The 576,716-nt window shown below is 41.0% G+C and overlaps 1 protein-coding gene across 19 annotated transcripts; it reads left to right on the forward strand.

Annotated features, from left to right (window-relative positions):
• The first annotated feature begins 166,496 nt into the window (after positions 1-166,496).
• Positions 166,497-402,755, forward strand: LOC149317998 (F-box-like/WD repeat-containing protein TBL1XR1). 19 transcript variants are annotated; one of them, XM_089508803.1, is made up of 18 exons: positions 166,497-167,096; positions 269,167-269,231; positions 349,515-349,594; positions 350,172-350,282; positions 360,106-360,208; positions 374,123-374,268; positions 376,378-376,609; positions 385,116-385,248; positions 387,585-387,726; positions 389,236-389,299; positions 389,395-389,492; positions 390,961-391,021; positions 391,957-392,078; positions 392,976-393,050; positions 394,387-394,514; positions 396,359-396,524; positions 397,544-397,645; positions 400,830-402,755. In XM_089508803.1, the coding sequence occupies exons 5-18, from the start codon at positions 360,151-360,153 to the stop codon at positions 400,854-400,856; spliced, it is 1,554 nt and encodes a 517-aa protein (XP_089364929.1). In that variant the 5' UTR covers positions 166,497-167,096; positions 269,167-269,231; positions 349,515-349,594; positions 350,172-350,282; positions 360,106-360,150; the 3' UTR covers positions 400,857-402,755. The 19 variants fall into 19 exon arrangements, with proteins under 19 accessions (XP_089364929.1, XP_089364948.1, XP_089364932.1 ...); XM_089508822.1 differs by having other exon boundaries at positions 374,138-374,268; XM_089508815.1 differs by lacking the exon at positions 166,497-167,096 and adding an exon at positions 238,680-238,699.
• Positions 402,756-576,716: the final 173,961 nt, after the last annotated feature.

Genomic DNA, 576,716 nt, shown 5'->3' on the forward strand with positions numbered 1-576,716 from the left:
CTGCAACATCATCACCAAGAGCGTCAATGGGGCCAATGTAGCATTGGCCTAGTTGATCCATGTATGTGACAATGTTGCATCACACTGGATTCAGCCTGGTGTGCATGATCATCATCAGGGCCAATCTGTGGCATAATGTTCCAGAGTGGCCCCAGATTAAGTGGCCAGTGTACTTTTGTGCACAATTTCCCTCTCATCTTCTCACTTTCCCCCTTTCTTCCTGATTTTTTTAAATGCTGCAAAGTGAGTTGAATATGCAAAAGTAGTTTGCACATGATTAACACAGCAAACCCGCTCTGGTCAAATCTTGCCAAGTAAATCTGCAATAGGTTCACCTTATGGTCACAACAAGTTGGAAAAGATTTGAAGTGTCCCGAAAACAACTCAGCTGGGGGAGAGGAGAAGAGGGAGTAGTATCTTACACTTCCCTGTAGACTCAGCTAAAAGCAAACTGTTGTAGCCTTTCCTAGCTTCTCTGTTCTCCCTTATTAATAAATTCTACCATCCTAACCACACTGTGATCTTGCTTGACCACATATGTCCTGGTTTTCATCTGTAAAATGTTGGCAGGTATGCTGTATTGAGGTTGGAATGGTTTATGAAAAGGAGGGTGGGGGAGAAGGAGGGAGACAAGGGAAAGAAAGTTTGGAGTTACATTTTGGAGAATTAAGTCAGAATAGAGAAGAATCTAGGCAGGGGACCAAGAATGAAAAAATGCTAAATGTGAAGTTTTATTACTGGATTGTGTAATTGTCTCTCTCTAGGGAGGCACTATAAATCCTGAAGCTTTGAGTCATGATGTACAGCTGGTGTGGTCAGGGCACTTAATAATAAATGTTTGGATTTTTAAAAAATAAAATAAAATAAGGACATTATGCACAAAAAGTGCCATTTCCATCTCTGGTTTTATCGGTGATGATCAATGCCAATTTCTGCTAATCGGCAGCATAACAGCAGACAGATGGAACATAAGCAAACTTACATTGTGACATGTAAGTTTGCCACAGCTTTGCAAATTGTGTCATCGAAGAAGAATTCCCTGGAAGAAATTCATATCTTCTTCACTCATCAGAGTCCATTTCTCAAGTTTCCACTGCAAAGGGGAATTGTTTTTAAAAGAGTTTAAAGTTTGTGGGATTTTTTTTCTAACAGAAAGTCTATAATCAAGCTGTTTTAGTTGGCATTGTGAGATACACACACACACACACACACAACGACGACGATGACAATGTTTTCCCTGCATCTCTTTTCTATGAGCAAATTCACAATGCTGGAAGCCTCCCAGAAGTCTGGATCTTCCTTTTTAAAAAGGCAGCATATAACTTGCTCTAAAGCAAAACTGAGCAATTGGAAGTAAAATGCTTTAAAAGCAATTAAAGGTAAAACTCAATTTTTTGTGGCAATGTTCCCCTATCTACCCCTGCTCAGGAGAAGTGAATTCAAAAGCACAATATGGACCCTGTTTCCTTAATGTTCTCCAACCTAACTGAGGAGATGGGCCAGGAAAGCATCATCCAAGCTTGTTTTATCCTGCCCAGATGCTCACTCAAATCAGTCCCCAGACTGGCATAGGAACAGGCAAGTGTTTACATGTGCTGACCTAGGGACCTCAACCAGCACATACTCCATATCTTTCTGTGCCATCCCTCCTACTGAGAAGCCCCCCAGTGCCGCATCTGATGCAGAAACAGGTGCTTGGCTGCACCCACATGGGCAGGCAGCCTGTTTCCCCATCTGATGCAGCACTGGGGGCTTCCCAGTAGGAGCAAAGGCACCAAAAGTTGAGGTGCGCACAGGGGCCATTTAAACGACCAGAGTTTGCCACAGAACTCCACAGCAAACTAGGGGTCATTTTGACCCATATTAAGGGCCATTTATTTCAAGATCAGACTGGCTCCACCAGATTTGTGTCCAGTCTGCCAGGATCTGGTCACATCCTGGCCCTGTGGTTTTGGCCTGCATTGTTCAAACAGGATGATTTGGGTCCGGGGGGAACACATGCTTTTTGGCTAAGGCAGACAACCCTTGAGATAATAAGTACTTTTTTCATTCTTAACAGCATAATCCAACCATTATTTTTAGAATGTCAAAATCCCATTTATTTTAATAGGACAGTAGTGAGTATGTGCTTTACTCTCCCGCTGGAATCAATAGGAATTCAGATGTGCTTAACTTTGTTTCTATCAAGCCCTAGTGTTTTGGATTATTATTTAATTACATTCAAAGCTCATGACCTTGCATTCTACTCTCTCCCATTAAGCTGTTCAAGAAAGTGAAGAAGACACTCCAAATATCCTTCAAAGTCATGTTGATGTTTGTACCATTTCTAGCCTGTATATAATATGTTAACTTCTTCCTGTGCGTAAAGTCTTCTGCTTTCATAGGCCAATATATTTGTCCTGGAATCTGTTTACTTTTCCACTTCCTTGGTAAATGATAATTTAGCAGCTGTTACTGAGTTCCAAACCAAAATCTTGATGCTCATTATTTATGAAATCCTTACAAAATCCCAGCAAAATCTCCTCTAGACTCTTAGGAGATTCTGTAGCCAATAAGCCTTCTGGTACATTTCCAATTTCTTTCTTCCAGCATGTTTTCATTTGCTTACCCATCCAAATTATATACTTTAAACTCCTTCTTATAGTCAATGTGGGAGAGAAATAAGCATGTGCAATGCGTAAACACCACTACTGTAATAAATGAAGCTTAAAAGGAGGGATCAGAGCTTGGAACCATTACTTTGTTTTGGACAACAGCTACAAGAATCCTACAGCTAGCATGTCCACTGCAAGATTCTGGCAGGCATAGTATTTTAAAAAGTAACTTTTCCAAGCTCTAATAAAGATGAATGAGTCTTTTTTTTTTCTCCCTTCCCCAACATGATTTAGAAAAACCCTTCAAGTTCTTTCCATTCTAAATATAAAGAAACTTGTAGATTTTAATAAATTCTTATCAGAAATTAACAGAGACAAAATTCTTACACATCCACTTTAGCAATCATGGTGGTAGGGAGATATAACATTGTACTTACCTGTGGTTGTTATACATGAAGATCTTGAATACATGAAGATCCTTCTGGATTGTTGTGTTGTGGTTGTGAGCCTTCAAATCATTTCCAATTTATAGTGACCCTAAGACGACACTATCATGGAATTTTCTGGGAAAGATTTGTGTATTGCTTGTAATTTTCAATTATTATTCCCATCAGTTGACAAGAGCCCAACTGACACCCTGGATGTTGGACAACTGTTCCAGGATATGGGGGCATTCTCTCCCAAGAAAAAGGTTCTAAGTAAAATGAGGAGTGCCCATCCACATGGCTGTGAAGTCCCCACTTTATACATTAGGAGAGCAGTGTCTGATAATGCTAAACCATGGTGTTGCTCCCTATGAAGTAACTGCACAGTACTATCAGGTCTGGTTCTCACCAGATGAATGGTTTTTTAAATATATATTTGGAATGGAACCTATATTCACTTTCTGCCGGTGGTTGGCTCAAGACATTTTGCTGCTTCAGCCAATATGATAATCCATGCTCACAAATCAATTTTATAGGGATTACTTATTGCTTGTTATTTATTTCATTCTTGCCTGCACAAATGAATGATTTCAAAAGTTTTATCCCTGCTATGTAAGAGTGCAAGAGTTTTTACACAACTTTTGTGATTTTTATAGTCCAGCCCCCACCTTTTTTTTTTTAAACGTTCATAAGTCTTCAGAGCTTTTTTTAAAAAAGTTGAAAAGAAGTCAAGAATTACACTTTGCCCACTCCAGGCTTACAGGGTGCAAGACACACACTTGAGTTTTCAAGCAGAAACAAATGCCCAGATTGCTCATAGTTAGAAGTAATGGTTAGAAAGTAACTGAAATTATGTCAGCATCTGCCTCCTAGGATGATTCTATTTATTGCCTAATATCTGGGGGACATCTTTTTAGCGCAATGTTGCAAATCATCTCACTCATGCATTCCGGATTTGTTAATCACGCTAGAGAACCTCATCGATGCACATTTCTACAAGTTCAGTTGTTCAACGTGCAAACATTTCAGTAAAGATGGAGTTGATGGTGCAAATGCATTTGGAACACATTCAAGACACGCAGTATTTTATCCTGGGTCTATTCACATTAGTTATTCACACTACTGACAATACGGATTTTTTTTTTTTTTAAACCCACATCAGTTATCCTCGATTAACTGGGGTTTTTGGCAGCCTGCACAAAACCTAACTGGGTGAATCTGGGATGCATGTGAACAACAGAGATTCAACCTGGATTCATTCTGGATTATTTTCACAGTGTGAATAATCTCTGAGTTGTTGCCCAGTTTCTATGTTTTTTGGACTTTCAGCCTCAGTGTGTTATATCACATTTTTCCCTTCCTGCTGTATTTTAATCTAGAAAACTACAGTTCTTCCATAAAACCGGTCCCTGGAGGAAGTAATAACAATTTCCCCACATAAACCTGTTCAAGCCTTTGAAATATATGAAAACATTATGACAATCATTATTAATCTAAATTACTCAAAAACAGAACATTAGCCACAATTGTTATACATGGGAATTCTTTTTTCGCAGCCTCTCCCCACCCCATTCTGCCTTTAATTTTTAAATGAATAACCAATATAAAAGGTGTGCCTTCTTTGTTTTCCCCTTGTCTCATCTCCCAAGGAAAATGCAGGATGGTTTTATAAATGCAAAAATTTGTGACAGATCTCCCTGCTCTTCTCAATAACATGCATGTTCAAATGCCACGATTACCATGCACCTTGTTCAAGGAGTTCTTAGAGGAATAATGCTTTTGGCAATGAATGATGGAATGGTAATGTTACTTTGGTAATGAATGATGGAAGAAAAACCCAGAGGAGTGAAGACAAGCAACCACCCAAAGGGAAGGTATTTTTACCATACATCAAGAGAGTCACAGGCAGAATAGGAAAAGTGGTGAGGAAACACAACCTTCAAATGGTTTACAAACCGACCAAGAAATTCCAGCAAATGCTACGCTCAGCAAAGGACAGGAGAGACCCTCTCACAGCCGCAGGAGTTTACTGGATACCATGCAGCTGCGGACATGCATAAGGACCACCAAACACAGCATCCAAACACAAACAAACAAACAAACAAACAAGCTTCATTTATATACCGCTTCATACCACCTAAGCAGTGTCTAAGCGGTTTATAACTGTAAGCTAATTTGCCCCCAACAATCTGGGTACTCATTTTAGCGACCTCGGAAGGATGCAAGCCTGAGTCAAGCTTGAGCCCTTTTGCTGGTCTTGAACTCGAAACATTATGGTTTTCAGTGAGTGGCTGCAGTACAGGCATTTAACCACTGCACCACCAGGGCTCCTCGAATCAAGGAACATGAGAGACATTGCAGACTGGGTCAGCCACAAAAATCAGCAGTAGCAGAACACATTACAAACCATCCTGGACACAAAATGCTGTTTGAAAACACTGAAATTCTGGACCATGCCAACAACTATCAGGTCAGAATGCACAGGGAAGCCATTGAAATCCACAAACACTTGGACAATTTCAACAGGAAAGAAGAAACCCTCAAACTAAATAAAGTCTGGCTACCAGTCCTGAAGGACACCAAAACCAGGACTCAGCAAATGCAAATCAGAAACCACTCAGTGTCAGGAGCACTTCCCAGCAGACAATGATCACTAATCCTCTTTTGCATATCCTCCTACTCTGAGGCCCTGCCAGCAACAACAGAACAAAACTCAGATTAACATGGGAATCCCTCCTCCTTACAAAGGGTCACACAGTATATATACCCACTCTTTTCCAAGTCAGCATTCTCTGAAGATGCCAGCCACAGATACTGGTGAAACATCAGGAATAAACTCTTCTACAACATGGCCAAAGAGCCTGAAAAACCCACAAAAAATAATGATGGAATGTGTCAGGAAAGAAAGAAAGGATGACCATATCCAAGCAAAAGCTGCAAAAAGCAGATAGAGAGAGGGTGATAATGTGTTTCTAGCCCTTCCCTAGCCCTTGCCTTTCAGATAATTGTCATTTGTCATTTTAATTTACTTGAGTAGAAATTAGTCCAAGGGAGTTCTATAAAATCAAAACCCCAAGATATTTTAAAAAACAAGTCTCTTAATAAATTGCTAATGCCCCCATTTTGACATTTTTAACTTGTCCATTGCCTACCATTTGTTTTTATAGGCCCACTACCACCACCCTCCCCTAAAAGAGATGTGCACAGTTATGTATGTGTAACTATGTAATGTGCCCCCTGGCCCATGGCAGGGGACACCAAGGAATTGTGATGGGCATTCTGCTTCTGATTATCACAGCCTCACTTGCTGGTGGAAGGGAACTGAAAATATTGTCCTTCTTGCACCTTGACTGGCAGCTGAACAGACCTCTTTTGCCCAATGTGGCTGCTGACTATTAATGGCAACTGGGAGGGATTTACGTAGTGTTACAGTAAGACTATGTGGTCTTATTTAATAAAGAGCAGTTATAAATTTGTCACTCTAGATTATGAATCAGTAACTATAATACAGAATGCCAGCCTATTTACAGTGGGCCCTTGGTATCAGCTGGGGTTTGGTTCCAAGATCCCTCAGATACCAAAATCCATGGATGCTCAAATCCCATTACTATAAATACAATGGTATAGTAAAATGGCATCCCTTATATAAAATGGTTAAATCAAGGTTTGCCTATTGGAATGTATGGCTTTTTTTTAACATTTTCAAGCTGTGAATGGTTGAATCTATAAATAAAATATCCGTGGATATGGAGGGCCAACTGTATTACTAAAATGAATGTATCTGATTAATCAGTATCACAGTAAACTGTTATAACCACTTTCAGTGCTATGGCAGCCTCTTGTGGAATCCTGGGATTTGCAGTTTAGGGAAGAACATTTAGAATTCTCATCCAGAGAGCTCTTAGGCCTCACTAAACTACAAACCCCAGAATGCCACAAGATGCAGCCATAGCAGTTAAAGTGGAATAAGAGTACTATAACAGTATAGTGTGATACTGTCTGAGTTGGAAAGAGGCATATTTACTAAGAAAATAATAGAACAGGCTAAGAATAATTTCCCTCCATTCCGCATGTGCATGATAAATGGGACAAAATTGACTAGACCCACTGAAAAAGGAGAGAAAGAAACCAATGTGTTCAGTCACAGCATCCTGTTGTGTAAGACTAGTGTAGGTTTTCACCCAGCCACTTGATACCAACTGTTTCTGGAGTGTGATTTCAACTCACAGGAATAATGTCGAGAAGTAGCCCCCCGTTGTTCACCAAAACCCCACAGCAGTTAAGGGCGGATTCAGGCCTGGAATACTCCGAGAGCAACCCTGAGTATCCTGGCAAATGCAGACAAGACCTCAGAGGTGCTGATAGAATATCCTAAAAGGGTTACACTGCACTACTATTTGGCAGAGGAAGGTGAAGAGTTCAACAGGTACACTGCCAGGAAGCTATCTGGGTGCTGTTGTATGGCAGGGGTGGTCAACTGTGGGAGACTCTAAGCCACCCAGAGTGGTTAACGGGGCAGACTAAGTCACCCAGGAGACTTGGAAAGACTACACTCCTCACCATCCCAAGTGGGGAAACATATTTTTGTTCCCAAATGCCCTTTAGGAGGAGAATGGGACCATTATACCACACTAAAGGGATGTGGGTGGGCTTGGCCATTTTAGGAAAAGAACAAAAAACTGGAAAGCACAGTAGAAGATGATGTTACTTCAAAAATCCATAAATACAAACCCACTGGTAGTTCTAGTCCCTTCCTTATAACACTCAGTGTCCACTTTGTTGAGAGTCCAGACTACAACTCCTGAAATCTCTAGTAATAGGTGTCATGGACTGCCCTGGGCCTGACTTAAAGGAACAGTCAGAGGACTCAAACTCTGAAGATATGGAGGAGGCTGAGACAGGGGCAGATTTGGGGCTGCCTGGATCAACAGTCTCAGAGGAGGCTCAGGAAGCTGCAGAGGGAGAAACAGACTGTAGGCTGCAGGTGCTAGGACCTGTAGAGCAAAGACAGTTCAAGGAGTCTTTGAGGCATTCTTCAGGTAAAAGCCAAGAGGAGAGCTAATAGGTTTCAGCTGAGAGAAGCAAAGGCCTTTTAAAAGACCTCCAGCTGCAGAGATACTTTGCAGCCTTGTTTTTCTTATGTTCCTTGCTCTTTGATTCATGACTCTGGTTATCTGACCCTTGGACTTGCCTTGTGACTACACTCTTGCCTCTGCCCTTTGACTGACTAGCACTGTGTGACCTTTTGACTGGACTCTGGACTATTCCTTTGTATATTCCCCTGCTGTGCTGCCCTCAGTAGAGGTAAGCAGGACAATAGGTATGTATATGATAATATGGATAATAGATTATATTTGATTTTAAAGCAATTATGTTTTTAGAGATGCTTTATGTGTTGTCCCAAGACCACAGCTAGAATAAATGTACTTTTATTCATTTTACAATAGCCCCTGAAGAAGGCCCATTTGTGACAAGGCTGAAACATGTTGGGCTTTTTAAGATAATAAAGTTTGTGGAGCATCAACAGCAAGTGGGAGTTTGGCCCGGAACAGACGGGCCGAATGCACCATGCTGGCGCCGATGCTAGGGTTAGGGGCCGTGCACCAACCACACGGTATCTAACCCTAGCATGGCATGGCAATGGAGTAATGGCGGTGTCCCATCCATACAGGTGCCATCATTTTGACGTAAACGACAACGCAGTGGCCACATGTCAGGTACATCACGAGTGCACCACTAGTGCACTTGTGACGTCACTCTGGTGCTGCAAAAAGAACCCAGAAACACTGGGTTCTTTTTACTCTGGAGGGACAGCACATGGTTTGGGGGCCGTGCCATCCATCTGGAGTTAAAACGGGCGTATGAAGAACCATTGTTTCGTGGCAGTCTATACTGCCCCTTTGTTTCCTTTATCTCTTCTACTTGGCCATTTTGGACCAGAAGTCACTTCCTGTTTTTGAGAAAAGTCTTCTCCAGACTCTAAAATGGTCTGGTACGAAATGTGTGAAAATATCCCCACACTCAAAAATTCAGGGACATTATTATTATTTTAAAAGGAGACCTTGGAGTCTACAGAAATGGCTTGGAGATTGCATGTGGCCCATAGGCTGCACTTTGACCACCCCTGTTGCTGGGGTTCCCTTCTTACCCTTAGTGTGATGCCCTCCAAAATGGTATTGAGGGAATGAGAATCCATACTTGTACAAATGCTCTGAGACCCAGAGGGCATTCCATTGGGTCTGATGCATTGGATTGTACATGTACCCATAATTGTGAGTTCACTGTTTTCCTTTGTGTAAGTGTAGCATGCAGACAGAGATGGCACAGTACCTGATTTATGGGCACTGAACCGTTTCCACAAACACTAGGGAACTGTCTCCCATTTCCCACCACTTTTCTGTCATCTAATTAAAAAAGAGAGAAAGCAGCCATAGCAACCTCAGCAATACAGCCCACCTGTATTGTATCTATCAAATGCAGTGGAAAGTATATTTCTGAAGGAGAAACTAAGTGAAATGAAAAGGAGCCAATCAGTGTCAGTTTTTGGTAACATCTATTTTTATTCAGAGACTGTAATAATAATGTTTTCACAGCTTTAAAAACAATAAAATAGCATACACAGTGGATTAAGAAATAAACAAGACCATGCATGTCCCCTTTTTTCCTATCACAGGTCTTATTATTTTGTTCTGTTGCTTTTATGCACAATGCAAACTGTGCACTCCACCCAGGGCAGGTGGAAAATTCAGATGGGGCAAATTAGGGTGCCTGCATTAAGCAAAGGCAAACCCTCTCTGAACAAATCTTGCCAAGAAAACCATGTGATAGGTTTACTTACGATCACCAGAATTGGAAACTAAATGAAGCAACAACAAGTGTTGAACTGGACCACTGTCACCATTCTAGGAAGCTGTAGGATAAGCAAGCAGAATAATGTAGAGTCATTAAGTCTAGAAACATGTCTCTGAACACAATTGCCTATTGTTTTTCCTGTTTACGCACATGTCCATGTGGTTTCTCCCATGTTAATTGTTAGACTGCAAAGTCTTTAGTGTATATTATGTAAAGCAGTGTACGTTATACAAAGCAGTGACAGGCAAACGGGCAATCCAGATGATGTACTACATCTCCTACAATCTCTTGACCATTTGCTAGGATGGCTAGAACTGATGGAAACTACCATCCAACAAGCCTTGGATGACCACAAGGTTCCATCACTACTTGATATAAATTAATGAACTCATGTAAGTAAGTAATGAGACGTTAGAGGTCAGGACCAAGATCCTACATGAGATAGAACTGTGCTATTTGCCACAGTGATTTATGTGCAGGTAAAACTGTGTTCCATCTCCTCTCTTCCCTTCCTCAGGACACACTTGTGGCTTGGATAGTCCTCACCATCACTGTCATTTAACCACATTCTCTCCAAAATCTTGCTAACTAATGAAAATACAAACATACCAGTTTCTGAGCAGCCATTATCGCATATCTTCACAATCATATGACTGGGGCTGCTGCTGCCACTGCACTCTCTTTCAGACTCCCTTAACCCCACCTCCCTGCCATATGCCCTAGACAACATGCCTTTTATTTTATTTTAACTTTTTTAATGCAATTCTGAGTTCTGGTAATGTGATTTAAGGTTTTTTTAAAAAAGAAAAAACCAAAAAAAAAGAGTTATAGGACAGAGGAGACATTGTATGGTCAGTATCCCCAAAGGTGCTATTTTACAACTATAATCATGATTTAAAAGCCATGTGTAGCAATCTCCTGAGTGGCCAATAGAGAACAGGGGGCAGTGGACAAGCATTGGGCTACGTCCCTATAGCTGGATGCACTAAAATAAAGGTATCTGGCTATAGAAGCACAGCCAAATGCCATGCCTATTCTTTTAACTTCCCACTAAATATCATGTAACTGTTACATGGATTTGTAACTGGTTGACCGGCCGAACCCAAAGGGTGCTCAACAATGGCACCTTTTCATCCTGGAGAGAAGTGGCCAGTGTGGTCCCACAGGGCTCTGTCCTGGGCCCAGTGTTATTCAACATCTTTATCAATGGCCTGGATGACAGAATTGGGAGCATACTTATCAAATTTGCGGATGACACCAAATTAGGAGGAATAGCTAATATGCCAGAGGACAGGATCAAAATTCAAAATGACCTGAATAGACTACAAAGCTGGGCCAAAGCTAACAAAATGAAATTCAACACGGAGAAATGTTAGGTACTGAACTTAGGGGAGAAAAATAAAATGCACAGATATATATAGTATGAGGAACACCTGGCTGAATGAAACTACATGTGAAAGGGATCTAGGAGTCCAAGTAGAGCACAACTTGAACATGAGTGAACAGTGTGATGCGGCAGCTAAAAAGGCCAATGCAATTTTAGGCTGCATCAATAAAAGTATAGTGTCTAGATCAAGAGAAGTAATAGTGCCACTGTATTCTGCTCTGGTCAGGCCCCACCTGGAATATTGTGTCCTGTTCTGGGCACCACAATTCAAAAAGGATGTTGAGAAACTGGAGCGTGTCCAGAGGAGGGCAACTAAAATGGTGAAGGGTCTGGAAACCTTGCCCTATGAGGAACGACTCAGGGAGCTGGGGATGTTTAGCCTGGAGAAGAGACGGTTAAGAGGTGATAGGATAGCCCTGTTTAAACATTTGAAAGGATGTCATATTGAGGAGGGAGCAAGCTTGTTTTCTGCTGCTCCAGAGAACAGGACCCGGAACAATGGATGCAAGCTACAGGAAAAGAGATTCCACTTAAACATTAGGAAGAACTTCCTGACAGTAAGGACTGTTCAACAGTGGAACACACTCCCTCGGAGTGTAGTGGAGTCTCCTTCCTTGGAGGTCTTTAAGCAGAGGCTAGATGGACATCTGTCGGGAACGCTTTGATTATAAATAATAATAATAATAATAATAATAATAATAATAACTTTGATTTGGATTTCCTGCATGGCAGGGGGGTTGGACTGGATGGCCTGTGCGGTCTCTTCCACCTCTATGATTCTATGTTGGGAAGGGCATAGGCAAAAGGTAAGTTTCAAGGGAGTGGCAGTTGATGGGTATGAGAAGTGGTGAATTTCTCCTTCTGCAATGGCCAGAAAAAGATATATGCTAGCATTATGTGGCTGGATGTCACTTGCAGATTCCATCCCCAATAGTCTTTCCTCCAAAGACATCCTCCTGATGACTACACTGCTGCCATTTCCTTATATGGTTTACCACAGAGATATGTTAATTACACTTCACAGTACAGTATATGTAATCTAGTTAGGCACGCAGTTGTTAACACAGTGGAGCATGCTTCTTCCAAATATTTGGAATCTTCATGCTACAAATCTATAATGTGGCCTTACTCTGAATATACACCAGATGTTCTCCATTTATGACATAAAATTCCTTCCTTTCATTACATTACACACAACAAGCCAGAGGAGGTACTGCTAGTGGAGTTTTTTCCATTCCATATTTCTTCTCTGGATTCAGAAAGATCTTGCCTACTTAACTGATAAATTACATTCTGAAAGCCCCCTGTTCAAAGGGCAAAGGAAAAGCACGGTGAGTGGGTTGTCTGCATACTCCTTGGCAGCAAACTATCTGGTATGGACAGGCTGATTTGCACAGTCAAACTTAGGTTGAATTGCCTTATGAAAGTGGTTCTAGTTTGGGGGGTGATTGAAGGCAGATCACTGTCTGCTATTGAGTCTGTGACTGGTCTCTGATGGCTAGCTTGGTGTCAACTTGAAAAGCTTAGAAAAGTTATGCCCATTACAGGTTGCATGGCAAGTGGTTATCTTGGTTGGCAAATTCTTCAAACTGTACAGGGAGCCTTCCATAGCCACAGATTCTTTATTCATTGATTCAACTATCCATGACTTTAGTGTGTGTGTGTGTGTGTGTGTATTCAAAAAAGCAAACTGATGTTTCCATCTTACATAAGGGGCACCTTTTAATGTGCCACTGTATTTAATGGGATTTGAGCATCAATGGATTTTTACATCCATGGGTGTCTTTCAACCAAACCCTAGTAGATACCAAGGGCCTAATGTGCTTCAGAGCAGTCACTTTTCCACATATTGATCCATAAGCATTTACCAGGAAGAAAACAATGGAGATTATTTTTCCTTGCATGAGAGAACATACAATGAGAAAATTTACATTCTTATTCTGCACTAGCACAGCTGTTTCCAAGCTGCTGAGCAGCCAACTGTTCTATGAATGAATTCTCCTGCATTATTTGGCCCCAGCTGCTCATGACAGCAGCAGCCGCAAGCTACCACTGCAGCAATAAAAAGTAGCAGCCATGGCTATTTGGTGGTAGTCGCAGCAGTTGATGCAAATATAAATTTATTTATATCCTACTTTTTCTGTTAGCCCTGGAACTCAAGATGGCTTACTAAAATTAAAACAGGTGCAGATAAAAAGTTCACATCACTGAATAGACAAATTGTTCAAGTATAATTAAATTATCAATGGAATTTAAAGCAATTTAAAAGTGTGTTCACCAAAAAGAAAGAAATGTGGGGAAAACAGCACATTATTCAAAGTCATTTCCACACCAGCAGTTTATTTCCAAAGGCCCTGTCAAAGCAAAGAGGTCTTTATCTCTCGCCATAAAGACATCATGGAGGGACCCAGTCTGGCCTTTCTAGGTAGGGAGTAGCAGAGCCCAGGAGGACCTGCTAAGACAGCCCTCTCCTGTATTCCCACCAAATATATCTGTGAGAGGAGTAGGATGGAAAGCATTCCCTGAAAATCTCAAAGTCCAGGCAGGCTCATATGGGAGAATATGATCCTGCAGATAACCTGGACAAAAGTTATATAGGGCTTTGGAAGTCATAAGTCATATTGAATTGTGCCCAGAAACAGACCAGAATCTGTTATAATCATAGTTATGTGCTTCATGCAACCTTCCATGATCTGGCTGTAGCAGTTTGGGTCAGATGAGCCTTTCCAAGCATTTCTCAAAGGTAGAACTACATAGAATGTGCTATAGTGATATCCCTAGTGTTCCCCATGACAGGATCATCATGGGGCATTGTGGCAATTTAAAATGTTATCTTCTAAACCAGTGGTTCTCAAATGGTGGGAGTGAAAGTTGTTCAAGGAGGATGTGAGACTTTGAGGCTGTGGTCCTCCTTTTTTTAAGTGTATATTTTTCACATGCATTGAGTTATATATTGAATTTATGTAAATAAAAACTGTTCTAATTTGAATGTTATTTCCTTATAAAACATTAAAATATGAGTATACTGTACATGAATGTGCAAATAAAAATACATTCACTAAATAAAAAATATTTTTATTGATATACTACGTGTGTGTGTGTGTGTGTGTGTGTGTGTGTGCGCGACATCCACATGTAGATATAAAGGATTCCCAAGGGTAAAAATTTTTGAGTACCACTGTCCTGGGCCATACTTAGAGTTCTCTGCTATATTGAAACATGTGATATTGCTCCTCCCCATCCTGTAATTATAAAAGTAATCAAAATTTACAGTTGCACAGCAGAAAGAACAAACTTAGTCCTCTTTAGCTTACAGTTGCAATTCAATGTAGTTATACCTTCATTATTGGTAAACATGTACAAGTAACTAATACTTTGAAACCAGTTACTTCTGAGCTCTAGAACGAATTTTGAGTTCCATTCTGAGACAGATTATCTATGATTATGACTATGATTATCTTGTTCCAATTGAACAATTTACTTCTGCTACAAAATGTCTATCTAATTGAGAATCCCAGTTTTTTTTTACTTCTTTACCGTATGAGCTGTTGGTAGAATAGATTGCCTGGGAGGGGGGTGAACTGTCCTTCCTTGGAGATTTTTAAACAGAGTTTGGATGACCACCTCTCAGAAGTACTTTAGTTATATGGCCCTAAATGGCTTGGGCCCAGAGTACTTGGAGGACCGCCTCTCCCCATACAATCCGCCCCGCACTCTCAGGTCAGGTGGGAAAAAACTTCTGAGTGTTCTCAAGACAAGATACGCAATGACTGCACAAAGGGCTTTTTCTGTTGTGGCCCCGCAGTTTTGGAACGCTCTCCCTGAGGAGCTCCGCTTAGCCCCCTCCCTGGAGTCATTTAAGAAAAACCTTAAGACTCATTTATTTCATCAAGCCTTCCCCCACATGTCCTGACTGTTTTGCTCCTGTATACTATGTATTGTATTTTTTAGACTGTTTTATTATCTCGACTGGTCTTAATGACAGATTTTAATGATGTATAGTAGTGTATGGTTTTATATGAGGGATTTTTGCTGTTAATTTTGATTTTTAATCTGTGATCTGTATTGTATTATATCTGTAATCTGTAATATATCGTATTTTCATTTTGTTTTGTAAACCGCCGTGATCATAGGAACGGCGGTATATAAATAAAATTTCAATCAGTCAATCAATATAATTCTTTATGGCACAAGATGAAATGGCCCTTGTGGTCCCTTCCAAGTACAGGATTTTACGATTTCTCAGTGGCCAAAGAGATATTTTATTTATCTGTGGCTATTTATCAGTGTACCATGTAGAAAAGACATATTAATTTGTGTATTATTTTCTACCACTTCAAAAAATGGTGTTGGAAATAGCCAGTGGACATGCAGTTTTGTAACACTCCATTATTTCAGTTTCTTTGGGCAAAGATGGCACAAAATGCTATTATACCTTGATTTGACAGAGAAGCACTGCTCCTGAAGGCTGCCAGGAGTAACAGTTCTATTTTGCCCAAGTAGTCATGGCACCATTAATCCACTGAGCACAGCACAGAAATAAATCAAGTGTGCAGAAGCTCTGGTTAACATCAAATTTGTTTTTAAGGGAAAGAAAGGACATTAGCAACCATGGCTATGAGTTAATAATTACAATTATTTATCCGTATATTGGTAGAATGCTAACTGGCATTATAACTGCTGGGTTATGTAACTCACTTGCATTGTTTGTGGTCAGAAGATTGCATGTCACGAATTCTTTTTTTGCCAAAAATTACAAAGGAAATTAATATAGTCATTGTGGCCAAGCTAAATCATACAATAACCCACACTGTGGGACTGGCTTTGTTCTCTATAGCAAAAATTCCCATCATAAGCAAACATGAATGCAGTACCTAAACTAATAATATAATAGTCTGATTCCATAAATGTCGATGCTGTTACTTGTAAGACACTCTCAGAGGTGATGGAATGCAAACTGCTGGGTGATTAACATTTTGCTAAGGCCAACATTTTTAAAACTCAGCGTTTCAAAATAAATGTAATTGATTTCAGTTAAGATAAACTCAAAGAAGGTAAGATTCAAGCTCAAGGCTATGTGTCTATCCAGAAATCCCTAAGGAAGTCCATGTGCTTTCCAATGAGCAAGCAAGTCTTTTTAAAAAGTCTTTCTAATATTGTGTCATGAAACACCAATTAGACCAATAGACAAAAACCAAACACACCTATAGTTGCTTTCTTTCTGGGACAAACAGAAGACTGGAGAGATGTGTTATCAAAATAATAGCTTGGGAAAGGGGTATTTTCACCTCCCAGTGCAGTGTGGTCTTAATCCTCCACTAAAACCATGAAGATTATCGCACTGGGGTTAAAACATTCCCCAGTACGTTCTAACGTGCATGCGTTCCTGTGTGCAGTAAACTAGCGTTCTGGGCCCCAGCAGGTTCCCATCATGCTCTGTGCGCACCCCCACGCATGCACGTTAGAACAAACCGGGGAACGTTTTAACCCCAGTGCGATAATCTTCCATATCTACACTAGTTTTTTAAACATGTGATGTGCAGAAACACATTTATCATCTCATTTCATTGTTGCGGTTGCTGCTGTTGCTGTGTATATCTTGAAGTCATTTATAGTGACCCTAAGATGCAGGTTTTCTTGTCCAGATTCATTCAGAACCTCAGATTTGTTTGAGGCTGAAAGAGTGTGCCTTACCCACAGTCACCAGGTGGGTTTCCATGACTAAGGATTGAAACTTTGTTTTCTAGGAGTCCTAACTCAACACTGAAAGCATTACACTACACCTACTTGTCATCTCAGGGCTAGTCCACATATAGGTGAACTGCTGCAAATTTTTGCACATTTGCATCAGTGCTTGTCTTCACTTTACTGCACAAATTCACATTCCTCTGCCCAAAATGCACAGCCATGAGAATCCATGCAAAGTGACTGGACAGTCACCCATTTGGTAATGTGCATTCTTGTGGCTACTCCTGGATACTCTGGTAAAAACAATGATTTCTTTTTTCTGTGGAGTTTGAGGAATTTTTCACACACACACACATGCACACACACAGAGCCTGAATTTCTCTGAGGTGCTGAATGCGTGGGCAAGATACCATAGAGCCTGTGGTATCCTCCCCACAGATTTGGCCCATTCTCACCCCCCCCCAGCACATATTTGTGAGAGAGGGACTATGGGCAGGGGTTCAGGTGCACACACTCCATCATGCCATGGAGCCACCAGCACCTCTGTTCTTGGTGAAGACTCCAGTTGTGGCCCATAAAGGTAGAAACAAGGTTCCTGGCTTCATCTAGGGATGCCATATCCCGGCGGCTCCCAGGGCAATCACTGTTTTCGAGGAACCGGGCCCACCCCGGCCCGGTTCCCCCTAGATCCTGGGTTTGGGCCCGGCCCAGAAGCAGCCATTGCTGTGGCCACTAATGCGGCTGGCGCTGGCCGGCCACCCTCCTCCTCCTCCTCCTCCTCCTGGACCGCGCCGCCCTCCTCCTCCTTTTTCTGCGCAGCTGCTGCACTGCCCAGGCAGTGGCCGGCAGCAGCACGCACTCGCCCCTCTTGCGTGCCCGCGCACAGGACTTAAAAAGGAGTGCGCGTCCCTGAAGCTGCCTGGCCAATGGCAGAAGAGCGGGGGCTGGCCTGTTTCCAGCCCCAGTCTGCCATTGGCCAGTGAGCTTTGGAGGAGGAGAAGGAGGAGGAGGAGGAGGAGGACCAAGGCCTCTGGCCAGGGGGAAGGGAAAAGCGCCATTTCCTGGCGCAAAATTCAAGCGATCAGGAGGAGAAGGAGGAGGAGGAAGAAGTAAGAAGAAGAAGAGAAGGAGGAGGAGGTGGGTGCCCATTTATTTCCCTTTCCCCCAAAGTGTCTTTTTTGTGTATTTTTGGTGCTTTTAATGCTTTTCCTGTGTCCTCCATTTAAAAAAATGTGTCCTACATTTGAAAATGATGCCCTACATTTGTCCCGGTTTGGAGGTCCTGACTTATGACAACCCTAGCTTCATCCATATGACCAGGCACCCCCTTGTGATGTCACAGACTGTGACTGGGCCTTCACAGAGAATGGTGGCAGCAGGTAAGGGGGTACACAGTGACCTGATCTACCAGCTATCATGGGAGAGTTTCTGGGAAACTTCACCACAAACAGGTGGTGATTTTGCACTGAGATAAGTGTTGGTTGAGCTGGGATCAGGCCAGATTCACTGCAGTGGCATCCAATCTGCCTGATTCTGGGCCAGGGCTGTTGGCCTGTGTGTCATCTATAGAGGACAATGCCAGGCCAAGGTGGAATTGGGCCTTTTGGCCAGGGGCTACAGCCCCTAAATTTCATATGGAAGGATCAAATCCTATTTGAATAGAATGAGGAGTATTCAAGTCATGTAGACAAGCCTTAGTTTAGACATTATTATTAAGGATAACAGCCAGTGTGGTGTAGTGGTTTGAGCATTGGACTACAACTCTGAAGACCAGGGTTCCAATCACCATTCAGTCATGAAAACCCACTGGGTGACCTTGGGCAAGTCAAGCTGTCTCAGATTCAGAGGCTAGCAGTGGCAAAGCCCCTTTGAAGGCAGGAAACCCCTAAGATAGGGTCGCTTTATGGTCACCATATTTCAAAAGTTACTTGTAGATACAAAACAACAACAATTAATAACCACATTCACTATAGTTTACACTGATAGTACCTACTGTCTGGGGATTCCAGTCCTACCTGATATATGCCTGGATCTTTTTCTTTCAATGCAAGGACACTGCCACTGAGCCACAACCCTTTTTCTATGACAGTGATGGTGAATCTTTTAGAGACTGAATGTCCAAACTCAGTGGCGTTCCTGCATGAGGTGTCACCTGGTGCTGGGGGGGGGGGGGACTTCCGGTGGGTGGGACTTCTGGGGGGGGGAACCCAAGGCACACTCTCTCAGCAATTGCAAACCCCCCTCTGATGAAACTTGTCAAGAAAACTCCATGATAGTTTCACCTTAGGGCTGCTATAAGTCAGAAATGACTTGAAGGAGCCCTGGTGGCACAGTGGTTAAATGCCTGTACTGCAGCCACTCACAAATCATAAGGTTGCAAGTTCAATACAAGCGAAAAGGCTCAAGCTCGACTCAGGCTTGCATCCTTCTGAGGTTGCTAAAATGAGTACCCAGTTTGTTGGGGGCAATTAGCTTGCGCTTTGTAATTTGCTCAGGAGTGTTTAAGTGCACTGAGAAGTGGTATTATCACATACACAAGTCACACTCTCAAAGTTCAAAGGATGGCAAGGGCAACCCCCCCTCCGCTCCTTCCCCCACCCTCCCATGCCTTCCCAGTTAAACATAGGGGATGAGAGGAAAGGGACAGGTGCATGCCTCCTCTGCTCCTTCCCTAACTCTCCCCTGCCTTTAACTGGCTTTGGGAAGCCAGTTAAAGGGATGGGAGGGTGGGGGGAAGAGGCAAAGGTGGGTACCTGCTCCTTCTTTCCCCCATGCTCCTGTGCCTTTAACTGGCTTCAAAGCCAGTTAAAGGCATGGGAGGACAGGGGAAGAGAAGGAACAGGCATGCACCAGCTCTTACTCTTTCCCCACCTTCCTGTCCCTTTAACTGCCTCCCCATAGATAGTTGAAGGGATGGCAGGGCAGGGGAAGAGGAGGAAAAGGTGTGTGCCGGCGCCTCATCTCTTCCCACCCTCCCGTCCCCTTAACTGCCTCCACAGAGACAGTTGAAGGGATGGAAGAGCGGGGGAAGAGAAGGAATGCCCACAGAGAAAGCCCTGCATGTCGGAGAAGGCACGGTTGCCATAGGTTCACCAGAACTGCTCTGTGACATTCACAATTCCCTCTTTCATTTGACTGACCAGGGTCAAGTGTCACACTTTTGGAAAATCCAGACATTCACTTGCCACCTTTGGGAGTTGCCTATTCTGTACTGATACAAAGAAGAAAACTCTAAAACACTCCAATTTGTTTGTCACTACATGGTAAGCCAGCCATATACAAGAGGTTTTCCGTATATCACTGAGAGAGGCTGACAAACACTTCATGGGGAACACGTGGCCTTGCATATGTTATTAGGACTAAAACATCCATCAGCCCTAGCCAGCATAACCAATGGTGGAGGACAAGGGTGTTCCACTCCAACAAAATCTGGAGGGCCATGCATCCCCCACGCCTGATTTAAGCCATGTGGTGTTCCAATCAATCTAAGTGACTTAGCATATAGCAATTACCATCACACAGAAGAATTTTAAATTGTCTCCCTTACTTTTCATGCTAAAAAGTAATGTTTTAGAAGGCTACTATTTTTATCCTTCTCTGAAATACAGACAGACAGCCCAACAATAAGATTTCATTTCTCTCCCTGTATGGAAATAAGAATTCCTTTCAAGCCTTTTGAGTTGCATTCTGCTCTATGTCTGGCAGAATTGTAGAGGATAGATTACCACAGAGTGGAAAGGGGGTGGCGGAACCTTTATATGACAAGCAGATCAGTTTTCATCTGGCAATTCAATTGAAGCTCTCTGGTTGCCTCACCCTGGCAGTTTAATTTAATTGACAGGACATTAAACTGTAGCATATTAGGAATACATATAAATGGACCAAACTAGACATCTTAAAATCATAATGGCCCAAGGAAATGAGTGGGAAAATAGGAATTCCATGCCTCCATTTCATTTGAATACAAATGGAAATAACACAACTATGAAAAGAAAAGAGAAGAACAAGGAAAATGTAGGGTGGCCACATGTCCTATTTTACAAAGGACAGTTCTCTTTTTGATAGTGTCCACTATTCTTAAGCATTGCAAAGTTCAGGTCAGATTTAAAAATAAAGCAGGTGGAGCAGGGACCGAAAAGATGTCCATCAACAGTTAACACTTGAGGAAAAGATATAATTTTTCTGTTTCAGTGGTAGTAATTATTTCCTAAATATTCTAAAGTCACCAGATCCTGTCTAATATTAGAAGCTAAGCATAGTCAGCCCTGGTTAGTAATTGGATGGAAGACTGCCAATGAATACCAGGTACTGTACACTATATTTCAGAGGACGCAACTGACAAAACCACCTCAAAATGCCTTGCTTAATATCACAGGAAAAAGATGCCCATCAATGTTCAGTTCTATCATCATTGTATCTGAGTAGTTTGAATCATTTATGTCATTGTTGTCTGAGCTTTTTTTATATTAAATTCTGGTCTCTATGTATGATTATATTTGGAGATAACTGATAGGACGATAGATTCAGTTGTCTCATGTTTGTAATTGGGCAACCATATTGTGAACTATGTTTTTGAAGACACATATATGTGATCAATTAAAGTGTTTATAAGTTATTTTTATTATTATGCAGTCACACTTGTATGTACACTTCATAGTAGATTTTTAACTATATTTACAGTATCTTCCTTCCAGTTAAAAGCTTAATTTGGGTGGCATCCTAATCTTATCAGAAGGTTTTTGCTGCCGAATTTGCTGCCTGAATACAGCAAATGATGCCTGAATACTGGGTCCATCGCTGCTTCAAGGAGCACTCCACGTGGCTCTTTTCAGATCTGTGAGTTTTCTGAATTAAGAAAATGGCAGGTGGAGCGCAAGGATGGACCTGGGCTGAATTTGGGCAGCAAATTCAGTGGCATAAACCTTCTGATAAAATCAAGATGCTGTCCGAATTAAGCTTTATACCAGATAGAGGTAAACCTGTTTTAGTAGCCAAGTGATAAGCTCCATACTAACTTTGAACATGAACAAGTGGTTATCAAGGAAAATTTTATTGGAGAACATTCACTTTCCTCTCAAAGCTCTACATTTAATTTCAAGGTGGGTTTTCAAGCAGCATTTTACTTCAGATTGCTTCCCACTGCTGTTCTTCAACTAATTTCAAAGTAGCACTGGCTTAAATTAGCAGCATTTCACACTCTTCTCTCACCTCATTTTACATTAATTTCCAAAGACTCAATGTGTTTTAAAGGAATGTCAAACTTGTTAACAAAAAATATGCAACCAGAACCACAGCCTCCAGTGCAGAGACCACACATACATTCCCTGTACTGTTAAGGAATTAAGTGTTTAAGTCATTTAGAAAATGTGCTGGAATTATTGCCCCATTTAACAGCTGGAGATAGAGGCGGTCCAAGCTTTTTGGCCACATGAAGTGAAAAGTGAAGCACTTCCCTTTACCATTGTGACAGTGATGCCCATTCCTTTTTTCCCAAGGAACCGGAAGCAGTCCATGTAGAGCCTTGCCAGTCTCTAAAACCTGTTGACATGATTCAGTACATGCAAAAGGAATCTAGGAGTCTTAATAGAACACAGGCTAAACATGAGTCGACAGTTTGATGCAGCAGGTAAAAAAACACTTGTGAGGGCGCTGCTACAATAAAACGCAAAGCCGCATGTGGAGGAAAGGCCACAACTTTATTAACGCAAGCATCAGTAAAAAGGTAGGGTTGGCCAAAAGCATGAGTTCTGGATCATCTTACAACCCGCCATTGTAGGATAAATGGCATGTCATATAAAGCAAGGCATCGGGATGAGCTAGGGGCTAGATTACCGCCCTCTCATATCCATGCAACCTGCAGACTGCATTTAACTAAAGCCCCTAGTCACCGGGAAGCGGTGTCATGTTATGGCCCCCACAATGACCACAACGTATGCCCTCATCGCTCCCGTGTCCCATAGGGACTCCCGATATGGTGCTATGCAACCTTATAGACCATGCCTGCCAGATCCAGAACATCTGCTACCGCCCCAAAAGTTATGACAGCAAACCACGCACCCTAGGGAGGGTGGGTGGGAGAGCCGAGCAGAAATGGTGCAGAGAAGGATGCTGCATGGCCTTTTTTTAGGCATTTTCCAAAGGTGGGGGCCGAGAGAGGAGTCACCCTGCCCCGAGGAGCAGCTAGCCAATCAGCTGCCCTGGAGGACCGGGGTGACCATAGAGAGGGACTATCTGCCTCCTAGAGTGTCTCTCAGGAGGCGGAAGTCCCTCCCTTTCCCCCCTCGGCCAGCCAATCAGAGGCCAGCGCACCCCAGCAATGCATGCTGGGGCACGCCAGACCTCCATGGCGCCTGGCCCCGGCAGCAACGCTGCTTGCCCGGGGAGTCGGGCGGCAGCCTTTGCCTGTGAGGGCGCCGCCACAATAAAACACAAAGCCGCATGTGGAGGAAAGGCCACAACTTTATTAACGCAAGCATCAGCAAAAAGGTAGGGTTGGCCAAAAGCATGAGTTCTGGATCATCTTACAACCCACCATTGTAGGATAAATGGCTTGTCATATAAAGCAAGGCATCGGGATGAGCTAGGGGCTAGATTATCGCCCTCTCGTATTCATGCAACCCGCAGATTGCATTTAACTAAAGCCCCTAGTCACCGCGAAGCGGTGTCACGTTATGGCCCCTGCAATGACCACAACATATGCCCTCATCGCTCCGGTGTCCTATAGGGACTCCCAATACGGTGCTATGCAACCTTATAGACCATGCCTACCAGATCCAGAACCTCTGCTGCCGCTACAAAGGCCATTCCAAAGGAACGCCACCACCAACCCTACCCCACAAGCAACACCAACAGGGTTCAGAGGAGCTGCCAAGTCAGCCTGACCCATGCCAAAAACTAACAAGTCCAATACGGCTGAAGCTGCGACATATCACGCGTTCAGCCTGGCAGAAGCACATCTGAGAAAATGCATAATGTCCACCAATAAAAAGCCAGGTTCCACCTCAACACCGTCAGAGTAGCAACCAGTAAGCGCAGTCATCCAGCTAGGCAGTGGATCAGCAAATAACAGCAATGTTGGTACTTAGCCCAAACCTGCAAGTGAATGGACTGAACAATTTGCAAAAAGCAAAAGAGTATAACGATCCAGAGATCAAATATGCACATGTAAGGATGGGAAAAAAAGGGGGGTACCAACACGAACCAGGTGAACAAACCACAGCTCATACATGTCTATTTAAGAGCAGGGCCAATTCTCCCGCTGAGAAGAGAGGCAGAGCGAGGGATCCATGAGGCCTGAGATGTGGGAGGGACTAGAGGGCAGGACAACCTAGCATGAGGACCTCTGCAAGAAGCACAAAAGTGATCAAATTTGCATTGTGGGCGAGAACACTTGCCAACATTAAAATCTCGGCAAACAAGGCCCAGACTAACAGGGGGGGCAGAACAAGTGGAAGAGGCAGGCGGCATGGCCTGAGTTCCAACTTCCAACAGCCAAATTTCAGAGTGAAGGTGATCCCATCGCTCTCTGGAATTCTGGGAGGCATGCTGGCGAAAAGCCGTATCATAAGCAATAGCTGCCGAATCACCAGCGAACTCTCTGGCCTTAAGGACATGCAGCAAATGACTGTCAAGCTGCCATGCCCATTCAGGGAAGGCCATGGCAACAACAGCCCTGAAAATGGTGAAACTTTCTAGCCAACTGTCAAAATTGCGGTCAATTGGAGGGGAAAGGGGGGCCTTCTTTTTCCCTCTGGTAGAGGTGACTGCCAAAGCTGCTTGACCTGTCAGAGGAACCAAACCAAAGACATCAACAAAACAGCCCCTGAGGATCAGCTTCCTGGTTTTGCGAGGTAGATGAGAGCCAGGAGGGCGCTCTCCAGGTGCGCAAACTGGAAACCCTTCTGCTTCCTGGTCGACCCAAACCCCCCAAAGACCAGGTCGCCAGGTATGACACTTGATGGCCCAACGCGGCAGGTCTGGGGCCATGGCATGCTCAACCCAAAAGCGATCTCTGCCAGAAGGTAAAGGTGAGTTGACAGCAGTGAAGGCATCTTGAGCAGCTTGCAAGGAACGAGCCCGACGATGTCTTTTCTTGGCTCTGCATCCTTTCTTGCGCCATCTACGTCTGTTGTCACCATCCCCGTTGTCGATCGCCTCACCATCCGAACTGGAAGATGACGATGACGTCGAACTGGAGCTGGAGGAAGACAAGACTCTCAAAGGCCTAACTGTCCCAGGAGTCCTGTCACGAGCAGCCGAAGGTACTTGGCTAGAAGATGTAGCTCCCTGATAACTGGCAACTGACGGAATTGAAGTAGATTCTGGAACACTTGATCGACAGGGTGCAGTGGCTTTAGCAATCAGCTCAGCAATTGAATGCGACAACTCCAACATCGCCGACTGGGACAAACAAGGAGCAGCTGGAGCTGGACTAACACTTGAAGATCCAGATGTAAAAACAGCTCTGGAACCTGAGCCCGGCGTACCTCCGAAGGAGGAAGTGGGAATGGAATCCAAGGCTGGCATCGTCTGAATATTTCCAGCTTGCCCAGATGAAATTTGTGTTGACAAGGCAGGGGGTGCCTTATGACGCCCCGCTTTGTTGGGCATGATGAAAAACACAGTAAGCCAATTATCAGTAAAAGTGGATAACAAAATTAGACAGGTGGCTGAGAGAGTGTTACCAGTCTAAAAATGTCAACAGATAACAAAGCAAAAAGGCCCCAACCAAATAGACCCTAAAAGGGGGAACCAGCAAGGTAGGGGCTGCAAACCCCAAATTAAGCCCAAAAACAAGCAAACAGGGTTTTAAAGCGCAACCGCATACTCACCAAAAACAAATTAAAATTGTCCATAAGCAGAAAATGGGGAGAGAAGCCAGCAAAGTACTCTCTAGCTGGGCCACCAAAGTGAGGAGCCCAGCCCAAAATGGCAACTGCGTCGCCTCTCTCTCCCCCAAGGCCGCAAAAAGGTGGGGAGACAATAGGCCCCCACCTTGTAACGCAGGGCTGCAGAGGACCCCTGGAGTAACGCCCCTTATGCTCCCCTCCCCGAAAGCTCAGCTCTGCTCTGCAGCAGAGCCAAGCAGAAATGGCGCCGAGAAGGATGCCGCATGGCCTTTTTATAGACCTTTTCCAAAGGTGGGGGCCGAGAGGGGAGTCGCCCCGCCCCCAGGAGCAGCCAGCCAATCGGCTGCCCTGGAGGACCGGGGCGACCATAGAGAGGGACTATCTGCCTCCTAGAGTGTCACTCAGGAGACTGAAGTCCCTCCCTTTCCCCCTTCGGTCGGCCAATCAGATGCCAGCACACCCCAGCAATGCATGCTGGGGCACGCCAGACCTCCGTGGCACCTGGCCCCAGCGGCAATGCTGCCTGCCTGGGGAGTCGGGCGGCAGCCTTTGTTCATGCACTGAGTGAAACACAACACAAATCCTGGATGTTCTGGGGGGAAAATACCTGGTACCAACACAAAGGTCTTGGGATGCAGCCAGAGCCATCAGGGAAAGAGAAAGGGAAGGGGAAACAGAGTTTGAGTAAGTGTATTCTGTGGCTCAACTTCATCCCTTGCTACCAAGAGGCCCAACACAGGAGCTCCCTTTTCTTTCTTCTCCTCCATGGAAGGGAAATACCAGAAATGGCAATGCCAATGAAAAGGCCACCACAATGTTGGCAGTGACCCCTGTGAGCAGCTGACTCAAAGGAGTTTATCACACTAGGGAGATCCTGAAGAAAAACTAGATTAAAACTAGATATAATTTTTTTAAACACAAATGCCCAAAGTTTATCAGATGACGTCACTGTTAAAGTGAAATAATGCAAAGTTAAACTGAACGTAAAAGCAGAGGAAACCGGCAGCTTTTTACTTTTGGAACTTCCCAAAAGTAAAAACCTGCCAGTTTTCTCTGCTTTACATTCAGTTTAACTTTGCATTATTTCACTTTGGGGGTCATTTCGTGTGATAAACTTCCCGCATTTGCAGGATTTCTTTAAATCTCTTTTAAATCCCATTTTTCTTTGGGATCTCCCTAGTATGATAAACTCCTAAGATCACAATGGCCTGTTACAGACTGCCAAAATAAAGCTGCTTCGGGTCTCTTTGGAGGTATGCGGTTTAAATGATGCATGCATCCTAAGAAGCAGCTTTATTTTGGCAGTCTGTAACAGGCCAATGTTTCCATCAAGAGAACCATAACTGACTACCACCACCACTACCTGGCTAACCACATGCTCCATACTGGCATTGTGGTGGCCTTCTATGACGTCTACTGAGCAAGAAGATTAGAGATTAGAATGGCCATGTGAAAAAGAGGACATCACTTCTGTATCTAGTGAATATAGGAAGTGAAGTTTGAATTATAAGGACAGGCAGGGTGAAAGTGATGGAGAAGCATCTTTAGGTTTGCCTTACTTTTCTCATCTCCTTTAATGTTGGAGGGCAACTGTCCCATCTCTACTTTGAGACCAATGAAGGAAAAAATATCTCAACAGAAAGATCATATAAATGATATTGTCAAGTGATTCAGTACACTGGGTGGAGTCATATTCGTGCTCCCATGATCATTTGGGTAGGGACAGAGCACATCTCAACTCATCCTGCAAATGTAAACCTACTGTAGACCTTTTTTCTCAGGAGCATGAAGAGACAGAAGACATGGACAGGCAAATGGCTGCACCCATACTCCAGCTTCATAATTTGTAGGAAGCATTGATATCCCTCTCTCAACTCAAAACATTCCAAGACTGACTTACACCCATTCAATAATACAAAACAGTCCCTGCTGGCAGGCTTACAAAATACATGACACAATAAGAAAAAATATATAGATTAGGAGGGTAGAAGAAAATAACCAAAGTCAAGTACCAGCTCTTCAAGTCACAATTCCTTTAGGACAGGCTACATTTACAGTCCTATTGTTTGGTGACCCTAAACCCTCTTTGAAAGAGCTTCAGACTTTTGATGAGTAATAAAATGATATAAGCTATTGTGAAAGAATTTCAGCCCACAAATCCACAAGATGTTAGTCACTTGGTGCTCACTTGGTGCTAAGACAAAAAAGCAAAATTAAAAAAAAAAAAACAGAAGAAAAGACCAACTATTTAGCACTGAAAGAGCTTTGAATTCTTTGAAAATGAAGGCTATTTTCTTCTAACATTACTTGAGAATCCAGCTAAATGGCATTTAATATAATGTGATCCTACAGCCAAAGTAATTGGTAATTTTGCACAATGGGAAAGAGGGGATGATTGGGAGAGAGGGTATACTTTCATTTTTATGTGGTTTCTGGCACCAGGAATGCATAAGTGCTGGGTTCAGTGTTGCTAGAGCAAGAGATATATTTTGACATATTACTTCTTCTTCATTTAATCTGGTCTTAGAACAGGTATTACTCAAGAAAATACAGCTCTATCTTCTCAGGATTCTTCTCAGAGCTCCAGGCTGTTTTCACAGTATCTTGATCAGTGTGATTGCTGCTGCTTCAAAGCCAGCATTACCATTACACCAGGAAAGGGCAGCTGTGGACTTTGAAGCCTCCAGGAACACAAAATTGCCAAAAATGTCCCCCAAGCCCCAACAAAATATATCTAGAAGTGGGTGAAAGCCAACCTCTGGTTTGTGGGGGATTTATTTTGAACTGGGAAGGGAGACTGTAACCTACAACCTATTTAAAAGGTGAATTCCAGGAGAGACAGTTGCAAGTCAAGTGCCATGAAAGCAGCTTTGCTGTCTGTATGTGCACACATCCCACCTGCACTTTACCCATCCCAGAAATAGACAAAATGATGTGATTAATTCAAGCAGCATAAGCTGGGGGCATCAGTGCCATCTTGCTGGCTATTCTTTCTGAACTATCTTGTTGTTCTCTGTTAGGAACCTGAGCAATGCAGGCCACAAAATGGCAGAAATTCTGTGTCATGCTTGTGCAGTGTAAATGTGCTGGGTCCAACTTATTGAAGACTGTTGTAAACATCCTGAATCTCATATCTTGAAGGGAAGTTTTAATACTGTCTCCAGTATCTCTTTGTCCAGCAATAATGAATCCAACTCATTCCTGTTAGTGTGATCAAATTTCTTCCCCTCCAATGGGAAATGAGATTTCAGTTGCCATTTATATGAGGCCATTTAAGGAACCAATTATTATCCTAAATGTTGCAGGGTGTTGGGATGCCCACCAATAGTGTCAGTGTCTCCTTGGTATCTGGGGAAAATTATTAGCTCAAGAGGAGGCCTGTGAGAGGCAGGTAACTTAAAGGGATCTTTCAACCTATGTGTATATTAGTATTTGCTGCAGAGAGACTCTAGTTTGAGGGCTGAAACAGATTGGCCAGCAAAGATGGCTTTCAGTTGGCTTGGGAGCATAGTATGCAGATGATGCATGTCCCCAAGATGCCTGGAATCTGGCTTCACACTGCCCGGCTGCCAACATATGGGCCAGTTTCTGAGTTTTCTGGTGGCATAGTGTTTAGCACAGGGAAGCTGCCCTGGGGCCGTGGCGGGGCCTGAAAAGCCAGCTGTTTGCCAGCTGAAAAAGAGCGACTCTTTGTGGTTCCATGTGCAACTGTGAGCACAAACAGTGTGCAACAAGGCCTAACAACACCTGCTCCCACACATCACACAGCCCCCATTTAGCATTGTTTCCTCCTCACCCATCCAGCCTTTAGTTTGAGCATAAACAGTTATGTCTGCTGGAATGTTGTAAATTCTTTGGCATCATTTTCCTTTGTTTCATTCTTTACATCTTTTATTACATGTCCCTAGATTGTACCCCCGACGTATCACAGGTCTTATCAGAATCCATAATTTTGCCACCCAAACCTGGCCTTAACTTATAGATGAAGTTGGTTGCTAGCTGGGTATATAAGGTATATGTAAATGAAGACTTGCTAAGACAATCCAACACCATTGACTTCAAAAGAGGAAACATCTTTTAAAAGGGGACATTAGTTACATTAAAGCTGAAAGGGAAAGTTAAAAGGGTCAGATCTCTTCAGAAAGCTTGGTGGTTTGAGATAACCACAATAGAAGTGTGTGAGTTGAGTAAGTGACAGTTACTGTATTGGTTATGTTATGCCGTGGTGGTGCAGTGGTTAAATGCTGTACTGCAGCCACTCACTGAAAACCATAAGGTTGCGAGTTCATGACCAGCAAAAGGGCTCAAGCTTGACTCAGGCTTTCATCCTTCTGAGGTCGCTAAAATGAGTACCCAGATTGTTTGGGGCAAATTAGCTTACAGTTGTAAACCGCTTAGACAGTGCTTAGGCGGTATGAAGCAGTATATAAATGAAGCTTGCTTGTTTGTTTGTTTGTTTGTTACCAGTCCAGGAAGGCTGATATCTCAACACTTTGAATAAATTTTACTGGGGATAAACCATTTAGGGTAGGGGGAATAATTTAGCTAAATGATTAGAAAAAGATACTCATACAACTTCCTAGCTTTCTTTAACAAGTGCTACTTGCTGGATCTAACAATAAACTTTCCAAACACAGCAATTTGGGTTTAATAATTTCATATAGATATGCAAACTTGTACTGCAGTTCTGTTCACAAGCCACCATTTTCATGAATAAATTCTTTATGGTAGGTACTCAGGTTTCAAGCCACTGCTTTACATTTCAACACAAGTGCACTCAGAATTCAGAGACAAAAGTCTTCACAGCCCTTGATCAAAGACAAATGTGAGAGGAGCCATTTCGCTTGATCTTAAGAAAGCTTTTGACATAGTTAACTGCTAGATCTTAATTATCAAATGTCAACTGCTAGGGCTCCACTGGTATAGAACTCATACCAGAGTTTCATAGCTGTCTCGCTGAATGAATGATGAGATAGGGAGGTAGGTTGAAGTTGATGAGACTGAAGGAAAAAGAAAAGAAAATGTGCTTGGAATACATTCATATCCCATGAGCCTATCAACACTATATACTCAGGTGGCAATCCAATACACCTTTTTCTGGGAATACATTCTTTTGAACCTAATGAGACATAATCCTGAATAGACATGCACTGTTAAACTTTTTAAGATGCCCTTCTCCTCTGGGAATCCTGGGAAATACTAGTATAGGAGAGAGGTCTAAGGATCATTAGAAAAGAATGTTCAGATCCTTATGAAACTACAATATCCAGGATGCTTTGGCGAAGGAAAATAACTGATTTAAAACACATACAGAGAGAGTGCAGATATATCTGAAAACTCATTGCCATAAGATGATAAAGTCCACCTGGTCTCGACTGTTGATGGTCATACCTATTACTTCTGGACAATCTGTCAGTAGGGGCATAAATACCCTAAAAGCACCAGATTCTGTCTAATCTTGGAAACTAAGCAGGATCAGCTCTGGTGAGTACTTGGATAAATGACTGCTAACAAATACCACATGCTGTTGACTGTATTGCAGAGGAAGGAATTCACAAAACCAACTCTGGATATTCCTTGCCTTAAAAAAGCCCTGTGATATTTATGGGCTCACCATAAGTAATCAACAAGTGACTTAAAGGCATAGAGAGATAAAAACAGAGAATATGTCAGTAGTAAGTCTCTGGCAGTGGTTCAGACTAAAAGCAGTTGGATCCAAAGCCATATGTAGCAAATCTACTACTTTTTCTGAGTTAGAAGTTGTTCCAGAGTATGTCAGTTTACCCCAGAACTTTACTGCATTGGCTCTGGAACGGGTCTGTAGTGTTCCAAAACGGAACGTTTTGGGGACGCTTGGTGGTGGGGAACGGATTTTACCGCATAGCGAGAATGCTGCCACCCCCACCAAGCATCCCCATCCCATTCCAGATGTGTCCCAGAGGGGGTGATTTTCGGGAATGCTTGAGAAGCGTTCCCGGAAATCGCCCCCTGGGGAACACATCCGGAACAGGATGGGGATGCTTGGTGATGGCAGCAGCATTCTCGCTATGAGGTAAAATCTTTTCCCCACCCCCAAGCGTCCCCAGAACGTTCCGTTTTGGAACACTACAGGCCTGTTCCAGGGCCAATGCAGTAAAGTTCATAGATAGTAACTTTGCAAAGATCTGTATTTGTCTCTGTCTCTACCTAGTTTGGACTTCTCTATTTTTTTCCTTCCTTCCCTCCTTCCTTTGTTTTTTCCTTCCATCCTTCTTCACTATCTCTCCCTCCATCCTACTTCTCATTTTAAAGGCTTCATAAATACCATCTTGTATTCTGTATCCCCAGCACCTGGTACTCAGGACCATACTGTTTTTGAATATATTTCACAGCTATTGGTGATAGCAATGAGTGTCAGATCTATTCCCAAGATTGTTCCACACTGGGTAATGTGAAAAGGTAATCAACAAAAATGTTGATTAGATGGTTTGATTATTTGGGCTGTATTTGACAAGAATCAGAGAAAATGGTTCCATGAAGGTGTTCTCATGCTCACATGCAGGCTTACACTGGAGTGGTGGGGTACAAATAAGCCCCACCCTTGACTGCCACCATGAGCCCAGAAGTTTTCAAGGCATTGAATATGAAGATCTATTAAGGCTCTACAGCTGCATTCACCTGAACATGGGTATAGAGTTCTCATGATCAGAAGCCCAGCTTTATCAGGGTTCCCATTCACAGGAACTCTATAACCATATTCAAACAAATGCAGTTAAAGAGCCTTATGCAGAATGCCACACTCAACATACAAAATTTCTGGGAAGCTTCCCAGTTCATAGCATTGCTACACCTAGATATACCAGACTATTACAGTGGGTATTCCATTTGAGCAAAGAGTGCCCAGTGTTCCATGTTTGGGATGGCAACCCAGGAGAATGAGTTAACCTTTTCTCTAGCTCAGTGACAGGGGCTTGCAATCCACAGGACATCCATGGTCCCTGAGACTTCTTTTATAGCCACCAAAGACACCCCTGAAGCCCTTGTATCTCTGTGTGCGTGCCTTCAAGTCACTTACTGACAGTGAGGCAGACTCAAGTCACTTCAATGACTCCACTGGGACTTGACTTGGTAATAAATTATGCACTGACTCGACTCACAACTTGTATATTTTTAACAACCAACTTGACCGCGTCATTCACATTCAGTAGGCAAGACCTGCCCCTAGAGTGCAGGGCGCATTTTTCAGAGGAGAAAAGCAATGGGCTTGAGGTGGAAGGCGCCTTCCAAACTCCTCTGATGTGCAGCTCGAGCAAGCTGCCAAATAGACCTCAAGCCCCACCTCAAGCCCATTGTGTTTATTGTTCCCCTCCAAGCCATTCAGCCTCCCTTTTCTCTTGTTAAATTTGGCTTCCAGACTTGAGACTTGATTTGAAAGTATCTGCTCATTGATTTATGATAATCCCATTAATGTCATAGAGTCTTCTTAGGCAAAGAATACTCAGAAGTGGTTTGCCATTGCCTTCCTCAGAAATGTAGTCTATACCACCTGGTATTCCTTGGTCTTCCCTCTTCTCAGTACTAACCAGGCCTTACCCTGCTTAGTTTCCAAGATCAGACAGGATCTGGTTCCTTCAGAATACTGAAGCCTGAAGCTTCCATTCTCTTTCCAATTGAAATTTCCCCAGCCATTTTTCTTTTTTGCCCCAAAATGCCCCCAACCTCTTATAACAAATGTACCAGTTGGGTTCTCTTGCCCATCCCCCCTTATCCCCACAACCCTAGAAAAACTGCAAAAATCAGCAGTTTTAGGCCAAATCCCAAAAACCAAAGTGTTGTGATATCACTTCTGGTCTTACTGGAAGTGATGGTATGGCCCCACCCCCTTCACAATGGCCAACCCTTAATCTAGCTGAATGATAATGGCATCAGGAAAGCACGTCTTTATTGTGAGTTACTTATAAGCAAACACTTGCAAAAATCAGGTATCTTTCCGCTGTTGTAATAATACATCTGACCATTCCATGTGTTTCATTACAGCTCACAGTTTAGTCCCTCACTGATGACCTCAGCCCCCTCAACAGAAGGTTAACCCATTCTACCATTTATTTTATTTATATTTCAGTTATAGCAGATGAGCATCAATGACCCCATATCAAGATAGCGAGGGGGAAACCCTGTCTTGTGCTCTTCAGGGAGTGAAGCAAAATCTTTTCTAGCCATCTGTGTTTTTCTCTGATTAAATTTCCCAGTGGAAAGAAAGATGGTCCTGTTGATTTCTACCAAAATGGCAGTAATGCACACCAGCTGACAATATGTCTCTGTATAACTACAATTACTGTACATCAAAGATAACTACTTCTCTGGCTACATCACTCTATAGCTTATTTTATAGACATGGCCTTTCTTCTCCATCTGTGCATTGACTGTCAACAGACATTGAAAGTCTCATTGTCTGATGTTGAAATGCATCGGAGTTCTGTCGTTTTCCACATGGTGATGCCACGCTCTACCAGTTGTCAATTTGGATGTGAGTGGTTCGTGTTAAATATATCTGCATGGAGCAAACAAAGAAATCAGGTATTAGATACTTGAAGGGGAAAGGGCCAGAGGGCTTCAATAAGGTGCATAAAGAGATGTTGCACATTCTACTCTGGGAGAAAGGATGGGCTGTATCTCAGAAGAGTCAAAGGTTTTATTACATGCAATCTTAGGGATCCTACAGAATGACATAGCTAAAACATAGTTAAAATTAAAGTTACCAACCTTTGCACACCTATATTTACTCATTGCTATTTTAGATGTTTGCAGGCTTCCTGTTTGTTTGCCTTGCCACATCCACTCTCTCACCTGCAGCTGTTTTCTTTTCCTCTCCTCTGTTACACCATGGATTATGGAGAAGTATTGTAAACATAGCTACTTCTACATGTTTTACAAAGAAGACTATGGCGGGATACAAACCGCCAAATAGTACGTCATCAATACGTACTAGGGTTAGGAAGGGGCGGTGCTTCCGCACCCCCCTAACCCTAATACGTATTGAATACGTACAAGATGGCGGCGCCCTGTTCATACGGGCGCAGCCATCTTGACGTATCGGACGCTGAGCGTCTGTACGCGTCGCATCCTTTGTGACGTAGCGAGTGCGCCCCTGGCGCCTCGCTACGTCGCAAACGCGACTCCAAAAGAAGCTCCATTTTGGAGCTTCTTTCCCGCGCGGTTTGGCTGCTGCAGCTCCCGCGCGGAGCAAACGGCGGCGGCGGGGAAGCGCCACAAAGCGGCGGTTTGTATCCCGCCTATGCTTATCTAGTTCCTCTGCTAGAACCTGGCTGCATCTACACTGCAAAACTAATACCGTTTGATATTGCTTTACCTGCCATGGTTCAATACTATGGAATTCTGGGATTTGTAGTTTTATGAGATATTTACGGTCAGACACGACTAGACAATCATGTCAAGGGGGAAACCTTTACTTTTACCTGAGATATTTAACTTTCTCTGTCAGAGAGCTCTGGTGCCACAACAGAGAAGGCTAAATACTTCATAAAACTGTAAACCCCAGGATTCCATAGGATAGAGCCATGACCATTAAAGTAGTATCAAACTGCATTAATTCTGAAGTGTAGCAGCATCCTCTGTCACTAGGTGGATGCCTGCGTGAGTAGGTGTGGCACTGGTTATTGTTCAGCTTCAGGTGTCATATATGACTCTCTTCCCTAATTTATCTTCACAACAATTTTGTGAGGTAGGTCAGGCTGAGAGAGAACAATTGGCACACATCACTCATTCAGTTTCACGGCTCAGTGTAGACAAGAATCTAGACCTTCCAGGACCTAGTCGAATACTGTAACTACTCCACAAGACTTTCTCTCCCGTTCCATCAGTACGTCTTACTTTACAGTAAACCTAAGAATGCCACATGCTGATGCAGTGGCTGTGTTTTGGCTCACTACACTACAGATGCATTTACCTAGAGTGAGCAATCAGTCAGCAATGCCTTCAAGCACAAGGCATAATCAATGCTATTTCCATTCTCACTCTCCCAAATAAATAACCATGATTTTTCTTCCAAAACCTAAAGAGCAGAATCAGGTTGCTGCTGAGATACTGCATGATCCTCAGCAACACAGTCTTAGCCAGAGACCAAAGCAACCACTGAACACCCAGCAGAAAAGCATATTTGAAACTAACTGAAACCCAGCTTCATAAGTTAAGCAATTCAGCTTCCTATTTTTATTTACTATGAGAGCTTTGCCAAGAAGGGAACTCTGAAGTCTGAGAATTCCTGTGGGGGAAAAACACACAGTGAATCAACAGCTTATCAGCATGTTCAGTCAATTGATTTTTATTTTTATTTTTTTGTTTCATGAGTTTGACTCACTGCTCAGTGTTAACAATTTGTCATCCCCTAAAATCTCCCCTTGCATTATTTTTTTTAAAGTGGATGTTTTTTTCTTCAGGTTCCCACATTCCCAGACCATGATTAAGAAAGCAAAGTGAAAAAGGTGCAGCCACCCAAGTAATGACCCCTGTATAACTCTGAATAATGTCAGGACTATAGGTCTTGCCATGCTTCCTAACTATATATTTTGTATATGCTTTGAAATACTGGATGATGGGATGTGCTACACAGCTGGTGATGTTTGGTGGGAGGATTGTTTATTATTCTGGACCTCAGACAATGAGCAGGTGGGCAAGGAGGGAAACCGAGTCATGAGCTATCAAAGTCAGTTTCATGAGAATGCTTGGTATGGAAGGGAAAGGAGGGATAGTCCTGAGAAAGGGAATATTTTGGTTTGTAGACAAATGAGATATAAGCTTGCAAAACACATTTGAATTGCTCTGTGCTTTTAATATATTGTGTAATTGAAAATGCTTCACTCCTGACAACATTGTTATGCTGTGAGCAACTATGGCCCAGTACAGATGGGCAGGAAGGGATGGCAAGATGCCACCCCTTTCTGCCCCAGATCGTTGCTGCACCAACCGTATAGGCACGGCAATAATTCGCTCCAAAAAGGAGCTGCAAAAAGCAGATCCTTTCTGCGCCACTGCCAAGGCGCCATTAGCACCCTGGAGCTGCACAGCGATGTCTCTTGTGCGCTGCCCCATTTAGAGGTGGCACACGAGGCATGTCATTGTGCAGTGTGTGGACGTGTGCATGTCCAAAATGATGCTGGGAGAGTGCAGAGCATGTAGATGCTCCATGCTCCCCTGCCCTAATTTTGGCCCCAGGCCACCGCAAAATGGTGGTCTGTACCGGCCTGGGCCTCAGTTTTCTGAATACAGCTTTCTGACTCTGCTGAGGCTTGTATTTCTGAACGGAAGTTAGCCAGTCATGACAATTTGTCAGGACTCAACACTGTCCGGACTTTGCAGCATGCAGTCACAGATGGACAACCAAAATGATGACTTTGGGCTAAAAAGATGGAACCAGGCACAGTTCCCTAAAGGGAGAAACAGAATCATAAAATGGGAGTGCTGCCTCCACCAATTCTTGAACTCCAAGTATATCTCCTTTATTTGTGATCAACTACATGGTATCAGATGGCACCACCTCTACTTAAAGAGAGGTGACAAGCCTAACAACTGATGGAATGGGATAAACATGTTGGAGAAGTTTTCATCCCAAGGAGTTTTGAAGCCGAAGAATGGGATGCTGAGATGCAGCAACTGCAGGAGGAGTTGGCTGTGGTACATGGCTTTTTGCAGGTGTTCATGTTGGACAAGAATGGTTGTGACCCACTGCCTCCAGTGGCCCTGGATGGTACCATCAACCCCCACCAATAAATCCTCAAACTCATTTGATTCCAGATGTTGAGAAGGAATAGGCCTAATTAATATGTAGATGGGAACAGGGAACATCTCCAGGCAGATCTAGGAAAGAATCCTGCCTGAATCCCTAGAGAGCAGTTGCTACTCAGGGTTGACAATACTGAGCTAGATGGATCAAATGCCTGACACAGTATAAGGCAGCTTCGTATGTTCCAAATGATGTTAACAATTGATGCTTCACCATCAAATTCAATAACCATTATGGAACCAACTTTTCTTAGGGTAACATTGAGAAAACTGAAATGTAACCTTCCATAGTTGGCGGAACTAGCTGGAGCTAGCTAAGATGGCCACCACCAAGAAAACTCAAGGAATCCAGAACCCAGACTCAACAGAGATGAAACAAGGGAAAGAGGAATGTTAGTAACAAAAGAAAATGATCTGAATGCTTCACTAGTATAATATTGTTATAACACTTTGACTACAACTCCTGGATAATAATTCAAAGAGCTCAGTGGAAACTGGCAAAAATGAATTTCTGAAATGTTGCCTGAGTCTAGATGTGATACATGATCAATGGGATGGGGAAGAGGAATAACACAAGGGAGAAGAGAGAAACCCGGAATAGTTCCAGAAAGAGTCTGGTTGGAAAAATGAATTAAAGAAAAAGAACTAGAAAGTCTCAATACTTCCAGAGACTTTTCTCCCCTTTCTGGTTAAGCCCTGTGTGAATGGCAAGTGGTATATAAAATATTTATTCTATTTGTTTAATCAAAATGTGGATTCTTTCATGTGCATGGATTGGTTCCTTCCATCAAACCCATGCACCCAAGGGATTACTCAGAATGCAAACAGGCCTCTGGTTAAGTGTTTGCTGGATTGTGTAATGTGCATGCTTTTTCTCTTGCTCTCTCCCAGGCTGTGAGTATGAAGCAATCCCAATAGGTCTTCTAAGGATTCTGCTTTAGTTTGTACATTCCTAGGTATTGGGTAAAAAAAGAAAAGAAAAGAAATACCACAGGAAGTTTGGCAACGGCTGCAGAGTTACACCCATTCTCTGACAGACTGCAAAATAATGGTCTGATGCTGCCAAGAAGCCGTGGCGATTATCAACAATGTAAGTAATCAAGTAAAAAAGAACTTTCTGCACAGCCAAGCGACCAAAATTGTCAAGCACATAAAGAATAGTAGCTTACATTGATTGCAGCTTCACTAAGATAATTTTCTACAGGAGTTAACATACTTGAATACAATGGGGAATAGGCACACTAATCTCAATGGCAGGGCATCTCAGCAATGAGCATTTTGCATTTAATTTAGAAAATCTCTTAGCCATTAGGAAAGTTGTCTCATTACAAGGCACAGGCTTTTGTGGAATCAGCAATATTAAAACACTTTTTTAAAAAATGGAGAAGGAAAATAAGTAGAATACTTCTATCACAAGCCTCTGTTCATCTAGAAGCAGCCTTTGGGAAAGTTATTATTTCTGGATTACTATCCCCAGAATACCTCTGGGAGTTTTGTCCAAAATGTAACATTTGTAGGCTCTGCATATAGATGGAGAAATTTCAACAACCGTGTGGCATAGTGGTTTGAGTGTTGGACCACGGCTCTGGAAACCAGGGCTCAAATCTCAACTTGGCCATAAAACCCACCAGGTGACCTTGGGCAAGTCACATGCTTTCAGCCTCAGAGTAAGGCAATGGTAAACCTCTGCACAGATCTTGTCCCATGGTACATTCACTTTAGGGTTGCCATAAGTCGGAATCAACTTGAAGGCACACAACAACAGCAACAACAATGCTTCATAATTTCCATAATTTTGAAGACACACAGCAACGAAAACCCACAAATAGAATGCCTCTTAACATGCTATCTCGGTTTTCTGAGACGGAGCAAATTCTTTTGTCTCTGTGATGCCTTTTATGGGGAGATGATGATGATGAGGAGGAGGAGGAGTCATGCAGCTTCAAGTCACCTGTCAACCTATGGAGAAACCACCCCCCCACCCCCAATAAATTTAACAGTTTTCATAGGCAAGGAACTCTCAGAGGTTGGTTCACAAGTTCCTCCCTCTGGAATGTAACGTACAACACATGGTATTCATTGGTGGCCTCTCATCTCAGTACTAACCAGGGCTGACCCTGCTTCCAAGACAGCACAGGTACTTGCGTCTTCAGGTTATTTGGGCTGACTCCCTTTTAAAATGTTCTCAGTGTGCTGTAGTTAATAATGGGCTCTTCCATTATCTAAACAACACAACTGATGGGATAGTCTCCTCTTCAGGGAATCAAAGGGTTCCAGATGTGTTGGGTTAAATTACATGTATTGGGAGTCAGCATCACAGAGGAGTAACAGGGATTGTAAGAGGTAATCACCCAATGAGAATGGCCCATTGGGCAGCTTTGAGATGCTTTCCTAATGAGGGATGTAAAACTCCTGGGTGCCATGAGGCAAGGGAGTAGAAAAAAGAGAGACAGAGACGCGTTACAGATGCGCCTAAAGTACGAATGATGTACGTACTAGGGTTGCCCAGGGGCGTCTCTTCCAGACGCCCCCAACCCTAATACGTACATGGTACGTACAAAATGGCGGCGGCGCTCATTCTAGATGGGTGCCGCCATTAGGACGTCACGAACGCGCTGCCTCCAAATGGGGCGGCGTGGACGTGACATCCTCGTGCCATGCAAGGGCGCCTGGGGCACGCTTTCTGTGGCCCAGAAAGGAGCTCCAAAACGGAGCTCCTTCTAGGATTTGCTTCGCTGGCACAGCCTTTAATCAAATACTGTGATTAGCAGTGAGAATGAACTTCTTTTAGAAGATTTATTTTCCAAGTTCTGTTGAAATTCTAGTATTCATTGCTTTGTGGAATCTACCTCTAAAGAAACAGTGATAAAAGTAGGGCTGCCAATTAAGGAGTAAGGGGCAATGGCCTCGCTAGGATATTGGATTTCAAACCAGATGTCAGAAAAAGCAGGGTAATTTATTTTCTATCAGCCATTTTTAAAGCTGGGTATGTTTCCACAGCTGTGTTACAGTAAGTTGTGGTTTGTTGTCTCTCCCCTTTCTGCAATGGATCCTCTTCCTAATGTCTGTGCTAAAGTCTCCCGCAGCCTTGCTCTGTGCAAGTGTTTAAATGTGCTATAGAAAGGGAAAACAGGTTTTGTAAGAAAGATGCTTTGAGAGGTACAAAAATAAAGAAAGACAGAATACAAAATGTTTTGCTTTCAGATATAAGAATTTTTCAATGATTTGCTTATGACAACCCTAAATTTTAAAATTCAGACCTTCCAGGGCTGTGGGTTTGTTCCTGACGTCCCAGAAAGCCTTGATCTCTCCAATTCAGCTCCAAATGGTTAAAAAAGAAAAGTCCCCAGACAACACAACATGCCAGTGTGACAAAATAATGTGTTATGTTGCTCAACAGCCTGTTTGGAGGATTGCCTTGACCTGTAACTGTGCTAGATACAGCCAGACTAAAATAGATTTTGTATTATTTTCCATTAGAGTCTGTTGCAGCAAAATGAACTGCCAGTCCACGGGGGAAATAAAAGTGGTTCTTTTCCCTCCACTAGATAGCATCTCTAGCTGATGTAAACAGACTCTCTTCTTTCAGCTCCTTGCTTGTTTTTCCTGAATAGCTCTGTATAGTTCCCAGCATTTACTGTTTCTTTTGCCAACTTTTGTGCATAAGGAGGTAATAGGGGATGGAAGAAGAGGCCTAGGGCCCTGAAGAAGTGGTTTTTTTCCCTATACACTGTGGATGTAACTACACCCCAAAGTTAAATTCATGTTAAAGGTTTTTGTTCTCTCTTGAAAAATATAGAGAATTGGTACGGACACTCTGGCTGCATCTACACTGCAGAATGAATGTAGCTGGATGCTGTTTTAACTGCCATGACTCAATGCTGCCTTCATAATGTGGACCGCTCAGCACACCGTCCAAATAACAATTGGGAAGAAGGTTTCCATATATCTACAATAGGGATGGGCAACTTTGGAGGGTACGGGGCCATCCCTCCATCCCTTCTGATAAGCCACAACATTGTTTTTCACAGAACCAGAATTGATACAACACCATTGTTATTGCTTTTTGGACCTGTTTGTTTGTTTGTTTGGGGGGAGCTCTGAGGTAGTGTTAGAAGTAAACTGCCACATTTGTTGCCATTTGGTGGCCATTTGGCCAGTTTTCAGGCTAAAAACCCTACCCCCAAAATTGTGATCCCAAGGTTGTATGTGGCCCATAGACTGTACTTCATCCACTTCACCATGACCTACACCATTAGTTTACATTTATTCTAAATCCAAGGGGATTGCAGTCGCAAAAAAAACAACTGAGTCCTCATGGCACCTTAAAGACGAATAAATTCTGTTTCACATAAGCTGTCCCAGGCTGCAGACTACTCCATCAAGTTAAATTTCAAGATGTTTGTTCAAATTTTTAAACACACATTTCAAAAAACCAAAGCTACTTGGCCACCCAAAGTATTCCAATAAGTATTTTTAAAAGATGTTTATGTGTAACTGTTTGTGACAGTTGAAATGGACATCCTTCCGAAACACATGTCCATTTTCAATTGCACCATGATGGAACTCAAAGAGTGTGGAAAATTTAGTGCTTTGGGCTATGACTCCCACAATTCCATAGCCAGAGGCTCAACCACAGTCCTTAGCCAAACTAACCTTGGAATTTTGGGACTTGTAATCTAAAATAATAACTTTTCCCAAGTGTGGCTCCTGATCCAGCAAGTGATATGCATGTGAAAACCTGCTATGATCACCTTTGTTGCATCAAGCTGACATATTTGCAATCTTAAAATGAGCTCTTCCATTGTTCCCTTTTGAGACATGAAACCAACATGGCATAAATAAATATTTCCCTAAGTTCTGTTGCTATTCTTCATTCATTTCTCTCCTGATTTGGTAATAAATTATCCCTCAGCTCATCTAGTCCCGCATAAATCACAAAAAGCAATCTACTAAGTGAGCTGGTCTATGCATGGCAGTGACTTCAATTACAATACTTGAAAGATGCTAGGAGAGCAGTAGTTGTTGTGCTCAAACAGGGGAAGTGAAAGCTATTGTAATCCTTCATGGCTACTCCTTCATAGAACGAAGGCACAGCACATACGATTCTATAAGGGAATAGCTGCAGAAGAGTCTCTGAGTATGAGCTGAAGTACACCACTATTTATACAAGGCAGTCTGTGTCCCCCTAGAACTATTTGTGGGTCTTCAGGACGTCTTCCCCCAAAACATGCTGCCAAAATACAGCAGCAAACCATTAACAGTCATTAGAACAAATATAGAAATGCTGGATTTAATGGCCTCCCACCCTCCACCCTCCTCATGTGCTACTGAAATTCTGTAATGGCTAGAGAATACATATAGTCAGTAACAAGTCCTGGAGAGGGGAAAAACTGACCTCTCCAAGTTTTGAATCATAACATTATGTTTCTGGGGTGGGTCCAACTTGAAGTCCAGGCTGTTGAAACCAAGAGAAAAGGGAAAGGGACACATTCAAATCTATTGTATAATTTCTCTCTCACACGCACGCACGCATGCATGCATCAACTCTTCACAGTTCCTTCTCATAAGGCTAGTAATGACTACAGGTTGTGAGGATTCCTTTCCTTTGGATGGGTGGGTGCTTATTGGATAACTGCTTTGGGGAATGAAAAATGTGAGGGAAATTGTTTTAAGCTTCTCTACACAACAACAAAACAGTATGCTGTTCAGAGTGTCAAAACATCTCCATCAGGCAGTCTGTGTGCAGCCCTAAGGGCAGCCCGAGACATACTGCTGTTTAATGAAAAGTGGAAGAGGTACAAAGCTGACTGGGCTGGCACACCCAGGTACAAAGCTGAATGGGCTGGCACACCCTCCAACATTTCACATACAGTCAATTAACATCAGAGTGTGGTCAAGATGGACAAACTTATTCAGGAAGAAGACCACACAAGTTAGAAGAGGCTGCAGCAATTTGCTTTTACCTGAGCCTACTGGGAAGGACAAGATTCTAGCAGCTTCCCAGCTGCTCCAGAATCCACTCTGAGGATATTCTATTGGTTGTTCCAATCCTAGGGCAGGGAGTAGCTGTCTCCATATGCAACCCCTATGAATTATTGGCTTGGTCCAGTGGATAAAGGAACCCTGAAGAACGGCCTGTATTTACCAGTTCAGTTCAAAAATAGAGAGAGAGAGAGAACATATGAGCCAGGGATAAGAATCAACATCCTCTGAGGCTGAGAGTATATGACTTGCCTAAGGTCACCCAGTGAGTTTCCATTACCAAGCTAGGATTCAAACTGTGGTCTCCAGAGGCATAAATCCAGCATTCAAATAACTACACCGTGCTGGCTCTCACCTCCGTATGCAACTATTTATATAGTGCAATCACTGTTGTGTCCCAAAGTTATGCCCAAAATGATTCCAATCTTATTGTGTGTCTTTATGGGGAGTTCTGCACTTCCTCCAAGTGATCCAAGACTCCACTGCATATAGCTCACTGCTGCTGAAAACAGAATTGAACCAGAAAGACCAGTCTCATTCTCACAGCAAAGGGAACCTTGCCAAAGGCTCCACTTTCAGATCTTTTCAGACAGGGAAGGGGAGAAATGATTCCAGGCAGCATATGGCTTTTTAAGTTTAAACTATTTATAAGTTCATCTGTAGAAAGTCTGGGTAGGAATCATTAGCATTTTAAGTGGCCTTGCAGAACTCCACAAGTCCTATATTTGAGAGGAAACAATGAGCCCATGCAGGCAATTATCTGCTAAAAATAGATTATCTTTTCTCTCTATTTCCTTTTGTCGCTCTGTCCAGTCATTTTGCTAAATCAGATGAGTCTCATGGAAAGATTGCAGCATCTGGAATTACCAACTCACAGTCCAAGCCTAATTCAAAGATGGGCAGGCTGTATGGGTTTAAGATTGGGCACAAGCTTTTCCCCCCCGCTTTGTCAACTGATCTCAGAGACAGACTGACAGAGCAATATTCTACCAAACTTGGTTGGTTAAGTTATGAAGACCCATAAAAAGATCAGCAAAGTGACAGATGAGCCAAGTTACATCACATTCAAATCCCTTCCTTCCAAAGAATGCAGCAACAATGCTGGCATAAGACGGGCAAGGATAAAGATAATCCAAGCAATTTTAAGCATTCTTGGGCCAGGAAAAGTTTGAATTCATCACAGCTCCAGCCAGCCCTTATGTATCTTAACCAGTTAGATTGTGCTTGAAAGTTGCTTGTTGTCTCCTTTTCACCCCATTCTTGTTTCCTTTTGTATTGCATCTATTAGATTGTGAATCAGTAGCCAGTGACTGTCTATTGCTGCTATTATTGTTGTGTGCCTTCATGTCTTTTCCAACCTATGGGTACCCAAAGGAGAACCTATCAAAGGATTTTCTTGGCACGATTTGTTCAGAGGCGGTTTGCCTTTACCTTTCTCTGAGGTTCAGAGAGTGTGACTTGCCCGAGTTCATCCAGTGGATTTCTGTGGCTGAGTGGAGATTTGAACCCTAGTCTCCAGAGTAGTAGTCCAGCACTGAAACCACTACATCACACTATCTGTAGACCACATAAAAAATCCTTGGTAAATCATGGTGATGGAAACCATTACCATCATTTTGGAATGCAACTTTTCATATTTCAGGTACATAGCTGTATATTTGAATACTTTCACCATGGGAAGAATAAATACTTCCCTGTGTAGAGCATACCAGTCCAACCAAGTCATTCAGTATTCAGCAATAGGTGTCATATGGTCCTCCAGTTATAATAATAATAATAATAATAATAGGTTTTATTTATATACCGCCCAATCACTGGGAATCCGAGCGGTTTACAATAGAGGGGATAACAGACAGTTCCCTGCCCACAGGCTTACAATCTAAAAGACACGACACAAAAGGAGAAGGGAATGGTGAGGGAGGGAGGGAATCAGTTGTTGCTGGACTGCACTTCCTGGCAACCCAGGGCACTCTAGCCAATAGTTGGGTCTATGTAGTTCAATATCACTTGGAAGGCTGCACAATTCCCACAAAATTTAGATCACCAGAAGAGATAAGCAATTTTCGGAGGAAACTACAGGCTATCCACTCTGCCCCATGCATCCTTATCTTGTGCAATCAGCATGCCGTCCCAAGTCCATTTGGAACAATTCTGTGTTTCAACTACTGATGGAGAGATAATCTTTTCCTGTTATGTGTCACTTTGGTATGCAATCCTAAATATGTTCCCAGATCTTGGAGGTAACACATAACTTGCAAGTAATATGTTGATGTTGTTGTTAGCTGCCCTCAAGTCGGTTCTGACTTATGGTGACCCTGTGGATGAGACATCTCCAAGAATCCCTATCCTCCACTGCCTTGCCCAGATTGTGCAAGCCCTTGCCCACAATCCCTAAAATTGAGTCTATCCATCTGGTTTGTGGTCTTCCTCTCTTTCTTCTACCCTCTTCCTTTCCTGGCATTATTTGTTTTTCTAGTGATCTATGTCTTCTCATTATGTGGCCAAAGTATGATAGTCTCAACTTGATCATCTTAGCATCCAAGGAGAGCCCTGGTCTGATCTGTCCAAGAACCCATTTGTTTGTTTTCTTGGCTGTCCATGGTGTCCTAAGTACTCTTCTCCATCACCACATTTCAAATGAGTTGATTTTCTTTTTGTCTGCTTCCTTCACTATCCTGCTCTCACATCCGTATATGGTATCTGGGAATACAATGGCCTGGATGATTCTGACTTTAGTGTACAGTTGTGTGTCTTTGCTCTACAGTTTCTTTTCCAGTTCTTCCATAGGCGGGTACAGACCGCCAGAAAGATGCGGCCAGGAGCCACCTCTTTTTTTCGCGTAGCCGTGCCGCAGTAACCAAATTGTGCGACGCGGCTACGCAATAAAAAAGGACTGCTAAAAAGCAGCTCCTTTTTATGCCACTGCAAACAGCTGGCGGCGGCGCGAGCACGTTGCTGCTGCGCAGCTCCATCTAGAGGCCGTGCAGCAGTGACATCTTCGCTACAAATGCTGTCTATTCGGCGCCGCGCAGCGAGGACGCCCTTGTCATGTGCGAGGGATGAGGGGAGTCTAGAAGCACCACCCCTCGCACATGATGAGGGCATCCTTTTTGGCCCATCTGTACTGAGCCATAGCTGCCCTTTCCATTCCTAGTCTTCTTATTTCCTGATTGCAGTCTCCATTCTGGTCAATGGTTGATCCTAGATATGGGAATTCTTTAACTATTTCAATTTCCTCATTGTCTAGATTGAATTTGTGTATTTCTTCTGTGGTCATTATTTTTGTTTTCTTTATGTTCAGTATCTAACCTGCCTTTGCACTTTTATCTTTGACCTTCTTTATTAACTGTTTCAATTCCTGAATGTTTTCTGCTAATATTATGGTGTCGTCCATATATCTTAGGTTGCTAATGTTGCCTCCTCCTATCTTCATTCCTCCTTTTTCTGATTCTAATTCTGCTTTTCTTATGATGTTTTCAGCATATAAGTTAAACAAAGAAGGCGATAGGACGCAGCTTTGACTGACCCCTTTTCCTATTGGGAACCACTCTGTTTTGACTGTGGCCTCCTGTCCTTGGTACAGATTTCTCATCAGGACTATCAGATGTTGTGGCTATCAAATGCAACATGTTATCTGATACTATTTATTTTGCAAGGTATCTGGGGCAGACTAAAAATATTTTTTGAAAGCTAATAGAATGTCTGGCAATAACTTTTTTCTTTTTTCTCCTTTTTTAAGTGTGGTAATAACACTGAGCTCTACTCCAAAAATAATGCTTTTAGGAGGTCACTTTGAGCCATGTTTGTGTTTGCATTTTTAAAGTGTATTTTTTAACAGAAAATATCATTCTCAAGGGATCAGCAAAATAACTCCAATACCACAGACCAACTGGTTCCTAAAAACAGAATATCCTTTTTAAAAACAGTAGAAAACTATCAGAAATGAGCCTTTTCACTGTTCTTGTAAGATCAGGGTTTGAAAACATAAAAATAAAACATGCCCCCAGTAAGAACCTCATGGCAATAAGAGCTGAACACACATATATAGCTTGTCAGTCTCTCTGCTATGTGCAGTTATTCATCACTGACTCGTGCTGTTTCTGTAGGCAGTGCAATAGATGGCACAGCTATTTTTGTCTCACCCATAACTTCCACCTGATTGTAACTGAAGACAGGGAGGATATGGCCAGCCAAGCTGAGAATCTTGTAGCACCCATGTAAAATGCCATATGTTTTTGGGTTCCATTATTGCCAACCCAGCTTGGTTTTGAGCACAGTTTCCAAATAGTATTTGCAAATTAGCCTTTCCTGATTATCCCTTCGTCTACAGGAACATCTGCAGTCTACTACATATGCTCTTATTTTCTGGATCGTTAATTAAGATGTTAAATAAGTTTAAGTGGAACATATGCAACAACATTACCTAATCTCAAATTGATAAGATTCCTTTTCACACTTATTATTACTCACCTTTCCATATCAGACATGAGCAAAGCCCCAGATCCTGTCTGATCATGGAAGCTAAGCAGGGTCAGCCCTGGTTAATACTTGGATGGGAGACTGCCAGCAAATACCAGGTATATTTATTACTATTATTATTATTAACTTTTATTTATAAAATAAATTCAGAAGAAGGAACTGGCAGAACCATCTCTGAGTATTCCTTGCTTAAGAAAACCCTGTGAAATTCATGGGGTCACCATAAGTCAACAGGTGACTTGAAGGCATATCTATGCATACATGGGCAATGAGCAGCTCTCTAAATATCACAGGACTGCGACTCCTAGATTTCTTCACCACTGGCTATGGCGACTAGGGCTGCTGGGAGCAGCAAACCAACAATAACTTAGGTGATCATATTTTGCCAGCCCCTGTTTTATAACCTGTTGCAGCCTCCCTCAACATGATCTCTTCCAAACAGCTTAAACTGCAGCTCCCATCACTTTTGCCATTTGGCCGGGCTGGGTAGAAGTGATGAGCGTTGCAGTCTGAAACATCTAAAGCACAGTGTTTGGGGAAGGACAGTGTATTCTATCCTTCTGCTGTTGGAAGACTCTTTGATCCAGTGGATTTCCCTCTTAACCACAGCCCTGCACCACCTCCATATGTGTATAAAGGGTTCCATGGTAGACTGGGGTGAGGCACAGGGGATAATGAAGCAAGGAACAACTTGTTATGTGCCTTCAAGTCATTTCTGATGTATGGCGAGCCTAACACAAACCTATCATGGGGTTTTCTTCGCAAGATTTGTTCAGAGGAGGTCTGTCATTGCCTTCCCCTGAGACTGCAGTATGTGGGTTTCATGGCTGAGCTGAACTGAACCTTGATCTCCAAAGTCCAATATTCGAATTATTATGCATGCTAGCTCTAGTTAAAGTTATTCTAGGCCCAAGACAGACGGGCCCTTTGTGGTGTGGCGGTGGCGATACTAGGGTTAGGTATTGCGTGGTCCCAAACCCTAGTATGTGTGGCTAGTGTAACAATGGCGGCGTCCCGTGTACATGGGTGCCGCCATTGTGATATAAGTGCCATGTGGCATCAGCACGGTGCCTAGGGTTGCCATAAGTCAGGACCTCCAAACCGGGACAAATGTAGGACAAATGTAGGATAACATTTTCAAATGTAGGACACATTTTTATAAAAATGGAGGACACGCGAAAAAATTTGGTGCTTTTAAAAAATGTTAATATAAATGCATGTTTCTTAGGCATGATCAAAATGGAGGACATTTGGGCATTATTTCTAGACAGATGGCAGAAATAATGGATTTCCTGCATGGCAGGGGGTTGGACTGGATGGCCCGTGCAGTCTCTTCTAACTCTATGATTCTATGTACTTCCCTTTCTGGCCAAACACCCCCAACCTGCATTCCTAAACACACACAACAGCACATTTGGGCATATCACATGGCTTTACTTAACATGGCCTCTTGCATCAGAGGCTTATTCCATAACCAAACCCGTTGTGTTTAACACTTAGCATGGTTTAACATGGCTATGCATATTGAACATGTCAAGGTGGTTTCACAGTTCTTGCACCAAGTGTACTTCTCAAAAGTGTGTACTTGGTCAAGGGACTTTGGTTTTTCTTCACTGCACATGAGTTTGTAAAAATTACAGCAACTTACATTGGCCATGTCTCAAAGGCTTGCTGATATCAATATCACCATTAAAGAACCAAAAACACACAGAAAAGGCACTTTGGAAAGTCACACTCTCTCGGCGTCAGAAACAGTGCATGCATGCCTCCCAAGCTGACTCATATCATCATCATCATCATCATCATCATCATCATCATCATCACCACACTATCATTGTCAAAACAAGGAAGACTTGTTAGCATTAAAAGCACCCCCCCAAAAAATAAAAACACCTTGAGGCCTCTGGCCACTCACTCACTCACCTCCTCCTCCTCCTCTTCCTCCTCCTCCTTCTACCCCTCCTCCTTCTTCTCCTCCTCCTCTTTCTTCTCCTCCCCCTCCTCCTCCTCCTTCTACCCCTCCTCCTCCTCCTCCCCCTCCTCCTTTTCCTCCTCCTCCTTTTCCCCCTTCTCCATTCACCGCGTGGCCTGGGGCGGAGGGGGCGGTGGTGCAGGAGGAGGCGGGTGGTGCGCAGGAGACAGGGAGGGTGGTGCGGTCACGCGCAGGAGGCGCACTGCCTCCACCTTTGTCTCCTCTACGCGGCCGCACGGCCTGGGGTGGAGGTGGTGGAGGAGGAGGAGGTGGGTGGCGCGGGGAGGCGGGAGAAGGTGGCACGGCCTCGCGGGGAGGCAGGGAGGGTGGCGCGCCCACGCGCAGGAGGTGCCACCTCTGCCTCCTCCACGTGGCCGCGCGGCCTGGAGCAGAGGGGGCGGAGGAGGAGGAGGTGGGTGGCACAGATGCGCAGGAAGGCAGGGGAAGGTGGCGCGGCCGCACGGGGAGGCGCCGCCTCTACCTTCACCTCCTCTGCCCCAGGCCTCGCTGCCCTCCTCTTCCTGCGACTCCTCCGCACAGCCATGCGTGGTGGAGGAGGAGGAGGGCAGCGAAGCCCTGTGGGCCACGGCAACCCGGCTGCAACTGGGGTTGTCCCGGTTTTTGGCAGCACCCGGGACGGGAGGGGGATGGTGCCACCAAAACCGGGAAAATCCCGGTTGCAGCCGGGTTATGGCAACCCTAATGGTGCCACACATTGCTTACGTTGCCACGCATTGCTTACGTTGCAAGTGCACCAATGGCGCACTCATGATGTCCACCCTGCAGTGCAAAAGAACCCATTTTTTCCAGGTTCTTTTTATTCCAGAGGGAAGCCACATGGTTTGGCAGGTGCGGCTTCCATCCAGAGGGAATTAGGACACCGGCAGGCTGCCCTTTTGGGGCGGTCTGTACCAATGCTCTAGTCACCTTTTTGTTCACAACACCCTCAGATGGATCCAAAAAAACCATCCGCCAATGGAAGAGAAGTATAAGTTGGAACCTACCTATTACAGAATCAGATCCGTTCACGTAGCCCAGTATTGTCAGCTATGACTGGTAGCAGCTCTTTGATATTTTGGGCAGGATTCTTCCTAGTCTACTTGGAAATCTGGTATTCTCTGGTAGTTTTCCATTTAGTTTAGCTTCCAAAATGAGACAAAACTGTATGTGTTCAAGATTCAAAATAAAGTTATTCTAGGCCTGAGACAGACAGACTCTGGCTGACAGGACAAGCAACTATGGATACCTAGGCCCCCCAAGGACCTGGTGTTTTGTGCTTCTGGACCCATTTTCACTCCAATCCCACCTCCCAAATTTTGTAGTCTTTTTTTTTTTCCTGCCAAAATGTGACCAATAATGTCCAGAAAGCCTGGAGCATGTCATCAAGCTGTCCCAATTTGTCAAGGACATTCCTGATTAATCTTCTTTTGACTACTTTTCAGCAGCTTCTAAAATGTCCCAGTTTCTCTCTCCTTCCACTTTCCTCTTTGGCCCATAGCTTACTTCATTCACTGCAAGCTAAATTCAAATTGCAAAAGTAGTAACGCAGTGGCAGGAAAGTAGAGGAATCTTGCCCTTCCCAAAAGGCTCAAGCAAAAGTAAATTGCTGCACCTTTCCTAGTTTGTATATTCTTCCTGGCTGAGTACTTTTCTCATTTTGACCACACTCAGATGTTCCTTGGACATACATTTCCCAGTTTTCATCTCTGAAATGTTGGATTGTATACTGGAAGCCCTACTTCTAATTCTTTGCGTTTGAAGGGACCATCATTCTTTTTAAGCCTAGAAAATCCACCCCCACCCCCAATTCAGAAAGTGACTGTTTACAAAAAGAGTAGTGTAGGCCTTTAAAAGTGGGAAAGGGGCAGAAAATGTAGCCTTATGACCAACTAATTGCCTGTGGACTTTGGAGAACCCACTGGATATTTTTCAGTGCAAAATACCCGTAGATAGCCAAATCTGTGGGTACTCAAGTCCCATTATATACAATGGTGCAGGAAAATGGTGTCCCTTATATAAGCTGGGAAAATCAAGGTTTGCATTTTGGAGATATATATATATCTTCAAGCCATGAATGGTTGAATTTGTGGATGCAGAATCCATGGATATGGAGGGCAGGTAGTACTTCAAATCTGGAGAAGGGACTTCTGGGCAGCTGCAAAGATAGACTTGGAATTGCTTGCAGCCTACAAGCAGGGGTGCCACTATGTACTGTGGGGGATAAGGAATATACCAGGTGACACCCTAAGGCGAGGTGACACCACTGCTTCCTAAACATCAACCTTTGGCAGAATCAGGCTGTAGTGTTTGCCTGCCAGATTAAAACACTGAAGAGATGGTATGAGTTGGGAAAGGCTCAGTGAAAGGAGAAAGGCAAGGCCTCAGTGTGTGTGTGTGTGTGTGTGTGTGTGTGTGTGTATAATTTTTTAAAATTCTTTTACAATTTTCTTTTAAAACATCACATCTTTACAAATTTTAACTTTAACCACATGAATAAATGTACACGTAAATGCATTTCGGCTGTGCATATGATTTTGTAATATAAAGGTATAATTTTAATTTTTCTAGTTGTTTATGTCACAACTATTATGATGACATTCAGTGATATATGGGCATCACAATTTCTGAGTAACGTTAGTACAAAATACTAAGGATTCCATATGGTGTGGTATGGGAGGAAGTCAATGGGGGGTGGGGGGTGACAGCATGAATTACTGCACCAGCTGACGCCCAACCTAGTGATGCCACTGCCTACAGGCTGCACTTCATAAACCTATATGGTAGCACATTTACAGGCAACACACCCAAGAAAACATATGGGTGCACTTTGCCATGGTTAATTTTCTCTCTCCCGCCTGCACCCATGGGCACACATATTTTCTTCCCTTTGAAACTCATCTAAGGACATGTCTGAGCAGACTAAAGTTTTGCAGAAATGATGTTATCACTATATGAGGACTTCAGGCACTTGGTACTCAGTCAGTTTTAGCTAGCTTGAATGATGCAGACATTAGGAATCAAAGGCATGTTGATTTCCTCCATTCCTATCATGCAGGTTTATACTTGCTTCTGTGCACTTTAAAACACTTTCCCACCAAATAGTTATAGTCTTGTTTACACACTGTAGAGGTCAGAGATATTCCTAAATATTTTCCTGGATAACATCCTCTACCTTAGCCCTCTGCAGCCTGATGCCTTTCAGATGTTTTGACCTATAAGTAGTGGCATTACTGACCTCCAGTGTTGTAGTGGAGCTAGGACTCTGCAATGACCATCTGCAATTTCAAACCACTGCTGACCAATGATCAAGTTAGCTAGGACTGATGGGAGTTGCAGTAGTCTGGGGCAACCAGGCTGCAGGAGGTTGACATACAGTACAAACAACAATTTGGTGTTAGGTGGGGTAATTTCATTCCAGAAAATGGCATGTAGAGCAAAGGATCACACTTACACACATCCTGAACTATAATGCTAATCTCAATCCTTGCAAACATGGGTGCCTGTCTTTGGTTTCAAAAAGAAAAGAAAATAGAAGTCCAATCACAGGTGTGATATTGTCTCATCTAACTCCTCCTTTGGTCATCCAGATTGTAGTCATTTAACATACAGAATTACAAAAAAAAAAAAAAACAATTGTTAAAACGAGATTACATAACCATGTACTTAGGGCTGATGGATGTCAGTCAGGTTTAGCATATCCTCCAACATTTCACAGATGAAAACTGGCACTGATGGCCAAGCAGCATCAGAGTGTGGTCAAAACAGCAAAAGTTATTAATGAGGAAGAACACACAAACCAGGCAACGGTGCAGCAGCTTGCTTTAACCTGAGCTTACTAAAAAGGGCAAACTTCTTCTACTCCTGCCCTCCCCTCCCTACTGAGTTGAGTGCAAACAATCTTTCAGTTGCAGCAACTAAAGTAAACTGAAGACAAAGGGAGAGGTGGGAGGAGAGAGAAACTGGGATATTTTAAAAGCAGCTCAAATATGGGATATCAAATGATTGATGCAGACTGTCTTTGACAAATTGGGACAGTTAGAGGGCATGGTTCAGGACTTTCTGGAAAGATCTGTGGTTTTTCTGCATACATGCTAAAAACAAGGGTTTATCTACACTGCAGTATTAAAGCAGTTTGACGTTACTTTAATTGCTATGACTCTTATCTTACAGAAACCTGACAGACCAGGCTGAATACCTCATCAAACTATAAATCTCAGGATTCTGCAGGATAGAGTCATAGCAGCTATCAAACTGGTTTAATTCTGCAGTGTGGGTGTATCCTACTATTGCTTTGGAAATGTTACTTTTGGACTAGAGATCCTAGATTTCTCCCAGCCATTCTGAGAGTTGTTACCAAAATCTCTAATCCTTCTCTTTAACCTTTGCTCACAGAAGAGATTATTATTATTATTTATGGTATTTATACCCCGCCCTTCAGCCCTAAAGGCTATCAGAGCGGCAGAGATAGCAGGCCTTCAGAATGAACTACACCCCATCTGTGTCTCTGTGTACCTTCAAGTTGCCTGTCACTGTATAGTGACTGTATGGATTTCATAGGGCTTTCTTGCTCTCAAATATTGTTGTTGTTGTTGTTGTGTGCCTTCAAGTCATTTCTTACTTATAGCGACCCTAAGGCTAACCTATTGTGGGGTTATCTTGGCAAGATTTGTTCAGAGGGAGTTTGCCATTGCCTTCCCATGGGGCTGAGAGCACGTGACTTGTCCAAGATCACCCAGTAGGTTTCATGTCTCCAGAGTCCAACACTCAAATCACTACACCATGCTACCTCTCCCTCTGAGCCTACCTAATATTAGCCTTCCTAATATTCATTGGCAGTCTCCCATCCAATTACTAATCAGAGCTGGCCCTGCTTAGCTTCCAAGATATAGCAATGTGAGTATGTTTCTATACTGTTGATCAGTGCACCTAAGCACTCTCTAAGCAGTTTGAAATATGTAAGCTAATTGCCCCCAACAAGCTGGGTATTCATTTTAGTGACCTCGGAAGAATGCCAGGGTGAGTCAACCCTGGAGCCCCTGAATGAGACTGAACTCACAACCTTGTGGTTTGTGGGTGACTGGCTGCAGTGCCAGCATTTAACCACTGCACCACCAGGGCTTCTCTAAAATCAGATGGGAACTGGTGCCTTAAGGGTAGGCTATAGACCCTACCATATTGCATACTATATAGAAAATTACTTGCCAACATCTCCTTGACATGTTGTGTTATGTGAAGGCTGATGATCATGGTTTTATACACCACCATCTATGTACATGACAGTTAGTAAAGTACATGTTTGTCAAGTTTCTTGTCCAAGGACCTACAATCTAAAATAGACACAGGGAAACAATAGAAGAATAGGGAAACACAACTTAAAGAGAAAGTATTGGGCTGGTGCAAATAGTTGTCCCACCTGTAGCAGACGAACCAATCTCCCGTGGCATGTATATTGTATAGATGTCCTTGCTGTCAGCGGGTCCAAAATGCCACAGCTGGAATGCTGACTGTCCGAGCACAATTCAAAGTGCTGGTCACAACGTATAAAGCCCTATGTGGTTTAGGTCCAAACTATTTGAGAGACTGTATCTCCCCATATGAACCACCTAGAACCTTAAGATCATCAGGAGAAGGCTTTCTCTCGATCCCACCACCATCCCAGGCATGAGAGAGAGCCTTCTCAGTGGCTACTCCCACCCTGTGGAACTCTCTTCCTTGGGAGACTAGGCTGGTCCCCTCGTTGCTGGCCTTTTGCCGGCAGATGAAGACATTTTTACTTAAACAGGCCTTGTAAAACCTTGCAGACTTGGTATTATTGGAGGATGAGGGGGTTGGTTTTAGATTATTATTTTTAACTTTGTATGTTTTAAATTCTAAATTTTATATTTGTAATTTTTTATATTTTTTACAATTTTAATTGTACAATTTTAATTGTTGTTTTAATGTGTTTTATTTATGTTGTTAGCCACCTTGGGTCCCATTTTCGGATAAAGTCGGGAGAATAATAATAATAATAATAATAATAATAAATTAATACTTAGAGGACTCTTTCCTTAGAGTGAGGCACTAGGAGCAGGGTGGCCACAGAGATTGCCTATTTCACTGTGGCCTTGCCTTTAAAATTTATTTTGTCTTGTTATTATTTTATTTGATGATGATACAATGATGCATAGTAAGAAAAGGAGGAAACCAAATACATTTACATTTGGACCTTCGTATCTGCAGGAAATCTGTTCCGGACTCCCCCCCCCCCCCCCGCATGCACAGTCATTGGCCACAGTGGGGCTTTCTGTCCGCAGATGCTCAGATCCATGGATGACAAACTCACAGATATGGAAGTCTGACTATACTTCACCTCAAATATTGCTGTTACCTCAAATCAAACAAAACAAAGGGTAAGGGCAGATATTACCCTTCCCTTTATCATTCTGAAAGATAACAAAGCACTTTGGCCATGTTTGCAGTGGCCAAGATACTTCAGGGGCGACCCAGAGTATCCTGGTCCCACAACTGTCCCATCCTGCTTCTGTTACTTTGGCTTCTGTTTCCATGCCATGGTGGCTATCTGCACTGGTGTTCCTCTAGGCTATCTGGCATGCCCGCCACTGTGGTGTGTCACTCATTTCTGAGGTCAGAATGAGATACCCAGCAATGATCACATGACTGTCATCTTGTTTTTACCTCAGACCAAGTGAATCATGATGGTGGTGGATATGCCAGGACGCCCATGCAGTCACGGTGCAGAAACAGAAGGCTCCAGAACTTCCTGAAAGATCTGGAGCAACATATAAGTTTTTTAAGTTTGTTTTATGCATGGGGCAACACAGACAGGTAGGAAGGAGTGGCCAGAAGCTGCTCCCAGCCCAATCACACCAGGACCGCGGTGACCACATGCCACAGTCCCAAGGGTGCCTCTTGCTGCAGTCCCAAGTGGACCCCAAAAAGGAGCAGAAAAGATCAGCTCCTTTTGAGCTATTTCTGGGCTGCCTTAGGCAGCCCTGGAACAACTTCAGGGTGGCTTCTAGGCACTCTGGGGGGTGGTGCCCCCATCTGCCTGTCTGTTTCAGGCCCATGTTGGGCCCTGGTTCTTGTGTTATCCGGATGTCATCTGGACTGCCCACACTAAAACCAGGGTTTGGGTCATGTGTTATTTGAACAGAATGACTCCAGAACAGTTGGGGAATAGGCCTCTTGACCCATGCAGACAAGTGAGTCTCTCAGTAAAACTGTTTTCAAAACACTAGATTTTCTGCATTTTTATATAGGAAGTGAATTTCAGCATCATTACAGCATACCATGTAAAAGACCAGTTAGACACCAGAAAGGCAATACCTTGTTCTCTGAAGTGAAGCTACCAAATCATTTGCAACGGCCATAAGATTAATAAATAAATCCAAGCTAGTCCTTTTGATACAAATAGAGAAGAACACTCCTAAAAGGAATAATCAGAAGCTCATATCCTGTTATTTGTTCAAAAGAAAATAACACTAAACTCCAGTTAGATTTAATCTTCATTCAGTACCAACACAGTCAGCATCCTTTAAAGCTCACCTTTACATTTGCAAGTAACTTTAAATAGCATTTTTAATCATCACGATAAAACAGCCGCAGTGTGGGTGGTTGCACCTTTAGAACTGACAGAGCAGATGCTCTGGTTCACAGTCTCTCCACTAGGATAATCTATATTCTATTCCTATTAAAATTATAGTAACATATCCTTCAACATTTCACAGATGAAATCCAAGACATGGATAACCAAGCAACATCAGAGTGTGGTCAAGATGGAAAAAGTTATTAATGAGGAAGACTGCACAAGCAAGGAAAGGCTGCCTCAGTTTGCTTTTGCTGAGCCTATTGGGAAGGGCAAGATTTTGCCCCCTCCTCTCCCTGCTGCTGAGTCAATTGAGTGCAAACTATTTTTGCACTTTGAACACAGTTTTCAGCACTTGAACAAACTAAAAACCAAGGGTGAAAACTGGAGAAGGGAGAAAGTGGGACATTATAAAAGCAGCGGAAAAGGTGAGAGGACAAAGGATTAATGGGGTCTGTCCCTGACTTACCAGGACAGTTGTGAGGAGTACATATTAACTATTTCTGGATTTACATGTGTTGCAATGTTTGCAAATATTTCCCAAATTCATGGCTTATTTTGTTGTTATTTTTTTCTATCTTGCATTTCTTCTGTTTTGGCAATGTTTTAATAGCCATCCTATAATGCTGGAAATGTTGCCCTGCATCTAATTGCATCAGGATATTCACACAATGGTTCAGTGTGAAAACAGTTTCAAATGTTGGGGACCAATAGAAGAAGGCACCCAGTCTTTATATTGTTGTTGTTATTATTATTACAGATCTAGTGACTGAAAAGGAACCAACTGCATATTAGGCTGCTTTTGCATTTAGCTGGAGCTATGTGATACTACTGTCTTTGCTTTTATTTCTATCACTGAATCATCTTCCCATCTGTAATCAATGAAGGTATAGTTTGTCTCATCAGTAGCCCCCCCCCCCCCACTGTACACTTAAACCTAATTTGGTCAGGACATAAGTTACCAAGGTGATAATTAAAAAAGTTCCTTAGAAACCAGATTATTTTGGTTTAAGCTACAAAGACTGATCTGTGTTTCTAAAAAGGAACTTCAAGCATTCTGGAAACACAAATTTTAGTGTGTACATATCTGTGTCTTTCTTTCTTTCTTTCTTTCTTTCTTTCTTTCTTGTCCCCAACTCATGGTTTCCTTATAATGTCCCCTGTCTTCCAAGAAAACAGTTTACAAAATCAAGCTGAGATCTATTTTTCATCCATTGGTGCTTCCAGAAACCTCCTATTTGTGTCCCCCCCCCCCCAACACATACAACACACACACACACTTTCTGCTTGGGCTTTGAAGAGAACAGCTTTCACAAATTTCAGCTATTGGATCAAAGGGCATTTTCAGAGGAAAAGCATTTTTGGAAAGAAGAATGATCAAACCCTGCAATTGGCAGGTCAACTGCACCAACCACACAAAAAGAAGCTGGGTCATGTTCTTTATTATTTGAGCCAAACACATGCATAACTTTGTATGGGCCTTTTTAAAAACACTCTTTGTGACCAATGCAGTTAGACAGGAACAAAATAAAATCCCAAAAATATTTGCTGGTTGTGGAAAAGGAATCTGTTGCAGCTGTATTCATGACCTTTTCACATGTGTTTTTCACAAACATTTAGACAACATTTTGTGGAGGAATCAACTGAAGCAAACGTGCAATAAATAAAACAAAATTCTAACTCTTCCAGGAAGTCTTTAGTCTAATAATCCTTCACCCCTGAAGTGAAGGAAACCTGTTCAATGAAGCTCTGTTACTCAGTGATAGGGCACATGTTTTGTATATAAAATGTATTGAGATTCACTTTCTGTTTTTTTCTAGACAAGACTGGAAAAGACCTTGTCTGAAGCCCTGAAAAGCTGAACGGATAATCCACACTGACAATTCTAAGGCTGCATCTATATTGCATAATTAATGCAGTTTGATGCCAGTTTTAACTCCTATGGCTCAAAGCTATGGAATTCTTGGATTTGTAGTCTTATGAGTTAGCAATAGCATATTTCTATACCACATAATAGTGAACTCAACACTCTCCAAGTGGTTTACAGTCTGTAAACCAGTTGCCACCAACAAGCCAGGTACTCATTTTACTGACCTACGAAAGGATGGAAGGCAGAGTCAACCTTGGAGCCCTGGGGTTAAACTCACAATCTTCTGGCTACTGTACTGGCATTTAACCACTGTGTCACTAGGGTTCCTTAGTTAGCCTTCTCTGTCAGAGAGCTCTGTGTCACAACAAACTACAAATCTCAGGATTCCATAGGATAGAACTATGACAGTTAAAACAGTGTCAAGCACTGTAGCAGCAGCTCAAACTATATACACCAGTGAGTTGGCATAAGCTTCCTTCCTAGGGTTATTCTATTTGCACATATTAATTTTCTTTCACTCCTACCATTCCAGTCATCTGGAATACAGTGTCCAGTTCTGGACCCCAAAGTTCAAGAGAGATATTGTCAAACTGGAGTATGTCCAGAGAAGGGTGACCAAAATGATGAAAGTTCTGGAAATCAAGCTTTATGAAGAACAACGTAGTGAGCTGGATATGTTTAGCCTGGAGAAGAGGACATTGAGAGGTGACATGATAGCTACCTTTAAATATCTGAAGGGATGTCATGTAGATTAAAGTAGCTTGTTTTCTGTTGCTGCAGGAACTAGAACACGGACAATGATACAAATTACAAGAGAGGAGTCCCATTGAAACGTTACGTGGGAAAATTACTGTAACTGGTTCAACAGTGGAATAGGTTGCCTTAGGGGTGGCAGAATCTCCATCTTTGGAGGAATTTAAACAGAGGTGATATGGCCATCTTTCAGGAGTGCTTTAGTTCCTGGATGACAGGGAGTTGAACTAGATGATGCAGGCATTCTAATTGTAGCATCTGCATATAACACTAATAATAATAATAATAATAATAAAGGCTCTTATAAGGTGCTGTTCCAGGAGCAAGAGGAAATGAAAGTAGCACAAGCACACACACATTCCATGTCACCCAAAAAATCATGTGCCCAGACTGTCAAAAATAAAAAATAAAAAGAGAGAGAGGCTCCTTCCTCTTGGCTCTGCAGCCCGATTTCCCTTGGCAATACTCCTCCTCCTCCTGATGCTGCCCTCCATGGCCCCCTTCTCTCCCCTAGCTCCTGCCTTCTCCTCCTCTTCTTCCTCCTCCTCTCGATGCTGCCCTCCATGCCCCCTTCTCTCCCCTGGCTCCTGCCTTCTCCTCCTCCTCCTCCTCCTCCTCCTCCTGATGCTGCCCTCCATGCCCCCTTCTCTCCCCTGGCTCCTGCCTTCTCTTCCTCCTCCTCCTCCTCCTCCTGATGCTGCCCTCCATGCCCCCTTCTCTCCCCTGGCTCCTGCCTTCTCCTCCTCCTCCTCCTCCTCCTCCTGATGCTGCCCTCCATGCCCCCTTCTCTCCCCTGGCTCCTGCCTTCTCTTCCTCCTCTTCCTCCTCCTGATGCTGCCCTCCATGCCCCCTTCTCTCCCCTGGCTCCTGCCTTCTCCTCTTCCTCCTCCTCCTCCTCCCGATGCTGCCCTCCATGGCCCCCTTCTCTCCCCTGGATCCTTCCTCCTCCTCCTCCGATGAAGAGGAGGGAATGCTCTGCCCACTGCCCTCCCTCTGACCTAAATCCCTCCCCTAAACTTGACCCAATCATGATTGGGGGCAAGTTCATATTCACGGAACCCAGGTTTTTTCAAAAGAGACGGCTTTTAACCCAATTGCAAATGACCCGCAAAATGGATTGTGACAGATTCGGGGCAAATATGAACTTCACGTGCAAGAATCGATTCCTGATCCAGGTTAAAACGTAGTCTGAATGGGCTCTAAGATCGCTGGAGGGAGGGAGTCAGGCCCTCAGTCTGCTGCATCCTGATAAACAGGAAAACATCATTCACAGCAGCAGCTTCCAGGTAAGCCAAAATTGTGGGATTGGGGCAAGAGATTCTACTTAGCTGCTTAACTAAGATAAATTATGTAGCTAAATAGCCAATCTAGAAAACTAGCCCATACATATTTTGTTTAATTTAACTTTAATATTATAATTTGTGTTTTCTTTACATCTGTTTTTTAAAAAATCTGATTATGGGCCTCCATTTTGGGAGGGAGGGGGAATGTAGATCATATCAATGAGTACACTCTAAATGTCACATTTTGGAATTTAAGGTCTTGTAGCAGTAACCAGATCTGAGATGACAAAAGATCAGTTTTGTTACTACAGTATATATACCAATAATGAATATATTTAATTCACATTTAATTTTGAGTCTCCTACAATTTAAGCTTCTATAGGTTAAACTTAGAATTTGGAAAGTGCCTCTAAAGTTTTTGCTATCTCTTTGTCTTTGGGAGTGTTATAGCCTAGATGTATTTTGCCTTCAGCAAATATTTGAGAGAGCATAATTCAAAAAAGAAAACCTCATCTGCAAAGTGATTACCACAAAGTAAAATTCACATATTAGTAACAAAAAGGGTGTTAAGGGAAACGTAGCAGAAGTAAATGCTGGAACTCAAACAGGACCAATCTGTGGTAACTTCATCATTCATTCTTACATGTGTCATACTCATGTGTTTGGAAATAATGTTTAAAAGATGAGTGGGTTGTAGGAAGTGTACAGATACTGGAGAAAGAAAAAACACAGATTTGAGAAGGAATAATTTCTTCAGTAGATTTGCTTGTGAGTTATTTGTTAAGCAGGTAAAATTGTGGCAAATTCCTGATTGTATTATTACTTTTCATGTAGTATGGGCAGAACTTGGAAAAGTTACTTCTTCACCATGTTGGTGAAATTTCACCATGTTGGGGATTCTGGGAACTGTAGCCCCCAAAAGTGTATGTACTTCCTAACAACCTATGAGGATTAAACCAAGTTCCATATTAGAGCATAATTAGAAAAAAAATGTAATTTTTAAAAAAGCTGATGTCCTTCTGCCCTTTTACAACTCCATGGCTGGAATGTTGAGTACAGTTCTGGCCATCACACCTGAAAAAGGACATTGCGGGATTGAAGAAGGTGAAAAAGAGGTACAGTAAAATGATGAAGAAGCCCCGTGAGAAGAGACTACAATATTTGTGGGTTATTTAGTACAAAAAACGAAATGAAGACTGAGGCATACATAAACTTATGCATGATGTGAAGAAAGGGGATAAAAGATATCTGCCTCACTGATAATATTAGCACCCAGGGTCAAACCTTCGAGAGAAATGGTGAGTCAAAAGAAATGGTGAGAGATTCAGGACAAATAAAGAGAATAGTTCTTTGCACAATGCATGGTGAAATGGTGGAATTGGCTACTGGTAATAATTAAATGATGGAATAGGCTAGTAATAATTGGCTAGATGTAAAGTAATAATGGCTGACAAGCTAGACAGCTTAAAAGGAAGATGAGACATTTTCATGGAGGACTACGGTAGTTACCTCCTTACTAGTCTATGCATTCCTTTTGCTACCAAAAACAGTAGGTCTCTGTCTATCAGAAGGAACATGAGATGGAGGATGAAGCTGCATTTAGGTCCTGTTGGCAAAACTTTCCATAGGCAACCAGTTGGCCATTGCATGTACAGAATGCTGAATTAGCTAGGCCATTGGTCTAATCCAGCCTGGCTTTTCTTATATGTGTAGCCCTACTCCTTCCTTTGCCTAGTATTTTTGTTACATTTTTTGCTGTGCTGCAAGAATATAGCAGAATTAAGGGCACTGGCCTTTCAAAATATATGTATTAGTACTACAATTTTCTTGTATTGTCAAAAGCATAACTATGGAGGTCCTACAAAAATGTAAAGAATATTGAAGATAATTGGAAGGAGAAAGTGATCTGTGAACAACCAAGGCTTTCAGAGTCAGGAGACAATGTATATTTATAGAGAGAAATCAGCCTCCATAGAAGACCTTCTTTCAGCAGATTGGAGACCACCTATTGAGATGTTTCTGTTCTTGCTCCAGTAGCAGTGCAGCCAATTAAGGTTTGGAGCTCTGGAAGAAGCTAAGGCCAGTTGGTTTTCTTTGCACATCTCAATCTGTTAATCTTATCATTAACCTTGTCAGACACAGATCTGTTAACATTTTGTATCCTCCCCCCAATTAAGTTTCTTGAGCATCAGACTACAATGGCAAGCCGTTGTAGACTTATGCATTCCCATGGCAATGATGGTGAGTGGCCACCAAATTTCAGAAGCCTCACATTTCTCATTTCATTCTCTGCAGGGGAAATGGGTTTGGGTGGTTTTTCTTCTGCTTGAAAAGCACCCATCTAGCCCACAAACACATTGTAGATTTTCATCTGTGGACCAGAAAACATTTGGATGTTTGTGACAACAGTAATAACAAGATGTCCACAAATTTATCTCTGTGTGATGTTTGGATTAAGGGGTGGGGAAGGAGAAAATCAGTCCTTTCTGCTTTAATAGCTGTGTTTTATAAGAGAAAAACATTCAGATCAATAAGCAATATGGGCGTATGTCTACAAAGGCCAAAGACAGAGCACAGCTTTTGAGAACTGAAAGAGGTTTCAGAGAGGCTTAGCTTCTCATAGTGTGTGCACACGCTTCTTTTTGCCCTTCATTGGCTCAGATCAAATGGGTTTTGAAGGTTTTAAAACAATAGAAAACTCTACATAGCACATTTGCTAGAGGATTGAGTGAATATGAGGCAACATGTAAGACTCTTGGCTGAGAACTTAAATATCTGCTTCCAGGCAAAGTGGACAGCTACTGGGTTGGGTGGGATATTGGCTGATGGAAAATGTAACGCAGTGATTGCCCTCACCGCAAATACGTGAAACTGGGGCATTTTTAAAACAGCTTTAAAAGTAAGATGACCGAGAATTAATCCAGACTGTTCCTGACAAATCAAGACAGCTGGAGGGTGTGAGAACTTCATTCTAGGGACTCTGCACCCCTGTGAGGCACATGATAGAGCAGAGGAACATAAAAACAGGAAGCTCAAGAAACAGGCATTTCTTGTTCCTTGCACTCTTCTGCTACTATTTACTTTTGTATTGTATAACTATGTGAAGTGAATTATAATTATCCTTGTATACATGGTTCTTCATTTCTCCACCTCTGTCCTCCCACTCCTTCAGTTTCCTCTTTTGTTTGGCCTTCATTCCCTTGCATCCAAGTAACAGATTATAAAGTACCCCACTGGCTTTCAAGCAAAGTCTGCACCACAAGAAAGAGTCTGAGTCATCTCCCTGTGTGAATACTTGAGCTGTACATCATGGTTTATTTGCAAGCCAACTGGTACAATTATGCAATGTAAATGCTTTTAAAGCAACTGGGACCAAGGTTCAGTTTAAAATCCTGTAGTTTTTATGACCATGGTGAGTGATTTTAAAACCCACACATACAAACTGACAAGACAGAAGGGGGAAGAGCAGAAAGAAAAAGTCAAGATTAAAAGGCAGCAGCTATTATTGGGTACATTTTGTACAGAGCCCAGGCAAGGGTAGAAGAAAGGAGACACAGCAAGTGTCACGTAGAAGTATTTATGTTGTGATCTGTGTAATTGTCCGGCCAAGATGTGCATGTGTATGTTCTAAAATAGAACCACTTTTTATTGTCTGGCGAAGGACATAGAAAGATTAGCAGAAAAATGTCTCTCCTGGTCAAATCCTATAGCTAGCATAGCACCTATACAGAATTCCATTAAAGCCAACACTAAGTGTGTCAAGATTACTGATCAAACTATTGGGACACAACTAAATACTCTCACATACAAGGTTCCATCTCTCCCATCATGTGGCCCTGCACTTATCAAACAATGTATTACAAATAGGAAATGATATTGATAGGAAATCACAGAGTTGGAAGAGACCACAAGGGCCATCCAGTCCAATGCCTACCATACAGTTTAGACACAATCCAACCACTCTAATCAGATGGCCATCCAGCCTCTGTTTAAAAACAAAGTCAGAGATTCCACCACTTTCCAAGGCAGCATGTTCCACCTCCAAACAGCTCTTACTGTCAGGAGGTTCCTCCTAATGTTTAGGTGAAAGCTCTTTTCATGTAGCTTGAATCTATTGTTCCGTGTCCTAGCCTCTAGAGTCTAGAGCAGCAGAAAACTTTTGAAACTCTTTCTGTCACCTCTTCCTCCTCTTAGCAACTCTCACAGCTTCACATAACTGAACTGCAAACCCTTACAGCCTTGGAGGTTTGCTCATTGTTAATTACTTTCTCTGCTTCTTAAAGCAATTGTGTTCTACTAGGCCATTTTTATTTTTATTTTTGTATTCTGCATGTACTTTTTGTCCTTTGTGAAACCCTACCTTAATATTTCCTATTCCCCAGTGCAGCTATTTTGTACATCTTGATTTTTCTGTGTTCAACAAAATCCCCCTTTTAGAAAGCTTTTTGTGAATTTGGCAAAGGCTGCATCCACAGCAGAAGTAATCTTGTTTGACACTGCTTTAACTCTCATGCCTCAGTGCTACAGAATTCTGGGAACTGTAGTTTGTTGTGGCACCAGAGCTCCGCAACAAACTACAGTTCCCAGAATTCCATAACATTGAGCCATGGCAGTTAAAGCAGTGTCAAACCAGATTATCTCTGCAGTGTGGATACAGCCTAAGATACACTATTGACCTAGGTCACAAAACCCCTGAAAGGTATGTGTTCTCAGAACATTCCTGTCCTCTGAGGCCATACTTGGTAATATTTATGTTAGGATCTGTGTAACATGGAAAATAGCTACTACTTTGTGTTAGTCTACAAAGCTTTGCTGTAATTCCATTTAAACAATGCCAGACATACAGCAGTTCACTCCTAGATGACTGCAACTCTTTCATCCATTCAGTATTGGCTTCAGGGCTGAGAAGAGCTGCCATAAGAGCAAAAGTGGATCTGTGAACCTGTCTACCATTTCAATTTCTCACCATATCTCTGAGTAATTCTAGTATGTTCTTTGATCATATGGAAACTTGGAAATGGTGGAGAACTTCACAGAGACTACTGCAACTGCTGTTCAATTAGCCCAGAGCTAGAGGAATGCAATGGATGAGCCAAGTGTCAGCACCAAATACACACTGCTGTGCCTGCTGAAGACCAGGTAGTTGCTAGAGGTTACTGGATGCTCTGCCAACTCTAGCTAGTAGAAATGCACCAACCCAAACATGCTTACCTTGGTGATTGCCCTTTTTTTGATGTTCTGCAAGAGCATATGCGTTCATATTGAACACACATTCCACTGGCATAATGGGCTGTGCAAGTGGTTGTACTTTATAAGGTGTCATATAAATGCAGTGCCTAATACACTTTGATAGGGGAACTCTTGACAGTTTCACATCAACATGATGTTCCCCACATAGGAATGAAGTGCAATTAATCATCTCTTAGGTGGAGGGGTAAAAATTAAAAGCACATGGGGTTACCTATGGCATTAATATCTGCCACATGTTGTGATCCCAGTGTAAGAATATTGTTCTAGCTCTACCTTTTTATTTGAATATCTGCTGAGGGCATTCCATTCCTTGATCCCAGTAGTACGTAAAACAACCTGATTCTTTTATATGCTTAGATGTTGAAATTAAATTAGTTGTTTGTGTCTGGTCAGGTGCACAGGTATTAATTCAGTCATAGCATAGATAAGTAATTTTTTGTGGGTTTTTTCGGGCTATGTGGCCATGTTCTAGAAGATTTTTACATAGCTTGAAAAAAACCCACAAAAAACTATGGATGCCGGCCATGAAAGCCTTCGACTTCACATAGATAAGTAACTTACAATCTACCAACATTTAATGAAGTAAATTTGAAAAAGCAAGCAAAAAAGAAACCAGCTCTGATATTTTAAAACTCTCATATTTCCATTCTGCTCTGATGTTCTACAAACTGCAAATGTAAATACTGTAGTTCAGTACAGAAAGAGTTCAAACATTTTGTATAACATGCTTTTAAAAAAACAGAACACTTGAACATTTAATTAGAGAGCATATCCAGCAAGTTATACAAATATTCTGAATGCACAGAGACCTTGATTCAGAATGAATCTGGATATATTTCCAATTTTGAATGCTTCCAAAGCAATGTTTCTTTTAATAAATTGAAACCAGTCAGGGGCATAATTGTGTTTAATGTCCAGGAACAAGAAGGACAAATGATCCTACCAAGTTCAGTCATTGTCATCATTTTGCCTGTTAAGCGAAGGAATGGAGGTAGGGCAAGTGGTGGCAAGAGGTGCCCTATTAGCTGAAGGTTTTGGAGCAATGACCCACCTAGTCTGGTGATAACTCCCCACACTCTGCTATCAATAATTGCCAAAAGAAGTGCCATGGGTCATCATCCTTATCAAGAATATCACCCAGTAGATTTCCATGGCTCAGGAGGGATTTGAACTCTGGTCTCCTATAGTCCTTCTGGAACCCTCAAACCACTACATCACTATGGCTCTTTTCACTGTAAAAATACCTACTACAATTATGCTTGAGAAAATGGAATGAAAAGAGTTAGATCCAGCCAACAGTTAAATACATTTTAGATCTATACTTTTGGGACAATAAATGCAATTACAGGTTGAGCATCCCTTATCCAGAATTCCAAAATCCAAAATACTGCAGACTCCAAAATTGTACACATGTGTGGCTGAGATAGTTTCTGATGCTTTGGTGTACACAAACTTTGTTTCATTCACAACATTATTTTAAAAGAACATGTATAAAATTACCTCCAGGCAATGTGTATAAGGTATGTACGAAACATAAATGAATTTCATGGTTAGATTTGGGTCTCATCTCCAAGATATTTTATTATGCTTATGTAGATATTCCAAAATTAAAACAAACAAACAAACAAAAACATTTCAGATAAGGGAGACTCAACATGTTATATTTCAAAAGTAACTCACAGCTGCAAATGATACTTGCAGGAAGACATGGGAAAGGGCCTTTTTGGCTGTGGTAACATGTATGATTGAATGCTCTCCCCTTCAAGTCCTGATTGACAATGACATTGGCTTAACTGACACGAGTTCCTGCCAGAGAGAGGAGGAGGAGAGAAGGAGCTGGGCAGCCATTTTGAGTGGTGACTGTTTGAATTTTTTTTAAAACTTTAGGAGAGTGTGCTAGTTGCTGAGAGGGTGGAGCTTCTGTGAGTCACATCTGTGAGTCACTAGGGGGTGGAGCTAGCAGACTAGCTCTATATCACTCCTTCTAGAGCCATGCACCGTTTTTTTTAATCCAAGGAAATCTACAGCAGAGGCAGCAGGGAGGAGCAAACCTTTAGTCAGAACCTTGCCCTTAAGTACAAGCTAGCAGCCGGGACATTCCTATAAGTTATATTTCCAGTAGATTGAGTTCGCTGCCAGAGACTGGTGAAAAGGCCAGGTCATCAGGGGCCTCAAATTTGGTGTTTACCAGTGGATTTTTTTGAGGAGGAAGCCGACAGTCCTGATTCAGTGATTACTAAAGACTTTGCAATAAAGACATTGAGGGAACTACTGCAATCACATGCAACACTTGTGGGATGTTTGTCTTCTTGCCTACAGAAATGGAGAACTTCACATGCACCAAGTGCAAGTTGGTAGCACTCTTGAAGGAGAAAGTACATCAGTTGGAGTCCAGAGTAGCTACACTTCAGCATATTGGGGAGCAAGAGGATTTCCTGGACACAACAGAACTAACGATCTTGGACGAGTACCACGCAGAGGAAGTTGCTGGGGCGAAGGAAGTCACTTCACATACACAGAAGGCAGACAGCTGGAGGAATGTCACACAGAGAAGTAAGCCTAGAAGGGATTGTTCTGGGAGCTTGCAGCTAGAGAATCGATTCGAAGCTCTTTCCCTTATCAAGGAGGACGAGGAAGAGCATCATGGACAGACTTCAGGGACAGAGCAGGGGAGCCTGAGAGTCCCACTCGAGGTAACAGTTGCTGCTAAGCCTTGAAGGAGGCGTGTGGTCAAAGTGGGGGACTCCTTGCTGAGGGGTACAGAAGCAGTGATTTGTAGGCCTGACAAGATATCTCTTGTAGGCCTGACAAGATCCGTGATGTGACAGAGAGGCTGACAAGACTGGTCAAGCCTACTGACCAATACCCCTTCTTTTTGGTCCACATGGGAACCAATGATACTGCAAGACACAGCCTTCAGAACATCAGAAGGGATTATGAGGCTCTTGGTAGGAAGCTGAAAGAAATGGATGCACAAGTTGTCATCTCATCTCTTCTGACAGTTGAAGGGCATGGTCCAGGAAGGGAGAGGAAAATAGCGGATGTGAACAACTGGCTCCACAGATGGTGCCACCGAGAACGATTTGGATTCTTTAATCATGGGCTGCGGTTCCATGAGGAGGGAGGGACTTCTTGCAACGGACGGGTTGCATCTCACACCAGTTGGAAGAAATGTTTTTGCCAACAGTCTCAAGAACTTGATCAGGAGGGCTTTAAACTGAGTTCCGAGGGGAAGGGAGACAATATTAAGGAAGGTGAAAGGGATGGTGAAAATAGTCAAACTGACATAGAGGAAACAAGACAAATAGTGCAAGGACCCAACAGTGGGAGGCAAAAAAAACTTGCACAGGCAGCAAGTAAAAGGTACCCATGGTCTGTCTCTACACTAATGCACAGAGCATGGGGAATAAGCAAGATGAACTCGAACTACTAGTACAACAAAGCAAATATGATATAATAGGCATCACTGAAACCTGGTGGGATGAGTCTCATGATTGGGATGTAGAAATAGAGGGGTATAACCTTTTCAAGAGAAACAGGCCAAAGAGGAAAGGAGGAAGAATAGCACTATATGTCAGGGACATTTACACCAGTGAAGAGATCCAGGAAATCAATACTGGCAGCCAGGTGGAGAGCATCTGGATAAAAATTAAAGGAGAGGGAAACAACAAGGATGTTATGGTGAGACTCTACTACAGACCCCCAAATCAGATGGAGGAATTGGATGATGCCTTTTTAGAACAGATGACTACACACTCAGAAAGGAGAGATGTAGTAGTGATGGGCGACTTCAACTATCCTGATATTTGCTGGAATTCAAACTCAGTCAAATTCTCAAAGTCTAGCAAATTCCTCACTTCCCTCGAAGACAATTTCATTGTCCAAAAAGTGGAACAGGCAACAAAGGGGTCGGCTATTTTAGATCTGATCCTAACCAAAAAGGATGACTTGGTTAATGGGGTGTGAGTGGTGGGATCATTAGGTGGAAGTGACCACGTTCTCCTGGAGCTTGTTATACAATGGAAAGGAGAAGCCAGGCATAGTCAGACATGCATTCTAGACTTTAGGAGAGCAGATTTCAGTAAACTTAGAGAAGTATTGAGGGTGATCCCGTGGTCAGAAATACTAAAAGGGAAGGGAGTTCAGGATGGATGGGAGTTTCTCAAAAGGGAGATACTGAAGGCACAATTTCAAACAGTTCCAGTGAGAAAGAAAAATGGGAGGTGTCTCAAGAAACCAGGATGGATGACTAAGGAACTGTCAACTGATCTGAGTTTTAAACGGAACATGTATAAGAAATGGAAAAAGGGGGAAATCATGAAAAAGGAATTCAAAGAAATAGCAGGCATGTGTAGGGGTAAAGTCAGAAAAGCTAAAGCGCAGAATGAACTCAGGCTTGCTAGAGAGGTTAAAAGCAATAAAAAGGGCTTTTTTGGATATGTCCACAGCAAAAGGAAGAAGAAGGAAATGGTAGGGCCACTGCAAGGAAAAGATGGCAAAATGCTAACAGAAGACAGAGAAAAGGCAGGATTACTCAACACCTTCTTTGCCTCAGTCTTCTCAGAAAAGGCAAAGGGTGCTCAACCTGAGGACAATGGAGCAGATGACAGAATAGGGGAAATTCAGCACAGAATAAGTAAATAAGTCCCCATCTTCAAAAAGGGGAAAAAAGAGGATCCAAACAATTATCGTCCAGGTAGTCTGATATCAATACCAGGAAAGATTCTGGAGCAGATCATTAAACAGAGGGTCTGTGAACATCTAGAAGGCAATGCCATAATCACAAAAAGTCAACACAGGTTTCAGAGAAAGAAGTCATGCCAGACAAATCTAATCTCTTTTTTTGATAAAATTGCCAGCTTGGTAGATGAAGGGAATGCTGTGGATATAGTATATCTTGATTTCAGTAAGGCCTTTGACAAAGTTCCCCATGACATTCTTGAAAACAAGCTTGTAGAATGTGGTCTAGATATGGTAACTGTTACATGGAATTGGTTGACTGGCCGAACCCAAAGGGTGCTCAACAATGACTTCTTTTCATCCTGGAGAGAAGTGACCAGTGGGGTCCCACAGGGCACTGTCCTGGGGCCAGTGCTATTCAACATCTTCATCAATGACTTAGATGACAGAATTGGGGGCATTCTCAACAATTTTGCAGATGACACCAAATTAGGAGGAATAGCTAATACTCCAGAGGACAGGATCAAAATTCAAAATGACCTGAATAGACTAGAAAGCTGAGCCATGGCTAACAAAATGAAATTCAACATGGAAAAATGTAAGGTACTGCACTTAGGGCAGAAAAATAAAATGCACAGATATAGGATGGGGGACACCTGGCTGAACGACACTACGTGTGAAAGGGATCTGGGAGTCCAAGCAGCCCACAAGTTGAACATGAGTCAACAGTGCAATGCGGCAGCTAAAAAGGCCAATGCAATTTTAGGTTCCATCAATAAAAGTATAGTGTCTAGGTCAAGAGAAGTAATAGTGCCACTCTATTCTGCTTTGGTCAGGCCCCACCTGGAATATTGTGTCCAGTTCTGGGCACCACAATTCAAAAAGGACTTTGAGAAACTGGAACATGTCCAAAGGAGGGCGACTAAAATGGTGAAGGGTCTGGAAACCATGTCCTATGAGGAATGAGTTAGGGAGCTGGGGATGTTTAGCCTGGAGAAAAGAAGGTTCAGAGGTTATATGATAGCCCTGTTTAAATATTTGAAGGGATGTCATATTCAGAAGGGAGCAAGCTTGTTTTCTGCTGCTCCAGAGAACAGGACCTGGAACAATGGATGCAAGCTACAGGAAAAGAGATTCCACCTCAACATTGGGAGAAACTTCCTGACACTAAGGGCTATTCGACAGTGGAACATATTCCCTCGGAGTATGGTGGAGTCTCCTTCTTTGGAGGTCTTTACGCAGAGGCTGGATGGCCATCTGTTGGGTATGCTTTGACTGAGATTTCCTGCATGGCAAGGGGTTGGACTGGATGGCCCTTGCAGTCTCTTCCAACTCTATGATTCTATGATTGTATGATTAGTGAAAATATAACTTTTTATTATCTCCATTCTGGTGTAATGGATTTCTTCCAAGATGTACATACACACAATACATGTATATGGCTTTAATGGAATGGTTTCCAGTTGGCAAAGGGGTCATGCAAGGCTGAAGTCTGTCACCCTACAGAAAGATTATTGAAAGATGCCAAGGCAGAAAACACAAAGGCAGGTTTACAGCTGAACATCAAGAAAACAAAAAATGTGACCACAGACAACCTACATAAGTTTAAAGTAGATGATGAAGAGACTGAAATGGTTCAAGATTTTCCATAGCTTGGCACAGTCATTAATCAGAATAGAGACTACAGTCAAGAAATCAGAAGACTAGAACTTGGAAGGGCAGCTATAAAGGAATGAGTCAAGATCTTGAAGTGTAAAGATATATCAATACTTCCCATTTCTATGTATGGATGTGAAAGCTGGACAGTAAAGAAAGCTGGGGGGGGGGGAGGAAATCAATGCATTTGAGATGTGGTGCTGGAGAAATGTTTTGAGAATATTGTGGACAGCTAAAAAGAACAATGGATGAGTCCTAGAGCAGATCAGGCTTGAATTCTCCCTGGAGATAAAGATGACTAAACTGAGGTTGTCGTATTTTGGCCATATCATGAGAAGAAAGGACTCACTAGAAAATACTATAATGTTTAGTAAAGTGGAAGACAATAGGAAAAGAGGAAGACCTCATTCCAGATAAATAGACTCAGTTAAAGAAACCATGGCCATGAGTCTACAAGAGGTGAGCAGGGCAACTGAAGAAAAGGTGACTTGGAGGACTTTCATTCACAGGGTTGCCATAGGTCAAAGTCAACTTAAAGACAGTTAACAAAAAAAACAATACATGATTTTAATTTATTTTAGCCTTTGAAGTGCTTTTAATTTGTTAAACTGTGTAATATATTTTAGGAGTTGTTGTTTTTTTATGTAAACTGTTTTTAACTGTTTAAATATTCTGTATTCATATTCCTCACTGAGAGCTTGGGATAAAGGGGAAAAGGTAAATATTTTTTTATAAATAAGTAATACATCACTTTAAAAAAAATAATTCCAAGTGAGACCTTTGTAACAGATGAAACAGCCTTTGAAGCTTGAATCTCATTCTAAGCAGCACAGGCATAGTAACGGATGCCAACATTTCTGATTGCAACTATTATTCTTCTGTATGATTACTCTCTAATGTTTTTATCTTGCATCCAGAAATGATAGCACCCCTAAATTATTTTAACCTTTTAATCTCATTTAACTTGATAATAATAATAATAATAATAATAATAATAATAATTTGTATTTTCCCGCCTCTCCCTGCGGATCAAGGTGGGATTACATCAACAAATTAACACAGTACAGATATGTAATACAATCAATAAAACACTGACATTATTATTAGTTCAATAAAATAGCTAAAACATCTACAACATCTAAAACATTTAGAAAACATACATCATAACCAGAAGTGAAGCATTTTATCTTAAAGATCTTTTATAAGAGGTCGGATGGATAAGCCCGCTGGAAGAGATCTGTCTTAAGTGCCTTCTTAAAGGCATCTAAGATGGTGATAAGACAGATCTCTTTGGGTAGGCTGTACCATAGTTTGGGTGCTGCGACCATAAACGATCTATGGGAAGTTAACATTTACCTGGGCTTATAGTATTCTAATAAATTCTTTAAGGTAAATCCAATACTTCCTATGCAGAATATGACCAGAATCCTGTTGGGCAGTTATGAATTTGTGACTGTTTGGTATTCGTGATCCCTACATAACCCCTAGTTTAGGTGACAAATAGTTGAATTTTATGTATGCCTCCTTTTGGTCACTGGGAAAGTCAGTATTCCCTTTTTCCCTCTGCACAACCAAAGACCCCCTTGGACCTACTGTAGAATGGACCCCAGCCCCATGGCCATTCTGAGCCTGGTGAGAGTGTGCCGGGGGGGGGGGGGGATGGAAGAAGGATCTGGCTATGTCTCTGTAACCAGATACAAAATGATTGCATCCTCTTCTGAGACCTCCAGAGGACCACAATGGAGGATGTCATCATTTTGCATTTGGCTATGGGGTCATAGGTGGATGTTTCTCCAGTCCCTACACCCCACTCTCACCTGGCAGGAATAGCCTGGGAGGAACTGCAATGACTTTACAATAGGTCTAGGGGTCAATGAAGAGGAATTGTTATGCTATGCTAGGGCGTGCAAGATTGCAGCCTCTGTGTGCGTATGGAATTTAATATGAAATGGGATCTCTCTTCTAAGAGCAATGGATACATTCAGCATATTTTGATTTTTGCAAGGCATACATCTCAGCACAAAGGACACTAGTATACACCACACACACACATGACTTGTAAATCACTTCACTAAATGCAGACAGCCAAGGGCTTTAAGGATTCTATGACATCAACCCTTCCTTGGGTGGGGATTCCAGATCTGAAAGCTTCCAAATCTGTCATGCTGGAAGGAGGGGGAGGGAATTCCGTTGAACAGCAGCTCCAAAGCAACAATATAAAAAAGAGACAGAGGAAAAACCCAGTCCATTTCTGAATTTAACTCTCATTACCTGCTATTCATTGCAAAATGCTGTTTATATCACTCTAAATGTTTAAACCTACAAAAATGCACAATATAGTATACTTCCAGCTCATTATCAATTTAAGATGGTTTTATTCCTCTTTCTTGGCTTATTTTTCTTTCCTCTCCTAAATGATCAATCAATGGCCTAATTTGTTCTCTCTTGCTGGACATGCAAGCACGCTGTTGGCCATCATTCAGTGGGTGCATTATATTCCACATAGGGAAATGACAATTTGCTCATTATTTAAACCACGGCAAGAAGAGAAAGTGGGGGAAAGGAGGGAGGAAGGTACATAATGCAAACTAGCTCCCAAATCAGTTCAATTTTCTTTCTCTCAGTGAGACACCACTTAAGAATGTGAGCAGAACAACCGTATATCATCATTATCACCTCTAGTACATTGTGACTGGGCATTTCCTGCAACAGCACACAGAGTCAGGGAGAAGAAGAAAAGTTTTCCATTCAGCAGCTTTTCAGAAGGCAAGAGAATAAAGGGAAATAGGGCTCGATAGAGAGAAATATTAGCAGAACATAGCAAAGTAACATTATCTGGAACCCTGTTGGTGGCATCCAAATATGTAACTCCATGATACCCACATGTATGACCTTTATTTAGATGTTGTGAAGGAGGCATGTGCTACCTCTTTGTGGAATATCCAGCAGCTTTCCAAGCTGGAGTCCACTACCACAGCTATTGACTGGCTGGTGGGATGTGTCCAAGCATAATCCGGCCCTGACAGTTCTGCAGCTAGGAGTAGAAAGCTGACCTTCCTTCCCAGATTTCCAACAAGTTGCTGAGATCCAGTCGGCCTGGAAACCATGCCCTATGAGGAGTAGCTTAAGGAGCTGGGTATGTTTAGCCTGGAGAAGTTAAGGTTAAGGGGTTACATAATAGCTATCTCCATTTCCACCACTCTTCTGTATGGCTGCTAGTCTGTAAAACTGATTGTGTCTTCTTGCATGGCAGGCTCTTGATGGCTCTTGAGCTCTCTTCCAAATCTGCATTTCTATGAACATGAGACATTCATCTATCTGCACAAAGAAGAAACTCTCATCTTTATACTCCTTTCTCTCTGCATGAAGAAAGCAACAGATCTACAGAAAATGAAAATGGGGCTACTGCACTGTTTACTTTGCATGTTGGTTATTAACCAGTGGCAGCTGGTGGCTACAAGACAACTGGAAGCTATTCAAGATGATCAAACTCATTTTGGAGAAATGGTGCATGACTTTGGATAGCTCTTTTTCAGTTTAGACTTAGGGCCTTGATAAACCACTGATAAATGTGGGCCTCAGGGCAGAGTGGGGTGTGGCATCCTGATGACACATGCTCTGATGCTGCCCTGATGTGCCGTCACACCATGCGCCCGATCGCACGGCAGGCGGCATCATGACGCTCCTTTGGCGCTGCGTCTAGATAATGAAGTACCAAAAGGAGCACCGGAAAGTGTTGTGGTGGCAACAAAGGCACTCTTTCTGGGGTGCAAAAAGGAGCCACTTTTTGCAGTGCCTTTTTGCACTAAGGAAATGCCAGATCAGGGCCATGGCATAGAGTTGCCACAGCTCCAATCCAGCAATGAAATGGGCAGCTGGAAGCCACCCCTTAGGGACAATCTGTTCAGCCCCTAAAACCCAAAGCAGATTCATTCCACCAATAAACATCAGACTCCTCGGGGGGGGGGGGGGGGTTAAAGCTAATGCTCTCTCTCTTCTCATGCATTTATTTAATCCATGCTAATAACACCCAAATAATTATGCTACATTTGCTAGATTGATACACAAATACACCAAGAATTTTGTTCCAGTGTTTGGGCAGGGCAGCAGTGAATGTTTCCTGATTACTGAAGAGCATCATATTTCCCTCCCTCCCCCCAGGGAAAGAAGATATTCCATTTATCCTTGGCAAACGTGCTTAGTAGAAGAGAAGTCAGCAGCTGAGTTATATGTTTGAGAGAAAAATGTGTTTGAATTTCTCTTGTTGCTAAGGGAATTTCAGCAGTTTGGCCCCCCCTGCAGGAAAATCTGCCATTCCCATTTCTTTTTTTCACTCGAATTTAATTTCGCTGCAGAAGAAAATGCAAACAGCAGGTGAGCCATTTTGTAATAAGCTTGTGTCCATATATTACAAGTGGCTTGCTGTTCTGGTGAAAGGTATGCTGCATGTGTCCTGGGTATGTTGTTGTCTTTATTAATTTCTCTCAGGGGCAAAGATGAAAGATGAACATTATTTTATCCTAGACTTTATTTTTCTCCTCCCTCTCACCAAGGCTCTCTCAGTGGAAGGCCACCTCCTCTGTCAATAAAGACACAGGTGAACATCTGCAAATGGTGACCTGAAACATCTGTCTCACCTGGGTGTATACACCTTAGTCTCACCCTTACCTTTCCTTTGCATATGGGAAAAGACAAAGCAGCTGATGGGACAAACAGGGAAGCAGAATGCAACTAGATGGGAGAAGGTATAGCAAGGGATAAAACCACAGAATTATAGGACTGAATGCTTGAAATGGATTCCAAAAGTAATCTAGTCCAATCCTTGTTAATACAGGTAAAGCATTCCTGTCAGGCAGCCACGCACCATCTCTTTAAAAACCTCCGATGAAGGAAGCAGTCCCTTGCACTGTCAAATAGCTGCTACCACCAGGAAATCCTTCCTAATGTTTAGTCACAATCCTCTTTCTTGTAATTTGAATCTGTAGACTCGGATCCTACTCTGTGGAGCAGCAGAAAGGAAACGTGATCCATCCTCCATATGGCAGACCTTCCGATACATGAAGATCAACTATCTCCAGTTTGTTAAAGTTATTTTGGAATAGAATTCTCCAAATCCCTCAGTCAGTGTGACAGTGGGATTCTGGAACTGTAGTCCGAAATAACTAATTTTCCTATTCTCTACATTGTCCTGTTCCCTGGTTCTGCTTTGCAAGTTCATCTCTTTCTGTACGTACATAGCCCTTTCAGTAGCTACAAAACTTGTATTACACCATTGGAAGGAGAAATTCCCACTCTTTATTATTCAGTGGATGAGAAATCTGATAACTCCTCTAACATTTCATTGTATAGTATAAAAAAATGAAGGGTCCCACAACAGGTCTCTCACATAATACATGTGCCACCTGTACTGGGAAATGACATCTTCTCCCAGTTGTGGGCAGACTGAGAACAGGCAACTGGAGAGATCTCTGAGAGTCCTGCCACAACTGCCTGTCTGAAGGTACTCTGTGGCCAGGAAAGTGCTGCAGACATCATTTCCCAGCCCCTTGATCTGCAGTGGCTCAGAAACCCTTCAGTTCAGGTAGGAATTGGTGTCACATTTGGTCATTAATGAATATAAAATTTACAAAATTTGTAACATTTACAGCATTTACAAGAGTGTGGGTCCAACTTTTGAACAGGATGCCAGCCCATGTTTGCTGTAACAATCAGTCATATTTACCTTGTCAATATTCTGTTTTTCTTTGCACGTTACATTATGTACATGTACAAACAGGAAGTTGTTTGTACCACTCATTGCTAATTATGTTTGTTGTTGTTGTTTAAAAAATACATGAAATAATATATTTGGGGGGGGGGGGGGGAATATCAGGCCATCAACCTATCTGTCTCAGTCTATGGCATTGAATTTGCCCTGTAAGTAGGGAACTGCGGTGTCTCTAGGGGCCAGTTTTCTACCCCTGGGATCTTCCAGTAGCTGCAGAGAAAGCCAAAAATATCAACAGCAGTAAAAATAAAATATACATAGCAGTGGCTAGAAATCCACTTCTGCTTCTCTGAAATGAGTTTATAGCTGTTAATCTGTACAGAAGTCATTGTGGCATAGCAGTTTGAGTATTGGGACTATGACTCTGGAGACCAGGGTTTGATTCCCCACTCAACCATGAAACCCACTGGGTGACCTTGGTCAAGTCATATGCTCTCAGACCCAGGGGAGGGCCATGGCAAACCTCTTCTGAACAAATCTTGCCAAGAAAACCCCAGGATAGGTTCACCTTAGGGTCAGCATAAGTTGGAAATTACTTGAATGCACACAATTGCAGCTACTACTACTACAAATAGAAATCAATACAAATTCTATATCCTTCCAAGATAGGTAACGTATATTTGCCAGAAAAAGGACAGTCCAGGGAGTTTGACAAAGGTCATGGAAAAAAAAAACAACTTTGTCAGGCTACATACAGGCCCAGGGCTATTCTTTGCCCACTCTGCTTTATACAGACAATGTCAATAACTTTTCTTCCACTATCTATCTTTGGCCCTCAACAATGGCAGGCTTGGAAACACTAGTTGTGAAAGTACCACCAAGTTCAACATTTCAAGCTTCTGCCTGCCTTCCTGTAATCAGGAAATAGTTCCTCTTGGAGACAAGAAATAGTGCTAAATGACTGTAATGAGACTTGTTTTTTCCTCTGGCCTTTTGGCTCTCACCCCAGCCTGTGTTGCTTACTGTTAGAATTCCTCCCAAGGGGAGAAGCTTTATCTGTTTGTTCACATTTGAATGATTAGCTGGCTGCTAGATTCTGTCACATCACATTCCTACTGTTGGTGAGGCATCCTCCCTCCCTTGATGCTTTAGCATCTCCAAGTCCATGCCATATGGATCAGGGCCATTGTGTGAATCTCCACACCTCTGCAGTGCACTCCTACTGCCTCGGGTGAGGCTTCAAGATGCCTAATGCTATGATATTGAATCATGAGGACTTGAAAAGGTGACAATCAAGATGGAGGATTTGCTGTAGGGAAATCCATTTTGGAAACAAACTTAGTGTGGCTTTCCGCCAATCAAAAATAGTAATATATTTCTCACCTCAAAGCATTTGATTCACCCATTCAGATGTATGTTCCATGTAAATATGTAGGTGATGGGATCGCCAGCTTTTCTCAGTTTAGTAAGCCTACTGGGTATTTCTGAGATTTTCCCTCCTCTCAGCTATAGAACCAGTTTTCAACCGGTAAGTCAGGCCTCACAAGTAGATCACACCCAGATCGCAGATAAATGCAGCATCAAAGGCACAACCACCTCTACCTTTCATTACATAAACAAGAAATGACCTTATAACAGGCCATCCTCTTTTGTCCATCAACTCTAGTTGTCTGGTCAGACTAGCATGAGATGAGATGCATTTATATAGATGGGATCCATTCATGTTATCAAACTTCAGCAAAGAGCTTGGAAAGTTGCTTCATACCTGGTTTTCACACTGTACAAATAAAGGAGTTTGACACCACTGTAACTGCCATGGCTCTATCCTGTGGAATCCTGGGATTTGTGGTTTAGTGAAGTATCCAGCCTGGTCTGTCAGAGAGTTCTGGCACCTCACTCAACTACAAATCCCTGGATTGTACAAGTGGACTTCCTATCATGAAATTGCAGGACCATTTTTTTCTTCCTGGGAAAAGAAATGAATGAACAGCACACAAACACACACACAATAGCCCCAGTTCTGACAAAAACTGTTTATTAATTGTATGGCCATGACACAATTATAAAGGCATTTCCTTGAAAGGATGAATCTGGACTGTGCACTTCTTAACCCAGAAGGAAGAGAAACTTGGAAGGGGGAGAGTCCCCCTTCAAAGGCCTCTGCCAGAGCTTTTGTCACACATATATGTAACTACTTGGCCAAGGAAAAAGATCTGAGCTTTTTATATCTCTGATCCACTGAGAAAATGGAAGAGTGGAGCTTTGTGTTTATAATTCCAGAACTTCCCCCAGACTTAGGTCTGTTTTCCTTTGATTTGGTCTGCATCTTGTCACGCACTGGGATGTCACCATCCCAGTAGGGAGGAGGGAAGGACTGCATTTAAGGGGGAAGAGAATGCCCTCCCATGCCTGGATTTGGACAGAAATGTCATTTTGTAAAGCTGGATATTTGTGGTTGTTAAATTCGGTAGCAGGGACAGAAAGCATATTCTCCATTATTCTTTTCCTGGCAAAGAAAAAAAAAGTTTCACAACATTTGGGAAAGCCAGACAGAAGCCTGAACTATCCCTAGAAGCCACAGTGACTAAACTGAGACTGTCATACTTTGGACACATATTGAGAAGGCTGGACTCAGTAGAAAATCCAATTATGCTTGATAAGGTAGAAGGCAGTACAAGGAAGACCGTATTCCAGACGGATAGATTCAATCAAGGAAGCCATGACCCTGAGCCTGCAAGATCTGAACAGGGCTGTTGATGATACATTGACAGCAGTTAACAACAACAAAGAATTTTGTACAGTTTTCACCTGATATTTACAGATCCTAAAAAATTTCCAAGAAATTATTATGTCCAGAAATACACATAGGTTGTTTGCACAGTTGTGGAGTTTTTTTACCAAAAAGAAAAAATTCTTCTCACACAAAAAATATTTTTCCCAGATAGCCCAGAAGGTTGTGCTAGATTGCTGTTTTTTTCTTCACAGACACACCCAGCAATCCTACATTAAAAAACAGTCACATTTTATCACCATCAAATAAGCCTTGCAGGGCAATGGCAGCTAGCAGTTTCTGTGTCAGTGAGACAGTGAACCCACTCTGGGCTTTTAGTCTTTAAATGAATTGTTTGAGGTGCTGAGCCTATTTTGAGGATAGGATTTAGCACCTTAAAAATCTCTTCCAGATTGAAACCTGAAGTGAAATCACCAACCTGCTAATATGAGTGCCCACTGAAGTAGAAGGCAGACCACTAGGTGGTATTTTGTCATGGAAGCCATCTCTGTCTACCAAAACTTGTGATCTACCAGTCTAAATGTAACCTTTCAAGCAATATATAGGGGCTGCCCAGACAGAGCTATAACAAACACTTTCTTTATTGCCTGGAGGGAACCACAAAACAACAAATACAACCATCTAGATAGTTTCTAATAAATACAAAGGTAGCCACAACACATTAAGATTTCAGCTCTTGAGGCTGTATTCCATTTCTTGTGCCCAGCACAGGCTTCCCTCACATTTCAACACCTCGCTTTCCAATGATTCAATTTTTCAACAATGGAGCTTGTCTGTAAAATTTGCAAGCATGGAAACAGCAGGTCATTGTCTGTTCTTCTTTCAGAGGCTCAGTTTGGATGTATGCTGCTTGCCAAGTGAGCTGAAGGGGGGGGGGGGGTACCAAAAAAAAAGGCTTCCTCACTCTTCTTACCCTCAGCCTGCTCCTCCTGCTCCACTTTCTCATCCAGCCCTCCAATGGCTGGCACTATGGCTCTATGCAGTGTAGAAGCCAAGGTCAGTGCCATGGGCAGGAGGGATGGAAAGATGCAAGAGGGAGAAGAGAGAAGCAGGTGGAAAGAAGGAAGAGTGAGTAGGATGGACAGAAGACCAGAAAGAGGCTGGGACCAAGCCACATGTCTCCTTTTGCCTTGCTTTGCCTTCCTTTTATCTCCACTGGCCTGCCAGCTCCCTCATCTGGGGGACTTTGGGTAGTAGGGTGTCTTGACGGAGATGCCAGGAGCCATGTGGGAAAGGTGCAAGTTCTGGGCTTCACTTGAAGCCACCACTGTTGCAGCAAGAGAAAGGCTTCTCTCTTTCCTCCACCCCGGCATTCTCTTCCTCCCTTCTCCAGCTCTATATTTTCCTCCTTCATGTGAAGTCGGGGTGTGGGGGGGAGGATTCATGTTGGGCACATGAGAGAAAGGATGTACTGGGGGAATAAAAAGGGACTGGCACCTCCCCCCCCCCCATTTACCCACTGTGGGCATCAAAGGGGAAGGAAGAAGGGAAATGCCTGGCCCCAGTGGCATCACTAGGGGATGTGAAGAGTACAACTCACATCAGAGGAGAGGTGACACCCAACTGGGCCCTCCTCCCACCCCCCCTGATTTCTCCAGTGTGCGAGCGTGAGTGTGAGTGTGATATCATCCTAAGAGGGTAATCAACCATAGGAATTTGGGGGAGGGAGCTACGTATCTCACTTGCTGAGACTCTCATGCATGCATTAGGACAGAAAAATTGGGTGGTTTTAAACTGGTCAGCTGCTCCTGTTATTGGCAAGTATTTTTTTTATTTTAGTATTAACAAGGGAAAAGAGGGGCTTGCTCAAGAGTGGGTGAGCACCTCCCACACACATATACTATTTCTCTCCCTTCCCCCTTTCTTTCATGGTAACATATGATTGCTGTGGTTATTATTTCTCTAAACCCACCTGTCTTTAAACTCTCCTAATTAGGATAATGGAAGATTTGGTTTTTTGCCATTTTTCAATGTATGTTTGCTTCTCTGAAGTATGGTTTTCTGTTTGCATAGTCCTGACAAGATATGTTTTTTTATAAAAATGTATTGTTTTGAAAGAAAAGGTGAATTTTGTTACCCTAAGAAACTGCAGAGCTGCTCCTATGTTCACTTCCGTGTTGTCTAGTCATTTTATTCCACAAAAAGCAATAAGACATACTTTTCCATATCTTCCTTCCATATCACCTGAAAGAAAACTACTTTACCAACTCATTTAGATATTACAGTGTATCATACACATCTCAATAAAGAATATTAAAGGGTAGCCTTTTAAAAATTTGCTTTACTTTTGTATATATACAGTGTGTTAATTTAGCTATTGCATACATTCAAAATGAATGACCATCACCTCCCAAAAATAGTATTCTACAGTGAACTCACCACGGGTCAACGTAAGAGGGGCACTCCAAAGAAGGGATATAAGGACTCCTTGAAACAACATCTCAGGCTCGGCCAAATTGATCACCAACAATGGTCTGCCCTGGCCTCACATCAGGAGGCATGGAGATGCACTATCCACGATGCTGCAGTCTTCTTTGAAAGCTCACACCGAACAAGTCTGAAAGAGAAATGACAACGCAGAAAGAACCACAACCTGGAAACATCACCCAAGGAGACTTTCTGCTGTGCTTTCTGCAACCGACTTGTTTATCTCACATTGGTCTTTTTAGTCATCAACGGGCTTGTAGAAAATGCGAGATAAGTCCTTCCTGAATCTTCGTTCACGAAGAAAAGCCAGAGAGAGAGAGAGAGAGAGAGAGAGAGAGAGACATTCAAAAATTATGTATAGTCTGCTATTTACTTTTTTTTAGTGGCTCAAATGCATTTGCAGGCCTAAAAATACTGAGTTCCACTTTTCAACAAATTCCACTTTCTGACAGGTCTCCAGTCCCTAACTCATCAGGTAAGTCGAGCTTCCTGTAGTTTTAGTTTCCAACTGGTCCTATATTCTTTTAGAAGATAGATGACAAAGTACTTGTGTAGGTTGCATTAGGAAGACTGAAGCAATTATAATTTTCTCTAGCTGATAAACAAATAACTGGAAAACAGCATTCACTACTTCAGAGCTGATGTTTTTTAATCATGAGAGCTTTAATTTTTAAGTAGAAAGATCCACTGTGGGGAAAGGCTCACTACTCAGATAAATTAATCCATAGAATGGCTAAACAAGAAAGACCTACTGTGTGTGTGTTTGCAAGAGGGCAAGTGATTAAACAAATCACTGGACACTACTAGCATAGAGCCTTAAAGGGATGGCTTACCGCCATCAATTCATTTTTTAAAATGTGGCTTCAGATTCTTGTTGGACTATTTCCCACCTTGTTATAATGCCAATCTATTTGGTTGCATATATTAAGACAATAATAAATCAACAAGGCTGTGAATATATTGCCTTGCTCTGTGTGTGGTCGGTTGCCTCAGTTTTGTATGAAAATTCAATTTATTGGCCCAGTTACATCAGCTGACCCACCAGGTAGTGGGTCAGATCCAAGCCCAGTTCAAAATGTTGACATTGATCTTTAATGCCATAAAGCACCTGGATGGTATTCCACCCTGCATTTGGGAGCATGAGAAGTTGGTAGCTTCCATGTCCATCAGGCAGTGACCCCACTACAAGTCTGAGTCCAAACTTTAAACAAATTATCCAAGATAAGGACCTTTTTCCTAAAATAGAATCAGCCCAAAAGAAAAACCATAGTAAACACACACACCCTCTTGAAATTAGATTACTAGAATCATCTGTCAGTACAAACTGCCAAAATAAAGCTGCTTCGGGTCTCTTTGGAGTTATGCCGTTTAAATGATGCATGCATCCTAAGAATCCGGAAGCTGCACCAAAGCTGCACTCCAGTGCTTAGGAATGGAGTGTGGCTTTGGCACGACCTCCGGACTCTTAGGACCCATGCATCATTTAAATAGCATACCTCCAAAGAGATCCGAAGCAGCTTTATTTTGGCAGTCTGTAACAGGCCAGAGATTATTTTGTACCTCCATATGCAAACTCTTCCCCAACTTTGGCTTTTAAAGTACAGTAAATAATTGGTTCCTTACACATAGCCACCATTATCAAGTTAAAGACATAGCTATGTTAGCTGGGAGAATCTATATGCAAAGGAATCTTGCAGCACCTTTGAGACTAACTGGAAGACAGAAGTTGGCAGCATGAGCTTTTTTAGACTTGAGCTTACTTCCTCAGATGCATGCATCTTGTCCAGACTACTTGCACAAGGACCAGGGTTTGGGACATGCATAGTCTCAACAGGACAATACCAGAACAGGGGGATGGGAGGGGTGGTACAGGACTTTTGGCTTGTGCAGACAAGGTCAATATTGAAGGACTTTTGCAATCATGGCAATAGTGCCATGATCATAAATACATAGGGACCATGAATACAAATCAGTTATGGATGTGTAACTCTAAGCTACACATCCATAAATGTGATAATGAATTCTCACTTCTTATCCTCCCTTTTCATTGAATTCTTACTTCCCTTTACTATGGAGTTACTACTTAGATTAGTAGACCCTTTTCAGTGGTGGCACTTTCCCTTTTCAATTGTAGCATACATCCAAGAGAGATCTGGATATACTTTTTCTGGGACTGCCACCCTAAAATATTTGTAGAGCTTTTGTGTTGATTCATCATGATACTTCTCAGTCCTAATCTATTTTGTCTTTTTGATTCCTTGTTCTTTTTGCTTTCACTTGACTCTTTAGAAGCTAATGGGTTTACTCATGTTTTTAATACCCTCTGTGGCTGCATCTAGACTACAGAATGAATGCAGCTTGACACCACTTTAACTGCCATGGCTCAGTGCTATGGAATCCTGGGATTTATAGTTTTGTGAGATATTTAGCCTTCTCTGTCAGCAAGCTCTGGTGACACAACAAACTACAAATTCCAGGATTCCATGGGGTGGAGCCATAACAGTTAAAGCAAAGTCAAACTGCATTAATTCTGCAGTGTGGAAGCAGCCCATGTTGCCTCTGCACTTCCTTGAACTGAAGCGTGATTCATGAATGCAATAGGGAAACTATTAAATAAAAACACTAAAATAAAATGGCAGTGAAAGAACCTTAAGCCTTACATCCTCATCATGGGGAGAACATGCAGGTAAGCCTCCATTATACAACTATGCTCTGAGTAGGAGTGTTAAACACAGAGACAAACAATAGCTACTGATAACCCCTGGTACCTAAAAAAACTGTGTAAATATACTAATAATATTACTTCCACTACTATACTACAAGTAGCAGCAGAAGCAGCAATGTGGTCTTCCTAACTGCTACTTGAAAGACACAACATCCTTATTCTTGTAGGCGTCACTAGGTGGCCCTCTGCCCCCATCTCTCAGTCCCTACCCCCAACACCCCACACCCTGGGTTTGCATTCCTTATTTCCAGAGGTGTGTATGGCCCAAGGCTGGGGTTTGGTATCTATAGTCAGAAAACTGGCAGCCTGGGTGGGAAATAAGTAACTTGCATTTGTTTTGTTTCTTTTCTAAGGTTTCTAGCCTTGTAGTAGGCATATGAGCACATGGGCATGTGACAGCTAGAGCCAGAAGCAAACTGAATAGGACTTCCCTGGGTGTGACTATGTTGGGAGTGTGGATAGAAGTATATGATTTAAGAAAGCAGGATAATACAAGAAGAGAGTGAAGCCTGTAGATGTTGTTGTTGTCTGCTTTCATTTCTGACTTATGGCAACCCTAAGGTGAACCTATCGTGGGATTTTCTTGGCAAAATTTGTTCAGAGGAGGTTTGCCATTGCCTTCCCCTGTGGCTGAGAGAGTGTGGCTTGTTCAATGTCACCCAGTGGGTTTCATGGCTGAGCTGGGAATCGAAGCCACGTTGACTGTAGTTCAGTGTTTTCTCTGTGTGTGTGTGTGTGTGTGTGTGTGTGTGTGTGTCATGCATGGGATTAAGATCTAAATCCCAAATAATATTGTGACTATATTAATTTATATTCTGGATGTGTTGGAGGAGGAGCATATTCTGTGTTTTAATAATGCACACTTTGGCTGCTGCCACACTGCAAAATGAATGCAGCTTGACACCGCTTCAAGTGTTGTGGCTCCATGGGATGCTGGGATCATGGAATCCTGGGATTTGTAGTTTGTTGTGGCACCAGAGCTCTCTAACAGAGAAGGCTAATATCTCACAAAACTACAAATGCCAGAATTCCATAGCATTGAGCTATGGCAATTCAAGTGGTGTCCAATTGCGTTAACTCTGCCTTGTAGATGCATCATAGCGACAGCAACATTATTGCAGAAATATAATTTGTGCCCATTTCATGAAGCAACAATCTTCAAATATGGTGTAGTGTAGTCATTTGAGTGTTGGACTCTGAGTGTACAAATCAGGTTTCTATGGCTCAGCAGGGATTTGAACCCTGGTCTCCAGAGTCACAGTCACTCAAACTACTACACCATGCTGGCTTTGTAACCATATCCACATGAACTTCTCCAATGCCCTTTTAAAGAACTCAGGGTTGTGGTGATCACCACATCTTGCAGGACTAAAATCTTCTGTTTAACTGTGTACTCATGAATAGCTTAACCAGGCTAATGAGTCACACTGAGTTCAGAGTGTGTGGCTGCCTCCCACTCCTTCCCTTACAAAGGCCTAATTCTCTCTGAAGTGATAAGCCTGTGTCTGGGTTTATGGAAAATTCTCCCTCAGGGGAAAAAGAAAAAAGAGATTTGTGCACATAAGCAACAACAAGCATGTGTGTAGGAGCCCTTTTCTTTGAAACTTATTATCCATATGGGGTGTGCGTGTGTGAAAGAAAGAGAACATAGTATTCAGTCTTATAGCATCTGAGGGCCAAGGTGGTATAGTGGTTTGAGTGTTGGGCTATGGAGATTATCTGATGGGGACTAAACATCCTTATCCCATTATTTTCCTGTTCTTATAGCTTAATCATGAGAAGATTTTTATACACCATCGTGCTTATCCAGACATTATCCCATCTGGAAAGCGTGACTGACCATGATCGCGTGAAAGACTTTCAAATGACATCGCGCAGATCCCATCATTGAAGTGGCATTGCCTGGCATTTTGCATTAACAGGAGTTTGCGTGAATGCACTGCCTCTTCAATGACGGGACAATAGCGCAGCAATCTGAAAGCCTTTTGTAAGATCACAGTCAAAGACAGGATAAAGACAGGGAAGAGATCCCGTCCTTACCCTGTCCCTGTGTGATAATCTCCCAAGACTCTCGAGACCAGGGTTTGAATTCCCTTTCAAGCATAAAAACCCACTGGGTGGCCATGAGAAAGTCACACTCTCTCAGCCTGAGGTTATAGCACAGTTATAGTGCTATGATTCCTCTATAATTCCCATGGCAACACCCTATACAGTCCTGGGACTTTCAGTTTAGGGAGAGGTATTTAGAATTCCTCTCTATAATGGTTTGAGCCTTGAACAAAGGCTCTGGAAACCAGGGTTCACATTCCCACTCAGCCATGGAAACCCACTGGGTGGCCTTGGGCAAGTCACACTCTCTCAGCCTGAGGGAGAGGCAAAGACAACACCCTCTGAACAAGTATTGCCAAATAAATCCCATGATGGGAACCACTGTGGTGTAGTGGGCTGAGTGTTGGACTATGAATCCCCTCTCAAGCATAAAACCCCATTGGGTAACTCAAATACTCTCAGCCTCAGAGAATGGGAATGGCAAAACCCTTCTGAAGAAATTTGTCAATAAAACCCTATGATAGGTTGTCCTTAGGGTTGCCATTAGTCAAAAATGACTTGGAGGAACACAACAACAACAACAACAATTATAGTGTCTGTTCTAAAACTTCATAGCCTAGAGACAAGATTACCACTACAATGAGGCATAACTGTTGCCTCTGATATATGGGACTATACAAATCATTGGGTTCAGAAAACAAGGAGCTGTGTCATCCTCAGAAGAGGAAGAAAAAGCACTGCTTTCAAGGCACTTGGTAAAGAGAACATAAGGAGGTTTAACTAGAGTTGCCTCAATGTGCTCCTTTTAGGCTACAAGAGATTAAGAATTTTTTAAAAAACAAAAACATCTGAGATTCAAAGGATCTTTCCACCAGATCTCATGGACTGTGGTGGAGCATTTGTTGTCTTTTCCCTGAAACATATTTTGATCTTTTTGCAACAGGGATATAATTCTTCGTTAAATTTGTTCTCAAAGGAAGGAAAGTGTATTTTTTGCAATTTTCTACCCATTGCAAGAAAGTATTTGAAAACTGCAGTGTTTTTTTTTTTTTTTTTTTTAAAAACCTGTTCACATTTCAGGAATTTTTCTACTCAAAATTCACAGGTAGGTTTTCTGCATGGAAAGGGGCATTTTCTGGTCAGGAAACACCATCTTCCATTTTGTGCAGAAAATGCTGTTTTGTGTATAAAACTGGGAAAATTTTGTACAGATTCAGTCCCAAATTGCAAAAAATTATTGTCAGTCCAGGATTCCCCTCATCAAAGTTTTGAGACTATTTTGCAAAATACATTGTTGACCATTTAAAAATATTTTGAATATTCTTTTCATCCCTACAGTGCACTACACTTGCAATAGCCATCTGCCCAGTTTTATAATGGACAGTCCTTTGTTTGAAAACATATTTTATTCTATGAACTGTTCAATGGAAATCTTCCTGAATATACCTATGGTTGTGTGTCTCCATTTCTCTCTCTCTCTTTCTCTCTCTCTCTCTCCATCTTTCTCTTTATTAATCCATCAGTATTGATATCCATGCCTTATAGACACCAGATCCCACCTGATTCAGGAAGCTAAGTATAGTCAGTCCTGGTCAGTACTTGGATGGGGGGCACCAAACAATTATGAGGTGCTGTAGGTTACTTTTTAGAGGACGGAACTGGAAAAATCACTTCTGAATATTCCTTACTTAATAAACCTTTATGAAATTCATGGGGTTGCCATATGCTCACAGGTAACCTGACGGTGCTCACACACATAATGCAGGCCTTATAGTGAATTTCATGTATTTAGTAATTGCCTATTTTGGCTTTCTTCCTTTTTGACTTTGGGGCTTGAAAGACAGGAGGCTCCGTGCCGCCCAACTTTCCCCTTTATAGATGCTGCAGCAGCCGCACCATGTGGCACCGACGCATGCCCTAAAAAGAAGCTGCCTAGAATGGCTTCTTTTTTGCAGCACTGCAAACAGGGAAGGGCACCGTCATGATGCCACTTCCTTTCTGTGATATGCAGATGCTGCACCATCATGGCGGCCCCTGTGTGGACCGGAGGCAGCCATAATGGCACCACTGTCACAAACTAGGGTTCTGAACCACGTGGTTGCTATGCACTCCCAAACCCTAGTTTCGGCCCAGTTATGGCGTTTCCTGTCCGTCTGTACTGGGCCTTTGTTTCTTTTACTATGACCTAAAGATCTCTATGAGTTCTTGTATTTTAAACCTATTTTTTGTAAAGATAGTTTGCTAAGCACATTTTGAATAACTCAAGATAGCTCATCTTGAGCTATAGCTCACCAATAGCTCATCTATTGGTTTCAGCCATTCCTATGTTTTCATTTAACATTTCGTCAAACTAAATTGTCCTTTGTGTGTTTTCATACTTGAGAAATACGAAGAAGGGGCATCTATCTACAGATCATGTAAGGTTTCTTATAAACAACCAAATGTAAGTGGACCAAACATCTTGTCCTCCCCCCCCCCACACACACACACACTTTTTTGCTCCTATTTTCCTCTCTTTGCTGTCACTGAGCATGAGGCCATTAGTCAAGCACTGATAGAAGGACCACTGAAATTTTTCCATTGCAGGACTGGAGTCACTGCCAAAATGCCAGGCCCAGAAGTGGGCAGAGACAAGTCCCTCAAGCAGGTCTTTAAGAAAGGAATAACAGCCTCCATGTCTTGGCTATCTGCCAGAAGTGAGATCTGGTTTCACAACCTTCTCCTAGAGTTTGAGTAAGGACTGTGTCTAAAAGAATTTAAACTGCTTACAGGAAACCAATAGTTTAAAGTACTGTATAACATGTCTTTATCCAGGGCTGCTTGCTGCCTCCTATCCTGATATTTACTGGCCCAACATTCAGACTGCAACAGCATTTGGTAGACATCCCAGCACTTTTAATAAGTGACTTTTAAAAATAAGACCTATTCTTGGTGGGGTTTTTTAATCCTAATCTTAAAAAGTAACTTTTAGAGCTCTGGTACATGTACTAAATGCTGCTGCATTTGTCCACTGGGAACTCTAGTCCAAAAAAAGAATATTTTCAGTCTCTCTCTCGCTCACTCGCTCTCTTTCACACACACACACAGACAGACAGACACAGACACACGCACACAGGGCCATAATTTTAATTTGTAATTTACTACACAGTTGCTGTGAGACAAGAATTGTAAAGCCCTTTGTGCAACAAAAATATCTAAGAAACGACACATTATAGTAAGAGTACAAAGGTACAACAAGATTTTGTGGATGGTTGGATGCATGCATACAGATGGTCACATGTGCATCCAACACAGAAGCTAGCCTTCATATTTCATTGGCTACTTGTGAAAGGGGAGGGGGATCAGAATAGAATAGAGTAATATGTCAAAGATCTATAATTAATGGTCCTGGGACCACACAGCAACCATACAGCCAAGCTTTGCTCAGCAGAGTGAAATGTTTGTAATCAATCTATGCACACAAGAAGCATCCTAAAGACAACAACACACCTGTGGAGATGAAATAAAATATGAATCGGGTCTGGCAAGGTTTACCAGTGATTATGTATACAAGTGGGCTGGCTGAAGTAACAGTGAAATCAATAGGATTAGAGAACAAAGACAGAAACTTCAGTATAATAGTACATTACCCATAATTGCTCATTTACAAAAACAGAGGACGTTGCATTTATGCAACAGACTAGCCTCCTCTAAGCTCTAGATGTGTTGGAGTGAACTACAGCATATTTGGAGTGATGGAAGTTGTAGTCCTACACACAGCTGGAGAGTGCCTATTTGGAGAAGAATTGACTTTGGCTTAATTGTGAGTCTCAGTCTCTGAGGGCTTGTTTAGATAATTTAAATACTCCTGCTTGATTCCAATGTGATCCTTCAATACATGATTTGGGGGAAATCAGAGTTTTATTTGTGGGAGGTTGAAAAACTCCTCAAACTCCACAGAAAAAGGTGTTGTGGTTTTTACCGAAGTATCTGCAAGGATGCACATTACTGAATGTGTCACCATCTGTCCACTTCATATGGATTTGTATGGCTGTGAATTTTCAGCAGAGGGGGCAAATGGAGGCGAATTTGACACCTCTTTAGCTGCCATGGCTCAATCCTATGGAATTATTATTATCAATTATTATTAAAGTTTGTTTATATAGTACTGTAAGTTTTACACTGTGCTTTACACAACCATGAAAACAAAATAAAACCTGCCTAAGGCATACAATTCCTATGGAATCCTAGGATTTGTAGTTTTCTTAGGCATGGTACAGACTGTCCCTTTGGGGCGGCCTGCACCCACCCCTTTCTGCAGCCCTGCAGCCCCAATCCAGAGATGTTCTTAACCACAGAGAAGCGGCAAAATACCACTTCTCCATGATCCAGAAAAGGGTTGTCCTTGGGGCTTCTTGTCCCTGGACATCCTGGGAGCCATAGCCATGGGAGAAAGGGGCTGCCCGGCCCCTTTCACCTGTGTATCGTTCCTGCAGCCATTTGGTTTCTGTGGGAACAATGCGTGCACTGAAAAGGAGCTGTCTCGAGCAGCTCCTTCTTTGCGGCTCCTCCACCAGGAAGTGAAGCCCTTATGATGCCACTTCTGTGCATGACGTACAGTTGCTGCGCAGCATTGCCAGCATCGTGGCAGCCCCCGTGTGGATGGTACGCTGCCATGAGGATGGCGTGGTCACGTTCTAGGGTTAGGGACCATGTGGTTGCCGCACGGTCCCTAACCCTAGAATTGGCGCTGGTATGCCGCATTTTGGTGGTCTGTACTGTGCCTTAGATATTTAGCCATCTCTCTCAGAGAGCTCTAGTGTCACAATGAACTACAAATCCCAGGATTCCATAGGATGGAGCCATGACAGTTAATGCATATCAAATTGCATTAATTCTGCAGTGTGGCAGCAACCCACTTTGGAGGAACTCTCTACACTTCTGAACTCTTCCAAACCTGCAACTTGTTCTCTTGATCCAATTGCTACTCATATTCTAATTTCTATAGCTCCCTCTTTTCTGCCCTCGCTTCTCCATATCTTCAGTCTCTCTCTCTCTCTACAGGCTCCTTCCCTTCGGACTTCAAACACGCTCTCTTTTCCCCAACTCTGAAAAAACCTTCTCTTGACCCCTCCTCTTTGTCTAGCTATCGTCTGATTTCTCTTCTTCCCTTTCTTTCCAAGGTTTTGGAATGGGTTGTTTATTCTCGCTGTCTTGAGTTTCTTGAATCCAACTCCATTCTTGATCCCTTTCAGTCCGGTTTCCGCCCACGGCATTCTACTGAGACAGCCCTCACAAAGATCTCAAACGATCTTTTACTGGCCAAGGCAAACGGCCTTTACTCTGTTCTCATCCTTCTTGATTTGTTTACAGCCTTTGACACCATTGGTCACTGTCTTCTAGTTGATATACTTTCTGACCTTGGGTTCTCAGACTCTGTTCTCGACTGGTTTAGATCTTCTTTGTCAGACAGATCTTTTGCAGTGGTCACAGGTGGTCAGACTTCGTCCTCTGTTCCCTTATCTGTTGGAGTACCAGGGCTCTGTTCTGGTTCCCCTTCTGTTTTCTCTCTACACACTGTCCTTAGGTAAACTCAGCTCTTTCGGTTTTCCCTACCATCTTTAAGCCGATCACACCTAGTTGTATCTTTCCACCCCTGACCTTTCTCCAAGGCTTGAACCGCAAGTTTCATCTTGTCTCACAGCTATCTTGCAGTGGATGCGCCATCGGCATTTGAAACTCAACATGTCCAAAACAGAGCTTCTTGTCTTTCCTCCTAAGTCCGCCCTTCAACACTCCTTTTCTGTCTCTGTGGACAACATTTCTATTCAACCAGTCCAGCAAGCTCGTAGTCTTGGTTTTATCTTTGATTCTTCTCTGTCGTGTATCCCTCAGATCCAGACCACAGCCAAGGCTTGTAGATTCTTTTTATACAGTATTGCCAAAATCCAACCATATCTCTCCGCCTCTACTGCCAAGATCCTGGTCCATGCCCTAGTGGTCTCACGACTTGATTACTGTAACATCCTCCTGGCTGGGCTTCCTCTTTCTCACCTCCATCCTTTAATTTCTGTCCAGCATTCAGGTGCACGCATTATCACCTCTGCCCACCACTCTGACCATATCTATCCTTTGTTGGCATCCCTTCCCTGGCTCCCACTCTCTTTCCGTATTCAGTATAAGCTCCTGCTGTCGACGTTTAAAGCCCTCCATGGGCTGGCCCCTCCTTACTTATCAGACCTTCTTTCTCCTCACCTTCCCATTTGGGCCCTCCATTCTGGTAGTCAAGGTTGGCTGTCTCAGCCCAGGGTTCTCTCTGCCCCATCCAGGATTCTCCCCTTTTCACTTACTGCCCCTCACTCCTGGAACCTTCTTCCCCCATGAACAAGGGCCATCACTTCTTTAACCAGCTTCAAAACGGAGTTAAAGACCATCCTGTTCAGAGAAGCGTTCCCAGGCATTGCGTGATTATCATTTGCTATTTGATGTTCTTTTGTTGCCTGTTTTATTGTACCATTTCCTGTATTCCTATGTATTTTATATGTATTATCCTATTATTTCCTAGATTGTACGCCATAGGCAGGTTTACTCTTATATATTTATTGTTTTATGTACAGCGCTGTGCAAATCTACAGCGCTATATAAATAAAGAATAATAACCTAGGAAAGTCAATGGTAGAATTCTTATCAGTTTCATCAGACTACAAATCACAGGAGTTAATAAAAGAAGGCTGGACAGTTATATACAGATCTGAGAATGATATAGGTTTGTAACACAGAGGATCATCTGAATTAAGGCTTGTTTTCTGCTATTGGCATGGAGAATACTAAAATTGCTGTGTTAACTGCCTTGAGCCTCATTTGTGGAGAAAAGGCACCATATGAGTTGAATAAATGAATTGAATAAATAATATAAGATATGTGAGGCCCACAGGAATGATATGAAGGGGGGGATGTCTTCCTCATAATAGTAGGAGCAGCATGGCCTCTAAGAAGTAAGCAGGCAGTAGCTAAATTCAAAACAGACTTTAAAAAAAGCATTTCTTCACAAAGTGTATAGTTTATTTTATTTATTTTAAGCATTTCTATATTGCCTCCCAGCCCTCAAGGGCTCCCAAGGCAATAAACAAATAAAAACCAATTAAAACAATACAAAGATAAAAACATTTTAAGAACACATTAAAATGCTCTTTAAAAGAAACTGCAAAAAACAGTCTAAAAACAATCCTAGTTCTGAATCAGTTAAAACCGCGGTTTCAAACATTCAGTGCTATGTTGTTTCATCAAAATGTGGCAAAGGCTGCAATTTAGAACTGTGAAGACTCGGATGCAATCCAATAGATTGCAGTTTTAAAAGAAAACGGATTCCACCTAAATATTAGAAAGAATTTCCAGACAGTAGGAGCTATTTTACAGTGGAATAGACTACTTGAGAGGGTGGTGAAGTCTAAACAGAGGTTGGGGGCTGAGCAGATAGAGGGCAAAAGCCGGGTTACCTCCAGGGTTTCCCGGTTTGCAAGGAGAACCCACTGATTGCACCACCTGCTCCCACAATGGGCCAAACTCGGACATGCAGTCTACACTGCCACCTTTGTCTGCAAGGATGGACTCACCAAAAGAGGGCATTCATGGATACAAGCTGCCCCATGCCATCATTTTTTCTGTCTTGCCACAAACACATGTGCATGAGTGCACAGATGCACCACCAGCAACCACCAATTTCCACCCTCATCCAGCTCACCCCATTCAACACCTGCACATATGGCTGTGCGATCAACCATTCAATCACACAAGAAATGGATTGCCTATGTGGCACATCGGTGCACCCAGTGACACATTGGCATAGCACGATAATGGTGGGGGGCCCCGTACATGCCCCCATTCCCCCCACAGCACCCTGTTGGACCAGCTAGTTGTTAATGTTATAATTAAATCTATTGTATTGTTGGCCACACCCCATGCTGATCATAATTTCACTTCATGGGGTGTGTAGTGGGTCAATGGTGCAGCTGACCATTGTGTGCAAGTGTGATCAATTTGTGGGCAAGCAACAAAAAAACTATGGGCAGAAAAGGTGCTGGCACCTCACTAGCCCCTTCCCCCATCTCCACACTGGTTGTGCAGTCTGCACACTGGTGCAATAGTCATCATTTTCCAGCTTGAACCAGAGCAGATCAGGTGTTACTTGGCTCCAGTGTTAAGCCCTTTGTCCGAATTCCACCCTTGTTGGCCACATGAATTGTTTAAACAGATCGGTTTCAAAATGGGGCAAAACCACATCTTATTACGCATCCAGATAGCCCCTATCTCTCACAAATGGTGTAGCTGTGTATTCCTGCATGACAAGGAATCACAATTTCAACACTGTAGATCTAGGATTCTCCTGTATTTGTTTATTTTCTTAACCAGGATATGTGTATGTCTCTGTAGATATAGATCAGCCTACCTAAACTGTGTGATCTCCAAACGATTTGGACTTTAACTCTCAGAATCCTTCACCACTGGCCATTTTAGCTATGGCTGATGGAAACAGCAGTCCAACACATCTAGAGGACATCAACTTGGGGGTGGTTGGTATAGGTGGTATTTTTATATTCCCTTTCTGTTAATCATGCTTTCTCCCAGGCTATGTGATTCTATTTCTCTCTTTCTTCTGGTTTTCTGCCTTTGACACATATTTAGCATGCTCCATCTTCATTAGATTCTTTATGGAAGGAGATGCCCCTTTATTTTCCCCACATGCGGTGTAACCACACTACACAGTTATAGCAGACTTGTTTAACTGCAATGAACCCATCTTAGGGATTCTTGGGATATGTAGTTTAGTGAGTATTTATAATCCTCTAGTGCAATGTTTCCCAAGCAATCTCATGCAGGGGATCAGCAATTATTTTTTTTCAGGTGTTCAAGAGACTGGTACCAGACTTGTGCCCATTGGCTATACTTGCTTCTTTTTGTCCTGAAAGCTTTCCCAGCAATAACAGCCAATAGCTCATGGACCAACACCACCAGTCCAAGGATCACTGCTTTGAGCAAGCATTGCTCTAGGGCACATCCCTTAAGTACAGCTTTGGAGCTCCAAGGCAGAGAATTTTGAATGCTTCACATCCCATGACGCCCTAAGATGGACTCCATCAGACTAAAGTGGTATCAGACTGCTATAATGTTTTGTGTGTACATACCCTTCTCTGTGTTCCATCAGGAACTGTCCAAGAACAAATCAGTCCTGGACCCATTCAAAAGGTCCTAGGATTGAGAGAATCAGGAGCTTACTATGTTGTTCTGAAAATTGTAGATCCTGTCAGGAAAAGAAAAGTGGCGACTTTAATTCACTACAACAAACATGGTTGAAGACACAGGAGTTCAGACTCAGACATTTAAGAACTAAGCACCTAAACCTCCCTTCATCTAAATGGACAAATCTGTCAGTTCTCTATCTCTGCCATTTCCCCCCCCCCCAGATAAAACTCACTTTTTATTTCTTTTTTTTTAAAAAAAAACCCTCTCAAGTTCTCCCCCTTCTGTTTCAGATATATATATATATATATATATATATATATATATATAGAGAGAGAGAGAGAGAGAGAGAGAGAGAGAGAGTAAATCCTTGTGGGGAATTTAAAAACAAAATAAAAAGTCCCCCATTTCTACTTGAAAACAGAGCAATGATTCGTCTATGCTGATTTTTCATTTTAAAGCACACACACACAAATCCAGTGCAGTGTGGGGGTTTATGAAAATTTGCACAACAGGAAACAAAAATGCCACGTCGGCATTAGTCTGATCCTGAGATGGGGGCTGTTGGTTCATCTAAAAAAGCTGGACGCAAGAAGGAGGAAGAGGAAAATATTGCATTGGAGCCACCAGTGAACATGTTTCTGGTTTATTTTTTCCTCCATCCTCTTGTGAAAGCCTGCAAAAAAACCACACAAAAAAAGCCAGGCAGTGCTCCTCTCTTAGGCACTCCAGGCCAGCAGTGCGCCTCTCTTCGAAGATGGTGGGTGCTTTGAAAGTAGCAGTGTAATAATACACAAACCACTGATGATGTCAGCTTGTTATTGACTTTCCAAGTCTGAATGACTGAGCAAAGGAGAGGGGGGTGGGGTGGGGTGGAATCAATCTATTGCAGGCGGAGGTGGCCAGCCGAGCAAAAATGAGCTCTCAAGGTTGGGCTGGAGAGGCTGGGGGAAGGGAAAGCAGCTTTGCTCCTTCCTTCTCAGCCTCTCTCTTGTGTGTCTAGCTTTGCTGGCTGGCTGCTTTGCTGTAGCTGAGAAGCAAAGAGAGGGGGGGAAAGAACCCTACTAGAGAAGGGAGGGAATCCATGTGCAGCCCCCTCCTCAAAGCCCACTGAGGCTCCAGGGGCTGTCTGGCCCTTGCAAAGCTGACATATCAATGTGATCCAAATAATGTGCAGAAATAATGTATGTGCACATAGGAAAACCTTGGGTGAGGAAGGTGGTGGTGATGCTGAGGTGAGCTGTAGGCCTTGTGGGGGAGCAGAGGTGGAGGAATGGCCGGCCTGCACACTAGGGCTTCCTTCTCTGGGTTGCCCACCCTGGGCAACGCCTTAATGCTTTCTGGGTCACAGCCTTGAGCGGAAACAAGCAAAAGCCTTGTGAGAGGCTTATTTGGCTTGGCTCTCTGTGTGGCAGGGTGCATGTGGTGGAGGAGGGGGGTGTGTGCATCTTATTTTTTTTCCCATGTGCTCGTTTTCTTAGGAGGAACTGGTGGCAGGAAGCAGAGCCAAAATAGAAGGGCAGAACAGGCTTTCCCTGCTCCTGTCTGGCCCTGCCAGAGAAGGAATTGGTCAGAGGTGGGGAAGGGACAAAGGACACATCCTGGGGAGTGCCCATAGCTCATGGCTTCAGGAACAGACCGAAAGCATCAAAGAAGTGGTGGATGAAACCCAAATCCTGGGCCTGGGCTTACATATTTCCCCTATAAATGAAGTGAGGGACCCATGACTGAATTTTCTCTTCCTCTTCCTCAAGACTCCTCTTCCCTCCCCTTTATCCTCCTCTTGCTGGGTTAACTGAGTGCAAGCTGCTTTTGCACTTTGAACTCAGTGTCCAACAATGCAACAAAGCCAAGGATAATGGGGGAAAGTGGGAGGAGGAGAAAGAAACTGGGACATATGAAAAGCAGCTTTAAAAATGGGATGACAGATGATTAATCAGGACTCCTCCTGCTAAATTAGGACAGTTGAAGGGTATGATCTCATGTTTAATATACAGTGGTATCTTAAATGTACAACTGCATCCCAGATTCAAACCTGAGGCTACCTGCATGTGAAATAGAAACTGTACCACCATTTTAAGGACTTGCACGTAGGTTCTTGCACCTTTTGACTGTATCATGGTACTAAGGTCAATTAAACGAAGGCAAATTACTCTTGGTTTATCTCTGTTTCTCTCTATGACTGTAGGTGAGTAGGTAGGAGCTGACAGTCGTGGTGTTGGGGAATCCTAGCCTGCCTCCTGACATGATTGATTTTTGGCCAGACATGCAGAAGATGAATAGTGGCGTATTTGCCCCTTCCTCCAGTTGGTGACAAACTCCCATCTCTTTGGTCCCAGTCCCATGACCTCTGTAGGCTGGTGCTGCCAAAAGGCTGGTTGTGACACTCAGGACAATGGATTAGCAGGTGCTGTGGCATAATTTTGTATATACAGTTATAGCCCACATTATACTTTAACTACTATGGCAATGTCCTATGAAGTCCTACAATTTATAGATTAGGGAGGAGTATTCTGAATTTTCAGCCAGATATTTCTAGTGCCACATCAAACCACAAATCCCAGGATTCAATAGAGTGGTGTTACTAGGGTTGTTGTCACCCAGTGAGTTAAATTCATAGAATCATAGCATTGAAAGAGACCCCAAGGGTCATCCTGTTCAACCCCCCTGCCATGCAGGAATACACAATCGAAGAACTCTCAACAGAAGGCTATTCAGCCACCTTACTCCACCAAACAGGCTCAGTGAATGGAGAAAAGAGATGGATAGCCACATGCAAGCCAGTGTTTCCTTTCTCAATCTGCAGTGCTCACTGAGCTTGCTCAAAGGGATAGTGGGCTTGTCATACACAGGCTGGCAGAGCAGCCCAGACACCAGGCAAGCTGGGGGGTCACCAAAACCACCACCTCCACATAGGTTGGAGACTGGAGGACCTTTGTCTGCCCACTTAGCATGCTGGAAGGAGTGGTGTGAAGTGCAGTTCAGTGGGTGGAGAAAGCAGACACTTTCTTGCTTACCACAAGTGAGCAAGCAAGCAAGCAGACATCTCCATTCTCCTCCCATTGAGCCACACTCCACCCCACCCCTTGGATGCTTCGGACAGCAGTGGTGTCACCCCACTTAGGGTGTCACCCAATGCAACTCTCAACCCCTGCAGCCCCTCAGTGACACCCCTGATTCCATAGGATGGAACCACAGCAATGCAAAGGGAATTATAGTGCTATACTTGTGTAGTGTGAACATCACTTTCAAATCCACAGAAATATTAGTATGCAGTCCATATTCATATAGAAGACCTCCAAATGTGGCAGCTTTGTCCAAAAGATGGCTTATCTGATAATGAGCATCACGTTTCCAGGGTAGGTGGGTGCATGTTTCCTACTCTTTTTATGGTTAGTCCCACTAGAGTGGACCCATACATTCAGTTGTTGAATGGTGAGTCACAAATAGGTTAATCCCATTGCTTCAATGAATTCTACTCTAATTAAGGCTAACAGCAGGATTTAGATCACAATCTGGATTTTCTGTGTGCTTTCCTCTTCTCTCCCAGGCTGAGCAGGTATAGGATATGTGAGTTTTTCCACCACAATCATTTAGTGTATCTTTTCTCCCATTGTAATTGGTGTATAAGACTGCTCTGTTTGACTGCAAATACCATCCTCCTTGAGATTATGATTTATTGTAATCAGTGGGGTTTGCTTATTTCTGTAGAAATTATTTATTTCATAGAATTCTACTGTCATCCTTCCCATATGTATACCTTTGTAATAATATGGCCCAGCTGAATGATGTTTTTGACCTGACTTGCACATAATCCCATAACAATGAACAACGGTTGGGAAATAATTATTCCTGGAAGACGACTTAGAACATTTTTTACTGCAAACAGAAAGCTTTGCTCCACTAACATCTTCTAAAAGATGTGGAAAACTTTGGAATTCACCTTGTCACTTAGCTTTTACTCTCTGGCTCAGTGTATAAATAATGAAGATTAAAATTTAAGTAACTATTTTGCAAAGTGCCAAAAGAAGAGCTCTTCTGGTCTTGTAGATGTTCTAGATAGTTGTAAAGACTTACTAACAGAAATGCACCTGAGAGGTCCTGCATTGCATAATAACTCTGGGCTTACCTATTAATCAGTTAATCATTATTTCAGCCAAAGTCTCTGGAGAATGGATGGAATTTGAATTAATATGGCATTCTGAGGGCTTGATTTCCCATTTGCCTCAGCCATTATGTAAAGTTAGCCATGAAGATCTACCTTGTTATATAGCAGATTGCAACACAAAAGCTGAGGTAGAAATTCCTAGCACCTCAAACAATGGGACAGTGTTTTGACTCACTATGTATTTTGGACTACAGTTCCCCAAATCCTCTAGCCAATGCTGAATAGGAGAGATCCAGGAAGATGTAATGGTATTAAAACAGTGCCCCCCCCACCCCTAGGCTTTGCATTATTAATATAATAAAGCTAGTTTGTTTAAAATAATATTCAGAAGGCATGTATCACTACTTAAACAAATAAGTCATAATTTTCAGCAGGTTTACCAGATCTTTTCAGCAGGTTTGCAAGAGAAAGTCCACATACAGACATATAGAAAGAGCTGTTCAAACATGAAACATAGAGTGGTCCCTCCACGTTAGCTGGGGTTAGGGGTGAAGGACCCCCATGAATGTGGAAAAACCCCAAATAAAAAAGCCACTATCTTTCTAACCTAACAGAACACCTCTCTGGGAATCTCCAGGTCTCCCAGTGCAACTCTATGGTCAACATCTGCCTGAAGTTGATCATAAAATCATGCTGGAGGACCTACAAATGCATAGAAAAGTGTTTTCTCTAGGAACTTCTAGGTTCCCCAACACAACTTTATGGTCAACTTCTGCAGAGTTGTACTGGAGGACCAAGCGATTCCTAGAGAGAACATATTAATCAAAACTGCAAAACTGAAAAAATTAAAGCCGCAAATGTGGAGGGACATTACACGTCTCGGGTACAGATTGCAGGAGTGGTTCTGCAGCTGGGATTACAATGACTTTTGTTGCATCTGCACTGGAGAATTAATGCAGTTTGACATGGGTTTAATTGCCATGGCTCAGAGCTATGGAATTTTGTGACTTTTAGTTTTCTGAGGTATTTAGCCTTCTTTGTCATAGTGCTCTGGTGTACTATGTGTCAGTTAGGACAGTTAGGTCTTATTAATTTTGTTTCTGTTAGCTTGCTTGAAATGAATATCTGATAAGTATAGGTATTGTACCTTCAAGCTCAAAAGACCTTGTATGATTTATATTATTTTTGTTTATAGAATAAATATTTTTCTTTAAAAGTGTCTACTATTCCTACACTTCTTTACACGTGCCTTAGTTCGGTTATCGCTTGCTTAGTTTAGAAAGGGAAGGGAAATATAAATCCTTAACAAGTCCCAGTGTGTGTTAAGGAAGGTTTATTATAAATTCACTGGTTGGTGGCAGTGTGATTCGAAGTTCTCCAAGAGTCTCATTCAACTTTGCAGGGAGTGTGAATCGAGAATAGGAGATTCGGGGGGAAATAAAGGATCTGCTGGGACTAAGTGCCAAGACAGGGGTGCTGTTTGGGTTGCTTGGACGACAGAGATCATCACATGGTGATGATTTGCACAGCACTGGAGAATTAATGCAGTTTGACATAGGTATAATTGCCATGGCTCAGAGCTATGGAATTTGGGGACTTTTAGTTTTCTGAGATATTTAGCCTTCTCTGTCATAGTGCTCTGGTGCCACAACAAACTACAAATCCCAGGATTCCAGAGGATGGAGCTGTGCCAGTTAAAGTGGTGTCAAACTACATTCATTCTACACTGTGGCAGCAGATTTCATAGCAATTAAGAATACTTATTGTTGTTGTGCTCCTTAAAATGCTTTCCAACTTATGGAAATCCTAAGGCAAGCCTATCAAGAGATTTTCTCGGCAAGATTTGTTCAGAGGAGGTTTGTCATTGCCTTCTTCTGAGCACGTGACTTGCCCAAGGTCATCCAGCGGGCTTCACAGCCAACCTGGGAATCAAAATACTATAGAAATGGAAATCTCAGGGTTTGCCTGTGTATTCGTATTCATTAAAATTAGTCCACTGGTGGACCATGATCAAAGCAAGTGTAATGAAATGTATGGATATAATGAGGTGCACCAAAATTTGCTAGTATTTCTTTATCAGCAGTAGATATGCACAGATTTATGAAAGTTGAATTTTCTTGCTAACTCCCATTACCAAGCATTATCATCTTTTCTAATGAGTCGTGTCATTTCATGATAGGACCAAAGTATGATAGCCTCAGTTTAGTCTACTTTGCTTCTAGGGAGAGTTCAGGCTTGATTTGCTCTAAAACTCATTCCAGCACAATATTTCAACTGGGTTGATCCTCTTCCTGTCAGTTTTTTTCACTGTCCAGCTTTTATAACAAAAGATATAAATCAGAAATACTATGGCCTGGGTGATTCTGACTTTGGTATTTAATTATATGTCTTTACACTTGAGGATCTTATCTTGTTCTTTTGTAACTACCTTTCCAAGTCTTAATGCTCTTCTGATTTCTTGACTACTTTGGTTAATGACTGAGCTTAGGTATAAGAAACTTTTACCTATTTCAATCTCTTTGTTACCCACATTAAAGTTATGTCAATCATATGTGATCATTATTTTTGTCTTCTCGGTATTCAGCTGTAACCCTGCTTTGTTCCAAGTCTTTGCTAATACATGCAAGTAATTATAAAGTATGCATGGAGAAGCGAAATATAAATCCACATTGGGTATGTTTGATATTTCTTGTATCAAGCAGGGAAATTGGACTAGATATGGCCTAGAAGACCCCTGCTACAACTCTAAAACTGTACTCATTAGGTTGTCCATGCTAGTGTTGTGGTTTTGGGGAAGGCAGAAACTACTATGGAAACACTGTATACACTGTCACATTTAAGATATCCTGTTTTTGTAACATTTTGTGATTGATTTATTGTTGGACTGGCATTGATTTTATTCCATTCATTTGTATGTGTAATTTGTGGATGAATTGGTGGTGTTTGCTCAGTTCCCTCCCCTTGCCCCCTATTTATTGAAATGAATTAGTACCAGTGAGTGAAACAGCTACTTCTTTGTGATCACAAATGCTGGTGGGTAGATTGCATTCTAATCTTGGTTTTGGCATTAATATGTTATGGTTTGGGAATTTTTTTAAAAAAAAATGTTTGTTCTATTACTTAAAGAGAAATATTAATGAGACTTTGGGAATCTTGTGGAAGTAAACAGTATAAAAATGAACATTTTCCTGAATCTGACTGCTTTAGGCTCCAGGGCTGTACTACACTTAAATATCTTATAGCTTGCTGTCCTCATTACAGCCTGATAGACTGGTGTCACTGAAACAGGTATGGTTCATCCACCCCTTTCTCTCTCTACAGGGACTGAAGGTTATGTGCCTTAAGTTAGTCTGAATATGACTAGAGTTCCTTAGAGTTCATCTTCTTGATCACCTGAGCTCCCAAGGTTGTAAACCATAATATTGTCTATCAAGCAGATCAGCACCAGCATTCCCCTTACAAGCTTTGGACTTTCGGGGAATTTATATTCCAGGAGAATGAACATGTGTTTATAATTCTTTTATATATTCATTATGGAAGCAATTAGCTTATGCAGTTGCACATTCCTTGTGGAAGTTCATCATATCACATAAACATTTCCAATCTATTACATTATCTTTCATAGACATTACAAAGGTTAGGCACGTTATCTTCTTATATTGAGCATTTCTTATACTTACAAGGCCCATGGTGCTTGTAACAAATTTCATCACTGACTGTATGCAATAAATGTACGAAATCTAGCTTTTTACAAAATACAGTTTAGATCATTTTCAGCTTAGTTCAGCACTGTTGTACATTCTATATATTTGTTTTTATCATTGTTACAGAGAATATTGCTAACTTTTATGTGTACATAGAGTATTTCTAACTCTTATATGTGAACCAGCATTTCAGTCAGGATTTTGTAAATTTGGTGTTCTCACTCATTCGGTAGGGTGCAAACAGTGTAGAAGACAGTGTGTATCTTTGGCTTAGTTAACTAGATAACTAAACATCCCTAACTGCTGAAATCTGACAACTTTTGTAGCTGTTCCACACATGTGTTTGTTTGTTTCTCATCAAGGAATGGATTGGGATCACTGCTTCTCAAATTAGCATGGTTGGAGAGGTCAAAAATGTCTAGTCTTGCTTCTTGCTCTGGCTATTTTCTACTACTTATACATGCTATTTCCTATCCCTTGGAGAAGCTAAGTCCAAGAAATCAATATTGACTTTTTATTTGCTCAGCTGTGGGGCTTGGCTGGTCTGCTTCCCTTTCCCTTGTTTTGTTTTGGCTAGCTATGTCATAATTCAAACCTGCACATGTATATTTCCCTTTCTTTTACACTGACAAGTTCATTTGCAATGCTGGATTTCTAAAATGTAGGGCTCAAATTGTACTATTCTTGTTATCAGCAGCAGCAGCAAATTACAGTGGATTTCCCATGAGACTATGGTGAACCAGAAGTTCATTAACTCCCTACCTTTGATACATTTTTGTACAAAAAGGGTGGTTGACAGGTAAGTATATGTGGTTAAGGTGAGTGCTAGTTTCCTCAGCAATTCTGGATGTCTCTGGTCCATGTAATTCAGTGAAGTACATAAGTGAAGTTGCTTCATACATGACATTATACAGCCTATGTGCAAAATATTCATGTTGTTGTTGTATGCCTTGAAATAGTTTCTGATTAATGGTGACATAAATCAGAGGGGGGGGGGGGTTTGCAAGGTAGCCCTGTGGGTTTCCATGGTTGAGGAGAAATTTGAACCCTGGTCTCCAGAGTCACAGTCCAAACCACTACACCACACTGGCCCTGTGCAAACTATTCACCCATATTCAGAAACATGCAAGATGACCAAAACTGCAATGTGAAATCTAAATTGGTACAGCAGTTGGGGTGGGTTGGTGGAATTTGAGTGAAGTCAGGACACTCTGCTAATCAGCTTAAATAATAGCAGGGTTGGAACTTTACATCCTTCCAAATATAAATAATATGTACTATGAGTAAGCTTCACATCACTTCTTATGTGCATCTTCAGCCCCATTCCCACTTACATTTAAACCTGTTTGCGATTCACCTTCGCTCCATGTCAGTGAATCGATTCAAAAAGGTCTGTTGTTGCCACTATGAAAGCTGATCTTTTCATTATCCCCTTATAATTGCTTCTTTTTAGGCATGATTGTTGTCCCCACTAGTTTGCGTTACTTCAAAATGCATGTCAGTCATCTGTGCATCATCGGCAGCCCGGCTTGGGAACTATGGCCTCATACAAACAGGCCAAAATAAAGCTACTTTGGGTCACTTTGGAGGTATGCTGTTTAAATGGTGCATGCATACTCAGAGTCCGGAAGCAACGCGAAAGCCATGATCCAGTCCTAAGGACTGGAGCACAGCTTTGGAGCAGCTTCCAGACTCTTAGTACGCAAGCTTCATTTAAACAGCATGCCTCCAAAGTGACCTGAAGCAGCTATATTTTGGTCTGTTTGTATGGGGTCTATATTTTTAAAAAAAATGATAGAAAATTCGATTCATTGGTTTTGCAACTACTTGCCTCACTGTGCTGCTGTCAGCCCAGTCACCTGGCTTCCTGCCTGAGTAATTGCAAGTAGTTGCAAAATCAATTAATCGAATCTTCTATCAATTTTTTTAAAAAAAAAATTTGACCATAGATCACGCCATAAGCACAAAGGCAGCACTGGGGGCGGAAGAGGATGGTGGATCTATGAAAAACTGAGGAGGGATGGTAAACACCCCTCTGCCATTAGTCTCTCCCCTCCAGAATGATGTGATTCAGAGCCATCATTCCCACTTATTGAACACACTTCGGAATTGATTTTTTCCCCCAAAAGAACCACAAAGAACTAGTTTCAGGAAAGAGTAGGGTTTTTTGTGTTTGTCTTGCTTCATTGCAATTTAAACTCATCACAGTAGGATCGGAACCAGTTTCAAATGGGAATGATGGGCATATAACCCAATCAGCAATTCACATGAAGTCATAGTGGGAACGCGGCCTTCATTTTATCCCTCACAGATCTGGAAGATAATCTTGTGGAGGGGGAACTTTCTAAACTATAAATAACTCTGAATGTCCCTATTCCATTATGGGCCTCATTATGTATACAACAAGTCTTTAATTTTGCTACAAGTCTTTCTATGCCACCACAAGTCAAGGATGGCAAGGCAGTACTTTTGTTCAGTGTGCCAACCCTAGGGCAATTTCTCTAAGGAAGCTACATCCACATATTCTAGTCAATGTAGCATTTCCAAGTACTGAAAGCCACTGAAAACATTGTAAATAGGTTACTGCCATTTGAATAGTGTTTTCTTCTGCTGCAGATTTAAACTGTGTCCAAAGGGGTTCTTAGAAGAGACATTGAACACACTATACTGGATCTGTTTTGTTGTCCATTAGCCTTGGCTTGAGGATGTTTTGAATGCTAAAACTGTCCCCTCCAGAATAGATGATAGTGTGTAAAGGTTTCATTTACGGATCCTACACTGCCTTCAAAAGAAAAATGTCCTACTGTTAGAAAAGTAGGTTGGGGGATTTGGGTAATTGTGTGAGGGCAGTAAAGAATTATGACCTTAACAACAACAACAACAACAACAACAACAACAACAAAAACAACAACAGGAGGGTGATGGGCATTGGACTTACAACATCATAAGTCACTGATAGGATGCCCACCATAATTATTTTTTTCCTTCCTTTTCCTTCTCCTTTTGTAGGGGACAAGGGTGTTCAACTGGGTAACAAAAATCAACCTTAGAATGAAAAGAGGGGTATGGAAATCCCTCTAGTTGGTCTCATTAACCAAAGGTTCTGTGAATGTAATGAATCCAGTTTCCTATTAATCAATAGCTTTACCAGGTGCTGAGCAACAATCCAGAAAACAGGACCAAAAAAGAATTTGGGATTGGATCCCCAAGAATCCTGTTTTCCATGGGACAGCTTATTTCAGTTGCTGTAAACTGAGTTCAATGTGCAAAAGTAGTGTGCACTCTATTAATTCAATTGGGGGATCGGAGAGGGCAGAGTCATGCCCTTCCCTGTAGGTTCAAGTAAAAGCAAATTTCTACAGCTTCACCTAGCTTGTCTATTCTTTCTTATTAATAACTTTTACCATCTTGACCACACTCTGATGTTACTTGACCACACGTGCTTCATTTTTCATCTTGTGAGATGTTGGAGAATATGATACTCAGGGATGGTATTCTCTGGCAGTCTCCCTTCCAAGTAGTAAACAGGTCTAACCTTAGTTTTTTGCGGGTTTTTCGGGCTATGTGGCCATGTTCTAGAAGAGTTTCTTCCTGACGTTTCGCCAGCATCTTCAGAGAATGCTTGCCTGGAAAGGAGTTGGGTGTGTGTGTGTGTGTGTGTGTGTGTGTGTGTGTATGTGTGTGTGTGTGTGTGTGTATGTATATATATATATATATATATATATATATATATATATGTATATATATATAGTGTGTGACCTGGAAAAGCAGGAGTGATTTGCATGTGTATTGTTCTGTTGCTAATGGCAGGCCTCAGGCATTCTCTGAAGATGCCAGCCATAGATGCTGGCAAAATGTCAGGAAGAAACTCTTCTAGAACATGGCCACATAGCCCAAATTACCCACAAAAAACTATGGATGCCGCCTTTGACAGGTCTAACTTTGTTTAGCTGGCCAGATCAGATGGGATCTGGTGCCATCAGGGATTTAGGGGACCAGAAAAGAAGAAGAAAAAACAAACCCCAAACCAAATCCCCAGTATTTCTCTAAATGCAGATTTGTTTGAGAAGATAATGAACTTATGCTTTCTTTATTAAAAATTGTTGTCTTCATTACCAAAACTTAACTAGTTCTGTTTGCACTATGTACCAGACATGTCTGTGTCTCCCCATGGGGCAGGAATGAATGAGAAAGGGCAATGGGATTTGGATTTGGATTTGGCTTACCGTCAATGTTGTTCACTCCCCAAATAAATCATTTGGTCCTTTGTGGGAGGACATCCCAGCTTGCTTGTTACAAAAATAACTCTGGCTGAGAATAAAGAGGCAATGCAGCTGAAAATTTGACTTTTGTGCTACAGCAGAAGAGACCATGGCTGATGTAAAAAGCCAAGCTCTGGATAAGAGCCTCCCCAGCTTCAAAGAAACACCTCACTTAATTTAGATTTTGTTAAATGACTAATAATGGAATTATACTTTTTTTTCTGAACTTGGACAGTGGTAGAACAGAATTAGAGTCAGGCAAAATTACCTTTTTTATTATACCTTCCAGAATTCTCTAGAAGCATGACCAGCTGCTATGCTGGAAAGGGGATTCTGGAAGTTGTGGTCCAGAAGTTACTTTCCTAAATTCTGGTTGTGGAGTATTTTCAAGATCAGAGTATATGGGGCTTTTATTTAGCAGAAAGGATGGCATTATCTGTCATCCCCTATTTAATCATCCCTTAATACTTCCTTCTGGGTTTAGTTGCAATTCTCAAAATAGGTGAGGCCAGGGGAAACTGATTTTTTTTTCACTAACAATATATTATTCTAAGCTATCCCTGTTATTATGCTTCCCATTTCAGGAGAAAGGTGGGGTATAAATTTAGTAAATAAATGGATGAATCGATGATTTATGCAAAGTATTTTTGGGTGGCTTGTACTGAATGGGAAATGGAGAGCCATTACAATGTTGCAGCAGTATTGAACAGCTCAGACATAACAGTCCAGCAGTCAGATCTTGCACTGGCACCTCACTGGATACTTGGAACTTTGGGGATAGTGTGTATGTGTCAAATTTAATATGTGATGGAGTTCTTGTGTAGGTATCTGTCTCTGTGTGAAGATTTTCTGTATACAGTGTGGCCCAATCATTGGTTTGGTTTGCCAATCACCAGGACATCCAAGAATGGTAATGTTCCTTCCTTTTCTTTTTCCATTGTGAATTGGATGTTCGGGTGGAAGTTGTTCAGAAATCAAAAACATGGTCATATCTTCTCCATGGCTCCAAATAGTGAAAGTGTCATCCTCATATTGTAACCATGTTGTGGGCTTTTTGGTACTGTTTCCAGGGCTTGCTTTTCAAAGTGTTCCATGTAAAAGTTTGCTATTACGGGGCTCAGAGGGCTTCCCATGGCTAACCTACCTCTGTGCTCATAGAATCCACCGTCCAACTGGAAGTAACTTGTGGTGAGGAAAAATTTGTTGGGTGAGTGCCATAGTGTCTATTATATGAACTTTGATGAACTGGGAGACCACATCAAACCTGATGTATTTGTCTCTGGGCTCAAGTTCAAGGTTGTTGTTTTTTCTATTAAGTGAGAAGAATCCTTGATGTAGTCGGGGCTTTGCCCTATATCATAGAATCATAGAATCGTAGAGTTGGAAGAGACCACAAGGGCCATCCAGTCCAACCCCCTGCCATGCAGGAAATCACAATCAAAGCATCCCCGACAGATGGCCATCCAGCCTCCATTTGAAGACCTCTAAGGAAGGAGACTCCACTACACTTCGAGGGAGTTTGTTCCACTGTCGAACAGCCCTTACTGTCAGGAAGTTCCTCCTAATGTTGAGGTGGAATCTCTTTTCCTGCAGCTTGCAACCATTGCTCCGGGTCCTAGTTTCTGGAGCAGCAGAAAACAATGGGTTTGTAATTGTGTGGCCAGAAAAATGATCACATCATATGTGCGGGATCCAATGGCACTCACTATGGGTCAGAGAGGAATGGAATTCTTGTGGATCTTGGGAAGTCCATACAGTCTTGGCTGGAGATCCTCAGATTTGCATAGATTTTGTGTGGTTGGCTGAATTGAGGAGTTCTTGATTAAAGTGTTCATTTTCCTGGTGATTTTGTTGGTCGGGTCTTGTTTTAATTTTTTGTATATTTCAGGATCCAGGAGTTCCTTGATTTTTTGTTTGTATTGTTCTGCTTCCATGATTACTGTGGTATTGTCTTTGTCAATTTCTGGGTCCAAAGATTGTTTGACAGTGGAACACACTCCCTTGGAGTGTGATGGAGCCTCCTTCTTTGCAGGTTTTTAAACAGAAGCTGGATAGTCATTTGTAAGGGGTATTAGAAACATATGGGGCTTCTATGCTATTTCAGTGAGTTGTGTATTATGCAAACCCCCTCCCTTCCTCCCTAAACCCAAGAAGCAATATCATTTCCTCTGTGGTCTTGTGTAGCCACAGCATGAGGAACGAGGGCATTTTAACAGATGTTTAGATTGCACAGACAGGATGCGTGTTAAACATTTTCTCTCCTCCCACCCCCATCTCCTTCATCTCTGAAGATTGCAAAACAAAAAAATCATTCTATTGTGCCAATGGAAGGTGTCACTCTTAACCAAGAACTAAAATTCATATACAGGGTATAGTGTAGCCTCTTTATTATGGAGGCCAAATCATCTGAAGGGTCAGTGATTTCAATCTCCTATTATAGATCTTCTTGCAGAACTACACTTACCAAACGTCTGATAGCAATAGCAATAGCAGGTTCTTTTCTATACCGCTTATCGATGCACTTTAGCACTCCCTAAGCAGTTTACAGTATGTAAGCTAACTGTCCCCAACAAGCTGGCCACTCATGTTAGTGACTTTGGAAGGATGCAGGCCTGAGTCAAGCTCGAGCCCCTGGCTGGTACTGAACTCACAACCTTATGGTTTGTGACTGAATAACTGCAGTACAAACATTTAACCATGCACCACCAGAGCTTGCCACCAGGACTCTAGACAACCTGATGCACACCATGTTGGGGTATCCAGACACATGAAGTCTAGCATCCACACATGCAGAGTGGATGCACATAGGCAGGAACGCCTAGCAGATGGTCTCTGTGAAGAGTCTGCCTCCAGTCGAACACACCAGATGTTCTAGCCTCCAAGGCCAACAGTTAGTGTTTGGAGGATATTCAGATCAAACCATCTTGTGTATGTGCATGTGTATCTAAGTGTGCTGTTATGGTTTGGTCATTGGACTATGACTATGGAGATCATGGTTCAGTTCCCTGCTTGACCATGAAAACTTATTGGATGTCCTTTGGTGAATTGCATACTCTTAGCCCCAGAAAACCTTGTGATACGTTCACCTTAGGGCTGCCATAATTTGGAAATTATGAAGATACACAGCAACAGCAGTAACAACAACACTAACTAGATGCTGGTCAATTTCACCTTTTAAAAGTCTGAAATTTACATATAAAACATGATGTATGAAGAGACCCTATGATGGTGGTAATTCAAAAGGCCATGTTTTGCAACATAATTGCAGTTCAGAATAAGGTTAACCAGAATTCACAGCCAGTTGGCTCGCTAAGCAAACGATTCCAGTATCTGGACTGTGTTTTGGCTATACCAAAATGTTTTGTAATCAGATTAGGTATTTCCCTTTTCCAGTGTCATCCCACAGCCTCTTTGTTTGTTTGCTCTTTTAAACCTTGTACAAAGGTCACCAAGTAAATTCTGCAATGTAAAGTTAATTCCAGCTGCCATCCCAAATCTACTAGTTTTTTGTCAGAGTTGTTATGGGTGGGGAGCACTTTAATTGAATAATCTAGTCTGCCACTGCTAAAACATGACCAAGGAGGCATCTGTGTGACTTATTCTGAACTTTGCTATGCTTTTAATCAATTTTTTTCTGAGTCAGGCTTACATAAGTAAGAATTATTTATTTATTAAATAACTAAGAACTGGATTTGCATGATGATTAGGAGGAACTTCCTGACAGTAAGGGCTGTTCGACAGTGGAACAAACTCCCTCGGAGTGTAGTGGAGTCTCCTTCTTTGGAGTTCTTTAAGCAGAGGCTGGATGGCCATCCGTCGGGGATGCTTTGATTGACATTTCCTGTATGGCAGGGGTTTGGACTGGATGGCCCTTGTGGTCTCTTCCAACTCTACGATTCTGTGATTCTATTATTCTCATTTTGCTCCAAACCGTCTTGTAAAAAAATATAGCTTGCAAGAAATGGAATATCCCTGTACATTTTAAAATTACAAATGTTGAGATACAACCAGTAGGCAAACAAGAAATGGTGCATTTTGGTAATATAGCCTGCAGTGCCTTAACTATTGAACAATGGTGGATAGTGTCAGTGAGAAACATGTCACCAGTCACTTGTTTCATGTGTTTATGAAATATCTTAGGCCTAGATCTCAAAAACAAAATATTAAACAAGAAAACCTGTGTTTTATAAAAGTGCTTTTATCTTTGTAAAGTGTATTTTATTCTTTTAACAAGTGACCTGTTTTAATATTGTAATAGTTTAATTCTATGTTTTTAATTGTACGGTTCTTTTAAATTGTAAGCCACTATGAGTCTCAATTTTGGGGGGATATAAATAAATATAAAGATCATGATGATGATCATGATGATCATGATGATTGGGCCATCACCACCTGGGATTTCTTGGTAGGGCTAGGAAAGAGATAGTACTGGACTGGATGGACCTTTTAACCTACGCCATTTTAGACTGCAAGTGGAAGCACACATTTATATTTTTTTTCCTCAAAGAATTCTAGATATTTATGTTAGTATTCCATTTATTTATAAAGGTTTTTTTTTTAAAAAATGTATTCTTTCAACTAGGTGTTGTTTCACAAAGTAGCTTGCACCAATAACAAAAAGGCTATCAGCCTTGCAAACAAAAATAGAGTGGAGGGAGAAAACAGAGCAGAGGTTAAGAATTCCACATTCTGAGGTTGAATCAAGCTCTTTGGGTTTTCCCAAGGGCCAAAAGGCCATGTTCCCCTTTCCTGCAACACTATAGTCTGATTTTCTGGGTTTTTTCCCATTCTGAAAGGTTAAAACACCTCTAGTAAAGGCCAATTACTGGAAGGAATAGCTTTTAAGGCAAAATTCGTTGGTATGTTTGGTCTGTCCTTTAGTCAGTGGCCCAGTCTCCTCTGGAATGAGATGCCCAAACTTGTCTCTAAAACTCAGCATAGTTTTCACACTGAAAAATCTCCTCACCTTTAAAGTAGAGGGAGGAGATCTTTCTTCTAAGAATAACATGCAGTGAACTGCAGGCAACTGGCCCAGATTGATCCTCCCTTTCTGATGATGGAGCAAATTTGTTTTCTGCAGCTCCAGGGAACAAGACCTGGAGCAATGGATTCAAACTACCAAAAAAAAAAAAAAAAGACATTCTACCTCAACATTAGGAAGCGTTGTTCAACAGTGGAGTGCCTTGGAATGTGGTGGAGTGCATATGCAAACAGTGTAGCTGGAAAGCTAGGGAAATGGTGGTGTGGAGGAAGACAATATCTTGTGATGGATTCAGAAATGTTTCAGAGCAGTGCAGATATGTTGCACTTAATTTATGCAAGAAGTATAATCCAAAGCCATTTTTGTTAATTCACCATTGCTTTGAGAAATATAACAATTTAAGCCTAAATCCAATTGCTAATCCCAACTGGAGTAGATGCGCTGAATTTTACGTAACTGCTGGCCTTTTGTTCAGCAACTGATTCAATAGTTCTTCTTTAGCCAGGATGTACGGTTGGCTTGAGGCCATTACTGTGCATCCTCTTCTGCTCTGCTCAATTCTTGGACAGTTCTTAATTGGAAAAATTTCCATCAGAGAAGCTAGATATAAAACAAAGAACTTTTTCAGTGCTTGCTAAGATTTTGAGCTTTTATTTCTGGCAGGACTTCTCAATATCTGTAACTGACAAGTGCATGGGTTAGAAATTCAAACAGTGAAACTTTGGTCCATGACTGTCACTGTCAGACAGGAAAACCAGAAGCAAGTTCTTGCATCATTATGTGGGCCAAACAGGGAAGTGGATCAAGATACCCATTGTAGTCATTCAATTCTAGGTTTGCATGAGGAACTTGTTCTTGTGGTTTGTTTTTTTTATTTTATTTGTGGGGACCTTCACCTGGTTCTGACATTCTAGGCTGTTCATCACATGCAGGCAATTTGGCCCTGTGCAGACTGGTCTTAAAGGCCAGCTTGGGGACGGAGTTGGGACATAGCATCCATATGATGCATGCCCCACCCTAGCCCCAGGGCGACATGATGCCACATGCCATTCCACATGGCATGTGGCATCATGCTGCTCCTCTGGTGCAACACTGAATTAGTGCCGTAAAGCTGCGGCACCACAGCTATTGCGTCCTTTGCAGGGCACAAAAAAGAGATTTTTTTTGCAGCTCCTTTTTGTGCCCTGCAAAGGTCAGATTGGGGCTGTGGCATGTGGTTGCCACAGCCCTGATCTGGCTGTAAAAAGGGCAGCTGGAGGCCACTTTGAGATCCAGAATCTGCACATTGTTAGATAACTGTAGTATTCTCTGGAGGGACAATTGCATATAGCTGAAAGGTAGGCAAAGAAAGATGCACACTTTTCAAATGTTACAAAACAATGCTAGAGCATGCTGTAAACAATGGGAGAAGGACACAGTCAAAGCTAAAATTCTAGATTCAGATATAACAACATCATGGTTTAAAAAGCAATATTCCATAAGCCAGCAACAACCCATTAATTCAAATGGTCATCCGTTCCTTCTAAGAAATCACGGTTTGTTTGAGATTATGGGTTTGGACAAAAAAACAATCTAAAGTCAACAAACCACAAATTGGTTTACTGTTGTTCATGAACCTGGCCATCGCTGACTGTAGCAAAGCTTTTTTGACATGGTATAAGACATCTTCCTTATAATAAGACAGAATATGTAAAAGGTATATGTATCTAAATATTTGCAAAATTCTAATTTTCACATGCACACATACAATAGAGCACTAGTGTTCTCTGTGGATGAACTGTAAATACAATAATTTCCAAAGAGCACCAATTTAGAAGAACATGATTATTAAATGCACTGCAAAAATCTGGATGGTTAATATAGTGCACAGTGCTTGAGCTGAAGTATCTAAAAAAGACAAAGGGAAGTGAAAGAAAAGGAAATCAACATCTTGCTAGATTGCATGTTTTTTTAAAATCCTATAATTGAGACTGCTACTTCATTTCCATTTGTAAAACAGATTGAGTTTCTCTTCTATCTACTAATGGATTTGGTTTATCTCTTATACTAATTACTGGCATTTGCAGGGTTGGTACAGAGCGTTTGTTCACAGGGGGGTCACTTGGAAAAAGTCTCAGGTCAGCATAGTTAACTCTTGAATTATCAGAGAGCAGTTGGTAACTTGTTGCAAATAAGTACTTGTCTTCTCATATTTCTGAACAAAACAATAGTAAACTCTTTCATTCTGCTATTTGCAAATTATACATATGTCAAAGGCTTTCACAGCTGGTGTCCATAGTTTTCTGCAGGCTTTCTGGGCTATGTGGCCTCTGAAGATGCCAGCCACAGATGAAGGTGAAACATTAGGAATAAATTCTTCTAGAACATGACCATGTAGCCCAGACAACCCACAGAAAATTATACATAATCACAAGGTTTGGAATATCAGTATTTCTCGCTTTTGATGCCTTAATGGAGTTGTGGGTTATTCTTGCTGAGAAATTTTGGGGAAATGGGTAACAGTGGGTTTTTTGTTTGTTTGTTTGTTTTTTGGGTTTTTTTAGCACTTTTCATGAATTTTGTGAATTTGGATATCTAAGCACAAAAGTCATGGTCCACATTCTTCTCTTCCCATTTCCCCATCACCAACAGTAATATACTGGTGTACAAATATCATAATGCAGTGTTTTTATTCTTCAGGAAGACAGATAAAGGTCCAAAACACACTGGAAAAGTAATCCAGTTTGAGACTGCTTTAGCTCAATGCTAAGGAATTCTGGGAATTGTAGTTTATTTTGGCACAAGAGTTCTCTGTTAGAGAAGGCTAAATGTCTCACAAAACTAGTCCCCACAATTCCCTATCACTGAGCCAGGGCAGTTAAAGTGGTCTCAAACTGGGTTATTTCTGCAGTGTGTTTTGGTCTTAGATCACAAAACAATTTCGTTTTTCATGCAAAGCAATTTTGAAGTAATAAAACTTTAAGGTGGACCCTTCTATCTGTGGTGCTTTGGTTCTGGGACCCCTGGAGATGGAAAAAAATGTAGATGCTGAAGCCTCATATTATTAAAAGGGAAACAATGTACACATGTCCATGTGAGTGCATCTGGGTGCATACAATGCCATTTAATAATATGGGCTGTGGCTATCCATGAGTGGTTGAATCCATAGATGACTAGCTCACCAGTATGGCAGACCCACTGTAGTGGTGGCACAATGGTTAAATGCCAGTACTGCAGCCACAAAGTTGTAAGTTTGATCCCAGGCTCCAGGGTCCACTCAACCTTTCACCCTTTCGTAGGTCAGTAAAATGAGTACCCAGCTTGTTGGGGGCAATTGGCTTACAAATTGTAAACTGATTCCGGGTGCAATACAAAGTGTTGGTTATTACCTTTAAAGCCCTTCATGGCTTGGGCCTGAGTTACTTGAAGGAACGCCTCTCCCTATACAATCCGCCCCGCACTCTCAGAACATCTGGAAAGAACCTACTGGAGTACTCAGAAACCAGGCTAACAACAACTTCTTACAGAACATTCACTGCCGCGATCCCCAGATTGTGGAACAGCTTGCCAGAGGAGATCCATCTTATCACCACCTTAGATGACTTCAAGAAGGCACTAAAGACGGATTTCTTCCGGCGGGCTTACCCACCTGATCTTTTATTAGATCTCTTAAATACTCTACTTCTGATCTGATTGTATGAATGTTAGTGTGAATGTTAGTTGATGATCCGTTATTTTAGTGAATTAATAGTAATGTCATTGTTTTAATGACTGTATTTTATATGGAATTGTTTTATTGCTGTAATCCCACCTCGATCTATAGGGAGAGGCAGGAAACATAAATAAAAATTATTATTATTATTATTATTATTATTATTATTATCACCATCATTATTTAAGCAGTGTTAGTTCACTGATAAGCAGTATAGAAATGCACTTGCTATTGCTACTTGTTTAAAACTACTGCATTCATCTCATTTGTCCCTTATGAATCAATCCGTTAAACAAATAAACAAAAACCAAGCATTGTCTGACTTTTCTTTGGTAAAAATGACTGGTCAGCTAGACTACAAATGAAAACAATATCAGTGAAGCTTACTGCATTCTATACTTTTCCATTTATTTCTGTAATGAATTAATTTACAGATTCCTGCCTGTATGGTACAAAAAAAATGTTTCTTGTCATTCAGAACTCTCCTAGATCCACAATTTTGCTTTATGGGATGTGCAAAATTGTGACTGCTTAAAATCATAAATTACAAAGATCAGCTAAGATACAATAACAACAAGCAAGACAACAAACAGAAAAAACATACTAAATGTTTATTCCCCCAACACTTGTAGAAACAGATGTTTTAACTGTTGCCTACACAAAAGCGTAAGGGACAACTAAATCTCTGATAGAAAAATGATCTGTAACATAGTTTGGTAATTCCTGAATTCATAAAATGAAGAGAAAGACAGACAGAGAGAGGAGCATTATCTATCATATTGTGAAGGTGCCATGTACAAGGAACAGAACATATATATTCCATTTCCTCCACCAAACCACTCATGGATAAATATTATGTAGGATGAGTTTTAGTTTGGCTCTACAGAGTCCTTAATCTAACCAAGAATTCAATCTCAGTGTAAAGACTTTCACCCACATTTTCCCACACTGCTATTAAATGGGCAATAAAGAGAACGTATAACAATAAACAGATTTACTCTTTAGCTAGCATTTTATAATGACATATAGACTTGCACTTTTCCTTTGAGTTCCATTTTGCAGAGTTAACTTTTGAGTGCTTTGCTGTTGTTGTTTTCTTTCTTGGCAGTTTACTATACAAGAATCCAGAAATCTTGTTTGTTCCAAGTAATACTTCATATGTTTAGAGAAAAAGCCAAGTAGCAATAGTTAGATTACACTTTACTTGCCTTTCATGCAGTGTGACAATTTCAAGGTCACCATATTCAATTTCCATGACAAACTCCATAAGAGGTATCAGCATGTGAATATATATTTTCTAATGTATATGAAATTACATACGGATGAAACTGGAGCAAGGTACAATAGACATATTTCACACAGATATAACTGCTCTTGAAAAACAAATGCAGTGCTGTTAAAAAACATCAATCATCTTGGCCATAAATTTCATTTCTGCTAGACTGAAGAGCAGCCTCCATAAATGAAGTCTCTGTGATGTGTACTCCTTAATGTCACACTGAAAGGATCATTTAATAAGGATGAAAGTAACTGGGAAAAACACAGGTATGGAATATAATCTGTATTACTGATAGTTAACAAGGCCCAGTGGTGCATTAATACATGTGCAGTAATTATGAGATTCTCTGGTACAGGTGGCACTCCATATTCACAGATTCAACTATCCATGCCTCATAATTATTTAAAAAAATAGAGAGAGATTCCAAAAAACAAATCTTGATTTTGCTATTTTATATAAGGGATACCATTTTACTATGCCATTGTATTTAATGGAACCTGAGCATCCAAAGATTTTGGTATTCACGGGAGGTCTTGGAACCAAACCCCAGTGGGTAAAAAAGGCCCTCTGTACTCTCTATAAGATTATAACAAAAGCTCTGCTTCATCAGCCAAAGTCCCGTCTAGTCCAATGCTGTGTTCATAAAGCAGACAATGAGCTGCCAAAAAGGAAAGCCAACAAGCAGAACATGAGTGTACCGCAGTCTCCATGTTGCATCCCTTGGCTATGATTATACTGGACCATCCCCTGCTAAAGGTCTGAAAGATAAGAAGCAACTTTCAAAATGCAAGTTAGTTTTTAAAGTATAATCTCCACAGAGGAAAGCTCCATGTGTCCCACAGGGCTTACTCCCATGGCAGATCCACAGCAAAGATGTACCACTGCTCTCAAATATTGCTAGAAAAGTTATTGTTTTGTGCTATAGGTCTCAAACTTATACATATTTGGACAGTAGTTATTAATCTATTCCTGAAGTACACTGACTGTTTAAAACTGGCTTTTGGACATTTGTTTAAACCAAAATAGTTTTAAAATAACATTTTCTTATTTGTGTATGGTTTCTTTTGTGTGTACATTGCTTTGGGAGCCCATGGTAGCAATACAGTAATTCACATCTGCAGCTTTGACTTTTGCATATTTGATTATTTATGGATTTGATTACTATGTTCTAAGTCCTCCAGGGTGACTATGATCAACTTTACAAGAGTTCATGCTGGAGGACTTAGAAATTTATTTATAGGTACTCCAGCACAATTCTATAGTCAGCTTCCAACTGATGTTGACCACAGTGTCACTCTGGAGGATCTAGAGGCTCCTAGAGAGGTGTTTCTCAGGTGAAAAAGGATGATTTTTTAAAAAGGGTTTTCATTAGGTGAGTGAGCTCCCACTGGTTCTGCCAACCTAGCAGTTCAAAAACATGCAAAAGTGCAAGTTGTTAAACAGGTACCACTTTGGTGGGAAGGTAACCGCGTTCCATGCACCTCGGCATTTAGTCATGCTGGCCACATGAACACAGATTTGTCTTTGACAACGCTGGCTCCCTCAGCTTAATAATGAAGATGAATACTTACAATTGGCCACAACTAGACAATCATGTCAAAGTGGAAACCTTCACCTTTTTACCTTTTTATCACTTTCTTGTGTCTCTGCCCCCAGTGAATATGGAGGGCTCACTGTGTGTGTGTGTGTGTGTAAATAAAAGATATAAATGTAAGTGGCCTTTACATGTGAACATTCATTTGGTTTTCCTAGGTGTTCAGAGGCAAAGCATCATTAAACCAAATAATTCTGTCAATGGCTACAATCCAACTGGGATTTGTAGCTTGACTACAATACTCTGAAGTCTGCCTAAGTATGCTGAAAGAACCAATTCCAGTCTGATCTCAGAAGCCAGCTAGGGTCAAATCTACTTAGCTCTTGGAAGAAGATACCACCAGGAAAAAACAGGCGTTATAGGCTACTTTAGAGCTTAGGCCCATTACAGACGGGCATATAGTACGAGCAGAGCGCAGACTAGGATTAGGAAGGGGCGTGACTTCTTCATGCCCCTAACCCTAGTACATGCTCTGCGCGTACAAAATGGCAGCACCCTATACAGACGGGGACCACCATGTTGATGTCACGGACGCATAGCGTCTGGACATCGCGCTGCAGAAATGACGCGGCGAGTGCGCCATTGGCTCATCGCTGGGTCATTTCCATGGCGCAAGAAGAAGCGTAATTTTGGCGCTTCTTCTTAGTGGCGTCGGGAAGCCTCATGGTTTGGCCGCTGGGGCTTCTCGCTGCCGCTAATGATGGCGCAGGCAGACCGCCGCTTTCCGGCGGTCTGTAACGTGCCTTAAATACCCTAAAAACAGCAGATCCTGGGAGTATTTCCTGGGAGCTTCCAGCATTGGTTCATTCCTGTTCCCAGCTTCGTTTAAATTAACTCAGTACTTTCCAAAATTGAACCTATCTGTACTTACCTGCCTGTTTCTACTGTCCCAGAGGCAGCAAAGATGTTCACCGCCAAGTAAACACAGCTATTGTTTCCAACACAGATCCAACAGAGATCAAGCAAATGAAAGAGAAATATTTGCACTAAAACAAAATGATCCTAATGCTTAATTCAATATTGCCAAAGGACTTTACCACTATAACTCCTGAATAATAATAATAATAATAATAATAATAATAGAAGGCTCAGTGGAAATTTTGAAAATAAATTTCTGAAATGTTACATGAGCTTGGATGTAATGGATCTGATGGGTGAATGGGAGAAAAGAAACTCCCAATATTTCAAGAAAAGGTCTGGATGCAAACCCATGAATATACAGGTATAGAAAGAACTGGAATGTCTCAATACCTCCTAAGATTTTTTTTACCCATCTGGATGCATCTTGTATTTATTTCCAAAGGTTTAAGCCTGAATTACCAATAACTAGTTAGTTACTGCAGTTCAAAAACATTGACTGTCATTACTAATCTATTACAGCTGCCCTTCCAGTTGTGGTTGAACTCAAATTGCCTTCAAACAATCTGAGCAATGATGAGAAATGATGGGAGTTGTACTTTATTGACATTTAGGAAAGTGAAAGTTCCCTACTCTTGAATTAGATCATTAACAGAACAAACCTGTAAAATCCCAGGAAATTGGAAATTGGGAATAAAAGGGAATCCCAGGAAATAGGGAATAGTATTGCAATTTAAGAATTATCTGGGTATAGCTGTCATTGAAACCAGTGAAATGTAATTTTGCAAATGCATTAATAGATTTGTACTATAAAACACCAAGCAAGACTACCATCATTAACTATCCATTAACAAATCATTTTGGAAAACCAGTTCCAAGAAAAAAAGCACACATATTTTGCAGAAACTGCATAATTCCATGCTTATTGAGATGTAAACGTTACCAGAAGAAACCCAAAGAGACCGAAGCTAGCTCAACTAGTTTTATCCAATAGTTTCCTTGAATTTGTTGCTGCCTTCAGGTTGTTTACGAATTATGAAGCAAACCTGTCCTAGGGCTTTCCGAGGCTGAGAATGTGTGACTTTCCAAAGGTCACCTAGTGGGTTTCCATGCTTGAGTGGGAATTTGAACCTTGTTCTCCAGAGTTGTAGTCCAAGGCTCAAACCAAGTTAGTTTAAGACAAAGTTTCCCCCCAAAATGGCACATTTGCAGAGAGAAGGAACTTTTTTAACAAGATCAAATCCCAAAAGTTTTAAAAAGAAAATAAGCAGTTTAATGGTCACACTTTTTCATAAAACTATTTTGATATGTGTTGTGGGGGAAAACCCAAGCAAGTCTACATTCCCAATTTCAAGTATAAATTATATTTCTATTAGACATCATGTAATATGTCCAGCCCTGAACTTCTCAGTGTTAAAGATTAAAATGGTTTTCTAATAGTCTTCCCTGGGAAAATTTCCTCACTTTTCTCTCTCTCTCTCTCTTGCTCTTTAGGAAGATAGCTAAGTATCTCTTATGAAGTTAAATGAAGTTATAACCAGAAGGTATTTCATATATTGCTACCTAGTAATTTTTTTTTAAAAAAATGGAAGGAATAAAAGTTTGACATGAGCAGACCAAAATCTGTGAAGCAGATTTAAACAGTGGCGAGTATGGGTATTTAGGAGCCAGTATTGGTGTAGTGGTTTGAGTCTTGGGCCATGACTCTGGAGACCAGGGTTCAGATCTCCTTGGATGTGGAAACCCATTTGGTGGCCTTGGGCAAGTCGCACAGTCTCAGGCTCAGAGGAAGGCAATGGCAACCCCCTCTACTAATCTTCTCAAGAAAACCCTTTAGAAACCCTGTGCCTTAGGGACACCATAAGTCAGAAATGACTTGAAGGCACACAACATCAATATGGTTATTTATTGTTATGTTTCTATTATGCTGTATCTCATAGGTCCAGAGTAGTTTCCCCACACGCTAAGACATCTGTTCCACATCACACTCACAATCCAAGGGCCAACTAAAACAGATACCTGCATGACAGTTTATGCACGTATAGTGGGCCCTTTGCATTCACTAGGGCTAGGAGCACAGGACACCTGTGAAAGTGGGAAAATTGCAAATTAAAAAAAAAAACTTTTTTCTTTTTAACCTGAGAAAACAACTCTCTAGGACTCTTCCTGTGCAACTCTATGGTCAACATTTGCCAAATTTGACCATAGAATTGCACTGGAGAACATGCAAGTACCTCGAGAAGTGGCCTCTCTAGGAATCTCTAGGTCTCCTAGCGTGACGTTTGGTGGATGTTGACCATAGAGTTGCACTGGAGGAACTAGAGATTCCTGGAGAGAACATATTAATCAAATAAGTGAATAATCAAATCTGCAAAAGTCAAAGCCTCACATGAGGACAGCTACCTCTACCTGTCTCTTTGGTTATGAGAGGTGGGGAGTTGCCTGATTGGAAACTAGAGATGGCTCCTGTACCTTTAATGGTAAGTAGAAGAGGGAATTTCAGCAGGTGTTGCTCATCACACAACCAGGTGACAAGCAATACCAGCTGGAATTCCCTCCTTTACACAATTATTAAAAGTACAGGACTCCATCTTAATTTTTGTTCTGACAATCCTAGATGGTCCCTAGACCCTACAGGAACTCTTGCCATGCTCTATAGAGGGCATGAGGGGTGATTTTCCCATATGTTTGCTCCCTGTTTTAGATTCCCTGCTTTACTTTCCAGGAAACCAGCAGCAGGAGGTAAACTGGTAGTTATGTTCTGGTTTAATTCCTGGTTTAGCAAAGGTCTCTGAGCCTTAAACAGTTTGGGGATGGACAGAAACATGGAGAAATTATACCCATTTCCCAGGGGACAAAGGGGTATTTTTAGTTTCATTTTTTTAAAAACAAACTGAAATAGAGGGAGGTTGTTTGGGATCATAGAAATAGCATTGGGGGCACATGCAGTCTATGGTGAGGGAGTCCAAATGTAATCCTGATGAATTATGATTCAGTGGGTGATGAAACCCTAAAGAAGAACCTGGATTTATTAGTTCAGTTTATAAAGAGAAGGAAATCTGGGGAGGCGTCAACCTGCAGTTGCCAAGGATAAGGGTTAGGGTCTTTTCACCTTAAATAGCATAGTAGGATTTTCATTTAAATATTGGGGGGGGGGGGGAGGAACAGCAAATTCCCTATAGTGGAATTTCTGTTACGGATTTCCACGTATTTTGTATCTTTTATTTAAGGCTTTAAGCTTTGTTATTGTACTATAGTGTCTAGATCAAGAGAAGTAATAGTGCCACTCTATTCTGCTTTGGTCAGGCCCCACCTGGAATATTATGTCCAGTTCTGGGCACCACAATTTAAAAAGGATATTGAGAAACTGGAGCGTGTCCAAAGGAGGGCGACCAAAATGGTGAAGTGTCTGGAAACCATGCCCTATGAGGATTGAGGAATGACTCAGGGAGCTGGGGATGTTTAGCCTGGAGAAGAGAAAATTAAGAGGTGATATGATAGCCCTGTTTAAATACTTGAAGGGATATCATATTGAGGAGGGAGCGAGCTTGTTTTCTGCTGCTCCAGAGACTAGGACCCGGAGCAATGGATGCAAGCTCCAGGAAAAAAGATTCCACCTCAATATTAGGAGGAACTTCCTGACAGTAAGGGCTGTTTGACAGTGGAACAAACTCCCTCAGAGTGTACTGGAATCTCCTTCCTTAGAGGTTTTTAAACAGAGGCTGGATGGCCATCTGTTGGGGATGCTTTGATTGAGATTTCCTGCATGGCAGGGGGTTGGACTGGATGGCCCTTGCTGCCTCTTCCAACTCTATGATTCTATGATTCTATACTGAGAAGAGCATAGTTTTCTAGTGAAGCTGCAGTGGAACCTCCTTGGATGCATGAAACCTTTAGGATATTGAGTAAGTGTTCAGTTCAATATTGAATTTGTTGTGTTGTGTTGTCACCACTCTCTCAATTCCAAAGCTGTTAAAAAAAACTTTCAGCTAGACAGAGGAAAAGAGGAGGGACTGGGTGTGCAGAGAAAGATTTTAAACATTTCCCCCCCAGAAAAGGCCTTGTTAATGAAGGTATGCCCATACGGCAAGTTCATAGATACCTCCCCACCTTTCCAGTTTAGTATTTAAAACCTCTGTCTGCTGTCTGAAATGAAACAATCCACCAAGAGATAGATTATGTGTGTTCCAGCTGTCAGCCCATTCCTTGAACCATGTACTAAAGACCTCTGAAAAATTATTGTCTTAAAAGTAACCATGATTTCCTTCATCCTCTTCCATGTTCTACTGAATGCTGAAATGCTATAGAAATCTTACCGATCCAGACTGTATTACTTTTCGGAAGCTTTTCTGCATTCTGCATGGAATTTGTGGCCAAAATTGTATTGTGAACTGATTATCTCTAGGGTATGCATGTCTAGACAGCCCTGAGATGATGGAAGCAGAGCTAAGCTAACCCTGTCATCCCTACGCAGCTACCAACTGCAGCATGCTCTTTAGTGTTTTTCTTCTGTAATCGTTTTTCAAGTGACTCATGCAATGGGATTGCCACTGTTTCTTATGGGAAACTACAATTTGGAAAGATTTTTAATTTCCAACCTTATTCTGTTTGGATCTAGAGTTTCTCATTTCAAGTTTCTCCATTTTGCATCCCTTCATAATCAATTATCAGAAGTTATTCTTAATTAAAGTTGTTTAAAAAGTTTCAGCATTAGATCCTGTCTACCTTACTAACACTTGTGGGGGGGAAAGAAGCCGCCTTATTCCCAGTGGTGGTTGGCAGCTCCCATGTCAGTTGCTTCAGGTTCTACCCTGAGCTTTTGTCGAAGGAGTAGGAGACTACCTATCAAACAGGTTCAGCACTTGGAAACTGTATTTCCTGTGAAATACAGTAGTTTTTCTCTGTGAAAAAAGATCAGTCAAACAAACAAAGAGAACCTGATTGGAAATGCAGGAAAAAATATCTTAGGGCTTTCTCACATAAGCCAGTAAATCACAATTACAGCAGGACAATTGTGTCTTTGTCAGGGACTTATTGCGCAACGTCATGTTTCTTCTGTGTTTGCATTGTGTTTTGATCGTTATTGGTTCACATCTTGAATGGCTGTAATATCACTTTTGTTGTCATGGTTGTGTGCCTTCAAGTCGTTTTCGACTTATGGCGACCTTAAGGCGAACCTATCATGGGATTTTCTTGGCAAGATTTGTTCAGGGGTTTGCCATTGCCTTCTCCTGAGGCTGAGAGCATGTGACTTGCTCAAGGTCACCCAGAGGGTTTCATGGCTGAGTGGGGGGTTGAATTCTGGTCTCCTGAGTCATAGATTGTCACGCTTGCCTGCATCACTGCTAAAACGTCCTCCAAACGTAGCAAAAAGAGAAAGGAAGCGTCTGTGTCTGAGCACCAGGAGCACTTCCTGAATTGCCATGGACACATGGCCCCTCCTTTGCATCCCTGAATTGTTCCCGGGGAACAGAATTCCTCTGAACACAAAGTTTGCATTCATAGAAAATATGCTTCCCTTGCAACAATTCAAGGATTCTAGAGGGAGCCACATTTCCATGGAGATTCAGGAAGCACTCCTGGTGTTTAGACATAGACTCTTGCTTTCCCTTTTAGTTATGTTTGGAGGATGTTTTAGCAGCGATGCAGGCAAGTGTGAAAATCTTCATAGTCCAACACTGAAGCCAGTACACCACACTGGTTTTCAATATTGCTACTGTTCCACTATTATTTCTGGTGTGATTGTTTTGTTATGATGCAGTTGTGATTTCACAGCAAGCATGCAATTTGCGTGGGCATGGTTTTTGTCTCCCGCTCACTATCCTCAAGCAGGGGGATTCACTATAGGGACATGGATCCAGGCTTCCTTGTTGCCTCTTTGGTTAATCAAAAGGTTGTTATCATATCTCCTTCCTTCTGACATTTTCTCCCTTCTTTTTCTCTCTCTTTCTCGCTGAAGGAACATGTTCATGCATACTCTGGAGAGAAGGAAAGGGGGCTCACAGCTCATATTGGGCAGGCAGGAGAGAAAGAGATAGCACCCATGGATTGTTAGTCCTTTGAAAACACACACACACACACACTTGAATTGGTGAGGATGCATATGAAGAACTGCAGGATTGGAACTGGCACCTTCTGTTTCCTGTGGATTTGTGTGAGTTGTTCTTTAATTTGGGGTCACTGCTGGTGGGAGCATCCCATACAGGCCAACAAGATCTAATTTGTACCCTTGGGGTGTTTTGTTTTGTTTTGTTTTACCACACAAGAGTTCACTTCAGACTTCTTGCCTCTTCATTTGTCATGCTCAGCATAGTGCCTTCCTGCCTTCGACTCCCCTGGATTTCTTTAGCCCTGAAAATAAACTCTGTATTACCTGTGAACATACAGGGGAGAGAAGTGAAGGAGAAAGGGGAGATAGGTGAGAAGAGAAATGAGCATTAACTCCACCCCCCATCACCCTGTGATTTTTCAATTGAAGCAAAAATACATTTTTAAAATGGCATACATGTGCTAAGTATGACAGACATGGGTAGGAAGTTGGGGTCATGTGAAGTCATGTGGAAGACTGTTAATGGGACTGTACATCACCAAAGCAGTAACATAGCGCTATTGCAGATAAATGTGATAGTGATTATTTCCCTTCCATTATGTTTCCATTTCCTTAAACAGCATGATTAAAGCAAGATAATGGCTAGTATGATAAAGCCCTTAATCTCATCAGTAGAAAGAAAAGTTTTGAATTTATTTGTGTTTGCATGCAAGGCTGAAATAAGTGAAGATTTGTATCCTGAGTGTCATGCCTATGACTGCATTTGCAGTGTGGGTAAGGTCTGTTTGCACTCTCTCAAAAGCATTAAGGTCCCATGGACATATGTTCCCAGAACAGAGCTATGGTGGCCAGCTTGAATATGCAGAGTCTCTCCATCACCTGATAATGGACAATTCCATGTTATTCAGTACTTCTCTTTTATTTGCTTCAGCTAAGGGTGATGTATAGTTGCCAAAAGCTCCAGCATGGCTTAATGCAGTGGTTCCCAACCTGTGGGTCGGGACCCCTTTGGGGGTCAAATGATCCTTTCAAGGGGGTCACCTAAGACCATTGGAAAACACCTATTTAATTACAGTTATGAAGTAGCAATGAAAATAATTTCATAGGTTTGGGTCACCACAACATGAGGAACTGTATTAAAGGATCGCGGCATTAGGAAGGTTGGGAACCACTGGCTTAGTGGATTGAGTGTTGGACTATGACTCTGGAAGACAAAGGTTCAAATCCTTGTTCAGCCATGGAAACCCACTGGGTGACCTTGGGCAAGTCACACTCAACCTCAGAGGATGGCAATGATGAACAGGCCCCTTCTGAAGCAACTCACCAAGAAAATCCCTTGATAGGTTCACCTTAGGATTGCCATATGATTTGAAGGCAAACAACAGCAACGAACTGACAGCACTCAGTTATAGAGATGGAGGAAGGCAACTGAGTCTACATCTCTTGATTCTTCAAGCCTGTAGCCTCCGTCTTGGGACTTTATCTACAGATCTAATGGTTCTAACATTTAGCCAGGATGATTCTTCTCCCATGTTTTTTTTTTTTAATCCCAGCCTGATGGAATGTTCTGAAAGACTTAGAAACTTCCCCCTTTTGATAATATTTCAGTGGTTAATGATTAGCTCAGCAGCAGCTGTGGCAGCTGTGCTGATTTATAAGCTCCTGACATGGGATCAGACATGAGCTTCTTTTCCAGAGGATGTGTGTTCCTTGTGTGTAGAGTTTGTTTATAGTGATTTCTCCCCCCCCCCCCAATTCCATTTGTGGCAACTGGAAATTCTGACCGCCAATGGGGTAATGAATCTACTTTAACCCTTCACAAAAAGGTGAGACCCAAATCTAAACACAAAATTAATTTATGTGCCTTATACCCATAGCCTGAAGATAATTTCATACACAAGGTTTTTAATATTTTTGTGCATGAAGCAAATATATTTCTAGTTAAGGAATACTCAAAATTTTAGTACCATCAGTTCTTACTGAAGGCCTGAAATAAGAGCTTGGGAACAGTATTGGTTTTGGATGACAAATCCTAGAATCTCTCAAACAGTGTGTTTTGTGTGAGGGCACCACCAACTTTATGTCATCTTCCTTCCTTTCCTTATCCATCACTGATTTGGCTTATCCCTCACATTGAACTGCATTGAACAAAGAGCTGGTGGCACAAAGGGAGGAAGCCACTCCTGTTGGCCCTGCTTGATCTCTCTTGCTGCAAAGTATGTTTGCAGGCAGTTTCCTTTTCAGGAAGCAAAAAAAGAAAGGGACATTAGCAAGGAACCTCGAGTGCAACTTTAGCCTTTGGAGTCTTTTTTTTTTTCTTTTTTTGCAGGAGGAAAGAAGCAAAGAACCATTTTATGACATGTGCTGGTTTTGCATGCATAAGCACATGTTCCCACCATTTGCTCCTTCTGTCAGATCTCTCAACACTTGCTCCCTTCTGAACAGAAGTCCAGCATTTTTGTAAGGAAAGTCTATATCACACAACCCGTTCTGCCAATCTGCTGTGGTCTCCTCCCTTTGCATGATTGGGAGACACTGAGATGATGTAATGGGAGAAACGGAAGCCAAACAGTGCAGCTTAATACAACGCAGGCATTGACAAAGATCTCTTTTGGAGGCTTAATGCAGTCATGTGATTTAATATCATGATGCTATTATGATCCTAGAGGAATGTATGTCATGGGGGTGCTCTTTTAAATACTGTGTGCACTTTTCTTTTTAATATTGTTGTAAACTATCCCAGGAGGAGGAAGAGAATGAGGACAAAGTTGTTTCTATATTTTAAAAATATGTGGACTGTATATATAAATGAATGGTTGATAGGAATGTTTTCAGAAATTCTTGTGATATGTACTACACTTATAATCAGGAGATGCTGATGGCTATAATTAAATACCTTCCAAACTGTATTGGTTTTGGGAGACAAGTCCTAAAATCCCTCAAGCAGCATATTTTGTGAGGGTACCACCAACTTTATGTCACCTTTCTTCCCTCCCTTATCCATCACTGCTTTGACTTCTCCCTGATGTTGAAATGAACTGAACAAAAAGCTAGTGGCACAAGTGGAGGAAACCACTCGTCATCCCACATGTTTTCCTCCTTTTAAAATGTCCATGTTTCTCTTGCCTCCTCCCAGTTTTGTCCTTTGTCCTCAGCTTGCTTCAGTTGCTGCAAACTGACTTCAAACAACAAAAGTAGTTTGTTCTCAATTGACTTAGTGATGGGGAATGAGGAGGCAGAATCTTGCCCTCCCCAGTAGCATCAAGCAAAAACAAATGCTGCAGCTTCTCCTAGCTTGTGTTTCCTTCCTTGCTATTTGCACGTGAAATGTGCTGTTTTCAGGAAATAACACTTTGAGGTAAAAAAGTAATTTGGAGGGATGATTGTTGACATATGATGGGTCTGTGCTTCTAATCTGGATCAAGGAGTGGGGTGCATTTCTGATCAGCCTTCTGTGTGTACCTTTCTCCATTCCCAAAATCTGTCGACTTTAAAGACTCATTTAAAAATAATTTCAGATGTAGCTTGGCCCTCTGCTTGGAATAAAATCAAGTAAACCTCTTACACAGGATATACAGTTCTGGTTTGAGCATTGGTCTATGACTCTGCAGAGCAGGGTTGAAATCTCACTCAGCCATGACACCCCAGTGGGTGACCTTGGATAAGTCACACTCACTCAATCTCAGAGAATGCCAATGGCAAACCTCCTCTGAAGAAACATGCCATGAAAACCATGTAATAGGTTCGCCTTAGGGTTGCCATACATAAGAAATGACTTGGAGGCAAACAACACACATAACAACACACACATTTTTGCTCAGCTTGTCTTATCTCTCTGACTGCCACACTGCTGAATTAATGCAGTTTGACACCTCATTAACTTATTTTCTTTCTTTTCAGAGAGGCTCTTAATCTTTAACATTAGGTTGCCATCCTTCATTTGTCATACCAAATGTTTGCGAAATACCAAAGTTTGTTACTAGTTTAGATGCCATGGCTTCATCCTATGGAATCCTGGGATTTATAATTTGTTATGGCACCAGAGCTCTCTCACAAATATCAAACAAAACTATAAATCCCAGAATTCGATAGCATTGAACCATGCCTGTTAAAATGGTGTCAGAACTCCATTAATTCTAAGGAGACTTTGAATGTCAAAATGTACTGGTATTTATCTTAGGCTTTTAGCAATTCCATATACTGCTGAGAAGGAATATAGGTTTAAATATTGTATATTTTATAGAAATGACTCAAAGTAATGTAAGAGGTATCATATTATCTGCAAATGTAGAAGATGCAATACAGTGGGCCCTTGGTATCCATTGGGGTTTGGTTCCAAGACCCATTGTGGATAATACAATCAGTGGATGCTCAAGTCCCATTAAATACAATGGCATAGTAAAATAGTTCCCTTATTAAAATGGCAAAATTAAAGTTTGGTTTTGGGAATTGATACATTTTTCAAAATATTTTCAAACCATGTATGCTTGAATCTGTGGATAAAAAAATTGTGGCTATGGAGAGAACAATGTATATGATTTTGTTGTAATATAAACTGAATATATATATATATATATATATATATATATATATATATATATATAATTGATTATACACTGTAGATGCAACCACTGTCGATGTTCATAACTCTTCAGTGATGGGAGGAATTTAACTGGGATCAGCTCAAGATATTCTGTTACCTCTCAAACAAATGTTCAGAGAGCTATATTACAGAATCCAGTGAAGTGGGTTACAAAATAACCTTCATGAACTAAAGAGCTGTTTGCTTTGTGCAAGCAATAATTCCTGCTCCCAGCATTAGCAGATAATGTCTGACTGTGTACAGGGTGCATTCAAACTGCAAGGCTGTTTTCCCCCACCCCCAGCCCTTTGCTTAGTCTCGGTTTTGTGTTATCATGCTGCCTGGCTTTTGTCCAAGAAGCGGTCTGCTACTTATTCAGAGTACTGAGGCTCTGTTTTCTTCCACCTCCCTGACACACGCACAGCTAAGACAGAAGACATTTAAGATAGCATGCATGCTACACTTCTGCCTCCAACTCCTTCCCCTAAAGCATTTATACTTTTAGAAAATGCACCCTTCTTCCACATCCAAGAGCTAATAAAGAGCCACCAGCCACCAATCTGAGAGCTAGTGAGGCCTTTGGGACTAAAAGTAAGGTGTTTGAAGCTCTTGGGTGGAGTGGCGTAGCCATACATGCCTCACTTTTGTATATACACTGGCAACTCTTGGGGGAAAAATAGTGGGAAGTTGTTTAATCAACTTGAAATGGTGACTCCATTGTAGTGTTAGTGCCAAATGGAGACCAGGATTTTTTTCTTCTGAGTATCAGAACTGAACTGTACTCGCAGGCTTTCTATGCAAAAACTCACAAGTCATGTTCTGAATTTCACATGTATATTTTAGTGTAAGGACAGTCATTGTATTTTCTTTGTTATATAACTGCAAATATTTGCTGTTACATGCTTGCAGGCCAACTCCAACCTAGTTGCTGTTGTGTGTCTTCCAAGTCATTTCTGACTTATGGTGACCCTAAGTCAAACCTATCATGGGGGTTTCTAAGCAAGATTTGTTCAGAGGAAGTTTACCCTTGCTGCCTTCTGAGGCTAAGAGAGTGTGATTTGCCCAAGGTCACCCAGTCGATCTCCATGTCTGAGTGAGAATTTGAACCCTGGACTCCCAAAGTCCTAATCCAAACCTCAAACTGCTGCAACATGCTGTCTCTCAACTCCAACATGTAGTCACCCTGTTCCAGAGTTTTCTTGACAAGATTTTATTCAGAGGAGGTTTGACATTGCTTTCTTTTTTGGCTAAGAGAGTGTGACTTGCCCAAATTCATCCAGTAATTTTTCATGGTGTAAGGGAAACATGAGCAAAGCTTTTCCCTTCCGGGAAGGTTCTTGGAGTGCCCAGCAACAAAGGAGAATCAGAGTTCGAGATGTGGTCCAGAGTAAGACACAGGTTTATTTCACCGATCGGGGCTGGCAGCTCACCAAGAAGGTGAATCCAAAACTGCCGCGCCCTGCTTTGTAGCTTTCACATTCTTATACATTTTCCTACTTCTCTATATCCTAGCATAACCCAATTACAAAAGCAAGAACAGCCCACTACCTAATAAGGGTGCAAGGTTCAAAAATTCATGAGTTAGGCTTGAAGTTACTAGCAAGGAAAACCTCTCAATGGCTCAGCAGAGATTCAGTTGCTTGCCTCCCAGAATCCTAGTTCAACATGCAAACCATTATACCATGCTTGTCCGTAATTGCAAATATACTTCAAGTAAAAACATAATCATAAACAAAAACAGGAAGAATCAACCTCAAGAAAAGTGCCTTACAGCGAACCCTTGTTATACACTGGGGTTTGGTTCCAAGATCCCCCGTGTATAACAAAATCTGTGTATGCGCAAGTCCCATTAAACATAATGACATAGCAAAATGGTGCCTCTTATTAAAAAATGGAAAATCAAGGTAAATTTATACTTTTTCAGAACATTTTCAAACTGTGGATGCTTGAATCCATGTATAAAAAATCCATATATAAGAAGGGCCAACTGTATTTTGTTGATAGGCCCAAGGCAGGAATGGCCTTCTATTTCAGATCAATAAGGCTGTATCTGCACTACAGAAATAATACAGGTTGACACCACTTTAACTGCTATGGAATTCTCAGATTTGTAGTTTTGTGAAATATTTAGCCTTCCCTGTCAGAGAGCTCTGGAGCTATAACATACTACAAATCCCAGGAATCTATTAGATGGAATCATGGCAGTTAAAGCAGTGTCAAACTGCATTATTTCTGCAGTGCAGATGCAACCCCAGAAATGTACAAGTAGATCTTGATCTACATCTGCCCACCCATTGTTTGCATCAATTCACACACCTCAAAGCCCTTAAATAAACAAGGTTTTAAATGTTTTCCCTTGACTCCTTTAACCTATATCTGGCTTATAGGAAGAAGCAGAGACAGACACAGAGAGCTAGAATGAGAAGCAATAATAATGTTGCCTATACACTTCCATGGACAATTTTTAGTGAGTAACATTGCCTCTCTAACCACATCCTTCCTTTATTGCACGCCCATATATTGGTTACATGGGGGCACAATATCTAATTTTTTATTTTGAAAATAAGTTGTGGGGAGAGCATGTATCTTGTTTTAAAGCACAATTATATTTTTGAAAGTTTTCTGTGCTGCAATTCTGCATTAAAACAAAGCTTGTACTCCACAGGTGCCTTGTTTTCCATCAAAACTGAAGCTGTTTCAGTTTTGTATATGACAGCAAGTTCAGCAACAGGGGCAGTTGATACCACAAAAAATGGATGTAGATGCTATATAACTCATGGCTACATGGAATAAGATGTTCCCAGTTTCCCCCACCCAGGCCTCCTCCTGCTGAGCGCCAGGGTTTAAAGGCATATGAATGCCACAGTCCATTTCTGCCAAAAGGCAAAATAATGTTTGGGGAATAGAGATGTCACCCCATTTAGACTGTTACCCAGTGTGGCCAGCAGCCCTTGCACCCTCCTAGTTACACTCCTGGTAGGGGGCATTTCCACCACATTCTCCCCAGATTCTACCAGAGATTCTTCCCCAGGACAAAGGCCTTTTTTGAAAGTGAGCAAAAAAGTGACTTAATTTCCTGTTATTAAAAATACACATTCTGGCCCTAAAATGGCCCAGGAAGCCTCTCCATAGTGAAGATGGCCTTCTCAGCTGTGTACCTCAACTGTAGAATGCCTTCCCCTTGGAGGCCCAGTTAGTGCTAACACGGATTTCATTTAGTCACCAAGTGAAAACTTGGCTGTTCATCATTAATTCATCCCAAATATTGTTTTAAAATCTTTTAGCCAGTGTGATGTAGTGGTTTGAGCGTTGGACTATGACTCTGGAAAAAAGGGTTTGAATGCTAGCTCAGCCATGAAACTCACTAGGTGATGTTGGGCAAGCCACACACTCTCAGCCTCAGAGGATGGGAATGGCAACCCTCCTCTGAAGAAATTTAGCAATAGCCAATAGCAATAGCCGTGCCACCATTGACGTAAATGGGATTTGAGCATCCATGGATGTTGGCATCTGCAGGGGGATCCAGAATGGATCCCCCATGGATACCAAGGGCCCACTGTACCATTAAAAAGGTAGAAATGTTTTAAAATAGTTTAAAACAATATAAAGCCACCTCATGCCAGCTTTAAGATCATTATGTTTTAAATGCCTGTCTAAACAGGTAGGTGTTAGCCTGCTAGTGACACATGTGGATCCCATAGATATATCCCTAAGTGGAAGCCATGATGGATAAACTGAGACTATCATACTTTGGGCAAGGTATGACACATTAGAAAAAAATGACAGTATTCAGAAAAATAGAAGGCAGTAGAAAGAGAGGAAGACCACACACCAGATGGATAGACTCAGTCAAAGAGGACATGGCCCTAAGTCTGCAGGAACTGAGCAGACTTGGAGATGGCTCATTCACAGGGCTGACTTGAGGTCAGTTAGCAACAGGTGGAGGTGTGCTGGTAAGAGCACAAGATAGACAGAACAAGCAAGGTTTGGGGACACTCCAAAACCAATGGTAGGCCCATTCCGGACGGGCATAAAGTACGCGCTCTGCGCGTACTAGGGTTAGGAAGGGGCGTCATTTCCTGACACCCCTAATCCTAGTATGCGTGGAGCGCATACAAAATGGCGGTGTCCTTCCACACAGGCGTCGCCATCTTGATGTAGTGGACGCATAGCATCCGCACGTCGCGCCCCAGAAGTGACGCAAGTGCGCGACTAGCGCTTCATGACGCCACTTCCGGGGAGCAAAAAGAAGTGCCATTTTCGGGCTTCTTTTTGCTGTGTCTGGGAACCGCGCGGTTTGGCCGCTGCGGTTCCCGGATGCGGCAACCAGCAGTGCCGGCAGACCTCCACTTTCAGGCGGTCTGTAACGCGCTCCTGATATGAATTTCATTTCAGTTTCTCTTTGGTGAGAATTTACCAAATGTTGGACAGTTTTTCCTATTGAAGATGGAAGGAACTCACAATTGAAACAATTCACATGTAAGGCAAATGAAAATTGACAGATTTGTCTATTCAGGATTTTGAATGCTTCAGCTCTTAAATGTCTGGCTCTGAACACTGCATACGTTGCATATTCAACCACATTAATGCTGAATTAGTCTTTCTTTCTTTCTTTCTTTCTTTCTTTCTTTCTTTTCAGAGAGGCTTCTCATCTTTTACCTTCATGTTGCCATCCTATTAGTGACTTTCTTCAGTAATTGTACTAAATATTTGCTAAGTATACAAGCTTGATACCACTTTAAATGTCATAGCTCCACCCATGAAATCCTAGGATCTGTAGTTTGGTGATATGTTTTGAATACTCTGCCAGACAGCTCTGGTGCCTGTCTGAAGAGAATTCTAAGCAACCTAGAATTCAATGGGCTTGAGTCCCCAGAATCCAGTCCCCAGAATTCAGTGGGATGGAGTTAAAGTGGCATTAACCTGCTATAGCTTTGTAAAGGGGGATATGTCAAAAGAGTCCTACTTTCCAAATCACTTTCCTGAAAACATGCCTTTAGACCCACAAACCACAAGCTCCTTCTGCTCCTTCCTTTTTATCTATTTTCCTACAAGCTGCCACAATGTAACAAATGTTATTCTAGGCAATACTTTTGCCATTCAGAAGGAACCAACGCACTGCAGACATAATCATCCCTGACAGTGGATATTCTTTGGTCTCACAATGACAATGTAGCACTTGAAATGTATCACAGGAGCTTGGAAAACAACCTACGGCTCCGAAAACTGGCTCTGTGTTTCACTGGCGATAGTGACTCAGAACCAAATGGCTGATTATATCTAGATGATGTAACAAGGAGTTAGAAGGCTTAGGGGAGAATTAAAATACCACTGCAATTAAAAGACATTTCTGTATTTGTGTGCATGTGTATGCAGAATGAAGAGAGCTTTGCATTTATTAGAAGACTTTCTTATCAATAGGTGTTTTTCTTTTCCTTTCCCCCAAATTACTGAAGCTATTGAAACCAGGGGATTAAAAGCGTAGCCAGCTCTTCAAAACAGAACTGATCTCATGATCTGTTGCCTTAGAAAAAGGCTGTGAGTTCACTGCTATTCATGCTGGGGGTGGGGGAGGATTTCTGCAATGCCAGAGGCAACCAGACTTCTTCACAGACACAGATGGAAAGAAGGGGGAGAGAATGAGAGAGCACACAGTGGCCTAGAAATATTTTTTTCCCTTTTGACTACAGCATATGTCACAATTGATGCTATCACTGCAAATATCAACTATAGCAGCAGTGACTTCGTGGGAAGCATGTTTTATATCTGTTTATTCAGACAAACTGTGATCTGAAGAACTGGTTTGACCACTCTTAGGTCCTGTTACCATGTACGCATACAAGAGGTGAACACTGAAGAAGGCAGATAAAAGGAAAATCAACATATTTGAGATGTAGTCCTGGAGAAGAGTGTTGAGGATACTGTGGATGGCCAAGAGGACAAACAAATGGTCCTTGAGCAGATAAAGCCAGAAAGAGCCCTGGAAGCCAAGATGATCAAATTGAGGCTATCATACTTTGGCCACATCATGAGAAGGCAAGATTCACTGGAAAAGAAAAGAATGCTTGGAATGGTAGAAGGCAATAGAAAGAGAGGGAGAGCATACACCAGATGGATAGACTCAGTCAGGGTGGTCGCAGGCATAAAATTACAGGAACTGAGTGGAGCAGTGAAGAACAGAGGGTCTTCAAGAAGTCTCATTTATGGGGTCACCATGGGTCAGGGATGACTCGAGGGCAGTTAATAACAAACAACAACAAAGGCCCTGTCTGCACTTTTGTGGGGCAGTCAGGAGTATCCTGGCCCCAGGGCTGCCCTGATTCTCCCCTGTTTGAAAAGCCATCCATTTCAATGCAGAATGGTTGATTACGTGCATCCTGCTAAGCCACCTGGCATGTCTGCTGCTAGAGTGGGTCACTTCACTCTGAAGTCAGAATGAGGTGCCCAACCTTGATCACAACTTCATTCTGACCTCAGAGTGAGCGGGTAGTGGCAGTGGCGGATGTGCTAGGTGGCAGAGTGGGATGCTTTTCAAACAGACATCCAAACAGGGGACTTTTTAAAATCTGCAGTAAGAGGGGTGCTAAACAGTCTGGCCACCATCAGGTCTGTTCACACTAGAAGCAGGACTTGGGCAATGCATCATCCAATCTCCTCACTGAGAGGATGAGAGGGGAGGCTATTTTATCTGGCCCATGCAGACCGGGCCATAGTTAATTTGACTGACATATTTTATTAGAGCTGTGGGTCCTAACTTGTAAGTCCCATGACATTGTTGTTCCAAAGTTCTCAGAAGCCCACAACACTAGCTACGTTGGCTGAGGATTCTGTAAGAGAGAATCCTATAACATCTGAGGACCAAAAGTTGGACATTACATTGATGGTGCAGGACCAATAGCAGATTTGAAGCAGACCTCAGTAAAATGACCTCTGTAATGTTCCTGCCTCTACACCATGCATGAGAGAACATTTCCAGCATCTGCCATTGCAGACCAGAAGTAATATAATGTCACTTCAGGCTTCCATTTAGATCTATTTTGGGCTGGGATTTTTTATGGGGTGGCAAGTTTTGAGGGGTCTGGGGAGTAAACTACCACATTAGTGTTGTGTTTTGGCCAGTTTGAGGTTTTAAAAAATCAGCTTAAAGTTGGAACCGCTTTTCAAAAACTGATTTCAGAGCTTGGAAGGCCTGCTTCTTGGCTACATTTTGATGCCCCAAGAGAGCATGTGATACACAGGCCTCACATTGCTCACCTCTGCTCTACAGCCTCTCCAAATCACAATTCTCATGATACTTGAGGGGGAAAGCCATAATGTTTAATCTTGTTTTAAAATGATATAAAACATGTACATTTGTGGTGTTGGTGTTATCTTGCAGTGTAATCCTATGCCAGTTCAGACTTGGAAAATATATTTTGGACTACATCTCCCTAAATCCTTCAGAGTGGCCAGATTATTTTGCATAAAACTGCAGCCTAAGAAAACCTTGGTCCTGGCTACTCTGCCTAATTTGTGGAAGCTTTAAGCATTCTCTCATTCACTTTCTCTCATCCACTGCTGTACCATCCTAGTTGCTCATACCATTTGTCCCATCTTCTGTGATGCTTCCCTGCACCACCACGCAGGTTGATCAGACTGTCACTTCCCTTCGGATTAGAATCCAAGGTTATCTGATGATGATAAGTGGTGGATAATATGGAAGAGTAAAGTGGGGTGGCGGAGGACCTCTTCAAACAACACAGGGCTTCACTTTGGAATTTACTACCACAAGATAGCCCCACGTGAGTTGAGAGTTGCTTTGGAGAAATGAAGATGACATAATTCCAGTTTCACTATGTAATTTTTTTTAAAAGGGAACAAAAAAAGATATTACAAGTTTACAGAATATTAATATATGTGAAAAATGGTGGGAGTGCCACAAGTTCCAGATCTTCATCCCTTGGCCCAACCATAACGGCTCCAATGCTTGGTCAAATCATCACAAATACATTTGCTGCAGCTAGTACCTATATCCAGCTTGGTTGTTAAGTATCTGCCCTCTTGTCCATCATGTGCAGAAAAATGATACATTTGCCAGTCATCAGAATACCAGACATTCTGATCCAGAAATTTATATTACAAATTATATTATTTGGACACAGAAAGAACACATAAAATGCAGCTTTCTTGGGCGGTGCAGCGTTATTGTGGTTTTGAAAATAATAAAGTCTTTCCAGATGTGAATGCTACAAGTCTGAAAGTATATATGGCTTGAAACAAGATGTGGTATTGGGGTTACAGTTTTCTTTTGACCTTCTTTTTCTTGTGCTCCTGATTATGTTGTCTTCATCAGTATTTTGTTTTCTGGCTGGTTGGGTGATCTATTCCTTGTTGCCACTCTGCATCATCAACCCCCCTCCCAGCCAGCATTGTAGAAGCATTTTATAGACCTCCTGGAAATGCCACATAGAGAAAGTTTACACAGGTTGTAAAATTTGATCTCATCCTGCAATATTTCCTGATGGCTTGCTGTCTTCATAGACTGTGCTTCTAGCCAGTCATTACCATCAATGAAAGATTGGATTTTGTGAACAAATTTTGTTCCTCCTCTCAGCAATCTGGGAAGTAAAATACTGTAGATGAAGGGGGCCAGAATGAAACTGACAAAAGCATTTGCCTATTTGACTGACCTCAAGATCCCATTAGAATAGAAGCTGAGCTTCCAAAAGCATCAAACACCTAACCAGTGTTTACGGATGACAGCTGGACTACTAGATCAAATTAAAAACAACAGAAAAAGAGAGATGCAGGGATGGATCATTATTCCAGAGCGTGCTTGCCTACAGCTGGTTTAAATACTAAGCGCATCACCTGATTATCCAACACTTGATTACTTTCAGCTAGACTGAAAATACTGTCAACTCAGATGTAACCCTTTTCACAGTGGTGGTGAGCAATCACATCAGGTGATGATATAAAGACATTAGCTGAAGGTTATGAATCTGTGCCAGTTCATGTGTACCAAGGTGTCAGTCATCACTTTTTTGTCCTTGTCAGATTCTCCTCATCCTCCAAACAGTTCGGCACATGTGGATCAAAATCCTGTTGGTGCCTTATGTTATTAGTTGCACTTCTTCCATGGCAGGGGCACCAAGGTGGAGCAGTTGCAGACTGCACCAGGTGACACCCTAAAGAGGTGTGATACTATTGCTCCCCAAAATCTGTCTTTTGGTAGAAAGGAGCTGTGAGTTTTGTCTGTGTCCCTTTAAAACATTGAAGAGATGGTGTGAGTGGGGCAAGACTCAGTGGGAAAAGAAAGGAGTGATCACAGTTTTGTTAAAAGTGAATTTTAAATATAATTTAAAACATTTTAAAAGAAAAACATTTTCTTTAAAAACATCACATCTTATATTTTCACTTTAACAACATGAAACTGTGTACATGTAAATACATTTAGACTGTGTATATGATATAACTTAAAGGTATAATTTTGATTTTGCTAGTTGTTTATGTCACAACTATTGACAGGGATTACAATTAATGAATAACATTAGTGCAAAAACATTACTAAGGATTCTATATGGTATGGTATAGGAGGAGGTTAATGGGAAGGTGACACCATGCATTACTGCACCAGGTGATGGCAACTATTCCACAGTGATCCATTAGGGATGAGGGAAGGCAAACAAAATATATCAGCTCCAAGCATCTTATTTCTCCAATACTTTACTTGCTTCGTGGCTGCTGCAGCTGCACTGACATACAAGTAGTTACACTCACATAATGCCCCAATAGAATTCCAGGTGTGATTTTACTTCTTTAATAAGTGGGTGGGGTTTTTATGGCATGTGGGTCACATATGGCTCATCAACACCAACATCACCCAGCCCCCCATAACCCACAAAAATTGCTTTCAAAATGGAGAACTGTATGCCCAGAAGTGGGCACAATTCTCCACTTACAGGCTTGCATGCCTAAACTCAGAAATTTTTAATTTATGTTACTTTATAGCTGTTTAGACACAGAGTATATTGATAGTGACTTCCTATTTATTAGTTTTTCCCCACACCTTCTCTCTCTCTACATTACCCTAACCTGTGGTCATTTCTTTCTTTTTCCTCTCTTTTCTCCATGCATTTGGTTATGGAAAAATAATTTTTAAATAATACTATATTTATTTTAAAAAGAAGACTAAGCTTTTTCTTATCTCTTGGCTTGATGTTCAGCTTCTGCCTACCAGTTTGATTACTCTGCCCCACATTTCCCAACAGTTGGCTGGTATAAACCTCCCTCAGTCACTCAAGGCTCATTATGTTGTGATGATTCCCATGAGTGACTCTATTCATAGTGAGGATGCTCTAAAAAGCAGAGGTGGTGAATGAGCCATACCTTCTCTCTACTTGCTGTTGTTGGTATGTGTGTTCAAGTAATTTCTGATGTATGGCAACCAACCCCAAGGCAATCCTATCATGGGGTTTTCTTGTCTTTCCTCTGAGGCTGAGAGTATGTGACTTGCCCAAGGTCACCCAGTGGGTTTCATGGCCAGCGGGGAATCAAACTCTGGACTCTAGAGCTGTAGTCCAATGTTCAAACTACTGCAACACAATGTTCTCCCTCCCTGCATGCTCCTGGAGAAAAAATTGCAATATGGAATACAGAGTGAAGAACTCACACATCTATCTTCTTGGTTAAAACTAATATTCAGAGATATAAGTAAGGAAAATGATGACATTGTATTTTCTACAGTCTCTAGAGCTGTGTATCCCAAACCTGGCTCCTCACATGTTGTTTGCCTACAACATGCACCATACCTGATCAGAGTCCATGCTGACTATGTTTGATGAGGGTTATGGACCAATATCTGGTAATCCAAAACCGGGAACTATGACTCTAGATCTTCTAATTATACCACCAAATCAAAGACAAATGCTGGCATAGGTAAGGAAAAGTACACCTGAAAATGAAGCTAGAAAGTCTTCAAACCATACCCTTTCCCCAAGCCAACTCCCAGCTGAATCCTAAAATCATCCTGTCCTTGTAAAGTGGAAGCCCTCTCGCTCTTTTTCAGTTGCTAGATGGCCCCAATTGTTTAAAAACTTGGCATACAGAAAGCTATGGGCTACAAAACTACAGTTATCTATGGTGCCAAAGAGTGTTTGCACATAGATAGATATTCTGTTGTACACCTATTCTGTCTTTCCCAATTTAAGTGATAGCCTCACCTCTCACCACCCCCTAACAATTTCTCCAGGCTGGCCAAAATGATCATACTGGGTTCACACTGAGGCCAGAATGGGAAAGTGTTACCTCCCAATATTCCCCAGCAAGCATGGCCAATTTTTCCAGTGCTGATTGAGGCAACAATGAGATTTTCCACTTTTGATGTGTGTCTGCCAGTTTTTCCCAACAGGGGAGCTAGCTCTAAATACACAATACATTGCTTTATTTATGGAGTGGGCAGCAAAACTGAAGCTAATAATAATTAATTTGCATTATAGAGTAAACATTTTATATCTTTCAGCTTGTTTATTTTTACAGTAATTACTATCAAATACCTAGGACTAAACTATGAATCATGATAACATATAAAATATTGAATTTTTCCTGTAACAAGATCCTGGCATCCTAAAATAAACTATTTCTGCCTCACTTCAAAGCATATGGCCATCAGCTGATGAAAGCTGGAGAAGGGTGCATAAGACAGAGTCTCACCACATCATTTAGGGTTGCAGTGCTGCATATAAATACATGTATAAAGAATATTTAATGCAGCAAGCAACACTTCAGATACATTTGCTCTAGATCCTAGAAGAACACAGTTAATCACATTGAACATATACTTTATCAGTTGTTAGAACAGAAATGCCATCAAGTCCAAGACCATTAGGAACATGAAAGGATTTCTAGATATATAGACTCAACATCCTAACCCCAAATGGTCTCATTCTGGAAGATAAGACCATTCATCCTCTTTGGAACATTTCATCCCCTTATGTTCTATAAGTGTCATCTTGGCTTTACCATAATTTGATTCTGACTAGCTGAAAAAGTAGAAAGCAGAATATTTGGTATGGCACCTTAATAATTCAGTTTTGTTAGGAGTTTATCACATGTAATTTTTATGCCGACCAGGGCATGGGATGGGATCGAGCTGGAACAGATTAAAACTGATTTTACCATATGCAAACCCTCCTTTCCATAGTACCAAAATTGGCTGCCAGAGCACTGCTGGGGGATGGGGGATGGTTGGGGGGCAGCGCAACAGCAATTTTGCATGTGGTAAAATCAGTTTTAACTCATTCCAACCTGATCCTGTCTCATGCCAGTGTGCAAATTACATGTGATACACTCCCTAGTCACTCTAATACATATCTCAACAAGGTTGGATTTACTAAGCGGCTTATAACGCACCTTTCCCTTTAGAGGTACAGATCCTGCTGTGTTATATCTTAGCTGTTATGTGGGAATTAGAAAATGCCACTCTAAGCTCCTGTGAGATAAAATAAGATCTCTTTCAGATCTGTCAAGATTGGTGTGCATGGACTGTGTTTTAGAGTGATAATGTTCTCATGAATTAACTTATAGAGTTAACTCTGAGAGATATGGCAGAGTTCTGCCATAGATAGTTGGGGTAGAGGGGAAAGGATTAGAGAATCTACTTTACTGGTTACTATTAGACATAATGGAATAAAACAAGACTGTTCTTTGTAGTAGATGGGGATAAGAAACCAACAGGTAAATCTATTGCCATCATACAATATTTCATCACGTTCTACATCCTGTTCCACACAATGATCAATCACAGAGTTTGGAAAGGGATTATTTTGGACTACAAAAGTTACTTTTTTTGGACTACTGAGAGCCATGCTGGCTTGGAAAACTGAGAATTATAGACCAAAAAAAGAAACTTTTCCACATGCTACAGGAAGTACACTTCTCCCAGTGAAGCTCCCAAGCACTAAGTACTTTGTGAGATAATTCCACTGCATGTGAAGGTTACACATGGATAGATGGCCTCATGACCTGCTGTTGGGAACAAAATGCTAGGCATCATTGATTTGCAAGAAAATTCTGGTGTTCTTATGAAGCTGTGTAGTTTAACTGCTCCCTAAGACAGTAGATTATTCTCCCTTAACACACAATGGGAATGTAAGCATGTAACATTAATTTAAGTATGCTGTAAATACTGGGATGAGTTTGAAGGATTGGAATACCCTTCTACACTGTCAAGGCAGTGACAGTTACCCATGACAAAGTGCAGGGCTAAACACATTTCCCACAATAAAAAAACTATGGACTAAATCCAGTTGCTGATACCAAGCAGAATAAATTCACTGAATCAGTGGAACTTACCATAATGTCATTAATTCAGTGGGCAAGCCAGTGTGCTGTCATGGTTTGAGTGTTGGACTATGACTCTGGAAACCAGGGTTTGATTCCCTGCTCTGCCATGAGACCCACTGGATGATCTTGGGCAAGTCACATGCTCTCAGCCTCAAAGGAAAGCAAGGGTGAACCTCCTCTGAACAAATCTTGCCAAGAAAATCCCATGATAGGTTCCCCTTAGGGTTGTCATAAGTCAGAAACAACGAAAGACAACAACAACAACTCTAGTTGGGATTAACAATTGGATTTAGCCCAAACAATACATAGTTTTGGTTATGATTTATAAATTTTGTATGTCTCGGCTTTATAACGCTATCAGAAGAACCATACAAGCCTGCTTTGATCTCAGATCTTATCTTAGTTGTGGTACTCTCAAACATATACACAGAGGGGACACAAGAAAACGTTTGTGGTGGCTGCACTTGGACTGTGAAACTCCCTTACATGAGAGGCTAAACCTGTTTTCCTCTACTTCCACTAGGAGACATTCTTTTAATCAGATGGAGTTTATGTAATTAACTAGCTGCTGAGAAAGGGAGTTTTAATGGTTTGTGTGTGTTTGTATTTATGCTGTCCTTTAAAAAATCAATTTGTTTTAAAATTACTTTTAGTTCAAATGTTTGTAACATGATAATTTGTTTAACTGTGTTTTTAAGCTATAGTTCTTTGTGATGTTATCAGTCTCTGCTCTTACGCTTCTTGTGAGCCACTTTTGAGTCCCAGTTTTGGGAGAAAGTCAGGATAGAAATCAAACAATCAAACAAATAGTTACCTGACATGTGCTGTGACATGTGAAAACCTAAATGCATAGCAGTGGATGCACTTGACCTGCTTCTTACAGCATCCTTGGACAGGCTTTTTCAGTTGCCTCCCTTGTGCCTGATGTAAATACACCCTGAGCTGATGGATTTTTTCTTTTTTCTTGCAATGTTTTCTGAAGAAGCACTTAGCCTGGCTATGTGATTTTATTAGCACCATTTGTGCCTCCTCTACTTTGTCCAATATTGTTTTGTTATGGATATAGCTTCTGTTGTGAAGGTGTGTGTGTGTGTGCGCATACTGCAAGGGAACACAGCAAATTTCTATTATGTTTAGTAAGCCAGACTGGTTTCCGATGGGAGTGCTAGAGCAGTCTGCTGTTGATGACATGGCATGAAGAGCAGTGGTAGTAGGATTTATTTATTTATTTATTTATTGCATTTTTGCCTGAGAGTCAGTGTGCGATAGTGGTTTGAGTTTGGACTAGGATACTGGGAGACCAGGGTTTCAATCCTTGCCTAGCCATGGGTGCTTAACCACTGGGTGATCTTGGGCAACTTATACTTTCTCAGGGACTTGAAAGATGGGTGGCTCAATGCCCCTTTCAGTCCCAAAAGCAGGCCATGGCAACCACATGCCACAGCCTGTGCACAGAGCAAAAAGAAAGGGGCTTCTTTTTGCACTGTAGAAGGTGTGCCATAACTGCTGTGGTGAGGTGTTATGATGCCCCTTGTGTGTAGTGCTGTTTGGGCGCTGCGCACAAGGGATGCCATTGTGGCACACCCATGTAAACAAGCACGCACCAATATGGCGCCCTGCACCTGGCAGAGGAAGAAGGGCTTGAAGCTTGTGAACACTCAGCCCTTCTTCACTCCTAATATGCAGTCAGGCCAGTCTGTACTGCCTCTCAGTCTCAGAAGAAGGCAAAGTCAAAACCCCTCTGAACAAACCTTACCAAGAAAACTACATGAGGAGGTTTGTCTTAGGGATGCTGTAAATCAGAAATGATTGGAAGGCACACAACAAAGAGATAGACAAAAATGTTAAAAACAATGTTTTAAAAGAAAATATGATTTGGCTGCTGCCATTGCATATACAGTGGGTCCTTGGTATCCACTGAGGTTTGGTTCCAGGACCACCACCCCTCGGGGGATATCAAAATCTGTGGATGCTCAAGTCCCATTAAATACAATGGATAATAAAATGGTGTTATTTATATAAAATGCCCAAATTAAGGTTGGCTTTTTGGAATTTATATACAGTATATTTTAAATATTTTCAAACCATGTATGCTTAAATCCATGGATAAAAAATCCATGGATATAGAGGGCTGACTATATGCATCCTTAAATATAAATTATATAGAAATCAGACTTAGTCCCAGCTAAGAAGCCCGTCCCATTAAATTCCCATTAAATACAGTGGATAATAAAATGGTGTCCCTTATACATATGAATGAAAAAATCAAGGTTTGCTTTTAAAAATTATATATATATATATATATATATATATATATATATATATAATTTTCAAACCGTGGATGCTTGAATCTGTTGATGAAGAATCTGTGGATAAAGAGGGCATATATACATACCCATCCAGAATCCTGTCATTCAGGACCAGCCCTACCATTAGGCAATGCAAGATAACCTCCTCAGGCAACAGGAGTTTTGGGCTATCATGAAAGAGCACCTAATTGTTTAATTTGGGATCTTTCAAACTACAAAGTGGTAGCTCTCTAATTCTACTTTAAGTGCCATGGATGCATCCTGTAGAATGCTTGGGCACTACAGCTTTCTGGTTGGGAATGTTAACTACCCTTTCCTAACCTGCAAATCCCAGGACTCCATTGGGAGGCTGTGATAGCTGTTAAAATGAAATCATAGTGCTATAACTGTGTAGTGTATGAAAGGGCCCTTTGTTATCATTGTGTTTTAACCACCTGGAACAGGGAGAGGTGTATGCTTTCTGATGTAAAGTCGAAGGCTTTCATGGCCGGCATCCATCGTTTTTTGTGGGTGTTTTGGACTATGTGGCCATGTTCTAGCAGAGTTTCTTTCTGACGTTTCTCCAGCATCTGTGGCTGGCATCTTCTGAAGATGCCAGCCACAGTTGCTGGCACAACGTCAGAAAGAAACTCTGCTAGAACATGGCCACATAGCTTGAAAAACCCACAAGTGCCCCAAGGACACCCCTTTCCAGGCCACAGGGAAGCGGCCTTTTGCCGCTTTCCCGCAGCCTGGAAAGTGGCAGATCGGGGCCTCGGTGGCTGCCATTCTGGCAGCTGAGGCCCCAATACAGCAGGGATAGGGGCGGGTGCAGGCCGCTCCAAACGGGCGGTCTGTAACCTGCCATAGAATCATAGAGTTGGAAGAAACCACAAGGGCTATACAGTCCAACCTCCTGCCATGCCGGAAATCTAAATCAAAGCATCCCTGACAGATGGCCATCTAAACAGAGGCTGGACTGGATAACAACAACAACAACTTTCCCAAGCTCTGGATTTAGGCTCTTGTTCTCATATCTTCTTACACTTCCTTTGAGCAAAAAGCAAAGGGAGAACCCTCCCTTCTTTTTCCTCAATTGCTCACTCATCCTGGCAGCTGGTGCATCTCTTTGCTTGGGCAGAGACAACAAGTAAATTGCCACAGCAACTGTTTCCCTTCCTTGTTCTTTCTGGCGGCCACTTGTTCCTGTCTGTAGCTGAGAAGACCGAAGAGTAAGAAGCAGCAGAAGCTACTACCAGAGGAACAAGGAAGGGAAACAGCTAGCAAAGCAATTTCCTTGTTTTAGGAAAACTGATATATTGCTGTGAAGATGAGAGGATATTGCTGATGGCAACAATGATTTTCATCTCACTGAATGCATAGGACATGTCAAGAATTATGTGCAGGGGATAGGCATGGCATGGTGCAGTTTGGCTACTTGTTTTCTAGTGGCTTTTCCACCCCATCATTTACTGTCTAGGGCTGGGTTCACACGTGCCAGAATATTCTAGGAGCAGCCTGGAGTATACTGCCCCCAGAGCTGCCTCGATGTCCTATTACAGGGGTAGGCAACCTTTTTGAGCCGGGGCAGGGTTGCTGTCCCTCAGACAACTGGGGGGCCGAAGCCAAAAAATAAATAATTAAATAATAAAAAATTTTAAATAAATAAATAAACCGGGACAAATGTAGGACAACATTTTCAAATGGTGGACACTTTTTTTTAAAAAGTGGAGGACACGCAAAAAAATTTGCTGATTTTTTAAAAAATGTTAATATAAATGTATGTTTCTGAGGCATCTATAGACAATTGCCCCCTTGCCCCTGCACGCGAGAGGCCAAAGGCCCCGGCGGCAATCGGCGGCAGGACCGGGCTGGGGCCAGTCCCAAGGCCTCGCCGGGCCGCATCCGGCCCGCGGGCCGCAGGTTGCCTACCCCTGTCCTATTACCTGGGGCTCTCCGTTGTGATGTGGGGGAACTCTTCACATATGCATTCCACTGTGTCGCTCACTCTGAGGTCAGAACAAGCTTCCCAGTGTTGACAGTATGGCTTGGAACATTGTTGAGACCTCAGAGTGAGCAACTTGCCACATCGGTGTCAGATGGCACAATGTGATGCAGTGTAAACAGCCACCCAGTGTTGCAGTGGAGTGCTCTAGATCTTCTGGGAAATTCTGGAGCAAAAGGTGATTTTAAAAAAAATCATTTTAAGGGCGTGTGGTTCATTTGGTGCTGATCTGCCCAGATGTCATCCAAAGAGTTTGCACCAGAACCAGGGATTGGGCCCTGTGTCGTCTGGACTCCTCACCAAGAGGATGCGAAGGAGATGTTATATTTGGCTTGTGCAGACAACCCCTGGATCTGCTATGTTTTCTTTCTGGTCTGGGCACACTAGTAGTGTCTTTAGTAGATGCTTCTGAAGCAGAAATTCAACAGGAGCAGGAAGCATTTTTGTTATTAACTGCCCTTGAATTGATCTTGACTCATGTCAACCCTGTGGATGAGACATCTCCAAGACTCCCTGTCCTCCACTGCTCTGCTGAGGTTCTGCAAATTCAACCCTGTGACATCTTTTATAGACTTCACCCATCTAGCATGTGGCTCTTCTCTCTTTATACTTCCCTCCACCTTTCCTCATTATTGTTTCTTCCAGTGAGTCGTGCCTTTTCAGGATGTGTCCACAGCCTCTACAAGATGCATTTTACTCCCCTCTGATGTCAATGGAAACTCCATTTCATGTTAATGGAGCTGAATTATACACTGAATCCAATTTTTAAAAATCTGCAAAAATAACTGTGGGACTGATAAGTAAAAATCAACATCAGAATGGGCCATGGTATTTATACCTGCGTATATATGTCTATCTCTGTTTTTGTCAGCCATTTATTTACAAGTAACTTTTTGCAACAGATCATATTCTGCTACTCTAAAGTCTACTAACTTGAATGCAGTGTCATTCAGTAATTTTTGATCCATTGCAAAAAAGTATTTGTAAATAATGAGCCTGCTGAGCTTTAGGACCTGTCAGGGTGGGCTTTCTCTTTGTCCCACCAACATCTCAGGCCCATTTGATGAAGACTTGGTAGCTTCAATGTGTGTTGCTCTCTTCCATGAGACATCTGGTTGGCCCCTGCCTTGATGTCTTCCACTGAAAGGCAAGGACCTTTTTATTTAGGTAGGCATTTGGTTTTTAATTTTTTGCAGGAAACAGAGATTTTAATGGGATGTGTGTGTTGTGTTCTTTAAATGTGTTTTTTAAACTGTTTTTAACTTGTATTCTAAACTTGAGTATTATTTATTTCCATTGTGTTTCTAAATGGTTATAACTCTGCATTTGGATAAAGGTGGGATATTAAATACACATACATACATACGTACATATGCACATATACATGTAGTGGTTTCTTGGTATCTGCTGGTGTTTGGTTCCAGGTCTCTGCATGTATACCAAAATCCATGAATGCTCAAATCTCATTAAATACAATGGTGTAGTAAAATTGTGTCTCTTATATAAAATGGCAAAATCAAGGTTTGAATATCTATCTATCTATCTATCTATCTATCTATCTATCTATCTATCTATCTTTCTTTCTTTCTTTATTAATTTATATATTTAAGCATCTTTCCAAGCAATGAATGGTTGAATCAATGCATAAAGAATTTGTGGGCCAACTGTATTTTTTTCAGATCATATCATTCCTTCAAGGATGATGGCGTGAACATGGAAGGAGAGGAGTGGGACCACACATGCTAGGCTCAACCTTAACATCTCTGACTGTGTTGACGTTTCCTCCTTAACTTGATAATACAGGGTTTCCAATAATGGGGAGGATTCTAAATCTTTTTGGGTGAATGTATGAAGAATCCCTCTTCGGACCTTCTCCCCCTTCAGCACAGGAAGGTTGGAACAACGCTGGCTTCATAGGTGGAATACTAGGTGTGTGCAGCCCCTTCACATCTAAGCAATTACTTCTGAATAGGGTCAAACAAATTTACACGTATATTCAATGCAAACACAAACATGTGCATATATTACATAGCTATGGAGCACATGCCTGTCTTAATGTATACACATGGATACATAAACAATCTCTGAGTCTCTCTTTCTCTCTGTACACAAGCAGAGATATAACTTCAGGAAGACAGCCACCCTGGGAATTATTTTGAAAGGTGGGGTATAAATACCACCAAGGTATCGACAGACAGGTAGACAGATATTTAAGTTGACCTTTAAGTTATGCTGTGGCATGGACCACTGAAAGATATTTCTTATGTCTTGAACTAAACTGACAACCCAGTTGCACCAGGATTTTCAGGAAAACACGTTTTCTGTCTTAAATTACTGGCTATGCAATAATGGGCTGTGCGTTGTTGTTGTTTTCCCAACAGCTCATGTTGCTGTGGTAGTATCCCTTTTGTTTAAATTGTGGATATTTTTAAAGGAGCCAATGTTGTTTGGGAGTAGGAGTGTGGTCTAAGATGTTGGTGGCCTCCATTCATGACTACAATAAACCACCAGTGGACAATTGACAATAATGCCATCATTTGAGGTTGTAATAATCACACAAGTTCCCGAAAGTGAACCAGTTTCAAGATTATGTTTGGCTTGGTCTGAGATTTGTAGCTTGGGGGTGCTTTTGGACCCAGCTCTGATCCTTGAAAGCCAAGTTGCTGTTGTGGCCAGGAGTGGCTTAGGCTAGTTTGCCAGCTGCACTATTCCTTCAGGGAGACAAATCTGGACACAGTGGTTTATGCCTTAGTTACCTCTTGATTAGACTACTGTAATGCAATCTATGTGAGGTGGTCCTTGTAAAGTGGAAGCTGCATCTAGTGAAAATGCAGCAGCCAGAGTGATGTCAGGCATAGATTTTAGAGAACATATAAAATTGATCCTAAAAGAGCTGTACTGGCTTCCAGTTTGCTTCTCAGCTCAGTTTAAGGTGCTGGTGTTGACATATAAAACCTTAAAATTACTTGCGGCTAAGATATTTGAAAGACTGCCTCTTCCCATATGAACCTGCCAGAAATTTGAGGTCTTCAGAGGAGGCCCTGTTGCATATCGCAACACCTCGTGAAGTTAGTTTGGTGGATACATAGAATCATAGAACCATAGAGTTGAAAGAGACCACAAGGGCCATCCAGTCCAACCCCCTGCCATGCAGGAAATCTCTGTCAAAGCATACCCGGCAGATGGCCATCCAGCCTCTATTTAAAAACCTTTAAGGAAGGAAGTTCCACTACACTCCGAGGGAGTTTGTTCCACTGTCGAACAGCCCTTACTGTCAAGAAGCTCCTCCTAATGTTGAGGTGGAATCTCTTTTCCTGGAGCTTGCATCCATTGTTCCGGGTCCTGTTCTCTGGAGCAGCAGAAAACAAGATTGCTCCCTCCTCAATATGACATTCCTTCAAGTATTTAAACAGGGCTATCATATCACCTCTTAACCTTCTCTTCTCCAGGCTAAACATCCCCAGCTCCCTAAGTCGTTCCTCATAGGGCATGGTTTCCAGACCCTTCACCATTAGGGCTTTTTCTGTAGCACCCAAGGAGGTTAGGCTGGCCCCATCTCTCTTAAGCTTTCAGTGGATAGCCAAACTAGCTCTATTCCACATTTCATTCAATGTTTGAAACTACTGTTTTAAATATTTCAAAAGTGGATTCTAGGGTTGTTTTAGGCTGCTTTTAGGAATTTTTAAAGAGTATTTTAATGTGTTTTAAAAATGTTTTTATCTTTGTATAGTTTTAATTGATGTTTATTTGTTTATTGCCTTGGGAGCCTTCATGGGCTGGAAAGTGATGCAGAACTACTTAAAATAAATAAATAAAAAGTAAACACATAAATAAATGGTTCTACTGTGATGTATCCTGAACCTCCCTGACAAGGGAAGAGGAGCTGTAGTCTCACATGAAACTGTCTCTCTCTAACATCAGGGAAGTATATTGTTTACCTGTATCTGCAGTATGATCGACCGTGGATACCATGTCAGTGGATATGGGGGTTTTACTATATTTTAATGAGGTTTGACTGCCACTGTGTTGCTGGGCCTGGCTCAAAGAGAAATTAAGAACAGAGACTGATATATCTGAAAAAGTAAACTGCTGTCTAATTAGAAACTAGGATACACTTGACTAGAAGGAATACAACTGGAAATAGTTCCATACAAAATTTTTATAAGGACCATACAACATTCTTTTGATACAGAACAAAAAATTAGTTCCCACATAGGCTTGCTTTATTTTCTATTGCACTTTTTTCTACACCATGGACCCCCAAAGCAAAGACACATCAAGTCTCCCGTCCAAATACTCTATAGGTCTAAACCAGTTGAGTTTCAGCACATTTATTATAACATGTACCTAAGGTTTATGGGGGTGTTGTACTGTCTTATAGTATGCTGTTTTTAAGTGTTTTTAAGTGCTATTACCTTTTCAAGTTTTATTTTATTCTTTTTTTAACAAGTGATCTGTTTTAATATTTTAATAGTTTAATTCTATTTTAATGGTCTCTTTTGTATGTTTTTAATTGTACTGTTCTTTAAGATGCTCCCAATTTTGGGGGAAAGCGAAATAATAATATTACTAACAACAACAAGAACAGCAACAACAACAATAATACCCATCTCTATAACAAAATAGTTAGGGTCTACTTCTCACTAAAAGGTCTGAACTTCACCAAATATAAAGATGTTAAGAATACCTCTGGATTCAATTAATCTTCCTTTCAAACTGCAGTTCCAATTACTTTCGAGGTATAATTTCAAATGAGAGCAATACAGAATAAAATTTACTTGTTTCCTTGTGTTAAACATTGATAGGTATGTCTATAGGGTGATGAGTGAGAGGCTTATGTTTTTTAGATCAATAATTTAGACAGGTAGTTAAATATGGAAACATTATAGCAACAGCTGCTCAGGTGCATTTCGCATATTATGCTGGAAGGGAACAGCAAGATGACTTGGGGAGTGAATAATCTCTTCACATTAGTAATATAATGTGTGAGCTATTTGCCACATGGATTGCAGTTGCAGAATTCAGAGCCTTTGAACTGTAGCTCTGATATCACAGAAGCAGTGGTACCTGACATTCATGTGGTACTGCCTCTTATAGCATTTAAATTCTTAAGAATTTAATAAGTTAAAGATCCATGGTTTAATTTATGTGAATAGTCCCTTCAGCAATACAAATCACAACTCGTCTGCATTATCCTATTTTATGTGATTCCATCTATGGGCTAGTCTACCTGTAAGTGTATTAAGCGAGCTGCTGTGGATTTTTGCACATTTGCATCAAGGTTTAATTGTCTTCATTTTTCTGCCTATATTCACATCTGCAGTGGAGCCTTTCCTTACGTGGGGATCTGTTCCGCCCCCCTGCTTGTGCTCACGGCAGTGCGGTGTGTGCATGCCATAGGCACGCATGCCAATTAATAGATGGCATTGCGACTTCCGTGTAAACCAGAAGCCACGTATGGTGCACCTGCATATAAAGCGGGTGCGCTGTATTTTCCCTTCATGTGAAGCAATGAGATGGCCATAGGTTCGATAATGCACATCATCATGGATACTTCTGGATAGTCCAATAAAAACCACAAAGCCTTTTCCCCTGGAGTTTAAGCAGTGGTTTTGTGTCCCCCTCCCCATCACAAAGGGCCTGAGCTCCTGTGAGTCATGCATGACTGGACTGTATTCTAATCGACTGGAATGAGGAGTATTTTAATCGTGTAGACAAGACGTATGTCTTACTGTAAATTCTCTGCCATATTCTTTGTTCCACATCCTGCAGATACCAATGGAGCATTCCATTATCCAGTGGTTGTCTTTCCTCTATACCACAAGACCAGCCCATCTCCTTTTTTGTTGTACACAATTTCAGTTATGTGCCACGTCTTGTGTGTAATTCACATGCTGCATTCTGTTTACACCCACCAGCCATCTTTCCATTGTTCTCTGAGTTGTTTGCAATTCTGATTTCTCCATTACTGTTGTGTTGCATTGTTTCAAAACTATACAGCATTAGCAGAAGAATTTTCTTGTTGGAGAGGTGGACCTTTGCATAGCCAACAGTTTGCAGTTGGGGAAGACACACTACAGTGTCCAGAAAAGCAATTCAACCCAACATCAGCATTCTTGAAAAAGAAACCAAACTGTTTTTTTTTTAATGAAGATGACAAAACTGTCAGGAAATGACATTGGTGTGGCCATTAGAGGGGAGCTGTTGTGCAGATAATTTACAGTTCCAGTGGCAGCTAATGTGTCAGCATTCAAACAGGGCATCATCGGAATGTTGATGCAACTGTCAACTGTCAGTTCTCAACTGTTACTGAGAGACAGTTGGTGCCTGAGTGTGGCCTGTGTCTGTTACAGTGAGACAATTGGTGCCTGAGAGTAGGCTGTGTCTGTTATTGAGAGACAGTGAGATGGTTGTGTGTAGCTGTGGCTGTCTCAGAGGTTGTGTTATTATTGTTGGTTGGTGTAAATAGTGTGTATTAGAGACAGATGTCCAATACACTGTGTATATCTATGTTGTAAATACTGCAAAGGAAGATTAAAGCCCTCGTTTAGAGTGAAGACTTGTAAGAGTCATTATTAGTTGAAGACATCTTCACAGATTCCTTCTTCTTGGCGTCCTGTCGACGTGGTTGAACTCTGCAGGTGGTCATGGTGGACACGGCACGTCATTTCCATAGGTCCCAACAAGGGTTATGGGCGCAGCACACAGGCCACAACAAAAACAAGACAAGGATCACTTCTATACTAGCACACTTTAAGCAGAATGGTAGCATTTCTTTTGCACAATTGCAGTATTAAAACAGCTGTTTTAATAGCTGGTTTCTGCAGTCAAGCACCACTTGTTTTGTTTATTCAGGAGTAAATCTCATTCAAAATTATCTGCTGTCATTTATGAAAAGTTTCTTCTTTGTTTCTTCCTCTGACTTATTCCTATTCAGTGCATTTTGTTGATTCCTGGATTTGGAGGGCTATGAATTGAATTCCTTATTACGAAGCATCCTTATTTTATTTTAAAAAGTAAGGGCATTATAAGAAACAAATAAGAAAACTGAAAATAAAAGATTAGTGTGAAAAAGCCATTACATTAAGTCACACTGAGCAGGAAGCAATGAAAAGATGCTGTAAGATGGAAACTTCACATTTAAAATGTAGTACAGTAGCCCCACTGGTGTTTTAACTGTGTGAATGGGCAAAATCTCTGTGCAGCAGATGTGTACCTTGAGGTTCTTTGAGACTTGTTCCATGTGTGTAGAGAGGAAAGTCAGTGGCTATGAGCACCTGCAGTACTGCTGCACCTACATGCATATCCAGCATAACATGGTGGTGCAGTGGCTATAGTGCTGTAGCCATAAGGTTGTGAGTTCGTTCCCAGCGCTCTAAGGTTGACTCAGCCTTTCATCCTTTTGTCAGTAAAATGAGTATCCAGCTTGCTGGGGGCAATTGGCTTAACATATTGTAAACCACTTAGAGAGTGCTGAATCCACTGATAAGTGGTATACAAATATAAATGCTATTTCATAGAATCACAGAGTTGGAAGAGACCACAAGGGCCATCCAGTCCAACCCCCTGCCATGCAGGAAATCCAAATCAAAGCATCCCTGACAGATTTCTATTGCTAACAAGCAAAATGGGATACCGAAACACTTGCACAATTGTATGATGGGAAATAAATGTTGCTTTGGAGGAGGAGCTAGTTTCATTGTAGGGACAAGGTCTGTTTGCTTTTCCAAACAGACAAATCATCTTCACTGGGAGGTGCCCTTTAGTGGTGAGCTGGTGAGTGAAGGGGGAAAATATTATGGAAGGAAATAAAGAAAATGAATACAATGGAGTCAAAGTACAAGGAAAGAGATTACATTTAAACATTAAGAACATGTTTATTGTAAAATCAGTTTGACAGTAGAATGGAGGGCCTGAGAGGGCGGCACACTCTCCATTTTAAGAATTCTTTAAACAGAGCTTGGACGGGCATTGTTGTAGTTGTGTTCCTGCATAACAGGGGTTTGGTCTAGATAGCCCTTGAGGTGCCTTCCAGCACTTAACAGTCAATGAGTTAAAAAAAGAAAAAAAAGTCTGATATTATATTCCCTGCAGTGAAGGCACAACCTCAAAGGATTATCTCTGAATGCAAGAGAGAGCTTTGAACAAGTCCTTAAAAAAAGATCTTTACACGACCTAATTGTTACTAATGGGTATCAGTATTGCAGAGCAAATTCCAGAACCACAGCTGGTGATAAGAAATGCTGTCCTACCAGATACCTGTGTTTTCCTAGCAGCTGAAGGCAACTGGCATTTGAGCTTGAGCTGCACAATATACTCAGTGTTTGAAAGTAAATAACTGTGTGCAGGAGGCGGTGGAGGAGGGAGAAAGAGAGAGGCTGCCCCATTTGCACAATCTACTCAGACGTTTGCTTGGGCTAGCATATATACATATACATATACATACATACATACATACATACATACATACATTATCAATGGAGTGATATGAGTATTGTGTCCTTACAGCATGGATAGTGCAGAGGTTTGGGAGCAAACTGTTTAATGCTGCAGTTCATGGGCAAAACACATACTTTGCATATTGGAGATCCCAGCATCAATCCTAATTATCTCCAGATAAGCCCCAGAGAACATCTGCTAGCCATTGTGTACCAGAGCTAAGAAACAGAAAACCTTATAAGTGTTGTTGAAGTACAGCTTTTATTATTCCTTGGCTATGCTGGCTGGGATCTGTATTTGCACACCACCTAACACTCTCAATTTGGCAGGGGCAGTCCCATTTAATGTTTTGTTGTCCCACTTTTCCGGCGGCCTTTAAGACACCCCAGTTTTTCTATCCCCTTCCTTCTTTGTCCTCAGCTTACTTCAAGTGCTGCAAACAGAGTTGACCGCACTCTGATGTTGCTTGGCCATGCATGTCCCTGTTTTTGTCTGTGAAACTGCAGAGGATATGTAGTTGGATGTTGGCGTTACTTGGTTCAAGCATCATTTTATTCTGGAATACCATGGCTCCTCACCAAAAAAGAGGAAATAAATTGCTAAAAAACAGAACACTTGAACAGAAGACACAAATTTCCACAACATTTATAAATGTTATTACTTAGATCCAATTACTAGTTCCAGTCAAAATACAATGTGATGGCCGATATCCAATTGTTAGTTGCAACTAGAGCTGCTGACCCACTGGATCAATTAAATTTACATAGGTTTTCACATACCAAGTTCCTACTTAATCAATGGCTGGATCTATATGGGACGAGCAATTGGATTGAGGCCTATATTGGATACCAATTTTGAAATAATTATCATAATGTAATGAGAAATATAATATATTTTACAATCAGGGCGAAAGATGTAGCCAGGGGCTCTTTCACTCTGCACAGTTACAGTGCTATGATTCCACTGTAATTGCCATGGCAACATCCTATATAATCCTGGGACTTTCAGTTTAGGGAGAGGTATATAGAATTCCTCTCTGTAGCAGTAGTGATACTGGGCGGGTGTGGGCAGTGTGGACTACACTGGGTGACATCCCAGAAAGGGGGTGACACCAGGTTGGCTGCCCACCCTCTGTGGGTGCTGTTTGTGCTGCTCAGAGACTTATCCGGGCACCCAGGCTGTAATAAAATGTGTATCCCTGATATAAAATGGAAAATTCAAACTTTGCTTTTTGGAACATATATATACTTAAAATATTTTCAGGCTGTATATGGTTGAGTCCATGGATAAGGAATCTGTCGATACAGAAAGACAACTGTATATAACAGGGGTAAACATCTCTGGTGGGTCTGGAGGGACTGTTTTGTACCCCTGGGGCCATCTAGGGCTGAGTGGGCTGCCAACCCCCCAAATTCTAAGACTAGAAATGGCAAGAAATCCACTTTGGGGGCTCTTTCATACTGCACAATAATAGCTCTGTGACTCCATTTTAATTTCCTGGGCTGCATTCTATGAAATTCTAGGATTTGCAGTCAGACAAAGCACAAGAGGTCCTGAGCTGAAAATTCTAATTAGCCCTCCCTAAACTGCAAATCCCAGGATTGCAGAGGACAGAATCATGGCAGTTAAAGCGGAATAAGTGTTATAATTATATGGTGTGGTCATTTCATTAAAACATATACTGTATATACTCATGTATAAGTCTAGAAATTTAGTCAAACAATTGACCCAAAAGACCTGAGTTGACTTATCTATGGTTCAATGTAGGTACTGTAAGTACTATACATTAACACTTATTTTAAAAAAGGAACCATCTCCTGGTGAAAGGCAAAAATGCAATCTGTCCTGGAATAATTGACCCCCTTTTATTCTTTCATCCATCCAGCCTTTATTTTGAGCACAAATATTTAGGCCTATTAGAATTCTGTAAGTTTTTTGGCATCCTTTAGATCAGGGGTAGGAAACCTTTTTGAGCCGGGGGCCGGGTTGCTGTCACTCAGGCGACTGGGGGGCCGAAGCCGGGGGTGGAGCTTCAACCCTCTGGGGCGGGGCCGCATGCCGGGGGTGGAGCGTCCACCCTCCAGGGCGGGGCCGTGTGCCGGGGGGTGGAGCTTCCACCCTCCAGGGGCGGGGCCGTATGCCGGGGCGGAGCTTCCACCCTCCGGGGGCCAGGCCTCCCCATTTTTGCTGGCCCCTGACGGGGCCCCAGGCCCTGTCAGAGACCGGCAAAAAAGCTGGTGGGGGCCGCCAGCGCTGGAGGGCCCCCTGGAGGGCCCCAGCGACGGCACCGGGCCTCCCAGAGGCCCCCTGCCGCCCTCGGAGCCCTCCTGGAGGGCCCCAGCGACGGCAAAGGGCCCCCCAGAGGCCCCCTGCCGCCCTCGGAGCCCTCCTGGAGGGCCCCAGCGACGGCAAAGGGCCCCCCAGAGGCCCCCTGCCGCCCTCGGAGCCCTCCTGGAGGGCCCCAGCGACGGCAAAGGGCCCCACAGAGGCCCCTGCCGCCCTCGGAGCCCTCCTGGAGTGCCCCAGCGACGGCAGAGGGCCCCCCAGAGGCCCCTGCCACCCTCGGAGCCCTCCTGGAGGGCCCCAGAGATGGCAGCGGGCCCCCCAGAGGCCCCCTGCCGCCCTCGGAGCCCTCCTGGAGGGCCCCAGAGACGGCAGCGGGCCTCCTAGAGGCCTGCCGCCGCGGCCGCCCGTAGTGGCTTTTTGCCGCTCTGGGCGCCGCCATTTTGGGCAGCAAAATGGCAGCGAAGTCTCACGCGACCTCCCCGCCATTTTGGGCGAAAAAATGGTGGCGCCCATAGCCCCAGAGGCCGCTATGGGCGCCGCCATTTTTTCGCCCAAAATGGCAGCGCCCAGAGCGGTGAAAAGCTGTGACGGGCGGCCGCGGCGGCAACAGCAGCCCGGGGCCGGTCGGCAGGCCTCCGCGGGCCGCATCCGGCCCACGGGCCGGAGGTTGCCGACCCCTGCTTTAGATCCTTTGTTACATGCCCCTAGATTTTACCCTTGACTTAACCACGGTTCATATCAAAATCCGTAATTTTGACCCCAAATTTTGCCCTGGATTTATAGAAGAGGTCAGCTTATAATTGAATATATATGGTATACAAACACATACACACACATATAGTGGGCCCTTGGCATCCCGTGGGGTTTTGTTCCAGGACCCTCCATGGATACCAAAATCCGTGGATGCGCAAGTCCCATTTAATACAGTGGCATAGTAAAATGATATCCCTTATATGAAATGGCAAAAACAAGGTTTGCTTTAGGAATTTATATATTCTTTTGAATATTTTCAAGCTGTGGATGCTTGAATCCGTGGATTAAAAAATCAGTGAATACCGAGGGCCAACTGTATGTTGTAAAGATGAAACAGTGCAAGGAAGCCCAATAACCAAGTTAAATGGAAAACTGCTGCTTCTGGAGGTTTCCAGGAGAGGCAATTTGTTTGTACCATAAAAAGTGCTGTCCCTGGAAGGGAATGTCAAGCCACAGAAACAACTAGGGGCACAGTCAAGCCCTAGGCCACCCTTGTGGACAATGATCAGCAGAGCTTTGATCCTTTGTTGGAGACTTTTTCTGTTGGAAAAAAGAAATACCATCTGCCCAGGGTGACCAGATGTGGCCTAACCACAAAGGAAGACAAGGCACCCCAAAATGTAGAACATTCAAGGAAAATGTAGGGTGTTACCAAATAAAAGCTAAAAACATTCCTATAAATGTAAAATTATGCTTCGTAGCCATGCTCCAAATGAAGAACATTTTGGAATTCCTCCTGGATGGAAGGTTGAAATGTAAGACACGTCCTAGAAAAGGAGGACATCTGGTCATCCTGCATCTGTCACGCCTCTGTTTTTCTACTTCTCATCCACCTCCCATTTTGTTTTTATGCTGTTTTCCTGACTGTACAGGACAACCTACAATAGGCTACAGTCACTTAGCTACCTCTCTTGTATTTTTATTTTTATTATTATTTTAGTTGGTTTGTTTTCTAAGCCTGCATTTTGCAGAGTTGGTGTGTCTTTCCTGTTAGTCCTGGCTCCCTCCCCCTATGTTCCTTTTATCCTCCTTTCCACTCCAACATGCTCTGTTGTTGGTTTTCTTTTTCTTTTTCGTACATTTCATTTGAATTGTGCAGAACACCAAATAATGACTTGATCTTCTTAATGCAATTTCCTGGTTCTCTGGTGCTCTCTCTCCTCCTCCCTCTCTGAGTCACAGAGCTCCCTTCCCCCATGAAAAGTGTTTCCTCCAGTCTGAATGCTGTGTTTTTGCTGCTGCTGCTGGTGGTTTGAATGTTTCAAATGAAGACTTGAAACAATGCCTTATTCTGATCCTTGCACAACCCAGGCCTCCTCTTTTGGGGAACAAAATTCTCTTTTTGGGTTGCATTTCTTTATTTTCCACCATCTTTCTCTCTCATTATTATTAGACCTGCATTAAACTACTGCAGATTTGTGGCAGGAAAGGGGACTGGGTTTTTCTTTCTACTCAACACTACATCTTTTACTCCTCCTTTTTGTTGTTGTTGTGTGTCTTTAAGTCATTTCTGACTTATGGCAACCCCGAGGCGAACCTATCAACAGCCAAAGCCCATGGCCATGAAATAATATTTTTATTATCTATTATTATTATTATTATTATTATTATTATTGTTCCTGTTGTTCTTGTTACTGCTACTGATGTCAGAAGAAATTACTAAGGTTGAGAGGCCTCTCCTCTATTAATAGGTTCTGTCATAGGAAGATGTTCATTGTTGTTGTTGTTGTGTGCCTTTGAGTTGTTTCTGATTTATGGCAATCTCAAAACATAGCTATCATGGGGTTTTCTTGGCAGGTTTCTTCCTCTGAGGCTGAGAGTGTGTGACTTGTCCAAGGTCACCCAGTGGCTTTACATGGCTGAGCCTTGATTCGAACCCCTGTCTTCAGAACTGTAGTCCAACACTCAAACCACTACACCGCACTGGCTCTCTCTTTCCCTCTATTTTTGTATATTTCAAGCTGCCTTGTCTATCTAGCCCACTTTGGCCTGCTCTGACTGGCAGCCACTTTCTGAAGACTTTTCAGTGCAGGTGCCAAAAACTGGTTAAGAATGGAACAGTTTATTTAGGCAAACATGGGCTTTGCTACTAAATTATGTCCTTTCTGTGTCATTTAGGCCTCCACAAATTTCAGGAATGTGTTTCTCGTATTGCTGCTGGGCATCTCCTATTTTTGAAAAGGGGTATTTTATATTTTGCAGACACCAGAACCCCCTTTTAACACAAGACACTCTATTTCCCTTCTTGAACATGCAATTTTGTCCTTCCTGTCCCTATAAAATGTACAGCAGTTTATTGTATACAGATGGCCCTCCTTATCCATGGATTTTTTTATCCACGGATTCAAGCATCCACTGCTTTAAAATATTCAAAAAAGGTATAAACTCTAAATAGCAAACCTTGATTTTGCCATTGTATATATGGGACACCATTTTGCTATGCCATTGCATTTAATGGGACTTGAGAATCCATGGATTTTGTTATCCACGGGGGTCCTGGAACCAAACTCCATCAGATAACAAGGCTCCACTGTATATGTATAATGCAGTTGGCCCATTGTTTTTGCAGGGGATGCATTTCGGACACCCCTTGCAAAAATGGAGACTCATCAATATTCAAAGCCCATAGGCTTGAATGGGGCATGTGCCCGTGAGCATGCGCAGGGTGTGCGTGTGGGGGCACACCCCATTGAAAATAACGAAGGTCGCCCCTTTGTGGATATTCAAGACTGCTGACCTCAAGTCCACAAGAATGTAGGGGCGACTGTATTTATTGTTGTTGCTGTGTGCCTCCAAGTCATCTTTTACTTCTGGTGACCCTGTGATAAGGTTTTCTTGGGAAGTTTCTTCAGAGGGGGGTTGCCATTGCCATCCTCTGAGGTCGAGAGAGTGTGACTAGTCCAAGACAACCCAGTGGGTTTTCATGCTCAAGCAGTAACTGAACCCTGATCTCCAGAGTTGTAGTTCAATGCTAAAACCACTACACTGCACTAGCTCTAACATGTGAATATTATAATTACATTTATAATATAGAGCATGCCCATACAATGCATAATTTAATTTTCCAACCAGTCCTGATAAGAACCCACCAAAACAGCCATGTCTTGCAAGGTTCTTCCCTTCTTGTCCTTTGCGTTTTGCAAAACATTGCATTTGGGTGCCATGTACATGTTCCAGCAATACTTCGGCCTCATTCCCGCTTACAGATCAATCGGTGTGTGATCCGAATCGATGGGTCAAGTCAACATCGGAGTGTGGTTCCCACAACATTTGCCCTGACTGTATTTTCTGTCATCAAAACAACCCACTTGTGGTTCGCATTCACGAATGAATTGATTCAAAATGATTTGATTCCAGCCAGCCGAAGTGCAAATTTGAATTGATTCCGATCTGCTTGTGGTTCACACTTGTGTTGAATCGATTTAGTGAAAAAGGCGCAGGGAAAAATCAGCGTCAAAGTCGTGGGTTAAATGGGTCTGGCGCTGGTCCCCCCTCACTGAATCGCTTCAGCGAATCAATTTAAGTGGGAACCAGGGTTGTTTGAACCGGTTCAAATCAAATTGTGATCTGGTTTAAAAGGTAGTAGGAATGAGGCCATCATTTAATTATCCAACTCGACCTGATAAGCACCCACCCAAAACACCCATGTCTTGCAAGGTTCTTCCCTTCCTGTCTTTTACATGTTGCAAAAACATTGCATTTGGGCACCATGTACATGTTCCAGCAGTGCATCATTTAATTCCCCAACCAGACGTGATGAACACCCACCAAAAACACCAATTTCTTGCAAGGGTTTCCTTTCCTGCCCTTTGCATTTTGCAAAAGGTATGTGTGTGTGTATATGTATATATTATGATCAACTTTCCCTCCCCCCCCCACTTTTACATTCCTCTCCAACCACACCTTATATATATATATATATATATATCCTGGAAACATCCTCCCAAAATCATAATACCCCTGCCCTTCTCTACCCCAGTTCTTCTGAGTGCCTTTTTTATTATTATTTCTTGCCTGCCATCTGGTTTGTGCTTTCTTTCTTTTTTCTTTTTGCAAGAAGCAAGCAAGAAAGCAAAGAAGCAACCAGGCCTGCTTGCTTGCCTGCTTCTCTCCTCCCTTCCCCTTTCCTCTACTGTGTGTGTGTGTGTGTGTGTGAGTCTGTATGTGTAAAAAGGAAAGGGAAAAAACCACCCTCTTTCTTTCCTCCTCCTCCTCTCTGCTCATTTCTGTCTGGCTGGCCACCTTTTTGCTGAGTGTCTGCTCTGAGCCGTTGGCTGCTCTGAACCGTTTTGGCTCCTTCCCTTAGTAACAGCTTTAACATTCTGCCTCAATTCCTCTTCAATCTAAATCACACACTCACACTCACACACAGGCACACACTCACACACAGATTACTTTTTTTATTGCCTCCATAATCCATAATCTCTTTCTTCCCCCCTTCCTCCTTCCTTCCTCCCAGCAACCTCTTTGGCACCCCCCTTTTTTACTTTATATTATATTATATATATATATTATATATAATAGATTCCCCACCCCCAACACACAACACACAACACACACACACAGAGGCTTGGGATATAATTGAATACATTGCATTCTTGGTGGCTATTTGTGGTCTAGCCTTCCTCTTCTTTTTCTGCTTCCCCTCCCCCCATTTTACTATAATTCTTATTTTTTTCCCTGGGCTGCACCCACAATTGCAATATATATATAATATACATATATTATATATAATGCACCATCCAAAGGAAGGTGCTGCATTATAGCAGATCTCTTTTATATATGTGGTTTTTATTATTTGGTTTCCCTCCCCCATTGCAACAACAACAGCAACAAAAAGAAAGAAGGAAAGGGAGAGGATAAAAGGCACAGAGAGGCATCCACTGCAAGGTAAGGAGACATGATGCAAGAGAATAGAGAATGCAAAAGAAAGGGTGGTGTGTGTGTGTGTTGGATTTGTGTAATGAGTGTAGGTTTGTGCCTGCCTTGGTGGGGGGAAAAACAGGCACAAAACAGTGTTAAAATGGGGTTTGTTTGAGGGGCTGGAATTGAGATGGCCTCAAATAAAAGGGAGAGGGGGTTGCAATGGGGTTGTTGTGTTGTGGGTTTTGTGTGGTGTGTGTTTGTGGGAAGGGTTTGGAGGCTGTGGGGGAAGGGAAGGCTGTGTTTGTGAGGGACTTTTGGGGGAGGTGGGGGATGGGAAGCCTGTTTTAATAGGGATGTTTTTCCAGCTTGGCCCTCTCCCCCCATTAAAAATCCTTCATCTTTCCACTCTTTCCTCTCATTTTGAATTAAATTTATTTTTATATGTGGTATTTTTGGTTTTTTTAAATTCCCTCCTCTTCAAATCCCTCCCCTTCAGCCTCTGACCTCTTTTTTCAATATATATATATATATATCTATCTATATCTATCTATCACATCACAAAATGTTGGGGGTGGGAATGTGTTGTTTCCCCCATTTTGCAGGAGGAAATTTGTGCAAAATAATAAATGCAAAGCCAGCAGCCATGCTCTGAAGCCAGCTGGTTGGAGAGCCTATTTTTAGACCATTTTGTGTGTGTGTTTTGTGTGTGTGTCCTCGTCCGGGTTGTGTAAAAAAGAAAGGAGACGACTTTCTTTCCAGGCACAACAAGAGAGGTGTATTGCAATATTTATTTTTTGGGGGGCTTGGAAGAAGAAGAAGGAGAAGAAAAAGAAAGGAAAAAAAAAAACCTCCCAGGGACACCTACAGAAAATAGATCAAGCAAGGAAGTAGCGTTTCTTTTTCTCTCCTCCTCCTCCTTTTTCTTGGGAATATATATATATATTAAAAAAGGTTAGTAGGATATTTTAATTTGTGTGTGTGTACTGTTTTGTTGTAAAGGTTGTGGGGGTGGAAGGGAGGGAAAGTTTCATTTGTTGAGTCTTAAAATATGTGTTTGCAAAGGAGAGTTGGGGGAAGGGAGGGAAGGCTGGGAGACTGAACTCAGACTTGGGTGGAGGATGGGACCTTGTTTCTTTTTGCAGTCTCTTGTGTTTTTTGGTGTTTGGTTTTGCACTATCAATTTTTAAAATTTTCCCTATATATATATATATATGTGTGTGTGTGTGTGTGTGTGTGTGTTTGTAAAGACAGGCTGTGCATTTTTGTGTCTGGTTGGGCTTGCTTTTCCAAAAATGCAACCTTGAACCCTGTGTTTCAAAAAATGTTTTAAAAAGTGAGAGTGGGAGAGTTGTGATTTTTCTGCTAAGAAATGGGACACTTAAAAAAATTCAGACAACTTACACACCTCCCTAGAGAGTGTCTACATGTGGATTATGGGGCCTTCCAGTTATTTTTTAATTAATTTTTCCTTATATATAAAACAGCATTCAAAACATGTACATACATGAAACACCAGCAAAAAAACCCATAACCTAACTTAATCCACTAAACAATAACAAAAGGCCCCTCCAGTTTTGAAGTCCAGGAAATCTTGATATTCAGAGAGTCCTTGTCCACATGTAAAAAAAGTCACTGAAATGTCATGATGGTGCTCTATCTATCTATCTATCTATCTATCTACCTACCTACACGTATTTATATTCCCCCCTATGCATGTATTTTGTTCTTTTACAGATTTTAAAACTTGAGGGAAATAACTTCAGATCAGTGGAAGATATGGTTTATCTTATGGCAACAGTGATAAAATATTCATTTTATTATGCTTCTCTAAGACATGGAGAGAAAGTATATATTAAAGATGGCTCAAAATTGGATAAGTTGCACACTTCCCTTGAGGGTGTATACATGTGGATTATAGGCCCTTCCAGTTTTGAAATCCAGGAAGTCTTGGCATTCAGAAAGTCCTCGTCCACGTGTAAAAAAAGTCACTGAAATGTCATAATGGTGGTGTGAGTATATATGTGTATATATATTACACACACACACACACCACCATTATGACTTTTCAGTGACTTTTTTTACACATGGACGAGGACTTTCTGAATGCCAAGATAATATATCCCCTTTGCATGTATTTTGTTCTTGTTGTTTTACAAATTCAAAATTTGAGAGTGGCAACTCCAGTCCAGTGGAAGATGTGGTTTACCTTATGGCAACAGTGATACAATATTCATTTTATTATGCTGCTCCACAACGGGGGGGGGGGGGGGGAGAGAAAGTATAAAGATGGCTCAGGAGGAGTAGACTGGAACTTGGTTTACTTTGGAAGTGAAGGAAACAAAACAAACCTAAAAAAACAAACCCAAAAATTTGCTGTGGATATTATAGAGAATGAAAAGTTTTTAAAAATACAACAACAGCAACAGGGAAGTTTGGTCAGTAGGTGAACTTCTTTGAAAAAAACAGTGTCCCTACTTTGCTTGCTTTCTAAGGCTTCCATGTGCTTTACTTCCTCATTATTGCTAAAGTTGTGTGTGTGTGAGTGGTGCTTGTGTAGAGGAAGTCAGAAGGGGTTTATGTAAGAATCATACAGTTCTCATTTTCTTTTAATCTGGGCAGAGGGTGAGTAGGAAGAAAAAGGAGGCTTAAAACTTGGAATAGTTTGGTTCCCCCACCACTTTTCCAGTCTAAACCTAATTTATGCTTTACGCTCATGGAGTGTTGTAATAAAATACATGAGACTACCACAAAGCATGTGGCAGGGAAGGAGTGTTTGCTGTTTAACATTATGTTAAAGACACATCTGTCCCAGAGTTCAAGGGTGTAAGGCCAGCTATATAAGGACTTCTACTTGCAAATTTAGAATTTGTGTGCGTGTGTGTGTGTGTTTTGGGACCTTTGTGGTTTAGATGGACTGTTTGCATCCTACACGACTTAACTTTAGACCTTACCATGTGAACAAAGGTTTTTCTTTTTAAGAAGAGGGTTTTTTTATTGCAAGTGTAAACACAGGAGGGGTTGGTACAGAGAGCCTGTGGCTCTCTAGATATTGGACTACACCTGCCATCATCTTTTACTTTTGGCTGTGCCGGCCAAGGCTCAAGGGAACAATGTAACAAAATCTGGATGACCCCATGTCTGCCATTTCTGTACTAATGAGAAAGTCCCATTGAACAGGGGCAGGATTTCTAAATAAACATAAGATTGTGTTGTTAATACACAAGAACAGAAATGTAAGACAGTGTTGGGGGAGTAATGTGAGATAGCTGAGGAAGTCTTAAAATGGCGGTATGGTTTCTTTGGATTGTTGACCCTGGAAAATTGGAGGATTTGGTTGGAGTGTGTGTTGGTGCAAACAGAAGCCATGTCAGTCCTATGACCTCATTCCCATTTACAGATAAATGGATGTACAATCCAAATTGATGGATTGATTCGACATCAGAGCGTGGGTCCCACTACATTTGTCCCTATCACATTTTCTGTCATAAAAATAACCCACTTGTGGTTCGCATTTACAGATGAATCGATTCAAAATGATTCAGTTCCAGCTGGCCAAAGGGCAAATTTGAATTGATTCCAATCTTCTTGTGGTTCACACTTGCGTTGAATTGATTCGGTGAAAAGGACACGGAAAAAATCAGTGTCGAAAAGACATGGGTTAAATGGGCCTGGTGCATGCCCCCCCTCACCAAAGCGCTTCAGCAAATCAATTTAAGTGTGAACCAGGGTCATTTGAACTGGCTCAAACTGAATTGCAATCTAGTTTAAAAGGTAGTGGGAATGAGGCCTACTTTTGCTATATGATTATAAAATAATATTAGTTGGGCCTGAATTGATCTGCACATATCAATATTGCAGGTTGATGTTGCAGTTGGTCCTGTCTATATTGTATGTGTGTGTGTTGTGTGCCTTCAAGTTGTTTCCAACTTGGCAACTCTATCAAGGAGTTTTCTTGGCAGGATTTGTTCCGAGGTGGTTAGCCATTGCCTTCCCCTGAGGTTGAGAGTGTGTGACTTGCCCAAGAGCACTCAGTGGGTTTCATGGTCAAGCTGGGAATCAAATCCTGGTCTCCAGAGTTGTAGCCCAACATTCAAACCACTACGCCATGCTGACTCTCCCTCACTATATTAGAGTTGTATTTTTAATTTGAATTTAAAACTCTATGGGATAAATTCAGTTTGTTTTCCTTTTATTATAATGGAAGGGGAATTTTCTTTTAGCTCTTCTAATTCTTCATTCCTGAAACAGAGCCCTCTGACATAATGAGTTTGGTTGTGCAAAAAGGGTTGTTTGCTGTTGATAACTTATCTTTGTATAGCTGTTAATGTTTACATTGGTTACTTGTCTTTGCAAATTTCTAGGTGGCTAGTTGAACTGGCTCATCTTTTCCCTACCTTTTCCTGGGTTTTCAAACACAGAGTAATACACGGATGGAGACTCATGACTGACAAAATGAACTACTTTTCCATATAACTCATAATTAAGTCACACAGTTGGCTACAGGAAGATGTGTTGATAGCCACTAGCTATTAGGACTTTTTCTGCTCCTCTTTTCACACCCATCAGTGTGACAACTACTTTTCTGTACAGGTTCAGTATCCCTTATCCATAATTACAAAATCTGAAATATTCCAAAATTGGCCACATAGGTGGCTGAGATAGTGACACCTTTGCTTTCAGATGGTTCAGTGTACACAAACATTGTTTCATGCTCAAAATTATTTTAAAATACTACATATAAAATGGCCGTCAGGCTGTTTATAACGTTTATATGATACAAATGAATTTCATGTTTAAACTTGGGTCCCATGGCCAAGATACTTCATGTATATGCATATATTTTAAAATCCTAAACACTTCCAGTGCCAAGCATTTCCGATAAGGGAGACTCAACCTGTACTATTATCCAGCTCACCTTATCCAGTACACCATTCTTTTCTAATCACTCTGCATTCTTGAATATACAGTTGGCCCTCTGTATCTATGGATTCTTTATTCACCGATGCAACAATCCATGGCTTGAAAATGTGAAATAAGTATAAATACCAAAAAGCAAATGTTGATTTTGCCATTTTATGTAACTGACATCATTTTACTTTAATCGGACTTGGGTATCCATGGATTTTGATATTGGTTGCAGGACAGGTGCTGGTCCTGCAACCAAACTCCAACAAATACTAAGGGCCCACTGTATAACCACATGGACAAGGATTATAGTATTGGAATGACCCATTCAATATACCTCTACGCTTACATAGTTGGCAATATTCAGATGTAAAGTGTGGCAAAGCATTGTGCTGTGTGGAAAAGTTCTTGCAAAACCAGTCATGTGATTCTTAGAGGCCTTTGGTAGTTTTTAGAAATAAGTGTACTAGTTTATGGAGACTACCTACCACTGGCTACCTACCACTGAAAAAGACCCTGGTGGCACAGTGGTTAAATGCTGGTACCTCAGCCACAATGTTGTGAGTTCGATACCAGGGTTCCAAGGTTGACTCAGTCTTCCATCCTTTTGTAGGTTGCAGCTTGTTGGAGGCAGTTAGTTTACAGATTGTAAACCACTTGGAGAGTGCTGAGTTCACTGTGAAGTGGTATAAAAATGTAAATGCTATTGCTGGCTGTTTGCTATGCTCCTACTGCTGAATCAAAATACTGAGAAACATTATGCCTTTGAATATAACAGGGCCAGTGTGTCGCTCCCTAGATCAGTGTTTCCCAAACTTAGGTCCACCAGATGTTTTGGACTTCAACTCCCAAAATTCCTGATTGTTGGCCCAAATAGCTAGGACATCTGGGAGTTGAAGTCTTAAACACACAGGGGGCCAAAGTTTGGGAAACATTGGCCTGTTACAGACTGCCAAAATAAAGCTGCTTCGGGTCTCTTTGGAGGTATGCTATTTAAATGATGCATGGGTCCTAAGAGTCCAGAGGTTGCGCCAAAGCCACACTTCATTCCTAAGCACTGGAGTGCAGCTTTGGTGCAGCTTCTGGATTCTTAGGGTGCGTGCATCATTTAAACAGCACACCTCCAAAGAGACCCGAAGCAGCTTTATTTTGGCAGTCTGTAACAGGCCATTGCTTTAGAAGTTGTTAGATTGTGCCTTGCATCATTCCCCATATTGTCTGTGTTAAGTGGAGTCCCTTATTGAAGGCCTATTCCGTAATTCTGGAATATCAAGTCCTGGGATGGGAACATAAAATAGACCAATGAGAGTATCATCACACCTTCTTTCCTTACACCCAGTGACATATGGCAAATTGGTCTGGAAACAGAATACTGGGTGAGATAGACCTTACTCTTTTTTTTAAAACATATTTATAGAGTTTTAATAAAAAAGTTATTTGCTTTTTAAAAAATGTTGTGATCTGTAAAAGATAGAACACTTCTTTGTAAAAACAGAATCTTTCTGTGTGAAATATAATGCATGAAGAAGAAAATTGGGGTTGCATATACAGTGGGCCCATGGTATTTGCTGGGGTTTGGTTTTTGGATCCCTCATGGATACTAAAATCTGGATGCTCAAGTCTCATTAAATACAATGGCATAGTAAAATGGTATCCTCTATATAAAATGGCAGAATCAAGGTTTGCTGTTTTGGAATTTATATATTTTAAAAAATATTTTCAAGCCATGGATGTTTGAATCTGGATAAAGAATCTGTGGATATGGAGGGCTGACTGACTGTCATTGCAACTGACCCCTTATGTTGTTTTTTTGCATGTGTGAATTTTCCCCAACTCCCTTGGTTGTGTTTGTTTTCAGAGGGCACTCAGTGTACTGTTGGCCTTACAAGCACCTGATCATATGTGCTCTTTTCCCCATCTTAATAACATTAGTTATACAACTGCAAGGTTATACCCGTAAAAGTGGAAGACACACACATGCTTTTCCAACTTGGGAGTGGATGGCAGGCCTCCCAAATGATTATTGAGAACACCTGGAATGTATTTAGCATTCCCTTCTTAAGGGTAGATAGAGGTGAGGGAAGTATTAGTAAGGTTTGTTTTGGCAGTGATTTGGTTTCACAAAGGTGTATTGAAGCCTTATACAGCAGTAACATATGAAGGTGGGCTTCTCTGAGTTACATGGGGGGAAATTACAGGATGATTGGAATTCTTGAGTGTATTTGTAATGTATATGGATTCCTCCAGACAATTGGTTGGGGGTACTTTGGGAGGGGAAGGGCCGAAATACCCTTAATGCACCAGATGCATTAATCCAAGCAGGGTAAGCCCTGGTTAGTACTTGGATGAGAGACTATAGGCTATATTTCAGAGGAAGGAACTGACAGAACCACCTGTGAGTATTCCTTGTCTAAGAAAATCCTATGGAATTCATGGGGTTGCCATAGGTTGACAGGCACCTTGAAGGTATGGACACTCTCACATACTTTTGAATAGGGAAGCTGTGTCCAAGCCTACAGATTCTTCTGTGTGGTGATAAGGAAGAATTTTTCCACAGTTCTTTGATGTTATAAGTCATCGTTATAAATTGCAAGAGTGCTGTAAAGCTCTGCTATCTCTGTAATATTTCCAGCAGTTACCATAAGGTCACTTGGTGGGATCTCTGTGACAAACATTGCAAAATCTGGCCAAAGAGGATTGGTTAAAAGTTCAGAACTGTGTGTGTTAAACTGATTCTTAAGGAGTTCCCACAGTTTCTTAAGGAGTTCTTACAGTCGGTTTGGAGGATTGTACACCCAAAGTGGGGTAGATGTTTATTACATTTTGTAAAACTGGGAATAGATTTAAAACTGGTATTATAGACCAGTATTTGCCTATATGAAAGGGTTCCTATTAAGTTTTACCCTCAGTGGTAGTATGCACATTGTGAGGGTCCTACCCAGACCATTTGTCAGAATATTTCCCCCTTCTATTAACATCATCCTCTAAATTTAGATTTTGTAACACCCTCATGGCTCCAACAGTTGTGGGACAGCATGCTATAGGGGGCTTTCTATATCATTTCTTTTTTTCTTAACCCCCCTTCCAACTTTTATAAAAATACAGCACCAACTATTTGTGGTTGTCATCTTAATATTTTTAATCTGATTTTGTTTGTTCTTTACATCTCACTTGGCTGCTTGCAGAAAGGGGATTCATAAATGTACCTAATAATAAAATATTGCAATTTCTTAAATAGTCTGAATATAAGGTCAGTATATAGCAGGAAAGAAATCCCATATGAGAAAGTGGAAGATTAAACTTTTTGATATTACTCTGCTATTCTGAGAGAGTTGTATTTAGTATAATTGTAAAATGGTTATAAGTCATCTTTTTTACAGGCTGTGTACACATTGCTGAAGTAATTCAGTTTGATGCCAGTTTAATTGCCATGGCTCATTGCTGTGGAATTTTGGGAACTGTCATTTTGTCAGACATTTAGCCTTTTTTGTCAGAGAGCTCTTGTTCTGCAACAAACTACAAATCTCAGAATTCCACAGCATTGAACTATGGCAGTTAGAGTGGCGTCAAACTGGATATTTCTTCAGTGCGGATGCAGCTACAGTCAGTTCAGGGTAGCTTACATAAGAGCACATCATATATATAATACAGTCACCTCTCCATTTTTGTGGGGGATCTGTTCTGGACCCCCCTCCCCACGAAAATGGAAATTAGCATATATTCAAAGCCCATTGATTATAATGGGTGTATGCTCCTGCACACATGCCATTATAATCTCTCTCCACCTTGCCGTCGCAAAAAAGTGAGACTGTGGATTCCAAGTGCGCAAATTAGAAGGGATGACTGTACATTAAACATTGTTTAAACAGGGAAAAACCTAAAAATGACAACTAAGAGAAAAGTAAGTTATATTTTCTAAAAAAGCTAGTTCTTAGCCATAGTTGTAAAATGCAGAAGGTCTAGGTTTTATGAGTTATTGGTTGTTTTATGTGTTACCAGTTGAGTCACTCTAATCCAGAATTCCAAAATCCAAAATATTCATATGAGTGGCTAAGATAGTGATACCTTTGCTTTCTGATTGTTCGTTGTGCACAAACTTTACTTCACGCACAGCATTATTAAAAATATCATGTATAAAATTATCTTCTGGTTATGTGTATAAGCTATATATGAAACATAAACAATTTTCATACTTGGACTTGGGTCTCATTTCCAGGATATCTCATTTGTTGTTGTTGTTGACTCCAACTCATGGTGACCCTGTGGATGTGACACCTCAGAGACTCCCTATCCACCACTGCTTTGCCCAGCTCCTGCAAGCTCATAACCCCCTTGATTGAGTCTATCCATCTGGTGTTTGGTCTTCCTCTCTTTCTTCTACCCTCTACCTTTACTAGAATTATTGTGTCTTTTCTTGTGATCCATGCCTTCTCATTATGTGACCAAAGTATGATAGGCTTGCCTTGATCAACTTAGGTTCCAAGGAGAGCTCTGGCCTAACTGTTGAAGCATCCATTTGTTGGTCTTCTTGGCAGACCATGGTATCCTAAGCACTCTTCTCCATCACTACATTTTGAATGAGTTGATTTTCTTTCTGTCTGCTTCCTTCACTGTCCACCGTACATGGCAATGAGAATACAATTCTGACCAATTGCAGTCCTGGACGATTCTGACTTTAGTGCTCACTTGCATGTCTTTGCCTTACTTTATGCATATCTTTAATGAGAAGATATCTCATTGGGTCTATGCAAATATTCCAAAATCCCCCCCCCAAACCCCCCCCCGATGCCCATGTAAAAAAATTGCCATATGTGAAGTGATTCCTATATCACATTTGATGAACATTGGAATAAAAGTTTATACACATGTCAAATGGGCATATTTTTTCACAGGTGATACGTTTGTGTACAGGTGATAGTATTTCAGAGGCTTGATTATGGTTGCATGTTGCTATGTTTGCTCACATTTACTCTCACCCCTAGTGTTACTTTCATAGGCCTGTTACAGACTGCCAAAATAAAGCTGCTTCGGGTCTCTTTGGAGGTATGCTATTTAAATGATGCATGGGTCCTAAGAGTCCGGAGGTCGCGCCAAAGCCACACTCCATTCCTAAGCACTGGAGTGCAGCTTTGGTGCAGCTTCCAGATTCTTAGGATGCATGCATCATTTAAATAGCATACCTCCAAAGAGACCCGAAGCAGCTTTATTTTGGCAGTCTGTAACAGGCCATAGTGTGTCACAAACCTGTTGAGCTGCATTAATAATTCTCAGTTTTCTGTATGCTTGCTCATTTTACTCTTAGAAACCGCTTTACAGTGCAAATGTATCCTGCAATCTCCTCTCTCAAACATGTTTTTTCCTAAGGTGTCTAGACATTGTCACCTCCCATTTTATTCCTACTCTTTTTTCTACCAGAAGAAAAAGAGAAAAGAGTAGAAGCACTCTTATACAAGTCAAACTATTTGTCTGTTTTGCCTGGTGGCAGGTCCAGTACAGTCCAAATAGGGTTCCTTTTGCCATAATAGACTTAATTTCCTTCTTTTCTTCCTCTTCCCCTTTTTCTGGAACTGCAGAATTCATAAATTCAAATCTAGATTTTTGACATGGAAAGCCTATGGTCAGAACTGAACTGTAATCCTATAAGAAATTGTTAGAATACTGGTTGGAAAAGGAAATCATAAAAGATAATATGATAAAATGGGCGGTAGACTGTAAAAAAGCTTTGGACTTGTCACAGTGGGAAAAATCTTGGAAAGTAAGACTTAAATATTCTACCTGTCAAGATATTAGAGAAAACTATTATAAGATTATTTACAGATGGCATTTATCACCAGATAAATTGGTAAGAATATACGGAAATGGATCAAATTGGTGTTGGAAATGTAAAAATGAAAAGGGAACCTTCTTTCACATGTGGTGGGAGTGTGAAGAAGCTAAGAGATTTTGGATAATGATTAGAAGTGGAATACAGGAAATTGGCAAGTTAAACTTAAGTCTCAAACCAGAAATCCTTCTGTTAAATATGATACCAGATGAAACCGAAAGGAAACACGGAAGAATAATTTTCTATATGTTGACTGCAGTACGATTAGTATATGCCAGATACTGGAAAGTTAGTAAAGAAATTGGTATGGAAGAATGGATTTTAAAACTATTGGATTTGATGGAAACGGATTTGGCATCAAAAAAATTGGAGGACAGAGGAAACACTCGATATCACTCAGATCAGGGAAAGAAGGAAGGCAATATAGAAAAAGAAGATTGGGAAAGAATTATTGATTATATTTCTGAGAAATGGCCAAATATCCAAAACAAAATTGACAAGGGCTTCTTCAAAGAGAACTGATTATGTATATCCAATTGAATTGATATAATAATTTCCTTAAAGGAAAATAAAATAAAATAAGAAAAGACAGTTTAGGTAAATATCACAATTAAGCTATTGGGCATTACGGATATACAAGTTATTGCGTCAAATAGATAATTGGAAATTACAGATATTTAAAATAAATAAAGACGGAAAAGTAGAAAGGAAACAGTAAGAAAATGAAACGGTTTGGGTTTGCTTTGGAAGTCTTTTTAATTTGTCGAATGATTGAATGTATGGAAGGAAGAAGGAAGGTATGATTATGAGAATGATGGGGGCTGGTTATGGGGGGTGGGGGGATTGAATTGTTATTTGTTATATGTAATGCGAGTTGTTGTATAAATGTTGTATGTGTTTATATTGTTTGCTTAATAAAATAATTTAAAAAAAAAGAACTGAACTGTAATCCTTTCTTTGGTGAGGTTAGAGTTCAGTTTTGTTTTAGGAGAACTTGGTTTGACCAAGATGTCATCAGTCTCTGTCTATCCCTAATGACTGACATTTGTTTGTTTTCAGTTCATTTATACTGTACTTCATTGAGTTAACAACCTATATTCTCAGACATTCTAGAACATTAAACACACAGGATTTGTACAACAAGATTGTTATTTGATCTGTTTTGTTCTTTTGCATTTGGCTGTATTCACCACCATCTTCTTCCTCTTCTTCAGTTTTGATGCTTATCTTCCAGATGAAGTGCATATCTTTACTTCAAGGGGAGAGATATGGGTGAATATTGACAGGGCAAATAATGCAGCTTAGTAAAACAGTTCACCATCTTCTTAGTCATATATGGCCATATGGAGCCCTGGTGGCGCAGTGGTTTAATGCCTGTACTGCAGCCATTCACTCAAAACCACAAGGTTGCGAGTTCAAGACCAGCAAAAGGGCCCAAGCTCGACTCAGGCTTGCATCCTTCCGAGGTCGCTAAAATGAGTACCCAGACTGTTGGGGGCAAATTAGCTTACTTGCTGTTCACCGCTATGATCTTTGGAATAGCGGTATATAAATAAAACAAATTATTATTTATTATTAATTATGTTACATGTTTTTGCTATTATAGAAACTTTTTTTAAAAAAAAATTCTGAAACAGAGTGATATTTGACGATAGACTTAGGGCAGACAGGGTAAAATCGAGGGCAGATTGTCAACAGCATCAAGAGATGGGATGCTGACTAAACATTAGGAAGGTGGCTGGTGAAAGGCCACTTCTGAGAGATCTTCAGTGATGGATTTCCTGTATCAGAGGGGGATGCATCACTTTGTGGTCACTTTGGACTCAAATATATTTTGGAAATTCTGTGCTTTATTATGAGGCAGTCTTGCATGTTTTTACAAAGCCTTCATGTTTTGGTACTGAATTAATGTATCCTGTGTACGTTGCGTAGAACTTTTCAGCCGTAATGGTTCTCAAAGCAGTTTACCATGAAGAAATCAGTTTGTAGGTGGATTATGTTGTCCTCAAAGTGTTGAATACAGTATACTCAGAAGTTTTCCCTATCAAGTAACAGTCCCATGTTCTTCCTCTCTCCAATCTAAAATGTGTGGGCAGAGTGGGATACCGGGGGTGGAGGATTTGTTTGTAAGACATCTCTCTTTAATCTTGGTCTTCAGATGTTTGTTTGTATATGTATTTTGATCTAATTCATGGGTGAAACTAATGTGGCCTTCCAGATGTTATTGGATTGCAACTCTGAATGTTCCTTAATATTGGGATGTTGGGGGCTGCAGTCCAGCAATAATTTGGGGTTTACCTGACTCCCATCTCTGGTCTAATTGTGACCAGTTACCTTCATTTAAGTGTTGTACATAAACAATATACAGTCACCCCTCCTAACTCACGACCTGAGATTTGTGGCCTTGAATATCTGCAGAGGGGTGACCTCTGTTATTTTCAATGTTGTGTGTGCATGGACACGTGCCCCATTCAAGCCTATGGGCCTTGAATAAGCATGAGCCTTAATTTTCGTGGGGAGGGGAGTCCAGAACTGATCCCCCGCAAAAATGGAGGGCCAGTTACATTGAGAACTCTCACTTCATAGCGGCATCTTGGTTTGTGAGAGATGTAGTTTAATTCCCTTTGTTTCTTCTAGAACATTCTCTTGGATAGTAATATGCTCAAAGCAACTTCATGCCTTATGTCAGCATTAGGGGCTGTTACTATAATGAAATCAGGTGTTGTCAAATTACAAGAGAGGAAATCTTTCTTACTACCTTGCTTGCAAAATATGTTTGAAATACTTTTTAGGACTGCATATTGAGTATCAGTTTTCAATGAGTAACACCAGAACTTTGAAGTATTTAGTTAAAATACCTAGTTACATAGGGATGCAGTGGCTTAGTGATTAAGATGCCAATTCTGATGATCGGAAGGTTGGCTGTTCAAGGTCTGAGTGCTGCTTGATGGGGTGAGCTCCTATCTCCAGTCCTGGCTTCTGCCAACCTAGCAGTTTGTAAGCATGCAAATGCAAGTAGAAAGATAGATACCACTTCGGTGGGAAGGTAACAGTGTTTGGTGCAGTCATGCTGGCCACATGGCCACCAGAGCAGTCCTCAGACGACTGTGGTGCTTCGACTTAGTAACAAAGATGAGCACCACCCCATACAGTTGGTTATGACTAGACCTTTACCTAGTTACATGTAATATATTTTCAGTGGGTAGCCCCAGAACTTTGAAGTAATTGGTTAAAATAGGTAATTACTTGTAATATAACTCGTTTTTGGGTGATAATTAAAGTTTATATTAAAGTTGTAGCTTGAGCGATAGTGCAATTACAATGTTTAAAAGTTAGTTTTATAGTTAAGAGAGTTGTGGCGTCACTGAATTTTGGAACATTGATATCACATGAGTTAAACAATAGCTTATGTTATGCCTAGTGCTGTTATCTTGTATTTTTGTTGAAGTGAATGATGGGTGTGGTGTGTTTTGTACCATAGGCCAATGGCTTGTAGCATTCAGGGAAATAAATAAAAGTATATAAAATAAATAAATAAATGTATATATTTTAATTATTTTTGAGAAAGGGAAAAGTAAACTGTTTTTTTTTAAACATTGTAAGTGTAGCGTAACTAACGTCTGTTATCTGTGCATTGAAACTATAACTGAAACTGGTTCTTTTTTCTTATCTGCCTTCATGTTAGCTATGACATATGACAACCCTATGAATGAGACACCTCCATGAGCTCCTATCATCAACAGTTCTGCTCAGATCTTGACAACTGAGGCCTGCGGCATCCTTTATTGAATCAATACGTCAGTGAAATGGTCTTCCTTGGATTACTTTTTCAAATAAAACTGACTTTAAAAATAGACCCAAGTTCTAGGTAGATCTGTTTGCCTTTTGCAGCAAAAACAATAGTCTTAGTGATTGTGGACGTCAGATCCATAGATTCTTACCTCAGGTTGGCAGATTTATATGCATACTTGGTTGGATAGCATTATAATAGGTAAGGTCAAAGGGAATGAAAATTCGACAAGTACAGGCCCACTTGTTTAATTTTCAGACACTTGATGAGGCCAGTGAGGAACATTTTCTGCAACCAGAGATAGTGTGCACTGAATCTTATGTCTTTAAAGTGGCAGAGGATTCTTTGCTTTTATACAAACAAATTATATACAGTACAAAAAATTATATTAAGAATAAGGCTTAATGTCTTTTGTCATTTTTAGGAAAATAGATGTATTTAAAGTGATTGTTCTTGGTAAGAAATTATTTCCCCAGGGCATAATGGTGAGTAATATGTTGGAGTTCCATGTGTACTGTTACAGCATTTTGAGTTGGTGCACCCTTTCCATATTGCACTGGGAAGATTTTAGACTGTTATTTGCCAAATATTGTTATTTGCCATCAAGATGACATTGACCTATGGCAACCCTATGAATAAGAGACCTTCAGCAGCCCTGGGCAGGACTATGGCTTCCTTGATTGAATCAACCCACCTGCATTGCAGTCTTTATTTTTTTCCTATTGCTTTCCATTTTGTGTGGGTGTTATTGTCTTTTCCAATGAGTCACTTCATCTCATGATATGCCCAAAGTCTGATAGCCTGAGTTTAGTCATCTTGGCTTCTAGAGAGAGTTCAGGTTTGCTTTGCTTTAAGACTTGTTAATTTGTCTGTTTAGCAGTAGTACCTGTATAACTCTTGTACATCACCAAATTTCAAATGTGATGATTCTCTTGCTGTCAGTTTTCTTCGCTATCCAGCTATCACCCATTGAAATTGTAATACTATAGCATGGATGATTCTGATTTTGATTAGGCTTCCCTAAATTGATGCCTTCCACGTAATGTGTTTTTCTTCTCTCATCATTCCTGGTGATTGGCCGTGCTTCTTGGGATGGATGGGAATTATAATAGAAAACATGTGGATGACACTGGTTCTCCAGAATCAATTGCCCTACATATGGTGGAAACATTGTTTCCTGTGGTTTCCCTATGGCTTCCTTGTGGCAAATGTAATGTGTTAACGTCTTTGCTTCAGGCATACTGATGTGAGACAGTTTGTTCACTTTTCCTGTCCACAGTTTTATTTTATTTTTTAGTTAAGGGGGTTAATCAAGGTTGGCTGCAATGGTGCAATGTGTGTGTATATGCCTGAAAGTTTTCTTAGGTAGGGGATACTCAGAAGTGGTTTTGCCAGTTCTCTCCTCTGAAATAGAGCCTAAAGCACCAGATGTACGTTGGTGGTCTCCCATCCAAGTACAGTCAGCCCTCCATTTCCACAGATTTTTTATCCACAGATTCAACTATCCATGGCTTGGAAAAAATTTAAAAAAAAATTCCAATAAGCAAACCTTGATTTTTTTCCATTTTCCATTATTTTTAATGGGACTTGAGCATCCATGGATTTTGGTGTCAATGGGAGGTTTTGGAACCAATTCCCAGCGTATACCAAGGGCCCAGTGTACTAACCAGTGCTGAGCCTGTAGCTTTCAAGAAGTTCCAGCCAGCATAGCCAATGTTCAGAAATTTTGGGGAATTGTAGTCCAGTATCTGGAAAGGAGTTTTGCACAACGATAAAGTTCTTCTGCTTGTGACAGATGCTCATGGTTGATTGTCTTTGATTAGAGTGGACAACTGGTGTCTTCCAGGTGGCCTTGACTGTTATCAGCCCAACTTGTGGTGAGGTTTTATGAAAATTATAGTCCAAGAAATAAATCTAGGGCAACAATTGCTTGCTCCTGCTGCACATTAAGAACATGGCATTATCACATGTTAATTTTGCTGTGACTATCAGGGATACTTTAGCGCTTATCCTTGACAGAAAGTTCATTGTAAGAGCTGTCTAACTATGTACTTACTGTATTTGGAATTTTACCAGACTTCATCTTTCTGGCTCAAGGCAGATTGCAATGTAGAAGTTATAGGAAATTAGGCAAATAAAATGTGAACTAAAGTCACATACCAGGCCTGAACAACGGCTGACTCATCAAACCAAATGCAGCTTGCTAGCTCTGTATGATGGCTTTGCAAATTTACTTACCTCTGCTTTTCTTTTCTCATCTGCCTGCTTGCTAGGAGAAGCTGTAACTCCTCTTGAGTTATATATGCTTTCAGCATAGAAAGATGTATGTGATAATCTGTGGTACCTACAGCTAGGGCTAAAACAACTCCTGTGTGAGAAACCCTAGAGAGCTGTTAACAGTCTGTGTTGAGAATGTAGGCTAGATGAAACATATATTTGTTTTGGGATGATGGAATCTCCCATGCAGGGATGGTGTTGGCAAGGCCTAGAAGACCACAGTGCATTTCTCGTGTCCTATGCTTGGCAGAAGGAAAATAGGGAGACTGGACTACAGGCGGAAGGCAGTAGGAAAAGAGAGAGATTGTACTACAAGTGGATAGATTTAATCAAGGAAGCTACAGCTCAGAATTTGGAGCAGAACAGTTGATGACCAGGGCTCTTGGGGGGTCTCTCATTCTTAGATTTGTCATAAGTCAAAGTCAGTTTGATGGTTAAATAACAACAACAAATGCCTGGCATAGCATGTGCAGCCTATTAAAAGTTCTTCCTATGTCTCTGAAAGGCAGCTTGAACAACAATAAGAACAACAACAACAAAAATGTCTTGACAATATTACTAAAAGATGTTTTAGCCTTTGCACTCCAGAGGAAGGGAGTTCTAGAGTTATGCGACACCCCAGTTTTCTGGTATGCCATTCTCTAAAATAGTGCATGTGTGAATGGAAAAGCCAAGAGGATTCTCTCTTGATCTGAGAGATGATAATAAGACATAGAAGAAACAGTCATTCACTTCTGTCTCTTAATTCCGTTTCTCTTCCTTTTTCTTGTCTCCTAGTTCATAAGCCTTAGGGCAGTGCTCATGTCTCTTCATTCATTCCGTAATCGCCATGATATCATGTATTAAATTTTAATAAGTGTGTGAGTACTTTGAAGAAACACAGGTATGGATATGAAAGATATGCCATTACTTTGGGGGGGGGGGGCACATTGAAAAAAAAACCACCAATACCTCCAACTTAAGCTTGTCAGCCAGTACTGATGCTGTGCACCCAAGACATTCTGCTATTTCTAAAAAACTTCATCACAGCATCCACTAATAATAATAATAATAATAATAATAATAATAATAGGTTTTATTTATATACCGCCCATTCACTGGGAATCCGAGCGGTTTACAATAGAGGGGATAACAGACAGTTCCCTGCCCACAGGCTTACAATCTAAAAGACACTACACAAAAGGAGAAGGGAATGGGGAGGGAGGGAGGGAATCAGGTCCAGCATTCTTCTCTCCCTCTGAGGCCTGGACCAAGGCAGATGGACCGGAGGGAGGGCTCTTCTTCTTCAGGCTAGCCCCTGATGGAACTGGGCCAGCCTACTCTCTCCCTTAGAGGCCGAAAGATGACAGGGAGGGAGGAGCCTCTTTCTTCAGGCTAGCCCCTGATGGAACTGGGCCAGCCTTCTCTCTCCCTCAGAGGCCGAAAGATGTGGTTCCCAAACTTTAAGAGATTTTGGACTTCAGCTGTAAGAAGCCTCATCCATGTTGGCCAATAGTTTGGGATTCTGGGAGCTGAAGTCCCAAATCCCTTAAAGAGCACAATTTGGGGACCACTGCACTAGTGCATACCCTGAACCTTTGCAAGAGATCTTGGGGTTCACCTCCTGGATTCCCCTAAAATACTGCTGATTGAAGCAGCCTGTTGATTTACTAGTACTTCTGTTACAAAAGAATGAGTATTTCAAAATATTTACCACTGCTGGCTTCATAATTTGTAGTGGTAGCCTGTTGCTAATATAATTTATCACTGGAATATTCAGTGGTTCCTCAGATCATCATGAAGGAATTGGTGTTATGGATCACAGTTATCCTTTCCAAGTATAGAAAAATACTTGGAAGTGTCATTCTGACATATGTATTATGGGGTTTGTAGCTATTCCAAGCAAGAGGAGAAGCAAAAAAATTGTGCAAACCAGGAGTGATTTATGCATGTAGATGAAGTAGAAGCAAGTTAATTTCCAAGAGGATTAGAGAGGGTAGAATGAGATGTTTAATACTTATTAAAAACAACAAAACCCCTAACCTTGCTGAACCATGAACACATTTAAATAAACCTACGGTATGACTTTGTGTGATCCATTAACGTATATTGAGGCACTTCATAGGTGTGTCTTTGAGTTCTACTGTTGCTAATAAGTTTAAAAACATAAAAACATAAAAGCTAAAGGCCGAAGTGAGAGTGTTGTAAAAAGAAAGTTTGCATTTCAACTCTTGATCTGTTCTAGGTCCATTTGTATATATATTTTCCCAAAGGATTCTGAGTAACAGTTTTTTTAACAACAATAGTGTGATTATAGGAAATACATAATTGATGTAACAATCAGTTAGTAGCAGAAGATGTTGCAATATCCTTAGGTGGGGTTGAATGTCCCAGATACAAATACTGTGAAGATATAAACTTCACAAGGTCACAATCACTCTTCAACCATAATAAATTTTCTCTGCAACCTTTGAAGGGAATAGGTTGCTCCCTGTGTTCATTATTAGTGTGGTTTCTCATGTTGCTACATTTATTTTGAGATTGTTTTGTTCACAGCTCGCTTGGGGTAAGTTGTTTGGCCTCTGAGAACCTGAGTTGCACATCTGTTTCTTGGTGAGAAAGGAATTATACTTTTGTGCTTCTCCAGATGCATTTGGTTGGCTTTTGTGTTGGAAACTTTTGGAAGCTGATGTTAGAGCATTGTTGCTGTACAAATGCACAGCTAAAGAGCACGAGGGAGCTAAGATTGTGAAGTCAAAGGCTTTCATGGCCGGCATCCATAGTTTTTTGTGGGTTTTTCAGGCTAAGTGGCCATGTTCTAGAAGAATTTCTTCCTGATGTTTCATCAGCATCTGTGGCTGGCATCTTCAGAGAATGCTTGCCTGGAAAGGACTTGGGTATATATATTGTGTGACCTGGAAAGGCAGGAGTGATTTACATGTCTATTCTTCTGTTGCTAATGGCAGGCCTCAAGCAGACACTAATCCTCCTTTGCAGACCCTCCCACCCTGCGGCCGGCCATTTGTAGTTAGTTGTGACACTAGAGCTCTGTGATAGATAAGGCTAAATATCTCAGAAAATTACAAATCTTAGAATCCCATAGCATTGAGCCATGGTAGTTAAAACAGTGTCAAGCTGCATTATTTCTGCAGTGCAGATACAGCCTTAGGCAAAGAATGCTTAGAGGTGATTTTGTCACTTCCTTTTAAATATAGCGTACAACATCTGTTACCTATTGGCGGTCTTCCATCCAAGTACTAAATCTTAGGAGAAGTATTTTAACCTTTTAAAGTAGTGGGAAAAGCCTGTACAATATCCTCGAAAGCTACTAAATGAGAGTGTCATGGAAAGGTGAATGTTGCCACCTTTGGAAGCCCAGAGGATCAGATTTTGCACTCAGGAAGTGCCATTCTTGTTTCCAGGACCTAAGGACTTATGTGTTTGGAGGATTCATACTGGTGATGAAGTTAGTCAAGAAAAATGCTTCTTGGGCTATCGGGTATCAGTGGGACTGGCCCGCCCCGCCCAACCTCATATGAGAGATACTGATCCATCCCTCTGACTATGATTATTTTGGAAGTCTAATTACTGCTGTTATTAATGATTGAGATGTTTCTTAACTAGAATACTATTGTCATCATGTTTTGTTGAGTGTTTTTGGATATATTTTAGGTTGTAAATCCACCTTGATCCAACTGGGAGAAGCAGGAAATATAAATAAACTATTTATTATTTATTTTAATTACTGTTTCCCAGAGAACCAGAGACTGGCATTAAATTTGTTACTGTTGGATACAGTTGTTTTTTCCTGGAAACTTGGCAGGAACTGTTAGCCAGTGGCTCAGGGACCACTCCCAATCAAGGGACCACCATTTTGATTAGCACTGCTCTTAAACACTTTTCAGTGTTGACTCATGGGGTCAACTGAAGTTTGTACTATCCAACTCGCTGGCAAGCTATGCCATTCCTCCAGGGAAAAAAGCATGAGTACTGTGCTTATTTAGTGCTCCCACTGCAATAGTTATCTAAACAGTTAAAAAAAAGGCCTTTTTTAATTTAGAAAACCTGACAGACAATTGTAACAAGCGAGCACTATGCATCTGCTCTTAAATGCTCTTTGATGAACTTTTGTTCAAACTGTAAATCTTTCCAGGAAGTCGTGCTTGTAAAATAATACCCCACAGCTCTCTGTGGCTTGACATTTTGCATTTAATCTGTTGTGATTTTCCTCCTCCATTTTGCAGCTGAGCGAAGTTGGTTATGATAGATGTTTAGCGGTAATGTACAGACCATATATTTTTGTTGTTCCTTTCTAAACAAAAGCATATAAAGTTAACCCACTTTCTTGCTGAAAGAGCAGAGCTATGTATTATCATGGAAAGATGTGTTTGCCCCTTAGTAGTTCTCTCTCTCTCTGTGTTAATTCCTTTTTTCTGATTCAGACTAGTTTTATAGGGTGCCTAGGGTGAATAAGAGAAAAATCCCAGGAAGAGGGATTTGTGAGAAAATAAGCTGACAAGGGAGAGAACTAGTGCAGTGGTTCCCAATCTTTTGCTCTCCAGATGTTTTGAATTTGAGATCCCATAATCTCTGACTGATAGAAATCCAGCTAGGGCTTCTGGGATTTGAAGTTCAAAACATTTGGGGTGCTTAAGGTTGATAACCCCACTGTGCTAGTACATTCTGTGCCTATCCGCCATATCAGTTCCTTTGCCAATTCAATTTAGTTCATTAATATTCTCAGGAACCCCCTTGCTTTGCTTGTAATAGGCATCTCTATAGGAACTAAGGCTGACTAATTATTTACATGAAAATTACAGTTAAAATGCCAAATCACAAATCACCAATTAGTATAGGTAACTACAGTTCTGAAATATCTGGTAAAGGAAATACACATTCCCCATACTATTCCCTTTATATGTCCTTTAGGAATTTTGGATATCCTTTGGTTTCACAACTTGGGCCAGCCTTTGGCATGGATTAGCCTTCCTGAATATAAACAGTAGATCACTATGAAGAGCTGAAGAGCTGTATTTTAATGATACTTCCTTTTCTCTGTGAAGTGTAAAGTTCTTTCCCCCTCATCTGAGAGGCAACAGCATTTCCATCTTGTGTGCGTACAGTGGACCCTTGTTATACGCTGGGGTTTGGTTCCAAGATCCCCCATGGATAACAAAATCCGTGTATGCTCAAGTCCCATTAAATATAATGACATAGCAAAATGGTGTCCTTATAAAAAAAAGGAAAATCAAGGTTTGATATTTGAAATTTATTCTTTTTTGGAACATTTTCAAACCGTGGATGCTTGAATTTGTGTATAAAAAATCCGTGTATAAGAAGGGCCAACTGTATATCTATGCCTTCAAGTCACCTGTCAATTTACAGTGATCCCCTGAATTTCAGAGGTTTTTCTTAAGCAAAGAACACTCACAGGTAGTTTTGCCATTTCCTTCCTCTTCCTTTGGCAGCTGGTACAGGTTGAGTAACCCTTATATAAAATTACCTTCATTGTATGTTTATAAGGTACACACAAAACATAAATTAATTTCATGTTTAGACTTGGGCCCCATCTCCAATATACTTCATTATGTATATGTAAATATTTAAAAATCCAAAAATCTCTGAAATCTAAAACACTTCTGGACCCAAACATTTCGGATAAGGGAGACTCAGCCTGTATTCTTTACGCTAATGATCCTGGGGTTTCTTTCCCCGCATACAGGTAGGTCAGGATAAATAGGAACCTCATAGAGCCCTGCATTAATTTTGTACTGAGGAAGCCTTGTGCAGATTGTGCTACCATTGGGGAGGAGCCCTCTATGTTCTCCTGGAGGGAAGGCTGATGTGGACCCCTAGCCTTCCACAGTTTCCCACCCTTCTCCTAGAGTCATTTTAATTCATAACTACTTAAATAATTAATGTTTGTCATATTTTAGAATCTTTTATATAATTGACTCATTTCCATTTTAAATAATTGTGTGTGTGTTTGTGTATTTGTTTGTCCGTCTTGTTGTTATTGTTGCGTGCCTTCAAGTCATTTCCAACTTACGGCAATTAAAATATAAATTGATGGTAGACTGTATGTGTACAGTATCAAACAGTTCTTTCTACACGGTAATAAAATGACCATTTGACAGTTGAGGGCGCAGTTTACAAACAATATAACAAAATTTAGCCACCTTATGGGATATTGTAGGATCATTGTTGTCCAATAGGAGGCGTAAATAAAAGGAGTCAGTTTTGCCTGGGAATTTACTCAGTAGTGGGCTAATAAGTTGGTGACGAATGTCTCTATAGGATTGACAATAAAGGAAAACATGCTCATTGGTTTCAACAGCGCCCGAGCCACATGGGCAAAGACGAAATTCAAAAGGTGTTTTTTTAAATCTACCTTCCAACATGGCTGTGGGCAACACATTGAAACGTGCCAGAGTTAGAGCCCTTCTAAACTTCGGGAGGGTAACATGGAACAGATATGGAGCTGGGGAGGGGACCAAAACTTGAGCACTGAACATGACATATTTTGAGAGGGAAGTCCATGTATCTTTCTGCCTCTAGGAGTTTTTGTTTAATAGTAGATTTAGCTCTATCGGCATCGAGCTTTAAAATTTCATTTTTATTGAGACCAAGCTCATTTAATTTCTTAAGAAGGAAAATTTCCCAAGAGGATTTAAAGGAATCCAAGAAAATTAAATTTGTCAGACCTCCAGAAGTTTTATGCAATTTTTGCCAATAGGTGAGTATTCTAATCCACAGACTAGATTCTATTTTAATAGTCCCAGCCTCCCTTCTAAGAACAGCATTCGGAACACAATGGGCAACCTGAAAGATTCTCCTAAGGAACTTAGTTTGCACACATTCAATTACATTTATGTTACTATATGGTCCCAATTGGGCTCCATATAGCAACTGAGGGCGAACCTTGGCATTAAACAGTTTGATTGCGGCGGGAATAAACTGAGCACCTTTAGTGAAAAAAATTCTTAAAATAGCCGTTATAGTTCTTTGGGCATTACTGATGAGAAGTTCTGAATGGGCTGTTCTCCTACCAGAGGTATGAAATACAATCCCTAGATATTTGAAAGTCTTAACCTGCTCTATGTGTTGTCTATCAAGTCTCCATTGTCTCAATTTGGGGCGGTGAGCAAAAGTAAGAATCTTAGTCGTAGAGGAGTTAATTGTTAATTTCTCCTCTTTACAGAACAAATCAAGAGAATTGAGGGCTCTTTTAAATCCGATGGGGGATAATGAGAGGATAACGACATCATCCGCATAGAGCAATGAGTTGATATGCTTATTAGCCAACTTTGGAGGATGAAAAGAAAGATTATTCAAAGCAGAAACAAGGGAATTAATGTAACAATTAAATAAAGTGGGGGCCAGGACACATCCTTGCCTTACACCCGTCTTAACAGGAATTGTCTTGGAAACATGTCCTTGGGGACTGCATCTAACCTTGATATTAGAATTCTCATGAATCTTAATAAGAAGCAAGAGGAGTCGTTTATCTATATTAGTGCACAATAGTTTCTCCCACAATCTAGATCTATTAACTGAATCAAAGGCGGACTTAAAATCTATAAATGCCGCATATAGTGGTTGACCATAATGGAGGTATTTTTCAACAAGATATTGCAATATCATTGCATGGTCAATAGTGGATCGTCCAGGCCTAAAGCCTGCCTGTTCAGCCAACAAAATATCTTCGGACTCGAGCCAATCTAAAAACTTATTTAAAAGGTGTTTTGTGTACAACTTACTCAGCAAACTCAAGAGACTAATCGGTCGAAAATTAGAGGGATCAGATCTATTACCTTTTTTATATATCGGGATTATGATGGCCAGGCCCCAGTCTTTTGGAATGGAAGCAGATCTATCAATGGCCGTAAATAATTTAGAGAGGACCGGAACCCACCAATCAAGATTATTTTTGAGTACTTCACCAGTTATAAAATCAGCACCTGGGGCACGAGCTGGTTTGAGTTGGGTGATAAGACTCTTTATCTCTGAGTGCGAAACCGGAGGCCAAAGGGGAAGAGACGAAACCTCTATCATAAGATCAGCTGCTAATGCGTTTGAAGTAGTTTCATCAGAATCATAAAGATTGGCAAAGTGACTTTCCCATATGTGGGCTGGGATCTGGGCTGTATAATTGTCTGAATTCTTAATAAACGAAGGAGCAACCTCTTTCCAAATTAAGTTGGGATTGTTTGCACTAGCTGACATAATTAGTTTATTCCATGAGTCTATCATGGCACCCTTTTTCTTTTGTTTCTTTTGTTTTTATTTTCAAACTGATGATTGAAAAACAAAATTTCACGGATAATGATATTAAATGGAAGGGTGTTCCATAAATTGATAAATTTATGTGATAGTTCAGAAGAAAGTTTGAGACAGTTTGCATTATTTTGTAGTGAAGATTATGAAGCAGCTTTAAATATGGAATGAACTTGGTTTGTGATTTATGCAGGTTGCTCACCCATTCCCTTCTTCTTTTGTATCATGTCTTTTAGATTGTAAGCCCGAGGGCAGGGAACTGTCTATTATCCCCTCTGTTGTAAACCGCTCAGATTCCCATTGATTGGGCGGTATATAAATAAATCCTATTATTATTATTATTATTATTATTAAATGAGAACAAAGTACCAGTAAGTCAAGATCTAACCTGTTCTAATACCTGATATTTGACCAGGCTGTCAGGGACTCAACAGGAGCTGAAAGCCCTTTTGTCTTTTTGTAAACCATTTTAAGATGAATGGAATAGGGAAGTGGTAAGAAGTATTAAGGAGAACTGCCCTCTCCCGGTACTTGCTGTACAAGTTAATTACTACACTTCAGTATTATTGGAATGAGTGATTTACTTGTTTGGGAATGACAAACAAGAACTTGTTTCCCCAAAATACTGATTAATAGATTTTAAAAAATCAGCTTAAATAAAAATAATAATTTTTTAAAACAATTTAAGGCTCGGTACAGACGGGCTCTTTGCGGCATGCCCATGATGTGCTAGGGTTGTTCAGGGGCGGGGCTTGAATACCCTTGATACCCTAGTACGTCATGGGTGCTCTGCAGCTGCGCAGCACCATCCAAATGGTGCATGCAGTGATGACGTGCCAGCAGCGCAGCGTTCAAACGCGGCTGCGCCACTGGCACGTCATTGTGCCGTCGCTGGCGCTTTGGCACAGCACAAGTATGCTGCAAAAAGGAGCCGTTTCTGTGCGCTCTTTTCTTGCTGCGCAGCAGTGTCACACAATTTGGTGTCTGTGGCGCTGCAGCAGAGCATGGAGAGGCGCCTCCATGGCACCTCTTTTTGGCCCTCTGTACTGCACCTAAAGTTCTTATTCACTCTGCTGGCCGTGTAAATTCCCATTTAGGGAAGAGCCAGAGGACAAATAGATTTAATTGATTTAACATTGATTTAAAATTAAAGTAATTTTGGTCAAGTTGCTAATATTTTAATAATATATTTCCTCATCAGGCATTCCCCCTTTAGCAATTAAAATACTGTTTATCTGTTTGCAGTTAAATAATCTACACTGTCCAGGAGCATAATATGAAATGTCTGCTACAAAAATGTAGAGTAGCCACAAGTTTTGAAGCCATTGAGGAAAAACATGTGTCCCCCCCAGGATAAAAAAGTAAGGGATATTTCTGGGGGGAAATAAAATATATGCTGTATTGATTTGGTAAACAAACCTAGGTTTTAACTACACACATTTACAGCTTTAATTCATCATTTATAACTCTGTCCTGTTTGGCGTAGTAATCAAATTAAATGAGCAGACTTACTCAGGTTTACTAAAAATTAGAGCATACTTTATTTAATGGGAGTTTACTCCTAGCCAAGTTCATATTGAATGAGAGTTTTGATACCACAAAAGCTTGACAATGCCTGTCTCCTCAGAAGTAAACCCTGTTGCATTCATTAGGACTTAATCCCAGGGATGTATATAGGATTAGTTTTGTCCAAGCAAAAGGACAGGTGACACAGGAGAGTTACTGCTGATGTTTCAAACCAGACTAAGGCCCTGGACAGATGGGCCCTTTAGTAAGTCCTGGCAATGTGCTAGGGTTGCCTCGGGGCGCTGTTTCCAGATGCCTGCAATCCTAGGACGTCACCGGGATGTCATTGCTGTGCGGCGCACGTAGCAATGACGTCACTGCTGCACAGCGCCGTATACACGGCACACGTAGCAATGACATCACTGCTGCACGCTGTCCAGATGGGCGTGCGCAGGAGCGACATGCTCGCGCCGCCACAGGCAGTTTGCAGCAGCACTAAAAGGAGTCACTTTTCAGTGCTCCTTTGCTTTCCGTGTAGCCGCACCACGCAATTTGGTTGCTGTGATGCGGCTATGCGGAAAAGAGGTGGCTCCTAGCCGCCTCTTTTTGGTGGTCTGTACTCCACCACTAGGTCAGTGGAAGAAGGCAAGCAGAAGAATCATAAGAAAAAGGCCTCTTCTCAGGAAACTGGCAGCACCCTCAGAAAGAAGATCTTGTTTTTGAGGGTTGAGTGTTGTGTGTATCTACTACTGCACTACTTTTCAGCCTTTCTGCTGTGACTGACTTGCAATTTCCCCCCAATGTGCCAGGGACCAGTACCATATATGTGCCTATTGGCTGCAACCATTTTCTTTTCATTTCTGGAAGTTCTCCGCAGACTACTAGGTGAGGGCTTGTGGACCATCATTGATGAAAAGGCCACTACTTCGACTAGCACTGTGCTACTAGTTCACAATAATTATTTTGTTGTGTGATTTTCTCATGCAAAAAATGTTCATGCTGTGTATTTTGAGACACTTTTTATTTTTATTTTTATTTATTTATTTATTTTTTTTTATTTTTTTTTGCATAACCCACTTTTGTTTAGCTGAACCACAATATGCAGGACTCAGTGTTTGGGCAAGAAAGGAAGAGTGATGCAGGGATATCTAAAAAGAAGTAATGAACAGAAATTCCTAGACCATTTTCATTCAGAGAAGGAAGTGCACATTGGTTTGTGTGTAAACTTGTAGATTAAATAATAATTTGTTACATTCAGGCTGCCGAATTCTGTGAAATGCTGTGCTCTCGCAAGGCAACCAATCATACAAACACACAATTATCTATAAAGTCCTGTACATTGTCAGGTTCAGTATGGATATCAATAATCTATATCAATCTCTTATCAATTGCAGAAGTTCCTCTTGGGTGCTTTTTTAAAAGCATGTGATCACGTAAGATATTATTTGGCACTTGTTGCAAACTCAGTAACAATGATGCACTTGAATTATTTGAATATGTACTGTTTTGGTATAGAAAGTGAAAATGTTATTGTGTCAGGATGATAATAATTTCCATTTAATTTTTTGTTCCATGTTTTGTGTACTGGAGATCAAGGTAATAGGCGATGCAGGAAACCTTTTTGTCATGTGCTTCAACTTGTGTAGTTGAGAACAGTTTTGCAGCATGGTTTAGATGTTGATTTTGATGCTTATGCAATGCTGTGGTGTGTCCTATGAGTTGTCAGAGGAGTTAGTACAGTTGTCCCTCCATATTCGCTAGGGTTAGGGGCAGAAGACCCCTGTGAATATGGAAAAACCGCAAATAACAAAAGCACCATGTTTTTACTGAGAGGACACCTCTCTAGGTATCTCTGGGTCCTCCAGGGCAACTCTGTGGTTGATGTCCAACAGACACTGACCATAGAACTGCCTTGGAGGAGCTACAAAGGCCTAGTAGAGCATTCTCTCTTTAACTTTTAGTTAAAGTTGACCATAGAGTTGCGCTGGAGGACCTAGAAATTCCTAGAGAGAACATATTAATCAAATCGTGAATAATCAAATCCGCAAATATCAAAGCCGCACATATGGAGGAATGACTGTATATAAAATAATTGAACATGCATGTTCTGATGAAGGCGTGAGGTCTGTTTCTCTCTGTGTATATGCATACCATGACTGTTGTTGTCTGTGTTGATTTTGAGCTGTGTGTGGCTGTGGGAACTGAATTTATGCTGGCTAAGGAACAGGCTGGCAACTTCTGGCAATTCTTTTTAGCTAATAAAAATAAACAAGCATGCCTTTGGGCACCAAGTCTTTGCGCCAGCTTGCATTAAAGTCAATGGGACAGTGTAATTGGATCTGGCTTGTGTTCTGCCAGGAATTTTTGTTGGCATCTTATTTGGGGCAGTTTAGTCTACTATGTTCTTTAGGGTTATGACTTAGCTCAGTGACAGGTGGGGGCAGGGAGCTAGCTACAGCTGTAAGTAGCAGTGCTTTATTGGATCTTTCCAAGCAGAGTACCTTTGGGACGAATGATTTGTATTGGAGAAGGGGAAGATGCTAACTGCTTCCTTCTACTAGCTGCTTGTCCTCAGCTGTCTACTTGGTTATATCCCTGAATGCTCTAGACCTGTGCTTGTCTCATCAACATGAGTCTAGAAGACTTGTAAAGTTACAAATTGAGAGCGAGTTATTTTCAGGGGTAATGTGACTGGAAGAGTATTCCATCTTTCCTATCATCATCCAGTGAAAATATTCATTCTCAAGAAGACATTACATTACAGTGGGCCTTCCACATTCGCTGGGGTTAGGGGTGGAGGACCCATGTGAAAAACTGCAATTAAAAACACAAACTATATTTTTACTTGAGAGAACACCTTTCTAGGAATCTCTGCTTGATGGGACCGAGGATGGATTAAGTGTGTCAGCAGGCCATAGAATCCATTTCACAGACTTAATGAAACAAAATTGAGGTTTGTACAATCAGCCCTCCACATTTGTAGCTTTGATTTTTGCCAATTTGATTATTCATGGATTTGATTAAAATGTTCTCTCTAGGAATCTCTACTTCTTCAGTGTAACTTTGGTCAACATCTGCCAGAGATTGACCACAGATTTATGCTGAAGGACCTACAAATGCTAGGTCCCCTATCTCAGTTTTTGGTGAAAGTTGACCATAGAGTCTAATTGGAGGACCTGTAGATTACTAGAGAGAATAACAGAAGTCCCAACCTCCGGTACTGGGTAACACCCAGTGTGAGAGTGCCTTTGAGTTTGGGCACTCGGGGGGGGTGGGGGTGTACAGACCAGCACTTTATGCTGGCCTGCACCAGAACTAGGGCTCAGATGGGGCTGAGCATTCACACTCTCACAGGCTTTACCACATGCCACGGGTGTCCAGATGGTGTGTGCCCTGATGACGTCCTTTGTGTGCCCAAATGGCGCTGCGCATGAGGGGTGTCATATGGCTGTGCTGCGGTGCTTATGGCACCTGTTCTAGGGTGCAAATAGGAGCCGCGTTTTGCGGCTTCTATTTGTACCAGGTTGGGAGCATGGGGTGTGGCTGCCGCATCCCCAACCCATTGCTTCCAGGGGTGGCATAGAGCCACCCTTGAATGGACTGTTTGTTCAACCCCATTGTCTCTAAAAGGTGCGCAGCATAATGGCTATTCTGCAGTGAGGGTCTTAAGGTGGAAGAAGGGAATACTATATCATCTGAAGAGACTTTTATTTTATTATATGAGAGCATGTGACTTGCCCAGTGTCACCCATTTCAGGAATCGAACCCTACTCTACGTAGAGTCCTATGCTAAACTGGTCTCTAGAGTCCTATGCTAAACTGGCTCTCAAGAGCTGCACACTAGAATCATAGAATCATAGAATCGTAGAGTTGGAAGAGACCACTAGGGCCATCCAGTCCAACCCCCTGCCATGCAGGAAATCCAAATCAAAGCATCCCTGACAGATGGCCATCCAGCCTCTGTTTAAATACCTCCAAGGAAGGGGACTCTATCACCCTCCGAGGGAGTGCATTCCACTGTCGAACAGCCCTTACTGTCAGGAAGTTCCTCCTAATGTTCAGGTGGAATCTCTTTTCCTGTAGCTTGCATCCATTGTTCCGGGTCCTATTCTCTGGAGCAGCAGAAAACAAGCTTGCTCCCTCCTCAATATGACATCCTTTCAAATATTTAAACAGGGCTATCATATCACCTCTTAACCTTCTTTTCTCCAGGCTAAACATCCCCAGCTCCCTAAGTCGTTCCTCATAGGGCATGGTCTCCAGACCCTTCACCATTTTTGTCGCCCTCCTTTGGACACGCTCCAGTTTCTCAATGTCCTTTTTGAATTGTGGCGCCCAGAACTGGACACAATATTCTAGGTGGGGCCTGACCAAAGCAGAATACAGTGGCACTATTACTTCTCTTGATCTAGACACTATACTTCTATTGATGCAGCCTAAAATAGCATTGGCCTTTTTAGCTGCCGCATCACACTGTTCACTCATGTTCAACTTGTGGTCTACTTGGACTCCTAGATCCCTTTCACACGTAGTTTCATTCAGCCAGGTGTCACCCATCCTATATCTGTGCATTTTATTTTTCCGCCCTAAGTGCAATACCTTACATTTCTCTGTGTTGAATTTCATTTTGTTAGCTTTGGCCCAGCTTTCTAGTCTATTCAGGTCATTTTGAATCTTGATCCTGTCCTCTGGGGTATTAGCTATTCCCCCTAATTTGGTGTCATCTGCAAATTTGATAAGTATGCTCCCTAGATGAAGGCAACTTTGAATTTTCCATTCAGAGTTGTTTGTATTTTAAAAGTAGAGAATCATAGTTGTTGTTTTTGTTCCCAAGAAGCCTAGGGGCCAATATGTTTTTAAAAACATATTTCCTGTATAGAGACCCAGAGGTTTTGAAAGCTTGCACAGGTTTTTGAACCCTTTTAGTTATACTAATCCACAATATGGATTTCCAAAATACGGGTTATTCCTCCTGGTTGCTAGAATTAAATTTTATTGTTGTCGCTAGAAATGGTTTGACAGGATTGTTTATAGTGTTGCTCCTGCTGTGCTATGATGACAATCCCCCTCAGTGATTATAATATGAGATATTGGTTGAGTTCCAGTAGAATACCTAATGGATGTTATATTGCTCCCTTCTTTGAGTATAGCCCTGGCTTGAAAACCTGTAACTACCTTTCTGTCCATGTGATCCACATATATGAAAAAAAAAGTTTGAGATGGCTCCAAGAGTAAAAAGAGCAATATATGCGACTAATTGGAGTCAAATAATGCTAAGAAGATAAGAAGAGCAAAACCTTTATTTTAAGCTGTTACTGTTCATCAAGCTTTTATGAAGATGCGTAACAAGCTATGATAAGCATTGTCTGATAGAGATGAAAACATGTTACGGTTTCTGAAATTGTGACAATAAATTTGACATAATGTATGTATAGCCTTTAATAGTCTTACTCAGTTCAGCTGTATTTCAAAACAGCTTTTAAAAAAAAGAAAAGATACACACACTCCACTCATCAGGATTCTTGATTAACACAGTTATGAATTTAATCTCTCCCCTCCTTCCCCAAAGAATCCAGTGTCGGATATTTTTAATTTTGAGTGTTCATTTGGAACCTTTTAGACAGCTGGCTTATTAAGCAGGTTTTTTCCTCCCTTGAGAGGTTTCAGAGACCAAACTGTATATGTTGACAAGGTTGATATTTCTCTAGATAATTTAGGCCTCTAATAATAAATGCTTTCTATTGGGTTGTTCATTTTCTTTTCCTACTACTGTAGTTTTCTTGTTACCTTATTCAAGAGATGCTTGTAATTTGATTATGAATCTTAGCGATGATAGGAGAGAGAGACCGAACCATAGCTAAGTTGTAGAATGTGTTTTCTTGTGACTGTGGCCCAGTCACTGGCACGACCAGTTAAAAAGACCTCCAGTATCCTGACTAAGGACTAGATGGACTGAAGTTCTGCATTAGTGTATGTGACCTTGTTATTATAAGGAAAAAACAGGTTCTGTATCTGTGTAGATAAGTGGCTGAAGAGAATAGGCTTGCTATCACTTTCTTTTTACATCTCTTTGTATTTTAGGAATCTGCACATTTGATTAGGCATCACATTGGGAGGTTTTGGGTCATTGGCTTACATAATCTAAAGTGTAATGTCTTGGAGATGGGACCCAAGTCTAAAGATGAAAATCATTTGTATTTTGTATGCACCTTATACGTATAGCCTGAAGGTAATTTTATACATAATATTTTTAATATTTTTGTATATAACAAAGGTTGTGTACACTGCATTATCAGAAACCAAAGGTGTCACTGTCTTAGCCATCCATACGGAAAATTTTGAATTTTGGAGTATTTCGGATGTTGGCATTTCGGCTAACAGAAACCCAGTCTGTTGACTGTTCCTATGTGTGTAAGGGTATAAACATGCCATTTGCTGTGACACACTGGAGTCACATACAACTTTCTCCCTATATTTTACATGAATGATACCTCTGTGTATTGCAAGAATCACAAAGATTCACTTGCAATGGACCCACAAAACTTGATAGAATTAAAAATGTATGAATTTGAATGGCTTTTCTACACTTGCCTTTTTTGTTGGCTGATCACATGTGCTGGCTTCAGGTAGTTGCATAAAATCAATTCCTTCCTTTTGCACTTCGTTGGTCCCTTATGACTATGTTTGAGTGTCCTGGGGGGAAAAAAAGGGAAAGGATAGGGAGAAAAAGAAATCCAGAAGCACCTTTAAGACCAACTGATTTAAATTTTAGGCTGAGCTTTTGTGGATATCAGTCTGTTTTCTCAGGGGCAATGACAGAGTGATATTAAAGCCAAATTATTAAGGATAATTATATGCTTGTGGGAGTGGGATAGATGCAGAAAGATTCAGATGGATGTTCTTGCCTAAATCATAGAATCATAGAGTTGGAAGAGACCACCAGGGATATCCAGTCCAACTCCTTGACATACAGAAATATGCAATTAAAGCACTCTCGACAGAGTGTCATCCAGCCTCTGTTTAAAAACTTTTGAAGAAGGAGACTGCCCCATGCTCTGAGGCAACATATTCGTCTCTCAGACAGCTTTTGTTACCAAGAAGTTCTTTCCAATGTTTAGGTGGAATCTCCTTTCCTGTATTTTTAATCTGTTGCTCCGTGTCCTAGTCTCTGGAGCAGCAGAAAACAAGCTTGCTCCATCTTCAATATGACACCTTTTCAAATATTTAAACATGACTGTCATGTCAGATCTTAACCTTCGCTTCTCCAGGCTAGACATACCCGTCTGCCTAAGCTGCCCCTGAAAGAGCTGTATGAAATGAGATCTTTAAAATGGTCAGTTGGCACTGATGTGTGAAAACACTAAGTCTGTTCACCAAAAGTAATTTCTCTTGGTTTCAAAATTTTCTCTAAGGAGATTATTTTTTTTAAATATGCAGTTTTGAGGACATAGTATATTTAGTGTGTCATGAAACAATTATCTTTGTTCTTACCTCTACTTATGGTTTGGAGTTAGTGAATTAAACTCAATTCAGCTGATTTCTCTATCCAATTGTCCTTTGGAATTTCTTTTATTGATAAATTTCTTTTTATGCATATTATGTGTTTTCTTGTTAGTGAGTAGTTGTTTAGGGTTGGGATGCCCCCTGTAAATGAATAAAGGGATGTCTCCCAGGAACGTGAAAGGACTGTATTATTCTCCACAATTGGTTATAGCTTGTCAGTTGTCTTTTGACAGAGAGGCGGGGTAAAAATAAAGCTTTTATTTTTATTTATTTATTGTTGGCTCGGTTGGTTTCAGCTGGTGATTGTAGATGACAACCTGTGGTGTTCTGTCATTGTCTCTTTTTGGTCTATCTTGTAGTAGATTGTTACTAGGTACCAGTATTGCCTTGTTGAATTGCTTTTTAACTCCATGGGTAGATACTGTAGTTTGAGAATACGTTTCTCAGGGTTTTGAGTCTCTGTTTTGAGCAGACGGTATGGTATTAGAAGGCTTGACCATAAACAATAGATTTGGTAGTAGAAATTACAGGTGTCTTGTAATCGGTGGGTTTTGATACATTGTAATGCATAGAAGTTCATTATTCATTTGCACAGTGATGTCAGCAAAGTGAATTTGTTGCATGGATTGTTCCAGGCTAAGGTTTTTTGATTGATTGATTGATTGAAATGTTATTTATATACCGCCATTCCTGCGATCACAGCGGTTTACAAAACAACAGTAGAAATACATTACCGGACAAGTTACAGATTATAAATAAGAATTAACAGCAAAAAAAAATCCCTCATATAAAACCATACACTACTATATATCATTAAAATCCGTCGTTAAATCCAGTCAAAATCGATAAAACAGTCTAAAAATATGATACACAATACACAGGAGAAAAAAACAATCAGGACATGTGGGGGAAGGCTTGACAAAATAAGTAGGTCTTAAGGTTTTTCTTGAATGACTCCAGGGAGGGGGCTAAACGGAGCTCCTCAGGGAGAGCGTTCCAAAACTGCGGGGCCACAGCAGAAAAAGCCCTTTGCGCAGTCACTGCGTATCTCGTCTTGGTAACACTCAGAAGTTTTTTCCCACCTGACCTGAGAGTGCGGGGCGGATTGTATGGAGAGAGGCGGTCCTCCAAGTACTCTGGGCCCAAGCCATTTAGGGCTTTATAGGTAACAACCAACACCTTGTATTGGGCCCGGAAGCGGATTGGTATCCAATGCAGATCTTTCAATATAGGTGTTATATGGCTGGCCCTGGAGCTACCAGTGACCAGCCTAGCGGCCATATTTTGAACCAACTGCAGCTTCCGAGTTTGGTACAAGGGTTGCCTCATGTAGAGCACATTACAGAAATCGAGTCGAGAGGTTACCAGTGCGTGTACCACTGTTTCAAGGTCCCCCCGGTCCAGGTAGGAGCGCAGTTGGCGTATCAGCCGAAGCTGATAACAGGTGCCTCTAACTGTCGCATCCACCTGAGGAGTCAGGTGAAGCGACGAGTCAAGAAGCACCCCCAAACTGCGAACAGAGTCCTTCACGGGGAGCGTGACCCCGTTCAGGACAGGTGGACAAACCTTCTTCCCAGGAGCGGGAGAACCTATCACAAGTACTTCCGTTTTCTCTGGATTCAGGCTGAGTCTATTTTCCCTCATCCAGCCCATTACCGACTCCAGACAGGCATTGAGCGGAGAGATGCCATCCCTAGTCACTGCATCAGTCGGAGACACAGAGAAGACTATTTGGATGTCATCAGCGTACTGATAACACTGCGCCCCGTGTCTCCGGATGATCTCTCCCAGTGGCTTCATGTAAATGTTAAATAGCATAGGGGACAAAATCGCTCCCTGAGGGACCCCAGATGTAAGGGCCCTCTTTTCGGAGCAACAGTCCCCCAGCTCCACCATCTGGAATCTACCCGAGAGGTAGGAACGGAACCACTGCAAAGCAGTGCCCCCAATACCCAACTCTCCCAGGCGATCCAGAAGGATACCATGGTCGATGGTATCGAAGGCCGCAGAGATGTCCAAGAGCACTAACAGGGACACGCTACCCCTGTCCATGCCCAGACGGAGATCATCGACTAAGGCGACCATGGCAGTCTCAACCCCATAGCCCGCCCGGAAGCCGGTTTGAAATGGGTCCAGATAATCCGTATCCTCCAAGACCCTCTGTAGCTGGGAGGCAACCGCTCTCTCGATCACCTTCCCTAAAAATGGCAGCAGTGATACAGGCCGATAATTGTTTCGAATTGTGTTAAGGTGGAAGTTTTTGAAATCCTGGTGAACCATCCCTAATCCTTTTCATGGGTCCTAGTGTACCTCAGGTAGAGGAGAGGTTTCTGGGTGCATATGCTGAGGAACTATTGTTCCAGGTCAGCCATGAAGAGCACATGTTCTTTGTAATGCTATAATACAACAGTGTAACAACTTGAAGGCACACAACAATAGCAACCACAACTTTACTTTCACAAACAGATGGAATTTGGTGCTATTAGTTCCTGTGAAAGAGGTTATAGAAATAATAGCTGGGAGGGATTGCTGAAGGGGGTATGGAGTCTGTGCAGTGATATTGTAATAGTGAACTTGCTGTTGACACTGATTGTTCTGTCTTTTCAAATATAACAGTTTACCCTACAAGCAAATGGTTGACACCTGCTCCTTAAAAAGAAAGCAAGATGATTTGGGGTCATGGTGGCAAAAGCTGCCTATTGTGCCCGCGTTAGGATATGTAGCTTCAACATACTGGAACTCTTCAAGGGGATGTGGGTACAGGTGCAGAAGAGGGAGGTTGTGCAAAGTTTGAAGAGCTGGGTTTCCCTTCCCCATCTTTCAACTTACAGCTGATTTCTTTGTTACTTCTGATATGATATTTTCCTCAGTTCTTTGGTTAAAAGGAAGCAGGAAATCTTAAGTATTGCTCTAAAAGCCTGTGAAGTACACAGAAATAGCTAGGCGCATTTCACTGTGTGCTAAAAAGGGAGGTCATTCGATTCTTTAGATATGAAGTGATGTACAGAAGCCAAAGGGTTCAAAAAGTGAATGGAAATTCATTTAGTTCCAGGTGTGGTACATATGGGCACAGAGTCTAGTGGACATGACTGTTCCTGGCCAGCCTTTGAATGTTTTTGAGCATAATGGTGCCCTAACATACTTGCGAGAGCCAGCATAGTGTAGTGGTTTGAGTGTTGCACCACAACACTTGGGAGACCAGAATTCAAATCCCTACTTGGCCATGGAAACCTACTGACTGGCCTTGGACAAATCACAATTCAGCTTCACATCCTCTCAACCTCATAGGAAGGCAAGGACAAACCCCCTCTGAACAAACTCTGCCCAAAATACCCCATGATGGGTTCATCTAAGTTATAAGGCACACACCAACAACAATATACTTGTATCGAAGCCCATCATTGTTTTCTTGTTCTGTAATTTCCAGCCACTTTCATTCTCCTTAATGTGCCTTGTTTTGTTTATTCTCTTTTATTTCTGTGTGTATTAGCAGAATGGCACATCTTACTGTGCACTGTTCAATAAGAGTGTAATTAGAGAGAGACTATTGGTCCAACAGCTTAAGAAGACCCTGTGAGTATGGAGAGAAAGGACTTATTTTAAAGCTTTAAGTCAGAAAGTTGTACCCACCTGCATAAACTTGGCAAGTCCTTGTTGATCAGGATAGATCATGGTGTGTTTGCCTGATGTTTTAGCTATTCCATTTTCACCCATTCTTTCCTTCATCATCATTCTTCCCCACCTCCCACCCCCTTTTTTCCCTGCTCAAGAGATCAGAAAAGCAGAAACAAGGCTGGTATAAAGGGTTTTGTTTTGGTTTTATTCATGCATTATTATTTTTTTGTGAAGTGATTCCATATTCCTCCAAACCTCCTAAAATGGCAAGCAGTATAAATAATGCAAATATTTACTGCCAATTTTATAGAAAATACAGTGCAGAATTCAAATTGATGCGTGTGGGCTTCGGTGGATGCATTGGGACTGCTGAGCTTCTCTTACTATGGCTGTGTGGTCCACACAGGAGCCATTTGTGAAGCACTGACAAGACTCTCTGGATTTGGCATCTGAAGTGGTATAGGAAGCGACAACAGGAAGAAATGGTCAGAGAATATTAAATATTGTAGGCATTTGTGTGCAGATTTTTGAATTCAGCTGGTTACAGACATATGCTTACTATTGTCAGATTTGTTTTTCTATATATTTGCCATCATATATTTGCATTAGCTTTCTTGTAGTCCAAACACCCAAAGCATGAGATGCTTGGGACCTGCCAAGCTGAAACTGAACTCATGCGCTGGGTGCATTAGCCTGACAGGTGTCTGGCATTCCCCTTATTAGGATACGAAGACTAACATTGTCCCTCTGTGTTGACAGGCTGTTTTGAGTCTGAAGATCTATAGGCCTGATATGTGTACCTGTTCCATGTGAACCTAAACTTTCCTGTCATTTACACAGAGAAAGAGGAATCTGAACCATGAATATACTTAAAAAAAGAAAGTACACAATAGCTCCCAGAAACATGAAATGAAGAAAAACGTGGGGTGGAGAACACTGGTGTGTGTGTGTCAAACAGTAACACAGAAACTCATTTCCCAATATCCTGTAAGCAATAATGTAAAACCTAACATGTCAGTAAGGGTATTTTAGTAGTGTCTCTTCTTTCTGTCTGCTATGTTCAACATAGCACATTTTTCTCTCTATGCTCACTTGCAGTGGGCTCTTTCAATCCTTAACTATCTTGGGTTTAAGAATCTTGAATAATTGTGCAGGATGCTGGTTGTGCATAATGCCATGGTTTGAGGATGCAGAATCAGACAAGTTTCCCATTGTTTTGATTTTCCTGCCAGCGGAAATATACACTTGGGCATGAACACACACACACACACACACACACACACACACACACACACAGCACATCCCTCATTCACACACTGTTAGAAGAAAAGTTTAGATGAGAATGTGATTAGAACAGTGGTTTGTTGAAGTATAATCTAGTTAAGTGGGCCATTTATATGCATTTATATTACTGTTGCCCAGTTCAGACTACACAGATCATTAATGAATGTGTTCCACACTGCCATTTCCATTACAGAGACTCTCGGTACCCTGCTGGTTTTACCACTCTCTGGTGCTTTGAGGCACAGCTGAGTTAAAATCTGAACACATTATTTTGTTTAGGGTGGAATCATTTTGATCAGTAGTCCCACTCTTCATTGGATCCCCTGCCTCTGCTCCTTTGGGGACGTCGGGACGACAATGACCTTTTAAAGTCCTGGTCTCATGGAGCTGCTGTGCATATTGTTATAACAGATTCTCTGGGAATTGATACTTAATTAGAATCTGACTTCTCATATTGCTTCCCACTTGTGAAGTCCATTCTAATTATGACCCAGAAAACCATGTAGCATTTGGAATTTTGTGTCCTCTGAGCAAATTTAGGGCCTGTTCAATTACAATTTTGACACATTGTAACTGCCATGGCAACATTCTATGGAATCCTGGGTTTTGCAATTTTGAGAAGGGTAAGAGCCAATGTGGTGTAGTGGTTTGAGTGTTGGACTATGACCCGGGAGACCAGGGTTCAGATCCCCTTTCTCGGCCTCAGAGGAAGGCAAAAACAAATCCCTTCTGAACAAATCTTGCCAAGAAAACCCCATCATAGGGCTTGTCTTAAGGTCCTAATAAATTGGAAACAACTTTCAATTTAGAATTCTGACAAAGAATTCTAAATCTATTCTAAATTGCAGACCCCACAGAATGTTGCCATGGCAATTAAAATGGAATTATAGTGCTATAATTATGTAATGTGAAAGAGCCCTTGATGAAACACTTGACCTCTATTCAGGCATTATCGTCATATTTAGATTAAACATGCAAAGAATGCAATATGTTGGTCTCACCCCCCTCTTAACCCCCTCTCAATTGTCTGTAGTGTACTCCCCATAAGAGTTGGAAATCTGGACAGCTTCTACACATACTATAGACTCTTCTTCAGACCTCTGGCTCCATGCATTGAAAGTAACTATGAATGGCAATGGGGGTGGGCTAAGGTAAGCTTGTTCTTGTCATTACATACAAGAATGGAATTTTGTAGGGGTACCTGAACAGAGCTTTACACTCTCCTGCCATCTCATCTTTACTTGCTCTTTGTGGACTTCCAACTGAATAGTTGGAAATTATTGGAGCATATTAGAATTCAGTGAGTGCAGAGCAGACACTCATTCAGTGAAACTAACTCTCAGTTAAATAAATGGGATAGCTGTCTCCCATATTGCCTTTCTCTGTAGTCAGCTCTCATAGTGGAGGGGAATGAGGACATAGTGGTATCCTGTTTCAGTTTCCTTGGAAGCATGTTACCACTGGAAGCATCTGCATCATCAATTCTTTTTCTTGTGGGTTGATAAATGGATGCATGAAGCCTCACTTCTGTTTGGGTAGGAACACAGAAAAATGCTTTTCCAGAGTTAAGCTGTTCATCTGTGTAGTCAGGCTCTTGTCAGTTCTGACCATAAGATGCTGTCCTGGGACCCTTTCCTATCACTATCTTTTAAGGAACAGCAAGGTGACTTCACCTTCTGCTTGAAAGCACTCATGGAGAAAGACAAACCTGCTTTTTACTTTCACAAGCAGCTAAGTCTTGTTGTTGTGTGCTTTCAAGTTGTTTCTAAGTTATGGCTGACCTAAGGGGAACCTGCCAAGGGATTCTTTTGGGCAAGATTTATTCACACAAGGTTTGATACTGCCTTCCATTGAGACTGAGAGAGTGTGACTTGTCCAAAGTCATCTGGTGAGTTTCCATGGCTAAGCAGGGATTTGAACCCTGATCTCCAGAGTATTAGCCTAATACCCAAGCTACCACACCACATTGACTTTCCATTTCTCTGGCACAGTGTTTCAAACAACAGTAATTGTTTGAGGTCCTTTTATTTTTGTACTCTTGTATTATGTATGAGTAATTACTTCAGGAACGAGATGCTGAAGCCTCAAACTGAACATCCGCACCTATTTCCTTCTGAGGTTTCCCTACAGTAAATAATGTCATAGAAATAACAGATGTAGTCCAAAGGATACTGAAGTCTATCCATAGTATCTTGATTTTTTGCTCTCTCCCCTCCTGTGTTTATGTACCCAGATCCTTCCAGCACAACCAGACTCCAATTTTATTTTATTTATTTAATCCTCCTGGCCCTTTGGCTTGACAGTGTAACATTGGATGGGGACTATAAAACAATTATCTGTTTTGAATATATATGATTTGATTTTTCAGTAACACTGAAAATGTATTAATTTCTCTCCATTTTAACACAACAAAATCTACAAGTACTGTAGTTATATTCTTTTTTGGACCATGTCCAAAGCACAAAATACATTGTGAACATGCTTTGAAAGCTTCACTGGCTTCATCAGGCAATGATGTTAAAAATCATACAGGAGAAAAATGGTGACAACATTGGAGCTGTAGGCCTACATTCTGTCTAAGATGTTGCCAGTTAACATGTTACTGAGGGATTTCAATATCAGCCATGTCAGGACTAGAGACAAAGCACAATAAAAGGCAATTTATTAGCAAGAGAAAAGTAACTTGACTTGAGATCCAGCGGTCCCTGCCCTATGCAAAGTTAACCGCTGCTTTCTTCAGCAGAGAACACTGAATTTTCTAAAGTGTTCCTGTACTTGACACAGTTGACAAACGATTAATGAACAGTCATTTCTTATGCAGTTAGCCCAAGGCTTCCCATATTTGTGGCAGTACTTTGCATAAGAACATCAGATGTTCTTCCTGTTGACAGTGAGGACTGAATAGTACATGTAGGGAAAGTACTGTGTGCATGGCTCAGTCATCTCATTTGTGAAGTAGTAGGTCTAAGACCAGGAGGGAAAATTCAAGTCATGCTTGAAGCTTTTCATAGCTTGGTGATCAGAAGTGTAGGCCTGCACATATGGACCTGCTTCTCTCACTGATGCTAAATTGGGAAGCAGTGGGAGGGGTGTAATTGGAGGATGTAGATTAATCCACTTGGTTGGAGAGCATGGCTAGAGAGCATTCTGCTTCTCATTGATCAAAGTGAAATTCAAGTAGACTCTGTTACTTGACATTAGGTCATGTTGGACTTCTACCAGTGTGCATCCTGCTTACTGGCAGGAGTAAAGTTGATGCAGCACCTTCTCATATTTCACTGGCCCTTTTACCAAGGGCCTGCTTCTTATCTATTTTTGCCCTTTGTGGAAAGGGAGGAAAAATACCAGATGAGGACTTCTAGTCTAATAGATGGGAAATTATTGGAGCATGTTAGAATGGAATTTTGGAGGGGTGCATTTAAATAGATATGCTTTCCCAAAAACTGAGACTCAGAGCGGCTTACAAGATTAAAGATTGCACGTTTTAGTGTCTCCTAATGATTTAGGTCTGCTCCACTTGGTCACATTTGGGAAATTAATTTTGCTTTGGGCAATGGCATAGAGCAGGGCTGAACATACAGCATAGCCCTCCAGAGATTGTTGGACTGCATTCCCAATAGCCCTGGAAATAAGGAAGCTTCAACAGACCTGTTTATTTTATTGTTTTTCTCTTGGTGGCTAACAAACAGCAGAATTAGATGGCCACACGTTCCATACCTCTGGCATAAAATAAGACCAGCAGAACAAAGAAGCTTGATCCTAGTTGGATGAAAGTTAAAACACATGAATTAAACTGGCACCTTGTGGTAGGACTGCTTTTCTTACATGTCATCCTAGCAGCTTTGAAGAAGGTAATGTCTTCCTCTCATCCTGAATAGAATGCCTGTAGCAATTATTGCTGAAATGATTGCAGATATCTGTTATTTCTAGTTAGTCTATTTTTGTGGTGGTATATTTCTATAGGTTTTAAAATCGTTCCCCCTGCCCCTTCAACTTTGTAAGCTGTTTTTGGAATTTTACATGGGATTGTGGTATATAAAATTTCCAAATGAACAATCAGCTTGGTGCAGAGTTTGTGGGTTGGACTACAACACACAGACTCTGGTAAATCAGCATGGTGCAGAGTTTGTGTGTTGCACTACAACTCTGGAGACAAGGGTTTGGTTCTCAGCTTGGCCATGAATGCTGGTGGGTGACCCTGGGCAAGTCACACACTCTTACCCTAAGGGAAAGGCAATGGCAGACCTCCTCAGAACAGATCTTGTTAAGAAAACCCCATGATAGGGTCATTACAAGTCGGAAATGACTTGAAGGCGCACAGCAACAAAACATCTGTATTACATCTGAAGAAGTGGGTTTATATCTATGGAAGCTCACACTAAAATAAAAACCAGTCTTAAAGGTGTTTCTGCTTTCCTTTCCTTTCCCTTTCAAATCAGAGATACTGTAACAGAGAACAGGTAGAGGGTGAATGGTAGGATTGCATGTGCACATTGTCTTGGAGGCCTGTGGCATTTTGTTTTATGGCGGGATACAAACCGCCATATAGTACGTATTGTATACGTACTAGGGTTAGGAAGGGGCGGTGCTTCCGCACCCCCCTAACCCTAGTACGTATACAATACGTACAAGATGGCGGCGCCCCTTCCACATGGGCGCCGCCATCTTTACGTACTGGACGCATAGCGTCCAGACGTGTCGCGGCGCTAATGACGTCACGAATGCGCCCTTGGTGCTTCGCGACGTCATCAGTGCGCCGCGGAAAGAACCTCCGAAATGGAGCTTCTTTTTTGCTCCGCGCGGTTTGGCTGCTGCAGAAGCCGCGCGGTTTGGCTGCTGCAGCTCCCGCGCGGAGCAAATGGCACCAGCGGGGGAACGCCGCAAAGCGGCGGTTTGTATCCTGCCTATGTGTAAATATGATGAATTGTATATTGCTAGATAAGAGTCCACCTGGGAGATCTGGAAGGTTTTCTGGAATCTTTGCTTTCTTGGAAGATTGTTGTGTGTATATGCTAGAAACTTTATTTCTGTCAAGAGCTGTTCTCTTGGGAGATAATCTGTCAGGAATTTCATGCTGACAGTGGATGGGGTTGGAATCAGTTATGGAAGGGGTCAAAAACTTGTTTACTTGCCATCTGCCTCTCCACCTGACAGTGTGCTGGGAGGAAGAGACTGTTTGCTCATTTGAAAGGGCTTTTGAAGCCCATCCAAGGGCCTGTGCGATCAGACTGCGAGTTACAAGTTGCCCACTGCTTATTTCCCATACCACAGGCCCATATGTTTTTGTATAGAATGGACAATGCCAATTGAATGTTTCAGTCCATGTGCCCATCTCTGTCCCTAGCTTCTGAGACAGAAATGGAAATTTGCACTGACATGGCTGTAGTCACATCCTTCGTGAAGAATGTGGAGCAATAAGGAAATACCTGGCCCGATAGTGCTTAAAAAAAAGCCAATGCTTGATGTTGTGGCATTGTTTGAAAGCTAAGCAGCTTTCTAAAGAAAGAGCTAGATAGTAATCCTAATAAGAGCAAGTCTCCTTATTAAAGTTCTTGCACATAGATTGGGTAGATTAGTGTTAAAGCAAACATGCCAGTGTGCATGGTTCTATTAGTTATTGTAAAATTAATTCATTATGGCATCTGTTAGTAATACGTTAGTGATCTGTTGCTTCTGTTGTTTTTTTTAAACCCAATTAACGTGATCATCCAATTTACACCCTAAAAGTAACTGGTTAAAGAAATACGGCATTTATATATGTTAGTTAACAATTTTAAAATTACTGATATCAGAATTATGACTGTTAATTTCATTGTTATTTTTTAAAAACAAAGTATGGGTTATGTCTTTAATTCCAGATTCGGTTCCTGTCTGGTGCAAAGTGGTAGTGTTGGTTTGAGACTAGTTGTCTGGCCTTTCCAGTGGGGTTTATGTAAGTCAAGTCAGTCCGTCTTCCTACTCCAACTTATGCTTGTCCTGACAAAATACTTTTTCAGGTGCTCCAGTGTTAAGGAGTGGCCTGCAGGTGCTTCGGTTTTAAAGCAGCAATGACTGAGGGAGAGAATGGCTCATTTAAATCAAGTTAATTTAAAATTGCAAAGTGGAGAAAATAGCATGGCATGAATAATTTAAGTCAAGTTTCCCATTTTGTAATTGATATACAAATAGATTTTAATTGCTTATAACATTCACTTGATTTGCAGCTACATAGAACTTTTATACCAGTCACATAATCAAAAGCACAGTAAGTATAGGATATGGTTTGTTTCATACACCTGTCTTGCAAATTAAGTGTGAATTATTGTTTGTTGTTTGGATGTACAGTGTGCCCTTGCCTTACATGGAGGATCCGTTCTGGACCTACCCCCCATCCCGCGTAAAGCAAATAGTGCGTATGCTTGAGCCCTATTGGATAGAATGGGGCTCATGCATAATGCGTGACGTGGCACGTGCACCATTAATTTCTCGTTGTGTGGCTTTCAGCATAAAAGGCACCCACGTATGACGTGGGTGCACTGTAATGGCAATATGTAGTTTGTCACATATTACAAAATAAGTAACTAGGGCCTGTTACAGACCGCCAAAATAAAGCTGCTTCGAGTCACAGTGGAGGTATGGTGTTTCAATGATGCATGCGTCCTAAGAGTCCAGAAGTTGCGCCAAAGCCATGCTCCAGCCCTAAGAACTGGAGCGTGACTTTGGTGTGGCTTCTGGACTCTTCAATGCATCATTGAAACATCATACCTGCACTGTGACTCGAAGCAGCTTTATTTTGGCTGTCTGTAACAGGCCTAGGTAAGTAACTTAAGTAGCTAAGAAGGGAGTGTGCAAACTAGCACCCAGTTATGTCTTGGTGTTGCAGGTAGTAATTTAACAGGCTTTCTGGATGCAGCACTGTACTGTGATCAAGAATTAGGTGAATAAACCTTTTGAGTTTCCTCAATATTAAATAACTATATAAGGCCTCTCTTTTTACTTTTGTTAATCATGATGTATCATTAGTTTCAAATCTGTGAAAATAGTGATTACTCTTATGGCTTAAAGAAACAAACTAATTAAAAACCATGATGCTTGATCTTGGCTTATTTCCTTAAAACAGAGTTCTGGGTTCACACATAATGGTTACTGAATGTGAAAATGAAAGCTTGAAGTTGCCTTCTTGTGGAAGTTGCCTTCTTGTGGAAGAGAGTGGAGACCATGCAAGCCAAACCTGATTTAAATTCTACTAAACCATAGCACGGTGTTGTGGATATTAATTTAGTACATGCAAAGTGTGAGCACACTATAGGAAGGTAAATTTCTCTTTATATTTTCATTAATTTTTTTGTGACCCACCTCCATTGTATCTCATAGAGGTTCATCAACCCAAAGCAAAAACCAAAGCAAAATTGTAAAATAAGCAAGCCCTTATTTTTTGCCTTAATAATTCCTTTTTAGTAAATATTTAAAGATTTGTTTTTCTTGTATTTGCTATTTTTTTAAAAAAACAGGCTTTAAAATAAAAAGCTATTTTAATTTTAAAAAAATAAAATAAAAACTGTTTTAAAAATATCTTAAGATGCAAATTTTCCTTTGCGTGTGTTTTGTTAAGTTGTAGGGAATTTACTTGAGAGCCAGCATGGTGTAGTGGTTTGAGTGTTGGACTAGGGCACTGAGGGAGTTTGAATACCCATTTGGCCGTGGAAACCTACTAAGTGACTTTGGGCAAGTCACACTCTCTCAGCCTACACAGAATGCAAGGGCTAACCCTCTCTAAACAAATTCCTCCAAGAAAAACCCATCTTAGGGTTGCCATAAGTCAGAAATGACTTGAAGGCACACAACGAACGAGGGCACTTAGCACCTGATTACTCAGCATTTTATACTCTCTTGGTATTTTTATAGATGAGGGTACTTTTAAAATGTTGTGATAAATAGTTGGGGTTTGGCATTTTGCAGATGTCTTAACTCTCACTGGTCATGCACAATTGCAAATTTTATTGGAGACTATGTGGGTGTAATTCAGCATTTGAAAAAGGCACAGCTAATCTTTCTATATTTGAACCAAATTGCCCACTTAATAATGTTGACCCTGTTTGCTCCTGTGAAACACATCTACATAACTTTCTGTGTGCTTAGTTCAGTTGATGTGATTATATAATTTTCATAGGGACTAAAGCAGCAGAATCTTTAAATTGTCCTGACAGGTCTAACTACTATTAACTCTGTCACTGAGACTTCAAAGCAGCTTTGAGAAACCCTGGGGAAATGAAGTAGAACGCCACTAACATTATTGTGGCAGGATGTACTATTAGTATTACTTTTACTAAGTTCACTTAAAAGAAAAAAAGCATACACTGGTGCCTCGGGATACGAAATGACCGCGTTACGAAATTTCCGGGATACGAAAAAGTTGGATTGGAAAAAACTGTTCCGGGTTACGAAATATTTTTCGGGTTACGAAATTAATTTCGGCGCGAAATTCAAATGCTATAGGCTTCCAGCGCTAACGGAAAGCCTTTTCGGGTTGCGAAATGTATCGGGTTACGAACGGCGCCGCGGAACGAATTAATTTCGTAACCCGAGGCACCACTGTATTCTGTTCTACCCAATGCAAATAAAGTGTAAACTATAATGCATATATATGTACATTTAAAGTGTTTGTCATTCATATTTTCATTACTAAATAGACATGTTTACTATAGTCATGACATTTGGAATGAATTTATAGAAGAATGTGATTTGGAGCCCTGGTGGCGCAGTGGTTAAATGCCTGTACTGCAGCCATTCACTCGAAACCAAAAGGTTGCGAGTTCAAGACCAGCAAAAGGGCCCAAGCTCGACTCAGGCTTGCATCCTTCCGAGGTCGCTAAAATGAGTACCCAGACTGTTGGGGGCAAATTAGCTTACTTGCTAATTAGCTTACTTGCTGTTCACCGCTATGATCTTTGGAATAGCGGTATATAAATAAAACAAATTATTATTAATTAATTATTGCTGTTTGGGGGAAAAACAGTTATGTTTATGGATCTAAAAATCCAGCTTAGACTCAGTTCTAAGGTCTTTTGAATATTTTTTATCTGTTTATTCTAATGTGGCAACACAATGAGTACCCAGTTTCTAGTCAATATTGCATTAATTAATTGCTTACTTTTTTCCCCCCAAAAAATCTTTATACAATGGTCCCTCTGGATTTGCGGGACATATGTTCCGCCTCCCGCACAAATTCAAAATTTCACAAATATTCAAGTCCCATTGTCCCCATCCTGCCCTCTCCACCATAGCCAGTGGGCGCGCAAAACGTCAGTGAACCGAAACCACACCTGTCAAGGCCACTAATCTGAAAGGACCACTTTACTCTGTTCTTCAGTTTCCTAGGATGTCTTACAAAAAGATGATGTTGTTCTTTTGTGCCTTCAGTTCAGTTCTGGTTTATGACGACCCTGTCATGGGATTTTCTTGGCATGATTTGTTCAGCAGAGGTTTGCTATTGCTTTTCCCTGAGGCTGAGAGCATGTGACTCACTTAAAGTCACCCAATGGGTTTCATGGCCAAGAGGGGAATAAAACAAAACTGTTCAAGCACCACAATATAAAAAGAACATTTTAGCAGTAATCACTGGTATTAAAACAAACATGAAGCAGCACAGTTTATTTATTTCATTTGTATGCCACCTTTCTCCTGGAGTGGGACCCAGGAGAGCTCCTAGAAAGAATCATTTAAAAAAGCTTTGATAATAATTTTTTTAAAAAAAATTAAAATCATAAAACATTATAAAACATTTAAAAAGACTTACAAAAGTTAAGAAAGATAAATAAAATATTCCAATAAGAAGCTGCCCTGCTTACACATCAAATGCCAATTGAAACAAAAAGCTCTTTGCGAGGCAGAGAAAGCGAAGCAGGGAGGAGATCAGTCTAACTAGCAGCCACTGAGGGTTCATCTGCACAGCAGGAATAATCCAGATTGACATTGCTTTGACTGGTAGAACAGAATATGTTTTGATGGCTCAATGCTATGGAATGCTGGGAATTGTAATTCGTGAACAATTTAGCCTTCTCTGACAGAGAGCTCTAGTGCTACAACAAACTACAATTCTGTAGTGTGGATGCAACCTTAGAGGGCTCATTCTCATATCTTCACCAAATGAACCTTTGATGGTCTCTGAATTGAAACTGTTGCAGGTGTCACAGTTTTGAATGAGGCATGTTCTATGAGTGTATCACAAAACCAAGTCACAGGTGAGCATGTTGGAAAAGGTAATGCGGACACCCTCTCCAGAAGAATACATTTGAAGACACATGCAAAAATTAACATTTTTATTTAAGGGTTAGCAGTTTATCAACTGTTAAGCTCTTATAGTGGCGCCTTGCCATCCGTGGATTTGAGCATTCATGAACGGCAAGCCCCATTGTCCCCAGTGGTGGCACATGCCCACCATTAGGAACAACGGGACTTGAGGTCTGTCTTTTTTTGTATCCACGGGTCGATGGGTGTGCAGAACAGATTCCCCTTCCAGATAAAAAGGTCCAACTGTACACTTAGTTGAGTTGAGCTTCTTCGTTTAGAAGAAGCTTCTTCTAAATGAGTAACAGGGCCAAAGTGGAGCACAGCACATGGGATAAGTCTTTTGACTTTTGTGGCAGGCCTGGACAGGCACTGGTAAGATGTAGTATGTTTCAAAACATACTTTCACCTTTCTGATTCAAGAAGCAAAACTACCTCTAGCCACACTCTCGGTTACCACATGTAGTCATAGATTCTCTCTCATCTTTCTGAAGACCAAGTTTTAGGGCTGAATTGTCATTTGGCAGGTGAATTTGCCATTTGATGAGAGGGTTGAGTGCTGAGATCAGAAAGTCAGAGGAAGCCTTAGCGTTGATGATATTGGGCTAGATGGAACCATGGCTTGATTTAGACAAGGCACCCTCTTCTGTCCATAGATGATGATAAACAAAATGTGTTCTGAGATCTGCTGGGGATATCCTTTGTTCTGTCCCACCACCCGCACAGGTAAATCTGGGGGGAAGAATGGAGGCCTTCTCAGTGGCTGCTGCCAGGCTCTGGAAATCCTATCCAAGCAAAGTTGGGTACCCTTCCTGTTTTTTTTCCTCTCACAGACAAAACCTTCAATATTCCAAAGGCATTGGATGAGTGATTATATAAGGCCCATATTACACAATTGCTAATTGTTGTGATGGTATGTATGTGTGTTAATGTGTGTTTTACCCTGGTTTTAATTTTTAAAAATAATTTATTTTTTAAATTTGCATGTTGTGAATTTGTAATATTTTTTTAAAATCTTTGTAGGATGCTTTGAGTCCCAGCCTGGGAAAAGGAAAGATTACAAATTACCATCAACACTCGACGATCAGTCCACCTCATGTAAAAATCAAGGGGAGGTTTGGGGCCAAAATTATGGATTTCGATGTGACCCATGGATAGGTCAAGGGTAAAAGTTAGGGGCATGTAACAAAGGATTTAAAGGATGAAGCAAAGGAAAACAGTGCCAATGAACTTACAAAATTCCAGCAGGCACTACTGTGTGTTCATGCCAAAGGCTAGGTGGATGAGAAAATAGATGGGAGATTAGATCTTCTGGAACAGATTACACTCTTGACTTTCACCAGAGGGTGGTTTCTATTTTTGTTTTTTGTTTTTGAAGAGTTAAAGCACAGTACTTAGACTTGTGTATAAATCAGCTCAGATTTTTTGGGTTAATTTTTTGACTAAAATTTCTAGACTTATACATGAGTATATGCAGTATATTATTATTATTATTATTATTATTATTATTATTATTATTTGGCTTTGTTTGTTTGTTATTGAAACCTAGTTTGTTATTGGAAATACTTAATTTTTTTAAAAAAGTGCAGCAGACACTTATAGGTCACTTGTAAATGATCTTCTAATCACCAGGCAGTTTGTTGCTAGGTGGTGTTGCTCATGCGCCCACATTACAGATTTAATGAGGGACACCCTTTTGTCCTAACAGATAAGGGAAGATGGGCGGGGGGACTATTTCACAATCTAGCAGTTTAGCTCCACAGTGTTATGTAAAATGGCAGCAGTGACCTGGGACTTCCTTATAGCACCTCATACACCCACAACGCTTGGGCACTTATCACCGGGGCTGGAGTCTTTGCTTGCAGTTACCAGTTCCTTTTCACCTTGTGAGAGGGCTGTTTTTGTGGTTGTACTTGGTTATCTTTCAGGTTATCAGTACAGACATGTTTTACTGAAGATCACTTCTGATAGATTTTGTATTAGGCTGTTTATGTTTAGTGAAATGAAATTATTAAAAGAAACCCATAGAAAGGACCTTAGATACATAAAACAGAATCCTTAGGAGATGAGATAATCAGAATCTGTTTTTTACATAAATTCTGAAGTGCTTGATTTACAGTAATAGCGATCATGGGAAGTTGCTCTAACTAATGCCTGTATGTTTTGCCATAGATGGTTTTCTTTCTGGATTCCAAAACACTGCAGAAATAATCCAGTGCTAGAGAATCCTGGGAAGTCTATATTGTTGTGGCACCAGAGCTCTCTGACAGAGAATAATAATAATAATAGGATTTATTTATATACCGCCCAATCACTGGGAATCTGAGCGGTTTACAACAGAGGGCATAATAGACGGTTCCCTGCCCTCAGGCTTACAATCTAAAAGATATGACACAAAAGGAGAAGGGAATGGTGGGGGGAAGGGGATCAGGTCCAGCATTCTTCTCTCCCTCTCAGGCCTGGACCAAGGCAGATGGACTGGAGGGAGGGTGGTCTATCTTCAGGCTGGCCCTGATGGAGCTGGGCCAGCCTATTCTCTCCCTCACAGGCCGAAAGATTACAGTTATGGAGGGAGGGTGCTTTATCTTTTAGAAGGCTAGTCTCACAAAATTACAACCCCCAGAATTCTCTGACAGAAAGGCTAAACGTCTCACAAAACTGTTTCTCATAATTAGCTAGCATTGAGCCAGGGCAATCAAAGTGAACTCAAATAGGATTGTTTCTGCAGTGTGTTTTGGACCCAGCTCTTAGAAACCAGATAAGCATATAATGTTAATGTTGTTTAGCGATAAGGTAGCTTGGTGATAGAAAATATGCAATAATTGCATGAGTTTTATGTATGTATACCATCCAGTAGAAAAAGAGATGCATGGATTGTCTTTAGGCAGTATCCTGCCTGGTTATTCCTGGGCAGGGTGTGAATGTGCAGTGGGCATTGCAGCATGTGAGCAATTTTATCACTGGCCATATATGACCCATACATTGCAGATTTTCTTGCACTGCCTTGTGGCATTACCCCAAACACTTCCAGTGGACTTGCCCATAAAGCTTCTTCCCTTGTCAATTTTTTTAGAGACAGCAGTAGTGAAAAGCATACAGTTTACCAAATGGTAATGACTATGGTGCATGCTGCGAGATAATGACCTGAGCTCACCAAAAACACCCTTAGAAGTAGAATATAGTTGAAACACTTGTACACAAAACCTAGAAAAAGCCTGTAATAGAATGGAAGTCATGGCAAGCACTAAATCACTTTAATTAGAAGGACTTGGTTAGTAGTGATACAGGGTTGAGACTCTCTTATCAGAAACGCTTGGGACCAGAAGTGTTTTGGATTTTGGATTTTTTTGGGATTTTGGAATATCTGTATTTGCATATATATACACAACGAGATATATTAGAGATGGGATCCAACTCTTAACACACAATTCATTTACATTTCATACATACCTTATACATATAGCCTCAAGGTAATTTTATACAATATTTTAAAATAATTTTGTGCATGAAACAAAGTTTGTGTACATTGAACTATCAGAAAACAATCTCAAGGTTTGGTTTTTGGAGTAGTTTGGATTTTGGAATTCCAGATAAGAAAGATTCAACCTGTAGCAAAGATTGCTCTGATTAAATGCCTGCACGTTTGGACATAGATGGTGGCTTTTTTTCTAGACCTCAAAACCCAGAATCGAATATCTTGGGTCCCACAGTTCAGGTGCACCTTAGACATATTATCAGATATCTAGAAATTTATAATTCCTAATTATGTGACTATGCAGAATATTTACATCAGTAATCAAGATTATTTCACAAATATAATCAAATTGACAAGGGAATAATTCATTGTGTGGGAATGGGAGAAAGGGTTCCCTATTTGTGTAATGCCTATCATTTAGTGTTTAATGTGGGTCAAAGCTCATTAACTTTCCACTGCCAACTTAAAACTTAATGGCCAGAATCCTGTTAGGGATTTGGGTCCTTGTAAGTTGTTTTGTGTGTTTGAGAAGTTCTATAATATTTGTATCCAGTGAAGGCTGCACATGAGCAAGATAACTGATGCACATGGAGACCAGTTCACAGTAGGACCACTATGCATTGGCATCTTGACTATGGAATACTGATGTGCATTGAGACGCTGTTGCCAGTATATCATTTTATCTCTTTTTATTTTAATTCCGATTGTATATTAATGGTTTTATTCTCTTTCCAGGTTTAATTTCTTTTTAGTGTTAACTGCTTTTAAGATTGGGATGAGGAATGGGGTTTAGCATTTTTAAGCATCTTTCTTTTAACTGTATTTTGCTATTTTTACTGTTGTAATCCGCTTGGATTCCTTGAGATTAAGTAGAATATAAATAAATTATATTATTATTATTATTTTGTATCTTCACAGTTCACTAACAGAGGCCCGTTACAGACCGCCCAAAAGGGGCGGTCGCAGGCCGCTGCCGGTTGCAGCGTGGAGGAGCTGCAGCAGCCAAACCGCGTGACTCCTCCGCGCTGCAAAAAGGAGCGTGAAAATCGCGCTCCTTCCGGCAACCTGGAAGAGACGTCGCAAGTGCCAAAGCGCGCACTCGCGATGTCTCTTCTGGGTTGGGACGTGCGGACGCAGAGCGTCCGCTACGTCAAGATGGCAGCGCCCATCTGTATAGGGCGCCGCTATCTTGACGTATCGATTACGCGTGAGGGGCAAGGCGCGTCTGGAAGCGCCGCCCCTCGCGCGTAATCGCGGCGCAAGGACGGTGCCTCTTAGGCCCGTCTGTAACGCGCCAGAGTTTCTTAGTGCTGCTGTTATTTAGGTAAGTACAGTGGGTCCTAGTTGCCTGCTGGGGTTTGATTCCAGGAGTCCCCGTGGATACCTGCTTACGTCCCTTAAATACAATGTCACTGTAAAATAGTGCCCTTATATAAAATGACAAAATCAAGGTTTGCTATTTGGAATGTATACTATTTAAAAATATTTTCAAGCCATGGATTCTTGAATCCACGAATAAAGAGGGCCAGCTGTACTGGTAGAATTATGTAAGGGCTTGTCTACATTAGTCTTATAATCTGAGTTCACCCTGAGCTTCCTGTGTGGTATCTACACTATCCAGCTCAAAACCATGAATTGGGACTGGGCTGTTTATATGACACCCAAAACACCTTGGGGTTTCTATCCCCTAACTTGCATTTCCTTAACTTGCTTTTGTTGTGGATTTTCCGGTCGCTTTGCAGTTGCCTTCACTTGTGTGGTCCCAAGCCATCCACCACTGTGAGCACATCGCTCTGAGGTCAGAATGAAGCACCCAGCATTGTTAGCATGGCTGGGCAGCGGAGATAGCAAGTGTCTCGGGACCATGTGAGTGATGCCATCTTGGCACTGCAGAGAGACCTGAGTTGTCCAGAGCCACTGAACACATCAGTCTGACCTCAGTGACATGCCTGAAGTGTTGTGGGTGGCGGCCAGCTTGAGACTGCACACGTGAAGGCAGTGGCTTTGCTGTGAAGCAGGTTAAGGGCAAATTCAGGGCCAGAATACCCTAGGGACACCCCGGATTATTCTGAAAGATGTAGATGAGCTCTTTCATACACCATGATACAGGATTCTGGACATCTTCGTTATTAAAGCCTTTGAGCATGACATTTCTTTAACCAAATCTGTGCACACAACTAATTTTTACTTTTTAAATTGCTTTATTTATTTTTTAGCATGTTTAAGGTTTTTTATTTACTCTTTTATGTTTTAAATTGTTTAAGTTGATTTTATGGTAAGCCACCAGAGATTTTATGCTGTAGTATAGGATAGAAATATTTTAATTTAATAAATAATAATTAGTTTATTTTTAAATATTTAATTTGTTTTACTTTTTTTAATTACTTCAGATGATTTTATGGTAAACCACTCAGAGATTTTATGATTATAGAGCTGGACATAAATATGCGTGTGTGTACATACTTTCAAGTCACCTGTTGACTTATATCCATGAATTAGATAGGTTTTCTTAGGTAAGGAATATTCAGAGGTGTTTTGCCAGTTTCTTCCTCTGAAATACGTAGATATAATAAATAAATAAATAATAATTAGTTTAGATTTAATGTTTGCATTGTAGTTCGTAGATGATAAAAAGTTGAATTCAAACCTTCTCAGCAAATCAGTTATACATCAAAATGTATAACAGTCACCCCTCCATTTTTGTGGACTTGAAATTCGTGTCCCTCGCCTGTTTGCGGTTGGCAAATGGAGGGGGACAAAATGGGGCATACCTCTGTGCCACATCCCCATGGGCACGCACCACTATTCAAGCCAGTGGGGCTTGAATATTGACAAGTTTCCGTTTTTGCGGGGGGAGGGTATGGAATGGAGGGGTGACTGTTGTTCAGTCAATATACCATGTCATGTAACAGCAAATACATGATAGAATTTAATAAACAATTGAAATGACTGTTCGGTATAAAAGAAATAAAAAGTGGTATCATAGAAGCCAAAACAATATAAAAATATCCAATACTTAATACCCAGTTTTAAAATTAGCTGTCTAGGATAGTTAAGAAAGCTTTTGGACATCTGGCAGACTGTAACCTGGAAATAGTAAATGAGAGCTCTGAGAAGAGATTACTTCTTTGTTTAAATGTTGTCCTCTGGTTACAGTTCGCAATTTAAGGCAAAAGAAATATTTGGAATTCAGACCTCTTGAGAAATGTTTGACTCTGGTGGAGGATATATTTCTAATTTGTGTGATTGTACAAACCTAGTATGTTTCAGTCTTTCTCTCTTCCATTGATGAGTTGACTTTTTCATCAGTGCACTCTAATCTTGGATTTTGGTGCATTACCTTTGTTTGTAGCAGATTATTTCTGCTGAATACTGTAGTGCTTTCTATTATGAGACTTTTCTCTGAAAAAAGGTTTTTCTCCGGCATACTCAAATGTTCTTTTTAGATGCTTCACACAATGGTATCCCATTTTTACAGGTGGTTCAGTATATGTTGTGATGCAGACATTATTGTTTAACATGTTCCTCCATTATTGTTGCGACATTCCTAGACACTGAGCTGAATAAAAGTGGTCCAGATAGCATCTCAGCTGAGCCAAAGTGGCAGTTTAATGCTGGCCCTCGCTCCATGGAGCTCTTCAGACACGTTTTGCAAGGGGAATTGTCTCATTCCTCCCCCTGGCTGATACAGCAAAAGAGGTTGACCTGGCAGTATGCTAATGTTCAATATTCCTGTTTAGTCAAAAACTGTATAATCAACCATACGTTGAGGCAGCTGTCTGAAAACATTGAAAGGGCCATTGTTGCAGCTTTCCAAAGTTAGTTAATGTAAGCCACAGATTCTGGGCCTATAATTACCAGGTACTACAGTGGTACCTCGGGATACGAAATACCCAGGTTACGAAATTTTCAGGATACGAAAAAAACCCATAGGAAATTATTGTTCCGGGTTAAGAAAGTTTTTTCGGGTTACGAAAAAACTTTTGGTGCTTTTCTGCGCGATTTCACACGGAATTGCGGCTTTTCCCCATTAGCGCCTATGGGGATTCGGCTTGCGAAAGCCTTTCGGGTTACGAAATTGACAGCGGAACGAATTAATTTCGTAACCCGAGGCACCACTGTACTGACAAACAGAGCTTTATGTATGCATCTAGTGACTAGTTGAAATACAGCGTGCCCTCGGCTTCTGTGGGGGATCCATTCCGCCCCCCCCCGCGTAAGCCGAATTCCACGCATGCTCAAGCCCCATTGGAATGAATGGGGCTAGTGCATGCGATGGCATGTGAGTGCGCGCGCCACATGTGCGCGCCCTATTCATTCTAATGGGATGCACTGCCCCTTGCGCCCCACGCGCTTCTGCGCGGCTCTACTCAGGTTTGAGCGTGTGCTCAAATCCACGTATAGCGCGCCTGCGCACAGTACATAGGTCTCATTCATACTACATAATAAACTGATTTTTACATTGGATCGTTTCAAATCAGTTGAATGATTTTACACAGAATAGATGTTCAGACTATTGGTTGCCGCCATGGAACATGCCTATTTCGATTTAACCCACTTCACATTCACATTAACAATTTGATCGATTCAAAATGGAATCTCTAAGTGCAACGTCACAGGGATGATTGCTTCACACTGAACCGAATCCAGTCGACAATGTGTTCGCACTTGTGTTGAACCAAATCATTTTAAAAAATGCACTAAATGTCTCAGATTTGAAAAAAATGGTTTAACTGGGTTTTGCACTGCCCCCCACAAACCACGTCAGAGAAATTTGGCACCAGTGTGAACAATGGGCCTTTAAACCGGTTTAAACCGGTTTGAAAACCGGTTTATTATGTAGTGTATGTAGAGGCCTTAGTTTCTGTAATCAAATGTTTTCCTAGTAACCAGTGTATAATTGCATTAACTAAACTAGGGATTGTTTTATTCCTTTTGCAGTTCAACAGTACGTTTTTAGTTACTTGTATAATTATAGGTATGTGGCATCACTAAATAATGGAGAAAGACTTTTTAACTTTAAAAAAAATTGGAAGTACAAATAATTGTTTTGGAACTTTTGAATGATAACAATAATACAATCAGCCCTCCTTATCCACGGATTTTCTATCCATGAATTCAAGCATCCATGGCTCGAAAATATTCCAAACAAAAAAGTATAAATTCCAAATTGCAAACCTTGATTTTCCATTTTCTGTAAGGGACACCATTTTGTTATGCCATGGTATTTAATGGGACTTGAGCATCCACAGATTTTGTTATCCACGTAAGGACCTGGAGCCAAACCCCAGCAGATACCAAGGGCCCACTGTATTTAAAAAGTTGTCATCAAACTAGGCACTTCAAAAATAACTTTCCATAATCTCCTTCTGAAGAAAGGTAATCCCACTTCAGAAGTGAACCGTATTAAATTTTATGGCCAGGATAAAGTGAAATATTTTCCCTTTTGTCTTCTATTATTACCCAGCATTTTCAGAAGCTGTTTTGTATAATTATTCATTGATGGGTTATGGAGGGGCGCAAAAAGGCTACGTGGCTAACTCTCAGCAGTGGGGCACTTATTTTGCATGTAGAAGGCGGTGCATGATATCTCTTGTAATATAAAATCTGTTGAAAGCATGGATGACTGTTCTCAGGGTAGACAATACTGAACTAAATTAACCAAGGAACTGCCTCTGAATAAGGTAGCTTCACATGAAGCCTCAACTGCTGCACCTTGTTTTTAAATGTATCTAATGGGGTTTAGATTTTCAAATGGGCTGCACTGTAGCCACATTGAGTCCCATTTGGTAGAAAGGAAAGTTAATAAATAAATAAATACATACATACATACATACATACATACATACCATTTAGCCTCTGAGGTATATCCAAGCATTTATATTCTATTTTGTATGTGTATAGCTTGCCTATCTTTCATCTTGAGAATCAAGTCAGTGCACAGGCTTCCCTGGAGATCCTCCCATCCAGGAATATCTGTTTAATTTCAGCAAGGCTGTTGTACTCTGTGCTTTGAAGCTAGTGCCATGATGTTTGTTGAGCACTGCCAAGCATATATTTTGCAGCAATGCCTAGAAATGATTAAGTTTGGGTGTGGGGGCTTGATTGGTAGGATGCTGCATTTTGTAGCCATAGCCTCCTCTGTTTGGCTACAAAATTCAGCATCCCACCAATCAATCCCCCACCTCCGAACCTTAATAATTTCTAAGCATTGCTGCAAAAGATATGCTTGGCAGTGCTCAGGAAACATCATGGCACTAGCATATATACTGCTTTTGCACTTGTTTGCTACATGTGGGTGTCCTTTAGCATCTGAGTGGCCACTGTAGGAAAAGAGTACTGAATAGCATCAGGAATGGGTCTGATCTAGGTGGGATCTTGTATAGTGGACCCTTTGTATATGTGGGGGATCTGTCCCTGCCATGTATGGGGGAAAAAGTGGGACCTCAAGTCCCGTTGTTTGCTATGGTTGCATGTGTGCCACAGGCGGACATACCATTTTAATGCCTGGGGCTTCCCACCCACTTGAGCATGTGTCTGTGGGTGGCAAGTCTACCTATGGGGCAGGCTCACCATATTGGCAGATCACTGTTAGTGTTCCTTAGTATTCAGAAGCATTAAATGCTATATGCTAGAAGAGACCCATGTCATGCATGTTCCAAGCAGTGGTCTTTGTCCAAAGTGTCTTAATTGTGACACTTTCTGTCTTGCCTCTTCCATCCCTTGGTTTATGGTTTTTCTGTTGCCCGTCTTTTTAAGAGCATTAGTATTTAAAGCAACAGTGAAAACATTTCTCTTTTCACCCATATATATATATATATATATATATATATATGATGACTATATTTTTATTGATTTAATCAGTATTGAATAAATAAACAACATTCGTTGTTTAAAAATTGATGCCCAGTTTTGATCAATGTGGGTAAGAATGATTGAAATCTAGAGAGACACTGCCTTTTTCTTTCTTTTGCATATCAAAATCCAAAGTAGTTGCCTGCGTTGGCAGGATAAAATGCATTCTCCTGAATGTTATAACTTTCAGTTTTAAGGCTGTATTTTGTTTGAGTTAATGTTGTAAGTTGTCTTGTACGGTGCACTTGAAGAAAGGTGGAAAATTAAATTAATTGTAAATTCTATGCATGATTCCATTTAAGCACAGTAGAGATGTACATATCATTTGTGAAGACTTTGACAGCGAGAGCATGTAGACTGACATCCCTTTTTGTGATATACACATGCATAAGTCACACCATGCACATCCTTTTTGTGATATACACAAATACATCATAACACAACAGATGTATTCTGCTGACATTGGCAGAAGCAGAGTTGCATGTTCAGCAAAATTGCACATTGCAGTTACACATTACATACTGTAGCTGAGCATTGTACATTTCACATCATTACCCAGTCTGACATGCCTCATGCAGTGTTGCTATTCTGCATAGTGGTAGCATAACATTTCACCCCATAACATGTTTATTAATGATTTGATTGACTGAGTAGAGGATACTGTATACTTATTAAATTTTCAAATGACACCAAATGTCAACTTCTCCAGAGACTAGAACATGAACCGGTGGATTCAATTTGTAAGAAAGGAAATGTCACTTAAACATTAGAAAGAACTTCTTGATTGTAAGGGCTGTTCTACAGAATAGACTGCCTTGGAGGGTGGTGGATTTTCCTTCTGGCATCTTTAAATAGAGGTTTAAAGATGCCAGATGCCTCTTGGGAGTACTTTGACAAGGGTTGGACTAGGGTTGGCCTTTATGGTTCCTTCCAACCTTAAAATTTTGTGAATACTTATACTATGCTGAGGGGGTGTTGGATAGCTGCCAAAGGTGGAAGTAAGTGTGTGCTACTTCTTTCCTGCGTCAACATCATTTCCAACACACTTGCATATATTAACTGCAAAACTAAATGGAGCAGTGTAGTCACTTAACTTAGAAAATGTTCACATGTGGATTGTGTTTCCTTTTCTTGCCAACCACTAATCTCTTATTCCTCCCCATTCTATTGTATTCTGGATTCCCCACGTAAGAGAAAAAACCTGGATGCTCAAGCCCCATTCAAATGAATGGGGCTCGTGCCTGCGGCAGTGCGGTGGCGGCGCACAGGACACACGCCACGGAAGTGTTCCCCATGGGTTTGAGCGTATGCTCAAAGCCGCATATAGCACGTCCACATATAACGCAGGTGCACTGTATAGCTTCCACAATAATTTAAGCGTAAGAATTTTAAAACAGAGAATTCCTTCTCTCTAATCCAGAGAGACAAATAAAACAAGCTAAAAGAAATATAAATAAAAGAAACAGCAGAGAGAGTACTGCTAGATTTAACAGTCAATACAGATTTAACAGATCATCAATGATAATCTGAAATAAAACCAAAAGGCTTAAACATTCATGTAGAGACAACTTCTGCATTGAGCCCTGTGATATCGGTATTGTAGAGCTCAAAGGATCAGTTCTTAATGTGTGTTTGTGTGCACGTACATGTACATACATGTGTATGCCACTGTTCCAGTTATGCTTCCGGTAGCATTTGGATAAAGCTGGTATATGTTGATTGTTTGGAAATGGTGCAATGCTGCAGGGATAAAATGTCAGTCGTATGCTTCCTATATTTCCATCTAAAAGCCAAGGGCTCTCTATACAGTGGCTGATAAAGGGCAGTTCCAGTGAAATGATCAAAACCTGTCCTTAGTGTATAAAAGCTAGCTTTGGGGAAATCTCCTTGAATCCGCACTGCCATGTTTTATTTAAGAACCAGTATGGTCAAGTGGTATGGTTGTTGGACTAAGACTCTGGGATACTATGGTTCAAAACACTGCTCAGCCAGTGAAATCCAATAGGTGACTTTTAGTAAATCACACACTCTCAGCCAGAGGGCATTGGCAAACCCCCTCAGAGCATATCTTACCAAGAAAACTCCTTGATAAAGTCTCCACAAGTCAGAAATGACTTGAGGGCACACTGTTTTATTTTTTAGGAGCAACCTGTATTTGTCATTGTGTTCTGCTTTTTACCTCCATATCGTTAGAAGTATATGATTAAACTACTAAATGCTGTACATACAGCTCCGAAGTAGTATACAACCGTATACAACTGTTTTAATGAGTTTTTAAAGAGTATTTCAATGTGTTTTAAAAATGTTTTTATGTTTGTATTGTTTTAATTGGTTATTTGTTTCTCACCTCAGGGGCCCTTGTGGGTTGGAGGCGATACAGAAATATTATAAATAAATAAACTGCCAAGTACCAGTTTATTTTTCGTTACTTAATTTTTGTGCTTTGAATGCAAATATTTTCACCTTCACTGTAATGAATATCTTCTGTACAGTGAGTACTAACAGTGTCAGTTCAATCCAATACCAGATTCCTAATTTACCAAAACTGGGAAAATTAGAAGGGCGGGGGGAGAGGGAAAGTATATTTATTTTATGTATATCCCATCTTTCTACAAAAGTGTAAAAAAGTGATAGTTTGGTTAGGAACAAGGTTGAAACAATGTAATACACAATTAAAACATAATTTTTAAAAATATAAAAACAGATGAAAATATCACCCCATTAAACACACTTTTTGCTATATAAATCATAAGCCAAACACCTACCAGAATAAAATGATCTTTGCTGGTAAAAAGAAAGGAAAGGGGGGGGGCACCCAAACCTCCCATGATAAGGAATTACATAACATGGGAGTAGCTATAGAGAAGGGGTTCTCATATGTCCTCACCAAGCGTGTCTGATGGTGGTGGGACCAAAAGAAAGCCTTCCCCCAAAGGTCTTATAACTCAGGCAGTCTCATAAAGGAGATAACAGATACTTCTGCAAGGCACTCTATGCATCATTCTGACTTATAGTGAGACAGAATTCTAGGACTGTCTTAACTGTTCACTGCATAAGGATGTCAGTTTTTTCATATAGCCTTTAGGGCTGAAGGGCGGGGTATAAATACCATAAATAAATAAATAATATGAGGTCTCTCCCAGGTCTACTTAGTATTGTCAGGGACTAAACCTGAGACCTCTGTACAAAAGTAGGCAACTAACAGTCTGTTACTTCATTCTACTATAAGAGGCTTCTGGTGGGGCCATCATTATGTACGTCAGTCTAAAACACAGTGCCATGCAGCACTGCAGACATCATCTTTTGATACAGACAAAAGTTATATAATACCATGCTCCCTTGGGAAATGTAGATTTCCTACCTGTACACTATATATATCTTCATTCCTATTTCACTTCATCCTAGGTGATGAGTAAAATGAGAGATCTCTTATTGAAACTTCTGTTACTATATGCAATGGAAATAAGAGTGCATTTAAGTTTTTGATTTCTGCAGAAGGGAGAAAATGTTACTGACTACCTGACCACTGGCCAATTCAAAATATGCTCCAATTTTTTTAAAAAAACAGGAGTTGGTACACAAGCGAGATAATAGCATTTGTATACCCATAGATTTGCTGTCTAAGAGGTGTTTCATTCTTGTGTGTTGAGCAACACAACTGTGTAGGTTGAATGCTCTTTGTCTATGTCAACTGCAGTTAAGAAACTTGTTTTTCTATATGCAGGCCTTTGGAGTTTGCAGATAAATTGTATTGCAGTTCTTTGCATGAGAAAAGTGTGAAAATTGTAATTGAAAACTGGATCAATCTATCTTGTAGTCTCATGCATAGCTGGAATGTAGACTTGTGTGTAGAAGCAATTTTATAACTTGCTTACTAGATTTATCAGGAGGTAATACAAAGGAATGGCTGCACATATTTTAGTGAAGACTGAAATTATGTAGAGGGGCTTTTAGTTCAGTCATTGAGAGCTGACTAAATCTTATAAGTTGATACTTACAACAGAACCTTACTGTCTGCTGTTATAAAGCTTCCTACCAGTATGGGTGCTGTTTAGAGCAAAGAAGCAGTGGGTGCAGGAAAGGGCATGTGTTTGGTGTTTGTTCTGCTGTGTCTTAGCTTTAAAATTCCCATTTCTTAACTGTTTTTTAAAAGCTGTGTTTAGGGTAGGGAATGAGAAAATGTATCATCCTGCAGATGTTATTAGATATCATGGGTCTTATCCAGTGTAGTCAGTTGTGAGGGATGATAGGAGTTTTAGTACTTTAGACTATAAACTTATTTTTGTAGTATCTTTTGTTATCCAGTTAATACATGTATACCATGGGTATTGTAATGAGAAGCAAAATGATGTAGTGATGTTGGATAGGGCTAGGATGACCAGGTTTAACTCTCCATATCTACTACCACAATCCTTTGTGATATTGAGTTAATCTCAATGGTCACAGTTAACGAGTAACAAGAAGCCAAGAATTCTGGTTTCTTAAACACAAAGTGAATGAAACTTTTTGTACATGAAGCCTTTACTCCTATTTCATATTTTGTGATTCCAAATCTGGGATTTTGTTCTAATATGCCTCAAGAACCAGGGTTAGTAAGTAAAGCAGAAACCATTGGTTTAGGCCCTGGTTTATTTGGGAACCAAACAGCAACAGCAGCAGCAGCAAAAAGAAAACACCCCACAATCCCAGCATCAGATCTCATACTAAATTGGCCCTGCTTGGTTTGTAAACAACTTTAATGGGAGGAAAGGATTGTAGGGAGTGAGTCCTTAAAGTATCCTGGTCTGCCACCATTTATGTAACATGCTCACACTTAAAATTGTGCCCTGAAATGAACTGCAAGCTTAGTGCAGATGAAACAAGAATGAAGAGAGAGATGTATGGATGTGTACATTTAAAAGCAGTGCCCCCAGCCTTGCAAATCAGCCTCCCGTGCATAACCTGGTACAGATAGTAGAAAAAATGCTGCATGTGCTTAAAGTTGGAGCGTATGCTTGAATGCCTTGGTGCTGTTTCTTCACTTACTGTGTTTCTGAAAATGCAGTCTGGAATTCTGCAGACGATTCAATATCTTGATGATCAAAGACTCTTAATTGTGGATTGTGGGGAAAATATGAAAGCGGGGCTTGATGAAATCTTGGGGTAAGGTGAAGCTTCAGTTCCATTTCCTTGGGCAGTTTACTTTATTGTTAAAGTACTTCTTAGTGCAGAGGTGGAGAATTTCAGGTCCTAGGACTGAATCTGGAGCCTCTGGAGTATCCTAGAATGCTCTGGCAGCTCCTTTCCCTGCTTTCAACACAATTTAGTAGTTTTTGAGGTTTTCTATATTTTTCTTCCATTCATATGAGGTTGAAATGCCTTTCCTAAGGCAAGAGATGTAAGCCTTTCAGAAATGTTGAAGCCATGGGGGCAGAATGGAGGTTTTCCCCAGTTTTTCTTGTTTTCCAACTCAGTTCTTGTTTTAAAAAAGGCCCTTTGTGTTCCTAAAATGGTCCAGTGCAGAGGCATGAAAACTTAGCAAAATACTCCCCATGTCTCTTAAAGGATACTGGGGAATGTTCTTTTAAAAAAATGTTGTAGGATGCAAAAGGTGTGTGCGCAGCCCTCTAAGGTCTCATGGGTGGTTTTAATGCAGCATAATTTTGGATTAGTGCAATAACTTTTTGTGTAAAATTTGTGTAATAACTATTAAATTTGGACTGTTCGACAGTGGAACACACTCCCTCGGAGTGTAGTGGAGTCTCCTTCCTTGGAGGTCTCTAAGCAGAGGCTAGATGGCCATCTTCTGAGGATGCTTTGATTTGGATTTCCCGCATGGCAGGGAGTTGGACTGGATGGCCCATGCGGTCTCTTCTAACTCTATGATTCTATGATTCTGTGACTGTATACATAGGTAGTTCAGCTTTGGCAAGATGATCAGAAATCATCCTCTGTATTGAGAGTGAGATGGGTGCTGACAAAATGATGTGTTAGCATCATAGATTGGAGAGTTTCTTGATCTGGCTGACTCAATTTTTGATTTATCTTCAAAAGTTATGGTGCTCTAGTTAATATGTGTGAGGTGCAATCTATTTTTCTTTTAGTTTAATTCCAAAACTTTTCTAATTTTGGGATGTGCATGATACAGTTGCCCCTTGGTATTGGTGGTCTTGCCATCTGCTGATCAGAACATCTGTTTGTTTTGTTTTATTTGTTTTGTTTTGCAGATGGACCCATCCTGTTCTCCCCAATGGTGGCATGTGGCTGCAAAACACAGTTGTGTGCATGTTGTGCTGAAATGTATAATAAAATTTGAGGCCTTACGATATTTGGCATTTGTGGAGATGCCGAATCATATCTCCCACGTATATGAAGGACCAGCTGTATGCTCTATTTTAAATAATATACATGGGGTTTGATAGAAACTTCTAGTATACCAGCTGTGAATTTGTTGCTGAATTCAGTGCTCAGGAGTCTTCTGTGCCTGTTTATTGATGTACCCATGGCTATAAACTTGGCATCAGTAGAACTCAGAAATCTCATTTGGTGCTTACATTATTTGTTGTTTCAAACACAGTTGTTGAGGTCTTGAAAAGAACACAGGAAGTGCTAGTGACACCAGGTCATTGGTGTAGCTCAGTATTGTTAGCAGCTCTCCAATGCTCTTGAATGTGTTTCCTAGCCCTTTCTGGTGATGCCGGAGATTGGACCTGAGTCCTTCTTTGTATAAAGTATGTGTTTTACCACTGAGTTATGTCCTTTCTCTATGGGGATGAAAAGAAAATGAAAATATGATATTGAGTTAGATCAGCAAAGGACTCAGAACATATAACCCAAGATATACTGTGCTTGTCTTGCTCCCCTATCATATGGCATGTCCTTATTTTTGAACTGTTTTTAAGGCAACAAAGATTGTTCTGCTTTGGTAAGTAAACTGTTGTGACAGTGACTATCTTTGGATATGCACATTTAGGAAGGGAACTTGTGAACAGGAGAATGCTGTTCCTGTTTCTTGTTGCTCTGCAGTGTCCTTAAAAATATGATAATTAAAGTATTGCATGCTGTACTGGTGTAGTGGCCTAGTTTATGTCAGTGTGTTATCTCTCCATTAACCATGGTTTATAGCAGTGATGGTGAACCTTTTACAGACTGAGTGCCCAAACTGCAACCCAGACCCCACTTATTTATTGCAAAGTGCCACGTCCCTCTGGCTTTCTAGTAAGAAACTCTGGCAAGCTCTGTGCTAGGGAGACAGCATGTGTGCCCACAGAGAGGGCTCTGAGTGCCACCTCTGGCACGCATGCCATAGGTTCGCCATCACTGGTTTACAAAGTTAGTGTAACTGCAAAGCAGGCAGATTTTTTTTTAATGATTTGATTTCCTTTAAAAACAGTTTTTTAAAACTTTAGATTTTATTTAATTTAAATTGGATCTTTTACTTAAACAAACAAACCTCATAAATGGAATTCTAAATCACATGTTAGAACTAAAGAAGAATCAGTGGGAGCTTTCTAAGTCAGCACATAAGATCCATCAATACACTGGTTTAACCTATTTGGGACCAACATGCGTTGAGGCTTAAATTCATCTCTTGACTTTATATTTAAAAATACCATTTAAAATTAAATACCATCACAAACATGGCAGCTAAATCTATGCTTAGGCTCATAAAAATGAAGTGATGGCTCTCTCGGCTGACACATACTATTGATTTACATAGACATTCATTTAAGTTTTTGATCTCATGGGTATGTCACTGAACAGTAATTGCTTATTCCTGCTTCTGGCTCTCAGCTTTCAGTTTCTTTTTCTGAGCAGACTAAAGTTACTTGGTTTACATAAACACAAGCAGAGTGAAATAGTGCTTGATTGTGAGGATCTTGGCCAGGATTGGCAGCAGTTCGAAAGCTTTGGGTCGTCGTCGTCTTCTTCTTCTTCTTCTTCTTCTTCTTCTTCTTCTTCTTCTTCTTCTTCTTTTTCAAAAAATAATTGCAGTAACATTTTGTACTGTATAGCAATATTGATAAAAATATTGTGCTTTCTAAAAGATAAATTCTTTAAAATAAAATTCATTTGATTGTAAAAAGGACTTGGGGAGGTTTACACAGAAACAAGTCCCATTGTGTTCAGTAAATCTTTTCCCCACATAAATTGGTATACTCTTGCATCTTTAATTATGAACATTAAAAACATGTACAGTGCTACCTCGGGTTACGAAATTAATTCGTTCCGCGGCGCCGTTCGTAACCCGATACATTTCGCAACCCGAAAAGGCTTTCCGTTAGCGCTGGAAAGCCGCTAGCCGCGCTTCGCATTTGAATTTCGCGCCAAAACGCGCCGAAATGAATTTCGTAACCCGAAAAATCTTTCGTTACCCGGAACAGTTTTTTCCAATCTAACTTTTTCGTACCCCGGAAATTTCGTAACGCGATCAATTCGTATCCCGGGGTACCACTGTAACTCTAATTTCAAAGGTAAAAGTGTCATGCAGTGGGCTGAATACTTGGATTTGGGTTTTTATTGCTCTGTGACACATAAGCCAGTAAAAGAGATATAACCCTTAAAAATCAACATAGAATAAGTATGTAAATAGGCATTGAATACATTGTTAAACGAAATTAGCAAGGTAGTAGCTCCAGTATTTATTGTGGTAGCAAAGGGTTGAATTTAAAGTCTTAGATTATGAGTGTGATAAATTATGCAAAACACTGATGATGGATGCAATATATTTTTGACAACTTTAAAAAAATTCTTCACATAGAAAGAGACATCTGTGCTTAGATGTGTAGCATATTTTAATTTTGTCATGACAGAAAATAGATAAATCTAACACAGACAGGCATTAATCTTGCTTTTAAAAGTAGGGCATGGCTATAGAGGGTCTTCAGCCTGTTTTAGTCATTTGAAAGGGTTATTTAGAAGAGTGGGAAAAGTTTTAAATAGTAAATAGATAAATAAATAAATAAATAGATAGATAGATAAATTTGATTTGTTTTTTGGAACTTATGTTTTCTTCTTAAAATTAATAACGATCAGAACTATCAAATATTGGAGACTTATTAGAGTGCTGATAGATCTTAAATACTCAGTAGAGTAATTAATTTGAGCTGAAGAGCAGGGTCAGAATGCATTCAGTAATAAAATGTTTTGCAACAATAGAGTACATGAATTCATTCATTTTAAATGGATGCATTACGAATTCCCTCATGTTACGTTTCTCTGTAGATTTGGGAAGTAAAAAATATCAAGAGCTTGGGAAACTATTTCTTAATATTAAAATGTTAAGAGACTATTAAAAATGAATTTGATACTTTAATCAATACCATGTCCCCTTAAAATTAAAAATAAAATAAAACAAAACAAAAATCCAAACCTAGCTTTAAAAGACCCAGAATAACTCAATCCACAGAAAATAACAAATAGTATTAACACTAAACATAGTTAATCAAAAATTACAAATCCATTGTATTTGATTAAAAAACAAACAAACAGTGTTGGGGGATTCCAATGAATTTTGGTAACACTATAAATGTAACCAATTACAGTACAGGCTGTGTATCCCTTGTCTGGAATTCAGAAATCCGAAATACTCCAAAATTCATAATTGTCCCCATGAGTGGCTGAGAAAGTGACACCTTTGCTTTTTGATGGTTCAGTGTACACAACCTTTTTATTAATGCAAATATTTTAATTATGTATATAGTTATGTTCAGGCTGTGTGTATAAGGTGTGTATGAAACATAAATTAATTTCATGTTTAGGTTTGAGTTCCATATCCAACATACTTCATTATGCAAATATTCCAAAATCCAAAATAAATGAATGAATGAATGAATGAATGAATGAAATCCCAAACACTTCTGGTGCCAAGCATTTTGGAAAAGGGAGACTCAACCTTCATTGGTATTCCTCTCACCCCAAATGAGTTTCAAGGATGGGCATTCAAAGCAAAACGAAAGATCCACTAGGAAATGCCCCCAAAGAAACCCAGCTGGCCCATGTGAGCTGACAGGTCTTTAAAACTTGCCTGCCACTGCTTTCCCTCATCTCCAAACTTGAAAGATTGCTGAAATCATTAATTCTCTCAGTTGTACATTAAGGTGTGTCTGGGGAGATTTCAGTGGAATATTTTTTTTCCTTACAAAAGAGTAGTTAAATCATTGATATTTTTGATGTATATTTAATTCTTCCTTTCTTGCTGTGCTAGAGTATCAGACAGTGAGGGAAAATAGGTTTCATAGTTTGGTGAGCAGTGTGTCATGGTACAAGAGCTGTATCAGTTATAAACACACTAGAATTCTTTCTTTTGAAGGAGCCACAGAATAGCAGTGGAATAATCTACATTTGTTGTTGTTGTGTGGCGGTCAGGTTATTTCCGACCTATGACGACCCAAAGACAAGCCTGAGAGCTACTTTCTTTTCAGTACTTGCTGGATACTAAGTTATACCAAGTCCTTCTTGGGGTGTGGTTATATATGCTGGGCTGTCCATGCTGACACCCAACTACTGTTTATTAACAACCACTGTTAAGATAATAATCAGTATTTGTATTTTCTGCATTTCAGTTTATCCGTATCCCCCCTACAGCACTTAAGTATATGTATAAATATTCACTGACTGTTGCAACACTCACCAATGTGACCATATGCTAAATGAAACTTGTTATACTTTACGATGCCACAATTTTTTGTTTTGTTTTTGGTTCTCTATTGGCTCTAGATTTTATCTTAGGTCTGTTGCTATATTGTTGTAGTAGTTGTATACTTTCAAGTAATTTCTGATTTATGACAATCTTCAGACAAACCTATAATGGGGTTTTCTTGACAGGTTTCTTCAAAGGGAGTTTGCCATTGCCATCCTCTGAGGTTGATGGAGTGTGATCTGTCAGTGAGTTTACATGGCCAAGCTTGGATTCGAACCCTAGTTTCCAGAGTCATAGTCCAACACTGAAACTACTACACCACACTGTTAGGTCCAGAGAAAGGTTTAAATGCCTGAGCAGTGATGCATGTGGGTCATCAGGGTGGAAATACCAGTATTTCCTTAGGAATGGGCAGCTCTTTGGGCTCTTCAGAGTCACCCACCAGACTCCCAGTGCTGCCTCTTCAGCTAAGGTTCTGCTGAAGTTCTGCTCAGGTGCAATCCTGGGAAGGGAGACCTGGCTCTTTATATGCAACAGTGGTGCTATTGTGACTAATTTTCCCAAGGTGTATCATCTAGAGCAGAGTTTCTCAAACAGAATTTTCTGGAACTCTTTGGTTCTGCCTGAGGTCACTAGAGATTTTGTGAGAGATTGTGATTGAAAAAAATAAACCTTTTTGGTTAAAAAAAAGAGCTGTAGATATAATAACATTTGAGTAGGGGTTCCCAGAGACCTGAAAATCATATTAGGGATACCTCCAGGATAAAAGATTTAAGAAAGGCTAATCTAAAGCTACTTGTGCATGTGTACCATGAGAAAATATCAAGACTGTCCGTGCCCCTCTACGTGCCACCATAAGGTGGATGGGCAATGCATTTTCTCGCATTAATCCTGACAATTCAGCTTGCATTTTTGTTTTCCCTTTTGGTGTCCTTCAAATAATCCTAAATAGCTGTTCAGAGGATTAAAACGGAGATTTCTAATATAGTGCCATTATGATTCATACTTTTATTTTTTCCACCCTAAGGTGGTTGTAAGCATACAAGTAAAATTATGTGTTCAGCAACCCACGTATTTGAAAAAAAAATTGTTAAACCACATCATTTGGGTAGATTTCTGTTTGTGGTACTCTGTGTGTCTGTGTGTGTTAGTGAGAAGGGAGAAAGAAAGAGAGAAGGCATCTCCTTTCTTCTTCGTGGTCTCTGCGAATCACACAAATGGGTTATTATTCTGTGCCTGCACATTTAGCTTCAGAACCTTCTTGGAGATATTAAAGGCGTTTTGGCGGTAGCCCTGCCCACTCTCCAACGGCCTTTAGCCGGTTTCCCTCCTAAACCCTCAGTTCCTTTTGTCTGCTGCACTAGTAGCAGCTTCTAGGAACTCTCCAGAGATTCCTTTTCCTGTCAGACTTTTAAAACTTAATTTGACAGGATCAATCTGCGTTTTGGTGGTAATTTTTTTAACAAATGCTATTATTTTCTAGATAATCATATACTTAAATGTGAATTTAAATTCTGAGGTAAAGTTGTTTAATAACAACTTGCCCTGCGATTTCTTAGAGAATCGCTTACTTTATTGTGAATTTAAATTCTGAAATAATGCTGTTTTAGAACAGCCTGTACTGTGATTTCTTAAAGAATTCCTACTTAAATACAAATTTAAATTCTGAGGTAAAGTTGCTTTTACAACAACTTGCCCTGTGATTTCTTAGAGAATCGATTACTTAAATGTGAATTTAAACTCTGAACTAAAGCTGTTTTAACAGCCTGTACTACAGTTTCTTAGATGTGAATTTAAACTCTGAAATTATGCTGTTTTAACAACAGCCTGTAGTGCAGTTTCTTAGAGAATCACATACTTAAATGTGAATTTAAATTCTGAGGGCCCTTTCCCTTCTGAGGGAACTGCTGTGCTTGGCAGAACTTTTCCCGCCTTTTCTCTTGAGGAAAAGTTTTCAAACAATGCCTGCCTTACTGGTGCACTTGGCAAAGCCCCATTATTCCTGAGCAAAGTTTTTAAAATAGCGCCTGCCTCACTGGCACAATTTCCACCTCTTATCTCTGAGAGGAACTTGTAGAATGGCCACCGGCCTTCCTTTCTCACCACGGCTCTTTTGCTGCAGACAAACTGTCTCAAGGCCATTTACATGGCTTTGTTTCATTCTCTTGAAGAGAAGTTGTTACTGGCTGCCTTGACTTCAGTCCTTGCTGGTCTCTGACTCTTCGGTGTCAAACCATTTGACTGGCAGCTCAACGTGGATCCTCATCGGTCCCTGACTCTCTGGAGTCATACCAACTGGATGGCAGCCCAACATGGATCCTCATCGGTCCCTGACTCTCCGGAGTCATACCAACTGGATGGCAGTCCAGCGTGGATCCTCATCGGTCCCTGACTCTCTGGTGTCATACCGACTGGATGGCTGCCCAACATGGATCCTCATCGGTCCCTGACTCTCTGGTGTCATACCGACTGGATGGCTGCCCAACATGGATCCTCATCGGTCCCTGACTCTCTGGAGTCATACCAACTGGATGGCAGCCCAACTTGGATCCTCATCGGTTCCTGACTCTCCAGAGTCATACCACCTGGATGGCAGTCCAACGTGGATCCTCATCGGTCTCTGACTCTCCGGAGTCATACCAACTGGATAGCAGCCCAACATGGATCCTCATCGTTCCCTGACTCTCCGGGGTCATACCAACTGGAGGGCAGCCCAACGTGGATCCTCATCGGTCCCTGACTCTCCGGGGTCATACCAACTGGATGGCAGCCCAACATGGATCCTCATCGGTCCCTGACTCTCGGGAGTCATACCGACTGGATGGCAGCCCAACGTGGATCCTCATCGGTCCCTGACTCTCGGGAGTCATACCGACTGGATGGCTGCCCAACATGGATCCTCATCGGTCCCTGACTCTCGGGAGTCATACCGACTGGATGGCAGCCCAACATGGATCCTCATCGGTCCCTGACTCTCCAGAGTCATACCGACTGGATGGCAGTCCAACGTGGATCCTCATCGGTCCCTGACTCTCTGGAGTCATACCAACTGGATGGCAGCCCAACATGGATCCTCATCGGTCCCTGACTCTCGGGAGTCATACCGACTGGATGGCTGCCCAACATGGATCCTCATCGGTCCCTGACTCTCGGGAGTCATACCGACTGGATGGCAGCCCAACATGGATCCTCATCGGTCCCTGACTCTCCGGAGTCATGCCAACTGGATGGCTGCCCAACCTCGATCTGCATTGTTCCCTGACTCTCTGGTGTCATACCGACTGGATGGCTGACCAATGTGGATCCTCATCGGTCCCTGACTCTCTGGTGTCATACCGACTGGATGGCTGACCAATGTGGATCCTCATCGGTCCCTGTCTCTGGTGTCATACCGACTGGATGGCTGTCCAACCTTGATCTGCATTGGTCCCTGACTCTCTGGTGTCATACCGACTGGATGGCTGCCCAACATGGATCCTCATCGGTCCCTGACTCTTCAGGGTCATACCGACTGGTCGGCAGCCCAATGTCGATCCTCATCGGTCCCTGACTTCCTGGAGTCATACCAATTGGCTTGCAGCCTGACCTCGATTCTCATCGGTCCCTGACTCCCTGGAGTCATACCGATTGGCTTGCAGCCTGACATCGACCCTCATGGGTCCCTGGCTCTCCAGTGCCAGACCGATTGGAAGGCTGTCCAACTTCGATCTGCATCGGTCTCTGACTCCCTGGCCAGTTTTTGAGGGCAATTATTGATACCGTTGCATGCTCCTTGCTGCTATCGGGTTCGTTTTGTGGCCACAATTAGCTGTTCCCAGCAGCCAGTATGGATGATGCTGGTTTGGATTCAAAGCCATGGCTGTTCCCTCTGTACCAAGATTAACTATCGGCAAGCGCTCTATCAATTTTGGGCCATGAGGTGCACTGTCCCTCAAACCACCACCGGTGTCACTTCTTTACCTCTGAGCCAAAAATGGCAACACTGACATACTCTAGTCCTATTTCATTCAAAATTGAGACTTTTTTCAGGTTGCTTCCTCGGTATCGAGGGATGCCAGCATCACTGGACAGCTATACAGTTTAAATATTCCTTCTATACCGAGACATGACATCACGGCTATCCCTATATAGCCGATTCGGGGGACGTGGTGCTCCCTCCATACGAGGGAAGACATCACCATTTGCACACTACAATTTATGACGACGTCCTTCATCTCAGACTGGACGGCTAAATACCACTTAATGTGAACATTCAAGTCTGACTTCTGAGTTGACCCCTGTAAAATTTGGGAGCACAATCTATTCACTCTGGGTACAGATAATCCTTCACCATATGGACGGCTTCAGGACTGTACAATCAAATCTCATAAATTGGTTCATTCCCTCCATACCTTATACAACCAGTACCAGCACAATTGTGACCATCTTGTTCCCCCCCCCCCATGGGGGGCTTTGATACCAAAGCACAGAGACCATCATTCATAGGGAAAGGTTTTGCCACTTCCCAATGTGAGTGTCACCTAAGACAGTTGATCCACTCTCTTCCATGGAACAGGTGGCAAACAACTGCTCCAATTCCTTTCCATTTCCACTCTGGGCAGGAATGCCCTCTGGGGACATCCCTCGGTTTTGAGCCTCCATTTAAACATCTGTCCACCTCATGGATACTTGGAGATCTCGAGATTTGCATACCTGTCCCATCTCTCCTGGCCGTCTGATATCATACCATCCTATTTCTCCTGAACCTCTGGTCCAAGGCATTGATTGGGTGAGGTGGTGATATTTCAGACCTCCACCTGCAACCCTAACAAGGCTAACCATGCATTCTGCAAATTTCTTGAGGCATCTCTCCCCTAAGGGAGTCCTGCGCTTCGCCTAATTGCTATGCACTGTCACAGTGTACTTCATGCTTCATTACGCGCCCTGGACCTATATGATAAGGGGGTTTGAGCCACTGTTATATGGTCTCCAAGCCCTTCTGCTCATACTGGCATGTTGCAGTAGATTAATGTTACAGCTTGAGTCGTTCCTCTTAAGCATTAGGGATAACGTTATCATGATTTCTGTCATATTGCCTGGTGTTTTGCACCAGCTGGCTAGAATTGGACTTTGTGGCTCTCAACGTCTATTCCAGCTCCACTGCTCTGCTATCAGTTCTGGCTGTTCTTGCCATCTCTCAATATCCTTGATACAGCTTCTACAGGACATCATGTCATGGGATACCGTCCCCACAGGGACTTCTTTCAACCTGACAGTGTGGTATCCCTTCACTTTTACAATGGTGTGACTAGTCTTATTGGCATCATACCAGCCACTGTTGTTTTTCTTTCTCATTTTCACCAGGATCTGCATGTTTCATGCTGATAGCCTGTAACATTTGGCTCAGATACAGAGTGTCATGTGTGCCACAACAAATGGATCTTGCGATCTCCTCTATTCTTGTCAGGAATTTGTTGTGATTTACTGAGGTAATATTCCTCCTCTCTGGTGTCCACCGTTGTTCCAGGAATCATTGCTGGAGCTCTTCTCCAGTTCGATGTCATTAGGCTCTCTCTCTATGGATGCGCTTTCCAACCATCTCATTGTTAACCACAGATTGTCTTTTTCATACTCTGTAAAGAGAGCATTTAACCCTAGACTACCTAGCATTCTAGGCTGTGTCTGTCACTGCCATAATCTCCAGATCATGGTTTCGAGAGGCTTTATCAGGTCACTGCCCGTTTCATATTTTCAAGATTCTTGACACTCCTCAAGTTTGAGGGATTTGTAAGCCCCTCTTTCCTGGATACCAACGCCCCGGCCTGGGCAGCCTTGCATTGTTGTGAGCTCTTTGCCCTTCGTGTTGGATTCTATCCACCTTTCGGATTAGACAATGTCTGTATATCAGACCTTTGTGCTTGGTATCTTCCAATAGCCGCTCATATTAGTATGATTCCTTATATTCCAGGTCACTCACCTATTCGGTGGCCTTGGCATAATTTCCATTACCAAGGAATCTGTGCTATCTAGGTCAAGGTGTTTCCCTGCCCTTAGTTTACACCTGCCATTTATTATGGACCATCAAAGTTTACCTACAGTCTGTGCAACCTTTGGTTAGCTGGCAAGCCTGTTTTTCTACCAATGGGCATGTTTCACCTGCATTGGTGACTGTTCCACTACGTCTCATTATTTCCACACGACTCTGTAGAGGCGACATGTCAGTGGGACTGTTCGTCCCCATGTTTGCATGCCCTTGGGATTGGTTTCCCACCTGGTGGTTCTATTTGGGGTCAATATGCCTTTCTTGTGTGGCATGGTACTCCCACCTCCACTGACCTAAGCTTGCTAGTCTAACCCATTTGTGTGATTCGCAGAGACCACGAAGAAGAAGGACAGGTTGCTTACCTGTAACTGTGTTTCTTCGAGTGGTCATCTGCGAATTCACACAAACCCGCCCATCCTCCCCACACAGTCGTGCCCTGCCTCTCCTTCGGACCTGGGCTGCTACTACTCGGCGTCCATGGAACTGAGGGTTTAGGAGGGAAACCGGCTAAAGGCAGTTGGAGGGTGGGCGGGGCTACCGCCAAAACGCCTTTAATATCTCCAAGAAGGTTCCGAAGCTAACTGTGCAGGCACAGAATAATAACCCATTTGTGTGAATTTGCAGATGACCACTCGAAGAAACACAGTTACAGGTAAGCAACCTGTCCTTCTCCTTCCCCAAGTTGTGTAGCTTTATGTTTTGTTTTCTAGGATATGTGATGAATGGAAGGTTAGCTGTTACATTCATTTCAAATGAAATAGATTTAGGGAAAGAAACAGGATGTCCTTCTTGGTAGCATCTGGTATACGTTCTACCAATAAGAAACAGAAATCTCTTTCATAGCAGCCTCTCCCCCACAAAAAAGGTTGTGTAACCCTGCTTCCAGTGAAACACATTCTGGAAATGAGAATAAAAAATTAGGAAGGTGAGAATGTGAGGGGGATCAGGCTGTCAGGTTACCATGGTGACAATATATAGGATGGAGCAGCCTTTACCCAAGCGATGAACTGCCACTTGGTTTCGTAGGTGTGAGCCTTTGGTGATGAATATTTACTGTATGTGGGCCAATATTTGCTGGAAACATCCTGTAGAATTTGAGTGGCAGGATTGTAATTATATTATTGAACACGCATCTAGTCACAGGCATCTAACAGGGTTATCCTCCCCCCGCCCATCCCCACTCAAGTACATTTCAGTGAAAATTTGTTTAAGCACACTCTGGATTTATTTTGTTATGGATTCAGCCCGTTTGTCAAATTTCCTACATAATTAGTACACCCAAATACATCCTCCCTTTCTCACGCAGCTTAAATATTAGCTTTGTTCAATCTCTAAAAAAAGAAAGGAAGAAAGAATATATAATGTATAGGCAGACACGCTCATAGGAAGTAGGGAATTTTCCCTCTGACAACAATAATAATCTCTTAAAGCAACAGCTTGATGCATGTGCTGATGGACAAAATCTGGCTCTCAGCAGAGCTTGAAAGGCAACTTGAATTGCGCTTGTGTCTAGTTGCAATCAACATAAAGTTCATTTCATCATTTTGCAGTGGGTGGTGCTTCAAGTACAACCTCTTTAAGTTGAATTGTCAGGAAAGCAGGTTCAGTCTGTGTGATTTAATTCTGACCCTGAGAGCAGCTAAGATCCCTTTCTAAAACTGCACTTTTTTTGGGAAGAGGCAGTAAAATGAGGAAGGATGCAGTAGATGTGTCACATAGCTTCATGGGAGATTACATCCCCTGAACTGCACACATCTCAGATGCTCTACCTGGACCCCCTGATTAAGAATATGTGGTGGGAAGATTGGGAAAAACCTCTGCCTATGATAAATGCTGCCTTTTCAAGGTGCACATTGTTACACTAAGCCTGTAATTCCCATGTTGGCCCCCATTTGAACCACAACCCCCATCCACAGTCCTTGGCCTTACTGGTTGTTGAAAGCCAAATCCAAAATATTTGAAGGGGGCCCAGATTGGGGAAGGATGTGGTAGATGGATTAACTGAATAGTAAGTACAATGGGTTCTTGTTAGCCACTGGGGTTTGGTCCCTTGTGGATACCAAAATCTGTGGATTCTCAAGTCCCATTTAATACAATGGCATAGTAAAATGGTGTTCCTTATAAGATGATTTAAGTACTTTGGCCATATCATGAGAAGGCACAGCTAATTGGAAAGGACAATAATTCTAGGAAAGGTGGATGGAAGCAGAAAGAGAGGAAGACCACATGCTAGATGGATGGACTCTATTAAGGAGATCATGTCCATGAATTTACAGGAACTAAGAACACTGGAGGATATGGAGTCTTGGAGATGGCTCATCCACAAAGTTGCCATAAGTTGAGATTGACTCAAAGGCAGTTAACAACAAACAAAAATATAAACATAATCGTAATCGAGGTTTTGGAATATATATATTTTCAAATATTTTCAAGCTGTGGATGTTTGAATCGGTGGATAAAGAATTGCTAGTTACAGAGAGCTGCCTGTAGCTTCGGTTATGTTCAGTTTGTTCACATGCTGCTTCAGTTTTCAGTTTGTTCCAGTTATTTCTTTAATTTATTAGAACTATTTATATTCTTAACAATGCAGTATTGTGGGGCTTGAAAGTAAACACACAGAGTAAAGTCCAAGAGCAAGACCATTAATCATAGCCATCAAATCATTGGAGCAAGGCTTATTACAGGCCAAAGGAAAACAAGATGTTTTCACAAGATGTCACAACATATCAGTCATGACTGAAAGAAATAGGAAGTTATAGTTTTACCTATTGAGAGTAGTGCACTGCGTTTTGGGGGGTAGATTGCATGTCATTCCTTGTACTGGGTGGTATTTTAAGCGTGTTTTGTGTGGCAGCAAAATATGCTAATTTATGCTGAATAAGTGCATTAGGTTTGAAAAATCATGTGCTGATGCTGAACATTAGAGAGTTCCACGGGACTCTGGAAGTACTGAATTTGTCTTTTTCTAGTCTGGATTTTTTTCCAGATGGACACCAGAGCACATAATAAGATTGATGGTTGGCTGGGGATTGTGGAAGTTCCAGTGTACTTGTACCATATACCCTTCATAATAACTTATTGATTATGGACTGATATGGAAGGATATTGAAGGCAATGATATGTTTGTGTCCGCTAGAGCTGTGCTACTCAGAGAAGTGGTCCCTTGCCTGGTGCCATTCCCTGTCAGAGTTTCTCCAGGAAAGAAACAAAGAGATGTAGCCAATAGGCACAAATATGATACTAGTCCTTGGTACACTGGGGGAAAATTGCTGGTATGAGATAATCTAAAAAGCACTGAGCTACATGACACTGAACCATTGCAAATGAAATGTTCAGCGGCTAACTGCAAAGATCAATAATTGATTCAGTAGTGGTGAATCCTTAGTCAAAAATGTTGTTGAGTACCCCTGAGCATATGCAGAATGTATTTCAGTAGAAATGAATTACTCAGTCTTTTTGGGTCTTCACTCCCAAACAAGAAGCATGGCCTGTAAATGCAGTAACCAATGATCTCAAACTTAGTCCATAACACCTCTGTTTTAAATGGTCTAAAATTCAGTTAGCTTGCCATTTTTTGCACCAAGGAGGTGAATACCAATTACTTTCTGTACTGTTAGCAAAGCTTGCGGTTGAGAGAGAACAGCTGAGTTGAGTGTCCTTGCACTGCAAAGAATAGTGGTAGGAAAAAACAGTCACTGGTCAGTCTAGATGGGAATCATGCACCGAGGCTTGAAAAACCATTTTCAGTTCAGTACAAAGTCAAAGGCTTTCATGGCTGGCGTCCATAGTTTTCTGTGGTTTTTCCAGGCTATGTAGCTGCATTTTGGAAGAATTTATTCCTGTAGTTTCACCTGCATCTGTGGCTGGCATCTTTATCTGAAAATGCCAGTCACAGACGCAGGTGAAATGTCAAGAATAAATTATTCCAAAACGCAGCCATATAGCCCACAGAAAACTAAAAAAAAACCCCTACTTTCAGTTCATTTGTATCTTCAGTAGGCTGCACTGAAGTAAATACCAGTCACATTTGAACTTATTTATTTGTGTATATTTATTTATTTCAGGGCTCAGGAGTAGGAGTAAGGAGTAAAACAGTAAGAGGTTTTTACAGGAGTAGGAATGAGGAATAACAAAATACAGTGTGCACGCCCCATACGTGGACTTGCCATCTGCAGCTTTAAGCTTACGCGGAAGACAGGCCGCAGATGTTAAAGTGGGTGTGTGCAGCCATTGTAACGAATGGGACTAGAGGTCCTATGTTTTTTGCCATGGGGAATCTGGTGACTCAGGGAACCATTGGACATTAAGTACTGGTACTTAATATAAGGCAGAGATGGAAATATGCAGCCCTCCAGATGTTGGGCTAGAAATCCCAGCATTTGTAACCAGGATAGCAGATGGTGAAAAAGTTGGGCGTTTCAGTTCAAAAACACCAGGAAGCCGTATGATTTTTTACTACAGTACTGTACTGAGAAAAAGGAACCAAGGTTTGACTCCTCCATTTGAGCAGTTTGTTGCTTGAGTTATTAAATGATGCAGTTGTTTGCTTATATCACTCTTCCATGGAAGAATGAAAAGCATTGAGGCATTTCTCCCTGCTGGGTGAATTTATAAGGAAAAAAATGTTACCTGTTTGCCATTTTTTGGGCCTCATCTTTACAGCATCTTTTTCCTTAGCCTTTTTGGGCCTCGTCTTTATAGCTTTTTGTTCTTTCGTTTTCTAATTATGAGGGGCAGAGGGTAGCAGTTCCATTTAGAAAAGACACTTGGGCTATGTCTCTCCTCTCCATCCCATCCCAAGATTCCTCGCCTTTCTTCAGCCTTCATTTTCCTCTTCTTTTCTCCCATGTCCAAGGTTGGAAGTAGGAATTCTAGCCCGCAGGTACTACGTGGCCCAAGGATATGTCATCTGTTCCCCCAGCTCCTCTAGCTCCATAAATCTCAAAAATGTGATTTATTCTGTCCAACCCCATCAGTTCCAATTTTCCTTTAGGGAATTATGCACTGGCAGAAAATCCAATCTTTTTTAAAAATAAAAAAGCAGAAGTGCTCCCCCACAAAAGTGGTTACTGAAGAATTGTGGTTATTGGCCCCAAGACACTAGGTTCTTGTCACCATTCCTCCAGGCCTAAAGCATGTAGAGGGAAAAGTTGCTCTTTCCATAGTTTCTGTTGATGCTGCAGTAATCCACTGGAGAGTTGGTGGACAAGGAGAATCATGAAAAGCAAGTCAGAGGAGAGGTCAGCACTTCATTTTTAGCAAAAGGCTCTGTTCTGTTCTGTGTGGTGTTTGTGTGTCTGTATTTAGGATATATTTCACTTTTCAAACCAGCATATGATTTTTGAGAGGCGTGGTTGACCAGATGCTTCTGAGCTTTCGAGGTTATTTGGACTTTTTTAAAAAAAGAAATGTGTTTTAAATAAAAATAAACATAACAAGCAGAAAATGTCAAAGCTGCCTGAAGTTAACTGTGAGTTGGAATGACATTTGGCAATGTTCAAAGATGTCTGCCTGTTACTATAGCATTCAATAAAGTCACAGTGAAATGGATTAATGCAGTACAGATGTCAGTGCAGCACTAAGGGGGGAAAGTGTGACGTCTGAAAGAATGTTAATGGATTGAGAAGATGTAAAAACACCATCTACCCGGGTGTGTCTTATTCTTTTGACGAGAGTGGGCAGCAGTTATATCTGGATCTAATTTGAATCCTGGTTGTTTAACCATAGCAGCATTAAAATGATTCTCCTGCCATCACAGCCCTAAAATGTATTATTAAAATGAATAAATCTTTGGAGATCCACAAGTGTGGTTTAAAAATAAAAGGTGTGGGGACTATAAGCTCTATTCAGCTCTGGTACCCTAAACAAATTTTCTGTCTCAGGATTTATTTATTTTTTTAATTGTATGTATGCCTTTTGCTCAGATTGTGGATTTCAGTGGCTCTTTTACTTAGAGATTTTGTTCAGATGACTGATGTCTACCTTGTTTTAAATGTGGTTTCCTGGGGGTGGGGGCACATTTGTAAGCTAAAAAGGAACCCTTCAGAGATCCAGAGATAATCTTCACTGCCCTTTCAAAAGGGTTTTGGTGATGTGGTGATATTTTCAACCAAAGCCTTCTAACTGTGGGTGTTGCTGATAAGGATGGCGACTACTGTAGAAAGATCACTTGCAGCCACTGTAGAGTGGGTGGCAGTGTAACTGGTAACTGAAGTATGCCTGTTTTCACAATGAACATGATGGTGTGTGAAGGCAGAATTTTTGACTTGTGAAGGCCTTAATGCCCCCAAAACCTAGCAGTTTCCACTTGAGGACCACATACGTTTATGCATAATTACAGTGGACCCTTGTTATACACCGGGGTTTGGTTCCAAGATCCCCCGTGTATAACAAAATCCGTGTATGCTCAAGTCCCATTAAATATAATGACATAGCAAAATGGTATCCCTTATAAAAAATGGAAAATCAAGGTTTTATATTTGAAATTTATACTTCTTTTGGACATTTTCAAACCATGTATGCTTGAATCTGTGTATAAAAAATCCATGTATAAGAAGGGCCGACTGTACTTAGATGTCCGTCAGAGTATGTTCAATTCATACCAGAGGAATAGAATTGGAGTTCTAGCATTCAGGATAGAGGCAAGTTTTTGTCCTATGTTACAAAAATAACCCCCCCTCCAAAAAAAGCATATAGGAATAGTATAAACAGCATAGCGCCTAAACCTATGCCCTTCTACTACTGCCCTGACTGATCCTAGTAATCCTATGTACTTGGCTGAACAAGCTATTTTATTTACAGGAAGCTGCTGCTTATCTGACGGGTTAGGGATTGGAAGACTGTCAGAAAGTGGAACTCGGGGTTTTTTTAAAGCTTGTAAATGCATTTTGGCCCCTGGAAAAGTAAATAACACAATATATATCACTTTTGAATGCATGCAAAAACTAAATTGAGTTGTTGGAAAGCAAGGCATCAGAAGGTGGGGAAGCCTGTATTTGTACATCCTCTATAGCAGTCTTCTCCAGCATGGCACCAGATCGTCTTTATTAAAGCTGACATTATTACTACTTTTGTTAGTATTCTCTCACAATTCATCATGTTGGCTTGAACAGAAGGGTGTTCTATGCAAAAACATCTAGAGTATACCCATCAGGATTACAGCTGACTTTTCATACTCTTTGTGCTCACATACACTTTATCCTCAGTGGATTTTTGGGCATAACTAGCAGTGATCTAGTCTAATTGTGCAACATTTGCTTTCCTTTTTAGAAGTGAATTCATTTTCATACTAAGAGGATAAGTAAAGGAGTGGGAGGAAGTAGCTAAACCTTCTCCTTTTAAAATAGCAATGGGGACATGGCAGAACAGTATTTTCAATATAAAAATGTCCACTCACACATCTGGAAGCCTTCTGAGGGCATGATTGGCCGTTCGAAGGCTATCATTCCCAGACTGGCTTATGTCTGAAATTGCCTTTTTAAAAGTGAAAATGTCCACGATACGTGATCCACCCAAGATGGGGAGGCTCCTCTCACATTTTTCCTTCTTGATTTAAAACCATGTCCTCCCAATCTGTATAGATTCATGCTTGGTTCTGCTGGTTTATCACACTAGGTGAAATGGAGGTGCACACAAATAGCTTTAGTAGCTGAAATAAGAAAAAATTGGCTAGTTCTTCTAACTGAAAACTTTGGATGTCTTGGGAGACTTTGGAGCCCCATCTCTTTTCTACCCCAACAACTACCCAGTAAAGGAGAAACAAGGTGAGGGGCTGTGAGAAATATTTCTGTGAAAATCCAGGTATGTATGGGAAGAGTTAAGAAGTGTTAGCATTTTGTCAGTCCCCAAAATAGAGATTTTAAATAGCCATGTATGAAAAAGCTGTCAGCCAGAATGTCTGGAATTTGAGAAATTTATACTTACCATGGTATTTTTAAACACATATATGTAATGGAACACTCCTGTAAATAATATAACTCAAGAGAAAGTGTTACAACTGAAATTGTAGAACATCATTCCTAAGGACTGAAGTTGAAAACCGCTACAGTCTGTGTGCTTGCTGCACTGACTGTTATGAAATAAAAATGATTGAATCATCTTGCCACCTTATACAGCAGCCAGAAAAAGATGACTTGAACCTCAGAAATGGGGTCCTCCATAGGCAATCCCACACTCCTGGACATGTGGCAAAAATTGTCTTTAAGAAGTCAACCCAACTTTTACATGCTACTGAATTCTATATATAAAAAGGAAAGAAATCAAACTGTCTAGCTCACTACATGCTTCCATTGGCCACAAAAGAAGCACAGTGAACTTCCTGAATGTTATTGTCAGTCTCTCAGAAGTAGGGTTGCCATAAGTCAGGAGCTCCAAACCGGGACAAATGTAGGACAAGATTTACAAATGTAGGACATATTTTTTTTTAAAAAAATGGAGGACACGCCAAAACAATAATGATTTTTTAAAAAATGTTAATATAAATGCATGTTGCTTAGACATGGTCAAAATGGAAGACACTTTGTTATTTTATAACAAAAATAAAATAAAATAAAATAAACAAGGCTGGGTTGTATATATTTAAAAATAAAATAAAATAAAATAAAAAACCAAGGCTGGGCTGTATATATTTAAAAATTAAAAAAAAACTTTTCCCTCCCCCTGGCCCAGAGGCCTATCCTCCTTTGCCTCCTCTTCCTCCTTTGCCACCGCCTCCTCCTCCTCCTTTGCCTCCGCCTCCTCCTCCAAGGCTCCTGACACTGGCCAATGGCAGACTGGGGCTTGAAACTAGGCCAGCCCCTGCTCGTCTGCCATTGGCCAGAAGGCGAGCGCTTCCCCTTAAGCCCACCGCGCGAGTGCGCGCTGCTGCTGTCCGTGGCCCAGGCAAGCGCTGTGGGCTGTGCAGCAGCTGCACTGGGGGGGAGGTGGAGGAGGAGCGTTGGAGGCGCAGGGCGGCTTGGTGCAGCCATGGAGGAAGAGGAGGAGGTGGTGGGTGGTCGGCCAGCCACTTTAGCAGCCGCGGTAATGACTGCATGAGCACGCCCGGCCCAGAGGCTGGGCCTGGGACAAAGGCCGGAATTGGGGGGGAACCGGGCCGGGGCGGGCAGGGCCCCCCAAAAGCGGGTTTGTCCCAGGGGCCGCGGGGATATGGCATCCCTACTTAGAAGAGTCTATTCTATCATGGACTTTAGACTTCTGTAATGTTGTAGAGGTTTGTTTTTGCTCTTCATGGCTTAGTAGATTTCTACTATGTCCTGAAACAGAGCCTGAATATACAGATAACCACTTTCCTAGCACACCAGTGGGCAGTACACTGGTAGCTAACAGCCTCTCCTAGCTTAAGGATTTACGCCAGCATTCTGCAAATTCTAATATCCAACTATTGAAGAGAAGAAATAGTCCAACAAGGTTAGTGTAGCAAGGCAGACCTGAAAGAGAAGGTGACAGAACATTTACTGTTATCTAAAGCTCCCAACTGCTGTCACTCATATGTATCAGTGGTTATATTTCTTCAGCTAGTTTGGACAGGAATGTTCTTTACAGGCCTTGGATGATAGATATGTGTTTGCCAATAGACACCCATCCATAACATAAAAGTAGCTAGCAACAGGTAATGTAAAAAGGATACTGGTCCAGTTAGATGCCAACTCTGTCCTCAATGTTGTGGATGGGATAATAAGTTATATAGATTTGTTTTGGTTCATTTTTTTATTACAATTTGCAAAATTTTAACATGGAAGTAAGTAAAACTTGGCAAATATGCTCAGGGATGGGTGAGAAATTTGCTGTAGTTGAGTTTTGATCAGAATTTACCACAATTTGAATGTGAAGGGAAGCAAAAATGACCAGTAATGAGTAATAATGATGAGTGATGACTTGCTAAGGAATTCATGTGTACCATCTGTGGCTTGAATTGGGACAAAATTTGTAAAACTCATATTACATTACATGCCTTCGTCCTACAAAATCTGAGGATATCTGTTTTACCAGCTTCAACTGTTTTATGACTACTTTAAAAACAGGATTGTCTCTATATTTTCTGTATTTTATTTCCCTCTGACCTGCTTTCATATAGTATAACTCATTTTGTTCATCTGTGAAAGACTGTAGTCCATGAAAACGTATGCTATAATAGATTTGTTTATCTCTGTTTCACTGTTTTTTTTCCTGCATCATTGTTTAGGCTCACTCTAGAAGCTAAAATAGCATTCTTCCTATTTGGAAATCATTCTGCTTAAATGTTCAGAACGTGGTGAAATTAGAAGTCGTAGAAACAATCCCACTTGTGTTCCAGCCCAGTGATCCTATGAGATCCTGTGTCTTGTAAATAATCACAAAAAGGCAACTGGTTTAGATTTTTCTTTAAAACAATCTTTTGGAGGATGGCAAAGAAGGGACAGAGAGTTCTTGTCTACCAGGTGCCTACTGATTTCAATTCTGGCCATGGGAGTTTGGGTCTCCTGTGTCTACTTGTTTTCCTTAACTCAGAAGCAAGATGGAGCATTTCATTTTCTTCCATCAACTTGCATGCAATTTCTTGCTGCCTGTGACTGTTGGGTGAGTGGATAAATACTAGATAGATGTGGGGAAAATATTTGCATTCATTGAACTATGGTTTGGCATACACAGTCCTCAGTGTGTTTGTGAACGAGAGCAATATGATCCAGAGTCCTGCTTTTTGTGTTTGGTAATCTAACAGGATCTCCCTGTGTATCCATTTTCATGTCACTTCATACCCATAGTAGATTGTAATTCAAGGAAACACTTTCTAGTCTCATGCATTCACTAGGTAAGATGGGCATACAGCCATTGTTACTCAGAATCAATTTTTATAGGCTTCTCTTGTGTCCAGCCTTAGACTGGACTCAGATGTTACATACAAATATTACAAGCATATATAAATGTAACTAGTGTTAAATGTGGAAGAGATGACGTTTGCATGCTTGGCATTATGACATGCCTTTGTCCCTAAAAGCTTCCCAAATTGCTTCTCAAATACAGATAATTGCCACCCCTTTGAGTGTCGGATCAGGGCCATGGCAACCTCATTTTCTGGGCCAAAATGAAGCAGCAAAATGCTGCTTCCTTTCTACCCATAAAAATAGTTTCTGCTCTCCTTTTGGCATGCGGCATGTGAACGCTGCGTTAAAGGTGCGCCATGATGCCGTGCCCCTTGGGGGTGGCATTGGGGCATGCAGAGTCCAAAAACTACGCCTTCACATCACCCCCAAACTGGCACTTACTGCCGGCCTGTAGAGCCCCAATATCTGTGGCTATGGGTAAAGCTACAAACATACTTGGAAGATATAGGTAAAGGCTATGTCTTTTCTTTAAAAAAAATCAGACATGAATACAGAGGACCCAATACAGATTGCAAGCTGACCATGTGGGGGTAGGTTTCTTCAGAGTTTTGCTTCCAGCTGCACTCAGAGTTCTTCATATCTGCAATTTGCATTGGTAAAAAGAACCAATTAGAATAAATGCTCCTTTTCTAGCCCATGGAATGATCCCGTTTGGGACTGTAACAACGTCAGGAGAGGACTGGGGAAAATGCATAGCTAGCTGTGTCTGTAAAGTACAGTTTGACCCTCCATATCCACAGGGCTAGACAAGGCACCTGTTATATGGATTTGTAACTGGTTGACCGACCGAATGGAAAGGGTGCTCAACAATGGCTCTTTTTCATCCTGGAGAGAAGTGACCAGTGGGGTCCAGCAGGGTTCTGTCCTGGGCCCAGTGTTATTCAACTTCTTTATCAATGACTTGGATGACAGAATTGGGGGCATACTTGTCAAATTTGCAGATGACACCAAATTAGAGGAATAGCTAATACTCCAGAGGACATGATCAAAATTGAAAATGACCTGAATAGACTAGAAAGCTGGGCCACAGCTAACAAAATGAACTTCAACACGGAGAAATGTAAGGTACTGCACTTAGGGCAAAAAAATGAAATGCACAGATATAGGATGGGGGACACCTGGCTGAATGAAACTACGTGTGAAAGGGATCTAGGAGTCCAAGTAGACCACAAGTTGAACATGAGTCAACAGTGTGATGTGGCATCTAACAAGGCCAATGCGATTTTAGGCTACATTAATAGAAGTATAGTGTCTAGATCCAGGGAAGTAATAGTGCCACTCTATTCTGCTTTGGTCAGGCCCCACCTAGAATATTGTGTCCAGTTCTGGGCACCACAATTCAAAAAGGACATTGAGAAACTGGAGCGTGTCCAGAGGAGGGCGACTAAAATGGTGAAAGGTCTGGAAACCTTGCCTTATGAAGAACGACTCAGGGAGCTGGGGATGTTTAGCCTGGAGAAGAGAAGGTTAAGAGGTGATATGATAGCCCTGTTTAAATATTTGAAGGGATGTCATATTGAGGAGGGAGCAAGCTTGTTTTCTGCTGCTCCAGAGACTAGGACCCGAAGCAATAGATGCAAGCTACAGGAAAAGAGATTCCACCTCAACATTAGGAGGAACTTCCTGACAGTAAGGGCTGTTCGACAGTGGAATAAACTCCCTCGAAGTGTAGTGGAGTCTTCTTCCTTGGAGGTCTTCAAGCAGAGGCTGGATGGCCATCTGTCGGGGATGCTTTGATTGTGATTTCCTGCATGGCGGGGGGTTGGACTGGATGGCCCTTGCGGTCTTTTCCAACTCTACGATTCTATGATTCTATGATTCTATGACAGATTCAACCATCCATGACTTGAAAATACTAAAACACTCACATACGCACAAACACACACCAAAAAGCAAACCTGGATTCTACCGTTTTATACAAAGGACAAAATTTTACTGTGCTGTTGTATTTAATGGGACTTGGCCACCCATGGATTTTGGTATCCTCAAGGTGTCCTGGAACCAAACCCCAGTGGATACCAAGGGCCCACTGTAACATGTACTTTGACTTTGAGAGCGCTCAGTCTTGGTGGCTGCTTCAAATACTGATACCTGTTTTGCATGCTTTGGTGCAGTTTTTCATATGTAAAATGTTAGATCTGCCTCTTAAATTAAGGCCGGAATTCTGTTGAATTGGGAATATTTTTATTCTCCATTTAAGTTACTTGGTCTTTATTTTAAGGAGGCCTGGAGTGTGTGTACTTTTATTCAAAGCGCATGGGTCATCTCATCCCTACCCCTTTTAAAATCCACCCAACAATCCTGTGAAGTAGCTTAGCTTTAGATAATGTGACCACCCCAAGAGTACCAAGAAAGCTCTGTGTTTGAGTGCAAATTTGAACCACAACCCTAGTTCAGTACTCTGCCAGCACTGTCTCCCTTTAAAAGGAATGAGGTGTTTTGCCACAGACATTTCTCACTGTCTCAAGTAACACTTCCAGGAATCTGTGTATTAATGACATCACTGACTGTAAAATAAGAAAAGAAATAAAATGTATTGCTGTGCCTTAAAGTGTGCAGCTACTTACCAAAGCTAAGCCAGTTTAATTCTTATTAGTTCCTTGAGATCCATGATAGAAGATTTAAGTTGTGAATGCACTAAAAAAATAAATAAAGAGAAATTCAAGAGAAATGAAAGTTCTTGTGAACTTTATATAAATTGGCTATTTCTAAGCCTGTGTACACCGTGGTCTAGAAGTATTAGGACAGCAAATAGGATTTGTACCACTCTCTAGGTGTTATGGAACTGCAGCTCCCATCAGCCTTAGCCACCATTGCTGCTTATCATCTAGAGGCAGTCTTTCCTAATATTTTTATGAGTTTTTCAAAATTGTACCTGTACAGTTGGCCCTCCACACTGGAGTCCTATTCATTGGTTTCTGGTGCAAGTTGATCATAGATTCACGTTGGAAGACTCAGAATCTCTAGAAATCTCTAAGTCCTCCAGTGTGATTCTGTAGTCAATTTCCAGCAGAAAACTGGAGGACCTAGAGATTCCTGGAGAAGTGTTCTCTCAGGTTAAAAAAAAAGAGCATTCACAATGTTATATTTATTTATATTCATGGGTTTTCCACTTTTGCGGTGGAGGGAGGTGTTGCCTCAACCAACGTGAATGTGGGGGGAGACTATTTAGAATAAAAAGTCCTATCTTGCTTGCTGATATTTGAGGTTCTTTATAATAGTCCTTTTAATGCTTATTTATTCATAGTATTCTGTGAGGGTAAAGAGAAGAGAATTTAAGATGATTTGATAACAAGAGTAGCTATGGCATGGAATTTTGGATAATCTGAAATATGGTTTATATCATCCCCCCTTTAGAGTGTTAACGTGACAAACTTGCAGATAAATATTTCAACTGCTATGGTTACTTGATATAGAAATCTTACACATTTTTAGGTAATAGAGTTTCTGGACATGAGCTCTAGTCTTTGCTGCTGTGGCTTTGGGTGCCTTTTATTTGTTAATTGGGGATTTTTCCTAATCATTGGTTGCTGGCAAGCTTGTCTCTTTGGCGGTACAGACCTTGGATCTTTCTGCTCTGGTCAGCCCCAATATAACCTCTGGCAGCTCAGGCTGTACATATAAGGAGCCTTTGGAGAAACAGCAAAAGCATTATAATTCTTTGATTCTCATTCAGTAGAATTATTGTTAGACAGAATAAACGGCTCACATATGACAGGCCAAGAAAGAAGGAGGGTTTGAGAATGTGAAGTTGTATTTAAATGGGTTTAGCTGCAGTTTCCTTGTTGCAAGTGTGCACAACTTTTACTATATTTTATTAAAACTCTTCTATCCAGTACTTTATCACAGGATGTCAAACTGGCATAAAATACAAACAATTCAATGCATTTCTGGATTAAAAGCGTAAATAATGTATGCAGTATAGCAGGGCCGGCCTTACCATACAGGCGCCCCTCTGTGTGTGCGCGCGCACGCAGCCCCAGCCCAGCCCAGCCCAGGGTGCCTGCTGCCACAGGGGCCTGCTGGGTCCCGCTGCCGCCATGGCACCTGCACTGGCTGTTGCGCTTTGTGCGCGGCCGCTCCTGCGGCCTTTGTGCTGTGGTGTATGTAGCGCACACAGCACGCCACCGCCAAGGCCTTTGGGGCAGCCAGGCCGGCAGCTTCCTGTTGCCCTGCGCGCACTTTCAGGGCCGCGCATGGGGCTAAATAGGAGGAGTTTCTCCTCCTGGGGATGGCTGGCCAATGGCTGCTGGCAGGGGGTGGGCTGTTGGAGCTCCACTCTGCCCCCATTGGCCAGCCAGTCTCAAGAGGAGGAGCTCCTCCTCTGGTCCCCACGTGGGCCGGCTTGGGCCCAAGGAGGAGGAGGGAGGAGGAGGAGGAAGGAGGGAGGGAGGGAGGGAGGGACGGAGGGAGGGAGGAGGAAGAGGAGGAAGGAGGGGGGAAGGAGGAGGGAGGAGGGAGGAGGAGGAAGAAGGAGGGAGGAAGAGGAGGAGAAAGGAGGGAGGAAGGAGGAGGAGGAAGGAGGAAGAAGAAGAGTAGCAGGAGGAGGAAGAAGAAGAGAGAGGAAAAGTAGCAGAGGAGGAAGAGGAGGAAGAAAAAGAGTAGCAGCAGGAGGAGGAGGATTTCCATTCCATTTGTACAGGTCTGCTTTGTTTTAATAATAATAGTGTTGATGATGATATCAGTTAGTTCTAGCATTATTAAAGTGTGAAAGTCATATAAAACAATATTGATTTTCCAGTGTGATAGCAGCCTGAATTAAAGTGGTGCAAATAATGTTGCAGAGAGATATTTAGCCTTGTCTGTAGCCCCTCTGGTGCAATTGCAAACTACGAATTCCATAACTCTAGCATTAATGCATTAAAGTGGTATAAAACAACATTGATTCTCCAGTGTGATAGCAGCCTGAATTAATGTGATGCAGATAGTGCTGTAAGACAATTAACCTTCTCTGTTGTAGAGAATTTCATCGAATCCTGGTCTCCAGAGTCATAGAATCATAGAGTTGGAAGAGACCAAAGGGCCATCCAGTCCAACCCCATTCTGCCATGCAGGAAATCTCAATCAAAGCATACTGAACAAGATGGCCATCCAGCCTCTGCTTAAAGACCTCCAAGGAGGGAGCCTCCACCACTCTCTGAGGAAGGAGTCTGTTCCACTGTCGAACAGCCCTTACTGTCAGGAAGTTCCTCCTAGTCCAACACACAAAACACACAAAGCTATATCCCAACCTCCTATCCAGGAAGAATGTCAAAATGTTCTCCATTTTGAGCATGACTGAGAAACATGAATTTATATTGTTTTTATTAATGTTGTTGGCTTTTAGTTGGTTGTGTTCTCCATTTTTTGAACGTCCTACAATTTGTCCTACATTTTGTAGTACATCATGTCCTACATTTTTCCTACATTTTGAGGGGTTACCGGGGCGGGGGGCAAAATATTTCTCGCCTAGGGTGGCCAAATATCTAGAGCCGACTTTGCAGTATAGAAACATATTAAACACAACAATAATCACGACTACTTTGAAAGCAACAGTTAAAGCCATGTTGAAACTACAATTTTAAAAGACATACATATACACTTGAAAAAACTTAACTTCCTGGAAGTTTTAATGCAAATCATATTTTGGCTTGGTATCTGAAGGACATGAACATTGGCAGCAGCATACCACAATTGGAGCACCACAGCCGAGAAGGCTCTTTCCCATCTCCTTGCACCAGCACCACCACCACCACTATCATTTTTTCTTTATTATTTTATTATTATATTTTTATATCCTGTTCCATCCCTCCAAAAAATTGGCCTCAAAGCAGCTCGCAATTTAACAGAACAATATCATTAAAAACATGCAAAAAGTGAGCATTAAAATGGTGAAAAATATGAGCTACTGTAACACATCGGAAGCTCCTAAATTGGCCCTTATCTGGTAAAAATAAAATACAGTATAATCCACATGCAGTTTTGTGTTGCCTCGATTCTTTTTAACATGCCACAGACACTACTTTCTTTAGATCTGGTTTCAGTTGAGATTGTTCAAGTTATTGTCTTGGCCCTCATAAATTCCATTTAGGAAGAAAAACCTTTTTTGCTAGGATTGAGAATAGAATCTGTGATACAGTGGACCCTTTTTATCCACAGAGGTTTGGTTCCAGGGCCGTACATGGATACAAAATCCGTGGATGTTCAAGTCCCATTAAAAACAATGGATAGTAAAATGTTGACCCTTATATGTAATGGTAAAATCAAAGTTTGCTTTTTAGAATTTTTGTGTGTGTACAGTGGTACCTCGGGATACGAAATACCCAGGTTACGAAATTTTCAGGATACGAAAAAAAATAATTTAAAAAAAATTTTCCGGGTTAAGAAAGTTTTTTCGGGTTACGAAAAAACTTTTGGTGCTTTTCTGCGCGATTTCACACGGAATCGCGGCTTTTCCCCATTAGCGCCTATGGGGATTCGGCTTGCGAAAGCCTTTCGGGTTACGAAATTGACAGCGGAACGAATTAATTTCGTAACCCGAGGCACCACTGTATTCATATATGTATTTCCAAGCTGCAGATGCTTGAATCAATGGATAAAGAATCTGTGGATATGATGGGCCAAGTATGGTCCAAAACACACTATGGAAATAATTCAGTTTGAGACCGTTTTAACTGCCATGGCTCAATGCTAGCAAATTATAGGAACATTTTGTGAGACATTTAGCCTTCCATGTCAGAGATAGCTCTGATGCCACAGTAAACTGCAATAGCCAGAATTCCCTAGCACTGAGCAAAGACAGTTAAAGCGGTCTCAAACTGGATTATTTCTACAGCAAGTTTTGGACTTGCATTAGATAAAGAATTGTACATACAGTGTTGCTATTTAGAAAGACAGACATTTCTCCAGGATGCTGAGCTATCAGAATTATTTTGTCATAAACTGCTGGGCATAGTAACTAGTGTCCCTGATGGTTAAGACAGTAATATTTCTCTCCTAATGTTCATTTAAAAGCCTGTTTCATTAATGCATAGGAGATTACAAATAGTTACATTTTTGGTTGCAAGTTCACGTTGAGTCTGTTGCCTTAGGGAATCTGAGATATTAATTTACAGTTGTGCAGATTAAACAGGTAAAGTCAGTGGGAAGTGCTAAAGTGTAACATAATTTCTTATTGCCTGGATACATTTCGGCTCTCAGTATTAGGTTCTTTTTTTCTCATGGAAGATGCAACAACATTGTAAAATTTATTCCAGTTTTGTTGCATTCCATAAACCAGCATCAGCAAACAAATTGAATGGAAAGGAAAATAACAACAAAACAGAACTGTAGCTATAAAGAAGTATGAATTAGCTGTCAGAGTTACAGATTGCTGGATACATCCTTCTGAGCAGACTTTCCCAACCCAATGCCCCCAAATGGGTTGTACTACAACTGTCATAATCTTTGACTACTTACTATTCTGCCAGGGAAAGATTGCAATTGTGGTCCAATACACTTGGTGACCACTAGATTGGGGAAGCCTATTTTTGACTACCCAGTAAAAAGGATGGTCTAAAAGATCTTACTTTTCATTGACAGATCAATATTGGTTTTTATCATGATTGCATAGTGGAGTGGCTAGAGTCAGTGATGTTTGTACAGTGGGACCTTGGTATCTGTGGGGGGATCTGTTCTGGAACCCCCTGTGAATACTAAAATCCAGGGATGCTCAAGCCTGCGTTGTCCCCAATGGTGGTGATGCACACGGCTGCACCAACATTAGGGACAACTGGATTTCAGGTGAAATCCCGTTGTCCGTAATGGTGGAGCGGCTGCATGCACATGCCACTGTTGGGGAGAACAAGGACTTACCTGAAGTCCCATTGTCCCTAAAGGTAGTATGGTTGTGTACTTGTGCCACTATTGGGAACAACGAGACGTGAGGTGCGGATTTTGGTATCTGTGGGAGTGGGATCCTGTTACCAGCATTGGTGCCTTAAAATCCTAAATGTGTATGACTTTTCTTCTGATGACCCTATGCAGAGTGCCTGATGGGATACCTGACGTAGAATTCTCCATCACTGCAAGACGGACAGGTCACGTAGGCTATTGAAACATAGATCAAAGAGGCCCAGATAGGAGTTGCCAACAGAAAAGAGTCATTTACACCTTTGAGGCAGATTTATGGCCAGGATGCCTTGCCAGGCCAGAACCATTCTCACCTTGAAGACTTCTATAGATCAAGCAATCTTTAATATGTAGATTTGGCTTTGCTTTGAAATGTGGAAACAACTCTTCGCCTGAGGCAAGATTTTGTCTATTTAAGGTCCCTCAAATCTTTTGTCTATGTTCTGTCTTAGAATCCAGACAGGCTTCATGTCGGTCTGAGTTCTGATATAGTTCCAATCCACTCCCCCTCCTTCCTTCCCCTCCGTGTTGCTGAGTCTTCATCAATCTGGACCTGGAGCACCGCCAATACAGGTGAATATAACCATTAGAAAGCCTCATGTTATCTATCCAACGCTAACTTACTATATTCCTGAGTTCTTGGATGATTGTGTGAGTGTATGATTGTCTTATGTGTGAGTGAATAATAAACAGTATTCAGTTTTCATAAAACTTGTCTCTGTTGACCTATTTACCTTGGCTACCTTCGTATACATAGGATAGAGACCGCTCCTCTGTTTGAGCTAATAATAAATTCCCCAGACCAAGGTCTCCTTATTTACAATCCGAAACGGATTCCTCATGGAAACTGAGGTCCCACTGTATAAATATTGTTATTTATTATATTAAAAAGTATACTATATTATAATAATATTATAAATATTATATTAAATATTCAGGTGAAGTCCTGTGGTCTCTAATGGCAGCACAGCTGCGTGTACACACCACCACTGGGGACAATGGGGGCTATCCCTAATGGCAGTATGGCCATGTTCACATGCTGCCTTGGGAGACAGCATGAGCTTGCCATCCACAAATGCTCAAATATGCAGATATCAAGTCCATGGATACCCACTGAATCTAAATCTGTAATGCAGAAGGCCCTTAGTATCTGCTCAGGTTTGGTTCCAAGACCCCCTGTGAATACCTAAATCTGTGGATGCTCAAGTCCCATTATATACAGTGGCATAGTAAAATGATGTCCCTTATATAAAATGGTAAAATCAAGGTTTGCTTTTTGGAATACTTGTGTGTGAATATTTTCATACCATGGGTGATTGAATCTGTCTTTGCAGAATCCATGAATACGGAAGGCTGACTGTATATTTTTGTGTATCTCAAAATGTTGGAAGTCATTATCTCTGAAGTTTGTTCCTGGAGGCAGAGACATTATAATCTATGTGCAGCTGACTAAAGCTAATGTTCTCTTGACTACATATTGCTGAAGAAAAAGTTAGGATGGAACAGTCTTGAACCTCCAGAAAGAAATTTGAAAAGTTATATTTGAATAACTGACCCAGACACAGAAAGGAATGTTACTATAGCCCTAAAATTCTTAAGCACATATTTCTTTCTTGCTTGCTTTTTTTTTTTTTGGGGGGGGGGGGTGTTATCTGACCAGCAGCCAAATTCAAGTGGTTCTGGAAGTGCAGATTAGATTGCTATGGGATTTAGGATTCTTTGTTTTGCAAGATGGAAGGCTGGGTTCTGGGTATGGATGCAGATCTTGCCAGTCCAGAGAGACTTTGTAGTGCTTACCAGATACAAGGCTTCATCTTGTTGTATGTTCTGTGATTCTGTTCTACAGCTCAGGGGGGCTTCAAGCACATATGTCCCCAGATAGTTCATGAGACAAGATCTGAATCTCACACCAGGAGATCCCTAAGCTTCTTGACAAGACTTTATGTGGGTTGAACATGCTGAGACCAGCTAAAAATGTGTCCAGATAATCCCTTTCAAATATGGGTAAAAGCATTGACTTCATTCTTATTTATTTTAGGGATGCTTCAGATATTACAGTACAGGTGGATGTTCATTAAGATTATAATGTGTACCTTTTTCTAAATCATAGTGTATGAAAAGAAATCTGTTTGTTCTCTCTCTGTCTCTCATTTCTTCATTAATCTTGCATAGCAGCACCTAATGTGATATGTGAAACACTGTTTAATTGAATGGTTACAGGTCTGCTCACTCCATGGCATCCTTGATCATGTGCTGGTTTATTATGTGGGTTACTACTTTGTTAATTCATTGCATTCAGTGGCCCTGACCTGACTAATTGGGAGGTCTTACATTGTGGTTGGTGGCCGTGCCTGCCTCTCTGCTATAGATTCCCAGTCTTACAAAGTTAGCCTCACTTTAAACCCTGTTCATATGTCTTGCTGTGGGGCTGTGTCGGGTCCAGTAATGTCCATTTCTGTTCCCACCCTTTGGCTTTACTGTTATTGTTTGGTTTCCATTACTTGCTGGATAAGAAGAATTGGGCACTTAGTAGTAGGAACACCCAAGACTCCCTGTACCTAGATGATTACAATGTCCACAAATGGTAGGTGCCAGTTACAAGCAGAAGTGTAAACTTTTTGTTTTGTACAAGGCTTGTGATCCTAAGAGATATGCGTATGGAATCTAATTTACAGCTTGTAGGACAGAATAGGCACGCCCCAGATACCAGAAGGCCACACCATCCCATTTTAGTCCTCTCTGGACCTATGTAGGTCTTTGCTGCCATCTTTGCCAAGTGGAGTGATTGGAAGTGACATCTAGTCCCCTTTGGATGGGATTATTGCTAATTTAAGGTAGAGCCCTCTCAAACAGTGTTTCATGTCATTTTTAGGCATTTCCAAAATCTTCACCAGAACATTGCATTTGTCTGTACTGTTTTTTTAGGGTAGGGTTAGTGGGAGCCGCATGGGATGTACTGCACCCTCTCCCCTGACCTCATGTAGCCAGCGGCTATCACAGTTTTTACTCTTTTTGTAGGACATCCTGAAATGACTTCTGGGAATAGCGTTCCCATTCTTTAGTAATGTACAGTTGGCCTTCTATATCCAACCATTGTATATAATGGGACTTGAGCATCCCTGGATTTTGGTATCCACGGGAAGGGTCAAAACAGCTAGGTTGCAGGTTGTGTTATTGAACTTTTAAAAAATGTAGATCAGTCTGGTGTGCTATGAAGCTTCAATATAATTTATTATTTATTTAGTAGATTGATATACCACATCTTTATACCTCCAAATACCACACAACAGCCATTTTGTGCATAGCATACAAGAGCCTCTTCTTCATTTGCAACTTGTCCTAAATGGAGGACACTTGCATGGGATTGGAGGGAATAAGATGGGCTTTGTTTTCAAAGTCTAAAATAGAAACATAAGATGTCTGTTAAGTAATTGAGAAGTATCTTTGAGACTTTCTATTTCATTTCTGTATTGGGAGTTAATGAATATCAGTCCACTTTAAATGAACACTGTGGATGTAGTTGGTGTGTTTTATAGTATGAGATTTGCTGTGGTCACAGTAACTATCATTGCCAATTCCTCCTTTCCCCCACAACTCCCTTCGTCCCAGACTGTGTGTACTCTCATTACTTATTTAGTCTACTCATTACTTATAGACCAGGATTTTAAGCACTCATTCAGTGTGTGGAGCCATTTCTGGAGAGGGGCACTCCACTCTAGTTTTAGCTATGCTGGGTCATTCAAAGGTGGTGATAGGGCTTCAAATCCTCCGTTTTTGCTATAGATAAAAGAACATATATTTTATTTTGTTATAGAACTCTTTCGGGGTCATCTGTCACTTTTTAATTCCATATACACTTCCTAATTATTGTATCACTTGCTCCAGAGTTACATGCTCATTGTGGACTCAGCAGTCTGCATTTTCCTAAGACAATCAACTCAACTCCAAGTTACAGCTAGTCTTTGTGTTCCCAGAAGAGGAAGGTGGCCACTAATTCTTCATCTCAATATGCATTGTTAGATGTAATTTGACACCCATACATCCAATAGTCTACAGTGTCCACATTGGGAATGACCTTATCTACAGACTTCATAACAGCAGATGTTGTGATGGTGTCTTCAGATTATTAGAATTTATAGTGACCCTAACATGCACCTGTCATGGGGCTTTCTTAGCAAGATTTTTTCAAATAGGGTTTGCTTTTGCCTTCCTCTGAAGCTTCCTCAGAGAGAATGCGACTTGCCTATGTGGATTTCCATGGTTGAGCTGGGATTTGAACCCTGGTTTGCAGAGTCATAGCCCAACACTCACACTGTTACACCATGCGAGTTCTCTTATAATACTCGGCCTGATTTTCAATATGGGGGTTTCTAGCCCTCTCCCCCAATTATTTTTGTACCACTTAAGTTGATAAAGTTTTCTGGAGAACTAAAAAGTATGCAAAGCTTTGTGGTGCATTTTGGTTAGTCCTAACATATAATATATAACAATACTTTGTTTAATGCTTCACCTGCCATATCATAGCATGAAAGACCTTGTGGTATTTGTATTAAGTAATTAACTTTTTGGGATGATATAATTAAGTATGGATGCTGAATCCATCAATTTTCTTAAATGCTAATATTATAGTCTTTTTATCTAACCTCACTTCATATCTATATTTCTCTTGTACTGATAGCAGGAGAAAAATAAGGAGATCTAATTTTTGGAAATCAAAATATCCTGAAGACGTTAGATCCTGTATGAATGTGGAAGCTATGCAGGGTCAGCCCTGGGTAGTACTTGCATGGGACACTGCCAATGAATACCTAGTGCTATAGGCTATATTTCAGACGAATTGACAAAGACATCTTTGAGCATTCCTTGCCTGAGAAAACCCTATGAAAATCATGTGGTTGCCGTAAGTCGAAAGGTGACTTGAAGGTAAACAGAGACACACACAGCTTGATATAGATCTGGAGAACTAAAAGATACCTTTCACAGATTGGTCCTGCTCTTATGGAAATTCTTCCCAAACTATCTGATGCTGGGAGCAGGCAGTTTTCTAAGGACTAATACCATATTAATTAATGGCTATTGCATGAAAATGTTTATTTCTTTTCTGAAGAGTCTCAGACACCTCAGCTATGATCATACACAAGTATTCGTCCATGAACCACCACTTTGGGTAGCACTGCCTTACAGGCCCGTTTTCCCTTTCTGCTGGAAGAAGTTACAAGTGATATTAAGGCTAAGAGGAAAATCAGTGATGATCAAAGGTGGACTTGTGCATGGATAGGGCTTAATAGTGGGTTGATAGGAATTGTCCAATAATTTGAGCATAGCTGTTGTTTGCCAGTGACAAGCGTAGTAAAAGTTACAAAGTTAAACAAGGCGTGTATGTAGTCTCCATTGACTCATTGAAATGTTTACCCAGAAATAAGTCCCCTGAATTTAGTGGAACTTGTTTGCAAACTGTGTATGAACCTGCCTAGGAACTGAGTTATCCAGTTAGCCCACCAACATGCCCACCTTTTGGAGCTTAGATGGGTGGCCAACATGGACGCCTGTCATGATGCCTTTATGTGAAAAACATGACCAGTGATTCATACATGCAGACACACACATAGTTTTTCCAGTGCTACTAATATTGGACTCATTGAAAAAAACAACCCAATAATGCTAGGGAAATAGAAAGGGAGGAAGGCTACATGCTAGATGGATGCACTCTATTTAGGAGGTCACAGGTATGGGTTTGCAGGAATTAAGGAGAACAGTGGAAGAAAGAAGGTCTTGGAGATATCTCATCCATAGGATCGCCATGGCATTTAACAACAACTCGAGGGCAGTTAATGACAACAACACAAACTAATATTGGTAATGTTTCTCTTTGTATTGGATTTTTTTCAGTTGTTTCATATTGTACTTGATTCCATGTTTGAATTTTGTATGGTAGTCACCTTACATTCAAAATGTAAATGTAAAAATATGAATTCCAGACTGAAACGTTAGGCTATAAATGTGATCAATAAATGCATATCTGATTGCACCCTATGCTTGTTGGTGATTTCCTCATAGAAGAAAGTTCCTGTTGAGAGTTTTCACAGCTACTACAATATAAAAACATTATTCTGATATCTGTTTATTTAGCCAATTTCTATCGCCCCTTTCTTTCACGATAGATGACATGCTTGAAATTTCCGGGTGGTCTTCCACCCATGCACTGAGTAGAGCCAGACTTGTTTACAAGTCAAAATAGAGTGCTTCTCCCCTCCCTGTTTTTGTAAGTCTGGAAAATTAGAGAGTGTAATTCATGGCACTGGAAATACATCTTTCTGCAAATTTTGAAACTAGGTGTTGTTGATATTGATGGTCATTCCAGAACCAGTGCATATTTTGTGATTGTATAACACAAAGCAAAGAATTGGGTACTGGATGAGAAAAGCAGTTCCACAAGTATGTTACTTCCCACTTTCAATTTTGTTTAATATTTTTAAAGCAGATTTCAGTTATGACTGTGAGCACAGACTTTCCCAATCAATTGGCACAGTACAAACTCTGTATGCAGAGAGACACAGGTTTGATCCTTGGCCCTTTCAGATATTGCTAGGAAACACCTCTGACTGAAACCCTGGTGAGCCACTGCCAGTCACTCTAAAAACAGCTTTCCCTACCCGAGTGAAAGCCAGATGTTTTTTGTACTGCTGTTTGATGTGGCAACAGCTCCTAAAAGGGAAAGTGGGGTGATTTAAGCTGGTGGAAGATTAGGTGTTTTTTAAAATTTGGAGGGAGGGGGGTCTACTGATTTTTGTTGCAACATATTTGAGTCATACAGTGTTCCAAGCCAGAGTTTTTAGGAATTAGGTGGGGTAGGGTGTTATGAGAATGTGCTCCCCTTTATGCTGTAGAGTGTGGACCACATCCTGAGTTGTCATTGTGCATGTCTCTAACTCATCTCAATATGGAAATGAATGTATTCTAGATTAACATATTTTAACACATATAAATTAACAGTAGCCTTCGTTTTCATGGACAAGTGACAAGATTAAATATTGTTTCACTCTCTCAGAATTCAAGGTGAAAAAACATCTCTTGAACAATCTGGTCTCACCACTCCTCATAGTATGGTGTGTTGCTGCCTCTTTTATTTTTAACTTGTCTTTTTCTTCTTTTCTTTTCCGCTTCCAGTACCATCTTGTTGTGATTGGAGGCTCCTAATAGGAAACCTTCCACCCATCAATGCTCTACCAATGGTAAGTATGGTTAAATGCCCTAAGCATGGTTTCATGTTTTAACTTGTTTTCATAAAATTGACTCTGACTTGAAAAGAAGGAACAAAGCATACTATTTACGAAAGATGTTTTAAAATAGTTTATCTGATTTACATTGGCCTATGGGGCAACGTGGCACACATTTTTCTAGAAAGTATTCTTTTGTAGCCAGACAACATCTTAGTTGATACAACAGTCAAATCTGACATGTGGTGTGTGCAGTTAGTAGCAGTTCCGGGATTTCTTTTTTGGTTAAGCTCGTATCACTTCCTGTAATTTCAAACATGGGTGAAGAGTGCCAAAAATGGAACCACAGAAAAACAAGAGGGAGGTTTTGATATACTCTGGGTTATTCCTCAATTGGCAGAAGAATCCCTCCTCTCCAAATCTCCTAACAAACATCTCAGAAGTCACTAAATGTTGTGTGTCAATTGTGTGGGGAGGTGGGAATTTACTGTTTTAAAGGGAATGATTATTGGCCTTAAAGATATTACTGGTAGTCATTTATAAATAAAATGTTCCTCATGCTAACTTAACCCCACAACTTCTCTGACTCTACCTGTTACTGATCTCTTCATTCAGCCTAGTCACTGTACTCTAGGGAAGTAATGGAGCATGACCCTCCAGATTTTACTGATCTGCAGTGCCCACCATCCATCACAATTGGTTATGTTGGCCAGAGATGGTGGGAGTTGTAGCCCGTTAACATCTGGAGAGCCACACATTCTCCCAGCTCACCTTTGACTTTTCAGTCATTGGTAGAATGGTTTGCTAACTGTGGTGGAGAGGAAACCATCTTGTTGCTAATGTTGCTACACTTGTTCTGCAGCATCCACAGTGGATAGTTTCCTGTTTTGTAAGAGGTCTACCAAACTTCTAGTCCATGTAGCACAAGATATCGAAAAATGGCAAGAGCTTGTCTTTATTTAGGTGGATAGGATAAGTGATGAATTCAATACCATTCTTGCATTTATTTTCATTTTCAAATCAGATATAGAATGTAACAGTTGAAGGGGAATCCTCCTAGGTACTGATTCCAACTGGGACCAACAACTTTATATATATAGTCCACCCTCCCCATAAGCGGGGACCCCCTCCCCTGCGTATTGGGAAAGAGCGTATGTTCAAGCCCCATAGAAAATAATGGGACACATGCTCACGGCAGTGCATGGGACACAGGGCACAAGTATGCGCCCCATTATTTCTGCCGGGGCTTGCCTTCTATATAAGATCAAAGCCACGGAAGGCAAGCCCGCCTATAAGGAAGGCTGACTGTGTGTGTGTGTATGTATGACTTTTCTCCCTTCATGTTTGCGTTTTGTTTTGGGACAATATTACTGTTTCGTGACTTTTGCCATCTATGCAGTGACTTTTTTTCCACCTTACAAGCATGCATCTTAAATTCAGTGAGATATTTTTCAGTTTGAACCTCAGCTTTTGGGATATGTTGTACCAATTTTTATATTTATATGAGTGATGAAAATTTTTCTTAGGGGCCATTAAAGATGGAGGCAAAGAATCTGTTAGGTAAAGAGTTGAATCACAGTCAGCATTTTCAACTATTTTATCTCCATGAGTGGATAGGTGTGTGTGCGCGTGTGTATTCATATTCTGAGTACTGAAAAGATTTTTTAAAAAGTTGCTGAAGTGAAGCCAAATGTGAGTGCAGTGTCTGGCAGTTGGCAGACTTGGTGTCATATCTTTAGACAGTGTCTTACCTCTTAACAAACGTTGTGGAAGGTCTTTGTGAATGTGCACAGATTTGGGTCTTTCTGATGTTCCTGTTTAATACTATATATACATTTGTTAGGTTAGGGAAGGAAATAAAATTCTAAACATGATTGATGGTTTATTCTGGCTGCTTAAAGATCTTTTTACATCCAGAATTCACTATCAGATTCTTGATTCCTGAATCTTAAACTATAACATGTGCACCACATGGCTTCCACTGGATAATAACTTGTCTTGGAGTATCTCTTCAGACATAACCAGTCCTGACCATGTCCATCACTTCCTCCCCATTATGTCCACATCTGACTCAACGTTCGTAACAGAGGCTATATTTCTCGGGCCCATCCTGAGTAGTTCTTATGTCTGTGTTTGCTCATAGTGTGCTTGTCTTTGTGTAGAATGCTGCAAATGCATGCATGAACAGTGGGTGCTGATGGGTGTTGTAGTGGGGTGCGTTAGCGCAACTCCAAATCATTTTGAACAGCTGCACAGGGCTGGGCTGTATATAACATCCAGTTGATGTTCAGAAAAGACCTTTAATTCTCCAAACCTATCTTGCTAATCATACAGCTGGCCAAAGAGTGAGGTTGAACATAGACTGAGACATTTTCAACCACCTCTTTTAATGTCTTTCAACCCCCCTCTTTTTGTTTCTTTTCAGAATGATTTAATTTTCCAAATTGCCTTTTCCCTAGCAGAATAAAGCCCCTCCCCTCTATTACTTTATGCTTGCATACTGAGATTTAGCCAAGACTGAAATACTGTTTTGCATTATTGCCTCTCTTAAAAACATGACTCACTGCATATTAAAATACTCCCAACACTTCATTAAATTTTAAAATGCCAGGAAGTAGCTGTTTCAGGCCCTGTTGCATTTATTCCTAATTTTCCCCCTACAGGTTTTGCCAGAAAATAAGTATTTGTAAAGTTGTGAGCCTGTTACTTGGTATAGTGATAACTGATCCTTAATTACTGCTTGGAGCAGGAAGACGGTCATTTGGGTAAAAGAAATAATACATGGCACTGTGTGTATTTTTGCGATTGTGTAATGCAAAGCACAGAATGTAGCACTGGTTGAAAAATGCAGTGTGACAAGTATCTCAGGTTCCACTTTATTTATTTGTTTATTTTTAAATAAAGCAAGTTTCCATTATGGCTATGAGCATAGGTTTGAAGAAACTTCCTAACTTATTGTCTGTAGATGGCCAAAGGTTTAACTATTGGCCTCTCCTGGCAGGATTTGCAAAGACCTCTATCTGAAATCCTGGAAAGACATTGCTAGTATTTGAAGATCAGTCTTCCCTGACCTAAAGCCCCACCTCAAGATATTTTTGGACTACAAGCTAGCGTTCTTCATAATTGGCTGCTGTATGCAACTGATATGAGCTGACTTCCAAAACACCTGGAAGGTACCAGGTTAAAGCAAGGCTGGTGCAGCCAGTAGAAACATAGCTGTCAACTGCTTTTATTTCTTTGTTGTTTATGGCTAGGAAGTACCTGTAGTGAACTGTCTTTACATACAGTGTATTTTACCCAATCTTGAGCAATTTTTGTTCACTGAAAACACTTAAAACCCAGTAAAATGAAATAGCAGGAAATCTCTCATAATGTCAGACGGACAGCCTTAAAGTTCTTTGTTCCTATGTGTGAGAGTAAAATAAGTGAATGTTTACACTACTTCACAAAAAAATAGTTTTTCCATAAACAGGTGGTGTTGGTTTTTGCTGAACTGTGGGGGAACATAGCAGTGGTTGATCCCCCCCCCCCCCCCCAAATGGGACATCTTGACATTTTGAGAGCCACTTTTCAATTTGCAGGTATTCTTTACAATCTATGCAGATATACAGCATTTTCAGAGCATCATATTAGAGTACTAGAATGGACACTATTGCCATGTGGCTGCTTTTTCCAAATAGCTTCATGTAATATGACAGATGGAATAAATATATGGATTCTTCTGGAGCCTCTGTTCATAGACCAGCCTGTGATAAAGGAGGCTGTGCAGGATGCTGCTTGAGGTATACAACATTGTGTATGTTCCTGAAGTGGCCTTTGAATGTTGTCCATACAACATCTGCACATTACCTATTTGTTGCCTTGCAGATTGACATTACTCACAGCCACCTACTCTTGGGACAACAAATAATGTTTTTGTAATGTGATTACATCAGGTAAAAAGGAGAGCAGGTGGTTATAATATTATCCTGAAGTTGGAAGGCACAATTTGAAGACCACCAAGCTAAAGTGAGAATTTGAGAAATCTGTCCTTGCTGCATGCTAGTGCAAAAGTGGGGTGTTGTTTGGCATCTGATGGGTGTTGTTGCCTGGCATTTATATTTTGCTTGGCAGGTTATGCAAGTGTGCTCACAGTGTTGGTTAAGGATTTCTTAGACAATATCTTGGTTTCTACCAAAAGAGAGAGCCCTTTCCATGTGAACACAACTCCACTGCCTGTCCCTCTGTGAAGCCCTTGGTTAAATCAGAAAGTCTCCAATTAATGATGGCTTCCCATTACATCTGAAGTGATGTGGTATGGTTAACAGTTTTGAAGGAAGCCAGGATTGTAGACCACATTTTGCTTGTGTTTTGAGTTCCTAGGTTATTTCTCAAGATGCTAACCATAGAATTTGGATGAAATTGGAAACTGGTTAAGTAGAGATCTTCTGGTTTGGTTGTAGTGTGCATAAGGGAAGGAACAAAAGGGCTATGTATAAAAGACCTTTTCATATCTTGTCTTTTGGATTGTGTGAACAAGAACAGTGTATTTTAAACTCCAAAAAACATTATATAAGCTGTGGTTGGTTGTTACTTGTGAATGTTACTGCATTTGGTTTGTGCATTTCAGCTATATTATCTGTTCTTGAAGACAGAATGTTTGAAAATAATATCATTTTTAATGCCATTTCAGTGTAACTTTTCTCTTTGTGCTTTTTTCATTGGCCTCACTTCCTTTAGGAATGGGTTTTCTTGCTGGTTGGGGGGGCAGACTGCTCCTTTATAACACCGTGTATCCCTCCTTATGGAGCATAAAGTCTAACTTAAATGCCTGCTTACAGAGCTAGAAACGAGAAACGGGGGTCTCATAAAATTTGCTGCTGAGTCTAAAGAGTCTAGTGTTGGTCTATTCTACTTAAGTGCCCATTTCTCTTTTCTGGGATGACCTATCACAAACATATTACTGTTTTTAGTGTTCAACTTTTGCTTCTATTGCTATCAATGTATGGCCCAAAGAGTGCCATTCTGCTGCTACTACCATGGAGATTTGTAATTGGTAGTGCTAAACTTCCTTTTAGGTGTGGCATAAGATGTTGGCTGGTGAACACTGAGGATTAAGAAAAAGGCCCACATTTACCATTCAATAGGGAGTAAAAGAAAGGAATTGACAAAACCACCTCCTTGTTTGAGAAAGCCCTATGAAATTGATGGAGTCACTATAAGTTGACAGGTACCTTGAAGACATATTCATACATAATATGGAATCAATGTAGGAATGTTCCTTGTTTTCAAAAATAGCAGCAAAGCCCAGCAAGAAGATATTTGTGGATTTTTAAATGCAATACAGTATTAAACCAACATTGGTGTTGCATTGTGTCAAAAAAGAAAATGTAGGGGGATTATCACATGAAGCCCTTACCGTGGCAAAATGTTCCTGGAGTGTTTCTGAAGCACGAAGGTGTGATCATCCGTTGCGTTTCTGAAAGGTCATTGAGGTGTCCAGCTTCTCTCCCATTTTCTAATGCAGGGGTAGGCAACTTGCGGCCCACGGGCCGGATGCGGCCCGGCGAGGCCTTGGGACCGGCCCCAGCCCGGTCCTGCCGCCGATTGCTGCCAGGGCCTTTGGGGGGCAATTGTCTATAGAAGTCTCAGAAACATGCATTTATATTAACATTTTTTAAAAAATCAGCAAAATTTTTTGCATGTCCTCCATTTTTTTAAAAAAAAGTTTCTTCCATTTCAAAATTTTGTCCTACATTTGTCCTGGTTTATTTATATATTTATTTTTTTAAAAAATTATTTAATTATTTATTTTTTGGCTTCGGCCCCCCAGTTGTCTGAGGGACAGCAACCCGGCCCCCGGCTCAAAAAGATTGCCTACCCCTGTTCTAATGGATTCTTCAATTATTTAAAAAATGTTTTTTCCATGAACGTGGGATGCCTCAATGACGTTCTAGAAGTGCAACGGATGATCACACCTTTGCGCTTCAGAAACACTTCAGGAATGTTTTGCTCACGGTTAGGGTTCATTGTGATAAGGGCCTAGGCTTTCATCTGGCTTGACTGTTTGTCCTGATGAGCTTCACTAAGTAGCTGTAGAAATAGTAGTTGACATATTAACAGTAGTAATACGTATTAGACATTTTATCCCTCCTTTCCTTGAAGAAACTTGAGATGGTATGTGTGGTCTTCCCAAGCCTAATTTTATGTTTGTGACAGCTCTGAGAGCAAGCCTTAGTTTATGAGTTGAGACTTGGACAAAGGCAATAACTATTGCCATCATAAGGGTCAGCCAGGTGGATTTTTTCTGGAATATTGCCTCAGTGAATTGAACTGTAAAGATAATGATTTTGGGATGTGTGTGTTGGGGCAGTGGATGCTGTTTTAAAGACTTAGGTTATTTAACTCATCCTTGTTGAATTGTGGTGTCCAGAACTGGACACAGGATTCCAGGTGAGGTCTGACCAAAACAGAATAGAGTGGTACTATTACTTCCCTTGATCTACACACTATATACTCTGTATGGGGCTACCCTTGTGCCTTGTCCGAAAACTTCAATTAGTCCAAAATATAGCAGCCAGAGTGGTCACAGGGACAACTAGAGGTAACCACATTATTCCTATCTTAAAATCTCTTCACTGGCTGCCTGTTAGTTTCTGGGCACAATGCAAGGTGTTATTTATAATCTTTAAAGCTCTACATGGCTTGGGTCCAACCTATTTATGGGATCACCTCCTTCCATACAATCTGCCCCGCACACTCAGGTCCTCTGGCAAGAACATTCTTCAACCAATAAAGACCAGGTTGACCCAGAGTGCCTTCTCATTGTTTTACCCAATGTTTTAAGCTGCTTCAATCCTGCGGGAGAGGCGGCATATAAATATTATTATTATTATTATTGTTATTGTTATTATTATTAAACTGGGTAGCAGTCAGGTTTGGAAGCTGAAGATCCAAACGTCTATATGCATTTCTAGACAAAGTACAGTCGGCCCTTCTTATACACAGATTTTTTATACATGGATTCAAGCATCCACGGTTTGAAAATGTTAAAAAAAAGTATACATTTCAAATACCGAGCCTTGATTTTCCAATTTTTATATGGGACACCATTTTGCTCTTTCATTATATTTAATGGGACTTGAGCATCCACAGATTTTGTTATTCACGGGGGATCTTGGAACCAAACCCCAGTGTATAACAAGGGTCCACTGTATGTGAAATATTTGATAAATAAATGGATTATATGTATATTATGGTAGCCAACTGATCACACATATGCTGACTGAACTGGTATTTTATTCTCTGATGTGGTACTGGCAGTGTGTACAGCCTTGTGTTTTATATAATATTTTATCCTTTTAGTTTTTTACGTTTTGATCTGCCCTGAGGCTGCATTATAGTACAGGAAGGTGATATGGAAATATTTTAAATATGTTGTTGTTGTTAACTGCATTCAAGTCAACTTTAACTCATGGCAACCCTGTGGATGAGACAGTCCAAGATCCCCTGCCCTCCACTGACCTGCTTAAGTCCTGTAAATTCACGTCCATGATCTCCCTCATTATCCATCTGGCATGTGGTCTTCCTCTCACTACCCTTCCCAGCATACTGTTTTTTTCTAATGAGTCACACATTCTCATGATGTGGCCAAAATATGACAGTTTCATTTTGATCATCTTGGCTTCCAGGGAGAGATCAGGCCTGAGATGTTCAAGGACCCATTTGTTTGTCTTTTTGGCTGTTCACAGTATCTTCAGCACTCTTTTCCAGCACCACATCTCAAATAACTCAAATAACTATTTGAGAAAATTAACTTTCTGGCTTTCTTTACTGTCCAGCTCTCACATCTGCACATGGTGATGGGGAATACAGTGGACTGGACAATTCAGTTGTGTATCTTTGCACTTTAAAATCTTATCCTATTCTTTCATAGCTGTCAGTTCCATTTTTAGCTGTTTTCTGATTTCTTGAATGCAGTCTCTGTTTTGATCAATGTTTGATCTAATTTAAGGCCCAGTGCAGACCGCCCAAAAAGGGCGGTTTGCTGGCAACCTGGTTTGCTCCACGGGGAAGCCACAGTGGACAAACCGTGCAGCTTTCTCGCAGAGCAAAAAGAACCCGCAAAAAGCGGGGTTTTTTTGTGAGGCCATAATGATACCACAGTGCGCCAATGGCGCACTCACGATGTCATTATGGCACCGCGATGTGCGGACACTAGGCATCTGTCGCGTCAAATGGCGGCACCCATCTGTACAGGACGCTGCCATTTTGACGTACAGAAGACATGCTATGGTTGCGGGGTGTCTGTAAGAGATGCCCCAAGACAACCCTAGCACGTCTTCATGATGTGTATGGTGCTGGTCTGTACCGGGCCTAAGGTACAGGAAATCTTTAGCTATTTTGATTTCCTTATTGTCTAGGGCGGTTGAATTTATGTGTCCCCATGGCATCATTTTTGTTCCCTTTAGTTTCAACAGTTAACCTGTTTTCGCACTTTCTTGTTTGACTTTCCTTAGTAATTGTTCCAAGTCTGTGATCTTTACCACTAGTAGTATGGTGTCACCCGCATATCCTAGATCAGTGATGGCAAACCTTTTTAGGTTTGCGTGCCAGGGGGCGGGGCTTCTGCCCCTAGGATGGGGCTGTGTGCTGGGGTGGGGCTTCTGTCCCACGGGGAGTGGCTTCCACCCTCCATGGGCGGAGCTTCCGCCCTCTGGACGGGGCTCCTCCCCTGCCTTTTTTCCGGCCCCCAGCTGTCTCTCAGAGACAGCTGGGGGTCAGCAAAGGCCCTTGAGGGGGAGGAGCCATGGGCATGGCTCCAGTCCTCCTCTTCCCGGACCTTTCTTCGCCCCAAAGGGCTCTCTAAAGCCCTTTGGGGGCGAGGAAAGGCAAAAGGGGAAGAAGAGGAATGGCAGGGCCCCTGCCTCCCTCCCCACAGACCTTTCCCTGCCCTGTAAGTGCCCCATTTGGGGCACTTGGAGGGCAGGAAGGGTAAGTGGGGAAGGAGGGAGATGGGGAGGGGCCCTGCCTCCCTCCCCAAGGACCTTTCCCTGCACTCCAAGTGCCCCATTTGGGGCACTTGGAAGGCAGGAAGGGTAAGTGGGGGAGGAGGGAGATGGGGAGGGCCCCTTCCTCCCTCCCCACGGACCTTTCCCTGCCCTCTAGGTGCCCCTTTTTGGGCACTTGGGGGGCAGGAAGGGTAAGTGGGGAAGGAGGGAGATGGGGAGGGCCCCTGCCTCCCTTCCCATGGACCTTTCCCTGCTTCCAGCTGTCTCTCCAGAGACAGTTGGATGCCGGCAAATCTCCCTGGGGAGGAGGCACTGGCCCGAGCTGGTCACTCCTCCTCTCCCCGCCCTTTTCCCAGCCTCTAGCTCTCTTGAAGAGGCAGCTGGGGGACGGGAGAAGGTTTCAAGGAGGAGCCAAAGGCGCGCTCCTCTGGCTCCTTCTCCGGAGCGCCCTTTTCTGGCTTCCAGCTGTGTCCGAGACACAGATGGAGGCCAGGAAAAGGCAGGGAGGTGGAGGAATGGGCACACGTGTGCCTCTTCCGCCTTCTCCCTCACCCTGTGCCCGAGGAAATGGCCCAAAGTGCCACTTCCGGCACGCGTGGCATAGGTTCGCCATCACTGTCCTAGATAGTTGATATTCTTTCCTCCTATGTTTCCTCCTTCTCCTGAGTCTAAACCTGCTCTTCTTATGATATTCTTTGTGTACAAGTTGAACAAATAGGGTGATAGAATGCAGCCTTGCCTGACCCCTTTGCCAATTGGAAATCATTCTGTTTTTCCATATTTTGTTCTAACAGTTGTCTCTTGTCTTAAGTAAAGATGTCTCATCAGGACTATCAGAAGAAGTAGTACTTCTATGTCTTTAAGAGCCATCTATAGCTTTTTTGATCTATGAAGTCAAAGGCTTTGCTATAATTTTTAAACCACATGCTGATTTTCTTTTGGAAGTCCTTGGTGCACTCCAATAAACATTATTATATGTTTGAGATGTGGTTTGTAGCACCTCTTCCTTTCCTGAACCCTATTTGTATCTTTGGGATTTCCTTCTCCATATATGATTGAAGTCTATGACCTGGAACAAATGAGCAGGAAAAAGCAGCTTGATCCTGCTTTTTCCCAAATCAGGTTGAAACCCCACTACTCGCGTGACCCACTCCCAAGGTGGGCCAAATGCACATGGCCCAACCACACAATGCGTTGTCAAACCATACCGTTATGTAGTGATTTTTGTTGTAGTTGTTGCTTCCCCACCATACATGCACACTATCACATGGACACACTGCCAGAAACCCAAAGTATCTCCCAAGTCCACCCATATGCTATCCCATCCCAGAGGTATCGGTGCATCATTGTGCTAATGATAAAATGGCAAAGCACAATCATGGAGGTCCCTCCTACATGCGCCCTTCATGCCCCCGTGTTGTACTGTCTGTGTATGTTTGTGTATGTTGTCATTACATCCATTGCTGTTGTCACATTTTCATTTCTTTGCTTTGCTACAGTCCCACTATCATATCGGATTGTTTATATGCACAGGGAAAAATGTGCATCTTCCGCACTAAGCCAATCTATCTCAGGTTCTATTTGTTCCATATTTTAGCCCCAGAGGGCATCTTCAGCCTGCTTTGGAGCAGTGCATCATCTAAATTTCCCACTTTGGAAACTGCTTTATTTTCCCCTTTTGTTCCACTCCTCAGTTGCAGAATGATGAGCATAGGAAATTAATGCTATGGTTCTATAGTTTCTGCAATTTTTTGTATTTCCTTTATTTTTATTTTTAATTTTTTTGTAGATGGGGATGTATATTGATTGTTTTGTCTGTTGGCCACTATTTTGTTTTCCATGTTTGTGGCCGTATTTTGGTTAACACAAGAGTTGATTTGGTCTGTGTGTATTGTAGCAGTTCAGTTAGAATATAATCTGTTCCTGGTGATTTATTAAAATTAATATATTAATTTTAAATATATGAAACATGTATACAGGCATCTATAGATTCATAGTCTAGGCAGAGATCATATTACAGTAAGGATGGATATGAAACAAAAGAACAGCACTGTGATAAAGTGATGGCAACTGGTGAGTTTTTGTTTTGTTTTGTTTTGTTTTTTGTTTCTAGGTGTCTAATCATTGGGGGGAAAGCCGCAAGAGTAGGAAAGACCTCTATCATGAAAAAGAATTGCTTGTTAGAATAGAACAGCTTTTCCAAGCTCACATCACCACTAGACCTGGACAGTGTTGGTTGGCACAGATGGGAGTTATAATCTTAAACATCTGGAGTGCCACCAAGTAAGAGAAGCCTGTAATAGACAATTAGTGGGCTACTGGTTTTACCTAGTCTTAGGTTATTTTATCCACATTTAATTGAATCAAACAGCAGGATAATGTATAAATGCAAGCTTGAAACTGAATATTGTACATGGCAGAACAATACAGAAGTAGCTTTCATAATGGAAAAATCTAGACCAGAAAAGTAATGAGTCATGGGTGCTACAGAATCGTTGCAAGAGCAAGGTCAAAGCAAGGAGCAATCTAGATGTCATTATTATTACTGTTGTTCAAATAAAAATATTGAATGGTAAAGTTGAGAAGGAACAGGCAAAACTATGGATTGTGTGAATTCAGTGCTGAGATCCAGCTTTATAAACCATATTTGATATAGTTCCTTATAGCAAGAGCTAGTCAGGGTGACAGTCATGTTGTGTTTATGAAGCTGCTTAAAACTAGCTCTGAGCATTTCTCAGCTATTAGTGTTGCTGGTTAAGCATACTGTCCAATTATATTTGGAGGTTCTCATTCCCATACTATGAACCAAATAGTTAAAACATATCCGCTGTGATACTAAATGCAGGACATAACATAGCCCCCTGGCTTCCCAGCCTAGGCTGTTTGGTCATATTGTGTGTATTGGAGAAGCTATAGACAAGGTTGGTATGTACCACATTTTCAAGGGTATGGTGCACAGCAAAATTCAGAATACACCCTTAGGCACAAAATCAACTTTCTCAGAATCTGCCTTCATTTTGTTTGATTTGTACTTTGCCTGCCCCCAGGAGGAGGACTCAATAACAATAACATCAAATAAAATGAGTGCACTTAAGGACATAACACAGTATAATTAAAACATCAGGTAGTTTTAAAAGCAATTAAAACACATTAAGAAGGAAAAGAACACCACCCGCTGGATCAAAAGCTTATTTTACAGCAATCCAATCTTAATAGTTAAAACATCTTCCTGGTTGAAGAGGTCTTTTGCCTGCTGGTGAAAGGAGAGCAGGGAGAAGGCCTACCTAGCCTTCTTTGCTAGCAAATTCCAAAGCCCGAGAGCAACCCTGAGAAAGTACTTGTGATTGAACTGTTCCTAAAAGTATGCAAAATAAATGCACACTCAGAGGGGTAGCATCCTCTAATACATTCTTCCACAACTTGGCACTTTCTAAGATTGGAATTCCTGCCATCTCCAGAAAATGGGCTATGCACTCTGGCTATCTGAAAGGAATGACATTGGGAAAACTGTTCAAGAGAGTGGATGAATGTGAAAAGCATTAGGTTTAGAGTTTCATCAGCAGAGAAACAGCAATGGAGCTGAGTCATACTACTGCTTAATGGCCTCTATGGCTCTCACCCATGGCCAATTGCATAGTCAATTGGAGCCTTCCAGACCTGAGCACTTGGGAGGGAACCCCACCCATTTAGTACATTTTTTTTCTCTTCCTCTTATTTCTTTCCCACTTCATTACTTTCATTAGTGCCCAGTTTCTGCTGCATTTTTCTTAGAATCATAAAATAATAGAGTTGGAAGAGATCTCAAGGGCCATCCAGTCCAACCACTGCCATGCAGGAAATCCCAATCAAAGCATCCCCAACAGATGGCCATCCAGCCTCTTTTTAAAGACCTCCAAGGAGGAAGATTCCACTACACTCCGGGGGAGTGTGTTCCGCTGTCGGAGAGCCCTTACTGTCAGGAAGTTCTTCCTAAAGTTGAGGTGGAATCTCTTTTCCTGTAGCTTGCATCCATTGTTCCGGGTCCTAGTCTCTAGAGCAGCAGAAAACAAGCTTGCTCCCTCCTCAATATGACATCCCTTCAAATATTTAAACAGGGCTATCATATCACCTCTTAACCTTCTCTTCTCCACGTTGAACATCTCCAGCTCCCGAAGTCGTTCCTCATAGGGCATGGTTGCCAGACCCTTAACCATTTTGGTCGCCCTCCTTTGGACATGCTCCAGTTTCTCCACATTCTTTTTAAATTGTGGTACCCAGAACTGGACACAGTATTCCAGGTGGGACCTAACCAGAGCAGAATAGAGTGGCACTATTACTTCCCTTGATCTAGTCACTATACTTCTATTGATGCAGCCTTGAATCACTTTGGTCTTCTTAGCTGCTGCATCACACTGTTGACTCATGTTTAACTTGTCATCTACTAGGGCTCCTAGGTCCCTTTCACATGTGGTCTTGTTAAGCCAGGTGTCCCCCAACCTATATCTGTTCATTTCATTTTTCCGCCCTAAATGCAGTACCTTACATTTCTCCGTGTTGAAATTTATTTTGTGAGCTTTGGCCCAGCTTTCTAATCTATTAAGGTCATTTTTGTTAGGGATGATGGGAGTTGCAGCTCTTCTCCAGGCTTTCACTCTCACCCCCTTGGTCAGCGGAAGAACAACCAGTTTGACCAGTAGCTCTGAGAATTGGCTGAAGATGTCTTTCAATCTTCTCTGGAGTCTGCTGGTTCTTGTTCAGCTCTCAAGACACCAGTCAACACAGTAGTCTTCTTAAAAAGATCTACTTTTATTCTACTATATACACTATGCACAAAACAATTCACTACTCACAAAACTCTCACTACTATACTCCTCAATACCCACACTACTATACTCCTCAATACCCACAAAAAGTATTGCCATACATTATTGTTTATATAGACATTTGTCTCTCTATTCATTATACAGTTGCCACCTCCTGGGCGTGTACATACATTATGATTGACATACCATACTTGGCTCAATCTAGACCTCACATTGCATCATACATTACTGTCCACTCAATGACTCTCAGGTGATATCAATTTGCACCTTTTCACTTTGTCATTGCCTCATATGTCCTTGGCTTTCAGGACCTTCTAATTACATTACTTACAACACCTGTGTGACAATTCAATAACTTTTGCTGTGTCATGTTACTTTCAAATACATTCATATACATATTATATTTCTTGTGACTATATATCCCATGTGGCTTTTTCCTGACAATTTTGACTTTTGATCTTGCCCTCTGGAGTATTAGCTATTCCTCCTAGTTTGGTGTCATCTGCAAATGTAATAAGTGTGCCCCCAATTCTGTCATCCAAGTCATTGATAAAGATGTTGAATAGCACTGGCCCCAGGACAGAAGACCCCACTGGTCACTTCTCTCCAGGATGAGAACACCCTTTGTGTTCGGCCAGTCAACCAATTACAAATCCATGTAATAGTTACTTTGTTTAGCCCACATTTTATAAGCTTGTTTGCAAGAATGTTAAAGGCCTTACTGAAATATACTATATCCACAGCATTCCTTTCATCTACCAAGCTGGTAATTTTAGAGGAAGAATGGGACCAGATAATGAAAAATTGCAGGTTAGAGACATAAGAATGCAGACACGATAACCTATAAGCAACTTATTTGTAATATAACATTTAAGAAATTGTACGATTTGGGGGAATATACTTCGAGGTAACAGGAAGTAAAAAGAGAAACTGATATAAAAAAAGAGAATATTGAAATGTATGGGTATAGTGTTTGGGAATTGTTTTTAAAGTGACTTTGGAAGTACTGATCTGTGAACTTCAATATATTTTCTGATACTATGTAGTAACTTGAAGCTTTTTTATTGTTTTTGTATATAAAATGCTTTTATAAATAAAAAATAAACATGTACAGTATTTTATAGATATTAATTTAAAGGACATGTGTTGTTGGGAATGTGGTCAGTCTACATCAGTGTGTATCTTTGGCCAGTGTTTATATCCTGTGCACTTTCTCTTTCTTTTTCTTCTTCTTTCTTCCCTTTTTATTTTTTTGTGCAGGCGGGGGGAGCATTTTTAAAGACTTTAAAGTATTCTGGAGTCTGATCCCTCCATGTCATTCCCATATCATCCCATCTTGATGTTGTGACATTTTTAGGTAAATACGTTAAAATAATTGTTGTATTTGAAGATTGTGTTCTTTGTGGTAATCACATCCATTTAATAGGTTAGGACATTCAACGTGTTAGACCATATTTATAATTTCTTACCCTATGTTCTGATATCATCATTCTCTTCAAAGTGATATCACATGTACATGTCTCTCAGGACATCATCTTTCCATTGTTCCTCCTTAACCTGGAATTACAATGGAATACATTCCTTGAAAATGCATATAGCTCTGCCCTTTTATGTTGATTATGAAAAGATGCTCTAATCTTTCTCCAGATTTCTTATGTTTTATTCCAAGGCCATCCACCTGGTGAATGGACTGGCTCACAGGCTGATTCCTTTGGGAGTTCATACTCTGCTATGGGAACATCTAGTTCTTCAGCTTTCTTCAAGGGAATACTGTGTAGCCAGTCAGCTTCATCAGTGCAGCACTACTGCTTCAGACTTGGAGGTGAAACAGGGGCGGGATACAGACGGGCAGAGGAAGACATCTTGGAGGTGTATTCTGCTGAATACGGAGCCTCCAGACCGCCCGCCCCGGGGGCGTGGCTAAGGTGTATGGGGCTTCCACATGGGGGGCAGTGAAGACGCCTCACCTGGGGCCATTTCTGACCCATAGCTTCCATACCGCCGCCTCAGAGGACGCCGCAAAGAGAGAGGCAGCTTCCTCACGGGCGGCCAAAAATGGGGCTTTTTTTTCCTTTTGCCGGCTGGTGGATGCACCGCTGCGCAGCTGCGGCGCTCAGCACCGGCAGCAGAAAGCCTATGTGCACATTTAAAGCACCCAGGCCCCTTTAAACTTTCCCCCCCGCCCTGCCCAAGAACAATGGTGGTCTCCTGCCAGCTGGTGATCAGCTGTTGTTGGCATCCTTGTCCGCTTGCATGTTGCCAGTGTCACCAGCATCATGGATGCCTTCTCTCCTTTGGTCCCTGTGCTCTTGCTGAATCTGCAATGCACAGCCACAGCTGTCGCCGCTGCCACCGCTGTCCCCCTGCCATCCCTCATCACCTCCCTTGTACATATGTAAATATTTAAAGTTTTAGCGTTTTTTTATTGTTAGGTGAAAATGGCACAGGAATGTGTGTAGGGGTTCACTTTAAAGTACAAACTTTCCACGATTCTAGCAGCGCATGCGTACATGTTGCTCTAGGGTTAGGGTTAGGGTTAGGGTTATGAGTCTTAAAATGCGCTGCAGCTGTGCTGCAGCTTCCACACCTGCATGGCATCTGACGCTGCAATTAAAGCCTGACTGCAAACTGCGCATGTTCCAGGACCCTGACTCATTATGCGACGCAGCAGACATGGAGCTTTTAAATGGGCAACTTAAATTAGCGGCGTAGCAATTCTGGTGTACCGGTGCAGCAGCTTACAGACGGATATGCGCAGCTGCGCACTATATAGAAAAGAAGCGGAAAAAAGCGGCACCTTTTTAATGCCGCTTCTTCCCGCTTGGGGCGTGCAGGCGGCGTGTTCATGACGGCATTCAGGTAAGGGCCGTCTGAAGGCTATACCTTCATAACGTCATGAATACACCCCTTTTTTCTTTTTCTTTTTTTTTATTTTTCCATTTAACATGCATAAAAAACAGCTATGCACATGATTCTGCAGAGTTACATATATATCATATATACACTCTCCATATAATGCTCTCAATTCTATCTTCCTTCTTCTTTCATTCCCTTTTCATGCTACCTTTTATTTTAGTAGTCGGATTCGAAAAGTATTATTTCCATTTTTATATCCGTACCTCCGAATCATTACACTTAAATATATTGTTGTATAGCAGATTTCATGTTCTATAGACACATTGAAATTAAATTTCAACAAATGGCAGATATTAAGTCATCTCTATTCCTTACTTTCATACCTCGACATCTATATACCTTTGGGTTTGTATCTAAACCCCCTCGTTAAACCATTTAGATTTGCAAAATTGTATAACGGGTTCCCAGTCTTCTTCTACTTTATCCACGTTTTTCTGTTTTATATAGGCGGAAAGCTTATCCATCTCCATTGATTCTATTAATTTCTGGAGCCACAAATCCAGATCCGGTATAGTATTGTCCTTCCAGAATTGAGCTAACAGTATTCTAGCAGTTGTGATCATGTATAGAAGTATTCTTCCAAATTTTTTCTGAATTTCTTGTGAAGTTTTATTAATCATATTCAGGAGGTAAATTTCGGGTCGAAGTTCAAATTTTATCTTTAATATATCTTCAATCGTTATATGAATTGGTTTCCAAAATCTTTTAAGTTTAGGACATCGCCACCACACGTGGAACCAGGTGCCTCTTGCTTCTTGGCATTTCCAACAAGAATTTGATTTCTTTTTATCGATCAAGGCCAGTCTGTTCGGAGTAAGGTACCACCGGTTCTCCATTTTCCAAAAATTTTCTTTCAAATTTTGAGATAAGGTAATTTTTTTTGTCTTTTCTCTAGCACTTCTCCAGCTTTCTAGGTCTATGGTGTTCCCACAATCTGAAGCCCATTTAATCATGGCGTCTGAAATCCAATCTTGTTCTTGGTTCACCTTTAATAAAAACTTGTAAAGCTTAGACGTTTTTTTATGATCTTCATCTATTAGAATTTTATCAATTTCTTCCAGTTCTGTATTTACTCCAAGCAAGTTCTGGTCCATCTTGAATCGTTCTTTCAATTGGGTATATAAGAACCAATTTGTTTTCTTGCCGGATTCTTCAAGTTCCTCCTGTGTTTTCATTAATTGAACACCCTCCAGTGATTTTGTTAGTAGGTCGCCATAATTTATCCAATTGTCTATTTTTCCCCATCTTCCAAAAAATGCTTCCTGTGTTGAAACCCAGAGCGGAATTTTCCTATAGATTTTCTTTTGTATTTTGTCCCAAGTTTTAAAAAGTGATTTCCTGATCTCATGTTGCATAAATTCCTTATGGATTTTTGCCTTCCCATAGCAAAGATATGCGTGCCATCCAAATCTATTATTAAAACCTTCAATTTTTAATATGTCTTGTTTCTCTAATTTGATCCAATCGGAAATCCAATTCAAAATATTCGCTTGATAGTAAAGTTCCAAATTTGGTATTCCTCCTCCTCCGTCTTCCTTTCGACGAGTCATCGTTTTCCACCCTATTCTAGATTTTTTCCCATTCCATAAGAAGTTCTTTATGTCGTTATTCCATTGTTTAAATGTGCTTGGATTAATTGAAATTGGGATTGATTGAAGCAAAAAGTTTATTTTTGGCAAGAGCATCATTTTTAACGTTTCAATTCTACCTGATATTGACAAATCTAGTTTTGCCCATTTTTTCAAGTCTTTTTTCATCTCGTTCCAAAGTTTTTTATAGTTATTCTCATATATCTCTGAGCTTTTATTCGATATCCAAATGCCTAGATATTTTGTTTTCTTCTTAATTTCACAATTGGTTTTCTTTTTAATTGACTGATCTACTTGCTTTGATGTGTTCTTAGTTATAATTACTGTCTTTTCCCTGTTTATCTTAAATCCTGCAACTGCACCAAATTCCTCCATTGTTTTAAACACGGTATCGATTTGTTCGATAGAGTCATTCACGATCACCACCAGATCGTCGGCGAATGCCTTTAGTTTAAATTCCGATCCTTTTATTTTAATTCCTTTAATTTCTGTGTTGCTTCTAATCGTATTGGCCAAGACAATACACCCCTTTTTGCCCGTCTGTATCCCGCCAGGGTGAAACTATAAGTTCAAAATACTTGATTTGGAAGATCAGTGTTATCTCTTCAGAGATTCTTCTTCTTGTATCTTTCCATTGGAAGAACTTTTAATTAATTTCTACTTTCAGGTTCCTGTTTTAACCAGATAACAGTCTATAAGAGAACCTTTCCCCTTATCCCATGCTTGCCAAATTTATTGATGAGTGAAATGTGATTAAATTGGACTTTCTTAACTGTTATGTACTACATATAAATGCATGTAAGTGTGAATAGCATATTGTTTGAATACTGTTCCAGACTTTTAAGGCTGGTTTTTTATCTAGTCATAGGGATTTCATTTATTTAAAACTTGTAAAGATATGTGGCATCTATACAAGATGGCTTACAAGATGTTGTAAGCTTCTTGAATCCCATTTGAAATTAAAGTGGAATATAAATAAAGTAAACCATTGTCGTCGTCATCATCATCATCATCTCTGGAAACACCCTTTCCTTCTTTCTGTTAAGTATTGCTAACTTATCTGTCATATGAGTCACAAATATTATAAGCATATTGCTTACCTGTAATGGTAGTTCTTCAAGCAATCTTCTGTAAGTTTAAAGAACTCACTCTCCTTCCCCCATTTTCTTTTTCTTTCTTAGTTTCTATTTTGTCAGACCAGGCATTGAGACAGTTAGTGAAAGCCCCATTCAGTCATACATACTCAGTGGACATGGCATCATTGGACCAAAACGTTATGCTCTAAATGGCTGATAATCTTTGTACAGGTGCAGGGCAACCCATGTGTGAGCCCACAAATGCGAGCACTCAACCGCATTTACAGCCACCTATTCTTCTATTGTAAAATGTATATAAAATACAAGAAATATATGTCATTTAATGCTTACTGCCTATCATTTAATGCCTACAGTCTGAGATCAGTAACACTGTACTATAATTCCATATTAGGTAAGGAAGGAAGGAAGCTGAAAATATAAGTTCAAAATACATATTCAGAATAGAATGTGGAACTCACAAAGTAACTCCCACATTTCTGATTCAGTAATCTCTTCCAAATGGTAAGATACAAAGTTCTTCCCTATTAAGCAATTAAGTGCTTGTGAAGTCGAAGGCTTTCATGGCTGGCATCCATAGTTTTTTTTTTTTTTTTGGGGGGGGGGGGTTGGGCTATGTGTCCATGTTCTATAAGAGTTTATTCCTGATGCTTCGCCAACATCTGTAGCTGGTATCTTCAGAAGATGCCAGCCACAGCTGCTAGCGAAATGTCAGGAATAAACTCTTATAGAACATGGACACATAGCCCGAAAAACCCACAAAAATCTAGTTAAGTGCTTCATTGAATATTCCCTCCGTCCTCACCTCTTTTAAATTAAATTATTCCAGCAGATTTCAGATGTCACATTTAACCCTTCCTCTCCTCTTTGTTCTCAAAATGCATAGGTAATGCTTGCTGAAATTTCCAAAGATAAGAGAGAGACAACCAAGTCAGATTTGAACTAAGTGGGTATGGATTTTTCCCTCTACATAGCTCCTACCTTTGTCCATCATGAGCATATTCAGAATAAATTATTCGAAATAGTAAAGGGTACAGAATAAACCTTACTCAGAATCAAGGAAAGAACATGAAAATCTGTTTGCACAATTCATACAGAATACACAAGATGGTATCATGGCAGCAGATTGCCCAGATACAGAGTTCTTGCTAGTGAGGAATGCATGCAGCACACTGCAGTAAAATAGGACCATAAGTCACTACCAAGTGCATGGTTTTCAAACAGCTTTTTCAGATTCCTGTCTCACTGATCCCAGAGCACAAGGTAGGGAAAGGCTGAGATAGTAAAAATATGTATTAAAATAGTTGTTGGAAATTCAGAGGAAACAGCATTGTAAGTGATGGGTACTTCAAGAACGTATTACTGCCTGTGTTAACTGGTATGGCTGCCTTGATTACTATAGTAATCTGTTCTTTCAGGAGCAAAATGGACTTTCTGTCAAAGTGCTTGGTGGCATATATCTCTGGTATACTTACATTCTTGTCTGATCAGACAAAACCAGTGGGAATGATATCCAGTCTGAAAGCTAATGTCACCCTTAATTTAATCTAGATTTAGATCTAGAAATGGGACACTTCAGGGTCTGTTGCTGGCAGATGCCACTCTTCCTTCCCCATAACATATTGTTTGGTAGTTTTCATGTTTTTTCCTGATTGCAAAAGGCTGAGATGCCTATCTTAAGGTTTACTTAGTAGCAATAAAAAATATAAGCTGAAGTATTCTGAAATTTTTGATTTCACCCTTTTTGTTTTGACAGTGTCCACCACTAGAATGTTGCCCCTTAAGAATCTGCCTAAAATAGAACGTAGTTGTCACGTTGAAAGAGGTTCCTCATATTTGCCCTAGTGTGTCAGCCTTTAATTCTTTTTAGCTTACAAGTAAGGAATAAACTTGCCTAATAGACATACAGAACCTAAGAAATTGTTTGAAAACAGTATTCAGCTATTTGAATCCTGTTTTCAACGTGTTAATTGTAAGTGAAGACTCCAGTTTCCTGATGAGTTTCTTACAAATACAGTGGGCTTTTGGTATCCACTGGGGTTTGGTTCCAGGACCACCAGTGGATACCAAAATCTGTGAATGGTCAAGTCTCATTAAATAATAAAATGATATCTCTTATATATAATGGCAAAAACAAGGTTTGCTTTTGGAATTTTAGTTAGTTTTGAATATTTTCAACCTATGGATGATTGAATCCATGAATAAAAAAATCTGTGGATACAGAGAGCCAACTGTATGTGCTTGTTCTAGAAACAGTACAGAAAACATTGTGGTGGACATAATGTGAAATTCCAGAACTTCCCGCCTTACAGTTTTGGTCAGTGTATGTAAAGTAGCTTCGCATTTGACCAATTGTAAAAACTGAATCTTTAAACATTCTCTTTTTAATAAAGTCAGTATTTCTTTTTCTTTTTTTTATAAAACTTGCAGCAAATAAAGGACTTCTTGTGGAGTTTCCTTTCAAGGCAAACAACAAGGGAGACATTCAGAAGTATCAGGTACATAACACACAAATTAAAGAAGAAAATAGATGGCCAAAAGGTTAAAAAGGAATGAAAACACAAGCTTAATAGTCACAAGATCAAATGAGCCACTAGTTAATTTTCCTCCTTTTTTTGGTGCAGTTCATCAGAAGTTCAAGTAATTCAACTGAGCGATTGAACTGGAACACAGCACAGTGCCAAACCCCCTGATTACTGATAGCATAAACAGAGAAATAATCAACTGAACTTAACACTCCATGCCATCTTTCACATAAGAAATGGCTTTTGAGAATGTTGGAATTCCACCTTAGTTACAAGGAGAAACCCGTACGGCATGCAAATGCTTAAAACAGCCAAGTTTGCAAGCAGTAGTAGAGAAAAATCTTTCTCTTAATGAGCAATCAGGCTGGATTTAAGAGTGAAATGGCTGAGGAAGAAGATATTGGAGGACACAAAAATAGGGCCTATTTTTAAATTGAGGAAATACAGTGTCAAATGAGATTTTAAAAATATGAAATGAGGATTTGATATTCAAAAAGCATGTAGTTCTTGGCCCAAGAGGTCTTTATGTATACTAGACATCAGTATATACTGTAGTCATTTTACCACAATCTTTCATTTCCTCCAAATTCCAGAAATTTGATTATGTTATTTTGATATGTATATAATTTGACTTTTTAAATACTTTGGTTGTGTACCTTCAAGCCATTTTTTTTAACTTATGGCGACCCTAAGGTCAATCTGTCACAGGGTTTTTGTGACAAAATTTATTTAGAGGGAGTTTACCCATACCTTCCTCTGAGGATGAAAGAGTGTGACTTGCCCAAAGTCACCCTGTTGAGTTTCCACGGCCCAGTGGAATTTAAACCTTGGATTCAATTATCCAGTCTGACACTCAAACCACTATACCACACTGACTCTTCTTAGATATAGTGGGCCTTTGATATCCACTAGGATTTGATTTCAGAATTCCCCGTAGAAAACAAAATCTGTGGATGCTCAAGTTATATTAAATACAATGGGACTTGACACATTAAAATGGTATTCCTTATATACAGTGGCAAAGTGAAGATTTGCTTTTAGGAATTTATGCATTTTAGAAATATTTTCAAACTAGATGCTTGAATCTTTGGATAAAGAATCTGTGGATATAGAGGGCTGACTGTACTTGATGTGTGGTGTTGTTTGTCTTCACTTAGTTTCTGACTTATGGTGACCCTAAGGCAAACTTGTCACAGGGTTTTCTTGGTAGGTTTCTTCAGAGGGTGGTTGCCATTGTCATCTGTTGAAGTTGGAAGACTGTGAATACCTATTCCTAAATCAAGAATGAGGGATCCTTTCTTGGCCTCAGAGCTATGCTAACTCTTGGGAAATATGAGAGGCCTTCATCCCATGTGGAATCATTTTATATGAGGGATACCTAAGGAATCGGGAGGGTAAAGCAGAACTCAGGTAACCATTTTTAATGTGACAGTGGCTATTTCATTGTCTAGCTATGACAGAAGTGCGTGTTTCTCCCCCCCCCCCCCAAATAGGTCCTATTAAGCCTCTAAAGGTAAATGTAGTCCTTTGATATGAATGTCTAGTCATAACCGACTGTAGGGGATAATGCTCATCTCCATTACTAAGCCGAAGAACTAGCATTGTCTGAGTACAGTGGCCCCCCTCCTTACATGGGGGATTCGTTTGGGGTTCTCCCCCCGCATAAGGGAAAATGCGCATATGCTTCTTCCCCATAGGAAACAATGGGGCATGTGCATGTGGCGGCAGTGTGGTGTGCACACCATTGTTTAGATTGTTGCGTGGCTTCCGCATAAGCAGGACGCCGCATATAGTGCGCCTGCATATGGTGCGGGTTCACTGTACTACTTTGGTGAACATGTGGCCAGCAAAGTGGTACCTATTTATCTACTTGCATTTCATTCTTTCAAACTGCTAGATTGGCAGAGGTTGGGACTAGTGACAGGAGCTCACCCCATCATGCAGCACTCGTGCCTCAAACTGCCAACCTTCTAATCTGCCCATCAGAATTGGCATCCTAACTATTATGCCACTGTGACCCCCTCAGCCATCGCATCCCCTAAGCCTCTAGAAAGGAAATAATAAATAAAAATTGCAGTTATCCTGAAAATGGTTATAATGTAGCCAGAAGATGTTTGAGCTTGGTATGGCCTTCTGGGCCTTCTGTATCCCAGTTATATTAGATAAACTGAAGTTGTATTGGAAGGTGGTAAAAATTATGATTCACCGTTGTCCTAGAAGATGTGGAATGAATAAAACAAATATCACCTGCAACTGTAATGAGGCAGATTTATGGGCAGTATTAGAATCCACCTTGGTGTACTGGGTAGTCCTGGGAAGGTGGATTGTTCATTGTTATTCCTCATCCAAGAATCATGCTGTTCCTGAAGTTACTGGGCAGTTGACTTAAATATAGTAACACAGGAGTAGGAATCATGCTGTTTTAGGTTTGTTGGATTGAAAGTCTAGCAGCCATAGTCAGTTGTGGAATTCAGGGAGTTGTGGTCCAACAACATCTGGAATAACTTCTAAGCAGCAGCTCGTAGCTAGTTCAGGGAGGCAGGACACTGTAATATGACTTCTAGATCCAAAGTAACATTCATTCATTCTGGTTTTTGAAAGAAGGTTTGGCCATTTGCTTGAAGGATAGCTTCCAGACTATTTTATGCCAGTGCATCCCCACATCTGTGTGAACTATACTCTACTGATGGTCATCAGACCACAAGCAGAGCCCTGCTTCACACAGTTGCAGTCTCATAAGGTTGAGATGATGAATGCAGCCAATACTAGCTAAGAGGAGCATTGTTACCACAGAATCTAATATAAATCACAGCTCATGCAGTTGACAGAAGCCTTACCTACATTATGGGCTATGAGATGACAGTTCTCTTGTCACTCATTGCCGTCTCTTCTGTGTTTACACAGTCAAGTGATTAATTGGAGGTAGAAGCAGAAGGAAAGCAAACACTTCTTTTTAATTGACTTGATCTTATCCATCCTGAATGTATTCATATAGTAATTATGTGGTCATTATTCCAGGTATGCAGAAGTGGAGAGGAGATCAGAATATGGTATGAACTAAATGTACTTCAGGTCAGTGTGAGGAATGAGTGGTTCTGAAAATCTTGAAATGGGTTGCCTAGGTTTGAAATCCTGGTAGATAGACCATACCTGTGTGAATGCCTTCTGTAAATTAGGGTTGTAGATAAATAAAATAATTTTGATTGATTTCCACATCTTGATTTCAGTATAACAACATGGTACCAATATCTAAATATGTGCATATTGGAGTATGAAATAATTTAGAATGTTATGCTGTTAAGTGGAAATATACATCATTTTCTAATAGTTTCTGTTCTTTCTCCACTTGCATACACCAGGCCAAAAGTAGTCTTAAAAAACCCAATCCTAAAGGTTTTATTGGGGGATGAGAGGGTTGGTTTTATATTATTAATTTTAACGTTGCATGTTTTAAATTTTATATTTGTATTTTTTATATTTTTACGATTTTAATTGTACAATTTTAATTACTGTGTTTTATATATGTTGTTAGTTGCCTTGGGTCCCACTTTGGGAGAAAGGTGGGATAAAAAGAAAATAAATCAACAAACAAACATGTATCTCTTCAGATTAAATTTATCCTCAATAATGGATGTTTCCCTTAGGGACGTTTGTTTGCCTATTTGCTTGCTTGCTTGCTTGTTTTAAAGCTATCTGTTATATTAGAGGATCATGTTAGCCACTACAATAGATAAAAGCTTTTAAATTTACTAAAATCAGTTATGTTGAAACTAACTAAAGGTCGGAGCTCCTTGCTTGGGAATGAAATATTAAGAATTTGTGACTTTTTAAAGATTTTAGAACAATGATAGCCAACTTGATGATGTTCAGTTGTTTTTGTACCAGAGGTCAGCCACTACATTGATTTGCACTTACTGAGCTTGTAGTCCAAAACATTTGGATGGTAATAGGTTGCCTATTGAGAGTCAGCATGGTGTAGTCGCCTGAGTCTGGACACCAGGATTCAAATATCTGCTCAGCCCTGGAAACCTCCTGGGTGATTTTAGGCAAAGTACACGCTCTCAGCTTCAGAGGGAGGCATAGAAAACCATGAGATAGGAGATTATCAGATGGGTGGCAAATTGGAGAAGAAAAAGGCATACTCCCGACAAAGTTGCATGATCGTGCTGAAGAATTTCAGATGACGTAGGACGTATCCAGGATTTAATTTATAAAGATCTAGGAATGCTCCAGCAACAAACCATTCCTGGGGCTTCCTCATGAATGGTTTGTTGCTAGAGCATTCCTGGATCTTCAGGGGTTAAGACTTGGATAAGCGCGATGTGTCTGAAAATCTTCAGCATGATTGTGCGACTTTGCTGGAAGTATGCCTCCCCCCTCCAAAAAAAATCTGTTAATCTCCATACTGTTAAGTCCCTGCTAGGCCATGGAAACCCACTGCATGATATTTTCTGCCCCAGAGGAAGGCAGTGGCAAATCCTCTGAACAAACCTTGCAAAGAAAACTCTATGACAGATTCATCTTGGGGTCACCATAAATTGGAAACTACCTGGACATAGAGAACAACAACAATAAGGTTGCCTATTTCTGGCTTAGAAAAAAAGATGGCTGAAGCAGGATAGAAGAGGGATGATTAAGGGGCTCTAAGATTATGGATAGTGAGGATAATATAGGTAGAGATCCCCCACCTTCATTTTCACGTTGTCATTGTTGCCTTGCCATTATGGCAGTGAATGGAGAGTACAGTGCTACCTCGGGTTACGAATTTAATTCGTTCCGCGGCGCCGTTCGTAACCCGATACATTTCGCAACCCGAAAAGGCGCTGGAAAGCCGCTAGCCGCGGCTTCCGATTTGAATTTCGCGCCGAAATTAATTTCGTAACCCGAAAAATCTTTCGTAACCCGGAACAGTTTTTTCCAATGTAACTTTTTCGTATCCCGGAAATTTCGTAACGCGGTGAATTCGTATCCCGGGGTACCACTGTATTCAGAGCAAGATTGCTTAGTGAGGTTTTGGTTTAATAGTCTAGTTAAGGAATGCTTCAACGGGCCACCTGGGTGAAGATAAGAAACCAAGATAGGGATATGTAAATCTTCTTACTATTAAGGAAGTATCCGTCTTACCTCAGTCATGATGCAGACTATAGACAAAACAAAAGTAGATTGGGTTTGTTGAGTATTAAATGTCAGAAAGGAATTCAGACAAAAACGTCTTCAGACAATTCATGAGTGATACATTTTGCTGTTTTGGGATGAGTTGATGACCATGAGTTTTACATGGCTTGGTAGAATGATGTGCCAGACTTGCAGATATTGAGGCTACTTGTGGTTATTGTATGACAGTCAGTCACAGTAGGAGATAGCTGTTTCTTTTGTGCCCCATTTCCAATAGGGTCTGCTTAGCCAAAGTGGAAAACAGGAAGCTAGATTAGTTGGGCATTTGACTTAGTGGGGATGTTCTTATCTCCTCCTTAGAAGCTCCTATTCTAAGTTTGTTGTAATAATGTTACTTTAAAAAGTTCTGGTGTTTGCACCCAGACTCCATATAAATATAAATATAAATCTTTGTGAATAAACATTCATGTAACAAGGTGTTGGGTTATACTGCATTGTTATGTATGGGATTTTTTAAAATTCATATGCCACTGTTATTGTTGCCTATAACCAATTTAATTTAGCAACAGCAGAGGTATCTGCTGGATTTTGGAAGCAATTTTATTGCCCATCTAGTTTTTTCCACTGCTGCAACTTCATCTACAATTGACATTTTACTAGTGGGAGGCTAATTGCTTATATAAAAGGAAATAAACCATAGATCATACACTGGTAACAAATTGATATTTAAGCATTTGCGAGGCATTCAGTTCCTCTGCTCATTTGAAGGACATTGTGATTTATCTCTTCTGCTTTTGCAGAAGAATTTAATTCCCCTTCCCCCATCCAGATAAACATAATCAGTATGTTGATAATGTGCAAGTATTAGTATCACATTTTTATTATGAAAGCTGGTTTGCTGTAAGAATAGAATTGCCAAATGCAAACTCACTTTCAGATGATCATTTTGAAAATGTACAAGCCTTTGAGCCAAGTGACTTCAAACAAAAATGAAACAACAATAACACTGAAAGGCTTTCAAAAAGTAGACATTTTTGGCATACTACATCCCAATGCAATCCCTGGCAGATGACTTTGCATAGATTATTGTATTCATTTAAAATATTTTATACCACCTTTCCAGACAAAACCCTCCAAGGCAGTCTATAGAATAAAACTAAAATAATGTAAAATACAGGCAGCTCTCTGTATCCACGGATTCCTTATCTATGGATTCAAGCATCCTCGGTTTGAAAATATTTTTTAGAAGTATAAATTCCAAAAAGCAAACTATGATTTTGTCATTTCATATAAAGGACACCATTTTACTGTTCCATTGTGTTTAATGGGACTTGAGCCTCCACACATTTTGGTATCCATAGGGAGTACCTTAACCAAACCACAGCAGATACCAAGAGCCAACTGTACAATTAATTTAAACCAACATGTTTTATTTCCAGGACCCAGATTCAGACTCTAGGTGAAGCAGAAGGACAGGAGGACAGGAGGACATTCCTAGTTCAGACTATGATGCAGACAGGGAGACAGAAAGGCAGGGGGACGTGCTTAGTTCAGACTGTGATATAGAAATGGAAACAGAAGGGTAGAGACAAACAGTGACACTTGACAGAAGCCACAACACAGAGACATGGAGTCCATAATACTGACCTTAATGAAACATAGATGAGTTGGGAACATTAAGATGGAAAACACTCATTAATTAGGCAACAGCTGTGGGAGGCTGACTGGCCATAAATACTGTATTTTCTGGCGTATTAGATGACTAGGCGTATAAGATGACCCCCAACTTTTCCAGTTAAAATATAGAGTTTGGGATATACTCACCGTATAAGACTACCCCTCTTCCAACGCACACCAAATATTTTTTTAAAAAAGGATCAGGTTTGATTTCAATATGGTAATTTTAATTCAAATGCTAATGACACGCAGATACTTAGCAGGAAATTAACTTATAAACATAATAATAAACATAAATTTATTATTATTATTAAATAAACAATTTATTTAACAACAATAACAAATTATTAAATTTATTTAATTAAAATTTAGTTAACTGAATAGGTTAACTGTGTCAATGAATCGGTAAAGGGGTTATTTTTATTTAAGAGGAACTCCCAAAGTCTCCCAGGCAAATGGGAGCAGGGAAAATTCAGCCCCAGCGCCTGTGAGGGAGAGGGAGAGACGCAACTAAATGTGGAAAAGGCCCCTCAAAGCGGCCAAAATGGGGCGGGGAGCCCACGGTGCCCAATGGAGGCAAGGGAAGCTGCCATCAAATGTCCAGGAGAGAGAGAGGACGTTCTAACGTGCTTCAACAGCAGGGCAGGGAGCCAGGAAAACATTTTTGAGCTCCCCCCAACATATGCAGCGACCGCAGATTCTCTAGTCCGGCTCGGAATGACACCTGGCATATAAGATGATCCCTGACTTTTGAGAAGATTTTCCTGGGTTAAAAAAGTTATTTTATATGCCAGAAAATACGGTAATCCCGCAACTCTCTCAGGAGGTCATTGTTGACAACTGATCTTTCAGGAGGTAGCAACACTCTCCTCTCTTGATTCCTGTTTCATGTTTCTGAAGAACTTTGGACCTTTCATTGTAGATTGCATCATAGATTGACCACACTGCCGGAAACTCCCTTGGAATGATGTCTTGACTTTCTTGCTGTACTCTACTGACGTGGACTTCCTGACCTCTGAAAACTGTAACTGTAACAAATTTACAGAAATGTCAGATTTCTGTAAAATGTATGTGTGTGTATAATCATTGACTTGTTGACAGCTTTTTCTGTTCATCTCTCCAGATGTTTGGAAATGGGTTTTTTGTTTGGTTGGTTGTTTTTGCTGTTTCAGGGTGAGCCGTACCATGAAACACGATACAACAATGGCACTGAAGGATTTTTAACTTTAAAAATACGGTCGGCATAACACAGTTTTGGGGGGAATTTCCTGGATCTTTGCAGGATTAGGGTCCCCAGAAGCCTCATGGTCCCTTCTAACAGCTGTTTGTGGCCTATAGGCCACACAGTTCCCACCTTGCCTTGGATATATGAACCAGACCTTTAGGATTTCAGCTACCACCTGCCCATTTCATGGATAACCATCCTAAAAGAAATCAGGCAGATTTATCTTTGTTCAGTTTTCCCCTCCATCACATTTGTTGATAAAACACTTTTATCTTGGTGCTAGAATGAAATGTTGCAAAAGTCTCTTGAGTGTGCCGTATTTGGTTGTGCCTGCATTTGTGATAGCAGCTATGAAATGTTCCCAGTGACCTATGCCTGCAGCCTTGCTCTGTTGCCAATCCCGGAGGCATTTTCTTTGAACTTATTTCATAGAATTTATGGCTATGAAAAGAACAGTTTAAACAGTGTTAGAGAAAGAAGGAGGAGTTGTGTGGGGCAAAAAATACTAACCCTTCTCCTTTTGCAATAATTTTATTGTGTGGTGCTTTCGTTATCTTGATGTTCTGTTCATTCTATGCTGTTCCTCTTGACTTTTGCACATCAAGTGAAGAGCTGGATTTCTTGGACAGCTGGTTTATCTGGAATAGCTTTAGCAAGTGTTAAAATGTGACTGAGCCTCTTGTACTTTGGGTTCAAATCCTGTCTCTCTTGGGGCTGTTTAGCGTGTGTGCACAGCTTTAATGGTATTCACACCATACATGAGAATTACTTACTGAAATTGTGGTGCATGACATAGGCTAATTTTCATTCTAGTTTTGGATTATGTACACTCAGAGCTTGTAAAGTAATCAGTTACAGAAAGCCAGGGGCTTGTAATTACTTCATTTTTCTCTGTAAAAGTGTACACCTAATTTATAACATGAGTGTGCATTTTGAGAGCACATTTTGTACAGTAGGCTAGCAGTGTGTAGCTTGACAAGGGGAATAGCTAACTTTTTAGTGGGGATGTAAAGAATACAAAATTTCTTGTCTTCCAATCAGAGGATATTTTGACATGTCAGGAAAACCCATTGAGTAAATTGTCAGCTACAATGAGCTTGTTTTGTCCATGTGTAAAAGAAAAAATGTCACTCTTCCTCATTTTCATTTTTGGTGGGTTTTTCACCAGTGATGTGGCTGTTTGGAAGAAACAGAATTGGAAAATACTGAGCAAAATTTTATGCAACATTTTCGAAATGTTATCTGATTTAGCATGTTTGGGTTAAATGTTGGATTAAAAACACTCAAACCTTTATGTAGAAATTCTTTTATTGGAATATTTGTAAGAAGGTAAGAAAAATAGCATCTCCATATCCATGGACTCTGCATGTACAGATTCAATTATTCATGGCTTGAAAATACTAAAAAAATAAATACAAAATTAAAAAATAAAAATCCAAAAAGAAAATCTTGATATTGTCATTTTATATAAGGGGCAGCATTTTACTACCCCATTAGATATAATGGGACTTAAGCACCCATGGATTTTGGTATCCACGAGCAGTCCTGGCACCAAACCGTACTTGAATACCAAGGGCCTACTTCTCTTTCCTTACTTTTTAAAAAAAATACTATACCTGAAAAAGAGTTGTATCTGATAGATCTGATATCAACAACTTAACTTTCTCTTGTTGAGATATAACTGTACAGTGCAGTGGTGGTGAACCTATGGCATGCGTGCCAGAGGTGGCACTCAGAGCCCTCTCTGTGGGCACACTTGCTGTCGCCCCAGCACAGAGTTTGCCAGAGTTTCTTACTAGAAAGCCAAAGGGACATGGCACTTTGCAATAAATAAGTGGGGTCTGGGTTGCAGTTTGGGCACTCGGTCTGTAAAAGGTTCTCCATCATTGGTACAGTGGTTCTTGGTGGAGGATAAGTCCCCAAATGTAACATTGGCTGTTGCTAAATTTCTTTCAGAGGCAAAGAGGATTAGAGCTCTCTATGTACTAGATAAAGCTGATAGCAATCGTTTTATTATTTTTACTGTACTATTTATTCCTTTTTGGGTGTTGTTTTTTTTAAATTTCATGTTTGAGTTTTCTATTGGACCTATTGATTGTTAGGGATGATGGGAGTTGCAGCTCTTCTCCTGGCTTTCACTCTCACCCCCCTGGTCAGCGGAAGAACAACCAGTTTGACCAGTAGCTCTGAGAATTGGCTGAAGATGTCTTCCAATCTTCTCTGGAGTCTGCTGGCTCTTGTTCAGCTCTCAAGACACCAGTCAACACAGTAGTCTTCTTAAAAAGATCTACTTTTATTCTACTATATACACTATGCACAAAACAATTCACTACTCACAAAACTCACACTACTATACTCCTCAATACCCACACTACTATACTCCTCAATACCCACAAAAAGTATTGCCATACATTATTGTTTATATAGACATTTGTCTCTCTATTCATTATACAGTTGCCACCTCCTGGGCGTGTACATACATTATGATTGACATACCATACTTGGCTCAATCTAGACCTCACATTGCATCATACATTACTGTCCACTCAATGACTCTCAGGTGATATCAATTTGCACCTTTTCACTTTGTCATTGCCTCATATGTCCTTGGCTTTCAGGACCTTCTAATTACATTACTTACAACACCTGTGTGACAATTCAATAACTTTTGCTGTGTCATGTTACTTTCAAATACATTCATATACATATTATATTTCTTGTGACTATATATCCCATGTGGCTTTTTCCTGACAATCCCCTCCGAAATAGAATATTGTATGTGAATTATATTGTCATTCCAATCAACTGAGACAATCTCTCGTGTTTTTCAACTGTCAAAGCCTTTGTAAAAATGTCTGCTATGTTGTGTTGTGTCTCTATGTACTTTAACTCTATTTCTCCTTTCTGGACCATTTCTCTTACGTTCTGGTATCTTACACCTACGTACTTTGTTCTGTTTTTCAGACTTTCTGTTTCTGCCATTGCTATACAGGACTGCGAATCTTCATGAATTTCTACAGGAATTTTAAAGCTTTCATTCAAATCAATCAATAATTGTTCTATCCACTGTACCTCATTTGTGACTTCATTCAAAGCTGCGAACTCAGCCTCACTAGTGCTCAATGCTACGTTTGTCTGTTTTCTACTTCTCCACACAATGGGACTTTCGCTGTATCTTATAATCATTCCAGTCACTGACTTTTTGTCCCCTGATTCCGAAGCAAATGAACTATCTACATAACAATCCAAATCAACATTGCTTTTTCTAATTATCAACCTCTTGTCTATGGTTCCTTTCAGATACCTAATCAAATGTTTCACTGCTGTCCAATCCTCAATTCTCGGGTCGTTTACTCTTCTTGCCAAAACATGAACCGCGTACGAGATGTCTGGTCTGGTATGGCTAGAAATAAACTGTAAAGATCCAACAACACTTCTAAACAATCTTTTATCCTCAAAAGCTCTTGTAACTTCCTCTGACACAAAACTTGTAGTCATCGGAGTTTTCACAACCTTTGCACTATGTAAACCACATTTCTCAATTAACCTTTCAATTTTCTTGCTTTGACTCAGCAAACAATGCCCTTCTTCAGTCCATTCTACATTTATCCCTAAGTAAGACTTCAACATACCTAAATCTTTCAACACAAATTTCTTTGACAATTCATTTTTCACCAACTCAATTTCTTTCTTTGATTTGGCTGCAACGCACAAATCATCCATATAGATCAACAAAATTACATCTCCTTTTGTGTATACACAAGCATCAGCAACACTTCTCTTGTAACCTAACTTCTCCAATTCATCATTGATGCATATATTCCAAGCTCTTGCACTTTGCTTGAGACCGTACAATGCTTTCTTCAACCTGTATACATTCTGACTACCACCTACTTCAAAACCTTGAGGTTGCTCCATGAAAATTTCTTCTTCTAAATTGGCATTTAAATAAGCCGTCTCAAAATCAAAATGCTCTACAATCAGATCTCTCTTTCCTGCAACTGCTAATACCATTCTTAAACTCTCTGCTTTTGCGGTTGGAGAAAAAGTTTTGTCATAATTTTCAAACTGTTCCTGTGAAAAGCCTTTTGCTACCAACCTTGCCTTATATTTCACACTACCATCAGGCATGTCTTTCCTTTTATAAACCCACTTGCAACCAACGACTTTTTTATCCTTGGGTCTTCCTACTATTTCAAAAACATCTTTCCTTTCTAAGCAATCAAATTCACACTCCATTGCTTCACACCACTTCTCCTGTTCCTCTTTAGGAAAATTTTCTATTTCAGCAAAACTTTCTGGTTCTTCAAAAACCAAACAAGCTTTTGCATTGGTCACCACAAATCTGTCAGGAGATTTTCTAGTTCTTTGACTACGTCTAGGTACTAACTCTGTTGTTCTGCCTCTCTCTTCCTCATCTCTGTCTACACTGGAAGTTGTGGCTTTCTTACTGAATCTCTTGTCCTCTGTCATGCGTGTGGTTTTTGGTCTGGACATTTCACTATCTGAGGAGCTATCACTGCTACTCGTGGATGGTTCTTCTGGTTTTACTATAACCCCTCCATTTCCTGGAGATGCTTGGCTTTGGGTCTGAGTCTCTGCCTCACTTGAGTTGCCTAACTTCACAAACACTTCCTTATTTGCATGGAGTTTTTCCCAACCAGCATATCTTTCAAAATTGGCAGATCTCGAATGTCTCACTTCTTTTCCTCCTAAATAGAATTTGTAACTGTTTCCAGAATACCCCAAAAACATCATTCTTCTACTCTTGGGTTCACCTTTGTTTCTAAAGCATGCAGGTGTGTACACATATGCATATTGACCAAAGATTCTTAGGTATTTAAAATTAGGAATTCTACCATATAGAACTCTATAAGGAATATCATCTATTACTGAATGATAGAGTCTATTGGTTATGTGTACAGCTGTCAAAACAGCTTCACCCCAAAAATTATCACTTACACCCGCATCAGCCATCATACAAGCAGTTAACTTTTTGATTTCTTGAATCTTTCTCTCTGCAAGCCCATCCTCACTAGGACATGCAGGATTTGTTGTGTGGTGTGTTATGCCAACCTTTTGAAACCAATAAAACAATTCATTAGATAAAAATTCCCCGCCTTTATCAGTTATAATTGTGTCTACACTGAAATCAAATTTTCTTTCAACCATTCTTATCCAAGATTTTAAGCTTTGCCCAGCGTCTGACTTATTTTTCAGTATTCTGACAAATGTAAATCTAGTGTATCTGTCCACAATTACCAAATAATACTTGCAACCTCCTATAGATAAACAGTTTGCGTGGGCAACGTCAGCATGTACAAATTCAAAAGGTCTTCGTGCAATTCTTTTTGTCTTTTTTGCTACAGGATATGACTTAATTTTCACTTGACTACAAATGGTACAATCCAAATGATTTTTACAGTCTGCCACTCTCAGATCAGGGCACATACTGATTAGGTTCTTTAAGCATTTAAAGCTTGCATGACCAAATTTTCTATGTAACTCATGTATACAATCCTTGTGTAACGGAACATTATCAACATTGTTTACATTCTCTACTTTGTAATGATCAACATTTTCCTCTAGGAAATAAAGCTTATCTTTCTTTAGCCCTATTCCGCAAAGCTCACCATTTAACTTTATCTTGCAAAAATTCTTTTCAAAAATTACAGTGTAGTCCTGGTCTGTTAATCTACTGACTGATAATAAATTGTTTTCCAACTCTCTCACATGTAGCACATTATTAAATTCTTGTTTTAACCCCGGAATGTAAACAGATCCCATTTCTTTTACTGAACTTACTTCATTGCCATTAGCTAGAATTACTGCATTAATATTGGCAGATTTCCTATTTTCAATCAACTCAATGTCATTACACATATTACTAGTTGCACCAGAATCTATTAACCATTTAGAATCTTTTCTATGTTTCTCTTTTATCATTGTTGCACGTTCCTTCTTGTTGTAACTGCCCCTGAAAAATGTCGGCTTGTTCTGTCTCTGTTGCTGAAAGTTCCGCGTCTGCGGTCTGTTATCTCTCTGTCTGTACTGGTCAGCAGCCAATTGTTGACAGTTTCTTTGCAAATGTCCTGCCTTTCCACAGTGGTAACAACGTCGTTTTTCTCTCACGGGAGCTGCTGCTTGGTGTTCTCTTAACTCAGGAGCCTGGTGCAGTCTAGGTGCTGATTTCTGTGAGTCTTCTTTTTCAGACAATCTTCTCTGATTTTCCTCCAAAATTCTTGCTACTATTAAGTCTCTGCTTAGTTCAGCCTCAGGCAGATTCTGAAGACTGTTAGTGATGGAGTCCCATGAACTGTCTAAAGACTCTATTAGGATGTAACATTGCTGTTCTTTGTTTATTTGGACACCTCTTAATTCTGCCTCCACAAACAGGTTTTGCATTTTCTTTAAATGTTCAACCACACACTGTCCCTTAGTCATCTTTTGTCTATAGATTCTTTTAGACCAAAGCATTTTGGCAAAAGCTGTAGTTGGAGTATGTAGCCTTTCAAGAGTCTCCCAAACTTCTTTTGCGGAGCCCTTATCTCTCACATCGTTTATCATGTCCTCCTCGAGCATCAAATACAAGCATGCTTTTGCCTTGCTATCTCTTTCTTTGGCGGCTGCACTTGCATCGGCTGTTAGCCCCGTCTCGACTGTGGCCCATAAACCTTCTTTAATCAGTAGTGACTGTGCATAAACTTTCCAGGTGGAGTAATTGTGGGAGTTCAACTTGCTAAACTTCAACACTTCCATCTTATCTTGTGCAGTGACTCAATTTGGCAAAGTCCTTCCTGAGTTTGCACAGCTGCCTCGTCTCGGGCTTTTCCAAAACACAAAACACTTCACTCACGAGCTTACCAGTGCAGCGTACACAGCTTGCTCTGATCGGTCGTCCACAAAACTTTCTTTCTCTTCCAGGAAAGTTCAGCTTCTGTGGATGCTGGGTGTTCCAGTAACTGGCTCTGGGCCCGTAACCCTTGTTAGGGATGATGGGAGTTGCAGCTCTTCTCCTGGCTTTCACTCTCACCCCCCTGGTCAGCGGAAGAACAACCAGTTTGACCAGTAGCTCTGAGAATTGGCTGAAGATGTCTTCCAATCTTCTCTGGAGTCTGCTGGCTCTTGTTCAGCTCTCAAGACACCAGTCAACACAGTAGTCTTCTTAAAAAGATCTACTTTTATTCTACTATATACACTATGCACAAAACTATTCACTACTCACAAAACTCACACTACTATACTCCTCAATACCCACACTACTATACTCCTCAATACCCACAAAAAGTATTGCCATACATTATTGTTTATATAGACATTTGTCTCTCTATTCATTATACAGTTGCCACCTCCTGGGCGTGTACATACATTATGATTGACATACCATACTTGGCTCAATCTAGACCTCACATTGCATCATACATTACTGTCCACTCAATGACTCTCAGGTGATATCAATTTGCACCTTTTCACTTTGTCATTGCCTCATATGTCCTTGGCTTTCAGGACCTTCTAATTACATTACTTACAACACCTGTGTGACAATTCAATAACTTTTGCTGTGTCATGTTACTTTCAAATACATTCATATACATATTATATTTCTTGTGACTATATATCCCATGTGGCTTTTTCCTGACATTGATTGTAATAAATGATGATGATGGATACCAAGGGCCCACTACTCTTTTCTTAATTTTTTTTAAAGAAGTACTATACCTGATAGAGAGTTGTACCTGATAGATCTGATACAAACAATTTAACTTTCTCTTGTTGAGATATAAGTGTTGAAAGGGCCCTCTGCATTTGCTGGGGTTAGGGGCACAGGACCCCCGTGAAAGTGGAAAATTTTAACCTGAGAGAAAACCTCTCTAGGTTCTCCTGCACAACTCCATTGTCAACATCTACCATAATTAAATCATAGAATTGTGGTGAAGGACAAACAAATGCCTAGAGAAATGTTCTCTCTAGGAATTTCTAAGTATCCCAGCTCAACTTTTGGCAAAAGTTGGCATAGAGTCGCATTGAAGGACCTAGAGATTCCTATGAATCAAATCGGCAAATAAATCCTCAAAAATCAAAGCCGCAAATGTGGAGGGTCAGCTGTAGTACCCTCACTCATTCTCCACTATGTCAGTTTCATTTTAAGTTCAGAGAAAAAAAAATACTTCAGTAAAACTAGTTTAACATTCTAGTTCATTAAAAGATAGATGTGAGTCTGTGGACACAGCCAACTTATCACATTTAACCTGTACTATTTGTACTTGTGACTTATTGAGAAGCAATCAGTGATATGAAATAAACTAGCTTTGCTGTGAATTCACTTGCTAGTCTGTTCCTCTAAGCACTGAGGTTTGCCAGACTTTGTTTTACACAGGAATGTGCACTTGAACAGGTGGCAAAAACCATTTTTTTCTACTCTCACGTTCCCCCCGATGGGGCACGTCAGGGTCCCTAAACACCTTAAATATAATTTTAAACATTTTTTTCAAGGTGATTCTTTATTTCCAGTTGTTTTTCCATCCCTCCAGTTTTGCTCTTACAAGCCCCTGACATACCTTAAAAACTTATACTATACAGGTGAATAATAATTAAATTGTTAAAAATAAGCTAAAGTTTCAAAAACACTTTGTGGAAACGGTAACAGGCACATAGCAAAGTTAAGACCAGTAACAACTGTTTATACACATGTAAATACATCAAGGATATTGAATCAATCAATTCATGGAAAAATTCATTCATAAATAATCAGTTCATAAATCAAATTACACTGTATCAATTGATTCATAACTAAATAGACGTAAAGTGGAGAGGGTAGTGAAAATGCCAACAATAATTTCAGGCTTCAAAAATACATTGTAAAAATGAAACCTTGTTCACAGGCACTTTTGCTGGTATACATCCAGTGACAGAAATAAGACACAAAGATTTGTAGTTGGAATACCATAATCACAGGACAGAAGATCACAGGAATTATATTTTCCTTTCCACCAGCATAAGGTTCCTTAGCTGAATTATGTGATATTATAAAGGTGAACTCATGGATCCATATTCCAAATATGGCTTCCTTGTGTGAGGTTGGAGCAAGCTTGTTTTGTGCTGCTCCAGAGAATAGGACCAAGAACAATGGATGCAAGCTGCAGAAAAGAGATTCCACCTCAACATTAGGAAGAACTTCTTGGCAGTAAGAGCTGTTCAAAAGTGGAATGCATTTCCTTGGAGTGTGATGGAGTCTCTTTCTTTGGAAGTCTTTAAACAGAGGCTGGATGGCCATCTGTCAGGGGTGCTTTGATCGTGAGTTCCTGCATGGCAGAGGTTTGGATTGGATGGCCCTTGTGGTCTCTTCCAACTCTATGATTCTATGATTTGTATTACCATTTTGTAATGTTATGCTTGCTATGTGCCTGTTACCATTTCTACAAAGTGTTTTTGAAGCTTGTGCTTATTGTTAACTGTCATTCACCTGCATTGGGTTGTATAGTATAGGGAGTTAGAGGCTTGTTGTGGTTCTTTCACAATATCTTTAAAATCTGTCAGAACCCCCCCCCCCCAATGTTTGCCAGAATCTCCCAAAATTGAAACATAAATTCAGCTACATCTCTTCCAATTTCAATTTTGGCCAGTGTTTAGCTGATTTTGTGGGAGATGGTTCTGGCAGGGTTTTAATGTATGTGGGTTAATTGGGGAATCCAAATTAACTGCTTGGTTTGCAGTGGTTTAGGCCATTGGGGATTAATATTACCTGGATGCTTTGCAATTTTTATGGGTTTCAGAGGCTTATGGGTTTGCATTTTGGGGCTCCAAGGATGACATGTGACCTGCAGGCTGAACTTTGCCCACCTCTGCGTTAGATTAAACTAGAGGTTCATATCCTATGTTTCCTTCTCACATGCTTCTCACATAGTTGACTGAGGTACAAAACCCAGGGAAGTATGGATAAAAACGTGTGTGTGTGTGTGTGTGTGTGTGTGTGTGCATGTTTGTGTTAATTAAAAATTTACCACAGAAACATAAAAACATTGGACATTTCTCCCCAATAAATTTGCTGTTTGTTATTGTGTGCCTTCAAGTTGTTTCCACCTTATGGTGACCCTATCATAGGATTTTCTTGGCCCTCCCTCCCTGTATGCTCTCACTGTACTGTTTGACATAAATAATGACAGTTTTTGAAAACCAGATTTCACATCACCAATTTTGGTACCCAGTTGCCTACAGAGAGTCCCTGGGGCTGAAAAGTGTTCCCTGGACCCATTACAGTTGACTATCCCTTTTGTAGAACATCACAATATTGGTGCTAGGGCTACAATCAGCCTAGTCAATTTGAAATCAATTGGCATGCCCCTTGATGCCAGTTTCCCTGTCTTTTCATTAAAAATTCTGAGTAGCCAAAAGCCATAGCTTAGAACAAAGAACAGGGAAAAGTAGCACAGATAGATAACTGAACTAAAGAGTATATTCTGAACCAGAGAAATTGTTCTGATTTGGAGATGGCTTGCCTGAAAATTATAATGCCTCTTTTTTGTCCAAAGTACTTATTTTTCTCTGCTGTTTTAAGTGAGGGAGATGTCTTGACATGGAAAATACATTGTAGGAAATCCAAAACATCCTTTCTTTATTTGGAGAAAGGGAGATAAAGTATAATTTATCCTTTTTAAAAATTATTATAAGTAGTACAGTTTAGGTTCATTGATATGTCACCCTCTGTAAAGTTATACCTAAACATAGGACACTTTTGGACAGATGGCTCCTAGCAATACCATTCAAAAGACACATTGTAGCTGCTCCATCTTTCCTTCATTAATGTGTGTATCTGTGTGTGAAAGAAAGAAACAAAATAAGTAATGGGGAAACATGAAAGTGTTACAGATAGGAAATGATTTTTTTAGACCTTCTATAAAATGGTGTGTGAATGATGCAGGGTGACTGTGCAATGGCCTAAATCCTATTGCTAGTCTTGAGTAGAGTAGACCCACTGAATAGTAACCTATCTGTTATATCACCATCAGTGAATTGAAGGGGTGCAAGGAGATGCAAGCCATGAAGTATTTAATGCTGAATAGCTATAGGAATAATGGAGCACATATTTACTCTGTCAGAGGATCCAGTGTTACCCTTGGAGCTCTCACTGATGCCCCCAAAGTCTGTTGCACCCACCAATTTTTGGCAAAAACCATGCATCTCCAAGGATCTCATTGTGGGCTGCCTTGTGTCTCATCTTGGGAGAAAGGCAGTATATAAATTAAACAAACAGATAAAGGTTAAACCCCCCTGTCATAGGCTATTGCATGATGTTTCAGGCTGCCTGAAAACAGCTAAAACAAAACTTCAAAACAACCAGAGCAGCAACTAGAACACAACATATCATCTCTTCTGTTTTCCAAAACCGTGGCTATGATACTGTAACTGTAGCCCTTTGGAGGAACCAAAAATCCAGTGGTGTGGCCCTGGGGCTTATGAAGAATGCATAGCCTAGAAGAGCTCATAACCTTCCATCAAATCAAGAATATGTTAATCAGCTAAATAGTTGAATAACTGTTGTCTGCTACTGGCTTGAATGTGGTGGTATTGATCTACTGTTTCTTTTTGACCTTCCTTCTCTCATTTGTTTGACGAAATTTAAAGGCAAACAAAAAATGTCCTGCTATGTCTGTACTTAAGTTCCTAAGACATGAGAATGGCCGATCTGGCTCATAGAAAAATTGATAATTTTTGCCAGCAAGTCCTGACATTAAGGATTTATCCCTCTCAGGCCAGATTAACCATTCCATCCTCTTCACCATTCCTGAAAAGAGTAAAACCTTTTTTTAAAAAGACAACAACAACAACAAAAACCCAACAACCTATTTTTGCAAGTCTTTCCTGTTTGTGGGTTTTGTTTATTGGATTTTTTTTTTTTTAAAAAAAAAACACTTTGAAATTTCCAGATCTATACATGTAATCATGACTTCATCTTTTCCCCAGTCCTGGGACTCAAGGTAGCTTCCAAAAAGTGAAAACATACACAAATACAAGAGGTCAACATAGGCTCCTTAAGATTCATTAGGAAGATAATAAATAAAAAGGTAGATATCTTGGTAGAGCCAGCATGGCATAATGATTTGAGTGTTGGACTATGACTCTAGAGACCAGGATTTGATTCCCAGTTTGGCCATAAAACCCCCCAGGGTGACCTTGGGCAAGTCACATGCTCTTAGCCTCAGAGGAAGGCAATGGCAAACCTCCCATGAATAAATCTTGCTGAGAAAGAAGCTCAAAGAGTGGCAGCGTAGAATTTATTGGATGTTCCAGTTTGGATTACCTTTCCCATTCTCAAATGAAAAGCCCAGTTTTGGGACTCTTTGGCTCTAGACATTTGGGTTAAGTATCTCAATGACATGTCTCTTATTAGCGATGGAAGGAATATTAAATATTCAAAGGAAGATGAAATGTCCTAATCTTCCTCATTTCATCAGGATGTTTTTTTAAGAACAGTGTTGTAATCTTTACACGTTTTAGATAAATTGTACAAATTTATAAGGTGTGATTTAGATGGTGGAAAAGTATATGGAAACTATAAAGATGAGTTACAGTGAGCTTGGTGAGCATATGGCATTCCTAATATCTCTTCCTTGTAGCCTGAGTGTCACCTGTTGTGTTCTGTTGGTCTCTGTCTCCTTCTGCTTATCCTAATATTTTGGACCATGCTCCTTAAAGCTTGTATCATCTTATTCATCTTTCAAGTCTTTGTTGAAAGCCCCTGAAAATAGTGGACTGTGTCAGTGGGTTGATAAATCTCTCTGTGGCACATATACACACCTTTCCGTGTTAAATTTAGACTGCCATCAAAGCCAAATTAATAAATCCTTTAAAGAAAATTATTAGGAAAACGTGGGGAGGAAAAATGGAGATGAGAGGGGATACTTTAGTTGTAGCTCAGAATACAACACCTACATTTGCTGATGATAATATCACACAGGTTTGTGCTCAGTTACGTGGAGAAGGCATGCTGCTGCTAATAATAAGGAAAAACGAATTGAAAATGGCCATTTGTGAACATAACTAAAATACTTGTTTTTAACATTTTTCATAGTCTTTTAAGCAGTTCAAGGATTCCTCTTGAATAAAATTGTCATCTTGAAATGAGAATTATAAACACATATCCAGTTCAAATTTGGAATCCAGAAAAACATAATTATGTACATGGAATATACACATTGAATCAAAATACCTTCATTTACCCAAATATTGAGTCTATGACCTTCACTGCTGATCTTTGAGTCTTGAATTTCTTCAGCCATGGAGAACCTAAGTGCTGCCACTGCAAGGACTGTTGGTTGATCTTTGGATCATAGTGATCATAGTGATCAACAATGACAAGTTGTTCCAAAAATTTATCACTAGATGACTCAAAATTCTGCAAAATCTACTCAGAGGCATCCCCTCAATTTTGTTTCTGGTCAACTGACAGCTTCTGCACCACTAACTGCTAATGAATTATTAATCCAGCACATCTTGCAATTGTTTTAGCTGAGATTTGCTGACCTGCCAATATCAAGTAATTAACACGCTCAGCAATTCTAGGAGTTGACACTTGAAGACTTCCCAAATCTGGTTGCATCTTTGGTCTCAAAATCTCTGTGTTGAAAGTTGGCACACCACTTCTTCACAGCCGAATATGACAGGCACTTGTCTCTCAATGTTTGCATCATACTCTCCTGAATTTCCTTTGGAGTTTTCTTCTGCAGGAACAGGAAGTTTCTGACTCCTCTGAGTTCAGCACTTGAAAATTCCACACTTTTTGTTGACATGGTTCTGTCAATGATCTGAAAAAAACCAAAACAAAACAGAACAGAAATTAGAGGTACAATCCTAGAAATTGCAGTATACAGACCATCCTCGCCTTACGCGGGGGATCCGTTCCGGATCCCTCCGCGTAAGGCAAATTCCGCCTATGCTCGAGCCCCATTGGAAACAATGGGGCTCATGCGCGGCGGCGCAGGCGCGCATGGGGCGCAACGGACGCATGCGCCCATTCAATTGAATGGGATGCGCCGCCCCGCGCGCGCCCCGCGGCTTGAGCGCGTATGCTCAAGGCAGCGTATGGTGTGCCCGCGTATGGCGCGGGCGCGCTGTATAATACAGTGCACCTGCATTACATGCAGGTGCGCACCAAACACGGCTTCCAGCATACGCTGGAAACCTGCACTGGAAGACGCCTCGGCGCACCTGGAAGAAGTAATGGGGTGCATCCCTGTGATGCACGCCCTGTGGCACACTGCGGGCACAAGCCCCATTACTTCTAATGGAGCTTGAACATACACATTTTTTTATGCGGTGTGTGTGTGTTTCTGGAACGGATCCCCGCATAAAGAAAGGGCACGCTGTACAAAACAACACTCTTTCAAGCCAGAGTGACAAAATTATACTCTGATTTTGGGAAGTGGGTTGGGCTGAGAACTGTTTAGCACCCCCTCATGTGTTAAGAGCAACTTAGTTCTCAGTTGCACAGCTTTCCTTAGCAGTTGGCAGTGGCTGCAAAGCTATATGGCTCTTGATAGCATGGGGCATTACTTTGTGGAAACACACGAAGCATCCTTCTACTGTCTAAACACATTTGGATCATATTATCCAGTGCTGGTGACAATCATCCTGGATATCAGATAGTATTCATAGAAAACATGTGCTTTACTGCTATCTCTTACTGATTTACTGTGAACCCATTCTGATTTCTATAAGGATTGGTGTGCATGCCAGTTTGTGCTGAAATCTTTAGAACTAAAAAATAATTTGGGATTAGGACACTTGCTTCTTTTTTTAGAAAAAGGAGAAGAGCAGTTGTGTAAAGTGTGCTGTAGTGTAGCTCCAGTACACTTTAGTGTAGATCTTACTGTTTTCCAAACCAGAGTGCATCTTTTGAATCAGTAGAAATGACAGACATATTAATTTGACAGGTTGCCATTGATCTCATAGGTTTACTTGAGTTGGGACTAAAAAATAGGGTTTAGATCTTTTGTCACCAGGTAGAGATACATGAAGGCCATGTTGGCTGAGGACAAGTTAGCGAAATCTATGTCAAAAATAGTTTATTTTGTGAGGAATATTATTCAAGGACAAATTTACACCAGGAACCTGTGGTTTTGAAGTTAGAGCTGTTCAGATTAATGCACTTTCTGCTCCATCTAATAAAAATAATTACAGACTTTTATAAAATGAGTTTTATTTAAACCATTACCCAAGCACTTCTTTGAGGAGGGGAAAACTCACTGTATGCAAGAGCTTCTAGTGGAATTGCTGGAATAATTTCACACTGTAGACAAGTAAGTTCACTGGTTGTCTTTTAAAGCAGAATTTTACTTCATCCTGTTCCTAGTGGACAAATAAATTCAGACCCCCCCCCCCCCCAGCAAGAGCAAACTATTTCCTTAGTAAGTAAATACTGAAACTATTGATATCCTCTACCTTTGGCTAGACAATTTGGAGATTCCACTTTTCAAACAGAAACAAATGTAAAGTGCAGTGGTGCTCCTCAATGAGTTTATACCCTGAAAAGTCACCAATGAGTGAGTGAATGTGTGTGTGTGTGTGTGTGTGTGTCTAACCATTCATTTCCACCATGAATGTCCATATCTGTCAATTAAGAAGCCATCTATATATCCGGGAGTGGTTGTTCTTGGCACTGTGCCATGCCATTTCAGAATTCTGGTAGAGGTTTCGGTTTTACATTGCCCTTATATAAATACAGTACATACAGAGTTTCTATTATGTTGTCATCCATCTCTGTTCTAAAGTAGTACAGTCCCAAAGGGGCTATATTGCATGCATTTTCCTGATCCATAAAAGTTTCATGTCTGCTCTTTTGGGCTTTCCAGAGTTGAAGTAAGTAGCAGTGGATATTTCATATGTAATTTTAATTAAGCATGGAGTAGTATTTTCAACTGCATGCCACTATTTAACAGTCTCTTCCAAAAACAGTGATCTATCTCAGATATAGTTCACCATTCTGTGGCTTGTTGGAAATTGAATATGTAATAAGCTCAGGTGTTGCTGAACTTTACGAAAGAATTTGATGAAATTGTGGTGCTGGTTGGTTAAGGAGCACCCTCATAGGTCCAGTTTGGACATCCTGAAAACTGTTTCAAAAAACCTGGAGCCTTGCTGTGATGCTGGGCAAATGAGGGAGTAGTTGAGCTTACTGGTTACAATGAATTACTTAGGCAACTTTGGCTACCTCTTAACATGGAAATTGATTCTATGGGGGAAGTTGAAAAGAGCTAATAATGGTTGAGCTAGCCAAACATTTAAAATTCAGTTAATCACAACTACAGTGACATGGACTAGGCCATCCAATGTGAGTTATCCCATTGGAACAGCCAGGACCCATTTCTAAATCAGAGAGCACATTTTCCTGGCCATGATTGACTCTTAATTATGAGTTGATAGTTGTAAATGCAATTGTGTATCAGGAGGTTCATTATGAGTTCAGACTAAACTTTCTTCAAGCTTCTATATGGGAAAGTAACTGTGGAACTTACCTGCTTTATTATTTTTTTTCTTAATGAAACCTTAGGCGTATTTGAGAAGAGAAGAGAACAGAGAATGGGCAAACCTTTTAAAATCATCATGATTGTCTAGGATATTTCTTGATTTGCAATATGTCTTTTTCTGTGTGTAATATAGGGCACAAACAGACAGGCCAAAATAAAGCTGCTTTGGTTCATTTGGAGGTATGTTGTTTGAATGTTGCATGCGTCCTCAGAGGCTGGAAGCCGCACCAAAGCCATGCTCCAGTCCTAAGAGGCCAGAATCTGGCCTCTTAGGACACATGCATCATTTAAACAGCTTACCTCCAAAGTGACCCGAAGCAGCTTTATTTTGGTCTGTCTGTTCCGGCCCATAGTTATTTATTTGTTCAACAAGCTGATCTGCTGGACTTAAATTGATTTGCAGTTTCAGTACAAGAGCTTGCAGACATGCAGCTGTATTTTTTGCTTTGCCCTTTTGAAAATGAGCATTGACAAAAGGTATCATCCTATGGTTTGTGTTACAGGTGGTGTGATATCAAGGGCTGCACTGCTGCCACATCACAGTTTTATGAGGTTTCAGAGAGTAGTTCTGGTAAGGACACTCAGTGATTATCTTATATTATTTGATGAAGGTGAATTGATATATTCATGCTGCATCAGGCTAAGTGTGCATTCATTTATTAGGTGAAGTATAAACGCTGCCAGATGTCTAGGGATTTCTCCTTTTGAAGTCATTGAAGTTGAATAAGTCTGTCCTCTGGGCTTTTAAAGGAATGTCTTGAGACGAATCAGAATGGAAATATGAACTAGATCCTTGATGGCTTGATTTACCTATTCACTGAGTATGGATTTTTTCCCCACAATTTTAAAATATGATGATCAGCCATTCCTGTCTGTGAACATTTTCTTTTGACAACACTTTGGTAAAAGCATGGCTTGGGTTTAAATAAGGCTACTGAAGCTCATAGTCTGTGGACTGCTTCTGCTCTGCAAGCCTATCAGCTGATGATCCACAGAAGGTTTTAGGAAACTGTATGAATATGAATAACAGTATGGCACAAGTATGAAACCAGTCCCTGACACATCTTGGGATAATTGTTGGTCCACCATATTAAATAGTTTGAGAAGCATTGTTCTAAATGGCACATGTTCCAACAATAGCATCAGTATAGTTTCTAGCAGGATTTGCTTTAACTTTACCAATTGTTTTTATAATCTTTCTCTGAAATCATGAAATCATGAATGTCTGGTGCATGGCCATTTATTTGAAAGTATTAATATACTTAGCTTTTAAAAAGTTTGAAGGGCCATGGTTCATTGAGGATAACATATGCTTTACACACATAAGATCCCAGATTAAATTTTCATCATCTCCAAGATACTGTCGGAAAAGACCCCCATCTGAGATTTCTCAAATCAAGCAACATAGATCAAGAAAGTGCAATTTAAATGGATACAGTGGTGGATTGGGGTAATAATTTGTAATATCCTTGTTTCATATCAGGTTGCAAGATATACTGGGGGTGTTACATGGAACAACACACATATTTTACTGTGTACTTTCCTTCGTGTTCACATGTTTGAATTAGGGGTTTGAGGGTGTTTTTTTTAACACATTTTTGTCACTGGGTAAAACACATTTGTGTCATTTTTATTTTCTTGGATATATGTTTGCATATTTATTTACTGATAGTTCAAAAAGGAAGAATGAGAGTCTGCCACTTATTGTTTCTTCCCAGTATTGGGAAAGTGACACAATTAGGGACATTTCAAAAATAATCCCTGGATACCTTTATTTAACAGTGAGTTAACTCAGTTTGTGTGCGTTTTCCAAGGATAATGGTTGCCACTTGTAGCTTCTTCCCAGTGGTGCAAACCAAAAGAGATGAGCATAGTGTGTAAAATCATATCTTCACTGCACAGTAACAACATTTGGATATCACATTAACTCTTATGACTCTGACCTATAAATTTAGGATTTGTAGTATGCCTATGGGTTTAGACTTCTGTGTTGGAAAACTCTAGTCTTGTGTACTCACCCGAACTATAGCAAAGAATTCTAAGTTCCTCACCCAACTATGAATCTGAAGATATCCTTATGGTGACAGTGATATCAAACTGCTATAAAAGGCTATTTCCAAACACCCTCAGAAAACATTAGCTAATATGGTTGTGAAAAAGAAATATTGGTTAATGAAAATTACTTTTTCATTTCTGCTTGATAAGCTATATGGACTTTATGCTATTTGTAAGGTGGTAGGTGGCCAATAAAAATGCCTTCTTACCCTGACTGTGGACTTTCAAGTAGTTGGTCACCATGAGAGACATGGCACTGTGAGATGTACCTTTGTTTTGATCCATCAGGATGTATTCTTGTTAACTGCCCTGACTCATGGTGACCCTATGGATGAGACATCTCCAAGCCCCTCTATCCTCCACTGTTCTGTTTAAGATTCACACCCATGACTCCACTAATTGAGTCTAGTCATCTGGCATGTGGTCATCCTCTCTTTCTACTGCTGCCCACCTTTCCTAGCATTCTCGTTTTTTCTAATGAGCCATGCCTTCTTCTTGTGATGTGGCCAAAGTATGACAGCCTCAGTTTTGTCATCTTGGCATCCAGGGAGAGTTCTAGGACCCATCTGGTTTGATCTGTTCTAGGACCCATTTTCCTTGTTTATGGTATCCTCAGCACTTTTCTCCAGGACCGTATTTCAAATGATTTTATTATTTTTTTCTTAGCCACTTTTTTCATTTATGTAATTATATTGTATATAGATGGCCACTGTCTTGTTAGATTTATAATCATAACACCTTTTAAAAATCTTTAAAAAAAAGAATTGCTCACATCCTTAGGAAAATCTGAGTCTGGAATCTTGGAGAAGCAAAAGAAGAAGACCTATTTTAAACCCTTCCTGAGTGAAGATGCTTCTGTGATGTCTTTTCAGCTCCCAGGCTACCTGAAAGGAGCTATTAAGTGCTTAGGATTACATCACTTTTAAAAAAGAAGCTCTATTATAGTCAGCATAGTGAAGGAAGAGCAATGACCATTTCTTTTGTGGTAGGACAATTGATCTGATCCTTTCAGCAATAGATTAAAAACAGGTTTACTTTGTATCTTCAGAAGGTTTTAATATAACTGAATTAAGGTCTTATGCAGGGAGATGGCATTTCTCAATAACATCCATTTCATATTGCCTTTCTCTCTCTCTCTCTTTCTTTTTTTCTTTCTTTTTGGGGTGGTGATGGAGGATATTTTTAAATAGCTAGAGGCCATATGAATCATGAAATAATTATTTGTAAAGCTGGGGAAAAAGCCCATTGGCCTGTCATTTGAATGCTTCCTGCTCCTTTTGTATATTCAATCTTTTTGACCACCCCCCCTCAATCCCTGACTATTGCCCAGAGTTTGAAAATGACCCCCCCCCCCCCAGAATGAGCTGGAATAGTGTTATCTTTTGTCTGTAAAAGACAGGTCTGTAGTTCATTACTTTTCAGTGATACATAACGGGGGCTCCACCTGTTTTTTGTCATGGCTGTTCTCAGTCTGAGAACTGGACAAGGAAGGAGGAAAGATCACTTGGGATGTTTAGCCATTTCCAAGCCTGGAAAAATATAGGGGGAACATCTTCCTCCCACTTTGAAACCTATTTTTTCAAGAAGAAATTGGGGAAAATAGATTGTGGAATATATATTTTTTTAATAATGAATAGAATAAAAGATGTATTATGTATATAAACAAACACATATTAAACTATAATAAAGCATGAATATATTCTGAACAAATATTTCTTTCTATTTTCAAAAAAGAAGCAAAAAAATCTATGCCATGCATTAAAATGTTTAGGCAAGACTGTGTACAATGGGGCTACTCAGAGTGGTCATCCATAGAGCAGTGTGAATGTATAAGCAATTGTCTGTCCATCTATGTTGTTGTTGTTGTTGTTGTTTTCTTATATCCCACCTTTCTCTGAATACAGGGACTCAAGGTGGCTTGAGTTGAGTTTCCAGGACAGAAAAAACAGTTGTAGTGAGCAACACAAATATAATACTGGTACTAAAAATGCCAGTTTCTGTAGATCTGATAGCCTGAAAAGCACTTATGTACATCATCAGATCATTGTAATTCCTGGTCCTGCCCCTCTGTAACGGACCCCCTCTTAAAGATGGCAGGCACTTGGGCTTACTTATCCCACCGCTGCCACCAATTATGTAATGGTTATCCTCTTTTTTATGGCTGGCGGTAGGGTCTTTTCTTTATATAGTAGCGTGGAGCTGAGATGTATGACTGACAAAGTTTTATGTAAACCAAAATATAAACTTTATTAAACAAAACGGTTGAACATCTCTTTCTTGAACTGAATGATATTATGGAACAGCTAGTTCAGGCACAGGTTACTTAGTTACATTTATATTCATTGACTCGGCTATAGTCACTTCACTTTTCCCAAGTATTTCTCAATTACATAGGGACTTTTCCGACTCTATTTAGACAAGTCCTTCTCTTAACTCAGCTACCAAGGCTAATCATATCCCACAGGATATCACACTCCAGCCTCTCCCTTTTCTAAAGGTCTGGCAGTGAAATGGTAGGGAGCCCTTTTCTCACTCGGACTCTACCCCTAACCGTCCTTCTCGAGCCCTTGAACCCTCCTTTACAGGATTCCAGCCCATAACTCCCTCATTCCCGCAGGAACTCCTGGACCCCAGTCCTCTCTCCCCAAGATTCTAAACCCTAACTGCCGTTCTAAATTGTCCCGGTTCCAACTGACTCCCCAACTGTCAGTTCGGAATCTTCAAAAGTTCCAGCCTACAGGCTATTGGCTGGCCCTCAGCTGCCTTCTGATTGGACAGCTGGGAGTGCTCTCCGTTATACCCTCCCCCTCGCAAAAAAAAAGTTAGTTTTATGGAAATGAGTGGTTTCTGTCTGTTGATACTATGGAGGTCTAAAAGAAACAAAATAATTTCCCTTGTTAACAATATAAAAAGAGAAAAATAATGATATAATGAAAATGTAAATCCTGGAATTTGGGTTTCAGCCTTCTTGCTGCTATTTCTACCACTTCACTTCTATTGATCACATTGATTTGTAAGTGGACAATTCATGATTTAAATCGTTAAATATCCAGTGGCATTGATTCATTTCCTCTTTGCACATCAAGATTCACCTGTACTTTTCCCACCTCTTCCCCCCACCTAGTTGCAACTTTCTAAAGTTACCTAAAACAGAATTTCCCCCTCAGTTTCTGTACCTACAGTGCTTGACTATAAGTCAACCTCAAGTATAAGTGGAGGGCAGGTTTTGGAGCCAAAATTAGGGATTTTGATATGACCCATGGATAAGTCATGGGTAAAAGCTACGGGCATGTAACAAAGGAGTTTATCACATGGAGGAAAATTGGAAGTTTAAACGGGGTTTATCCCGTGAGATCCATGCAATTACTATTAAATTGCAATTAAGATTATCACACACAACAGTCATCATCCCGGGAATAACCAGGCAAACAGCAACAAATCATTCACAGGTTTTTCCAAAATTGCAGTTGTGCAATTTGTGCAGGATATCCCCAGGATAATGTTAATTTATTCACAACATCATGTAAAAATCTTAATTGCGAGTGTGTGATTTTCATGGGATAAACCCTGTTTACACTTTCAGTTGGTCCCGTGTGATAAACTCCAAAGAATCTAAAGGATAAACCGAAGGAAAACAATGCCAAAGAATTAACAAAATTCCAGCAGGCATAACTGTTTGTGCTCACACTAAAGGCTGGATGGATGAAAGAGTAGAGTGGGGTCAGTGCTTCAGGACATTTTGCACTCTTGCCTTTCACCAAAGAATGGTTCCTTTTTTAAAATAAGAGTTAAAGTACAGTGTTTACATTTCCTTGTGGATAAATCAACTTGGGTTTTTGGGGTCATTTTTTAACTTAAATCTTTAGACTTATACATGTGTATATACAATATGTCATAGGGAGAAAGGATAGAAGATGGGTCCGTGATAGATTTTTAAAAAAACTATGACCAAAACACGCTGCAGAAATCACCCAGTTTGAGACTGCTTTAACTGCCCTTGCTCGGTGCTAGGGAATCTTGGGAATTGTAATTTATTGTGGCACCAGAGCTCTCTTGACAGAGAAGGCTAAATGTCTCACAAAACTACAATCCCCAGAATCCCCTAGCACTGAGCCAGGGCAGTTAAAGCAGTCTGAAACTGGATTATTTCTGCAATGTGTTTTGGACCTATATGTTCTATTAATTTTAAATCCTTTCTTCCAAATGAATAATTATCTGACCCAGCACATATCCCCCCCCCCTCCCCCCCCCCCGGCCGCTCAACATTCACAGAGGCAAAAATGGGTGCATTTTTTCATAAATGCTATTGCTCTGTTTTACTGGCTCACTGCCATTGAGTTCAGGGCCATTGTGCTGGTTGTGGCCCTAACTGACTATTCTATAGAGCCTTCCACCTTTCTGTCTCAAGACAACATGCAGACAATGTGATACCTAACATTGTCACTCCCCTTGCCTTTTCCCCTTTTTTGGCAAGTAATGTGTAGTTTTGAAAGCTTGCACAGAGAATTTTATGTCTCCTTTCTTGGCCTAATAAATGTCTTAAAATCAAGATGGTGATTTGTACTAAATATGGTTTCTACTAAATACTCATAATGATATTGAAAATGCAAAGATAGGAAAGCTGTATTCCTGTATTTCTCATTTCTAGAATCCTTATTGGTATGTCTGAAGTGAACTTCAGTTTACGCTGTGGCAGACACCAGCTATATTTGAAAGGTTGCCTCATATCATCTTGCTCTCGTTGATGAGAAGAAGCCTTAAGACTGAAATAAAAGAGGTAGTTACAGTAATTACTTCATCCAGGGATAGCTACACTGGAGGTCATTTGAGGGACAGTTTGGAGACATTCTCCCTGCAGCTGCCTATGTCTCTGCTGGTCTGTGGGTATACGATTGTTGGTTTTGTTGCCATGAATACTTAAAGAGAAATCTTGTCTAATGCCATGCATGCTCTCTTTTTTTTAATGTGCAAATGACACATTAGTTTGACTTCTGATTCCATTGTGGTTCTGTAGACCTTATGAAAAATCACAAGGGTTTTGGCCCCAGATAGTGAACTACCAGAGAAAATCTCTACAGTTGTTTGATGAAACAGTGTCTTCCAAACAGTTACCATTGCTAGAATGTATTTTAGAACATCTGTGAACACATGTTCAATATTTTTGGTTTGTGTGTGTGTGTGTGCTTTATAGGCCTTATAGGCCATACCAGTTATGTGGATTTTCCATTAAAAAGTACTATAGAAGTGGAAAATTTTCTAAAAAATGGAATATTTTCTACTGCTCCAGATAATCTTACCAGACATAGCACCTTTGGTTTAAATGTTACATTCAAAGGTTTGTGCGGAAAATATTTTATTAAGACATTTGTAGAAGTGTGGAATGAAGAGCATATACTGTACTCCCCTTATATTTTTAAAAAGTTGCTATACACGTTGAGTCTCCCTTATCCCAAAGGCTTGGGACCAGAGGTGTTTTGAATTTCAGATTTTTTCAGATTTTGGAATATTTACATACACATAACGAGATATCTTGGATATGGGACCCAAGTCTAAACATGAACATTTTGTTTTTATATACTTCATAAACATAGCCTGAAGCTAATTTGTACAATTTTGTGCATGAAACCAATTTTGAGTACAGTGAATCATCAGAAAGCCACCCATGTGGACAATTTTGGAGTTCAGAGTATTTCAGAATTCCAGATAAGGGAACCTGTACCTGAAAGAATTGGTTCTTTTTTTTCGAAGACACAGACCTAAAAATATGTACCTGATATTCAGTGCCATTGATGTTTAACTTGTTTTTGTGGAGATAAAACAGTATTACTTTCAGCTTAACTCACTCACACTTCGTACTAGTTATCAGTTCCATTTCTTGGGGAAAAATCTGATTCAATACCATTAAGTTGCCCATAAAGGATGTGAGTCTGTGGGCAAAGGCAGTCTATCACTTACATTTTGTGATGGGTTGAAAAGTAAGATATTTCTGAAATAGAAACAAGCTTTGCAGTGCATTTCTTTGTTAGACTATTCCTTTGAGCATTAGTGTTTGTCAGTGCTTGTCTCCTTTGAAAAATAAGTATTAATTCATATCCTATATTTAGTCCCTCTAACATGATGGACTGCAGTACACCACCCCAGTTAACTATGGATAAGTGTTTGTATGTGTGCATATATATTAACATAAGAAAATTTCCCACCCCACATCTTGTCTCTTCACTTTCTGGTTTTGTATGGTTCAGCTTTGGTAGTGCTTATTTTCAGTGCCGAGCGACTTTCACCAGGTAAGATTGGTTCACTAGTTGCAGCTTCTCTGATATAAGAGTCTTTAAAGTTGTCAACACCCTGCTCCAGGCTTGGTGAGTGCAAGGGATTGTTTTTTAGGGCTGCTTCTCAAAACTATTCAGAGCTTGCTATGAACCTGAATATGTTGGTCTGGTTATTGTTGCCCACTTGAAACCCAACTGCACAGTATAGATCAACTTCCAGGTTATTTCCAGGTATAATTGAAATGTTGTTTTTGGACGATATACACCACTGAACAATTTAGAGCTGGAGTATTTAAACGAAGAAAGGAGAGATAGCATGGTGTAGTGGTTTGAGTGTTGGACTAGGACTCTGGGGAGACCAGGGTTCCCATCTCAGCCATGGGAACACACTGAATGACTTTGGATAAGTCACATTTTCTCAGTCTCAGAGGCAGGTTCTATCAGTCCCATCAAATACTCACAGTGGTGGCAGATGAGAAAAGCTGCAGTTTGACTTGCTCCCATGCAATGGTGCTTGCATGACCTCTTTGTAAGATCTGTCTTGGAGCACAATTTCCAAGTGCTGTTGTCTTTAGAAGCAACCAGACTAAAATAGGACCTCTTTCGTTGTTACCCTTCTGACCTGCTCTTCTTGGAAAAATCTGCTCTTTTTTCTGCACCAGATGAAGGGAGGTTTCTCCTAATAAGCCTTTGATAGATAATTCTGCCTCTGGGGTGGGGAGGTATCTATGCACACCCAACATTCAGCATTTTATGGGCACTAAGTGTGTTCAGTCCTAATTGGCTTGTTGTCAAGGGTTGTTGTTGTTTCTAAGTTTGATATATTTTCACTTTTTATGTAGATAATGGTATTTTGATTGTGCAAGGATCTATATTAGGTGAATGAATTGCTGTTACGTATAAAAATCACAGTGGGATAAATTATTCTATGAAACATTTTGTCAAGGAGAGTTTCCTTCCAACAGAAACATTATGATGCATATTATTGAACATATTATGCCAATCAAGGAATTTGAATGCTTTGCATACCCATTATGAGAAATGCCCATTGTGTTACAATGTTTTGTATGCCAGTCAGACACTCAATAGCAGTAATAGTTGATGCTGCATTCTTAACAATGAAGTGGGAGGACACGTCTTCCATGCACATCCAGTGGGCATCAGAGATCATATAATAAGCTGACAGTTATTAACATAATGTGAATTTTTGTAATACAGTAGAGTCTCGATTATCCAACCTTCAATTATCCAACATTCCGGATTATCCAGCGTCGCTGCTCAGTGATTTCTTTACATTTTCAGAGGACTGAACTGTTTATACAGTACATATTGTACATCACAATGTTGATCAGTGATTTCTTTACATTTTTAGAGGACTGTTTATACATTACAATGTTATTCCTATAACGTTACTGCAATGTTACTTTTACTGTTACTGCAATAAAACTTCAATACGTTTACAATTTATAGTGATTTCAAGGCTTTGCTTGGACCCTCCGGATTATCCAACATTTTCGGCTATCCAACTATCAGCCCGCCCGTTTATGTTGGATAGTCGAGACTCTACTGTACTGGTTTTTCTGGTTGGAACAGCTAGACATGCTATCACAGTAACAAATGACGATTTAGGTATTGGCTTGCTGAGAACTTTAAAGGAAACAACAAACTAGTGGCTGCATTTTAACACAGTAATGTGTATTAGAATAGTGCTTACTGCTATCAGAGGTGGGGAAAATTGAAGGGATGCTAGCCATCTACTACTGTTTGGATATCAACAAAGTTTTTGTGTTTGTTGGGGTACTTTGCCCTACATTTTCCGAACAAGTTGTAGAACAGTGCGTAAGTTGGAATTTTCTGAGAGGTCTGTCTGTTCTATACTTTTAATTCCTTGGCATTTAATTTCTCCAACTTTTTTTTTAAAAAAAGGTGTAGTGCCAAGTACCTGGGGAGTGAAGTTAGGAATAAAAATGACTAATTAAGGCATGGTGCCATTTTACTTGTTTTAGTTTTATTTCTTGTTTACCTCATTTAATGCCAGTTTTTCAGATATACTGAAAACATTGTTTTGTTTTTGTTTGGTTTTTTAAAAAAGCCATAGGAAAACACTACAAAATATTAAAACCAAACGAAATTGTAGCCATACTAAAACTGGAATGAGAGTGAAACCAACAGCTGGCCAAACAGCCTGTATTTCTCTCTGCTCAGTGCCCAATGAACATAAACATGCATACTGACAAAACAGTCATGCAACACTGTGCAACAGTCCAGCCTTCTTACCATGTTACCTTCCACTTTTCAGATAGGTGGCAAGCCAATTTTCTTTAAAAGTACTTTCTAAACAAGCGTGCAGTTCACCTGTTAAAGGTCAGATTTTTTAGCAGCCAGTTGTTTAATGACCTCCTGAATAAAATATCTTTGACTGGCAGCAGAAGGACAATAGGGAATGATATAATGATAACATTATAAATAATTTTGCAGTTACCATGCCATTTAGGTAGATACGTAGCTGTTAATATTTTTTCCACACAAATTGATTAAAACCTGGTTTTCATTGTTGAGTCAATGGAGGTTCTGGTGGGATTTCTTGCGCTGCTAGTTTTGATGAATCATCAAATTTATTTTAATGCTAGAGTCAGAGTTGGTATAATTTCTCAATTCTAACACTACCCAAAAATGCTTTTGACTCCAACTCCACAGCTATCATGTACAGTGCATTGCCTGGTTGGATTTCCTGGGATCAGTTATTGTGCTGTGATGATTTGGATAAGATATTTGAATTGGTCTATCCCATCATATATTTCCTTGTTCTTTGCCTATCATAGTTATCAAGTTATAGCAAAGCAGGATTGCCTAGGTGGGTTTAGGGACTGGTAAATGCATGATACAGTCAGGGGAAGTGCCTACAGGACTGAAGGAGGCTGTGGTGTATCCTTTCTGTAAGAAGACCTTCCTTGACCCAGTGACATATGAGAACTACTGCCCTGTTCCTACTTTCTGGGCATGGTGCTTGAATATGTGGTAGCTAGACACCTTCAGCTGTTCTTAGAAGTTTCAAATCACCGGGAGTCATTTTAGTTTGGTTTCAGGCCAGGGTATAGAACTGAAACAACTTTAATCGCTCTGAGTGACAACTTACTCTGAGGGGGGGTTCTACCTTGTTATCTTCCTGGATATCTTGGCTGATTTTGATACCATAAATCATGGCATCTTATTGTACTGATTCTGTGGAACCAGAGTAAGAGGGCAGGAGTGGTTCTACATTTGAAAAAGACCCAGAACATACAGTTAGTGCAAAGTTCAGTGGCTCAGTTGCTGACTGGAATATTGCGTAGGCATCATAGGCATAAGACCATATTGTCTTAAAAATAGTTATACTGGCTGCTATACATTTCCTGTCTGAATTCAAGATCCTTGTGATTACATTTAAAGCCCTAAATGTCTTGGGACCTTTATATCAGAGAGAACAATTCTCCCTATATGTGTCTCCCTATTGAGGTCTGCTGAGGGAGTCCTCCTTTATTTTGCAACAGTAAGATCAGCACATTGTATGAGAATGTGTGAAAGGGCATTCTCAGCCATGGCACCCTAATAGTGGAGTCCCTTGGAAACCTGATTGATTCCAATATGTTTTTCATTTAGATGCCAAGTAAAAATGTGGCTCTTTATTAAAGCCATTGGGTCTCACTGATTTATCTCAAAATGCTAATGCACATAGTTTAAAAACTATTTTCATATTTTAAATCCATTTAACCTTTAAATCATATTTAATACATATTTAGTCTGTTTAAAGTATTTTATTGTTTTAAACATTTAAAACTTGTTAATACTAATTTTAGTTGCATGCTGCCCTGAGATCTTTTAATACAGGGCAATATAGAATAGTAGTTGTTGTTATATTTGCTTGGCTATTTTTATTATGCATTAAAGACTTTTATGTTGGTTTTTTTATGGAAGAGCTTTTGTTTGGCTGAAAAACACTGAGCAGAATTTTGAAATAAAACAAACAGCTCTTACAAAATGTTGCAGGAACAGTGACACACTGTTGAACTTGCAGCTGCCATAGGTACAGAAGCCCTATCTGAAGTAAAAGGGATAACCTAGCCCTCTTAGTCCAGAAAAGTATAGTTGGTCATCCATATCCATGGATTCAAGCATCCATGACTTGAAAGTATTTTAAAAATATATAAATTCCAAAAAGCAAACCTTGATTTTTTGCCATCTTATACAGGGGACACATTTTTACTATGCCATAATATTTAATAGGACTTAAGCATCTACACATTTTGGTGTCCTTGGGGAGTCTTGGAACCAGACCACAGTGGATACGAAGGGCCTACTGTAACAATATGTCATTTATTTCATTTTGAGAAGTTGGGATCTTCTCCAATAATTCTTCCTTGGGCTTGTGATCTTATGAACTCAGCTTTTGCACATGATGCAGCGATATAAGCCTAATATGCCTTGATTCTTACATCTTATCAATTTCTGTAAAATCCTGAGGATATATTAATTCAAACTTTCTCATTTTGACTATTTTAGCTAATAATACTGGAGCTGTGAATTTTGAATTATTGTTTCCATACTGTTAGTAAATACTCAGAAAGGCCCAGTGGTTGGTGAGAATGAGTTTGTCTGACAAATAAATTTATTTTGAATACCCTGTTTTGATTTAAGATAGTGCTTTTCAATACTTTGTCCTCCAGATGTTTGGGACTTCAACTTCTAGAATTATTGCCCATGTTCGTTGGGACCTCTGAGAAATGATATCCCAGACATCTAGAGAAGCATGAGTTTGAGAACCTTTGTTTTAATTTTTTATTTTGTTTTCTTGGCCGACCTTCCTTCCTTCCTTCCTTCCTTCCTTCCTTCCTTCCTTCCCATTGAAGTTCATATGTCACGTAGTGGTTTAAAGTCATAACAATGATACGCTCCAAATACTTTAGACATTACTGTACTTACCAGAGTTATTGTTGTCACCTAAATGGCATGTTACATGTAGTGCTAATACTAGCAAGCAATAAACTGCTTGTTTGATATAAATCTTGGCATTGTACTATATGTGATAAGGCCTGCAGTGTGTGCATAAGTCTGCCCATAGCCCTTCATAATTTAGACAACTAAAACTTATCTCTGGTATCAAGGTATCATTATCTGTCCATGTCATATTGAACTAGTTGAATGCTTTTGCATTCCTTTTAAAAAATACTTAAATTCAGATTTGAAGGCATGGAAATGATCTTAAGGATTAATCTGCCCAAGACTATGCTGGGAAAAAATGCTTTTACTGTGAAGTCAGTGGACATCACAAGACTGAAATCATACCTGAATGATTGTACACTTGGGTGGTTAGCAGAGCTGGTTTACCTTTGAGGAGAAAATGTTGGAAAAGTGGCTCTAAGCTCTGAAACATGACTCATACACTGTCCATGAAACATGACTCATACATCCTAGTCCTGTGGGGGCAGAAGTGGGAATATAAGTGGGTATATCTCTTTTTTTCTAAGTTGGGTATTCTGTCTCTGTAAGGAAGAATGCAGATCTTGACACAGAGGGCCATTTGTGTTAGCTTTCCACCTCTTTCCCCTTATCCTAGTGATGAAAGTTCCGTATGTCACATTTTGCTATTGATTTTTCTAATGAATGTCTGAAGCTATGGGGTGTGTGTGTGTGTGTGTGTGTGTGTGTGTGTTGTTTGGTATAAGCCAAGGAACCACTCATGGATAGGGTAAGCAAGAGAGCCTTGGCTTACCAATTACAAGCAGCATACTAGTACACAATGCCAGATCAGTGTAGTTTGAAGTGTGAGTGGCTAAACAAACCACATGGTGGAGGAGGTGATGATGATGATGCCTGAACTAAGCAGCAGCTTTTCCTTTGGCTTGTTTCCTGTCCTGCATGCCAGAGAATGATACCATGCTTCAGCACTATGTGAAGCTGCCATTTACTCTTCTGGGTACTCAGCACATCTAAGTTTGAAATCCTTTACTTGTGTGACTTCCTAGGGAGAGAAATTCAGTAAGGCAAAATATGTGTTCAGAGTGGGGTAGATGTAGAACAAAATTTCATGATGGAGACAGATAGATGGGAGCAGGAGGGAAGATATGGATGTATAGGAAGCCCTGAGATGGTATAGATGAAGGGTAATTGAAAGAGAGTTAGATGAGGAAATAGATTCATGCTTGTAAATAGTTTGAGCAGCTCCATAATTTTATTTATTCATTCATTTAGTTTATATCCAATTTTTCTACCATTCCTTTGTCCTGTCACCTAATGTGTGGATCTCTGCATTTTCTTCCTCTCCTTGTTTTGTATTGGGTTGAGGAGTTTTATCTTTTATTTCTGCCCTGAAATTAAGGCACATTTTATGCATTTTTCATAATATGCATGTTGGTTTTGCAGCTTACCTAATTTATGAAACTTTTCCCTACTGACTGTGATTATTTCTTTGACGTATTAGCCATTTACGTATTAAAACATTGCTGTGTTTTGTATACACTTTCTTTCTTCAAGATGTCTCATAAGCCTTGTGGGTATTGGGATGCTGGAGGCAAAAGCTAAAGACCATGCCTAATGTATGGACACTGGGAATGGAGCCAAAGAACCACACAGTTGCTTTTATATATAATGTCCCCTTCCCATGATTCACCTGTGAAAGATTTAAAAAACCAATGCTTTTATATGAGGGATCAAGAAAAAAGTGAGGCATTTGGGAAGAAAAAGCAGATACTGAGTAAAAGCTACAAAAAACAAACAAACAAATGTTTTCCCTTAAGTTAATGTAATGATTCTTCCCTCGCCAGTTATTTTGAGTCTGCATCCATGCACATTCTACGTCTTTTATTCATGTCAGCAAGCAACCTATTATCGGGCCATGGTCTCAAAGCTTAAATAAACAGCAGGTGAATACATTTGCCTTTTAAATTATCATTTAACCCAGAGATTATAAATTCCAATTTTATTTGATATTGTTTTAATTCTGTGAGTGCAAAACATTGAATGGGTTGGAGCCTAATGAAGGGCTGCCTCTTCTCTGTAACTTGATGTGCTGTTTCCATTATGGTGTTTTCTTGGAGGGCTTTTCTATTTCACCCTTCCTTCTTTCAGAGGCGGTACTTAGTATGCAACATAACACCTGCCTCAGGAAATATTTGGCAGCTTTCATGCATTCAGCAGAAAATTTCTGGAGGGAAATTTTTTTTCCTATTTCCAAACTAGAAAACTGATGGTAAAATCCAAAGCCTTCCCTTCCCTTACTTTCAGGAATAGCAGTTATAGAAAGGTATCAAGCCTCATAACAAGGAAGCATGTCATTTTTATTTGCATTTGTCTCTTCCCCCACCTACTCTGTAAATGAAGACACCCAGTTACTGCCTGCATTATTTTCTCCCTTGACAGAGGTGTCTTGTTTCTGATGTTGGAAGAGTTGGCTTGCATAACATATATACCACTGGGATTCTTAACAGGGCTGTAAAGCGGGAGTTGCAGTGATTTATTCCTGTTTACAAGACCAAAACGTCCCCAAAGCCAGCAACGAGAAACCCACATGGATGTCTGTAAGGCTCTGCATTGCAGGATGTAGTAGTATATGGGCCAGAAGGATTGATCCAGAGTTCCTAACATTTATGGTAGAAATGCACCATATTAATTTGGCAGTGTGCAATGTAATTATGAGCACACTTAACAGGAAATAACCTCCATCCAAATGAATATAAGGTGATTTTAAATATAATTTGATTTACATGTTCACACCCTTGGCCACTTGTGTTTCTAAAGCTGTCTTTCAAGATTGTTGCTTTCCCAAGGTAACTTAAATGCAGCAGGCAACTTGATTTGTATCTGTGATTTTAATTGGTTGTTTTTATTTTCTTGCTGGTTTGAATCAAGATTTAGATCTCTGATTTAAATCATTTCACCATGTGTTATAGAGACACCAAAATAATTGCAAATGAAAATTAGATATGGGGAGTATTGTTGAATTATACTCAATGGGTGAAAAACACCTTATTATTCCTCAGCACAGCTGGCTGTTGTTCATCTTATCTCCCTCATCTAAATTCTGCTCCATTAAAGGAGCATTAAGAAGCCCTTAGTGTAAAACAGTTTTGAGAACTATAGCTCCTGTATCATTACTGTCAACTCAATAATATAAATATCTTGATGATAACAAATGGAACTTGTTACTGTTATTTTAAGTTGCTTAATAATTACTAGAATGTAATAAATAATGCAGTAAGAGGGCTGCATTCCAGAATAGATAAAGAGATAGTAAAGGAATACCTGGCTACTGTAAATGAATTCAAGTGTCCAGGGCTGGATGAACTGCATTCAAGAGTACTAAAGGAACCTCTATATATAACCTCAGAGTCAATGTCAATAATCTTTGAGAATTCCTGAGAGATAGGAGAGGTCCCAGCAAACTGGAGGAGGGCAAATGACCTCATCTCCAAAAAGAGTAAAAAACATTTTATAAAAAGTCAAACAAATTTGTTGTCTGCCTACAAGTTGTCTCCAACATATAGCAACCTTAAAACGAACTTACCATGGGATTTTCTTAGCAAAATTTTTTCAGAGGAGGATTGCCATTGTTTTCATCTGAGGCTGAAAGCATGTGACTTGCCTAGGGTCACTCAGTGGGTTTCATGGCAGAGCAGAGAGTCAGACCCTTCTCTCCAGAGTCATAGACCAACTCTCAAACCACTACACCATACTGGTTCACAGTCAAATAACTACAGACCATTTGTTTCCACAGTGATACCAAGAAAGGTTTTAGAACAAATCATTAAATAGACAGTCTGTGCATATTTAGAAAGAAATGGCCTTTACTCTGTTCTCGTTCTTCTTGATTTGTCTGTGTCCTTCGACACTGTGGATCACTGTCTCCTAATTGATATACTTTCCGACCTCGGTCTCTGTTCTTGATTGGTTTAAATCTTATTTATTATTGTATTATTGCATTGTATTTTATTGTATTTTATGGATTTGCTGTAGCAATTTTGTAAACCGCCTTGATCTTTGGAAAGGCAGTATATAAATAAAATTTATTATTATTATCATTATTATTATTATTATTTGTCAGATAGATCTTTTGCAGTGGTCACGGGTGGTCAGACTTCATCCTCTGTTTCCTTATCTGTTGGAGTTCCCCAGGTCTCTGTTTTGGGTCACCTACTATTCTCTCTTTACACATTGCCCCTAGGAAAACTTATCAGTTCTTTTGGTTTTTCCTATCATCTGTATGCCAGTGACACTCAGCTATATCTTTCCACCCCAGATCTTTCACCAGGGCTTGAACAGCAAATTTCATCTTGTCTTACAGCTATCTCTCAGTGGATGCGGCATCAGCATTTGAAGCTCAACATGTCCAAGGCAGAGCTTTTTGTCTTTCCACCTAAGTCCACCCTTCAATACTCCTTTTCTGTTTCTGTTGATGACATCTCTATTTGACCGGTCCAGGAAGCCCACAGCCTTGGCTTATTTCTGATTCTTCTCTGTCATGTATCCCCCAGATCCAGGCCACAGCCAAGATCTGTCGATTCTTTCTCTACAGTATTGCTAAAATCTGTCCATTTCTCTCAGCCTCTACTGCCAAGACTGGGGTCCATGCCCTGGTTGTCTCACGACTAGATTATTGTAACCTCCTTATGACAGGGCTTCCTCTCTCTCACCTCGGTGCACGCATTATTACATCCGCTCGCTGCTTTGACCATGTTTCTCCCCTACTTTCATCCCTTCACTGGTTTCCCTTCCCCTTCCATATTCAGTATAAGCTCCTGTTGCTGACTTTTAAAGCCCTGCATGGGCTGGCCCTTCCTTATTTATCAAACCTTCTTTCTCCCCACATTCTCACTTGTACCCTTTGTTCTGGTAGTAAAGGTCTGCTGTCCCAGCCAAGGCTCTCCACTACCCCGTCCCAGATTCGTCCCTTTTCACTTGCTGTCCCTCACTCCTGGAACTTTTTCCCCCCACGACGTCATCACTTCTTTAACCAGTTTCAAAACAGTTGAAGACTGTGGTGCGGTACAGAGTGCCAAAAAGAGGCGCCTCCCTGGGGCCTCTCTTTGCTCCTCAGGAGCGCTGCAGCAACCAAATTGCGCAGCGCTGCTGCAGAGGAAAAAAGGAGCGTCTGGAAGTGGCTCCTTTTTGCGCCGCTGTTGCGACACTGCAAAACGTCAGAGACGGCACGATGACGTCGCAGCTGCGCCATCCCGTTTGGTAGCAGGGCAGCTGCGACATGATCATTACGCACCCCATCTGGTGGGCGTGCAAGGGTTGCCGGGCGTGTGGGTGCTCCTCCCACCAGGCAACCCTCGCATGTAACGAGGCCCATCTGTTCCGGGCCTAAATTGTTCAGGGAAGCGTTCCCAGGCATTGTGTGATTGTTTATCTGATTGTTATCTGATATTTGATTTTATATTTGATATTTGATGTTTTCAATTTGTTGCCTGCTTATTTTATCTAATTCTATCTTGTATTATTATGTATTGTTTTATATGTATTTTGTTATTATCCTGTAGAATGCATGCTATTGGCAGGTTTTATTTTTATCGATTTTTCTGATTATATGTTCAGCGCTGTGTAAATCTACAGCACAATACAAATAAAGTATAATAATAGTAATAATAAGTATAAGAAGAAGAAGAAGAAGAAGAAGAAGAAATGTTGTAATTACTAAGAGCTAACATGGATTTCTCAAAAACTAGTTAGCCCAAACTAATCTAATCTCTCTTTTTTAAATAGAATTACAACCTTGGTGAATCAGGAGAGTGCTGGGGCTGTAGTATGTCCTGTTCTCCTGTCATTTGCGATTGTATTGTATTAATTGAATAATTCATTAATACCATTTCACTTCATTGACGGCTGAATGACAGGTTCAGCACGTTTCCATGTGAAACTGTTTAGTGTAATCCCTTTCTCTCAGGTCACAGACGGAATAAGACCGAGGGAGCGATCCTGCCCCTATCCCGTCCCCATGTGATAATCTCCTATGTCCAGTTATGGGCACTACACTTCAGGAAATAAATTAACAAGCTGGAATGTGTTGAGAAAAGAGTGACCAAATTCTGCAAGAAATGACTTAGAGAGTGGATATGTTTAACTTGATATCTGAAGAGGTTTCATGTAGAAGAATGGAGTAGGTTTGATTTCTGCTGTTCCAGCAACTAGAATATGAACCGGTGGATTCAAATTATTATAGATTCCACCTAAACTTAAAAACTTACTCCTGTAAGAGCTGTTTTGAAGGGTGGTTGACTCCCCATCTTTGGAGTTAATTGATAAAGGTACAATAACAACAATTTACTTCGGTCATTGACCTGTATAAAAATAAGAATACAACTGATAAAGGTATATTGATACAACTTTGGAAAGATGTGTTTCTTTGGATGGGTGTGTGGGTGCATCTGCGTACTTTTTAAGACTTATTAAATGAGACATTTGACAACAAACTAGATTTTAAATAAGGATGTAAAACAGTATCAATTTTAATATAAATGTCTTCTTCCAAATCCAATCTGCATTTTTGTCTAGTCCTTGTTTCAAATTGGGTTGGAGAATTTTGTGTTTTATTTCTTTTTAAAATTTTGTGCACATTTTAATGTGTGTAATTATGTGAGAAGGTTTTGCAAACTGAAGCAGAACTTACTACTTTTATGAATATGTTTAATTGTTGATATTCTAAAAATGACTACATTCACTCGATTTATCTGCCAGGCTTAATTTATTCTTTTAAAAAAAAAAAAAAACCACAGTACTTTTCTGCTCACTTTGTTACAACAGATTAATGTTTCTGATGGACTCACAGCCACCACTCTTCCCATCTTTATGAGATGTGACTGTATTTTGGTGGGTCACATTCCTGTTCGGAGGCGTATATGAATATGGCAGGAAAATATATTACACCTGTATAATGTATGTACAAGAAATGTTCCAGTATTGTGATGTGAAGAGCATGGTATCGTGCTTTGAATGTTGGACTGGAACTGGGAGATCAGGGTTCAAATCCCTTTTCAACCATGGAAACCCACTGGATGACCTTGGAAAGTCATGCACTCCTAGACTTCAAGAAAGGCAATGGCAAACTTACTCTGAAGAAGTCCTACCAAGAAAATCCTGGGATTGGTTGCTGTCACTTAGGGGTCTGTGACAATTGAAAGAATGACAGGTGGAGTAGGACATCTTAGTCTTAAGAGTGACAGGGTTGTTTTGTCTGAAAATGTATAGGAAGGTCGATGCAGGATAATTTGAATGTTGGAGGTTTTAAGCAAACCTAACTGTATTGTGATAGAAACTGCTGTTTGGACAGTTATTGTTATTGTTTTATGCCTTCAAATCATTTCCAACCTATGGCAACTCTGAGGTGAACTTACCATAGGGTTTTCTTGGGTTTGTTCAGAAGGGGTTTGCTTTTGCCTTCCTCTAATTCTGTGAGAGAAGGACTTGCCCAAGGATATCCAATTGGTTTCCATGGCTGAGTGTGAATTTGAACTCTGGTGTTCAGAGTCATAGTCCAACACATAAAGCACCACACCACGCTGGTTCTCTTTGGGCGGCACTGATATTCAAAGAACCAGTCTCATTATGTTATGAGAGGCCTTGAAAGACATTTTTGAGTGAAAGATGGGTTAAAAATCCAATAAATGGTTAGCTAGCTAACAAAATGAGGAGGAGGAGGGCTTTAAGTTCCAGTGAAATTAGTGTAAGCTCATTGGCTGGAATTCATGGTTAGTTACAAATGTGTAATCTAGCTGTATGTATTCATAAATTCCATATCAACAGTCTCTGTGTATTCAGTATTATAGGGAATGTGTAGGAATTGTAAATGTCCCCGAGCCCTGCCTTACCGAGCAGCAGCAACTGGAAGGAATGTGGATTTGTTCTCCTGTCAGTTGAGACACAGCAGACTGACGTTTCCACTCCCTCCCATGAATGGTCTCCCATGGAAGGACGAACTGCAACAGAGGTACTGTTTCTGACTGACACACTGACGAATATTTACAATTCCTACACATTTCAAACTGGCTTCAGGACAGGATATGGGGTGGAGACTGCCATATTCGCCTTAACTGATGACCTTCGTCTAAGCATCGACAGAGGAAGCATGACCCTGCTGGTGCTATTAGACCTCTCAGCAGCATTTGACACAATAGACCATGACATTCTCTTGGAACGCCTGAGAGAGTTAGGAATTGGAGGCCCTGCTTTGCAGTGGTTCTGTTCCTTCCTCTCAGGTAGATTCCAGAGGGGTGGTGGTGGTGGTGGTGGTGATGATGATGATGATGATAGGATTTATTTATATGCCGCCCAATCACTGGGAATCCGGGTGGCTTACAACAGACGGGATAATAGACGGTTCCCTGCCCTCAGGCTTACAATCTAAAAAGACACAACACAAAAGGAGAAGGGAATGGTAAGGGGGGGAGGGGATCAGGTCCAGCATTTTTCTCTCCCTCTGAGGCCTTGATCAAGGCAGATGGACTGGAGAGAGGGCTCTTCTTCTTCAGGCTAGCCCTGATGGAGCTGGGCCTGCCTGGTCAACTCCCTCATAGGCCAGAAGATGACAGTTATGAAGTGAGGAGTCTCTTCCTTCAGACTAGCCCTAATGGAGCTGGGCCTGCCTGATCAACTCCCTCATAGGCTGGAAGATGACAGTTATGGAGGGAGGAGTCTCTTCTTCCAGGTTAGCCCTGATGGAGCTGGGCCTGCCTGGTCAACTCCCTCATAGGCTGGAATATGACACTTATGGAGGGAGGAGTCTTTTCTTCCAGGCTAGCCCTGATGGAGCTGGGCCTGGCTGGTCAACTCCCTCGCAGGCTGGAAGATGGCAGTTATGGAGGGAGGAGTCTCTTCTTCCAGGCTAGCCCTGATGGAGCTGGGCTTGCCTGGTTAACTCCCTCATAGGCCGGAAGATGACAGTTGTGGAGGGAGGAGTCTCTTCTTCCAGGCTAGTCCTGATGGAGCTGGGCCTGCCTGGTCAACTCCCTCATAGGCTGGAATATGACAGTTATGGAGGGAGGAGTCTTTTCTTCCAGGCTAGCCCTGATGGAGCTGGGCCTGCCTGGTCAACTCCCTCGCAGGCCGGAAGATGGCAGTTATGGAGGGAGGAGTCTCTTCTTCCAGGCTAGCCCTGATGGAGCTGGGCCTGCCTGGTCAACTCCCTCGCAGGCTGGAGGATGACAGTTGATGATGCTCGGGGACAGTTGCTCTTCAAAAACAGAGCTTAATTGCGGTGTCTCTCAGGGTGCCATCCTGTCCCCAATGTTATTCAACATCTATATGAAGCCGCTGGGAGAAATCATCCGTAGACATGGAGCGGGGTGTTATCAGTATGCTGATGACACCCAAATATACTTCTCCATGTCTCGGTCATCAGCAATGACAACAGATGGGATTTCTCCCCTCAATCAATGTCTTGCAGCAGTAATGGACTGGATAAGAGTAAACAAGCTCAAGCTGAGTGCACACAAAACGGAAGTACTTACGGTAGGGGCCCCCAAACCAGGTATTGGGCCGCAACCTCAAGTCCTAGAGGGGTTCACGCTCCCTTCAAAGGACTGTGTTCTCAGCATAGGGGTGCTTCTCGACTCGTCGCTTCAGATGAGAAATCAGGTGAATGCAACTGTCAAGAGTGCCTGTTATCAGCTCTGGCTGATATGTCAGCTGTGCCCTTTCCTAGTCCTTTTCTGGACCTAGAAACTCTAGTACATGCACTGGTAACCTCAAGACTTGATTTTTGCAATGCGCTCTACATGGGGCTACCCTTGTGCCTAGTCTGGAAATTTCAACTGGTACAGAATATGGCAGCCAGATTGATTACAGGAACAACTAGGAGTGACCATATTACACCTATATTGAAATCACTCCACTGGCTGCCTATTCGTTTCCGGGCACAGTACAAGGTGTTGGTCATTACCTTTAAAGCCCTCCATGGCTTGGGCCCAACCTACCTAAGGGATCGCCTCCTTCCATACAATCTGCCCCGTACCCTCAGATCCTCTGGGAGGAATTTGTTGCAGTCCACAAAGACCAGATTGATGGCAACCTCCCAAAGGACTTTTTCCGCAATCGCTCCCACTTTATGGAATGGCCTGCTGGATGAGATCCATCGCCAACCTAGATCAAGACAGATCTCTTCCGGCAGGCCTTCCTGGAATAGAACCCGGCCATGTAACACTCCCCCCACAGATATATATAAGCGAAGACTCGACCCACCGTTATTTTATTATCGTACTGTTTTTAGATTTTATCATTTGTAATTTTAATGCATAGAATTGTTTAATCCTTTTTTAGAGGCGGGGGAATTGTATATATTGTATTTTTTTTAAAGGTTGTACACCACTTTGATTGTGGTAACAAAAAGCGGGATATAAATTCAAGTTTTATTATTTATTTATTTATATTTATTATTTATTTATAACATCAGTACATTGGGCCCTCAGTATCTCTGTGGTTTGGTTCCAGGACCTCCTACGTTTACCAAAATCCATGGATGCTCAAGTCCTGTTAAATGCAGTGGTATAGAAAAATGCTGCTGCCCCTTACATAAAATTGAAAAATCAAGATTTGCTTTTTAGAGTGTATGTATTTTTAAAATATTTTTGAAGCTGTGGATGCTTGAATCCATGGATAAAAAAAATCAATGGATATGGAGTGCTGACTGTATGCTGTTTCCTGATGGACAGGAGAACAGACCCATGTTACTTGCAGTTGCTACTGGCAGAATTGGGGGAGGATCAGGGCAGAGAATGCTACTTCATTAAAATTTCATTTTAAAATATATTTATCTAAATAGCTGATCTAGACTCTAGGCCATTGTTTTTCATTTTATTTTTTCATGGACTTCAATAACCCTTAATCTTTCTTTCATTTTGGACTGAAAATAATTATTCTTGGGAGGTAGAAATAGTATCTACCCACTATACACACAGAGAGAATGGATTTTTGTGCCATTCTTTTTGTTCCATCTCTGAATCTTGCTTGATGGCATTCTTTCCCTTGGCTGCCACTGTTTCACAATCAATGTTTTCTCATTGTCTTAGAAGGCTTCCATGCAAGGAATCCTTGCAAATCACAGATTACTTGGGGGATATGGCTGCATCACAAGACAGTGTAGCCAGTTGGGTTTTGCTAAACACTGATTTTTTATTTATTTATTTATTTATTTATTTTTTGGTGTCATGTCAAGATAGTTGAAAGTGGGATGTAGTGTAAGTGAAGTAGTAAATTGAGGAATTTTTGAACCAAAAATGCCTCCCCCAAATTTATTCTCTGCTCAGTCCTAACCCTATTACAACTTCACAAGAAATTTATCCTTCGAAAGTATGCTTAATATTCCAGAAGAGTATTCCACAACAAGATAGTTGCATGTAAAGCACATCGCTTTATAACTTTTAATGGTAACTGTATAGGCATATGGGATTCCACTGATTGAAAATAGAACAGTATCTTATTAACCTCTGACTCAGATAAACCATTTAAATAAATACCTTAATACAAAGTCGTTAAAAGGATATTTTTAACTCAGCAGCCTTTGGCCATGAAAGGAATTTGAATGGGAATTGTATTTACTGTGTTTTCTTTATTTCAAAGGTCACATCCAAAAAAGAAAATAGACCATAAAACTTACATTGGAAAGGAAATTATTTATGCTTAAGAAAAAAATCGATTCCTTTCAGATATGCATATGATAAATGGTGTGTAAGCCACAAATGGCATCTTGAAATGTGATACTGCATCTCAGGAAAAAAAATTCCTCAAGTTTAGAGTAGAATTCACTATGGACCTTATCACACGAGCCACTTACCGCACTGGAATCGTGGCCCAAACGCTTCAGAAGTGTGAAGGTGGGATCGCCGGTCTTGCTGAAGCGTGTCTGCTGACAAATTGTTCACGGAGAAGCCATTTCTGTAATAACTGGATCTTCCGTTATTCAAAAAATGGCTTCTCTGTGAACGATTTGTCAACGGAAGAACAGCAAAATGCCTCAATGACATTTCAGTAGTGCGACCGGCGATCCCACCTCCACGCTTCTGAAGTGTTTGGGCCACGATTCCAGTGCCTTAAGTGGCTTGTGTGATAAGGGCCTATATTAACAGATTCTAATTCCAAGCAAACATATTTTTCTAATGATTAGAAAATTATATTTCTCACTTATTTCCCTTTGGAACGTATCAGAGTTTACCACTTAAGTTGCGTACGCTGTCAATTTACCCTTGATACCTGCAATTCACTTGTACACATTCTTCTTATATAGTGCCATCTAATACACACTGCTTTTTCAAAGAACAGACATGACTGGTGTCAGCTGAAAATAGATACAAGCAGACAAGAGGAATTGTGGGAATGGAGGCAGGGAAGCTATACACGATTATTTCAGTAACACATACAGTTGGCTGTCTGTATTCACAGATTTTTTTATCCACAGCTTGAAAATATTTTTAAAAAATATAAATTCCAAGAAGCAAACGTTGATTTTGCTGTTTTATATAAAGAACACCATTATACTATTATACTATGCTGTTGTATATAATGGGACTTCAACGTCCACAGACTTTGATAGAACTAAACCCCAGCGGATACCAAGGGCCAACTGTACTTTGGCTTAATTACTGGAAAGGGTGTATGGACTGGCTTGTTTCATTCTGGATTGTCCCATCATAGGGGTATTTGTGGTGAAAGATATTCAGAAGTTGTTTTCTTGTGGCTCTTTCTGCATGGCACTATCAACAGTTAGCTAAAATGCCTCTGCCACTGTCTCTTGAGAGATCTCCATAAGAATTACTCCACAGTACTGCCACTGCCCAGTAGTTGTTTGGCACTTTTAGTCTCATGATAGGTGTCTTGGATGTTTCTCATTGATAGTGTCGCCATAAGTCAAAACTAGGTTGACAGCAGTTAACAACAACAACAGAGGCCAGAATTTGTGAGGAGGGGGCACAATGGCTTCAGAGAAAAGGTGAGTTCAGGTCCTTCAAGTAAGGAGTAAGGTAGCTGATTGTAGAAAGACATTGCAGAAGGCAGTTCTGGGTACAAAGGAGAAGCGAAAATGGACAGAGGTTTTGTTTTTAATGTGTTCTATTAACTAGTTACAATAAATTATCACTGGTACAGTACCCTTTTGCTTGCAAAAGGTCCCGGGTTCAAATCTGCCATTTCTAATTCAGAAAGTATGGTTCAGAAAACCTCTCTGTGACCTGGCAGATTAGTTTATAGTGAGCTAGTGACATGAGAAATAGCCCAACCCATTCTAAAGCAGCTTTCTATATTCCTTTGTTTCTTCTCTTGTTTTGTGTTTAATTCCAGACCATTTATGGTAGTGTTTCTAGGGAAACAGTATGAAGCTTATACAGTGATTTCTAAGACTAGGGTTTTTTTTAACCATGTCCAGTTCTAACAGCTGCTACTGCTGCTATTAAAACATTTGTTTTGTATCCATATTTTGCTTGGCACAGTACAGAGAGAACAATCCAGATATGCTGTTCATGCTGGAAGTTTATGGACTTCCTTCTCCAAACAAGGGCATGTGTGTTTGTGTGCATGCACACATACACACCTAGACACCTCTGCCAATGGGAGCCTTGGGGCCTCTTACACATACACCTCCTTTGTTCATGGAGGAGGTTTAATGGATACTGGGATCAAGTTTACAAAAATTCAGCTAAACATATGGACAAGGAATGTGAAGAAAAGATACTCAGTATAACCTGACTTTGTAAAGGGGTACCCTAGCATCTACTTTCTACATTCTTGGTGGGCATAGCCACATAATCATAGTTTGAAGAGACCTCAAGGGCCATCAAATCCAATCCCCTGCCATGCAGAAACACAGAATCAAAGCACCCCCGATAGCCAAATTGTGAGGTTTTTCTTAACGCTGCTTTCTGCATTGAAGTTCTTGACCCCCTTCTTTTTCTTTTAACATCTTGAAGTGAGAAGACAGTGCTGTAAACCAAGAATAGGCTTTCCAAGTGCTGTTGGACTGCAACTTCCAGTATTCCTCACCATTGGCTATGCTGGCTTAGACTCATGGGACTTGTAACAACATCTGGAGGGCCACATGATTCTCTCCACCGTCTGAAAACATTTGCCTTGGAAGGCAGCCGCTGCAGAATAAGCACAGCACTCAGCAATTGCGAGGAAAAGGCCACAACTTTATTGTAACACAACTATAAACAACCATAATGTAGGGTTGGCTACAAAACATGAGGTCTAGATCTGTCATCCATCAACCCCTGATTGATGGATGAACCCAAGTGCTGCTTGGTCATGGCCAAGCTTCAGGATCACAAAGAGACAGACCTGTTAATCGTCCAACTGTTTCGGTAACCGATCATGCAATTGATCGCATCTCCACATATGCAAATGTCCGCATCTCCATCCCTTGTCAATGGGGGACGCTGTATAAATGTTGCCCCCACAATGGCAATACCACATTGCTCACAGCACCTCCATGTCCCCATTGGACTCCTGATCCAGCGCTATGCAGCTCTGGAAACCACGCCCACCCGATCCTAGACCTATGCCCCCACTCCCAACAGAGGGAGGGTGGGTGGGCGAGCTGAGCTGAAAATGGCGCTGCCCGGAGCGCCACGTGGCCTTAAATAGGCCTGATAGCCAATGGGAGGCCAGGATAGGGCAGAGGACCCATCTCCCGGTCTCCCAGCCAATCCCAGGTGGCTCCAAGGGATGATGCCACCCAATTGGGAGACACGTCCACCTCCCAATGACTGTTGGAACATGTAATCCCAAGCAATGGGGCGGAACTTCCTCCATTTTCCCCTGCCGCTTGGCAATCCTGACTCGGACAGCCCATGCACGGGCCTCTGGAGCTGCCTGACCCAGGGAGAGCATGGCCGGCAAGCCCCGGCTCTCCCAGCATGGCAACCGGGCCATCCCGCCGAGACGAGCAGCCTCCTTTTCTTACAATGTTGGCAGATGATTACCAGGAAGCAGGGGAAAGAGACCTGATGTAGGGTAGTGTTGGAATTGGTGTAGTGCTGGGAAAGTTACTTTTCTGGATTTTGGTTCCCAGAATCCCCTCGCTGTTGTAGCCAATTTCACCATGGCTCTGTCACAGCATACCTGTTGTGTTGATGTTGCAGACATGTCTGTTGTGCTTTAGACACATCTGTTGCATTGATGTAGCAGTCCTGACAACTGTTTTGGATTATGCCCTAAATAGAATGCTTTAACCAACATTATCTAATGTGGATAGAATATTTTTGCTTCTTTTAATATTTTTACTACTATTTTTTTAGGACAGCCATTCCATTTGAATTTTCTATACTTAAGTGTGCTCAATGTGAAAGACAGGTGAAGTCACAGGGGATAAATACACCCATGACTTCACTCTTGCCTTTAATTCTTCCTCCTCTCTGTAGGTCCCAGTAGAGCTAGTAGCTTTCTCAAGATCTGGGATCTTGTGGCTCAGTCTGCTTGTGAGATTCTGGCATGCTTTTTAAACATCAGCTACTGTTTAGTTATCACAGCTGTGTTGCTTACTCTGTCTCTGCTTTTTAAAAGCAGGGTACAAGAGTGCACTTAGACAGGAAGACCTAATGTAGTACTGTGTTGACTAAGCCCAGTTCTCCCTGTGGATCTTAAAAGAACTAGATGCATTCTTAAAACCATGGATCAAGGTGATACGTGTGATTTGGTCTGCTTTTGAGAGTCTCGCAAATCCTTTCCATAGAGTTTACAAGGGACCTTTCGGACAAGATTTCAGTGTGGAGAAGGGGATTCTAATAATCTAGCATCTCAATTCCTTTTATTTTAGGATGACAGGTTGTGGAATAATTCCCAGGTTGTGGAATCCCTTCCTGCAGGAGGTTTCATTTGCCTTCTCTCTCCTTTCCCTTTACCAAGAGGCTAAGACCTTTTTAATCACGTAGTGGTTTGAACATTCGACTGCAACTCTGAGCACTAGAGTTTGAATTTGCATTCAGCCATGGAAACCAATTAGGCAAGTCACATGCTCTCAGCCTCAGCAGAAGGCAATGGCAAACGTCCTCTGAACTAATCTTGCCAAGAAAACCCATGGTAGGTTCACCTTAAGTTGGAAACAACTTGAAGGCATACAACACATAGGACTTTCTTATTCAGGATGGTCTTTGGCTGAAAATCTTTGTGACAGAAAGGGTTTGCGTTGGGGTGTTTTTTATTATTATTGTTGTTGTTGTTGTTGTTATTATTATTATTATTACTACCATGGTCAGTGTTTGTATATTGTTTTAATCTTGTTTTGTAATAGTCTGTTGTTGTGTTTTAAATTAACTTTAGTATTAATGTTTTAATTGTATCTTCTTTTTGTAACTGTAAGCTGCCATGGGTCCTGCATAAGGAGAAAGGCAGGAAATTAAATAAATAATGATAGCTGGAATCTTTCTCTCTAGCAAAATCTCCCTCTGAATTTCAGAGGCAGCCCAGGTTTTGTTTTTCTCTGGTACAGAGATTTTCTTGGGTCACTTAGGATTTTTCCCTCCCCCACAGAACAGTACTAGTTCAGTAGCAAAAAATAATGCTTTCACTCCAGGCATATTTGAGAAGTAGGCCTTATCTGTGCTCACTCCTGTTAAGGCTAGCGATGTAAAAATGATGTGACCTGTTTCTGAGAACATTATGCCCAGCATTACAGCCAGTGAGAATGTGGTTAGTATTTTAGCATTTCTTTCCCTGTCATGAGCTCTCCATGCCTACTTTTTAAAGCAACCTGTCATTTTCTTTCTTTCAAAAATTCCAAACTAGATGTGTCATATAGTTTGCTTTCTCTGTTCAGATTGGCCCAAGAGGTGGAGTTGATTGCCTTAAATTAGATCACCAAAGTTTAAGAATATAATCATAGACACATAACACTCCCTGTGCAAAATTGTTTCCCCTTCCCAAAATTGGGAAAGAAAGTTAATTTCCTTCTTTCTTCATAACTTCTCCTGCTTTGGGTTTCAGATTTTCAGTGCATTTGTGTTAATGTGCTGGTGACAACAAAGATAGCTAATAGTGAGGAATTATGGGAAGCATAGTCCAACATTTTATGGAGTGTTGAACAAGATTTGATTATCAACGGATTTTATTAATATGTTCTCTCTAGGAATATCTAGGTCCTCCAGTGCAACTCTATGGTCAGCCTTAACCAAAAGTCAGACTGAGGGACCTAGAGATTGCTAGAGAGATCACTCAATTAGGCATTTGTCTCTCCTCCAGAGCAATTCTATGATCAACGTCTAGCAAATGTTGACCAGGCCTGTAGCTAGGCCTTTAGGGGCCCTGGGGCAGAAAGTAGGGCTCGGTAGGGTGGAGCATTCACACGCTCCCAAGTCCTATTGCACACCGTGGGTGTCATCTTGGCGTACAGCCGTTTGGGGCCCCCTTTGGCTGGGGCCCTGGGGCAGTGCCCCAGTTGCCCCAGCCTAGCTACAGGCCTGATCTTGACCACAGAGTTGCATTGGACGACTTAAAGATGCCGAGAGAGGTGTTCTCTCAGGTAAAAACATAATGTTTTTGTTATTTGTGTATTTTCCACATTCACAGAGGTCCTGTGCCCCTAACATCAATGAAGGTGGAGGGATGAGTGTATTTCAAGTATGCTGGAGGCTGTTATCCAAAATATCTGAGGGACACAAGGTTAAGGAAGGATGCTCTAGGTTCTAATGATAGATACATTTCACAAATTTTGAGGAAAGCAATGCAAAGGAGACTAGCTTTTTAAAAAATATAATGAAAAGTTTCTCATTATAGCTTTAATGAAGACATTTGTTAAAGGGGTCAGGTTTGAACAATACTGTTTTGACCATGTTTAAACTATCAAGTGTCGCAGTAGACCTTTCAAGCTTGGAGAGCTTGAAAGTGAGTACTAGAATGTCAACGCTCTTTTACATATGACATCAAATGATCAAACTCATTGCAGCTTGGATTTTGTTCTGCTGGCATTCTAAGGGCCCTTTTAGAAGCAGCTGTATAATGGCTTTTTGTTTGTGTCTCCCTCAAAACAAAACAAAGAAAAAGAATTGTGAATGCAATTAATGAGGCACAGAACATGGGTAGTGGCCATTTTGAAATCAAATGCTAGAGGACTTGTAGTTTGTTTTGGTGGGAGCTTTTTCAAATGTTCCCTGTTAAGAAACTGTTTCATTTACTCAGAAAGAGAAAAATGTCCTGGAGTGTGTCTTGACATTGCTTTGTGAGTACATTGGCAGCATTAGAAACCCTTGTCCTAAGGACAGGAGAATAAAATCTGTCAAATAGATCTATTTAATTAACTTTTTTTGAACTGTAGTACAGCATTATGGGTCGAAACCGTAACTTGAGATTACATGCAGGAGCAAACTGTGAACAAATGAAGTTTAGAGTACAGGTGTAATATGCTGTAGTCTACATCATATGACATTTTTAAAAATAAAAACAAGGATGTTACATACTTGAAGAGCCCTCCCCTCCCTCCTTCCACCTGTCAACTTCTGGCCTGGAGGGAGTGAAAAGACAGGCCCAACGCCATCAGGCCCAGCCTCGATTAAGAAGAAGAGCCCTCCCTCTGGTCCATCTGCCTTGGTCCAGGCCTCAGAGGGGAGAGAAGAATGCTGGACCTGATCCCCTCCCCCCTCACCATTCCCTTCTCCTTTTGGGTTGTGTCTTTTTAGATTGTAAGCCTGAGGGCAGGGAACCGTCTATTATCCCCTCTGTTGTAAGCTGGCTGGATTCCCAGTGATTGGGCGGCATATAAATAAATCCTATTATTATTATTATTATTATTATTATTATTATTATTATTATTTTACGCTAACCAACTCCCCACTTGGCACCTCCAAGGTGTTTTTAGCCTACAACCTGACTATTAGCTACCCAGACTGTGATGGACATTTTTGTCCAGAACACCTGGAAGCCAACACATTGGAAAAGGCTGATTTTGGCCGCTTTTGTCCATGGCCTGAAAATGTTTAACTCTGTCACCAGTCTTATACATACATGCTTACTTGGGAAGCATTTTTAGAAGTGGACTGACAGTTCGACAGCTGAAGCAAAGCATGGATGAGAGGAAGCCATTGCTGTTGGGAGTGAAAAATTGCAGAAGGAACAGTGGAGCGAGGTGGACTTATCAAATGAGGGTTTCTTGGCAAGATTTGTTCAGCAAGGGGTTTGCCATGGTCTTTTTCTGAGTCTAACAGAATGTAGCTTGCCCAAGGCTTGCTCCAGAGTCCTAGTCCAATGCTCAAATCACTATGCCACACTAGCATGAACAAAATAGGTCGTGCCTTATTTTGTTCCTGTTGATAAATACCAAGTTTTAAAATATGTGTTTAAATATACATTCATTTTTTACATGTATTTTGCCTTTGAAACAAGCAATGTGCATTTAAATAATATAAATATAAATCAAAACTAGGATCATTTTTTCCCATTTAAAGTAGTGCTTGTCTCTTTAATGTACTTTGAATTTAAAGTGGAAAAAAGAGCACAGCCTAAGTCCATAATCCAAAAGAAAGACTTGTGCATGTCCAGAGATGTATCTTTACCATGTTATTTATTATTTATTTATTTAAAATATCTGGTTATTGCAGCATTTATATAATTTAAATCAAATTGGTTTAAATCATAATTTAAATTGCTTCTCCAAAGGACTCAATTTTAACAATTGAAGTCACAGTTTAAATTACTAGTGAAGATTATATTTAGCATTTTAAATAAAAGATATGTCAGATATGTACATTTGATCAGATGATATGTACACACTAAGCAATTATTATGAATTATTTTCAAATTAATTTTCAATTCATCAAAATTGTGCTGCCATGCATTTTAGATCCAGAATCTTCTTCCTTATGGAAATGAATTTCCATTTACACAAATACTCTATTCCTTTTCCTTCCCTGTCTTTGCACTGACACACTGCTTCACATATATCACCTGCAGACTAAATACTGATCAGATTGTCTCACATTGCCCTAAATTACCCTTAACTTATTTATAGAATATAATCAGAAATATTATTGTTAGTATTGATGATATGTTTAACCTAGGGTGTGTCCACACTGCAGAATTAAATCAGTTTAACACTACTTTACCTGCCATGACTGTCCTGAAGAATTCTGGGATTTGTAGTTTGGTGAGGCACTCGAAAAGATCAGGCTGAATACTTCACCAAGCTAAGCATCCCAGGATTCCACAGAATGGATCCATGACAGTTAAAGTTGTGTCAGACTGCATTAATTATGCAGTATGGCTACATCTCTAGATTCTTCTTTACTATTTTTGAAGAAATTTTAATGTGCTTTAAATAAAAGCAATACCAAATTAAATTAAAATTCCATTTATTTTAGGCCTTTTAAAATAAGGAAGCTGTTTAATAAAGAAAACAGCTACAGTTAACAACAATCTGAAAAGCAACCTCTGAAACAACACAGTCCTGACTGCTGTCAGAAATGAAGTAAGGATGGGGTCAGCTTTATGTCCCCTTGGGAGTAAGTTCTATCACTAAGGTGCTACTGTGGAGAAAGCCCTGTCTCACATTGTTTTTATTGTTTTTCACTACTACAGAGAGAAGCCACAATTTGGTTTTAAAAGTCTCTCCCTTTGGCAGTGAGAAAAAAACTGTGGCAGAGCAAACTACAGAGAATGTAAGTTCATAGGCACATGATTCTCCCTGGTGTGCATCCTCTTTGTTTGCATTGCGGCCAACACAATTGTGCAAGCAGATCTCCCATCATGTTGTGAAAGTGGGTGTGCTGTAGGCTATAGAACATTGTCTCTCACAGAACTATATATTTGGGCTCCAAATGTACATTAGGTGTATTGTATCTTCCCTTGCACTGAGCCACTTTTGTGAATGAACCATTAGGAAACCATAGTATTATACCAGATCTTGTACAGTTGACCCTTGGTTTCCTCTGGGTTTTAGTTCCAGTACCACACACACACACCATGGATTTCAAAATCCATGGATGCTGAAGTCCCATTAAATATAGTGACACAGTAAAATGGTGTCCCTTATATAAAATGGCAAAATCAAGGTTTACTTTTTGGAATTTATATATTTTTAAAATATTTCCAAGCAGTGGATGGTTGAACCAGTATATACAGAATCCTTAGAAACAGGGGGCCAACTGTATTACTACTATTGAGATGTATAAAGATTTAGTTAAAGAAACAATATAGGGACAAGATCAGCTCTGTTTTTATATTCATTTATTTTAGGGGTTCAGGCTTCAGCCAAATCAGATGATTAAAAGTCAGTTTTTAACTTTTTGCTGATAGTAGACTTTCTAATGGCTGCTTCCTGGAGTGGAATCATCCTGGAAAAACCATGTGAGTTGCCTTGAGTTTCATGGGGAAGAAATGTAATAGAAATGTAGTCAAATTAATAAGGATTGTCTTTGCTTCTAACAATGATTGGTAGCTTCATTTTAGTAAATTGGATAACTTATGCTTATATTTATAATGAGGTTTGGCAATGTGCAAGTATAGTAAACAGCTTGATTAAGAGGGCATAACCATCTAAAAGATTTTTAATTGACTGTCAGTCTAGTAAATTTATTTATTTACTGAGAAATTTACCTGGTGTTGCTCAGGGTGATCCTGATGATTTCACTTATGATTTGAATGGAGGCAATGAATGGCACCACTTAAAAGCCTTGAGAGTATGTTCCACAGAGATTCCAGACAAAATGGATCAAAAGCACCAATGCCTCCTCCTTCCCACCCCTGGCAACCCAAAGTTGGTTGATTCAAGTTTTCTTTAAAATGAGTGTAAATATCACACTTGGACAAAATTGGTATGTAAACGTACATTTTAGAGAAACAGAAAAAATTCCCCCCACAGAACTCTGAAGTGTCCAAAATATTACTGTAGCCTTCATTTTTGAACCCATCTGTTAATACACAGTTTATGATTGTATATGGATTTGTGTAGCAAAAATAATAAACAATTGTAAGATTTTATAATACAGATATATTTACAGTGAGCCTGCGCCATATGCGTGCTTCTCTTCCACGTCTTTCAGCATACGCTGAAGCTGCTGTACAATGTTATGAATGGCACGTGCACCTATGGCGCGCAAACTGCATGTACACGCCCTGTTATTTTCAATGGGGCACGAGCATACTTGATTTTCCCCTTACAGGGGGGGGGGTACAGATCCCCCACATAAGGGAAGGGAGAACTTTATTTTCTCTTTTTGTAACTCCCTTATCTACTACTCAGCTGATAAAATTTTATAATTGGGGGATTCATAGTTTTCAAAATAATAAATATTCAATATTGAGGCTATCCAATCTTAGAATTCTGCCAGGAATGCCAAACTAGAGAAGCCACCCTCTCCTTTTTCTCTTTTCCAGCTTTCCTTTCTCCTTTCTTCTTTTTATCTGGCAGTGGAAGACATACCATTATTCAGCGACCAACCAGTTGCCAAGGGATAAAGCCCTGCTTGCATACACACTGCAGTTCTCAGCAACTGAAAGGAACGTAGGAAGCTACCTTATGTAGAGTCAGGACATAAGGTCACCTAACTCAGTGTTATTAACTCCGAAAGTAAATAGCTGTCCAGGATTTCAGCGGGAATATTTCTTGCTGGTCTCCTTATCTGATCCTGCTTAGGCTCCCAAACCATATGAGATCGAATGTGTTTAGGGCGTTATGATGGTGATATACTGGAGGCAATATATATCTGTTGTGGACTAGTAGGCACAAATAATCCTATCCCCCTTGAATGTGCCAGTACCTCATTAAAGCCATCCAAGTTGGTAGAAATGAATTTTTGAAAAAAGAAAAAAAATCCCTCCTAGACAGAGTTTTAAATACTGTGCAGCCTTCAAGGATTTGGAAATGTTCTTTTTAGGATTCAAAGCAAAGTCTTTCCTCTACCAGCATTGCTTAGCTTCAGAAAAGCACCTTGCAAAGCTCGTTTGTTCTATACCCTGGAAAGATTTGAAAGCCCAAAAGTGACAGTTTAGAGGAGTCGATCAATAACATCAGCAGGAGGCAATATTTAAGAACTTAGGAGGGAGTGAGGAGGAAAAAGAATGTCAGCCCTAATTCAAATTGATACCTAATAAATATATCCCGATAAAAGACGTAATGCATTTAAAATGTATGAACTACCTATTCATTATACAAATTTCCTTCCTAATGACTTTTAGATGGATGAATTTTCACCCAGCTTCATTTCTCCTTTGAGTTACGCTAGGGCAGTTTATTGAAACTTGCGGGGAAGCTCACTGGAAGTTATGCTTCTGCATAAACTGTAGAAGCTTGGCATAATTTATGATATTTTACAGATAAAGCAAAAGAAGGCCTTGATTTTGTATGGATTAAATTGCTATTAAACATCCACCAAATGGTCAGAATGTGCATGGAAATTTAGCCATAAAAATGGGAATTTGGCCATAAGGATGAACAATAGCTGAATGGATAGACAAGTGCCAGATTTAACATATCGTTCAAGATAGCTTTGCTCTACCTCCCCTTTTGGTAGTCCCTGTTTGCCCCCAGTCTCCATCTTTGAGAGTATTGAGAGAATCAACCCATAAAATGCCATCAAAACACTGTTTACTGTATATGTCCTTGTATAAGTCTAGAAATTTAGGTTAAAAATTGATCCAAAGAAGCTGAATCGACTTATCCATGGGTCAATGTAAGTGCTGTAATTTAACTCACTCACACACACACATATCCCCATCCATCCCTTGGTGAAAGGCAAGACTTGAATCTGCCCTGGAAGCATCCCCCCCCCCCCCCCGGTACTCTCTCATCCATTCAGCCTTTAGTATGAGTACAAATAATTATGCGTGCTGTAATTTTGTAAGTTCTTTGGTATTGTTTTCCTTTGCTCCAACCTTTACATTTTACATTACATGCCCCTAGTTTTTACCCTCGACTTATCCATGGATCATATTAAAATCCATAATTTTGGCCCCAAAACCTGCCCTTGGCTTATACATGTGGTCGACTTATAGTCAATTATATATGGTATGTGTTTATGTTTAAGGCCCTATATGGCCTTTATCCAGACTATATGAAGGACTATATTCTCCCATATAAGTCTTCCCAGACTCTTAACTTTTCAGGGGATGCTCTTCTCTTGTTTTACTTTGGGGTTTTTTGGTGGGCTTTAGGGAACAGCTGTTTATTAGGAAAGGTTTTCCAATAGGGTGCTTTACTATTTTATTTCTTGCTCTTTCTGTGTATATGTTTTTGGTTTTAGTTTCTACAGAAAATTATTTTTAAGAATAATTTTTATGTTTTTCTCTTGCTGTTTATCTGTTTCTGTTTTAATTTTTGTTAAGCTGCCTTGAATTCCGATTTGAAAGGGAAAGCAGGAATTAATAAATAACAACAATGGTAATGATGTAACACCAAACCAGAAACAGATTGTGAAATATTGTTTCCACTTTCGTTATTGTCTACAAAGAGTTTCCCCATATAATAACTTTGGGAGGTAGTTTTAAGGCTGTGCTGTATATGAAGGTGTCTTGATCCAGAACCCAAGCCTCTGCAAGAGTTCATCCACTGCCAAACATTAATCCATGCTACTGCTATCATGTAAGTTGTGTTGATGGTAAATGATGCAGGAGATGGTACACAGCAGAAAACTTTCCCAGTCTTTTGCTGATGGGGTCCAACATCCCTCACGGCGAATTGGGCCTCTGGATAAATGCAATCCAGACTTATCCCTTCAGCAAGCAATTGAATCAGATCCTTATTGCTGGACGTACAGGGCATGTGGGTTAGGTGGAAGATGGGCTCCCAAGGATGATGTAGTGCAAGAGGAAGCAAAGAAAATCAAAGTATGCAAGTGTGACACATTTCTCCCTCCCAATAGCAATAAGAACTGTGCAAGGAGATTAGAAAAGAGAAAAAATAATTCCTGCATTTGGTTCTCAACCTTCATATCTTTTCCTGAACCTTAGAAGGCAAATCCCATGCAGAAAGTACCTACCAAGGTCACTAATGCAAGTTAACACTTCTATGCCACTGGAAAACTGTTAATGTTTGACCATGATGCTAACAAGGACTTCAAAGTCATCTGCCTGGTTACAGAGACCAAGCTCACTATAGAAGGATATTTAAGGGTGGTTGTTTTTTCCTGAGTGAAAGCAAGATAGCAGGTTCTCTGTTGCTAAGTTGTTCCTAGTTAGTTGAGAACCAGCATGGTTTGAGTACTGGACTAGGCCTCAGAGGGACCAAGGGACCATTCACACTGCACAAATATATTATATTCCACTTTAACAGCCATGGTTCTGTCCTATAAAATCCTGGGCTCTGTAATTCTGGGAGGCACTAGAGGTACACTGGCTGACAATTCTAAATATATTTCCCTATACAGCTGGTTCCAGCTTTCCATAGCATAAAACTACAGCACTTAAAGTGAAATAATAGTACTATAATTGTGTTGAGTGACTGGACCACAAGGTTCAAACCCTTGTTCGGCCATAAAAGCCCACTGAGTGGCCTTGGGCACATCACATTTTCTGGATCAGAGGAAGGTAATGTCCAGTCCCTTCTGAACAAATATTGGCAAGCAAATCCCATGATAACATTACTTAAGGGTCACCATAAATCAAAAGCAACCTCTCCTACCACCTCCAACACAACATTTTAGGAAGAGAAAATGAGCAGCGGTGATAATACATTTTGAACTACAGAATGTGTATTCTTACATCTTAAAAGAAAAGAAAACAAAAACATTTAACTAGGATAAGTCAGAGATAGCAGGTTAAAAGTCACTGGAAAGTTTTTGCTGCTCAACAGGGATGCCTTGAACCCAGAAAACTGGCAGGCAGTATGTAATGTGGGATGTCATATTGAGGAGGGAGCAAGCTTGTTTTCTGCTGCTCCAGAGACTAGGACCCGGAGCAATGATGCAAGCTGCAGGAAAAGAGATTCCACCTCAACATTAGGAAGAACTTTCTGACAGTAAGGGCTGTTTGACAGTGGAACACACTCCCTCGGAGTGTAGTGGAATCTCCCTCCTTAGAGGTCTTCAAACAGAGGCTAGATGGCCATCTGTCGGGGATGCTTTGATTTGGATTTCCTACATGGCAGGGGGTTGGACTGGATGGCCCTTGCAGTCTCTTCCAACTCTATGATTCTATGATCCTGCTTCACACTGCACCCATGACGCCTCCAGGAAAAGGTTTACAATAAATCCTATTTGCTGTGGAAATAGGAGATTTTTCATCTCTATACCACTGCATATTTGGGTTTTGTCTGAACCTTGAACAATCCTTCTCATAAGCTTTCAAGAATTCAGCTGCGAGATTTGTGGCAAAATGTGTACCAATCTGTAACTTTCACACCCTTAAGGTCAATATAAACACTGTGTATAGTACATGGATACGCTAATGGACTACGTTTGCATTTGCATTTTAGCTGTTGCATTTCCTCATTGTGAGGAGTAGTGTACCAGTAACACCCACCCAAGAATTGAAACTTGGCACCAGAGATGGGAATCTGATGTAACTGTTTATTTGAAGCAATTTGACTTGCCTGGCTAGTGCTGTTGCTGTTGCTGTGTGGCCTTCATCCATTGACAGGCAGGAATAGTTATAGACTTTCTTAAGGAAAGACTCAGATGCAAATCTTCACTCAGCTTTATGAAGTCAATTACCTAACTCCGACTGTCCGTTCATTGTCTCTTAGCCAAGTTATTTCACATTGGTTTTATGACGATAAAGTTTAGGCAAAGGGGTAGTAAGTGAATTTGTTGGCTTGTATGTGCTGTGACTCCTTGACTATACCTTATGCTTTGTCATGCAACTTTTATGACCATCTTTGAAACTGAATTTGTCCCTATAGCCACAGGTTTTGCATTTCGATTACTGTACTATTCATGTACATACACCCTGCCTAGTCATTGGAACAAAGGTCTGTCCATAGGCACTTTACCCCAGGCATCTGATGAAGTAGACCAAGTCTATGACAGAGTAAGCTATAAACTTCTTTCTCTCAGTCTCAAAGGTGCTACAAGATCCCTTTGTATATTGATGCAAACTAACACAGCTATGTCTTTGAATACCATGCCTCACACTGTGTGGTATATGAGGTGTATGTACATGAAGTTACTTCCATATAGGAAGCATAACATTCAAATCTGTTCTGTCCCTCTGTAGCCAGTTTGCCTCCCAAGATTTTTACAGCAGTAACCCAAGCCTGTCTTCCTTCTTTCTGTTAACTGCAGTGCCTCTGTGGTTCATTCTGGCTACAGTAGAACCTGGTTCATAGAACAAAAAAATAATAATTAAAAAAATGTGGAAAGTACATGGGGCAGGAGCGACATTTTCCACAGAGTCTAGGCCCCAGCTGGAGCATGGAGTTCACGCACAATCCACCAGCACTTAAGAGCAAGCAGACAATCAAATGCTGATAATCAATATTCTATTGAGAAGGGGGGGGGGGAGGGATGACTTAACTCTAGTTCATAACTGAAGGCATTGGGGATGTATTTCTCAAACATGCAATTTTCTTTTTTCTCATCAACCAGACCACAAGTTCAGTTAGCTTCTGCAGTCTTGTGGTTCTTAAAAGTGCTTGGGAAATTTCAGCATCAAATAAACTACCACAAGCCACATTTTCAGTATCAAATACACTATGGCATGCATCTTACCTTTGCAAGAAATGTCTGGTGCAAGTTTTTTTGTTGTTGTTTTTGTTTTTATTAGGTTTGGTTTTATTAGAAAGATGGTTATGATATTTGCAACAGCTGCTTTTCTTTTGGACTGATTAAAGTGATATATACATGGAAATTTTTTCTTTCTTTCTTTCTTTCTTTCTTTCTTTCTTTCTTTTACTGTTTATGTAATATATGCACCTGTGTGTGTGAATGTGTGCATGCACATCTCACTTGTGCTACTCTGTAGACATTTGTAGGGGCTAAAAATTGATACACCGGCATGACTACTCATGAGTATTTACTCATACTAGGTGCTAATAGTATGTACCTTGAGGGGTAATAGATTAAATACCTCAGAAAGTCATCTTCCAAGGCATTAATGGAAAATACTGCCTCTTTAACACTATATTGGAACATATTCATAAAAATGACTTCTCCCTAACAAAAACTCAGAACAAGTAAGGGGTGCTATTGATTACACAAGCTTTCCTGGGGTTTCTATGATGCATTGCAGGGGGGAAATGGTTTGTGTAGAACCATTGTGTAGAAATACTTATAAATATTTCTTTAAGTATTGTAAATGGACTTAAATACTTTAAAGTCCATTTACAGTTTAAAGAAGGAGGGTGCTTCAGGCTTTCTGTGCCATGCATAAAGGGAGGAGAAAGTCTCTCAAGAGAACCTCAGGCAGCACACTAAATGAACTTTATTAGTATGCCTCCCCTTTTAAAAAATGTTTTGGAAGAACCAAAATATTTTTGGAAGTTTTCAGCCCTTTGCTCAGGTGTGGAGAAAACATCTGTATAAAGTCCTGGTAAAAGACTGGAGATTAAGAAGAAATGTCTCATAGTAAAGGGTTGGGTTTCTTTTGAAATTTAGCAGCAATTATGTACAAGATCAAAAGTTAACCTTGTTATGAAAAGAGGCATATTTTTTTTCTGATGCTTATTGTAATAACCTGTTATGTGTAGAGCAAGCCATTAAAGGCAAGTTGCTCGGATGGCCCTCACTGGGATTATTGCCTATTTCCTTTACAGGTTCCTTTCATTCTTCATTCACTATTAAACAATTTCAGTGTTTATGTTACACTGCCACCTTTTGTCCAGTAGGTGGGAAGCCTCATGTCTGGCAAGATCAGAGCTTAGAAAAGTTACTTTTTTAGAGTAGAGTTTCTGGATTCCACAGTCAGCATGGCTGATGATCATACTGAGTAAGAGGTTTGGGGAACTATAATCCAGATAAGTACATTTTTCCTTTTAAAGGTCTAGGTGGAAAAATGCACTGCATTTCTTATCCTGTTACCTCTGTCATTTTGGGGAGGAATGGTTTGATACAGGCCTTGCAAAAAGTATATTCAGTTATGGTGGAGATGGTAGCATTATTATTATTACTATAACTCATTGGACCTACATTCCCTCCCATGTAAACACATAGTTTAGACTCTGAAGGACAAAAGGTGATTTTGCAGTTTTAAAAAATCCATTAGGTTTCAGGAATATATCCACAATTCTCATCCCTCATTATTGGTGATGGTGACTAGGTCTGATAGCAATTTTAGTCAAACATCTTGTCAACATCTTGAGGGTTACCCAGTTCTAGTTTGGTGCTGTTTGTTCTCTGTTTTAAGCCAAACATTAGCTCTCTGTTGGGGATGTAAAGAGTATCTTCTCATCCTCAGTGAAAAACATTCAGATACTCTGCCAACAAATAGTTTATTGTTGTAAGATTCCTCACAGTTGAGTTTTTGTTGAAAATCAACATTTTTGTTTTGTTGAAGAACAGCATTTTATGTAGAAAACAATGTATTTTGTACAAAATAATTTTTTTATACAAAAATGCTGGGGGGGGCAGTTTGCACACAAACATTTTCACAAAGTTTCTTGAAATGCTCAAAAAAAGTAATTGAAACATGCACAGAAACACCAAAAAGACAAAACTTATCACGTTATTTACTCTTGCATACAGGAATGAACCAAATACTTACATTCTTAATCTCTGTCTGTCTGTATCAAACTTTCATTTAAAAAAGAGAAACATGGATTTCTGCCTATATGGATTAAACACAACCTCCACTCATGAAGACTCATTGCCTAGAAAGGCATCGGGACCATGGATCCATGATGAATAAACAGATACTCTGATATGTCAACCCTTTCATCTCCTTCAGTGCATTGGGGTTATATACATTTGTATTTGAGGATTATTATTATTATCTTTGTTTTATCAAGGTTTTATCATGGTTGGAAATAAACTTACTTACTTACTTACTTACTTATAACATCTGATAAACCTGTATTGTTTTGGATTCCTCTCCTCCTTAACAGTTCTCCCATCCCTACAAGACATCTGTGGGGAAAGGAGCTGGAGTTACTCATGCATTAACTTCTTATAGCACCACTTGATGCCCACCTTTACTAATTTCTAATCTGGATTCCTTCCATTTTAAATAATCTCAAGCCATTTTAAATATCTCTGGTTTCGAGTCAGTGGTGTGCTTTTGGGCATTTTTTGGCCAAATCTTTGTTCCTCCCATTTTGGATGGTTACAATCAGCCATTTTAAATATTTCAAGTTTCGAGTTAGTGGTGTGTTTTTGGCCCTCCAAAGGGCCAGAGATGTATAAAAGCCATAAAAATATCCTGGGAGTGGGCTGCATGGCAGCTTGTACACTTCAATTTTCCTATAGAATCATAGAATCGTAGAGTTGGAAGAGACCGCAAGGGCCATCCAGTCCAACTCCCTGCCATGCAGGAAATCCAAATCAAAGCATCCCCGACAGATGGCTATCTAACCTCTGCTTAAGGACCTCCAAGGATTACAGAATAATGCAGGACCTTACCCCCACCCCCCACACTTAACTTTTACAAATGTCCTTCTTTGTCTCTTTAGATGTCTTTGTCAAAAGAAAGCTGTGAGGGTAAAACTAACATGCACAATTAATAAATACTGGATGCTTGGTGGGAGGTTTATTTTTCAGCTATTTTAATTATAGGAGTTTATTTATACATTTCCATGTCTATCACTTCATAATAGCTAACAGCACAGAATTCCCTCAAATGTGCAAATTGTTAAGGTTGGCAGATGGCCTTTTCTTCAGTTAAAGCAGGATTCTGGTCTATGTGGGGAGAAGAGAGAGAGAGGGAGTGCATAGTGTGTCTCCCTTAGGGCCTTCCCTTCTGGAGATGTCATGTTTTGGGAGCTATTACATTTAGCTGAAACAGAGGGAGATAAGAGAAATGGCCTTTTACAAAAAGATACCTATGTTTGGCTCTTCTTGCCCCTAAAATGGGAGTAGTAACCCAAGACATCTGGCATGTGCTAGTGTTGCAAGACCCAAGATTAAATCATTCACCTTGAAGATGTTCTTTGATGCTATACCTTTCAATTCGATTTTACAGTTGTGAACTCAGTACTGCTAAGATGTCATTTTTTTTGTATGGATCGATATATGCTTTACTAGTGGAAACCAATAATTTGATCTACTGATTCTTAATTATTATTATTTTTGGTTTATTTTTGTAGGGTTATATCCTTCGTCGTGACCTCATGGTTTAAGTGGGCATAAAGATGAGTATAAGCAGTGATGAGGTTAACTTCCTCGTATATAGATACTTACAAGAGTCCGGTGAGTATTTAACTAATAATACACTGGGGAATTCATTTTCAAGCTAGGATTTCAGTTCAAATTAATATTCAAATGTACACCTGTATTAGGGGATCCACACCCTTGTTTTATGCTTATTGGCAGAAAGAATGAGGTTCACAAACTTTGTAGTTCAGGTTACACTTCTTAGCTCTGTCCTACACACAGTAGGTGGCCTGACCAACTCCTAGCCCTGTAAATAAAACTATGAAATGAGGACAATAAAAGTGACTCTTATATAGTTATTTCTAAGGTTTATAATAATCTAAAATATGTGAAACACTTTGGCTTTTAGTTCTGACCAGAGTCGATGATCATTTGCTGTATGCAATGTTGAATTATTTATTAAACTTGATCTCAAGAGGGCATAGAAAAATGGCTGTCCATGGGGTACATGGGCTGCCTATCTCGGGAGTCCCTTCTAGTCAAATTCTCTACCCCACTCAGGGGAAAAATCTTTAAGACAAGGCAAATGACAGGCAAGTACCATGTTTTAAGGGTAAAATGTGTTCATGGAAACCTCCTTAAGCTGTGATTTGGCTTCAAATGAAGGTGGATGCTTTCCACATGCCTTCTATTTAAAAGAAATTGAAGGCAGGGTTCACTGATACCATAGCAAATTTGATGGTGGTGTGTGAACAAGGTGCAGACCTTTCAGCCCTGGAAGTTGTCCTCTCCTGTCTTAGAAGGTACATGAAGTGATAAAATAAACCTGGTGTCCTGGCCATGTTGGCTGGAAATGATGGGATTGTAGTTCAAAGGCTGCTGCAGATTTGTCCTCTCATAGTTCCTTGGGGACCTTTCTAGTGCCTTTGAAGCAGTCAGAGAATTGCTTTACTTGGAAACTAAAAAAAAGAGGCAGGGCTTGAGATAGTTCTTTCATGCCTCAGTTTCTTTGATTCTGTGCTGGTTGTAGAACCCATGGGTATCATCCCATTGCAAAATCTATGAACTCATTCTTTTTATGGCTGAGGAAGTTTGCAAATTGTAGGCTGTGACAATAATGAAAGAAATATTTGAATATAGTATCAGGTTGGCATAAGCCTTGCTATCTTCACCTCTTGTCCTACTAAAACATTGATTTCATAAGTTCTTGTCTCAAGAACCTTTAGAGTAGTTTTAGCCTTGAATCAGTGTACAAAGTCTAGAGATCACCAGGAGATTCAAGCTCTTGAGAACCTTCTACCTTATTTAAGTAAATATGCAAAAGTGCAACATTGTTGCAGCAGGGCAGAGTTCATGGCAAGACATGAGCCCATTGTTCATATACAGTGGAAGGTTATCTGAGGAGAATAGCCCTGAGATAACCTATTTTATGGTTGTGTAAGCAGGCCTTCAGATGGGATGCTGCAACCACTACTTTTGGACTACCTTCTCCATGGGACTGGAGCACTTGTGGATCCCATAAACATCCTTCAGCAACTCTCTCAGGGACAACTACTGCCCCAATAAAGGAAGTTCGTAGTTTGTCATTCTAACTTCACTTTGACTGACTTAAAGATATGAGTAGGATGTTGTCTTCACTGAAATAGACCAAAATCTAGATAACCCAGAATCTATCAAATAAAAAGCTAAAATTGATTACATGTATAAAACCATACATGTCGAGCTAGGAGTGGGAAATGGAAAGGAAAATGGAGCTAGTATGAACCTGAAGAGTTTATCCCCTACTATTGAAAACTGTTTGAAAAATCATATTCCCATAACTACTGGAAATATGGCCTCTGTGACTTCTGATAGTTTACTAGATATGGCTCATGTGATTTCAAAATCTCCTGCATATCTAAAGGAGCAGAAATGAAACAAGCCTTCTTTAAAAATAAAAATAAAAAGGAAAAACCTCTGATTCTCAGGAATCAGAATTTTTTTATACAGTACAGAGTGTGCATGGATTTTCTTCTTTTACTTATATTCATGAAATACATCCATTTCATAGGAATTTACCCATGAAATATACTCTTTCTTCTACTGAATCCTTGTAATAAAAGAGAAACAGTAGTCCCATTGAAGGGTTTGGAACAGCGGACTGTCACCAGATAGATAGATGCCTGTGTGCATACTAGGGATGTGAACCTTTACCTACTTAGTTCTGAAATGTGTTTTATCCCACCTGTGCAAGATTATGAGAACATTTGCACATTTTCCAGTGATTTGTTTCTCCTTTAGGGATTCTTTTGTGAAAATGCTGTTTGTTCAAAAGGATTGTTCCCCTAAAATTATATTTTATATAGAATGAAAATGAAGGTGCTCTTCTTTTCACTCTTGCTCAGGGATGAAAAATGTCATGGCACTTGACAGTTTTTTGACACTTTCTTGTCCCTCTCTTGTCAAAGATGAGAAAATATTCAAATATCCTTTACACCCCTAATACATACAAACATATATGGAACGGGTGCACTTCTGTATGGAATAGGAGCCTTCCATTTTCCCACCATCTGATATGTGACTTACTCTGTTTTTAAATGCATAGATACAGGATGGGGGACCTTAGATGAGAAAGCTGGGCCAAAACTAACAAAATGAATTTCGACACAGAGAAATGTAAGATACTGCCCTTAGGGCAAAATAATGAAATGCATAGATATAAGATGGGGGACACCTGGCTTAACAAGACCACATGTGAAAGGTAATAATAATATTTATTTATTTGTTTATTCATTCATTTATTTATATCCTGCCTCTTCCATTTGGGGATCGAGGCGGGTAACAACAAAGATTGTACGCTATACAACAAGGAAAAGAGATTCCAGCTCAAGATGAGGGGAAATCTCCTGACAGTAAGGGCTGTTTGACAGTGGAACACACTCTTTTGGAGGTCTTTAAGCAGAGGCTGGATGGCCATCTGTCAGAGATGCTTTGATTGTGTGTTACTGCATGGCAGGGGTTCGACTGGATGGCCCTTGAGGTCTCATCCAAGTTTTAATTTGTCAGGGCCTTTCATGTGTGTGTGTGTGAGAGAGAGAGAGAGAGAGAGAGAGAGAGAGAGAATTGGGGACAGTATTATTTTTCTGAAATGCTGTTTTTTATTGACAATTAGTTTTATTATGTACATGATTTTGTGAGTTTTTTTAAAAAAACATGAAATGTGCTGAATAAATACATTGAATAAATACACTTGTCCCTACATATTCATTAGGGTAGGGCACAAGACCCCCGTGAATATGGAAAACCCGCAAATAACAAAAACACCATGTTTTTATCTGAGAGTCAACGTCCAACGGACATTGACCATACAACTGAACTGGAGGAGCTACAAATACCTAGTACAGTATTCTCTCTAGGAATCTCTAGGTCAGTGATGGCGAACCTTTTTAAGGTCGTGTGCCGGCGGCGGGGCTTCTACCCCTAGGATGGGGGCTGGGTGCCGGGGCGGGACTTCCGCCCTCCAGGGGTGGGGCTTCCGCCCGCTTTTCATAGGGAGGGAGCCTCTGGCTCCTCCCCTGAGGGTCCTTCCTGGGGCCGTCAGAGACCGGCAAAAGGGCCGTGGAGAACGGCGCGCCATCCTCTGGCCTTTGCCGGCCCCTGAGGGTCCCTCCTGGGGCCGTCAGAGGCCGGCAAAAGGGCCCTCGCCCTTCCTTCGCTCGCCGCAAAAGGGCTCCACGGAGCCCTTTCCCGGCAAGCAAAGGCAAGCCGGGAGGAGGAGAAGGCGGCTGGGCATGCATCCCAGCCGCCTCCTCCTCGGCCTCTGCTCGCCGGGAAAGGGCTCCGCGGAGCCAAGCCGGGAGGAGGAGGAGGCTGGGCACGCGTCCCAGCTACCTCCTCCACGGCCTCCGCGGAGCCCTTTCCCGGAGAGCGAAGCCAAGCCGGGAGGAGGAGGCTGGGCACGTGTCCCAGACGCCTCCTCCTTGGCCTCTGCTCGCCGGGAAAGGGCTCCGTGGAGCCAAGCCAGGAGGAGGAGGAGGCTGAGCACACGTCCCAGCTGCCTCCTCCTCAGCCTCCGCTCGCCAGGAGGAGGAAGAGGCTGGGCACATGTCCCAGCCACCTCCTCCTCGGCCTCTGCTCGCCGGGAAAGGGCTCCGCGGAGCCAAGCCGGGAGGAGGAGGAGGCTGGGCACGCGTCCCAGCCCCCTTCTCCTTGGCCTTCGCTTCGTGCGAAAGGAAGCAGGGAGGAAGCAGGGAGGGAAGAGGGCTGGGAGGAAGAGACAGACGCGCAAGTGCCTCTGTCTCCTCCTCCCAGGCGCCATTTTCTGGCTTCCCGCTGTCTGAGACAGAGAGACAGTGGGAGGCCCGAAAATGGTAGGGAGGAGGCGGAAGGGGCAAGCGTCCATTCCACCTTCTCCGCCGCCCCCCGTGCCTGGCGAAATCACGCCGCGTGCCACCCGTGGCACGCGTGCAACAGGTTCACCATCACGGCTGTAGGTCTTTCAGTACAACTTTTAGTTAAAGTTGACTATAGAGTTGCACTGGAGAACCTAGACATTCCTAGAGAGAACATAGTAATCAAATCCATGAATAATCAAATCCACAAATAACAAAGCTGCAAATATGGAGGGATGAGTGTATACGGAAGGGTATGCTTCCAGTTCATGGGGAGGATTTCTGCTTTAATGGAGCTTCTTCCTTTAATAAGAAAATTATTATTATTATTATTATTATTATTATTATAGTTGTTGTTATTATTAGTATTATTTATTACACACCTCAAGCTCAAGGTAGAGTACAACAAAGATTAAAACACATAAAACTATCTGAATACATAAGTTAAAACATACGTAACTATAGACTTCCTTTCACCAGACTTTTTTTGATGCCTCTTCATCGAATTTAGATAGAACCATTTGCTGTTCCTTTTGCTTTGAAGCACTGTAGGTAATCTGGCATTATTAACAAACATGGCTGTAAGATATCCTATGATTCTTTGCTTCCATCTGTTGCCTATTCTCCAGCTCCATTTTGTACGCTTTTCATAATACATAGCTATTTGGAATAAATGGTCAACATACTGTATTTGGGTTATCAGATTTTCCCCCATAAGCATTTTTCTAGAGGCAGAAGGAACAGCATAGCACACAAAAGCAGATATTTTCAATAAACCCTGTTTGAATCATCTAAGGGACCTTTCATTCAGGGGAGGAGTTTGAAAAGAGAAGTATTTTTTTAATGCTACCATGCTAGATCTGTGACCATGGGGAGCTCACTTGGGGGAAGGATTCTCCATGATAAATCAATAGCAGCAGCTTTGACTCTGCCTCATTAGCACTAGCAAGTTCAGCATCCAGGAAAGAGCTGAATACACACATTATTTCCAGTGATGGCAGGAAGCCGGTGTCTGGCAGCTGCACTCAGTGGCGTGTGATCTTTACACTTAGTAACGTTTTGCTCCTGCTTATCATACCTATTTTAGTACTTCTGTTTGTGCCAAGGCCATTTCTCCTAAATACAGTGAGATATACCTGTGACAAGACGCTTTACACGTTCTCTCTTCTTTACACAGCCCTGCTTGCTCTTTAGCAGCCTTGTTAAATTTTGCAAAATTGTCACTGATGAGTTTTAACAGCAGTTCCATTCCAGGGGCCCAGGTTTTCTGTTTAAATATTATTCATAAGAATGATGCTCATAACAGTGACAGCTACAAAACTGCAATTGGTTTCATATGCCAATTTATTTATAGTAGCAAATTAGTGTGACCCTGTGCACAGTTTGAAAATTGCTGCCACAGCAAATAATGGTGCTTGCTTTCCTGTTGTGTCTATTGTACAAGCTTATTTTACTTGGGACCTAGATGTGACCTTTTTACTCACATGTACTGAATTAGGAATCCTTTAAAGCATGGTTTTTGTGGTCCACATCCTAATAAGCCCATTATATGGTTCCTAAATATGAAAATGTGTTCTCTAAACTGCATGGAACTGCATTATTTTATATTAATAGGATGTCAGGAAGTCAGTGGCAGCCCTGGACAGACAATCAGATTCAAGAAAAATATTGTATTGGTTTAAAGAATTCATATGTGCAAATCTGCAGCGCTATATACCTTTGAATCCCAGTTCAGTTTCAAGTAGAGACCTTTCTTTTAAATTAAATTCTTTTAAATTTTAATGGTGGGAGATGTAAAGGCAAAGATCTTTCAATGTCTTTCCTAGATCCTATTTTACATCCCTTAAAATGCATGTCTTAAATGATTTATATGTAATTCTTGCAGTTGTGCAAAAATGGTTTGCAGCTAGTAATTAAAATACACAAAAACACCACCAACAAAATACAGTGACCATAAAGAAAAAAACTCAGAAAGACTTGAGCAAAAAAGCCAATATGACAACAATAGACCACGATGTGACAGTCTTTATGGAAAGAAATGGATGGCCTGCTGCTTTCAGAAGACATACAAAAAAACTGTATTTTCCACTAATGTTTTTAAAGCTGCAAAGAAGACACAAACTGTTAAGACTACTGACAGGTATCCAATAGACAGGTTAACTCAAATGGGGCAGGGGTGGACCTTAAGTTTAAAATTATTTAGAAGTTTGCATATCTTACATTAATTAAGTCTAGATGTAGCTGTTATATATACTCAACTATAAGTCGACCTCATGTATGTCAAGGGCAAGTTTGGGGGCCAAAATTAGGGATTTTGATATGACCCATGGATAAGTCGAGGGTAAAATTTAGGGGCATATAGCAAAAGATCTAAAGGATGAAGTAAAGGAAAACAATGTCAAAGAATGTAAAAAAATTCCAGCAGCCATAACTCTTGCCGCTCACTGTTAAAGCTGGATAGATAAGAGAGAAAACGGGGTCGGTGCTTCCAGGACAGATTCTACCATTGCCTTTCACAAGGTGATGGTTCCTTCTTTTAAATAAGAGTTAAGATACAATACTTACATTAACCCGTGGATAAGTCGACTTAGGTTTTTGGGGTCAATTTTTTGACCTAAATTTCTAGACTTATACATGAGTATATACAGTAAGTATTTAAAGATTGGTTTCTGGAAGCAAGGTGTCAAGCCTGCCCAAATCTTGGTATTTTAACTCTTGAGGTAAAAAACAAGTCCACTGGAGTGCAAGTGTACAATTTTGTATTTTATAGGAGACTCTATTAATCTATACTTAATACTTTGGTTCAGTCTTTGGAGCAAAACTTCTTCAGAATTGTGCCAGTTTAACATGTGCACAGAAAGCAGGTCTTTCCTTATTAATTTAGTGAATGACCAGAGATCCATAATCATGTTAGAGCCCACACATACACACCAGTATCACTTATTAGGATTCCAGATGGACTACTTTTGGTCACAAATTTAATGCTTCCATTTTTTTAATGCTGTGCTTCTTTCAAGTGGAGTAAGGAATGATGCTCAGTGGTGTTCATATCTATAACTGCAGATACTGGAAGGAGCAATGTACAGTGGGCCTATGGTATCTGCTGGGGTTTGGTTCCCTCTTGGATACCAAAATGTATGGCTCTCAACGATTGAATGGGACGCGCCGCCCCTTCCACCCCGCGTGCGCCCCACGGCGCGTATGCTCAAGCCGCGTATGGCGCGGGCACGCTATATACAGATATTTTTTTTCTAATTTCTACTCTTATTCACCTCCTCCTGTCTTTACCATCATGCCTAACATTTCAAATACATCTCTAGGACCAGAAACAGATTATAAAAAATCTCTCTTCTACTCATACGGGTGGAATAAGCCAAGAATGTGCATGATATCTTCAGAAGCCTGTGTGGGGCTGGATTAACCAAGTATGGTCTATGCACATAGGCTCAATTTATGTTGGGCCAATATGCTAATGTACGTCATTGCACTGGTGATTCTACATACTCTGGGCTTGCATAATGAGTAGCCAGTAGCTCCTTATGTAAATTGTTATCCCAATAGTATGATGAATGCTGGTCTAGTGGCCAGGTGACTAACATGACTAGGGGCCAGATACAGTGCCTTCCCCATACAACTAGTGTTTGTTGTGGTATGTATTGGGAAGCTCCCTGCTGGATGCTGGGATTTTGTACTGCTGCTGCTGCTGCTCGACTGGTTACCTACTGGACTCCTGCTCAATGCCCAATAACTAACTACAGTGGTGGAACTTTTCGCTATGCAGGCTCTCAACAAGATCTGAACCGTAAAATCCAACCAATACCTTGCTGCCCAGATTACATAGTTGATGATCAATTTTTGTGTTGCGAGTTGATCTATATGTGCAAGTTGAATTTGGTCTCTATAGCCCTGTCCCAACATCCAGGAAGAGGGGCCAGAACTCAATAAAACAGAATATATTTGGTTTTGGTTTCACCTATGAAAGATCCCTAGTTTGTTCCTAGACCTATCCAGATAGGGCTGGGAAAGATTTCTTACTGAAACGTTTGAAAGTAGCTGTCAGCCACTATAGACAAACAGAGCTAAATGGAGCAAAGTTATCTAATGTAATGTAAGGCAGCATTCTTTCTTTTTTCAGATCAAAGCATGAATTTGTCTCACTCCACCCTGTTCATGGCCATAGCAAACCAATGTCAGTTAGCAGAAGAGCTGGGTTATAGGTGGAGTATGTGTAGAGCGATTGCTTGTGTATCTTGCAAGGAACATGGTACAGTCTGTGGACTGTATACCAGTCTATACCAGTCTATAAAGGCGATAAAGGCTAGGCCACACGGGGTCCTGTTCTTGTTGCAGTGGTCCTTTATTACTCTAGATCATTGCTTTTCAAGCTGTCTGATGTACAGTGGGCTCTTGCCATCTGCAGGCTTGCCATCCACAGATCTGAGCATCTGTATATAGCAAGCCCCATTGTTCTCAAGCCCCGTTGCCCCATGGGGGTCAGTGGGACATGAGTTCCCATGCTTTTTCATATCCACAGTGATGACCAGCACTGATGACCAATTTGCACCACTTTGGAACACCACTTAGCACCTCTTTGGAACACCATGTTGAGTGGCAATGTTCTAGATGTTATTTTTTGGAATGAGCGGTTGGAAATGGGGATTTCTTTTTGATAATTATTGATTTGAATGTAGTGTTAGGCTTTTGTCATTATTGAATTGTTATGATATTATTATTATTATGTTTTTGCTATGTATTGCTATATTACATTTGTTTATTATTTTATATTTATTGTTATTGTTTATTGCTATTGCTTTGTATTTCCCTACTGTTGTAAGCCGCTCGGATTCCCAGTGATTGGGCGGGATATAAATAAATCCTATTATTATTATTATTACGTTCAGACTTCCAACTCTCTTGATTCCTAACTACTGGCCATGCTGGCTCATGCTTCCAGGATTTGAATTCCAAAACATTTAGAGGACCAAAGGCTGAGAACCACTACCCTAATTAATTCTATTATTTGTTCTCCCAGGGTTGTAAATGTGCTGTCCAGCCATTGAGAAATATACTTGTTCATATCTGTATAACCCCTTCCTGGTTTCTGGGGTCAGTTATGCTTCTGCCATGCTTGTAAAATTAATCTCTCTATTTCTGCTTTATGTGCAACAATTTTAGTTCCTTCTGGCTATAAACCACTGTTTATAGTGTCCCAAAAGGGAAAATGTCTGAAGTTCTAATTACCTGTGAATAGAAAACATAATGGCTTAAGATGAATCTGTTTTCTACATGATGGATTTACCTTTGTTAGGGCAAGCAAAATAAATAACACATTAACATCCAGTAATCCTAATTTCCCTGTTTGCAAACGATAATTATGCAGCTCTTGAAATGGAATACGGAAATAAGGCAAGCCTGGTGCTGGTGCTCATGTACAATTAAAATGCTTCATCCTAAAGTTAATCCTCCCCTGTGTAGACATTATTCTCCCTTGTCCTATGCAATTTAAAAAGAAATCAAGATAGAAAAAAAGTCATAATAAGCAGGAGAGTATTGATGCCTCAACAGAGCAGCTGGGTTGGTAGCTCCAACCAGCGATTGGGAAGAAAATACAAATTGGTTCAAGGGGAAACAACAAAAGAAAAGAGTTAGATATAACATCTTGACATATAACATCCTCTGTTGTGACCTTTGCCTGATGCTGTTTAATAAATAAATCTTGAGCAAATTCTATCATTCAGTACCCTCACTCCCAGACCTCTGCAATTTCAGACCAGAATCCTTTGGGTGAACATTTTCCAGCATTATGCAACAGTGAAGAGAGAAGCCAGACTAAATTTGCCAGTTCTGAGCAACCTTTTTCTCCAAGGACTCACGTCCTTCATAGCTGCTGCAGTTGGGTCTTTTTCATCCTGCTCTTTATGCCACCTACACCTGTGTAATGCACCAACTGGGAGACATTATTCTCTCTTGTCCTATGCAATTTAAAAGAAATCAAGACAGAAAAGACAACTACTGCATTTCTGGATGCTCTCTCACATATAAGAAACCCTGCATGTGGATAGCCAGCACTGAAGGGTGAAATGTTGTAGCTCTCTTAGTATGCTAGCTTTCCCACAAGCAGCAAGTGTTGGTTTCTTTGTCTAAAACAGGTTGGAAAGCTTCAGATGTCTGAAAACCAAGAACCCACCACAACACCTCCCCCAGGAAGTTGGCTTCTGCTTCTAGTATTTAAAAAAAAAAAAAAGGAATGGGGAACAAAAGGTGCAGGAAGGGGATATATCTTTCCTTAAAGCAATATCACCACTCCTGAAGGCTGCTAGGAATAGACCTACCCATTTTTTTGCAAATTTTATATGGTGAGGTGTTTTGTGAGGGATCAACAGTACTGTCTACTTCATTTTTCAAACATATTGGTCTCTAACTTCCTAGGACCTCATATTAAGACAGATTTAATATTTAGACAGATCCATAGCTAGACAGATCCAAATGTGATTTTGTTGTTGCTGATGGAATGTTTTTATTTGTTCTTGTTTTATTCATATTTTACCATTTAACCCTGTTGCACTAGGATTACACACACACACACACACACACACACACAGAGTTTGCCCTCAGTATCCTCAGACTTTGCCCTCAGTATCCTCAGACTTGCCATCTACAGATTCCGCAAATGGCAAACTCTGTCCCCAATGGAGGCGTGTGCACATGGCTGCTCCACCATTAAGGACAGCCCATGTTGTCCTTAATGGTGGCATGGCCATGTGTGCACGTCACCATGGGGGACAACAGGGGCTGTCCCTAATGACAGTGCTGACATTGAAGTCCAGTTTTCCGTAATGGCGGCATGGTTGTGTGCATGCCCCACCACTGGGGACAATGGAACTTGAGTATCCACGGATTTTGCTATCGGTAGCGGAGTGCTGAACAGATTCCCCCATGGAAGCCAAGGGCCAACTGTACTTAGTTAAATATACAGTGGGCCCTTCCCTTATATGGGGGATCTGTTCTAGATTCCCCCACACATACATAAGGGAAAAAACACTTATGGGGGTGCATGTATGTGGCACAGTGTGCCATTGTTTTTCCCACAGTGTGGCTTCATTGTAAGCTGAAAGCCATGTATGGTACGCCACTTAAATATAGGTGCTCTCCTGAACCACCCACCCTGCAGCTTTGACAGAAACGTCATTCACCTCTGCTCCAATGGCCAACAGAATTGACCTCCTAATGATGCTTGGTAATGTATGTTTGAGTAGGAGCTATGAGGATGGCAATAGTGTCGTGTTCACTATTTAGTAATGATTGTGATGGCTATTACCACATTTGTAATTCCTCCCCCCCCCCCAAAAAAAAAAATCAGGTACATGGGAAGAAGGAGATCTATTGTGCCACTGATTGGAGTGTGGGTGAATGATATTTCCATTAGGTTTGGGGTTGTCAGGCCAGAAGAAATTACTTGTTTGTGCATTGGGTATCTTCAAGTCAGTTCAACTTATGGCAACCCTAAGGTGAACCTTCAGGGTGTGGTGGCTTAAAGGTTAAAGACACCAATTCTGTCAGTTGTAAGGTCGGAAGGATGGCAGTTCCAGTGCTACATGATGGGGTGAGCTCCTGTCAGTAGTCCCAGCTTCTGCCAGCCTAGCAGTTTGAAAGCATGCAAATGCAACTAGATAAATAGGTACCACTTCGGTGGGAAGATAACAGCATTGGGTGCAGTCATGCTGGCCACATGACCACCCAAGTTGTCTTTGGACAATGCTGGCTCTCCAGCTTAGTAACAGAGATGAGCACCGCCCCTACGGGCAGTAGACATTCATGTCAAGGGACTACCTTTACCTTTTTAAAATGAATCTAGCATGGGGTTTTCTTGGCAAGATATGTTCAGAGGAGGTTTGTCTTTACCTTCTCCTATTGCTGAGGGCATGTAACATGCCCAAGATCACCCAATGGATTTCATGGCCGAGTTGGGAGTTGAACCCTGGTCACTACAGTCTCAGTCCAACATTCAAACCATTATACCATGCTAGGAGGTTTTTAGTTAACTATAATTAACTAAGCATACTTAGTTAACTGATAATGTAATGTAACTCATATATGATTCCAGCCATTGTTACTTATTCCCGTGTGTGTGTGTGTGTGTGTGTTTAAATCTTGTTATTAAGCCCCTTTGGGCACCATGATGGGAAGCAAGGTAAAAATCTATAAATAAATAAATGTAAGACACCAAACTTTCTGAGATTCACATTGGTTTTTCTAGTTCCTGTTAATGGATAGAAACCATCTCCATGCATGCACTCAGCTACATGGAGAAATCCAATCCAGTTGCAGTGTATATGTAAATCCAGGAGCTGTAAAGGAATAAGACTTTTCTTCCCAGTTAATGGTTTTGTGGAGGAGGTCTTTTTATGTGGGAAAAGCCACCACAGTCAGTACCTGCTAAATAGCTATGATAGTTGTATACCACCAAACTTTGTGGAGGAACAGCTTGAGGAAGTGTTGTGTGTTTGTGTGTTTAGCCCTGTTGAACAAAGGTTATTTTTTAATATTGCATTGAGTGAATTGTAAAGCATTTTCAGATCCCAATAGCATAGTTTGTCTGACGTCCTGTTAGTGACATACACATGCGAAACTTATACTATGTACGTGGGGCAAATTATTTGCCATACAGCAATGGACATATTTGGCCGGCAGTAGCAGTAGCAGAGTTGCATATACAGCAGTGTTGTTGTTGTTGTTGTTATATTTATTTATATACTGCTTTCCCCCAGAATTGGGACTCAGTTGTGTTATTGCTCATTGAGTATTGCATAATTAAACCCAGTCATTTGACACACGTTGCACAATGTTGTTGTGTTGCCCAGAGGTTGTGTAGGGCTGGTGTAGTGTATCTCCACATGTGGATATTTGTGCTATTCTGAGGGACTGTTGGTTTGCAGCCATTGAATGTTAGCAGTAGGGTTTGCCTAGTGGTTAATGTTAATGGATCAGTTTTACTGTGCACATCTTTCATTTCCTGAACACTTTGTCAGTTCCTGTGTCCTCTATTGATGGGTCCAACCTACTGACAATCAGAGCATGTTGCTTTTGCTTCACAGCATCATGGCTTGCCAAATAAACAGCATGGAACATATTTGCCCTAATATATTACACTGGCTATAACAACAACAGAAAACTCTAATGGCCCAAACTGGTAGATTTCTTGGGACAGATTTTTTTTGTCTCTGTCGTTATTTTAAACACCAAGAGTTTGTTAACAATTCTTCTGGTATCAATGCTATAGGATGCCTACTTTTTTTGAATTTAGTAATCAAACACATATCTGGGAGGACTCAAGTATCCCATTCTGGTACATGAGAGTTAAAAAGGGAGGTTGGTGTCTGAAATTACTCCCATAATTTACATGGCTCCCTTGTGGGAAGGTAGGTGGACTGTTTTGCACAAATATACATCTACATCTGGGTGTTGTAATCTAAACTGTCTAGGTATTGTAATCTAAATAAGAGGGAAAAGCTTGGAAATAAACAAAGCACAAATCTTTTTGAAAAAATCAAGCATGAGATACTGGAAATCGCAGCCAGAAAATATAATGCCTCTTTGTGCAGGTTGGAACACATCCTTATAGCTTTCCCCTTGTCTTTAGGGTTTTCTCATTCAGCATTTACCTTTGGTATCGAGAGCCATATCAGCCAGTCTAACATCAACGGTGCTTTGGTGCCCCCAGCTGCTTTGATATCGATCATCCAGAAAGGCTTGCAGTATGTAGAGGCAGAAGTTAGTATTAATGAGGTAAGGAAATCTCTGTTCTACAAAAGCTTTTATGTGCTTCCTTGCAATGTGTTGAATTGCCAACCATCTCCTTCCCTTCCTTGATATTACAGCCCTGTTCATTTACCAGTATGTTAGACACTCTCTTGTCTGTGTTTACCAGACATTTTCTTTATTGAATAAAATTGGAGCATTATAAAATCATATAATTGAAATCAGAACAGCCTTTGGTGCATAGCATTTGATCCGTGTGGAAGGAAGAGATGCTACCTAAAGGTGGCTTTCCTTGGCCAGAATGTTAATCAGCTACAGCAGTTACCAAATGATAAAGGAATCCTGTGATAAAGTTCTGGGAAGGCCTAAGGAATGTAGTTCCTTGTTCCCCCACCCCAAGAGATTTACCCTTATTTAAGTGTGAAATGTTTGAATTCATCTGTTTACAATGCATGCACATTAAAATAGTTGCTGCCACTTCATTTAGACACACTAGTTATGCTATGCAATAATAATAATAATCAGGCAGTGCAGCAAATTGAGCAGAAGTGCATGGTGCTTTTTGTTTGCTCTGTTTGCCTAGCCTGTTTCTGAAGCGGATTTATTTTGAATTCATGTCCTACTTTATTCCCACAGAACAAAGATGATTTGCTGTAATTGTTTTCTTCCTTGGCTTTTATGGAGTGAGGAACCATATCCCTTTATTTACTAGTTTCTAGCTAACCCTTCCATATGGGGATTAAAATACAAAATTGCTGTTCAGTTCCAAATCAAATTATTTTCCTCCTATTCCCTTTCCATAATGTGAAGGTGTCAGCTTGCATGATTATTAGCCATGCTTGTGTTCATCAAGTCCTTAATTCAGGACAGTTGTCCAAGTGTTCTGTGTTTCATATGAGGAGCCTTTTTCGAAAATTGACTTGAGATCTAGTGGACAAAAGGACAATTCCATCACTTTAGATATCCCTCTTATTTCTCTTTCAAAATTAAATAGCTAGTGAGAGAATTGAGATTATTGCACTACACTCTTAAAGCATTGCTATTCCACTTTAACTGTTCTGGCTGTCTCCTATTGCATTCTTGAGTTTGTAATTCAGTGAGGCCTAAGAGCTCTCTGGCTGAATATTCCAAATGCCCCATCCTAAACTGCAAATCCCTGAATGCAAAAACAGATAGCCATAGCAGTTAAAGCGGAATAGCAATGCTTTAAGAGTGTAGTGAAATAATCTCCAATGAAAGTTCACATTTTTCACTGAAAATAAATCCCTTTTCTCTGGGAGCAATAGAAAACCAGACAAAGTTGCAAGGATAAATGAGGAAGACTGCTTCTCACAGGGAGTTCCTGAGTGGCTAAAAATACACCAGAGGATATAGATAGTTTTCATGAGATCACATTTGGCTTTGGACTTGGATGTAATTTTTATTTTTGTTTTTTGGTCTAAGCTGTTATTCGTAGAAATTTATTGTCTAAAAAAGGCATTTCCACATTTTCTTCGTTAAAATGTAGTCCCATTGGACAGAATATGTGGAACCTTTGCCTACAGCAAAGTATAATTCCCAAAATTTATCTTGCTCACTCCAATGTCAAGAACCCTTGAAAGATAGGCAATTAGAGATGTCATTCTTTTTTATTTGAAGTTCAAAGCAAGGGTCAAGACATTGCAGTTCATGGGCCACATGTAGCCCTATGACCCCCCTAAATTTTTTAAAAAGATCCCGCCTCACCCCCCCCCCCAAATGTCCTTGAGATGGCACATAGTGCATTTTGCCCTTCACGGGCCAAAAAAGTTTTTAAAATCATGCTCTCCTCCCCCAAATCCTGGCAGTCAGTTATCCCAAATTGGAAGAATTGATGGTTTGACTCTATATAAGCGAGTTTCCTAGACAGTCAATTAACTGGTTAGTTTGACCTGCTTTCCTGCCTGGTAATCACAGTTATATCTCCCTTTTGAATGAGCTATAATTGCCTACCTTACAAGGGTTCTTGACACTGGAGTGAGCAAGATAAATTTTGGAAATCATACTGTGCAATCATCATGCTTCATAACAAATGCAGGTTTTATGCTTTCTATCCTGAAGGTCTCTCACATGTCACTAAATATATCTTTTTCCTCTCCACCCCAATCTCCAAATTAGGATGGTACGTTGTTTGACGGTAGGCCTATAGAATCACTCTCACTGATAGATGCTGTAATGCCGGATGTGGTACAAACACGGCAGCAGGCTTATAGAGACAAGCTTGCACAGCAACAGGCGGCAGCGGCGGCAGCGGCGGCGGCAGCAGCAGCTTCAACAAATCAACAGGGGTCTGCCAAAAATGGCGAAAATACTGCTAATGGAGAGGAAAATGGAGCCCATACTATAGCAAGTAAGATGTTGTAGTCTTATGAGTATAATAAGGACCACTTGCATAAAATATGTCAGTGTTCCATTCTTGGTTTGGTGTCTAAAAGCTTTACTGAATGTTTGCCTGGAAACAATTGAGAGGCAGGAGTGTGAAGTAGTGTGTATAGAAGACTTTTGAGGTGCTCAAAGCATTCTGCACCTTTCACTTCTACATTTTCTAGCATTCTTCAGAAGAGTTTACAGGTGCTATGCTCCCTCACTACTGCTACTTCTGTGTCATCTTTGAGGATTCTTTGTGGGAGCATTCTCAGCCTATAAGTGTGCCCACTCATGTGTACACACATACTCTTAGAGATGATGTTCGATTAAAATTTGAAGCTAATCTTCAGGTATTTTGCAGGATATGCATCTTTGGAGGACATGCTTCCCCCCTACCCCCCACCTTGAGTTGCTATCCAGAAAAAAAAGAAAAAAATCAATTTCCCCAGCTCTATATACTTTAGGGTTCAAATCACACTGCAGAAATAATCCAGTTTGAGACTTCTTTAACTGTCCTGGCTGAGTGCTAGGGAATCCTGGGAATTTTAGTTAACTGTGACAACAGAGCTCTCTGACAGAGAAGGCTAAATGTCTTACAGAACTACAGTTCCAAGAGTTCTCTAGCATTGAGCCAGGGCAGTTAAAGCGGTCCCAAACTGGATTATTTCTCCAATGCGTTTTGGGCCTATGTCTACCACAGATAAATACCAACTTTTGCAATTGCAGCAGAACATTTTTCTGCCAGCAGAATCACTTCCGGGGGACTGTAGATGTCCATGAAACTTCCAGTCATTTTTAATGGAATGTGTCCTCAATGAGTGGGAAGGCTGCAAATCATCACTGTGTATTTCAACCTGCTATTGTTTTAGAGAAGTATGGGATGAATGGATGTATTGAAACCTTTGAGCAATTTACAGAAAGAAGTGAATAGTCAGCAGACAATCAAAATCTAAAGTTGGGCTGAGCTGTGGTCCATCTTGTGTGGTCTATTTCTTGCTATTAGTATTCCTGTGGCCTGCTGATTCATTTTAAATTTCAAAGGAGAAGTGCTTACTCAGCTCTCTTAATGGGTAAGAAAAAGCTAATGAGCAGTCTCTTGCTTTGGATTTAAGTACATTGCAGGATCAGGCCATGAAGCCATCTAGTTGTCAGCAAAAAGCAAGTGTAGGTGAACTGCTGGAAATGAGCCTATTGTCTGCTGGGTAGTTCACAGTCTATCTTTTCCTAAACGCTTTCTTAGAAGTATTGCTTACTTTAGGAAAAGGCTGTTGCCCAAACCCTTTCCTTAAAAGTATTGTTAAAGTATTTCCTGCATAGGCTATTATGTATATCTTTCAGTTTTACAAAGTTAACATTTTGTCTTGCACATGAAAACCTGAAGAAACACAGGTTCATTTAAAAACCCAGCATTCCTTTCCATGTTTGGATTTGGAACACACACAACACACACTTCACTGTAAAGGATTGAGAATGTGATGTGCCAGCCACCCCTACTGGCTGAAAAGGCAAATTATATTGCCTGTCTTCACAAGAAGGAGCATTTTCAGCTACTGCATTGAATACCAGTGCTGCTGGCATATTCTCTGTTTGTATTTCTCTTTCATTGAGAGTATACTTTCAGAAGAATCTCTTATAAATTTGTTGTGTGCAAAAGTTGTCTTTAAAATGCTGTTCCACTAAGCACAAGATGGGTTGATAAGTGGAAAATCTCCTCTGTATTACTATGTCACTTTGACGCAATGTAGTCTTTTGTTATTTTAGGTTACTAGTTTTATAAACATCAGAAAAGTTTGGGCATACATAGAGAAAAGGTGAATTTTGCTTTTAAACCATTCCCTGTTAAATTTCAAAGGGATATAAGTTTAATGTGACTTTTTTCCCAAATAAAGAAATTGAAATTATGATTAGCCACTGTTTGGCTGCATAGATATATCTGATGTAGTTTGTTGGATGTGCTAACATACTACATACAGGAGGAATGGGTGGTTTATTGCGATACTTAAAGCAAACAACAGTGACTATCTTTCATAGACCTATAGAGTTGGAAGATATGATTTCTCTAGCTTTCCCCAATCTGATATCTTCCAGATATTTTAAATAAAACTCCCAGGTTCCATGACCCTTGGTCTGACTAATTGTAAGTGTTAGATATCATAAAATCTTAAGGAATTGGAAGGTATCAAAAAGGGCATCTAGTCCAACCAACTCCCTGCCATGCAAGAGTATATAACTAAAGCACTCTTGAAAGATGCCCATCCAGCTTCTATGGAAAGACTTTCAAATGCATTCTTATCCAAAATCTGATGCTCTTCTGATGTTTTGGAAGGCTGGCCTATGCTATCCATTTCATCAAACTGGTCTCCAGTCAGACAGTTCTGATTAGTGGCTTGAAACCAGTTTGGTTGTACCGAGAACCCATATATTATGATGTTCTGATGCATCACAAGGAGCAATACCCAAAGAGATAAGAAGAGTTAGGGGATGGGGAAAGATCCCAAAAGGAGTGAACAAATACACTTAGTTAAAGTACAGACAATGGAAGCACCATTGGATCCGGTCTTCTAGTCTATGAGGAGTATATGTTGTGTAAGATGGGAGGGAGATTTTATTTATTTATTTATTTATTTATTTATTTATTTATTTATTTATTTTTATCCCGCCTTTCTCCCAAAATGGGACCCAAGGCAGTGAACATATATAAACATAAGTTAAAATTGTACAATTAAAATCATAAAAATATAAAAATTACAAATATAAAATTTTTAAAACATACAGAGTTAAAATTAAAAAGTCCAAGTCCAACCCTCTCATCTCCCAATAAACCAAGCCTGCCAGATCTCAAAAGGCCTGTTTAAATAAAAATGTCTTTGCCTGCCTACGAAAGGCCAGCAGTGAGGGGGGCCAGCCTAGTCTCCCATGGAAGGGAGTTCCACAGGGAAGGAGTAGCCACTGAGAAGGCTCTCTCTCGGGTCCCTCACCAGGCGAGCCTGGGATGGTGGTGGGACCGAGAGAAAGCCTTCTCCTGAAGATCTTAGGGCTCTAGGTGGTTCATATGGGGAGATACGGTCTTTGAAATGTAGGGCTTTATAGGTCATAACCAGCACTTTGAGATTTATGAAGGTCAGATTGGATGGGTTTTTCTTCTTAAGAAAGAGTTACTGAAATCAGCAAATTGGAGATGCAATGCCATTTATTCCTTCTTAACACATAAGTTTTGCAACTATCCCATAGCTGCTTTATTTTGGGTGGAAGTGATTCACCACATAAATTTGGTAGTGCTGAGCACTTTTATATTTAGAGATGTACATATATTTTGAATTACTTACCTGTATCTTGGAAACTAACAGCCAGTGGAAGTGGAGTTTTCATGCCCTTTTGACTGCTAAAAGGTTGATACTTCCAACATTGGACAGATGACTGTCCTCCACCTATGATTCAGTGGATCGAAGACCTAACAATGCTTGCAATATTTGAAAAATGATGTACAGATGAAACCTACAAGTGGACTTATATTTGGACATTTGATCAGCTTTTATAGAAACTTATTATTAACATAGTTATTTTTCTCATGTGTTTTTATTTTCTGCATTGTTACCTTGGAATATCACAGTATACAGTACGCCCTCCCCTTATGCGGGGATCCATTCCGGATCCCTCCGCATAAGGGGAAATCAGCTTCTTCTTCGTGGTCTCTGCGAATGATACAAATGGGTTTACTGCGCCTGCACAGAGCTATTCGGAAACTTCTGGAATCACTGGGCAAAGTATACTTTGCAACTTTTAGCAACTTTTTGGCGGTAACTCCGCCCACCCATTATAAGGCCCCTGCGTTCCCGCTCTTTCCCCAGTTCCTTTTTTCCGCCGCGTTAGCTGCTGTTTGGAACTTCGCGCTATTGTTAGCTGTGTTGGATCACTGTGGTTTTTTTAACTCGGATTGTTTCTTGACCTCGGCTTTTCTACACTCCCCCCGTGTTGTTGGATTTTGGACTGTTGACTTCGATTTCGGATTGTGATTTGGCTCGTTGAAATGTCGCCTCCATTCAAGAAGTGTGATGTCTGCTGGGGTAAGCTCCCGGTACAGGACCCTCATTCATCTTGCCTTCTTTGCCTGGGAAGAGACCACAATCCTAAGGCCTGTTTGCTCTGCAAGTCCATGTCCTCCCAGGCAAGAAAGAGCCGGGAATCCCGGCTAACCTCAGCTATTGCCCAGGGGAAGTTTTGGGAGGGGGACTCCTGCCCGTCCTCGGCTCCTTTGGCATCGACTACGGCTCCCCCAGCTTTGGCGTGAGATAGCTCGGCTAGCGCCCCACCTGCCTTGACCACTTCAGCCTGTGGTTCAGAGGAACCCAATGCTGATCTTACTGTGGCCCGTGGTTCCACCAAACCCAGTGCCACCACCAAACCCGCCAAGCACTCTCAGAAAAAATCAGAGTCTGTGGGTTCTCTTGCCGCCTCGACTCCGGCTCGGGATGGGGCATCCTCCGTTGACGTGACCATGACCTCCAAGCGGACGGCCTCTGATCACAAGTCACATAAGGTGGTGTCGAGCTCCAAAAAGTCCAAAGACGGCTCCAAGTCCTCCAAGGACCATTCCAGACCTGCCAAGCTTGCCGACACCAAGCCGTCAGGATCGAAGGAGGCTGGGGCAAAGGAGAAAGTGGCCAAGACGGGACCGTCTTCTGGATCTAAAGTCTCCAAGCTGGCCATCAACCCGTTTTTTCCACCGGATGATCAGTGGGACGCCCCTAAGTCTGCTAAGAAACGGCCTTCCATGGCCTCAACACCAGAGGCTTCGGCGTCGAAGAAGACTAAGACTCACCGAGACCGCTCCCGGTCCAGATCACCCCTTCGGACGACAGCGGCTTCCGACCGAGATGCCCGACATCAGCCTTCTGTACGCCGCTCCCCTCGGGACGATCGCCCGTCAAGAAGGTTGTCTGACGTCACTCAGTCCCCGGACAGAGAGGGAACGAGTTCTGTTCCAAGGCCTTCTGCTTCCACAACCGTGCCGTTCCTGCAACCCAACGAGGAGGATCCCCACTCCACTCAGAGGAGGTCCCCTACTCCGGTTCCTCAGTCTCCGTCTAAGGACCGCGAAGATGATTCTGTCTTCTACGATTCGGAGACCAACAGGTACTTCATGGCGGTACCGAGAGAGGTGGCACTGCTGAAGTTCACCTCCAAGCTCGAGCTTCGTCCGACTCGGGCAGAGGGACAGACTCCGATGGAGAAACGGAGCTCTCAGGCCGCCGTCCAGACGACATCCTCCCGGTCGCCTGCTCGCCACCCCAAGGACTGACTCGTGTCAGTGGTCAATTCCGACGTTGCCAATTCCGACTCCGAGCCCGAGCTCCTGCCTGACTCGGACGGTCCTTCGGAACCAGAGATGTCCCCGCACAGTTCTCCGCAACGGCTCCACCAACCAGAACCTGCTTCTCCGACAGATGATGTCCACTCTTTCAATGAGCACGTTATTAAGATGTCTCGTGCTCTTGATATCAAACTGGCATACCCGGAGGAGGAGGCCAAGGATCCAGTTGAGCGCCAGGTCCACGGTCGCATCCAGACACTGCCCTCCATACCACTGCTGCCGTCGTTGGAGACCATTGTCAAGTGCTCCTGGGACGCCCCGTCTTCGTTGCTCGGACCGTCCCACAAGATAGAGTCCCTCTACCGGGTGTTTTCACCCAACGCCCCCTGGTTGGCATCGCATCCTCGCCAAAATTCTGCTATTGTGGAAGGAGCCCAGCAGACGTCGACTAATAGACAGGCCTCTTCACCCACGGACAGGGAGGCCAAAAAGATTGATGGTTTGGCCAAGAAGGCCTACTCGGGCAGCAGCCCTGGCGGTCAAAGCGATCAACTACACTGCCTGTATGGGGGCCTACATCCAGACTCTGATGGAGGGAATCTCCCCTATCATCCCGGATTTCCCGGATGACGTTCAGCGCACCCTAACTGAGATTAGGGACAAGACCCACTCGATCGGGAGCTGGCTCATCACCGCCTCCAGAAATGTTGCGGAGTGCTCGGGCAGGGCCGTGGCGGCTTCGATTGCTCTGCGGCGTCATGCATGGCTTCGAGGGTCGGATCTCAACCCAAACGTCCGAGCCACCATAGAAGACATGCCTATTGACGACTCCGGCCTGTTTCACACCGAGACGGATGACAGGCTGAATAGAAAGTTCAGATTGAAGGCAGCAGCTAAGAAGCATGGCATGTCCACCCCTCCAACCTCACAGTTTCGGAGAAGACAGTGCCCATGGCAGCAAGCAAGGTCAGTGTCAAAGGACTTTTTATCAAGACAACAAGGCACCCAGCGGCAGAGGTATTCATCTCAGTCTTCCTCTTCCTCTGGCCGTCGCAATTTTCCTGGCCGGTATCGTAAGAACCGCCGACAGGATACCAGCCAGGGAAACAAGAGGACATGAAGACTCCCTGCGTGCTTCGTCCCTTCTCCTCTCTACTTCTTAGACATTTTAAAGCCCTTCATCACCATCTGGGCCTCCATTACTACCGACTCTTGGGTATTGGACATCGTCTGTAGGGGTTATGCCCTCGAGTTCGAAGAGCTCCCTCCAACTGGAGCTTTCATTTCCACCGTCCCCTCGGACACCCTTCTCGACAAAGTACGCGCTTTACTGTTAAAGGGGGCGATTTCACCCATATCGCCCGAACAATTGTCCAGATCTTTCTTCTCAAGGTACTTCGCGGTACCGAAGACTGATGGCGGAATCAGACCCATGGTGGCCGAGGCAGCCGTGGTTCCCGTTCCTGCTGCACCTCTCCAACAACGACTTTCTCTGGTTGGAACCTCGTCCCGACCTTCTCACTCCAGAACGGCCACGTCCGACACCCGGACATCGAGACGCTACCGATGGTCGCGTGGAGGCTCCGTCCCTAGCAGACCTACCTGATCCGATGCGGAGGGTGATCCTGGCTGTGCAAAAACCGTCAACCCAAAGGTCTTACGCCGCCAAATGGAAGTGGTTCCAGCAATTCCTGACTGAAAGAGACCTTTCTCTACAGCGAGTGACAACGCCGGTGGTACTGGAGTTCCTGCTGTTGCTTGTGGATGCGGGGCTAACCCTCACATCCATTAAGTGCTACCTGTCTGCCATTTGTTCTTATTTTCAGTATGATGGTAATCTTCTTTTTTCAGGGACCCTCTGGTGAAGAGTTTCCTGAGAGGCTGTAATAACCTCCACCCCCAGGTCTCGGTCCCGGCCCCGGCTTGGAGCCTGGATGCTGTGCTGTCTGCTCTACAATCCAAGCCCTTTCAACCTATGGCCACAGCGGACTTGAGACTATTGACTTGGAAGACTGTCTTCCTTGTGGCCATAACCTCTGCCCGCTGTGCGGGCGAACTCTGTGCCTTGAGAAGGGACCAGCCCTTTTTGAGGTTCCACAGGGACAAGGTGGTTCTCCGTACCGACATTACTTTCCTACTGAAGGTAGTGTCGGCCTTTCATATGTGTCAGGACATTGTATCACGTACCCTAGCATCGAACCCGACCACTGAGTTTGAACACACTATACACACTTTGGACGTTCGGAGGGCTTTGGCCTTCTACTTGGACAGGACTTCGGGTTCGAGCCATTCCGAGAGACTTTTTCAGTGCTACTCAGAACCGGAAAAGGGACAGCCGGTATCGGCTCAGAGACTGTCCAAATGGGTGGCCGCCACCATCCACCTCTGTTATGAGCTGTTAGGCAGACCAGTACCGGTTGGGGTGCGACCCCACGCAACTAGGGCGGTAGCAGCATCCTCCGCATTTCTGTCGGGCATTTCCCTGGAGGATGTCTGCAAGGCGGCTGTTTGGTCCCAGCCTCTGACTTTCATAAAACACTATCGACTGGACACCAGGGCCAAATGTGATGCAGCCTTTGGGAGGGCAGTATTGGTTTCAGGGTTACACTGATGGCACTGCTCTCTATGTTCAACTGTTTACACTTGTATGATTTAACCTATGCTTGGGTTGTCAGGGAAAGTTTGGGGTTCACATAGGTCCTAAATGACTTAATGGGCCCTATCTCAGGGATCTTTGCCCAGTGATTCCAGAAGTTTCCGAATAGCTCTGTGCAGGCGCAGTAAACCCATTTGTATGTATTCGCAGATGACCACTCGAAGAAATACCGTTACAGGTACGTAACCTGTCCATATGCATGATAGGAACTAATGGGGCTTGCGGCTGTGGTGCACAGCAGTGTGGCGGTGCACATGCTCCACAGACATGCGCCCCATTGGTTCTTCTGGGGCGCACGATGGGCTCTTCCGGCATGGCTTTCAGCATATGCTGAAAGCCACGTATGGTGCGCCCGCGTAAAACGTGGGCACGCTGTACAATTGAGAACTTTCCTTGTGTACTTCTACTATCAATTTAATAATTGAATAAATTTTATAAATGGGGGCAGAGGAGAATGAATGGATCGTTAATGGAAATGCTCAGTAATAATACATATGCTGCCTCTTGTTTCCTTTTGTCCAGATAATCATACAGATATGATGGAAGTGGATGGTGATGTTGAAATCCCTCCTAATAAAGCAGTGGTGCTACGTGGCCATGAATCTGAAGTGTTCATCTGCGCCTGGAACCCTGTTAGTGACCTTCTGGCCTCAGGGTATGTTTCCCCTAAAGTTGCAAATGGGTTTGAACAAAAGATCTCACAGAGTGTCTCTTTTGTTTCTGTGTGGGAATACAGGAAACAACCTTTTTTAATCTTCATAATAGCATTTAGGCATTTTCCTTCAGTGGTGTGAACCAGAAACATGATGGGGAGAAAAGTGGGGGGAAGCTCTAGGACTTTCTTCCAAGCAGAAACATTGGTGTCATTAGCATGAACACTAGAGTAATTGATGGATTCTTCTGATAGGAGAATGAAGTGTTGTGAAGGTTTGCACATGGGTTAAACTGTAAAATACGCATTTCAACTGGCTGAAGATGATTTTGTAAAAGTTTCGTTGTGTAGTAGAGTTTGGACCTATGCAATCAGAAATACAACAGTGTACAAACAGATACCAGACCGATGCTAACAGTGTATAGTATTATAATCACACCAGTCCTAATAAACTAAGTAGTATGTCTATGTATTGCTGCCCTTTTTATGTGTCTTTATGTATGTTGTCATGATGAGTCTCAGAAAGTCAGAATTTGCCTCACCTCCTCTGCTTTGTTGGTTAGCTAATGTTGTTTTTAAAATAATCGATTTTGTTTTGTTTTAGCAAAGACTGTTCTGTGTGGTCTATTGCAAAAAGGCTGCATTATGATTTGGATAACAGAAATTTTTCTAGCAATCAAAACCTGTTCTGCCATCATACATTAAATCCAGTAGAGCCTTTGGTCCACATGCAGCCCCACCAAACCTGCCAGTGCAGATCCCAGGAGTCCACTTCCTGTAAACCTTCTGGACCCAACTGGCACTTTAAATGCTGCCTTGGCCAATCCTTTTGGAGGGCTGAAACAGCCACTTTTCAGTGATACTGTAAAATATCTAGTGACTTTCTGTTTTGGAAAAGAAAAATAATATTCCAGGTATTTAAAGGCTCTATGGGGTGTAAATGGCCAGTCACAGCTCTGCCCCTCATTACTCACTAACTTTGGTAGGAAGGGATATGTGGACTATGCACTTACTTTCTGACAATGTAGCTCCAGCCTTCTTTGCTAAGAGAAAATTGCTATAGTCTTAAATTTACACACGGCTGACCATCTTCATTGATACAGTCCCATCCTCAGAGAAAGATGGGATATTAAACAAATAAGTATAAAATAAAAGTTTAACAATATGTAATCTTCAGCATGCCATAGTGCCATCATGGGCTTATTTGTAAACTTTCTGAAGTTACTGGCACCTTCCAATTAATATCATTACACCACTTCAGGACTACATTGTTGTTTTGTGGCCATTTATTGGTTGGTTTTCCCCATGTGGAGTAAATAATAGTCTGCTATCCTTTTGTGGACAGAATGAGGCCAGTCCATGGTAGATCCTTTCCTTTCCCCCAAGTGTTGCTTCTTGGTTCTTTGCAGTAGGGAAAATCATAAGCATGTTCTCACTAATGACACAAAAACTTTGGCCCTTGAGCCAAAACAACATGAGTTTTATAAAATTTTACTACTTATGCAGGAAATGTAATATTTGACAAGATTGTGAAGTCGAAGGCTTTCATGGCCGGCATCCATTTTTTTTTTGTGGGTTTTTCGGGCTATGTGGCCATGTTCTAGAAAATTTTCTTCCTGACGTTTCGCCAGCATCTGTGGCTGGCATCTTCAGAGAATGCTTTGCCTGGAAAAAGTTTGGTGTATATATACTGTGTGAGCCTGGGAATGCAGGAGCGATTTGCATGTGTATTGTTCTGTGCTGATGGCCGACCTTAGTCTGGGAGGCTAATGCAAACGAGGATTAATGTCTGCTAATTGGTGATCATTATCTGCTGGAAAAGCCCCTGACTCTGAGTGGTTTCCCATTTGCATTTGCTGAGTCCTTATTTTGCTATTCCTCAGGACTGGTAGCCAAATTTTGTTCACTTTAAGGGTTTCCTCTTTCCGGTTGAAATTATCCAGATGTTTGTGGATTTCAGTGGCTTCCCTTTGACAACACTGTTGTAAAACTACCTCAATACTGAGAATGGCAGTATAGCTACAGTGAGCCCTCTGGATCAGCAATTTGGAGCGACTGCAGATCGTCACACATATTATTAAATAGCTACGGTTCAACGATTTCGAGTGACGACAGATCATCCCCATCCCATCCCAATTATTAAATGGTGGTGACATGAACGCATATGCTTCAGAGTGTCTGCATTCAGGTTGCTGCCATTTAATAATGTGAGATGTGATCCTCTGTGTTTATTTCCTATCCGTGGTGGTACCCGTAACAGAATCCCCACAGATCCAGAGGACCCACTGTATTTGCATTTTTGTTCTTCCAGAATTGTTCTCAGCCTTTTTATTTTGCAGATCTGGAGATTCTACGGCACGAATATGGAACCTCAGTGAAAACAGTACCAGTGGATCAACACAGCTTGTCCTTCGGCATTGTATACGAGAAGGAGGCCAAGATGTACCAAGCAACAAAGATGTGACTTCTCTGGATTGGAACGTAAGCAGAAACTTCTAAGTGTGCAAATCATCTTTTGTAAAAGTTTGGCTTTTTTGATTCAAATACCTCAATGTCTAGTGGGTGTTCATTGAGGGAGGGAATTTTGGATATTCCTTTTATTGCTCCTGTTGTACCATTGATGTGCATGGTACCTGTCAGAACAGTTGCCTTGCTGAAATGACATAATCTGGTATACGTGAGAGATTATGTAGCAACTGAAAACCAACAGAGCTTGTCTAAGCATATGTTCAGCAGCTCTCTACTTTGTACAGAAAAGGGCTCTGAAAACTCAGTGGTCTTTCAGAAATGATACATTAGTGGAACTGTGCATTCCCAGCCAATATGCACAACTCCTGAGTGCATTGAAATTAACTGTCTGGAATATGACCCCTAACAATGGAGATAAAGGCAAGGAGGCAAGAAATAGAAAAGATGAAGTGCAGCTACAAACAAGTTTAATTTATCGTTACCACTAAATGTGTAGTTTTTAACAACAACATTGAGAAACCAAAACTGCTGGCAAAGTAACACTGGCACAAATATAGTGAAGCATAAATCTGTTTTAGCTGATTATCTTGGCACAATCCAGGAACTGTTTTTCTCTGATTAGGTCCATGTCAAGAAAGACTCATCTTGGAAGAGGACTGTGTTAGTAGTTCTCGACTGTAGATAAAGGCTTTCAAGGGGAAACATGGGGAGCAATTACTTACAAAGCCCCAGGGTTTGCTTTTGCAGATCCCTTCCCCAACTGTCCACACATATCCCAGGCTCACTGGAAATAATACAACAACAACAACAACAATAGGATTTATTTATATGCTGCCCAATCACTGGGAATCCAGGCGGCTTACAACAGAAGGGATAATAGATGATTCTCTGCCCTCAGGCTTACAATCTAAAAAAGACATGACACAAAAGGAGATGGGAATGGTGGGGATCAGGTCCAGCATTCTTCTCTCCCTCTGTGGCCTGGACCAAGGCAGATGGACTGGAGGGAGGGCTCTTTTTCTTAATCGAGGCCAGCCCCGATGGCGTTGGGCTTGTCCTTTCGCCCCCTCTAAGGCCAGAAGATAACAGTTGGAAGGAGGGAGGGCCCTTCCTCTTCAGGCCCGATGGTGTTGTCACTTCTGGCCACCATTTTACTCACTTTTTTTCCTTTTTCTGAAGTATTGGTGATGGGGGTGCTGCTCAGTAAAACCCCCACTTGGAGTTTTGAGATAAAAAATGGTCTGCAAATTGGCCTGGGAAATTATTTTGGTATGTGGGGGAAGAGGGTTGCTGGGTTTTGTAGGAAGGTTCAGGAGCTACAGTTGTCATGTTCAGGAACATGATCCTAAGTGTGTTGGATGTAAACCCTAAGTTCAGCAAGGCTTTCTTCCAAAAAGGTGTGCATAGTATTGCAGCTGCAGCCTCTGTTCTCACCAGGAGGCACAAGCATTCTCAATGAAAATGCTAGATTGTTTAGCTGTAGTCTATCAAAAGTGTAAGAGCTGTAACTTTTCCCCTCAGAGTGAAGGTACACTTCTAGCAACGGGGTCATATGATGGATTTGCAAGGATATGGACTAAAGATGGTGAGTACACTGCTTTTGTACTGGATAATTTGGTTCAATTACTTTGTGTAACCAAAAAGAAAAAAATTGTAATTAATTCAGTCTTTAATTTCTAGGTAACCTTGCCAGCACGTTAGGGCAGCATAAAGGTCCCATATTCGCATTAAAATGGAACAAGAAAGGCAACTTCATTTTAAGCGCAGGCGTGGATAAGGTGAGAAGACTTATTTTATATTCACTGTTGCAAGATTAAAACGTGAGGTATCAACCGTTATAGAGTTGTGTTAGCAGTTAAGAGACAGTTAAGCCCTGGGAAAAGCTTCCTGGGCTTAGGAGTAGTAATCTTTCCTACAACTTGATCAGGCCTGTCATATAGCCATTGATTCATATGCAGTACAGACAGCAGATATGATCTCTTAATGCTAGTGGAAATTGCAATTTACTTCTGTATTATGGGGTAAAAACTACCAAATAATGAATTTATAAGAGCAGGTGAGAGCTCTCATTGTTGGAGCAGCTTAAGACTAGAGCACACAAATATGAGGAGAATCAGAAATAAAATTTAATGCTGTTTGCATATGATGTTCTCGTCAGTCTCACTGTCTTAGGGCCCGTTTCATGCACTACACAGCAGGAAACCCAAAGTTGTTTTGCAGTGCCCTCAACAAAAAGACACCGCTTGACCAAGTAGGCATATAAAATACTCATGGTAGCAAAGGTGTGTGTCATGTGCTCTTTTAAAGATATATTTAAAGTGAAGAATGCAATGTTTAAGTGATAGATTAGTTTTAGATAAACAAAATGACAAACCAAAATTGTACCCTCAGTTGGGCAACAAATTTTAGTATTGCTGCTGCTACTACCACCACCACCACCACAAGGACTTCCTTTGCACACAGAGCTGTCTTGTGCAGTCTTCCAAGTAATACCTCTGTACACTTCAATAAGACACTTTTATTGATGAGGTCATTCAAGAATGAGAGATGACAGGAGAAAAATATACTGGAGTCTAGCATTTGCTTCTGATGATATCTTAAGTAAAAATGTGTGTGTGTGTATGTGTGTACATGATGGGAGAGAAAGAGAGAGAGAGAGTGTGTCCAAATCAGCTGAAAGTACTTACAGGAGCCAGTGAAGTTCTGTTTGTTGTCATTCTAACATGTAGACTATTTAGACATGACATGCTGAAGCAAAAGCAACTATATATGTTGGTTTCAGTGTATGAAGAAAAGGAGCATTTTTTACCTTGCAGTGGAAGAACAAACAGTGGAGACAGAAGGAAGAACTCTTTTTTTTATGTCATTCACCCATTTCTGAGAGTTTCAGGAAAGCTATAGGGAGGTTTACATGTGTTGGGGGAGAACATATAATTTTCTCCTAAGTAGTACCTTACAGAAAACAAATATTTGAGGAATGATAAATCAAAATTAGGGGGTTGGATTTTAAAAAGAAATTAGTGTTTTTAAAAAGAGAACATTGGAGGCATGTGAGGAAATACTTTATGCTACTAAAAGCATAGAGGTATATCTTTTTGGCAGTTTTCTAAATGATGACCCTCTCCTTATAAAACACAGAGTCCTGAATACTGTTTGTTCAGCAGATTTTAGCAGTTTTGCAAGGACGATCCTTAAGGAAATTTAATGTTTTTTTTTACTACCATTATTTTGTTGTTTTAAATTCAGACCACAATTATTTGGGATGCACACACTGGAGAAGCCAAACAGCAATTTCCTTTCCATTCTGGTATGTATTTCTCTTCTAAAGAATAAGTTACTCTTCTAAAAAGAACAAGAGGCAATTCACAGTGAAAACCAGTTTTAATTTCCTCCATATGTCTTTCCCCCTCCCAAACCCCCCTCCAAAATGTACACCCAAGTATCTTTGTTTGGAAATGGGAAGGAGATACACTGAGCACATCATCACTTTCCCTTGTATTTGGATCATCTTGGGAAAAGGAACAAGCATGACTTCCTGTCATGTTGATTAGTTACTTTTAAACTATTAATCTGGAGGGACACTGGGGGCTGTTGTGTAAATAATTAACCTTGAATTAAAGAATTAAAATATACAGTGTGCCCATGTCATACTCAGGCGCGCCATACACAGCTTCCAGCATATTTCTAATGGGGCTTGAGTTTACACATTTTTTCCCTTACATGGCGGGGGCCAGAACGGATCTCCCACGTAAGGGAAGGTCCAACTGTAGATACTTTTTTCCCACTTTAAATGAACAACATATCAGGCTTCCACTGCAATAGAATCATGCTGGAGGATCTAAAAGTTTCTAGAGAGAACACTTCTCTAAGCATTTCTAGGTCTGCCAGCAAGATTTTATGCAGTGCTTGGGGTGAAACCTGACCATAGAATCATGCTGGAGGATCTAGACATATCTAAAGATAGCATATTTTTTTGGACATGGGTAAGTTAAATTGCAGATACCAGTCACATGTATATGGGCATCTTACTGTACTTTATTCCACTCAGTCTACATTTACCTTGATTGCATCATTTTAGCAATATTCAGCAGTAGTTAGATTGAGCACCACCATGGGTTTTCTGAAGACATCCACAGAATTTTGTGGCAAACAGCAGTCTGACAGCAGTGGCATTATCCCTGTGATCAAAGGGAGGATGAGATATTTCTTCTTATTTTTGTCCTTTTTTATTTTTGTCAATAGCACCAGCATTAGATGTTGACTGGCAGAGCAACAATACATTTGCCTCCTGTAGCACAGATATGTGTATTCACGTCTGTAAGTTAGGTCAAGATAAACCCATCAAAACCTTCCAGGGCCACACAGTAAGTATTTATTTTTGTTTTCTTATGTTCCAATTACATACTTGAACTAAAGTTAAGATTGACATGACCGTGTCATTGGGAGGTGCAGCATATAATTTTCTTCTTGTTGTATAGATACAGCACCTTGCATACCTCTAGTTTGAAGAACTTGTGGTCTAACGCCACAGTTGCCATAAACTATGAAATTTCACTGAAGTGTCTACACTAGTCTTCTTAAGTTGACTGAATTCTTCAGAAACTATGGATGATTTGACAAGACTCTAGAACTGTGAGATGAGTTAGGGTAATTCTTAGGAAAGGCAGGCGTTGAATGCAGACGTTGTTGCACTGACCTCTGTGTTGTACAGTAATGATATTCTTATTATTTAGATACAGTGCTGCTATTGCTATTATTAATAATAATTATTAATCATTGTCATCCTCATCACTGTCATCATCAAAGAGGTGCTCTTGGTCAGTCCTAAAGAATGCAGTGGAATCTGATGTTAAGAAAATAGTCTCTTCCAGCCTTAAAATTCTCGATCTTGGGAGAAGCGGGAAATATAAATAAAACGTATTATTATTATTATTATTATTATTATTAAAATTGTTACGTTTCATCACAATTAAGTTCCACTGAATTGAATGGGATTATTTTATTGACTGTGTTTAGAACACAGTTGTCATGATGCTGGGACTTTAACCAGGCAGTTGTTTTCACTGCAAGGATGTAGCTGACAAGTAGATTAGAACTTTAAGATAGGGATGTTGAACCATATTTTCAACACTATGCCATGTTTAAGTTTCCTGTCACATAATTGCTCTGTTGAGAGAGTTCCTTGATTTCTTTTCTCTCTTATGGAAAATAAAATAAAAAGCAAAGGGCAGGCCAAAGTTATTGTCTCTGTTTCATTTCAGAATGAAGTAAATGCAATCAAATGGGACCCCACTGGTAATCTTTTGGCATCTTGTTCAGACGACATGACTTTAAAGGTAAATATGCAGTGCATTGCTAGGTAGTTTGGCTTTGCAATAAACATTTTTGCTACACTTCCTCAAGCATGTTATTTATGTGGGTAGCTTTTGACATTCTTTGCTGATAGAACTTTGAAATGCCTCAGTTCCGAGGATATTTCTAGTCACTTTCTAGACCATATGAACTGTGTTGTTGCAACAAACCAAGAAATCATCAGGTCTGTCTGCAACAATGACCAGCTGAATCCCTCCATTCCTTTTGGACAATAGTGGATGATAAACCAATATGCATTGTCAGTTCTAGTTTCCATGAATTTGATACTGAAGGTATTTATGTTAGTGGCTACCCACTTACTTGGGATTTCATTAAACATTTTGCCATTTAAGTGTTACTTGAAGACCTGACTCTCTCCCCCCCCCCCCCGCCCTTTTGTAATCGCCCTACTCCCAGTCAATTCTTTTGAATTGTTTTACCTGCCTGAATTAGAGTGTTCTATACCAGTTTAGCCCAATAGATTCCAATGTTGGTGTCATTTCAGTGCCAAGTCAATTTTTGTTTTTTATTGAAGCCTCTGGACCTAACTGATTTTACTTCATGTGCTATGGTCACACAACTACACCACGTTGGCTGTTTTTAATGGTTGTGTGAAAGAGGTGATATGAGCAGGTGTTCTCTTGTTACACGGCAAGCAACACCTTGTGAAATTGCCTCTTTCTCACAACCATTAAAAGTTCAGGAACTGTCTCTAGTTCTCAGTGACAACTCTGTGGGTGACTGATAGAGTTGAGAGGTAGAGTTGGTCTCCCATTGGAGTGCTGCACCCTCTGCTGCCATTCATCCTGGTACCATGTGGAGCATGTTTGCTATGTTTTCAGGACTCCTTGAGCAGTTTAAAACCTGGAGGGGCCTGTTTTGAACCAGGAAGTAAGCTGGTTTATTTCATCGTCAAAAAAAAGGCCTCCTCTGGGCTTAAAACAAGCCAGGGCCTCTCCAAAAGTATATCTTAGAGAACTTGAGTGACATTTTTAATTGTTTTTTTAAAAAGTGAAACAATTACTGAAAAAAATGGGGAAGTGCTAGAGAACTAAACGTTTCTTTGAGGGAACTGCATTTGGCCCATGGATCACACTTTTCCCAGCCCTGCTTTACACATAATGAGGATAATAAGCTGACATTTTAGTTAATATCTCGTATCCAGGGCATAAAATACATATCTATTTTATTTAAATTAGTATCTGTTTTGCTTAATTATAGATTTGTGGATACTAGACAACTGCAGTATTTGTAAAGAAACCTTTAAATAAAAATGACTAAGTAGTGCTACTGATTGTTTGCTTTTATTGCCTTTCTTAGATCTGGAGTATGAAACAAGATAATTGTGTCCACGATCTGCAAGCACACAACAAAGAAATTTATACTATCAAATGGAGTCCTACGGGGCCAGGAACAAACAACCCAAACGCCAATCTTATGTTAGCAAGGTAAATTTGACCTTTGGTCTTTTTTGATAGGAAGAAGAAACAGGTGAGCCAGGTGTTTAATTCATGTGTCCCTGAGCAAGTCAGGGCTCTTCTTAGGAGAAGATAGCTCTGCAGGCTACATGCACTTTATCCAACTTTTCAGGACAACATGCCCTAGGCTCTTCCCTGGAGCATTAATTAATTTGTTTTAATTAATTTGTTTTATTTATATACCGCTATTCCAAAGATCATAGCAGTGAACAGCAAGTAAGCTAATTAGCAAGTAAGCTAATTTGCCCCCAACAGTCTGGGTACTCATTTTAGCGACCTCGGAAGGATGCAAGCCTGAGTCGAGCTTGGGCCCTTTTGCTGGTCTTGAATTCGCAACCTTGTGGTTTCGAGTAAATGGCTGCAGTACAGGCATTTAACCACTGCGCCACTAGGGCCCCATGGTATGCCTTTAGTTGTAGGCTGCAGTGCTCCTAAACTATATGTACGTCAGCTAAATCAAGCAAATTCAGATAAATAGGGCCAATTCATACATAACTTGATATATGGATATTGTGACATGGATGCACCACCCTAAGCCACCTAGAAGTGAGGTTAGGCTGCCTGAATGCATATCTCCATGCACACATTCCAGTGATCCTCCTTGTTTACTGGGAAGGAGTAGAAAACATCCACTCCACCCCCTCAACTAGTGACGTATGGGCAATCTTGAGCAGGCATGTAACAAGAAGTTTCTTCATTTTATTTTTCACAACAGAAGGAAAGAGTGATCTCTGGTGAGAGGGAATGGAGGGCTTCCTTTCCAGTCCCTTCCAATGTGATCTGTGTGATTATTTGTGGGATATTTGTATTGTTGTTATTTTCTGTAAAGTTGCTTTCAATTTATGTGGCAACCATTGGAACAAGAGACCTCCAAGAGACTTGGGCTGCATCCACACTGCAGAATTGAGAGTGAAACAGACAGGGAGGAAGGAGCAGCCAGAAACTGCTCTTGGCCCAATTGCCCTGAGGCCTCAGTGAACACATACCATGGTCTCAAGCACATCTCCTGCCACAGTCCCAATGACCCACAGAAAGGAGCAGAAAAGATCTGCTCCTTTTGAGCTACTTTTGGGCCGCCTTAGGTGGACCTAGTCCTAGGGTGGCTTTCAGGCTCGCCAGGGGTATGTGTTGTCTAAATGCCACATCCCAAGAGCAACCGGACACCGCCCCCATCTGCCCGTCTGTTTCAGGTCATTGTTTAGGTTGACACCACCTTAACTGCCATAGCTCAATGCTGTGGAATTCTGGGAATTGCAGTTTGGTGAGACATTTAGCCTTCTGTGTCAGAGAGGTCTGGTGCCACAACAGTATTAGTTATGCAATGCAGATACAGCCTAAGTCATCAAGAGCCCTGCTCCTGCATACTCAGGACCATAGCTTCCTTTATTGCATCAACCCAACTGTACTTCGGATTTTCTTTTCCTTCTGCCTTCAGTTTTACTGAATAATTATCATCTTTTCCAGTGAGTCATGGTGTGTCCAATGTACAATAGCCATCATTTAGTTATTTTGCTCCACTATTGAGCATGGCACCTCCCCATACTTTTCTCATACTAAATTTTGATTTTTAAACAATTAACTATTAGTCTATGTGGCTCTATTTTCCTTAAGCAAGCCTTCTGCTGCCTTTTTTCTTTTTTGTCATTTTTTATTCCTTGATTTTTGACTCCCTTTCCTTGTACATTTGCTTATAAAATCTTTCAAATAAAAATTATGCTTAAAACAGTATAATATTTTAATGTGCAAATGCATGTGTATAAATTGATATTACATAAAATAACTATTTTTACTTCTTCTCTTTTCTTCTTTGGCAGTGCATCCTTTGATTCTACGGTTAGGTTATGGGATGTAGACAGAGGGATCTGCATCCACACCTTGACGAAACATCAAGAACCTGTGTACAGTGTAGCTTTCAGTCCTGATGGCAGGTACCTGGCCAGTGGCTCTTTTGACAAATGTGTACACATCTGGAATACACAGGTATGTCTGCCAGTACTCTTTATATATATATATATATATATTTTAAAGTAGGTGATAGCTGTGTTGGCCACAAAACACACATGCTTATGGTGGTGATACCTTTATTAGCCCAACAGAAAAGCACAAAATACGTTTTGGTAGCTTTTGAAGCCCACTGGTTTCTTCTTCATTGACAGAGAATTTGGTTTTGAAAGCTATTGCAATTTATTTTTTTCATTTTATTTTTTCATATTTACTGCTGTTTACACCCTACTATTTCATCAGATTAGCAGGGCAGCTTTCATGAGAGAGATCTAACATTCAGCAGAGAAAGACCAAATTCACACAGCTCCATAAGCTTGGGATCCATAGGAACCCAGACTTACCTGGATACATGCAACATAGGTTAGTGGGTAAGTCACTGAATAGAACACATCAGAGAAGAAAAATGCCAGCTTCACAATTTTGCCATTCCTGCTGCACGTAGTAGCGATCAAGAAGCACATCCTAGCATCATGTCCACAATCCAGGGTGTCTGTTGAGTGATGCAAATTCAGTTAACATAATGTAAAAAGTGGTCCTGTACAAGAGAGTACATTAATTGGTCAGCTCATTTACTTACAGTTTATGTAATATTCAAAGCAGAACCATGTTAGTTTGTATCAGTCTACAAAAGAATCTTTTAGCACTTTTAACACTAATGTGAAAGAAAGGTTTGTAACATAAGCTTTCATAGACTTGCAGGGGCTAATTTTTATTTTTCCCAATATAAGCTGCTCTGGAAGCCATTTTATAACTGAACACAAAGCTAAACATTATATAAATCAATAAATACACCCATCTACTTTTTCCTTTTTTAAATCTTTTTGGAGGTTATTTTGAGATGTAGGTCTCAGCTGTCCTTTTTTAATCAGTATTGTACTTTAAATTTATAATTACATAAAATCAACTAATGTGCATATGAATTGATAATAAATAAATGATCATGATAAATTGCTATTGTAATTGCATTCTCTTTTTGCCCAACCTCTTTTCTTTAGACGGGTGCTCTAGTGCATAGTTACCGGGGAACAGGAGGCATATTTGAGGTTTGCTGGAATGCAGCAGGAGACAAAGTTGGAGCAAGTGCTTCAGATGGTTCAGTAAGTAGATCAAAATGGTATTCCATGTTTGTTTCTTTTATAATAATCCACTCTGAGATATTCAAGTGTACCAGATTTTCTTGCAGTTGTTGGGCTGTGTATATGAGCTGGAATAAGTTAACCTCCAGACAAATTAAGAAGAAAAGACAATCTAAACTTACACAGCACTTCATTAGAAAGAAAGAATTAAAACTAAAATAAATGACTCACTTAGTAAACAGACTAGTCATCTCAACCAAGGAGAAACCTTTTTTATTCTTGATATACCACCAGGATATTGAAAGAATTAGTCATTCATTGACATTAGTCAACCATAATTCCCACCTGGAAATGATCAAACAAAACCTAATACAGGTTGAGCATCCCTTATTCGAAATGTTCAAAAATCTGAAACATTTTTCATAACTGGCTGACACCTTTAACTTCTGATGGTTCAGTGTACACAAACTTTGCAAAAAAATTACTTTCAGGCTATGTGTATAAAGTTGTATATGAACCATAAATTAATGTTGTGTCTAAACTTGGGTTCCATCTCCACAATATCTCATGTATGTTCCAAAGTCTGAAAAAAAATTCCAAAACACTTCTGGTTCTGGTCTCAACCTTTACTAATTTTAGAGGCAATATAGAGTTTTCCTTCAGAAATATTTCACAATGACATCTTAAGAGCAAATGCAAGGATAAAAATTAATCATCTGTAGGTTGCCACGATACAGAGGAAACTGCATCTTTAAATGGTGTGGTAGTATATCCCTTTAAAAATTATTAAACCTTGGAAAAGTAACTTTCATGGACTGCAACTCCCAAAGTTGCCATTGTCTGCTCCCATATCTATATATCCAAGAGGTTAATGTTTGTATCTTGCAGTTCAGTTACTGCAGTGAGCTGATAGCAGTCAGCTCCATCAGCCATCCAGGGCAAACAAAACACTAATAAAAATCTAACAGAGGTGTACAGGCATGACTGGAATCTTGTGCATTGTTGTGTGACAGTTGACGGCTTCTGAATTTAGTGGTGTTTACCTCTGACTGCACATACTCAATCTGTAACACATATAAAGGTGTTAAAAAAGATTGTCAGCCAGTGAGAATGCAATAATTGTTTGCATTTCTAATTAAAAGTTTGTCTTCCAAAGAATTGTTTCCTTTTAAACTGCTAGTGGTCTGAGTTCCAGCAAAGAAACGGAGGAAAAAAAGATTGTCAGATTGCCCAGATAATAATTTCTTCATTTTCAGGCTTCCTCTGTGGCTTGGGTGGGAAGAGTACAGTCTGCACCTCCTCTCTTCCAAATTTTAATGCCTCTAGTTGGGTAGTTCCCAAATGTTGATCCTCCAGATATTTTGGACTTTAGCTCCCCTAATTCCTGACTTTTGGCAAAGCTGGCTGAGGTTTCTGGGAGTTGAAGTCCAAAACACCTGGGGGATGAAAGTTTGGGGATCACTGCTCTAGTAGGTATGGGCAATTTGCCAACTTTTTTACCATCTTTGGCTGTTTTACATCCATGAGAGGCCTTCTTCCCCACAATAGGACATGACCCATGCCAAAACATGGTGAAATTACCCTATATAACCAGGGGGCATTGGAGGGCATTTCAGAATTTAAAAAATCAAATGTATTTGAGGGGTGCCCCTCTGAGGTTCTCTGGGGGGGGGACAGTGCAGCCTGCTAAATAAGTGTCCATTTGTACTTTATGCTCATATTTTACCCTCCCACAAATAATAGCAGACCTTGAAAGCCTCCTTATTACTTGATTATCTTGCCAGAGCAAAAAGGACTTGTCTCTTACTCTTGTACTGTGGCAAATGATTTCATTCCTCCTCAACTAAAAAAGAATCTGTTCCTACTACACTGAATGTTTTTCCATGTAAAAAACAAACAAGTGGAAATTATTACTAATAGTTTTACCTAACTCTCTGCAGCCAGTCCTGGGGTCTTAGTGAGCTTTGCTCACCATGTAAACACTACAAGTATATTTTAAACTGTTGTAATTCAGCATTTTTAAAAGAACTGTTTGTTTAATGGTTTTTAAACTTCTCTATTATAGGTTTTACTGGTACACTTGTGTTTTTAATTTGATATCATCTGTTTTGGGTCCTATACCGGGAGAGAAGCAGAATATTAAATTTAATTAATTTATTAATTAAATGTAGCTTTCTCCACTGGGGAGAGCGTAGGACAGACAAAGCTCCCAGCTGTTGTCTTTTATTTGAGACCAAAGATTACAATGAGGATTCTCCTTCACACCACTGGCCTTCTAGCTTGCTGGGAAGCTGAGTTGTATGTGTGAAATCCCTGCTGTTATCCCTGATGTGAGATAACAAGAGGGTTATCAGTTCCCTGTCTGTTCCTGTCAGAAGCTTGAGATTGACTCTACCCATCAAGGCCAGCCATTGTACCATCCCACAAAGGACTGGGATATACAATTTCAAAAAAAAAAAAATGAGCAGACTTTTCCTAACTCTGGTGTATTCTTTAGTTCTCAACTCTGACATTGTATCTCCTGACTGCCCTCTGAATGCTACTGATGGTTCTGTTTTAGCAATCTAAAATACAAGTTATTTCAGGGTGGGGAACAAATCTAAGGGCAAGGGGCAAAATTTGCTCCCATGGTGGACCACATTTTGGTTGCAAATCAGTCCTGCTAATCTGGAAGTTAACATCTGGTTTCACATCAAGATTTTTCAGATGGTTTCCAGTCTTTCTGTGTAGCAAAAGGAGGTGGTTTTGCCCCTGTCCTTTTAAAATTTGGGCAGTTTGGGAATAGAATTCTTCGAAGAATTACACATTGGTCAAGGAGAGTTTCACAGCCAAGGTGGGCTAGAAAATGTGCAACCCCTTTGCAGTTCCCCAGCATTTGTACATCAGATGTATCATGCCTCTACAAACTGGCCACATTAGCAAAAAGTACTAGCCAGGGCAGCGATGTCCAAACTCTGGCCCTCCAGGTGTTATGGGATTCGGCTCCCAGAAGCCTCAGCCAATTTGACCAGTGGTTTGAGATGTTGGGAGCTGAAGTCCAAAACATCTGGAGAGCCAGAGTTTGGACATCACTGAGCTAGAGGCTTCACTTTCATTGTATTTCTCTAATTGTTTTACAAAGTCATTTTGTCTTTTAGAACATTTCTTGTGTATGTACATTTCTGAACACCTTGACTCTTCCCCTCTCATTGTTTTCTCTTTGCAGGTTTGTGTACTAGACCTACGGAAATAGCGCTACTAGTTGGAAGCCATGGACCGACTATGAATGTGTACATAGCCAAAATGACTGTCCCCTTGACCCATGTACTGCTATAGTCCCAATTGAACCATGGCCAGTCCACTACAGCCAAACCTGAAAGAATTATATACATATACTGAATATTAAAAAGCAGCGCAAATGATTACATCCTGAAGAAGATGACAGAGATTTGTCACAGCTTGTGAAGCCTGTTCACCAAGTGCTGGAATCTGCTGTGCCCCCCCCTCCCAAAAAAAAAAAAAACACATGTAAGCATTTGGGAAATGGGGGGGGAAACAGGACAAGAGAGAAACCTAACTGTATATGAGCAGCCCACTGAGCGCATAACTGGGGAAACTACATATGGCTGCCTTTCCCGCCCCCATTTCTTCACCGTCACCCTTCTTAAAGTTTTGAAAGATTGGGTTTTTTTCTTCTTCCTCTTCCTTTTCCTTTTTGGCTTTCTTTCTTGGTAGGTGATGAGCAGTTCTTGTGTACAGGGAAAATGGACTTGCATACTGCTTCAACAGTAATTTGTTCCTTGTTCCTTCCCCCTTCCCACCATGGTTCATGTTTCGTTTTTCCTGCTGCACAAAACAAGGCTGTGAATCTGTTTGGTGGTGGTGGTTCTTTTCACTTGGAATGGTGCCTGTTTGTGGGGAAGGGGAATCCTATTGCATCATTTCCTTTTAATTCATTGTTTTTAAAGATGTTGACATCTGGAATGTGTTGTGGGTTATCTGCTCACAGTTGAGACAGGGAAGGAGGGGAGACCAAGCAAAACTTTAGAAACATGATGTTGACATTCCTTTACATTTTGAGATCCATTAGTAGTAGCTGACAGGATGGGAGTGGGTTCTTTTGGATTGTGACAGTTCCAAAAAAGCAGGAGTTCCTTACTTCAGACCATTTCTGCTAAATGTAAAAGGGTACAATCACAAAGATATTAAGAACATGCAAAAAAGGGACTGGTTTTTGGAACATACACAATGGGGAAATCAGGATTATGGCCATCAAAGAATGGATTTTAAGAATAAGTTCAGAAAGAGCTCACTGTATATATTCCTGATCTATACTCCTTGACACAAGGAAAGAGCTTTGCAAATTTGCTTTCTTGGATTACATATCCCAGAATCTCCCAACCAGCATGTCTATTGGCCACTACAATTTTTGGGAGTTGTAATCATACAAGGTAGTTTTTCCAGCTCTCCTCAAGGTGCAGGTTTTGATTCAGGAGGCTTCCCCTATTGCATGTACATTCCAGAAATCAGCATTAAATTACAGAAACGAATTATAGCCTCCTTTTCTTTGAAACAGTAATTTCATACTGCTCATGGACTAATTGAATCCAAAACAGTGGGGAAAGGGGATTAGTTTGTCTTAAAATTTCATCTGGGCCAGTGTTTTTCTGCTACAACTTCTGTGAGAGTTTTGTCCGTTCTTACTCTGATGTCTATTATAACAAAAATCCAAATTAAAAGTATTTTGATTTTGGGGTGTGCTTTTTTTAATAGGAAAAAATCTTTTGTACAACAACTAAATATTTTGATATCTCTTTTGCTGCCACTTCTGGTGTGAGGCAAGAAGTTTATTCCATCCACTGGAAATTTCTCAGCTGAAAACATATTGGCATGAACAGGAGGAAGAGCATCATTGGTGGTGGTGCTCAACTAACTTTGAGCTGGTCAAGTTCCCAGTGGATTGTGCCTCCTTAGTTTAGAAGTGAACAGAAAAGAGAAAGAAATCTGACCACAAAAAACTTGCTTCGAGCCTATTTTAATACGGAGTGATTGAGCTTCCACAAAGGAAAATTATGTCTTGCACTAATTTCACCCTGCTGCTCCTGCCTCAAAACTTTTTGTATGTACTTGTGATATCCCCCCACCCCCATGACACCCAAATTTAGGATAAACGTAAGCTGCTATTTGTTTTTATGATTGTGGGGGAGATAGGATCACCACTATTGTGTGTCTCCTTTGTTTCTGATATCAAATATTGCTTTTCCTTTCTTTACTGCAAGAGGTGTATGTGACAGACAGTTTTGTTTGCTCACATGTTCGGTTAAAAGTAATACTAGAACGGGTGTCTTTGTAAAAGTGTAGCAGGAGGGCAGACTTTGGCCAGTACCATGGCTACATCTTATTCCATGCAACTCCCAACTTTTTCTGATAAAGATCATCAAAGATTTTAACATTTCACCCAGTTTTGACTTCAGTGAGTGATTTAGGATGCATCTGCACTGTAGAGATAATGCAGTTGGATGCCACTTTAACTGCCATGGCTCCATACTACAGAATTCTGGGCTTTGTAGTTTAGTGAGGCACCAGCACTCTTTGGTAGAGAAGACCAAAGACCTTTTAAAACTAAAAATCTTAGGATTCCATTGGATTGAGCTACAGCATTTAATGTGGTGTTAAATTGCATTATTTCTACAGTATATATGTGGCCTTAGACTCCAGATGCTTTGGAAAGGTCTGAGTTTCTATATTACCATTGCAGTTGCAGCAGCATGGCATATAAAGACAAGATTGCAATTCTTGCTCGCTCTCTCTCTCTCTGTATGTGTATGTTTATGTGTGTCCTTTTTCCAGCCCCATTTCCACAGGCAGAATGACATCTAACAGCAAAAAAAGAGAACTCCTCCCCAACATTTTCATTTTATGAAATGCATAAAAATAGCAAAAAGAAGAAGGGAAGCTTTGAGAATGGCAGCCCCATGTTAAATTCTCCTTCTTTCATTGATCCCGTAATATCTCTTTTACCTTCACCCATGCTGTGATGTCATTACATTGGAGATTTCCCAGCTCTGCATCCTGGGCAAACAAGAAGATGCTCATCATAACCTAGTGCAACCAAGCAGGACCCAAAATAAGAGATAGAGCACTAGGTAGAGAATGGTTGGTTTCATCACCATGTCTGCTTTCTATGTAACAAATAACCCCATCTTTTACAGTTCATTTGTAGATTACCCTAACCAAGAGAATGAAACTAGCTTGCTATTTTAAAAGTCATGGTAAATTCTTTTAGTATTGATTTCTGCCATGTCTGTGTGCACGCACACAAAACCACATCTTAAGCAAGTAGGGTTCAGTTTTGCAAGGCACAGCCATTGTTTACTTTTAATACTGAAGTCACTTATTATTATTGGGGTATTATACTGTTCTACACAGCATTGTAAGAAAACAAAAAGAAAGTTTATATTCCTAAAGGCAGTCATGTGATACAGCTCTGTACTTAGCTGTTGGTAGAGTTATGAGAATAAATTCGAGGTTCAGGATAAATTCCCTGTCAATTACAGTTTGTAAGAAACTTAACCTGTTGAGTATCTGGCACTTGAATAATCTTGCTTTTTATTGTTGGGGGTCCAGGACTGTGGCTGACCTCTGTCATTGTTAAAATAATTTTTAAAAAGTTTTAAGAAAATGTAAAAAAAAAAAATCTGTGCAATAATTTTAAACTGTGCTCCCAGGAATAGACACAAAATGTGTTTTTTGGGGGGGATTTTTATTTTGAGTATATTTAAACAGCATTTTCTTTTCCTTTAGCAACACAAATGTCAATTGCACTGAACTTAAATCTTTAAAAAAAAGTCAGAGGTGATTCTTGATAGTACTTTTGTATTTTGATATGGACAGTCTGTTCGTTTTTCATACAAGCTCTTGAACAGATGTTTCAGTGGACTTTAAAAAGTGTAGAAACAAACAAGAAGTGGTGTTGAACCCTTTTGACACAGCTGCAAGATTCCACAGCAACGTTCACATTTCTGGTTATTGCAACTGTTTCACTGTTTTGTTTTGTTTGTTTTGGGTAGTTCTTTAAAAAACACACGATTCTAGCCATTTAAATATGATATAGCATGTAGACATTATTGTGGCTTCATAATCACCAAATCCTGGGCTGATTTCCCTTCTCCTTCATCCTCCTTCCCCATTTTTGCCTTTTTAAAACAATTTGAGACCATTAATTCTGTAGCTCAGGTGGTCAATTGATCTCTCTTGAGATAACATGCACCTAATTCCAAACTTCAAAGCCATGGCACTAGGCAAGAGGGAGTTTTCTTTGACTGGACTAAACATCTGTACCTTAGCTCCATGTGCATAGCTTCATTGAAATAGTCACGTAGGACATAGGGCTTCATTGCAGAGAATTGCGCTTACCCAGAGACATTTGCATTGTGGAGCTTTTGTAGGTACTATTACTTCCCTGTCCTGCTCCCTCCCATATATCCTTCAGGGGAGAGATGGGAGAAGCCCACATCTTCTTGCAGTTTCATGTGCTTGCAGAAATTGACTATTTGGAGTGCAAGCCCTGATCAGTCATGCCTTCTTTGCTGCTATCCTTTTGTCGGTGTGCCACAGTGCTGCTCTGTTTCTAAACCAACGTCCTTCTCACCTTCCGGATGGAGCCGTATAATGCAAAAAGAATGGTAGTATTTTTGGTTTTTTGAAAAAAAGCATAAACTGAAGAAACTTTTCAAGCGCCAGTTGTTATAGACAGGGGAGCTGGAGTGGGTAATCTCTCTTTCATTGTCATGGCTATCATCCTCTGAGGGTAAGAAATACACATGATGAGGCTTTTAGCACTGTGTTCCACTCATAATGCTAACACATACATGATGATCACTTCTGGAGAGACCGTTAAAAGATGCAAGGGCTGCTTGGTCTTTTTGCTTTATCCATTGATCCAGCCCTGCAGAAACTATTTTTAATCACTGTCTAATAGCTAGGTTCCAAAAAAAGAGAAAAGTAGGCTTGGCTGAAGAAAAACAAACTCAGACAGTTGCTGGTAAGAACTGGAGGAGATGGGGACAGAGATGTCAGCCCCTCCTTATTCAAGCTATTACCATCATGTATGTGCCTCACATGGGCATCACCTGAATAAAATTTTGGAATAAATGCACCCTTGGCATGAGCATGCATAATTCTATTCTAACATGATCTGTACCCATACCCATTGCCTGGCACAAAGTCCAAAAATCCCAAATGTCAGTATGGAAGAGGATTCACAGTATGGAAGAGGATTGCAGCTGGTGGTTCCAACTCCAGCAAGCTAGTGAATCTGCTCCAGTTTTGATTCCAAACTTTAAAAGTACTGAACCTAATTTGGAGGTGGGGAAGGGGGTCAGCATTTTGGAGAGATTCTTTAAAATTTCCAACTAAAATCCTGGAGTGGGTTTGCCAGCTCACTGATGTGGAAGCCAGTATTGATCATAATATCATGGTTTGCATGTCACCATTCCTGATTGCAAGGCACATATTACAGCACTCAGGACTTGCTTTGCTTAAAGTAAAAATGTGGTTTTGATACAGAGAAAGGAAGGTGTGTTTCAGACTATTAGATGATGTGACTAGGCAGCATGGGTATAAACACTGGTTGGAATGGTTCTGTGGTCCTGTTCTTGCAAGGAACTCCTGATGACTGGTGTAGGTACAGAGCAGTGAGGATGTGGCTAAAAATTCCACCTTCAGTTGCCTGTAGATGGAGAATGTGTCTGCTGTGCATGTCTAGTGAGGGGGGCATTTAGCATCTCTTACTATTTCAGTGATAACCATGTTAATTGGTTACTGAATATTTTAAATCTATTCATGGGACTGGCAATGCTAGGCCTATCTTTAGAAGGTTTCATTATGCTTATTTGAACTAAGAAAAAGGCCGCTTCTTGGATGATTTTGGAGGCTAGGAGTGGGGGGGGGATTTATAGTACCCCCTCTCATGGCAGAAAAAACATACAACAAATTGAAAGGTGTTCATTTATTTTTGTGGGAAGCTAGAAGCAAGTGAAAAAGACCAAAGATTTGTAATTTTCTTTATTGCTTTACACTGGTAGGCCATTGAAAAAGAAAGGAGTAGCTTTGCATTTCCCTTACGTTTTGGAGAAAAAATGTGCAAGTTTTATGCACATAAATGTTTTAGTTATTGCAGCTGATACATGGGTACAATTAATGATTTTCTGGAAAGGAGAAGAATACAGTGTTGCAAAACAATACTGCTTTTGTTGTTTTAAAGAAAAAGATAGAGGACTTGGATCACAACATTTCTATGAGGAAACATTTGCTAATAGTTAGTTGGGGCATTTGGCTCTCTGCCGAAAATGTAGTTGAGAGATTTCTTCATGTATTTAAAAACACCACAAACATTGGACCTTCATAAGAATTGGCAAGCAAAAAAACTACTTTGAGAAAGTAAGGAAATCTGGAAGTTTTGTTGTCTGTGGGTTTGGCTTGGAAATTGATGCTGGTATTGGTAGGAAGGGAGTACCCTTCATACTTGGCAAAATGAGGGCAGCATTGTGGCACATGGACACTGAGTTACAGGAAGAATCCATATGGCAGATTTTTAAAAAGAACATGGACATACACATAGCACACTGACCCTAGTGTTCTGAGGAGTCCTACAACTCTTTTATTTCATTCCATGATAGATTCTTACTTCTTTCCAATGATACTGCTGGTGACAATTGTACTGGCAAAAGCTGTGCTACAAATGTGGAAATAAATTCTCTGTTTGGGGTTGAGGGAAAATGACTATCTGCTTTGTTGGTGTACTGGTAAAAGAATCATTTAAGGGTTCTGTAATATGAATTGAGCTGGGAGAGCAGAAAAGAGTTACCTAGATAGTCCTCTGGGATAGGACAGCAGCAAAGGTTTTGGTATCAAAGATCCTTGGCCCTACCTGTACTAAGGAAGATGTGAAACTTTTCCAGGCTTCTCTAGTATATGAACCAGTGGTGCATTAAGTGGTAACCCCAAATAGGCATAGGTTCTCTAACAAATTCAGGTGTCGGTGATGGTCAATTTAGCATTGCAACAAATCCCACATCCTTGTAATTTCCCAGTGTCTTGATCAATAAACAAAAGCAAAGTTTATTTTCTTTTTACATTTCTGGATAAATTCAGGAAATTGGTCTGTTTTGTTGTTGCTTCTCCTGTGTGCTTTTGCAATCTTGTTTCTCAACAGGCTGCAGTAAGCAAGTCGGTCACTTACAGTACGAAAGTAATCTCCCCCCCCCCTTCTTCCTAATCTCTTTCCTGACTTTGACATTGTAGTTGTAAAAAGGTTCCGATTTGGAGTTGCAAATCTTTTGGGTCTACTTCTGTGAGCCTACCTATAGCACTGGATTTAAAAATGTCTACATCATTTCTTTTGTTATATATCCAGTTAAATTACAAAATGTTGTACAAGTGTAAAACCAGCCCATGTGACAAGTTTTTTTCTTTTTTTTCTAATTGTTCAGAAATACTTTTTATTGTTCAGTTTTCATGATTTATTGTCTAAAGAAGACTGCTATAGATGTTCTATACTGTCCTGGACCCATGTTAATTACACCTTTTATGATGTACTTTGGTTCCACATCACAATGATTTTGTCCCCTCAACCCAGAAAAGCCCCTTTCTTAATCTCTTTCTAGGCACATTTTTTTCTGTTGCAGTTTTCCCTTTGCATTGTATTGCTCTGACAAGTGTAATTTGAATCAGATCTGAAAGAGGTCCAGAATAAAATATATTTTGATACGATGTTGGTTGTACAGTGTCTTTAAAGATCAGCTGTATTTTTATTTCATCTGTGCAACTTTCAACTTTATACACACAAAATTGCCTAAAAAAGAAAGAAAATAAATAACATACAGAAATAAGATAATCAACACTAAAACAGCAGATACGAAAATGAAGTCTGAAATAACAACAGAAACACCAACAAGAAGGTCTTGTGATCACCTCTTGTTTGCATAATTGTGTGTGTAGTGCATGTGCATGTGTTCTGCTCCTTGGGAAATGATCCAGAAATGGCAGTTTGTGCAAAATGCGACTGCCAGGATAGTAACAGGGAAGACATAAAGCTGCTACTGAAAGTGGTTGGTTGCTTAGTTGTTTCTTTTTGGATTCAGAGTGCTGGTTCTCTCCAACAAAGCTGTGACGCCATTGGAAGTCAAGTATTTGAAGCAACACCTATCCCATTACCTGTCCAAGAGCTTGCCTGTGCTCTGAGAGCTGAACACATTTGACTCATACATTGTGTGTTGGCACAAGAGAGCCTTTTTTGTGGTGGTGACATCCCAACTTTGGAATTTCCTCCCCAGAAGGTACACTTGACACTAACTATTGAACTTTTAATGTTATTAGCCTCACTTTGCAGAAAATACAGTAGGCCCTTGGTATCCACTGGGGTTTGGTTCCAGGATACCTTGTGGATACCAAAAGTCATGGGTGCTCAAGTCGCATTAAATACAATAAATAATAAAATGACGTCCTTCATATAAAATGACAAAATCAAGGTTTGCTTTTAGAATTTATATATATATCTTTAAATATTTTCAAGATCTGGATGGTTGAATCCATGGATTAAAAAAATCCATGAATACAGAGGGCCAACTGTAGGCTGCATTTTTCTGCTAGTTGGAACATTTCTGCTGTGTTCTAGGCTCATTGAAATACTTAACTAATTGATATAGGGGCCACTGAAGCCCATGTAAAAAGAAGAATCTTGCTATCAGACTTTGGTAAAAAAATAAGGGCAGGTAACTTAAGCTTTAATAAAGCCATCAAGTTGTCAGCATGCATGTGCAGTTGCTGGAACATAGCCATTGTGTCCAGCTGCACACTGAGGTGCCAATATGAGTCAGTATGTCAGCTAGCAGTTTCCACCCATAGAGTCATGTTTTTGTTCAAACAGGAAAGTAAAAAATAGTTGGTGGTGAAGACAGAGAGGGTTCTGAAGTAGCAGGGGGAGTAGAAGGGAGATTTACAATATGTCAGTTGCAAAGTACCACTTGCCCATTTACAAGGAAATGAAGTTTACTGGCATTTCACTAACACGACCTTATTCAAAATATCAGCCTATGTAAGTCCTGTAGGCAGCACACCTTCACTTTGAGAGGAATATTATAACAAAAGCTATTCCCTCTATGTCAGATTTCAATTTCAGATAATATGAACTTCCTTCCAGACTCTTCTCCTGGTTTCCTACTTACCTTTCTACTGCCAGCATCACTGCCATCCCTTCCTGGTACCCTGAATACTTGCTATTTTGGTGTATGGATGCTTACATGGGCTTGCTTTCTCTGGCCACAGTTAACCTTCCCAGTGTAGTTCTATGACATACGGCTTTTATTTTTACTGATAAAATTCTGAATATTGTTATGGGCCATGTTCTACTTTTGTGATGAACAAAAGATGCATCATTATATGAACAGGTGATACTTTCATATTTACGCATGATCCATCATTCTTGTTTTTATCAAGCCTGAGCCAAATGCTCATTTCAAAAAATTGTTAGAATGAAATTGGTTTTTCAGGAGGATAAACTGTTCCTCCATCTCACCTATTTCTGCTGCCACCACCATCATCTTATTTGTGGTCATGAAAGTAGTGCCTCCAGATTCCAGCTCCTAGAGTCCCCAACCATTGGCCAAGCTGTCTGGGACTTGTAGGAATTGATATCCAAAATACATGAAGGATCAACATTCAAGAACCAGCACAGTAGACAATTGCACTTCCTGGATTCCCAACTGTTGCCTGGTGCCATTTTACTTTGCCATCACATCAACTGGTGCTGGGTGGGTAATTAAGAATGGTGCCTGCAAAAACCTGGGAAGACAGTCATCCACCACAAACTATTTCTGGGAATACAGTCATCTACTGCCAGCAGGATAGGCCTTTGCATTCTTAAGGAATAAAATTATTATGTTTTACAGAGATGGATAAAAATGATAAAATATGCAGATATATGCAAACCAGACAATGAGGATGAAGTGCCTTGGAGAAGTATTCCCACACTTAGATTTCCCCCCCTTTTTGGTGTTGCAGCCTGGAATTGAAATGAATTTTACTTGAATTGTTACAGCTTGATGTACAAAAAGTTTTGTTTATAATTTTCACCACCATCACATTTATATTCTACTTTTTTGCTATAATGTAAAGTGGATCAAAATGAATACTATAGGAAGGCTGTAGATTTGATCCATCACCTACTTCAGGTGCTCCTCAAAAGACATGGTTTTCCAGTATTTGGTTTGCTTTACTTTAGAATGTACATTTATATTTACAACAGCAGATTAAACAATTATTACGTTAAATCTGATTTAAAAATGTTGAGACAGTTTAAACCATATGCATATACATTTTGAAATTAATCAATTAGTCCCCAAAGGCTTTAAAATTGGATTTAAAAGCATCAATCCTGTAGACACATGCACACACAAAAATAAACATGGCCATCAGGATGGTTTGGATTTTGTTCAGAAGACATGGGGTTTTGTGCATAATGCATAATTTTTATAGAACCCCCCCCCCCCACACACACACACACATGATTTTCTTTGCAAAATAATTTCTCCAAAGACTTTAACTATTTGGTGGTGGTGGTGGTGTCTATAATCTATGGAAATTATTTGTTCTCGCTTGTCCACTTTGGATCCCATATTGGGAGCAAGGTGGGAAATAAATGCATTTACAACTGTATGAGAGACTTCTAGCAGTCATTGCTCAGGCCTGAATGTCATGTGTCTTCTTGCCAGAACATGTGGGTAGCTATATCTGCAGCAGGTGCAAGTTTGTTGCCTTGAAGGAATGTGCTGCGCCTGGCACCAGTTGATAGGAATGGTTTTAGGAGGGCTTTCAAGTGAGTTATGTGGGGGGAGGAGACAGTATTCTTGAGGGTAGGAATTCATCAGTTTCTAGCAAAAAAATAGTTCAAGTGTTAGAGACATATCTGGGTGAATAGTACAAGAACCCAAATGTGGGAGGAAGAAAACCTTAAATAAGCAGCTAGGGAGAATGACCCGTGGTTTTATGCACTAATGCATAGAGCGTGGGAAATAAACAAGATGGACTTGAAGTCTTAACACAGAAAAGCAAATACATATATAGTGCACCCGCGTCATACGCGGGCGCGCTTTACGCGGCTTGAGCATACGCGCTCAAGCTGCGGGGCGCGCATGGGGGGCGGAAGGGGCAGCGCGTCCCATTCAATTGAATGGGTGCACGCACCCGTTGCGCCCCACACACCGCTGCGCACGAGCCCCATTGTTTCCAATGGGGCTTGAGCATAGGCGGAATTCGCCTTTTGCGGAGGGATCCGGAACGGTTCCCCGCGTAAGGCGAGGGCCCACTGTAATAAGAATTCTGGTGGGATGAGTCTCATGACTGGGATGTAGTAAAAGAGATATAACCTATATCAGAGAAATAGACCAAACAGGAAAGGAGGAGGTGGAGGAGGAATTTATGTCAAGGATTTTTTTTACACCTGTGATCTATGACTTAAATCTTGGAAGCCAAGTTGAGAGCATCCGGGTAAAAATTAAGGGAGACAGAAAGAACAGGGATGTCATTGTGAGGATCTACAACCTATCTCAAAACTAGATGACCCATCTGTTTTCTTCCAACTCTATAAGCCTTATTGCACAGGGCTGGCAGGAACGGTACAAAATGGGCTGGGAAGGGAACGGAACGAGCGAGGGACGCATTTTACCGCACACAGGAAGTCCCTGTTCACTTGTTCTGTTCCCTTCCCGGCCCATTTTGTACCATTCCAGGAGCCCTGTGTGATAAGGCTATATGATTCTATGATCACCATTACCACTTTGAATTCAGATCAGATGGTGTCATATTATGCTAAGTACTATGTGGTCAACACATGGCTCTTCATGATGAGTTCATTCCTAAGATCAGTTATCTATTTGTATGCACCCTCAAAGGGATGGTAATATGCTCAGAGAGGCACTAAATATAATAATAATAATAATAATAATAATAATAATAATAATATCACACAGGTGTTGTTCATTTCAGCCAATTTAATACAGATTTGGAAATATGCAAGGTTCCCCCCTCCTTGCCACTTGAAAGACATTAATCAAGCGTATTACAAATGATCAAATCACTAATCTGCTTATTATTACATACAGAGTACAAGCACCACACAAATCATTTACTTCCATTTTAGGAAGAAAGTGACAAAGAAAAAAATATGCTTGTATCTTCACCTACTAAATAATTTCACTTTAGGGAGGCAAGTAATCCTGGGACATGGTTAGTGGAACATAGGGATTGCCCTCCTCCTCTGAAAAGTGGGTGATTCACCAGAAAAAATCATTCCTGCTTATCTTTCAATAATCTAATTTTGGTATTTTGGCAAATATGGCTTTTAGATCTCCTTACCTACATAACAGTTGGTTGCTCTTCATTCCTTTGCTTGTTGGCACACTTTTGTCCCCACAACTATTCAAAAAGATGGGTTGTATTTATGAGGGCACTGGCTAGGAAGAGGTAACCTGACCCTTCCAAGTTCCTCACTTAGAATTTCATCCTGGGCTCCTGTCACCCATCACCTAAACCCTTTCTTGGTTTTGTTCTTAGGTTCCTATATGTGGCTTCAAATGTTATAGGTTTGTGTTTAAGGTGTGTTGTTAGTGCATGACTGAGACCATAATTCCATAGAATTAAGTCAGGGAAGTTAAAATGATGTTAAACTGCTTTATTCCTCCAGTGTGGCAGCAGCCTTGAGCCACTTCCTCAGATGCAACCAGGTCTTTGAAAGCTCATGCTACGTCTTTCAACTCCGTCTCAAAGGTGCTACACGATCCCTTTGCATACTGATATTCCAGACTAACCCAGTTGTGAATTGTAGTGTTAAATCTTCTCTTCTTCCTCTCCACCCTCAGCATTCCAAGGACTATGTAGCTGGTTGATTCCATAGTGGGACAGGCCTTCTGTCTCTGCAATCCATCACAGAAACAATAGAAATGGTGGCAGATCTCCCTTACCCAACTGTGGGTCTGCCCTGGTAATTTGGGGTGGGTGGGTTAAGAAGCAAAATGGATGAGTTCGCTGAGCTCCCTCATCCTACAGCCACCCTTCTCTTCACTGTTACTCATCCCTGTCTAGGCATACTTGTCCAATGTTTTTTTACATAATGGTTGTGCTTGTCAGTCTGCCAGTTTTTTAAGAGTGTTTTTACCCTGCCTTTTTACAATAAACAGTTGTTCCTGTAGTTGACTTGGATGGACCCAGGATTTTCTCTGCCCTGTCCCGAATTCGTACCTTTTCACTTGCTGCCCCTCACTCCTGGAACCTCCTTCCTCCACGAACACAGCTTATCACTTCTTTAACCAGTTTCAAAACTGAGTTGAAGACATCTTGTTCAAAGAAGCGTTCCCAGGCATTGTGTGACTAGTATTTGCTATTTGACGTTTTTAATTTGTTGCCTGTTTTATTGAACCCTCTCCTTTATTTTTATGTCTTATTTATATGTATTATGCTATTATTTCTTAGATTGTATGCCATGGGTAGGTTTACTCATATCTATTTTATTGTTTGTATGTACAGTGCTGTGCAAATCTACAGTGCTATATAAATAAAGCATAATAATAATAATAATAATAATAATAATAATAATGTTTTCCAGTTAGGCAAACTGGGAAAGTTGCTTGAAACAGTGGAAGCTGGATGGTGCAGAGCTAGCAATGGAAGTGATACATTGGTCATTTGCTGCAACTGGAAGATTGCTAGCTTGTGTGTGTCAGATGCATAGCCTGCTACTAGCCTGCTGCTGCTGTGGTGAAGGGTGCTTTCCCTTTGAGAGCTCACAAAAGTTATTATTTTAAAGAATCACCACAAGGATCCCTCAGCCAGGAAGACCACTAGCCATGCTGGTTGGGGGATTCTGGGAAGGCTCATCCCAAAAGCTTTGGTCCATCTGGTCTGGTCACCTTTAGTGAGTGTGAACAAGGGAGGCACTTTTGTGAGGAGCCCTGGTGGCGCAGTGGTTAAATGCCTGTACTGCAGCCACTCACTCAAAACCACAAGGTTGAGAGTTCAAGACCAGCAAAAGGGCTAAAGCTCGACTCAGGCTTGCATCCTTCCGAGGTCGCTAAAATGAGCACCCAGTTAGTTGGGGGCAAATTAGCTTACAGTTGTAAACCGCTTAGACACTGCTTGGCGGTATATAAATGAAGCTTGTTTGTTTGTTTTGTTTGTGTATGTGCCCAGTGCTTACATAAGAGCGGACAATGCACCATCCCTAATTGTAGTGAGCGCTTTTAGTGACTGTTTTTAGTGAGCCATTGATTGGTTAAAGGAGGAAGTCAGTGAGTGAAGTTTATGGGTTTCAGTAAGGATGGTACTTCCAACACCACTACTATACCACTCTCAAAGCAATGTTTTTCTCGCATTTCTGTTCTCTTGCCTGCAAATGGAGGAACAGTGATAGGAAAGGGTTTCACACACCCAGTCTGTACATTTATTTTCTCTTGAAATTTCTTGTATTGTCTTTCTATTCTCTTTCTGTATATGATATGTGGCACCTGAGAAATGGTTGCAAAGTGGAGTCCCTCTGTCCAAACCATTTCTCCTACATAAGTTTTGTTTCTCCTCCTCTTCCAGTTTTTTGGGATGTGGGAATTTGGGGGTTGAGAGAAAGGAGCAATATTTGTCTCAGGCACATTCAGTTATTTTATCTCTATATGGGAAGTTCTGCTCTGTTCTTTCTCTGAAGGCACATTAAAATATCTTCTGGAGCATGCATTGGCAAGTAATCAATACAATTTTATACCTGTGTGTCTCTTCCTTGCTCCTCTGTTCAAGCCATTTTATTGCTCCTTCCAATGCAGGCTGTCAGTTCCCACATCCTCCCTTCATTTATGCAGTAATCTCTTTGTAAGGGGCTATATTGGTTAGTTGGTTAGTTTCTTGCATATATGGAAATGTCAGGATTAGCCCAACTCTACATATGTCTCTGTGTTTCTTCTCTTGTACATATGGGCTACATTTTTTGGTTCCAGCTCCATAAGTATGGGATCACGTGAACCGGTGTTCAAAGCAATGTCAATGATAAACTTGCATTAAAAACACACACACTCTGTATGTTCAGTTTTGTGTCTGTCTCTGTATGTGACAGACATACAGACAAGACAGATAGCCAGATAGTACCTGCAAGCTTCTTTGAATAAACAACAGAGTAGATAGGAGGGAAATGGTTGGAAATTTTGGATATTCACTTTTCACCCTACTGAATTAACAGTGTTGTGTTTCCTGTGACTAAGATGGGTCACACAGTGTTTGCAGTACATTCCAAATGTTGAAAAAGAGGATGTAAAACCATACATATATTTTAAAAATATGAATAGTTAAAAATGTATATCTCTGGAAAAAGGAAACATAACTATGTTTTATTCAGTGAAAAACCCATACAAAATTCTATCCATTAGAAAAATGTGTAAGAATGCATTACATTTATGCAAAAAAAATAAAAAATAAAAAAAAAATACACATTTTTTCCAACCTCGTATGAGAGTAGGAAGAGATGGGAATGCCAATGTGTTTTAGAGGAACACAACAAAAATGAGAGTGGCAGATGTTCACTTTCCTAAAACGAAGATGTTTTCTGTTCTGAATTCAGCACAAGTGTTGCCTTCTTCTTCTTCTTTTAGTTGATTATAACTTGGATAATTACAACCGTGAGTCACATATTTAGTGGAAACAAAATATACTGATGACAAACATCCTTCTTGTCAGAGAAGCTGAAGAGAGTGATGTGAATCCAGATGGGAGACTGGCAAAGAGGGTGGGGAAGATGGCAGTCGCAGCAGGTTTAGGAAAAGAAAGAAAACCTGAAAGATACCATATGCAGAGTAGGCCTAAATATTCCACAGAAACCATAGCCTGTCTGACCTTGAAAGCTGAAGAGGGCCTGTCTTGGTTAGTACCTGTACAAAAGACTACCAAGGAATGCAAGTTATTCTAGGCTATATTTCAGAGGAAGTCTCGGTATTCCTTGCCTAAGTAAGCCCTATAAAATTCATGGGATCACCATACGTCAACAGGTGGCTTGAAGGCACATACACACATGTTTGCTGAGCAGAAGCACAGTGTAGCACACAGCTGAAGAACCTGTGATCCTCCAGATGTTGTTAAACACCCGTTCCCATCAGGCCTAGCAAACCTGGCCAGTGGTGAGAGGCTTGATGGGAGTAGTTTTTAATCATCTGGAAAGCCATAACTATCCTTGATGTAGAATGAAGAGGCAACTCTCTCCCATAAAGTATTTATAATATTCTATCCAATTTTTTTGGATTGGTGTGTTAAATTAAGAACTTGGCTTGATTTTATCTTAACCCATTTTATAAACTGAGGCTGTTGTACTTTGGCCATATCATGAGAAGGCATGACTCATTAGAAAAGACAATAATGCTAGGAAAGGCAGTAGAAAGAGAGGAAGACCATACAACAGACAACTAGACTCAATTAGAAAGATCACAGGGCTGAGTCTACAAGGTCTAAGCAGAGCAGTGGAGGATACAAGATCTATGCACAGCAGTCTTGGAGATGTCTCATCTACCAAGTCACCATGAGTCAAAGTCAACTCAAGGGCAGCTAACAATAAAACCATTTCATTTTCATCCTTAACCCTGGGTTTCCTGTGCTATCTTCTGTAAAAAGGCCAATGAAGCACAAGTATTTCCAGAGCTAAGAGGAGAAAACCTAAGAAATAGTTCTGTGTTCCCACTGTTGTAATGTCAGGTGAGAAGGATTGCAGTTGCTAATCCAGTATCCTGTTTCACAAAATGAATACATAGATGTTTTCAGAAAGCCCACAAGGATGGATTGAAGGCCGTTGCTCTTTTCTATTGTTGCTCCTCAACAACATGACAGAGCTTACATATTCCCATCATGGCTGCTAATAGACCTATCCATCAAGGCTCTAACCAGGCTTAAATGTAATCATTTGGCTCTGGCTACCTTTTAGCTTGTTGTACCACAAGGGGTTTGTGTGTGTGTGTTGTTGACATTTTAAGGGGGACTTCCCTTATTTTCAATGTATGAAATCTACATTCACATTAGTCAAATGTCATTTACTAATTTCCTCATGAAAATTAAGCAAGCGAAAGAATATTTAATACATCCTGCTTGAAAAATTAAACAAGCAAAAATAATTGAACAGCCCATGAAGATGTGATACTTATTAACTATATTTAGCTTTGCATATGCATCATCTGGTGCATGGTCAGGTCAGGGAATTAACTCAAGTACCGACCACCCTGAACCCTTTATTAGAACCAACTACAGCCTGCTGTGACGCTTTCAACGATTTCTTCGCCGATAAAATCTCTCAGATAAGGGCTGATCTTGATGCCGGCTTTTTGACAGAATCAATAAGAGAGGTATCCAGTGACTCTGGAAACAAAGTTATTCTGGATCAGTTTGAGTCTGTAAGTACCAATGACGTGGACAAGCTCCTTGGAAGTGTAAGGAGAACGATGTGCGCTCTCGACCCTTGCCCCTCTTGGTTGATTGTTCAGGGAGGAGATGCAATGAAAACACTGTTACATCTTATTATTAATGCATCTCTTCAGGAGGGTATATTCCCAATGGCCTTTAAACAGGCAATAGTAAGACCGATCTTGAAAAAACCCTCCCTTGATCCCCTACTGAGAAACAATTATAGACCAGTTTCTCTTTTACCATTTCTGGGCAAGATGATCGAGAGGGCAGTTGCCTCCCAACTCCAAGCTGTCTTGGAGGAAACTGATTATCTAGACCCATTTCAAACTGGCTTCAGGGCAGGATATGGAGTTGAGACTGCTATGGTCGCCTTAGTCGATGATCTTCGTCTGGGCATCGACAGGGGAGATGTTACCTTGTTGGTGCTCTTGGACATCTCAGCGGCTTTCGATACCATCGACCATGGTATCCTTCTGGAACGCCTGGGGGAACTGGGCTCCAGTGGTTCCGATCCTATCTCTCGGGAAGGTCCCAGATGGTGAGGCTAGGGGATTGCTGCTCCCGTAAAAGGGAGCTAACATCGGGCGTCCCACAGGGCGCCATTTTATCCCCTATGCTGTTTAACATCTACATGAAGCCGCTGGGAGAGATCATCCGGAGACATGGGGCTCGGTGTCATCAGTACGCAGATGACACCCAGATCTACCTCTCCATGTCTCCGACTGACACAGTGACTAAGGATGGCATCTCTCCTCTGGATGCCTGCCTGGAGTCAGTAATGGGCTGGATGAGGGAAAACAGACTCAGGCTGAATCCAGAGAAAACAGAGGCAGGGAAATTTGTCATCCAGTCCTAGACGGGGTTAGCCTCCCCCTAAAAGACAAAGTGCGCAGTCTGGGAGTACTCTTGGATCCATCCTTACAACTGTCATCCCAGGTGGATGTGATGGCCAAGAGTGCTTGGTACCAGCTTCGGCTGATACGCCAGTTGCGTCCCTGTTTGGACCAAAAGGACCTTGAAATGGTAGTACATGCACTGGTAACCTCTCGGTTAGATTTCTGTAATGCGCTCTACATGGGGCTACCTTTGTACCAAGTCCAGAAGCTTCAGTTAGTGCAAAATGCAGCAGCCAGATTGGTCGCTGGAACATCTAGGGCAGACCATATAACTCCGGTATTAAAATCTCTTCACGGGCTGCCCATTAGCTTCCGGGCCCAATACAAAGTGTCGGTTATTACCTATAAAGCCCTACATGGCTTGGGCCTGAGCTACTTGAAGGAGTGCCTTCTCCCACATAATCCGCCCCACACTCTCAGAACATCAGGGAAATTCCTATTAGAATGCCTGAGAGTGAGACTGACAACAACTCATAAAAAGTCATTTACATCGACAGCACCTACTCTCTGGAATAATCTTCCTGATGAAATCCGAGCCTGCTCCACTTTGGATGCTTTTAAAAAGGCTCTGAAGACACATTTATTCTGACTGGCATATCCGTCTGACCCTTTGTAGGAATTATAGAATCATAGAATCATAGAGTTGGAAGAGACCACAAGGGCCATCCAGTCCAACCCCCTGCCATGCAAGAAATACCAATCAAAGCATCCCCGACAGATGGCCATCCAGCCTCTGCTTGAAGACCTCCAAGGAAGGAGACTCCACTACACTCTGAGGGAGTTTGTTCCACTGTCGAACAGTCCTTACTGTCAGGAAGTTCCTCCTAATTATTCTTGATAGACTTGCATATCATTGACCGAAAAGACTCTTGGCTGTATGTATTTATGTATTTTGAGAATTGTGGTTTTTATCTTTAATCTGTATGTATTAACATTCATGTTGTACACCGCTTTGATCACCGGAAAAGCGGTATAGAAATAAAAAGTATTATTATTATTATTATTATTATTATTATTATTATCTTTTTAAAAAAAAAACCTTATCCAGAAAACACTAAATTTTCCAATCATAGATGGATCATGGACTGAATCACTCAGCCTGCAAGCCTATATGTCTTTACTGTGTCACAATAGACATATATGGGATTGCAACCAATCTTACACCCTCTAATTTCCCTTCACTGGCTCCCCCTTCCTTTCCATATTCAGTATAAGCTTCTGTTGTTGACTTTTAAAGCCCTCCATGGGCTGGCCCCTCCTTATTTATCAGACCTTCTTTCTCCTCACCTTCCCTCTTGGGCCCTCTGTTCTGCCAGTCAGGGTCTGCTGCCTCAGCCCAGGATTTCCACTGCCCCATCCCGGATTCGTCCCTTTTCACTTGCTGCCCCTCACTCCTGGAACCTCCTTCCCCCATGAGCCGCACAGGTCATCACTTCTTTAACCACTTTCAAAACTGAGTTGAAGACCATCCTGTTCAGAGAAGCGTTCCCAGGAATTGCATGATTATTATTTGCTATTTGATGTTTTTAATTTGTTGCCTGTTTTATTTAACTCTTTCCTGTATTGTTATATATTATTTATATGTAATATGCTATTATTTCTTAGATTGTACACCATGGGCAGGTTTACTCTTATCTATTTTATTGTTTGTATCTACAGCGCTATATAAATAAAGCATAATAATAATAATAATAATAATAATAATAATAATAATACAGATATGAAACATACATGTCATACCAGATATTGTTATCTTGGGTATTTGGGCACAGGGAGAAGTGTGATGTTGAAACAACAGAAGCAGACAAAATTTCAGTCCAAATGGTACAATGTTGAAAGAATTGTGCCAAATCATTTTTTAATGTGTGTGTATGTTATTTACCTTCAAGTCATTTCTGACTATGGTGACCCTAAGGCAACATTATCTTGGGATTTCTTGGCAAATTTCTACAGAGGGAGCTTGCCATTGCCATCCTCTGAGGCTGAGAGACTGTGACTTCCCAAGGTCACCCAGTGGGTTTTCATGGCCAAGTGGAGATTCTACCACTGCTATTCAGAGTCATAGTCTAATGCTCAAACCACTATGCCACACTGGCTTTAAAAAAACAACACCAAGATGTAACTACAGTGGGCCCTTGCTTTACACAGGGGATCCATTCCAGACACCCCCCCCCCCTGTAAAGCAAAAAACGCATAAGCTTGAGCCTCATTATATCCAATGGGGCACATGGTTGCTGCACGTGTGCCCCATTGGATATAATGGGGCTCATGTTTGCTGTGCAGCAATGCGTGTGCACAGGGCACACACCCATTTCCCAGGCAGCTTCAGCATATGTACTTTCCTCCTGAAATTGTAATACTGCACTGCAAATGTTCCATTCATTTCATTTCATCCACATGCAGAAAAAGACAAGCTACTTATACATAATTACCCATATTTCATATCTATTCATAAAAGCACATGTAGATGTAAGGCTGAATGTAAGAGAGGGGTGGGCAACCTTTTTTCTGTTGAGGAACATAATGTCTGTTATCACCCACAGAGTTGGTGCTGGGCAGCTTGTGTGGGGAGGTAGCTGCATGTGGTCATTGGGGAGAAATCTAAAACCCCAGAGAAAATGTAAAGTTTTTGAAATCCAGGTTAAAGGGTGGTAAGTATGAACTGGGTGCAGATGGTATGAAGACGGTTCATACCCAATTCAGGGTTTTGGCCCTGCATAATGCAAAGAGGATGCAGTTAGCCCCAGAGAGGGGTTGGAATTTGGAGTCAATAACCCACATAGAAAAGCCCTGACAGAAAGCAGATAGGGCACAGAGACAGGGAAAAGCTTTAATAGAGACAAGACAGTCTCCTAGGGAGAAAGACGTGAGTAGGGTTTTGGGCAGCTGCAAATGATTAACATAGCTCAGAAATTTGTTCTAATTGTGTACAAACAAACTACTATTTGTTTATTCTTTTTTTTTTTTTTTACCACAGTGTCTGGGTGTTCCAGTTACATTTTGACAAGAAACTGGTCATGCTTTCCACAGCAAACCCACCAAACAACACATCCACTGGTCCATATAGGGATCACCTTGACGCCCAAGTATCCAATCCAAGGTGTGATCTCGAAAGTGGCAAGGTGAGTGACAGAAGCCCAAAGGTTTGAAACTGTGGGGCTAGTGTGGAGAGGGGATCCATCACAGTTGTGTACTAGCAGCATCTGCAGAAATTCCCTCTTCTATGCAACTGTGAAAGATACAGAAGCCCTGTCTTTTTTTTTTCACCTGACAATCCTGCACAGGAAAAATAACAATATAAAGGAAATGTGGGGGCAAATGGGGAAGAATTTGAACAGGATTCATTGACCAACCTTCCAGGAGCTTCTCATTCCTTTTCTTAGGGCTATTGGGACACTTCACATTGAGGAAGTTCAAGCGTCCTTTAGGTGAACCTAAGTTAGATGACAAGATGAGGCCAAGGATTTCTGGTATGCAAAGGATTAAAAAGAAGCTCTAGCAACCACTACATTTTCTCAGCATGCCTGATGATTTCTAGAGAATGAAAATGACTGTAAAGTGGGAGGGCAAATACATCTGTGCACCCTAAGACCTCGAGGGTCAGTTTGATGCCCTTTTTCCATTATGAATCTAATTTAATTTCTTATACTTACATGCCAACCAATATAGTCTGGCAATAAAAAGGGCCAGACATATGCTAATCGACAGCTCTTATAATTACACAATCTTCAAATTAATTAACAAGCCAACAGCAGCCAAACATTAGCATTTAGAAAGAGCTTTGCTGCATTAACCACTAATGAGTTCGTTTAAATCTATTGCACAACCCGTTTTGGAAAGCATGGGCCATATTTAATCATATTCAATCAGATTTAATAATAAAATCCTTAACATCAGGCATTGTTGAGTGTGAAATTAGCATGGAATTTTAATTGATAACTGGAAAGGTCACATTTTTCTAATGGCCAGTGTTTAATTTAATAAAAATTTCATATGAAAATTGGGTCATGTATGTGTACTGGCGGATATCTACCGTGGCTTCATTCATGAAATGGACACCAGTCCAATGGATATCCCACTGGTGGGAATAAATATATCATGTCCCATACTGTTTCCAAAATAATCCCAACCTTCTGGAATAGATTTTCATGAGGTTTGGAGAAGAAATCAGGGAGGGGGGGGGAAATGCCATTGGTGGCATCTTGTGGATGATCTTCTGCTGACGAGAATCAAACAGCTGAGTTAGGATTTAAGTCCTTTGTTCCAGGAATGTGCGCAGAGACTTATGTATACAATGACACTACAAACACACAATAGGGAGGTATTGGCCAGCATGGGAACTAAAAGGCTTCCAGAACTGCAAACAAGTCTTTAGAGATGAAAATCTAAGGGAACAGCCCACCAAGCATGCTCAGTAGCCATAGACTGTTAACTCAGGTGGAAAATAAAATGGCTGTGCAGGATGGGGGGAGAATGGTTTAGCTAGTTTGAAGTTGCTGGTAAAAGAATAGGGGAGCAGCCCCAGCTTGGAAATGTTGTCAAGCAGATACCATTTGTGCAGGTGCATGTGGATGATGTAGAGCCAGTGTGGCATAGTGGTTTGAATGTTGGACTATGACTCTGGAGACCAAGGTTTGAATCCCAACTCGACCATGAAACCAAGGGGGTGACCTTGGGCAAGTCATATGCTCTCAACCTCAGGGGGAAGCTCCTCTGAACAAATCTTGCCAAGAAAACACAATGATAAATTCAGGTTAGCCATAAGTCAAAAACGAAGGCACACAACGACAACAAATATGTGCATGAGCTAGGTGAGGAGAGAATACAGGATTGTGGGTAACAGCACAAAGGAAACTAGAATGTTGAAGTAGAGAGGGAGGCTGGATAGTAAAACAGTGGAGAAGGAGGGAAGAGTTGTGAGGCTGTGAACGAAAAGTTCGAAGAAAGTTGGCTTAAGGAAGTAGTGAGTGCAGGCTTTATGCTGCTATGAATCTGGATACATTCTATGCAGCAGGAAAATGAAATGTGCAGTAGGGAAAAGGTATTGTTGTTGTTCATGCAATTGGCACTGTGGAGGAACAAGATTATTTCTTAAAACAAATAGATGAGGAAATGGATAACGAAACAGAACATTTAACAGTATATCATTGGAACAGTATATCATTGGAACCAAATATCTGACTGAGCTATCTGTAAATGTCTATCTACTGGGTGGGTGGGGGCAGACAAAATAAAGTCATTATCTCCTAAATAAGAATTTTTCCCCCTGTGAAATTTTCTTTCAGTTCTCAAATTTCTACCATTGCAGAGAGAGCTTATATTTGCTGTGTTCACATTTCCGTGATCACTTTGCTTGCCTCTTTTCTTGGGATGCCTTAACTGTATTTCTAATTGCTCAGGTGAAGCTGAGGTTACTGCAATGCTATCCCAGTGCAATTTTTGTCAGTTGCCAGGTTTCTCAAAATTGTAGTATTCCAGTAACTTAAAACTGCAGTCCGAATTCTTATTGAGGGGTGTGTTCCTGCATGGCAGTGGGGTTGACTGGATATTTCTATTATTCTATTATGTGATTCTATTATTGTGTCTTCCTGCATGGCAGGGGGTTAGATTTGTAGGCCCTTGAGGTCTCTTCCATCTCTATGACTCTATGATTCTACACCCCTGGAAGATATGGTTATCAAATTTGCAGATGACACCAAATTAGCAGGGATAGCTAATACCCCAGAGGACAGGATCATAAGTCAAAATGATCTTGACAGGTTGCTGAACTGGGATAAAACTGACAAAATGCATTTAATTAAGGATTGATGTGAAGATCTACCACTATGCAGAAAAATGTGAGGGAAGAATCTCAGGGTCTTAGTAGACCACATGCTAAATTTGAGCAAAACATGAGTGTGATGTGGTAGCCAAAAGAGCCAGCACAATGCTACACTGCATCAACAGGTTCATGGTCCAACAGACTCATAGTGTCCAGTGAGAGGGAAGTAGTGGTGCTATTTTGTTCTGCATTGGTTAGATCTCACTTGGAATACTGTGTCCAGTTTTGGGCACCACAGTTCAAAAAGGTTTTTTTACTTCATTCATTGGTACTATCACCATTTACTTAACACAGTTTTCCATATACCTAGTTAAGTAGCAGTGGCACTAAGAAACCCTGCTAGTGAATTTCAAGAAGTGTATTGTGACATTGGCAAGAGTGCCAAATGTGTATTGGTCCCATTGTGCAATAGTTATTTTGCTGGCTTTGCTATGCAGTAATATAGCAGCAGAACTCTATTGGATACAGATGTTACAAAACTACCCAGTTCAACTTATCACATATGTAAATACACTTATAAACATGTAACTTCCATAAAGGACCCCCCCCCATATGACTCCATGTTTCCTTTGTGAAAAAGCAGAATATAAATAAATAAATAAATAAATATTATTATTATTATTATTATTCATTATGGAACTCCATATTTGATTTTGAAATATTTATCAGAACATCCTTTAACCAAAATGCTTGGGACTAGATGTGTTTTGGATTTTGGGGTTTTTCTTTGGGTTTTGGAATACCTGTATATGCATATATACACATAATGAGATACAAAATTCATTTACAGTACATACTTGACTATAAGTTGATCTTATGTATAGGTGAGTGCACTTAAGTACTTCCTAAGTGGTTTACAATGTGTAAGATATTTGCCCCCAACAAGCTGGATATTCCTGCTGGTGTTCTTAGACATCTCAGCGGCTTTCGATACCATCGACCATGGTATCCTTGTGGAGCGCCTGGCAGAGGTGGGAGTCGGGGGCACTGCGCTTCAGTGGTTCTGGTCCTACCTCTCTGGGAGGTTCCAGATGGTGCAGCTGGGAGACGTGTGCTCCGACAGGAGACCCCTAACATCTGGGGTCCCTCAAGGAGCCATTCTGTCTCCCATGCTTTTTAACATTTACATGAAACCGCTGGGAGAGATCATCCGGAGACATGGGGTGCGGGGTTATCAGTACGCTGATGACACCCAAATAATTTTCTCTATGTCTCCGACTGATGCAGTGACCGGAGATGGCATCTCTCCTCTCGTGGCTTGTCTGGAGTCGGTAATGGGCTGGATGAGGGAAAACAGACTCAGCTTGAATCCAGAGAAAACGGAAGTACTTGTGATAGGTCCTCCTGGCCCAGGGATGGCGGTGGTTCCACCTGTCCTGAATGGGATCACGCTTCCCGTGAAGGACTCTGCACGTAGTCTGGGGGTGCTCCTTGACTCGTCGCTCCACCTTACATCTCAAGTGGATGCGACGGTCAGGAGCACCTGCTATCAGCTTCGGATGATACGCCAGCTGCGTCCCTACCTGAGCCGGGGGGACCTAGAAACAGTGGTACACGCTCTGGTCACTTCTCGGTTGGATTTCTGCAATGCGCTCTACATGGGGCAACCCTTGTACCATACCCGGAAGCTGCAATTAGTGCAGAATATGGCAGCAAGACTGGTCACTAATACACCTAGGACCAGTCATATAACACCGGTCTTAAAAGACCTACATTGGCTGCCTATTCGCTTCCGGGTGCAATACAAGGTGTTGGTCATAACCTATAAAGCCCTAAATGGCTTGGGCCCAGAGTACTTAAAGGACCGCCTCTCTCTGTACAATCCGCCCCGCACACTCAGATCTACTGGGCAGCATCTGCTAAGAGTTCCAGAGACCAGATTAGTCAACACCACCAGAAGGGCCTTTTCCACCTCGGCCCCTACTCTCTGGAACTCGCTGCCCATCGAGCTCCGTTCAGCAACCTCCCTGGCTCAATTTAAAAAGGGGCTGAAAACGTTCTTTTTTAAACAGGCTTACCCCTGATACTTCCCCTGAGAGCCCTCCCCCCTCTGTTAGCAACTTACGATTTGGCACAAGTTCTTTTATTGTTTTAATTGTATTGTTTTTAAATTGTAAATTGTATTGTATTGAATGTAGTTTTATTGCTGTAAACCGCCCTGATGTTTCGAAGGGCGGTATATAAATAAAGTTTTTATTTATTATTATTATTATTATTTATTTTAGCAACCTACGGAGGGATGCCAGCCTGAGTCAACCCTGAGCCTTTGGCTGGGATTGAACTCACAAGCTTGTGGTTTGCGAGTGAGTGGCTGCAGCACACGCATTTAACCACTGCACCACCAAGGCTTAGTATTGTTATTATTGTTATTTCTACTACTATTGTTTGTCATAGCACATTCAACACTTTTTCTCACTGTTTTATTAATTTGAAAATTATTGTTATTAATACAAAACTTTGAACAGAAGCATACCCCCACTTCTCCTCCTTTTCCCTGCCAGGAAATAGTCATACAAATTTGAAAGTCAGATCTAGATTGTTGCAGCTTAGGCTCTGGTGTAAATTAACTGAACGCTCCTATATCCTTTGCAAGAATCTATGTCATAAATATCTCCATTAAGTAGCAATTAAGATGCTAGGATTTAGCTCTGTGCTGTTCTTGGAGGTAATTATAAAAGAATTGGATTAATTAGCCACTGAATTATTTATGTCAACATAAATATTGCACATGCGATTAGTGTTAAATAGGATATTGCTACCCCAAAAAAGGCGAGGTAAAGATAAATTGATCTTCATGTTGCTGCCTTAATTCCTTGCTCAACAAATAAATACTGAAGTCACCAGGGTTTTTCCTCCCTCTCAGTGAGTTATCACTTTTGTTACAACTTCTACTTGAGATGACCACCATTATATATGTCCCACTCATGCCTAAATTTGTGAAGATTTTTTCCAAGGAGCACAATCCCTTTTGTGAGAATTTGTGTTCCAAATGACCACCAGTACATCTATGCTTCTCTTCACTGCATTTTATTTGTTGCTGGGGCAAATCTTTTATAGCTGCCACATGAAAGCAAATAACTACAGTGCAAGCCAACACATGTTTGCTTAGAAGTTCCTGTGGAATTATAGCCCCCCAAAAGTCTTTTGCCTCCATGTGAAAGGGATCTAGGAGTCCAAGTAGACCACAAGTTAAACATGAATCAACAGTGCGATGCGGCAGCTAAAAAGGCCAATGCAATTTAAGGCTGCAACAATAAAAGTATAGTGTCGAGATCAAGAGAAGTAATAGTGCCACTGTATTCTGCTCTGGTCAGGCCCCACCTGGAATATTGTCCAGTTCTGGGCACCACAATTCAAAAAGGACATTGAGAAACTGGAGCGTGTCCAAAGGAGGGTGACTAAAATGGTGAAGGGTCTGAAAACCATGTCCTATGAGGAACAACTTAGGGAGCTGGGGATGTTTAGCCTGAAGAAGAGAAGGTTAAGAGGTGATATGATAGCCCTGTTTAAATATTTGAAGGGATGTCATATTGAGGAGGGAACAAGTTTGTTTTCTGCTGCTCCAGAGAACAGGACCCGGAGCAATGGATGCAAGCTCCACGAAAAGAGATTCCCCCTCAACATTAGGAGGAACTTCCTGACAGTGAGGGCTGTTCAACAATGGAATAAATTCCCTTGGAGTGTGGTGGAGTCTCCCTCCTTGGAGGTCTTTAAACAGAGACTGGATGGCCATCTGTCGGGGATGCTTTGATTGAGATTTCCTGCATGGCAGGGGGTTGGACTGGATGGCCCTTGTGGTCTCTTCCAATTCTACGATTCTATGATTCTATGAGTGCCATGAGATATGGCTGAAAACTATGGACTACAGCTCCAATAATTTCCCAGTTTTTGAGGAATTGTAGTCTGAAAAGGTGACACTTCCAAACTCTTTCTTTTCCAAGATATCCTTTATTTATTTGGGAAATGGTTGCTTAGGTTAAAGCAGGTAGATAGAAGTGCCACAATATTTTAGCATACTGTATATTAAGCATTTTATTCACAGGTAGTATTTCATCCAGACTTTAGAATGGTCTGATTTTAATCTTCAGGATGGAGCAGTAGAGAAATCCAGCCACACTTGACCAATGCAAAGCATTCCATGGATTCCAGTTTATTTAAGCATGTGACTAAGGATGCATCTACACTGTAGCAATAATGCAGTTTGACCCTACGTTAAGTGCTGTAGCTCCATCCGAAATAATCTTGGGATTTGTAGTTTGACAAGGTCTTTAGCCTTCACTGCCAAAGAGTCCTGGTACAAATTTCAGGATTCTGTAGGATGGAGCCATGGCAGTTAAAGTGGTCTCAAACTGCATTATTTCTATAGTGTAGATGTACCAAAACACACTACAGAAGTAATCCAGTTCAAGACCGCTTTAACTACCCTGGCTCAGTCCTAGGGAATCCTGGGAACTGTAGTTTATTGTAGCACCAGAGCTCTCTGACATAGAAGGTTAAATGTCTCACAAAGCAACAGTTCCCAGAATTCCCTGGCACAGAGCCAGGTCAGTTAAAGTGGTCTCAAACTGGATTATTTCTACTGTGTGTTTTGGACTTCAGTTGCAGGGAGATCCTGCTTCTTATCACATCATTATCTTTGGAGTCATTCAGACTGCTGGAAAACCTAAGGAGTTTCATGGGCATGTATCGGGATTTTTTTTTTTAAAAAAAAACTTAAAGGTCCAAACAATGCAGCTCCTTTTCCTGTCTATTTCCTGTGAATTCCTGAGATTGCTGGCAACCTTTTAAAAACAGGGATGGAGGTAGGTTTCCTTTCCCTGCTCCTTTTGTGATAACTGTTGATATTTGGGTGATGAATCTTGCCTGTGATTCCAGTCCGGTGCCAAATGGATGAAGATGCCAGTTATCTCTCCAACACAGGAACAGAGCAAAACTCCAAATATAAGCTTTCAGCTTGCTGGAAGAATGCCTGGAGAGACAGCTGCTAAATCAAAGAATCACTCTCCAGCAGTTCACTCCTTAGAGGGCTTTATTACTTTGTTTCAAATAACACGAGCTAATCACCACTATACAAAAACTCTTACCGACACACCACACTATCTCCAAACTCCCACAATCCACCAGAACAGTGCTTTCCTTATATACAGTATGACCATGAGGCGACCATTAAGTCCAGCCGCTTCATAAACAAGTTGCTATGCACCATAGACACCAATCCCTCTTGAGACTGAAGACATAGCATGTTTACAATTAGTCCTGCTCAGTTGACCTTGAGCATCCGGCTGCTGCTCTGGACTCCAGCTCTAGCCAATTTAGGCTTCTGCAGCCATTGCCACATCTGAACATTTTCACCTTCAATATACTAACAATAACAGGTGTTAACGCTATGTCTGGGCTTGTCTACATTATCTCTATATACCAAATTCCCTTCAGGATGGCCATGTGGTACTCTATGCAGCCCCAAACCCCCAAATTGGTTCTGAGCTGATTTCACAACACCCAGACCTGATTTGGCATTTCCACCCTGTGACATCACCTGTCCTGCATTTAAATAACTTACCAGAAAGTTCCAGAAAATGGGTGTTAAACCCCAGAGCAAAATGCAGCAATGATGGGCAGTGACAGGAGATTGCCAGTCCCTCAGCATCCCGGGCAAGTCACTCTGCAGCAGGGATGTAGCTAGGATTTTGGGAAGGGGGGGTCCAGACTAAGTGCCACCATTATAATGGGGCTTGAGTGCGGTGGCGCAGCAGTACACACCATTCATTTTTCTAATGGAAGGGGGGGGTCTGGACCCCAAGACCCCCCCCCCCCGGCTACGTCCCTGTCTGCAGACATGACTTACTCCAAGGTCAGAAAAAGGTGCCCATAGCATTGGCACAACCACAACCATCTGTCATTTCAGCAGGTAAGGGGGGAATGTAGGGGCTAGAATACTCTGGGTGCAGCTTGGAAAATTCTGGCAAGTGTAGACAAGCCTACAGTCTCCATTACCTCAGTTCTTCCTGTATCCCTTAGTAGCCCCACCGATAATGCAGTTAATGGTGTTTTACTCTCACCAAGGAACACTTCTTTTCTTTATTACAGTTCTTGGAAGCAGAGAAAACCCCATCCAGAAAGAAAAGAAAAGAAAGACAAGGACAACACTCTTGAAATGAATGCACCTTGACTGGATGCGGGTGCAAGGACAACTGCTATGTGGACAAACATAACAGCCCAACTGTTACTAGAAATATTGACTATTTAGAGGAGCTTTTCATTTAACTCAGTGGGTACATAGGTGGGGTCGTCCTTGTTTTTGGTTCTGTACAACGGACCTAGTGCTGTCTCTGCCAATTTGACAATGAAAAACATTCTATCTCAGTATCAGCTAAACCAGTTTCCTAGGCTGTGTTAATTTTTATTATTTGTGCTGCTTACTTCTTAGGTTTTGCCATGTCTCCATTTACTGAAGTTTTTATTTGACTAAGTGAATTTAGTGACTTTCAATATTTTTGTCGCTAGAGTACTTCAAGTGATAAAACAAGTATCCCAAATGATATAAAACTACAGAATGCACCAGTTAATGAAGTGAGTTTGTTCCTAGGCATTACTTCTTCAACAAAAACTTGGAACCAGAAAAAGAAGTAATGGGCAGGGGGATAGGCATGGGGATAGGGATAGGGATAGGTCTGAAGCAGTTCAACAAGCTTCTGCAACCATTTAATCAAAAACTAAACATGTATGCACATATGAGCTGCTCCCTTTTGGGGAGATCCTGCATTGAGCAGGGGGTTTGACTCAAAGGCCCATGAGGCCTCTTCCAACTCTATGAAATGAAACAGGCAAGTTAAGTAAGCCTTGCATTTTGAGCCTTCTTGAGACTACTTGAAGTCTTTTTTCTATAATGGATCTAGGAATTAATTTCCCCCTCCCTTTTACCACTCATTTTGGTGACCAAATTTGTAGATTTATCCTTTATTCTAGCAAGCTGGGAGACCTGCTGATGCAGGCATATCTATTCTCCCTCCCCCCCCCCCACACACACACACTCTTTTTCCTGGAAGCAGCTGCTGCCAACTTTTTTTTGTTGTAGTTAGGCAAACAGAGCAACAGTAGTATTGGCTAAAGCAGCATCCCATTCCTTCACAGCTCAAGTTTTATTGTATTGTTTACTGTGAACATGCTGGTGCAAACTGATACCAAAGGTCTATGTCCCTCCTTCACCTGCTCCAATATTGATGTTGCTAAAAATTCTTTCAGAGAGACAGAGGGAAAAGAAGAAAGAGAGTTGAACAGGTATAAAAAGAAGCTTCTTTGTCAGAAACCATCTTAACTGAGGTATAGCGAGGTACTACCCATGTTTGTTTTGCAAACAGGAATAATTAGTTTTAGAATCAGAGTCCTTGGCTGTAAGTGCAGCTGAGCTGTCCTTAGAACAAGCTACAGAACTGTAGCTTGGACTACAGTCCTGTGGGTAGTAAAATAGTTTTAGCTTGCAGAGTGGCCATTGGACCCTTGACGACAGAAAGGATCATACAATACTTCCTGGTTGGCCTGAGCAGTAGTGGTCATCCTAGTTCTGGAGTATTCCTTGCCTCTGTCAATGGCAGTCCTCCTGACTCCTAACTTTTGGTTCTCTTCCACCTTCTTTCTGTGACCCAATCTTAAATGTCCTTAAAAGGTCTGCTGTAAATAAAGAGCAGCCATAAGAAACTCATCAGAAACCAAAGTATTTTCATCTACATAAACAGTAATAATCAAGGGTTTGGACCACTTCAGAGTCTACCAGTTGCTAATGGAGAAGAAAAAAAGGATCCGCCAACCTGTATCCATAGTACAGATGCAGCAGGAAATTATACTTATACCTATAAAATAGCCAGTTATTATCAGTCCAAACCCCACAGAACATCTGAGCATCTTTGGCCAAATCTCCTTCTTCTATCTTTTATTTCTGAAAAATAAAAAGTCTTTTCCGCCCCTGGCTCCAGCAAGCAGGTAATTAAAAGGAGGCAGCTTATTACACCATAAGCACTTATAAATCAAGAAGCAAATGGGAGTACATGGGGTCATTAGCAACTGTGTGTTAATAGTTCCCTTTCTGCAGTGGTTGTTATTATGGATATACATTTATACCACATTATTATCCTAGTGATGGGTTGTCATTAATGCCTCATTCTCCTGACTGAATTTAAGGGTTGTTTTAACCCTTAATGGCAGAAAAGAACTTGATAACAAAGGCTTAGTGATTCCCCAAGAGAAATTCACCTGAGTAGTGATAATAATAGCCAAGAAAGATTGAATGCAAGTTTTTATTATTATTTATTCATGTATTAGTTGCATGTATAGTTTGCCTTGGCTGAAGGCAGCATATCTTGGCTCTCATCCTGTGAAGGTAAGTCAAGCTGGGAGAGACAGTGTATGGCAAAAGATCTATGAGTTTCATGACCCAGGGAGGGACTTGATCTCAAATTCCCCAAGTCCTCAACTCTCTGACCACTATGCCACACACTAGCAATTCAATGATGTAAAAGATCTGGTTCCTTCAGCACTGAATCAGAGGGAACTTCCTTATTTTTCTGTATCTAGGCAGTTTTTCTCAAAGTGAATCTTAAAATATGACATTCAGTACCTGAATTCTGAAATGCTGAGCTCCAGTTCATTCATTATTTCACCCTACTTTCTTCCCCAATGGGTAGGATGGCTTCTGATCAGAAGCAGTGGCAATCTACAGCTGTCAGATTTGACAAGTTGCTTTTGGTTGTTCTTTTTTCTTCATACCACGAGGTGGCACTCCTGCTCCACACACATTTCCCAAACTTTACAGCTTTGGGGGACATTGCTGAGTGCTACTTAATTCTATTTTTGAAATTTGTATTTATTTTATAATATCAGGGCTTTTATAATATACCTAATTATCTTTGCTAAATGGGCAGGTTCTCTGAAAGACTTAATCAGTACAATTTGAAGTAAAGATATAATATGGTTGTATAATTTTCCAGCTACAATGGGCACAATTTTATTTTATTTTAGTTCAAGCTTTTGAACGTACTATTTTGAGAAGAGGGTTATAGCTTGTATTTATATGTGTGATGAACATTCAACAACTGCATAAAACAGCTTTATGGAAGTACAGTGTGCCACTAAATTATACAGATGGGGAATGCAGCCACTGAGTGCAAATTTTCCAATTTAATTTTCTGTGTGGAGTGGTAGGAAGGTGGTAATTCGGGTTGGGGTGGCATGTTCCATTTTCAAGAAATGACTGAATACGAAAATGATTGGGCATAAACTTGCAAAGTTCAATTTGCCAATTGCTTGTCTGATATTTCATGAAGAATAAAATCTGCTCCTAACGTTGGTTGTTATTTGTCATCATGTTGGCTTTGATTTATGGCGATCCTAGGGATGAGCTTTGATCATCAATTGCCTGGCTGAGATGTTGCAAACTCGGGGCTGCAGCATCCTTGATTGAATCAAACCATCTGTAATGTGGTCTTCCTCTTTTCCTATTGTCTTCCATTTTACTGACTATTATCATCCTTTGCAATGAGTCACATATTCTCATAACATGTCTGAGGTACAACAGCTTCTGTTTAGTCATTTTGTTTTCAAGGGAGAGTTCTACCAGTCATTTATTTGATCTACTCTAGTAATCATTTATTTGTCTTTGGTGGACCAGATTATCTGCAGAACTCTCCTCCAGCAGCACATTTCACATGAGCTGATTCTCTTTCTGCTGCTTTCTTCACTACCCATCTTTCACAACTCTACATAGAAATCAGAAATACTATCACACAGATGTTTCTAATGTTGGTATTCAATGCTATATCTTTATACTTAGAGGTTTTATCTAATTCCTTCATAGCTGCCTTTCCAAGTGTTAGCCTCCTTCTGATTTGTTTATTTATTTATTTATAGTCTGTTTTGATGAATGTCTCAGCTAGAGAAAATCATTAATTTTATCACCCACTTCTTCATTGCCCACTTTAAAATTATGTCAACTTTACCTTAGCTCAGTGACAACTTTTTTAAAAAGAAGCGTGTGTTGAAGTTAGGGTTGCCATTTCCTGGTTTTGCTTCCCTTTTGAGCTTCACGTCAGTCCTCCAATTAATTGGAGAATGTGTGTGGAGAGGCTGGATTTTACAAGTCTGAATCTTTTGTTCTGAGCTATTCACGTGTTGTATTGTAAAGAGTTTTGCGATGGGTTCTGTGGTCCATTAAAACCCATCAGCATTACAAAATATCTGCTCCCTGGAGGACAGAAAAATCACTGCAACTGATAATGATGTGGCTCAATAAAGATGCCTGAAATCATTGATAAAGGTGAATAGAGCTGTGAAATCAAAGGCTTTCATGGCCAGCATCCATAGTTTTTAGTGGGTTTTTGAGGCTATGAGGCCATGTTCTAGAAGAGTTTATTCCCAACGTTTCACCAGCATCTGTGGTTGGCATCCCCAGAGAATGCTGGCATGGAAGAGAGAGGGGTATATATACTGTTGGCTGAGAGGAAGCAATTTACATGTTAATATGTGTATTGTTCTGTTGTTGAATGGCAAGGCTTCAGGCTGTCTATTTAATTAATGATCCATTGTCTGCTGGGAATAGAGCTGTCTGCAATTCTACAATGCCCCTGGATTCATGATGGGGGGGCTGTTATGAGGAGTACCTGTAGTTCAATTATAATCACCACACTCCTGCTTTGCATCATATTTGGTAGAGAAGTCTGTTCTTGAAGATGGCTTAAGGAATATAGAGGAGGAATTTTACTTCAGAGCTATAGAGCTTAGCTGCTTGGGACAGGCATGTAAATGGGCAGGAGGAAGATAAGGAAAACCATTAGGCTTTGCTGTGAGAATAAAGTTTGCATGCCAATTAGCAAGGGTGGAGTTTTTGAAATTGGGCTTTTATATTATTGTGGTGAGTTGGGTTTGTTAGATTTGACCAAAATACATTGCTGATGGCTTCTGCTTCTAATGTCTGAAATAAAAATATTTTGTTCTCTCTTCACCAAGACTGATTGACTGTTCATTGGGATAAGAACCAAAGATGGAGGTATGTTATGTTTTGCCTTGGTCATCCCCTGGTGGGAAGCAGGGACACCCACTGCCTCAGCCCCCAGCTCTAGGAACTCAGAGAGAGCTCCATTATCAGAAACTGCAGATTCCTGGCAATCTGCTTCTTCCTCTTCTTCATCAGAATCACCCAAGGAGTGAGTTATTACAGCCTGACTGGGGCAAAGATTGAGCGAAGCTGTAGGATGGATTGATCTTTGCCAGCAGTTGCGTTTTGACAGGTTACATGATGCTGTTAGACTGCAACTACCATTAGCCTTATCCATCAAGAAGAGGGCCAATAGGAGCTGTGGTCCAACAATATTAGGAGAGTCACAAAATTCCCATCTCTGCACTGAAGCATTGATCTGCCACCACATCTGTCTGGTACAACAGCAGCACATCACTTATACAAAAGAACACTAAGATAAACAAACAAGTTAAATTTAATCCCAGGACTGCAAAGCTGATAGCAGAGTGGTGTTTCAGAAGTTCTGTGAAAGTACTGCAAACAACCCAGGCCTTTCACAAGTCAGAGGGACTGCAAATTACTCAGGAATGAGTATAGGTCACAAATACTAACAAGCCTGTTATGCGTTATACTCAGTAAATATGAATATCTGAAGCACAAGGCAGGAAGCCGTCTGCTGCCAGTGTCTGCATGGATTGTTAAGAATTGATTCTGTGCAGGATAGGGCTGGTGGCTTGGACTCCTGCCCATCCTGAAAAATAGTCAAGACTCATTTCAAAAGTGAAAACTGTAAATTCTCCCCAATCCTACCTCCTGCTAACAAAGAAATGGTTCCATTGTTGAGAGCAATCAGGTTGTAACTGCTTTGTTTACCTCCGCTGAATGAAGACCCTGCAAAACTGACTCAGACTGGTACACTCCCCTCCCCATTGTGAGGTGTTCTGCAGCTTTCTGCATATAAAATAGGGCCAGGGGAATTCAATAGTAAACCTCCTCTGACAACCCCATTATAGGTTCACCTTAGGGTTACCATACATCAGAAATGACTTGAAGGCAAGAATAGAAAAGTCAGTACTTAATTGGCTTTGTCTTATGAAGACAGCTCCATTGTTTGGTACCACCTAGACCATTCAAGAGTTGTTATCGGTGCTTGAAGGGCACCTATGCCCTTTTCCAGCATATGTTTTTGTTTTTTGAATCCTCCATAGAACAACATTGAGGTCATGTTTTGCTCCACCCAGAGATGTTCCCTTCGCTTTTAGGAAACAGCCCTCAAGTTAGGAAGAGGTTAAATACACAGAAAAAGAGGGGTCTATCTTTGAAACATGCTGTCTGCTGCTCTGATCTCTAGCCATCCTAGACTCTACTTCAGAGGGTGATAAAATATGTGTTTTAGTCTGCAGTCTGTTAAACCTAGCTACATCCCTCTTAGATTGGTTGGGAGTAGTTTTAGTTCTCATGCCATCCCCTCCCCTTTACTTTGAGAAACAGCTGGCACTGAGTATAGATTGTTCTTTTGGTTTCTGCTGCTATCTTTTCCTGTCTTTTAAATAAATAAATAATTGTTTTGGCTACAAAATCAACGTGTCTTTGACCTGATTTCTTCCTTCCTAGCTCCTTTTTACTTGGAGTCACTCTAGTTAATCGTCTTTTGAAAACCTTTAGCCTGTAAGATCCATCAGAGAGTTAGTGCCTCGAGGACCTTTCCCCTTAAACCAGTAAACCCAGTATACTGCTCTTTACAAGTTCAAAGAAGCAAAAGTGGAATTATATAACTTTCTGGGAGGGTGATTGCTCTGGTGACTACTAATTATATGAAATTTCTGCTCCTGCCTTCTGTGATTCTACCAAGGTTGTTTGTTAAGCACCATCCCTTCCTTTGGGTGGTTTCTTGTTTTTTTTTTTGTGTGCCTTCACTTTGTTTCTGACATGGTGAGCCAGGGGGCAGTTTATCACAGGGTTTTGGCAAGATTTGTTCAGAGGGTTTTTGCCTTTGCCTTTCTCTGAGACTGAGAAAGTGTGTTTTGCCCAAGGTTACCCAGTGGGTTACCAAGGCTGTGCAGGGATTCAAACCCTGGTCTCCAGAATCACAGTCAAACTACTGCTGGCTCTTTAGTTGGTGCCTTATAAAGATCCATTTGACATGGTAATGCGCTTCCCATTCCTATCTTAAAACATCCATGTGCAGAGCTGGACAAAGGCCTCAAATTGTTTGTCCTAACCCTCTCAAAAGAAAGGAAGGGAGGGAGGAAGGAAGGGAGGGAAAAGTCTCCATCTCCTGGAGTTCTTCTCAGCTCTCTAGTGATGGTGTCTTGCCAAACCTTTCAGCAGAATGTAATCTCAGCTGCACAGTTCTTTCTTCTTTTTGCACAGGTTGGAAAATGCATTAGAATAGTCTCTCAGTTCTTCTCCTCACCTTGTGAGTATGACCTGAAGGTTCCTTGAGCTTTATTCTCCAATCTTTCTGATCTTCTCTCTCAATGTGTTCAGTATAGTTTACTCCCAAGCACAGGACAGAATGCAGGCAGACTTTATTATTCCTGGGATGGGCATCTGTAATGACTGGGATCCACTGGGACTAAGGGCCAAGAACATGGTGGCTGTGCAGCTGCTTGGACCCCAGGGATCATCACAGCATCCATCATTTCACAGATGACAATCAGGACACGTATGGCTCAACCTCCCAGTCTAATCTCTCTCTGATTTATAACATCTCACACCATTTTTTTAATTGTCCTCTTCCTCAGGAACAGAAAAATATGAGTGTTTTAATCTTTCTCCCATTTTCCAGTTTTCCTCTATCTACTCACCTCCATGTTGCCCAAACCAGATCAAGACATATCAAGCTTCCCTTTTTCTTTGAGATCTTGAAATCTGTGTTTTCCATTCCCAGCACGTTGTCTGTTTTCTTAATTAGCAACCAAAATTTACTAAGCTTTGCAAATGTTTTCTTTAGTTCCTTCCTTTTTTCCCCACCTCCTTGTTTGTTCAAGTGTAATTGATGGCTTGAATCAATGGTAATCTCATATATTTCATAATAAAACTCAAATGTTTGGATTCAGGTCTTAGTAGCTAATATTCCTCTCTATAGAGGTGTAAACTGCAACCTTGCTTACATATGAGAGTGGGCTATATGTGTACTCTTGCATTTCAGGTGCATGTGTGACTGGAGATGTGAACGCTGGTACAAAATTGATTGACACTCACCATGACAGTGTACACAGACAAACATAGCATAATTATTTCAGTAATTTAGTAGTATCAGTGGTCTGCTCTGCACTGCAGCAATAATACACTTTGACAGTACTTCAACTGCCATGGCTCCATCCTATGGAATCCTGGGATTTGTAGTTTGTTGTAGCACAAGAGTGCTCTGAGAGAGAAGGCTAATTAGCTCACTACAAATCTCAGAATTTCATAGCATGGAGCCATGGCAGTTAAAGTGGTGTCAAACTGCATTATTTCTGCAGTGAAAATTAAACCAGTATGACTGCAGTTGTATATGAAATCTAGCTAGCTAGCTAGATTGATCGATCACATACTGTGGAGAGTTATGCATTTGCATCCTTTGTGTTGAATGACAGCTTGGTACAACTGAGCCAAGACACTAAACTGAATGCACAAAGAAATGTACATTCACATACATGTGCAACACATGGGCCATGCACAATGGCAGATAATGACGATGACCTGTATTTATATCATGCATTTTTCCCACAAAGGACCCTATTGCATGAGGTTAAAAGAAACGGCTTACCTTTCCTGGATTCAGTGTTAAATCATCAGGCAACTGGTTCCTATCACACATAAATCGCTGCTGACGTCTAAAAATGGCTGCAGAAACAGCTTAGATGATCCTGGCTGCATCCAGGACAAACCCAGGTGGCGATTCGGTGGCAATTTATGTGTGATAGGAACTGGTTGCCTCCCGAATTAACACTGAATTCGGGGAAGGTAAGCCGCTCTTTTAACCCCATGTGATAGGGTCCAAACAGTTTAAATATTCACAGCATACAAAAGTTATAAACCAATTAAACTATCAAATATTAAACTAGTTAAACACCTAGGCTGGCATCCTTTGGTGCAGTTATGGATCTGTCCTTGATCCTCAGAGTTACAAATCCGTAATTGTTCTGTATTCAGATATACTCTGCATTCTCAGTATTCATAATCATGGCACTATTGGTGTGCTTGTAAAGGTCTCCTTGCTGGAGGGAGGTGGCTGAAAACACCATCCTTCGGTGCTCCAACCATCAGCTCAACAGACCTTGATCACTAGAGCTGTTAAAGTAGATTTGGGATGCATCCACACTGCAGAAATAATCCAGGTTGACATTGCTTTAACTGCCATGGCTCAATGCTATGGAATTATGGGAATTGTAGTTTTGCTGTAGCACCAGAGCTCTCTGACAGAAAAGGCTAAATGCCTCTCAAAACTACAGTTCCGCAAATTCTGTAGCATTGAACCATGGCAGTTAAAGCAATGTCAACCTGGAGAGGTTATTTAGTATACAGTGTAAGATATCTGCAACTAACCATTAAAAAGAAAGAAAAACACTTAAATCTCATTTTGGAAGAAAAGTGCAATATAAATCCAAATAAATTAATAAATGTGTAGAAAGAAATGGAAAGAATAGAAAACAAAATCCAGCAAATTATAAAAGAACTATTGCCCTCAAGTACCCATTTTTTCAAGGCCTACACAAAGAAAAAAAATCTCCACCTGCTTATGGAAAGATAAGTAATGAATATGCCAACCTAACGTTTCTGGATAAGAACTTTGCAACCATAATAATAATAATAATATGTTTTATTTATAGACCGCTATTCCGCGATGATCATAGCGGTGTACAGTAAAATCGTTAATACAATAAAAATACAGTTAAAGGAGGGAGAAGTCTCATCCTTCAGGAAGTCCAAGATGTTGCTGGGTCTGCCTGATGGCTCCCTCTGAGGCCGAGATGACAGTTGAGGAGGGAGAAGTCTCATCCTTCAGGAAGTCCAAGATGTTGCTGGGTCTGCCTGATGGCTCCCTCTGAGGCCGAGATGACAGTTGAGGAGGGAGGGGCCTCTTCCTTCACGCAGTCCCCGATGTTGCTGGGTCTGCCTGCTGGCTCCCTCTGAGGCCGAGATGACAGTTGAGGAGGGAGGGGCCTCTTCCTTCAGGCAGTCCAAGATGTTGCTGGGTCTGCCTGATGGCTCCCTCTGAGGCCGAGATGACAGTTGAGGAGGGAGGGGCCTCTTCCTTCAGGCTGTCCCTGATGTTGCTGGGTCTGCCTGATGGCTCCCTCTGAGGCCGAGATGACAGTTGAGGAGGGAGGGGCCTCTTCCTTCACGCAGTCCCCGATGTTGCTGGGTCTGCCTGCTGGCTCCCTCTGAGGCCGAGATGACAGTTGAGGAGGGAGGGGCCTCTTCCTTCAGGCTGTCCCCGATGTTGCTGGGTCTGCCTGATGGCTCCCTCTGAGGCCGAGATGACAGTTGAGGAGGGAGGGGCCTCTTCCTTCAGGCAGTCCCCGATGTTGCTGGGTCTGCCTGCTGGCTCCCTCTGAGGCCGAGATGACAGTTGAGGAGGGAGGGGCCTCTTCCTTCAGGAAGTCCAAGATGTTGCTGGTCTGCCTGCTGGCTCCCTCTGAGGCCGAGATGACAGTTGAGGAGGGAGGGGCCTCTTCCTTCAGGCAGTCCAAGATGTTGCTGGTCTGCCTGCTGGCTCCCTCTGAGGCCGAGATGACAGTTGAGGAGGGAGGGGCCTCTTCCTTCAGGCAGTCCAAAATGTTGCTGGTCTGCCTGCTGGCTCCCTCTGAGGCCGAGATGACAGTTGAGGAGGGAGGGGCCTCTTCCTTCAGGCAGTCCAAAATGTTGCTGGGTCTGCCTGGTGGCTCCCTCTGAGGCCGAGATGACAGTTGAGGAGGGAGGGGCCTCTTCCTTCAGGCAGTCCAAAATGTTGCTGGTCTGCCTGCTGGCTCCCTCTGAGGCCGAGATGACAGTTAAGGAGGGAGGGGCCTCTTCCTTCAGGCAATCCAAGATGTTGCTGGTCTGCCTGCTGGCTCCCTCTGAGGCCGAGATGACAGTTGAGGAGGGAGGGGCCTCTTCCTTCAGGCAGTCCAAGATGTTGCTGGTCTGCCTGCTGGCTCCCTCTGAGGCCGAGATGACAGTTGAGGAGGGAGGGGCCTCTTCCTTCAGGCAGTCCAAGATGTTGCTGGTCTGCCTGCTGGCTCCCTCTGAGGCCGAGATGACAGTTGAGGAGGGAGGGGCCTCTTCCTTCAGGCAGTCCAAGATGTTGCTGGTCTGCCTGCTGGCTCCCTCTGAGGCCGAGATGACAGTTGAGGAGGGAGGGGCCTCTTCCTTCAGGCAGTCCAAGATGTTGCTGGTCTGCCTGCTGGCTCCCTCTGAGGCCGAGATGACAGTTGAGGAGGGAGGGGCCTCTTCCTTCAGGCAGTCCCCGATGTTGCTGGGTCTGCCTGGTGGCTCCCTCTGAGGCCGAGATGACAGTTGAGGAGGGAGGGGCCTCTTCCTTCAGGCAGTCCAAAATGTTGCTGGTCTGCCTGCTGGCTCCCTCTGAGGCCGAGATGACAGTTGAGGAGGGAGGGGCCTCTTCCTTCAGGCAATCCAAGATGTTGCTGGTCTGCCTGCTGGCTCCCTCTGAGGCCGAGATGACAGTTGAGGAGGGAGGGGCCTCTTCCTTCAGGCAGTCCAAGATGTTGCTGGTCTGCCTGCTGGCTCCCTCTGAGGCCGAGATGACAGTTGAGGAGGGAGGGGCCTCTTCCTTCAGGCAGTCCAAGATGTTGCTGGTCTGTCTGCTGGCTCCCTCTGAGGCCGAGATGACAGTTGAGGAGGGAGGGGCCTCTTCCTTCAGGCAGTCCAAGATGTTGCTGGTCTGTCTGCTGGCTCCCTCTGAGGCCGAGATGACAGTTGAGGAGGGAGGGGCCTCTTCCTTCAGGCAGTCCAAGATGTTGCTGGTCTGCCTGCTGGCTCCCTCTGAGGCCGAGATGACAGTTGAGGAGGGAGGGGCCTCTTCCTTCAGGCAGTCCAAGATGTTGCTGGTCTGCCTGCTGGCTCCCTCTGAGGCCGAGATGACAGTTGAGGAGGGAGGGGCCTCTTCCTTCAGGCAGTCCAAGATGTTGCTGGGTCTGCCTGATGGCTCCCTCTGAGGCCGAGATGACAGTTGAGGAGGGAGGGGCCTCTTCCTTCAGGCAGTCCAAGATGTTGCTGGGTCTGCCTGCTGGCTCCCTCTGAGGCCGAGATGACAGTTGAGGAGGGAGGGGCCTCTTCCTTCAGGCAGTCCAAGATGTTGCTGGTCTGCCTGATGGCTCCCTCTGAGGCCGAGATGACAGTTGAGGAGGGAGGGGCCTCTTCCTTCAGGCAGTCCCCGATGTTGCTGGGTCTGCCTGCTGGCTCCCACTGAGGCCGAGATGACAGTTGAGGAGGGAGGGGCCTCTTCCTTCAGGCAGTCCCCGATGTTGCTGGGTCTGCCTGCTGGCTCCCACTGAGGCCGAGATGACAGTTGAGGAGGGAGGGGCCTCTTCCTTCAGGCAGTCCCCGATGTTGCTGGGTCTGCCTGCTGGCTCCCTCTGAGGCCGAGATGACAGTTGAGGAGGGAGGGGCCTCTTCCTTCAGGCAGTCCCCGATGTTGCTGGGTCTGCCTGCTGGCTCCCTCTGAGGCCGAGATGACAGTTGAGGAGGGAGGGGCCTCTTCCTTCAGGCAGTCCAAGATGTTGCTGGGTCTGCCTGCTGGCTCCCTCTGAGGCCGAGATGACAGTTGAGGAGGGAGGGGCCTCTTCCTTCAGGCAGTCCAAGATGTTGCTGGGTCTGCCTGCTGGCTCCCTCTGAGGCCGAGATGACAGTTGAGGAGGGAGGGGCCTCTTCCTTCAGGCTGTCCCTGATGTTGCTGGGTCTGCCTGCTGGCTCCCTCTGAGGCCGAGATGACAGTTGAGGAGGGAGGGGCCTCTTCCTTCAGGCTGTCCCTGATGTTGCTGGGTCTGCCTGATGGCTCCCTCTGAGGCCGAGATGACAGTTGAGGAGGGAGGGGCCTCTTCCTTCAGGCAGTCCAAGATGTTGCTGGGTCTGCCTGATGGCTCCCTCTGAGGCCGAGATGACAGTTGAGGAGGGAGGGGCCTCTTCCTTCAGGCAGTCCAAGATGTTGCTGGGTCTGCCTGATGGCTCCCTCTGAGGCCGAGATGACAGTTGAGGAGGGAGGGGCCTCTTCCTTCAGGCAGTCCAAGATGTTGCTGGTCTGCCTGCTGGCTCCCTCTGAGGCCGAGATGACAGTTGAGGAGGGAGGGGCCTCTTCCTTCAGGCAGTCCAAGATGTTGCTGGGTCTGCCTGCTGGCTCCCTCTGAGGCCGAGATGACAGTTGAGGAGGGAGGGGCCTCTTCCTTCAGGCAGTCCAAGATGTTGCTGGGTCTGCCTGCTGGCTCCCTCTGAGGCCGAGATGACAGTTGAGGAGGGAGGGGCCTCTTCCTTCAGGCAGTCCAAGATGTTGCTGGGTCTGCCTGCTGGCTCCCTCTGAGGCCGAGATGACAGTTGAGGAGGGAGGGGCCTCTTCCTTCAGGCAGTCCAAGATGTTGCTGGGTCTGCCTGATGGCTCCCTCTGAGGCCGAGATGACAGTTGAGGAGGGAGGGGCCTCTTCCTTCAGGCAGTCCCTGATGTTGCTGGGTCTGCCTGATGGCTCCCTCTGAGGCCGAGATGACAGTTGAGGAGGGAGGGGCCTCTTCCTTCAGGCAGTCCCTGATGTTGCTGGGTCTGCCTGATGGCTCCCTCTGAGGCCGAGATGACAGTTGAGGAGGGAGGGGCCTCTTCCTTCAGGCAGTCCCTGATGTTGCTGGGTCTGCCTGATGGCTCCCTCTGAGGCCGAGATGACAGTTGAGGAGGGAGGGGCCTCTTCCTTCAGGCAGTCCCTGATGTTGCTGGGTCTGCCTGATGGCTCCCTCTGAGGCCGAGATGACAGTTGAGGAGGGAGGGGCCTCTTCCTTCAGGCAGTCCCTGATGTTGCTGGGTCTGCCTGATGGCTCCCTCTGAGGCCGAGATGACAGTTGAGGAGGGAGGGGCCTCTTCCTTCAGGCAGTCCAAGATGTTGCTGGGTCTGCCTGACGGCTCCCTCTGAGGCCGAGATGACAGTTGAGGAGGGAGGGGCCTCTTCCTTCAGGCAGTCCAAGATGTTGCTGGGTCTGCCTGCTGGCTCCCTCTGAGGCCGAGATGACAGTTGAGGAGGGAGGGGCCTCTTCCTTCAGGCAGTCCAAGATGTTGCTGGGTCTGCCTGCTGGCTCCCTCTGAGGCCGAGATGACAGTTGAGGAGGGAGGGGCCTCTTCCTTCAGGCTGTCCCTGATGTTGCTGGGTCTGCCTGCTGGCTCCCTCTGAGGCCGAGATGACAGTTGAGGAGGGAGGGGCCTCTTCCTTCAGGCTGTCCCTGATGTTGCTGGGTCTGCCTGATGGCTCCCTCTGAGGCCGAGATGACAGTTGAGGAGGGAGGGGCCTCTTCCTTCAGGCAGTCCAAGATGTTGCTGGGTCTGCCTGATGGCTCCCTCTGAGGCCGAGATGACAGTTGAGGAGGGAGGGGCCTCTTCCTTCAGGCAGTCCAAGATGTTGCTGGGTCTGCCTGATGGCTCCCTCTGAGGCCGAGATGACAGTTGAGGAGGGAGGGGCCTCTTCCTTCAGGCAGTCCAAGATGTTGCTGGTCTGCCTGCTGGCTCCCTCTGAGGCCGAGATGACAGTTGAGGAGGGAGGGGCCTCTTCCTTCAGGCAGTCCAAGATGTTGCTGGGTCTGCCTGCTGGCTCCCTCTGAGGCCGAGATGACAGTTGAGGAGGGAGGGGCCTCTTCCTTCAGGCAGTCCAAGATGTTGCTGGGTCTGCCTGCTGGCTCCCTCTGAGGCCGAGATGACAGTTGAGGAGGGAGGGGCCTCTTCCTTCAGGCAGTCCAAGATGTTGCTGGGTCTGCCTGCTGGCTCCCTCTGAGGCCGAGATGACAGTTGAGGAGGGAGGGGCCTCTTCCTTCAGGCAGTCCAAGATGTTGCTGGGTCTGCCTGCTGGCTCCCTCTGAGGCCGAGATGACAGTTGAGGAGGGAGGGGCCTCTTCCTTCAGGCAGTCCAAGATGTTGCTGGGTCTGCCTGATGGCTCCCTCTGAGGCCGAGATGACAGTTGAGGAGGGAGGGGCCTCTTCCTTCAGGCAGTCCAAGATGTTGCTGGGTCTGCCTGATGGCTCCCTCTGAGGCCGAGATGACAGTTGAGGAGGGAGGGGCCTCTTCCTTCAGGCAGTCCCTGATGTTGCTGGGTCTGCCTGATGGCTCCCTCTGAGGCCGAGATGACAGTTGAGGAGGGAGGGGCCTCTTCCTTCAGGCAGTCCCTGATGTTGCTGGGTCTGCCTGATGGCTCCCTCTGAGGCCGAGATGACAGTTGAGGAGGGAGGGGCCTCTTCCTTCAGGCAGTCCCTGATGTTGCTGGGTCTGCCTGATGGCTCCCTCTGAGGCCGAGATGACAGTTGAGGAGGGAGGGGCCTCTTCCTTCAGGCAGTCCAAGATGTTGCTGGGTCTGCCTGATGGCTCCCTCTGAGGCCGAGATGACAGTTGAGGAGGGAGGGGCCTCTTCCTTCAGGCAGTCCAAGATGTTGCTGGGTCTGCCTGACGGCTCCCTCTGAGGCCGAGATGACAGTTGAGGAGGGAGGGGCCTCTTCCTTCAGGCAGTCCAAGATGTTGCTGGGTCTGCCTGACGGCTCCCTCTGAGGCCGAGATGACAGTTGAGGAGGGAGGGGCCTCTTCCTTCAGGCAGTCCCTGATGTTGCTGGGTCTGCCTGACGGCTCCCTCTGAGGCCGAGATGACAGTTGAGGAGGGAGGGGCCTCTTCCTTCAGGCAGTCCAAGATGTTGCTGGGTCTGCCTGACGGCTCCCTCTGAGGCCGAGATGACAGTTGAGGAGGGAGGGGCCTCTTCCTTCAGGCAGTCCAAGATGTTGCTGGGTCTGCCTGATGGCTCCCTCTGAGGCCGAGATGACAGTTGAGGAGGGAGGGGCCTCTTCCTTCAGGCAGTCCAAGATGTTGCTGGGTCTGCCTGGTGGCTCCCTCTGAGGCCGAGATGACAGTTGAGGAGGGAGGGGCCTCTTCCTTCAGACAGTCCAAGATGTTGCTGGTCTGCCTGATGGCTCCCTCTGAGGCCGAGATGACAGTTGAGGAGGGAGGGGCCTCTTCCTTCAGACAGTCCAAGATGTTGCTGGTCTGCCTGATGGCTCCCTCTGAGGCCGAGATGACAGTTGAGGAGGGAGGGGCCTCTTCCTTCAGGCAGTCCCTGATGTTGCTGGGTCTGCCTGATGGCTCCCTCTGAGGCCGAGATGACAGTTGAGGAGGGAGGGGCCTCTTCCTTCAGGCTGTCCCTGATGTTGCTGGGTCTGCCTGATGGCTCCCTCTGAGGCCGAGATGACAGTTGAGGAGGGAGGGGCCTCTTCCTTCAGGCTGTCCCTGATGTTGCTGGGTCTGCCTGATGGCTCCCTCTGAGGCCGAGATGACAGTTGAGGAGGGAGGGGCCTCTTCCTTCAGGCAGTCCAAGATGTTGCTGGGTCTGCCTGATGGCTCCCTCTGAGGCCGAGATGACAGTTGAGGAGGGAGGGGCCTCTTCCTTCAGGCAGTCCAAGATGTTGCTGGGTCTGCCTGATGGCTCCCTCTGAGGCCGAGATGACAGTTGAGGAGGGAGGGGCCTCTTCCTTCAGGCAGTCCAAGATGTTGCTGGGTCTGCCTGATGGCTCCCTCTGAGGCCGAGATGACAGTTGAGGAGGGAGGGGCCTCTTCCTTCAGGCAGTCCAAGATGTTGCTGGTCTGCCTGATGGCTCCCTCTGAGGCCGAGATGACAGTTGAGGAGGGAATGAATGTAGATATTCTACTGTTTCCATAAGTGAGTTTACACATGCAGAAGACACCAACAGGATTCTGACTATAGTTAGCTCTACAGCAAAGAACCATTGAATTCACTGGTGCTTTTTCTGACCATCTTGGTTCAAATTGAAAAATGCATTTAACTTCAACTAAAGATCTTCCGCTAACAGGAATGTCATCTTTACTTTATTCTGGGATTTGTAACTTTGTGAGATATTTAGCCTTCTCTGTCAGAGAACTCTGGTGCCTCAAAATAAATAAATAAATAAAATAAAATGCAAATTCCATGGATTCTGTAGGATGGAGCTATGACAGTTAAAGCGATGTCAAATTGCAGTATTTCCGCAGTGCAGATGCAGCCTCACATGTGATTAGTTTTCTGTATGGTCACAAATGAGTAAAATTTGAAAGCCCTGTTATCACTTCATTCATTTGTAGGCAATAGAGGACCCATCAATTAAACAGGCAGATGTCACTACTTCTGATCTTTAAAAAAAGTATCAGGACTGCTCCCCTATCCCCCCTCCCCATATAACGCTGGAAATTCAATAGCAGCAGCATTTCTAGGGTCATGACAAAAGTACTGCCAACGGCAGTCTGGAGCTCTGGCGCTTTTACTTTCAGAAATTAATTACTACCTGTGTATTTGGAAGGCTATTTTCAAGGTGTCAAGAGAGTACAGACTTCTCCAAAGAAACACTATGGACAGCCCCCTCACCTTGCCCTAGGATGTTTTACCTTCGCTCTCAAAAATCTCTCCTCTGGGAGTGATCATGTTTGAAAGGTGAAATCAAACACGTAAATATTTACCGGAGGAAACCAATTTTGTGTCGTTTCAAACTAAATTGGTTTTTAAGGCTGGGGAGGGAGGATGGGGGAGCAGTGTTTCAGTAGGAGCGGTGGGTTCTGAGAGAACTTGAGCTGCGAAGTGAATGGAATTTTAAACACAAGCTCCAGATTCCTGTTGACAATGCTAAGGTTGTCTGAAGGTGCGGCCCTTATCTGCCATGCAAAGAGCTAACACTTATTCCTCACTTGTTAATATACTGCCCAAATAATGTTGGCTTTGGAGTGATATTTGTATCCCTGCCAATGTTGCTGTCAGTGTCAGAGAGGAATTTATCTAGAAGCTGTTAAAATCCTTTTTTATTCTAGACTAAAGAAGCTCTTGGAGAGATAAAGATTTATTTCGCTGTAGACCAAAGGACTCCAGCATACTAACGAGTTATGGGATAGCCATGCAGTCGGCATCCAAAAAGCTCTTAAGAAACTGGCATCCTGGCATGATTTTAATAAAATTGTTTTTATGTCATCTGACTCAATGGAAACCAGCTTACTTTAAAAACAGTTATATCCAACAATAGCTAGTTGCCATTACCTTTTTCCCACTGTTTTCAGTGGTACCTATGCATGATGAATTTTAGCTTGAATGTGGCCATGGAAATATGCAGTTGTATGCCAAGGTGTGAATGCTGGACAGATAAAAAAGAGGACATGAATAAAATCAATGCATTTGAAATGTGAGATTGGAGGAGAGTTCTATGGATACCATGGGCTGCCCAAAAGACAAATGAATGGGATCAAGAACAAATCAGGTCTGACCTCTCACTAGAAGCCAGGATGACTAAACTGAGGCTGTTGTACTTCGTTATATCATGAGACAGCATGATTCTCTTGCAAAAACTATAATGCTTGCAAGATGGAAGGCACTAGAAATAGTTGGAGACTATATTAACAGGTGGATTGATTCTATCAAGGAAGACACAGCCTTGAGTTTCCAAGACCTTAGCAGAGCTGTTGATTACTGGGGCTCTTGGAAGTCTCTATTTCTAAAAGTCACTATACATGTAAGTCAACTTAAATAACAAGAGCAATCAGCTTGTTGGCAGTGGCTCTCATACTTTAGAATTTGACAGGTTTTGGACTACAGCTTCCAGCCATGCTAGCTGGGTGTTTCAGAAAGCTGAGAACCAAATTATTTAGAGTGCCCAAGTCTGATTACCTCTGTACTAAAGAGTATTGTCTTGTCCCATCAACTCAACTTTATCCTATTATGACCTTATGAATGAGAGACCATCAAGAGCCCCAGTCATCAACTGCCCTGCTCAGGTCTTGCAAATTTATAGCTTTGGCTCTCCTGATTGAATCAAGCCACCTGTAGCTTGGTCTCACTCTTTTCATATTGCATGTATGTTAAAGCACTTTTATGAACATTTGAAATGTCTGCTTCCTCTCTCCTGGATACATAGATAGGCATACATCCATGTGTGGTCTCAAGAGCACAAACTCTATTCAATCAATGAATAGTCCAAAAAAGGTGGAACCAGAAAAGTCTAGGGGCAAAAACAAGAGACATCAAGTCTACCTTGTATATCCTTGACAACTAATCCTCAACTTTTTCAATGGCGCTACTCCTCTGGCTCCTAAATTTGTTCACATCCATATGCTTGCCTGACACTTCACAATGTGACGAAGGACAGTGTTTACTGCATTAAAGAAATATTTTACAAGATCATATAAAAATAGAGAGGGGATGGGGAGAAGGAGTATGGCTCTGTCTTCAAAGGCTGAGTAGAGAATAGGCAGCATGCCTCACTGCCTCGAAATTAGATCACAAATTTTCTGGCTGATGGCAGCATCTAAGCATTCACCCTGAAGTCAAAGATCTGAGCAAATTACATTTTAATATCTTATGTTCATTTGTCCATGATGAAATTCCTTGGAAGCAAAAGGTATTGTGGGAAATATACATGCATGGACATCCTGTGCACTTTAGGGACATCTTGAGGATGAAACTTTATTAACTCACAAGGCAAAATTAGTCTGCAACACAACTTTTGCTGTTAATTATACTTGTAGTCTTAAGACAATGTCTTTGGTTCCACCTCTCTAATAGCTTTCTTCTTACAACAACCCGGATTAGCCTGGGACAGTCTAACTGGCTCAGGTCAATCAATCAATCAATCAATCAATCAATCAGCTTCACAGTTTTTGTTGCTGTTATTTGCCGTCCCAGTGTAAGCCAGTGCAAGTGGGGCTGCTGTGGGGTGGGGGTGGGGTAGGAGGTGGCCGAAAGGATCCTCTGCTGCTGCAGCCATTGTCTCCTTGTGAGGAGGCCTCCGCTGCCACAGCAAGCCAGCAGGGGCATAGCATGAGGATGGGCTGCACAGGTGTCATTGCCTTTCTGGAGTGTCCCTGGTGTGGACAGCACCCCCTCTAGTAACACTACTGGCCATCAAGTGAACTTTGAACTGTCGTTGTTAACTGGCCCTATGGATGACACATTTCCAAGATCCCCTGTCTATCACTGCTCTGCAAATTCCTGTAGAATTAAGGCTGCCTTCAGCCTTAATTCATGCCTGTGACCTCCCTAATTGAGTCTAGCCAGTTGGTGTGCAGTCTTCCTCTCTTTCTACTACCTTCTACATTTCCTAGCATTGTTGTCTCTTCTAATGATCCCGCCTTCTCATAATATGGCCCAAGTGCGACAACCTCAGTTTGATCATCTTGGCTTCTAGGGGTATTTCTAGCCTGATTTGTTTGTCGGTATCCTCAGGACTCTTCTTCAGCACCACATCTCAAATGAGTGGATTTTCTTTTTATCAGCTTTCTTCACTGTCCAGGTCCCATATCTGTACATGGGGGATATCATGACTTGGAGTATTCTAAATTTAGTGCTCAGTTGTACATCTTTGCTCTTTAAGATCTTGTCTAGTTCTTTCATCATTACCCTTACCATTTCTAGTCTCAGATGGCGGCTAAGGAACAGCTTGCTGCTGCCCCTTTGCTCACTGAGTTGGGCCATAGTAACCATATGACATGCGCCTAACCCAGCTAGTTTCTGGTGTGAAAAGGAGCAGCTGAGGAAAGGGTGATATTGCTGCTGTGGCAGCATTTTGGGGGGCATTTCTTCAGTGCAGTGTGTGCAAAAACTGCACCACAGAAACACTGCAATGCTGCCCACCGTGCAGTCAGGTAGGCGCAGTGGTGCTGCTTTGGGAGTGGAGTCGGGGCATGTGGTGTGCAGTCACCATGCCCCCACTCCACCCTGATGCTGTCTCATAATGCCAGTCTGTACAGCCTCTTCCTGTTATTTATTGACTTCACTCTCCATTCTGACCCATGTTTGATCCAAGGTACAAGAAATCTTTATTTCGATTTCCTTATTGTCTAAATTGAATTTATGTAGGTCCTCCATGGTCATAATTTTTGTTTTCTTTATGATCAGCATTAAACCCACTTATGCACTTTCTTCCATGACCTTCCTTAGCAACTGTTCCAACTCTATGATGTTTTATGCTAATAACATGGTGTCATCCACAGATTTTAGGTTGTTGGTACTCCTTCCTGCTATCTTCCTTCCTCTCTCTTCTAAGTCTAAACTTGCTCTTTGTATAATGAAGCCCCCATGAATGAAGGACTTCCAAGACCATCAACTGCCCAGCTCAGGTCTTCCAAACTCAGGGTTGTATCTTCCTTGATTGTGCAGCTTTGGTTTTTCTTTTTACCTCTGAACATGTCAGCAGCTGAACATCCTTTAGGCTGAGTCCAGTTGCTTCATTAGATCCAATGTTCTGTTTTTTATCCTACTGCCATATTGGCTAGGGGATTCTGGCAGTTGAAGCTGTAAAAATTATTGTTTCCAAGTTCTGATTAATATGACCCTGTTCTAATTAATGAGTGAACCACGTGCATACTAATAAGAGCCCTGGTGGCTCAGTGGTTAAATGCGTGTATTGCAGCCACTCACTCACAAACCACAAGGTTGTGAGTTCAATACCAGCCAGGGGCTCAGGATCAACTCAGCCTGGCATCCTTCTGAGATTGCTAAAATGAGGAGACAGCTTGTTGGGGGCAATTAGCTTACACATTGTAAATCGCTTAGGAAGGGCTTAAGTACACTGATAAGCGGTATAGAAATGTACTTTCTATTGCATGTCCACTAACATGAAAGAGGGATGTAGAAACACAGACCTCTGGTGTTGGGTTGTAACGTGTCTGTGGTATGCAATGAAAGAGGTCTTGAGGTTGGGAAGAGCAGGAGCCTACTCTAAAAAATATGACTGTATTTGTGTGTGACTGCCTACAACAGTAAAGTAAACAGTGTCTCTCTCCAGGATCTGGTACTGAATATGCATGGGCAGCAGAACAGAGAGAAAAGAAGAAAGCAGTTGGGGAAAGTAGGTAAGATTGCTTTACCACCTACCTCCAACATATAGAGCTATAAGTTTGGCCTCCAGAATGAAAATCATAAGAAACATGGAGGCTGGTGAAAGAAAAGATCATCCCTGGATGAATTTCTAAAGACCTTTCAAGTGGTCTTTAGAAGGTTGGATGTGGTTATTTGTGCAAGGCTTACCTGACCTGTTTCATTTCACATATGGATACTGTTAGTTTTGAATAAAAGGTTTTCTGAAACATATTGAACTGCTTTCAACCCCTCCTGGCATAGGAACCTATCCCTGTTATTATTTCTGCCCCATGGTACCAATTTTTCTGTTGAAGAAATAATGCCCAGAAACATATCGATTTCAGTTAATGAAGTATACTTGTAGTATGAAAAAGCCCTAGTGCTGGTGCAGTTTGAGTTAGGGTGCTCTTTGAAAAGAGATATTAAAGTCATAAAAGGGCAGCAATGGCAGAAAATGAAGAGGCTAGCAAAGGTCTTGTGAGCTGGACTTGGAAAGGCCATAAGCTTATTTGGCTTTAGACATTGTGTGTGTGTGTGGGCGGGGGGGGGGGGGCTGGGGAGAGACCTTCCTCTTTCAGATTCCTTTGACTTCAATGGGATTACATTCACAGATGACATGTCATCAACAGGGGGCTAATATACTAACACTTGACTAGCTATCAAGAGCTCTGGATATAAAGCACGTTCTATTATTTTATGTTTTGGTCTCCAGCCACATGAAACAGACTTTGAAGATATTTATGGATCAAGTGTGGAAAGTATAAAGCAGATCCCCACTGAAAGGCAACTCTACTGTGACATTTTCATTGCAATTGGTGCCTTGAAGGAGTCAGCGGAAAGTGTAAAGTTCCAGGTTTTGTCTTTATTATAGCAGCACATGTTGGGACCCTGCTTACCCACCCAAAGAACAGCAGTTGATTCTACTTCTACAATTTAACAAATATCAAAAGCACTGAGGAACTGGCACCTAGCTGGCTGGTAAATTCAGATCTACACTTGACATTTAGTTTCATCACTAACACCCACTGCTTGGACCTCATATCACACAATAAAATTATAAATGTTTGATACTATTTTTCAACTGTCATTGCTCCCTGCTATTGGAGCCTGGGATTTTTAGTTTGAAGTGGTCCTTAGTATTCTCTGAGAATGAATACTAGTCTGCACTATAGCACTAGAGTTATCTCAGGACCTCATCAAACTACAAATTCAAGGATAGATCCATGGATGTTAAAGCAGTGTTGAACGGCTATTGTGCAGTGTGAATGATGCAGAATTGCAGACTGCCTCCCTTTGCTCAGGGAATAAACCCTGTAGCTCAGGAAATAAACATTGTTTGTGCCTGTTGCCTCACTTCTCTCTTTGCCCCCACATGTCATAGTTTCCCACTGTCATTGTTGTGTTAGCAAAGTGAACAGAGAGGTGTTTTGGAAGAGAAGGGGCAGGGCATTTGGGGAATAGGAAGGCTAGAAATATGTCTTTGGTAGTCCTCTTTCATGCCACAGAAAGGCTTTGGAAATGACACCCATGCTTTCAAATATTTTGGGAAACACCTTCAGTTATTCCAGAGTTAAGTCAAGGCAAGCGGAGGAAAGCTTTTCATTGTTGTTAATTCCCAGCAAGTGAGCTTTGACTAATGATGGGCATATGGATAAGACACTGGCAAGACATCCTGTCGCCAACAGCTTGCTTGAATAAAAATGCCTTTGCCTGCCACTGAAAGGGAGAGGGGCAGTCTAGCTTTGAATGGTAGGGAGCTCCAGAGGGTGGGAGCAGCCACTGAGAAGGTTCTCCCTTGTGTCCTCACCAAGCGAGCCTGTGATGATGGCAGGACTGAGAGAAAACCTTCTCCTGAAGATCTTAGAACTCTGTAGGTTCATATGGGGAGATACGGTCTTTCAGATAGTCTGAACCTAAGCTGTATAGGTTTTATAGGTCAGTAATGGCATATCAGTATTGGCACATTCCAGATTTTTTATTCCAGAAAAATCCAGGCCATAAATAATCAGACACATCACTGAAGGAAACAACTCTTCCCAAATGCTCTTCCCTGTTTTCCAGAAAGTAGGCCTACACTGTTGTTTTTGTTATCATGGGTTTCTTTTTTTTTTTTTGGGGGGGGGCAATTATTTGTTCAGAAGGATTTGCCTTTTTCTTCCTCGGAGGCTGAGAGGTTCCCATGGCTGAGCAGGGATTCAAACCCTGGTTTCCAGAATCATAGTCTAATGCCTAACCACTACACCCCACTGACCTATATAGTGAAGTAAAACCTGCTCATTTTCTCTGAGTTCCACCTGTATTTTCTTCCTGTTGTTTTCCTTATGTACATTTTTTTTGTTTGTATATGAGTTTATTTTCTTTAGGTATACACTTATTCTCCATTTCTATGTATGGTTGTGAAACCTGGACAGTGAAGAAAGATGACTGGAAGAAAATCAACTCATTTGAGATGTGGTGCTGGAGGAGAGTTCTGCAGATATTGTGGACTACTAAAATGACAAATTAATATGTCTGAAAGCGAGTCAAACCTGAACTCTCCCTAGAAGCCAGAATGACTAGAATGAGGCTGTCGTACTTTGGCCATAAAATGAGAAGACAGAACTCATTAGAAAAGATAATAATGGTTGGAAAGATGGAGGGCAGTAGGAAGAGAGGAAGACCACACTCTAGATGGATAAACTCTATCAGAGAAAACACGAGCATGAGTCTGAGCAGGGCTGCTGAGGATAGGATAACTCGGAAGCCTCTCATTCATCATGCCATGAGCTGAAGCCAACTGGAAAGCAAATTACAACACCACCTAGTTTTGTACACATTTTTTTACATTGCCTAAGGTGTGTGTCTTTGCATTTTTCAGATATGCATCTTGACTTATGTACATTTAGTTGTGTATAATTTGAAAAAGGAAAGGAAAAAAAACACCACAGCTTACATTTTCTTCTGAATGCCAGGAAAGTAGTGCATGCTTTCATTAATACTTGCATATGCTTTCTTTAATCACTGACAATGAACTTGATAAATTCATTTTAAAATGCACTAATATGAATTTCTTTTCCATCTCTAGCCCTGTTTTCTATCCAAGCAAGATTAACCAGGGTGAAAATTGGAGCATTTGCTGCAGTAGTACCCAGATGAATATTCTTGCAAAAGAGATCCAGCTGGCTACTTCCTTGGTTATTTATTTATTTGGGTCAGCTGCTGAAAATATGTTTCTGTTTGTGTTTTTAAAAGCCTTCTCTGGCAGTTGATTTACATCTTGAGCTGAAGGCAGCCTTAATATCAGATCAGGCTGCTATGACTACAGTGACTGCCCTAGTTTACTGTTTTGTTTCCAGTGTAGTAAGGATTTTTATTGTGATTTTTAATTGCCTTTGTGCATCAGGCACTGAATTGCAACGATGTACCTAAAATCTGTTATAAATCTAATTTAATCTGTGAACTGCATGTTGGTTTTCTTGCAACCATATTTGCAAACACACAAGACAATGCCTGATTCTGTTGAATCAAGAAAGAAGATGAAAGGACCATAGCAATTACTTGTACAACTGTATAAATGAGAAGTTTTATGACACTTCAGTTGTTGCTGCTCAGCTTAGTTTTAGCTGTGTTTATTCTGGTTGTTCAATGTTAAACAATGTTATATGATGTCATATTTAATTCAACAGCATATTTCATTAAAATTTTGTGTATCTGACTGGGTGAGTTTTCCCTGAAGAGTGATATTGGTCTAAATCAGGGGTAGACAACCTTTTTGAGCCGGGGGCCGGGTTGCTGTCCCTCAGACAACTGGGGGGGCCGAAACCGAGGAGGTGGAGCTTCCACCCCCTGGGGGCGGAGCCACGTGCTGGGGGTGGAGCCTCCACCCTCCGGGGTGGAGCTTCCACCCCCGGGGCGGAGTTCCCACCCCTGGGGGCTTCCACCCCCAGGGGCCAGGCCACCTCCTCTTTGCCGGCCCCTGACGGGGCCCCAGGCCCTGTCAGAGGCCGGGAAAGAGCCGGCGGGGACCGCCAGTGCTGGAGGCCTCCCCGTCTTTGCCGGCCCCTGACGCCAGAGGCCCGCCGCCGCCGCCGCAGGAGCCCTCCTGAAGGGCCCCAACGATGGCAACTGGCCTCCCAGGGGCCCGCTGCTGCCGTCGGAGCCCTCCTGGAGGGCCCCAGCGATGGCAACTGGCCTCCCAGGGGCCCGCTGCCGCCATCGGAGCCCTCCTGGAGGGCCCCTGCGATGGCAACTGGCCTCCCAGGGGCCCGCTGCCGCCGTTGGAGCCTTCCTGGAGGGCCCCAGCGACGGCAAATGGCCTCCCAGGGGCACACTGCCGTCGCAGGAGCCCTCCTGGAGGGCCCCAGCGACGGCAACTGGCCTCCCAGGGGCCCGCTGCCGCTGTTGGAGCCCTCTTGGAGGACCCAGCGAAGGCAATGGGCTTCCCAGGGGCCCGCTGCCGCCGCCGGAGCCCTCCTGGAGGACCCCAGTGAAGGCAACAGGCCTCCCAGGGGCCCGCTGCCGCCGCCGGAGCCCTCCTGGAGGACCCCAGCGAAGGTTGCCGACCCCTGGTCTAAATCCTATTGTTAGTGCTCCACTAGAGCAGAGCAATTCAGTCTAACTAGATTCACTATTAACTTACCATTCATCACTATCTGGGATTAACAAACAGATTTCCATCTTTTATTACTTTTTTGAAAGTCATTTAGTCCAAGGATTGTTATAATGTGACCCTTCAAACTATAGCTCCCAGCATTCTTCACCACTGGCTTTGCTGCCTAGGGCTGCTGAGACTTATAGTTCAACATTATCTGGAGGGCTATATGATTGCTTTGTTGCTGTTGTGTGCCTTCAAGTCATTTCTGATTTATGGCAACCCCAAGGTGAATCTTTGGGGTTTGTCTTTGCCTTACACAGAGGTTGAGAGAGTGTGATTTGCCCAAGGTCATCAAATGGGTTTCCATGGCCAAACAGGGATTTGAACGCAGAACCCAGAGGCCTAGTCCAAAACTCAGACTACTACATCACACTGGCTCCATATAATGCCTACTCTTGAGTTAGTCCCATTAAATAAGTTTTATTATTTTGATGTTTCATTTTATGATGCCTCTATATTTTAAAGTTTTTTAAAGAGTGTATCGAGTTATTGTATAGATGGTATGCAACCTCCTTTTCATATGTATATTTGTTTTTTATTTGTAGAAAAAATATCATAGAATTAGAAGGGATCGCAAGGGTCATCTGCATTGTCTTAAAGTGGCAGAAACAATCCCAATTAATCCTCTGTCATCCCACTTTTTCAGCTGTTTCTCTCCTTTTCCCACAGTTCTCCTTTATTCTTAATTTCCTTCAAAAGCTGCAAACTGAGATCAAAATGCCAAAAAATAAAATAATAATCTAACTCAATTAATTTGGGGGGAGGGGGGGAGTAATAGAAGTGGATGGAATCTAAGTTGTGTGTTCATCTTCCTTTAAAAAAATTTCCAGTCTTGATCACCCACTGATGTTGCTTGGCCATAACTGTCCCAGGCGGGTTACAGACCGCCATTTAGGACGCACTCTGCACGTCCTAGGGTTAGGAAGGGGCGTCCTAGGATTAGGAAGGGTTGCCCCTTCCTAACCGGCCCTGTTCCCAACACCCGCGGAGCACGTCCTAAATGGCAGCGCCCATCCACATGGGCGCTGCCATTTTACGTCTTGGACGCACAGCATCCAGACGTGGCGCACCGGAAGTGATGCCGCGAGTGCGCGCCTCGCGCTTTGTGGCACCACGTCCGGGGGCCAAAAAGGTGTGCCATTTCAGCGCTCCTTTTTCGCTGTGGCCGGAAGTCTCGCGGTCTGGCCACTGGGGCTTCCCGCTGCACCTAATGGCGGCGTCGGCAGACCGCCCGCTTTAGGGCGGTCTGTAACGCACCCCAGTTTTCATTTGTGAAATATTGGAGGATACAGTTGGGCTGAGCTTTGCATAGAGTTCTGCATTCTCAGTCTAGCTAGCCACCCCATATACCAACTGACCCACCAACTTAATTCAGTCTTCTCCTGAACAAAGCCCTGTTCTGTGTCCCACAGTCATCTGAAGCACAAGAGGTAGAAAACTGAGATAGGATCTACTTAGTGATGGCATCCCAGACTATGAAATTCTTTGCTTCCTTTCCTCTTTCCTTTTCGGTACATAAATGCTCAAAGCATGTAGTCCACATTTTTGTGGACTATAGGAATGTATCTGAAGCCATCTGATATGAAGGACTGGCAGCTGCCCTGCAGTGTTCCAGGAACAGGTACCATATCTCCACCCCCTGCCACCTTTGCCTACACTTGTTTCTTTCCTAGAACCTCATCAGAAAGCAACTGTCAATAGCTCAGGGGCCAGCACTGGTCCATGGACAATTACTTTGTGTAGCACTGGGCTTTTGTTTCCAGAATCCACCAGCTAGCATCCCTTTGCCACCCAGTAGCCATATTGGGTAATGGATTATAGTAGCTGTAGTCCAAAAAGTAACTTTGCTAAGGTCTGCTGTTGTTTAGAGATACATTTGACCTAAGCAGCCCTTGGTTGTTTTATATGGCTTTCATGATTTATGTTGCTGCTTCTCCTTTCTTTTTGTTGTACTTTTCAAAATTATGGTTGGCTGCCTGATAGTAGTGGTGCCATGTTTCTTGCTTGTATAGGGGGTGCAAGATCCTTTGAGGATTCCATTTGGAGATGCAAATGTGGCATACAAAAAGTTTTAAGGTAACATAAAATAAAATTATCTACCTACCTGTCCATCTGTCTGTCTGTGTTACATTGGCAAGTGGTATTCAAAATCAAAGCCACTTGCTCCCGAATCTTGGTTCACAAGTACTAAAGTAGCACTTAATTAATTCCTCTGTGGTTCTGCCTTTCTGATGCTGAGAAGCAAGTTGTCATAACTACGCAATGCTTTATTTAGCTTTGCCTTTATTAAGAGATTTAAGCAGCAGACAGGTCCATGCTAGTTTGCTATATGCTGGGCTCTTTTCCTTTTTTCTTCTTGACTGCAGGCACTATTGTTGAAAGCCCATGGGAAGCTGAAAATAACAGGATGGAGACCTGGGCCTCTGGGCTTAAAGGCCATGAATATAGATGCAAGTCCATTAGAAGCAGAGGTTTGTTCACGAGCCATTTGCAAAGCTTGTGCATATTGAGAAAAGCAATGGAGCAGTGGTTGCTTAGCACCATTAGAGTCCCGTTACCTTTTTTTCTGTTGTCACTTTGAGAAAACTACTTTGCAAATTGCACATCTCATATTATTTATCTGATGACTCCCCACCTGACACAGTGAGTTTTATACAGAGAGAGGAAAATTAGTAGAACATTGTTAACACATTTTATCAATTGTTAATAAACTAAGAAAATCATTGTTCTTTTATGCCTTGAAGTTATTTCCGATTTATGTTAACATCATTGGTTATTCTTGGCAAGATTTGTTCAGGGGAGGTTTGCCATTGTCTTCCTCTGAGGCTGAGAGCATATGACTTGCCTAAGGTCATCCCGTGAGTTTCATGGCTGAGCTGGGAATCAAACCCTGGTCTCCAGAGTCATAGGCCAACTCTCAAACCACTATTCCACACTGTCTCTGACTAAATCAGAATTTATCTATCTCGTTTAGGATTAATCACTATTTAAGTTTAAATTCAAAGCTTGCACTGAAAGCTTGATGACAGTGAAAACAGCAAAATGCCATCCGAGGATTTACTCCTCAATCCCCTTTGTCTAGCTGCATTAATTTTGGAAAACCTTATTTCTCATCCATCCTACTAAAACTCTTTTCTTGAATTCCCCTTCATAATAAAATAATAATAAATAATAAAATTTATTTATATCCCACCCCTCTATGAAACGCAATCGGGACGGCTTATAAAGTTAAAATATACATTCCCAAACCCTCAATCCCACCTCCTTTAAAATACAGTTAAACAAGTTAAATTAACACATACTTAAAAAGATAGCATACAGGCAATAACAGTGGCTAAAGTGAGGTAGGGTCACAATTTGAGTTTTAATTTGGTGGTCAGGAAAGGCCTGCTGGAAGAGATCTGTTTTAATAGCTTTTTTAAAAAGCTGTTCAGGGTGGTAATATGACAGATCTCATCCAGCAAGCCGTTCCATAATCTGGGAGGCACAACCAAAAAGGTCCTCTGGGCGGTCATAGATAGTTTTTAAATGTTGTAATAAATTCCTCCCAGAGGACCTGATTTCATGGGGAGGATTATGTGGAAGGAGGTGGTCCCAAAGATAGGTTGGACCTAAGCCATTTAGGGATTTAAACGTGATAACCAACACCTTGTACTGGGCCCGGAAACTGATGGGCAGCCAGTGGAGTGATCTTAAGATCGGTGTTATATGGTCTCTTCTGGATTTACCTGAGACCAATCTGGCTGCCATGTTCTGTATCAGATGAAGTTTCCAGACCAAGCATGAGGGTAGCCCCATGTAGAATGCATTACAGAAATCCAGACAGGAAGGTACCAGAGCATGTACCACAGTCTCAAGGTCCTTGACTTACAGGAAAGGGCACAGCTGGCGTATCAGCTGAAGCTGATAACAGGCATCCCTGACCGTCGCATTTACCTGATTCCTCATCAGGAGTGATGGGTCCAGGAGCACCCCCAGACTGTGAACACAGTCCTTAGAGGAGAGTGTGACCCCATCTAAGACTGGAGGTTGTATCCCAATACCTGGGCTTGGGGCTGTTACAATGAGTACCTCTATTACAAAATATGATAGAGTTGTTTGTGAGGTGATGGCAGCCTACTCATTGTTGTGTGTTTACCTGATCATGCAATCCTATCTTAACTTTTTATCCTTACTTTTTATAAACTATCATTTGTTTATATTCTCCAATCTGCCTGTATATGAACCTATGGTATAAAACTAAGTTATGTTTTAAATTGGAATTTTGTAATTGTGCTGGCCAAATGACTGTAATAAAGTTATTATTATTATTTCCTGGGAAGGATGAGGAGCCTCCACATCACACTGGGTGCAGTACACAGGAGGACTACTTGGATACAAAGAGGATCACCCCATTCCAAGTTGCTCTTACTATGTATTAGTTCAAAATCTTTTAACTCTGGAATTAACTGTCATACTCTGATCCTGAACAAAAAGAACGAGTCCTACATGTCTCACCTGCAACTGTCCTGATTTGGCATGGCCTGTACAAATTAATCTTCTATCATCCCAATTTTCCAGCTGATTTTAAAATGTCCCTCTCTCCTTCTCCTACTTTCCCCCTTCATTCTCAGTTTACAACTGCTGCAAACAGTTCCAAGTGCACAAGTAGTTTGTACTCAACTAAGGCTGCAGCTGCACTGTAGAATCAAAACAGTTCAGTGCTATGGAATAATGGGATTTGTAGTTTAGTGAGATATTTTGCCTTCTCTTCCAAAGAGCTCTGGTGCCACAATACTACAAATGCTATTTTTAATGGGATTTTAATGGTTTTATAGTACTGTATTTTAACTGTTGGTTTTATGTTTTTTTAATTGTGTTTTGTATTTTAAGATGTTGTGTCCCGCCACGAGCCTTGAGGAGAGGTGGGAAATAAATAAATATCATCATCATCATCATCATCATCATCATCATCATCATCTACTCCTTTTTCCAAGTCTAGGCCGATATCATTACAACTACATTATATTTTTTATCCCAATCTCAATCCCAATCCAGTTACATTATTTTCCTTATCCCAATACCCAATACCAATACAACTACATTGTATTTTGACTGTAACTAAACAAAGGATAACGTCCCTCCTTTTGTTTTGTAACTGTAACCTTCTGGCCACTTTTCTAGTTATATCACTAAATGATAGAAAATACATATCACATAGTTCAAGTGATATTTGAAGATATCCTCCTCCTGCCTCTGACTTGTTTTTATCCTTTAAATGCTGGTAAGGTGGATAGGGGGCATGTTAATAAAAATCAGCAGCTTTAGTTTTTAAACTAACTAAAATGTAACTAATGTCATTACTTTAGAGGAAAGGAAATGGAAGAGTTATTTCTAAAAAAATATAAAGGTAACTAGTTACTTAGGTTTAGAACAATATATCTAAGTGATTACTTCATAATTAGTTACATTTTAACTACAGCTATATCTTAAAATCTTAAGAATCCTACTCTGGCATTTCTAGCACAACTTTCTATTGAGTCCATGTATCAATTATCTATATAGATCAAAATTCCCAACAGCGTCAGTGCATAGCATAAGCCCTCACAGAAAGCTTCTCAGAACATCTGTGCAGGTTATGTGTGATTTGTATCCAGGAAATTATTCTCAGGTTTTCTTATCTTAAAACCCCCCACAAAGTTTTCAACGGGAACCACTGCAAAATGATTCATTGAAAAATAGCACAAATAAATATTTGTCATATGGTAGCACAAATGTGATATTGGATTTTCTCATTTTCTGTCAAAGAATCTTCTCTAGTTTTGGATTTTGTGTGTTAAAAATCAATAGTAAGTGCACTTTCTTTGTTTATTTGTTTTGGACAAGAATAGGCATAGTTAAATTTAAAAGACATAGAAAATGTGTTGTTCCTCCCTTTGTACTCGGAGATATTTTTGTTCTATTGCTGGGAATAGAAGCTAATTTAAAGATAGATTCCCCTAAATATAAATGCCACCACTGGAGAGGACACAATATTTTCTGCTTTCTGAGTCCTCAAGGCACAAAGAAGCATTTTTAACTATCTGGGCATAGAAACGCAGTGGAAATTCAGCTTCAAAGTAACCTTTGCTAGAGCTTAGCCAGACAACATCAGGAATGGAGTGTCTGTGTCCCTCAGTGCCCTTTCCGATTATGTCAGGGGCTGAATTTTGTCTCAGCCATTGAGTTTGTTGCCCCAGCCTCTTGATTTCCTTTTAAAACATGTTGTGTAGAAAGCACATTCCTTATTTTTCAGTTGAATCATATTTCTGAAAGGCTTCTGGTAGTGTAACTCAGCTTGGAAACAAGGTGCATCCTCCTGCCTGCCTTGTTTTGAAGAGGAAAAGAGGGAAAGTTGACACCTGGCTGTCAGGATCTCATGTTGGGGAGACAAAGTTGGTAGCAGGTGGATGTCCGGGACTATAAACATGTTTGTAAGGATGTATACATCTTGTGGGCCACATCTTGTCCTAATGCTGGACACTGATCCTCCTATCATGTTTAATTGACTCCTGTAGGGATTACCTTGAAGGTTAATAATGCATGTTGTTGTTGTTGTTTTTGTTGTTTGCCTTCAGGTCATTTTTTACTTATGGTGATTCTAACTTATTATAAACCTATCATGGGGTTCTCTTGGGCTGAGAGTATGTGATTCATCCAAGGTCACTTCTATGGCTGAGTGGGGAATCAAACCCTGGTCTTCAGAGTGACTTCAAGCTGATGGCACACAATTAGGTACAACATATTGAAGGATCCTGTTAAGGCTTTCCAAAAGCTTTAGAAGGCTCTTCTGATGTGCAGCAGGTACTGGCTTCCAAGTAGATCTCAACCCCCAGAACACAGAGCATCTTTCTCAGAGGGGAACAGCAAATGTGTTAGACAATGGCCTTTAAGCAGGGGATTAGGACTGTGCAGCAGTCTGTCACCACTGCACATAAGAAGGCTTTAGAAGGATAGCAAAAAAGTTTCTAGAGCAGATCATTAAACTAAGAGTCTGTGAACATTTAAAAGGCAATGCAATAATCAAAAAAAGCCAACATGGGTTTCTCAAAAACAAGTCATGCCAGACTAATCTGATCTCTCTCTCTCTCTCTCTCTCTTTCTCTCTCTCTCTTAAAATAAAATTACCAGTTTGGTAGATGAAAGGAACACTGTGGATATTTCATATCTAGATTTCAATAAGGGCTTTGACAAGGTCCTCCATGAAATTCTTGCAAACAAGCTAGTACATTGTGGGTTAGACAATGCAACTGTTAAAAAGATTTGTAACTGGTTGACAGGACAAACCCAAAGGGCAATGGCTCCTCTTCATCCTGGAAAGAAGTGACTAGTGGGGTGCCACAGGGTTGTGTCCTGGGCCCAATGCTATACAATATTTTTATCAATGACTTAGATTAAAGAATAGGGGGCATGCTTATCAAATTTGCAGATGACACTGAATTAGGAGGAATAGCTAATACCCCAGGGGACAGGATCAATAGTCAAACGGACTTTAATCTGGGCCAAAGATAACAAAATGTATTTCAACACAGAGAAATGTAAGATACTACACTTAGGGCAAAAAATGAAACACATAGATATAGAATGGGGGACATTTGGCTTAATGAGACAGAGAATTTTTTTAACCCGCTCAGAAGTACTGGTAAAACGTTGCTGAATCACTGAGGAAGTGTGTGTGTGTGTGTGTGTGTGTGTGTGTGTGTGTGTGTAAGCCTGGAATGCTTCCTCATCATAAGGGAATTATCGGCTCCCTCTAGCATCAGTGAAATGTTCCAGGAGAGAGAATTTCTTCAGAATGGAAACTTTGCATTCAGAGGGAAGGCTCCTGGAATGATTCACTGATGCTAGAGGGGAGCCAACAATTCCCTGGTGATGAGGAGGTGTGCCAGGCTTACACACACACACACACACACACTCTTACTCAACAATCCAGCAACGTCTTACCAGAGCTTCTGAGCTGGTGTGAAAATTTTCTATGTGTGAAAGGGATCTAGGAGTCCTAGTAGACCACAAGTTGAACATACGTCAAAAGAGTGATGTGGCAACTAAGAAGGCCAATGTGGATCTAGGCTGCATCAATAGAAGTATATTGTCTCAATCAAGGGAAGTAATAGTGCCACTCTATTTTGCTTTAGTCAGGCCCAGTAGCATCCTTGGGAGGGTGTGGGCCACACTGGCTAACACCCCAGAAGAGCGGTGACACCTGATCAGTTCTCACACGGCTGCAACTAGTGGCCATGGGTCGCAGCTTTGGCCCATGGAGGTGTGGCTCCCACCCTTGCAGATATCCTTTCACCCGGCGTGGGTGCTCTCATGTGCCCCAGAACCCCTGCTGGAAATCCAGATCCAGAAGTCCCGCCCCCCATACCAAGTGTCACCCAGAGGCCCCACTTGGAATATTGTTTCCAGTTCTGGGCACCACAATTCAGAAAGGATGTTGATAAGCTGGAGTGTGTCCAGAGGAGGGCAACCAAAATGATGAAGGGAGCTGGGTATGTTTAGCCTGGAGAAGAGAAGTTAAGAGATTATATGATAGCCCTGTATAAGTATTTGAAGGGATGTCATACTGAGGATGGAGCAAGCTTGTTTTCTGCTGCTCCAGAGAATAGGATCCAGAACAATGAATTCAAACTACAGGAAAAAAGATTCCACCTCAACATTTGGAGGAACTTCCTGACAGAAAGAGCTGTTTGACAGTGGAACACACTGCCTCAGAGAGTAGTGGAGTCTCCTTCCTTGAAGGTTGTGAAACAGAGGCTGGATGGATATCTGTCAGGGATGCTTTGATTGTGAGTTCTTGCATGCAGGAGGTTGGACTGGATGGCCTTTGAGTTCTCTTCCAACTCTATGATTCTATGATTCTATTCTATGATTCTACTGTGCCCTAGTAGCATGAGTGCTATGTGACATAAGAGTTTCATCTTTAGGTACTATCTCTTGTTTCATTTTAGATTGCCTCTTCATAGGGTTTTCATGGTAAAAGACATTAAAATGGGTTTATTTTGCCTCCTTCTGCACTGCACTAACAAGTTAACTATGGTGCCACTGCTGTTGTCTGTGAGAGATCCTCCGCCAGTGTCACCCCCCCAATGACTGCTGCTCCCAAGTAGCAGTTTTGCACACCTCAGCTAAAGTCCATCTGACATGGGGGACACTACCATCAGCACTGCTACCATCAGTATAGCTTCTTGCCTCAATCCCACCACCACAGTGTCATTTGTGGATGATGAGAGTACCAGGCACTATTGGTTCTCTCTTTCTTAATCGTTCAACAGCCCTCTATAATATTCCTTCCATTTTGCACCCCAATGTATTATGCACATTTATTTTCTGTTATGTTTCGCAAATCAAATCTCAGATCAAGGATGCTATTATGAACCTACGCAACACATGCCAAATGTTTTGGAGTGAGTGATAATACCATCTGCTTGCATTTTCTGCACCCAGTCCCCACATATAAAAAAAGGACAGAGACTTTTTCTTTCCTGAGGAGGTCAAACAGTGTAAACTGGGGGTGGGGAAGCTTTTGCTCCCTCTAGCATATGTCTAGCATGCATTCTTCATTTTTAAAGAGCCTTTGGTTTCTTAAGAAAGAGTCTGGAGAGAAAAATGCAAGGGAGCTGAGTCTTATAGTGTCAGTATAATGTTAACATCATGGCAAGTTTGGAATGCACCTCAGGATGGATACAAAGATTCTAATCTTCATAAATACAGGCTTTAATAGAAGGGTGGGAATAGATGCAGCATCAGTGAGCCATTTTTGAATCTTTTCTGTCCTACATGTCCACAATATGTAGTTCTGGTTTAGGATTCTTGGGATTCTATTTAGAGGCAAAATTATGGCCTTTAGAGACATTTTTCCACTGAAAAATAATATTTTCTTTTTGATTGAATCTGTTTTTGAAACTTAGGGATTGGGGAGGTTTGTGGAGACACAAGAATTCAAGGACCCCATGGGATTCTTATCAGCTGTATCATTCCACTCCAACGTTCATACATTTTTTGATCAAGAATACTAAAATCATTTACTGGACAAGTGAAAAAACTGAATTTTGATTGTTTTTTATGGGGGTTTTGGGCTATGCGGCCATGTTCTAGAAGGGTTTCTTCCTGACGTTTCGCCATCTTCTAGAACATGGCCACTTGGTCCAAAAACCCCACAAAAAACTATGGATGTCAGCCATGAAAGCCTTCAACTTCACATGAATTTTGAATCTAAATAAACTAATAAAACAACTATATTTGACCATCCTTGTCCGTGAGACTGACAGTTCTGAGGTTTAGTTGAAAAAGAGATGTCTAAGACACTGAACCTGTTTTGGAGACTGGGTCAAGCACCTTGAATAGATCCTTTAAAGTGTGGAATCAACATCCCAGCAGATTCACTGCTCCATTAAGACATAAGCCACCACTATGTAAATGAAGTCTGTGGGTTTGGCAGTACATGGCCCACATTGCACATTTCCATATGAAATGATCTCAGATCAGACTGGGAAACAATTCTGATTAAAAATTTGCACAAATGTACATGGAGCAGAATGGATTCATCTTTGGGCTTTCATGACCTCTCTTCTTACACCATCCTGCTTTTGCACATTATTCCTAATTAGTTCTTCCATCAAATTAATTGACTCTGAACCCATTATTCATCCTAGATAAGAAGAAAATTGAAATACTCAAAGAGTTCCCATACCTTGGGTCAAATATTGGTCAGAAAGGTGACTATTGTCGGGAAATTAGAAGAAGGCTACAACTGGAGAGGGCAGCTATGAAAGAACTGGACAAGATCGTAAAGTGTAAAGATATAACTCTGAACACTAAAGTGAGGATTGTCCAAGTCATTGTATTTCCCATCATCATGTCCAGATATGAGAGCTGGATAGTGAAGAAAGCTGATAGAAAGAAAATCAACTAATTTGAGATGTGGTGCTGGAGAAGAGTGCTGAAGATATAATGGACAGCAAAGGAAGCAAACAAATGGATTCTAGAACAGATCAAGCTGAAACTCTTTCTGGAAGCCAGGATAACTAAACTGAGGCTGGTGTACTTTGGCCACATCATGAGAAGGCATGAATAACTGGAAAAGACAATGGTGCTAGAAAAGGAAGAGGGCAGTAGAAAGAGAGGAAGGCCACAAAGCAGATGATTGGATTCAACCAGAGAGGCTATAGGCCTAAGCCTACAGGACCTGAATAAAGCAGTGGAAGATAGAGGATATTGGAGATGTCTCATGGAGGGTCACCATTAGGTTGACCTGAGGGCAGTTAACAACAATAACAAACCTATTATGGGCCATGGAATATAATCACTCTTTGTAATTCTGGTTTTCAGGGCATGCTCAAATTATTTTAAGGTGGTTTGGAAGTGACTATGACTTGCTGCAAATCAGGAGGATAACTAGTTAAGATTGAAGTTTTATATTCATGTTAATTTTAATTTGTTGGAAACTGCTTTGAATTTTAAACTGAGAAAAAGAAGGGGTAGAAATAATAATAACAATTTTATTATGAAATACCAAAATTTTGTCATAGTGCATCCATTTTGACCTCTTTTCCCTGTGGTCATAATTCTTTCAATTCAGTCCAGTGAACAGGAAGCAGATTTGCATATGTGGATTTTCTTGCTGAATTGGGGAATATATGAGTGGACCAGAGACTTCTGTGCATTTGTTTGAAGATCATTTGCTGCAACCTGCATTTGTACTATATTGACCAGAGAGGGAATTGTCTTGCAGTAAGCATATGAATAGTATGTGTAGAATACTAGTTTGTAGCACAACTTTCTCTGGGTCAGACCCAATATACATAGCATATCTGAATGCAAAGACATGCTCCCTATTTTGTTTTTCCTTGCCTGGCTAGGTCCGGTGCTTGATGGGCTGTTTATCTGACCCAGTTAGGCTGCCTAGCACTTATGTTCTCACAATGAAGAATGATTGCCTCTTTTCTCTTAGGCCTGCAGCATGGAGTTGTAAAACATTCCTGATATTTACCTCCAGTTTCAGATTCCAGCTGCTGATGATCATTAGCATCCTTAATTAGTGAATGTGTTGCTGATCACCATTAGTAATTCTGGATTTCTTCAGTCCAGTAATATATGAAGACTGATAATATGATATTCCAAACAGGGGATGGGACTCATAGAGCCCTCTAGATGTTGTTCTAGTTAACACAGCCAAATGGCAAGAAATTCTAGGAGCTGTAGTCCAATATCATTTGGAGGGCTACATGAATCCCATCCTAGTTCCAGTGTGTACCTACTATATTTGATACCCAGTGCAGATCATTTTTTGAATGCCCTCCTCTTTCTTCAACTGTCTTTTCTGGGTCTGGTGAAGTTGCTGCCTGGATGGTGAAGGAAGGTAACTGTCTTTACCACCCAGCCAGCACAGCCAACAGATCTGGAAGTCAGTCTCTTCCCACTAGTGGCCATTGTGAGAGTGGGCTGATGCTTCCACCCTGCAGTTTTTCTGTGTTTGTAAAAGTGAGGTATCTAGCTTTCCCACCTGGCCAGAAGAGCTGCCAAACCCAGAAGGCAGTTCCTTCCCACCAGCACACCAAGTGACACACCCCCCTGAAATGTCACCTGGTGCAGCCCTTACTCCCTTAGACGGTTGTTGCCAGGATTATGACTAGAACACATCTGAGAAGTGCTCAGAAATTTGAAAGGACCATGCAAATGGTTCATTATTATTTATATAAGGGATGGAAATTGTTGTTCCTCCAGATGTTGATCTGCAGCTTCCAACAGCTAATGAAGCAGAATGTTGGGAATTGCCGTTCAACAACATCTGGAGGGTTGTACATCCTTGGTTTACATTACAAATAACAATTAGAAGTAGCAACAGACGTGTGGAGAAGAAAAGGGCTGGTTGAAGAGGAGCCTGTATGAACAGAAAGAGTTTGAGCTGTGTGTATCTGTGTGTGTGTGTGTGTGTGTAGGGGGCAGATTGGAGGCTAGAGGATTCTGGGAATTGTAATCCAAAAAAGTAACATTTCCAACCTCTGGTTAAGCAGGTACATTTGTTCCAAGTTGTATTATCTCCTCTCTATTCCACACCAGTACTTCAAACATGGCTTTCAAATGGGAGCCAAATCAGCCTTCTCACTCTTCGCTAGAGAACAGACAGCAAAAGTTTCTTTTGAGTAGCGGAGCTGATATTTCTGCCTGATCTGAGTCAGAGAGCCTGTCTTTGGCAAGCAAGTGGAAACTATTGTTGCCGCAGAGGACAATAGTGTACGCCATGCCAATCCCCTTATCTCACGCCTGCACTTCACATTAGCATGCATCCCCATGATAAATCTCCTTCACTGATTTTTGCTTTCAGGAGTCAGTTCAGGTTCACATAGTAAAAGAAGATTAGTACATTGGTTAAATGCTTCAGTGCTTTACCCAAGATTCTAAATAATAGGCTCCGAGCCGTTCTGAGCTGCTTCATTTCACATGTGGTTGAAACTGAATACTTTGCCCCGCTGTGCTGTCGTTTACATCTCACAACCGCCGTTGACATCTCGAGCTGTTTGTGCTCATCTCCAATGTGACTCTTGTGTTTATTCAAATAATGTACATTGTTATTGTCAGATGATATGATGTTGTCAGACTCCAAAGAGTTCCCAGAAAACTTCCCTCCTTGTTTCAAGTGGTCCTTTTGTCTCTCCAATTTTAAATTTCTGTCAGTCTACAGGAAACTGAATGTGTACAAAGTTTCAGCATGCATGACTCACAATAAATTTAGCCTCTCATGGAATATCACTTAAAATCTGGGCCCAAAGATTAGAGTTAATGGAACCGTAGCTACAGGCCAAGTAGGAAGTGATTGTCCAATGCCATGGGTCTCTAAAGACAAGATTCTGAATGACGGATTAGCATCTCCATATATGTGTAGCTGAAAAAAAGGCAGCATCTCAAGACACAGAGAAGGCAAAAAATGACACAGGTTTGAATGTAGTTCCTAATTTTTATGCATAGATGCATATCTAGAAATAATTTCTAAATTAAAAAAAAACTATTTCATTTTTTATTTTTGATTTCACAGATTAAAAAGGAAAAGAGGAAAAAAAGAAGAAAGGAAAAAAGAAGGGAAAATATATGAACATTATCTGGAAATAGTTTGTGTTTTTGTTGTTATTTGCTGTCAGGTCAGCTTCAGCTTATGGTGACCTGTTCAACTCCAAGAGACCTGTTCATCAACAGGGCTGTGATGTCCTTCACTGAGTTACTCCATCAAGGCCTATACATTAATATAAGCTAACCATGTTTATCCAGGTATATTTATCTAGGCATAATTTATCTAGCATAACAGCCAACTGGTTTGCAAGGGACAGTTCTGATTAAGCCTTTGTTGTTCCACTTTTCAGCTGCTTTCAAGTTGTCCTGGTTTCTTTCTCCTCCTCCCACTTTCCCCTTTCTACTCATCTTATTTCAGTTGCTTCACACTGCATTCAACGTGTAAAAGTAATTTGCATTCAATTAATTCAGCTGGGAGGAGCCAAAAGGAGTGACAAAATCTTACCTTCCCCAGTAGGTTCAGATAAAAGCAATCTGCTGCAGTATCTCCTAACCAGTGTTTTCCTCACTAATAACTTTTGCCATCTTGACCACATTCTGATGTTACTTGGCCACACATGTCCCAGTTTTCACCTGTAAAATAGTGGAGGGTATGATCTAGCTGTAGAATCCATCTACATTTATACATTAATATATGGTGACCATATTGCCAAAAATAAATTTTAGCAAATCTGTTGTTGTTTGCCTTCAAGTTATTTCCAAATTATGGTGACCCTAAGGTGAACCTATCATGGGGTTTTCTTGATTGAGGAGTTTGGCATTGCCTTTCCCTGAGGCTGAGAGCATGTGAGTTGCCCAAGGTCACCCAGTTGGTTTCATGGCTGAGCAGGGAATTGAACCAGAGTCATACTCCAGTACTCAGACCACTACTCCAAATTTGGAACCTATAAGGTACATGTTCAAACACAGCTGAAGCAATAAGATTTTGTGATTGTAGAATAATCAAAGATTAATGTTTATCTTTTCAACCTTGAAGTACAAGTCTTATAGAAACAGTGAGAATATATAGGATCTAGCCATGTGGATACTTAAATTTCATGTATCCAGGATATAATTTAAAAGAGCAGTTATGGCTACAGATAGCAAAGATTTTTCCAATACAAAATTGTAATGCTTCCATTCAAAAAGAGTTAAACACTGACCACACCCATTTCTATGGTTTCTAGACCTTAGGGTATGGACTCTCTTCTCTAGTTTTCAGGAATCAATGGAGGAAACTCAGGACGAGAGTGCTGTCTTGAAAAATGTATTTGTATAATTTCTTCCTTTGTTAGACTTGGTTTTTTTGTTTGTGCAACTGCTGCTGGTGCTTAAGGTATCACACTTAACAACCTCAACAAGAGCTGCCTGTATCACATCAACAAGGAGCATCCCAATGTCTCAGCTTTTGTTCCTGAAACCTCAGAGCCCAGGATAGTCCTAACCTGTGATAACTCCACTTATATCATATGTCATCAGGAGACATTCCTATAATTTTAATAGAATATACTTGCTGTTAGTGGGAAGGACCTGTTGCATCTACGTAACTTTTAACATCTATGCTCACTCAGGCTTTAGTGCAGAATCTAATATTTGTTGGGCAACTTCTTGTCCCCCATTTTTCCTTTCTTACAGGTCTTGACACTACACACAGGCTGCATCTGTACTGCAGAGTTAATGTGGTTTGGCACTGCTTTAACTGTCATGGATCCATTCTATGGGATCCTGGGATTTGTAGTTTGTTGTGACACCACAGCTACAAACCCCAGAATTCCATAGCATTGAGCCATGACAAAGTGGTGTAAAGCTGCATTATTTCTGCAATACAGATATAGTCTCAGAAAATACAGCCTTTTAAATAGATCCGAAACAGGTATTGTGTAATCTTCTAGATGTTGCAGAACTGTAATTGCCAGCAGCCTTAACTCTGACCAGTATAGCCAATGATAAGGCATTCTTACAGGTCTTGACACTACACACAGGCTGCATCTGTACTGCAGAATACTGCTGGCAGCTCAGTTCAACAAAATCTGGAGGGCAGCTCAATTTCCATTTCTGACGAAAAGAAAACAGAAGATTATCTTCTGTAAACAGAAGACATGGCCACCCTGAAGGTTATCATCCATTATTCTAGGCTATTGTGTATTTCTGCTCAAGCTTTCTTGATGCAAAGGATACGTTTTTTTCTCTCTCACACAGTAAATGGTACAGCCAGACTCCCTGTTTCAAGATGTTATTAAATTTCTATGTTCTACTGTGAAGTCCGATTTTTAAAAGATCAAATTACTAAAAAAGAATGGGGACCTCTGAGCAAGGACACAAGGTACCGCTACCAATGGACCACTGGGCAAAGGATGGGTCCTCCCGCTTGTTCTGTCATAGCTACTCTGCATAAGCAGAGACCAGATTTATTTTACCTGCTGTTGTCTTGACCTTCTGACTATACCACAAAGTCATGGTCCCCCATTACTTTCTCCCATTCATTGGCACCTTCAGATACACCCCAGTTTCACTGCATCTTTCACATTCTCCCTGATATTTGTTGACTGGAATGGTAGCTCCACTCCCTGTAGATTTAATCTTAAAGTCTTAAACACCTAATCAGGTTTGCAAGTCTCTCAGATGCAATCCATCTCTCTTCAGAGGATCTTCATCACTGAATGCAGGCCATAGTCAAAAAAGTCAAATCATTTTTAGAAGCATCGTCTGTGCAACCAGTTCTTAGTTCCATATTGACATTAAAGTGCAAGCAGGTTGCCATATACAAAATCCTTAGGCATTTATAGAAGTACCCTATGTGATGAAGGATTCACCAGTAGTGGGCTGACAGTATTGGGTATCTATGTGAGTTAGATTAAGCCTACACCCTCTGTAGCATTGTGCTGGTAGCCTACCTGGCAGACTTTGTTAATGTGACAAGTGGAAATCAAGAGCCTCTTTCCACTAAGTGTAAATGGTCCAAAGCTAATGAAATACTGAAGTGAATTATTCACTATTCCCAAATGGCACAAAGCTGGATTCAAATATTCATCAAAGGGAAGTAAATACTTCAACCTGAGATCTGAGCATTTCAAGGAGACTCATTTCATTTTGTTTCATTAGGGTCTCACCATGAAACAGCTTCCTGAGGATGCGTCATCTCTGACATTATTACACCATCTTGTGCAGAGCATTAGCACTCCACGTTGCCTTAATTAGTTTACCAGGCCACACAGAGTAAACGGCACACGCCATTAGCACATTGCATGCACAGAGTTGTCATGGCATTCAGATGAGTAATTGAATGCAGTGAGAAATATATTCCGGAGTTGCTAAATGCCAGGAAATTGAGGCATTTAGTAGTTTAGCAGAAGGAAATGAAGCCTTCATGATAAGAAAGGGACAAACTGTATGCACATTCAGAATGAATACCTAAAAAGATGGGAATGGAAAACAGGGCTAGATATGCCAAATCTGTTACTAGTGTTCCCTGCAGAGGGAGCTTCAGGTCTTTGTAAAATATCTGGAAGACAAATCCCAGATTTTAGCCACAACAGGGGAATCCTAAAGACCGAGTCAAGGGACCGGGACGGAATTCTTTGTGGTTATTGCCTCCAACAAGGTAAAAAATTATTTAAAAAATGGGATTTGGTGTATTTTATCTGAACAGCATCTAAAGGTTTTCCAAATGAAACACCAAGAAGACATTCAATGTTCCCTATCAAAGAACGGAGTGGGTAACTTCACACAGGACAGAGACAACCTGGATCTCAAAGGATGTTTCTTTTTATGTTGTTAATGGAGTTCAATTTTTTTCAGAGGCCACATGGCCAAAAAGGAGGAATGGCCTCTGCCTACATAGATATTCCTCCATACCATCTTAACCGAGAACAACAATAACAACATCTTGATAAAACGTAGGCCGGTGACTCCAACATCGTCATTTTAAAAATTTCTCCTTTATGCTTTTTAACACTTTTGCCTGATGGAGGATCCAGTGGAGCTTAATAAAAATAAATAAAATAATAAAACTTTTGTTTTTATCCTGCTTTTCAGTAATAAAACAACCAAAGCAGCTAACAACAAGTTAAAATATCTGAATACAATATTAAATCTCAACATCCCCCCTTAAAAAAGAATTAAACATAATCCAGTTAAAATTAAATATTAAAGTATCTATTCATAATAAAACATAACATGGACAGTGTGGCAGCATGGTACATGGAGTGAGGGGGCAATCATTCTATGGCCAGATGGTATTATTCAGGAAAGGCCTGCTGGAAGAGATCCTTCTTGATAGCTTTTTTGAAGCTGTCTAAACTGGTAATTTGACGGATCTCATCCAGCAGGTCTTTCCATAGTCTGGGAGCAATTGCAGAGAAGGCCCTCTGGAAGGTAGTAGTTAATCTGGTCTTTAGAGGCTGCAATAAGTTCCTCCCAGCAGACCTGAGTGTGTGGGGTGGATTATATGGAAGTAGGCGATCCCTCAAATAAATTGGACCTAAGCCATGTAGCTTAAAGCTTAAAGGTGGATTTTGGATGTTACTGTACTTTCGTATGAAGAATGTCTGAAGGAAATGGGTGTATTTAGCCTGGAGAAGAGCAGATTGAAAGGTAATGTCATAACCTTCTTTATCTTGATGAAGAGATGACCTGTGGAAGATTGAGTAAGATTGTTTTTTTATGGCTCTAGGCCTAGACCTGAACCAATCAAATTACAAGGAAGTAAATTCCAATGACACATTAGGAAGAACCTCCTAACAAGGTGATATGGTGGGCAGTGGAAGAGTCTCCTGAAGATGGTGATGATCCTTCTATCATTGCAAGATTTGAAAAAGATTTTGGATGTCCTACTTATTTAAATTTAACTGTGGGTTTTTTCCACTACTTAAACTAGACTGCCCCTTGTGGTCCCTGCAAACTGTAGGATTCTATTTGGACTGGATTATATACCTGGGATAGAACAGAATTTCATTAGATCAACCAGTCTCTATAGCAGTAGCTTTTTTTAAAAGCTCCCAAACCTCATTGTCAGAAGAAACATGCCTCATCTTAGAAATCTGTACATTTGGTTGTTTTAACCATGGATTTCATAAAGTGCACACAAAACAATGCTCACATTTAAAAATCTAAATGGCTAAAATGCAAAAATACACAAAACATATGGTAGTCATTGGAAAAGAAGAAGTGCATTTGGTAAAATGAATTAAAATGTGTATAATTTTCAATATGGGACTTGCAACCTGATACAAAATTAGGATGGAGAAAATGAAAGTGGACTTCAGAGGAATGCAACAAAATCAAGCCTAGGAGATTTTTTTACATAGAATGTGTTTAATGGAATGTGCTTAGATTGGAAATCAGATCGTTTTCTTTTGGCCACTATGCTGACCTGTGCAAATGCTGTGGAAGCAGAAATTTGAAAAGGGGGAGATTCAAGTTCAACTTGGCTGCCCTTTTTTTCATGTTCCTTCTGTAAGCCCAAAGAGGGCTACTATCATGTCAACCAGGTTAACAACAAAGGCACACAGAGAAATATCCTTTGAGTCTCTTCTTCAGTCTTAGAATTTGCTTGTGGAGGTTTGTCGCTACTTAAGCTTGTAAGATTCTGGAGGAAAGCATTATTATGCACATTTGTTTTTGGTCAGGGCTGGTACGGGGTTGGGCACTCACTAAGGCCAGAGCATGGGGAAGAACCCACTGCCCCAGCTCTGGTGGTCCTCTTCCCTCCTAATTCTTCCAGTTTTCTTGTTCAGAAGAGATGAATAAGTGAATGATGAGAGAGAGTGAGTGAGGATGTGAGTGGGATGAGGACATAGGTGAGGAAAGTGAGGACAAGACTTTTTCAGACTTCTTTCTCATATGAAGGGCCTCCAGGGACAGAAGAACCTGGTTGTTCAACAGCTTTCTCTCTGTGATGCCAGCCACAATAGTGGTGAGGACAACTGTGACCCATCGAAGGATGGGTACCACACAGACTAAATATATGGAAAAATAACTTTAACACTGTTCTCTCCTCTCCAGTTTTGGAATGGTTTGGGAAATAAATCTAATTAATACATCAAAATTTTGCTTCTTGTAAGCTCCTCCTTTGTATAATAGACTTTATTAGTTTTGTATTGCACAAGTGTTTGTCCAGAGCTGGTCAGGGAAGGGTGTTTATTTGTACATGTACACGTGTGGTTTCCCCTTATCTTCTTCCATCCATCTCTCTCAGGACATGATAATAGAATAAAAGAGAGGTCCTACTTTTATTAGATGTAGGAAATCAAAAGCTGAAGCAACCTGAAATGAAGAGCTGAAGATGGTTGTCCACTCTCTGCTTGCCCATCTTTATATTCTTGGAGGCCCATGTCATCCTGAACCCTGATTTTCCAGAGTTCATCTTTACATGAACACAGGAAGCTTTAGTCTTTGGATTAATTGCTTTTCAAATTATAATGAAAAGGTATAAGGTACATAGGAAAAGAGATTCCACCTAAATGTTAGGAAGAATTTTGCTATAAGAGCTGTTCAACAGGTGAATAGATTGCCTCAGAGGGTGGTGGACTCTCCTGCTTTGGAGGTCTTTATGCTGTGGTTGGAAGGGCACTTTCCAGGACTTCTTTAGTTGTGTGTTCCTGCATGACAAGGGGTTGGACTAGATAGCTCTTGTGGTACCCTCCAGCTCTTAAGATTTTATGATGCCTCATGTGTTCAGTTAACCCTGAAAAAGAACACATAAATAGGGCTTAGGTCTTTCCCCTCTTCTACGTGACAGCTCTTTGGGCATTTGAAGGATGCCATGTTACCATGTTTCCTCCTCATAGCTCCAGGCTAATCATACCCAGGTACTTCAACATTTCCTCCTAGGAGTGGTTTTCCATGCTGGTTGTTTTCTACATTGCTGACCTCTCAGTCCATCTGATTTGTTGATATATTTCTCATGGTGAAGTGGTGAAGCAAGAAGAACACAATTTTCTAGGTGAGGTCTGACTACTGTAGAAGAAAGTGGAACAATTACTTTATGTCACATTTATAGGATGGCTTCCTGGAATTTTCTCAGACAGACAGGAAAAGTGGGCTGAAGAGAAAGAGAGAGAAACTACCCTCACTAAGTTAGTGAAGAGTTGTTACTTAAAATATTAATACTGACAAAGTACAGAAGACCAACTCCACAATTTCTTTATCTCAAGCCATTAGCTTTGATTTAGTGCAGTCATGGAAGTCTTTTGGAAACCTCCTTAGTATCTTTTCACTCAAGTTTAATAGCATTTGCTTAAATGAGGAGTGGATTCTCAAGCAATATTTCTCTTTAACAGGCGAGTCCCAGCACCAGGTAATATGTAAACTGGGAACAATATATTTTAACAGGAGAAAGAGATGCTGCCAGCTCAAGTAAGAGAGATATTTATTACCCTGTGATTTTTCAACTATTTTCCAAGAAAGTATATAAATGATCCACCTCCAGGAACCAAAGCAGGGTGGGGAGATAAAAGAGTGGATAGAATGGAATTTCATACTTTTCTTGGGAGTAAATTTATCTCATACTTGTCTTATTGTAGGAGTAAATGTATTACTCATATTACTCAACATCTTGGCCATAGGGAGTCTTGGAAATTATGTCTACACATCTTTAACACACACACACACACACACACCCATATACATACACACTCTAACATGCTCCCATCTCTCAGTGACTTTAAAAGGAAAAATATAGCTGTTTTCTACTCTTGGCCATATGTTTGTCTTGGCAGAAAGTGGGTGGCTCAAATCAGTGTGCTGTATTTCAAAATGTTTCTCAGAGATTTTGTAGGCACACAGATTACAGGAAAAAAACAACAGGAGGCCACAAGTAGACCTGTCATGGAATATCTCTGTGTAAGACTTCTATTCTGTAACAATAACAACAACACAACAACAACAATTTCTTATTACCAAGGATTGAGGCAGGGAACAACAACAGACTAACCAATATACAACATCAGGTAAAAATACAACACCAGGTAACAACACACACCAGATTAAACGGACAAGCAAGACACATAAATATTAAAACAATCCACATTTAAAATTCATCATTTAAAATTTACAGTTTAAAATAATCTGGATAGGCCTGCTGGAAATACTGATCTTTAATAGTGTTTTACATTCAGAAAGCATATTCAGCTGTCAAATGTCTTCTGGCAGGTCGTTCCACATTCTAGGGGTGGCTGAAGAAAATGTCCTTTGGCTGACAGTTGCCAACCTAATCCTGGCTGACTGGAGTAAATGTCCACCAGAGGACCTGAGTGTATAGGGCAGATTATACAGGAAGAGACGATCCTGTAGGTAACATGAACCAAAACCATGCAGGGCTTTAACAGTAATAACACACACCACACATTGCCCAGAGACTGGTTTTAATTTGTTTTATTTTATATTATACAAACTTCTTTATTTTATATTGATTATGTAGATTTCCTCAGTGGTGCCTCTTGGCTTCCATGTCCCCAGGGCAGTGAATCTGCATGGACTTTAGTCCAAACTTTAAAACAGCTGTCCAAGGGACTGAAACCTGTCCTCAAATATAGATCCAGCAACTTGCCTAGCTCCATCAACATTCAAACTAAAAAACAAACAACCCCCCCCCCCCCAGTCCTCCAGGGGTCAAATGGCACTGTTTATATTTTAATCCATCAATATTTGAAAACATTGAGGTTCAACTTTAGGATAGCAAAGCATGCTGACTTGTTCACTTGTCCTTGGAAAGTTCTCTGGCTGTTCCAGGAGATTTTAACCATTTACCACACCACAGGCTAAGATGCAGTAACTCGTGTGTGTGAGAGAGAGAGTGCATGTGTATGTGCAGGGGTTAGTGAATTTTGTGCAAAATGCATTTTTTTTTGGGGGGGGGGAGAATAGTATATTTTCTGTGTAGGAAGACCATGTATATTTTTGCACAAATACATTATGCTTTGATTGAGATTTCCTGCATGGCAGGGGGTTGGACTGGATGGCCCTTGCGGTCCCAGAGTTGGAAGAGATGCTATGATTCTATGATTTTTCCTAATGTGCAAAGAATTTTAAGGCTGGTCTCATTTTCTTTGGCAGTGTATTGTGTGATACCATTTGTCTTTTTTTTTTAAAAAAAAACTGTGGATGTGAATATTAATAATATGTTCTTCATATCACTATTATTTTGTTTTATTTACTTATTATAACATTTATATCTCACCCTATATCCAAAGAAATCAGGGCAGCTTGCAATAAAATCAATATAAAACAATAAGTCATTAAAATCATTTTATAAGATTGAAAATATATTAAATCATCTATCAATTTAAAAACCAGACAATTTAAAACTGGTTAAAAAAATTAAAATAGTGCAACCAGAGCACAAATGCAGACTGGGGAAAAATGAATTGGGCCTGAATGCTATAATAATAATAATAATAATAATAATAATAATAATAATAATAATAATAAACAGGATTTTACTTGGTGCTGAAATGTTACCAACATTGGTGCCAATTGGGCATTCAAGGGGTAGGTATTCTGCATGGATGTTACCACAGAGCTGGCCTCTCCTATGTCCCCCTACAATGTTTTCCCTTTACTTTTTGGGAAAAGAGGAAGGCCCTTCCAACAGTCTCAGATTCACTGCACAACCTCAAGCTCTGGTATTATGAATAAAGGAAGAATGGCTGTCTCATCATGCACTATGAGGAGCAGCTTAGGGAGCTGGATATGTTTAGCTTGCTGAAGGTTTAGAGGTGACATGAAAACCATGTCCAAATATTTGAGGGGATGTCATATTGTGTATGGAGCAAAGTTATTTTTGGTGTTCCAGAGACTAGCACACAGAATAATGGATTCAAGCTACAAGAAAAGAGATTGCACCTCAACATTAGAAAGAACTTCCTGATAGTAAGAGCTGTTTGACAGTGGAACACATTGTCTTACTGTGTGGTGGAGTCTCCTTCTTTGGAGGTCTTTAAACAGAGGCTGGATTGCCACCTGTCAGGAGTGCTTTTATTATGTGTTCCTTTATGGCAGGGGGTTGGATTGTATAGCCCTTGTGGTCTCTTCCACCTCTATGATTCTATATGTGGATGTCCTTTGTCAGGCACTTCAGGGGTTGGTATTCCATCCTTACCTTTATAGTGCTCAAATATATGTGCCAAAAAGAGGAAACTCTACAGTGACTACTGGATATAAAATGAATATCTTCGACTTACTGATGATCCCTTGAAACCACTGTACATGGCCATTCCATGTTTCGCAGTGAGCAGACAGGGTTGGGGAAGCATCTGCCTACATCCCCATATTCAAATGCAAAATTATGATAGTCCAGCTCTATGGTTCTGTGATTCTTTGATTCTAGGCTTGCTTGTGTTAAGCAGATAAATGTACAACAAAATCTGTATTCATACAAGTTATAGGAGTGACTCCTTAAACTAGGGATCTATCATTATCATATTTAAATATATAATTCAGATTCATTTCAAAGCAAAAACACATTTGTTTGTGGCAAAAAAATCACATGTTTGTCTGTGTATTTAGCACCCATTTAGATCTCATATTTCCAATGACGCTTTGCAAACATGTTAAGAGCTTCAAGGAGATTTAATTGTCACTTCATTAAGTTTGAAGTGGGCCCAGAAAAGAAAGATGTTCTTCAACATGTGGGCTTTTAAGTACAGAAGGCATATGGAATCTCAATTTTAATTTTATGGGCTAAATTCCAGCTAGAGTAAACCCACTGAACAATTAACACATCTCACTAAATTTCAGTACCTCTATTCTAGTTGGCACTAAAATTAGATTTATGGCTGTGTTAATTCTCCATCTATTCCTATCCAAGAATTGAGGTCTCATAGGTGGGGACTCTGTGTCCCACCAGCGAGGACTGTATGACAATGTGGGGTAGCGGTTTCTCAGCTATGGCACCACAGCTGTGGAACGCCCTCCTCATGGAGGCCTGACTGGTGCCAACACTAATTTAATTTAGGCATCAAGTAGAAATCTGAGTGTATACTAAAGACTTTGGACTTTATTTAATTCAAAATGCTTATGCACATGGCTTTTAACTGTTAGAACCCTTAAATCCTGTATTGACTTATTAATGTATTTAATATGCTTTCAGTCTATTTAAATTATTTTTATTGTTTGATATTGTTTTAATTTGTCTGTATATGATTTTACTGAGAGCTAGGACAAGATAAAAACATTTTAACAACAAAAGCAGCATCCATTTCCCAGAACATGTAGCAAACATCTCTGGTGGTGTCTCTATGCAGGCCAATATATTCTGTGAACAGTCAGGAGTATTCTTCCCCAGAGCTGCCCCAATGTCCCTCCTCACCTGGGGACTCCTGTTGAGACACTGGACAGCTGTTTGCACATGTGCCCCATTGTGCCATCCGGTGTAGCTGCCACCACAACGAGTCACTCACTCTGAGGTGAAAATGAATTTGTTATTGTTGTGTGCCTTCAAGTCAGTTCCAAAGTATAGAGACCCTAAGGTGACCCTATCATGGGGTTTTCTTGGTAAGATTTGTTCAGCTTTGCCCCGAGCATCTGTGATTTGCCCAAGGTCTCCCAGTGGGCTTCAGGGGAAGTCAAACTCTGGTCTCCAGTGCCATAGTCCAACACTCAAACCACTATGCCATGCTGGCTGCCTAGCATCAATCACAAGGTTGGGCACCACATTCTGATCTCAGAGTGAGTGGTGTGTCTATGCAGCAGTGGTTGTGCCAGGTGGCACAGCGGGACACATTTTAAACATCCACCCAGTGTCATAAGTGGATCCAGGAAGATCCAGAGCAAAAGGTAAGTTATTTTACCCTGTACTAAGAGACGTATACCCTGGTTCTGGGCTGAACTGGCCAGACATCATCTAGATTCCCTGCCAAGAGGATGAGGAGAGGATTTTTATTTGACCTGTGCAGACAAGGGCACTATAGCATATATTTGAAATAAGACTGCCTTCAGTGATGCAACTATATCTTCAAGCACATGCCAGATATTCACTTCAGTTAAAGCACTGTCTTGATTATGGACATCAGTATTTCACTCACAACTATATTGCATCATGGGTTTTGTAGTGTTAAAGCTGTATATACCTGACATGATTCCTCTGCATACCTAACCTGGGGTTGTGTCTATTCCTCATAATCTGGAATATGCTTTGTGTTACCCATTCTCCTCATGCTATAGCTGTTCTGTATTCTAGTTGAAGGCCTTTGACTCTCTAGTGCTTTATGAAATTAGCTTGCCTTTTCTTCTATTTAGAATCATCAGCACTTTGAGAGATGTCACGTGTCCTTCTGGTTTATTTTCCCCCTCACAGTTGTTGGTGCAGAATTGATTTGATACACATGCCATTTCTTAGAAATCAGCTCACTGGAAACGGTACCCAGATGTTTATTTTCATACTGTTATTTCTTACCTGTGGTTTTGCTTTCACTCCCACTGATACTACAGTAAACCATTTTGCTTGTGTTTGGTTCTTTGAACAGCTGCTAAGTATTGAGTTAATCATATTTAACATGCTTGGTTTATTTCCTCTCTCTCCACGTCTCTGGTCTAGCTTTCCTTCCCCATATTCCTTTGGTTGATCTGTTAGTGGAATGATTTCCCTAATTAGTTTATATTTCCCTTGCTTCCTTTCAGAGATGCGTACACATTGTATTCTGATATTACATTATCAAGAGCATGCTTCAAAGACATCTAGGTATGGTTGCATCGGATGGATATGTTGGGCTGTATCTGTTTTTATCCTTCCTAATAGTAACCTCTAAGTGGTAGAGGCATGGCCTTAAACCAAGGTGGGTGGGTGAGTGAGTGTAGCTGTTTAACTGCACAAGGCCTTTAGACACCCCCCTTGTAGAAAAAAAAAAAACTTCTTTGCTCCCCAAATCCCCAATTTTGCTATGTTTTTGGCCACCTAGGTTGTTTTGAACCCCAGTAAGGCCTTTTTTCAATAAAAAGTGGTCTTAAAATCAACTTCTGTTGAAGAAAAGGCACCTCCCAGATCTAAAATGGTTTAGAGAGAACAAAAACATTCAAAAATTGCTCCCATATCCCCAAGGGGATCTCTGAAACGTTTTACAAAGCTTTCCCCCCTAAAACTAAAGAAATCAACAGTGGAGGGGCAGTCTTCCAAGGTCCTCTGACAGTGGTCCATCTCTGCCCTAAAATTTAGCAGTGTATGCAAGTGTGAAAAGTAGTTTAATCTGCCTTATTAAGTAATTTAACCTGGGTAACTAGTGGCTCCCTTCAACTATCCTGATTTGGCAGGCAGAGTCCATATTAATCTTCTGTCATCTCACTCTTTCAGCTGTTTTAAAAATGACCCAGTTTCTCTCTTCTCCTTCCACTTTCCTCCAGTATCCTCCGCTTATTTCACTTGCTGCAAATGGAGCTCAAAGTGTAAAAGTAGTTTACTCACAATTAATTTGGCAACAAGAGAGGAGGGGTCAGAATCTTGTCTTTCCCCATTATTGTTGTAATTTGTCATCAAGGTGAATTTGATTAATGGCAGCCCTGTGAATGAGATCTCAAAGAGCCCAAGAAATCTGACTTACCATATATACTTGACTATAAGTCGACCTCATGTATAAGTCAAGGGCAGGTTTTGGGGCCAAAATTATGGATTTTGATATGACCCGTGGATAAGTCAAGGGTAAAACTTAGGGACATATAACAAAGGTTGTAAAAGATGAAGCAAAGGAAAAGGATGCCAAAGAACTTACAAAATTCTGGCAGGCATAACTGTTTGTTTTCACCCTAAAGGCTGGATGGATGAGAGGGTAGAGACAATTGGTGCATCTTTTAGGTGCTCTCAGGATGGACAAAGCATTTGCCTTTTGCCTATCTACACAGAGAAAGGAAGTTTGTTTCTCTCTCTCTCTCTCTCTCTCTCTCTCTCTCTCTCTATATATATATATATATATATATATGAGTTAAAGTACAGGAGGTTTTTGGCTCAATTTTTGACCAAAATTTCTAGACTTATACATGAGTATATACAGTACTCAAGCTGTGAAAATTCAGGGCTGTAGATTTATTGACTGTCATACAGAAGGAGAAAATTTGATATTTTGTTTTATTGCAGAGGATAGGACCAGAGCCAATGAATCCAAAATTATAATCAAGGAGATTTACAGTAAACATTTTGATGGTATGAGCATTTTTACAAAAGAACTGACTGCCATGAGGTTTTAAAGCAGAATTTGGATGGCAGGCTATCAGGGATATTATAGATTTTTTTATGTCAAAAGTATATTGATTTAGATGATCTTAAAGGCATTCCTAACTCTGTAGTCTATATATTTGATTGCCAGTCTCACCTACTGTAGACCCACTCAGGCAGCAATTAACTCAATGGGTCTGCTGTATTTGGGACTAGTACTTGGATTTAGGCCTTGGCTTTCAGTGCCATCCATGTTCACCTAGCATCCTTTGGAGAAAAGCTAGTGACAAAGCTACAAATGTGCTGTTTCACCAAGAGAAACAAATTAGAGCAGCACTGCTACTGTTGACTTCAGCCCATTTTGTTGCCAGTAGGGAAAAAAAACCACTCTTTTTTCTGTCTCTGTCATTTAATCTAAGATGTGCATGCTTTTTGGTATGCTCAGTTAAAACACTGGAAGTGAAATTCAAACCCATGACCTGTGGAGGTAGAGGAAGCCACTCTGTTGTATGCCTCTGTGATTGTAAAATGTCAGTACCATGTGAGGCTGTTGTAATGTGCTGGAAATAGAGGGTCCAGAATTTAGAAATGCACAGCCCCCAGTGATTGGCATTCTTTAGTCTGTACAGCTTGCAATGCAGGAAATTCTGTACATTACTCATTTTTGTGATCTTGATGAAAATATAGTTCTGGGAGTCTGCCATTTTGAACTTGTGAAATAGATGTCCTGTTGGGTGGGCTTTATGATCTGAAAGGGAACTGCTAATAGATTTTCATAGCTTAAATTATAGAGTGTCCAGGAATGTCAAACAAACTGCGTAGGTGTGTTAAGCAGGCTTGCCCAGTGGTATACTGTATTTGAAGGAGTGGAGAGAGAGTATCATCACAGATAATAACCACAGATTGTTGTAAATGGGAAAGTACAGTGAGAGATAAGAAAGGAGAAGTGGTGTATTCACAACTCTTAACAGATGTATTCAGGACTCTTAACAGATGTACTGTGATGGCTACCAGTAGAAAGCTTTTGCCTCATTATATGTTCTATAAATGATCAAACACTTTCAGAGGATCTCTTGGTTTGTAGAAAGTCTGTTTTAGTGTCCAGTGAAGAAAGTATAGCAGTAAATCTCCATACACCAGAGGCACATAACAGATTATGCCTGCATAGAACAGATTATGAGATGCTTCCCTTAATAAGCATGGAGAGAACAGGTTTCACTTTCTTGCACATTTGAATTTTGTGAATTTAGGTAATTTCTGATTAAAGATGAACAGACATGACCTTCTCACCCATTCGTATGGGCAAACCATTACTGCCATGACACAGTTGCAGTTAGTGGCTACTATACATGGGGTGGTGACTGGACTCTGAGTTTTACTCTGAATTTGAAAGGATCTATCCAAAGGGCTGAACCCTAAACCTCAAACAAGGTCTGCAACTTGGATAGCTTGTCTGCAGGGCAGACAGAGGATCAGACCAGGGTGGATTCATTGCTCCATGGAAGTGAAAGGCTACATTGATAGCTACAAATATGTTTTGCTTTACTCCCAGTAAAGCCCCTGTAGTGGCTTAATTTTGGAGATGCTTGAGGTGGCGGCGGCTGGGAGCATAAAAATGCCCATGGGGCATTTGCACCCTCTCCCCAAAATAGCTAACTTCAGTTTTCCAAAACAATAGTCTTGTAGAAAACGGAAAAGCACAAAATTTGAAACTGCTAAATTTATTTTAAACTTAAAATTTAGGTAGTAAAGCAATATTCAATTACATTCGGCCCTTCACGGATTTTTTATACATGGATTCAAGCATACACGGTGTGAAAATGTTCAAAAAAAGTATAAATTTCAAATATCAAATCTTGACTTTCCATTTTTTATAAGGGGCACCATTTTGCTATGTCATTATATTTAATGGGACTTGAGCATGCACGGATTTTGTTATACACAGGTGATTTTGGAAACAAACCCCAGCGTATAACAAGGGTCCACTGTATCTTTGCATCTTTGTGTTGTAGCATATGTATCATTTTAATTAATCTTGTGAATGGTGACATTAATATTTAAAACCCTAAAAAGATACAATTTTAGCCACATCAAAATCTCATGTTATGTTTTTTTCTTCTGCAAATTTGGTCAACATTTGACTTCAAGTCAAGTGTTGTTAATTGGGCATGTTCAACTGATACGTGTAGTTGCCAAGCAAACTAGTCTTTTTGACAACATTGTTGACCGTATGTGAATTTTGCTACATTGTTCACTCCTTGTCATTGACACTGGAAATGTGCGAAGGATCCTTAGAACAACAGAAACTTTAGGCACATTGCTCACGAGTTTTTGCTGTATGATGGAAACAAGTACTCTTCATGGTGGCAAAGACTGGATGTCTTTGAATTATTGCTGGAAGTTAATAGCACAGATCTTCTGCATCAATGTCATTTACCATTATGTATCAAAGGCGGGATACAGACTGCCCCTTTGGGGTGGCCTGCACCCATCCCTTTCCCCGATGAATCGGGGCCTGAGCAGCCACAGCGGTAGCCCCAGAGGCCCTGATCAGCCACTTTTCCTGGCCTCAGGGAAGCAGCAAAACACTTCATACCCCAAGAACACCCCGACAACAGCGGGGAAAGGAAGAAAGGAACCACTTGGCCCCTTTCTCTCTGTATCGCTGGCGCGGCCATTTAAAGGCCGCGCCAGCGATACATGCGGCGGATGGAGCTCTGAAATGGAGCTCCTTTCGGCACCGCTGAAAGGGTGCCACAAGAACCCTACAGCGGCGCCATGATGTGACGCCTGCGCCACGGCGTTTGGACACAGCGTGTCCGTCACATCAAATGGCAGTGCCCATGTAGACAGGGTGCCACCATTTTGACCTATAGAGTACGTCCTAGGGTTTTGGGGCGTCTGTAAAGGACACCCCGAGGCAACCCTAGTACGTATCCACGCCGGCTCTTTGCGCCGGTCTGGATACCGCCAATGTTGTTTCCAAATTCTTGCATATATCTTAAGTACATTTTCTGCAGATATACAGTCAGGCCTTCATTTCTTCAGGGGATCCATTCCAGAAACCCTCCCTCTCCACCCATGAAAAAATGCAGGAACTTAAGTCCCACTGTCCCTAATGGCAGCGTAAGGTGTTAGTAGCTGCCGGTATGGCAGCATGCATGCACTGCCATTGTGGCCAACAGGGTGGCCGTTGGCAAGCCGGCAGATAGTGAGGCCCCACTGTACTATATCCATCACACAGGAAGCCAAATAGGGAATTTGATTAGAATCATAGAATCATAGAGTTGGAAGAGGCCTCAAAGGCCTCTCCGATTGTCCCAGAGCAGCGAGATATAAATAAAGTTTTATTTATTATTTATTATATCATGGGCAAACCTCTGTCATTCAGGAATACACAAAGTACCCCCAACAGATGGCCATCCATCCTCAGTTTAAAAACTTCCAGAGAGAAGACTCCACCACATACTGAAGGAGTGTGTTCCACTGTCGAACAGGAAGATATCCTAATATTGAGCTGGAATCTCTTTTCCTGTAGTTTGAACCCATTGCTCTGGGTCCTATTCTCTGGAGCTGTAGAAAACAAATTTGCTCAGCATGACATCCCTTCACATTTCAACAGGGCTATCGTATCACCTCTTAACCATCTCTTCTCCAAGCTAAACATACCCAGCTCCCTTATCCACTAGCACTGTAGTGGTATTTATCTTTAAAAAAAAACCCTATAAATTGTCAGTTGCATTTTTTTTAAAAAAGGATTAAAAATGAATCTATATCAATCTGTGCCTGTCAAAGGTTAGTATTGCACTCTTCTGAGGTCTGTGCCTTAGGCGACTGCCTAGTTGGCTTAACGGTAGCATCAGTCTTGTTTACTGGGAAGGACAAGATTCTGCTACCTTTTTTCCCCTGCCCCACCTCCAGAATTGAGTGCAAGCTACTTTTGTATTTTGAATTCAATGTACAGCAACTGAAGGAAGGTGAGTACAAAGGGGGGGGGGGATGTGGGAAGAGGAGAGAGAAACTGGGACATTTTAAAAGCAGCTAAAAAAGTGGGAAGATGGAGGATTAACTCTACCAAACTGGGAAAGTTGGAGGTTATATAATTCTCAGACTCTCTAGCCACCAGGATTAATAATCTGTCCAAGTGATGGAGAGGAAACTCTAGGGAACCACCTAACTACCCAAACAATTCAACACTATAGAACCTCACAATCAGTCTATATATGGTAGTTGTCCCCAAATCTCAACCTGGATGTATATCCATGATGCAAGAGTAATTTCCTCTTTCTCAGATACCCTAAGAACTCCAGTTATCTGAGGCAAAGCTTACATGATTCTCTCTCTTTCTCTATGCTTGTGCCTTCAAGTCTCAATTTATAGCAACCCCATGAATTCATAGGGATTTCTTAGGAAGGAATACTCAGAGGTGGTTTTGACTGCCCCTTCTTCTGAAATACAGCCTACAGCACCTGACATATTTCCTCCTCAAATTCTGATCCCCAGGATTCTTTGAGGAAAGCTATGACACTTAAAACAACAACATAAAACTAATCTAAGTTTGTAGTGCAAATATTCCCCAAGCGAATGCAAGACCAAAGCATGCTATTTCTGTAAGCATGGATGAAAATCACATCTCCAGACGCTGTCCCTTAGCGGAACTGAAAATGCATGATAAATTCAAGCAGCCTAGCCATTGTCAGAAATAATATAGCATCAAAACTAGAGCACTTTCTTGGCTGGATGAGTCTTGACTCGAAGGAGGAGTAGGTTAAGCTGATATATTTTTATTATAATCACACCTTGTTGCCCTGCTTTATAACCAACAATCACCTGGAGAAATTCTGCTCTGCTCAATTAAAGACAACATTGGCAGTGGACTTGCCATTCATTTCAAATAAAGATTACGGATATTTCAGGTTGAAATAGTACAGAATATCAGTAATCAATTCATTTGAAATGTGTGCTGAAGAAGAGTTCTATTGATCCTGTGGAGTGCTAAGAAGAGAAACTATTGGGTCTTAGAGCAAATCAAGCCAAGAAGCCAAGATGACTAAACAGAGACTCTTGTACTTTGGCACTATCATGTGAAGACCTCACTCAGTAGAAAGTGCTTTGTAAGGTAAAAGGCAGTAGGATGCCATGCCCCTGAGTCTGCAGGACCTGAGTAGGACAGTTGATGACAGGGTGAGTTGGAGTCTCTCATTCATAGGACCACAAAAGTCAAAGTTGACTTGGTGGTAGTTAACAACAAATCAGTGTAGTGTGTAAATGCTCATTGAAAGGTATTTTATTAGCATGTATGCACTGGGTGGCATCACCAGGTGGGTACAGGGGGTGCAGGCTGCACCAGGTGACACTCAAGAGGGGTGACACCCTGGTGGGTTTCTCTTCTCACTGTGGTGGAGGGGTGAGTGTGCCCTTTGCAACTTTGCCACAACCCCTGGTGAGGGAGCTGAGGCAGCAGCATGGGTTGTGGTGTGGTGAGAACACCCCTTGTGGTTTTGTGGCCCAGATCCCTCCCTGGAAATGACTTGATGGTACACAATAACAAGAACAGCTGGAGAGAGAAGAGAAAGAGACTATCATGTCAGCTCCCACCAATTTCGACTTTGAGGCAGTGAAGAGTTTTCTCAATAGATACCCAGAGCTGGTTGAGAAGTGGCTGAAGAGAAGGAACTATCTCCTCCCCAAAGGGGCTCCTGCTCCTGGTGGCACCAGTGGAGCAGAGGAGCTACTCAACAGCTCCCACAACATGAGTCTCACTCTCTGGTGATTGGTGTCAGCATCTCATTACCTGAGTTTGGCTAGGGCTTGCCTGGATTAGAGGCCCTGACACCAGCATGTCTGGTTGTGGGTTGCAGTGCCAGATCTCACAGAATGATCTGAGGAAAAGTAATGTGCACTGCAAGGCTATCTATGTGAACCTGACCTATGCCAATCATGTGCATGCTCTTTGCTCAGGAGCTACTGCGTAGTTCACGGAGAAGGACACTGGTATGGAAGGCCAGTTCACTACCATCCATCACAGTCCTGGGTAAAGGTGAAGTGGTGGGTGTCTCCTTCCTTCCCTGTGGGGGCAGTGAGGGCAGCAGAGGGGCAAGTATGCCCTACATGGCTTCATTGCTAGCCCAGTTCTTTCTCTGGGGAACAAGCCAGGCTGGTGACAAAGCCATGAGAGGTGAACTGTGGGTGGGGGCAGGAAAGGCTACAGCCACTGCCCCTCTTTGGCAGTCATTCCTGCATCGGGTGTCACCAAAGCCCAGTGATGTCACTGGTATCCAATATAGGAAAAAAAAAAAACTCATCTCCAGATTCTTCCCCCCCGTGGTAGAAGCATGGATTCATACTTCTCATATTCAGCAAACAAATAGACATCAATATTCCAGGGTATCAGCTTTACTTTTTAGGACCAAAGTATATGTCACATGGACTACTTGTGACAAGGTAAGATATAGAAATGTCTGTCTATATAGCTATTAGGGTTTGGAAAAAGTTAATATTTTGGATTTTCTGAAACTGCCAGCCAACATGGCCACTGCCCAGCCGATTGTGGAAAATGGAATCCAAAAGAAGAAGAAGAAGAAGAAGAGAAAAAAAAAAGTAAAGAAAGAGTAACTGTTCAGAGAAGTTCCCAGGCATTGCGTGATTGTCACTTGCTATTTGATGTTCTTTTTGTTGCTTGTTTTATTGAACCATTTCCTGTATTGCTATGTATTTTATATGTATTATCCTATTATTTTTTTAGATTGTATTCCATAGGAAGGTTTACTCTTTTATATTTATTGTTTTTATGTACAGCGCTGTGCAAATCTACAGCGCTATATAAATAATAATAATATGTAATAAAATTTATTCGGTCATTGACCAGTATAAAAACAAAATCACACAAGCAACATATCAATATAACAATAACAAATTAAATTAATAATAATAATAATAATAATAATAATAATAATAACAACATTTCTAAGCTGAAATGTCAATATATATCTGATTTATAGCTCTGTATACACACACTCTAACACATATCTGGTAGTGGACAGGTATGAATGCAATCTGTAGTGGGAAATATGGTGCTAAATGCTGTTCTGCACAAGGCATTTAATTAATCAAAACTATTTCAGTATCATCTCATCTGTCATTACCCCCCCCCCCTCCAATGGACAGGTAAGCAGTTGAAGAGATAGGAGTTATTTTCACACAAAAATGCCCAGGGAAAGGGAAAATGCCCAAAGTTAATAATCACTTCTTCTTGTACTGTTTCTTCAATTAAACTGACAGTCCCAGCACAACTGGATTTTTGTTTTAAAAAGGAAGGAAGGAAGGAAGGAAGGAAGGAAGGAAGGAAGGAAGGGAAGGATCAGTAATGGCCTCACCACAGCTTCCTTTAGGCAGGATGGAAATCGGCCTTGCTGTAGTGAAGCATTCACCACTCCCCTTAGCCACTCAACTAGTCCTTCTCTGGCTGCTTTCAGGAATCAGGAAGAGCAAGGTTCCAGTATGCATGTGGTTCCCCTTACTTCTCCAAGGATCCTGACCTCATCATCAGGCTGCACAGATTGAAACGTATCCAATAAAACAGGACAAGCAGGTACCTGTGTCAACTACAGCATCCGAGTAGAAATGGAATAGTCTAAGGCCCCAAACCATGGAAGCCCAGTGGATGACCTTGGGCAACTCACTCTTTCAGCAATGATAATGCCCCTCTGAACAAATATTGTCAAGAAAACTACATGATAGGATCACTTTTAGGGTTGCCATAAATTGAAAGGACTTGACACACAACAACAATAAAATTAAACGTGATTAAGACAGAACAAACTTGTCAGAAGTACTGTTTGTTTTTAAATCTCTTTCTCACACTCTTCCTCTATAGTGGAGAGAGTGTAACACTTACACACAGAGAGCTACGGGTCAACCTGATGGACCCGTTTTTAAACTTTTTGAACTTTTCTTTTTGGGAAATTCTGCATTTGAGCATTCAGGGCAGAATTTATCACTGGATCAAGTTTTTTTTTAACTGCCTAAAAAAAAAGGACTGCCCAGGGGATTACAACACTAGGTAGCACTCTCTCTGACCTGACAGACCTCTTTACTTTGTGCTGCATCTAAAACTCAGTCTTCAGCTCTGCTTATAGAAGGAGCATTCTTTCTTTCTTTTTTTAACCTGTTCATTTTGCTCAAGGCTAATGACAGTCATCTGAGTGGTTACCATCTTTCCATTTTCACAAGAAGGACCCACCATCCTATCTTCATCCCCAGATGGTTAGCTAGTTGCCATGTTATACTTTGCATCCCTATCTGCAAGTCATCAAGTCTGTATTCCCCATCTTGTGAATGAATTGAATTGTGGATGTTTATGGTTTAAAACATCTAGCTGACTTTTTTTTTTTTTTTTACCTTCCAAGGTTCCTTCTCCTGCTTTTACTTCCTCCCATCAATCCTGATTGAGAATTCTAGACAACACATTTTAAATGGTACTTTTATGCATGTGCTTTAGAATGGTTAACTGACTGGTTTAAATTGGAAGATAATAGAAACCTGACGGCTGAAAGTTATGGATTGAAATTTGGTTTTCATGCCTACTTATTTTATGATAAAATCAAAGTAGATAAGGAATTTAATAATCATTTTATTAGAAAAACTCTTCTGCGGATTTGGGAGAAATATAGGGCTAAATGGTGCCCAAAGATTCCATTATGGTCGTCACCTGCTGAAGCATTTTTAAAAAGGGAGGTCTATAGTGAGTATAATTGGATTAAATACAGTGATATAATTAAATTTGATCAAGGCACACAAATTATTAAATCAGAGGAGGAAATAGCCAATGCTGGCTTTAATATCAATTGGTTCTCATATAGACAGTTGAGAGAAAGATGCAGGATGGATCAAAATACGTTTGGTATTGCCTCAGCAATCCCCGAATTGGAAAAAATCGTTCAAGATGACTCGAAGACAAAAAGGATCTCTAAATTTTATAACTTAATCTTGAAATTTGAGCTAGAGGATGAGGTGGTGAAGGACTACATGATTAATTGGGCAAAGGATTTGAATTGTAATATTTTGTTAGAACAGTGGGAAAAAACATGGAGAAAAAGGATTAAATTTATAAGTAACATAGAAGTCAGGGAAAATTGTTATAAATCACTTTTTAGGTGGTATTTGATGCCACACAAAATCTCCAAAATGTATAAAGGAACAAAAGGCATGTGTTGGAAATGTCATAGGGAATTGGGCACTTACATGCATAGTTGGTGGACGTGTGAAAAGGCAAATTTATTTTGGAAAGCAATACATGGGGAAATGAAAAAACTATTAAAATTCAATACACGCCCGGACCCTTTGATGTATCTTCTGAACATGGTGAGTAATGCTGACTTGGAAAAGACAAACGGTAAGGTGCTATTCCTGGCAATAGTTGCGGCTAGGATGGTGTATGCCAAATATTGGAAGTCTGAAGAGATTCCTTCTGTAGAGGAATGGAAGATAAAAATGCTCGACCTGTATGAAATGGAAAAATTAACCTCCCTTATGAAATATGATACACTAACGAATTTCCATAAGGAATGGAAGGTATGGATATCCTATATGCAACAAGAAGATAACCCAAATAGATGTATTGTATTTATCGATTAATGTTCATTTTAGTGGGGGAGTTAGGTTTGTTAAATTCATATTTTTTTAATGAGTTTGGTTATATATATATGTAGGTGTATGTGTTTGCGTGTATAAGTATATATACACATAATGTAGGTTATTTAGGCTTTTTCTAGATAACATACTACAAAAGGGGGCTGATATGTTTAGATATAGATATTAAAAGCTGATTCAAAGGTTGTAGCAGGCTTAAATTTGACAGCTTAATGAAGTTGGAGTTTGCTGTTTTCTGTTTTCAGATAAGTCCAGATATGTAATAGTATATTGTTGAATCCTGATGTAGTTTACATCTAATTTATGGAAACTAGAAGGGGTATGACAGTAAGGTGTTTATGAATAAAGAGTAAGTTTCCTAGGCTATTCGGATACAATATGATAATAGTATGTAAAATTATTAATTTTTCTTAACATGTAACAGTTATTACAGCGGAGGAAGTTAGGTAAGTTTCTGTTTAGTGTTTAGTGTTTAGTGTACATAGGTATGTAGGTTATTTATGTTCTTGTGTGATGTATGTTTTGTTTTCTGTCTCTGTTTGTTGTATTGTACTAATTTTTAATTAATAAAACTTCAAAAAATTAAAAAAAAAAAAGAATTCTAGACAACACAAAAGATTGAATAATTTTCTGAAATTGCAGTTGATCTTAACACAGGTTTGCCCAGCACTGGGTGTTGTATTTTGTTTTATTCTTTAAGATTAGAGCCATATGTAGCCTAAATATCACTAACCATGCAGTTGAAGGAGATTATTACCAGGCTGTTGGGCACCACTGTTTGCAGACATTAAAACAAAGACCCAATCTGGACATGGCTGAAAATGCATTTCAGACCCTATTTCTAGCCCTGCATTGACACATGGTGTTTGCTGACTCCCAAGTGAAACTCTCAATTCTTTCTGCATTCACAAATGAAACTTGAGATAAACAGAATTTCCCTTCTCCCCCTTTTTATTCCTGTAACCCATTTTTTTATATTTTAATATGTGGTTAATACCTTGGGTTTAGGGTTGCCATAAGTGAGGACCTCCAAACTGGGACAAATGTAGGACAAATGTAGGGCAACATTTTCAAATGTAGGGCACATTTTTATAAAAATGGAGGACGCGCAAAAAATTGAGGTTTTTTTAAAAAAATGTTAATATAAATGCATGTTTTTAGGCATGATCAAAATGGAGGACATTTTGGCACTATTCTTAGACAGATGGCAGAAATGTATTTGGCCTAGGGTTCAACTTTACTTCTCAGAAGTGTGTACTTGGGCAAGGGACTGTGGTTTTTCTTCACTGCGCATGAGTTTGTAAAAATCACAGCAAGTTACATTGGCCGTGCCTCAGAGGCTTGTTGATATCAATATCATCATCATCATCATCATCATCATCATCATCATCATCATCACCACCACCACCACCACCACTATAATTGTGCAAGAAAGGCAGACTTGTTAGCATTCAAAGCGCCATAAATACACAGAAAATGCACTTGCATATATTTAATAATAAAAAATAATGAAAAAATAAATAAAAAACAAGGCAGGGGTGTATATATTTAATAATAAAAATTAATGTAATAAAATAAAAAACAAGCAATAATAAAAATTAATAAAATAAAACAAAAACAAGCAATAATAAAAATTAATGAAATAAAACAAAAACAAGCAATAATAAAAGTAATGATATAAAACAAAAACAAGCAATAATAAAAATTAAAGAAATAAAATAAAAACAAGCAATAATAAAAATTAATGAAATAAAATAAAAACAAGCAATAATAAAAATTAATAAAATAAAATAAAAACAAGCAATAATAAAAAATAATAAAATAAAATAAAAACAAGCAATAATAAAAATTAATGAAATAAAATAAAAACAAGCAATAATAAAAATTAATGAAATAAAATAAAAACAAGCAATAATAAAAATTAATGAAATAAAATAAAAACAAGCAATAATAAAAATTAATGAAATAAAATAAAAACAAGCAATAATAAAAGTTAATGAAATAAAATAAAAACAAGCAATAATAAAAATTAATAAAATAAAAAATAAAAAGCAATATTAAAAATTAATGAAATAAAAAATAAAAAGCAATAATAAAAAATAATGAAATAAAAAATAAAAAGCAATAATAAAAAATAATGAAATAAAATAAAAACAAGCAATAATAAAAATTAATAAAATAAAAAATAAAAAGCAATAATAAAAATTAAAAAATTAAATAAAATAAGTATTTTATATTTTTAAATATAATTTTAAAACCCCAAAATACCAAGGCAGACCTAATGGCCACTGACTCAGCTCTCCTCCTCCTCCTCCTCCTCTGGCCCAATTCTGCCCTGGCCTTCAGGCACTCTTCCTCCGGCTCCTTCCTCCTCCTCCTCCTCCTCCTCTCCCCCCTCCTCCTCCTTTTGACGGCTGGCGCGCGTGTGGAGGGAAGCAGGGCAGGCGCGCGCGTGTGGAGGGAAGCAGGGCAGGCACGCGGGGGGGAGGAAAGTGAGGGAGGCGCGCGGGGGGAGGAAAGTGGGGCAGGCGCGCGCGGGGGGGGAGGAAAGTGGGGCAAGCGTGCACGCGCACGGAGGGAATGGGGCAGGTGTGTGCGCTGCCACTGGCCCCTGCTGAGGCCTGGGCGGCGCGCAAGCCCTCCCAGTGGGGGCGCGGTGGCAGTGGTGCTTCTGCCGCCCGCCAAGGAAGAGGAGGAAGGCGGAGCCGGAGGAGGAGGTGGGTTGGCGCCGCAGCAGCCACATTAGCGGCAGCGGCAATGGCCGGAGCGGGCCCCTAAACCGGGAACAAGGCACGGGTGGGGGCCCAAACCGGACCGGGACCGGGAGGGGCCCCCCGAAACCGTGAATGGCACGGGGGCCGCCGGGTTATGGCAACCCTACTTGGGTTCAAACTACAAGAAAAAAGATTCTATCTAAACATTAGGAAGAGCTTCCTGAAAAAAGAAAGAAGTCTGGAGAGCAAGCCTTTACCTTGCAGCGACTGCCACTGAAATCAAAGGGGCTTACTTATTAGTGGGTACCCGTATGGGACTGTACTGTGTAAATTAATGTTCAACAATGGAATACACTGCCTTGGAGGGTGATGGAGTCCCCTTCTTGGGAGATTTTTAAATAGAGGCTGGATGACCATGTTAGGAGTGGTTTGATTTTGTATTCCTGCATGGCAGGGGTTGGATTAGATGGCCCTTGTGGTCTCTTCCAACTCTATGATTCTATGGTTTATTCTTAGCTTTGATCCTATGCCAGGCAGGGGATGTGTAGACATTTTTGTTGTTGTGTTTGTCATTATTATTATTATTATTTCTTCGCAGGACCCCCCCCCCTTTCCAGCACAGGTATATACACAAATACACACTTATGCATCACCACATAGTATTTGCCTAAGACTGGTGCATGGAGTAGAGGTTTGCATTCCATAGGAAAAATAAATGCGGAGTCATTACAAGGGTCTTGAGGTCTGTGCCACGGCTGTTTTCCATGTCTATTGTGCAAGGGGATCATGCTGAGCTCACCTTTCCTCACTGATCTCTCACCTTCTCTGGTGACTTGAATTGTTCCTCCAAGCTTCACCACACCATTTCATTCTCAGAAGAAAACCAGGTTTTGTCCTTGTTTTCCCACAAAAACAGAAAGAAGTCTGGAGACTAAGCCTTTACCTTGCAGCGACTCCCACTGAAATCAAAGAGGCTTACTTATGAGTGGGTACCCATATGGGACTGTACTGTGTAAAGCAAAGATAATGCATAGGGGTGTGTGCAAATAAGGTACAGTTAATGGTGTATTAAAATACAGATAAACATGTTGCAAAGGAATGATTTGAGAAGATATTTTAATCTAGAGGTTTTTTTGAAAAGCTAAAATGGCAGACAGCAAACATGAACAGGGGTGTCCTCTGGTCTTATCTAAAAGGATAGTGTTGAAGATGTAAATCAAAATGGGTCAATCCAAAAATTAGGACTTCCAGTCAAACTAAATAGTTTGAAGTACTTTGGATTGAGTTTCACTATATCGTTCACATAAGGCAGCACTTTTCATCCGGAGGGATCCCAATGTGACTTTGTAAGTTATAAAATATTAAATCAGATGGGCCAGATGGGTGCACCACAGCGTGAGTGAAGGGAAATGTTAGCCATTAATGCTACCGTTAGTAAAAGCATCATGGGACTTTAATGTCAACAGAATGCAGGCAAGTCCTTGGCTTTTAAGCTCTTATCTCAAAAGACAAGCATCATGCAATAAACTGAATTTCCAGTTACTAGAGCGCGCGCGCGCATGTGTGTGTGTGTGTGTCTGTCACTTTCTAGAGAACAAATGTCAAGAAGCTGAGTCTTAAAGACCAATGAAACTCTTGTGCCTTTGCATTATTTCTTCTTTACATTTTTAGCTGGGCTATAAATCCAGCACTAAACGAATAACATTCAGCTTTTCCCCATTTCTTAATATAGCACAGGAGAAAATGGAATTTAATTTCTTCCTAACCTGCTGCCCTAATGTCTTTTGGGACTCCCAAGTCATATTTCAAAAACTCTTCAGTTATTCTCTGGCTCTGATAACAACAATAAAAAACCCTTTTAAGCTACATTAATTTCTTGGTAGAGAAGTTTCTAACTTGATAGTCACATGGTCTCCATAGTGAATGACTGGCAGGAACTGAGGTCACCCAAATGCTGTGCCTTGGTACATAGGAATCAAATGGCACAGTTAACATTTATTTTCATGAAACACCAATTCCAGCATTGCCATCAGGGATATGACCTTCTCTACTGACAGAGTGTACCATGATAGCATTTTGATGCTTCCCTATCCTCTTACAATTATGACTTACACACATATGGGTTTCTAACCTTTCTACCTTGAGGGAATGCTTTCCATGTTGACTTTTCTACTTCGGAACCTTGGAACCTTTCAGAAGTTTCTGAACAATGTATTTGCCTGGATATAGTTGGAGATGTGATGTCAACTACTTGTTTGTTTGACCCATATCTATCCTGGAAGATTAGACCTAGCAAAAGAAGGCAGGTCAGTAGCAGGGCTTTTTTTTTTTTTTTGGTATTAATAAAAATGATAAATTTGAAAGACAAGCCGCATGATAGAGGTTGTGCAAGCTTCTTTGAAAGACAGTTGTGTTCCAGTTCCTTTAAAATAAGCCATCTTATTGCAGACATTGGAACAGGCATGCTTCCTTCATCCTATAGAGGACTAAAGCTTCTTCCTTTGTGAATGTTGATCTGTAGCTAGAGTTCCTGAGGTTATGAACTTAAAATGTATCATTTTGGGCATTGGAGTTCCTGAGGTTATGAACAATCCAACTTTTTGTGGAGGCTCATCATAGCATATATACATCTTTTGCCTAGCTGCATTCTCTTTCATAAAAGATTTTCACATGAGGCTGTTAGTGTTCTTAAATCGTTGCTAAATCATTCTTAAATCATTGCTGTGTCTAGTGTGTGAATGTAACTGTTTTGAAATCGTTTTGTAATAATTTATTACTGAATTATGATATATCAACGATTTAAGAAAACTAACAGCCTCGTGAAAATCTTTATAGACAGAAAAACATTTCTTCTTATAAGGTACATATGTTATAATGATAAAGGATATGGTAGGTATTGAAATCCTGTTTACTCTCTGGAATAGGGAAATGGCCAGGGCAGGAGACATGATCACTCCCATGAACTGTAGCCAAATGAGCCCCCCAGTTCACTAGGGAGCTAGTAGTGATGAACAAATGGAATGGAGACTAGGGGCAGTACAGACCACCCCGAAATGGTGGGCTGGAGTCACCCGTTCTAACTGTGGAAGGATGTCGCAGCCAACAAACCGTGCAGAGTCCCTCTCAGGTTCTTTTTGTGGTGCATTGCATACATCATGAGTGCGCCATTGGCACACTCATGACATACGCAATGCGCAGTGGTGTGCAGACACTGCATGGCATCATCATCTTGGTGGCGCCCATGTGGACAGGATGTCACCATGATGCCACCGCCTGTACGGACTAGGGTTCCAGAGTGTGCGGTTGCAGCACGCTCTGGAATCCTTGTTTCTGCGCATTGCTTTTGGCCAGTGTGTCTTGAGCCTAGATCATTGATGATGGGAATATGTTGCAGACCAGCCACAAGTTCAGAAAACAGTTGTAGTACTTGTAATATTTGGTGTAATGTATTTCTCTGTAGTACAGGAAACTCAATTAAAAGATTTTTTTAAAGGATTTTTTTTCAAGCTTTTCACAGCCTGTGTTTTTAACAACTCTATAAAAGTAGACTCCTAATATGGACAGAAGAGTCCACAAACAGTCTGAAAATGACAAGAAACTAAAATGTTTACGTGCCTCTCTCCATCATTTATACAATCTACTCCTGCAGGGCTGTGCCCAACACTCTATAAATTTCAATTATATTAGCAGTGGCTCTTCACTGCAGTAATTGGTACACTCACTTGATCTAATGGAGTATTTTTCATCTAATTGACTACCAATTTATCATATAAATGTCAAAGCCAAATTTTCCCATAATAACCTATTATCTCTGCTTTTCTAGCTCACTGCACTTGTACGAAAAAGAGTAGTAATAATCTTTGGAGATAATGAAAGACAGCAACTTAATTCACAAAGCCAGAGAGAACAACAATTTCTTCCTTGTCCAAAAAGGAGAAACTTTAAAAAACAGGTTTGTTTAATTAGGTAACAGGTTTCATCTGCAATATAGACTTTCACTGCTTCTCTCCACCCCTCCATCCCTAATCTTTTTGAAACACAGAAATGAATACGTATGTCTTTTGCCAGACAATGGGACCATCAGCCAGTTGACTAAGGAGTGTCTTTCATGTGGCACTTCGTTTGATTCCTTGCCTCCAAAGCACCAGATGAAGAAAAGTGTTATCTATCATGATGCAAAAAAATAAAATAAAAAAGGGGGGGGGGATTACACCATGACATAGAACTGACAAAGAAACAAGGTAAGAGGACAAGAGAAAGGACTTTTTGATGTACTGCTGAACGTTAGAAACATACATTGAACATATGTGTGATGGGACTCCTACCTGAGTTAGCCTTGTGGTTGTATTCATGAGTGGCATAAGGAGCTGGGTTTGCTAAGCCTGGGAGAAGAGAAGGTTAAGAGGTAATACAATAGACTTGTTTAAATATCTGATGGGACGTCATATTCAGAATGGAGCAAGCTGCTCCAGAAACTAGGACATGGAGCAACAGATTCAAGCTACATTACTATACTCCTTCAACTGTCATGGCTCAATGCTATGGAATTCTAGGATTTGTAGTTTCATGAGATATTTAGCCTTCTCCCTCAGGCAGGTCTGGTTCCATAACAAACTACAAATGCCAGGATTCAATAGCATTGAGCCATGGCAAGAAAAGCAGTGTTAAATTGCATTATTTTTGCAAACAGATGCAACCATAGACTCAGTCTGCTCCATCAAATGCATCTGATGAAATAGACTGAGTCAAAACTAATCAAAACTATCAAAACTAATGCTTCAAAGTCTTTCTCTCAGTTACTCGAACATGCTACAAGATCTCTTTATATACTGATACAGACAAACATGGCTGTGTCTTTGACTATGATTACGTTCATATGTAGTTAAGTGGTGATTGTGCAGATATTGGTATATCTGCATATGTGCTGGTTTACCATCCTATTGTGCAAAGGAAGATGCACAATGGTGACTTCTGCACGAAATCATCTGGAAAACCTCATGATAGGTCCTAGGTCACCATAAGTCAGAAATGTCTTGGAGGCACAGAACAACAATGACAACAAAAAACACAAGCATGATTTCAGTCAAGGTTGATTTTTGGAGTAATGATTGACATTTCACCATAACATGTTGCTTTTGCAGAGTAATAGATCATGATGACCTTTTTTGCCATTTTTAGTAATTTTTCAAATGATTTTTAAAAAAGTAATTTTAAATGAATTTTTATTTAGCAATTTAATGTCCAATGGATTTTTATTAAGGAATAAGACCACACATGAAGGTTATCATTTTTCTCTGAATATTTTAACATTAGCAAATTATTCTCTGCTAATGATTCAGTGCTAAGACATTAATGCTAATGCTACCGTTTCCAAGCTTTGCTGTGCAACTAAAGCTATCTTAATGAAGCTACTCATCCACATTGCAAGTACCCAACTGACAATGAATACCACAGCAGGGAAGGAAAGGATTACATTTTCCATCCCATCTACTGCAGTTCTGATAATAATTAGCACCTCCAGCTGATGCTATTTGCATTCAAAAATAAGGCTATAATGAGACTGAAGATTATGAGAATACAGAATGCCAGTTCATATAAGACTGACCCAAAGGGATAAGTGCTGACATCTTGGTCAATTTTGGAATAGGTATCAAATTTTGGGGCCAGGATTTGGAAAGTGACACAACTGCATTGTTCCTTTTGCCAGCAAACCTAATTCTGTCCTGACAGAAGAAACTGAAAATTTATATTTTTCAAATTAATAATTCTGGTATTTACAATGATTTTTCTTCATAGCTTCTTGCTAACTATTTTACTACTGTAGTAAGCACAATATATAAGAAACTAAAGGCTTCAGGAAGCATAGCCTGCTATAAGAATTTAACTCCAGATTTATAACTGCAGGGTACTATAAAGCACTGAAAAAAGCTAGCAAGTCAGTGTGGAATATATATATGCATGGCTTTGTTATGAGTAGTGACATCTATGCTCAAGCCCCGAGTTTTTCCTCCAAGGCATGTCATATTACCAGATCTCATATTTATTATGCAACAAGCCAAATGATAATGATAGAAGCAGCCACCCGCATCTTTTTAAAAAATAATCTTACACAGTAACTGTGTCTGATCTTTTTCAGGGTTGTATGCACGAAATTCATGGAGTTCCCATAAGTTGACAAATGACTTGAAGGCACATACACACTCTCACACATATACATTGGGATAGTTTCCCAGACATTTCTCTACTAGTCTGGAATGAGAGTTAATTTATATCAACACTTGAGGGATAAAGAACACCAGCACTCTGAGAATGTAAGACAATTAAATGGCCATAAACTAAACCTAGTTTATTTTTTTTAAAATTGAAATATTTTAATTTGAAGTATGATTTCTCAGCATCTGAAGAAAACCTGATATGTAACTTCAACCTGGAACATATTTGGCAGATGCAGTGATCATGTTATATAGCTGAAAACTTGGACTTCATAGAACAATTTTCCAGATTCTTATCTTCTGACCATCATCCGTATACATGAGAGGTGGCCAGCATGTGACCATTTTTGTGGCTCTGTGCATCACCAAAATACAGTGACATAACCCTTGTATGTCTGCATTAAAACAAGCTCACTGACATTTTACACCTTCTTGCAGGCAAGCTTAGGGCCAGTGTGTTGTAGTGATTTGAGTACTGGACTAGGGCTCTGAGAAATGAGGGTTTGATTCCCTACTCTGCCATGGAAGCCCACTGGGTGACATTAGGCAAGTCACACTCCCTCAGCCTCAAGAGTAAGGCAATGACAAATACCTGTCTTGAAATGCTCATGCTACATACACCTTTGGGTTACCATAGGTTAGAAACAACTTGAAGGCACACAGCAAGAGAAGAATTGTGTCCCAAGAGACCTCAAAGAAGGACAATTCTCTTCAAAAGCATATAGTATGATCTCTACATACCTTCTTTTAGTTCAAAAAGTCCTTTTCCCAGCAATCAAAAATGTTTTTTTTAAAAATCTGGTTGCTGCTGCACTGTTCAGTTTTGATAGCCCATGCTTGTGTGTATTTGTGTTTGTTTTGTAGTCAATAGGACAATCCAGGTGGCTGAATTCTCACTCCCCCTTCCTAGCCCTATCAAAAGAATACACCTTTTCCATCATAGAGCCAACATGCACCACTGAGCATTCTGAAGTATATTCTAGGTATTCATCTATTATGTAAATTGCTGGGTATCTCAGCAGGTCAGTTAATGGGGAAAAAAAACCCTTTTTTTGCTCTAAAAATGAAAGTGCATAATTTAATTAAAGTGCATAATTTACTTCAATGTTTCTTATTGGTGTTTTGAAATGAGTGCTGGACCTTACAGTCTGAAATTGCACCACATTATGAAAACCACCATCACCATCAACCCCATCATAATTTCCCCAGCCCAGGAACTCATGGCCCTTAGGTTAAGCCACTGAGAAGGGCTCATTCAACAGGACATAATCAGGAGGAAAATAAGAGACTTGCCACTATGGTGCTACAGAAATCGAGGATATGAGTTAAAGCATTCTTAACTTACTCAGTAATCTGACCTTGTTATAAACAGCCCTGTTTTCCACTACCATGGATAAGGTTGCCAGGTCTCAGGACTCAGGGCATTGCTAGGTTTTTTGAGGTCTCCAGGAAGGGAATCAAATCTCAAGGAAAGTGGCAGGGAGGAAGAAAAAAATGATTTTAATCCCTGAGGTGGCTTTAAAACTTGGGCACTCATCCCCATGCCTTCCCAATTGGCACCAGAGTCCATTGGTTCAGACAAAGGTGTTAGTACATGTGCTCAATTTTTTTCACGCAAAAAACAAAACAAAACAACCAAAAAAACCCAACCCAAAAGCAAGAGGAAAGAAAACAAAGAGAATTCTGCCAACATAGTGGCTGTGGCATATGCATGCACAGATTTCCCTTATACTTAGTAGACCACAAGTTGAACATGAGTCAATAGGGTGATGCAGCAACTAAAAAAGACAATATGATTCTAGGCTTCATTAATAGGAAAGAGAAGGTTAAGAGGTGACATGATAGTCATGTTTAAATATCTGAAGGGATATCATATTGAAGAAAAAGCAAGCTTATTTTCTGTGTCTCCAGACACAGAGAAATGGATTCAGACTACAAGAGAAGAAATTCCATCTGAACATTAGGAAGAACTTTTTGATAGTAAGAGCTGTTAAACAGTAGAACACACTAACTACCATGAAGAGTGGTGGATTCTCCTTCTTTGGAGGTTTTTAAACAGAGGCTGGATGACAATATGCTGGAGGGCTCTTATTGCGTATTTCTGCATGATGGGAGTTGGACTGGATACCCATTGTGGTCTCTTCCACCTCTATGCCTTTTTCCAGGACTTCAGGAGTTGGTATTTCCCTCTTCCCTTCACAGTGCTCAAAGACTCCCCCCACCCCACTTACTGAAAAGCCCTGCCTTGAAGCCACCCTACATGGCCATTCCATGTTTCTGACCAGACAGGGTTGGAGAAGCATTTGCCTACATCCCCATAGCCAGATGCAGTTCTCTAGACTGAAGGGTGACTCAGTCCTGCTTTAAACATTTCTAATCATAATAATGTGAGAAAGCTGTTCTGAAATGATTTCTACAAATACAACCAGAAATTCCTAGAACTGGACATCTCATTTGCTGCTACTTAACTGAAGGAGCAAGGAGCACCATAGTAGCATTGTGGTAATGTGGGAGATGTGGTAATGATATTGTCCTGGGAACATTTCTTCATCTGTGGCATTTTATCAAGACACAGTAGTCATGATTTTGATGGAGAATGCATGCTGTGAAATACAATGAGTACAATATCCAGAAAACAAGAGAGAGAGCAGAATGTCGCTGAATTATGTAACCCAGCATGGCATTTGCAGGGCTTTGGAAAGAAACAAGTGAGTGAGTTTTTGACACACAAGGGAGATGAAGAAATAAAGCAGAATCCAACCCCCTGTCTTTAGGCAAAGTGAAGCAACTGCCTCAGGTGGCAGATTATGATGGGAAGGCATTAACATAATCTCCCCCATTTATCCTGAGCTCCCAAGTCATTTTCTGTTGGAGGATATATCCAAGGACATTACTGGGGTGTGTGTGTGTGTGTGGGGGGGTTGTAGGATGCATTAGATGACACCCTAAGGTGGGTGATGCCAAAGCTCCTCCACAGCGTCTTTGGGCAGAAATAGGCTGTGGTATTTACCTGTGTTCCTTTAAAATCTCTCTCTCTCTGGCTTTGCTTCGCGAACGAAGATTTGGGAAGGACGCATCCCACGCTTTGTACAAGCACGTTGGTGACTAAAAAGGCCAATTCGGGATAAACAGGTCCGGTTGCAGAAAGCACAACAGAAAGTCTCCTTGGGTGATGTTTCCAGGTTGCGGTACTTTCTGCGTTGTCGTTTCTCTTCGAGGCTCATTCGGCGTGAGCTTTTGAAGAAGGCTGCAGCGTCATGGATAGTACGTCTCCATGCCTCCCGATGCAAGGCCAGGGAGGACCATTGTTGGTGATCTATCTGGTCAAGCCTGAGATGTTGTTTCAGGGAGTCCTTGTATCTCTTCTTTGGGGCGCCCCTCTTACACTGACCCATGGCGAGTTCACCGTAGAATACTATTTTGGGGAGGCGATGGTCCTTCATCCTAGAAATGTGTCCTGCCCAGTGCAGCTGCGTCCTCAATAGCATGGCCTCAATGCTGGTGATCCCTGCTTGCTCGAGGACAGCAACATTTGTCACATAGTCAGTCCGGTGTATATTTAGAATTGTGCGTAAACAGCACTGATGAAAGCGTTCAAGGAGTCGTAGGTGTTGGCGATAGGTGACCCATGTTTCAGACCCATAGAGGAGAATAGACAGTACAATGGCTCTATACACACTGATTTTTGTGCTTCGCCTCAAGTGTTTGTTACTCCAGACTCTTTTGTGAAGCCTTCTGAATGCGCTATATGCCTTTGCCAGTCTGTGATCGATCTCTTTATCAATCTTGGCGTCTGAGGAGATGATGCTTCCCAGGTAGGTGAACTGCTGGACGGACTTAAGCACAGATGTGCCTACGGTGATGTGGGGATGGTAGTGTTCTTCCTGAGGTGCCAGCTGGTAGAGAATTTCTGTTTTCTTCAGACTGACCTCCAGCCCAAAGAGCTCTGCAGCTGTTGCAAAACAAGATGTGAGGTGCTGCACAGCTGCTTCCGTATGGGCAACGAGGGCAGCATCGTCAGCAAAAAGCAGCTCACGGACTAGATAGTTTAGAGTCTTAGTGTGGGCCCTCAGGCGGCTTAAGTTAAACAGGCTACCATCAGTACGGTAGCGTATATAAATGCCATCATCTTCTTCTTTGAGATCTGCCGTAGCCCTTTGGAGCATCATGCTGAAGAAGATTGTAAATAAAGTCGGAGCAAGAACACAACCTTGTTTTACACCATTAGTGATTAGAAAGGGCTCCGAGAGAGCGTCGCCATATCTGACTTGACCTTGCTGGCCTTCATATAGCAGGATGATCATTTTGAGGAATTTGGGGGGGCATCCTAGTCGTTCCAGGATCTGCCACAGACCTTTTCTACTCACAGTGTCAAAGGCTTTGGTGAGGCCTTTGTTCTGCTCCCTACATTTCTTGCAGTTGCCTAAGGGCAAATACCATGTCTGTAGTGCTCCTATTAGCTCTGAAGCCACATTGGCTTTCGGGAAGAAGTTCTTCTGCAATGGCAGGAACTAATCTGTTCAGCAGTATCCTTGCGAGGATTTTTCCAGCAATGGAGAGCAGTGTGATACCTCGGTAGTTTGAGCAATCCGATTTTGCTCCTTTTTTCTTGTACAGGGTGATGATGACTGCATCTCGGAGATCTGATGTCAGTTCGCCTTTTTCCCAGCAACTCACAAGGAGTTTGTGGAGTTTAGCATGGAGTGCATGACCTCCATGTTTCCAAGCTTCAGGTGGAATTTCATCAATCCCAGCAGCCTTGCCGTTTTTCATCTGCTGTATGGCCTTAACGGTTTCTTCCAAAGTGGGAGCTATGTCCAATTCTTTCTTCATCGGTTGTTGTGTCATCTGTTGAATAAGTGAATCTTGGACTACTCGGTTGGCACTAAAGAGGCTTTGGAAGTGTTCAGCCCATCGGTCCAAAATGGAAGCTTTATCTGTGATTAGTGTTTGACCATCTGAACTGTATAGGGAGCTTTGGGTCTGATATGTAGGTCCGAACACTGCTTTAAGAGCTTCGTAAAATCCTCTGGAATCACCCAGATCTGCACAACGTTGTGTCTTTTCTGCTAAATCGATCCACCACTTGTTCTGAATGTCTCTGAGTTTTTGTTGGAGTTGAATACATACGAGGCGAAAGGCTGCTTTTCTTACATGACAGGATGGCTGGGCGAGGTGTGCCTGGTGAGCAGTTCTCTTCTTTGCCAACAGTTCCTGGATCTCTTGGTTGTTTTCATCAAACCAGTCTTGGTTTTTCTTGAGGGAGAACCCCAAGGATTCTTCTGCAGACTGCAGGATGCTGTTTTTGATAAGTTCCTTTAAAATACTCAGTGGAAGAAATGGTATGAGTGGAGTGAGGCTCAGGAAGAGAAGAAAAGAGAGGCCTCAGGATTTGAATTTTTTTAAACTGTCTTAAACTTTTCTTTAAAAATATCGTATCTTACCAAAATTTCACATGAATTCATGGAAATGTCAGCTGTGTGTACAATATTGTAATGTAAAGGTATAATTTTAATTTTGCTAGCTGTTTATGTCACTGTCATTGCCTATAAAAAAGGCAAATATTCCCTCTTTTTCAGAAAATACCCAATGTCCAAACAAGAGTCAGAGGATTAAAACAAGAAGACATTGACTGAGCTAGAGCATGTCTCAAATTAGCCCAGTGAAAAAAACAACAGTCTCCCAACATTTTTTATATCCATGGGCAAAACCACTGTACTTCATTCCTATATTTCGGGTCCAACATACATTATATATATATAATGCCAAATAAGGTATGGAAAGATCACTGTAGAATACATCATCCATAGAGCACAAAATACCTTCCAGTTGTCTTTGGACAAAATTAGACTATGGATTGGTCATCCTATATCTTCCATCTGTTCATCTATGTGAGACAAAGACTTCTTCTAGTTTTATTTTAACTACCCTTGTATTACAGCTGTTTTAAATATTGAGAGATCACTCCTATATAATTAATTTCTCCAAATCTTGTGGTTTCATCACAACTATTTCCAGTACAGTCAATGATACAGTATACAAGAATAATGATATTGGTACAAAAACATTACTAAATATTCTGTATGGTGTGGTATAGGAGGAGGTCAGGTGGGGGGATTGATGCCATAAATCACAACACTGGGTGATGTCAACCCTAGTGATGCTACTGGATATAGCCGTGCATCACATGCTTTTCTGTATCCCTAAATGAGAATGCTTCCTTTGGGGGCAGTGGAGGATATTTCAGATAATACTCAAACTATTATAGAAGGAACAAGGCAAATAATGCAAGGACCTAACTGTGGGAGGCAAAAATCTTTACACAGGCAGATAGCGGGGAGAACCCATGGTCTTAGGTGTCTCTTCTAATGCACAGAGCATGGAAAATAAACAAGATGAACTTTAAGTCCTAGCACAACAAAGCAAATACAATATAATAGGCATCACTGAAACCTGGTAGGATGAGTCTCATGATTGGAATGATTGGTATAACCTTTTAAAGAGAAATAAGCCAAACAGGGAAGGAGGAGGAACAGCATTATATGTCAGGGATGATGACACCTGTGAAGAGATCTAGAACTTCAATCCTGGAAGCCAGGAGGAGAGCATCTGGGTAAAAATTAAAAGGGAGGGAAACAACAGGGATGTTATTGTTGGGTTGTCATCTAAATGTCATGCTCCCTTTCACTCCCAAGCCAGTGTATTATGCTGGTCTGTTTTGCCCCCACGTCTCCAGGGCCAGATGAACTACATCCAAGGGTATTAAAAGAACTGGTAAATGTAATCTCAGAGCCATTGGCAATAATCTTTGAGAATTCCGGGAGAACAGGAGAAGCCCCAGCAAAACTGTAGGAGGCAAATGTTGACCCCACCTTCAAAAAGGGAAAAAAGAGGATCCCAATACTTATCGTCCAGTTAGTCTGACATCTACCAGGAAAGATTTTAGAGCAGTTCATTAAACAGAGAGTCTGTGAACATTTAGAATGCCATAATTGCAAAAAGTCAACATGGGTTTCTCAATTACAAGTCATGCCAGTCTAATCTGATCTCTCTCTCTCTTTCTCTCTCTTTTGTTCTTGATAACATTACCATCTTGGAAGATGAAGCATACCTTGCTTTCATTAAGGCTTTTAGCAATGTTTCCCATGACATTCTTTCAAACAAACTAGTAAAATGTGGGCAACTGTTCAATGGATTTGTAGTTGAACCCAAAGGGTACTCAGCAATGGCTCCTCTTCCTCAGTGGAGTGCCACAGGGTTCTGTTCTGGGCCCTGTGGTATTCAACATCTGTATCAATGACTTGGATGAAAAATAGGGGGCATGTTTATTAAATTTGCAGATGACACCAAATTAGGAGGGGTAGCTAATACCCCAGAGGAGAGAATCAAAATTCAGAATGATCTTAATAGATGAGAAAGTTGGGCCAAAGCTAACAAAATAAAATTTCAAGCCAGAGAAATGTAAGGTACTTGTCATAGGATGGAAAAATGAAATGCATAGATATAGGATGGGGGACACCTGGCTTAACAAGACTACATGTGAAAAAGACCTAGGAGTCCTAGTAGACCATAAGGGCCATAAATCAGACATTAGGAATGGGAATACAAAAAATAAAATAAAATAAAAATGACACCAGAACATTTCAGTCTTCCTGGGCATTCCATCTCAGACCCCAAAACAGAACAAAAGTAGATTGGAAAGAGAAACAGCAGAATTGGAGTTCATCCACAAACTACAGTCCTACAACAATGGATAGAAGAAAGACAATGGCTTACTGGCCCACTACACTACCTGACCCCATCCTCAAGGAGGTACCCCATCTTTATCTATTCTCAACACCACAGGCCAGTCTCATTGCCAAACAAGATGTGATTAGGATTTGCCACATCATTTCTATGCACAAAGGCTAGTTCACAAGGCCTTTGTTTACAAACAGCCATTGTTAAAACTGGACTTGGCACTTCATTTCTATACACAAAGGATTTTGAATTCCAATTCATATTCCCAGACACCAAGAGCATATATAAGCCTGTCCCTTGCTTACCACTCCACTGAATGCATCTGAGGAAGTAGACTTTAGTCTATGAAAGCTCATGCTGCCAACTTCTTTCTTTAGTTAGTCTTAAAGGCGCTACAATATCTCTCTACATACTATTCTACAGACTAGCACAGCTATATCTTTGAATAGCAGACCACAAGCTGAACGTGAGTCAACAGTATGATTTGGCATCTAAAAAGGTCAATGTGATTCTAGGCTGCATCAATAGAAGTATAGTGTCTAGATCAAGTAAGTAATAGTGCCACTCTATTGTGCACCTGAATAATGTGTCCAGTTCTGGCCACCACAGTTCAAATGGATGTTGACAAGCTAGATCTTGTGGTCTCTTCCAGCTCTGTGATTCTATGATTCTATCATGGTATGATTCTGATTGTCACTGCCATGCTCCCTAGTAGTAGGGAACTTGAAACATAATATTCTCTGCATGCCAATCTGCAGCTGAACAGATCTCCATTGTGTGATGAAACTGCTCATTGTTTAGGTGGGCAGGGGTCTGTGTGGTGTGGGTTAGGCCAGGAGACATTGCAGTACTTTGTTACACATTCATAACAATAACTGTAGAATATTGGCACATATCATTAAAAATAGTACAGCATCATATTAAAAGCATTTCCTTGAAAACAGGAAATTCTTGAAAGTTCTTGGAATAGAAAAGTCTTTGCCAAGCAATGCAAGGCCTGCTAGGAAGAGGTCAATCCAGGGGGGTCTGGCTGGTTCCCAAGCCATTGCTTTCCTCATATAATTGGCCAATACAGTAATTAAGGCCGAGATCCTGCATTGTCAATGTAACTACTATGGAATTGTAGTTACATTTAATGATGCCTCCCCACCCTCCAAAAAATCTACTTTTGCAGTACAACAGCACCCTAACTGAAGTGTATCTATGATGCTGGAGATCAGGTGACCTGAGAAACAATATCTGCAGCACGGTCCAGATCAAGGAGCACACCGAAAACTGGCAGCTGGAGGTCCTTCCTCAAGGGCTTATTTGAAGGCATTCCACAACCAGAAAAGAGCTAAAGGTGTATTTTCCCACTGCACTAATCTGCAGTGCTTCTAAAACTGTGTACTCATGTTGTTGTCAGGCTGCATGATGGTTTTTTTTTTTTTTGGGGGGGGGTGTGTTTCTAATCCTAGCAGTTACAAAATTGTAAATCCCTTTTACAATCTCATAGCTACTGAACATGATGTCAGCCTATATGTTTAAAGTCCCTAGCTGGAGAAAAATGGCGGAAGGACAGGAGATTCAGGGGCAAATCAGCAGGGGGGGGGGGGGAAGGATTAAATGGGCTTCTCCTGCCTGCTGTTTCTCCAGATCATCCCTTACAAGTGGGGGGAAGGATTAACATGCTTGCCCCATTGACTTCTTCTTCAATGCAAACCACCCCTACTCCTACTGCATTGCAGCAGTTTGACGTTCCCAATTGTTGGTCCTCAAGCTGAATATGTGTATAATTTTAGTTTATAAATGAGCATTATAAATCAGGTTATTGTTACTGCTTTTTCCATGAGAAGCTTTTGTGATTGGCAATACAGCCTATTTTGCTTCTCATCATTGGGGTTGGTTCCAGCACACTGCTTTCTCACTTAAAGAGGAATGTGGCTGAAAACAAAAGAACAAAGTGAATTGGCTCTCCACGGGAAATTACTGTACAATTCCCAAATTCTCAGTTTGCAAAGTAGATAACAACTGGGAGGCTGAAAATCTGTGATTTTGAAAGTGGATTAAAAACTGCAGGAGGTTTAATATATTTAAAACAATGGGATTAGAAAGCAACTATCATGGGTAAGGATGATTTTTAAAAATGGAAAATAATGCCATTTTGTTTCTTTTGCTGGGGACATTGCCTGACAAATGTTACTAATCTTATCAAAACCTCTTTTGACTACTTTGAAAATCCATTGATGGAATTTGAAGAACTGTAAATTGGTGTGGAAACTAACTTTGAAATGTGGATGGCTTCTTTAGAATTCATAATTCTGTATGCTGAACTGAAACTCTTTATTTTTGTGGGGGTTTTTGGACTATGTGGCCATGTTCTAGAAGAGTTTATTCCTGACATTTCACCAGCATCTGTGGCTGGCATCTTCAGAGAATGCATTTCAGAATTCATTCTCTGAAGATGCCAGCAACAGATGCTGATGAAACGTGAGGAATAAACTCTTCTAGAATATGGCCACATAGTCCAAAAACCCCCACAAAAAACTGTGGATCCTGGGCATGAAAGTCTTCGACTTCACATTGAAACTCTATGTGTTTTCTAACAAGTTCTTCTGTGTGTGCAGGCTACTTTATTAATTCTAATGAAAGAAGCAAATGTTTTTATGGAAATTTCAAGTTTTTTTTTTAATATAAGGTCATATTATCAGCTATTTAGGGTGGGATTCGGTGGCCTGTGTGCGGATGCCACGCTCCCACTCCGCCTTGAGGCTGGCTCTTTTTGCCATTCTGTTGAGGCCCTTAGAACATGCCCCTGTAGGTTTCATTCTGAAACTGGAAATAAAAGTCAGCACTTAATCCTTGTTGTTGTGTGCCTTCAAGTTGTTTCTGACATATGGCAATCTTATCACAAGATTTTCTGGAGCTTAAAGTGTGTGACTCACACCAGGTTATCCAGTTATTCCATGGTCAACCAAGGAACTGAACCCTCATATCCACTGTTGTAGTTAAATGCTCAGACCACTATAACATGCTGGCTCTCTCTCACACTTCATCCTTAGTGCAATTCTATTCTTTATTGTTTTCCATTTGTATATAAACCATTCTGTAAGCTCTAATAGCTCACTGATATGCCAGGGATTTTGAGCTCCTCCTGCTAAATCTCATCACACTTTAAATATGTATTTAAAAGTGTTTCTGCCCTAAAGCATGGTATTTAAAATGTTATACTGGCAGAATCAGATTTGGAGGAAAACTTTCCAGATGCTTCAGTATGCCACATAAAATTCTGTGAAGTTCTACATATCAATGTCTTTGTCAACTGTTATGCCTATGAACAAATCCAATCTTTCATTGCCCATTGTGCTTGAGTGCTTTGACTTAATGATCCCCATCCCAGAGAGAACTCCATTATTGTTTGCACACGTCAGTGCAAATGTAAGAATATGGGAGAGAAGAAAGCTTTAGGGTGTGAAATAATCAAGCTATATACCGCTGATCTCATACTGTTAAGGAACTATTTCAGAATTTCACAAGTGGTTCATTTGGAATGAATGCTCAGTAATGTATTTATACCATACTATGCAGTTGTTGATTTTGCTATTGCGGCTGCTCCTTTAATAAGATTCACATTGTGGGGGTTCATTTTTCCTGTTTTCCAGTTTGTTATAATGAGAGTGAATAAGGACATGTTGGGCTGGTTATTTATACTGTGTCTTTTGATCTTACAGAGTAGTAGCATTGGTGATGCATGCTTCCTCTTCCCATGTGCTGTGTCACACTCAAAGGCCTTACAGCCAGTTGTTAATCCCATTTAGAATAGACTCAATGAATTCATGGGAACTTGGTAAACTAACAATTGTGTATGTTCCATTGATTCAATGAGCCTACTCTCAGTGGAGTTAGCAACTGTATTTAGGCCAAAGCACTTATGAATTTTTGGCATGGCCTAGTCTGCATTTCTTTTTTTATGCTGTCCCCTGTGAATTGGCAGTGCCATTTTCTTTAATTGTCACTTTCTTTAAGTTCTGTGTTGATCCAGTCAAAGGCAATAAAACTGCCTCTGATTTGTAAAACAGACCATCTCTGCTTCATCAAATGTATTGCATTAATGCAACAAGACTGTTGAAGGTCAGAGTGCTGTAAATAGTCACTCAATATGCAGAATCCCAGTGTAATAAGGAACACACATTCATGCAAACATAAACCTCTTGATGACTTAACAGGTCTATTGCAGTGCAGGGTTTTGATAGTTACAACTAAAACATCTAAAGTTTGCCATGTCTTCCTTTCCTTGACCCTTATTTCATTTCAAATATTGCTTGGCCCCATATTCAGCAATCACATCTACTTCTTGATAGCAACTTCACTTCAACCGCCTTGGATTTAACAATTATCTATTTATTTTGCAGCAGTGTATAAGAGCAGCATGATAAAACTGGGTTACTTTGGTGGAATGCAAACACAGTCTGAAAAGTCCAATAGAAAGCCTTGTGCATGTTTAATTTCAAACTGTCACAGCACAGCCAAGTAGCATGCACAGAGATTTAAACTGTCCTTGCTTCACTTCCCCTTGCTTGCCATGATGTAGGCAATCAATCAGTTCCTGGCTTTGTGTCTTATGCATATTAATTTGCCCATGAAAGAATTCTGTGATATGTTTCTACCAGAAGATCTCAGCTCTTGCTTAAATGAGTAATGTCATTGTCACCATATTTTCCTTTTCCCCTTCCTTTTTGGAGTGATCCCCATAGAATGGGCTTGCATAATTTGTGATCCACTGAAAGCAATCCATCAAACATTTATGCAGGTCTTCCAAGGTGGATATCAATCTCAAGCCTAGAAGATCAGGGGATCCCAAATATATGGCTTGTTGCAATACATGGCTTCTCAATTGTATTAAACTTAATTCAGGTTTCTTCCTCATTAATTGCCATCAAGTCAACTTTGACTTATTTTGTCTCCTCAATGAGAGACCTCCAAGGTCTTGCAAGACCTTCAAAGACATCCTCAGGTCTTGCAAATTCAATAACATGTTTATTTGATCAAATCAATCCACCTGTAGTGCAGGTATAATGTAATCCATCTCCTCTTCTACTGCCTTCCACTTTGAGCAATATCATATTTTCAAGTGAGTCATGCCATCACATATGTCTAAAGTCTGAAAGCCTCAGTTTAATATTCTTTATTTCTAGTAAGAGATCAAGTCTCGTTTTCTCTGTAATCCATTTGCTTGTCTTTTTACCAGTCCATGGTATCTGTGCAGCACCTTGCAAATGAATTTATTTTCTTTTTTTCTGCTTTTTCACTATCCAACTTTCACATTAATACATAGAGATCAAAAATACTATGGCCTGGATGATTCTGACTTTGATATGTAATGTTATTTCTTTACACTTGAGGATATTATGTAACTCATGCATCCCTTCCCTTCCTTATATATCTTCTCTGTTTTAATTCATTTTTCAGTCTCAACATAAGCATCCCTATTTCTAATATATCATATAATTTACTAATCCAATAGCAATAGCAAGTACATTTCTGTACCACTTAACAGTGCACTTAAGCACTTCCTAAGCGGTTTACAAAGTGTAAGCTAATTGCCCCTAACAAGCTGGGTACTCATTTTAGCGACCTCCTCGGAAGGATGCAAGCCTGAGTCGTGCTTAAGCCCTTTTGCTGGTATTGAACTCGCAACCTTATGGTTTGGTTTGTGAGTTAGTGGCTGCAGTACAAGAATTTAACCACTGTGTCACCAGGGCTCCTAATTAGCAGCCAATCCGCTTCACTTGGTATAACTCTAGGTTTCCATTTCTGGGCAAACACAATCCTGACATTACCACATAAAAGGAGCCCTGGTGGCGCAGTGGTTAAATGCCTGTACTGCAGCCACTCACTCAAAACCATAAGGTTGCGAGTTCAATACAAGCAAAAGGGCTCAAGCTTGACTAAAGTACCCAGATTGTTTGGGGGTAATTAGCTTACAGTTGTAAACCATTTAGACACTGCTAGTTTGGTATGAAGTGGTATATAAATGAAGCTGTTTGTTTGTGTGTTAAAACAAAATCTTGCTGAATTTATTCTCTAATTCCCCTTTGAAAATCCCTAATAGGTAGCTTTCTGCTGACATCTGCACAGCTTTCTCCAGAATAACATAATCCAAGAGTATTAAAAGAAGCAGCAGAGGTAATCTCCTAACTACTGGCAATAATCTTTAAGAACAGGAGAAGTCCCAGCAGATTGGGGAAAGGCAAATGTTGTCCCTATCTTCAAAAAGGGAAAAAAAGAGGACACAAACAATTGCCACCCAGGCTGCATCCCCACTGCAGAAATAATCCAATTTGACACCACCTTAACTCCCAAAACTCAGTGTTATGGAATCCTGGAATTTGTATTTTGTTGTGGCACTAGAGATCTATATCACACAAAGCTACAAATCCCAGAATTCCATAGCATGGAGCTGTGGCAGTTAAAGCAGTGTTTATTTCTGCAGTGCAGATGCAGTCCCAGTCAGCCTGATGTTAGTACCAGGAAAGATTCTAGAGCAGTCATTAGAAAGTCTGTAAGTACTTAGAAAAAGGAATGCCATGATCAACAAAAGTCAACATGTTCTTTTTTTCAAATGGATATACAGTCGCCTCTTCTTATACACAGATATTTTATACACGGATTCAAGCATCCACAGTTTGAAAATGTTCAAAAAAGTATAAATTTCACCTATCAAACCTTGATTTTCCATCATTTATAAGGGACACCATTTTGCTATGTCATTATATTTAGTGGGACTTGAGCATCCACAGATTTTGATATACACGGGGATCTTGGAACCAAATCCCAGCATAAAACAAGGGTCCACTGTACTAATATGGCTTCAGCTCCATCAAACAGAGTGGTACTTACTCTCATGTAAACACAGGTTACACTGTTAATTTCCCAAATTGTTCTTTCTTCCAGTCTGGTGGAAGCCCACAAAAGTGATGTAAGGTATGTCAGAGGAGAAATATCTAGGAATATCGAGGAGAAATATCAGGAATATCTAGGCAAACCAATAATCTCTCAATCTCCTCCCTCCAGTCTTCCATATGGAGATAATACCCTACATCACAGGACTGTTGTAAGGGTTACTTGGGTCATGCTTTCAGCATTCCAAAATGCTACATGAATGACACATATTATCATAATTGGTGTCATGGGAGGGAAAAATATTTTAGCAAACTTTAAACATCAGCAGTTTGAAGAGGCTTAGACTTGATTAGTATTTCTAAAAGGTTTGCTACCTTCCCCCTTTCCTCCTGTGAATCCAAGATTTAATCAAATGCCTTTGCAAAATTGATTCATTGAAAGTAAACTTGTGGGTTTTTTTTTTTTTTGCAAGTTTGCAGGAGAAAAATGAGGGTGAGAGGAAGCAAATCATTATCCACTTATTCTCACTTCTGAGTTTTGGCAGATAGAAAACAGTTGTGACGCCAGTTGAAGTTGCTGCAAGCTATAATGAAATGTTTCTGCCAAACTGGGCAATTTTTTTCAGGGTGGGGATGATGAGAAAGTGTTGTCATTTCTCCCTGTAAAAACAGAGTTAGAGTTGATGTGATAAGAAAAGCTTATAACAATAGCCCTGTCCCCAAATCTGTTGATAACTTTATAGCCGAAAGGTGTCAGAGGAACAGATGTAAGTAGAGACAAATCCTCTTTGTACTTGAGACCATTACACCAAATCTCAGCTCAGTTTTTTAAGAAGTGGATCAGAGATCATTATTGAACTGTCCCTAACTTTCTTGAGTTTTGTTAACTTTACGTCTGACATGTAGAAGTATAAATTCATATTATTGCAACTAATATCTCCCCATCAAATAAGCAGTTTCTGTCACTCTCTTTTTCAGCTCTGTTATGATGAATATGTGAGTATAGAAAGTAGGAAAAGAGAGATAATTTTTGATATGTTCTGTTCCCAACATGCTGCCACTCTCTATCCAGGGCAAATGTAGGACCATGTAGTAGAAGACTTTTCTTAATGGTAGAGCATATGCTTTCTATGCAGAAAGTCTGAAGTGTAATCTGTCTTTTCCATTTATAGTAGTTGCTTGTATGGAGAGGATCTGTGCATGAGGCACTGGAGAACCACTGCCAGTCAGAATATTGAGCTACTTGGATCAAATGGTGTAAGACAATGTAAGGCAGCTTTTTTGTTTGTTTGTTTGATTGATCAGACTTTGGCTACACAGAAAGAGGCTGGTGTTGTTCTCAGTGGATTCCTCTGAGTTTCCTGATCATTTTAGTTGGCCATTTCAGCCTCACTTTTCACCTCTACAATAACCTTTATGAGTTAGGTGCCTAAAATGTATTGTATTTTATTGCTGTTAGCCACCCCGATTTACCTCAAAGGGGCAGGATATAAATAATAATAATAATAATAATAATAATAATAATAATAATAATTATTATTATTATTATTATTATTATTAAAAGCATACACAATATCTTCAAAAAGTGGCACCTGGTGAGATATTGACCAGACTGCTATTGGTAGCTACAGTCAGAGTCAATCAGCTGAATCAATGAAACTTGCATTGGTATTGCCTTACCAAGCAGCCATTTATCTGAAGGTTCTACTCTAGTTGGGACTAACAAATGGCTTTAGGTCTTCGTAAATCCCAAAAGAAGCAAAAAATGATGAGCATCAAATGTAGAACTGGAGTGGTGTATATTCTCAGTGTTGGATTATGACTCTGGAGACCAAGGTCTGAATCCCCACTCAGCCATGAAAACCTACTGAGTGACCTTGTGCAAGTCACACTCTCTCAGCCTCAGAAGAAGGCAAGACACCCCCCAAGAAATCTTGTTAAGAAAACCACAGAATGGGTTCACCTTAGGGTCATAAGTCAGAAATGACTTGAAGACACAGAACAACAACATTTCAGTATAATCCATGGAAGAAAGCAGACCATATCTCAAAATGCTCAAATGATGATAGTATATTTTGTAGAAAAGCCTGATGCTTTTTTGGTTTATGTGTGTTGTTTCGGTTTTCTAAGGGGCTATTTAGAGTCAGACTGAGATACTGTGTCAGATGCTATGATGTGTAACTGCATCAGAGCTATATCACTCAAATGGTACACAACCATACTACTTAATTGTGAGTATGCACACCAAGGCACAACACAAAGTGTCCCATTACACAACATGTTCCAATGTGCAATATGTCTGCTCTCTCCCTGAGAATACAAGCATTGTGCAACATCACAATTCATCTTTTTCTCATTGCAAGTCAGTTTTGTGTTTGCAAGTCAGTCTATGACTAATACTCAATCACAGAGTACTGAGCTTCTTTGATTTCTCACTGTCACTTTGTTTTAAAGCAGGCATTTTTGAATTTTTGAAATATGAGAAAAAGATTTATTTATTTGAAAGTTTATTTATTAGTTGGATTCATATTTTGTACATTTTATAAAATAAAATTACTAATGGATATTGGCACTCAAATGAATTAATTGAATTGATTATCTAATTAATTAACTTCAACTCTACCTTTCCCCAAATGCTAAAAGCATGGATTAAAAAAAAAGACAGGTGTTATTAAAGTTTTGGACTGGCAGAGATGGCAAATCTTTAACACTAGTGATGGAAAAAAAAAAACAATTGGAGAACATTTTAAAAGATTGGGAGCTTTTTAACCTCTATGTGAAGAAGAAAGAAACGATAATGCTTACAGACCAGGGTGCCGAGGTGCTTTTCATGTTGCAATACTAGAACAGAAGCAAATTAGAAGTTGAAAGGAATTTTAGAGAAGTTAATTTGACTTTGTCTTGAACTGCCTGGGCTGGGAGGGAGGAAAGGCAAGTTTAGTTATGTTTTTGTATGTAATTGTTTAATTTAGTTCAATTTAGTTTGGGTAAAAGTATGGTTAGTATTTTCAAGTGGAGGGACAGAGGGGGGATTATAGGTTTAGATTAATTTGAGGGACCAGATTATTCATTGTTCTACACAGTATTGTGTTTACAGGGTGAAGGTGTTGTATATTTTATATTTGTTTGGGATCTCATGATTTAAATGAAATAAATATTCTATATATATACTAAAAGGCGAGTAAAATAATTTGTTCTACATAAGCCAGAAAACCATTACATTAATGGGCTATAGTCTGCAGTAACACCATTTAGTATCACACTTTCTACTTGTAAGATGTCTTTGCAACAGGAAACAGAGAAAGAGGGAGGAATATTTTATTTCATCACTTCATCACTCTGTTGTCTAAAGGTTTGAATTTAGTTTCAGAAATAGAAATCCCACAGCTGGGGAAGGCTTCATTACTCCCCCCCCCCCAAAAAAAAAACCCACCTGTGATGAAATTTTAAAATGGAATGTATCTATGGAGTGAGGGAAAGGTGATAGGGAGATTTCTCTTGACAAGATGACAGAAAGGTAGATGGAAAAGATTTCTGGAGACTCATGGGAATGCACGTGAGGAATGCAAGATGAAAACCAATTCTTCTGATAACTGACCTAGGAAGTTTTATTCTGCCTTTATTTACCCTGAGAGGTTCCTTTAATGGGTCCAGCATTTATTTATTAATTGTTTCTGCTTGATATATAATTCAAAATACATCAGCAAAATGCCTTACAGTTGGGCCACAAAACCATTTAAAGACAAATATCAAGTTGCTCCCCCTCACTGCCACAACCCACCATACACACATATACACGGGTCCCTTCTTTTTAACTTTGGTCTTTAAATGGAAGTTAGTGTAAATGTTTTTCAGCGTTAAATGTAGAGGCTACAAAACTGGATGTCTTTAGATCAGAAGTCAGAATGTCCTTGCTAACTTTTAAAGTGTGTTTCATCTGATTGATGTTTTAATTGTATTTTAAACATCTCTTTGAGGTGTACATTTATCTATAGCTGTTTAGACTCTTCTTGTAAGTCTCAAGACTAGGGGGAAATGGTGAGGGATAAATAAATAAGGTTCTAGAAATGGGTTGAGATAAAGGATGTGTTGACTTTTGCTTTGGAAATGACACATTGACATAGGGTTTCCAGATTGAAAACTGGAGAAGGCTCCTGTCACTTTAATGGTTGTGTAGAAGAGGGAATTTCAATAGGTGTTGCTAGTCTTGCAGTCAGGTAACAACCAATGCCTCCTGAAATTCCCCTTCTGTGCAGTCATTAAAGGGACAGAAGCCATCTCCAGTTTTCAGTCAAGCAGCTGTATCTTGATGTAATTATCTTCCATTATTTCATTTTATTTCACTTACATTTATGTATTGCTTTTCTATAGAAAAGAATGACCAAGATAGTGTAAAACAGTACAAAAAAATTTAAAACTGACGTTAAGTTGTTATAGATGGTGAAGCAATAATGCACCCACTAAAACAATTTAAAATATCAAATTCAGAAGATGCACTGTAGTGTCCTAAAAATGATGATGTGGACGATTGTGAACGACATAGGAAAAGCTAACTGCTATGTGTTTGTTCTGAAGAGAGCTTTCCCTGTAGATTTTTTAAAATATATATTTGTATTGAAATTAACATAAAATAAGATTTTCCAAATACAAGTGTTAACAATTTGTTATAACAATGAGTTTCTTTTCTTTTCTTTTAAACTTCCATTAGATACATTCTGCTGTACAGGTTTCTTTGTACAACCAAAAATAAGTATCCCGATTCCTTATTTGGTCACACCTTTATTCTTCTTACTGAAATAAACTTCTCCTAGTACATACATTGTGCATCCTGTTACATGACACCTATTACATAACATCTACTCCTGTAGATTTTAATGACTGGACAGGTTGATAATTAGTTTCCATGGGGCATGACTAATTTGATTTCTCCACTTATGTGGTGAAGAAATTAGTTTTTATTCTGGACATGAGTGGAATCACTGGAGTTTAATCATAAACATTTTGACAGAGATGTCAAACTCCAGGATGGACTTGAACAGATTTGCAACCTGTTTTGGGTATACATAGTGAGTCCTAGGAATTTATTACACTAGGGAAATCCCGTGGGAAAATGGGAGTTAAACAAGATTCAAGGTTTATCACACAACATCGCTGTTAATGTGAACAACCAGAAAGTAAAAAGCTGCCGTTTTTCTCTGCTTTACATTTGGATTAACTTTGCGTTATTTCACTTGGGCATTCTCCTAGTGTGATAAACTACCCGAATTTGCAAGTTTTGTTTAAATTCAAATCTCATTTAACTCCTGTTTTCCCACGGGATTTCTCTGGTGTGATAAACTCCGTAGAGTGTCTGACTCATTTCCAGAACAGGCCATTTGAACCTAGGATTTTTCTGAATAATTTTCTACGCTTACAGTAGGGGCTTGAATTCTGTCACGTTCATAATTTTCTTTCACTGTTTATCATCCAGGTGATAAAGTGCATTCCTCATTCCCTGAGGGAAAATGCTTACATCATGTTCCATACATATGAACCCTTGAACCCTTGGGCCATAAACAGTGTATCAATAATAATTATATAATTTTAATTTGTAATAATTTGTTTTATTTATATATACCGCTATTCCAAAGATCATAGCGGTGAATAGCAAGTAAGCTAATTAGCAAGTAAGCTAATTTGCCCCCAACAGTCTGGGCCCTCATTTTAGCGACCTCGGAAGGATGCAAGCCTGAGTCGAGCTTGGGCCTTTTTTCTGGTCTTGAACTCGCAACCTTGTGGTTTTGAGTGAATGGCTGCAGTACAGGCATTTAACCACTGCGCCACCAGGGCTCCATATCAAATCCTTGGTATACTGCAATATGTATTACACTTTCCAATGACAACAGAGATGGTTCAATGTTTTCAGGCAGATGTGCAACCAAAGTAGGCTATATTGGTGCCTCATATTGTGAGGGGTAGCATCACATTCTTATTTTGTGCCACCAGGTGAGTTGTTTGCTATCATGTAGCATGAAATTTGGAATTTAAGCATTCCTACATCCTGTCTCAGCTTATGAAACAATGGCTGCTGAAAAGCAGATGATATTGATTCCATGGGAATATACAGAGAGAGAAAGTGCTTTCATCCTGGGAGATGAATATAGGAGAGTTATTTAAATACTGTGAGGCATTAGAACGTCTGTTATCCTCCTGTCAACTAATATTAGTAACACACTCAATTTTACTTCAGACCAGGAACTGCAAATAAAGACTTTCTTTGGTTCAGAATAACTTAGAGATGGAAGGTGTTATCTAGAAAGCATCCATAAGTGTATGCTTCTTGGGTACACAGTTTTAGTGCCAGTGTTAACAAACACTTTTCAATGGCCTGTGTCTGGAATGGCAATCATCATGCCCTGTTCCCTTCTACTAAGGGTGAAATCCTGTTGGTTACATATGCAGGGTTGGTTGCAAATTATACCTGCAAATTTTGGTTGATGCAGATGGAGATATTCAGCACCTATACAACTTACCTGACTGCAGGCTGAGCAACTTGCCATTACAACATCTTGGCCAGGAGAGAATGGAGGGCCAGATGCTTGTTGTATTCATGCAACTGATCATAGAGTGGAAGAGGTATCCTCCTGGACCTCTTCAGTGTCCCCTGGAGCTTTAGATGGATGATGTTGTCTTCCTGTAGCTGGCTGCAGCTTGGCCACCCTCATCCACTTCCATCCATTATATAGCCATAAGGGAGAAGACTCCCAAACAATGAAGTAGATTGCAATATTCTTCTCTGAGAGTGGTGGTGGCAGACTCTCTCACACAGTGAATATCCCCCTCCATGCCCAAAGAAGGTAGGAAGCAAACACTACAACAGTGATGGTAATAACATACAGGAAGTACTTTGTATGCTCAAAGGGCACTGTATAAATCTTTCTTTCTGGAACAGTACTGATATAATTTTCCAACGATTTATATTGAGTGTGGAGTCAAAGGCTTTCATGGCTGGCATACATAGTTTTTTGTGAGGTTTTCGGGCTATGTAGCCATGTTCTAGAAGAGTTTCTTCCTGACGTTTCGCCAACATCTGTGGCTGGCATTTTGAGAGATTTATATTGAGCTGCGGAACTCAAAGAACATAAAAATGGCATACAAGTCCTAATTAGGTCACAAATCTAAGCTGCACTAATCAATATAACAGGCAAATGTTACTAATGCAAAAATCCTATGCAAATAATTAATTATGGCAAAGAACCTTAAATACCTTTGGAAGCACAAAATGAGCAGATGGAGCCTTGAATGATACTTTCAGACTCCTTCCGGCCAGAATGTGAAACTTGTGATAGCTTTATGTTCTTCTGGAGAAGAACACTGGTTGGCAGAGGAACAAGGTACCTGTAGGAAGCAGCTGGTTAAATTCTGTAGTTACTGTATATACTCATGTATAAGTCTAGAAATTTAGGTCAAAATATTTACCCAAAAAACCTGAGTTGATTTATCCATGGGTCAATGTAGGTACTGTATCTTAACTCTTATTTAAAAGAAAGAACCATCCCCTGGTGAAAAGCAAGAGTATAATCTGTCCTAAAAGCACTGACCCCTCTACTCTTATCCATCCAGCTTTAAAAGTACAAAGAGTTATGTCTGCTGGAATTTTGTAAGTTCTTTGACATTGTTTTGCTTTGCCTCATCCTTTAGATCCTTTCCTATGTGCCCCTTAATTTTACCCTCGACTTATCCACGGGTAATAGCAAAATCCATAATTTTGGCCCCAAAATTTGCCCTCGACTTATACATGAGGTCGACTTATAGTCAAGTATATACGGTACCTTCTGAAACTGTTGGAGGCTGTTATTTGGAGAGGCTGTCCTTATTTGAACCAGGAATGACAAGAGGATGTTGGCTTGTGAATGTTGGTCCATGCTATTATTTAAATATTAATTTGTTCATTCATTCATTGATTCACATTTATTTATGTCTGGAATTTTATTGGTGTCTTATGCCTGCATAAGTTTCTGTCCAGAAGCAGTGAGACATTTTTTGAACATCACTTTGCTTGCATGGGAAATTAATGCAATGATCTGATGGTTACTGTAATCCCTGGTGTATCCTCTTTCTTGGAAATTGGGATGCCATATAGATATCATTAATTCCAGTCCCAAAATAATTGGTTACCAATATGCTTCCAGACTGAATTTAAGGTGCTTGTGATGACATTTAAAGACTGTAATGGCTTGGGATCTTGTTACATGAGGCAGTTCTTCTCCTTAGATGTGCCTGCCCATGGACTGAATTCTGCCAGGGATGAGGTCCTTTATGTTCCACCAGTGAAATCACTACAATGTGTGAGGATGTAGTAGAGGGCTTTCTTAGCCATGCCATCTCAATTCTAAAAGGTCACTCTCTTGGATGTTTAACTGGCACCATAGTTTCATTTAGATACCAAGGTTTTTTTTAATGGCTGTTTATTAAAGCCTTATTAAAGTCTTTGTGCCTCACTGATTTACTTCAAATGCAATGCACAGGGGTTGAAACTGTTTTAATATTTTAAACCTATTTATCTTTAATATGTCTTAGTCCAATTAATGGAAATCCTTCAGCTAGTGAAGGATAGAGGAGTACACAGGGACTGAAAGAAATTAAAATTAAATGACTGGATACATAGATAGTGTAGACAGGTGAGGTTTAGCTTCTGGGACCACAGTCTTCACTTCTAAGGGGATTATCGAATGAGGGACATTCCTTCCCTGTCCCGTTATGTTCTAGTCCTTCTTGAGCGATCATGGGAAGGACTTTCAGACAGGATTCATCATTATCCCGCCATTAACCTGTCATTAAAGTGACTATTGGCCAGCATTTTGCATCAACTGAAGTTGACAGGTTAATAGCGGGATTGGTGCTATGATTTGAAAGCCTTTTGTGACATCATAGTCATGGACGGGTTAAGGATGGGATAAAGATGGGGGAGCAATCCTATCCCTATCCCATACCCATGTGAAAATCTCCTAAGACAGAGGATCACTGGCTACAGTTCGGCACAAAGATAGATAGGCTTTCCTCACAAAGACTGGGAAGAATGTCTTTGGTAGTATCATGGTCAGTCTGATAAAGAGGGTTTTAAACTAAATCCTTGCAGGGTGGGTGGGTGGTGGAGATGACAGTTCAGACATAAGCACAAATGCAAGCTCTATACACAAGAATGTGGAGTCTAGTGGAGAATGCCACCCACAGAACGATTGACAATATATTAATATACTTTATACTGCCTTTATGACAATTTCCCATAGATGAGACAATGGTGGTCATATAGAGATATGATTCAGGCAGGTATGGACAAGGGCTTTCTTGATTTTCTGACTCAAAACCCATCAAATAACATGAGGGATTAATCCTTCTACCAAAATTGCCTACCTATTTGTTTTCTGAAGTCATTAAGAAACAACTTTCTCATTTCCCTTTTAAATGAGCTCTCAAGGGGAACTAAAAGCATCAGATTCTGGGGCATAAATATTGCATCACACTTAACTGATTTATATTTATAAAGCTAATTTACACTTCTTAATGCTGTTTAAAAAGGAAAATGCATCTAAAGTGCGGAGATGGAGAACTGGAAGTGGTGCAAGCCAGAGAGATTGGTATGGATGCCATGGACTGAGAGAGAGAGAGAGAGAGAGAGAGAGAGAGAGAGAGAGAGAGAGAGAGAGAATTAAGTGAAGGAAAAGACACTTCGCTTATTTACATTTTTCTCTCATGCTATTTCCCTTCCCTCTGTAGACATCAGTGAAATTTCCTCTAGACCAGAAAGATAACCGTATGAAAAATACACACTGGAGATGACAGCTTTTTTTCCTTTGACCTTCATGCATATTATATCATAGGGCAGGCTGGCTAAGAACTCTGGTATATTGAAGATTTAGCCCTTGACCTGGCAACTCTATTGAGGTAGGAACGTGTTGGGGGAACTGAGTGCCCTTTGCACTAGCACATAATTTGTTTGCAGAACAAGCTCTCTCTCTGTAGTCAGTCAAGTGATAGAGATGTTATACAGGGTCAGATTCATCTGTGGGGTAATCCGAAGTAAGGGGAATTAGAACAAGGATCAGTGAAGCCTGGAGGATGCCGTTTGCCTTTCTTGTTCACAAAACATCTCTGATTCTTACGATTAAAATTTGTGAAATTATATGGATACTGGCTAGGTTCAATTTTACTGCCAAGTGTAAAAGGTACAGCTTGTAAATTCTCTACTGAACCTTTCAGAATAAGAACCCTTTGAAAACATGAGAGAAACCTGCTTGCGCCAGCTGGCAGGTTAACTCTGACTTTGCTGGGTACAACGCTCCTAATATAAAGTTCTAGTGAAATTAAGAGGAGTTGGACAAAGATTTCAGGTAGATTTTGTGCTTGTACGTTAGGAAGTCCTGAGAATATAATCTTGATATTCCTTTTTAAAAGTTTCTTTTTCTCATGGTTACAGAAAGAAAGAAAAAAGAAATGCAGAAATAGACACATGTTTGCTCCTCTTCCCCCCTTGCAAATATATATATATTTCTTTTTTAAATGGTTGAAAATGTCTTTATTTAGTTTTTAAAAAAGCACAATGACAATGACCAAATAATAATTTCTAAATATTATGGAAAATAATAGGTCATTGCTATTGCAGATATTTTCCATATTATTTGGAGGTTAGTCTTGGAGGAATGAACTAAATAGTTGCCGTCCCTTTTAGCAATGGTGTGCTTATAGAGATAGACTCAGATAGGTATAGAAAGAAACGGATATACATACATACATACATACACATCTTTGGACTCCATTTCAGTTCTTTGAAGAGTGGACCACTTCAATACAGTACTTTGGATCAACTCCTCACTTTAGTTTGGATCCAGTGCAGACCTCACCTTTGAAAGCCTGAAGCTTCAGAAACCTCCTTTACAGTCTAAAACACGTTGCAGAAATAATCGAGTTTGAGACCACTTTAACGGGGCTGGATCAATGCTAGGGAATTCTGGGAACTATAGTTTTTTGAGACATTTAACAATCAGAGAGCTCTGGTGCCACAATAAGCTACAATTCCTGGGATTCCCTAGCACTGAGCCAGGGCAGTTAAAGTGGTCTCAAACTGGATTATTTCTGTAGTGTGTTTTGGATCTATGACTATGTTGAAGAAATCGATTATCAATCTTTAACATCTTCCCTGAAATGTATATTGTCAGGCATGATGTACCCCTCCCAGGGTGTAGGGAAAGGAATGTTGTTGTTGTTGTCATTGGTCATCTTCTAATATCTAGCACTGAAGTAAATTAAACCTTAAGGTGAGCATTTAGAAATTTAGAGTGTAGGCTTCCAAAGAAAAGGGGCAGGCAAAGTTTCCAAGGGAATGTGAGCAAAGCAAATATTAGAATTCTAGGTATGAATTATTTTCAGTGCCACACTCTACAATACTAGAAATTTGGGGAGTGCTGGAAAATTAATTGGGGGACTCAATGCATATTTGGGGATAATGCCCTTGTCTTCATCACAGCTACATTCTGTTGCTGTTGTTTTTGTTGCTGTCTACCATCAAGTCATTTCTGACATATGGTGACCCTAAGGCAAACCTATCACAGGGTTTGTTTGTTTGTTTGGCAAGATTTGTTCAGAGGGGGTCTGCCTTTGCTTTCCTCTGAGGCTGTGTGACATGCCCAAAGTCACCTACTGGGTTTCTATAGCCATGTGGAGATTTGAATTTTGGTGTCCAGAATCCCAGTCTAATACTCAAACCACTATGACACACTGGCCTATCTATACCCATAGTAGGTTTTACTGAAGGAGACCTTTTTTTTTTTTTTAAAGTGTGATTTCACCCCTTGCTATGGTCTTGTGGGCAGTTTGTTTGAACTTGCCATACATCATGGTGGTATCTCCATTTCAGATTCCTGAACAATTTCAGATGTCATTAACATAAGAAGTTATGTTAAACACAAATCTGCTTGAGCGCTGTGGCATGCGGGAGTAGGAGTGAGTTGGAAAGGAAGCAGTTTGTACTACTTCTTCCTCTTCCTCACTCAGAAAGTGTCTTGTGGGTGATGTGAGCTTTGCATTACTCCTGTTTCATCCATCATTGAGTAGATCATTGTTTTTCAGAATCTGAAAGCAGAACATGGATGAGACTAATTAGCAAATGACTAGTTTGCTGTTGTTGTCATGTGCCTTCAAGTCTATTCTGAGACTGTAAGACCACAGGATTTTCTTGGCAAGTTTCTTTAGAGGGTGTTTTCCATTGCCATTCTCTGAGGGAGTAGGTGTGACTTGCCCAATAAATTCATTTTTTAAATTACATTGTGACTGCAGCTCACAATGTGTGGTGTAACTGTAACTTCTTAACTCCTTTTATAATTACTGGGGTGCAGCTTTGCAAAATGTTGATGTAGCACTATTAAATGGCACATATGTATGGACATGTGCAGTGCTTCATACTACTGCCTTCTGTTCTGTTGTGGCTATTGAGGCAAGGACAAGATGGATGTGAGGAGAGTACATTGTGAACCACAATAAAGAAGGTAGAATGGTCAGTCATAATGCCACCATCAGCTTCTTTGGTTTTCTCATACTTGTATGACATTGCCATTTTATGGGATAGTTGGCAGAAAATTGAGCTTCACTGACAAAGGACTATCTATCCCTACATAATTCTATGCAACTTCCTACTTTTGTTTTGGTCTTTTTTGGCCCCAGTGTCCCAAAATGCAAATATCTTTAAAGGAAGTCACTTTGGTACTGTATTCAGGTTTCAACTAAAGTAGCTGCACATCCCTGCTTTATGACACCAAATGCACCTGATAAACCCAAGCTAAAACTACAAGTTTTGCATGCGTAAAAATATAATTATAGGAAACCTCTTATAAGCTCAGATAATTTCCATATTTGCCCTAAGCTAATACTTCAGATGTTACAAAATATTATAATGGGTATTTCTTCTTCTCTCTTTATATTGTTCATTAATTTTTATATCAACACTGGATTGCACTACTCCTTTATTCATAAACAAGACTTTTTGTTATCTCCAGATTTAAACCCATACAACATGTTGAATTCTTGATCTTTTTCTTTCAGTGATAGTTTTGAACCTTGATTCTTCTCCTTTGTAACATAATGCTGATCAAAATTACTTTACTTTCTCCTTCTTCTTCTTTCTTGGTTCATAACACACTTCTGCCTTTTTAAAGAAGAGCTACCACCCTTTGAACAATGGACCATTAGATCTGTTGGCTGTTCGTCTCTACTTTTGTTCCTTTTCTTCTTTAATGACGACCAATTTCTCTCTAGAGTTTCCAGTGTCCATTTTACTAAATGTCATCCTTTCAAAGTAATTCATCCAGATACAGGATAAAATGCCACAAGCACAATGCAAAAATCATGCATCACCTAGTTAGCCATGACACGGCTAATGACATTTTAGCTTTGGGTGGTCAAATGTCAAGGTGGTTGTTCTCTCTATAAATGACAGGGATGCAGCACCAATGCTTTTATTTCAATCTCCTACTGTGCTGTCAACCACAGGCAGGAAAAAAACACCTATAAGTATTATATGGATAACAAGCAGGACTCTGCTGGGTTTGAGGAGACCCTGGACAAAGAGACCTGTGCTACCCACTCCAAGTAACAATTTATTGAGTCCCTGAATCAGTGGGTGCTGGGGGCCTCCCATGTCAGTGGAAAAGTGAATTCACTCTGTAAAGTCCAAACTTTAAAAGTGCCATCCAAAGTGTTAAACCTATTTTGAGGATAGGGTACAGCACCTTGGATGACTCATTTCAAATCTGGATTAAAGATCAGATCAGACTCATCGGATTATTGACATTTGAGCCATCAACCCCTTTGCCCTAAATAAGCTTAACAGAAGTGGGATGGGCAGCAAAGATGGACAGGATGGTAGCAATGGGCAGCAGTAGGAATGGGCAATGATTTTCATCTCAGTCCTGAGAATGGAAGTATAGAGTAAAACAGTGGCAATTAGTACCATCTTCACTTCAGTAGAATGTATCTATACTCCAGTGAGTCTAAGCTGTAGTGAGCTATGTGTTGAGGATGGGACTTAACAGTATTGGGATACTGCACATGGCAAAGGTTGATAGGGATGAAAAAAATATTAAGAATATTTTTAAAATGCCTCAAAACATCTAAAAACATGTTTTTCCAGTGTTGAGAAAACCTGATAAGAAGAACTCTGGACTGGCAAGAATCTTTGCATTCCTGGACTTATTCTGTGCAAAACTGACCATGGTTGATCTGCACTGACTACAGTATTCTCTGCATAGGAACATTCTCCTCTGAAATATTTTCTGTACAGAATATTCTGTTCCTGATTAAAAACCATTACATGTTTTTACTGTGCAAAGTTCTAAAGTGAGAATAGGCTTTGGAAACTGTGTGGTTTAAAGACTTTCTCAAAGTGGAAGGAACACTGATAAAAATTATTCATTGTTTACTTTGAGAAGAAATTTAGTGACAATTACATCCTTAACAGGTAGAGCCACATAACCAAGCACTTCAATACATAGTGCTGGTCCTGTTTTTAAAAATATTATTATTCGAAAAAGAATTTTGTGAGGGATCAAGAAGGGCTGCAGGGTGCCTGCTCCTGCCATTCTCACAACCACAAACTTACCCCACCAACGGAGAAGGACCCCATAGAAGCAGGAGCCCCGAACAATTGAGTTGGAAGCTGACAAGCAGCTAGTGGCTGCACTGGGGTCCCCAGAACAGAGGATGTTGGTGAAAAAATGATGGTGGGATGCAGGGCTAAAGTGGACAGAAAAAGAGGACAAAACAAACAGCTTTTTGTAAAGAGGACAAAAACAACAGCTTCTTACTTATGGAACTTCCTGAAAGTAAAAAGCTGTCATTTTTGTTCCCTTTATGTTAGCTTTATTTTCATGTTATATCAGGTTTGTAGAAATGCCATGTGATAAACCTCTCACATTTGTGGGATTTTTCTACTTTAAATCTATTTTAAATCCTGTTTCTTACTGGGATTCCACTAGTGTGATAAGATCCATAATAGAGGAAATAAAAAGTTTCAATGGAAGAGATAAAGAAGAGGAATGTATTAGAGCTCAAAGCAGAAACCAAAAACAAAGATGGTGTGACAGAACAAAACCCACGATGATGGCAAAGGGAGAAAAGGGAACTTGCAAACAGAGAGGGTGAGACCTAAGACATTGGTTGTGTCCTCAGTGGGGGAACAATTGCACCCAATAATATAAAGATGAAAGTTTCCTTTCTGTCCTCCTTGCCTCCCCTCCCCTTCCCCTCTTTCCATGGGTTGCAGGCTAAAACCCAATCTCTCTTTTCTCTCTCGATAGCTTTGGGGTGATGAACCCTGCAGGGAATCATTGAGGAGATATATCAGCAATTGTACATCAGGATCTACCCTGAAGTAAGGGAAATCCCCAGAATTTCTTTAGTGGTAATTAATAATAATAATAAATGTTCATTTATTAACTGCTTTTCCAACGATCAAAGCGGTGCACAGAAATTGTTAAAAACAGACAATAAAAACAGTAGAAACCACTAAAAGTACATAATTAAAATAGATTAAATGTGACCAAAATTTAAAACATCCAATGACATTAAAATCAAGAATCATAGATACTATACATCGATAGGGGAATATATTCTTAAACGGAATTAGGAGGGAAGGCTTGAAGGAAGAGATGAGTTTTTAAAGCCTTCTTAAAGGCTTCCACTGATCCACTAAGGCAGATCCCTTCAGGTAAGGCATTCCATAGAGAGGGCGCCACGGCCGAAAAGGCCCTTTGTAGAGTGGATGCCAACCTCACCTTAGGTTGGTTAAGAGACGGTTTTCCAGAAATTCTGAGTGTGCGGGGAGGATTATGCAGGGAGAGACGTTCCCTCAAGTAACCTGGGCCCAAGCCATTTAGGGCTTTAAAGGTAATAACCAACACTTTGTACTGGGACCGGAAACGAATTGGGAGCCAGTGTAGAGATTTTAAAATAGGTGTTATATGATCAAATCTTGTTGTGCCCATAATTAGCCTGACTGCTGCATTTTGGATCAGTTGAAGTTTCTGAACCTGATACAAAGGTAGCCTCATGTAGAGCGCATTGCAGAAATCCAAACGAGAGGTTACCAGTGCATGTACTACTTTTTCTAGGTTCCCTCAGTCCAGACAGGGACGCAGCTGGCGTATCAGCCGAAGCTGATACCAGGCACTCCTGGCCATCACATCTATTGTGGTTGACCTAGTAAACCTGGCATACCTCTGGTTGCTGTGGTTGCATGTGTGTCCAACTGGGATGGATCCTCAGATACTCAGATGGGGGGGGGGGGTGAGTCACAACAGTCTATGGACTTTATTGCACAGGCCCTAGAACAGGCCAATTGCATTCCAAAAAGTGGGCATGACAAGAATGAAATGGGATGAAGAACGCATCTTACCACACAGGGGAATGCTACCGCTGCTGCCAGACGTTCCCATCGCATTCTACATCTGTCCCAGAGGGGGAGATTTTTGAGTACGCTTTTGAACACTTCTAAAAAATCGCCCCCTCTCGGATGGATGTAGAATGCGATGGGAACATCCAGAGGCAGCGGTGGTGTTCCCCTGTGTGGTAAGATGCGTTCTTCATCTCATTCCGTTCTCGTCACGCTCCCTTTTTGGAATGCGACAGGCCCGTTCTAGGGCCCATGCGATAAAGTTCTATATTTCTTCAATCTCTGGGCTGCCACTAATATGTTCTGTACTGACAACAGTTATAGTGACAAACAAAGTTCTCATTATGTTCATCACAAGGCAGTTACTTGCACAGCCTGGGAAAACTGCAGTGTTCCCTCTCCGGAATTAATGGAGGAACTCTTATGCCTGAACAGATTAAGACCAATAAAGTATAGGTTAAGAATTCAATTGAAGGAATTCACTGTTAGCATTGCAAGTACTAGAACCAGGAACATTTGGTTTTGTGTATGACTACTTTATATTATTGCACATCTTCCTGGAAGTATTCTCATTTGACCTCATCATATGACCCTATTATACATATAGGGTAACTATTGCCCCCTCCTGAACAGTAAAACTTCTTGTTTGGGTAGGATATGTGTTTCTACAAGAGTTCTAGTGACATGCAACAGTTATAGTGATTTGTCTGAGTAGCAACACACATCCTGGCTCTCTGTAATTCTCCGTGTTCAGCTCCAATGTGTTGCTTTTAACTGATAACAGTAAATGGCTCAGAATCTGACACACCACTCCTGCATAAGTCAACCATCTGATTTTTGCATCTTCAGCTCATTTAGGCAAGACCAGTGGGAAGGTGATTCTTGGAATCGTAGGTAAAGGTAAAGGTTGTCCCTTGATGTGAATGTCTGGTCGTAACTGACTGTACGGGCTGGTGCTCATCTCCATTTCTAATCCAAAGAGCCAGTGTTGTCTGAGGACTGCTCTGATAGTCATGTGGCCAGCATGATTGCACCAAACGCTGTTACCTTTCCACTGAGAAGTGGTAACTATTTATCTACTTGCATTTGTATGCTTTCGAACTGCTAGAATGGCAGAAGCTGAGACTAGAGGTAAGAGTTTACCCCATCATGCAGCACTTGGGCCTGAAACTACCAACTTTCTGATCTTCCAGTCATCAGAACTGGCATCTTAACCACTAAGTCGCTGCATCTTACTTGACACAAAAATAGTAAATCATTATAGTTTATAATCTATTGCTTTTGCACTCTGGTAGCAAGTGACTCTTGGGCTGTGTCTCATCTCTGTAGAAGGGAAGGGTTAGAAAACAAGGCCCAATGAAGCAGGGTAGGGAGCCTGTTCCAGCTTATTCTCTAGCATGGAGCTCTTAAAATGACATAGAGAATAAATAGATCTGAACCTGACAATCCCATGTGTCCGTGAGTAGTATTTGAGGTCAAACTATGATGTGTGTGTGTGTGTGTGTGTGTGTGTGTAAGTAACTTCATGTTGGAGTAAAGTAAATACATAAAAACTGTCATTCCCAGAATGACATGAGATTGTAGCAATTAACTGCTTACTTGGAAAACAACAATAACACACCCACCCACACACACACACATCCAACTTTACAATGAATAATTTATTTGACAAATCTTAGTCTACAGTTAGCCTGTAAACACATTTCTAAATTCAGAAATAGATTTTTAAAGAAGTTGGAATATCATCACTAAACCTTTCAAGCATAGAATATGAATCTCCTCTTCCCTTTGTTTTTGAAATGTGCCATGTAGGGGAAAAAACACATTAAGCCTATGGGGACCTGGGGTGACTTTTGTTTATCGTCCCATCACACTTTCTTGAAAGATATAGATTGTTTAAATTGGTCCTCAGGTAAGTCCAAAGCTAATTTAAAAATGGCATATTGAATAAAGGCTAGAATCCGTGTGTGTGTGTGTGTGTGTATGGGGGGGGGGTATTGAGGGATTCTCTTGCACAAGTTTCTTGGTAGGCATGTGAAAGAGAACTCTTGGAATCATGCTCCCCATTCAAATAAGGAAAAATGTTCATTAATTGTCATTGATTAGCAGTCAGATACCTCTGAATGTCTACCTTAATTTAGTGTTGTAGTAAGGAAAATATTCTCCCTGTCACTGCATGGAAGCTGAGTGTGAATTCTGTGACAAAAGAAGACATAAAATAGCTCTTGCCTCCATTTTATCAGCTTAACAACCATGTGAAGTAAGCTAGTTTTAAAGTGCCTATTGGGTCCTCACCATTACTACTGGGGGCTTTCCATTTACACTTCCACCCCTCATCTTACTCACCTACAAATATGGGTTTCCATCATTACACTGCCATCTCCCCCCATCTCTTCTTCTTGTTGTTGTTGTTCTTGTGTGCCTTCAAATAATTTCTGACTTATGGTGACCATAAGGCAAACCCATAACAGGTTTTTCCTGTCAAGATTTGTTCAGAGTGGGTTTGCCTTTGCCTTCCTCTGAGGCTGAGAATGTGTGACTTCCCCAAGGTCACCTAGTGGGTTTCCATGGCCAAGCAGGACTTGAACCCTAGTCTCCAGAGTTGTAGTCCAGTGCTCAAACCACTACACCTCTCTCTCTCTCTCTCTCTCTCATCTATTTTTTTTAAAAAAGGCCTAAATCCTATTGTTAGTCTCCATTAGAGTAGAGCCATTGAATTGACTGGATTTTTATAGGTGTTCACTCACCATTCACCAACTAATTCAATGGGTCTGGTGAGGACTAACCAACAGAATTTCAGTCATGGTGGTTTTTCTTTTTAACCTTTTTGGAGAGCAATTCATCTTTTGTCTTAGTTTTAAATCACTTCACTTTACCCTGTTTTTAAATTCTTCAAGCAGGCTGTCTTGGATTCCTCTGGGATGTGGAAGTTGGATAGAAAATCTCATTAATAGATGTGCAAACCAGGCTCTTAGAAAGGCTGTAATCGATTTACTTTCAATTAAACCTTTTGCAAATCTTTCCTTAGGTTTGGTTAATGCTTAGTGCTTTTAGGATGGTTATCATCCAGGGTTCTTCAAACCCAAGCATTTGCATTTGCTGTGTCAAACTCAGTGCCTGGTAGCAGCCCTTTAGAAGAGTAAGCCCTGCCTTTTCTGTTTGCCTTGCAGCCTTGGATGTTTCAGTGATGCATACTGCTACCTCTGTTGGAACTCCCCATGTTCCACTTCAAGAACCCTCCCTGAACAAATGCCTGTCAAAATTCTCAATGCAATAGAAGCAAGAAGATCCCTTTGCTTTATTGTCCTGCAAAAACCTGGGGTTACAACAGCTGTTTGCAAATCCAGAAGAAGCATAGCTGAGCTGTGGCTCTATTTGTCAACTCATTGTCAGTGGGATGTCTTCATAGATGAGAACATTAGAGGGTTTGGTTAGTAATAAATTTTAAAGACTTGGCAGCATTTACCTCTGCTTGGGGACTGGGAAAGCTTGTTATCACATCGATCTTCATGAGGGATATATGTTAAATGACAAGAGGATAGATGTGGGGCAGGAAAGGTGAACTACCAGGCATGTGAAGTATACCAGCTTCCCTGTGGTTTTAGATTTTAGGATTCTCTCATTTGAGGGAGACTGCTCAGAGTTGTGAGGGTGAAGGGGATAATAGTTATTTTGAAAACCTTTATGAGTTCCAGTTTGATGCGGTTCTGAGTGGGTGGTAATGCTGTTCTGCACACCATGAAGCTAATAACAGCTCTGGGGGAGGTTATCCACATGAGGCTTAAACTCTTTCCCCCAAATCACCCACAGAGCTGTATTTAGGAAAAATATATAAGGATGCTGAGAGATCCAGTCATAACCATGCACTTCACATCTATTTTGGTCCACCTAAAAGCAACCACTCTCTCCCAATCAGCAGAGGACTAAAGACTAGAGTTTGGAAAATATATTATTTTGGACTTTGGCTCCCCAGAATCTCTCATCCACATGGTCACTGCTGAGAACTAACCATTCTATGTAGGCATTTGCTGGTGTCATCTCTTTAGCTTTCTTTACTCTGTATCATGAATCTCTTTTAGGCAGTGATCAATGGTGAGGTGGTACATTCCCCTGGGCTTAGTCTAAATGTTGGCAGAACTACCCAAGGTGCTGAAAGCTAACTGGCAGTGGAGTGGAGGGAGATGTGAGTAGACACACAAGCCAAGCAATCAGTATTTGTACATGTCCAGCCCTTGTTGGAGATTACAGGTCCAAAACACACTGCAGAAATAAGCCAGTTTTAGACTATTTTACCTGCCCTGGCTCCATGCTAGGGAATCCTGAAAATTGTAGTTTATCGTGGCATCAAAGCTTTCTGACAGAGAAGGCTAAATCTGTCACAAAACTATCATTCTCGGGACTGTCTAGCACTGAGCCAGGGCAGTTACAACGATCTCAAACTGGATTATTTCTGCAATGTGTTTTGGACCTTAGTTCATTTTCCATGGAGATCTGAAATGCAGTGAAATAGAATATATTTACAAAACTCTGCATTTTCTGGAACTCCTCCTACTTTCTAGGTTCCTGATTATAGTTTGAAGAATTCCAGTCATGCACCTCCAAAATGAGATAATTGCAGTAGATTGCTTTTGTATTTGTTATGACAAATGATAACAACAAACCTCTGGAAGAGTAACTTGGTTTTCTGCTCTGATAATCCTAACCAGTAAAATAGACTTCCAGAATTCAAGACGGCTATCTAGCAGAGTCAGCAAACATCACTATTGACTAACCTAAACTTGTTTGGCTAATCTAGTCTTTCTAGGTTTGTTCTAGCTCTGTTCTAATCTAACCCTGCACTGGTTTGTTCTAGATCTACTCTAATCTACTCTAATCTAAACAAGTGAAGCAATTAAACAAATACTAATCTCTGAATGTGTGTAGTGTGCTCTAATATCTACACTGAAGAACAATATAATTGTAGAAACAGATTAAATAGCAATAGCAAGTATATTTTTATACCATTTACCAGTAGTGAACTCGCATTCCCTAAGCGGTTTTCAATATGTAAGCCAAATGCCCCCAACAAGCTAGAAACTCATTTTACCAATCTACAAAAGGATGGAGTGGACCTTTGACCCCTTCTCTAGGAGTGAATTTACAATGCTGTGGCTGCAGTATAGGCATTTAACCACTGTGCCACCAGGGTTCCCTAACCTCTCCCTCCATCTTAACTGCCACCACTCTGGACTTGGAGGGAGAGAAGAAAAGGCAGGCACAACTCCACCATGCCTAGATCCAGAGGAGGACAGAAAATTCTCCCTCCATTCCATATGCCGCCATCTTGGCCTTGGAGGAAGAGAGGAACCAGCAGTATCTACTGGACTTGATCCCCTTCCCCACTGCCATTCTCTTCTCCTTTTGTGCCATGTCTTTTTAGATTGTAAACCTGAGGGCAGGGAACTACCAGAATAATAGTCTGTAAACTGCTCTGTGCCTGAAGACCAGGATATAAATACTCTAAAATAAATAAAGAAATAAATAAATGGGATGATTGGGATGGAAAGGCAAAATTTATAAATGGAAAAATGCAGTTTCCTCCTCTCTTTTCATTGTGTTTCATTCTCATCACTTCTCTAAAACATGTTTTTGCTGGATTCAGAGTGCCAATTAGGTCCAAACAATGTTTTATTCCTTTCTTTGAATTAAGTTCAGCACATTATCTCACGAAGAAGCAAAGGTCACATTTTCAATCTGATTACTTCACCCTCTGACACCTCTCCCTGCCACATGCCACAAAATGCCTCCTTGATCACTCCTTAATTTCTCTTGTTCTGCTTCTTTGTCAAAGTCAAAAACTTCACTTTGGTGATGTCCTGCTTCTTCAGCCACTGATGCATGTTCGTACTTTTTCTCTACCCCACCCCCCAAGATAGAGCACTGAACCATTTCTCTAAAGCTTTTAACTTACTTGACATTGTATTTGAACTCTGCAAACTTTCTCTGCCACTCCATTTCCAAACATTAATGTCTGATTGCATATTGGAATGCTAACTGCTATGAAATTCATTTCACATTTAACACTGGAAAGTCAATTGCTGAATAAATTGGGCTGTTTCCTTCTCAATCTTCAGTCAAACCTTCTCTGGATTGTACATTTCATGTCATAATATAAACTTCCAATGTGTTTATTCTATTTATTAGATGGGTCCTGTCTTGCTCGCATCCCAGCTTCCTGCCAGTGACTCAGATCCACACACCTCCAGTCTGAATTCTGGATGTTCCACAGCCAACTTCGTTCATAAAATCTAATAAATATATCTTTCCATCTCCACTTTGGTCATTCTGGTGATCCCTGCACTCCTTTGGAATCAATTTAATGGGTTCATGTTGTCTGTTAAATACCATTCTGTCTTTTAATTGTTAAAACACATCCTAGTACAACAGCTACGGTTGCTCTGTGAAAAACAGACAAGACTCCTGTACCATTCAAGGTTACAAGGGAAGAAGCCCTGTCCCAGTTTTCACTGGCAATCGTAACAACATATATGTACTGTCTTATCTCTAAGAAGGCCAAGTTAGTGTACACCAGGAGAGGGCAATGCATGACCCACATGTCACATGCAGACCCAAGGCCATTTTTAGGTGAACTGAGGGCTTCCATTTATTCACCTGCTCTCCTGCCCACCTACCCCCTTTATTTATATCTCACCTCTCTCCCAGGCTGAGACTTACTGAAAAAGGTAAGTGCCAAGTCTTTCTTCCCATTCTTACTATTCAGTATGAATTACTATTCAGCTGTGAACATAGGAAGCTTTAACTTGAGGACTGGTGAAAGATTAGGGCAAATGTGGTGTTTTATAAAGGGACTGTAGCTAATTTTACTTATTGTAAATCTTGTCTGTAAGAGCCAACTTCATCTAATGCCTTAATCCAAGCTGTTCTACATTGCACATTTCATTTAATCCTTTCATTATATTTTTTCTAAAATTCATTTATTTTCTTCTGATTTCTTGTTTATTGTGCCTTCATCTCACAGATCCAATTCTCTGTTCATCTAGTAAGATTTAAATAAATCTTTCATATTTACTATAGAAGTGAGTAGCCTGAAGTGATTTCTGATTATGCCTCTCATCCACAAGAACAAACAAAGGAACTCATTTTAAATGTTCAGCTATAATTTAGACATCAGAAAAATCTGTGGCCATACAAATGTTGTTGGACTACAACTCCCAGTATCTCTATTGTCCATACTTCACTTTATGACACCTTAACATTCACATCTAGACAAAAAATGGACCTACAATAAGGACAGAGATTTTCCAACATCACAGACTAGTGTTAATTTGTTGTTGTTGTTATTGCTTTCAACATCTTGCAATGTTTTATTTCTGCTCCTCTGGTTTTATTACATGCTGTGGCTGGTTGACTTTATGTTGGTTTTTATCTGACATCTTTTATCTTGTTTTAACAGACTTGTTTTACTGCTGTTTTGAATTTTTATGTTTTTAATTTACACACGGTCCAGAGAATACAGATTATGTGATGGGATAAATTTGAAACAATCAAACAAACTAGCAACTGTGGCCACTTATGCATTGACAAAACAGTCAAATGCATCACCAAGGAAAAGTGCAAAATAGGGCAGAAGGGGGACTGTAAATGTGTATCCCTAGACTCAAAGTTACACATAGCTACTATTATTTCAAAAGAATCATAATGGATCTTATCACCTACTCCATCTCCTGTCCAAGTGGCTGTTGACGAGCAACCCCCAAAGTCTTTGCTTTCCCTTTAAAAAAAAAGGTTAGCTTTAAATCAGATCAAGACAGGACAGCTCAACACAGCAGGGATGAGAATCATATGGCTTTCCAGAGAGTTTTCAAGTGTAACTCCTAACAATCCACACTACCGACTATGCTGGCTAGTATTGATGGCAATGGTAGGCCAACAACATCTGAGGCCTCATCTGCACTGCAAAAATAATGCATTTGTCACTGCTTTAACTGCCATGGCTCCATCCTATGGCATCCTGGGATTCGTAGTTTGTTGTGGCACCAGAGCACTCTTACAGAGAAGGCTAAATATCTCTCAAAAGTATAAAACACAGAATTTCATAGCATTGTGCAATGACAGTTAAAGCAGTGCCAAACTGCATTATTTCTGAAATGCAGATGTAGCTTGAAGGTGGATATGATTCCCTGCCCTAAGAACAGAAAATGCTTTCAAATGCAAAAGTATCACCTGAGCCTTGAAAGTTTCTGCTCTACTAATGTACAGAATGTAAGATTTACAGCTCTAAATCCTATGTTAATCTCTATGACCTATGTATTGACAACTGATTTAATGGAACTAACCAATAGGATTCAGGACATAGTAGGACACATGGCTACTCTACAAATATAGCTGGTATTTGCAAAAATAGATGCCTTCACCTTTTGGGGGAGAAGGTGGGATATAAGTAAAAGGCTGACTGACTGGATTAAGAGCTGGTAGGGATAGGAACAGATGGTCTCATCCCCTCCCAGTTTATATATTCAAGAGATATGTTTATTGTGCAATCAGGGCTTCTAGCTGAAATTTTGCCTTTTAAAGTCCTATAAAGAAAGGTGCACGTGTCTCACTGCATGCATAACATGCAACTTCTCACATGGTTCAGCAAACAATTTGAGCCTACTGGGTAACCATATACAAGAACGCATAATTGCATTGCAACAAAGAGGAACCCTGTGTGCTTTGTAACTCCCTGAAAGCAGAGATGAGCCAACTCTAATCACCACTAGCAGCTGGCTTAATATAATATTTTTGTTGGTGAGCCATGATATTGGACAATTTGTAAAATAGCACAGTTTGTCAGACTGATCGACCAGGGCTAATTTTTGACACTTACATTTTCAACATCAGTGGTTTCTACTACTTGATTGCAAACGTGGGGGCCTTGCAAAATGGAGCATCTGAATTCTGTTTCCTGTAGATGGCACTGTTTTGCCAATGATGAGTTAAAATAAAATAAACTGGCAAGAATTCACACATCACAATGACATCCTCCTGGAATGTCTAATGGAAGAAGCCATTAATGCCATTTCAAGGTACAGCTTCTGGGGGAGGTGGAATGCCATACAAGTAAATATTAGCAAACTGAGCAGCCCCATCCTAATCCTGACTCACCTGACAGGTACTATTACAGAGATGTACAAGAAGAGGAGGAAAAATGTTCTGTTTCCTTGTCTTTTCTCTGCTCTTCAGTACTGCTATAGCTGTTGGTTTTGCTTTGCTTGGAAGATCATCCTTGATAGCACTGTTCTGAATGACTGCAAGAGCATTTTCAATGGCTACTAATAGCAAGGCTGAAATGTTTTCATGAATGTGAACATAGGCCCCATACAGACAGGGCAAAATAAAGTTGCTTCGGGTCACTTTGGAGGTATGCTGTTTAAATGATGCATGTGTCCTAAGATTTCCCCAAATGCGGGGAACTCGACTGCATAGGACAGCAGCGTGGCTTTGACACAGCCTCCGGACTCTTAGGATACATGCATCCAAAGTGACCCGAAGCAGCTTTATTTTGGCCTGTTTATATGGGGCCATAGTAACCATTCCTTTTTACTGCATTAAATCTAGATCACTAAACACATTTCTTTAATTTAGGATATGAAAATTGTACTCTAAAGTGTATTGTGTTCAAGCTGATCAGCACTCCACTGGAACAGAATCTGCTGAATAAAATCCTTGTTCTTTGTGCTCCATACAGTCTTGAGTCTCTGCTTCTCTTTTTACAAGGTTTGATAAATTTAAGAGGCTAGAACTGGTATTCTCATACACTGAGAATTTCCTTAAACTGAACTAAACCTTGGGTGCTTTGTTTTGTTTTTGCTATTGCTGTTCTTAATGCATTAATTAGTGGTTCTTTTTTTGCATTTATATCCACCATCTTACCTGTTATTTATAAAGAACTATGCATATAAGATGCTAAGTGAACAATCACTCCACTTCACGTATGCTCTTAAGAAGCTTAAACAGTTTCATCAATCTCTACCCACAGCATTCACAATTAGGTTGTATTAGAGGGCAGGTCTCCAGTGAGCTTCATGTGTAGATGGATTTGATTCTGGCTAGATTACTGCACTACACTCTTATAGTGCTGGTATTCCACTTTTACTGCTCTGATTGCCTCCTGTTGCATTCTGGGATTTGCAGTTTAAGGAAGGGCATTTAGAATTGTCAGCCAGAGAGCTCCTAGGCCTCACTGAACTACAAACCTCAGAATTCAACAGGAGGCATCCAGAGCAATAAATAACAACACTATAAGAGTGAAGTGTGGTAATGTGGCTCTCCAGTCAAAACTGATAATCAGCCATACTAATCCTGGATGTGAATTGAAAACATTGGCCAGGATCCTAGCAGATGAATTGTAAATTTACTATGGAAGAACTATGATACATCTCTGGTTATATGTCTATAGCAATGTCACCTTCCAACTTCCCACAGGATGCTTTCATCACTGTGTGTATGGCTCTGTCTATCTGTCTGTCTGTCTAGCTGTCTATGAATGAATGAATGACAGCCAGAAGCTTTTCAGTCCTGATCTCCACCAGCCACTAAATCACCTTTTGGGAAGGAGGTAACATGCTGGGGGGAGGGCTATTGGTGGTGAAAGAAAGGACATACACAGGTATAGCAGAATGCTGCTACTGTGTTTAAAGTGGCATAAGGCACGGTTGTTGCACGGTCATTAACCCTAGAATCGGCGTAGGTACGCTACTTTATGGCGGTATGTACCACACCAACAATAACAAGTGTTTGACTCCTTTACAAGTGTGGATCACTACAGCAGAAAAGAATCATAGAATCATAGAATCATAGAATCGTAGAGTTGGAAGAGACCACAAGGGCCATCCAGTCCAACCCCCTGCCATGCAGGAATTTACAATCAAAGCATCCCCAACAGATGGCCATCCAAACTCTGCTTAAAGACCTCCAAAGAAGGTGACTCCACTACATTCTGAGGGAGTGCGGTCCACTGTCGAACAGCTCTTACTGTCAGGAAGTTCCTCCTAATGTTGAGCTGGAATCTTTTTTCCTGTAACTTGCATCCATTGATCTAGACACTATGCTTCTATTGAAGCAGCCTAGACATGCATTGGCCTTTTTAGCTGCTGCATCATACTGTTGACTCAAGTTCAACATGTGATCTACTAGGACTCCTAGATCCCTTTAACACATAGTCTCATTAAGCCAAGTGTCCCTCATCCTGTATCTATGCATTTCATTTTTTTCTACCTAAGAGCAGTAGGCATTAAAGAGGGGGAAAACAACTATAGAGAGACACTCTATTGGATTCTAATTATCGGAATAACTGCACAGATTTTTTTCTCACTGCTAAAAAGTACACTGGATATTTATAGATCTGAAGTAGGTTATAAAAACAGAATAATCATAGCACTGAGACTATGCAGAAAGTGGAAATTGAATGCAAGGGGTCTCTGATGAGACATTGAAGTAGGAACACAACCAGCTTACAGCAGTTGATATAAGGATCATGTTTGATCTTATTCAAAACAAGCTAGGTAAAGCTTACCTACTTTGTCTTGAGAAGCATGAAGTAACAGACAAAAAGATATGCCTTCATCTAGACTGGAGCACAACTACACAACATAAAGCCAATCCCTTTCTTGTGTAACCTTCAGAAGCCAAGAGGAGGCCCCTGGAAGTAATTTTTAAAAACAGCATTTCTTAGAAAGGGTAATTTTAGTTATTATTAGAGTTACTGCAGCAACAATATATACAGTTGCCTCCTCCTGAAAGAAAAGAAAAGAACTGAAACATTGGAAGGATGCTCATGGTAATGACCAACTGCTAGTCTGTATATTTCCATTTCAGTCATTCTCAAATGTCTGGGCCACATACCAATCATTAAATTACTTGCAGATAACCATATATCCAAATAACATAGTCTTGGTTTAATACAGCATAAATATAGTATATTAAACTTGCAAACACTAGAATCATAGAGTTGGAAGAGACCGCAAGGATCATCCAGTCCAACCCCCTGCCATGCAGGAAATCCAAATCAAAGCATCCCTGACAGATGGCCATCCAGCCTCTGTTTAAAGACCTCCAAGGAGGGAGATTCCACTACACTACGAGGGAGTGTGTTCCACTGTCGAACAGCCCTTACTGTCAGGAAGTTCCTCCTAATGTTGAGGTGGAATCTCTTTTACTGAAGCTTGCATTCATTGTTCCGGGTCCTAGTGTCTGGAGCAGCAGAAAACAAGATTGCTCTCTCCTCAATATGACATCCTTTCAAATATTTAAACAGGGCTATCATATCACCTCTTAACCTTCTCCAGGCTAAACATCCCCAATTACGCAATGCCTGGGAAGGCTTCTCTGAACAGGATGGTTTTCAACTCCGTTTTGAAGCTGGTTAAAGAAGTGATGGCTCTTGCTTGTGGGGGAAGAAGGTTCCAGGAGTGAGGGGCAGCAAGTGAAAAGGGGCGAATCCGGGATGGGGCAGAGGAAATCCTGGGCTGAGACAGCAGACCTTGACTACCAGAACGGAGGGCCCTGGGGGGAAGGTGAGGAGAAAGAAGGTCTGATAAGTAAGGAGGGGCCAGTCTATGGAGGGCTTTAAATGTCGACAGCAGGAGCTTATACTGAATGCGGAAAGGGAGGGGGAGCCAGTGAAGGGATGCCAACACAGGAGAGATGTGGTCAGAGCGGTGGGTGGAAGTGATAATGCATGCAGCTGAATGCTGCACAGAGATTAAAGGACGGAGGTGAGAAAGAGGAAGCCCAGCCAGGAGGACGTTACAGTAAACAACACAACACCGAAACCTATGCTTTAAAAACTTTCTGTTTTAAATGCCTAGTTTTAACTTGTCAAATTATTTAACATGCTTTTATTTTATTTATTTTTTGCATTCTTTTAAATTGTTTCAAAATGATTGTGTTGATTTTATTGTATACTGCCCGAAGATCTTTAGATATAGGGGACGATATAAATATACAAACAAACAAACAAATGCAAAAAGGACAAGAGTCAGTAGGTGACAAACCTTCTATCCTTTGGTGGAAAGGGTGTCATAAAAAGTTTGTTGTTGTTTCTGTTGTTGTTGTTGTTATTAAACACAGGGGCTCTACCAGCACACACACTCTTTTATGGAGAAATTGATCATCTTCCCAAGAATGGTAGCTATTTAGGAAGAAATGGAGACTTAGGAGAATACCGCACTGCGTTCTGAGAACGTTCTGGGAACCCGATGGGAATGGAACGCATTTAAGTATACCGCACGTATGTGTTCCCATCGGGTTCCCAGAACGTTCCCGATGTGTTCCAGGGTGGGGACGGATTAGATGTGTTCCCAGTGAGCTGTAACATTCTCAGAACATTCCAAAAGAGGTCTGTGCAGTATTCTTATCCGTTCCCAAATCCATTCTCTTATTCCTCCGTCTCCTGATTGTCTGAAAGAATGACAGGCAGGGAGGCAGGCAGGCGAGTGACTGCAGTGAGGGAAGGTGTGTGTGTGTGTGAGGGGGGGGGGAAGAAAGAGGGAGGAAAGGAAGGAAAAAGGAAGAAAGGTGGGTCAAGGGAGAGAAGAGGAAAGGAGGGAAAGAGAGAGAAAAAGAGAGGGACGGTGAAAATGGAAAGAGGGAGAGAGAAGGAAGGAAGGATGAGTAGCGAGAGAGTGAAGGAGGAGGGCAAAACAGAGGGAAAAGAGAGAAGGAAGGGAAGGAGGGGACCAGGGCAGAGAGAGAGAGGGAGGAGGCTTCTGTTCCAGGAGGGAACTCACAAAAGCCCCTCCGTTTGGAGCACCTCACAAAAGCAAGCAAACAACTCCCAGAATTCCATAGCAAAGAGCCAGAAGAGTTAAAGCGGGGAGGGAAGCTCACAACCTGAAGGCACACAGTACATGCACACACACAGGAGGCAAAAGGGTGACAAGCTGCCAAAAAGGGGAATTGGGGTGACAGCAGAGGACTCTTCCTTTCAAACCTGTTTAAAGAGCTGCAATGGCTGCCGGGGCTAAATACCCGGATTGAGGTATTTGTAGTGGGCACTTGCTTCCAGAGGCATTCGGAGAGGCAGAAACCAAATCTTCCCAGTTCCTTCCAGTTAAAAACCGCCAGTGGGAATGAGCCCTAAGACAATGAAGGGAACGATTGAGGCAAGCCAGAAGGACAGCGGAGACAGCAGAGGCCAAAGCGGAGACTCAAGGAGCGGAGAGGACCCAGGGAAAATTATGTAAACAACCACAGAGTGGAGATGTCACCGTTACACAGTCCTCCAAACGAAATATGCATGTGCTACAGCAAAACGTTCTGGGAATGTTCTCAAGAAAAAGGGATGTGCTGTGCGGTAAAATGCATTCCCATCACATTCCCATCACGTTCCACTTTCCTCAATGCAGTAATATCTGTTCCTAGAACGTTCCGTCTTGGAACGTTCTGAGGATGATATGTGATAATCTTCTGAGAAAGGCAGAGAGACCCTTTAGCTCAGTAACACAGACATTGTTTCATTACCTAAGCATTGGGTCCTAAGGCACCATTTTTAGGAATATTAGGCTCTTGCAAGATTTATTGGGTGGCAGTAGGTTTCATCTTTAGCTTTTTCTTATGTTGCTCATAGTCATTACAGTAATTTTATTTGAGTCTGACTGTGAAAAAGTGGCATGGACAGCCAAAGTAGTCCCATGGCATTTCGAGTATAAGGAATTTTTTTAAAATGGAAGATTCTTTTCATGCTGCATTCTAGTACATCTCCTGAAGCGGTGTGGGTGAGTGATGGTACCACTGTAGGTGGGAGAGGAAAGAAGAGCATGGAAAAGCTGCACTGCCAGAGGGAAGAAAGCAACACATTAAAAAAAGAAGAAAAAGAAAATAGGGAGTGATTTGATTTTCTTGGAGGAAGAGAAGAAAGAACAGTATTGCAATGAGAATGAGTGGGCATTGGTGGCTCTCAAATCTTCAAAGCCTGTAGTAGCTGTCTGAAGCAGTGGCCATTACAGGTATATGAAGGATTCTATGTATGTATCACTTATTAAATTTTTAATATGTGAATCAGCCCAAGGGAGCTAGGTAATGTGATATGTGACACAAAAGATAATCTCTGTCTTCCAAATCTGGCCCACTTGCACTTGTTCAAAGGTAACACAACATAGCAAATTTAATTTCTGCCCCCAAAAGCAATTCATTATTGAAATCCACCAAGTTCAGCAAAATAATAATAATAATAATAATAATAATAACAATAAAAAAAATAAAATAAATCAGATACAGGTAATAGCTGCCATAAGTTGGAAATGACTTGAAGGCACAGAACAACAACAGCTGATAGGCCACCAGTCCCATTTTTGCAGGAGCTTCACCATGAGCTGAATTCAACACTTCCACCAGCATCTCAGGCTCTAAGAACTCATAATGTTTTGGAATGTGATTGTATGAACATAAAAATGATTGTGATTACAATCCTAAAGTTTCTCATGCATTTGTACAAGTGGTGTTTATAAAGATTTCTACTATCTGTCTGAAAACCTTAGAAACAGTCAGTATAGCACAAACTGCGTGACTGAATGGCCAGATATTTTTACCTGAACCTAAGGATCTGAACCTAAGGATCTGAGTGTATTTAAATTTAAATTATATCCTTATTAAGGATGTTCACTTAAACTTCATCCTGAATGAGGAAATTCATCTTGTAAAAGGAGGACTAAATGGATCTACAACAATTTGGATGTGCTGATTTCCATGTACAGATGCCAATTTAGGACTAATTGTTGTAATTTAAATAGCAATACTATAGATCTCACAATAGTAAGACTGACTAACTAGGTGAGTGTGTATGTGCTTATTTTGCTGTCCAGATGCTTAACTACTGATGGGGAAACTTTAACACTTATGCACTCTTTTGTTGTTGTTTTTAAAGTCAAATTTGGAGAAGAGAGGTTGAACCTGTTGGAGGAGAGAGGTTGATCCAGATGTTGTTGAATTCCAGTTCTATCAGCTCTAGCCAGCTTAGTCTATGGTGAGGAATGGTGGAAGTAGTAATTCAGCAACATCTGCCCAGCTCAAGGGTGCCCCTCTCTGAATTTAGAGGTTGGCTTAGAACAGAGGAGTGGCCTGTGACAGCCATCCAAATAGAGTTCCAAGCTTGATGAAGTCAAACACATGGCTATCTTATCTTGGTTTGAAGGAAGGAAATGTAAGTTATTCTTCTCTTTGCTTGCAGAGCCCTGTTTAGATTTAAAGGCACTTCCATTGTGAAAGAAAGCAGCTTTAAATCTGTAATTACAGGATGGTTCCTTTTCAAGCATATTATGGGAGTTGGGGCTGGGTAGGTCGGCAGAAGGAAATCCTTCAGTCTCCCATTGTGTTATCTAATCAGCTCTGATCGTCTTGAATTACCATTTTTCTTTCAAAAGCATGAAGCTCCCTGCAGGAGCAACCTCCTTTTCAATCATGCTAAATAGACTCAAGTTAAAATTAGAATTATTCTGATGTGTTTTTTCTCTCCAAGTTTTTTTTTAATCACCTGATTGTGCCAGAGATCATGCCATTCTTGGAGGAAAGAATGATGAACAGAACTGACAACATGTTGAGTATATAATTTGGGCTGTCTTTTTGCTTTCTTGCTTTCTTTCTTTTAACATTTGTTGATAGGCTGGGCCACATTGAGCCAAAATAATTCTCTGCCCTCCCTTTTCATATTCCCTGACAAGATGCATCAACAGTCAAAAGTTATAGGCATGAAGGGCTATATAGCAGTTGGAAAATATTCACCCATCAAGCTGTGATTGAATTGTACTGTAGATACACAAATCTCACATCACTGTGCATAATAAAAAATGGTTCACCATAAACCATACCTGAAAATTCTATTGTATTTCTTTCAAGATGACTGTTACTTGCATGCATGTTAGCAATAATTGTGGTTAGCCTTGGTAGAGCAATTCAAGCCATATAGCACTATTCATTTCCTGCAACAAATAAGGCTGAGATCTGCCATTCCCGTGACAAATCCAACAAACTAGTTACACTTGTTTGGGCATGTATTTACATATCATATTAATAATGGAGACATTAATAATGGGAACAATAATGAGACACCTCCAAACCCCTCTGTCCTCAGCTGCTGTGCTTAGGTCCTGTAGGCTCTGGGGTCATGATCTCCTTAACTGAATGTATCCATCTGGCATGTGGTCTTCCTCTCTTTCTACTACCCTCAACCTTGCCTAGCATTATTGTCTTTTCTAGCAAGTCATGCCTTCTCACAATGTGTTCAAATTATGGTGGACTCATTGGGTTGGCTTTCAGGAAAAGTTCAGACTTGCTCTAGGACCCATCGGTTTGTCTTTTCAACTGGCCATTATTTGAGAGAGAAGTTCCAGTTGCCCATCTGAGGCCATGTACCATATCTTTTAAAACACTGGCCTTCAGTTCATGGCTTGAGTCCCATTACTGGATCACAAGTAGACGTAAAAGAAGGTTGCAGAGATAATACTACTACTATACAAATATATGGGAAAGAAAGAAAGAAAGAAAGAAAGAAAGAAAGAAAGAAAGAAAGATACAGGCACCCAAATGTACTAGAGATACTGGGTTTGATAAGGCTGAAGTTGCCAAGATGAAGATCATGTAAGGCAGTGTTTAAATATAGTTTTTTCCCCTGCATGGTATATAGTGTCATTTGCTAATGTATTAGAGAAACATATAGTTTGTCCATCATATGCAAAACTGATACCTGTGCAAGTGTTTGGCCTAATTGTTTTTAATGTTTCAATGCATTTACCAGAAGGGTTCTTAAATTAGAAACCACTCCTTGAAACAAGTGGCATACAACTCTCATCCACCTCTCTTGTAAATAAGTGTTTTATTCATCAGTAACAATGGGAGAGCTATGAAAAATGTATTCAGTATATCCATCTAGGCTAGTAAGTTGCTGAAATATAAATTATAGTGTTGAAAGTCTACAAATAGGAGGGAGAAATAAAGGATGAGGCATGAGAGAGAGAGAGAGAGAGAGAGAGAATATTGCATAAATAGCAGAATGAAACACTGGCTTACAGAAACAACCTTATATACATGTTGTTACTGTTGAACAGAAGTTTCTCAACAACTTCCCACATTAAGTGATATTTTTCCAGTTAGAGAAATCAGTCAGAAATGACCTGAAAGGCATGCAACAACAATAACAACATCAAAGTATGTTGTTGTTGTGCACCGTCAAGTTCCTTCTGACTTATGGTGACCCTATGGTGAAGCTATCACAGGGGTTTCTTGGCAAGATTTAATCAGAGGAGGTTTGCCTTTGCCTTTTTCTGAGGCTAAGAAAGTGTGTCTTTCCCAAGGTCATGCAGGGGCGTTCCATGGCCAATTGGGGTTTCGAACTCTGATCTCCAGAGTCCTAAGCCAACATCCAAACCACTATAGCACACTTGATCTTATGGGTTGCTAGTTTTTAGTAATGTTCTTCTCTAAAATTTCATTGACTTTGGCTGCAACAGCAAGCCAGAATACTTTAGCATTTAGAAACAAGACAACCATCATAGCTTCTCTTGAAATCCAGAGCTGGCCCTCTGGCATTCCTCTTCTTTGTCAAGCCAGAGAAATAAACTAATTTCTTCTTGGTCTATTTTGTGGGGGGAGGGGCATGTGGGATAAAAAACAAGCCAAAGTTTCAGGTTCACTGTGAAGTTATGCAAACTTAAGAACATTCATTTTTTATGGATGCACTTGCATACAGTGGGAACAATTAGAAAGCAGATAGCAGCATGCCACTTTGTTCTCAATAAAGCAGATGTTGAAAAAATTGGAAAGAATGTTGACTTATAGTTTGTCCAAATAAACTCTTTGCCTCTATTGGGGCTGAATCTGCACAGCAGAAATAATGTAGTTTGATATCACTAACTGCCATGGCTCAATGCTGTGGAATTCTGGGATCTGTAGTTTGTTGTGACACTAGAGCTCTCTGAAACAGAAGATTAAATGTCTCACAAAACTACAAATTCTAGAATTCCATAGGAGTGACCCATGACAGTTAAAGCAGTGTCAAACTGCATTATTTCTGCAGATGCAGCCTGGTTAGAAGTAAAAAAAAAAGAAGTCGTTTTAAAAATAGATAATCAACACATCTTTCTTTTCCCGTTTGCACTCATGCTAAAGATGTATCATTAAATCAGAATAATACATGGGTTTTCATACTCTTAGCCCCAGAAAACCCAATGACAGTTTTCACCTTAAGATTGCCGTAAGTCAGAAATGATTTGAAGACACACAACAATAGCAGCTTGATGGCATGTAACAACAGCAACAAAATTTGGCCCATGTAGATGACTGAAGATCTCAGTATATTCCTTTTTCAACAGGAACCTAACAAAATTCATACAGTTTGTCATTAATGTGATGGAAAGAGAATGGGATTTTAAAAATTCAAATGTGTGTAAAAGAAAAACTAGCAGTTTCACCTATTCCTATTTATGTGGTCAAAGTCAAAAGAGATCTGATTTCTTGGATTCATTGTCATAACATTTGGTGATGGTTACTGTCTTTGGTGGCCTTAAAATGAAGGAGAGATAAAGTCATGGAAGATTCGGTTTTGAAATTAATCATTATGGCCATATGGAAAAGTTATGTTCAGGGATAGAATGCCAGAGACTACCTGTTGGTTGAGTGACAGGAGGCTGTGGAAGGTTTTCTTGCTTTGAGACCCAGGTTTTGAACATCCTGAAGATATTTGGTCAGCTTCCTCAAAAATGGGATACTGATATGATTAACCTCTCATCTGACCCAGCCAGTCTCTCCTTTTTTGGAAGAAAAATGTCTACAAAATGTGGATGAGCAATCATAGATATAATAGAAATTGCATGATTATGGGAACTTAAAGAGAACCAGCATGGTGTTGTGGTTTGAGCACTGGACAAGAACTCTGCAGGACTGAGGTTCAAACCCCTGCTACGTCATGGAAACCCACTGAATGACACAGTGGAAGTCACACTCTCTTATCCTCAGAGGAAAGCAAAGGCAAACCTCTCTGAACAAATCTTGCCAAGAAAACCCTGTGAAAGATTTGCCTTAGGGTCTACATAAACTGAAAATGACTGGAAGGCAGAGAGCAACAAAATGGGAACTGAAAGATGCACTGGACAGAGCATTGGGATGCCCATGCAGACAGCTATGGTGGTGTGGGAATGGAGGGCCCTGGATCTTCGTGGAAGATCTGGAGTAACAGGTAAATTTAAAAAGATGGTTTTAAGGATTTTATAGCCAGTTCTGGTGCAGAATGTGCAGGGCATCATACGGATTGCTCACACCAGCACTGAGGTTTGAGACATGCGTTGTCTGAACAGGACGATGTCAGAATGAAAGAGGAGGGAGGGAAATGGGCCTTTTGCCCCTGCAGACAAAGCCACTGTTACAGTCACAGGAGTTTCTACTGCACATGATTGCAACACATGGAACATGATACTGAAGAACCGTTTGTCTTGGGCCAAAATTCTGTGCCTTCGCATTTCTTGAGAATTATATTCTTTTTTTCATGTTTTATGTCTCATATCTCACTTTCTCACTTTTCTGCCTGTGATTTGCAGAGCATTTTGCTTGACATGAAGAGGGAAAAAAGACTACAATCAAGCCTTCATTATATATGTAAGCAGGGGATGTACTTGCAAATCACACCCGGAGGAAGGGAGTCCATTCAATTTGAAGTTCCTATTTCTCAAGGACCTTACAGCGTGCGGTGATGATTAAAAGCTTTTCTTAGTACTGCTACAACCCACACCTGCTCTCTTTCTTCCTTGACTCTGTGGTACTGCTGCTTCTTAGTAATGTAATTGTTTAATGCAACCTTAAAAAACATGATGACTTTCAAATTATTTTACACAGAAGCAATTTTCTCTAACTTTATTTTATGTCTCCCTTGCCCATTTTCAGTTCAACAGCTTAAGTGTTCGGTTCTTCAGATATCTACTCAGAAGTAAGTGCCACTAAGTTCAGTAGGGCTTGCCACCTGATATGGGTCAATTTTAAGCCTAAAAGTCAAAAGCAAATGGATACTATGCCAGAAATGGGAAGTTCTTCGCTATTACTGCTAATATCAGTGCTATTATTTATGTGAACTTTTAGTGTGCTGGAATCACATGGCACCTTATCAAATATCCATTTAGTCTGAAATTAGTGAGGTTTACAGATATATGCATAAAACTGCAGGTTGATTCAGCATTATTCATGCATTTTGAAGGAAGAAAATCACATTTAGGACTTATCCACATAGAACCATATAAATGATTGGGCTGTAATTTGGCTGAAGGGAATCTTTGGCGCTCCATGTGTTAAGGGACCACTCTCCTTATCCTTCACTATTGGCTGGTCTGGCTTAGGAGTGATGAGAACTGAATTTGACAAAGGGCCACATATTTTTCAGCTCAACTATGATCCTTACAATATCCTAGTAAGTCAGGGCAGTAAAATGTGGTTTCAAAATGTAGATACAAAAGGAGGCTGAAGGGAGGGTTGGTTGTGATCATATGGTATCATTTGCCAGCTGCTGGGACTCCAGCAGTCTAATAGTTCCCTGGATGGTTCCTCTGGGGAAGATATTCACGTCTGCATTCTGGCTGTCATTTTATTTTTCCCTCAATGGCCCATAATGTAGCCTTATTTTAGGAAAGGGATGGCCAATTGTATAAGGCTTACGAGCACCAGGAGACTTTGGAGGGCCACATACCCACCTCACACCTTCACACTCAAAAGAGTTTTTGTCCTCAAATGCTCCCAAACACCTTCTAGGGGACATTTGTGTCATGTTTTTAGCTCCCCTCCTCATCAAGTTAGGCCCAGGAGAGACTTTAAAAACAAAAGCAATGGCATGAGCAGAAGTGACTTTGACTTTGTTCACTCATTGTTTTTAAAAAGCCTTTTCCTGGACCTTGATTTGTCAGGAAGAGATGTGACAAAAATGTCCTCACACCCCCAAGGGCACTTTGGGGCAATTTCTGACTCCTGGAGCCCTAAAAAAAAGCCTGGGAAGCCACATGTTGCCTTTGGGCCAGACTTAGTCCACCCCTGTTCTAGAACATTGAAGAAAATTTAGCAGTCAGTGCTCATTTCAGGACCCCTTCTGATGTTGCAATACCATGGCATTAGGTTAGGGAATCTGTCTGTCTGTCTGTCTATCTGCTTCTGCACTATAGAATTAATGTAGTTTGACACTGCTTTAACTGTCATGGCTCAGTGCTATGTAATTCTGGGATTTGTAGCTTTGTGAGATATTTAGCTTTTTTTTTCCAGAGAGCTCTTGTGCCACAAAAAACTACAGATCCCAGGATTCTACAGGATGGAGCCTTGGCAATTAAAGCAGTGTCAGACCGCATTAATTATGCAGTGCGGCAACAGCCAGATTGTTGGGATACCAACTATAGTGACTATTTTTAACCTTGTGCATGAAAACAAAAAGACAAATACTCCCCCCCCCCCCCCCCCAGTTTGCACACATCCTCTGGTTTCCCCTTGTTAAACAGTACTTGCCTCCAGTAAGCACAGAATAAAAGGACCACTCCCTCTTTTTGGCAAAAGATAAAAGCAACTCATCTTGTGCTCATACTTTTTGAAAAATTCCTGCAAGCAATCAGCTACAATAATAGTTTGTGCAAAAATTAATTTTGCATATGCCAATACCTTCCAAAAATATTTTTAAAGTCTTGTTCTTTCACCCAATGAGAAGAAAATACGAATTTCTTCATCTTCCCTCAAGAGAGTGAGATAAGCAGGGATTTATATTCCTATACCAGGTAGGCCTGTCCAGACCCATCAATATTTCTACCAGAGGGAAATTTGCCAAGGTGTGACTGTCACTGAGAGAATACTGTTCTTGCCGAAGGCAACACAGTGAGCTATAAGCTAAGACAAGGTTTGAGTCAATGAATTTCTGGCTCAAAACTCTTGTGGTTAACTACAATTAAAAAGAGGAATTGGCCACAGAGCTGCACATAATATAAATGAAATATAACAGTAGAAAATAAAGATGACATAAGGAAGGAAGGAAGGAAGGAAGGAAGGAAGGAAGGAAGATAAACAGAGGGAAGGTTTGCATTTATGCTGTGCATTGCTAAGCTATATCCAAAAGGATAAGTGATTTTCAAGGCAATGTTTTTCTTTAAGTTCTATGCATTCCACATTGCTAAAGCTAGATAACTGCCAGAAAATAAATATGTTTAATTCATTTTTGGAGGAACATTTATAAACAGGCTTTGGTACAGGTGCCGCTTTACTGGCAAATGGATCCTTCCTGAAAATTTGAATGCACTTCAATGCAGTGAGAAACACAAAGGTTATGACAACTGCAGACAAAGCCCACCTTCTTTGCAGGTCCTGTCTGCATAGGCCAAATACAATGGCCTCCCCCTGTTCACTTGGTGGGGAGATCAGATGATGCTGGTCCAAAGCCCAGTTCTGGTGCAAGCAGACTGGAAGATGAAAGGCCACTCACCAGTAGAACCTGGTCCCCCCCCCCTTATTGCTGGATCCTTATTGCTCCAGATGTTGCTGGAAAATCCAGAGCCCTCCATTCAGAAGTCAGGTGACTGACTGCACATGTGTCCCACTGAGCTGCCCAGTATACCCACCAGTCACGTACTCTTTGGTAAGAATTAGGCATCTGACCATGTGACTGTCACTGGATGCCTTGTTCTGACCTCAGAGTGAAGTGACCTGCCATGAAAGAGGACATGCTAGGCTGCCCAGTGGAATGGATGTATGGTCAGCCACCTGACTTCAGAATGGAGGGCTTTGGAACAAATGAGGGTCAGGGCAGCTTTGGAAGCAGGATATTCTAGGCTGCCCCACACCACTGCAGACAGGGCTTCAGTCTGACATTCCCAGAATCCTTTAAAGCCTTCAGAGATTATTATTCTTTATCTCGGCTCCTTGGGTTCATCCACAATATGAAACAGATAATATTCTAGATCTCCAGTGTCTCTTTTATAAGTGCCTGTTTTCTGTTTTAAACATGCTTTCATTTCTTTCTTCAGACTTCCACCCTTTAATTAACTAACTAAGAAGCCTGTGTAGAAACTCTGTCATACTGAGAAGACTCTGGGTGACCGTAATAGCTATTCATCCTCACAGCTGTTACAATCGCCTTTGGAGAGCCAATATTTACCACTTAAACTTCAGCAGTACCTTGTTTGCTTTTCTTTCTTTATTTGATGTCTCTCTGTGTATGCATGTGGCTTCAAGTCATCTGTTATGACTTATGGCAACCCCGTGAATTTTGATAGGGTTTTCTTAGCCAAGGAATAAAGATGAGGTGCCTTTGCCAGTTCCTTCCTCTTAAATATAACCTATAGCACTTAGTATTCTTTGGATTACATCCAAGTGCTAAGCAGAACTGACCCTCCTTAGTTTCCAAGATCAGATGGGATCTGGCACCTTTAGGGTATTTAGGCCCTATATGACCCTTAATTATGTTTTTATGGAACTGAACATTTTACCCCATTTGCATTTCTCTCACTATTTTCACATTCCTATTACTATTCAAACTACTGGCCCCCATTCATCAGTATAAATGTCATTCCACAAATACCTCACTCCATGCAGACAGAGTCTATGAAATCTTATGCTACAAAATTATTTCAGTTATTACAAGATCCCATTATATAGTGATATGTACCAGCTCAGCTATGGCTTTGGATGTATCCAATCAGCGTATACAAAACAGTTTACTATTTCTAAGCTGGGCCAAAGCTAACAAAATGAAATTCAATACAGAGAAATGTAAGGTACTGCACTTAGAGCGGAAGAACGAAATGCATAGATATAATAATAATAATAATAATAATAATAATAATTTTTATTTATATTTCCCGCCTCTCCTTGCAGACCAACGTGGGATCATGTCAATAAGAAAAAAATACAACACAATACAGATATAATACAATGCATATAAAAATACAATCAATAAAATACCATCATTATTATAAATTCAATAAAATACCTGGGTCATCAACTAGTCATTGGAATTTATACATTCATAATCATGAGTGGAACAGTTGTTAGGCTCTTCTACAAAAGGTCAGGTGAAAAAGCCTGCCAGATGGGGGACACCTGGCTGAACAAGACTACATATGAAAGGGATCTAGGAATCCAAATAGACCACAAGTTGAACATGAATGAACAGTGTGATGCGGCAGCTAAAAATGCCAATGCAATTTTAGGCTGCATCAATAGAAGTATAGTTTCTTGATCAAGGGAAATAATAGTGCCACTCTATTCTGCTTTGGTCAGGCCCCACTTGGAATAATGCTGTGTCCAGTTCTGGGCACCACAGTTCAAAAAGGATGTTGAGAAACTGGAGAGTGTCCAAAAGAGGACAACTAAAATGGTGAAGAGTCTTGAAACCATGTCCTATGAGGAACGCCTTAGGGAGCTGGGGATGTTTAGTCTGGAGAAGAGAAGGTTAAGAGATGATATGATAACCCTGTTTAAATACTTGAAGGGATGTCATATTGAGGAGGGGGCAAGTTTGTTTTCTGCTGCTCCAGAGAACAGGACATGGAACAATGGATGCAAACTGCAGGAAAAGAGATTCCACTTCAACATTAGGAGGAACTTCCTGACAGTAAGGGCTGTTTGATAGTGGAACACACTCCTTTGGAGAGTGGTGGAGTCTCCCTCCTTGGAGTTCTTTAAACAGAGGCTGGATGGCCATCTGTCGGGGATGCTTTGACTGAGAGTTCCTGCATGGCAGAATGGGGTTGGACTGGATGGCCCTTGCAGTCTCTTCCAACTCTATGATTCTATGATTCTAAGTTATTGAGTTGCTGCTGGAGTATAAATGTCCACCACAGAACTTAGGTTGCTGATCTGGTGTGGGGACTGCTACTTCTTCCCCATATGCATATCACTTTGCATTTCACCCACTGTCCTGCTACACAGTCAGGGAAGAAGCAGCAACCTTGACCAGTCAAGGTCAAGGCTATTCTTTCTCTGACCATGCAGTTCCTACTGGACACCACTCATCCACAGCCTTATCATCTGTATCCTGGACCTATCTGGTGCTGCTGTACAGATAGAGAAAGATGTTGCATAAGGAGATACTGGAAACCTCACTGCAAGAGGAATTGATTACTTTTTAAACTTTTAAAATGGATTGTATTTTATAAAAAGTGTAATTTTAATTGAATTGTAATTTTAATTTTATTGCTGTAGTATCGCCTCGATCCATAGGGAGAGGTGGGAATAATAATAATAATAATAATAATAATAATAATAATAATACTTTTAAAATTACTTTGTGAAAAGTCACTTTCCAACATCTGTGATATATATAATCCAAAAATATAAAATGAGTTCTCCTTAATTCAGTCCCAAACATATCCCAGAAATGAGGTACTGTAGAATGTCAGAAGCAGAAGTTTGACTGTTTCTTTGTAGGTGTATAGGATTCTTTGTTTTGTTTGGTAGGTATCAAGTTGTTCAGATTTGATTTGAAGTATGTTCATGAGCATCATCACACTATGGTAGAATTGAATCCTTGGCACTTATTGCAGGCTTCTGACTCTTCTCTCTATGTTGGCTTTTCTTTGTATAGTGGATCCTCCACATTTTCTGGGGTTAGGGGCAAAGGACCCCCATGAAAGTGGAAAACTGCAAATAAAAAATTCCACTTCTTGAACAGCTCTCTAGGAATCTCTGGTTACTCCAAGGCAATTCCATGGTCAACATCTACTGACCATAGAATTGCATTGGAGAAATTACAAATGACTAGAGAAATGGTCTCTCTGGGAATCTTTAGGTCCTTCAGCATAACATTTGGTGGAAGTTGACCATAGAGTTATGCTGGGGGACCTAAAGGTAAATAGAGAGAACATATTAATCAAATCCTTGAATATTCAAATCCCGAAAAGTCAAAGCCGCATATGTGGAAGGCTGACTCTAGTGTGACATACTCTCCCTCTGTTTCTCTTTCTTGACCACCCTCTCTCTCACAAACACATATCATACAAATAAATACTTCATTACACAAAGCTTCAGGCTTCATTTTTTTTACAGTGGATCAGTCTCACCCCACACAATAGCAAGAATGTCAATTGACTTGTAATTATGGAGGAAGAGATATCTCGTATTATGCATTTGCCCTTTCAATGCTATTTGTGATGAAAGTGTCATGCCTGGCAGGACATTATTTAATTAGAGAATTTTCTGCAGTGCCTATATTGCTCTCACACAAAAGTCCATTCTTTTATCTTCTTTCACCTCTACCACCATCATTTTTTGTCTCCCTTGTTTCCCATAGCAGGTTTCATTTCCCTGCTTGGATTTGTAGTGTGTTTTGGTCCCCTAGGGTGAAATACGTTCACAACCCAGATCTTTGAACACTGCAGGCAGACTGTTAAAAGAAAATATCTTTCAATAACAAATTTAAAGCATACAAAAATGCTCCCTCATATATGTAGGAGTCTGTGGACACACATACATGTGTGCACACCTATGCAGATACTGACTGCAGGGGAAAACACATTCATTGCAAATGTTCATACTAATATCATCACTTGTATATTAAGAAAATGGTTGTACAGAGATAGATTTTTAAAAACCTTTGAGGGTGTTCTCGGTGTCCATCCCTAAAGCAAATTATTCCTGAATGTTACAAATGTGAAATTAATTAACACCCTGCAAAGCTCTCTTGGCTCCTGGAGTTTTAGTAATGACTTTCTCTGTCAGCAGCTTTGGCTGTTACATTTAGTAGGCAAGTCTGGACAAAACTGCTCACTCTGTACTACTTTGGATTATTAGCATCATCCCCAGCATCCTCCCCTGCTTTACCTGCAAAAAATCAACCATTGTGATCCCACACCCTCAAAGCTCTAATCTCTGAGCTATTCTGTCAAGCCACTTCTCTTGGAATTTATACAACCAAAGTCCAAACTGTATCATTTCAGACTCCCCCCCCCCCCCCCAGTTTTACATTTAGAGAAGGGTAGGGAACTGTGTTTCTCCAGATGTTTTTGGGCTGCAATTCTAAGCATCTTTCTTTACTGGCTATTCCTACTAGGGCTGATGAATTGCAATTGATAATAATAATAATAATAATAATAATAATAATAATATGTTTTATTTATATACCGCTATTCCAAAGATCATAGCGGTGAACAGCAAGTAAGCTAATTAGCAAGTACTTGAACTTGAGGGCCTAATTTTCTCTTCCACCAGGACTGGGCAAAACATTGCAAACACAATGTGGCTGTATTCCAAAATGGTCTCACTCTGTTGAAAGCAAATCTCTGCCCAGATGGAACTACTAACTGTGTGGATCATCATCATCATGATTTCACAAGGCCCTACTTCTCTGTTAGTGATATAAGGAATATGATTCATAACTCAACAGCCGAACTAGTGCTTTGAATCCAGAATATCTGAGAACTGATTGCTGGCATCTCCAGTTGGGACAATATCATCAGATAGCAGAAAATTTGCAAGAAACCTGAGGAGAGTCATAGAATCCTAGAATCATAGAGATGGAAGGGGGCACAAGGGCAATAGAGTCCATCCTCCTGCTCAGTATGGGATCTTCAAATAAAGCATTCCAGAAGATAGTTGTCCAGCCTCCTTTTGAAGATTCCAGAGAAGGAGACCCCATTACCTCTCTAGGCCATTGGTTCAATTGTTGAACCATTCTTACCATCAAGAAGTCCCTTTTAATGTTCAATTGAAATCTACGCTCCTGTAACTTAAAACCATTAGACCTGGTCCTACTCTCTAGTACAGCAGAGAATATACCTGCCCTCTCCTCTCTGTGAGCCTTGGAGGTATTTAAATAATGCAATCAAGTCACTTCTCAGTCTTCCCTTCACCAAACTGAACATGCACTGTTGCTTCAACCTGTCCACATGTTTTCTTTTTCATACCTCTTATCATCCTTTTTGTCCATCTATAAACCTGCTCTAACTTGTGTATTTGCTTTTCTTGGTTGTGTGCCTTCAAGTTATTTCTGACTTTTCATGGCAAGATTTGTTAAGAGGACGTTTGCCATTGCCTTCCCCTGAGGCTGAGAGAGCATGACTTGCCCAAGATCACCCAGTTGGTTTCCACGGCTGAGCTGATAACTGAACCCTGGTCTCCAGAGTCACCACCCAACACTCAAACTAGTACTCCATGCTGGCTGTCTTGTCCATATCCTTCTTAAAATGATGAGTGGAATACAGAGGGAGTATAAGTTCCCTTGAGTTGGAAACCATGCTTCTATTAATGAAGGATAAAATGAATTGTTTTTTTTAAAAAAGCAATTAAAAATAAGTTAAAATTTTGAAGTTTGAAATTTTAATTTAAAAACTTCTGGGGCCTCTCCTTTCTCCTCCCACTGAGCTTCACCCCATTCCCACGATCTCTTAATGCATTTAAAGGGAAGCAAATGAATGCCCGTTTCTGCCAAAAGGTAGGTGTTTGAGGAGCAATGGTGTCACCCCCTCCCTTAGGGTGCCACCTGGTGTGGTCCGCACCCTAGTGATGCCACTGCTCAAAGGAAAGTAAAAACCTCTCTGAACAAATTGCCCAGAAACACCCATGATGGTTTGCCAAAAGTTAGAAACAATTTGAAGACACACAGCAACAAATTTATACATGAATGAATTTTCCTCATTTATTTAGCCATCATGTTGCATGTGATTATGACATTCTTTTATTGCCTCTATTTTTAACTGTCTTCAAGATGAAATAAAAGTTCATGGAAGAACTAGAACATTCATTCCGTGTATCATTGGTTCATCTCTATGGTGTTATTTTAAATTCCTTATATTCTACTGAGGCATAAGCCCCCTTGATTTCAAAGGCATTTATTTCCAAATGAGTGTGTAAAAGGTTGAAGTGTCAAACACTGCTTTTTAAATTATAAGGCTGTCTGTGATTTTCTTGCTTTACATTTTAGTCTGTCTAGTTGGTACCATTTTGGAAATCTCAGACTGATTAACTTGCTGACACTTGACATGGAGCAGTTCTAATTAGATTTTAATTCTCATGCTGATAATGCCTGTGTGCACTAATTCTCATGTTACTTGAGTGTCACTGCTTCAGTAAATTGCTGTGTGTTGTTGTTGTGCATTTGATTTTTCATCGAGCCCTGAGATGAGACATTCACTTGAGGGGTTGATTGCTCCTGACAAGAGTCAACGTATTTCGGCTGTGAGGCTCTGACCTGTTTCACATATTCACAAGCCTTCTTCTGTGACAACTCTACACTTCAAAAGAGGTTGTGTGCTGAGAAAGATGATGGGATTAATTTAGAAATATATTGCAGTGTATTCATTGTAGTGCAGATGTATGTGGAGTAAAATCTCTCCCCCCCCCCTTTAAAACTAGGATGCAGACAACATGTTCCAGAAAAGCATTTCTTGATAATGTTCTGAATAGTATTTGATGAAAATAGTTAGCTGACCATCTACTCCTTCTCTTAGTCCATTGGTGCTTTCAGTTACCAATGAATCAATGACTCATTCAAGACTGTATGAGCTGCAGTTTCTCAAAAGTGATTCAACCCTCCCCAAACTGTTGGAGAATTTCACTTTTCCTTGTCAGGAATGGAGTGCACTGGTAAGTATAAAACTCTGCCAGTGCACTCCATTCCCTTTTCTTTGTGCTCTTTCCTTACTTCTAGTGCTGGAGTGCCCACTTCAGGCATTTTTTAGCATAGTGATGATGGGTGTGATGGTCAGGCAGCAACTGGCTGTGTTTCAACAAAAAGAAACTGGCATCACCCCTCAATACTTCCTAGAGAACCCTGGCGGACCTCCAGTGGCCATGGGGGAATGCCCTAATGCCAGGAAAGTAAGAGTGGAGAGGGTCAGTATGGCTACCCTGGGCTAAATATCATCTATGGCTGGAATCAATTGGCAACAAACTCTAGATTACCTATAGTGCTTTTTCTTCTGGATAGAACACAGGGAGATATTCACCAGTCCCTTGCACATAGTCCCAAACTCTCCCTCCCAGCAGTCATCAACTCCTGAGGGGCTTCTACTATGGGAAGGGAAGGAAGGAGTCACGAAATGACTCAGAAGAAGCAATGGCTTCACTAGGGTTGGTGTTTCCTGGTGTGGTAGCTCATTGTATTAACTCCACATTAACCACCGCCCATACCACACCATACAAAATCCACGGTAAACATAACAGTGCTTATGGGATACCTTCTTGTTAGAGACATGATTGGCATCATTCCAGTACCAAATAAAACATGGTTCTTATTAAATCTTTTGAGACATGGCAGTGTCTTTAAATTATACTTATTGCTTTAAATTGTTTTAAAATGTTCAGATTGATTTTATAGGACACTGCCCTGAGACCCTTGGATCCAAGGTGGAATGTAAATATTTTAATAAACAACAAACAGGGAAACAAACAAAGCACTGTACCAATACCCTCTCCTTGACAGCAGCTTCGGGGAGGATGGGTTCACAGAGCTGTATATGTAAATCATTATGCTCAACATGCATGATACTAGATCTCAGCCATTGTATTTTGCCCAAAACATTGTATTCTGCACAAGAGGCATGATAGTGGAGCAAAATTCAAGGCCTTGTGTACAAAAATATTATAATTTTGAGCCAAAATACAGTTTTTATGCTAAGAGGATTTTTGGAAAAAATGTCCTGAAATACAAAATAAACTAAATAATAAAATGTGCAAAACTCTCACCTAGCAAGGAGGAAACATTTGAAATATTTTGTTCTCATGTACAAAAACAAAGGCAGAGAAGAAACAGAATGTTTACATCACTAATACATGCACATGCATGCATATGTGTATACATACACATTCCATGATCTTAGTTCACACACACACACACACACACACACACAAAATGTGTTAGACCCCCATTCAGCTGTAGACCATCTCTTATATGCGCTACCTGAATAGGCATGTTTGATGAGGAAGCAGGGGATAGCCCTTCTTGGTGGCTGCTCCCAGGCTATGGCACTCCTTCTGTAGGAAGCCTATTTGGCCTCCTTCCTATTCTCTTTTTCCAGCAAGTGAAGATGTTTTTATTCAGGCATCCTTTGAATTTTAATTATGAACCAACAGCATATGTGTCATGTTGTGCATTATATTTTAAAATCTTTTACAGAATATTATGTTTCAAATGTTTTTAATTGTGGGTTTTTAAAAATTATATTGTTCTTTGATTTTTTTAACTTTCTAATCTAATGTTTTAGTTTAATTTTTATTAGTTTAGTTTAATTTTATTGTAAGCCACCTTGAATCCTATCTTGAGAGAAAGGCAGGATCTAAATTCATTCAGTCAATCAATCAATCAATCAATCAATCAATCAATCAATCAATCTTTGCCTTTATATGGAAAGGCAACAGAGGACTGGAGCAGATGGCCAGGAAAAAGCAGCTTTGGAGGCATGTGTCATCTATATGCCCCATCTTTATAATGGTTGGGAATGACTTTATTTGGCCCATCTGTCCCACTTCTGAGAAAGTGAGAACTGTCTGAGTTTGTGAGAGGTTAGCCATGATGTAAAAGGGGAACTGAACTGGTGCAGTAAACCTATAGAGGAGGTAGGGATGGATTCCTTGGAAGAGCTATCACCACTTCCTATCAGCTGGCTTTAGTAGTCTGGGTAATAGGTGAGTTATTTTTCCTCCTTCCCCATTATTTTTTCCTTCTTCTTTCCTCTTGTAGTCATGATGGGGAATTTACTATGCAGTCTAAAATGATGCAGCTGACAGCTTCACTTGAGACATGACAGGGAGACCAAGGGGTTTGGGATCCTGTGAACCTTTACCTGTCCTGACAATGCCTCCTTCTCAAAAATTCTTGTGTCTTCACTCCATTAATGGAACAGTATTGGTGAGAAATCTACATGCACAAAGCTTTCCAAGTCTTCTCACCACCATGTGGCTTTTAGATTACTCTAAGATTACACCCTACACGGATTTGTACTATGATTCAGTAGATGTGTTCACCAGTGTTTTGTCTTGTCTAGATCTTCATTATTTCAGGACTTGAAAGAAATTTGCTATCGGTGACAAAGTTAAACAAAATGAGCAACACCAACTAGCTGAGATGCAGAACAAAAATAAGAATAGAGCTTGGATGAATTATGAATGTCAAGCACATCCTGGATCTTAAGTTTTCTACATCTCTTTTTGCTCAGCTATACAAAGCAGAAGATTAATCACTCCCTGCTAACAAGCCTCCTGGCTCTAGCAAGTGTGATATAAATAAATTGGTTTTCTTGCTGATTCTCAGCAAGTCTGTTTGTCTCTGCCCATCTGCTCCTTCCAAACTAAAAATGACCATCTCATGTGTTGGCAGTCCAATCGTCAATGCATTTAGTCAAAAGGTGAGATCTATCCATTTTTCATTGGTTTGTTTCCCAGAAAGATACACAACAGTTCCAAAAAACTGGGAGTTATAGAGGTATTATTATAAACAGATAAATATGATGGCTGGCATCCAGTTCAACAGTTGCAAAATGACCCCCCCCCCCCAATTTACCTTGCAGCCTGGCAGCATTCCAAATAAAGCATTTCTGAAGTGCTAAGGATTGGGGTGCTGGAAAATGATGTCTGTAGCACTCTCCTATTCATGGGTACTTGGCAGGTTTCCCTCCAGCTGCCTGTTCGCAATGCTAGAAGAGTAATGTAGATGTAATTTCCCAATGCTCCAGTCTCCACTACCATCAAGAGAAGAATGCTGCCAAGGTAGAAAGCTAAGGTTTTATTTTGAGAGGCAGACATAAATACAAAGATGGACCTCCATTGTCATTATTACACTGATAACACAGGATCTCAGCCATTATAAAGCCTAGACTGTAAAGCATAGACGTTGCCACATATCAGCATTGGGTGTATAACATGAGCAACAAAGATTAAACTGTCTCACTGTGAATGGTCTCACTGTAAAATCTATAGATGGTAAAGAAAACGCCAAACCAAATTGTTGGTTGAGCAACAGAAGTATGACCAAGGTGAGTCACTGTGGCAAGACTAGGGTGGGGAGGTTGGGGTTCTGATTCTGGAACCCTCTGGGAACCACAGAGAATGGCAAGAATGCCCACCAATAAAGGAAGTGAACCAGAAATCCACTGCAGATTTTGAAAAATGGAGATGTTTGTATGTGTGGATGCTGAACAGTGCTGGTCTCCCCTGGCAAACTATTTAAAAGGTACATTGCTACTCTTGGAGGTTGCCTAGGGCCTTATCAGTCATTAGTATAATAATTCCACTCAAACTGTATCAACTGTATTCTGTGGAATCATGGAGTTTGTAGCTTGGTGAAGCACTAGAGTCCATTGCTGAGAGTTTTAAATACCTCTCCTTAAAGTACAAAGCCCAAGAGTCCATATGATAATGTCATGGCAGTTACAGTGGAATCATAGTGGTATAACTGTGTTGTGTGAAAAGAAAACCAGGAGAGAAAATTCACCAAAAGAAAGTTTTTTCTTTGCCCCCAAAAGAAAGATCTGAAGAGTCGGAAGGACTGAAGGCCATCTCTCCTCCCGCTTCCTGCCTCATGTGATTTTTTTTTTTGTCTTCATCAGAACTCTTCACCAGGCTAATGCCACCTAACCTGATGAAAATATCTGGAGAAGTCAAGACCTTCACAAAAAGTATTGGGAGCAGGGTTGCAGTTTAGGATCACCCAGGCTCTGAGGCTTCTGGAACAAAACCTAAGACCTCAAGTGTCCCTTGGTAATGGCATTAATAATACTACTACTAATAATAATAGGTTTTATTTATATACCACCCAATCACTGGGAATCCGAGCGGTTTAAGTATTATGTATTATGTATAATATACTTATACTTAAGTATACTTAAGTATTAAGTATTATGCATTCAATCCCAGTGAAAAGTTCACAGCTTTTCATTTAAGCACACACACAGAGAATATATTTTCCAGTTGGCAAATTAAAACAGAAATCTCAGCTAAAGGTACTGTGCCCATTTAAGGAGTTACATTTAACCTTGCCTTTAGCTTCAGGCAAAACGGAGTAGAAGGTGAGCACTTCCACAGTGACCAGTAGAAAAGGAGGAAGGTTCCCAAGAAAATGCATAACCCCACTTTGCAAGTCTTTAAGCCCACCAAAACTGGAGAATCTGCGCTCTGATCTCCTGCCTGGAGATGGCCCACAAAAACTGGAGAGTCAGGGCCAAGCCTTGGGATCATTCAGTCTTAATTGGGAGTGTCAGCAAAGACTGACAACTTCTTTGATAAATCTCTGCAAGTCTCCTGCTGTCTGGGAAACTTGCTTTGCTTTCTGATTACTTCACACAGATTTCTTTACAAAAGCAGCAACCCAAATGTCCTGTATTCGCAAAAAATAGGATGAAAACCATATGCTAGCCTTTTTTCATTCCACCTCCAGCAGCTGATTTGTTTTGCTTTGAATTAATTAAGTTGCACAAACAAAACCACCGAACATCCTTTCAAGCCTTTTGTAAAGTTGCTTCTTTTTACAGAACTGCTATTCACTTTTTGTTCATATTACAGGCAGGCTTTTTTTTTTTTTTGCAAAGCTGGTGCATTTGAGAAAAGAAACCAGCTGAATTCCCTTGGAGAAACCAAACCTTTTTGCCCTCATCCCCATTTGCTTTCTTCCTCGGGCATAATATCATGAATCCAGAGACGCTAAAATCCTCTATCTCTCCCTTGCCTGAGTTTCTGTCTCTCAATCAATGGTCTCAAGGAAAGGAAGACAAAAAGCTAAACTCTGTGATATTTTTACAAGAAAAATGACAATTTTTGCAAGGGATTCCATATTTTATGGAACTGAATTCATCTTTCACACCCCCTTTCCTTATTTTCACCCTGCTGATAGCATCAATCATAAAAATGGAACTTCAAAAGATTGTCCAAGTCCTAACCACACACATTTGTGCTCCCTCTCAGGTTCTATAGAAGGAGTGCTCCAAGGCTGCTTTTCTAGCTTTCATCCATAGAATCATAGAATCAGAGTTAGAAAGGGCCCCATAGGCCAGTTAGAGTATCCCAAGTAGGTGGTTGTCCAGGCTGTTTCTAAAAACATCTTGAGAGCGGTAGCAGAAAACAATCCTGTACCCTGGTTTATGTGGCAGTCCTTGAGGAATTTAAGATGTCACCTCTTCAGGTCCCCATAATGCCCTCTTTTTGGCCTCCCAAAAGAGGGAATTTCCATTTCTGGAAAGCACCTTTTAATTGAATTGTAGGGTCTCTTCCCACAGCTTAATGTCATAATATAGTATATCCATTTTTCAAATCCAGAAATCATCCATTGACAACATCTGGATTTGTTCTGTTTGTGGTTTTGGATTTCGGCAGTCCATTTCTATAAGTCAATGTACACTTGCCCTAAAACTGAGATCTGCTGTGTCACCCCTGTTATGATATCGTATTCTTTTTGAGCCCCAGATGCAGGCATCATTGATGTTATTCTGGAACCAAGTAAAATAATGGCTTTTGGCTAGAGACTTTGGCGGACAGTCCAAATCTGTGCATATGCATGATTTTAAATTATCTGAAACTGTTTTAACTGGTTTTAAGTGTTTTGTTTTAACTTGTCAGCTTGTTAAATACACTTTTAGTATTTTTAAATTAATCTTGTAGTTTTAAATTATTTTAGATTGTTAACATTTAACAAACAGCTTCATTTATATACCACTTCATACTGAACTAGCAGTGTCTGAGCGGTTTACAACTATAACCTAATTGCCCCAACAAACTGGGTACTCATGTTAGCGACCTCGGAAGGATACAAGCCTGAGTCAAGCTTGAGCCCTTTTGTTGGTCTTGAACTCGCAACCTTATGGTTTTGAGTGAGTGGATGCAGTACAGGCATTTAACCACTGCACCACCAGGGCTCATTAATTAATTAATTAATTGTCCTTGGACTTAGAGTGAAATATAAATATTTAACAAATAAATAAAATAAAGGCAACCTCTGGGGGATCACAGGATCAGAAAATTGTCCCCTGGAGCAGTCACTTTTGCTGGCCTTGGCCTAAAGTGAAGCTTAAGGGAGATTTCACCTTCAAGATAACTAGAAACTCAGGTCAGAAAACAACAGAACTAACAAAATTGCTCCTGGATTAATACAACCAGGTCCTGTCCTGAAGTTTTGGAGTGAGCCTACTGGGAACATGAACTTCCAGTATTTTGTTGATTTCAGTAGGATTTTATTCCACAATAGTGGCTCAGCAGTTAAGACACTGACTCTGATGATTGCAAGATCAGCAGGTCAGCATTTTGAGACACAAGTGCCATGTGATGAGGGGAGCTCCCATCACTAGTCCCAGCTTCAGCCAACCAAGCAGTTCAAACACAGGTAAAAGTGCAAGTAGATAAATAGGTACCACTTTCGTGGGAAGGTAACAGTGTTTTATGCAGTCATGATGGCCATATGACAGTGCTGGCTCTCTCAGCTTAATAATGGAAATGAACACTGGCCCCTACAGCCAGACACAACTAGACAAGCTTGTCAAGGGAAAACCTTTACCTACCTTTAAAGACTATTTTGTTTATGTATGCATTTGAAAATGGAAGAGGGGAGATGAAGGAATGTCCACAACTGCATGGTTGAGATCCTATCTTGTGCTCATGTAGTTTAAATCTCAATCCATGTAGTTACACAGTGTTTACATCATATTTTGCAAAATACAGAAATTATTCAACTCGCTGTATATCTGCTAAATATTTGTTTATTGTCTCATTGTTCAATAGGAAATGGACAGTGATAGAATAGGTTTACTTTGGTGCCATTGATATCGCATCACTTTCTATGACTATGAGCAAGCAACCATATGTTAGTCTTAGGTTCTTCCACATTGCAATATTACTGCAGTTCGACATCACTTTAATTGTCACAGCTCCATCCTATGGAATCCTGGGGTTTGTAGATTGTTGTGGCACAAGAGCTTCCTGACATAGAAGGCTAAATATATGACAAAACTACCAGTTCCAGAATTCCATAGCACTGACTCATGGTAGTTAAAGTGATTTCAAACTGTATTAATTCTGCAGTGTAGATGCAGCCTCAGATTCCCATCTGTAAAATGGATGTGAAGTAATCTACAACTGGGGGATAATTGGACAAATAAAAATAGTAAAGTAGCTTATAAAATATTTGCATTGTAGGTAAATGTTACATTATAGGTGCATTTCCCCCCCTGACTTTAAAAGGTTAATATCCACCACCCTGTTGAAATGATCTCTTTAGCTGCACCAGCAAACTGCTTAAACATTTTAAAGATTTTAGAAAGCTGTGTTTTGAAACAGCACTGGTGCTTTCAGCTCTTATTAGTGTCTTTTAGTATTCACATTGAACTTTGAAGATCTCACTTGCCTCCCCTTCTGTAAATTAAGATTAATGGCTTGGTTTAGCAGTGTACTTTATGCATGGAAGGAGACCCAATCAATTGCTTTTCAGGACAGGGTCCTCATTCTGTTTCAGTCACTGACGTTACAGCAGTTTGAAATTAACACAAGCCAAAGGCAGTCAACACATCCGTGAATCACACTTACTTTTGGTGTGTGTGAGTTTTTCACTTGTGAGTAGAACAGTGTGAACATGGGGGGGGGGAATTCAAGGCTGAGTTGTAGGAAGTGTCATAGTGGAACTACTGAATATGTCTAGAGAGTAGGGGAAGGGGCCAAGTTAGGAACTGAAGGCAAGAGGAATCTCAGGGCAAAAGCATTGCCTTGAAAAGTATCAGTATTTATATTTCCCTCATTTGTTCAAGTTTATTTTTATTTTTTGATTGGCATTTTCTGTGCAACTGTGTGCAATAGCACCAGGGACGTCCTCTTGAAATATCACCAGAACCTGTCCCTGTGAGGTCATCCTGGTTCTAGGGGTATAATCCTGAAATTTCAGGCCTGGGATAGTCCTTACCTGGAGATGATACTCCCCTTAGCTAATACTGTGCAAATCTGGTAGAGTGGCTATATGAAATTATCGATATCCAATTTTAGTCACAAGTTCACAAGATGGCCTAAAGAAGTCCTTTCAGCCTTAGACTGCCATCTGCAACACAGAATGCTAACACTGACTTGTGTAACAGGACTGCCATAAAGATTTCTAATGTAAGTGAAGCTGTTTGAACAATCTATGAAACAATTATTAACAAAAACAGCAACAAAAACAATAATTAACAAAAACAACAAAAATATATTCTTGTCGTTGAGCGCAGATTAAAAATAAATATTTAATATTTAAATAAATATTAAAAATTAATATTAACAGAATCTAATGAAGTCATCCCTTCAAGTCCATGGACTTGAAAATCCACAGAGGGGTGACCACCATTAACCCTAATGGGGTGCCTTCCTGTGGCACACACCTTGCATGCACACGCCCCATTCAATTCTATGAGACTTGAATATGAGCAAGTTTTTGAACTCGTGGGGGGTTCCAGCATGCATCCCCCACAAATTCCAAAAGGCGACTGTACACTGTACATTCAAAAAAATAAAAAGATTGAAAGAAGAGAAAGACAGAAAATAAAAATAAAAAATAAAATAAAAGATATACAATTACTATAAAACAGGACTCTGACTCCCCAATCCTGATTCCAATGAAAAGAAAAATAAGAGAAAAAAGAATAAGAATTATTATTCCACCAACAGAGATCCAGCTAAATAATCCTATTAAATTTACTAAAAGCCATTACCACAGATTATTACACTGTTAGATTTCTTATTGCTCAAAAATACATTAATGTTTTTTTTCAGAAAATCTTCATTTGGTTTATCCTTTAAAACCCATGTTAATTTGGCCATTTGGGTTAACTCTGCAACTTTAACCATCCATTCTTCCATTGCTGGTACTTCAGTCAATTTCCACGTTTCAGCAAACAACATTTTTCCTCATGTTGTTATATAGACATAATCCTTATTTACTCTCAAGGTCTTTGTCCATAATATGCAATCAAATATTTTTGGTAACATTACAAAATCTACCTTTACTTTTCTTTGGATTAACATTTAAATCTTAGACCAGCTACCTTTAATCTTCCTACAAGTCCACCACATATGAAAAATGAGCCCTTCTTCTCTTGAACATTGGTTTGAAACATTCTAAGACATTTTTGACAGCTTATTTGGGGTTAATTATGATCTAAACATCATTTTATATAGGTTTTCTTTTAAATCACTGCACATAGAAAATTTTATATCTTTAGATCACATTTGGCTTCATTTGAAGTTTTTTAAGGCAGAGCCTAGGTGGCCCATCTCCCCACATATCGCTGGGGATCCTTTCCAACTAGAAGGAGCTGTGCAAAGAACTGTGTCACAGAAATAATCCCCCAGCTTCCACTGTGGTCAAATAAATCTGTTTTGTTTTCTCCAGCATTTGATTTATAATATATTTTTTGCATTAAATTTATGAAAAAATTGCAAATGTTAGTAAGTTTTTCCCCCCAAAAGCAAATCAAACAAAATTTAACACCAGCCATATTCAAAAGGTATAGTTGTATGAATATGAAGGCAATCATATTGTTCCTCCTGCCAGGAAATGTTAAAGACAAACATCCTGTCAGAAAAAGAGGTGATGATTCTAACTTGACACCACAAACATTGCTGGACAGACAGTGACTAAAACCAAATTTTAAAATTCCTGCATTGTTTTTTTAAAACATCTCAATTTCTATCAAATGTACGGAGAGCTTTGTGAATTTTCTAAAAGTTTTGCCAAATAAATGAAATGGATTGAAAATCTCTCAACCACTCATCCTTAGGTGCCATTATTTATCAAGTCACTATCAGAATGTGAAAGCTGGCTATCAAGAAAGGACACATATCAAGGAAGGACATATATAAATAGAAATGGATATTTTTCTTTGATGCAGTGTGTCAACTTGTGAACTGGAGTGAAGTCAGTACCATGACTTCTGTATGGTTTAGACAGTTTGAATATGTAACTAAATAAAAACAATGTTGATTGATCAGCTCCAAATTTTGTCTTCAAGGTTAAGGTTTCTAAGTAGCTGGTCCAGATGCAAACCAAATAAGTACAATAAATCTGATTTGAGGGGCTATTTTTCTTGTACAAGATTTCTTTTTTATAAAAATGGGGCAGGAAATAGCCAAGAAAAAAGTGAGCCTTCCTCCTCTTTTTAAGGTACTTGAAAAACACACCCTTGTATTTCACTACTACAAATGAAAAAAGAGGGATGAAAGAGGGATTTAAACAACACTCTCTTGAATATTGTAGCATTTTATAAGGCTAACATATAAGAAGAGCAACCCACAGATGTGTTAATCCATTCTTTGATGGGAGGAATGTGGGAATATAACATTCCATGCGGCCTTGTGTGGCAAAGAAAGTTCAGCTGAAAGAAATCGGAGAAAAATACCGTGGTAATTTTCAGGGGGTTTCTGTTGCCAAGGAAACATTTTCTTTAAAGGGGAATGTGTGGGGAATAGCAGACTTTATATGGCCTGTCTCTCAGGCAACTGAG

The sequence above is a fragment of the Sceloporus occidentalis genome, unplaced genomic scaffold (assembly GCF_023333645.1).
Source record: "Sceloporus occidentalis isolate IW3139 unplaced genomic scaffold, rSceOcc1.0.p SCAF_2, whole genome shotgun sequence".
In the NCBI taxonomy this organism is placed as follows: Eukaryota; Metazoa; Chordata; class Lepidosauria; order Squamata; family Phrynosomatidae; genus Sceloporus; species Sceloporus occidentalis.

Bases quoted from the DNA above. Each gene is read 5' to 3' on its own strand.
- LOC149317998 (XM_089508806.1), top strand. From the start codon at position 360,151: ATGAGTATAAGCAGTGATGAGGTTAACTTCCTCGTATATAGATACTTA. The intron at 394,515-396,358 runs GTAAATTTGACC...CTTCTTTGGCAG, and splicing joins GCCAATCTTATGTTAGCAAG to TGCATCCTTTGATTCTACGG. The intron at 396,525-397,543 runs GTATGTCTGCCA...TCTTTTCTTTAG, and splicing joins TACACATCTGGAATACACAG to ACGGGTGCTCTAGTGCATAG.